At 48.3% G+C, this 529,440-nt stretch overlaps 6 protein-coding genes and 1 pseudogene across 17 annotated transcripts; 3 read left to right on the top strand and 4 right to left on the bottom strand.

The window, feature by feature from the left end:
• Positions 1–60,006: 60,006 nt before the first annotated feature.
• IFT43 (intraflagellar transport 43) lies at positions 60,007–135,153 on the bottom strand. 2 transcript variants are annotated; one of them, XM_045823009.1, is made up of 9 exons: positions 135,088–135,153; positions 131,326–131,415; positions 105,687–105,751; positions 81,110–81,142; positions 80,419–80,465; positions 61,387–61,459; positions 61,044–61,119; positions 60,500–60,562; positions 60,007–60,325 (listed from the first exon to the last, which is right to left on the bottom strand). In XM_045823009.1, the coding sequence occupies exons 1-9, from the start codon at positions 135,139–135,141 to the stop codon at positions 60,206–60,208; spliced, it is 621 nt and encodes a 206-aa protein (XP_045678965.1). In that variant the 5' UTR covers positions 135,142–135,153; the 3' UTR covers positions 60,007–60,205. The 2 variants fall into 2 exon arrangements, with proteins under 2 accessions (XP_045678965.1, XP_045678966.1); XM_045823010.1 differs by lacking the exon at positions 135,088–135,153 and adding an exon at positions 134,663–134,911.
• Positions 115,444–116,237, top strand: LOC123808382 (annotated as a pseudogene).
• A 3,670-nt stretch (positions 135,154–138,823) lies between the features above and the next one.
• Positions 138,824–159,113, top strand: TGFB3 (transforming growth factor beta 3). The gene is made up of 7 exons (XM_045823783.1): positions 138,824–140,709; positions 148,209–148,372; positions 148,636–148,765; positions 153,905–154,012; positions 155,962–156,133; positions 156,708–156,861; positions 157,938–159,113. Exons 1-7 carry the CDS (start codon positions 140,370–140,372, stop codon positions 158,094–158,096), a joined length of 1,227 nt encoding a protein of 408 aa, XP_045679739.1. The 5' UTR covers positions 138,824–140,369; the 3' UTR covers positions 158,097–159,113.
• Positions 159,114–161,859: 2,746 nt separating this feature from the next.
• Positions 161,860–414,042, bottom strand: TTLL5 (tubulin tyrosine ligase like 5). Of its 8 annotated transcripts, none has more exons than XM_045822847.1 (34): positions 413,700–414,042; positions 412,441–412,609; positions 405,991–406,097; positions 395,761–395,843; positions 394,357–394,463; positions 392,302–392,432; positions 388,947–389,029; positions 382,110–382,179; positions 381,343–381,427; positions 370,337–370,438; positions 367,530–367,621; positions 366,687–366,794; positions 355,956–356,037; positions 354,353–354,414; positions 352,917–353,011; positions 342,359–342,472; positions 341,989–342,080; positions 339,685–339,747; positions 333,611–333,649; positions 327,482–327,639; positions 326,244–326,550; positions 321,743–321,863; positions 318,951–319,097; positions 317,750–317,853; positions 314,652–314,779; positions 311,940–312,023; positions 310,969–311,370; positions 309,168–309,352; positions 288,492–288,646; positions 253,357–253,552; positions 228,357–228,574; positions 203,719–203,801; positions 196,765–196,887; positions 161,860–162,504 (listed from the first exon to the last, which is right to left on the bottom strand). In XM_045822847.1, the coding sequence occupies exons 2-33, from the start codon at positions 412,512–412,514 to the stop codon at positions 196,766–196,768; spliced, it is 3,999 nt and encodes a 1,332-aa protein (XP_045678803.1). In that variant the 5' UTR covers positions 412,515–412,609; positions 413,700–414,042; the 3' UTR covers positions 161,860–162,504; position 196,765. The 8 variants fall into 8 exon arrangements, with proteins under 8 accessions (XP_045678803.1, XP_045678800.1, XP_045678801.1 ...); XM_045822844.1 differs by having other exon boundaries at positions 309,168–309,355; positions 413,700–414,041; XM_045822845.1 differs by having other exon boundaries at positions 309,168–309,355; positions 413,889–414,039.
• Positions 414,043–414,351: 309 nt separating this feature from the next.
• ERG28 (ergosterol biosynthesis 28 homolog) lies at positions 414,352–422,245 on the top strand. Of its 2 annotated transcripts, XM_045822857.1 has the most exons (6): positions 414,381–414,491; positions 415,713–415,860; positions 416,506–416,669; positions 418,780–418,870; positions 421,265–421,383; positions 421,502–422,245. In XM_045822857.1, the coding sequence occupies exons 3-6, from the start codon at positions 416,537–416,539 to the stop codon at positions 421,579–421,581; spliced, it is 423 nt and encodes a 140-aa protein (XP_045678813.1). In that variant the 5' UTR covers positions 414,381–414,491; positions 415,713–415,860; positions 416,506–416,536; the 3' UTR covers positions 421,582–422,245. The 2 variants fall into 2 exon arrangements, with proteins under 2 accessions (XP_045678812.1, XP_045678813.1); XM_045822856.1 differs by lacking the exon at positions 415,713–415,860 and having other exon boundaries at positions 414,352–414,491.
• A 441-nt stretch (positions 422,246–422,686) lies between these two features.
• FLVCR2 (FLVCR heme transporter 2) lies at positions 422,687–477,501 on the bottom strand. 3 transcript variants are annotated; one of them, XM_045822854.1, is made up of 11 exons: positions 476,429–477,501; positions 452,283–452,424; positions 449,599–449,739; positions 437,616–437,683; positions 436,105–436,208; positions 433,009–433,119; positions 431,749–431,854; positions 431,496–431,607; positions 430,877–430,932; positions 427,149–427,271; positions 422,687–423,029 (listed from the first exon to the last, which is right to left on the bottom strand). In XM_045822854.1, the coding sequence occupies exons 1-10, from the start codon at positions 477,128–477,130 to the stop codon at positions 427,158–427,160; spliced, it is 1,656 nt and encodes a 551-aa protein (XP_045678810.1). In that variant the 5' UTR covers positions 477,131–477,501; the 3' UTR covers positions 422,687–423,029; positions 427,149–427,157. The 3 variants fall into 3 exon arrangements, with proteins under 3 accessions (XP_045678810.1, XP_045678811.1, XP_045678809.1); XM_045822855.1 differs by lacking the exon at positions 427,149–427,271; XM_045822853.1 differs by lacking the exon at positions 422,687–423,029 and having other exon boundaries at positions 425,565–427,271.
• Positions 477,502–502,082: 24,581 nt separating this feature from the next.
• BATF (basic leucine zipper ATF-like transcription factor) lies at positions 502,083–523,135 on the bottom strand. The gene is made up of 3 exons (XM_045822858.1): positions 522,817–523,135; positions 520,369–520,473; positions 502,083–502,610 (listed from the first exon to the last, which is right to left on the bottom strand). Exons 1-3 carry the CDS (start codon positions 522,877–522,879, stop codon positions 502,401–502,403), a joined length of 378 nt encoding a protein of 125 aa, XP_045678814.1. The 5' UTR covers positions 522,880–523,135; the 3' UTR covers positions 502,083–502,400.
• Between the last annotated feature and the right edge of the window lie 6,305 nt (positions 523,136–529,440).

Here is a 529,440-nt window from a genome sequence, read left to right as displayed (position 1 = left end):
AGAGATCAACTTCCAGCCAAGATGGAGGCACAGGTAGACACACTGTGCCTCCTCGTGCAACCAAAGAAGGACAACAACAATTTAAAAACAAAAAACAACCAGAGCTGACAGAAAATAGAACTGTGTGGAAGTCCAACAACCAAGGAATTAAAGAAGAAACATTCATCCAGACTGGTAGGAGGGGCGGAGACGGGCAGTTGGGTGGAGAGGACTTGCAGCAAAGCGGTGGCTGGTGGAGCGGGCAGTTCCAAATTCACATGCCGATAAACCGGAAGGAACACCTGGGGAGCGAGACAGACCTTGCAACCTGGGGTCCCAGCACGGGGAAATAAAGCCTCAAACCACCAATTGAAAATACCTGTGGGAGTTGAGGTGACAGTGGGAGAAACTCCCAGTCTCACAGGAAAGTTCATTGGAGAGACCCACAGGGTCCTAGAATGTACACAAACCCACCCACCCAGGAATCAACACCAGACAGGCCCACTTTGCTTGTGGGTAGCAGGGGAAGTGACTGAAATCCAGCAGAGAGTGGAGCAAGTGCCATTGTTCCCTCTAGACCCCTCCCCGACATACAGAATCACAGCCCAGCAACAGTGTTGCCCTGCCCTGGTGAATACCTAAGGCTCTGCCCCTCACTACGTAACAGGCATGCTAAGACAAAAAAAAAAATGACCCAAATGAAAAAAAAACAGATCAAAGCTCCAGAAATAATACAACTAAGTGATGAAGAGCTAGCCAACCTATCAGATGCACACTTCAAAACACTGGTAATCAGGATGCTCACAGAATTGGTTGAATTTGTTCACAAATTAGATGAAAAAAATGAAGGCTATGCTAAATGAAATAAAGGAAAATGTACAGGGAACCCATACTAATGGGAAGGAAACTAGGACTAAAATCAATGGTGTGGACCAGAAGGAAGAAAAAAAAACAAATCAAACAGAAAAGAATGAAGAAATAAGAATTTTTAAAAATGAGGAGAGGCTTAGGAACCTCCAGAACATCTTTTAACATTCCAACATCCAAATTATAGGGGTACCAGAAGGAGAAGAGGAAGAGCAACAAGTGGAAAACTTATTTGAACAAATAATGAAGGAGAACTTCCCCAATCTGGCAAAGGAAATAGACTTCCAGGAAGCTCAAAGAGTCCCAAAGAAGTTGGACCCAAGAAGGAACACACCAAGGCACATCATAATTACATTAGCCAAGATTAAAAATAAGGAGAGATTCCTAGAAGCAGCAAGAGAAAACAGTTACCTACAAAGGAGTTCCCATCAGACTGTCAGCTGATTTCTCAAAAGAGACCTTGCAAGCAAGAAGGGACTGGAAAGAAGTATTCCAAGACATGAAAGGCAAGGACCTACATCCAAGATTGCTCTACCCACCAAAGCTTTCATTTAAAATGGAAGGGCAGATAAAGTGCTTCTCGGATAAGGGCAAGTTAAAGGAGTTCATCATCATGAAGCTCTTATTGTATGAAATGTTAAAGGAATTTATCTAAGAAAAAGAAGATAAAAAATACAAACAGTAAAATGACAGCAAACTCAGTTATTAACAACCACACCTAAAACAAAAAACAAAAACAAACTAAGCAAACAACTAGAACAGGAACAGAACCACAGAAATCGAGATCACAGGGAGGGTTATCAACAGGGGAATGGGAGGGTTTAAGAGGGGGAAAAGGTACGGAGAATAACTAGCATAGATGGCATAGATGGTAGAAAATTAGATAGGGGGAGGGTAAGAATAGTATGTGAAATGCAGAAGCCAAAGAACTTATATGTATGACCCATGGACATGAACTAAAGGAGGGGGATGTGGGTGGGAGGGGGTGTGCAGGGTAGAGGCAAATATAGGGGGGAAATGGGACAACTGTAATAGCATAATCAATAAAATATATTTAAAAAAATTTTTTACAACAGATCAACATAGGAGATTGTCATGGGGGTATGGTTTTGGTTATTGCATGTTGGAGCAGAGGTCAGATTAAAGAAATTTGTGGTATTCATAAAAGTTAAAAAAGGCTGCTTAACATGGAGAGGGTGTGGAACTGAAGACTCAATATTTTCATGTTGGAAATTCAATTTTGGTTCCATTGACCCTGTCTGGCACACAGGGCTCTCTGTGGCATTGAGTGTGGTGAAGAAATGAAACTTACCTATGTTTTACATCCTTACAACCTGAAAGTGTGTCCCAAGCACAGGACAGGCCAGCTCCACACTACCACAGAATGGCAGTGGCACTGAATACCTGTTGCGGTAGCCCTGTGGACCTGTGTCCCAGGGTACAGGGTCTTAGGTCCTCAACAGCGAACTTGCAGCAGTGTCCTCCGAGCATCATGGAGCTGGGTCTGGGGAGGCTGTGGCGCCCACTGAGTGTGTAGATCTGGGGGGGTGGGGCAGGCTCCTCTGCACTGAAGCAGGTCAGTGGCTGACTGACTGGAACATAATCTGTGCACTCACAATTGCGGTGCTCTGAGTGAGGGGCACCTATTGCCCAGGCCCACAGATACTGACCTTGTCAGAGAAAAAAGAATTCCTCCTGAACCACATATCCTTTTATGTCTCACAGAGAACTTACTCCATTACAATCTGTGGGTCCCCATACACACAGCCCATGGTTGACTGTGAAACCATTAAGCAGAGCATGACTGTAGCGGTTACCATCCACTGAGCACTCAGTAGATGCCAGGCACTATTCAAAATATTAATGTGGATTAACTCAGTAACCCTCACAGAAATCCTCTGAAGTGAGTACTATTATCTCCAATTTACAGATGAGACCACTAAGGCACAGAGAGGTTAAGTAGCTTGCTCAAGGATACAGGACCGGTAAGCATGTAACCAGGCAGAATGTCTCTAGGAGCCATGCACATCACCACGAAGTTATAATGCATCTGAAATGAATTCAATGTGAGTGCTCACCACATTGAGTGCATACAGCAATGCACACGCACATACATGATATATATTAATCATTAGATGTGTGTGGATTATACAGAGAGATTTGTGCCTCAATTATTTATTGACAAAATCAGTCAGTTCATCCTCAAAATTATCGTTTGATGTAAGTGCTATTGTCCTGACTTATGAGGAAACAGAAGCTCAGGGAAATTCAACAGGGTCCTAGAGCTGGTATGAAATAACTGTGATTAGCACTTGGCCTCTGACTCCAAAGTTTTTACTACACTTATACTCTCCTCTTCCCTTTTGGGATGTATGTAGCAGGTATTACCTGCCACACTGGCATTCATGCATTTAATCAGGATATACTGAGCTGGCCAAAAATTTCATTTGGTTCCTTTTCATAAGATGGCTCTCGTAGTATTTAGTTGTGTTTAACTTCATTCAAAACAATTTTGTTAGATTCTATTGTGACAACTGTCATATCAGTGTGAATTTTTTTATAAACTTATTACAATGGTGAATTTTTGTGCAGTCACTTTAATACTATAGATGGAAGAAAATAGATGACATTTTAGGCATGTTATGCTTTATTATTTCAAGAAAAGTAAAAATGCAACTGAAATGCAAACAAAGAGTTGTGCAGCATATGGAGAAGGTGCTGAGACTCCATGAACAGCATGGACAAAAGCCTCTGCCTTCAGGGTTCTTTCCTTCCAGGGAAGGAAAGGAAACAATTGATGGATCAATATATGAACTGTCAAGTTGGTGGAAATGGTTTGAAGAATAAGGAGAAAAAGGGGAAAGGACATGCTGGGTGGGGGAACTTCCTGCTGCCTGTGATAGGTCTTTTTGATGAGGGCTCATCTGAGCAGATACTCAAAGAAAGGAGGGATGGTGCCATCCAACCACTGTGGGGGAGCTTTGTCCACAGAGCCCCCCAGCCACCAGGAATGAAAGTAAGTCTACCAAGACATGAGCTGCTTGGGGAGGAAAGGTGGCCAGTCTCTCAAAGGAGAAGGACCAAGAGCCTTTTCCTCAATGGGCTTTTGTTAGGTTCATTTTGCACAGGAATACAGGTAAAGCTCATTAACCATTGTTAGGCAGCAAGGATCAAACAATAGATAACATACAAAGAACTCTGAGGGCCTATTCTGAGTCAGAAGCTGTTAGCTAAAGGGCTATAAAACTTTGGGAAACAAACTTATTTCCAGTCAGACCCTTATCATTTAATTGAGAGCATTCCAGCAAAGCAGATTTCACAGGATTTTATGCATTCTTTCTTAGGCCTGATTGCCCTAGGGGACCTGCCCTTTCCAGCACAGGGCAGCACCACCCTCTGGCATTGTTTCAGGCTTAAGTCAGGCAGGGGAAGTAAGGTAGCCAGAGAGTAGGAGACTTCTCAAAGACAGAATGAGGACTCAGGCTATGTCAAAGCTGAGGGGCGAGAGTCCATCACCCCCTTTTGCTATAGCCCCCCAAGTCCTTCCCTGGGGGTTCCCCATGATCATGCCTGTCTTAGATGGTTTCTCCCTTGAGGAATCTTACCTGTCATTGGCTAACCGATCAAGCATTGTGGGCCAGGCAGGGTAAAGAAAAGGAGCAGAAGTGGTGCTCTGGCCAGGGAGATAAGCTTTGTCTCTTTAGTGGCTTCTGGTCCGGAGGTTGCTCACTCAGTTTTAGCCATGGCAGGGTTACAGCTTCTGAAACCAGGCAGGACAGTTCTCAACAAATCAATTCTGGGAAAAACATTCCAGGCAGAACGAACAGTCAGGGCAGGGGCCATGCAGTAGTGGTGTGTTCATTTCCTATGGCTGCTGGAACAAAATACTAAAAATTGGGTGGTTTTAAATAGCAGAAATTGCCCTGACTGGTGTAGCTCAGTGGATTGAGCTCAGGCCTGCAAAACAAAGGGTCACTGGGTTGATTCCCAGTCAGGGTACATGCCTGGATTGCAGGCCAGCTCCCCAGCTGGGGGCACATGAAAGCAACCACACATTGATGTTTCTCTTCCTCTCTTTCTCCTTCCCTTCTCCTTTATCTGAAAATAAATAAATAAAATCTTTAAAAAAAATAAATAGCAGAAATTTATTCTCTCATAGTTCTGGGGGCTAGACATCAAAATCAAAGTGTTAGCAAGGCCTTGCTCCCTCCAAATGCTCTGGGGAAGGATCCCAGCTTCCGGTGGTTCCTGGCACTCCTTGCCTTACAGATGCATTGCTCTGATTTCTGCCTCCATCTCCACACGCTGGTCTTCCCTCAGGCTGTGTCTGTCTCTTTGTCCCTTCTCTTCTTATATGGACACAAGCCATTGGATTGGGGCCCACTCCAATCCAGTAATCTTCATCTTAACATCTGCAAAGACTCTATTTCCAGATAAGTTAACCTTCATAGGTGTTGGAGGTTAGGATCTCAACATATCTTTCTGGAGGACACATTAATGGCATCATCTTACCACCATCCTCCCTCTTGTCACAATGATTCATGTCCCTCCCTCATGCAAAATAGCCATACCCCATCCCAGACACCCACAGGTCTCATTCAACCATGGCATTAGGCTGGGAGTCCAGGATATTTTGATCTACATTAGGACCAAATGTAACTCCTCAAATGTGACTCTTCTTGATTCAGAGATTTATTAATTAAAAGGACAAGTTGACACTGTCCTAGTTGGGTTGGTATGCTGTTGGGAACCTGGGTTGTTTAGAATATTTACATTTAATGTGATTTCTGACATGGTTAGTGTATTAGTTTGGAGGGCTGTCATAGCAGAGTACCACAGACTGGATGGCTTAAACAACAGATTTATTTTCTCACAATTCTCGAGACTTGAAGTCTATGATCAAGTATTGGCAGGTTTGGTTTCTTCTGAGCCCTGTCTCCTTGGCTCGTAGATAGCTATCTTCTCTCTGTCTTCATGTTGTCTTCCGTGTGTGTGTGTGTGTGTGTGTGTGTGTGTGTGTGTGTCCCCCAAATTCCTCTTCTTATAAAGACATCAGTCACATTGGATTAGGGTCCACCTAACAGCCCTATTTTAACTTAATCACCACTTGAAAGATCTTATCACTGAACACAGTCACATTCTGAGGCCCTGGGAGTTAGGACACCAACACATAAACGGCAGGGCGGGGTGCACGGAGGATACAACTCGGCTCATCACAGTCAGGTTTAAATCTACATCATGCTATTCATTTTCTCATTGTCCCATATGGACTTTGTTCCTTTTTTTCCTTTGATTTTGTTTTGTTCCTTCTTTTGGATTAAGTGTTTTTCTTAGTATTATTGTTAGCTTATTAGCTGTACTTCTGTTCTGTATTTCTGGTGGTAGCTTTAGGGTTTATAGCATACATCTTTACTTGCCATAGTCTGCCTCCAGGTACTATCAGAACACCCGACACCTTTCATTTCCTCCTCCCTGCCTTAGTGCTACTGTTGTCCAGCATTTCACTTCTATACAGGGCAGAAATCCTGTTGCACATTACTTGTTTGTCTTAAACAGTCAATTATCACTTTTAAGATAAGATTAAGAGATTGTTTTAAGATAAGAAAAAAATGTTACAGTTTCACAAATGTCATTTTTGGTGCTTTTTGTATAGATCCAGACTTTTATGTGGTATAATTTTCTTCTTCCTGAAGTATTTCCTTTAACATTTATTGTAGTTTCAGTTGGCTGGGAATGATTCCTTAAGGCTCATCTGAAGAAGTCTTTATAATGTCTTCATTTTTGAAAGATATTTGCTGGATATAAAATCCCAGGTTGATGGTGTTTTTCTGTCAGTAAAGATGTTGCTATCTTCTGGTTCACATTATTTCTGAGACAAAGTCTACTGTCATCCTTATCTATTTCTTTTCTACATGTTACATCCTTATACTGTTGCTGCTGTTAAGACTTAATCACTAGTTTTAAATAATTTGATTTTGATGTGTTATTTTCATCATGTTTTTTGCCTTTGGGATTCATTGAGCTTCTTGGGTCTGTGGGTTTATAATTTTCATTGAATTTGGAAATTTTTGTCTATTATTTCTTCAAATATTTTTCTCCCTCCTACTTTCTCTTCACTTCTGGGACTCCAATTATACATATTTTAGGTTGCTTTAAGTTGTTCTTTTGCTCTTTTTTTGTCTTTTTTTTTCTCTGTGTTTTATTTTGGATAGCTCATATTGCTGTGTCTGAAAAGTCATATTTTTTTCTTCTGCAGTGTCTAATCTGCAGTTAATCCTACCCAATATATTTTTATTTGAGATATATTTTTAAATAGATTTTACTGATTATGCTGTTACAGTTGTCCCAATTTTTTTCCCCTTTGCTTCCCTCCACCCAGTGTCCCTCTTCCTTCCATCATCCCCCCGCCTTAGTTCATGTCCATGGGTCATGCGTGTAAGTTCTTTGGTTTTTCCCTTTCCTATTCTATTCTTAACCTCCCCCTGTCTATTTTGTACATACCAATTACGCTTCTTGATTCCTACACCATTTCTTCCTTTCTCTGCCTTCCCCCTCCCAGCTGATAACCCTCCAAATGATCCCCATACCTATGATTCTGTTCCTGTCTCATTGTTTGCTTATTTTTTGTTTTTGTCTTTTTAGATTCAGTTGTTGATAGTTGTGAGTTTATTATCATTTTAATGTTCGTCGTTTTATGAACATAGCCATTGCTATGTACATAATAAGGGTCACCTTTTCTCCAACCTGCTATAGCAGTTTCTCTATCATCTATGCTGTTCTCTCCTTGCTTTCCAATCCCAAAGCCATTGCTATGTACCTTAGGGTTGGGTTTGGTTATGTTCTGTTTTCTTTTTCTTAAATAAGTCCCTGTAACATTTCATATAATAAGGGCTTGGTAGTTATGAATTCCTTTAGCTGTACCTTGTCTGTGAAGCACTTTATCTGCCCTTCCATTCTAAATGATAGTTTTGCTGGATAGAGTAATCTTGGTTGTATGTCCTTGCTTTTCAGAGATGTATTTTTATACAAGTTAGATTTGGATCTCTTAATTATATATAATATATATTTGTATAAAACACATATAATCTATAAATGTATTTATAGATTATATATAATTTATATTTATATATTATATATAATCTTTCATGTCTGTCCTTAATATGTTCATGTTTTTCTCCATCTTATTAAGCACATGAAAAGTTATATAACTAATTAACCAAATAAAAGTTGTTTAATGTCCTAGTCTAATAGTTCTATCATTTGTGTAATTCTGAGTCTGTTTTTATTGATTGATTTTTCTTTATATTATGGTTGTGTTTCCCTACTTCTTTGTGCCTGGTAATTTTTTATTGTTTTCTAAACCTTACTAATTTTACCTTGTTCGACACTGTAAATTTTTGTATTCCACTAGTTATTTAAGGTGGGAAAGTAAATACATTCCCTATTACTCCTTTAATGCCAGAAGCAGAAGTTCCAGACCTTGTGTTACACTGAGAATCCTTAATAAGCTAGGGAGACTGGAGAGGAAGAACAGTCTTATTTACCAATCCAGTGAGTTCTGGGCCCTTAATAGTCCCTCTAAATTCTGTTGACAAATTAGTTGTTTCCCTTTTTTTAGCTCATCTCTTTCTCATAGTACCTTATCATATACAGGTAGTAAAAGCCTTCCAACATCCTACATGGAAATCTCATTACTCAAATTCCTTATTCATTAAGTACTTTTTCTACCTTCCACATTGTCTCAGACCACAGTTTTACTGATTTTTCACCACACATAATGTGGGTTACCTTTTGTCCAACCTGCTATAGCAGTTTCTCTATCATTTATGCTGTTCTCTCCTTGCTTTCCAATCCCAAAGCCATTGCTATGTACCTTAGGGTTGGGTTTGGTTCTGTTCTGTTTTGTTTTTGGCATCATCAAACTTCTAGGTACCAATTTGTATATCGGTTACCTATTTTCAATCATGCTACATAACGAGCCACTCCAACATTTGGTTGCTTAAACCAGCATCCACATATTATTTCTCATAGGTCCATTGGCCAGCTGGCTAGAAAGCCCTGCCCCTCTGGGCTAGGTTTGGCGCATCCTGGCTGGGCTGGCTCATGTACCTGCAGTCAGCACAGGACTGCTCTTCTGGAGATATTTGCCAGGAACAGCTGTCCTCCGTGTGTCTGCCACGTGGTTCCGTCAGGCTGGCACAGTCGATTTCTCATGACCAGAGGCTCGCCCTGGTACTTTCTTGTGACTGCGGTAGCAGTCTGAGAGAGGCACACACAGAGCTGCACATTGCAAGACAGAAACCCACCTCCCTTTTTCATGCCTCTGCTTGAATCAAGCTTGTAACTGACCCAATGGCCCAAGCTAGTGACATGGCCAAGCCCCGTGTCAGGAAAGGCACTGACACAGGGTATAGATACAGGGAGGCATGAAAAATCAGGGACAGCCATGAACTCAGTCTATCCTCTCTATGAAGTAGCTATTAGTATATTATCATTGTCCCCATTTTACAGGTAGGAAACTGAGGTACAGAGAAGTTAAGGAAATTGCCCAAGGTCTCAACTAATGTGCAGTGGACTTTGGGTTTGAACCCAGGTGATTCGGCTGTGGAGTCCCTGTGCACAAACCAGCACTGCCCTCTGGGAATAGGCCCAGGGCATTATTGGAGCGTCTAGCCCATCTGGAAAATGGGTCACCCAGCCTCCTGTTGCGGCCTTCAGGGACCGCCAGCTCATTTCTTCCCAGCTCAGCTCCTGTCTGCAGAGATCATCCAGAAACCACTGACCTCCTAGGTGTAGATCCAGGGGCAGATGGGGGAGGCCCAGCCAGCCCTTATTTCCCGGGCTTCAGTGCCTGTGGCTGCACAGCGAAGCCTTTCAGGGGTTAAAGGCAAGAGAGAGAAAAACAAAAGAAGGAATAAAGTCAAGAAATGTGCCATGAAGCTTCTTGCAGCGCAGAGCAGAGAAAGTCATTTCCAACTTCTTTCATCTCCTAGATGAAGCCACTAAATAAAGGGGCAAAGCGGCGAACACAAGGGCTTTTAATCTGTCTCATCTCCTTCATAATAACTGCAAATTTTCCCTGGGCCCCTGGGAGTGAGCCTCTTCCCTCCGCTCTGCCTTATCTCCCCCTCCACATTTCGCCGGCGCCCCACCGCCCCGCGCGCGCGCTGCCCCGGCCGTCCCGGCGAGGCCTGGGGGAGCCGGCGCTCCCCGCCTCATTGTTGCGGCCGCCCCGGGCTCGGAGGAGGGATGAAGGCCAGTCAAAGGGAAGCGGGCTCGCCGCGGCTTCATTAACGGCGGCCTTTCAGCGACGCGCATATCAGAGCCAGGCCTTTTCACAGGCGCTAATTAGCAATTTGGAACCTTCCCCCCTCTGGAGAGGCGCCTTCAATCTAACAAGTGGGAACAGCGCTGCGCCCCATTTTTCCTTGCACTTAATATTTATTGTTTTCCATTCTCCCTCTCCTTCGCTTCCTCCTCCCTACCGGCTGCTTTGTCCAGCTCATCCACCAGATAAGGCCTATGGGGGAGGGGTGGCATCATTAATCACCCTTAATTCTCTGCTAATGATAACTTCCTCTCGCGCTGAGAGAAGTTAATCTTTCTTAGATGTGGAGAGGAAGAGGAGGGTCGAAAGGAGGTGTGCGTGGGGTGAACACAGACTGGTGGAGACCGAGAAAGGGACTGACTATCCTAATCCCCCTGCTGCGCTCAATCCCCCAACTTTCCCACCTGACCTGTTGGCCTTAGGATGAGACACTCTCTGGCCTCCTCTGCCCAGCAGCAACCTTTCTCAACCTATGGAAATTTAAGTCACTCCTTAGAAGTTCAGCTCAGATGCCACCACCTCTGTGAAGCCAAGCCTGATTGCCCTGCCCTGCCCTGATCTTTCTCTCTCCTCCTTCTGAAATCCCATAGCCCTTCACACACCACTCTCACGGCGAATTCTGCCCGGGTTATGGTTGTTCACAACTCAAGTGTAGAAACCACCACGTCTGTGAAATGTCTGTACCCTCCATAGGACCAGGGTGCAGCAAATGTGGGCGAAGAGATCAACACATTCCCAACCGCCACAGGAGTATAGGCCTTTTTTTCTGTACTTTTTACCAAACATATAAACGGCACTTCCTACCTACCAGGCAGTGTACTAAGTACTTACTAATATTCCCTCACTTTGTCCTCACAGCAGCCCCATGAGGTAGGTGTGATCCCCATGTTACACAGGAGGAAACTAAGGCACGGAGAGGTCCAGGAACTGGCCTGTGATCACAGGACCGAGATCACAGCCACAGAGCTGGCATTTAAACCCAGGCTGTCTGACTCCAGAATCCGCTCTTAAAAGTGTTTTGCTAGGATATGGTCTCGGCTTCCATAAAGGCCCCTGCCTCTCCCCGCCCCAGGTGGAAGAACGGGCTGGCAGGGAAACCCATGCCAGAAGTCCAGGCAGGCACGGAAGGGACGATAAAAGCGGCAAATGAGCCAGGTCCTCACTTGGAGACACCACACAGCCCACACTGGACACCTGGTGTTGGGCGTCTGGCTGCAAAGTGAGCGCTATCCGGAAGTGGCCTGAGCCCTGCCTGGGCCTCTGGGCCATGGCAGTGACACCCTGGTCAACCTGATTTCCCTTCTCACTCCAGGCCCACGCCACTCACGGAGACTACGAACTCTGGGTTCTGCTATACAGCAGTGAGTCCAGTGGAGTGCCTTGGAGAGGGAGGGAGGGCAGGAGAGCCCCTGAAGATCCCCTCCGAATTATAAACATATCCTCTTTAAGTACATTTCTAAGGATAACATTTGTATTACCCTGTCCTGTGCCTGCAGATAGGGCCCCGTGTATCTCCTCCATCTCCCCTCCTTTCTCTCCACTCTGCTGGGAGCGGTCCCTATCTGGAGCCACGGTGGCAATCCGCGTCCCTGCAATTGTTTCGATTGAGGGGAAAAATTAATTTCTGCCTATCGTTAATTGAGAGAATTGTGTGGAGGGCGAGGGAAGGGGAGGGGGGAGAAGAGGAAGGGAGAAGGCGGAGGGGAGCAATCGTGTTATTAACCGTGTCCCTTTCATAAGCAAATATTCTGATTGCCATCAGTGAGATGAGAGGCTCATTAATGCAGGAAGCAGAGAGGTGATTAGAGAACTTTCAAGAGCTATTGAGCTAAGCGGGAGGGAGGGTTGCAGGGACCTGGAGGCTAAGGGAATTTGGGAAGGACTGAGCTAGGGGGAGAGCCACTGGCCTTGTGGATGGGCTTTCCTGCTCTCTGCCTCCCTCAGCCCCTCCTCCAGTACTCACTTTCACACAGTCCCCAAAGCCATCGGCTGGAGGGTGGGAAATACAAAAAAGTGAGTGAAAACTTTGCAAAAGTCCCATCTTCTCTAAAGACACCAGCCACACTGACGCTCAACCGCTCCACCGGTACTGGAGGTCAGGATTCCTAGCCCCAGTTCCGGTTTGTCTCACGGGATGTGCTTTAAAAAATGTCACTGTCTTCACAAGATTGTCTCTACTCTCTGATTCCCAGTCCCCCACCACTTCCTGTTTCTTTCCCCCATCCCGCGCACTTGTTTCTGTCCCCGCCTGACCTGGGACACCGTCTGTGTCTGCAGCCCCTCGTCAGGCTGAGAAGGCTGGAGGCCTGCGGGTCGGGCATTGAGAGGGAGAAGGTGGTGAGAGGAGGTGGGCATGCGGGATGGCGCTGGGAGGAAAGGCTGTTGTTGATGCCACCTCACATCCCCTGGCGCACCTCTGATTTCAGCCAGAGCTGAGCTGGTCAGGTCTGCGTGAACCCAGCCCAACCCAACCCGCCTCCAGAGGAGATTCAGTTTCTCTCCAGTTTTCTGCCCTCGGGACTTTTCCAAGAAGGAGGAGCTCTGCAGTGCCCGTCACCCACACACACACGGTCCACAGAGAAGCACAGGAGAGTGGACGCCCCAGGGGCAGCCCCAGCCAAAGGCAGACGGGAGCCTGCGGACAGCTATCCCAGGCTCTCCAGGAAGAGAATTCCTGAAGAGAGGCGTTCTGTCCCTGCTCAGGGGGCCTGGCGGAGTGCAGCCCCACTACCCTGTCAGGGACAGTCTTTTATTGGCTTTTCCTCCGCATGGGCCTCACTCTCTCCACCCCTCACTCCTGCTTCCTGGGGTCATCTCTCAAACTAACTACCCAAGTCTGCTCAAGCTCTGCTTTCAGGAGAACGCACACTAAGGCAGTGGTCATATGTGTCCCCAACAGGAAAGGTAGGAGATAGTCACCGGGGAGAAGAGGCAAGTGCTGCCTCAGAGAATGGCTCCACGTGGCTCTGGGCAGCAGTGGTGTTAGACACCAGGGCACGTGCCAGGCCAGAAGAGCCAAGACCAGGAGCCAGACAAGACAGAAGCTCTAGGTTGAACTCAGGTGCTGAGACAATGCCATGTAAGAAGCCAGAGCTGAGAGCACCTAGAAGCTGATGCTCAGTCAGCTTCCATCAGGGAGAGCCATCTGCGCATGTGGCCAATCCCTGGACGGGGCTCAGGGTCCTTCAGACACTGCATGGCCATCTCTAGGTGCTTCCAAACCCCTCTCTACCTCCCCTTCCAAAAATGCACTTGATAAAGTCCCTGTGACAAATAGGAACCCTGCCCAGTCCTTCCTCACACCCAGATTCTTTAGCTCCCAGAATGGATCCCAGTGTCTGTTTTTAAAGTAAGACACCCGCAGCCGGAGGCGCAAAGAGAGGCAGAGGTGCCCCTGGAAAAGGAACCTGAGGGAGAGAGAACAGACACAGGGCTGAAGAGACAGGGAGCTCTGCTGCTCTCTCCCCCAAACCCCCCCACCATCCAAGGGCCATCTGGACTCTCCTCCAGGCACCAAATGTTCCCTCCCATCGTGTTCTGACTCTAAAAGTAGGAGGGCCACCAGCAAGAAGACCAAGACCAAAGAGAGGCCAAGGAAAAAGGAAAAGAAGAAAAGGGAGAGAGAGGGGGAAAAAGAGGAAGAGGTACTTGGAGATTTTCAGAACAATCTCCATTCTCTCTGGTGCTTTCTGTTTTAAAAAAAAAATGAAAAAGGAATGATGGAGAAGGGGAGAGAGTCAGACAAGTTTAATGATGTGTGTTCAAAGCTCAGATTGGAAAAATGACAGAGAAAAGCAGCCTGTTTCGGCACTAATAAATTGTTCTCTGCCGTAAGAGGCGCCTGTCGCAGCATTAATACAGGCCCCTAATACACGGGTCAGGGTTAAGTAATTCTCTCCGGCAACTTAAGCGAATAATGAAGCTGGCAGCGGCTGGTGGTGCGCTGGGAGAGATGGTCTATGCCGCCGGCACTTTGTCTTCATTTATTATGCCAGCGGCGGCAGGGACGGGAAGCCTCCGCGGAGGAGATATCGCTTCATTTCGGCAAGGTAATGAAAGCCGGGTTGGGGGGAGGATAAACCAATTTGCCGGCTGACACTGGAAGGAGTGATTTGCGGACTCAAGAAGGAGCGAGGAGGCCCTAGTCACAGGGAGGCACTGGGCTGAACCGAAGTGGGCCCGGGCCCTTCCACTGCACAGAGACCAGGTCGAGGCCCAGAGTGGGGACAAGCGGGCCAACCTGGGGCTGGAGTGGGGGGCAAACAAAGCACGGAAACCACGTGAGTGGACAGATGGGTGGAAGGGCCCACTAGGAGTGAGGGGAAGGAACAGAGAACAGGCCAAGGGAAAGAAAGGTCATGGACAAACTGGGCCGAGGCTCAGGAATGAGGCTGTGGCAGAAGCTGGGTACACATAAAGGTCAAGGCTAGTCCGGCAGAGAAAGTGGGATAGGGACTGCAGGGGGAAAGTATATGTAGGTTGAAAACGATCTAGAAATACCTAGAGCTCACCTGCCTTTGAATGGAGAGCCCGGAGTTGCCCCAGAACACCCTGCAAGTCGGACAGTTCACTTCCTGTGTGGACACTGTGAGCCCGTCTGGCGGCTTCTGCTCCCAGCGGTGCCCTCCAGCAGCGATCTGGACTTGGGGACAGAGGGCCTGAGGTTGTTACCGGGGAAGTAAGTTGGAGGCATGGCCACCAACCTAGAGCATCTCTTCGCTCTGGAGTGGTCCAAATGCTCCACGGCAGGAGCCCCCACCCTCATTCTGCCTTAAAGAGGGGGTGACCTCTCCTGGGTGAGGTGCTCAGGTGAGTCTCCCTCGCAGCTGACTGCCTTCCTACAGCAGCCTAGCCCAATTCCAAGTTGCCGTTATCTGCCTCGTGGGAGGTAGCCAGTCCTCACAGAATGTAGGTCACGGTGTCTGGCATGTGTTTCAAGGTCACATGTGAACCAGGTGGAACATACATCGGAGCGGGCATAACCCCAGGGATCTAGACAGGGTAAGTAACACTGCCCCGTTATTTTCCCAGACACCTACGCCGTTCCTTCTTCCTTTCAGCACCAAGACCTTTGGACAGCTCCAACCAGAGTTCCAGCCAGCCGAAGAGGATTTTCCCCTCGTTATCACAATTTCAAGTTCCCTAAGAACCGTTCCTACCCACTCCCACAAAGACTCAGGTGAGCAGATCTGCAGCTCTGTCCCGACAGAAGAGTCTCAACCTCCCCATCCTCCTCTCGCCAACACGCTCTTCTCTCCCTCTTGCCCTAGACTCAGTCCTCCCCCCCCCCACCGCACGTTCCCAAGTAACGCTGCCACTTTTCTCCCCTGATGTGGGTTAAGGATTTCCAATAAGGACCAAGTATTTGAAGCTTAACACTGCAGTCTCTGGAGGAGCCAGGCCAATTTCACACTAATCTAACCCATGAAGGGAGAGAGCATCGGAAGCAAAAATTACATCAAAGAGAAGTTAATGCCGAGAAGCAGGCGACATAAAAAGGAGCTGCTTTCAGTTTCAAATGACTACACCAATCTGGATTAAGAGATCAGCCTTGCAAGTGCCTGTGTCACCACCATTCCCGTGCCTGCTCACCGGGCTGAATGAAGCCTTGTCCTCAGGGGCCACTCCAGACGGGGGTCAGAGAAGAAAGTACAGCTCCCACCCTCACTCCACATTCGGTGACATGGGACATGCCCTGGACTAATGTCTTTTGAGGGGGAAAAAAGTGAAAGAGATATAAGAAAAAAGACTAGAAGGAAGCATCATATTAAAACGCTAACTTCATCTTTGCGTGATTTTGTTTCCCTCTCTATTACTCTAAGTTTTCTGTAATAGATTTATATTACTTTTGTAGTGATGAAAATAAAATAGAGGTTTAAACAGCAATGGAAACTCTGTTTTTCTCTCCATCTGGAATTTGTATCTCCAGGCATTTTCCTTGGCACGGCACTCCGTAGAGTTATGTTCATACGTGAAAAATCACTTTTATAAATGACGGCGCTAAGGATTACGATGCTAGGTCAGAGACGGAGGCATAGCAGGCTATAGGTTAAGGCACTAATTCTAAGACAGAAACAGCAACCTGAGAAGTTCTAACAGTGTAAGGCCCCCCTTTGTTGCAGATATGGAGGCTCTGCTGAATTCTCAGCCCTTCACAGAGAGCGTATCCAAATACCATTTGTTGAACGAGTAAAGAAATGAATAGAAGGAAAAACAAAGATCTCTTCCATTTCATTCGACCACAGATAGAATTGCTCCAAAGTAGTCAGTCGAGCTGTCCTTCCTTCCCCACGAGGCCCCGCTGCTCCTTCCCAAAGCACTTGACACAGTGCGTCCCGGTCAGGATTCTTTTTGCCCTCACGTGCTCCCAACGTGACAAGGGTTGCTTAGGCCACCAGTACCTCTGGCCCTGAGAGGGCCCCTCCGTCTCGATCACTGCTGGGTTTGTAACCACTCCTTGGGCCTGAAGCTCACAGACCCAGGGGAATGGCCCACAGGATAAAGACGTGGAAGGGGAGCAAGAGCAAGCGGATCCAGCCCTCTGTACCCCCCGGGGAGAGGCCGCCTGTCATCCCGTTTTAAGTGGAGCTGAAGTGAGACCAGCCTCCTGCCCACCCCCAGGCAGCAGCCTGACAAGTGTAAATCCCAGAATGAATGAAGGCGCCAGGCCTCGCGGAGCTGGTGCCTCCGCGCTGATTGACTTGTCTCCTCTGCGAGGCTGACTCTATCAGCTCCTCGGCGCCTCCAATTCCAGGTGTGATTTAGTTTGGAGATGAGAGGTGACAGTTAACATTGGTACTCGTCACTGTAGATCAGACGCAGTCACGCTGTCTTTCCCCTCTCCTCCTCCCCAACCCGCCCCGGCCCTTCTCGGAGAAGAGACGCAGAGCGCGCGCGCACTGGCTTCCGCCGCGCCCACTCACCGCGCGGGCGCGGGTCTGCTGGCCTTTCTTCCTGACTCCTTTCTGCCCGCCTCCACCACCCCTCCCGCGATTCCCGAGGGTCTTCTCTCCTTGCCCAATGCCTTGACGTGACCTTCGAACAGCCGTAGAGCCTTTCTTTTTTCCTGTGAAGACTGAGAGGCTTTTCCTTTCTCCACCTTCTGGTCCTCTCTCTCTCTCCTGGCCAGCCCAACCTCTGGCGCCCTCCGTCCCTGCGGGCCCCCAGCTGGGAATCCCCTGCGGGAGCCGCCGGGACCAGGTGGAGGGTGGGGGTGGAGGAGCCGATACTTATCTAACGCCTTTCTCAACAAGGGGAGGGGTTTGGTTTTATTTACTCTTCCATTGAGCTACAACTCACACAACATGCACAATCCTAAGGGCAGGGTGCGGTTCCTTCTTACATGTAATATAGTACTGCCCCTGTGGCCATCACTCTCTCGAACTGGAGAACATTTCCAGCAACCGAATTGACTCCCTCACGTGTTGCCCCTCTGTCAGTCAAGGTGTTGGGAAAAACCCTCGTTTCTTGTTGAATCGAGCCCTGAATTCGAACTAAGCAAAATCCCTCAGAGTCTAGAGACTGTGGGCAGGGACGGGAGTGTTTCTGCGCTGATACTGGGAAGCCCCGGACCCAGGGCAACAAGCATGGGAGAGTGACTTCTGACCTCCTGCTCCCACTCTCAGCGGTCTCCTCTGCTTTGAGTAGCAGGGTACAGGAGTGGGGAAGATCTCAAAAGGCTGGTTGGTCAGCCCCCACCGCCAAGCCAGGCCACCCCCCAAACCATGCTGGCCTTTCCAGTTTCTGAAGAGTCAGAATGTGTGAGCTGGTTGGCGGGTCAGTTCATTCTTCCTCCAATCCTAGTCTCTCTTTTCTTGAAGACCATTGCATTCATTCACTAGGCCTCTGTAAAAAGCCTGATGGGTTTAAGCCCCACAGTCCTCTCCGTGCAGAGACAAGAAAGATATGGTCCCTCTTAAACAACCTCTAATCTTGCAGGAGAAACAGGAACGACTCCCAATGTCTATTCAGCAGGGCTAAGTGCTCTGTAGAGAGAAAAAGAGCCAGAGGAGAGAAAAAAAAAAACACACAAAAAAACAGTAGTTAATTCTACCTATGGGGGTAGCAGGGGGGCTGAAAAAAGCAAATATGCCAGATATTTCAAACATGGCAGAGTACTGAGGATAGAAAACTATGTCAGCCTTACAGGTATAGCCTGCTTAGGCACCAGTGGTGGGAGCTCCCGGAGGCACCCCAGACCTCGGCAGCATACACGTGAGCAGGGCATAGATAGACACGGCCCTGGGCTGGCCTAAGCTGCATTAGCATCATGGAAATTCTTTTTTTCAGGCAACCACTAATGATTGGGTGGCAAACAGGCAGATGAGGTCCTTGCCCTCACAGAACTTACAGGAAGAAGACCATCAGTGAGATAATTTTAGGTTGCAATTGTGGAACTAGGAGTTTGGAGACATTAGATATTTTCATTGAGGTATAACACACATGTAGTAAAGTATAAAAAGTTTAGAATGGAGCTCAATGAATATTTACGTATGCATACACCAGCAAATGTTTCACTGGCTCTGCAGGGGAAAAAGAGACCTGATCGTAATTTTGCCCATTGCCATGGTGTAAATACTCTCACCATGGTCAATTTCAAGTCACCAACGTGATGTCGCTGAATGCAGAGTTGGGGAGAGACGTCTTCAATCGGCTCTTATGCGCTGGTGTGAGCCAGTGCGAGTGAGATCATGCAGCCCTGTACGTTGCATAATGGACTCAGGTACTCAGACCAAGGTAGGGCGCAGCTCCAGCACCCCAGAAGTGCTTCTCATGCCCCCTCACCATCAAGGGGAGATCTAATTTTTTTTTAATTCATACATTTTAGAATTCAAAATGTATCTGTTTAAGGGGTACAACCTCATGGTTTGGGACACATATGCACAGTGAAATGATTATTACAGGCACGCTGATTCAGATGTCATCTCACACAGTTACCACTTTGTGTATGATGGGCACACCTGAAATCTACCCCCTCAGCGTATTTCCAGTGTCCACACAGTCCCATTAGGTGTGGGGATCACGCCTGCACATTACATCTCCACACTTACTGAGCCTCCGTACGGCCAGCTTCGTGCCTGCTGGCCAACACCTCCCAAGGGACAGTGTTTGAGAGCGATGATCTCATTGAGAAATCTCTGGATGAGGTCTGAGCCAGGTCCCTCCCGGAAGACACGGGAGAATCTAGAAGGCTGGCGAGGGGAAGTTCCCTGGCTGAGTAACCACCCCTTTCTAGGCTCCTCAAAAGTGAAATGTTTGGGAAAAGGAGGGACTTGAATCCTGCAAGCCTCCAAGTGCTAAGCAATCCCGAGATGCTTTAGGGAGCACCAATGAAGGGGCTCCAAGAGGGAGGTGGACAGGCCTCCGGACACCCCACTCTTCTGCTCCAACTTCAGGGGCTCCACTTCAGTCTGTGTTATACTGTACATTGGGCCTCTGGGCGGAATTTCATTGGAAGGAAAAGTTCTGCCACTGAAAATAGTCTGTGCTGCCCCGATTGCTCTGCAGTGCTAACATGTGTGGATTCTCTGACCACTGCCTGTCCCCACAGAACCTTCTTCACTCCCTTCCACCTTCATGGAGCCCTGTGCTGGGCTGGGAATAGGATTCCCACCTTCCCAACAGAGAACGTTCCCTGCCTCCCTGACCCCTGGCACACACTTCCATTCTGACCCCAGGCCTGTCTGCCTTGGCAGCTGCCGAGAAGGCAGATTGCTGAGCGTTGGGAGCCCTATTGCCTTGGGGACTGCTTCAGAGCAGGAGGGAGGCCCTTAGAGTTCCCCTGGGCCAAGGGGGGAAGAACAGGGAAGTGGGGGAAACTAGTCTAATCCTCTTGTCCCAGCCCAAGCCAGAATGATCAAGGACACTGTAAATACTTTGACTGACCTCCAAGTTGTTCACAATTTAAAGAGAAAAGCTGTTTTTGACATCAAAGAGTTGGCCTGGCACTCAAAGGTAGACTGTGGTGCTTTCCTGGTGACTGTAAACAATTTCACAGAACCCAGCATCAGACAAAGCCACTCGATGACCATGATGAAGCAACATGAAAACCAGATCACACCAAGACTATGTCTAAACACAGACAAAACAAGAGTATTATCCAAAGCACAAAATGACCAAGCATCCCCCTATCTGGGCTAACTGGATGACTACTGCTCCTTCACCAATTATAGCTTTAATCTAAATCCATTCTTGTCTTCTTGCAGATAAGGTTCATTAAGACACCCAGCCATATGCCCTGGCTGGTGTGCCTCAGTAGATTGAATGACACCCTGTGAACTGAAGGGCCCCAGGTTCAATTCCCAGTCAGGGCACATGCCTGGGTTGCAAGCCAGGTCCCCAGTAGGGGACACTCAAGAGGCAACCACACACTGATGTTTCTCTTTCTTTCTCCCCCTCTTCCTCTCTCTAAAAATAAAATAAAATCTTTTTTTAAGCTAGCCAGTCATAGAATTATCCCATTTCCCTGAGAGTATCCAACCCAGAGCAAAGCCTTGCTTCCTTGAATCCTCCCTCAAATCTCCTATCATGAGTCCAAATCCTATAATAATTCATTTCTAATACTTTCTTAATGAGACATTCTACAATTCCCTATGGCGTGCTTTTGCCTCATTGCAACAAAACAACAAGCCTAACTTCGTTAAAAGCCAGAAGTGCATTCCCGATGGTTTTGGGTGGAGAACACTGGCGCCCCATTGTAGTTCCCCCATTCATAAACCTTAATGCAGAGGCCTGCAGACAGAGAGCCGTGTGCCCGCGGTAAGGGCAGCCGGCAGGGAGATGAAGGTGGAGGGGCTGTGACAGAGGGCTCGTAGGGAAGCAAGGTTCACATGATCAGTTAATGGGACTCAACATTTGTCGGTCAGGCATTTCTCACAGGGGTCCTTTAAAACACAGCACAGTCCAGTGAAGTGAGGGGTGTGAGCCCCATTTTTATAGCTGAGTAAACAGTTGGAGACAAGAACCATTTGCCAGGGCCACACAGTGCTATGGACTGAATGTTTTTGTCCCCCGCCCCCTCAAATTCATATGCTTAGGCCCTACCCCGCAGTGTGATGGTATCTGGTGGTGGGACTGTCGACAGGCACTTGGGTTTAGATGAGGTCACGAGGCTGTGACCCACCCACGTGGTGTGATCAGTGTCCTTACAAGAAGAGGAGGAAACACTAGGGCTCTCTCCACCCTCCATGTGGGGACATAGCGAGGAGCTGGCTCTCTGCAAGCCCAGAGGAGGGTTTTCACCAGGAACCACATCCATCAGTGCATTGATCTTGGACTTCAGCCTCCAGAACTGTGAGAAATAAAGACAAGTCTGTTGTTGGAGCCAACCAGTCCGTGGTCTTTGTTACGGCAGCCTGAGGAGACTAATACATTAGGTTTGTCCAGTTTCGAGGTCTACACCATAGAAAGCCATACTCCGTGATCAATTTTTCCCATTTTAATATTAAAAAATTTTACAGAAGTAATTTGAAGTATTACTTCTCATTAAAGAAATATTATTCATAGTGTTTGACCAACCTTAAGCCTTGGCCTCTTCTTGAGAGATTTTCTTGGTAATCTTGATTACCCAGAGGGTACCACTGTTAGCTATTTGGAGTATAAACTTTCTGTGCTTTTTTAATGTACTTTACATTCATGTATGTATGTAAAGTACATACATGTACTGAGAAAACACAGGTCGTTGTTCAGTAGTATGATCTTATCTTTCCACAAATGGCTTTCTGTGTGTCGTTCTGTCACTTGCTCTTTCCACTCAGCAGTGACTGGAAGCCCCACAAGGTCTGTCGTGTCCACAGCTGTGTTCCAGGACCTGACAGTGTGTGGCACACAGTAGGTGCTCAGCATGAGTTTATTGGTTGGATGAATGAATGAACAGACACTAAATCTTAGAAACCCTTTTCCGTGAGCACCCACAGAACAACCACATCCTTTTCAGCACCGCATGGTGCTGCAGAGCAGGCGAGCAGGCGGGCTGGGCTCTGCGCTCTGGGCAGCCGTCCCCTCCTGACGGACAGACAGATACGTGGGATGTCCCGGTTTACACTGTTACAGTGCCTCAGTGGGCACGGTGCTGTGCCACCTGGTGCACACGTGCACCTGTTTCTCCAGGATGGACACCGAGATGTGGCATTGCTGGGGCATAAGGAATTCATGGTTTTAATTCCAATGTCCTCTTCCAAACAATCCTTCCAAAGACGATTTGCAGTGAACACTCCCAGCTGTGATTATGAAAGTACCCATTTCCTCACACTCTTGACAATATCTGACAGTGCCACACTTTCTAATTGTCACCTATTTGATGATGGGAAACAGTACCTGCTTTAACTTTTTTTTCTTTTGATGGGTCCCTAGTACAATTTCTGTAGAAGAAAAATGAAGGGAGTTAGAGAATCTCTGGAGTTTATTTGGGGGAGCTGGGTAACATCGTGTAGCTGACCTGTGCTGAGCACGGCCTGACACAGATGCAAAATCCTGTCTGGGAGGCAGACAGTGAGGGTCTGGGCCCCGGCCCTGCCACCTGTCGGCTGCCACCTGTCAGCTGTGCACCCCTGAGCAAGCCACTCGGCCTTTCTGAGTCTGGGTCCCCCATCTACTAAATGAGGATAGTCATCCCCACTTTATAGGTTGTTCGGGAAATTAAACATTAAACGGTTAATATTTGTTGAGTTCTTAAGGTACCTGCCCATAATGCTTCATTAGTGATTGTTAATGAATAATATTATATGCCAGTGTCTGTGTTCTGTGAGTCGTGCATCAGTTTAACTTAAATACATACTATTATTGTCATACTTTACGGAGAAAGAAAGTAGGACAAAGAGGGGTGGTGGAATTTGTCCGAGGCCCAATACCCCTGCACTGTGGGCAGAGCTAGGACTTGGACCCAGAAGCACCCACACTGCTACACCCCTGTGCTGCCGTCACCGTGGGAAGAGACGAAGGGAAGAGCCCGATTTCATTTCTTGGGGTAGCTGTGAAAAGTGGGGAAAACTCTCAGAAGGGCATTTAGAAACTCTCAGAAAAAGCCACCACCACCCCTGTCAGAGAGCACCCCAACCTTGTCCAGGGTGTCCCAGACCTCGGGGCCGGGGCCCACTCTTCCCTCCACCCTCACTGTGCTGCGGCCCCAAGTCTAAGAAGCCTCGTGTCCACGCTGCGGCCCACCAGGCCTTGCTGTGTGGCTCGGGCAAGTCTCTCGCCCCAGGGAGCCTCCTGTCTCCCTCAGTCAGCATGCAGGCAGCTCCCTGCGAGGATTAAAAGCAGCAACACTCGCAAAATCCCTGCACGTAACGGGGGCTCAAGAACACCTTACCGTCCTTTCTCCCTGGGCCTCTGGGCCACTTCCGGATTCCACCTCTTCCCAATGCTCTCTTCTCGAAGCTCACTCACGGCGTGTGACAAAGACCTGGGACCAGAGGTGTTCTGCAGGTGGGGCAGTGGGCACGGTTGGCCTCCACCATGGGCAATGAGGGGTGCTTTGTTTCAAAGAATCATAAGGCAGCAGGAGACTGGATTTCAGTCAGTCTGCTTTTTATTTTACCCCACACAGCAATTGCAAACCATGCCAGCGATGAAATACGCTTCCCTCCAAAAAAATATTGTCGGTCCAAGTTCTAAAGGCCTGCACTCCAGGTGGGCCGTTCCCCCACCGCACCCCTGGTACACCTCTGGGTAAGAATCCTACTTGGTAAGGGTACATCTGTTCCAATTGGGGTCCTTGCTTGGGCCTCAAGAGAGGATCCTAACAGGAAGCAAGGCACGGAGGGAGGGTGGCTCTAGGGACCAGAGCCTAAAGGGTCACCCACCCGCCATGCCAAAGCAACAACCATTTTATGTCTTATGATGCTGAGAGCCTCTAGGTAGAGCTCAGCCAGGTCGGCTCAGCTCTCCTCCACGTGGCTTGTCTGGGCTTGGTCTGCAGCTGGGATTTGGGCTGGAAGGTACCCAACGGCCTCCCCGTCCCACCCAGCCCCTCAGTGGGGATGGGCGACTGGAATGGGGCCCCTCTCCTCCTGGGCTTTCGTCCTCCTGGGCTTTCGTCCTCCAGGGCCTTTGTTGCCACATGCCTTCTCCAACAAGATGACCAGACCGCTTGGTGGCTCAGAACTCCAAGAGAGGAAAAGTGGAAGCCGTGAGGCCTCTTCAGACCTGGGCCGAGAACTTACACACCCTCACTTTTGCCACAAGTCACAGGCCAGTCCAGATTCAGTGTGGGAGGGCCCACACGAGGGCGTGAACGCAGGGAGACGTGGGATTCCACCCAGCACATGCCGTCTGGAAACTGTGGCTCTCCTGCACTTGGGGAGTGGCCCACCCCGGGTAACGTGGCTGGGCAGCCAGGGGTTCTCCCTGATGCCCTCTACTGCCATGCAGACTCTGGGCAAGGCTTGGGCTCCTCAGGGCCCACCTCCAGCACAACCCTTCCTGATTAAACCCACTATCCCTCAGGACAGACTGAGCATGCTGATCCTCGGTAACCTGTCCCTCAGGGCACCAGTAGGCCCCAGCAGTCCCAGGCCAGGCCCCCACCCCCGGGCAGTGGCAGTGGTCACCTAGAGCAGAGACGTCCAGACACTGCAGCACATGGGGGAGGGAGGAGCCCCTGAGCAGGCGAGGACTGGACTCCCCCTGGGCTCCCATATGTCTGGAAGCCCGTGACGACTGGATGCCAGTGGGAAGCGCCAAGCAGTCCAGGAAATGAGCAATTTGGGGGCTTTCTTTTCAGTTGCCCTCTGAGTCTGCTCCATCTGGGCCTTTCTTAACGGTTCCCTACAAATCCAGTAGCGACAGCGACGGCAAACGGGCTTCCTCTGCTCGGAGCGCTTTGCTGCGGGCCTGGGGGCCATCTCACTGCAGCAAGGGTGCCGCTGGCCCAAAGCCAGCGTGCTCCTCTGGCCCTTGGCGCTCTGAGCTCTCTCCTGAGGCCCGTTACACATGGCCCGTCCCCCCGGGTCCTTCCGGCACCTCTTGTCATCACCACCCTCCCCCGCTCTCTGAGCTGTACCCACCCAAGTGTGTATATCTATTAGCAGAAGGGGGAGAACAGCCCAGCAGTATGTCACAGGAGTGATAATTACATCCCAAACTCCCATCATGCCGTCTGCTGCTGACCTCTCACCTTTCCTCTCTTTTAATCACCCCCCGGCATCACTCACTCTGACAGAGCAGCAGCACAGGCCCTGTGACCTGTCAGCCTGAGGACATGACTTATAGGGCCTCGCAGGTGGACAAAGGGAAGGGAGATGGGCCACATAAATCTCCCGAGTGAATCAAAGAGAGTAATGGAGTGCGCTCCCCAGGCCTGCGCTGGCAGATTCCCGCGGTCTTGTTATTTGGCTCAGAGTTACGGTGATGAAGAAGTGGCCCGGGCTGACACGTGGGTCCCAATCAACCTTGCCAAAGCCAGCAGCCTCCGCACAAGTCCCCATGTCATGTCCACCCCCGTGTCCCCAGGGAGGGTGGGACAGGTGAGGGCAGCTGGCTCCTGGGCTGGTTTTTCACACCCCGAGGGGAGGGCAAGAAGGAAGAAAGAAAACCAGCCTTAAGCCGAGCCACTCGTGGCCTGACGCCTCCTTGGATGGGCCTCTCGGGAGCTTCTTGTAGTCAGGGCACCGGACAGGAAGGTCACCGGGCCTGGAGCACTTCTGGTTTCTGCAGAGAGCCCAGAGTGGTGCCTCCTACCTGGGATAGCTCACCTGGGCACGGAGGGCGTGACCTCCTGGGTTGTGTGCAGGACTCACCGGGGCCTTTCCAAGGTTCACTGCTTAGCATCTGTGAAGCAATGGGATCTGATGGCCTGAATCCCTGGCCCGGGCAGGCATGTACCACTTCCACAGTGGACTCTGGAGCCAGGATGTCCATTATCCTGAAATGCACTCATTCATAAGACATCAGCCAGCTTCCAAGTCCTCTTTTACTGACTCATCTAACCGAGGGGCTGCCAACTGGGTCCCATAAGCCAAATATGGCTCCACACATGCCTGTTATTTGGTCTACAATTGTTTTTATCAAGTTGGAATTGGACATCCTGCAGACAGGGCAGGCTCCTCCCGTCCAGGCCTCACGGACACCTGCCGTCCACTTGGTCCCAGTTGTGGTCATGCATATCACCTGCCTCTTCCCACAGGGAGCATGATTCCCACCCCACCCCCCAAGACCCCCTGCAACCCCGGCCTGGCTCCTGGGTGGTCCCACCTAGACCCCGAGTCCTGCCTGTGGCTCCTTCTCCACCTCACCGCTTATTGCCAGCCTCTTCCATCTATCTGGACAGTGAATTAACTTCCTCAAACCTGAGCTTTTACTGCATCTGAGCCTCATAATGACCCCCGAGATGGCGGAGAGCACCGTCCCCCACTGGGCAGAGGGAAAACATGAGTCAGAGAGTTAACTGGCTTGTTTGAAAGCCCTCCACTAGTCCATGAAGGAGAGATGAGAACTCAGAGATTGTGGTTCCAGACGTCCCTTCCCACCGGACCGTAAACCTACTGCATCGTTGCCTCCCCCACACCCAAGTATAAATTTATAGTTGAATCACTGGATCTCAGAGTTCAAGTACTGCTTGGTCCAGTTCTCTACCCTGTGCAAGAACGGCCCCCATGAACCTGTCACAGAGGGCCCCGCAGCCTGCTGGCACCGCACAGGGATGGTTCAGTCCATGCTCGGGCAGCACTGGCCCTCAGAAAAGCTTTTCATTCTTCCTGGAGCCCAAATCCGGTGGGGGGGGGGTCTTCTCACCTACCACTGCTTCTGCTGCTGCTCCGAGGATCCAGGTGGAAAAGTCCCATCCCCCCTAAGAATTTGAAGACCCAGCAGGCCCATTTGCTGCAGCAGTCAGAATCACGGGGACAAAGTCCAGACCACAAGGGCAAGGCATTGGCTTGTGAAAGTGGCAAAACCCGGGGCTATGGGCAGTGGGACCCAAGGGTTCAGGCAATGTTTCCAGCAACCTGTCCCCATTTCCCGGCTCGGCTTCCCTCCGCTTCCAGCCACTTCTCAGGCGGGTGCTCCTGACACGGGAGCCCTCGGAGACCGGCTGAAATCCCACCAGCTTAAGTGCAACAGGAAGAGCTGCATTTCCTCTTCCCCGATAGTTCCAGAAAAGGCCAAGGCTAGGGCTCTCTTTGGCTGGGCTTGGGTCACACACCCGCCCCTGAACCAGTCAGTGGGTCTAGGGAGATGCAAGTCCCCGACCACTACACCTCTGCCCCATGGGTTGGCCCCACCTGCATGACGTGGACAGTGAGGTGGGGTGGGCGCCCAAGGAAAATCGTGGAGATCTTTCCAGAACAAGGGAGAGTGCAGGTCGGGCCAACCACTGCCCACTGCAGTCACCATGGCCCCTCTCTCTGCACTCTCTGGTGTGTTGCTGTTTCTCTGTGGGGTGTAGTTCAGCGAGTGGAACCCAACCGCCTGTTTGTGGTACCAACTGTGGGAAGTGGGTCCCAGGTCCGTCACCCCCTCCTGGACACCCTAGCTCAATTGCACGTGAAGGAGCCGGCTTGCTGGTGTGTGGCCGCCTTGCAGGTCCGGCTCCCTGAGCCAGCCGGCCACGGGCATGCCCAGGACTCCCAGCATGCACACCGCCATGTGGCCACCCATGCCCCGTCTGTGTCAGTACGACACAGTTCTTCTTAAACAAAGGAGCACGGTTCCATATGCAACCCTGTTAAATCTCAGCTTGACAGTCCCAGCCCCATCACTGCCGTCCATGGAAGTCATCTGACATCTCTGGCCACCCCAGACTGTGGACCAAGTAGGTGTCAGGGCCGTTTCTGAAGTGCAAAGCAAGGGGAAAGACCAGCCCCAGGAAATTCTCTTCTCTGATCTTTTCCTACAGGGAAGCAAAATATGTTTTGTACAAATTCCCAGCACATTTCTCCTTTACATATTGGGAGCTGGAAGCAGTTCACATGCTGCACCCAGCTGTGAGCAAAACTAGGACAAGAGGGGCTATGCTGCAGAGCAGGTGGCGGCAAGGAGGGAGTGGCCGGGGCTGGCGGTGAGGTGGCCGGCGAGCACGGACTACCGCAGCCTCCTCCACAAGGTCGTCGGCCTCCCGATCCTCCTTCTCACAGCCCAGATGTTGGCAAAGGGGGTGACCTTGACTTCATCTTGGTCAACCCCTGCACTTGGCTATGATAAAACAGGGATCCAATGAGAGAAAACTTGTCCAAGGCCACACAGCCAGTTAGTAGGCATTAGTAGCTGAGCAATATCTCATAAATGAGAGTAACAGTATGTTTTAATCAGAACTGGGGTTCTCCAGAGAAAAATATACATATAGAAAGAGAGAAGAAGAGATAGTCAGAGAAACTGACTTTGAGGAATTGGCTCAAGTCACTGGGGGACCAGCGAGGCTGAGATCTCTGTAGGGCCAGCCAGCGGTCCGGGAGTTCGGGTGAGAAGGGGATGCTGTAGTCTCAAGTCTCAGTTTTTAGGGACAGGGAGCTGGAAACTGAGGCAGGATTTCTATGTCACAGTCTTGAAAATCTCTTCTTTGGGAAGCCTCCGTCTTAAGGCCTTCAACTGATTGGACGAGGCCCACCCACAATATAGAGGGTAATCTGCTTTCCTTAAAGTCCACAGATTTAAATGTTAATCATATCTTTAAAAAATCCTTTCACAGCAACACCTAGAATGGTGCTTGACCAGACAATTGGGCATGCTAACCGGGCCCAGTGGATGAAGGAAACGAGCCATCACACAATGCAACTGACCTCATACGGTTGTTATGATGATTAAATAATACTTGTAAAGTTCTTAGAGTCAGCGCTATGAAAGTGCTGTTAAATAAACATGCAAACCAGCAAATTAGCACACTGGGACTTGAACCCAGACCATCATGGTCTCCCAACTGTGGCCCGAAGTACCCGGCACTGAAGCGCAAGTGTAGGGTGTTAAAATTTTCCTGGGCAAGCAGTGCTCGACATCTGTCCGACACCACGTGAGCGGCTAGCTTGAGGTAGTTCACAGTTTCAACATCAGATCTCGTTACATCCTTTGCAATGGTGTCATATCCTTAACGTGCGGGGCCCTCGGTGGTCGCTGTGATAAAAAATCAGCGTGGAACCAGAAAGGAGGGTGGCGTGTTCAGCCTGATCCCAGAGTGTGAGAGGAAGTACGGTGTCCCACAGACTCACATGTCCGTTGGTGTGTCATTGGGGCTAACAGTGAAGGGAAATCTTGTAAACTTAAATTTATGTGTATTATTTTTTTCAAATGGCTAATCGTCCATGAAGCTATAAACACTGGAGTTGTTTAGGCCTAACCACTTAATGAAGAAAACTTTCAGGTGTTTCCTTTGACCAAGGGCATCAGGAACAAATTCCCGAGACGCTAACAGCTCCGGGAACCGAGGGAGTCTGAGGACTTCTGCTCTTCCTTCTCCACCCACTTGTCATTGCGCCGTCGCCTGCCCACACCCAAACGCCCTGAAAGGGGACAGGAAGGGTAAGGAGTTCAGCGAGGCTTCCTCCTTCGATGACGAAATACTTATCTGTTGAGTGCAGGCCTGCTGTCCGCACGGGGCACAGAGCAGTGAACCCACTGAAGGGGCCCTTCTCCACAGAGCGTCCCCCAGTGGGGTGGACAGAGCCGAGGGCCGTGTGATACAGCTGCTGACCGGTGAGAGTGACGGGTGGCCGGTGGGCAGTGTGGGTCACCATAGATGGAGCTGAAACTACAGGACCCCAAAGAGCAATCAAGCAAAGCCCTAGGTGGGGCCTTCAGGTGAAATCAGGAGTTGGGCAGGCGGAGCACAGCATCACCTTGCCTAGCTCTAGGGACAAGCCAAAATTCAGGGTCCCTCTTCCTCTCCAGGGCAGCATCTGGACGCTGAGCAGAGTTCCCTCCGTCACCTCTCCACCCTCTCTGGTCCTCACCCCAAGCACGGTCAGCTGCACGAGTCCATTCTTGCTAGGAAAGGGGTTGCCACAGTCCTGGAGCAAGGGGCTGGGGGAGAGGGGAGGGTGGAGAGAGGGAGAGGGAGAGGGAGATGGAGAGCGCCTCCCCACCCAGCCGCACCAGCTGGGCCGGAGCCTCGGAGGAGCTGCAGTGCACAGCCCCTCCCCTCCCCCCATCTGCCGTTTAACCATGATGGAAGCTGCTGTCAGTGCGCGGCGACAGTAATAAACACTCTTCTTAATAACACAGGGTGTACCTCTTATTAAAATGAATGGACTCCCACGGCACAGCCTGGGGCTGCATGGCTGGCAGCCAGCCGGGCCAGCAGCCCTCAGCCGGCGCACTTTATCGCTGTAATTACTGGCAGGACGACACAGTGGGGGCTTCCGGGGCAGGCTGGGAATGGATCCAGGCCCAGGCCAAGCTCAGAGACACATCCACCCAGTCGGAGATGCCGCCACAGGAGATCCCAGGGTCACCCCCCAGGCCTCACACCCAAGAATATACCTTTCTACATCAAAGGGGGGGCCTGTACCCACCGATCTAGGGGACACACACAGAAACGCTGAAGGGGACCCGTGAGTGTCTGATGTGGCAAAAAGCAGAAAAGGAAACCGCCCTGCCCTCAGGGGTGTCCGGGCGCCGTAGGTGCGAGGGAGAAGCAGGGTTATACACAGAAGAAGCAGGGGCAGGGCACAGACCCGGAGCTCAGACAGTGCACACAGAGCTGCCGGAGCGCCAGGGTTTGAGACCAGAGAGATGCATGGCCCTGGGGAGACCTCAGGGCTCGGGGGCATCACAAAGCCATGGCCATCTGCCCTCCCGGCACCATGGCATTTCACAAGTCACACTTCATTGTTTTAAGATGCACTGTTGAGTTTGTTGAAGGAATGCCTGAGTGGATGAGTGAGTGAATTGGTGAGTTAACGAGAAGATTTGCAGGGGATCATGACAGAGTGCGAGGACCTGTCTGAGAGTTCATGCACATGTGCACACATACACACGGGCACACTCACACGCAGACACAGACGCAGGCAGATGGACACGGGCACACACACTCACTCACCCCTCCGCCCCACCCCCTTCCCGGGCTGGCTCGGTCACGGGGCCAGAAACAAGGGCGCTGCCTTCAGCTCACACGTGTGACCCTGAGGCTCGCCATCGAAGACCCTGCTCTTTCAGCGTCCTCTTGGGAAGTGAGGGACGAGTGCTTGTGGGGACCCAAGGGAAGGGGAGACAAAGGGACACTGGGGACCCCGCCACATTTCTTCCCTTTGGTCCCAACAGGGGCTCCCGGCAGCCCTGCCCGCCTGGGACTACACGGAGGCCTCAGCAGGCGGGAGCCCTGCCCTGCCTCCCACAGAGCCCAGCGAGCTGTCCTCGTTGACGGCGCCTGGAGACCCTCAGGGGCTGTCCATGAGGGGGGCTGTCCCACAAGGCATGGTTTCCAGCCCTATCCTGTAAAGCCCAGGGCTTTATAGGACTCAACCCAGCGGAGTAGGTACATGGTATGTTTGTGTGCTGAATGTATGTGTATGTGTGTTGTGTGTCTGTGTACACACGTATGTGTGTGCCTTTGGTGCGGGGAGGGCCGGATTCTCCACCCCCAGTCAGAGCAAGTCTCCTTTTCCATCCCAAGACGGGGGCTTCACCGACGAATTTGCCGCAGGGTTCCGCTGCTCGCAAACGTACAACCACTGGGAGCCACCCGGCCAGCCTGGGAATACCCTGCAGGGGCGCTGTGCTCATCTCGGCCCAGGCCGGGCAGCGTCAGAAGCTGTGGAGACAGGACTTTCAATCCATGAAATGCTGACACAAGCAGTCATTTCCAGGCCCTGCTGAGCACGTCCTCTGGGCCGGCTCTGGCTATACAGTTTAGAGAGGTCACCTCATCCACTCCCTATATTTACCCACTTGTCACCTTCACTTTGTAAAGGAACATGGAGGTAGTAAGTCACAGTACCAGGACTCATACCCAGGCTGCTGACCCCAGAGCCCAAGTTTCCCCTCAGTGTACAACATCGACCTTGGAGGTAGCAAATGCATGAACTTCACCTCATGAGCCTGTGCTGCAGCGAGCTGAGTTCTCCAGCCCGGTGTCCGTGGAAGCTACTCCTTAGTAACCGGGTGCTGAGCGGGAGGGATGCTCTCACCACTGTAGTGTCCTACAGGTGATGCGTGTCTGCAGCAGGGGGGCCGGCCCCTCCCCCAGGCCGTGGGCTGCACTCCTGCTTCTAGCTTTGAATGACTCGCTGGTACCTGGCCAACCAAGCCTCTGAGGACAAGCTAGTAACTAAGCTGGATTTAAAAACAAAAAATTACAGCGTGGACAAACCTTGAGGACACTGTGCTAAGTGAAATAAGCCAGTCACAAAAAAGACAAGTCCTGTATGATTCTTCTCCTGTGAAGTACCTAGAGTATGCAGATTTACAGACTTTCTGTTTGGGGAGATGAAAAGACTTCTGGAGATTAGTTGCCCGACAATGCAAATCTACGTAACATTGCCAAATTGTACACTTAAAAATAGTGAAAATGGTTAAGATGTTGTGTGTGTTTCACCACAAATGCAGATGGAAGGCAGTGTTTGGAATAGTTAGGCCCATAGGAAGTGTCCCCAGAGAGGGTGGGGGGGCGGCGTCTGGGTACCAAGGCCTCCACACACCCCACCCCTCCCAGTTCCCTCCTGAAAGTCGGTCATCAGTTGAGTGCGGCACTGCATCCGCCTCTCCAAAATGAACACCCCCTCCCCTTCTCCCTCCCTCTCCCCTGCCCCTCTGCCCTCCCCACACTGCTCGGAGGCGGCCTGCCCTCTTCACCCGAGCCACAGCTGCAAACAACTGGTCCCCTCCTCTGATTCCTCGGGCTTCGTGTTTCCACGACACTTGGCCTGGCTCCAAACCACAGGACCATCTCCGTCCAAGCAAGAGCGAGGCTGGTTCAAATCCGTGGTCCCCATCACAGCCCAGATGCTTCCAGGGCCAGCTGTGGGGTGGGTGATGAGGAGGCAGGTCCAGAATCATGGAGACGACACTAATGGCTATGAAGTGATGTGCGTTTGGTGTGGACCGTGTGGGAAGCATGCCACATCCACGTTCTCATTTCATGCTCACAACGATGCCGTGATGGCAGGGTCAGCCCCGCTTTACAGATGAGGAAACCGAGGTTCTGACTGATGATACGAGTTGCCCAAGTTCCAAGCTGTTGACTACTGAGCCATGCTGGTCCCACTTGCCCCGGACCCCCAGGGGTCCCACCCATCGGGAAAGAGGACAGAAGTGTCTTCTCTTGAGAGGTGAGACAGGGACAGTAATGATCTCAGCATTCGTTCAGGCAGCTGTGCTAGACTGGGGAAGGGGCTGGGTGACACCCCCCGCTGTCCCAGCTTGCCCAGTCGGAGATCCCAGGGATTGCGCCTGTCAGCCCCTGGGTCCAGAGGGCGTAGCAATGGTTACCTGTAGAAATGGCTCATGCGCAGGTTGGCCACCGGGCACCCGCGGTGGAGCCAGGGCCCGGATAGCCCTGGAGACAAGGCTTGCGATGAACCCCCTTTGGGCCCCTCCAGTATCTGCGTCCAGGTGTCTTCCAAGGAAACCTCGAGCAGAACAGGACGCTGCAAAGGAGGGGAGGGCTGGAGCAGGGAGAGACACAGCCTCCCCCACTCTGCACCGGCAGCGATGACACTGGTCACGGAGGTGCCCTGGTGTCAGCACCCTCCACGAACCCTGCCACACCCCTGCTACTGGAGCTGCGATCCACTGGCCTTGGCTGGAGCTTGCCAGAACTGCGGGCTCTCAGGCCCCTCACCAGACCTGCGGAGTTGGAGTCTGCATCCTAATGAACTCCCCGGGTGAGTCGCAGGGGGGTGTACAGTGTGTATCGTTCAGTCCTTGGTAGACACTCTCAGGAGATGGGGTTTTTTTCTCCTTCAGATTTCACAGGTGAAGACACTGAGGCCCAAAGAGGTGGCCTTGGTTGTCCAAGGTCAGGGGTAGGAAGTGGTAGCCGTGGGACTGGAGCCCAGGGCAGTATGGCTTCAAAGCCAAGAAAGAAGCAGTGGGAGGTTTATGGGCTGAATCTCGAACTCCGAGATTTTTGACCCTTATTTTTCGACCATCCCCTTCCTCTGGCTGCCCAGCAGGACACCTGAAGCTCCCGTGTGGGCAGGAAGTCACTCGGGGGCTGCTCTGGGCCCTCAGCCTCAGGCCAGCCCCACCCAGCCAGGGCCTCCCTGCACCGGGCATGCCGGGAGAGCCTGTGCTGGGCCACCCCCCGGGGAGGCACGAGGCGGGCACTGCTCAAAGCGCCTACCCCTCCCACAGTCACAGGCCACCGAAGGGGCAGCCTGGAGCCTGCCCAGTGAGCCCAGCCCCTGTGGACCAGAGACCTTTCCCACCAGCCCAGGGGCCGGGACAGGGAAGTGTCCCCCGAGCCCTCCTTCAGGGAGCCGTGAGCCAGGCCCCTCTCCGCGAGCAGCATCTCTGCCCCTGGGGCCGCAGCCCATGACGCTTCTCATTCCAAACCCCTCAATCTCTCCTATTAGCTGAGATTGCAGGTTCAGAGCACAAACATTGCCGCCTGTCACTGCCGCCACACATCAGCCATCAGCTGGGAATGGTCTCGTCTCCTTCAATCCATCACACAAGGTTTCTATCGCTCTCACTCGGAGACTACTCTGTGAGCCCTCCCCCCACTCCCCCAGCCCCCCGCCCCCAAGCCTGGCCCAGGGGACCTGCCGCACTGCCAGGTGGGAGAAGAGGGTGGAGCACTAGCACCCCAAGCTGAGGGCAGGGACCAGAACGGAGGCACTGGGCCCAGCAGCACCTGGACAAGCTGGCCTACACCACGGTGCAGGCCTGCTGCAGGTGCAGAGGAAGCTGATGAGAGGACAGAGGCAGCGGGGGCCACCCTCCCCAGCCCTGGGGATCCACCTGCTGCTTCTGAAGAAGCAGTGACTGTGTTAGAATGGCAACCCCAGGGCCTCACCCCTCGGCATCCGGAGCAGTGCATCTGCGGGAGGGGTGGGCGGTCCTTTAACAGGACTGCTCCATGTGACTCTGAAGCGATAGGTCCCTGAACCCCAAAGTTGAGGAACTCTGCTGATGGAGCACTGGATCAAAATAAACAGCCCCCAAACCCTCAGGGTCTTAAAACAATTCCTTGCTTGCTTAGGCTGTGTCTGCCCAAGGCACACTGGCAGGAGGCCCTCTTCACGGAGGTCACTCAGAGCCCCAGGCTGACAGAACCTCACCTCCACCAAGGTTTTGGCCATCACCACACCAGCAGGCAGCGGAGCTGGGGGTCTTACATCAGCAAAGAAATGCTCCAGCCTCAAAGCAACACACAGCACTTCTGCCCGCTGGCCAGAACTAATCATCCGACCCTCCTCACTCCAAGGGGTTTGCAGAAAGGCAATCATCTTACAAGCCAGGAACGAGAGGGGTGGGATATGGGTGATCAGCGGGCTTGTCTGCCAGGAGCACTGAGGCTGAAAGCCCCGCCCCTTGCCCGTGGAAGCTGCCCCACCGGCTGCAGCAGGCCTGGCAGAAGAAGAGGGAAACAGGGAAACACCAGGGGAAGGTCTGGCCCCGCCCTCCACTCCCACCCCCACCGCACTTTCCAACCTTCTAGGCTTATTCATATGCATTGTGGCATTGTTGACTCCTGCTACAGCATAATTACATTATATCGTATCATACACCATATTGTATCATAGGATATGATACTATGTTATATTATTTCATTTAGCATTCGCAGAAGCTGAGCAGCTCAAGGCCACAGTCAGTTCCAGGAAGGGCTGAGTTTAGTGCCCAGGTGTTCGAGCTCCTAGCCCAGGGCCCTTCCCGTCAGGCTCAGGTGCAGGCGGGCCCAGCCGGGTTGGTCCCATGAACTTTGTGCTTCTTGGTTTGGGTTGAGCTCCCCCCGGTGAGCTAGGTCCCTGTGCCCCGTGGAAGGCTCCCATTAGGTCTGCATAGGCCAGACCCCACCCTCCACGCTTGGGATGCTCCTGGCAGCCCCAGAGACAAGCGCGTTTCTTTCCTCTCCCTCCACCTGGAGGGAGACTTCCACTTGCGGTCTCCCCGTCAGCACTTCGGCCCACCTTCCCACGCCAGGCAGACAGAACGTGTGCCAGCATCTCGTTTCAAGGGCAGTGGGGAACGCAGGCGAAGCCCACGAGCAGCGTGTCTGGGACGAAGAGGGCCCCTCTGGGGTGTTAGGGCGGGAGACTGTGAGCCTGGGGCGGGGGGTGGGGGGCGACATGTCTAATCTTCAGGTTGAAAAACGAGTCTAACTTTTACCGTCTGGAGGTGTAACCCAGCTAGGGGGGCAGGTGAAAACAGGACCACTGGTTGCACAGCCCCCGCTCCCCAGGGTTCCTCGGGCCCCAGGACCCTGCGGAGGCCACAGAGCCCGCACTCACGCAGGCACAGGGCGGCACCGCTTTAGGCATGACCTGGGGCGCCCGCTGCAGCCGGTGCAGGGAAGTGGCTGTGAAAACACAAACACTGAAATGCGGTCACCTCTGTACTTTTCCCTGGAAAAGAGGTTTGCACCCCTCACATCCACTTTTAATCTCCCCTTGGAAAAAATGCAACCGGAGGCTCAGGCGTCTCCACATCCACGGGAGAGCGTGTGCCGTCTGCCCCGTAGCCACTCCAGGCCTTCACCCCAAGACCTTGTTGTCCGAGTTCTGTCTTTACTGCGCACCCTGCCCCTGCCCCCGCATACTCACGGGTGGGGGTGGAGGAGATGGGCCTGCGGACCCCCCAGCGGGGTACTCGCAGGCTGGCTGGCCTCAGGTCCTGAGACTGCACAGAGAGGCCAGTGGCGGTGGCCGGGACAGATTTCCAGGGCTAAGGCCGGGGAGGAAGTCTTGGCTTTGATAAATCCTGGTGTCAACTTCCTTGTCTGCAGAACAGAATGGTGAAACAGTGGGCGTTCTGAGACTTTTCGGGGTGCTCCTCCAACAGATATCCAAGCACCTACTAGCGCAAGGCACCATTCCAGGGGCAAGACGGAGTCCCTGTGCTGACAAAGCCCTAGTCCGGGGAGGGTGCAATAACCAAGTGCACCAAGGAGGTCATTCCAGCTGTGGTTTTGCCATGAAGGAGGTCATCAGGATGGGAAGATAAAGGGGAAGCTGGGAGCTGGGAGGCCGCTAATTTAGATGAGACAGTCAAAGAGTATCTCTCGGAGGTGGAATCTGAGCTCAGACTAAAGTGCACGTGAAGTTCTAAGGCAGAGCATTCAGGCTGAGGGATATGCAAAGGCCCTGTGGTGGGAAAGGGCTTGGCAGGGCCTGGGAGGAGCACCCAGCGTGGTTTGGGAAGAGAGGGTGCTGAGTGAGGCACCCTGGGAGGAAAGTGAGCACCAGCACAAGGCTTGGAAACTAGCAGGGGCTTCCTGCCACGCAGTCCCTCCCCCGCACCTGTCCCCTGCTGCAGCCCACTCAGGGGCAGCTGGAAGTGTTAAGCAAAACTGCCCTGGAACCACAAGAGCCTTCCCACCTGCCCCTGGGCGAGAAGAGGCTCTGGGGGTTGGGAGTGGCTCATAGGAGGGAAACCGGTCACCCTGTCTCAGGAAGGGATGGCACTTTCACTGCTGGCAAGGTAGGCCTGAACAAACACTCGGGGGAGTGGACACCTGGGGTGCCTGGTACCCCTTCAGCAGCCTCAGTTCTGCCCTCCAGACTGCACACGCAAAGGAAGAGTGATCTCTAGTGCCAGACGCCCTGCAGGCCCCTGCTTCAGAAACCCAAAGCAGGCCAAGGTGGGGCAAGGCCGCACACACGGGAAACAGGAGCCTCAAGGCGACCTATAGACCCTAACCCGAGCACAGGCCGTTCTCGGAGGTGTGGGGACAGCCTGGCACGCTGGCACAGGTGCTCAGCTGGGGCAGGGGCCCTGCTCAGGGGCCAGGCTCTGCCTCCCACTGACTCAGTGGCCTGGGTGGCTGGAACCCTGCTAGCCTCAGTTTCCCCTTCTAGGTTGTCCAAAATCTCCATGTGTCTCACATAAGACTCTGAGGTAGGTATTGGTGTCTCCATTTTAGAAATAAAGACATGGAGGCACATCCAGGGCTAGAAAGGGCCAGAGCTGAGATTTAAGTCAAGATGGGTCAAATCCAAGTCCACACTTCCTGCTGTGCCCCACACTCCCTCTGCCTGGACCTCGTTATCGGACCAGCACTTCTCAGGAAACCAATGAGCACCCGGGGCATGGCTGGCCTCCGGGGCTCTGTTTAGGCTGCACGGTACAGGAGGCCGGCCCAGCTCAGTACACATGCACAGGAAGCCGGTGTGTCCAGAGACTGTGTGTGCACAGGGTCCATGTGTATGTGCAGGGTCTGCGTGCATGTGTAGAGTCCATGTGTGTGCAGGGTCTGTGTGTACACAGGATCCATGCATGTGCAGGGTCTGTGTACATGTGCAGGGTCTGTGTGTGCAGGGTCTATGTGCACAGGGTCCATGTGTGTGTGCAGGGTCTGTGTGCACAGCGTCCATGCATGTGCAGGAGCCGGCGTGGCCAGCACCAGCAGTGGGCATCCCCAGCCCTACCAGGCCTCCCCCTATTGTTCCTGTGGAGGAGCTTGGACCCCCACCTCGGGATGCGGAGGAGAGACACAGGCAGACTTCGGCTGCACCCCTAGACTTGGGTCTCCTGTTCACTTATATGTCCATCTGCCCAACGGAAGAACTTGACAGCTAGAAAGACCTTCACCAGTCCTGGCACCATCTCCTGATGTTGGAGTCTTCTCGACAACCTCCGGCTTCTGGTGCAACGCCTCGATGGTGGCGACTGGCTGCCTCTGTCAGCACTTCCCACTCCAACCCGGGGCATCCATTCATTCGTCCCTGGCAGCTCCCTCTGCACGAAGCTGTCATCCGCCTCCGATGAACTTTGAACCGTTGACTCCAAATTTCTCCCTAAAGTCACACGAGGTAAATCCACGGACCCCTGTCAGGATACCTCTGAAAACACCCGCTGAAGACTCTTCTGCGGGACAGACAGGCCCGGTGGCTCCGACGGCTCCTCCCAGAGCGCCTCCTCGACATCTTCTCCCGTCCTGACTCCCCCCCACCCCCCGCCCCGTCAACCTGCCCCTCTGATCCAAGTCCCTTGTCAGACACTGGAAAATTGTACGTGAAATGGACTCATTACGATTAAAAAAAAAAACCTTGGAAAAAATCCAAGAACATAACACAACTCTATGCTACACGTTCCTACAAACTAGGAGGAAAGCCTGGAATCACTCAGGAAAAGCCGAAGCAGTATGGTGTCTTACTTCTGTTGACTCAGCGGTCCCAGGCCTTCAACAAGAAGACAGTCGTGAGCACAGACGGTGTGTGGAGTGCCAGGACCGGACAGGTGGCACAGGCTGGCGCACAGAGAGAAGGGAAGGAAGGAGGGCTGAGGGCTACGTCCTGGTACTCGCCTTTCAGGGGAGGAGCCCGGCCTGAAGAAGAGCGGAGGAGGAGCAGCAGAGGTAGGAGGGAAAGCAGAGTCCGTGTTGTCATGGCGACCAAGGGGGCTGTGACTCAGGAAGAAGGGGTAGGTCCATGGACATCTGTGTCAAATGCTATAGAGAGGCCAAGACAGGTGACCACAAAGCAGGGACATGGGATGTGGCAACAAGGCAGTGGAGAGTCTCCGGTGACCTGGAGAAGACCGGTTTCAACGGGGCGCAGGGCTCGGAGACCGCTCCGGGGCGCTGGGAGGAGACCTCGAGATGAGCAGGTGGAGCCGGCAGGTCCCGCGGAACACTTAGACCAGGACCCCAGATCCGCGCCCACGCGCTAGGCCTGTGATCTCCAACGAGGGGGCTAACGTGGCTGAGCCTCAGGTCCCTGGTCTGTGAAATGGGGGCGATGGCAATGCCTACTTTGCGCGACTACAGTGAGGAATCCGATGACACCGAGGAGCACCTGCGGTTCCGGCAAAGCAGGAGAGGACGCTGTGGACGCCACGAAGCCCTGAGGAGAGAGGAGAGGTTTCAGGGCTCTCGAATGGCTCCCTTCATGAGGGAGTCGGGGTTTGCTCTCCTCCCTCCTTTTCTGCCGTAACCATCTGTCCCTTCCATCCGAAATCTGTTCCGCCTGACCTCTGGCTGACCAGAGCCTCCCCTTCCCTCTGCCCCACCACAGCCTCCTCTGCACCATCCTGGCTTGGCTCTGGGGGGGCGCGGATGAATATGCAAATGTCTCCCCAGCCAGCTGGTGTCTGCCTCCCAGAAACACATGTTCCAAAGCCCCTCTGCCTCCCCGGGAACCGGGACACGGGCCTGAGACTTCACTGGCTCCGCCACCCGGACAGGACGCATGGCCGGGCGAGGAATGACACAGCCAGCAGACGGGGAAGGCCCGCCGGGCGCAGGCAGAGCGGGCAGGGGAGGGGGCAGGAGAGGAGCTGCGCATGTGTGTGGGCGCGGGCTCCGGCGGGCGCGGGCTCCGGCGCGTGCGGGCGAGGGCCGCAGAGCGCCGTGCACACCCGCTCACCACGGCGCGCTGTCCGTGGGGATGCCTTCCTCCCGCTCACCCGTCCAGGGGGCTCCTGGGTAAAATCCTATTGGGTTTTGCAAAGTTGGCCTTGCCTGCATTTTATATATAACAGAAAATACTTAAGACCTCAGAAAGGTATGAAAAACAATATAAGGGACTCTTATACCTTCACCATCTGGTTTAACAAATCATACATGTTGTCTTCCAAATCCAAGCGAAGGCCCCCAGGCGCCCCTCTCCTCCGGCACCCCCTCCCCTCAGGGGAGCCACCACCCTGAATTCGGTGTGCCTCATCCCCATACGCTCCCTTAGACTTTTAGCAGATACAAACCCACCCCTAAACAAAACACACTATTGTATTGCATGTTTTAAATTTCTATCTAAATGGCCACCACATCACTTTTCTTTTGCAGCTTGCTTTTTTGGCTCCACATTATAACCATGGGGTTTAAACATGCGGACAGACCACTCACCCTAATGGCCATCTCGCTCCATGTTTCGCTGAACCCTGACCCCTAGACAGCACACAGTCTGTGGCATTGGACCTCTGGGCCCCCCCAGCCCCCTCGCCCAGATAAAGACTCCGGGGGAAATTCAGCGGAAAATCTCTAGCCATGGCCTCAGAGCCAGGGCCTGTTTCTCTTTGCAGCTGACGGTCCTGTGAAGACTGTAGGGGAAAGGCCAGACTCCCGGGCAGGGGAGGCATTCCCATGACACACACCTGACATTCAGACCGTGAGAAGCTTTTCACTCACACCTTCTTTTCTGGTATATACTAGGACTCTGGCTTCTGCAGGGATCAAGAATCCCCTTCGGCCCTGGCTGGTGTGGCTCAGTGGATTGGGCACAGGCTGCGAACCAAGGTATCGCAGGTTCGATTCCCAGTCGGAGCACATGCTTGGGTTGCAGGCCACGACCCCCAGCAACTGCACATTGATGATTCTCTCTCTCTCTCTTTCTCCCTCCCTTCCCTCTCTAGAAATAAATAAATACAATCTTTTAAAAAAGAAAAAAGAAAAGTGTCCCAGGTTCGATTCCCAGCCAGGGTACATTCCTGGGTTGCAGGCCATAACCCCCAGCAACCGCATATTGATGTTTCTCTCTATCTCTCCCTCCTTTCCCTCTCTAAAAATAAATAAATAAAATATTTAAAAAAAAAAAGAAAAAAGGAAAAAAAGGATCCCCTTAGGTCACCAACATGGTGTGCTTCTTCCGACCAATGGCAAAAGGGCAAGAGGCTTGGAGCAGAAGAGAGAGACCGAAGTTGGGCATTGCAGAAGTGTGAGCACCCAGGGCCTGGAGGGGGCGGGCCTGGACCTTGCAGAAAGAACTGTGGGCAGAGGCCAGCATGAGAATTCCCCTCCCTGAGCCTTGTGCCGTCTAGATTCTGGTCCCACTGGGAAAGAAGGCAGCTAGCATTCTGCTCTGGTTCTTTCAAGCACGCCCTATACGTGTCTGGGTACGAGAGGGAAGGGACCCGGGGCAAGGAACATCCCAGGCAAGTGTCCCCTGCACCGCCCCACGGCGGTGGTCTGCTAGGGCCGCCATACCCACATCCTACGCGCTGGTGGCTTACACGGCAGAAAGTTATTTTCTCAACGCTCTGGAGGCTGGGAGTCCAAGATCGTGGGGTTGGCGGGGCTGGTTTCCCCTGAGGCCTCCCTCCCTGGCTTGCGGACGGCTGGCCCCTCCCCGTGTCCCCACATGGGCTCTCCCTTGCGCACGAGCCTCCCTGGGGCCTGTCCCTCTTCTTGTAAGCACACCCATCACACTGGGTTAGGGGCCACCCACACGACCTCATCTCACCTGGATCCCCTCTTTAGATGCCCCATCTCCAAATACAGTCGCATCTGAGGTATTGGGGATTTGGGCTCCGACATGTGAATTTGTGGGGCTAGAGCCCTGTCTCTCCACCTCCAAGAGCCTGAGCGCTTTGCTGCGGCCTGTACCCTATGATGATGTGGGCACGGGGGGAGCCCTTGGGATTGCCAAGTCCACAGGCTCATGCAGCCAGGAAGGGGCAGCTTCACAGGGGCAGGGGGAAGCGATTTTGGAAGTCAGGGGAGTGGTGAGCACGTGTGAGCAGCGTGTGGGGTTGGTGGGAGAGGGGCGGTATTGGTGGAAAGGGGGCACATTCCTGAAGGACCCAAACGTGATTTCCTGTGACTCCAGGGAGCAGCAGGTTGGAGGACTCCCAGAGGACGCCCGTGAAAGCCCACGGGTGGACCCACAGCCCGGAGGCTGCATCTGCCCTCAGTGGGTGGCACCTCCGGTCCCTGTAGCTGGCAGCACTGAGTTAGTGGCAGTGTCGCGGGCTTTGATCCAAAGAGAGTCCAACTGCAGCCTGTTCAAAATCACTGCCTGGGGCTCCTGGGGCTCCTGGGCTCCAGCTACCTCCCTGCAGCCCTTCAGAAAGGGAGAGGCATGGGGGTGAGCGGAGGATGCGCAGAGGACCGGAGGAGAGGGCAGCCGGCACGTCAGCCCGGCCTCCATCTCAGCCACTCAGACCTGTCCCAAGCCGTGCCCTCTCCTCTGCCCCTGCCCCGTGGAGAGAACTTTCTCCACCTTGCGTGCTCCCGATCGGCGCCCTCCCTCCACAGCCCCCTCCCCAGAAGACCCCAGGAGGGAGCTGGCTCGAGAGCCGCCTCTCCCCATGCACACACCTCCTGGTCCTATTATTAAATGCAAGTGACAAAAGAAGCGCCCCAAAGGATCTTTATGTCTCCTTTCAACAAGTGCTGCCTGCAGGGCGCTGATTCCAAATTCCGTTTCAATTATCTGGGCCATTTTAGACACAAAGCAGTGGTGTTTGTCATCGCCAGAGAGGAAGGAGGCAGAGGGGAAGATCCAGGGGCCCAGACGCAGGGTGTCTGCCTCTCTGGTCTGAATTTCCGTCTGTGGCCATCAAAGGCGCTGAGCAGAAGACAGCGCGGATGCACCGCGTCACCGCACTACCGGCTACCGACAGGACAGGGCTCAGGTTCACACGCTCTGTGCTCCACAGTCCCTGAGTGCAAGCCCCAGGGTCTCCCCTGGCAACAGAATGTGCCAGAGAAGCCCCCCTCGCCCTCCCGCCTCCGCTTCTGCATGGTGGGGGCGCCCTCATGGTCCTGGGCTGGTCCAGAGCAGAGGCTGCTGGGAGAAGGAGCCACACTCTGCCCCCGTGTGCACAGTTCCCGCGGCCCAGCAGCAGGAGCCTCATGAAGCAGAGAAGGAAGCTCGTCGTGAACTTGGCTATGATCTTTGTCTAGTCCCCCCGGTCCCCCCAGCAAAACCCGTAGACACGGGAGAATGAAGATTACACCTTGCTTCCCCGTGTGCCCGGCCCGCGGTGAGGAAGAGCCCCGATTTTAGAGGCCACGGTGTCGGCCCTAACCCTGGCTCCCCACTCACTGGCCAGACGGGCCTTGGGTGAGCTGTGTGACCTTGCTAGGCCTCCACCGGGGGTTTCATCTGCAAAACAGGGACAGTCATATAAACTACACCTTGCAGAGTTGTGAGGATTAAAGAAGGTGTAACGTACAACCTTCGAGCGGCGCCCGGTGCACCGCGCATGCGCCGTGAATTCCAGCGCTGGAGTTAGGGCCCAGTACGTTCACAAGTCCGAGCGGCTCTCACCGAAGCCAAGGGTGTACGCATCTCAGTGGTTCCCTCCCCTCCCACGCTGCCACCTCTCCCCTCCCGGACACCAGCAGTCCCCAGGAAGGCCCTGGGGACTGGCCAAATGCTGGCCTGCTGGCCACCCGGTCTCTGCTGAGGGACCGTGGAGACGGGGCCCAGGCCCGGGCCACACTGGACGGCAATTTACAGCTGTGCTTAGCGAGGGCTAGCGAGTCATTTGTCACGCCGGCCCGGGCACCTTGTTCTACCTGTGTTGAGTGTGTTTTATTGGCGTTGAGCTGAGTGAGGCCGGAGCTGAGTTGGGGATAGGAAACCCACTCAAGTGAAAAATGAGGAGAGCCAAATGGGATTGAGCAGAGGGAAGGGGGCGCACCGGCGGGGAGGAGGGTGAGGGGCCGGCTGTAAACCACAAGGCGGATGTGAGCGGCAGTCCTGGGGCGCAGCACCCGAGAGGGGCTCCAGGCTCCCGTGCCTCCCCGCTGTCTCGGGGCCCACGAGGACCCCCGGGGAGCCGGGGAGGCACAGGCGGGGGCAGTGGCAGTGGCAGGTCAAAACCATCAAGAGAGGCTCAGGGGCTGTGGCGTTGCCCAGAGGAGCCGCTGCGCCGAGGCGCCAGAAGAAAAGGGGGTTTGGAAAGGAAAGTGGACCCGTCCCGGGGCCTCGGCCTCCCTCAGCCTCTCCCCACAGCCTGATCGGGAGAAAGGCGGCCGGCACTGATCTGCTTAGAATTTCACAGCCTTCCCTCGGCAAGCCTCAGCACAGAGGTTTCAAGCCTAAAATCATGAAACGAGGCTGTTGGCGAGGCAGAGTCAGAGATCCCCCTGTTAGGGACAAGAAAGGGGGAGACAGAGAGAGAGAGAGGGAGGGAGAGAGAGAGGGAGAGAGAGGGGGTGACAGGGGGAGATGGAGAGAGAGACATTCGGCTTTGTGCCTGCAACAAGCCACTAAAGGTGCATTTTTAATTAAATTTATACAAAATGTGTCAGTTTTATCTCTAGGTTTCAAACCTGACTCTCTTCTATCAAAGAGGAGTATTGATCTCCCCTGCCCCGGAGCTACCCGACTGAATTAAACAGAATAAATAGGGGGAGGAGGACGGAAACAACAGAGAGGCGAACCCTAATGGCTCCACAGCCATTTGCTGCAATTAAAAAACAAAACCATTTAGAGAGCCGGTTAGCACCTTGAAGTCAGAAAACTCCCCCTTCAAAAAGGCTCCAAACAGCTCCCAGGCAAAACATTTTAATTGCTCCGAATCCTTCCATCTCTGGCCGGCACTCGGGTGTCCCAACACCCGGCACGCGTCTGCTCCCGGCGCCCCCACCACGTCAGCCCCCCACACTCATTAGCGCCTCCCCGCCCAGACACGCGCACACCCGGGTCTAATGAGCGGACTCTCCGACTCGCCAGGTGGGTCACCAGTCGCCGTGCCGTTCTCTACCTCAGTTTCCCCGTCTGTAAAAAGGGGGAAACAATACACACTTCATAGGCTTATCACGAGGGTGAAATCAAGTAACATGTTACAGGGCTCTGTGCCACGCCTGGAACAGGGTGACTGCGTGATCAATGGTGACTTAAACGACTCCAGGCCCATCCACGGGACTGTGAGGGTCTCCTGAAGGTTGGGGGCTTTGTGCGAACACTGGACACAAGCCGGTTCCCCCCTGTCTGACCAGCAACCTCCGAGAGGATTTTACCCATCGTGTTTTCCTAGTTGGGGCTCACAAGACTCTGAATTGTGAACCTTGGGCCCCATGACCCGCTTCTGTCTCGTACAGCATCACCAGAGGACATGCCACTCCACCAAGGGACCGCAGAGGGACGGACGGGCCGGCGGTGTGATGGCCCAGCTCTCTCACACGGCTGCCCGGGAGCCCCAGCTTCACGGCATCCGCCCCACGTGTCACACGGAGGCTTGCACTTCGGAGAGACCCCACACGTGCTCTAAGGCTCTGTGCCCCCGTCCTGAAATTCTTAATACTTCTGGAACAGGAGTCCCAGCATTTTCATTTTTCTCGAGGCCCCACCAGCCCTGTGGCTTGTCTCAGCACACCCCGGCCCTCCCCGTGTATGCCCCGTGGACTCAGTTCTGTCCAGCACCTGCGCACGGACAGTCCCTCAAACCGTGCATGTGTCTTCTGTCTTTCACTGCCCAGGAGGCTGGGTGTCGAGTCCATGTCCATCCCTTCCCATTCGGTCCCAGCACCCCTTGGCTCAGTCCCTCAGTCAGTCCCTCGGCCCCCACCTTGGGGGACTGCAGCGACTCCCCCTGCCCCACCGCACACGTCTCTTCCTCCTCCATCCGTTCCCAGCAAGGCACGCTCGGGCCTGGCCAGAGTCCACCACCAAGCCGGGGTTGGCCCGAGAACGCAGGGCCACTCCCAGTGTGGGTCTCAGAACCCGGGAGCTTCTTCAGTACTCAGATTCACGGCCAGCCACGGAGCCAGAACGCCGGGGGGCGGGCCCAGCAATCCGAGATCAGCAGGCCCTTAGGGGACGGAGGCTCACTGAGCTGTGGGAAGCACTGCTTCTCAGTGGGTCCTGGTCGTCAGCCCTCTGGCGTCCCCGGCTCTGCAGGCCCGCCATGGCCCTTCCTGGGACTCAGGCCCCTGCCCTCGGGCCCCTCTGGCCACAGAGCCCATCACTCCTCTGCCTATCAGGAGAACCGATCATTCCCATCTCCTCATGGTCCGTGGGCCGTAGTGGGCTGACCGGCACTGCTTAATTAAATGGGGGAAAGATCGGGTGAATGCCAGATAAGCAGGCAGGATTAAAACAGACAGAAAGAATGGACAAGGGGGAGCTGTCAGCACCCTGGCCTGTCTAGAGTGATTATTAATAATGATAAGCAGCAGGACGGGAATAATAAAGGAATAATGAACTGGTTCTGAAAGTGACAGGAGATGGAAGCCGATAGAGGGTCGACCCAGGTGCCCGCGGCCCTGGGGGCGGGGGGTCGCCGCAGGAGGCTCAGGGCTGGGGAAAGGGCCCTCTTCTCTCAGGGAAGCCAAGACCCAAGAGGCCAATCTGGTCCAGGGCCCAGTTAAACCTACACCCTTTCCTCCAGACGACTGCGGTCTTAACATCCGACAGGGCACCAGACCCACCCGGGGCACCACATTTAAAATGCGAGATCCCACTCTCCTCCTCCCTGGCTGCCGGGGGCGCCATCGTGAGCGGTGCAGTAACCACCTGGCCCAGGAAGTTCACAACCAGCAGACGACTTCCACGGACATGGATGTCCTTCACCGTGGGAAGGCAACAAGAGTACCTAAGACAGAAATTCAGGAAAAACTGGCCAAAATGTGTAAGGCCACACCAGGTGCCCTCCTTGTGTTTGGACAGAGAACCCGCTTTGGTGGGGGCAACTCAGCAGACTGATTGATGAGTCCTTGGGTTACACAAAGAAAAATGAGCCAAACATAAACTTGCAAGACACGGCCTGTGTGAGAAGAAGGAAAACAGCAGAAGGAACGCAAGAGCAGAAAGAAGAGAGTTGGGGGGACTGCCCAGGCCAGTGCTGTGCCGGCAAACAGTGAGCTGGAGATCGGACAACCGAGGGAGGAGAGATTCTTCAGTGACTTCATCTGTGGTGATTGTGTGGATTTTCCATGAGCTGAATAAACTAACAACTTTTATATAAACGAATGAATGAATGAGTGAATGAATGAATGAGTGAATTGCATGTTCCCGGGCCCAGTCTCAGAGATCCGGATCCCCCGGGTCTAGGGTGGAGGCCACAGCTAGGGTGTAAGCCTCCCCAAGAGGACCTGGCGTCCATGAACTCTGCTTTGAGGAGCACTGATCTTATGTCTGGGTTTGGGGGCGGTATTCAGCCTGGAGCAGGGGCCATGTTTCACGTTTGGATCAGTCTAAAAACATATCTGGCAGCAGCTGCCAAAGGAAATGAGTAGAGGGGTGGGGAGCGGTGAACTGACACCTTCCACACCAGCTCTGCACAGCAGGGCAAAGGCAGCCTGCAGACGGGGGTGGGGATTGGGGGGGAGGGTGTGTGCCCCAGCTTGGGCCTTGCTCATCAAGCCCAGGTCAGACAGACACAGCCAGTGGTCACCAACTCAAAATGGCCACAGAAGCCAGAGGGAAGAGGTAGGGACTGGAAGGACCGGGCGGCCCAAGCCCTGTCCCATTCCTCCAGTGCGTGCTTCGAGGGACAGCAGGCCAGATCTTTCCAAAGAAGCGCAGGTCTGTTCGTTCTTCCTGTGGTACTCCTCCAACTTTTAAATTCTGACCATGAATGTGAAAACGTCAAGAAAAGTGTTTTATTGTGAGTGCAGACTTCAGCCTGTGAACCAGCAGTTTGCAAGGTTCTCGAATGGGGTTGGGGATTGGAAAGGTGTTTGTTTACAATGCACCTTCTCAGGTCTTCGCCGCATGGACTCGAACCCAGTGGGGTGGGGTTCGGGAACCTGTATGTTTGATAAGCTCTGCAGATGCTTCTGACTCAGCTGGCCCGTGCCAGGGGGCCACGTCTGACACCCTGCTTACAGGCATTGTCATGTCACTCCTAGACTCGAGGGATACACTCTGAACAGCCCGCTGAAAGGAGGCTGGAGGAAAACCCGATGTCCTGTCTCCGAGGCAGGACCCCCTGTACCCAGGGCTCCCATCCCGCTGAGTCACGGGGCAGAGCTCCAAGGGGCAGAGCCACCAGCACAGCTGTGGTACCTCTGTCATCACTCACTGAGGAGACCCGGGGGGCGGGGGCAGAACCTAGATGTGCCCCCACAGGCGGGAGGAGGAATCAACAGAACACTGATGACACGCAAAACAGGAATGGACATCGCTCCTTCATCTGGTGCCTCGTGAGGGTGAAATGAGCAAGGCCTGGGTTTAAGCCTCAGTTTTTCTGACCTCTGAGATGGGCATGATTGCAGCACCCATGCCTCAGAGCTGAGAAGCTAATGCACAGAAAAGCAGTTCCTACGCTGCCTGACATCTGGTAAGGGCTTCATAAGCATTAGTTATTACTCTTTCCAGAGGCTGAGTAACATGAACAAGGGCACACGGCTAAGAAGGTCACTGCAGGGACTTCGCCCTCAGCCTGAACCGGGGACAAAACTATCTCAGGGAATGCAGCACCGGACACCATGCCTGGCCACAGAGCGCTCACCAGTGCATTGCAAACAAATGACCGAAAGGCCAACCAGGCTTCCAGCTCTGATTTCTCCTGCAAGACCAAGTGCGACCGCCCCGCCCCCACTGTCCCAGACGCAGACCGGCCTAGCTTTTCCAGCCCAGCCTCTGCAGTCCCACTGGGGGCAGCCCACGTCTTCTGTCTGTGGCCTCACGCTCGGGGCCCTCAGCCCCCCATTGCCCTGGACCGGTCATCCCAGAGGACTGATGTTCCCGCCCCTGTCCCTCCCCAGTGGGGGGTCTGGAACGAGCGGAAGAGCCGCCTGTCCTCTCAGGACCTGGATGGAAGTCCGGCAGAAAGAATTCCGAGGGGAGCCAGCGCTGGGGGAGAGCAGGGTCCCTCCAAGGAGCCCCCCGTGGAAGGAAGAGGGCTCAGGCCGAATGGCCGCGGTGCGGGGGGCGGGGCTCCTGAGCGGATGGAACTGAACTGCGGGGTAGGGAATCTACAGAATGAAGTCCGCTGCTGAAAAGAATGAAGAAGAGCAGCACCGCCACATCACAGGCGAAAGGCAGGCCACACTCTCCGAGTGGCCCCAGGCACGGAGTAGAGCCCAGTTCTGGGTCTCTGTGTGTATAAATGCACGGGACATCCGGAAGGACGGCTCGGTCCCTCTGCGGAGGGCTGTGGGACCGGCGGGGGGCGGGGCGCCGTGAGAGCGGTGGTCCCTGTATTTCATTTCAATACACAGTGTCAAATGTAGTGGATATGTTAATCGTATAAGTGAAGATCATAGTTTAAAAACAGGATTTGTAGGCTTTTAAAGAGAGCTTTTTTTTCCTAAAGATCTGCCATCAAAAATTCGTACATCCCTGCTCATCGCCTGCCCCCCCACCCCCGTGCCCTCAGTCAAAAGAATAATTGCCGTGCAGACGAGGGCACCGCCTGCTCCCTCTGGGGTCACGTCTCCTTTAAACGGCCTTGGGTGTGCACGATCCTCTGTGTCCTGCCTCCCTCTGGGCTCCACAGACCTGTGCTTCCATTGCAGTGTCAAAAATGATGCCCAAATGCCTGTGTTCTGCTTCGAATTGGACCATCTGCCATCTTCTAACAGTCACATTGGCTAGATTTTTCTTTCATGGAAAATCACACTGCGGATACAATTGAAAAGCTAGTGCTGAGGTCTGGGCAGCCCCCTGGTGCGGGGCACACGGGCCAGGGTGGGGGGAGGTACCATAGGGTCGCTCTGCCTCCTGACCTCACTCTCAGGGGTGGCCAGGCCGCCCAGCACGTGGCGCAGGGGATGCTGCAGACACGTCAGGGGCCGTGGGACAACCAGAGACTCCCCCGGCTCACGTACCTGAGAGGCTGAGGGATGACAGGGAGAATCTTTGAAAAGTCATGTTCATTGAGGCGCATTTTCATGCAGTAACAATCCCCCTTTTCTAAGTGGCTCCTTTGAGGAACTTTACAAATAGACACAGACACGTGACCCCACCACAATCAGTCTACGCCGTGACATTTATACAGACCCAAAATGCTCCCTCCTTCCCCTTTGCAGTCCGAACCCGCCCCGCTTGTACCACCAGGGTTTGTTTTTGGTTTTCTCTGCTCTCCACTTAACTCAACTTTCCTTTTCCTCTCTGCTTGGTTTTCCCCACTGAGTACTGTCTCCTCCACCTACACCCGGCGAGGCAGCTTTTTTGTTCAGTTTTTGTTTCATTGTCTTTGGTCTCAACACTGCCCGTGCACCTTGCAGGGCAGTGAGCCTCGGGCACAGCAAGCGCTGCCGCTGGGCTTCCCTCAGAGCTGGCCGGCCCGGCACAAAGCCCGCCGCGGCCTGCCCTCCGCCGGCGGGGAGCATGCCACCGCACGCCGCTGGGGTGCAGCTGCCTGAAGACCATCTCTTCCCCACCCTCAGCAGGGACACCTCCAAGTCCTGGTGGGTACAGCCTTGTCTCCTGGCCACCTGGAATGCCAGGATGTCTCTGTCCTTTGGCCATAAATCTGCCAACAGAGGGTCCTCGTGCCCAACAGCAAAAAGCAAAAACAAAGCAACAAAAAAGCCTTCTCCTGCTGAGAGGTCACTGAGTTCTTTTTGCCAGATGCCTGCTTGGGAAAGCTTAGTTCCTCCTCTTCAGACCTCCTCAGCTGGATCAGGTTCCAGGTGGCACTTACCAGGGTGAGAAAGGGCCGTGCCTCTGGCCACTCTCCTCTCCCCTCTCCCCAGGAATCCCACCTCACGGCAAGCCCACACCCAGCCAAGCCCGGGGGGTTCATGGGGCTTTGGAGAAGCCACTGTGCATGCCCCTGACGGGCAGCCCTGCCCAGCAGTCTGCCCACCCGGGCTGGCTGGACTACCCCAGGCCCGCTGTTTGGGACCTCAGGGACGCAGGCCGTAAAAGCTTGTGAGAGATAAAAGGAGAGGAAGCTGGAGTAGCAGGAAAGCCCTCCGACGGCCACGGAGGTCTGACTCGCAGGTCTCAGGCTGCAGCAGCGCAGTCCTGAGGACGTTCTGGCCAGTCCAAGGGGGACCCCCTGCGCTGGTGGGAACGACAAGCCCGCACCACTGCCAGGGGCAGTAACTGGCCAGGCAGGACCAGGGAAGCATGTGGCTTCGGCTGGGATGCTGAGGCAGATGCTGAAGGCACCACGGCTGGGAGCTCTCAGGTAACTGCACTCCCTGCCCAGGACCGTTTCTCTTCCTGAGCCCAGCGTGGAGACCCTGCTGGCCGATGGCTGGGGGACACCCTCCTGCTCCCGACACCTGGAAGCCAGGCATGCTCCCTGCAGCCTCAGCGGCCCCCGTCTTCCCAGCGCCTCGGCTCGGCAGCCTGACTGAGGCACTGGCGGCTGCTGTGGACAGAAGACAAACCCACACCTTTCTATGAAGCTGAGCTGGACCCTCTTCCTGAACAGACGCCGTCAGCTGCAGGGCGGAGTGGGGGCAGGGGGCTAGGCGGTCCTTGGGCCCAGCACCATCCCAGGGCTCTGCTGAGGCTCTTGCCAGATCTGTGCCGGACGCTTCCTTGTCCAGGGAGGAGAACCCCACGGCAGGGAGACCGGATCTTCTTGGGAGCTTACGGGATCTCAGGCTATACATTGCGCAGCGGGGCTTGCTTTCTGACAGAGGACAGTGGCCGACAGCAGCCTGCGAGTAAGCACTGGAGTTCCAGTCTCAGGAACATGGCCTCACGTAAGTGCCCTTGGGAACAGAGGGCTCACTGGCAAAAGGAGGGGGTTGGGCAGCGGTCTCACGTTCGATGCCTGGCCCTGGCTGAGTGGCTCAGTTGGTTGGAATGTGTCCCGTACACAGAAAGGTTGCAGGTTCGGTTCCCAGTGAGGGCACATACCTAGGCTGTGGGTTTGATCCCCCATTGGGGTATGTACGGGAGGCAGCTGATTGATGACTCTCTTTCACACCAATGTTTCTCTGTCTCTCTCTCAAATCAATAAGAACATATCCTTGGGTGAAGATATATATATATATATATATATATAGATAGATAGATATAGATATAGATATAGATATATATAGATATAGATATAGATATATATATAGATATATATATATGTATTTTTTTTTTTTTAATTCAGTGGCTGCAGTGGCCAGGCAGAAGGACCAGGGTGGTGAATGGGGGCGGGGCATGCCAAACTGCCCCTAATAGAAGGAGCTGTTGTTTCTCAGCTCAAGCTAATCACTGCCACAGGGGCTGTAGCCCCTGAGAGTGGAAAGATTCCCAATTTTCTAAGAGAAGCTGGAAACCTGGGTTTATTAGAAAACCCTTCCATTTTCAATGCTGGGAATTAACTGAACAATTCAAAATAGTGTGTTGGCCAAATAATCCTGTGGGTCAAAGCCAGTCTGTGGACCCCCAGCTCGTGGCCTTGTGCTAGATGTCTGTGAGGTCCTGTCAGTGCCTAATGCCGGTGACTGACCGTCAGAGACAACGAGGGGTCCCTGCCTGCCCACTCAGTGTGGTCGGCACTGACCTCGCTGGGTGCTTACCTTGTGTCAGACACTTGACATGGAGTGGGTCGTTTAATCGTCGCAATGGCCTTAAGAGACAGTAATTCCTTTCTACCCCACGCTATAGATCAGAAAATGGAGGCACAAAGAGGCATGGGGACCTGTCCAGGGTGGTGCAGGTACGCGGTGTAAGAGCAGAGACGCAGACCTGGCCTGGTCTGCATTCCTGGCCTCCGTGCCCTCCCGCCTTGCTCCCTCTCTCGGCCAACCCCTGGCTCCCGAGGGACACTCTGCAGCAAGCAGCCCAAACGGCATGCAGGGGAATTCTGGGACTGGTTCTTCGGAGGGCGTCCCAAGATCCCCCTGCACTGTTTCCGTCAGGACTGTAGCTACCCCCGCCCCTCCCAGGTCAGTCCCTTTCATCAAACCTCCGGTCAGTGGGCAGGACGTGCGGCTGGAAGGTTGAAGCTGCTGCAGCCCGAGATCTGGCAAAGACGAGGTTTGCAGGACTCTTTCCCGTCCCCTCCCAGGCCCCGCACAGCCAGGTGTTTTCTTGCAGGGAGCACACGGAGGACCCCCTCCCCCCTCCCCAAGGCACGGCTGTTTGCTGCAGCTGCGGCAGATGTTCCTGGGCCCGCTGGCCAGCATCGTTCTGTGGGAGCCGAGAGCCGCTGCAGCCGGGAATTCTGGGCTAATGCTCAGCCCTGGCACGGTCCCCTCTCTCTCGCCGACCCCTCCGGTCCGGGTCACCACGACAGATGCTGGGAACATATGTCCAGAATTAATTCACTCCGTCACAGCCACAAGAGGGACGGCGCTTCCTCCGTCTGCTCCCGGCTCCCTCGCTTTCTGATTTCAACCTCACCAAAAGAAAAACCCGATTTCCCCTCCCTTGCTCCTAGCCCCCCTCCACTGGGTTTTCTCTTCATTATTCTGAGCCCACTGCCAAAGGTGCTTGACTCCTGGAGACACCCCCGGCCGCATCCCGAATAGAATCAAAGGGCCCAGAGTCCCTCTGCTCGCCTTTTCGTGTGCAGATTTTGTGCCAGCTTTGCTGGAACGGATGACTGTTCTGTTTTCCTTTTCTTAAAGGAAGTTTGTCTCTCTCTTCGAGGAGCCAGAATCGCCCCACCCTCCCATCTTCCCTGACATCCACGCAAACCACTCCTCCTGCAACTGTCTTCTGGAGAGCAAAAGCAGCTGGACTTCAGGGGCTTGCAGCGTGCGGGTGTCGCTATTTCCCATCTGCATCCTCTCCGAGGAGGAGGTGGCAAGCTTTTTCTGTCGAGGACCAGATAGTAAGTGCTTTAGGCTTTGCAGGCCACACAGCCTCCGTCACCACTAAGTTCTGCTCTTGTAAGGCAAAAGCATCCGTACACAGCAGGCGAAAGGACTGGGGCTCGCTCCGGGCAGATTTTCCTAGAACGGGCGATGGCTGGATCCGGCTCAGGGGCTGCAGTTTCCTGCTCCGAGCAAACCAACTCCACCTCTGTGTGTCTCTGTGGACCAACGGAGCTCCCTGTCTCTCTCTCTGTCCCCCACTTTGCCTGCACCTTGCAGGGGGTTGTGTGGGCTCCGCACTCACCTGGAAAGCCTCTCTGGTTTTCCAAACCAGTGCTTTGAAAATGTGGACGAAACTTGTCTGTTTCTTTACCAGACTGCGAGCTCCTTGGGGACAGTGCCATGTCTGATTTGACTTTGAACTCCTAGAATATGCATGGGGCTTGCTAGAAACCCAAACGACACCCCCGTTTTACCCTGAAGAAGCTCACAGGCAAGTGGCGGAAACGGCATGAGCTCTGTGTTCGCAAAACAGAGAGGAGCTCGATGACGGGAGCAAGGGCGGTGGGGGAGGGGGGTGCACAGGGACCGGGAGAATGTGCCTCCTGTAAACTGAACAGCAACCTTGGAAAAACTCACGAAAAGGAGACAAGGAGGTGGGGGGGGGGGAAGGACACAATCCTGTTACCCTAAAACACCGAGAGACAAACAAACAGAGCTGATGCCCTGGAGATGGTCTGGCGGTTTCCCCACGAGTTAAACATAGCCGTGTCACATGACCCAGCAAGTCCACTCTTAGAGCCCTGTCAGCACCTCGGAGAAATTAAAACGTGCATCCACACCGAGACAGGCACGTGAGTGCCCCAGGGGCGCTATTCAGGGCAGCCCCCAGCTGGAGACTCCCTTGTCCCTGAGCTGATGAACAACAGTCAGACAGGATGCGGTGCGGACCCGCACAACGGAAGACTGTCCGGCGATCGGAACGACAAGCTGCTGACGCGAGCTCCAGCATAGAGGGGCCTCGAAAACGCACAGCGTGAACGCAGCCAGACACTCAAGATCACATGTTGTATGAGTCCGTCTGTGTGTGCAAGTGCACAGAGCCAGAACACACATTGGTGGTTGCCGAGGGCTGGGAGTGGGAGGGGAGGAACTGTAAGTGAACCCAGGGGGACGCCAGAGGTCAGGGGTGTCAAACTCATTTTCACCAAGGGCCACATCAACCTCGCGACCGCCTGTAAAGGCGGAATGTAGAGCTCCTTGCCCCTAGTGAAGGGGTAGTTACATGTATGCAATCCTAAAATTACACTCGGCCCTTTGAAGGCAACCTCGAGGCTGATGTGGCCCCCGGTGAAAATGAGTTTGACACCCCTTCTGTAGCTGTTGAAAATGTCCTACTACAGGAACGTGGTAATGGCTGCATAACCCCATCAATTTACTCAAATCACTGAATTGCATACTTTCGGTGAGTGAATTTTAAGGCATGCATATTATACCTCAATAAGGTTGCTATAAAAATAAGACAGAAAAACCCTCGTGCCAAGCCATCCTATACGTGGCTGGCAAACGATGCATGGGGGAAATGAAGGTGGTACCCCACAGCCAAACACAGGTGTTGTTGCAATAAAATAGCCACTGGGACTTACCCTGTGTTCGCTACTTAGCCACCTCCAGTTCTAAACTCTAACAACAGTCCGCTTTCACTGGGCATCACAATGCTAAGGGGAGAGTACGAATATCACCCCCATTTCACAGATGAGGAAACAGAATCCGAAAGAGGAAGCAGCTCATGTAAGGACCCACAGCTACTAAGTGGCAGAGCTGGGACTGGAACCCAGGCCTGCCCGATTCTGGAATCTGTGTCCTCTGCCCCTGCTCCCTGCCTCCTCCCCTTACCCCACCCCCACCGACTCTCTGCCCCTCAGCAGAAATGCGCGGCACTGCTTAGGCAGGCAGAGCTGGGAGGCTACGCTGCCTCATCTTGCTGTAGCAGACGCTACCTTCCATTTAGGTCCCCAGCACCCACTCTCCCTGAAGCCCCCCTAACCACTCATCAGGAAAGGCCTTGGTGTATGGCAGCAGCGTGTTCTGTGAGGGCGCTAGTATCGGCTTCCGTCCGGAGCACGGGGTTCCAAAGGCCTGTCTGCGTGTCCTGGGGTCTAGCACAGATGAGCCAACACTCAGGGGCAGAGATGGCCGCAGGTTCAGCCACAGGCCTGCCCTGCTGAACTACTAGCTCGAGCTTTTCATCGGAGCTGCAGGTGTCCAGGGAGCGTTCCACGCCGGGGCCATACAATGCCGCCCTGTCTTCCCAGCGCACCGGTGCCCCCCGGCCTGGCGGGGAGCTGGCAGCGGCCCCCTCACCTCTGCTCCGTGGCAGACAGAGCTCATTGTTCCCCTCTCTCGGCGCGGCGTTAACCGTTCGCTTCTTTCAAGCCGAGGCATGAAGAGGCCGTGCAGCCGTTTGGGTAGCATTTCCCGAAGGCTGCCCGGCAAGCGCCGGAGGCCCAAGAGCGTGCGTGTCCCCAAAGGGAGTGGACCCCACACGCCCAAGGTCTCTTCTGTGGTCAGCCCAGGCCTTGGGCACAGCAAGACCTAGCACCGCCTCTCCCCTCGGCCCCTCCACCCGACACACTGGCTTCCTGCTGCTCCTCCAACAAGCCAGGCACATGTCCTCCCGCTGGCTTTCTGCAAATGCTGTTCTCACTGCTTGGAGCACTGTTCCCACGTACCTGTCTTGCTCCTTCTTTCACCTTCATCAGCCCTTTGCTCAAATGTCCCCTGTACAGTGAGGCCTCCCCTGACCACCCACGTAAAACTGCAGCCTCGCCCGGCACTCCCTGCCCCGCTCTGCTTTACTTTTCTCGTAGCCTCTAGTCCCATCCGACAGACCGCTTTCCTTGTCTGTCCATCCCCCCCCGCCTCCAGGGGTGAGTGCTGGGAGGGAGGGGAGTTTGCCCGGTCTGGTCCTGTCTCCGCAGCGATGAGAACAGAGCCTGGCACGTACTAGGCACTCAGTGCCTTAGGAAAGACCAACGCAAAGACGCCAAGGGAGATCCTGTCAGAGACCAGCCGGGGCTTCTCGAACCTGCTCAGAGGTGACCCAAGCCCATCTGGGAGAAACGGGTGAGGAACCAGTGACCACGCCACACAGAGACAGCTGTACCGAGACATTCCACGCCTCGCCTCCACGCCTGCACAAAACCACACTGGGGGCACCTGTAGATGTCTGTCCACTCTGCCATGCCCTGTGGGCCATTTTCCTGGGAGGCCCTCTGAAGTTGGTGGGCGATCCCACTGGAGGGAACGTAAGGAAGGCATCTCAGATGTCGAGTAAGAACTGGGTGGATGTGGCTTCTGGAACAACCTGTCATTCTCCGGGAACTCTGAAGAGTGATGCCAAGTGCACTGGCAAGGATGAGGCCCAGACAGGGCGTGGCCTGGGCACAGGCAGGTGAACTGGCCACACATGGCCTGAACCTGGCCCTTGTCCACGCTTAGCTCATGTAACTTAGCAACTGTTCCTCTCCTAGGTCCACTGGCTTCACCTCGCCCACCAAGGCCGGGACTCTTGAGCTCAGCCATGATGAGGGGCTTCGCACCCAAGCCGGACTGAAGCCCTCTGCCCCGAGGTCACTCCAGAGAATGGATGCCTGACCAAGTGTGGACGGGTGGCAAGCAGTTTCTCCCAGCACACTGCTGTGAACTAGATCTCTTTCCCAAGCTGAGGGCAGCCGAGGGGGAACAAAACACAAGTTTTGATAGCACACTCATACCCAGGCTGGTGTGGCTCAGTTGGTTGGAGCGTTGTCGTATAAACCAGAAAGGCACAAGTTTGATTCCCAGTCAGGGCACATACTGGGCTGGGGGTTTGGTTCCCAGCTGGGGCATGTGCAAGAGGCAACCACCCAATGCGTGTCCTCGAGTGAGGATATTAAAAAGTAGATAGATAAAGCACGATAGTGTCAGACAACTTGGTTTTGAATTCCAGCTTTGCCACTAAGTAGATGGATAAATCTTGGTCAATCTCTTTACCTCTCTGAGCCTCAGTTTCCTCATCTATAAAATGGGCTAATGTTACCTGCTTTGCCGGGTAGTTGCAAGGATTAAGCAGATAATTGCTACGTGCAAGCCCAGTGTCTGGCATGTGTTAAATGCTTGGGACATGTCAGATCTTGCTGCTGCTATTGTTATAAAAGGAGGAAGGAAGTCAACCCCAGCCACATGCTCCGGCTGGCTAAGGACCTCCGAGGTCCTCAGAGTCCCAAGGCAGGTGAATTTGTGGGTCATTACAGCACTAGACATACAGCCTTTCTCCTTTGGGTTTCAGAACGATGCAGGCTCAAGAAAAACCAGCCTGGATGGAAACTTCTCAGTGACCACGGGAATTATTCCAAAGAGAGGCTGTTTGGGCTAAAAGTGTGACTCTTTCGGAAGAGGAGGAGCAGAGACCCCAAAGCCACTAAGTCCCAGGGTCTGTAATTAGTAGACAAGCCTTCTCTGTGCCTGCTCTGGGGCCTGCTTGGCTCACCGGGGAAGGGCACGCGCAGTCATGCAAAAATAACCCCCCAGTGGGTTTTTGAAGTGTGGAGCCTCTTTGTTTTTCTGCATTTTAATGAAGGGCTTTGCAGGCAGGAGAGGAGCAGCACTCCGCACTCCTGTGGCCGTGGCTGAGGAGCTGGGCTTAGTTAGCGGCTGCCGCCCGCACAGCCTGATCTGAGTGGCCTCTAGGAGAGGTGGGTGGGGAAACGTCCCTGTCCTCAGATGAGATGTCTTGGAAAAAGAGGGAGAAACACAAACCAGAGGTGTCTCTGTTTAGGAAATGGCTCAGCCCTGCTCCCAATCTCAGGATCTCGGTGTGTTGTAGAAGCCTGTGGGTATGCCGTGCGGGGCAGCCGGGGAGACACACCACTGCCGGTTTAAATCCTCGGGGCTGCCATGCTGGCACATCTCATGGGAGCCAGGAACGGGGGGCTCTGGGAGCCCATGGCCAAAGGGAACATGATGTGGGAGCCCCAGGCACGGGTTGCAGGAAGAGGGTGAGAGGGCAGTGCTGTCAGGGGAGCCGCCAAACCCTGAGGTGAGGATGGGTCACCTTATTGCACCCACTTCTCGCTGTCCTCAGCGAAGCCGCCTAACCACGAAGGAGGCAGTGCAACTTCGCCAATGGAACGGGAAGTCCACGGTAAGAAAGGCGTCCCGCCAGGCCCAGCCCTGGTCCCTGGCGGGCAGCCGCTTGCAACTTCCCGTGTGCCTGCATCCAGGTGCTTACAGGCAGATGCTCTGGGGAACCACTGTGGCCTCCGTGGCCTGAACGGCTTCCAGGAGGAGTGCCAATCCTCCTCCCTGATCTAGCTGTCCCTCACGCTCCTCCTTCTGCGATGGGGAGAGTGCCCATCACATTGTTCAAATCTGCTTCCTTCACTCTTGACACGTCTTTCCAAGAGCACACTGGAAAGAAATGAAGAAACAGTTGCAGAAAAAAAGCAATTTATTTCAACGGAATGATCCAAAATGGTCTCCTGAAAATAAATATTTTTATTACAAAATATTTCATATAAAAATCCTAAGCTGCTTGCAAGCTTCTTTTAGTTTTAGGCTTACAGCCGTTTTAAAAGTCCAAAGCGGAGGTTACTGCGTGCAGCGAGAGTGGTCTGCTGTGCCCCACGGGCTCAGGTGTGTGCGGACTGCCCCACGGGGTCCTCCTTCTCTGTCTGCAGCAGGTCCCACTCGGTGAGGAGCTCCGAGGACACCTCCGTGTAGAGACGGTCCCAGTCCCAGCTGACGTCGTCCTGCCGAGAGAAGTGCTGCTGTGTGAGGCACAGGACGGCGCTTCCCTGCAGTCACAGCCACCGCCCACCCCCCCACACACACCCATCGCCAGGGAGGTGGAGGCCGGCCTGGGGGGCCAGCTGGTTATAGGGACGGCTCAGCTGAGGGAGAGAGAAACTGCCATCACTACGTACTTCCCGAACTTCCTGCTCCGGCGCGAGCACTTTGGTGAGGAGCTTCAGGTCGATCTCTCCATCCTGTGAAAGGGAGAGGAAAAAAAAGGGCTGTGCACACCCCAAGGGGCCTTTGGACAATTATCTCTTGCAAAGTGAGGAGGATCAGGTTGTGGTAGGACTTCCCAAGCCCAGATTTGCAGGAATGTGTTCTTAAAGAGTAAAAATGGGAGTGGACCACATGGCCACTGCGGGAACCCTAGGAGATCCTACAGGCTGGGCATCGCTGGGGGAAGGTCGGCATCGGGAGGGCAGGGCAGGACAGCAGCATACGCCTGGGGCTGGCGGAGCTACCGACCCCAAATGGGGAGCCATGGAAACAGGCGGGAGCCCACACTGGGAAACTCGGGATTATGTTGGGTTCGGAGACGCTGGAATAGCCAAGGACGATGCCTCTGGCAAAGGTCCCATTGCCAGGTGGCCTCAGAGGCCCACGGAGGCGCCGAGACATCCCTAAGGGTGCAGCCTGGAGCCCACCTCTCTACGCAGAGGCCGTTCCACTCACCAGGGTCTGGAAGGCTGCGTACTTCATGAGGTCATTGTCCAGGTCACGGTAGGTCATCACCCGGTTCACCTGGACGCTGCGGGACAGATGGAATGTGAGGAGGAACCACAGGCAGGACCAGTTCCGGGAGTGCTGCTGGGCCACCGTCCCCAGAGCCTCCCAGGCAGCGAGGGAAGGCCCAGAACGGGAAGGAAAGGTCTGAGGAACTGGGCACCCGGGGAGGGAGCCCATCACCGGGAGCATGCAGGTCTGCACCGGGCGCGGCAGCCCTGGGGCCGGCATTGGAGTGCGTGAAGGCACCTGTTCCCTGCCTCCCTGCAGCCTCACACCTAACGTGCCATACCTGGGAGGGGCCGCCACCTGCAGAACAAAGTCTTCTTCCTGTACTTCCTCCAGATCCGGAATCACGAGAATATCTGCAATGAGAGGCGGCGGCAAAACCGTCAGCAGCACGAACAGGGATCTCTCCTGTTGCCTCATTTACTCCTTACCGCCCTCCACACACCAGCCACGGGGCTCTGGGCTGGGGGTACCAGGGACACCCAGACACAGTCCCTGCCCTGCAGGGGCTCTCAGGCGAGGACTGTGGGACTGAACAAGAGCTGTGTGTTAGGGTCAAAGGTAGAACGTCCCCAATTCCTGAATCCCAGGCCATACCCCAGAACCGGCTGGAACGGAACCTCCTGGGTAGGGCTCAGGCGCCTGCATCTTTCCCTAGGATGTCTTTGGCGATCCTGATGCACACTCCAGGGTTGGGGTCACTGGAGTGGGCCTCCCGGGAGCAATGTGAAGAAAGGAGGAGAGAGTCCCAGACAGCAGTGGGGGCAGTGCTCACATTAGAAGACAGGGAAGAGGAGGAATCAGTAAGTGAGCTGCCACGGCCAGGGATGGAGGAACCAGGAGGTGGTGCCAGGAGGTGAATGTCGCTGTGAGCACAGCCCCTCGCGACCGAGGCCCACACGTGCACTCGCTCTTCACGGTCTTTGCAGCCGTCACAGTCTGCGTGCCCCCGAGCCTGCACCTGAAGGCCATCCTTCACCTACGGCACAACCAGGCTCCCTGGCAGTGGGTCGGAGATCAGGGCCTCCCCTGCCAGGTCTAACACAAGAACGGCGCTGATTCCACAGAGGACGCTTCCCGTGCTGTCTCGGAGACTGCCCTCCTCTGAACTCTCCGTGTGAGACAGACATACAGACACAGAAGGAGACCCAAGGCCATTGCTTCCACCCGTGTAACAAAGTCGTGCAAACACAGAGGCAGAGACAGCACTTTGCTTAATTGTGGCAACCAGCTAAAGGTACAGAAATAGCCCGTCTCCTCGTGGGGACAACCTAACACACTTCGCTAGGAGTTCCTTTCCCAAATGAGTCTCGCTGGCTGGCGGGGGGGCTTCTTTGTTTTAACCAGACCGCAGGGAGGGGCAGAGGGAAAGAGATGGGTCGGGAGAAAAGGCCAGGTGGGCTCAGGGAGTCCTAGCCCTCCCCAACCAACTGCAAACATCAAAAGGAGGAGAAATCCCAGGGAGGAGGGAAGAGTGAAAAGATCTTCGTTTTTGCTTCCAACGATTGAATCCTGTTTTACTTTGAAGAGAGATGCAGAATCATTTCAAGAACAGCTGGGAAGACCCTTGCCACTTGCAGGCTATTCTGTGTTTAGACTCTGTGATTGCTCTGGTCAAGCGAAGCCCAGAGTATGTATCAGTTCCAAGTCTAGCATCTGTATTACTGCTCCAGACGGGGGGGTTACAGATGCCGTACCTGGAAAGAGAGAAAGTACGCAAGGGAGAGGCAGGAAACAGGACAGAGAGAGAGACAGGCGGAGAAAGAGAGTGGTTAAAGGGATAAAATGGAAAGAAATGGCTGACGGGAAACAGAGAAGACACACACACCACCCCCAAAACGATGAACCACATGCAGCAAGTGCTCCGTCTAGAAAAAAGCTGTTCAGAGCCTAGAGGGTCTATCCCGCTGAAGATTTAGAGATGAGGTTCTCTAAGATCCTATTCCTCAGGCTAATGGAAATTCGGCTTCCTCGCACACTCTCGCCCTGCAGGATGGACACTGCGTGGCGAGGGCTACGGCTGACTGCTGCCCGCAGCCCCGGGCGAGTGGGGCTCCCAGGCTGGGGCGACCGCAGCACAGGCCGTGCCGCCTGCCGCAGGGCAGGGAGGACGCGGGCGTGCCGTGCGCTCCCAGTGGTGTGACAGTTCTGGAGCGCGCCAGTCAGCTGCTCCTGGCTCTCCTCACATGTGGAGTCCAGCCTGAGATGAATATTCAGAAGTCGCTAAGAAAATGCCCCATGCTGAGCTCAGGGCTCAGGACGGGGTCCTCCCCGAGTCCCCTTCCCTGCACAACGCGAGCATGTGCGTCCTGTCAACGCTGCCCGGCTCCGCCCCGCTCCGAGGAGCCGCACTGCGGCCCGTGTCCACTCTGGCTGCCCCCGGCTCCTCTCGTCCTCCCCGCCCCCTCCTCCGAACGTGCGCAAAGGAGTGTGGGGCTGGCCCATCTGTGACAGATCAGAGGTCAGTCCGGGCCTCGGCCAAGGGGCCTCTCAGAGTGGCACTGGTGGGGCTGGCCACACAGTGGGACTTCTCTCTAATTGGAAGCCTGGTGCCCAGCAGAACCCGGTGAGCCGCCTGCGTGGGACGGAGCCAGCGATGACAGCCAGGCCAAGGCGAGCTGGAGCGTTCCGGCGCAGTGACAGCTTGAGCCGCCGCCGCCGCAGAGCCAGGCCGTCCAACTCCCAGCCCCCAGTGGAACAGGTGGCGGTGGCGCAGGTTCTGGGCAAACTTCAAAGAACTTCACGATGTTACAGCCTCCAAGTGCTAACCACAGACAATTACTTGCTCATGTTTACATAATCCGTTCCTGGGAATTTTTGTTCCCTCTCTCCTTCCCTCCACCCCTCAGCCCACACACACGCCGTGCACAAACCCAGGAAAAGAAAACGAACTTCAGAAATCCACCGCTTCACGAAACTACCCGCAAGAAATGATCTGGCCCCGCCTGCAATCGGCTCGGCTGCCCGCCCTGCGAGTCCGCACCAGTGACCCAGTCTGCTTCGGGTTGTCAAGGTCAACGTTCAAAGGCACACAATTTTAATGCAGACAACAAGAGGAATACAAGAGTCTGCTGTAGTATTGCTGACAAGCTACCACTGTTTTTTAAAAAACTAATAATCATACTAACTTTATTGTCATTTTCTCCTATGCTGCTAAAGAAGGAAGAACTTTAACAGAAACGATGAGTTAGCTAAGTACATGGGCAGGACTCCCCACTGGCTAAGAGCGCAGGCTCGGGAGGCAGGACCGCTGACTTCGAACCTTTCGTGTCCTAGCTGTGTGATGTGATCCTCTAGGCCACAGTTTCTTCATTGTAAAACTGACACAATTATACCGAATGCCCGCTGCATACAGTTGCTGGAAGTATTGAAGGGAATAATTTTCATAAAACACTAAGTGCTGTGCTGTCCTTACCCATTTAACAGATCTAGTATTGAGCATGGAGACAGACGATAGGGCTCTACCTTCCTTTTCTCACTCACTCCTGCCTGTTTCCCAGATGAGAACACTGAGGCTGAGGACCATCATGCAGCTGGCACAAGGGGAAACGATTAATAATGAGCAGAATCCGCTTCCAACGCCAGTCCGACTGCACCCGCAAGCCTGTCCCCACCCGCCCGTGCCTTCCCTGCGAGGGAGAGGTGCCTTCAGAGCTGCCCCCCCTCCACCCTGGCGGAGCGGCGAGGCAGCCGCCTGCAGTTGCGCAGCTTTCACTCTGCCTGAGACTCGGTGTCCTCTGTTCGTGGGTTTTCTCTAGATATCAATAGCCATAAATAAGCCAAGTCTCTCCCCCGTCATATGCCTGACCCGCTACTTTCCTGCAATAAGGCCCAGCGGAGCAGAATAAGAGTGTGCTGATGGCAGAGGGCCCCGGACACTCACTCTCCACCACCCCTGGTAAACCGGCCCCAGGGAGAGGGAGGTGGCTGGGCTCCTGCAGCAACCCCAGGAGAGGGGAGGAGGGCCGGGGGCTGCACCCCCAGTGCATGGGAGCGGGCACCCTCAGCCCTCAGCTCAGCTCTGCCAGCAGGCAGCGCCCCCAACGCAGGCCACCACCCTCACGCAGACCATCCGCCCTCTCCCGGCTCCGACACCTCGGACTGAACAAGCTTCCTTCCTTCAGTCGGTCGGTGTTCCCCGCCTCTCACGTCAGCCTCTGCCCTCACGCACTGTTCAGCCTGCTCACCTGCCCTGCAGGTGACTCGGTTAACCACATGCTGGGGAAACGGCATATGTTCACTCGTTCATTCATTCATTCATTCATTCAAGGAATACTGACTGAGCACCTACTATGCAAAAGGCACCAGGCTAAGTGGTGCCGGTAACACCAGCAAATAAAACAGACGTGGCCCTTGTCTTCGCGGAGCACTGGTGTAGGGGGAGACAGTGAGCAAATAAACTCAAATACGCACCGGCAGGGAGGCTACCTGGATCCTGTGGCTACACACAACAGGGAGACCTAACTGTCTTATTTTTAAAGATAAAGACAATATCACAGGTGGCAATAAGTTTAACTGCTGCAGAAAGGTTCACAATGAAAAACGTCCTTTCCTCATATGAGCCCCAGTTGTCCCCCTAGAGGTGATCATGATCAACAATTTCTGGGATATACTTACTGAAAAGAACTGCCTGCCGCAGCACACACATCCTTTAAAAAAACGTGTGCAAATGGGATCACTTTCCGTACATGCTGGTCTGCAGCTTGCTTTTCTCCTTCCTCATACTAGACTGATACACCTTATTCTTTTTTCCAAAGACTTTATTTACTTACTTATTTATTTTAGAGAGGGGGAGGAAGGGAGGAAGAGAGAAAGAGAGAAACATCCATGTGTGGTTGCCTCCTGTGCCCACCGGGGACCTGGTCCGCAACCCAGGCATGTGCCCCGACTGGGAATCGAACCGGCGACCCTCCAGTTCACAGGTTGGCACTCAACCCACTGAGCCACACCAGCCAGGGCTACATCTTATTCTTTTAAGTGACCACCTAGTATTATTGAATGGATGCTCCATAATGTATTTATTTAATCCAGTCCAGAGAGGATCTAATTCAGAATTTGGGGGGTGGGGAAGGTGAGGGGTTAGGGAGGCTCCCTGAATTGGGACAATGCAGCTGAAAGTGAGAGGACTCAACCAGGCGGGGGGGCATGCGCAATGAGGCGAGCAGTACCATGCACCACAGAAGAAACCGAAGGCCCGTGCAGTTGGCATGGAGGGCCGGGGCAGAGTGGCAGCGGGTGAGGCAGGGGAGCAGGTGCCTGGGGCCGGGCGAGGAAGATCTGCATTAGCCAGCCCAGAAACATGGACCGGGTACCCGTTTATACAAGGCCCCTCTGAGGCACACGGCTGGAAACCAAGATGGACTGAGCATGCCAAAGCTGCAAGGGGGACTATACGTAAGAAAGAATAAATGAGCAGCAGAAGAAAAATGCGCATCCCTTCCTTCGTGAATCATCTCAGCATCCAACAGGCAGAGTTCTGAGCTGGCTACTTTGTCTTTCCCTCATTCCCCATCCGGGGCCCCAGGGCAGACCTCACCACCGTTCGGTGGATAAAGTGAAACTGGCCCCCGGCTGCCCCCTGCGTGGAAAACCAGCTGGGGGCAAGGCCCACACCCTGGTCACTTCTGCATCCCCGAGGACTAAAGAGCAACTGCACAAAACTGGACCCAGAGATGCCCCTCTGGTCTGACAGTCACACACATGGAGGAGCCACGTCGACCTTCTCCCCATCATCCAACCACAGTGTACGCACTACCGGACCCTGGAGCTGCCTGCGCGGGCCCCTTTCACGGGAACAGCCAAGAGCGACCCTCGGCTACTTCCTGGGTTCAACACCACCCTAGCGAACCTTGAACCTCGCTTGGGAGCTGCTCCTGCTGGGAAGGGTCCCTGCGTAAACAAGGGAAAACGGAGGAGCGGGAGGAGGGTGCAGAGGAGGCGGCATTCAAACGTGGTCCGCACAGACTCCCACCCTGAGGCTGGGCCGCACGGCTCTCCGCTGCCCCCTGTTTTTCTTCTTGGATCTCTAGGGTGGCCCACTGTGTAATCTACTCTCCGGGAAGCCCTCCTAAAGGCTTGTGACTGCAGTAAGAGCTTATTTCAAACACAAAGATTATCGCCAAGTGGGAAACTCATGATGATGTCAGAACTCGGGTCTGCCAACAAATCTACCCAACAACCAACTACCAGCTGAAACCACAGAAATAAATGCAGAATGCTTACATAAATAATAGAGATAAATAATGGAAATGTATGGGAATACTGGGAGGATCAATTCCAACTTTCAAAAACGTGCCAAGCAGCCACGGCCCTGGAATGCATTCGTCACACCGCACACTAAGACGCTAACTCCCCCACCAGGTCCCAGCGGGAAGCCGTGCAGCCCCTGCGGCCCGACAGTCGCAGCCTGCCTGCCTGCCTCTGCCTGCGAAGCTGGCCCACTCTCCGCAATGCATTCTGTGACAGCCTGCACTCCAACCCGGCTGTAGTTCGCCAGTTTGGGAATAACTGAACAGCAAGTGGTTTCTCAGACTGGACGCGGTTGGCAATGGGTGCCCCTGAGCGTTACTCAGGCCCGTCACCTGGAGCGTGGAGCCGAGTCCTGCAGGAAGGAGGGGACAAAGAAAGCACCCAGTCTGGCCCGTGAGTCCCACAGGGAGCCCTCCTCTGTGTCCTGTTAGGTTTTTGCTGGCTTTCTTGGTTGGAGCTTTCTGAATGGAATCTCCTGGTCACACGCAGAAGAGTTTCTAGAGAGCTGCATAAAGGCTGTGCTCCACTCCGGCACTTTCTTACCTGACACTCAGTGAATAATTCAAGTGGTTGGCCTGCCCTGTCCGGTTTTTCAGGGTGCTTGCTGACCACGGGTCCCTCTCACTCCAACCACTAACTGAGCTCCCAACTGCCAAGGCCCTGCCTGGTCACGTGCAATCTCCTCCCAGGGCTGCCTTCCCACTCAGTGCCCCGGCCACCACGGCGCAGCCACCGGCCGCTGAGGGCTCACGTCCAACCATCCACGGCCAAGTTCCAGAGCCAGTCCGCAAGGAAGAAATCTGGACGTGCTGCTTAAGGACACCCAAACAACCCCTGATTCTTGTGCCCAAAGTCAGCAGACCTCAGCAGAGCCCATGAGCAACAGGAAACAACGCCCGTGGTTTGGGGGGATGGCAACTTTAAACCAGGGATCATTGTCATTTTTCTCTGCAGCTGCAAAACTTTGTTTTACTGAACGCTGTTACCTCCTGCATCACATATGGGGAATTTTAAACAGGCAAATGGAAGAAAGTCTGATTGAAGATGAAGTTAAGTGAAAGAAATTGGTCTCATTTAGCCCATGACAGGATTCATCTGTGTTCCCAAGTCCACTGAGGTGGCATCATGGACGTTTCATATTCATGAGCTGCGGCGACACTGTGTCCCCTCATTTACAAAGAGCCGTGTTCAGCAAATTCCGTCCCTGTGGACACGCCGTGCATTTCATGGTCTTGTCAGAGAGACATCAAACGCTCCAGTAACCAAATACCAGAAAATGGCTTTAATTAGTGGATCTCAATCGTATAAATAATTTTTTTCTAAAGGAAAAAAAAATGGAGAATTTTTAAAAAGGGAGAAGAAAAGGGGAACGCGGTAGGCAACAGGCTTCAAACACCCGAAGGAACAAGGGAAAGAGACGGTCTCAGAGGCGCTCCTGAGGGAGCCTCGGCCCAGCACGGCTGGCCTCCCGCTCTCCGAGCCAGGGTCCGAGGGGCAGAGGCCCGTCTGCGTCTGTGGGGCCCTGGCAGGCCCGCTTTATGGAGACCTACCCCTCGTGATTGCAGCCGGCTGCAGCCTGCACTCGTTACAGCCAGAGGAGCAGACAGGCGGAGGAGCAGGGCGCCTGGAAGCTGTGAGCTGCCAGAGAGCCAGGCTGCAAGGGCTGAGAAACAGGACTGACCGTGAGCAACACGCACAGCCCAAGACACGGCGGAGTGTCCGCTGGGGAACAGGTCCCTGAGGAAGTGTGCGGCAGGGAGACAGGGAGGAGATGCCCCCTCCGGAGGCGCCATCCTGGGTGTGCTTGGTTTTTCTCGCCAGTGTCCCCGAGGGGGAAATGCCCCCACGCTCCTGCCAAACCCTATCTCCCCTGGCACTGCTGCGGAAAGATCACAGACCTTAGGATCTAAATAGCTCATTGCTCTTCGCAGCCCCGAGCTGCAGGGACTCTCCTGGCTGGCGATGGGTTGGAGGGGAGGCTTGGGACTGATTCCGGTTTCCGAGACAAGCCAGGCCTCAGCACGGTGTGGTGCAGGCTGGTTCACGAGCGGAGCAGGGGTTCTGCGTAAGAGTGGTGACTCGGCCCGTGCGACCTCACGGCGGCGTGTGAGGGGCAGATCTCACGGGCTGCCCACAGAGGGACGGCAGCGCATTTCTGAAGGAGCCATGAATGCAGCTCCCCAGAACGAGGTTTTCCCCATCACCCCAAGTCCATTGAGCACCGTGTAAGAACCTGTATCAGCCATGCAAGGGGCCGTCGACCGGGAGGGAGCCTTTGGAGCAATTCAAAGGCCGTGCTTGTGAGAGGCAAGCACGGCCCAACGAGGGTTCTCTGCAGGGAAAGATCCCACTCAGCCCAGGAGCCGGACACTGAGAGGACCCCAGTGTCGCCCGCCAGGGTGACCTCTTAGGGAACATGGAATCGCTGGTTACGGACAGCTGAAGGAAACAAAGAACAGTGAACGGGAATGCTCTCCGTGGTGCCTCCAGCTTTGTTCTGTTGAGACGTGTTCCGAGAAAGCAGGAGTAAGGGACTCTGCAAGTTTAGAGGAATGCGGTGGCTGGAAGGGGTGGGAACGGAGGGACTCTCCGCTCTCTTCAGTGGGGCCCGAGATGAGTGACATGACATAAACGTGACAGAAAGCAGCTTCTCAGAGCCGCCAGTAGGAGTGTGTCAGAAACCAGGCATATCTGATTCTATTTCATCCTCCTCCTGTTACGCTAAAAAAAAAAAGACAAACTACACCGCTTTTATTCTAAATCCTTGGTTTTGTATTTTCCTTATATATATTTATTAAAAAAATGCTGCTTTGATCGGTGCCACCCGTGACACCACCCCCCAAAACGCTGCTGCGCCGCTCCCCCCCTCCCCCGGCGCGAGGCCACTGCTGGTGACAGCCCGCTGGTTTTGATCACAGCCCTCCCGAGCCGGATTTCATAAGACAGATGAGGAGTCTCGCTGCAGCCGCTCTCGTCAGATGAGAAACGGAGGGGGAGGGGGAACGGGTCCTGAGGGAGCTGTGCGGCCATCGCGGGCTGCGTGGTGCTTTCTCTGTCCCTCCGCCGCCGCAATTTTCAAAGGCGCTTGCCTCGGGCACTTTTAAATGATGGCGTCTCGATTCTGTAATCATCTTTCAAGAACTTTCTCTTCAAGGGTCTTTCAGGTGAACCTAGTCTGTCAGCCACACTTATGGACTCAGGAATCCTCCTCAGTGTGTGTCCCGTGTGCGTGTACACAGACAGGTACACGCGCACACACACACAGAACACCTGTGAATTCTGGGAAAGCCGGCAGAACCTAAAGCCAGATCAAGTTCACCTCTTGCTGGGGTCCAGGGGTCCGCGACACCTCTCCCCGCCGTCTCTGCTCTGCCCAGGGTGGGTCCTTCTTTAGCAGCTGATTTCCACGTGTGACGTGGCAGATGGAGAAGACTGCTCCACCGAGGGCTAAGCGACGTGCCGTGTCCACCCCAGGGTGCGCAGGCACGCCCTTCCCTTCCCGCCTGCCAAGGTGACATCCGGCCAGCGGTCTTCAGACTGGGGGGTGGCCCCCGGCCACCTATTCAGGAGCACACACACAACCACCGGTCGTCCCAGGCCACAGCCTGCTGCCAACTGTGGTTCCAAAGGCTCTTTGGAGCGACTCTACAACTCCATCTTTTCTCATCATAAAGGCCATTACGGCTTTTTCTACAGACTCCCCATTTGAACCGGCACCCTAGGACACCAAGCCTCTGTTTCTTTCTAGTCAAATAAAAGCCTAAGTGCTCCAAGGCCCCCTGGGCAGTGGTCCTCACCTCCACGGGCCCGTCTGCATTTAGGTCTCGCTGCTCCTCTCATTCCCCATCCATCCGGTCCCCGCACAGTGCGGTGGGGACTACGCGTGCCTCTCCCGCAAAGATGCTGCTTGCAGTCACCTCTAGGACAGTCACACGAGTGAGTGGGACTGGTTTAGTCCCATCCTGGTCTGGTCTTCTGCAGCCAACCAGACAGAATCCAAGGAGATACAGAATAAATACCTGACCTCCATATCAACTGCAGGAACAGTCAGCTGCCTTTGACTGTTGTCGGTGCTTAATGCTGACTGATTTATTATTAATCACATTCCTCCAAACAGACCGTGGCACGACAGACTGCTGTCGGAGCTTCCTCTCTCCGAGTTCCTGGAAGGTTAACGCAATCTGCTTTGCTCACGACACACAGGGCACAGCACGGCACCAGGCCTTCGGGGGCCTTCTTCCCATCCCAGCTCTTCAGACGGGGTCAGGCAGGTAGGCCGCTCACATGGACAAAGAAAATGGAACCCCAGAGGTCACTGTCAACCGCGTTTCAGGCAGAGATGTCTGTGGCGGTAAGTTTGAAAAGTCTGATGTGACCTAGAAGTTTCAGTGCACCACTGGGGGCATAGAGCATCTGCCCCAGCTCTGCCACCAAGGCGAGAGGTCTGGACAAGACTCCAGGCTACACTTGCACTAGGGTAAGGTGGGAGACGGCTGAGTGCCCTCTCCAGAGGACCCAGCACAGGCGCCGGAATGCATTATCCGAAAGCAACCTCCGGGGATTTGATAGAAGAGAAAGCATAACAAGAAAGAGAGGAAGAGTCAGACCTAGAGATTCTGCTTCATGTCACGGAACTTGAAAGGCCTGGTCTCTGGCTTTTCTCCCCTCAGCCCGGGCGCTGCCGTAGACCAGACTTCCCAGTGAGAGGCTCGGCCACGCTGAGGACGCGGGCCAGCAGGTGAATCTGGGAATCAGGGAAGGAGAGCAAACAGGCAACAGGTGCTGAAACAATTAGAGGAGACAAACTTCCTCAACACGCAGGGCTGAGGGAAGAACCTGCCATGGGGGTGGGGGGACAGCGAGAGCAGGGTGACCAGCAGTCACAGAGACCGCACCTGACCTCCAGCTCCACCGCTTCCAGGGGCGGTGCACGGGGGGCAGCCGGTTCGTGCTGGCTTACGAGAGCCTAAGGCGAAATCTTCAGGACTTTTGCCCACGGGCTGTTAAACATAAACATTATTGAAGATTAAATTATATATCCTTATAACGAAATAAATTAAAAACAAAGGTAATGCTCAAAACTCACCACTTCCTAAATTTTACTGCACGTAACTCTACGTATGCGCGTGAAATCACTTACACGTACCGTAGCAACAGGGTGAAAATACGACGCAACCCCGTGCACTGCAGCCCACCTCCTCCCAGCACGGCAGGCAGTGAGGGCATGCTGGGAGCTGGGACCCGACCAACCTCAGGGGGGCAGCGGGGGTTGGGGGGAGCAGCAGTGTATCTGCACCACAGAAACCGGCAATCACTACCAATGAGGAATTCCCCCCGCCCCGCTCCGCCTGAGGAGTTGGCTGTGAAACACAGCAGTTCCCCGCACCCCACTCCTGATCTGCAGGGCATACCTTCCGAGGCCCCCAGTGCACGCCTGGAACTGTGGGTACTAGCAAACCCTATACATACTTAGCTTTTCCCTGCACACACACACCTGTGAAGAAGTTTGATCTATGAACTAGGCACAGTAAGAGATGAACAGCTAATAATGAAGCAGAACAGTTATAACAATGTGCTATAATAGAAGCCACGTAAACGTGGTCTCTCTCTGGTAACCGACCCGACAGCAGAGACGGCTACGAAGGGACTAGCGTGGAGCCTGCAGCACAAACACGCTGGGCAAAGGGAGGGGAAGTATCCTAGGAGAGACAGAGCGAGAAGAAGCAAGATGTCGTCACGCCGCTCAGAACAGCGTGCAATTTCAAACACGGTTGTTTAAATTATTTTTCAAGATTTTATTTATTTATTTTTAGAGAGAGGGGAAGGGAAGGAGAGAGGGAGAAGAACACTGATGTACAAGAGCAACATCTCGATCACCTCTCACATGCCCCCAAACAGGGACCTGGCCTGCGACCCAGGCATGTGCCCTGACCGGGAATCGAACTGGCAACCTTTCAGTGCACAGGCCAGCACTCGATGCACTGAGCCACCCCAGCCAGGGCTAAAACATATGAATTTTTTATTTCTGGAAGTTTCCACGGACTAGTGGACCCCTGCTGGCTGTGGGCGACCAAGACCACAGGAAGCAAAAGCACAGATGAGGGGGCCGTCTGTGTTTACCAGCACATCACCGCTTGCTTGCTAGCCATGTGACTTCTGTGAGTTACCCACCCTCGCCAGGCTTCAACGCCTCCTCCTCGGTGAAAGGGTGCTAACCAGCCTCCCCCCACAGAACAGTGAGGATTCACTGGAGTACCGCAGGCAAAGCGGCATAGTGCCTGGCTCTCGGCAAACACTTACATGGGAATGATCAATGGCATTTCTGACGAGACCCACTTCTTCTTCAGATTTCCTACTCAGCATCCCATATGCAGAACAAAGCTCAGCAGAGCACAGAGACGAAAGAGAGCACAGCCCAGCCCTGGCCCGGTGAGCCCCACCCCCACCCCCACCGCACGGCACCGTGGGGGTGTTTGCAGCCCAGGAGCTCCCGTGTGTGCTTGTGTCAGCGAAGGGGAGACAGGCACGGGTTCAGGAAGACCTCAGCACTAGTTCTAGTGACTTGGAATTTAAAGAGACAAATTGATTTTAAAAGAACATTATTTAATTTAAAAAATCAGTGCAGGTTAGAATAGTTTTTAAAAATTAGAGAAGCAAAGGAACCAGGTTTAGGGACCTCTTGAGAAGTCCCATGAGCTGTACTGAGCCTAAGGAAGGAATGCGAACATAATGGAACATTGTTCTCACTCAGCAAGGAGGAAGAATTGAGACATCAGGGTTCCAATTTATCTGTACTTAAACAATCCTTTCCACTTCCCCTTTCTCTGCACTAGAGCTGTTTAGGCTCAGGATGACCGCTCTTTGCAGAAGGGATGAAGGATATGGCAGGCGGATTACGCAAAGAATGAGAAAGAACCCGAAAGAGTCAGAAAGCTCGGAGACGGCGATGAATGGGAAGGGGGGAGAGAGGAGCGGCGGAGCGACAGCCCTCTGCAGATAGCATTTTTCTAATTCCACCGACAGTCTGGCATCTCCCATCTCATCCAGCCTCGCTGCTGGGCTGTGTTCAGCCACTTTTACCTATTTTCCCTGTTGACATGGATAGAAAATTGAGCAATTACCCTTAAACTCGGGGCTCTCAGATCATCCAGATTGCTACACTCGCAGCATTAAGTCCCCGATTGCCCCCGGCTAGAAGTGGCTCAACCCAGCTTGTCCCTTAGGAATTAAACACTTTTTGGTTGGTCATGAGGGTTTATTATTCCTAGTGTTTGAGATGCTCGACTCTGTCAAAACTGGACCTCGGGATGCAGAGAGCACAGCCCCCTCCAGTGGGGACAGGCGTGTCTGAGGCTCTGGGAGCTGCCGGGAGGAGGGAGGGGCAGTTCCACCCACAGTCCGGGCTACACGCAGGTGCGGCAGCCGTGTGCAAGCGAGAGCTAATCCTTCTTTCTCGGCTCCTGTTTGCAGAGACATTCCACTCTCTAAGGCCATATTTTGGGCTCACAAGTTCATTCTTAACTTGTATTTAACTCAGAGATAAACTTTGAAAGTTGAGTCCGTATCTAATTGTGTTTTCAGAGATTGTCTCAGTTTGAATGCTGTTCTTTTTGTTGTTGTTGTTAAATATTTTTCTATTTGTTTTTACAGACAGGGGAAGGGAGAAAGAGAGGAAGAAACATCAATGTGTGGTTGCCTCTCACGTGCCCCATACTGGGGACCTGGCCAGCAACCCAGGCATGGGCCCTGACTGGGAATCGAACCAGGGACCCTTTGGTTCGCAGGCCTGCATTCAATCCACTGAGCCACACCAGCTAGGGCTGAGTGCTGCTCTTTGATAAAAACAAAAAATTGTTCTCCTGTCCTGGCTGGTGTAGCTCAGTGGATTGAGTGCTGGCCTGTGAACCAAAGGGTCGCTGGTTCGATTCCCAGTCAGGGCCCATGCCTGGGTTGCTGGCCAGGTCCCCAGTGGCAGGGGGCAGGGGGGTACACGAGAGGCAACCACACATTGATGTTTCTCTCCCTCTCTTTTCCTCCCTTCCCCTCTGTCTAAAAATAAATAAATAAAACTTAAAAAAAAGAATTGTTCTATTTATGTGCCTCTCAATATTCCCCCTTCAAGTCTCACACCCTATCCAGAGTTTGCATTCTGAGCGCTGGACATTGGAGCTGGAAGAGACCAAACAGGCCTGGAAATGCTTCTGGGATTGGAGAGGTGACCGCACTTTGCACCTGCTGCCTTCTCTACCGGGGTCCCCCCCCCCAACTTCCAGCCCCACTGCTGGCAACTCTATCTTCCTTCAGTTGAAGTTTAAGTCCCTTCTTCAGAGCGGCCTCCCCTCATCACCTGATTCAAATCAGTGGACTCGATTGCAATTTGTCCTTGCTTACTGGTTGTCCGACTACTTGTCTAGTCCCTGCTTCCCAGACTAGGCTGCAAGCTGCAGAAGGACACGGACTGAGAGTGCTGTGCTCGCCATCACAGTGCCAGTGCCCAGCCCTACGCGTCACACACGGTAGGCAGTCAACAAAAGGGGGTTCGATGAATGATTGAATGAATGAATGAAAGAATGAAAGAATGACCCACTCAAAGTCACTTGCAAAGACTGGGTTCGATCCTATTTCAGATCTGATGATTTTTTTTTCTCTAACCACATCCCACCCTCCAGGACAGAAGTCTAAAGGCCTTAGGACAAACCTGTAACTTGATTCCAAGAATACAAATGGGTGATCTTATCTCTAAAGGAAGAGGTCCCCTATACTGCAAACCACCAATCGCCATGACTGTCGGCTGCCCCTGCCACCCTTCATACTGTGGGCTTAGCTACCTGGCTCCTGCAATGCCTTTCACCTTTTAGGTTCTGTCTCCCAGCGAAATGCTGTGCTCCTTCAGGCCAGAGCCCTGTAAGGATTTATGAAGGGTTTGTAAAATCACGCCCCAAAGGCCTAATCCAGTGGGCAGATGCATTTTATGTTTATGAAGTGATTTTTAAAAATTCTTTATCACTTTTTGAAATATGAATTCTAAAACGTTCACGCCACGCCACCTCCCATCTGGGCTCACTACAGGCCCCTCCCTCCGTCAGTGCCACGCACTGTGGCTGCGTCCAGGGCTGCGTGCGCTATACGTCCGCCTGGCCCCGCAGGCACTGGAGCTTGTGGCCTGTCGTGGCCTTGAGGAGGGTGTTTGTGCAGTACACTCTGGCCGGCCGGCAGACCCCAACTGCCCCTAGATATCACTCACTCTCCATTTCCCATCCTATAAACACACCTTACCCTGGAAGTCCTTCCTTCTTGTACCTTTCCGTTCATTTCCCTCGGAAGCCCGTGGCGTCAGTGGGGGGCAAGCAGTGCCTCTCTTCTCGTCTAGGTCCCTCCCCAGGGAGGAGCAACAAGTACCCAGCATGAAGCCAGGGGGGCTGAGTGCTGAGAAACAGATCAGATAGACGCAGCTCCTGAAGGACTCCCATCAGAGACCAGGAGGGAAGGGAGGGTGTGCACCTCCCCAGAGCAGAGCGGGAGCGCAAGGGCTCTCCCTCACCACCTCCGGCATCTGGCGCTGCACTGGCCACAGGGGGTGCCGTGGGAAAGCCTGCCGGCTGCCCCCCTCGGGCTGATGGCGGAAAGAGACCAGCTGTCTGAGGGGAGCCCTGACCTTGTGATCATCATTTTTATTCCCCAAGATGCAGCTCCTCCTTTGAGAGTGCTCGCCAATCATCCGCTCCCACCAAGTACAAGGACAGTAACAGCCCCTTCCCACTGCTGATGTTCCCAGCACTGACAACCTCGAAGGACCCGGGTGAGCTCCCTTACAGGTGCCCAAGGCTCTGCTCCGTGTCACTGCCGAATGGGCATCCAGGGACGACTCAGGGCACCCTCTCACGGGGTGTCCCCACCCACCGGTTACTCTGAGTTCAAGGCAGCAGTCTTCGCTAGTCAACCGAGTAATTCTCTGAGCAAAGATAATTCTAGAAACCAGTTATATGTAACATATGATTCCCAGTGCATAATGGATTCTAAACATTCACAGACAGAGGAATGGGCTAAGTCAAGTGTGAAGTGTAACGTATGAACTGATTTCCCACTGAAGGACTCGGCATAACGGCACGGACAACAGATTTATGCCTGGAAGGGGCATCCCTCTGAGAAGGTAAAATCAGGAAAGGTTTTATGCTTCAAATCTCCAGAGACAAAATAAAGGAAAAATCAGAAATTTCACGTTCTAAGTTTGTGACGGGAAACAATGACTGGAGGTGTTCTCTGAAGACAGGTACCTTCCCTCCTTTCTGAGCAACACTGTGTCCAGCATCCCGCCTGTGGTGCTGGGCACCCCGCAGCACCGCCCTGGGAGCCAGCCTGGCCCCCGGGGAAGGAGACGCCAGCGCGGCCGGGGTGTGCCATCTGCTACGGCCCAAGGGCTAAGGGCGAGGACTCCAGGGTCACGACCTGTGTCCCAGGCTGGGCCGGGCAGCACCGGTGGTGCAGAGGTGAGCACAGCAGCCCACCAGGTCCTGGTGCCGTCGTTTACAAGCTGTGTGACCTTGGGCCAGCCTAAAGCCTGAGCACTTCTTTTGCTTGAATCTGCTCATCTTTAACATGAGGGATAAAGAATAATCAGAATGTCCTTTAACCGGTGAATAGATAACCAAAATGCAGTGCGCCCACACGACTCATTATCCCACACGACTCATCATCACCGACGAAAACAGACCGGCCGACGATACAGGCAACCACCCACACGAGTCTCACGATCGCCACGATGGGTGAGCTAAGCTGCGCACAGCGGTGCACACACGTACGATTTCATTTATATAAAGGTCCAGGAGACACACACCAGCCTCGTCCTGACAAAAGACGGGCCAGCAGTCTGAGGAGGGCAGAGGAAGGAGGGGCCGGGGAGCGGCGCGAAGCCCTGGGGTGACGGGAGGGCTCCGAGCCCGGACCAGGGGCTGGCTCCACGGGGCGCACACGGCGGGCGCCGTGCACACCGTGCCCTTTGGGTGAGGTGCTTCGCTGCGTGTGAATTAGACGTCCGTGAAAGCTGGTTCTCACGGGCATGCCCGCAGGTTTGCGCTGAGAAGCGCACGAGAAAAAGCTGTGAAACGAGGGGCTTCGCGGCGGGTCCCTGCCGGACAGCCAGGCACGCGGCAGAGACGCCAGAGCGCCCCGCTGGTGTGGGCCGACTCCAGGCTTGCGTTAACGAGGCTTAAAAACAATTCTCAAAGTGATCAAGTCGATGGACAGTACACTAACCGCCTCCCAAAACAAACACATCGGGCTTTAAAGAAAGACAGCAGACCCAGACACTCAGCCCGGAGCGTTCACCATGGCCAACACCCAGTCAAAACACTGCTCATCAAGCAGGTGAGTATGACTGGTAACCAAAAGGGAAACTCAGCCAACAGAAATGGATTCAGAAAAGACAGATGATAGAATCAGCAGAAAATGACTTTAAAACAGCTACTTACAAAAGTTACTATTATCAAGGAAAAATAAAACCATGAATAAAATACAGAGATAAATGGAGGATACGTCTGTCTCAACACAGAAGAGTAAGTGGAGCTTCTGGAGCTGAACAGCACAGCACCTGAAACCACCGACCCCTGGGCGGGTGTAACGGCGGATCAGACACTGAAGAGGGAAAACTCAGTGGCACGGCGACAGGAACCACCCAAACGGAAGCAGAGTTCAAAATGGACTAGAACAGAACAGAACAGAGTCTCAGCGATCTGTGTGGCGATTTCAACGGACAGAACCCACACCCCTGTAACTGGGGTCCCAGGAGGGTTTAGAGGAGAGAAAAACAGACTCCAAGACATAATGGCTGAAATTATCTGACTCTGAGGAACACAGTAAATCCACAGACTCGGGACGTTCCGGTAGGATAAACACAGAGTCAGCCACACCCACGCACGTTATAACTGAATTGCTGAAAGTAAATGATTAAAGAAAATAAATCTTAGAAGCAGCCAGAGAAGAGAGACACTGCAGACAGGGGAACCGAGATGAGAATCACCGCCGACTTCCCATTGGAAATGATGCCAGCCGGAAGACAAATAACCACTTACAGCACTACAAGGAAAAGAAAAGACTGTCAGCCTAGAGTTCTTTATCTGGTGAAAAGTAGAGACATTTCCACACAAACAAGGCTGAAAGGGTTTTGCCAGAGGACCTGCTCTACCAAAAGTGTTAAATGAAGTTTTTCAGGCACAAGGAAAATGATGCCAGATGGAAATTGAGCTCTACACGAAGGAACAGAGTGTGGGAATGGTAAATATGTAGGTTTGAAAAACGAGGCTTTGATAATTTAGGTCCCAAATATAATCTCCCCTCTCTAATGGGTTTCTTGTAAAAAGTACACACACAAACTTTCTAGTTTCTCTTGAGTTCTGAGCACAGGCTTCAGCTGCGCCACGGCTGCTGGTCTGTTTGGTGCTGTTCCTCCTCTGGCGGCCACACTGGCCGCTGGCTGACTACTATGTTACGACGCAAAGACAAGTAGGACGTGGTGTCTGCCGCCACCGAGTGCGGAGCCTGCTGGGAAGAAGAATCAAGCCGACGAAGAACTGAAGTGTGATTCACTTAGCTCTGTGACTGTGGGCAGCTCCCTCACCCTCTCTGAACTTCAGTCTCCACAACTCTAATAGTACTATCTCATAGGGTTGTTGTGGAGATAAAAAGCGTTCACATCTATAATCTGGCAGAGCAGGGCCCGATGTGTAATAAGCACCTAGTAAATGTTAGGCATTGTTGCTGCCATTGTTACAGTGCTGCCCGGGAGGCTGTAGGAGCCCAAAGAACATCCACGTCAGGGAGGGATGGGTGGGAAGGGAAGACGCTTCAGGGGCAGCGGTGCTTCGGCTGAGCTTTGAAGGACTAGGAGGGTTAGGGGGCACATCTAGGAGGAGGGGAGGGACTCCGGGCAGAGGCAGCAGCACGCACGAGGCCACCGCCCACGTTCTCAGTGAGGCTGCGGCATCACCGCCTTAGCTGTGGCCCGGGAAATGCCAGGGGGACCCGGGGACATCTCTGGAAGCCCTTCTGTCTTCCTCCCAGAACACCTTACCTCCTCCGTCATCCGATTCATCCAGGCTCTTCTGTTTGAGGCGGTGACTGCCCCCGAAAAAAGAAGGAAAGCAGAACACAAGTTTCAAACACAGAAACGGCCCACATTCCTACTGCATCCATTCTTTCTCCCAGAGGAAAACGCCTCTGAATCCACGCCCCCCCATCAACGTGCTCACACCTAACTGGGCAGCCGGGTCTGCCAGGCATGGCTGCCCCTGCTGCGGACTGGACCATTCCGGGGGGGCAGGGGCATCTCACAGACTGAACTATGAAGGCTGCTCCTGCCTCTGGAGGTGTGAAATTCGATGGCCCTGACCATGCACTCCATCTTTGCCTAGAAAGGTCCTTTCTCTCCTCATTTTTGATACAAGTCTTAGGAGAAGGCTAGGTTTAGAAAGCAGGCACTGCTTCTGTCTGTTCATATCAACAAAGCAGAACCCACGGGTCAGCACTGTGACACCCGGACACGCAGTTCTGGAAGCTATGGGGCAGGACACACGCCATGGCTGTCAAGGCCGGAGCCCAGCCCTTCTGCTGAAGCGGCAGCATTAGTCAGGCCCTCGACTCCGTGAGCGTGATGCCAGCCCCAGCCGCAGCCAGACTCCCACTGGCCGTTTTCCGAATGCTGTCGGACAAAGGCTGCGCTGTTGACCAATCACCCAGGTGCCAGGACAACACTGGAAACGTACTCTTCCACTTCTTCGGAAGCCCTCCTTCCTGACCTGCGAAAAGAAAGAGGAGGCTTGTGAGAGCCCACCCGTCTCTGGGGGGTTGGCGCGGGCGGTCGGACAATGGGTTTCAAAAGTGGGGGCGGGTCAGCCTATGCCGAGTGCTTTACGAGGCTGGTTCCTCCGCACAGGCCAGGCCCATAGTCGGCACGAGATCTGCAGACACTGGAGTCAGGCCTCCTACAACCCCCTTTCCACAAGACTCCACGTCAAATGTCTGCGTGTAAGTGCAGGCCGAGTGAGCTCAAAGCCCAATGAACACAGCTGATGCAGTGAGTGCCCTCCTTTCTCCCAACCATTCGCTGACCAATGTATGGAGCACATCTTTAGGGCTGAGGCCTTGGGCTCCAGCAGGAGCTGCAGTGTGACCCGTGCGCAGCTTCCCACAAGCAAAGGGGGTGGGGCCAGCCACACAGTCCAGGCTGCAGGTTCAGGGCCTGCATTTCCACACTCCCCCCACGAAGGACCAGAAGCCCCTGCAAGGGATGTGGGCAAGTCGTGCCCTTAATATGCTCCACGGGAACCGGAAGCCTGTTTACGCGCAGACACCTGCCTAAGGCACTGGTTCTCAAACTTGCACGTGCCCGAGAGCCATCTGGGAAGCTTAATGGACGGGTGGAGCGCTGGGCCCAGCAGGGAGGTGTCTGCGTCTGCATCAGCTCGGCCGGGGGATGTACAGCCCAGGAATATGCATCTTAAATAAGGTCCCGGTCATCCTGGTCCAAGCAGACGCCACTGACACGCCACCGAACGCCGGTCTCAGGTCTTCCGACTGAGACCGGGAAACACTGACGACTGGTACAGGCGATGGGTACGGGGTGATGACTTTTCTACAGGTCTGAACGTTTGCACGGTAACGGAGTTTTTATTTTTTTATGGCTTCTTTTAAGTTAGAAATCGACAGCCACAATGAGTGGGGGCCAAGGGCGGTGGCAACGTCCTCGCGGCCGGGAGGCAGGGTGCCCTCCACGGTGCTGGCCCACGGAGCCCCACCGCCAGGAGCTACGCTGGAGCCAATGGCAAGTCCTGCAAATTGCAGGTAATCCCCCCAACGCGTGTAAGCATAAATTAAGCCCACGGTTAAACAGACCACTTTCCATGAAATTGAGACCATCTCAACTATACTAGGAGGGAAGGAAGGGAGGGAGGGAGGGAGGGAGGGGATTTTGGCTGAAGTCAGAGGGGGAGAGGAGGATGGGCAGGGCAAGGTGGAAGAACAGGATGCAACAGTTCTGAGCAGACCTCCCAGGCTGCGGTTTGGGGCTCTCAAAGGACCGAGAGACCGAGGAACTAGGGGTCGGAGGGCGAGTGGCACTGGAAGGGCAGTACAGGCCCCGAGGCGACTGCAAAGGGGCGAGCAGGGCAGGGCAGCACCAGCTGACTGAGGCCTCCGGTGCCGTTCTCAGTCACAGGACGCCTAAGGCAGAGCCCAGGCAGCCGCCACTGGGCGGGAGGAGGGAGGGCTCTGCTCGAGACTCACTGCCTCTCACGGTCACGCTGGGGTTGAACTCTGTGACCCACCGTCCCCAGGTGAGTTGCCCACAGTAACTGACAGGTCACCACTGGGAGAAGGGCTCCAACGAAAACCGGGAGGAGAGAACAAGGGGATCGAAGAGGCTGGGGAGCGTGGGCCCGCGCCCTTGTTTGTGCACAGGAGACACAGGCACCTCTGATTGCCCGTGGGAGTTAGGACTGAGCCGGTCCTTCCTACCCAGTGTGCCGCCGCTTCCTAAGTAGTGGTGATTTTGTCTGAAGGAGACAATGACGACAACGCTAACCTTCGGGGGAAGGCTGACTAATTGCCATTTATCCACTCAGCATCCAAAGAGGGGATGGGTTTCACATCTGCCTTAATTGCTGCTGAGCCCACATCCTGCTCTCTCTCACTCTAGGGGGAGCCACGGATCCTCCGGCGTCTCATTTCACCCCACAGGATGGAGCAAGATGCAAACGGGGCCCTCACGGACGGCGCGGGCCTGTCGGGGTGCCCTCAGGTGGCGTTCTCTCTCTCTCTCTCTCTCTCTTTCTCTCTCTCTCCCCGAACCCCCTCTCTCGGCTAGAACTGCTACAGGGGCCTGAGAGCCTTCTGCCCGGCAGCAGAGACAGGAAAATGGCACAGAACACCCAGCACTTGGTGAGGGTGGCCACTTCCGGGCCTCAGCTGGCTCACAGGTGAGCTTGGTCTGGACCACGCTGCTGTTTATTTTGATTCTGTTTTGTTTTAACATGAATTCATTGTCCAAGTTGAGAGATTTTGTACAAAAATCCAAATTTCTAAATTCTTCGAGTACAAAGCCTGGCAGCCCTGGGCTTACATTCCCGCGTGGGAAACTCAGGAAGCCTGGCTGTGGCCGCCCCCCTGGAAGAGCCTGAGCCCCCAGCCCAGCCCTCGCTGACACGGGGTCCGGCACTGGGTCTCCACCATCCAGTCTGCACCGCCGCCGCTCTTCTCGCGGACGTGAAGAGGCGAGTGGAGTGTCTCCTGTGGCTACGCAGCCACCGAGCAGGAGGGAGCGGAAGGCAGACTAGGTGGGGAGCACACGTCAGGGGAATCTGCAGAGTGTGTTTCTTTACAGGGGGAGGGTCATGAACGTAATTTATGCATGCATCTCAGGAATAGAATGTAAGTGCTATTCTGAAATAAATCCACACGTCACAGGTTCACTTTAGCTACCTGGCCCCCAAAAGCACCTGAGGTCACACAGTGACACGGAGCCCAGGGCTAGGACACAGAATCCCGCACAGTGATTGCGAATTACAGGTCACGGCCCACTAGTGACTCACAAAATCAACTTAGTAAATCACCACCAGCCTTTTTTTTTTTTTCAGTTTCACACACACACACACACACACACACACACACACACACACACCCAGTCATGGTGTAGAGTGCATTTTTAAATGGTTGGTGACAGGTTAAAAAAGTGAAATTGCAGTCGGTCTACTGCAGCCCACCAGGGTCGGTAACCGGCGGATCTGGAGCTTAAGTCCCGCCCCCCCACAGGGTGGGGTGGAGCCTGAGCACAGGACTGTGAGTCCTGGGTCATCCCTTCCTTCCAGACATCCCTCCGAGGAAACCGTGTGACCCGGCCCAGCCCCAGGGCAGGTGACACGCCTCCTTCCCCAGAAGCGGCAATGAGAGGGTTCTGGGACATTCTGACAGCACTGTGAGACCATCTGATGCAGAGAGAGCACTTCTCACTACTCCTCCAAGACTTCCAAGGCTACGGACCCTAGCCCGGCTGAGCGCTGGAGGGAAGCAGGTTTTGGCGGCACCATGGGAGACACTGGGCCCCGTGCTGCGTGCTCCATCGGAGTCACACGGGGTCTGTGACGAGGCTGAGTCGAGAACCCCCACACCCGACCTCCACCCTGGATCACAAACACACTGCCCGAGCCTTTTCAAAGGCACAGGGAGCTGATTTTCAGATGCCCTGGGGCACCCACACCGCTGTTTGGGTTCACTGTGCAGCATCTGTTCCTGACCCTTCACACTTGGGAAGGCAAGAGACGGTCCAGACAGTGAACTGAAGGCTGGAGAGAGCCCTTGAGCCCGGGAGTTCTCACCGGCTCACCGGCGGTGCACAGGGGAGTCACACCTGGGAAGCACGGTCAGGGTCCACGTGCCCGGCCTCACCCCAGGCCCCTGGGGGCATACCTTCTAGAGATGGGACCCAGTCGCGTGTATGAGAATCACTGCCCTAATGCTGATTTCAAATGGCAGGCTGCACTCTCCGGTTGCTAAGCAGCAAAATGGAAACCTGCCTGTCCTTCCAAGCTGCCTGCTTCCTCCTAACAAAAGTGTTCCTGAACTCTGACCTCACCTCCGGGCTGAGGGGAGCGAGGACGAGGCTTCACCGGCTGAAGCCCCATCCTGAGTGGTCCTGAGCTGGCTATCCCGAAATTCAGACAAGACTCCACGGTGTTCATAAAAGCTAGGCAGGTGCTCCCCACCCTGGCGGGTCCAGAGCAATTCAGATCTGATTGTTCAATATTCAAAATGTAAAACACAGAGGTTGCTGAACCAGCACTTTGAAAAGTTAATTAAATGCCAGGTTTCTTTTTAAGAGCTACTCCATCACTTGCTGATTGCTTTGGCCATTTTGCAGAATGAAGCTTTCACTCCGGACAATGAGTAAATGCTCTCTCTCACCCCCACCCTGTGGAGGCAGGGGGACAGGAGGAAGGGCACCCCACTTTCCAGCAATGACGTGCCGGGCCTGGTTGGTGACCAGAGCTGTCCTGATGGCCCTTTTCCAACCACGAAAAGCACTCAGCCTCACAGGAAGCCGCTGGTTCTCTAAACATCCTCGCCCGCAACACTTCAAGGTTAAGGGCGTGGTCCCGCCATCTCCACCTTCACCGGAAGCCCAGTCCTTCAGTCCGACATGCATCTAACCCCCCTCTGGTTTTCACCCCACTCCTCCGTGACCCACACGCGGTTTCTCCTCCCTGGCTTCACCAGTCACCCTCGACTCTCGGGGGATGGCCCTTCTCCGGGCCCCGCCCCCACGGGCCTGGCACTGGAAGGCGATGACTGCCGACAGCAGTTAACGTTTGTTGAGCTTCTGGGTGCCAGGCACTGTCCTCGTGTTCTCTCATGTCTATACTACTGCTATGTAGCACATATTACAGGCAGTGTTGCATATTGTTTAACTGTCACGCTATCTTATTTAATTTACTCCACTTTACAGATGCGGAGACTGGGGCTCAGAGAGGCACAGGAGCTGGTGTAAGGCCGCCCAGGGAGAGAGCGGAAGGGTCGGAAGACAAGCTCTGGGCTGTCTGAGACCAGACCACAGGCCAGCTCCTAGCCCTACATGGTACAGGAACACGCAGGCAGTCCCACACCACGGGAATCACTCATTTTACAGACTCTGCTGAGAATCCGATTGGTATTTCCCATGACCAGGACACACTTTCAACTTCCAGTAGTGCTGTAGCTTCATCAGGCTTGACAACTTGGTAATTAATACTGGTGTGATTGTTCCGTATGATCTATTACATATATTTTATTGGCAACATGACAGCTTGTTTCGTGGGGGACAAAAAGGAGATTCCATGAAGCTAAGTCACCTTTCCCTCCACACACTGTCCTTCTCTGAGGTCTTCTGTTCAAATGCAATTCCTTTCTCTTGGCACTGAGAGGCCACACTGGCCTTGCACGGCATGACCCGGTCGGCCGAGGACAAGCTGGATTGCCCCGGCACCTCTGGGACTGTGGCCACACCGGGCCATGGCCAAATCCCGGGTGCTCCGTTTCATGCTGGGGCTCCGGGCAGAGGCACGATGCGCTGCAAGAAACCCCAGCTGCAGAGGCTACCTGTGCCATCCCCCCGGCCCCGAGGAGCGCGGGCCCCCGCGGCTGCTCACACAGGTTACACACTGAAGGGTGAAAGGCAGCCCTAATGTAGACATCATCTCAGTTAAAATGTTTCTCTCGAGTTTAATGGAATACTGCCGAGATCTAAATGGAGATAAAGTACCACGGCTCAGAGAACAGCCAGGATGCTATCTTTATGCAGCATGACAATGTTCGGTGGTTAATTAGACACCGTTAACCTATTTTAGCAGGGGACATAACTGGGATAAATGGGGGGAAGTGTCCTTGAAGTCTCTTAATATCCACATCACATACTGGACCCAGGACTCGCCTCTCTGCTGCCAGACAGGATAGGCTTTACAGAGACCAAAGTGCCCGGCATCTGGAGCCTGGGCTGTCCCCGTGGAAGACCCTCTCCCAGCCAGTCACCCACGGACCTCGGCCTCTGACCCCGGAAGGGCTGCGAAGGGTTCAGACCAGTGGTTACTAGTACAACTTGTTGCCTGTGAGAGAGAACCTACAGCCGCAGTAAGGCACTCCCAGGGCTCCCGAGACAAAGAGAAGAAACTCTGTAGCCAGAGGCCAAATTCTTGGCAAGGGGACGAACAGCTAAATTGGAGCCAATCCCTTACATTTTAAAAATCACCAGTCCTCTAGAAGAAAAGAATTGAAAACGCCATTTTCTTGCAAGGTTTTCTGCCCTCGTGATCTAAAGGCGTCCAGTAAAAACCTCACGAGCGCCCCCAAACCGCACACAGCACGCGGCGCTCGGGAGAGGGGGCAGTCTGTCCCAGACCCGTGACACGTCACTCGCGGGTGCCCACCGGGGCTCTACTCTGCAGACCATGCACCCACAAAGGGACCCCCGCCGTGCAAGCCCGCGTGTGCGCAGAGGAGGGCCTTGCTGTCGTCGCCGGTGGTTTGGCCCACTCCGCGCCAGGCCACAGACGCGCTGACCGCGGTCCTGCTGCTCCGAGATGCCCTCGTGCCCGTGGTGCTGACCAACAGCCAGATCGCTCTCACGACTCGAGTTGTCCGTGGCCAGCAGGTTTCTCCTGGCTGAACTCTCTCCTGAAAGCTGAAGTCCCTTCTCTTCCCCCCTCGGTCCCTGGTTCTTGCCATTCACGTGTTCCGTGTCCGGCAAGCGCTTCACATGTTGTGTTTTCTCCCTTTTAAAGACAAGAATAGTTCCCCAGCACCCGACTTTGGGCCCTCCAGCGTTTTAGGTCACATTTGATCACATTTGGCTACCGCCCGCAAGGTGTCAGTTCAACAAGGTGTTTCGTAGAAAGAGGAAGGCCAAGGCCTGTGTCCTGTCTGCAGACTGCCAGGCCCTATGAAGTTGAAGGGATGGGGAACTACAAGACAATTCCTGGGTGAAGTCCGCCCCCTGCTGGTCAGACTCAAAATAACAGTATTTCTTCTGAACCACCCTCTAAAGGAGTATTTATCAGCAGGCAGAAGAGGTGAAGTCTACAGGAACAATTTCAGTGGCTAAAAAGAGTTATAGGGACATGAAGTGTGTGTGTGTGCACACGCGCACGCCTGCTACCAAGAAACTTAAAAGGTGGAAGAGTTTAGAACTCTAGATCTTAAGTATCTCAAGTGAATATTATTTTATTCAGAAACCTTATCAGGTAACTACCTACTAGGCACGAACGGGAGGTGCTGAGATTTGGCGATCTCTTGCTCAGAGCTTCACAGTCTGGCTGGGGAAAAGGACGTTACAGAAGTAACAGCGATGCCTCCAGGAGACTCACACTGCAGTGCCGGCTTCCCACCACCATCCACCCCACGCCTGTTCTAGACGAGCAAACGGAGACCAGGCGTTGTTCAAGGGAACTAACTAACGCCCCAAGGCGAGCTGGACACAGAGCTGGAACCAGAAACTCAGGTCCATACTTTCTCACCTGCTGCTGGCTCCAGCACGCCCCAGACTTCACAGGACAAGTGAGGCAGATGCAAGCAAAATGTCGTGGGACCAATGGAAAACAAGGAACCAGCCGTGCCAACTGGGGGGGCCTGGGTGGGAGCTTCCTAGAAGATTGCCAAGAGAAGGGCAGGCAGCCTTGCAGCAGGCTGGAGGGCTGCAGGAAGGCTCTGCCAGTGGGAGGAGGCGACCTGAGAAACGCAGGCAGCGTGAAAGGGTCAGGGGGTGTCCGGGAACCCCTGGCGGGGCTGAGATGCCCACATGGCAGTGGCGGAACACGAGAACTGCACCAGAGCTGGCCGGAGAGCAGCCAGACCTGGACAAGACGTCACTCACCACACGCTGGCGTCACCTCTGTGAGCACACACCCTGGTGCTGGCCAGGGATCAGGCAGGATTATGGGGCTAGAAATCAAGTTTCACTGGGTTCCCTTTTTTCCTGTCAAGTTACTTAAGCCCACCATTTAAAGAGAGGTTGCAATGAATGATGCGCAACTCGCCGCACGCCCTGCGGCCTACAAGCAGCACGAAGAGGGTAAGTGTGAGGAGCCCCTCCGCTGCTCCCGCTGGGGCTGGGGGAAGGCTGCTCAGCGGTGAGGGCTGCTCAGGGGCGGCAGGGCGGAAGTTCTGCGGGACAGCGTCCCCCAACGGCTCTCAAACGCCGCCGTCACTAAGTGTGCTGGGGCAGCGTGCTTTGTGTACCTACTTTATATTTTCTTTGATTCCTTAATTTTACTTTAATAAATGTGCCTAAAAGAAAAAAATATCCTCAACAGAAAGCTAGTATCACCAGCCATACCTTCTGGTAATTGTAAAAAACAATGAAGCTTTTACAAAACACAAACTGAATTTTATTAGAGCTAGATATTACTGCTTGCCAAACGTTGGAGCCTGTGGGTTCTTTTTTTGTTAAAAAGGTAGATTAGTGAGGTTAGGAAAAAGCATAAAAGAAATCCTAGCTGCTAATGGAGACTTCCCCACTGATGTGACGAGAGGAACTGGAAACAAAAAGACAACGACCTTGTGACTCAGTGCCAGTCTCTGGGAAGTGCAGCTACGAGGACGAACAGTGAACTGGCTTATCCCAGGTCATTTTAAATTGCTGAGCAGACTAGGTCTCTTACTCCTCCTGCAGAGGAGTTTCTGCCCTGCCGTGGAGACACCTGGGAAATTCCCTTCCAGTCACTCACCCACTGTTTTCTCTGCCCAGCCTTGCCACCCCCAAAAATGATGGTCCCCCCAAAAGGCTGAGACCCAACCAAGTGAGGAAGTGCTCAAAGAGGAGGGGGTGCTTCTGCCGTTAGAGGTGACCCTTGCCCAGATGTCAGTGTGAGAGGCCCCTGGTCCTGGGGGGCCGTGTGCGGCAGCTCCTGGAAGGCTCAGCAGCCACTCCGGCGATTCCTCGGTGTAGAAGGACCAAGGACACCCCGGCACGTCAGCACACGGCCTTTGTACAGTGACCACTGTGGAACCAGGAGAAACCGGCGCAGCCGCCCGGCAGCCAGGTGTGGTGAGGGCAGCGCAGGCCAGAAAGTGGAATCACGGCAGACGCACTAGGGCCGGGAGAAAAACCTGCACTGTGTGCGGGGGCTCGACCTCACGGCACGTTTATGCCCACACTGCCGCGTGGTTCTGTGCTGAAGCTGCTTCCAGGCAGTCCTCAGTAAAGGACTGAACGGAAAAGGGACGGAGGTGGCATGACGTTCACAGATGCATCGTATTTCTGAGAGGCCGACTCCATCAAAGGGAGAACAAGGAGACTGTATCGGGAGAATTCTAACCAATGGCGGGCGTCGCCAGCCATTCCCTCCCGGCTTTCAGCGGCTCGCACAGCAAAGCAGAGAGGCCTCGGCAGGGAGCTGGCTCAGGGGAGGCGACTTTCTTCCTTGAAAGTTTTTTTGTTCAGTAAGATTGCTTCATACGATCAACATCTCATTTCTGCGAGGGTCCCCGAGGACAGCAGTAAAGACAGTTTTATTCTAATAGACTCGCTGCTGCACACATTGTAGAGTCCTCGGCCCTTTCATGAACTTGAGATGCGTGAGTGCAGCTTTCAAGGTGTGAGGATGGGCTTGGCTGCGTGAGAGGCACATCCTGTTACACTAATTAGCTGCCTGACCTTGGGCAGCGGGGCAAGGTGACATTTAAGGCTCTTCTAACTCTCAGAGTCTGCAACGGAATCCCTTAACCCCCACCCCACCCCCAGGCCTCATTTTCCCCATCTCGGAACTAAAGGGGCCACATCCCGTCCCTTCTCAGGTCCTTCCCCAGCTGTGTATGACAGGGACCCTGCCTCTCCAGGTCCTGGCCCCCACCCCCATCTGGTCCTCATAAATGCCACTCTCCACCCTGAACAGCACCCGGCCCCAAGCAACCCCTTCTCCACAACTGGTTTGTCTGGTCCTGATATTCCCATCAGTACATTGTCAGGTGCTGGTTTGGAGAGCCCCAAGTCCAAACGGAGGGGAAACAAACAAGGAAAGAAAGGAAGGAAGAGGAGGGGAGGGGAAGAAGGGAGGCTCTTCCCTTTATTCAGCCATTTTTAGGGACGACAGAGTTCAAACAAGCTCTCTTCCTGCCTAAGAATGTAAGGCGTTGTCCTCCTCGGTCCTCCCTTCTCCGTCCTCCCTGTTGTCAAAACCTGCCACTACTTTCCCAGTCACGTGAAGAAATTCTACCTTCCCCCTGCACTCCTCTCCTGAACAGCTAACCCACTCTTAACATCCACACTTGTGTTCTGCCTGCTACTACGACTCCTTTCCGCATTCTCCTTAAGCCATTGGACAGAGGGTGTCCGTCGGCATGTGCTGAGCCCTCTGACAGGTACCTCGGAATCAGCCGTGTTCTTCAGGTCCGGGAGGACTCAGAGCCCCCGCGCTCCCTCACTCGGGCTCCAACCAGACGGGGCAGGGGTGCTGCGCTCTGATCTGGGGACCCCGCTGGAACAAGGGCTCTGAGCAGGAGCTCTGAAGTCAGAGGGTTCACGTCAGTTTCACTGTTCACCAGCCGTGTGCTCCTGTGAGAGTAACTGAAATTCTGCAAAACTGGTGGTAACACCACGTTGCAGTTCATGGGGATGTTGTAAGAATCAAATAATTAATGCAAAGCAATTAGGAGAGTACCTGGCACACAGGAAGTGCTCAGTAATTAGCTGCTGCTTCTGTTACCATTACCATTATTATTATCACTCCAGTCTCTACTGCCTATGTTGCTAATCCTCGCCTGAGACGCTTTTCCTCCCTCTGCCTGGTCACCGAGCCCCGGCCCGAGATGGGTGCTGGCTGGGTGCACCCAGCCCAGTCACTTCGTGCTTTTTGCTTCAAGACCCATCCGTGGTTCCCTTGCATCACCACATTCCTGCCGCCCCTTGCTGACCGTGCTGGACCCTCAGCTGACACGCCGGGCAGCCCGCCCGGACGGGCCCTCACCATGTGGCCTGCCACCTCCCCACTACACAGCGTGTGCACACGGGAAACGCCCGCCCACTTCGAGAAGCCCCTGCCCCGGCTGGCCGCGCTCTCTGCCACACGCTACGTCGGCCTCTGGGGTCCGCCTCCCGGTTTCCCAGGGAACACCACCCGGTGGTTTCCGTCTCCGGCTTTACTCTTTCTGTCCCGTGGTTCCCTTCCTCCATTTCAACCACTTCTGCTCATGCCTGTCTAAAAGGCGACTTTTCCTGGCTTTTGAATGGACTTCTCACTTCTGGGAAGCTTCTGGAATTAGCGAGAGCGTTCCTATGCTCCTCAGCACTGACTCTCCACACCCCTCGATGGTCTTCGGAGCAGGACGGGCTCACGCGGCAGTTTCCGTGTCTCGGCTCCACGGGGCAGACCACAGAGAGGGAGCAACCTGGCGCCTCCCACCAGTCACCTCCCCTTTGTCTTCATGCAAACCCGAGTTTGTGGGGGTGGCGCTGAGCCCAATGAAGGACACTCAGCCCCCCAGCCTCCTTCACACTGAGGGCCAGGCATGCACCACACCCCTGCCCAGTGGAAATGGGGTGGCATATCCCACTCCACCCCAAAGATCTCCATCTCATTCTCCCTTCTTCCTGTCCGGAAGACAGAGGTGAGGCCTGGAGGTTCAGCAGCCACCATACAACCATGAGGCATGCACTTGATACAAAGACCCCGTGCTAAGGATGGTGGGCAGCAAGATGGAGAAGTCCCACCCTTCCTGTCACCACAGAACTGCCACACCAGCCCTAGACCACGGAACCCTGGACCTGTTTTCTGGGACGAACCTCTTTCTGCTTGAGCCTCTGTCGATGGGGTTCTGTTGCTGGCAGATGAATGCAACCTCAGCTAATACAGCGTATCTCACGGCCAATGGGAAGTCATTCTAGCGGAGAAGGAACGCATATTCTATGAAGAAAGCCACTCTCACACAATCCTAATTCGTCACCCTCCACACACGGTCTCATCGGAGAAAGCAATGTCCTAAAGTGACGCACTTCTCAGGGTACAAGTGAGCGGCGTCACCAAAGTCAGCAGGAAAGAAGGGGTCGAGCTCAGGGGAAAAGACGAGCTGCGCTCTCCACAGCCCTGTGGGGTCTCAGAGAGCACACTCCACTCTGAAGGGTGAAGATGAGACAACCCTTAAAAGGAGGGCATCACGCTCAGAGAAAGGGATGTCTTTTCACATCTGCAAAGACCCAAGGTCACAATTACGGCGCATTAAAGAGGCGTTTAGATGAAATGTGATGATGTGTCCCTGGCACCGTCGGTCAAACACTGGTCAACACTCCGGTGGCTCCCTGTTCCCCAATAAAAAAGTACCCGCCCAGAGTCCAGGGCCCTGCGTGGGGGCCTCTCCTGCCCATCTCCTGCACTTCCCCCGAGGGCGCGGGGCCTCAGGCACCCACCCTGCTCCTCCCAGACACACTGGGCGCCAATGCCTCCAGGTGCTCAGCCCCTGTGCCTGGAGGCCTGTCCCTGCCTCAGCGTGTCAGCTGCGACGTGGCGACGACTGGCTTGCTTCCATCAGCCGTTCACGAAGCTGTTTCAGAAGTTCAGACATACTCCCCGGGTTGCGGGGGCCTTTGAGACCCCTCAGTGTGAATGCCGAACGGGAAGCCCAAGGGCGCAGAGCTGGCGGCACAAGGTCACGCCGGGCCTCTCCTGCTCCCCCTCCCAGCTCGGTGCGCAGCGCAGAGAAACCCTGAATACACCAAGGCCCGCCTACTTGGGGCTTCCCCGAATCCTAACGTCCTAGGGCTGAGAAGGGGACTCTGAGATTACCTAGTCCAAACCCCCCAGGGAGCCTTGCCCAAAAAGCCCACAGGACTTGCCCCAAGATCACATGGCCAGTGAGTGGCAGCAGGGGCCCAGAACACAGGCAGGTGTCCTGACTCCTAACACATGCACGGAAAAAGGGTGGCCCCAAGAAAGGCAGTGACCAGGAGTGAGCTTAGGAGACGACCTCCAAGGCAGACGCCTAACCGTGTTTAACGTGCACCCGGAGCACCTTGCTCCGGGCCGAGGGCCTCCCGCGTGACTCTGCCCTCAGCCCCGCAGAGGCGACCCGGGCCTGGGGCCAGAGGCGGGGCTGCCAGGGCACCTGTGGCCAGAAGCGGCTCCTAGCTGGCTGCCTGGGAATGGATCCAGTTCTTGGAGGGCATCGCAGGGTTAGAAGGAACAATCATTTCCAATGCCTAATTGAACTTAATGACTAGCCTAATTAGGCCTTTCAGTGGCGGCACCAGCGTGGCCTTGGCTGGCGCCCCTAAGTACAGGCTGCCTCCTTTGTACTCACCTTCCTCTCAGGGGCAGGCCGCTGGCTGGGGCAAGGCGCTGCAGACAGGTGGGCCAGCAAAGGTTCAGAAGGGTGCGGGTCCCCCATTCGCTCCCTGTTGTTCTTCCCACAGGCCGAACACGTCGGAGCCATGCCAAGGCAGCCCTTGGGGGACCTGTCGAGGCTCTGCCCAGTGCAGGGGCGCTGGCATAACACCAGCGGTCCAGGGCACAAGAACGGAAGGCAGCAAGGCACGGTGGATAAGAGCATGACCCCGCAGTCCGACTCACTGGGTTCAAATCCCGCTGCCTACTTACCAGCTGTGTGACTCTGAGCAAGTTGTTTTAACTTTTCTGAACGTGCACTTTCTCATGTGTAAGCAGGGATAATAACAGCACCTACACCCCATGGGGATGGCTGAGAATAAAGATAACTGTGCTTAAGCACAGTGCCCAGCCCAAGAGCTTAATAAATGGTGTGTGTGTGTGTGTGCACATGCGTGTACATGCACGTGTGTGTGAGTTCCCATCCATACAAGTGGACCAGGCAAGACATGCAGGCTGTCCATATTCAGGGTCTGCAGCGCGGCCCCAGAAGGCAGAGTACGGATCAGAGGGCAAAGGTGCAATTTCCTAAAGGTGAGTTGTATTTAAGAATTGGGGGTAGGGGGTACATCATGGCATAACAATCAGAAATAACCTAAATGCCCACCGACAGGGGAATAGCACATCCACACCAGGGGATTACTAGGTAGCAGTTAGAAAAATAAGGTAAATCTACCTGTGCTAAAGATCTCCAAGGTGTACTCTTAAACAAAAAATGAAAAAAAATTAACAAAATCTGATCCCATTTATGTAAAAAAATACATGAGAGAGTGTGTGTGTGTGTATGTAAATCTATTGTGTAAAAATATACCTATTGTTGGTAAAAGAAACCAACAAACTATTACCAGTTGTCCCTTCTAAAGAGATGACTAGTCCTCACTGGAGTGGCTCAGTGGAATGAGCACCAGCCTGCGAACCAAAGGGTCACTGGTTCAATTCCCAGTCAGGGCACATGCCTGGGTTGCAGGCCAGGTCCCCAGCAGGGGCGCATGAGAAACAACCACACATTGATGTTTTTCTCCCTCTCTTTCTCCCTCCCTTCCCTTTTCTCTCTCCCTTCCCCTTTCTCTAAATTAAATAATAAAATAAAATTAAAATTAAAATAAGATAAAATAAATAAAATTAAGTAATAAAATAAAATCTTTTTTAAAAGAATTTAAAACATTTAAATTAAATTAAAAAAAATAAAGAGGTGACTATGTCCTGGATGGTGTGGCTCAATGGAGTGAGTGGCATCGGACCAAAGGGTCACCGGTTCAATTCCCAGGCAGGCACATGGCTGGGTTGTGGGGCTAGGTCCTTAGTACAGAGCACATGAGGGGCAACCCACACACTGATGTTTCTCTCCCTCTCTTTCTCCCTCCCTTCCCCTGTCTCTAAAAATAAATAAAATCTTTTTTAAAAAAAGAAATGCCAACATTTAAAAAAGAGAGAGAGATGACTAGGCTTGGAGGAGATGGCAGTTTCAAGCAAAGGTAGCTTTGTGTCTTGTTTGAATTTTTGTATCATTAAAGTGTTCTTGGTTTGCTTGTACAACTAAAACAACTTTATTAAAACAAAATAAGCTTCTACTGAGCCCCCCACAACGGAGGGCTCATGCAGACCCAGACTGGAATCTGGCAGGAGCCTGGATGAAACTGCCGCTCACCCTCTGGTCGCGAGGCCTCTGCACTGAGACGACCCACAGCGACGGGGGGTGTTCCACAGGACGCTGTGCTTTTTGACTGTTGTGATGTAAGGGGCACTTCTACGTGCCTGTCACTTCTTCCCTGACCCTCAGAGACCCCCCTGCCTCTGGCTCCGAGAAGTGGCTGAGTCTAGTCACGGGAGAATCCGCACTCCTGCGAAACCAGACACGGCAGAATGTTGACGGTCAAAGCCTTCACTGGACGGACGGACGCGTGAAGAGCCCACTCCGGAACTGCTGCTGGTTTTCAGTTACAAAGACAAACTTCAAAGGTGAGTTAACGTGCTAAGAAAAGCTGCAGGCCTGGAAGGAAGCTGGGGGCAGGCTCTGAGGGAGGTGGGGACCGGGGCCTGTGCTCTGCCATCTCTGGCAGGCCTCCCGCAGGCAAGTTCGAAGCAGCACTACCGACTTCGGCCCTCAGAAACATAGCCGCTGTGTGCTGTGGGGCCTGAGCTGTCCTTTCCCCGGTGCGCACGAGCAACAAGTTCATCCCAAGGCACCGTGTGGGCTCCGCCCCGCCTCCCTGGAGGGCAGGCACTCACCTCCACTCCGGGAGGGAGCTGGGCAGAGCCAGTGTCAGGGAGACCCTCCCCTGACACTGCTCCCCTGTCCGGGGTGGGACGTGAAGTATCCGACTGCTACTACTCCACCCGGGGCTTACGGGACAGACTGCTATCGCCTTCAGTTGGGAGGCAACTGACAGAATTACAAGATTCCGATTATTTCACACTTAGTCATTTGCATAAGTAAATTGCTTTTGTGACACTAGACAAGCCATCCAGGGCCCTAAACTGCAGTGACTACAACATAGAGCATCTCTGCTTGCTCCGAACAGAAAATCACTATGTCAGACCAAGCAGAAGTGATGAAAATGCTCCCCCAAATCCTCAGTGAGGAAGAGGTGGGCGCGTGCTTCCTATGCGCTCTCTAGCCTGTGGGACCTAGATGCACTGTATCCACAGCCTTCACGACCCTTTCCAAAGGGTCATGTTACGGCAACTGCTGGAACAAACACTGGAAGTCTGCCTTCTCCGCCTGGGCAGATGTCACAACTACTGTCTGCTCAGGGTTACTTTTACTGAGATAGGGACTTCGGAGTACTATGCAGCCCTTAAAAATGAGGCAGCGATGCTCCAGGCTGAAATTCAGAAAGATCACCAAAGAACACTGCTCTATAAGAAAAGAAAAACAGATTCCTATTTGTGTGAGGCAACCCAAGAACACAGTACCTCTGTTTTTGGAAACGCACGGGGTGTCTTTGGAAGGACACATAGAATCTGGGGAACTCCACACAGGGCAAGTGGGTCCCTGGGGGAGAGACTTCCATTTCCTATCCCACCCTTTTTTATCTTTCGAATTCTGTACTACGTACATATCTTACTTTTAAAAGAAGTAAGTAATGAAATCAAAATTCACTAAGAGGTGTAGTATCTCAAAAGGTGGCATGAAGCCCTACAGTGTCGAAGACATCAGAGTGCGTACTGTCTGTGCATCCTCCTCTCTCTCTCACAGTTCTCCTGAGGAAATGACGCGCCCTTCTCAACTTTGCTACACTTGCACTTCAAGGTCAGACAGACCTGCTCCATAAAAAGGCAAAATACTGTCGTCACACCCTGGCTGGCATAGCTCAGTGGATTGAGCTCGGGCTTCGAACCAAAGTGTCGCAGGTTCGATTCCCAGTCAGGGCACATGCCTGGGTTGCAGGCCACGACCCCAGCAACCGCACATTGATGTTTCTCTCTCTCTCTTTCTCCCTCCCGTCCCTCTCTAAAAATAAATAAAATCTTAAAAAAAATACTGTCGTCACAAAAAGGGGTTCACTCTCACAGCTAGACCTGGAAGCAAGTGCCGGCCCAGGGGCAGGGCCCGGACCACGCGGCCACAGAGGGAGCAAATGTGTGTTCCCTTCGCCTCTGCCCACGAAGGGTGACTTCCAGCGAGTGCCTCACGCTGTGCACCATCAGGGCCAAGGGAGAAAGGACAGCTCAGCGAAGTCCCCCCATCGCCCAGCCCTCCTCTTCAGCCCTCCGCCTACCGGCTACCAAACAACACGGTGTCTGGGGACGGGAACGGCACAAGGACAGAATCCCACACTCTCCCTGACTTCAGTGGGGATACGTGTCTCTCACCAGCTATTCCAACGCACACAGTCTAGGTGTTAATTCATTTTCAGATTCTACGGAAGGTATACGGATTTAGAGCAATAATGCAGTTAAAGTCTAATTTTCTTAAAAAACAACAAAACCCACATGAATTCTCTAAGTTCCCTGAAATTAAAAACTCACCTAGATCTCCCTCTACCACCTTTCTGTCCAGGTTCTGAACACGCCTTGAAAGGAAGAAGTTACCTTTGGGGAGTCCACACGACAACAGCACGGGGTACGCGAGAGCGCAGGCGGTTGCCGGGCCAAAGCCAGCGTTCCCGAACTTACCGTGTGCCAGAGCCACGCAGCGGCAGAGCACAAACGTAGACAGGGGGCTGGCAACACAGCTGACACAGGGACCAGGAAGGGAGCTCTGGCGCGCGTCTCCAAAAGCCACAGAAACAGGGACATGGCACCCGAGTCCCGGGCAGAGCTACTGGACACGGCACACAACTGTCCATCTAAGACCTTCCCTTCTCCACCCCCCACAGACAGCCGCCTCGTGTGGTTTCACCCCCATAGGATGCTCGTCTCTGCTGCACGAATGCCGAATGACTGCTCACCCACGGTGCCTGCCTGGTCAAGCCGTAAAATTCTGAGTTCTTTGTACCTGAGGGAAGCATGCGGGAAATCAATTCTCAAAACTTCTAAACAAATTATGCTTACTGATGAAAATCTGAAGTCAAGGATTAAGTTCTCTTACTTTCCTGGAACTCAAGGCTAGCTGGTCAATTTTATTACTGAAGCTCCGGAAGAAATGCCCCACCTCACTCACTAACTGAATGCAGGCTGAGCAACTGCGTGTGCTGGGCACTGTGGACCCAGAAGCAAACAACACAGACAAAAATCTCCAGCAAAGTAACTGGTTTCTGGGTACTAGTGACGCAAACGCGAAAGCAGCTGCAGCTTTCAAACAGTTCAGTAAAAAATAAAAACAAAACACAGAGAATGAGAACAGGGCCACAGGTGGTAAAACATTTACAGTTAGGAGGGTGTTTGTTGTACTATTCTTGCAACTTTTCTACAGATTTGAAACTTTTCAAAATAAGACTGGAGGAGGGAAAAGGCGGGATCACAGGTATAAACTGTATCTCAGGGAGCACCCCGTTGGTGAGAGACAGTGCTCTATACGAGAATGTGTGCTGATCAGGGACAACGAGAAAAACGCCCTCCGACATCCTTCAGTGACGTCATGGCTCTAAGCAAGTCCCCGATGGACACCGTGACCACCATGCGGGGGTGTGGTGGGGAATGTAAAACAAAGGCCACCCTCCAACCCCACTGGTCAGTCCCAGCCTCGCTTAACACGGAACCGCCACCTGGGCCTCCGGATGTGACACGGCAGGGGACCCGCAGCACCGCCTACAAAGCACTCCTGCCCGGCGTGAGCCTGAATCTGGCCCCCAGCTGCCCCAGGTCTAATCTAACTTCCCGCTTCACAAGGAACATGGAGGCCGAAGGAACAGATAAGACGTCGTACCGGAAAGCAATGGGCCAAATCCAGAATGCGGATGCTCTACGGCACAAGGTCCTCAAAGAAAAAAAAAAGATCAATGGCTGGGGGGGAGGGGGAACAGCAGGTGGCGGCAGGCATGCAGTGCTGCCGGCCGAATACGGTGACTAAAGACACCCAGCGACTGGACGACCAGGTGCGGACCTGGACCTGCCCTTTCTGCAGTCCGACGGCAAGAAACATCTCGGAGACCACGGAAGCACCTGCGTATGACCCGGACGTCAGATGGCATTAAGGAGTCATTATTAATGCTGACAGGCACGATAAAGGAATGACGGTTAATAAACAAAAACAGTCCTTATCAGTTAGCAAAAACCAACTCTAGCAGGAAGGGAAGGAGGGATGAGGAATGACATCCTTTATATATTGTCAAGCTCCCCTAACTCATCCTTGGCCTCATAAAAGATAACGTGTTTTTCACACCCACACCCACACCTTCTTAGGCCTAAATGATTACACGCCCTTACAGATATGTAACTCAGAACTTCCCCATCGTTTTCAAGGCCTGGAGGACCTAAAAATAACATTTGAAGGGCAAACCGGGCTGGGCAGATAAGACTGCTGGTGTTTACAGGTGACCAGGCTGGGGCCTTGGCAGGCGTAGGGCTGGCCCAGCAGGTCCAGGGGCAGAGCACCCACACCTTGGCACACCTGCGTACGCACACCAGTGGGGAAGCTCCAGCTAGCTTTGCCTCTGTGTTGAGTGAGTTCCAGCCAGTGTAACACCTTTCAGAGAAACTGACTTCTACGGGGACGGACAGGCTGTAACCGAGCTGGGCTAAGAGGACAAGACACGCATTGGCAACTGTGCTTACAGATCTGGGAGCCCAGCAGCCCTGTGAGCGCCTGCCTTTCACACTATTGTGGCTTAATAAGAATTAACTACTCACTGCTAACAAGAAGGTAAAGAGAGTCTGGTACGGCAATGACACAGTGGGAGAGGACAGAAGCCCTTTAGTATTCTTGGAACATCAAGGCCATTAAAAAAAAAGCAAGAGGGAGAGGAGGAGGAGGAGGGAAGGGGGCAGCCGCAGGCCCAGCACACGGCTGTTCCGCCGCCATCTTGATGCCCTTGACGCGTGCAGGTGGCGCGCGAGTGGCGGGCACCCGGACAGCCCGGGAGAGGGAATGAGCGGCCAATGGAGATTTATGTGAGCGGAGTGAGATGGACAAGGTAAAATTGTCAGGAGGAGTTGTTAGAAAGTAAAATATATTGTGACAATTCCACTCCTGCCGTTCATCAATAAACTGACAGATCATTTAGTGTCAATTAGGAGTGATAGATGGACAAGTCCCCATGATCCCGGGCCAAAATTAATGGCTGGGAGGGAGAGGGTGATTGAAAATGACGGCTGACATTGAGAGCAAAGTCCTGAAAGTCCCTGAGGGACCATTACTTGCCTCATTCCCTTGCAGATCCATGCAGGGACAAACCCCAAAACAGACACTTGGAGACAAAACTTACCCAGACTGCTACCTCTCCTTCCTCTCTCTACCGAGTCTGGCTGCCTCTCCCTTCGCTCCGTTCCCCACGGCCATGCCAGCTCCCCACCTGAGGCAACCTCAGAGCCCAGAGAGCCTGGCTCCCAGACGGACTTGTTGGCACGGCAATGACTTGGGTGCCAGGAGAAGGGACAGGTCGAAGGTGGATGCACGTGAGGAGAGCGAGATGGACGGGGCAGGCCTCGAAGACAGCCCCGGCACCCGACACCTCTAGCCACTGAGGGGGAAGACACAGGCTCTTGGTCTTGGGCAGTGCCGTGCACATGGCATCCCAGAAACTCACCCACCCGCTGGGGCTGTGAGGGCCTCAGTCAGATCTGTCAACGGCCCTTCCGCTTCCTCCTGCTGACGGCACAGGCAGCGTCACTGCCCTCCCACCGCCCTCGCACAAGGACACCTCCCTGGAAGAACGGAGCCCACCCGACGAAGTTCCTGTGATGCGCGCAGAAGGTACAGGTATGAACTGAACGTCCGAGCTCCCCGCAAGTTCCCTTCGGCAGCGTCCTGCTCCTTCGAGCCTGCACTATTTCCTCCGGACTCACTCTCCCCCAGGCATCACACACACGGTTCACCACACACACTTCCCCTTCAGAATGCAGTCTCTTTCCTTTGCTTCTCAGGGCAGTAGCTGGTGTCACTAATCTCATTTCCTCACTGCCCACTTCCCCGTCAGCTCGCAGTAATCTGGCTTCTGCCCCAATGCAAATTACTGTAGCCACTGTCTTCAACGCCCCCAGTCACCTCCAAAGAGCCAAGTCCAAGGCTCTGACCTCGTCTTCTATTTGTGTAGATGACGCAAACTGCACCTCCCTTCTGACCTCTCGTCTGGACTCCCAGACCATGGAAACCATCTGCGAGACCACCAGCCCCCAAATCAGGTCTCTCCTCCGCACTCCCTCTCTGACGGCACCGCCACCTGACCAGCCATCAGAGCGCAGCACCTTGCGGTGACCTTCAACTCCTCGCTCTGTCCTGCATTCAACCAAGGGCACTCCTATTAACTCTACCTCCGAAATGTCTCCAAACCCCTTCTCCTGTCCACACTCACACCACTGCCCTAGTGTAGGCTTTCATCATCCTGCATTAAAAATGCTACCTTCCCAACAGGTCTGCCAGCCTTCCAGAGCTCTACCTCTCTCTGAAAGCAAAGCGATCAGTCCAAAACACTGATCTGGTTGTTCATTTGTTCAACAGTCACTGAGTGCTTACTACGGACGGGCACTGCTGGAAGTTCTGAAGTATGGAAACGAGACTGTGTCGCCGCTCAAGGAGCTCACGTTACAATAGAGAGGAGACAACGTATGCATGTGTCAGACACACACGTACATATGCACATATGTCACATCTGTGAACACATAAAGCAGGAGAACACGGAGCAACGAGGGGTGCCCCTTTACATAAACTGAGGTCAGGCCGAGCCTTCCAAGCCACAGTGAGGACTCTGGGGTTTAACTGGCAGGAAAATGCCAGTGGGGGGTTGGGAGAAGACAGGTCAAATGACCTCACCTATGTTTTAAAAAGGTCGCCTGCTCCGCGGACACAAGGCCGAGGGACACAAGGGTGAAAGGGCGACAGGAGGTTCCCACTCGAGTCAGTGTGAGAAACGGGGGCAGCTGCAGCTGGGCACTGGCCGAGCAGACAGCAGCTGTATTCCGACCGCACACTCAACGTGGTGTGCAGACAGACGGACAGGAGTGAAGACAAACAGAGGGTCCCAGGGTGATCCCCACCCAGGCTCACGGTCCAAGCAACAGGGCAGACGGGCTGCCATTTGCAGAGCTCCAGGGAAGACTCTCCCAGGCACGGGGTGGGGGTAGAGACTATGGGAGGGGTGGAGACTAAGAGGGCCGATTTGGACGTGTTAGGGCTGAGGTGCGTATTCAAGGGGCGACGTCGCGTGGACAGCTGGACGTCCGTGCGCAGGCCTGGGCTGGGAAACGCGTTTCGGAGTCATCAGTATCCGAGTGACAGTTACACTCCCGAGGCTGGGTCGAGATCACGCCGAGAACGACTGCTAGCAGAGGAGAGAGGAAGTTCAAGGACGAGCCCTGGGCACGCCCACATTTTGCGGGGTCAGGACTAGGCCACAGACTGAGGAGCTGAGCCAGTGAGTCCCTCGAAAAATAACACAGGAAACGGAAAAGCATCTCTCTCCAAGAGGAAAGTGATTTCATCTGGAAAAACGTTCAGTATGTTCATCGAGGAATAAATACTTGAGATCCTCTTTAGTTCTCTTAAGAAGCAGATAATGGATTTGTCTCATTTTCACATTTCAAAACAAATTACAGATATCAAAAGCACTAAAATTCTCTAATAACTGAGAAAAACGGAGCTCTTCTTTAAGACTCTCATTAGTAATGTATAAGACCTACATTTCAAAGTCACCTTCTTCCTGGTTACTACTGAGAAGGAGTGCTAGGTTGGCTCATGCCGGGTAGCTCGGCTGGTTAGAGTATCATGCCGATACGCCAAGGTTGCGGGTTCGATCCCTGGTCAGGGCACATGCAAGAGTCAACCAATGAATGCATAAGTAAGTGGAACCACAAATCAATGTTTCACTCTCTGTGTGTGTGTCTCTCTCTACAACCAATATATAAAAATAAGTAAATAAATTTAAAAAGTAGTGTTACGTTGAATGTGGTACCTAATGGGCAGAAAGACGAACGGAGCAGAGCAGCACACGCACAGCAGACTTGGGTGCACAAACAAAAGTAGAATACAGTGAAGGCGGCTTCTGAGTGCCCTGGGAAAGATGGGTTTTTACAATAATAGTGCTGGGACGAAAGCCATTTAGAAAAAGATAAAGCTAGAGCCATACCTCTTACCATACACTGAAATTAATTCCACATGGGTCAGAAATCTAAATTTCAAAAGTCAGATTTAGGGCATGCTTTTATTCCAGTAAAATGATCTAGAAAACCAGGCAGCTGGGCCACAGTTTGTTGAATCTAAATGTATGGAAACAAAGAAGGATAAATTTTTAAATTTATATATGCATGCTTATTTTTTATAAAAAGTAGTAGAGGAAGGAAAAGCCTCCTTTATTATATATAAATTTATATAAGCATGCTTATTTTTTATAAAAAGTAGTAGAGGAAGGAAAAGCCAGACAGGAACCCATGGCGCGGGGGGGCGGGGGGGTGGCGATGAGCTGGCGGGGGTAAGGATGGGAATGAGACATCTCTCAGTGCATCTTTCTACTCAGGGCTGTCCAACCTTTTTGCGCCTCTGGGCCACACTGGAAGAAGAGTTGTCTTGGGCCATACATTAACTATATTGTGACACATAATCACACAAAAAAATCTCATAATGTTTTAAGTACATTTACGATTTTGCGATGGGCCACACTCACAGCCATCCCGAGCCGCATGCAGCCCGTAGGCCGCTGGCTGGACACCCCTGTGACACGTTACCATCTGTTCTTGCCAAAAACCATTAACGTGAATGTAATCATGAGGAATTAACCAGAAAACATGGAGAGTATTAGCTATTCAACAAGAAGACTGGCCGAGATTCTTTAAAAAATGTCAGTGTTCTGGGTGGAGGTGGTAAAGGGTTGGAGTTATTTAAGATCAAGAGACTAGAGACAGAACTACCAAATGCAATGTGTGAAACACTGACCGGGTCCTGAAGCTATGGGAAAACCATTTTGGGACAGTTGGGGAAGTTTAAACTGGTTACTAAGTCATTACGAAGTTTCCAGGATGTGATGGTCACCCGATTATCTGGAGGACGGCCGTCATCTGCGGGGGCACGCCGAAGTCTCCAGAGGCAGAATGTCACAGCCATGGCCACTGCAACTTGTCTTCAAATGACTGGGGTGGGGAGGTGGGGGGGGGGGATGGTGTTCTCAGAGGTGGGGAGAGGAAGGCGGGGGGGGGGAGGGGAAAGAACTGGAAAAAATACTTTTGGTAGTGCTGCTTTGAAGGCAACGGCTGCTGCAGGAGATTTCCTGCCGAAGGAAACTGGGAACGAGAGTCACGTGTATTCCTTGTGAGAAAGAAATTCCCTTCCTGCATGTATCATAAGTTGTCAAACGGGAGAGCTGGCCGGCCCACTGGTGTCGTAAATACTTTTTTGGTTTACTTTTCATCGAAAACTTAGTCCAAGGAATGAAAGGCCAAAATGCCTTGTAATCTAGCAGTTACTGGCAGGCAACTCCATCCGTTTAGAAAGTCACACTAAGAACAACACCATGCTACAACACGGATGAACTTTGATGACATTATGCCAAGTGAGAGGAGCCAGTCACAAAAAGACCACATCACGCGTGAGTCTGTTTCCATGACACGTCCGGAACAGGCATATCGTAAAGACAGAAAGCAGACTGGTGGTTGCCCAGGGCTGGGGAGACTGGGGGGACATGGGAAGTGACTGCTAACAGGTACGGGGTTTCTTGGGGGTAATAAAAATATGGCGATAATAGCACAACTCGGTGACTAGGCTAAGAATGACTGAACTGTATATTTTAAATGGGTGAATCATAAGGCATATGAATATATCTCAGTGAAGCTGTTACAAAAAAACAAAGGAACAACACAGGAGCAAACCACCTGGACCCACCCTGCCCACCCTCCCCTCCCCTGAGATGCTGGTACTCACTTTGAAGCCTTCAAGGAATCATCCGCCCAGCCTCCTTGCCGGCGGGGTGGCTTGGGAGGGGGAGCCTACAAGGAAAAAGAAGCTGAAATAACACAGTCACGAGACATGTGCATTCAAGCAAGCAGTGGCTGAGGTTAAGGTCACCTGCACCAACATTTAACCTATCAAAGCCTTTCAGATAAAAACGCAGTTACCTTTCCATTTACTACAAAAATCTGGCAATGTCTACTGAAAGCCTCAAAAATAAATACTCAGAGTTCTTGAGCCAGTAATTCTAATCCAAGGAATGTATCCCAAGGAAACAATCAGAGAGAAACAGAATGCCATTTCTGAAACAATGGAAACAGACAGCTATAGGAGTTAAGTACATCACAGAATATACATGTGAAAATACTGTGCAATAACGAAAAATTATGTTAAAAAATAATAATATGAGAAGGTTCACTATACATGAACTTTTAAAAACATGTAACACTGTAGGTATATGCTCCTGACTTTGTGAGATTATTAATACCTAATATCTAGTGTTAATTAGCTCTAACTCCACAGGTGAAGAAGGGCACTCCCAATGACAGAATTATAGGAAATTTTTATTTTCCTTCTGTATACCACCAGGCATTTTCCAAATTTCTAAATAATCATTTTGTACTACTTTTATAAAGTAATAAAATAAAGCTATAAGAGAGAAGCTTGCTTAAAAGACATAAACGAAGCTGGTGGGTTAAAAATCTGGTCAGATTATTTGGGCAGGAAGCAGTCACCTACAGTGGATACTCTCAGAAACCCGAGTGCAGGGATTCTCGTCTGGCACATCTCCACTAAAACTCCCTAAGGAGCATCAAGCAATCCATTCAACCATTCAAGGTGGGTAAAACAGCAAAGAACACTTCCTATTTTGAATTACCAGCATTTACCTAGACATTTTTCTATAATACCTCCTTCTCTCCCCCAACAACCTCACCTCATCGCACCTGTTGTTCTCAGTCTCAGGAGACACTCAGGGGAAATGGACTGAAATAGGGGTTGGCAAACTTTTTCCATGAAGGGGCCACACAGTTTCTGCTGCAACTCCTCTATTCTGATACCGCAGGGCGATAAACAGCCGCAGATAGTAAGTAAGCAAACAGGCACAGCTGTGTTCCGGTAGCACTTTACAGAAACCAGCAGCGGGCCAGATCTGGCAACAAGGATGTGGTCACCTGACCCCTGGGCTACACCGTGTCATTGCCACGCCCTTTAAATCTGCTGCTTGCAGCCTAACATAACTGTTTAAGGAAACACTCCCTCAACGTGCCCAAATACCTTCATCCTTCTGATGTGCGGGTTCTGCACCACCCCAGGGCACCCCAGCCTGCCCGGGATGTGCTCCGTAGACGCTGGGCCTTTCTGCAGCGTGAGGTGGAACCTGCTGGAAATGGCTGACTGAGAAGCAGTAGGTCCCGCATCCAACTTAGCTCCTGGGAATGTGAGTAGTCCTTTAGAGAACACAGACTTGACTTCGCTATGCTAGAGGCAGGTAATGGAGCTACCTGGGTGCTCTGTGCATCTCAACTGGGAACGACAAAAATACTGAAGTGGAAAAGAAGCTGTTGCTTGTCTCTCTCAGGGGAGAAATGAATCTTTGGGTGTACCAAGAGATCCCTACCATCGCTTCCCGGGCCACACTCCACACTTGCCATCTCTAGGCTGGAAGGGGAGGCCTTACATGCCACCGCCCTCCTTCCCTAGACACAGCCAACCAAACCAGTGCGGGGGGCGGGCACCAGCCTGACCCAGTGGGAACCAACTGCACTCTCTGTCCCAGGGATCTGGAATCGAAGCTCAGAGGTTAGGCTGTTCAGACGGCACTGAGATGAGAACTAAAAGGACCAGGTGGACTCGGAATAACCAAAACTACCACCAGCCAAAGTTGTGCATGAGCAGAGACCGAAAACCTTTTCTTGCTGAGCTCTCACCATCAGTAAGGCACTGTGTTGGGGAGACTTAAACTGCTAAGGAGAACCGAACTAAACCGCAGCAGGGCCCTCGAGGGTGTCTTTAAACCAACATGACCTTAAACCACCCATGTGCTTTTGAAGATAACATCTGTATTTCTTTACCGAACAATAGAACCATCTTGTGATCCTATGAACACCTAAATCTAAAGGTCTCAAACTTGTAACTGTGTTTTGTTTGGCCACATAGTAGGTTTGTTTGTTTTTATTTTAAAATTTAAGCTACCATTTAAAAGTTGGGGGAGAAAAACATTCTGTTAAGTCTGGCCCCAGGAGGCCATGGCTATTGGGAGGGTAAGTGAAGTCCCCTCCACACAGAGAAAACGTAAAGACACATTTTCTCTCTTATTCTTCCCATTACGAGATGGTGCCAGCTGCTAATTAGGACCACAGCTTCAAATTGCAGATGAAAAGCCCTGACCAGTGTGGTTCAGTGGGCTGGGCATCATCCTGCAAAGTGAGAGGTCATCAGTTTGACACTTGGTCAGGGCACATGCCTGGGTTGCGGGTTCGGTCCCTGGCTGGGGCACGTGCAAGAGGCAACTGATCAATGTTTCTCTCTCACATCGATGTTTCTCTCCCTCTTTTTCCCCCTCCCTTTCCCTCTCTGTAAAAATAAATACAACCTTTAAAAATAACGTGGACCAAAAGGGGGCGCTATAATGAATCCAACAGAAAGTAACCTCACAGAGTGAGCTCATCATACATTCCCACCTGGGCAGGTCATGAAATGCTAGGAGTAATCCTCTTTTCCAGACAATTCAAGGCTAACCACCCTCGAGAGAGCGTATAATCTTCTTAACTGTTTTGTACCTGGTTCTCCAGCCTTCATGTAATCTTCCCTAGGTTCCCTCCTTACTTCTAAATGCATAAAAGAAACTGCAAAGCTGTTCTTCTCTGAACATGAGATCTTGCCTCCAGGCAATTTTTCATCAGTTCGGCTCAAATAAATTCTTCTAAAAATTCTCTACAGGTTTGGACATTCTTGCATGGACAAAAACAAAAAGATCACCACCACATAGAAGTCACTCCTCCAAACCCAACAGAATTGGACAACTAGTTCCAAAAGCAAAGGATTTTATTTTATTTTTTTACAATAAGAACCATGACCAAAGAATCCACAACGTGGCCTGTGTTGTAACACTGCAGGCTACTTTTCACGGCAATCGCCCGGGAGAGGAAGCGCTACCAAGAAATGCCCCGCCCAACGTGGGGCAGGACTACCGCTGTCCCTCTGGCTGCCCGGTGGGCGTCTCGCCGACCTCAGGAGAGAGCGCGGAGGCAGGCGGGAGACCAAAGGGCAGGCAGAACCTAATGCCCACAAGTTAGGCCTTGTGCAACCAGCAGTGGGAAATGTCTCTTTCCTGACCTGGAATCCTTATGTTCATGACTGAGTACTCTGAGTCCAAGGATAGAAATTTCTTTCAGATGAGGCAGACTTAATTAACCACTGTCACCAAGTTATAAAGGCTTTCCCCAGGAGTTCAACTTTCCCGCTTTGTGAGGGGCTGGACACTGTCGTATGTGCACCAGGTGCGTTAGAAAAAGCAGGATTCCGTCCCTGGCCTCAACCGTTGCTGAAGTTCAACGAGGCTGAGGTGAGACAGAACTCAGGGTGCGTCAGCTCTGTCTGAAACCCAGGTGACGGGACACCAGGCTGAATCTGAAACTTCAGAGGCCGCCGTGGAGGCAGGAGGTAGGCATGAGGGATGGAGGTACTGACAGCCCCTCCTCGGAGAGGCTGCTTTCAGGGTCCAAAGGTGAAACTGAGAACTCCCTCGGCCCTGGGGAGGTCCCACTGAATCCTGCGGTTTTCTGGTCACCGCTGGTGGTGTGCACTGGGCCACTTTCTCCCAAGGCATCACTGAAACAGCGCGCCGACAACATGAATGAACTCGTAACACACAACTGAAAGCTGAACAGACTTGTCCCAACGTGGGGAGTGCTGGGATAAGAAAAGGTCAAAGCAGCTCTGCAGGGAAAGTGGGGCTTGCCCTGGATTGGAGAGATAAGCAGAGATAAGAAAGCATTCCCGAAGCAACCAGAGTTGTGAAACAGCCTATAGCAAATGCTGTTCACTGATCATCACAGTGGACAGGTCCCTGGGAAAACCCTTTGCGGGTACCAGGAGCTCCACAGCATCCACCGCTTTACAACACAGGCAGTAAGTGGAAGCCGATGTAACTTGATCATAATGCAGTAGTTTGAAATTAGGTGCAAATGATCTGTTTAAAATGTAAGCGGACGACTGGCTTTTAGCAATATAATGTAAAAGGCCTGGTGGGTTCTTTTGCATGGGCAGTCCAGCCCCTGAACGCGTGGCTGCTTTCCCTCAACGATGAAATCTACTTCCCTAGTTAGCCGAGTTTGCAAAAGCGCCCCCTAGTTCTCTTCCCAGGCTGATCTGAAACACTAGCCACACTCCTAGGCTGAGCTGCTCCTTGAGGGGGAGGAAGTGCTGTGCTTCCCCCTCCCCAAGTGGTAACAGATCAGATGCCGGGGCACTTAGGCGGGGTGGGGGTGGGGGTGGCCTGGACGCCCTCTCCAGGGCAAATGGCACAGCCCCAGTGCCCACACACAGTGGTGAGAAGCTGTAATTAACAGATCCCTCCATCTGGGGCGGGGTTCTCGGTGTTCTGAGTTCTCTGCGTAATGGCTTGGGGATTTCAAGGAAAGGGAATTTACTCTTGGTCATCCTTGAAACAAGAAAATCTTTAGGCAGGCGCTTTCCTCAAGAAGCACACCAAGTTCGGAACCCTCCCTGACTGAGCACTTGGGAAGCCGTCACCAGTCTGTCTGAGTCACGACTTTGCTGCCCTGGGTCGGGGAGGAGGAGAGAAGAGAAAACCTGGGTGCGAGAGAGCAGAGCTCACATGATCTTAAAACCCAGAAGGAGGAGGAGGAGGCCTGCCCCGAGAATTCAAAAACCCCGGTGTGTTCTTTAAACTGCTCTGCTTGTGGAATTCAGACGCGGGATCCCAAGACACCTGCTGGGAAAACAATCTCCAATTTTGGCAGATTTACGGCCAGGTAACGTTACCCAAACTGTTTGTAAAAGAGAGTGAGAGAGAGTCTTAAAGTGTGTGACCCCAGGAGGGACAGAAACAGGCACGGCTATGGCAGCCCTAGGCAGTGCGTCCTGCGAGCTCTCTCCTGGAGGCGGGAGTCACGTCATCCCTGAGTGTGGGAAATGAGCACAGTCTGCTGGGTCTGTGGCCTGACGGACAGAAGGGGGCAGGACCCCGCATAGCTCCTGAAGGGAAGCAAAAATGTGCTCTCTCCAAAAATAAACAGGGGCCGGCATGACTGTGAGTAAAGAGCGGGGAGCACGTGACTGGTGGCTGCGGTCCTGAAATACCAGCTCTCCGCGGAAAGGACCCCGCGACAAGCAGAGAGCGGGAAATTCAGGAAACGGCCTCTTTATATGGTCTCATCCACATGGGCCAGGGTTCAACTAGCTGGAATTACCAAGTCAGAGGGAGCCTTGAGGGCCAGACTTGTTTCTGATCTTTATATGGTTCCCCCAGATTCTTCAGATGCCAAAATAGAAAAGATGCTGCAGTGCCAAAAAAGGAGCCTTTTGAGCTTGGACGCTGCTCACACACTCTCACAAGTCCTAGAGAAACCCCACAGCGCGCATCAGCCCCGAGTCCAAACTGCAACCTGTTTGCAAACACTGGCCCAAACGCGCGTGTCAATGTCCAGCAGAAAAGACACTTGGTTAAGCAGGATCCACTGCAAACTTCACACCTACTGACCTTCCAGCTCCGAGGGGCAAAACAGCTCCCATGTTTGAGCCTTGATTCCTGGCTAAAAACAAACGTCCCTTCGTTTCTCCAGCACCCAGAAAGAAGATGCAAGAAAGCTGTCCTCACATGCTTGATGAGAGAGGAGACTCGTACTTAACACGTGCGCACGCGCAGGGACGGGCTTTACTCCTCACACCTGTCAGCCATGCACAGCTCCCTCTCTGCTGGTCCCTTCTTCCCGTCTCAGCCCCGGGTCTGACAACTACTTCATTACAGACCTGAGCTTCCCCCCATGGATTTAAGATCATGGGAGGTAATGGACCAGCTAAGAGCCCCTGCGCATAAGCATAGCTCTTTCAAGCTGACATGGACGTATCAAAATGAAAGGTCTATTCTAAGTATGAGAAAGAAACCTGATCATCAGTAGATGCTAAAGCCATTAGTAAAAGATTGATTGATGGGGAACTGGACATTCTCACGGTGACAAAAAAAAATCACCCCATATGTTACATGGCAGTTGCACAGGAGAAAACATTCCTCAACAGGGCTCTCTAGCGCTGCCCTAGCTCAGCGATGACACCCAGCAGCGTGGACAGCGGGGCCTGATGCGTGTCCGCCTGCAGCACCCAGCACCGCCCAGGGAACACTCGTGCCACAAACGTTCAACCGGAAATCTAGCCAAGCCTTCCGATCTGAGTTCCGGCTGACCGGAAATCAGGTCAATGAGATGAGGCAGAAACAACCAGACAAATGCAGCATGGGGCAAACGCTGTAAAACAACTGGCCCAAACGCTTCAGAAAATCAATACCATTCCAAAGGTGTGTGGGGTAGGGTAGGGGACTATTCTAAATTAAAAGAGATGAGAGAACTTAAGGAAATAGTTCTTGATTGGATCCTGGTTTGGAAAAAAATAGCTATAAAAGACATTTTGGAAACTGGGGAAAATGAATTACAGATTGGGTAGTAGGTAATATTAAGGAATTGTTAGTATTATTAGGTGAGGAAACATAGATGTCTAGGCAAATGTTCCTATTTGTCAGCCATATACAAGTACGCTGAAGCATTTAAGTGACATGGCATAATGTCTGCTTTGAAGTAATTTGGTAAAAAATTATATACAAAATACAAATGCACATTTTTTATTTTATTAATTATCATTTAAGTATAAATATGGCAAAATGTTGATAGCAAATGTTGATAGCAAGATAAGAGACCAGAAAGTGGCTCAGTCTAATCCTTGTCTCTTTAGCCAGGCAAGCAGAGAGAGGGGTCAAGGGCAAAGTCTGGACTAAAAAGTGATGCTCAAAATGAACTAGAACAGCTCAAGCACTGTGCCAAAATGTCAGGCTGGACGCAGCACATACCTCTGTACCTGGAAAGTAGCTGTGACTTCACTGCGTGCGGTAAGATTCACTCCCAATACCAACAGCACCGTAACTTTAAAGAGTAAGTGAGCAAACTGGGAAGGGAGAGGTGAGTTTGCCAGAAAGAAGTAAAGGGAGAAAGCTCTCCTTTTAAAGAGGGGGGTGGGGGCCGGGGGGGAGAGGTCAGGGTAGGGGAAAGGAGGGACAGTCCTGGGTGAGAACTGCCACTTTCCAGCTGTGCGGCCCTGGGCCACTCACGTCTCCACTGCACCCTCTCTTCCTCCTGGGTGAAATGAGAGTGGTCATGAGTCCCTGACAGGTCTACAGCAAACGCTAGAGACAGCCTCATGCATAGAGCCTGCATGTAATAAATGATGAAAACAGTGGCGTCTACAGTATGCATCAGAAATAAGAATAGTAATAAAATAAAAGCTTTGGAGGAAAAAAGTCTTTAATGTCCAAGGTTGACACAATGGGGAGGTTTTGTTAGGAACACATTGCAGGGCCTTTTATTGGCGACTGCCCTGCACAAGTTTCACTCCAGGGACCCACCTCTCACCTATTCTAGCTCCCCCGCAGAGAAATGCTTCAGAGCAGCCCGAACCAGGGAGAGAAAGCAGCAGTTCTGCTACTCATTTAGAAATCAACATGATGCTCAGAACAATACAGTGTCTGGCGACGACTCTGGTGATGTCACAATCCCCAGATATTCCCACAGACCCTGTAACAAAAACACCCATATCCCATATCTCAGTACACAGTCGTCACACTGCCCACTTCAAATGACTCACGGGCAGGGCTGCCAGCAATCTGTTGAAGAGGCTGTTCCAAAGAGAACAGAATTCTGCCCCAAAAATCATTCTTAAAATTCATCCTGGATTTTCCTCCCTTGGATGGCAACCTCTTCATCTTAATCACACCCTATTGGGTCATCCTAAATCAGCTCTCCCCTCTCCTTGGGTCCATACCTCCCAGACACTTAAAGAAAGGCCCTGTTCCCCCATACGTCCTGCAGTGCAGCCAAAATAAACATTCCTTTCAACTTTCATCATTAATCAAAACCTGTATGTTTTTGTCATTCTCGGAACTCCTTTCAGTTGGTGAAAACCCATCCAGCATGTGTGCAGCCAGAAGTGTGCACAATGCTGAGAGTGTAAATTCCCAGCACTCCAAGGAGCAAGCCCTCCTGGCACCTGTGACTTTGTATAAGCACAGTCTAGACTTGCTACCTCAACCAAATCCAGACTGGAGCAACTCGGAGCAAGGGGAGAGCAGGGGAGCAAGCTGTCGCCTTGATGCTTTAAGAAACCCGATCTCTCACAAGACTCCTTAAGAGCGATGATGGAAAAGGAGTTGCAGGGAGTTCGAAAGCAGTATTAAAGCACGCGCTCGGGGCCCCCATCCGAGGAGACCTAGAGAGGAAGGCCCGGCTCCGTTCACCACTCTGTTCACTGCAGCGAGACCGCAAACACCACAGGGCGCTCACTGCAATCTTTTTTTTTTTTTTAGCCTCACCCGAGGCCATTTTTGTTCACTGCTTTTAGAGAGAGAAGGGAGAGAGAGAAAAAGATATGAGAGAGAAACATCAATTGGTTGCCTTCTTGCACACACCTCGACCAGGAATCCAACCCACAACCTGGGATGTGCCTTGACCCACAACCTTTTGGTGGTGAAATGACACTCCAGCCAACTGAGCCTTACTGGCCACGCTGCAGCCTTCTCTACGCTGCAGCCTTCTCTACGCTGCCTCTGTGGCACAAGCAAGAGGGGACACTCGAAGCACAGAGCAGGATCCTGGCTGGCCAATTAGCACACACTTCGCTCTACCCCACGAATAGTATTTCAAGTGACCCCAGTAAGCCTCAAAATTGTCTTAACTGCTAAAACTGTGCTTTTGCCCTGGCTGGTATGGCTCAGTAGATTGGGCACTGGTCTGCAAACTAAAAAATTGCTGGTTCGATTCCTGGCCAAGGCACATGCCTGGGTTGCAGGCCCAGGTCCCCTGGGGGAGTGAGAGGGGCAACTAATGGGTGAATTTCTTGCACATTGCTGTTTCTCTCCCTCTCTTGCTCCCTTCCTTCCCCTGTCTGTAAAAGTAAATAAACAAAAGTTTAAAAAATGACAACAGCCAACACAACAGCTATCTGATGTGAATTAATAAAAAAATTTTTTTTAATCCTGTGTTTCCCATATTTCTAGATTTCATGAACTGTAAGTATTTCAACAAATTTTGTTTGTGGGGAGTCAGATGTGGTCGGTAGCAAAGTTAACAGTTTTTAATTTTGTTAAGAATGTTTTTTAAAAACCATCATTTCCTCTCATCATCATTTCATTAAAGAAAGGACTTCTTCAGTCCAACCAAATTAGGAAGGACATAAATCAGTGTAAAGAATGACCTTGGATTGAGCGCGGGCTGCGAACCAAAGTGTCGCAGGTTCGATTCCCAGTCAGGCCACATACCTGGGTTGCAGGCCACGGCCCCCAGCAACCACACATTGATGTTTCTCTCTCTCTCTTTCTCCCTCCCTTCCCTCTCTAAAAATAAATAAATAAAATCTTAAAAAAAAAAAAAAGAATGATCCTTTAGGCAGTGCCGGCCCCTCCCCAGGAGACTGTTGCCGCTGGCCAGTCCCCGCCTCCACGGTAACCATGTGTGACCGAAAGGCGGTGATCAAAAATGCCGCTATGCCGGAGGAGATGCAACAGGGCTCCAGTGGTATGTGCTACTCAGACACCGGAGACATGTGATAGAGTGAAGGACGTGGCGGCCCATATTAGGAAGGGGCTGGCGTTGCATGGTGGGAGAAACTTCGGGAGTCAAGTGACCACATACCAAGCACTTCCTCTACTTCCACCTGGTCCAAGTGGCCGTCCTCCTGTTCAAATCTGGTGTAAAGCATGGACAGTGCCACACACCCCATGACCCACCCAAACGCAAGGGCTGCCGCCTGCTTTCCAAAGGCCAGAGACCAAGTCTTCAGCCTACACTGAAGGAACACCTTGATCTTGAACCTTTATTGTGTTGTTTTGTACAGGGCATTCTCTGTTCTCATTTGTGGTGGTTACAAAACAATTAGGAAAAAAAAAGGTCTTTTAAATCCAATACATTTAGTTAATGAAAAACTCACTGCATTGTTCTTAGCTTTTCATTTCGGTAAAAACTTCGTCATAGACCGGTGTTAGAAGACACTATGCTCTCTTTTGCGGTTTACAGTCCAAGCCCAAGGTTGATTTTTCAGACTCTCTCCCCACCCTTTTCCAAACAAGGAAGGCCGAAGGCCACTCTACTGCTCCCAGGTGTCAACAGTCTGGCACGAGAGGCATGCCGTGGGTACGGCCACCTAACCGGTCACCTTCCCCCTCAGTGGAGGCCCTCCAGGGACACTGACTCCCTGCCCTTGCAGAGGACACTGCAGCCTCGCCGACGCCAGAGGCCCTTCTAGGTTGTAAGCGCTCAGCACGGCGCCTCATGGATAAGCACTCAATCCTGTGCCGGCACCCGGGTCTCGGGGCCTCTCACACGCCCACACGTCCCGGCATCACTGCAAGTGCACCGCTGGGGTCGGCACACCTTCTCTCTCGATAGATAATGTACCTGAAGGCCTCTGTCCCTTCTTCCAAGAGAAGATCGGCACGGCCTGTTTCTGCAGTGCCACTTGGGAAAGAAAACCAGTGCGTTCTGAAACGGTCTGAAAGCAGCGGGCAGGTTCTGGATCCAGCAATGGAGGAGCAGTTTGCATTCAACCAGCCTCCCCACAGATAACAATGAGAGACTCCGGACAAAACAGATAAAACAGCTACTTGAAGGTACTGGAGGGCAAACAAAAGCAGGCAGAAACAGGAAGGAATTTGATCCTTGAAAGAAAAGAATTGCACTGAGTAGAAATCCATTTTTAAATGGGTTTTCCTCTTGAGGGCAATCTCCAGTCTAGGCAGCCACTGAGCAGCTAGAACTCAAGCAGAAAGCTGTTCTGTTGGTTTGATGACCAGTTTGGGAGTTGCCAGAGTCCCTAGGAATAGAGAAGGAGCAACCCTAGAAAGGAGAGAACTCCAAATCTGCATTTGAACTCCCCTCAAATCCTTCAGTTAACACCCGAACTGCACACACAGAGGGGACTCCAAGAAACGCAGTGAAAAGCAAACACTGAAGGGCAAAAAAAGACAAAAACAATAAACAGAGATGAGATTTCAGCTGCTGCTCACCGCAAGGGAAACAGTGACTGGGGTTGGAGTTCACCAGGTCAGAGATGCTCGGTGCACACCTGGGTTTTACTGACACCCCAGCAGAGCCACACCTCAGGAGTGAAGGCCGTGCTCTGGGCCCGTGGGATCTGCTCTTGGACTAAGGGCCAACCGAAACAGGCCTGACCTAACAAAAGCTAAACCCAATTGTTCATAAATTCAATGTAATCTACAAATAACTCAACTGAATACCCCCCAAATTAAAAATGCACCTGCCTTTTGACCCAGCAATCCCACTTCTGGGAATATATACAAAGGAACTTAAAATACTAATTAGAAAAAACATAAGTACCTCTTTGCTCATTGCAGCATTATTCACCATCACCAAGATACGGAAGCAGCCCAAGTGTCCATTCAGTAGAGGAGTAGATAAAATGACTATGGGACGTTTACACAATGGAATTCTACTCGGCCGTAAAAAAGAAGAAAATTTTATCCTTTGCAACGGTATAGATGGGCCTGGAGGACATTATGCTAAGTGAAATAAGCCGGTTGGAGAAAGACAAGTACCATATGGTTTCACTCATATGTGGGATCTAATGAGCAAACTGAACTAACAAGGAAAACAGAGACAGACTCACAGATAGAGAACAGATGACAGCTAGTGTGGGTGGGGGAAGATTAGGGGGTAGAGGGATGGAACAAAAAGAAAAAAGAACTCCTGGACAACAGTGTGGTGATTGCTGGGGGGGGGGGGGTAGCATTGGGGGGATATAAGGGGACTAAATGGTAAAGGAAAAAAAATACAATTAAGATTAATTTTTAAAAAAATCAACACTTTTAAAAGGCAGTACTACAACCCAGACTTTATACAATGTATTATCCACAATGTCTTCTATACAAAAAAAAAATTACTAGACCTGTGAAGAAACACGAAAATGTGACCCCTTGTCAAAAGAAAACACACACACAAAAAATAAACTGACCCCAAGATGACCCAGATAGTGGAATTAACAGACAAGTGTTTTAAAGTAACTACTATAAATATATTCAAGAATTCAAAAGAAAATGTGGTCATCATGAATTAAATGGGGCATCTAACAGAAACCAAAGATATGTAAAAGAGAAAAAATGAGATAAAAACAAATGGAAATGTAAAATTTTAAATTCACATTTAAAATTTAAAATCTGAAACAAAAAGTTCAGTTTGAAGACACCAGAAGAAATAATCAGTGAACTTAAAGACAGCTCAAAAGAAAGTATCCAGTTTGAAGAACGAAAAGATACTAGAGGGGAAGAAGTCAACAAGGCTTCAGGGACAAAAACCACAGGACAAGCCAGCGGGACAGTATCAAGCAGGTTAACATATATGCCGTTGGAGTCCCGTGAGCAAGGAGAGGGAGAGGTGAGCAGACAAGACATCTGAAGACACGATGCCTAAAACCTCCCCAAGGTGGTGAGAAATACTGACTTCCGAATCTGCGAACTTCAGCGAACCCCACGCAGAACCAATACGAAGATAATCAGAGGCAGGCATGTCACAGTCAGTTAAAAACTGAAAAAGGTAAAAAGGAAATCTTTAAAGCAGCAAGAGAAAGGAAAAATTTATACCCAGAACAATCACTAAAAACAATAAAGGACAGAGGACAGAGGAAAGACAATTTTGAAAGTGCTGAAATAAAAAAATTCTTAATCCAGAATTCTTTATCAATAGACAACATCCTTCGAAAATGAGGGTGAAGTAAAAAGTTTCGGGTTAAGAAAGAGAGAAGTTTTCCTGGCAAAGCCACATTATGAGGAATGCTGAGAACAGCGACTCAGGCTAAGGAGAAAGGACCCCAGACGGACACCTGGGCCCACAGGACAGAACAAAGAACAACAGAAATGGTGGACATGTGAGCGAATGTAAGAGGCTATCTCTTTTTCCTAATTTCTCTAAATGACAACTGTTTGAAGTGAAATGACAAATGGTATCGTGGGGCTTACAACACATGCAGTTTTAAAGTAGACGACGTCACCGGCACCGAGAATGAGGGGACAAATGGCACTTCCACCGCTGCGAGACCTCACACTTCACGTGAGCTGTTGTGATATTAATGCGATGTAGCCGGTGACAGAAATGCATGTTCCAGTTCCTACAGCGATCACTAAAACTCAGTACCGAAAGCTACACCAAAAAGCCAATGGACGGATTGAAACGGAACATAAGAGCAATTGGCTAAACATGGTGACATAATTCTCTATTACGCTGGGTAAAGGCACATGACCAGAAATGTTTCGGTCTATCACCAATGACACTCAACATTAGTTGGTATTCTTTTCTGTAAAGTATCATTATTAAAAGAATATTTTACTACCATTCTGCTCCTTCTCAGTAATTATCGACATGCTACACAATGAGAAGAAATCGAGCCTAGCTAATTATTTCAGTGAGGCTTTCTGACCACAGTCTCGTGGGTCCCAAGCAGATCGGATGTTCCCTGTTCACAGCGTACTCCTCCTAGCTCCTTCCTCTCCGAAGCCTGGCTTTCCCCCACGAACTTCATTTCTCTTGCAGTTCTCTCGAACGGAGGCTTCGCAGTCTTTGAAATCCCACACACAAGCCAGGGTCCGGGCATAAAGTCCCTGCCTCGCCTTTCGGAGCTCCCCCAGACCATGACTCTTCCAAATTATCTCAGAGCACTTCCTGTGGAGCTCACACCACTCAGCTACCTCACCTCTCTCTCCTCCTTCCTCCCCGCCACTAACAACTGCCTGGGTCCAGTCGGATCAGAAACTGGGGCCTCCCTAGGGCCTCCCTGCCCCACAACTACTCCCGTTGCTCTAAGTCAATGTTCACATGAACAATTCATCTAATGCTTTGCCTCCGAGTTCCTGGACCCTTTAAACGCCAGTGACCCTGCTACTTTGTCAAACTTGTTATAACCCAGAACTGCTCTATTCTCTCAAATGTTTAGTCCCCTCCTCCCCCAAGAACTTCCTTTTCGGTTGCACCTCCCTCCCTATCGACCCAGCTCACTTCCAAGGTCCATCACAGCATGCCTCACCTCCTTGTCATTTTATCACATTTCCCCAAGAGATTTCAAAACTTGGGCCAAGCCAACCACATGCCCCCACTGTGTCAATAACCAGCCTATGGAAGAGTGTTGGAGAAAATGCACAAAAATGCAAGGCTTATTAACAAGCTCGTGTTCTGCCTTCTCTCATCCGGGTCCTCCTGACCTCTCTGCTTCCGGTCTCACCTTCCTCCAACCTGTACTCCACGGTGCAGGGTCCTGGGGAGTTAGAGTTCTGGATAGGGAGGGGAGATTAGGTCTCAATCAGGAGGCATTTCTACACAAGCATTTCTACGCAAGCATGTCTGGTACAGTGCCTAGCACGACCTCCAAAGAAAGGCGCCTGAATATCCAAGACTCTAGTAACTTAGCTGTGATTTCTTTTCTCACTATAAGTATTTACTCCCCTATCTCACTGTATATTCATAAATGTGAATGATTTTTCTTGAAGAAGACCTCGAAGTTATTTAAGTTTCAGGACTCACAGAACCTGCATTCACCCCTGACCAATTACTGCCAAAGTGCTCTCTCTAAAATGCAAATCTGGTATCTCCTCTCTGCTTAAAACCCTCACACATTGGCACCTGAAGATCATCAAGGGTCTGCATGTACCCAAAGGAATCAGTTCTTCCTGTATGTCTTCTTAGAGGCCCCAGAATATACACTGATGACCCCCTGAATCTGCTATCACTAGTTCCCAACTTTCTCTCTCAGGCTCAGATGCTTACTTGACAGACCTCCTTGGAAACGCTAAAGCCAGCTCCGATTCAACGTGCTCGCAACTGGAATAACGATCTCTTCTTGCTCCCCACCTCCTGATTCTTCAGTTCTCAGTCTCAAAATCATTACCTGTCCAGCCTTCTTAGCTGCACACGGGGTCAGCGCCACACTCTCCTTCCCTCTCCCCTCAACGGCCAATCTATTGCCACATCTTGTCCAGCTCCCCTCAGAACGGCTCTGGGCACCGACCTCCCCTCCTTGCCTCCCTGCCAGGCTGAGTTTATTGTTGCCCAAAGGAAGGTCCACGTGCCACTGGTGCAGGCCATGGGACTGGAGGTGGCACACAGATGTGCCTTCTGAACAAACAGCCATGTGTGTATTTTAGTGTGGATTAGGAAAAATACTACTATCACAAATTATACTTTCCTTGATAAAGTGTCTAGTTAAAAATAAGTGTATTTAAGTATAAAATGGGAGTTGATTTACATAAAAATGTTAATAATACTAACGTGAGTGGTACATAAATGCCCGAAACTCTAAAACCGGTCTGGGAAGGCCTGGAGTTCATGACCGCATCACCTCCCAGAAGTTCTGCTCCCAGCGGCCTCCTCCCGGTCTCCCTGACGACACTTGCGCCCACTCTAGCCCGTCTTCCACGGAGCTGCCGGGCTTCCCTTCCTAGGCAACCAAGTCAACAATGCAGCCCCCTGCTTGAAAACCTTTGTGGGTGCTCTACCACATACAAAGTAGCCCCCGAGTCCTCCACTTGGAACACAAGGCCGGTTCCCAGTACACTACATGGTTCACCGTGCCCTAAAAACGCCGGGCCAGGCCCCTGCACAGTGGCATGCCTTGCAGCGCTGTTCCCGCTGATCTTCCAGCTGATCGTCCCGCTCACTAGCAAACTCCTACTCATTCATTTCAACCCACCTCAAGGGTCCCTTCCTTCGGGAAGCTTTCCTTAAGTCCCAGGCAGGGGTAGTTGCTCCTTCTGTGTTCCCACTGATACTACTTATGTATTATAATTTCTTTTGTCTAGAGTTATAGTATTCATTTTTATGTTGGAAAATGTGTGCAGTGGGATCCTGTGGCATGATGGTTACTACGGTGGGCTCTGAATCCAGAAAATGGGTATTAAATTTAGGAATAAATGAGTGAATGAATGAATGGATAAAATTCTATTTATAAATATGTCAACAAAAATATATGTGGGTGGATGGGGGATCGGGTTCTCTGTTATCACTGGTGAAGAGTAAAAACCAGGAAGAGACACAGAAGAAAGAGGAGGGAAGCAAAAGGAAGACACAGAAGAAGGCTCAGTAGCAGAGGAAAGGGCAAAGCGGTATTTGGGAGGGACAGGCCTTTCCCACTCGGTGTGGAGTGCGTACGTGTCACAGTACAGTCAGCGAGTTCCTCCGCACTATTCACCGAGAGCCTGCCGGGTGTGTGGCACTGCACCAGGCACGCAGAGACCCCTCTCTGACTGCCGCCCTGAAAGAACGAGGACCCCCAACTGCTAAACCCTATAGACCCTGCTCCAAGGAAGGCGTCTTGCCATCCCAGACCCTCTCAGCAGCATCAAACACCCCTGACCTCAGGGTCTGTGAAATGCTCTTTCATCTTGGCTCTGGACACCACCGGGGCCTGGCTTTCCCCTCTCCACTCTGGCCACTCCTTCTCAATCCCCTTTTGTGAGCTACGTTTGGCTGTGTGTTCCTTAAACATGGGTGTTTCTCACATTCTGCTAAGGCCTCTTCTCTTCTTACTCTACAAACTCTCCTTAAAGGGTTGGGCTTCCGTTTACCCCTCAGTACCAATGGCTTCCCGATCTCTCTAGCTCCAGCGCAGAGCCCGGTCCGGAGCAGAGTCCCCCACGTCAAAGCCTCCCGGACATCTCCAGCTGGTGGTCTCACGGGTGCCTCAAACTCATCTACCCCTAAATTGGACACATCAGCCGCCGCCCCCCCCTCATTCATTGAATGTGTACTTACTAAGGACCTACAAAGTGCCAGGGGGAAGAGGAGGCACCCCTAGACAGAGATGGACCCAAATAACTGCACAAACATAGTTACAATCTGTGGTTGGGGTGACAGAGAGATTAGAAATAAATTAAAAAGCTACAAGAGAGGATAATAAGGGGAGCTAATTTTTTTATTCAAAGATTGTATTTATTTATTTTTAGAAAGAGGGGAAGGGAGGGAAAAAGAGAGGGAGAGAAAAAGAGAGGGAGGCAACATGTGGTTGCCTCTCACGCTTCCGCTACTGGGGACCTGGCCCACAACCCAGGCATGTGCCCTGACTAGGAGTCAAACTAATGACCTTTCAGTTTGCAGGACGACACCCAAACCAGTGAGCCACACCAGTGAGGGCAAGGGGAGCTAATTTAAATGAGAATATTCTCGCTGGATAGGAGTGATATTCACACTGAGCCCAAAGAAAAAAGCAGGGGTCAGCCCAGCAAAGAGTGGGGGTGACCCTCCTAGGGAACTGTTATTCTCTTCCACGGACAGTATTTTAGGGAACCAGCACAGGTACGGAACGGCGCAGCAAAGCGGAGACTAGACTCCCTGCAACTGCAACCGCCAAAGCAGGTGGGAAATGAGGCTGCAGGTGTAGCAAGGCCTAGACCGCATAGGGTCAACATGAGCGGGTGCACGGGTGGTTCCGTGGTAGAACTCTCGCCGGCCACATAGGGTCAAGGTGAAAATTTGGGGTTTTTTTACCCTAAGGGCCAAGAGCATCCCTTCAAGGGCTTCGAGTGTGAAATGAATGACGCACATTTTTACAAGACCCTTCCAGCGAAACTGCAGGAGGGCGGGCATATGAAAGGAGAGACCAGGTGTGGAGCACCGGTGGCCGTCTGGGTGGGTGAGTGGTGGCTTAAACCATTTATCTAATTTTCAACTTTTTCTCCTAACAGAATGCTATTTACAGCCATCTATAGCTCTGAGAAGTCTTTGCTCTGGGAACTTTGTCTGAATATGTCAATTACAACAGAAGTATCATTACCATGAAAATGTTCACATACCAGAAAATAAGGTTTCTGAACATAAGCTAGGAGTCTACTTACTCCAGGTGGGAGTCAAGCCAAATTCCAGTATTACAACAGAACCTGACCCATTCCATTTCGAATGGGCCCGAAGCAGATAGGACCTGTGGTTGTTAATCACGTGTGTGTTCTTTTCATGCAAATTAAGAATGCCTAGAAATCTGATGGGGGGAGGTTCTCATGTTTCTTAAGGCAATGCAAGAGTAATGAGTCAAGCACTAACTGCTGGCATCACTGATTAGTTTACACACATTTTTATTAAGCATCTAACATTTACTTGTAATCAGTAGAATTTGGGTGACTTAAGTCTCTTACTCTGAGGGATCAAAAGACATTTTCTAAGTCCTATCTCCTAGGGCTTCTATACTTACACACAGATGAGTGAGAGAGAGACTATCCCCAAAGGAAATTAAGAATTTTTAGGACATAAGTTAAGTACGAACTCTGGTCTACTAAGCACCTCTTTATAAAGGATGAGCCGGAAGAACTCCAAGCCTCAGCACTGCTCGTGAGCGCATCTCAAGTGCATTCTTGACCAGCACACACACGCACACACACACACAGAGAAGTGTGACGGGTGCACCGAAGATGCGTCGATGAAAAACAAAGCTAGAAAAATGCTGAAGGTCACAGTCTAACCCTCATAATATTACCAATCATTTCGGTGTCATGTAAGAAACATTGGCCTCATGCAGTTCATTTGTCAACACAGGCAAAGCGGCTGCTCTGTGAGTACTTGAAAGCCATGTCGCCGCTCGCCGAGGTCGCTGAGACTGCTCTTGGCCACCTGTGCGGCCGGCGCTCCACTACAGCTCTGCGTGCCTCGCTCTCTCCCTCACCTCCAGAGCTTGGCACACGCGCGTCCCTCTGCTTGGAACACCCTCCCCCCCTCACCCCTTAGCTGACCTCTACTCATCCTTCCGGTCTCAAATATGACTTCTTTCCAGATGTCCCCAAGAGTAAAAGGGGCTCAACAGAGGCAATCCCATCTCTTTCTGCATTCACCGCTCCCCGCACCGCCCGGAACGCACTCCTCTGCAGCCCCCAGGGTCAAGGTTCTCAGAGGGCAGGGAGCACATCTGGTCTGCCACTGTACTGCCAGCTCCAAGCACAATGCCTGGCACGTGGAAAGCCATCGATCAAGTTTCATAAGTGAATGAGTGAGTGAGTGAATGAATGAATGTTACCTTCTACCCCATGGGTCACAGAGGTCACCAAGGTCACTCCCGTCCTCCTCATTTTCTACCCATGTGCCCACAGGACAGCAAAATGATGTAAATCAACAACTAAGGATCATTCCCTGGGAAGACTGCCAACCTCTAAACAGAGGTTTTAAGAAAACCATGGAATGGCACTGGCAAATAAATAACTGGTCCATGGCCCCAGCAGAGGATTCTCACCAGAAAGACTCCGCAACCAAATGATTCTTTGCCCCAGGACCCGGTTAGTTTCATGAAGTAAGAATATCTCTGGCCCTGGCCTGGTGGCCAGCTGGCTGGAGCATCGGCCCTTGCACGAAGGTGGTGGATCCCATCCCCGGTCAGGGCACACACAGAATCAACCGATGGGTCATAAACAAGTGGAACAACACATTGATGTTTCTGTCTCTCTCTGTATCTCAAATCAATTAAAAAAAAAAGTAAATGTTTTTTTAAAAACGAGTATCTCTGTTATCTTGAACAGAACTGCATTTGACGATAAATTGATAATACTTTCTAATTCTCATGTGACATCAATAATAACAATAGTTAGCATGTGGCAGGCACTGTCCTAACAGCTTTACACATTCTCTCATTTAATCCTCCAGCAACCCTATGAGAGAGCTACAACCACCACCTCTGTCAACAGAAGAGGAAACAGGCTTAGCGTAGTTTAGTAAGTTGCCCAGGGCAAGCACCTGGTGATTGGCAGAGCTGGGGTTCAAGGCAAAATGATCGGCTATTCTCCTTCTCAGGGTGTGTGGATAATAACAATAGCTAACTTAATGGTGCACTGCCCTAAACTCACTGCAGGTATTTCTCATGTAACCCTCCCCACAGGTGAGGGAGAGCGCCCTAAAGCGCTCCTCCAGCACTGCCGTTCACCCTGGGACTCGGAAGAAGCCAGCCAGAGCGAACCTCGACCGCACAGACAGTAAAACGAGGCCTGAGCTGTGGGAAGCAAGTGGTACGGGGCCAATGAAAGAGCCGGAGCCAGTGCTGGGGAAGAACCTTGAGAGGCTATTTCGGACTGCAGGCTCTACCCTGAGATGACATTCCCTCCCACGCAGTGGCGGACCCCAGGGGCGGGTCAGTGATGCACATGTGTCCACCCCAAGGGAGAGTTCAAAACCGAAGCATGCGAAGCATGACATAAATACGAAGTGTGGAAAACACATTCCTCACAAACAGTCCACGCCGAATTCCCTGCATCCCTCTGCAACCACGTTATCAGAGGCATCACTCAATCCAGCCCATTGGAGAGGGCTACGAAAAAGGCTGAAAAATGTGACCAATCAGGAAGGTTATTTTTGTGAGAAAGAAGAAAAATGTCACCAAAAAGGGTCAGCAGATAACCCTATTGAGCTGAAAATAACCGCCCGGCTGGCAGACCAGGCCGGGGACGGGCGGAGGGCGGGAGACGTAACGCCGGGCGCCAAGGGAGCCCCGGCTGAGCAGAGCCGCTGGGGATGAGGAAACTGGCCTAATTTGGGAACATGAGCCCAGCAGCATTTCTGAGATTCCTTCGAGAGAATCTGGCTCACTTTCAGCTCTGAGCCCTTGGAGGAGCCCCGAAGGGATGGGGGGAGACGAGGGGAACAGCTGTGACTCAAACACTGCTCCAGACAAGTGGATGAATAAGGGTGATCAAGGGAGAAGTGACTCCCTCTCCAAAAGGGTTCCGAGAGAGAGAATAACCCCAAATCTGTCCTCTCTCTCTCTCTCCAAAAGCCTTTCTCTATGGGGACGTCAGTGCATCGACCTAGCTGGGAGGCAGGAAAGGTTAGGTGGCGGTTAAGCACCTGGCCAGCGCCGGAGACACTGGAGTCGGAGACACTGGAGTCGGAGACACTGGAGTCGGAGATTAGCTACATGACTCTGGACAAGTCACCCCGCATCTCGGAGTCTCGGTGTCTTTAGCCAAGATCAGATAACAACGGTGCCTACCTCACCAGCTACCACAAAGCCTAGACAGGGTACTGGGGGTAATGAACAGAGAGGCAGCCACTGTTCCAATGTCAGCTAAAATCGTTATTATTATTATTAAAAAAGACAATCTGCAAAAGAAAAGCGAAGTCACGAAGAGGCCTAGACCCAAGGGAGAAATGGCTCGCCCAAAAGAGGCCAGCGCTGGAGAGGATATGCCCAAGATTACTTTTCTCCAACCTCAGTGTATGATAGTATAACTCTGTGGTAGAAATGTCGAGTCTTCTTGAAGGAGTGGTATGGAAGAGCAGCGTCATTTAAACTGATGGGAGGTGTGAGTTCAAGCACAGAAATCCAGTTCAACTCTCAGAGCTGGTTTCCACAGAGAAAGTTATACACTGTAGACAAGGGACACTCATCACAGAACCATCTTCTGGGAAAACTCAATAACTAATGCCAACCCAAAATACTGACTGAAATACATGCCCAGTGACCCAAGCCTGCACTGTGACAAGTGGCCAAAAAAAGCCAAATTCAACATTCACAGACACTCCAGGACACCTGAAAGTCAATCCATCCTAGATGAGCGGGAGTTTGAAACGCAAATGGAAATGGAAGCCCCGCGGACCAAATGTGAGTCAGCCCGACCAGGTGTATCCAAGCAGGCAGTGGTGCACTGGAGCGGGCGGGAGGCACGTACGTGAGCTCTGTTACCAGCTCCAGCCAACGGCCACCATGTGGGAGTGCCGGCCCAGCATTCCCACTGTGCCACAACGTCTGATCTTAAAGAGAAGTCCAAAATCTGGATTTTCACACAAAGTTTCCTAATTTTTAATGATAGCAATCGAGTAAAAGAATAAATAAAATATCCAAATGATCAAATAAGACATCACTGCACGCTAAATTCAGACTGAAGACCACCAGTTTTCGACCTCAGCAGACCGGGTCATGGCAAACTGAAAAAACACACCCGAGCTCTAGAGAGACGATGCGGAGCGGTATACTGTGCATTCGCATGTCAGACTGCGTTAAGGGCTTCACGTCTATTACCTCATCTTTTCTTCCTAGCCACCCTTGTGGAGCATGGAATATTAATATCCCATTTTACCAGTGAGAAAGCTGACACTTAAAGAGGTTAAGTAACAAGCTTGGTCAGCATCACAGAACTAACGTGTGACAGAGCGAGGATTTCGGCCCGGGCCTGTAGGACCCACCAGTGCGACCCCATGACCCCTGCTGCCCACCCAGAAAGCACAGGAACTGCTTTGGACCCCTACTGGTCAGCCGATGGAGAGAGGAGGAGGAGCAGCCCTGAAGAGCCTTCCAAGTCGGCTCCAAAAGAGACCCAGGCTCACACCCTCCTTCTCTGCTGCCCTGTGCTAAGGACAGCAGAGCACTGTGCGACACTCACCTGCCCTCTAGCTGACCGAATGAATGGACGTCTGCACCCGTGCTTTTCAGGTTACTAACGTGCTTTTAAATGCGCATTTCACTTCATCCCCACACAAACCTAACAGGACTGTTACCACCATTTGACAGACAATAAAATGAAGGGCTGGAGAGATGAGTGGACCAGTTCAAGATCCAAGCAATTAATTAACAGTCCCTGGGCTTCTGAGGCCAAGTCCTGCGTTCCATCTGTTCCAGCAGACCACGTCTCTGCTTCCTTCACCAGAGCTTCCAACTCACCACCTCACTCTAAAATAACTGCCTGAGCTAATCCCTACTTAAATCTAAAGTAACTCCACTAAGTCTGACAGCTCCTAGGTACCCTATTTACGTTTTCATGAATAGCTTCATCCTAGAATATAGTCAGCAAGAGAACAAAAATAAATATATCAAGTCATACGCTCGGAATGTAAATGGGCACACACACAAATCTTGGGATCTAATTTTAGAAAGAAACAGCCAAAATGTCCCACACAGCACAGTGAGCATCTGGCCCCGGGGGTGGGGGGGAGCTGCCCGCGCTGCTTTAAACCCCGACTAACCCAGGGAGAGGAGGAACCCTGGAATCCTCACTGGCATTTCACTGTCAGATGAACCAATCAGGTGAAGAAGAGAATGAGTTCATCATGTTCTCCTAGAAAAATGCTGATGCCCAGAGTGAAAAAAAAAAAAAAAAGGAAGCTGTCTCTGAGGAAATAAGGAGGTATCCCAAGGAAGGATGAAACCCTAAAAGGTCCATCAGTCTGTGGCTTTGGAGCTATGCGCTCCCAGGGCTGCCTCCTGCCTGGAAGCCCAGGAAAGCGGGTGGGCGGATGCACGGCGCTCACTCCTCCAGCCGAGGAGCTGATTGGGTGTGAGGGCTGCACAGGGCTCCGAGGCCACCATCAGTCATTCCGGGGCATCCTGGCCCGACACAGGCTCACTGACCCCACCGTACAGGTTACAGCACCCTCCACACGAAGCACACTTGTCATCAGTCTTCCTAACTGCCAACGACAACAAGAATGGAAGTTCCATCGGGACAGGGAATCGTGTCTCTTCCGTTCACGGAGATATGCCAACCCCTAAAATGGCTCCTGCACACAGTAAGCTTCACTAAATATTTGTTGAATAAATAAATGCTCTGGTGCTGGAATGGCTCCTCCTGGAACCACAGTCTCAAGTAGCCAGAGGCCAAGAAGAAATTTCCATGAACCCAGTCACCTGCTTGCCCATTTTCTCTTTAAAGACGTATACTACTGCAGTTCGCGCTGCTTGACATCCAGGGTTGGGGCTGGTACTTCTATCACTCTCTCCCTACGTTACACCACCATCCCATCCCCTGAACTGCGCCTCCGGTGTTGCACTGCGGGCCCACCCTTCACCTAGTGACAGCACCACTCAGCTTCTAAGAGCGCCCATCACACACTATGCACTGCGCCCCTTCATCCTCTGCAGTGCCACGCGTGTCTGTTCTGTGCGTACAATGAATGGTAAGACCCAAGCTCTGCCTTCCAGAAGCTCACGTCTAATGAGGGAGCCAGAGAGATAACCTGTCACAACACAATGTAATAAGCCCTCTAATGGAGGTGCTATGGCCAAAGTCACATACTGACAACCCTCAGTATGTGAGGGCCTAATCTAGGCCATACGTCAATTTAATTCTTGTAATTGCTAACCTCTAAAATGTGTTGCTTTCACATAAAATTTTAGACGGCCAGCATCTCCCGCAGCATCAGAGGAGTTGGCAATACTGGGCCCGTGTTCCCCACAGCACCAGTCAGCTCTGGCTATATGGTGCTTACCCCTCTAGAAGGGACACGGGGCCTCCAGTTCCCGAAATCCCCGCTCGCTCTCTCCCTACTGTCTGCAGGCAACGAGGCCACGGGTCTGCTGCCAGCGTTTCTGCACTGGCGCGGTTGGTATCTTGGACTACAAAAACGATTCTCTCTACCCGCATTGCTACAGTAAGTGAGGAAATGAAAATACATTGGAAGGGCCATGTGGTGCACTTGAAGAAATGAAGAAAAACTTACTTCCTATAAAAATGAAGACTGTTCCTATATACGTGATACATAAGTGAAGTGTGCCTGTGTCTTGTCCCCTGCACGCTGTGCTCACGAGCCTTCCCGGCCCAGAGGCTCGTCAGTGACAGCCCCTCATCTACTCTAAACCTTCTATGGGCCCACAAGCTGGGCAGCTGAGAAGCCACGCCTCCTGCAATCTGAGAACTCACTGTCCAGTGGTGGACGGAGAAAGTGAAAATTAGCAGAGCCTGGGAGATGTTCTAGAATGGGTACTGTGGGAATCGAGAGGACAGAGCCCCACGTCAGCCCGGAGAAGAGCTGACACAGGGGTTAGCCTAAAGCTAACTCTTGAAAAGGGCACAGTTTTTCCAAACGGACAGAGGAGGGTGAAGAAAGGCTCTGACTAAACTGCCGAAAATAGTACCCTGGCATTAAAAGTATTGCTCATTGGGATTACCCACCCTCCTCAAAGAGGCTGGATCAATTCCCATAATTCCAGGCCACTCAGGGGAAAAGTTTCCAGGAAAGTAAGGCCAGTACTGATCCCCTTCCTGCCCGAAAGCTGCAGAAGGCGCAGGTCGGCAGTGAAAGCCAACGTCCAGTTGTGTAACGTAACTTTCTGTCGCCAGCATGCCTCGCTGGCCTTATTCAGCAGAAATAAAAACTTGGATTTCTACTAGCTTTTGAAACTTGCCAGTCTCTTTCTCAGCTAACTTCTGAAAGTTCTTCCCTGAGAATATAGAGCAATGCACAGAAACTACTCTGGCATCAAAGACAAAAACGTTTCTTTTTCATCTCTAGCTAACAGGACAAATGCCAAGGAAGAGAATTCCCAAATCAAGACAGGAGAGCTGACATTCAAGAGAAGAAATACGGAATACCAAGTCTTTGCTCATTAAGGAACCGCTCACTTTTAGCATTTCCTCAGATTTTTTAGCACCCACCTCTCCGGTCAGAGTTGAAGAATTCTTGCCACTTAGGTGATTCTCGGCTTGAGCTGACTCCTGTTGAGCTCGGCGACCCATCTTGGCCCCCTAAAAGGAGAAATGAGGGGCACTGCTGACCCAAACATCTTTGAGCCACTGTGAGGACAACTCTGGGATGGTAGGCAAGAACTGGATTTATGAATACATGGTGGAGGATGGGATTTGAGCAATTTGGATATTCTTAGAAAATGCTCCAAAACCTGAAAGCAACTGAGGTGAGTATTGGGTAGGCCAAAAAGTCCGTTTAGTTTTTTCCATAAAATAAGACACATTTTTCATTTTCACTAATAACTACTGATTTGGATATTTTGAGTATTTCCTGCTTTTGGCTTCTAGTGGGTAGAGGCCAGGGGTGCTGCTAAACATCTTCCAATGCATAAGATGACCGCACAGCAAAGAATTTCGCCCAAAATGTCAACAGTACCAAAAACTTCACAAACCCCCACTTTTGGCATGTTCGAGCAGTCACAGCACCTTCTCCATACCCTGCACAAATTTGTGTTTCAGTTGCATTGTTACCCTTCTTGAAATAATAAAGCATAGTACACTGAAAATGTTGTGTATCTTCTTCCATCTTCAATATTAAAACTGGCTGCACAAAAATTTGCCAATTTTGATACTTTTTTCTCATTGCACACTGATGTGACAGCTAGCATGATACAATGTAACACAATTGTTTCAAATGAAGTTAAAGATAACTAAGAGCTACCAGAGCCATCATACAGAAAAACTAAACTAACTTTTTGGCTAACCCAATATTTGGTAGAAGACTAGGAAATTCATGGGTAAACGACCATAAGGTTTTTGTTTAACTGCCATAGATCATTTCCACCCAAAGCAATGAAGCTAGAAATTGCTCTAGAACAGGGAGTGACCTCATGCCACAGTCAAAGAAGAGTGTGGTAAAGGCTCCCATGTTCCTACGCAAGATTTTAGGAAGACCTAATTTCAAAGCTGCAACTTGACATGGAAAGAGTTCTCAAAAAGGAGTTTTGGGGATGCCCTGGCCAGTGTGGCTCAGTTGGTTGGACTGTTGTACTATAAACCAAAATGTTGCAGGTTCGATTCCCAGTCAAGGCACATACCTAGGTTGTGAGAAGAAACCAATTGATATTCCTCTCTCTCTCTCTCCATCCCTTCTCCTCTCTCTAAAGTCAATAAGCATGTCCTCGGATGAGGATAAAAAATTTTTAAAAAGGAGTTTTGGAAAGAATGCCTAATTTCCATGGTAACTGCCACCAGAGAAATAGATAGCACTTGCTTTAACATGCACACTACTTGGATTTCCATTTATGACAAGAAAAGAAATCTTTTACAAGAATTTTGAGACATTAGCTTTGGAAACCAGAACACTTCAAATGCTTAGTCATCAAACAAGCCATCTGCAGGCTCTATATCTCAAATGCTTCCCAGCACACGAACAAAACTTAGGCAGACAAAGGGGTGTTAAAAATATTTATCTATTCATTTATTAACTTTAAAAAATAAACAGGATACTTTTAGATCTGATTTGATATAGCTTCATTTGATTCTCAGAATAACAGAGACTAGGACATTCATTTTACAAGTGGGGAAATTGAGGGCCAGGAAGGCCAATTAAGTGGCAGACATAAATCTAAGAAGCAAAACCTTCTTGTCTTAAAATCCTGAGTTCTTTCCGCTATCCTATGCTGGGATTTCAGTTTTAAGATGGTCTAAGAACTGACTGCACCCATAAATTGAAAGTGGTTCCATGGGAGCTGCATAAAAACCCTTATGGAGTGTTTTCATTTCAAATTTTAATCAATCACTTAGGTTTCAGGTATGAGGGAAACAATCTCTCTGATAATAAGCAGCTCATTTTTTAAATCGTATTTATTTATTTTAGAGAGGGGAAGGGAGGGAGAAAGATAGGGAGAGAAACATCCATGTATAGCTGCCTCTTCTGTGCCCCCACAGTGGGGAACTGGCCTGGAACCCAGGCATGTGCACTGACTGGGAATCAAACCGGCGACTCTTTGGTTCACAGGCTGGTGCTCAATCTACTGAGCCACATCAGCCAGGGCAGCAGCTCATTTTTTTTCCAAGGCAGACAATTCCACCCCTTCACTTGTAGTTACCCGTTTCCACTGACAACAGCAGGACATCTAAACGTGGCATACCAATGCAGCGGTTGTGCTAAAACAAAAATTCAACGCTCTTGTCTCTAAATTCTATTTATAGAAGGTATCTCTCATAATTAAAGTTTTAAACTTTTTGAAGACCCTGAATAAGTCCACAGGTATGACGGGTAGAAAAACAACTTCACTACCTGATTTGATATATTTTAAATCTATAGTCTATGTATTGTCCATCTTGCTCCACTGGAACATAAGCCCCATGGGATGGGCGGGGGATGGGGGGCTTTGTTTTATTTACTGCTATATTGCCAGCACCTAGGATAATGCCTGATATACAGTAAGGGCTCAATAAATATTTGTTGACAGGATGAATGGAGAATTACATCCATATGCTGAGATGCTAAACAAGTTCATGTATCAGAAGGGCCTGTGACCTAATATTCTCCTTGGTCAGTCAAGCAACCTGCTTCATCCTACAACAATTTGCTCCTGTCCTTCAGATCTCCCGCAGAGAGGTGCCTTCATTCAGTACCTTGGAGGACATCTTTGCTATGGAGCATTTCAAAACAAAAAACAAAAATTTACAAAAACAAAAAAAACAAAACAGAGAGATTCCACAGTGTAAACTAAAGATCTGTCCTGTGTCTCAACCTTTACATGAATGTGATCTTGGCAATTTTAGAGGTAAAAAGCCTTGATGGGGCTGTGATGGAGTCAAAAGAAAACAAAAATCACTGAACTTGAGTCTGGGATCTAGCTTGGTTTATTGCTGACTCCATAACCTTGGGCAAATCACAGCAGCAGAACAGCAGCAGCTAACGTCTTCTAATAACTTAGCGTATGCCAGGCACGGTGTTAATTGCTCTTCCGTGCATTACCCATTTCATCTTCACTGCAACTCCTTAAATTAGGCATCAACATCATCCTGGAGATAAGGAAATCAAGGTTCCCAGAGGTTCACTTTTTTTTTAACCCTCGCAAGGGCTTTATACTACATCTGACCTCTAGCCCCCAGCACTGGGCCACTCCACGTTATAAACCTGAGTCTTCAGGTTCTCGGCCAGAAAAACTGAGCCAAAGCCCTCCTCCCCCTGGCGGTGGCGGGCACACAAGCCCCTCCCACACACACCCCCACCCTGCCCCGGCTGCCTGAATGCTTGCCCTCCAAGCCTAAAACAGTGCGTTATTTACGTGACCTTGCGGCCGGAAAAGTCAGACGGGAAAGCTCTGGAATGGGTGCAGGTGGGACCCGGGCCGAGCCCCTCCAGTCACCCTCAGAATTGCCCTTTCCGGAGGAGTTCGCACTAGGGGCGCCAGAAAGCAATGAAGAGCGGGGTAATTTCCCACTGGTCCCAGAGGCCGGCGGGCGCCGAGGCAGTTTCCCACTTTTTGAAAATTTGAAACGAAGAACACCCCAGAGCTGAGCCCCACGTTGCCCCGGGGGCGGGGCGGATGAAGCCACCGCCTCCTCTCCCGCGGCCCTGCACAGCGACGCGGGCCCGCCCGCTCCGGCCGCTAGGGACAGCCGCACTGAGGCCTCGCGGGGAAGCCTGGGCCGGCGGAGTCGCTCCTCCCCACCCTCCAAATTCCGGCCCCAACCCGGCCCCGCGTCGGTCCTCACGGAGCTGGCCGGGCCACGGCGCCGCTCCTCGCCTAGGTCCAGCAAGTCCTCCATCACCGCGGTCGCCCTACGTCACTTCCTGGAAACCTAGCTGCCCCGTGGCGTCCCTGACGATGGCTCGGCCCTTCCGTCCTAGTATTTAAAGGGTCGCGGAATGATTTCTGAATTCTCTGTCCCACCCTCCAAGTTGAATATTTCGTAGACCTGCCTCACTTGACTTCTGGGAGAAAACTCCAGGCATTACATTTCGCTAAGGCTGCTCCTCTGGGACAGCGAAAAAACATTTATCCTTTTTTAAATGCGTAAGTTATTACATAAATGCAAAGCACCACTACTAATAGTAGTAATTATTCTGATCGCTCCCATTGTATTTGCAATGCACAGAGGACCTTCACCATTATCAGCTCACGTGAAGGGCATAACAGCCTTGTGTGGGAAGCAAGATAAGTTGCATTGTCTCCATTGGACAGATGAGAAAAGAGGCTACAAGGGATCAGGTGTTAATGGTTTATAACGGAAAATACAATGTATATAATCTCTGCCTTCAAGAAATTTACAGAGAGGCTGAACCAACACATCAAATACCTGAGTAGTAATAACTGTCAAAAGTCAAACAATTCCTCCAACAACCCATAAAGTAAGCAGCAGCAACATTCAACCATTCAACACCTGAGGACACAGGAGCAAGTGATGACTTGAGGAAAATCATTAAGCAGCAGGGCCAGGCGCCTTTCTGACACCATATCTTCCTGGAGTATTCTTCTTCAGCACATATTATGGGGTGCCAGCCATTCTCCCCAGGAGAAGGCCAGGAGAGGAAGAGCTCCCCAAATACTCGGTGTGGGGGAGTAAGGAGTTTTCCTCTACCCTTCTAGGTTCCTTCTGCTGGTCTAACAATCAAATTGACATGCGACATTAACAAGAGAAAATAACCAAATTTAATCATATAAGTATGAGAACCCCACATATATGAGAGAGTCAGAGACCCCATACACATGAGAAGTTCAGAGTCAAAAAGGGGAAATAAGGTACATGTGACATTCTGACCTAGGGATGAAGTAAGGCACCTTGGGACTTCAGAGGGGACAAACATCATCTGCAGGAATGGAAGGCAGATGTGGTCATTAGAGGCTTGCCCTACCTTATAGACAGAGATATAGATATAAAAATTATTTCTGGTGATAATTCTTATTATGGGTAAGGCCTCTAAGTTAGATTCTTTAAAGGAGAAATAAAAGTTTATCATGAGCCCTGGCTGGTGTGGCTCAATGGATTAAGTGCCGGCCTGTGAACCAAAGGGTCAGCAGTTCGATTCCCAGTCAGGGCACATGCCTGCATTGCGGGCCGGGTCCCCAGGTCAGGGTGTGCAAAAGGCAACCACACACTGTTATTTCTCTCTCTCTCTCTCCCTCTCTTCCTCCCTCCCTTGCCCCCTGCCTAAAGGGTTCCATTTTCTTTAGCTCAAAATAATTTACATGTCAAAGTGGCACATCTTGGGGAGGCCTCTTCTGAACTCCTATATAAAACCAGCTCAATGGGGCAAGCAAGTTGAGTTTTCATTGGCTCTCCATACAAGATCCCCCAAGTCAACACCACTGGCTCTGTCCTTGGCGCTCTGTCCCTGGTCATCTGGGATGCCCAGATAATGTGCTCATGGCCCTCAAGTGAGCAATGTTTTCAATACCACCCTCGGGGTAAGGCCTAGACGACGGCTGCTTAAATGTGAGGACCTGGAAGTGTGAATAGCAGCCCTAAGACTAGATTGCAAGCATTTCTTAAATGGCCAGTAAATGATTCAGTTTAATCATCCACACGTTTACTGGGAGGCAGCGTGACAGCGACAGCGTTGCGGGCACGCCAGGAGAGTTCAGGTCCCACCCTCGCTCTGCCGATAACCACCTGTGTAGCCAGGCAGAGCCTCTCCGGGACTCGGTTTCCTCCCTTGTACTTGCTCTTCAAGATTAGCCCTAAACTCTTTTACTTACCAGCTCAGATTCTCAATGAGAATACCCTAGTAGATTTTAATCTGAAGAAACATTCATCGCCAAAAATCCAAGACATGAAATACGGGATCCCATGAATCACTTGTTCCTTTCTTCCTTGGCCCAAGAAGAGGAAGAAGGAATTAATCTTTGGATTTTTTTCATTCATTTCTTGTGGAATGAGATTTTTTATTCATAGCCACACCATCACCACCTTATAACCAGTTTCCAAACCTTCACTCCCACTTCCTCCCCAACTTCCTGAAGGCAAAGGTGGATGGCAGCTCACTCCAGGCAGAAAGGAGCCATAGCGTAGTGGTTTCCGAACCTTGCTGGGCCCCTGACTCCCCTGTGAGGTTTGTTTGGAAAACATACAACAGGACCCCGTCCCTAGAGACTGATTTAGTAGAGGTGGGGTCCAGAAGAATACGACTTGAATCATTTTCCTGCCTATTTTGCAAGTGTTTGCTTAAAGGCCTCAGGAAGGCCTTCTCTGATTTAAAGTTGCAGCATCTATTTTGCATTCCAACGTCGCCCCAACGTAGGCACTCTCTGTCCTCCTTCTGTTTTATTTTCTACCTCGGCACTTACCCTTTATCATACTACATGACTTGTATCTATTTAGTTTATTGCCTTCTTTACTCTCCCACCTCCAGCTCCAGAATGTCAGCTCCAGGAGGGCAAGCGTTTTGATAGTTTGTTGTGTCCGCTGCTGTATGCACAGAGCCTAGAACAGTGCCTGGTATGTAGTAAGCATCAAAACATATTTTTTCAAAGGCTGGGTGAATTTCAAAGGCAGTGCGCCACAGTAGTTACAGACTGGCAATAGACTCAGTGCAAATATCAGTGTTGACACATCCTGGCTAAGGGACCCCAGGCAAGCTATTTCTACACCTAGGTTTCCTCATTTGTTATGCAAATGACAATGCCTACCCAAACCAGAAAGCCTGTGTTAAACATCGCCTCTACCCCGTATCAGCAGTGTGGCCTTTTAAAATGCTCCATGCCTCAGTTTCCTCAACTGTAAACCAATCCACCGCTGTCCCCAGGGTCCAGTGAGCATCTCCTTAAATTAGTGGCCTGGGAGCTGGGAGTAGAAGCCAGTCCCGGCTGGATGCGTCCAGGAAGCTGAGGTGAGGCAGGGTGGGGTGCCAGGGAGCAACACTGATTACCAGAAAAGTGGTTCCATGTTACAGAGGCCAGTCCTGTGTGGATCCTCTGCTGGGAAAACACCTAGGAGCTTAGGCTGAGAAGAGGAAGGAACACGGAGAGAAAACTTCCCCTCACCCATCTGGGAAATGGGCGCCTGCCAGCTGCAGACTTCGTGCTCGCTGGCACTGCGCCCCGCGGAACCCCCGGCGGGGCGGGAGGCTGCGAACATCTGGAGGACGTTTCTGCGAGAGCGGCTGCAGAGCAGGGCTCCGGGGAGGGAGAGGTGCACTTGTACGCGCTTGGGGCCGAGAGGGGAGGTATTCCCCGAGGGCCGAGGGCTTGTGTTCCTCTGCCCCTCTCGAAGCTCTTTCTCCCCTGGAGCCCAACCCCAGATCGCAGCCTTCTCGGCTCCGACTCGCTGAGCCTGTGTCACTGGCGGTCTCGCCTCGCCAGAGGGCACCCTCGATCTGCCGGAAAACGCCATTTTCGGCGCCCCTGGAGCATCTCCAAGCTTCAGCAAGCTGCCCGACTCCAAGCTTGTCAATGAAGAATCCGGGCCAGGATGGCCGCGGAGCTGGACCCAGTTACTCCGAGCCCGCTCCAACCCCGAGCGCCACCCTCCAGAGAGGGCTGCACGGCCGCTGCTGCCCAGGCCCCGCGCGCTCCCGACCCTGCCCAGGGCCCGGCCTGGCCCGGGAGGGGGCGGCCAGGGAGGCAGCGCAAGACCGGCCCAGCAGAGGACGGACTGACAGCTGGAGAGGGAGAAGGAGTTGCGGGAGAGGAGGGAGGGGATTCACCGGAGTAACTTTCCAGAAAAACAGTCAACGTGTAGCAGGAGTGACTCCAAGAGAAGAAAAAAAGTTCAGTTACCACGTTGAAAGAGAGGACTCGCAAAGTATTTTTCAAACGGGCTCGGCTTTTCCTACGCCTGGTTAACACATTAAAACCGTGCAGCAAAAGAGGCTGCGTGCGCTGGTCCCTCCCTCCCCCACCCCGGACCAGAGACGTCATCGGAGGGAGGTATAAAATTTCAGCAGAGAGAAATAGAGAAAGCAGTGTGTGTGCATGTGTGTGTGTGAGAGAGAGGGAGAGGGAGAGAGAGAAGCAGGAGGGAGAGAAAGGGAGGGAAGACGAAAGCCAAGTCCGAGGGAATGAGCAAGGGAGGCGAGAGATAGGGGAAGAAGCATGCGAAAGAAGGAAAAACAGCTTTCCGGAGCAGGCGTGCAGTGAGCTGGCTTCTATTTTATTTTTCTTCTCCTTTTTTATTTTTTAAAAGAGAAGCAGGGAACAGAAGCAATGGCCGAGGGAGAAGACAAGCTGAGGTGCTGGTGACCCCGGGCGTCCAAGTGGATTATTGGGGCTGCGCTACAGGGGCCTGTCCTCTCTGCCTTCCAGTCGCACATAACCCCACATCCCAGCCAAGGAAGACGAGAGGCAGCGTGAACAAAGTCATTTAGAAAGGCCCCGAGGAGGTGTAAACCAAAGAGAAAGCATGAATGGTGTGCCTGAGAGACAAGTGTGTCCTCCGCTGCCCTCACCTTTAGCTGGGCCGGCAGCGGCCCGGCCCTGCCTCTCCCCACCTACTCACTGGTGATCTGAATTTTTTTTTTGAACATTTTTTTTCCTTTTCTTTTCCATTCTCTTTTCTTATTCTCCTTCAGGGCGAGGCAAGGATTCTGATTTTGGGACCCAAGCCATGGTCCTCCCGCTCCTTCTTTAAAAAACCCACTTTCTCCCCATCGCCGAGAGGCCTTTGGCAATATCAGATATCTGCTCTATTTATTTTTACCTAAGGAAAAACTCCAGCTCCCTTCTTACTCCCAGCTGCCTTGCCACCCCTCCCAGCCCTCTGCCTGCCCTCCACCTGGCCTGCTGGGAGCCAGAGCCCAGCAGAACCTGCTGAGACACATGGAGAAGAGCCCCAGCGCTGCAAGGCACACAGTCGGCTTCTTCGCGCTCAGGGCTGCCAGCGCTTCCTGGAAGTCCTGAAGCTCTCGCAGTGCAGTGAGTTCATGCACCTTCTTGCCAAGCCTCAGTCTTCGGGATCTAGGGAGGCCGCCTGGTTTTCCTCCCTCCTTCTGCACGTCTGCTGGGGTCTCCCCCTCGCCAGGCCTCACAGCCCCCCTGGCCTCTCCCCCGGGCTCGCCCATGAAGATGCACTTGCAAAGGGCTCTGGCGGTCCTGGCCCTGCTGAACTTTGCCACGGTCAGCGTCTCTCTGTCCACTTGCACCACCTTGGACTTCAGCCACATCAAGAAGAAGAGGGTGGAAGCCATTAGGGGACAGATCTTGAGCAAACTCAGGCTCACTAGTCCCCCTGAGCCTTCGGTGATGACCCATGTCCCCTACCAGATCCTGGCCCTTTACAACAGCACCCGGGAGCTGCTGGAGGAGAGGGAGGACGGCTGCACTCAGGAGAACACCGAGTGGGAGTACTATGCCAAAGAAATCCATAAATTCGACATGATCCAGGGGCTGGCGGAACACAGTAAGTCCAAACTCTCACTGGCGTGTCTGCTCTGGAGGGTCTGACCTGGAGGAGGGAGTTCCACCGAGGGGGGCCTAGCAGTGGCCACCCGGCGGGGCACCCCAGGTTCGCCCACACTGAGGCTCAGGAGGTGCGTTGGGACCGGGCGCGTGGGCGGGGAGGGAGACAGAGCCATGCTGGTCAGACCAGGCCACTTCGGGGCGGCCAAGGAGCCCTGGGCTGAGCGGCTCGCTCAACCCGCATCACATCCTTGACCGATTTTAATTCGGGATTGCGTGTCGTGGTCCCGTTAATATGTGTGCTCGCACGCGCGAGCCGATAGGCGACTGGAGGCATATAGGTGCTGTAAAGGGGCAGGGCGGGCTCTCTCTCACGCCCCGCAGTGTCACGAATCTGGAGACCTCTGTCTCCCCCCTGCTCTCCACAGCTCACGGTGGCCCGTCTCTGGTTCAGCTTTTCCAGTTCTTGGGAAGAAGAGTACCTGCCCCAACTTAATGTGTGTCAAGCTTTTGGATCCCAGGCGAGAGGCATCTCCTTGCCCTCTGGGTCCTTCCCTCTCCGCCACACACGTGACCCACGTGAGCTGTGGGCATGGGGGAGGGGCATGCACCTCTCTTCACGAGTACACGTGCGTTAGGGCGATGTATAGTCTGGATTTGTACAGTAGACAGATTCCTGTTCTCCCAGTGGGTGTCTTCCAGGCCTGTGGGCGCAGGGAAGGCAGGGTCGTGGCTCTCGTCGATGTGCAGTGGTGTGCCGGCGGCCCTTTTGTGTCTGCGTGTCACAGGAAGAGTGGGTGGGAGGTGTGGCTGTGGGTGCAGAGGGGACGTGTGTCTGGGAGGGTGTCCTCCCAGGAGGCTCCGTCTGTGCCGAGGAGCTGGGAGGCTTCTGAGCGAGACGTCTGTGTGTTTGTACACGTGTGGGAGTCATGTGTGTTTACTGAAAAGGGATTTTAAAAACTTCAACATGAGAGAGAGAGATTTGGCAGATGTTGAGAAACTGACAGCCCAGGAAGGAGGAACGTGAGCCAGGGCCTCTGGGCGCAGCTCTGTTTGCTTTTCCTACCAGCAGGTGTCCTCAACAACCCACTCCCTCGGCCAGGCTCACCTGGGAGGGGGGCAGTTCCCGGACTGGGGGCTGGGCGGCGGGGTGGAGCAGGCAGGGTGAGGGTGGTCAGCAGGAGGGAACTGCAGGAGTGGAAGGGAGCCTGGCTAGAGAGAAGGAGCGGGTGGCTGATGGGTGGACCACTCTGGCCGAAGGTGCAAAAGGGCCCGGTGGGGGCTGGCCCAGGCCAGGCCCAGGAGCCTGCGATTCCTGGCGAGGGGTTCCCACTCTCGTGTCCTGTGGTTGCTGGGAACGCCCTGCCTTCGGATGTGGCTACTGTGTGGGGCGAGGCTGGAGGACAAAGCAGAACTGGTGCTCCCTGCCCAGAGCCCTCTAGGGCGGACTGACTCAGGGCCTGCCAGGGGTCCACCGTTCCCAGAAGCACCAGCAGCTGGATGGCTAAGCCTCCAACCCCCTGGGCACCCATGAAGGGAGGAGGTAGAGGACATAGACTCTGAGGAGAGTGGAAAGCTAAGCTAAGGCCAGCAGGAGAGGTCTGAGGAGAGCCTAGGGCAAGAGGGGAAGGACTGGGACCTTAATGATCCAGGTCAGGAGGCGGAGTCCCAGGGAGGAGTGACTGTGAGTCACCAGGGCCCAGCCAGCCTGGAATCCCCAGCTGAGAGCAAATGAGCCAGGGAGCTGCCAGGGCACACAGGTGCCGGTGGACCTCCATCTTGTGCAGACCCGGGGCACAACGGGTGGACACCCTTGGGGAAGCCAGGGCAGAGCTGAGCAGCTCCAGGCTGCAGCTCCAGGACTGTGAAACTAGCAGGCAGTGGGTTGTCCCTGGGGCCAGGGAGCCATGGCCAGGCAGGGAGCTAACCTGCTGAGCACGATGCTGTCCTGGTGAGGGGGCAGGGTCCAGTGGGACACGGGCAATGCCAAGGAGGCTCGCAGGTGCAAACAGGAAGCAGGCCCAGACTCTCTGCAGCTGTTGGAGGTGACACAGAGGCTGAGCAGACATGGCCTGGGCCCGCCCTGCAGCTGGTCAGGTGCTGAGCCAGGCCTGCAGAGGCAGCCGCACAAGGCACGCTACTTATAAAGAAGGCAGTGGGCAGATGGGAACGCCCAACAGATGCCGAGCAGGAGCCGAGAGCCCTCACCAGAGGCTTGGGGCGAGGGAAGCCTGTCCTGAACGCGTGAGGGACGGCAGGGCGCTGGCTCTGGGCTCTGGGCTCTGGGCTCTGGGGTGGGACCCCGACAGGGCCTCAGGGCCAGAGCTTCCGCTGAGAGGGGACGAGATGACATTCCCTCCCACGTGTTGTCACTCTCAACCCCCTCCTGTACCCAGGGAACAGGCACTGGGAGGGCAGTGACAGCGGGAGCTGGGGCAGGTGGCAGGAGTGCCCGGAGAGCAGAGTGCAGGAAGGAATCATTCCCAGGGGCGCCGCACAGAGGCACCAAAGTGGGAGTAGAGAGGGCCGGGCCACCCTCTGGCTCTGCCCTGTCACGCAGGTCCCCCGATTTCCCAGTTTCATGGATGAAGGGACGGACACGCATCAGTTAAGTGATTTGCCCCACAAAAGCAGGGACTCTAACTTAGTCCTCCTGCCTGCGGAGGAGTGACTGCCGGTGCTCACCAGCGCAAGTGTGCAGAATACACATCCCGAGTCCTACCTTTACCCTTTACACTCCGATAGAGTTCTGATCAACAACACGTTGGACCAAGCAGGAGAGGTTAGGAGCTATCCCCTTAGCAACCCCTGGGGGCAGGTTGTAGAGTGCTAACTGGGTGCTTTCTTTCTTCGCTCCGCTTATTTTTGTGGCGGGAGCTTGACACGGCCACAAAACGTTCTCCCACATTCAGCAAAAGGTTGTGTGTGTGTGTGTGTGTGTGTGTGTGTGTGTGTGTTTTGTTTTGTTTTTTTTCCAACAAAGACTCTCAGGCAGACTATGCAAGTACACCACACAAAACTGGGCAGGCCATCTCCCTGAGCCTCAGTTTCCTCATCTGTGAGGTCAGAGATCATCCCTAAAGTCCTTTTGAGCTGAAACAATGTTATGGTTACATCTGGGATGAGTCAACACAGCCTCTTCAGGGGAGCGAAGGCAAGACTGGAATCCCTTTTATGACTCCCCTGGATCTTGCTGTGGGCAGCAGGCCGAGGCGCTCTGCGCCCCACGTGGGAGGGAGGACACGGCTTTGTCAGTTCCTCTGTCATCCTTATTATCAAGATATCACCAGAGTGGTGTCATTTTGTCTTCTGGCTATAATTACCTGTGCTTGGCAGGAGACTGCTGCTTTCATCAGAGGGTGGTGCTAAGACAACTGGCAAACCCAGAGTTCCTGAGAAAACTGGATGTTTCAGCCTTTCTTTTTTTTTCTGGCTGCTACATGTAGATTTTGTTCATTCTGAAAATTAAAACACATATGGAGAGAACTCATTGGTTCTGGAGCCAGTGCCCCCCCCCCACCCCCGCCCCACAGCCAGTGTTTGTCCAAGTGTTCCGGAGGCCAGGGAAATGTGGACACTGGATTCCCGGGCCCCAGCCCGCCCTCGGAATCTCTGGGCATCGAGACCTGGGGAATCTGTCTTTTCAACAAGCTGCCTGTTGCTTTTCAAACCCACTGAAGCTAAAGACTCAGTGAGCTAGGGCCACACCTTTCCTTAGAGGGGCTGCAAATGTGAGTGCCTGCAGAGCCAGGCAGCTAATGCCAATGACCCTGAAGAACAGCCACAGCGCAAGCACCTTGGCAAGCTGCTCAGGACACTTGCCCACACGTCACGGCGAGAGTAGGGCGTGTAGGGAAGGCTGGTGGGGGGACCTGGAGGACACACGCCCCGTTAAAAAGGGGGCACCCGCTCCTGCTGATTTCCGCGGTTAGGACGATGGGTCCCGCGTGACTAGATCGCACCATTTCCCAGAGCAGCAGAAAGTCTGGATCTTTCCGCGAACTTTCCCAACTTTTAACACTAGCGTAAAATATTTATGGTCTTCTAATTCAAAATTTTAAAAAATGATGCCTCGGCCAAGCAACATGTCTAATGCATTTAAAGGTTAATCCATTTAAAGGTTAAACCATTAAAGCTGTGGTTTCTCAAACTCCCAGAACATCTGGAAGCCATGGCACCCTTTACCGAGCTCTATAAACTGTCGTTCTCAACCTTGGCTGCATATTAGAATCATCTGGAAATCTTAAAAAAAAAAAAAAGCAAGCTCTGGATCCACCCACAGGCCAACGCAGTGGGAATCTGCACCGGGGAGCGGGTCCAGGCTGCATCTGTTTGTAACGCTCTCCAGGTGATTATAGGGCACGAGCAGGATGAGGGAGCCCCGCCACCCCGATACCTGCGGTCCCGCCACCGGAACCAGCAGGCGTTTTCCTAGCAGAAACGATGTGTACGAGTGAAGGCGCGTCTGTGAGCCCAGGTGCCTGAAAACATTTGAAATGGCTTGGTCTAAACATGGTCAGCTGTTTCCAGGTTTTTCCATGAATATTCTACATAAATCATTTTTGCTTGTTTTTCTCTCCCTATAGCAGAAAGAAAAAAGAAAGAAAGAGTGAGAGAAAATGGCAGCCATCAATCTATATATGTTGTGTGTAATGGAAAAAGTTGGTCATAATTTAATTTGTAAAGGTCAACCCTCTAGTCCTGCTCTCAATCATACTAGTGTTCTCAGAGGCAGGGCTTGGCCATGAACCTGACTGGGAATGGGCGCTTGTCTGAGGCATAGCTTGGTATTCATGGGTCCCCTCCATGGAATTCTGCCCCATTTCGTTGGTGAAACCGTCCCTCCACTAGATGATCTCTTGGGTCATCTCCAACTCCCAGAGTCTCTGCTTCAATAAAGGACCTCAGAAGACTTGGGTTCAAATCCCACACCTGCCAGCTACTAGCTGAGTGACCTTGTGAAAGTCATTTCCTGACGCTCACTTTGGTCATTTGTAAAATGGTAACTTTTACTTATTCTCATTCTCCTGAAGGATTGTTAGAGGGTCAAGTGAGTTAATAAAAGCTCTTATGAAGTGTAAGGGTGTGTTATTAGATTTTGGTTACTTATTTACCTCTGACTTATTCCACAAATCATTTACAACACCATTATTATTCGGTGCATTTAATTGCCAAGACGATGATCACATTCTCTTTTCTCTCATAGGACATTCTTTTTATATCAGTAACGACTATGCCTGAGCTTTGCATATTAGGGTCAGTTGGTCCCTGGGCGGCCCTGGCCTGGACCCTTCAGGACATCAGTTTCTTCATCTGAAGTGGGCTGCACTAGGTGACCCCTAACATCCCTACTAGCTGTTAGAAAGCTCTAGATCCCAGTGATTAAAAAAAAAAAAGACCCTTCTCACCTCCTTCTTGAAATCTCCTTGAAATTCCCACTCAGATATCTGTTCCCTTGACATTCGGGAACAGATATCTGACTGATGGGCTGAAAGGAACCAAGGAGGGACGGTCACCAGGATGTCTTGAAGACTCTCCTAGCTCACTGCTCCCCCCACCCCCCTCCTGGCTGCCCATGGCCTTGGCCTCCTCCCTGGCATGTGCCCTTTTCTGTGCCCCCTCCCTCTCCGGAACGATGCACACGTTGCACTGATACCCTCCCTCCCTCTTTCAGCAGTTACCGGAGGCCTGTTATCGCTGCAGCCCTGTCGATGACAGCTCCTTCGAGAACCAAGTGTGTCAGTGCTCTCGAGGGTTTTCAGTCCGAGTAGCTCCTCCGTGTCTAGGGGGCTACGAGCCCTCACACTCACAAACCGAATCGCCGTCGTGGTTGCTCTTGGGTTCTGTCTGAAACGGTTCAGGGGCTAGTTGGCAGCCGCCTTTGTTCTTTCGAAGCCAATTATTAATCAGGGCTTCGTTAGCAGGCACTCACGCGTTTGTTTGCCTAACATCTGTTCCATTAACGCTCGAAGAGCCAGCGTCAGGGCCCCCAGATGGCAGTTTCCAGAAACGCGCACTCATCCTTTCCTGAAGATCAGTAGCGCGTTTGCTTGTCTCCGGGCCTCTGATCCTTCCCGCCTCGGCCGTGACTTCCGAAGCCGCCCCTCGGGTGATTATGAGCTCATTCCGGCCCCGGCCATTATGTGTGGAATCTGGGTCTCTGGGCTTGAGTTTCAAGTTCTGTCTATTGTTACCATTTGTGTAGAAAGTTTTCCTCTGGGTGTTAATGCTGCTCAGATCTTGAGGTTGTGGAGGCCACGGGAGAAAAGACAAGATCTTTCCTTCATCTGGCTCTCCGGTAGGAAAGAACTCGTGCTGCCTTCTGTCACACGGACAGGGACGAAGGGGCCAGGGACGAAGGGGCCCGTGACGGAGGCCGGCGTAGCACGTGCTGTGGAGGAGAGAAGCCCTTAGAGAGAAAGGAGCCGTGGTGAGGGGCCAGCTCGGGCTGAAGGGGCATCTAAATGCCTGGGGGTCTGCCAGGCTCGAGATGCAGGCTCTTCGCCAGACCAGTGCAGCCTCGTGAGGACTGTGACATAGTGTGGATGTCACTGAACTGCTCCAACCCTTTCCAGGGCTCCCTACTGTCAAAGGGATAAAACCTGACCCCTCGGTCTGACGTTTCCGCCTCCCTGGGGGTGGCCCCCAATTTACTGTGTTGACCTGATCGCATCTGTTCCAGCCTGGCCGCTTGGGGGCACTCTTACTCACCTTGCGGTTCCTCCCCAGCCTGCCTTTGTTTCCAGCAGTCCTTCCCTGTGCCAATTCTTTCCTCTCCATCTGCGAACCCTTTCCTCCTGCTGGACCCAGCTCAAATACCTCCTCTTCCATGAAGTGCTCTCTGCTTTCTTCCGCATCCAATCTCTTTGCAGCAGCTCCTGCACTTCTTCAAAAGCCCTCCGCACTTTCCCTCTGGTCCTGTTATTTGGGCCCACGTATTAATAACCTCGTCTGTGTGTCCGTCTCCCTGAAGGCAGGGGCCGTGTCTCTTCATTTGCATTTGGCGTTAGCACTGTCCTTGGCACATAGTGTCCGCTCAGCACACGTCCGATGCGTGAATGGCTGCCTGAGTGAGCAATCCTGTGAACGAAGGAACCCACTAGCTGTGAGATGGCTCAATTAACCAGGGGGAACACACTGGGATCTTTCGAGAGTCTGTCTTTTCTAAAAGAGTAGGAGGAGCCGGTCTGGAGAGCCCGTGGGGGCCGGTGAGGAGGCAGTGGGAAGATCACAGCAGATCACGGTCAACGGACCACGGTTGGGTGGCCGGTCTTGCGCCACACCCCGGGGCTGTGAGGTCTCTCCACTCCTCTCTCAGGTCTGTGTGTGATCCCCCGGCCACCGAGGATCTTCTTCCCATCTCCGCTTTTAGGTCTGAGGTGTCAAGCCTCTGGAAAGGTCACAGGTGGGACCCTGGCCCCTCGGCGAGTGTCCGTTGGCCTTGCACTGCTCCCGTGGGCCTCGCTCACGCTGTGCCTTCCCCGCTGCCTTGTTTCCTAGACGAGCTGGCCGTCTGCCCCAAAGGAATCACCTCCAAGGTGTTCCGCTTCAACGTGTCCTCCGTGGAGAAGAATGGCACCAACCTATTCCGAGCAGAATTCCGGGTCTTGCGAGTGCCCAACCCCAGCTCCAAGCGCAACGAGCAGAGGATCGAGCTCTTCCAGGTGAGCCCCTCCCCGAACAGAGACCAGCTGGGAAGTCCACCTCCTTCGCCATATTGGGCCTCTACTCCACACAGAGCTTGGCAGGCCTGGGTGTGAGTCCTGCCTCTCTAGGCTTTGTGTCTGTCTGGCATTAAGAGGATTAAGAGTTAACGAAAGTGCTGGGAGAAGCATTCGGAAGCTCTTGGTTTCCTCTTGCTCCCCTCGCCTGCCCCCCAGCGCTGGGACATAGCTTGGGGGTACTCACTCCTCTCTTTGCCCTATAGATACTCCGGCCAGATGAGCACATTGCCAAGCAACGCTATATTGGTGGCAAGAATCTGCCCACACGGGGCACCGCCGAGTGGCTGTCTTTCGATGTCACTGAAACCGTACGTGAATGGCTCTCAAGAAGAGGTAGGGTGACTCTTAGAATGAGCACTTCGGATGGAACCTGGGGTCCCTTGGTCCTTCATGAAACAGAGGGAAGAAGACAACTAGGGGAGTCCCAGATCTGGGGGTAAGGTCTAGCTTTGCCACTGACTCTCTGGGTGTCCTTCATTCATTCGCTCAACTAGTATTTATTAAATGCTCACTCCAAGCCACATCCTGGATCTAACAGTGAACAAGACAGATATGTTCCCAGATCTTATGGGGCTTTTGTTCTGGTGGGAGAGACACATAATAAATAAACATCCTGATGAATAAGAAGTTCAGAGAGTGGTAAGTCCCAGGAAGAACAGAAAGCAGGCAATGTGACAATGACATTTTATGCTCAGGGAGGGTCTCTATGAAGAGGGAATTTGTGCGCTGAGACCCAAGGGATGACAAGAGGCCAGCCCGCTCAAGTCAGGATGATGGGATGCTGTGGGCAAAGGAAACAGCAAGGCCAGGCCCCAGGTGGGAACTGGCTTGACTTGCTCCAGCAGCCGCAGACAGACTGGTGCGACTGGAGCCCAGGTTGCTGGGGGTCAGAGGGTAGCTGGGGCCACATGATTTTGAGCCTGCCAGGCCACCAACAGGTTTAAGGACTTATTCCAAGTGAGATGAGATGTCCTAGGAGGCTTGTGAGCAGGGCTGGGGCTGGGGCTACAGGGTGAGGCGACTGGTTTTATGCCCCCCGCCCCCAGCCCTCTGGTGGCCACGAGGTCAAGGGAAGAGGCGGGAACACCAGATAGGGCCTCGCAGCAGCCTGGATGAGAGCTCCAGGGGCTTGGGCTGGGGCGGAAGCGGCGGGTTTGGAGGTGATACGAATCTCTTCTGTATTTCGGAGGGAAAGCCAATAGGACAAGTGGATTGTGTGGCAGGTATGAGGACACAAGAGGACTCCAGCTGGCTTCCAAGGCCTGAACACCCAGGTGGCGGCACTCACCGGCACCAGGAAGGCTGGGAGGAGAGTATGTTCGGGGAAGGTTCTGTTTCGGCCGATTAAGCTTGAAAGGCCTGGTAGCCATTTGAGCAGAGCTGGTCGCTAGACGTAGCACATGTAACACGTCCCAAGTACCTCCCCCCCCACCCACTGCTTCCTCCCCTGGGAAGTCAGGTGGAGAATGGTTCCTTCCCTGCTTTCAGCCTGTTCCACGACAGTGAACCTTTATTGGGTCAGATAAGGAAACTGAGGCCCAGAGAAGTTAGGAGATCTGACCAAGGCCCCGCAGCCTGGACGAGAACTGGAGTCTCCTGACCAGCCATCGCGGTGCCTGGGACACTGCGCCCCGCTGTTTCTGTGCCCGGCGGCACTGCCTGGTCCGTGCTCGGTGGGCAGGCGGACCTGTGATGGCCCCACGTGCCCCTGCTCTCCCTCTGTGGAGAGATTCCTGCTGCTGTCAGCTGCCTCGGAGCCACAGTCCGCTCACGGACTGAGCGCTGGGGCCCCTGGGCCAGGGGGGTCCTTTCTTGTCCTCGGTGTTTTAGGAAACTGGGGGTCAAAGCTCCAAGGCAGAGATTGCTAATGGCTTGGCCCACAGATTGCCGTCAGTGTTGTCAGTGAACTGCATCGGGTGACGCTGGTTAACGGGAGCACACGGGTTTCCGGTGCCCGTCCCGTCTCACTGGATCTGTGAATGTCGCACGGTGTGCCCACCGCCTCAAGTCAGACCGTCTTCTGTCACCACATTTTAGGCCCCCTCCCCCTCCCCCCACTGCTTTCAATTTAACTAGTGGTCAACAGTTTTGGGTTTGCTTTTTTAAAATCAGAAGATTTCACATAAAACCTAGACTTCTGGCTTTTCTTGAAAAATTGGAAGATTTCCTGGTAATGATCTGTTGGAGATCAATAGTGGCCGCCTCGTGAGGTGGGGCACACTGTCTTCATGTCACCTGGGCCCCACCGTTCCCCCAGTGACCCCCAAGAGTGAGGCTGGCGGTCCTCACTTAGCATGAGATGCCGGCTTGCTTCGCCCACTCGCAGAACCTGCCGGGCTCCGTAGGCGGCCGAGTTTGCGAGTCCCCATCTAAGGGACATTACCTAATGGCTGAGTTGGCAGCTCGTGGGCCGGAGGTCCTGCCTCAGCCCCAAGGGTACCCGGCAGTTCCATCCTCTCTCCCTTGCCGAACAGGAAGGCGAAAGCCTAGGAGGGCCCGCGTGGATCTGCTGACAGCAGCACTGCTGGGAGTTCTGAGTCAGCCCGCACTCCGCCTGGAGCCCGACGTGGCTGCGGAGAGGAGAGGCCGGGAAATTAATCTCTTCACTTCCCTGTCTGATTCTGATCAGCTCCACCTGGATTTCTTCGCAGCCCTGAGCACTTGAAGGAGTTCCTATTTTCACAGCTGCAGAACTCAATGAGCAGTTTGCATTCAGAATGATTTCCATCCTCTTGGAGACATCAAAAAGATAGTTTCGTAATAAAACCTGCGGGTCCCCCACCCACCTGCCCCACTGCTGCCAGTTCTGAGGTTCGCTCTCTCTCAGCAGACGCTGCCCGTGCCCTGCGCAGGGCGGTCAGACACAGGCCTTTACTTACGCAGAACTCATGGGCCTCTCCAGAGGCTGTGGCCCCAAACAAGGCAGTGAATGTACTCCAAATGGAGTTGGTGATGTGGACCAAAGAGGAAACTGAGTCACACATCTGGTCTGGCATTCATTCGGCAGTCATCTGAGTGCAAAAGCCTATTGCATGCCAGTTCCCAAACTGCCTTCTGGGTCCCGGAGCTGGCTGGAGCCCCCTTCTAGGGCTCAGGTCCAGGGCCCTCTTACCCCTGAGCTATTGCGTCGCCCCATCTGCGTTTCCTCTGTGTGCAGAGCCAGGCCTTCCCTAGAGGGCAGGGCAGGGCAGGGCGGGGAGCACGCCCAGCATGCAGTCTGGCGGGGCACTGGAAAAACAGAACCGTTTTGCAACTCAGTGAGTGTGTGGGCAGCTTCCTTGCTTCCTTGGTGGTCTCAGTTGGCCTCTGTTTTCTGTCTTTGTCTCTGACAATTAGGAGCGAGGCTCTGGCATCGGGCTGCCTGGGTTTGATTCTTGGCACTAACAGTTCCTGGTTGAGTACCTTGGAAAAGCCATTTCATTTCCCTAAGCCTCAGCGTCCCCGGATCTGCGTAATGAGGCACAATAATAGCTCCCACTCTGTAGGGTTATTCTAAAGATTAAGTGAGTTCATGCGGGGAAGTCTCAGAGTGGTGCCTGACGTGCAGTAATGCTCAGCGAAGGTTGGCGAGTCTTGTCGTCGCTCTCTGAGCCCTCTACCTAGACAGAGCCTATTGGCCGAGCCAGGCTGTCATCTCCCACTTAACACCTGTCCCCTAACCCTAACTCCTCCCTACACGTCCGTCTGCACCTTGACCTTCTAACTCACACCACTGTAGGTCTCTCCCGGCTTACCTGCAACCCTCCTGGGTAATGGGAAGAGTACTATGAGTTATATAGCTCATTTCAGTGGCTCCAGCCCCCTTTAGCTTCCTTACACCACATATGCCTCCCTTTTATTCCCTTCTTGTCCTCTGGCGGGGACTCCAGCTCCTTGTTACATGGTCCCTGCGAGCTGACTTTCTGGGACAGAAATCTTCAAGCTCAGCTGGCACCAGCGTATCCCAGAGGCTGTGCTCTGAGTTGATGGAAGGAGGGGTTAAACTGGTTTTACCCAGTAGGACTGGGACTATCCAGGTCTGCCTAACCGTTGCTAGACTCTCTGGGCGGGGGTCATTCTGTCTGTGAGAAGGATGCAGAGCAGGCCTGGACTCTTTGGGGTTTTCCCCGATGACACCCGAGTTCAGTGGGACTCCAGGTGGGGCCCAAGGCTGGAGGTTCTCATAGAATTAGGGTGGCCTCAGAGGATGGGCATCAACCAGCTTCCTGAGACACTGACCCTGAGCCCAGAGGGGTCCTCCCCCGCATGACCTCTCCTGCACCCAACCCCTGCTGCTCCTGGATCGGTCAAGAGTCCCTGATTGTCGAACCCACCAGAACTGACCTGATACCAGGCCCTCTCCGGTTTCCTGCACAAAACGACTGGCTTCAGCTCAAATTTTTCACTTCGTTTTCCCCCTCTTTTTTCTTCCACTTCACTCAGCCCCTTTCACTAATTTCCTTGCTTCCCCAGTCTTGGTTACCCAAACACCGGGTCCCACAGCTAGCAGGAGAAAGGGCCAGGGCCGGCCTCTCGCCTCGGAACGTGAGCCACCAAACCCCGGCACACGGGTCCTCAGGCTCCTTCTCTCCGTGCTGCTGTTGCCTGGACCCTCGGCCACGGGCCTCTGCTGTCTCCTCTGGCCCGAGCTCCGGTGTCACAACTGTCTTCCCAAGCCGCTCGTCTCCCTCAGTGAGCCTGCCACATTCCTGGCATCTCTGTTAAGGTGAACAAGGATTCCCAAAAGAAGAAACCTCCAAGGAACTTTTACCTGCCCGTGTCCTTGTTCCTTAAGGAAAATACAGCCAAGTGTAACTGGTTTTCACTTTGTTCCCTTTGGCATCTACCGTTCTACACCTGCAGCCTCAGCCCTGGCCCAAATGCTGGCCTCCTCCCCTTCGACTGACCGTGCTGCTGGTTCGCAGCTGACCTTGCTCTGACATTGCTCCTGGCTTTTAACCCAGCGGCCCAGATTGGGCCACCTGCCTCCCCACCTTGTGGCCCTCTGAGTTTGGGGCCCTTCGAACCACTGCCTCTCCACCCCAGAGTTCTTCGGTTCTCCCCTTTCCCGGGTCTCTCCCGGCCCCTCGGCCTCTTCCCCTCCTCCGTGGCCTGAACGCCTCCTCTCCCATCAAGCACAGATGGTGTGACTGTTCCTTCCCGCATCCTCGTTCTTTTGCTTCCGGGTAGGGCAGGGGACGATTCTTTGCTAATACCATCCTTTGAAAATGAGCGAGTATTGAAGTTCTCCTCCCGGATCCCCCACCAGTTTACGCCGCCAGGAGTACTTGACGTGTGCCAGTGCGAGTGGGAAGGCACGCGCTCGGCCTCCCTTTCTGGCTCGGCCTCCCTTTCTGTCCGAGGGGCCCCTCGGGACAGGTCCACTCGCTCTGCCTGCCGCCACAGAGGTGCCGGCACTGCCATGCCCGCGGTGGGTGCACATCTCTGTCTCACAAGGACCTTTTCTCAGCAACTCCGTGTCTTATTTTGCAGAGTCCAACTTAGGTCTGGAAATCAGCATTCATTGTCCCTGCCACACCTTTCAGCCCAATGGAGACATCCTGGAAAACATTCACGAGGTGATGGAAATCAAATTCAAAGGTAACAACGTGGATAGAACGGGGGACCCCTACCAGGCCCCAGGGAAAGGAGCCGAGCTCCCTCACAGGGACGGCCAACCGTGCTGCCCTGGCTTGCACGGCCAAGGCCTTGAGGGCATGGAATTGCTCCCGAAGTGAGGAGTGTGGCTTCCAGCTTCTGGGCCTGGAGAGCACGTTGGCACCGGAAGGCAGAGCCGAGTTGGTCAGAGCAGTATGGTCCTGTAGGTGAGCGGTGCCAGCTCTCTGCGCTCACGTCCCGTGAACGAGAGGACCTCTTTCACCCAGTGGTTATGCAGATTAAATGAGATAACAAGCGTCTCACACAGGGCCAGGAATGCTCAGCAAATAGCAGCCATCCTTCCCTTTCCTAAAAGAAGAGAGTGGTGGGTGGACACTAGTCCGAGGGTCCTGACCCCTGGCCAGCCAGCGGTCACAGAGCCCACCTGCTCTGCACCCAGGGGGCGTCAGGGTTGGAATGACTGACTGCTTCAGGGCTCCCGGTGTTTGTGCTGAGTGGGTTAGAAGTTGAGCGTCACTTCTGGTTTTCTGATGTGTTTCTGAGACGCTCGACCTAGACAGTCTGGATTCAAGGAGGTCGTCATTTCCTGTCATGGTCCCGCTTCGGGTAACCGAGGCCCACCTGAGGCCAGGTGGGTCTCAGGGTCACACCCACCAGTCAGAGGAGCCTGAGGTCAGAGGCTGGTCTGGACAAGGGTGCGGCCCTCTCTTGGCTCCCTGCCCCGGGCAGTCCTGTTACCCTGCAGCGGCTCTATTTCAGAGCCTTTAAAAATTTTTTTAGCTTATTTTTTATTTTTGTAAAGATTTGATATATTTTTAGAGAGAGGGTGAGGGAGGGAGCAAGAGAGGGAAGAGAAACATCTATCAGTTGCCTCTCCTGTATGCCCTGACCGGGGTCCGAACCAGCAACCCAGGCATGTGCCCTGACTAGGAAGTGAACCCGTGACCTTTCACTTTGCAGGATGATGCCCAGATGATGCCCAACCAAGTGAGCCACAGGTCAGGGCGAGAGCCTTTTTTTTTTTTTAAAGCCAAGCACTTGACATCCTAATTACAGAATCTCAGAGCTCAGAAGATCTTTGCGATCCTTACCTAGAGGCCAGGTTAGGACAAAATCCTTCCCCTTCAGTTTTGCTCGTAAAGATTTTCAGGAAAAGAAATCGTAAACCAGGCCTTGGTTCATCTCACAGACCAGCGCCCCCAGGTGGGGAGGGCAAGGCCCTCCCCGGACTCCCGCATCAAACCCCCGGGGCCCGGCCCGCGGGGAGGTGGACGCAGCTGGCGGCTGTCCGTCACAAAATAGGTCTCCCCTTAGCTGAGACCCTTGCTAACTCAGTCTTCAGCCCTTTCCTTCCCAGAGGACACAGCGGGTCTTCTTTCCAGAGTTTGTTAGCTAAGCCATTTATCGTACACTTTGTTAGCTCATTTGAGTTTTTATTTTTTTATCTGAGTTTTATAGTGAAAACGTTTTTGAAACTGTTAAGTCCAATGAGAAGGGAATGATGATTCAGTCTCGTTCCTCTGGCTTCCGTTCAGGATGTCTTAGATTGTGACACCTTAAATAATAGCGGGGACTTCCGCGCTGTCTCGGCCAGTTCAGATGAGAAGAGGAAAGGCACACAGGACAAGCTTCCTAAGTTCCAGAATTTAAAACTCAGCAGCCTGAAGGGATGATAGGTGGCTACCCAGTGAGAGAGGCGCTTCGTGAGTCCCTGAAGGCCCCAGGGGACTCTCGGGATGGGCTCGCTGCCCTCTGGAAGATGAATGCATGCAGGGGTCACGAGGGCCCCAACCAGGGGTGCCCTGTGGGTTCTTTTGGTGCCACCCCCTGCCCCCAGTCTTTCCCATCCTTGCAGGCCACACCGTCGCTCCTCCCGGGAGGTGATGGGAAGCGGTGAGAGAGCGGCCTCCACTCTGCCTTCCCTCCTGTAGGTGTGGACAGCGAGGATGATCATGGCCGTGGGGATCTGGGACGCCTCAGGAAGCAGAAGGACCACCACAACCCTCATCTAATCCTCATGATGATCCCCCCACACCGGCTCGACAATGGGGGCCAGGGTGGGCAGAGGAAGAAGCGGGCCCTGGACACCAATTACTGCTTTAGGTGAGCCTGGGCCCACTCAGGATCTGTGAATTCCCAAGACCACCTCAACTGTGTACCTGCCATGGGGCCGGCCCCCGGTCTAAGCCACACCCACCTGAGGGGCCCTGATGCTATTCACAGACATCTCCAGGGAAAGAGATTTCAAACCTCTTACAAATCTCTCTTGCTCTGGGACCCGTGCCCCTCCCCCCCATTTTTCCTCGGCCCTGCTCCTTGAGGCCCTGGAGGAAGTCCATACGCCAGGAGGAGAGAGAGAGAGCTGCTCAGATGGTTCGGATGGCGGGTCTTGGCTGAAGCCTCTGCACAGTCCTCGTGTTCTAAAGTACCGGGCCCCTTTGCCTTTTTTCTCATCCCCATCATCTGTATCTTCCTGTTAAGTCCTTGGGATCATGGTCTTCAACACAGACAATGCTTTTGTAGCCTATACAGTTCAACACACTTGAACCTGGGGTCGCATTGATTAGACCACCCCTTGACGATGACCAGAGTGCAAACACGAGGGCCATTTGTGAAGTCACTTACTGTGGTGGTTTGCTCTGGGGTTGGTTTTCTGTAGACGTGTTTTGTGTTGCAGCAATGTGGAAGAGAACTGCTGTGTGCGCCCTCTCTACATCGACTTCCGCCAGGATCTGGGCTGGAAATGGGTCCACGAACCTAAGGGCTACTACGCCAACTTCTGCTCAGGCCCCTGCCCATACCTCCGCAGTGCAGACACGACCCACAGCAAGGTATGGGGCGGGGCTCAAGCAGCAGGGAGCATGGGGTCGGAGTCGGCCAGGCCACTGGTTTACAATGGTGCCTGCAGGAGTGAATGCTGAACGGTGAACAATGAGCTGGAGTAAAATCCTGCTCATTGGTGAAGGCTCTGATCTTGGCACCCTGGCCCAACTCTACTTGGGCACATTCTACCCTTTATAATTTCTTACATAGTTTCAACCAGACCTTTTTCCATTAAATTTTTTTTTATTTTAGAGAGAGAAAGGGGGGTGGCAAACAGTGTGAGAGAAAGAGAGAAACATTGATTTGTTGTTCCACTTGTTTACGTATCCATTGGTTGATCGTTGTACGTGCCCCGAGGGGGACTGAACCCGCAACCTTGGCGTGTGGGGATGATGCTCTAGCCAACTGAAGTACCCAGCCAGACTCTTTATTTGCTCTAAAGCCTTTGTACCATTCTGAAAATTAGCTATCACTCGCTGCCCCGTGTGTCAGAAATGTGTGCACAGGGCTGGCACGGAATGTTGGGGCGGAATGGCTTCTGCCATCAGTGCAAGAACTGTGGTTGTTCTTGCGTGTAGTGAAGTCACTTTGAAAGAAAATGTGTAGCACGCAGAAGCTAAATGGAACAACTGGAAGAAAAGGGGAGAGAGAGGGAAGCCCATGACTCTGAAACCAGCTTGTCTTCCCCTGGAGGGGGAATCAGAACCAGGGCAGACATTTATGAAGCACATTTTCTTAGAGCTCATTATCACTGCATCTTGCCTGGGGCCCCACACTCTAGGTGATTACCACACGGCAAGGTTTGGTGAGAACGCTTCTCACCAAAGTGACTAGTTAGAGCCAGGAAGAGCGATAGAGCAGTGTTTTCTTAGCACAGACAGAACTCCACTATCAATGTAAAGGCCCTCATTCTCTGGGAACATGCTGAAGCTGTCAAACAAGCATAGATGCGCTGCATCCTCCACTGGGCGAGTGTCTGCCACGTGCTCTGTCTCCGGAGCAGCAGCCCCTGGAGCTTGTGGAGGGCGCCAGGCTGGTGGGGGGCGAGGGGGCTCCCCGACCTCTAACGCTGCCTCCTCCCCAGGTGCTGGGCCTGTACAACACCTTGAACCCCGAAGCGTCTGCCTCCCCGTGCTGCGTGCCCCAGGACTTGGAGCCCTTGACCATCCTGTACTACGTCGGGAGGACCCCCAAGGTGGAACACCTCTCTAACATGGTGGTGAAGTCCTGTAAGTGTAGCTGAGACCCCGCCTGCGACAGAGAGAGAAGGAGCGAGAACTGCGGCTGCCTGGCTGCCTGCTCCTCGGGAGAGCACGGAAGCAACGGACCTCACCCAGAGGCCTGGCGCCCGCGACCCGCAGCAGCAGGCAAAAGGCTAGGTCGGAGGTTCCCTCCTGGAACATTTCTTTCTTGCTGGCTCTGAGAATCACTGTGGTAAGGAAAGTGTGGATTTGGTTAGAGGAAGGCCGGACTCTTCAGAACACACGGATTTTTTCTGTGAGGTGGACAGAGGTGGTGGGGACAGAGGAAGAGGGATGGCAAGTTGACAAGTCGTGCAGCAATGGGACTGGGGACACCTGGGGAGGAGGCAGGGCAGAGAATGGCCGGGAGAGGGCCAGACTGGAAAACACCTCCGACCTGAGGTCGGATTTGCTCGGCGCTGCCCCACATCCGCCCTAGGACATCTGGATCACACTGCGCACGGCACGCATTTCTCTTCAGATAGGTTACCGAGATGTGGTCCCAGTGTCGTATCTCATACCGCCTGGGAGGAAGGACAAATCTGTTGTTTTTGCAAACTGCCCTCTTGACATCAGTCAGCATCAAGGGTCGTTACAGGGAAAAGTGCAGGTAATGCAGTTCCGGGGCGCTTGGCTATGCTGGGCCCTACGGATATGTTGAACTCAGAAGCAGAAGGTGAGAATCAACCCGCTCCTGTCCGCCCTCTGGGTGCCTCCTCTCGCCTTCTTCCTCCATCGTAAATACTTCCCCTTGGACACTTGGCTAGACACCTTCCAGGTCAGGGTACGCATATCTGAATTTGGGGTCTGTGCAGCCTTCGGGGCATTGAGAGCTCCCCCCGCCCCCAGGCCCCTGTGCCCACCTGGTGTTCCTGGAAGCAGGCGCGGCGTGCGGGCGCGCGGGGGAGCTGCATGTGTGCGCTATGCAATGCCTTGGCCCCAGACGCGTAGACTGAGGTATACAGACAAATACAAATATTACTCTCAAAATCTTTGTATAAATAAATATTTTTGGGGAATCTTGGGTCATTTCATCTTTTGGAAAATTGTTTCTAGTAAGAACCTTATTTTCTAAGATGTACCTCTGACTTGATAAACATCCTCACTTACCATTTTAATTCACGTCCATATCTGCTCATCGGAGGTAACTGGACTCTGGGGCAGAGAAGCGCAAAGGTAAACACACCGTTTAGTGTGAAAGCCCTGGCCCACTGTGCCGCCACCTGCCATCGGAGAAGATGGCACTGTCACTTGTGTTCCCTGCTTTCTTCATGGCGTGTTATTCTCAGACACACAGAGGGAGTGGCTCGGATTTGCAGAAGGTGCAATATATGAATTTGACCTCCATTTAACTGTGGGCAGAACCAGCAGGCATGAACCTTTGCATGTGGAAACGTGTTGGTTTGCACACTCACTATAAACAACTGACACCATCATTCCGACAGTCTCATCTCACCCTCCAAGTCGGAGAACTAGGGAGACTGGGCAGATGGCCGACGAGTAAGAGGCCTAGTCTGCTGTCAGGTTCAGCCTGGAAACAGCTCACCAGCAACCACTTTCAGGCATCGGGCCTCTTGCCAGGCAGGTGGGAACGGGAGCCGGCAGGGGAAGCAGGACCCCAGAGCGGTGCTGGAGTCTACCCTGGTGTCAGTGCCCCTGAAGCAGCCATCTGCAACGAGTGAAGAGCCACCGGCAGCTCCTGAAAAGCATGTTCCTCTGTGGAAGTCACTGTGCTATTGTTTTTTTTTCTTTATAAAGGTCTATTTGGAGCGAAAATCTGCAGGTCAAAGGATGGGTACAAAACATGTTGGGGTGTGCGTAGCTTGCTCCTTCTGGAGTTCTCCCGAGTTGTGCTCCCGAGTTTGGTCCCCAGGACGTTTTTCCTGTGCTGTCCATGCCCCGCCCGTTGTGAGGGTGCCTCTCTTAGCCTTCACCGCATGTGGCATCCGTTTACTCCCGCTGTACTTGAGAGGCACCTGCCCCTGCCCTCCAGCCACGGCAGGGAGTGTCCTGTCCCATCTGGCCCAAGGCTGGTGGACCCAGACAGGGGGTGCAGCGTGCCCAGCTTGCTGGGCACAGGCCGTTGCTCTCCCAGCTTCCAGAGTCTAATCCACTGTGGCTGTCATTCTCAAATTGCAATGGACATGAGAATCACCCAAGTGTTTATTAAAAATGTACAATTTCAGGCTGTAGCTCGAGATGTCTTAGGCCTGGGGCAGGATCCAAGCTGCTGGAAACTACCTTTTGAGAAGCAGCAGCGTATGGGACCAGACACTGTGGGCCCTTCCTTGAGGCTTAAATACGAGGGAAATCACTCTGTGGTCCTACAGTAAACTCTCCTTCTTACCCAACCTCACAGCACACGATGAAAACACTGCCTGTGCTTCATCCTAATGACCCAAGGCAACAAGAAGGGTTCCAGTAGTATTCCAAAGAAGAGGAAACACTGCAACTTCAAACGCTCTCATGTCAGAGCTACGCTCTATCCCGACCCACAGCGCAAACACGGGCCGGGTGGGGGGGCCTGACGCCCAGCGCCCCGTTGCCCGTCGCTGCAGGCACTGTGGAACTTCGACACCTGCCCGTCCCTCTGCAAACACACTCGCTTGCTTTCGGGGAGGGTGAGGAGGGATGATGAAAACGCCACTGCCGTTGGAGGGGGATCACGTGACCTGCCTGATGCATTACCGGGAGAAGTCTTGACCCCCTAACGATGACTTGAACGTGCTTGCGTGCGTGGAGGGAGGGATGCGGAGCCTCCTCTCACACCCGACCAACACGACCAACACGTGGTGAGAGCAGGGAGCCCAGTCCCAGGCTTCCGTTCTGACGACGAGCCTGGGCCCATTCCGAGCGCTCTAGCTGGTCTACACGTTCTTACTGGCTCACACCCTCTTACCCTTTCTCCCTAGGTCTGCACGGGGCGTCTCCCCAGACACCTCATTTCCCCATTCTGAACAGCAGCAGGGGACTCTGGAGGAAGTCTCATTGGTCTCCTAACCAATTCACAACCAGGACCGCAAACAGTGAAGGCGGCCCTCAAACTACCAACCAGAAGTCCCGGCAACATCTGGAAAACATCCTCTCCTTTCTCTTGCCACTGCTAGACCTCATCCTTTACAAGCGAACAAAACGCTGCGAGGGGCTCGAACCTTCATTCTCCTTCGCTGCAAAGGCAGCAGAGTCCCTTCGCTCTCTGCTTCTTGGGGTGTCACTTTTCTTTTAGGGTTTCGATGCCGAGTCTCCAGCACATTGCTGGAGACACCCCAGATGGGACTCGCACCCAGCGCTCCCCTCGGGCAGCTAAGTCCGCCCTCTGGCGGACTCCGCTGCCCGCCTTGTAACCTTTTCTGCGGCAGAAGCCAGACGGGAGGCCTGGGGGAGGGGAGGAAGCGCGGGAGCGGAGGCCGGGCGGCAGGAAGCAGTGGGGGCATCGCTGCAACACCACCGAGGGTTGTTCAAGCCAACAATCTGCACGGGGACACAGGCTCACGCGCCACGGGAGGGCCCGCAGGCTGCGGCCGAGAATGGGACGTCTGCACGGACCAGCCTTCCAGGCGCAGGAGCCGCCCTCGGGGAGCATCCCGAACCTGCCACCGGCTGAAATGAGGTCCAGGAACAAAACGCCTCCGTACAGCTCACACTTCTAAAACGAAGCCTAAAAAATTGCCCAGCAATGAAATAAAATGAGAAGTTGCTCCCATTTTAGTTTCGTTGGTGAACACTGATTCGTGGGAAATTAGTAAATGGAAAAAAAAAAGAAAATAAAAATAGAATTACTTTATTAATTTTAGAAATCAGTAATTCCAAAGGGTGCCTTTACCGTGGCTCGTGTGGTCAGCAACACACCTACTAGTCTCCACCCTCAGGGAGACGTGTGATGGGAGCTTCCCTCTTCTCCCCAAACCCTCGGAGAAGGGAAGAACAGCTTTGGTAGATAATGCCGGTGGGATTTTAGGCTTGTAGGAAGTAAAGCTTAATACTGCAACCTGGAAAAGAAGAGGAAGCAAAATGCAAATAGCCAAAGAGCCTCTTTTATATCATCTCTGTGTGGTAGCAGGAGAGGGGCTGAGAAGACCTAAGCAGGCTGGGGAGGGGGAGGGGTAAAAGATACATCTGCTCTGCCGGGGTAGGTAACGCGTCCGCTGAACGTCCCCACTGCCAAGTTCCATCAGGATCCAGCTGATGTGTTTTCCTGTCCTCTCAGTGCAAGTCTGGACTGGCTCATTGGCAACAACCTACTGCCACTTCCGCTCCAAAGCTCTGGGGACCAAGGCAGCAAAAAAAATACGAAGGGCCGCGGGCGGCGCTGGTGGATGCTCCGCCCCCCGCCACACGCCTGGGAGTAGAGGATTAGTTGCTGGGTCTTCCTCCGCGTGCTTGTGGTTCATCTCTTAGCGGGAGCAGGATCTAAAGAGAGAAAAGCAACCGCTGAGCGACCGAAATGAGAGCCGTGTCTGGTTCAGCTAACATCACCGAAGAATAAAGACGCTGTGGCCCACACAAATGAATTTGGCCTTAAAGTAGAAAACTTTTCATCTTAGCTTTGACTGGAAACCTTTCTAGGACACTCCTGTTCCGCTGCCGCTGTTTTGTGTAGTTCCTTTAGTTTCTTCCTTTTCTATTTTTTCTGGATTTTATCCCTTCTGCTTCTTAAGTAGAAGATGCTAAATGGGTTAACCTTTTCTAGAAACTCAGGGTTAGCATCATCAGCATTCAATAATGAGGTGCAAGGAACAACAGCTTTGAGTCTGTCTAAATCTCCCTTCAATGTCACGCGGTAACATCTCCCTGGCAAGCCCCGCCCCTCCCTGCCCCGCCCTGCCCCCCGACAGACGCTGCACCGCCCCATCCAGTTTAAGGGAAGAAACCCCATCACCCGGTATCCCTTGTGAGGCTCCCCAGTTCCCTTCCATCCCACTCTCCTGAATTTTGTTTTTTTTTCCCCCTGTTTGCTTTTTTAAAAACAGGTAATATATACAGTAGAAATACTTATAGTAAATATTCTATTACTTCATGTCATTTTGAATTTCATATCGCTGCTGTGACTCTTCTTACCTGTGATCTCAGCACACAACTGGGAGAATTTAGGTGGGTATTCGGTTGGCCAAAAAGTTCATTTAGTTTTTTCCGTAAAAGATGCATTTTTCATGTGTACCAATAAGTTTACTGATTTGAATATTTTGAGTATCTTGGCTACCTCCCACATGGTATAATGTTGATTGTTCTCAATTGATGTCTTGATTTGATCGCTATCAACTTCAGCTGGTCTATCCGACCTTGGAGCATCGTCCAGTGAGAAATCTCCGGCACGAAACTTCGCAAATCACTTTTGACACGTTGGATCAGTCACAGCGCCTTCCCCACACACTCACTGCACAAATCCTTTTACATTTCAGTTGCATTTTTAACTTTCTTGAAATAATAAAAGCATATGGATGAAAAAGTTCCTTATTTTCTTCCACCTTCAATATTAAAATGGCTACACCAGAATTCACCAGCTGATCTGACAGCCATCACAACACAGTGTAACAAAACTGTGTCTGGCTTCCTTCATGCACTGTGCCGTCTTTAAGGGCCATCCATGCTGGAGCGTGCACCAGCTCTCCGTCCTTTTCGTGGCTGGATAAGATGGCACTGCATGTGTAAACTATCGGGTGATGGGCATTTGGGTTGCTTCCACCCCTTGGCTATTATTCATAATGCTGGTATTCATGCACAAGGTTTTGTTCAGACGTGTTTTCATTTTTGCTGGGTAGACAGAAGAGTGGAACAGCGGGGTCACATGGCAACTGTGTGTTTCACGGCTTGAGAGACTGCCACACCGTCTTCCAAAGCCACTGAGCCATTTTGCAGCCCCATCAGCAATGCGTGGAAGTTCCCATTCCTCCACATCCTCACCAACACTCATGAGAGTCTTTCTGTCACAGTCATGTTGGTGGGTGTACGTGGTATTCTGCTGTGGTTTTGATTTGCATTTCCCCAGTGACTAATGATGTTCAGAATCTTTTCCCGTGCTTTGTATATCTTTGTGCTTTTCCTGGGCATTGTGTATCTTCTTTGCAAAAATGTCTGTTCAGATCCTTTGCCCATTTAAACAACTGAGTTCTTTTTTATTGACTTTTAAGACTGCCTTATATACTCTCAATACAAGTCCTTTACTGTATACATCAGGGGTGTCAAACTCATTTTCACTGGGGGCCACATCAGCTTCGTGATTGCCTTCAAAGGGCCAAATGTAAGTTCAGCTCCTTAACAGTTAAGGAGTAGTTACATGTATACAGCCCTAAAATTATTTCAGTCCTTTGAAGGCAACCATGAGGCTGATGTGGCCCCCGGTGAAAATGAGTTTGACACCTCTGATATAAATGATTTCCAAATATTTTCTCCCATTCTGTGGGTTAGTATTTTACTTTCTTGACAGTGTTCTTTGAAGTACAAAATTTAAAAATTTTGATGGGGTCCACTTTGTCTACTTTTTTCTTTTGTCGCTTATCCTTTTGATGCCATATGTGAGAAACTGCTTATTGATTTTTAAAGTTCTTTGCCTAATATCTTAGGCATAATTTCTTGCTTCTATGTGTTACAAACACCTTCAGCTAATTTGTGACTTGTCTTTCTATTCTATGGTATTTTTTAAAAGGCTGCTTCATGATTTATTAATTTAAAAGTCCGACTCAGAGATGAAAATTAGATTGCATTTAGATACACACTTAACAAGTGACCTTTTCAAAGATGGTTTTTAAAAAAGTGTTAAGACTTCCAGAAAATCCAGGACAGTCACCACAGAAATGGAGAGTTTCTTTAAAAACAAACAAACAAAAAACATCTTTTTCAAGTAAACTTCAAGTATACACAGAACCCAGGAGAGGAAGAGACGCCGCCCCTGGGGCCCCACCCTCTGCTGCGTTTGCTCCCTCTCACCAGGCCGCCAACTGGCGCTTCCAAGCACCGCAAGGCAGCGCATCACTGCACCTGCACACGCTCCAGAACGCATCTCTCTCTAGTGGACAAGGACTTAAGGAGAAAAAGGAAAACAAAAGACCCCCCCCCCCCACATCTTTATGGCATCTTAGAACTAGTCTAAGTTTGTAATCCGACCAACGCCGAGTCTATCGGTTTTCACCTGCACAAGTCTAAACTGTGGGGCTAACGTCAGAAACCCCCACTCACATCGACCCGCAGCGGCACTCCCCACAACATCTCAGAAAAGTGGGCGCGTTCGCCTTTCCTACTCAAGTCTTCAGTCCAGCCTAAGCTCGGGGACAGTGGGAGGCCAACAGTAACCCGTGTACCATTCATTGGGAGGCTTTGAAAGCATTCCCTTGAAGATGAGGAGCAGGGCAAGGGGGACCATCACTTTCACGTCAGTAAGGTGAACAGGGAAATGACAGGAATCAGAAAGGAAGAAGCAAGCCTGTCAGTACTCTCAGGTAATACAGTGTATTTGATTGGAAACCCAAAAAGAACGTTCAAATAACTTAGCAGCTTCAGAAGAGAGTTTCCAAAATCAATTACATTCCTATACTGTAAGGATAAATTTTCCTTTAATATTGCTTTAGCTATATTCCTCAGGTTTTTGATAAATAGTATTTTCTAATTATATTATGATTTTTAAAAAAAGATTTTATTTATTTATTTTTAGAGAGGGGAAGGGAGGGAGAAAGAAAGGGACAGAAACCTCAGTGTGTGGTTGCCTCTTGCATGCTCCCTACTGGGGACCTGCCTTGCACCCTAGGCACGTGCCCTGACTGGAAATCAAACCAGCGACCCTTTGGTTTACAGGTCAGTGCTCAATCCACTGAGCCACACCAGCCAGTGCTACATTTTTTCTTGACGCATTAACTCTTCAATTTTTAAACACATGAGAATTTTCCAGTTCTCTTTTTGTTATTGCATGGTGATCTGGGAATACAGTCTTTGCAATGTGATTTAAGTCCTAGCATTCTTTATAGATTAGTCCACCTTTTCTCCCCTGACCGAAATGCCGGTGTCATACGCCGTTTCCACACAGGAGACCAGTCTTCCGGCTCCCTGCTCTGTACCAACGCCACACTCCCTCAACTACATTTGCTGACTGAGTCCTGCAGTGTTAACACACAGAACACATGAGTATCAAGACAGGCTTATCCCAGAGAGTCAAGGCCCGGTTAACATTTAAAAATGGACTAATACAGTTCACTGCAAACACGCCATGGATGTTTGCAGAGAATCTCCGTCATGCATTTATTCAGTGTGATGCTCTACACACGTCTATTAGATCTGCTAACTGTATGACTCAAGTTTCCTAGAACACAACCGGTGTCAGGCTGCTTGACCTACCAATTACTGACTTCCAGTAGAACATTCCAGTATGAAGGTGAATCTGTCTACTTCTCTTTCTGGTGGTTAGTTTTTTGCATATTTTTCATAAATATGCATGTCAGTTAATTTTTAAAATCAGCAGACATACCATTTAAAATAAGTCAACAAGAAAAAGTCACCTCCTTTCCTGGTGAGTCTCTAGGACTTTCAGTCGGGACATAGTGACTCTCTGTACTTCTCTGCCCTCCAATCTACTTTGTCCGATGAACACAGCAGCATCTCCCCGTCTCCCTGGCACGTCCTTCCCAACCTTTTTCTTCTATCCCTTTTATACCCGTATGTCTTCGTTATCTCATTTAAAGGGCCTAAAAAAGGATTTTTAAAAATCACGGTTGACAATATACCCATTTCTCAGACCATCCCTGGCTACCTTCACTGCCCCCGCCTCACCCCGCGTGCCGGAGCAGCCGCAGAGACCCCGTTAAATCCACAATCAGCCCGCTCGCACCCGCTCAGAGCCACCGAGGGCTCCCACCGCACACAGAGGGGCAGTGCAAGTGCTGCCCCTGGTCCGCCCAGATCCGGCCCCTCCCACCTCACAGTTCTCATCTTTGGCCGGCTCCTCCTCCTCCCTGCACCACAGCACCCCCCCCCCCCCGCCCCCCGCCCGGCCTGCGTACGTTTCCCAAACACAGCAGCCACGGTCCCCCTTCCAGGCATGTGCTCCTCGCTCGCCATTCCCGCTGCCCGGAATTCCCTGCCCTGGCCCTCCGCTGGCTCACTCCCTCCCCGCCGGTAGGTCTTCACCGAAACACCCCTCTTCCCCACTACTCCTGTTTCTGGTGCGGACCCTCCCCACCTCCAGCCTTTTGTGCTGGCTTTACTCTTTCTTCCCCAGGACACTTACTTCTGTCTAATGAACTGTCTGTGCTACCTATTTGGTTTGTTACCTGTCTCTCCTACTAGGGACTTCGGGCTGTTTTGTCCACTGATTAGTACTTAGAGTAGTGTCTAGCACTTACTAGATACTCAGTAAATATTTGTTCAATAATTCAGTCATTGACTTCATTGAAACATTTAGTCCACTCACATATTTGTAATTATTAATATTTTTATTTATTTCTACTGTCTTAAGTTGTGCTATTCCACCTTTTCTGTTTTCCTATTTATGGGTTTATTTTTTCCCTCATTCTCTTTCCCTCTACTACTTTGGAAGTTTAATATTTCTATTCTTTTAGTAGCTATTCTATTCATTTTTGCATCTGTATAGAATAACTATACAAAGCTGAAAGTAATCCATGTCTTTAACCTCCTCACTACTTGAATAAAATCAAGTTAGACTGCTTTAAAAGTGAGACTGCTTTAACTGATCATACCCTACCCCTCGAGTCACATGATATTGGTGTTGAATATTTGCATTCCCTCCCTCTCCCCCTTTTCTAACCTCCTAAAAACCTTATCATCAATTAATTGGCTATTTTTACATTTGCCCATATTTTTACACATTCTGTGCTCATAATTCCTCTTTGCGTCTCAGACCTTTTTCTGGTATCACCTTCCTGTGTTGGAAACACGTTCTCTAGAATCTTTCCATTTGCGACGGTTTACTAGTGACCAATTATTTGGGGGTTTTATGTCTTGGAAAATGTCTTTAGTTCATCCTCATCCTTGAAAGATACTTTTGCTTAAAATGCACTTCCGGTTTGGTGGTTGCTTTCTTTCACTGAGGCAACGTTGCGCTGCACTGTGGTCTCCCCTGTTGCCGTCGGGGAGCGTGTGGGCGCAGACCTGGTGATCCTTGGGGGGGCCTCCTGTTGTGCCAGCCGCTTCCACAGCCCTCGCCGTCCGTGTTGTGGGTGTCAGTGTGGCGTATCTAGGTGCGGATTTCTTCTGATTCACTGCGACTTGTGTAGATTTCATTAGTTTTGAAAATGTTTTTTAGCCACTATCTCTCAATTATTGTCCCTGTCCTGTTTGTTTATTTAATTATTCTTTTAATTTCCAGAACTCTAGATATCTATTAGGCCTTCTCACTTGTGTCCTTCCCACCCCTTTTCTTTCTGTGCCACATTCCAGATGAACTCTTCAAACATGTCTTTGAGCTTATTAAATCTCTCTCCAGCTGGGTCTAATCGACAGTTAAGCTCACCCATCAATTTTTAAACTGTAATCACTATGATTTTTTTCCATTCTAAAAATGCTATTTGGTTCTTTTTCAGATGTGCTTGGTCATAATTTTACTCTCTTGGTTTTACTCATATTTTTCCTCCCTCCTTTAATTTCTCTATGTAAGAACACTCACTTTTTACTGTATATCTGCTAACTTCAGTATCTTAGTTTCTGCAGGTCTGACACTGTCCTCTGTTGGTTGGGCTGGCTTTTGTTTGCGGTGTCAAGCTTCCTTATTGGTTCGGACTGTAAACTGTGACCTCGCAGGTCTCAGAACTGTGCCTCTGGGGATTATTGGAGATCTGAGTCAAAGCGGGGTTCCCCCAGGAAAAACTAAGCCTTTGGTTCTATGAGGTACCCGGAGCCACGGCTAGTTCAGGACCGCCTTACACTAAATTCTCAGCCTGAAGTTTTTCAGAGCACCCAGGGAATGTGCCTTCACGCCCAAGCTCCCACGGGGCCTCTCACAGTCACAAGTGACCAGGACCGAGTCCCTGACACCACCTCGCTCAGCGCCGAGGTTCAAGACAGGTCCTTTCTGTCAGGGCTTGAGCTGGGAGGGGAGGGGTTACTTCTGGGTGACCTCCCACATGGACAGTGCAGACCATTTATACATGCAGGGTCTCCCGCTACCTGTGGCCCCTTCCATGCTGCCGTAATTCTGGTCCAGAGCGGCTTCAGTCCCACCCTGCCCGAGGACTCCCTGCTGGGATCGCAAGGGCTGGAAACCCACACGGGACAGTAATGTGGCTGCACTCCACGCCTCCACCGCTTCAGTGGCCATAATCGCAGCCTGGCCTTTTTCTGTTCGTTTGGTGTTTTTGTAGGACTTTGGAAAACCAGTCACTGAACTTAACCCACCATCTTCTTGTTTGCTTTGATGTCCTGGCCTGGAAGTTTTTTCTTTTTGTTTGGTCACATGTCTGTGGGTCATACTCTATTTATACACTACTTGCTGTTTATCAAATAAATGAATTATGTCATATGAGATTAGTTCTAAAGTCACTGAGCAACACACACATAAAATATCACGATAATTACTCTGAAAGCACCTGTGAAATACATTATACAAGCTTGGCAACTATCAGAGGGTCCAACACACTCAATTTTCCTCCAGCCTGCTGTTCTTCCATTAGCACCAGGTTAAAGTAACTGGCTTGTGTTACTTTAATGCAGCGAATAAAAATATTTTTAAACACCGTGTTTGACATTCGCCAAGGTGAAGTACAGTACGAGAGGCACCCAGGAGTGGAGAACCGAGAGGCCAGCAGGCTCCCGTTCTGGGCTCCCTCTGAGGCTTAAGCCCCCGAGGCGACTGGTGGACAGACTTCCCTACGCTGTTGGACACTTGCCGCTTCTTTCACTTTCGGGGGTGGGGATGGGGACGCCCCGTCTTCCACGAATCTCTCGTTTCCCCTAGCACACTCTTTTAGGTGAGGAGACCACATCTTACAAATCTTCACATGACCTGAGCTCCCAGCATTCTGCCAGGTAAATATTTACACGGGAGCTGCTGGGTAAACATTCGATGGACTGATGTGGAAAGTGATCATTAGCAGGGTTCCCTATGGAAGCAAGGACTTCCAGCTAACACACAAACTGTGCATCTGCAGGCGGCGGAAGGCCTGCTGTGACAAGCGGCAATCCGCACTGCAGACCAGGGCTCCCATCAGCTCTCTGAAGGAAACGGACGCGGAATGTCAATGACGTCGTCTGAATCATGGCTTTTCCAGTTGAGAAAAGACAGAATTCATCACGACATCCAGGCCAGTAAAGGAGGTCTGGACCTCAAACAATATGTACTTATAAATGGAGTAGTTTTTTTCTCCTTCCAAGGTCTGAGGTGGATAAGAAAAATAAAATAAAAATCTTAATTTAAAAATTACCTAAGTGCAAAGACTTTTTATATATTGTCCCTGAGGTCTTTCCAGCTGATCAGAGTGGCCCTGGCAGCACCTCCTGGCAGCATCTTGGTTTGGTAAAGAGACTGAATGAATGTATTTATATCCCGAGTGACACTAGGAGAAGGGGACAGCTGGGGAGTGAGGGCCAACCTGCCGGCCCCTCACCTTCCCGGGCACCGCTCCAGGAGGGAGGAATGCACGACACGGGCACAAGAGCATCAGATCCATTTCATGAAACCCTGCCTGGCTGACACAAAGGCGCCGGGCACAGCTGCAAGGGGCGTGCTCAGGGCCGAGGCAGGGCAGGCCGATCTGAAGCCCAGCCTCGGGGAAGGGAGCTGGCGACTGCAGCAGCCGGAGCACCCGCCCCTCCCAGAAACGTTGCCTCCTCCTTTCTAGCGCACAGCAGAGGCACCGGCTCCCCGCTCCACACGCACATGGGCTCAAGTGTCCATCTGTGGGGAGATTTACTTCTTACTTGCAAAAATGAGTGTTGAATAGTTTCAATAAAACACTATTTTAAGGAATTCTACTGTAAGGAACTAAAATCTTATATACAATACGCCTAATTCTTCTAAGAAAAATGTACACAACTCACTTCTGAAAGTATTTTTAACTCTTATAAACCTGTAAAAACCATTTCCTGTTACTCTGGTTCCTTTCTTATTACAACAACCCAGTAAGACCGGCTGATCAAATTCCATCATGGAATAAAAAGATACAAATCTATATGAAGGACTTTCAAGTGTGGCTCAGTGAAAGTGTTTCTTTTTGTAACTACATGTATATAATTAGTATAAATTGTTTTTTTTTCTTTTTCATAAGGATACCTAATAACTTCCAGTTTATGAAAATTTTAAAATTGCAATGTTGATCTAAATTAAAGTTCTTGGCCTCTAACTCTAAGATCTAGCTATGTTTATCTAGCAGCACAATCCACTTATGCATACATATGTATACATCTTTATATACAAAATGCTTATACATAACATGTATTGTAGGAAATACAGATTTATAATCCCTAAATCATTAAAAAGGTGATTTATTTCTAAAAAGCTTCTTTACCTCCTGAAGGGGATTTAAATTCTTTACAGAGAGTTCCAGTAAGGCAGAGCGGCAGAGAAACCCAAGGGTGTGGGGCTTCGACCCCGTCTCTGCCCTTTCTGGGCCTCCTGAGCTCTGGGGTGTCATGACGATGACTGTCCTCTGACTGTAGGACAAATACTCACTCACTGAAGGAAAGTCTTTGGTGGGGTTCAAGAATAGATTTTTATTTAGCTTTGAGTTTAAAAGAACTGATATATAAAGACTTCGTCTGTTCTAGAAAAATAATCTCCAACCTAATGAAAACTCAGACCCACTCCTCCTGGAGTGGATGCAAGAGTAATCCAAAGGGGTGCTGGGCAGCCGCGCTCCTTGCCTGGAGATCAGGAGGACGGCAGAACTCCAATTACTTGAAGAAGGCAAATGAAGCCTAGACCAGTATTTTCAAAAAATTTTTTTTACTGGAACATACAGTAAAAAAAAATACATCTTCTATGAACACGTACATAAATATCTTTATGACTTCAAGTCTCACAAAAAAAATCCTGACTTTTACTGAAGATGGACTCTGGTATTTTCTATTTCGCTCTGTTCCACGGCGGGGGTGGGGGTGGGCGGCGGGGGCAGGGGACAGCAGCGATGCTTACGACCAGCGTGCCAGCAAATGTGTGACAACTGGTCTCCGCGGTAAGACAGACAAACAAGAGCCCGACTCTGCTGCTGGCTGATTTCCACCACAGCAGAGTTCATATAAACAACGTGAAGTTACTGAGGTCAGTCCGAGTTGGCAAGACACCCGCACCAGCGGCCCTCAGGGGCCTGGTTGTGACCCACTAACTGAGCTGATGACCCAGTGTTAGGTCACGACTCCCGTTTAAAAATCACTGCTGTGGAGTCTAGACAACCGGCTCCTCAGCAGTCCACGGGAAGGGAGCGCGGCCAGTAGATGCCGTCCCGGGAGGCACTGAGCGAGGGCTGGTGTGCCGGGGTGCCAAGCGCTGCCTGGGCCCCAGGGTGTGGCACTTGACGCTGACTCGAACGTGGGCCCAGGCCCTGAACTGCCACTCTGCCTTCAGCTCCCCCTAAACGGATCATCTGGGGAAAGTGAGAGGTCCCCAGCAGTAACCTCAGGAAAATCACAACCTCTCTGAGCTCTGGTTTCTTTCGCGTGACATGGGAATAGCAGCAGGTGTGCTTCACGGGGTCGTTGTGAGAGCCAGCTACGATGATCCACACGAAGGCATTCTGCAAATCCTAACGGACTTTGCAGGGAGCACTAATTCATGAGAAAATGATTCAATCTAACTCAACCGCACTCACAAGCAATTAAAAAATACCCTTTGTCGTAGCATCTGCGTTCATCCGTCACCCTTGCCCTTTTGATCCCTCCTCTGCGGGTCTCTGGGACCTGGCTGTGCGGGTGGCCCCCTGGACCGCTGCACTGTCTCCCTTCTCTCCCGTGCAGGCTGCTGCTCTTCCTCACGTTCTCTCCCCCAGAGGCTTTCCCCACTCATGGCTTTAGCAGGCAGCTCTGCAAGGATGGCTGCTGAGCTCTGCACAGCTGGCGCTAACTTCTCCCTGGCTTTTGAGAAGGCTTTTCTGAGTTTAATGTTCAGCCATCATGTCAAACTTGACTTTTAAAATACTAACAGTGGCATCCGTCCCACTTATCCCCAATGCTCTAATTCCGTCGATGGCACTTGTATTATCTCAGTCCCCAAGGTTTAATCTAAGAGACTTATAACTACCTCACATATTAGGGTGGCTACTATCAAAGATTTTTTGAAAGAAAGAAAGAAAGAAAGAAAGAGAGAAAGAGAGAAAGAGAAGAGAAGAGAAGAGAAGAGAAGAGAAGAGAAAGAAAAGAACAAGTACTCTTGAGGACGGAGACCTGGAATCTTCTGCATTGCTGGGAAAATGTGAAGTGGTACAGCCACTATGGACAACAGTATGGCGGTTCTTCAAAATGTTAAACCCAAAATTACTGCCCAGGTCAGCAGTTCTACTTCTTGGTATACACCCGAAGGAACCGAACGCAGACCTCATTAGGTATCTGCACACCCATGTTCACAGCAGCATGATTGGCAACAGTCAGAGGGTGGAAGCGACTCACGTGTCCACCGACAGGCAACTGAAGAACAAAGTGCGGTCTGTAGGCACAAAGGGGCACTACTCCGCCCGCAGGCAGGAAATCCTGACTCCTGGGTGAACCCTGGAGACCCGAGGTGAAAGAAGCCAGCCACCGAGAGACAGATGCTGTGTGGCTCCGCCTGCACACAGCATCTGGAGCCGTCAGCTTCGCAGAGACGCAACGGGAAATGTGGCTGCCAGGATGTGGAGGAGCGAGAATGGAGAGTCAGGATTAAACAAGTTCTAGCGTTGGATGGTGGCAATGGCTGCAAAATAATGTGAATGTCCTTAATCCACTGACCTGTACACTTAAAAATTGTTGAAACAGTAAATCTGCTATGTGTATTTTGCCATGCTTCAAAAAAGATACTCAACACTAGTAGATCCTGATCTACCACTACTCTGCTCCAGGCGCTCTGTGAAGCGTCTGCCACGTGCATTGTCTTGTCTAATCCTGCATTTGCACAGAGGCTAAGACGCTGAGGGTGGGAAGGAGGGGGGGTCTGGTGCGTTTGCCTGCCTATGCATCCCTTCCCATCTGTGCTTTCGGCTCCTTTTACGTCCTTTGGGAGGCTGCTCCCACCTGCTTTATTCCAACCCGGTGATTGCGGCCAGACTACCAATGTCAGTCCCGTCCCCTCCTGATCACCAAAGTTGGCAGGTGATCCAGGCCTGGCCCCAGCCCCCATCCCCTCGGTCATAGCAATTGCCTTAAGAGGTGGTCGTGCCACCCAAGCCAAGCCAATCACAGCCCTTCCCTGGGATCTGTACATACTGATGTAGGAGGGGAAATGCGCTCTTTGCTCTGTGGCCGTCAAACGGGAAGACAAGGCTGGGGCTGCTCACACGGCACCGCTCTATGTGACCGTGCTACCGAGAAGGAAGAGGGCGGTTAAGGAAGCTGAGAAGAGAAATGAAAAGAAAGGTGGAGATGAAGAACACGCAGCAGAGAGGGTGGAGGGAAAGCAAGATCTGACCAGACTGAGTCCATCTCCTTCCTGTTCTCTCTCGTCCTGGGAGCCGACACAGGCACCTTTTTCTCAGATGCCTGAGTCGGGACTTTGACTAAAACCAGATGGATTCTGGATGCCACCAACAGGCCCTGAAACGTCAGCTGTTAGAATGAAGGTGACAGCTGAAGTTCCGAAAATGAATAGAACAGTAAGGCCGCAGAAAGAAAACAGAGGAGAAAAACCCAGGGCAGAACCGACCCTGCACCCTCCGAAGAAAGGCCTCCTGGGTCTTCGCTGAAGTTCAGTGCCAGTCAGGCACGCCTTAGATAATTCATCTTGGAACTTTGACCCCCGTTTTCTAGAAGCACCACAGGAAGGAATGTACAAGTCTCAGCTAAGAAGTGAGGCAGTGAGAAACATCCCTCGTGTGATCATTATGATGCGTAAGTGAAAAAAAGGCCTTCGGGGACACAGCCGGGGTTCGACGGCAAGCCGCCGTTACCGGCATGATCTCAAACCGCAGCGTCGACAGAAGGAGGAGAGGCAGAAACTCAAGTCCCGTGTGGGGAGAAGAGAGCATGAGTTTAAAGGCTTCATACAGTAACTTCAAATGTACTTTCTTCAAGTCTTTTTCTTTAAAAACTGTTTCTATTTCTATTTTTAAAAAGTAATCCATGCACAAATTAAAAAACAATCAAACAATACCAAAGTGTGTGGAGTCAAAAGCATGTTTTCTCTCCCAGACTCATGACGGGGCTGCGTGTGTGTGTCCTTCTCAGGGGAGTGAGTCTCTGCACCGACAAGCATGTTCCTTCTCCCCTGTTTGTACAAACAGGAACAGAAGCTACTGTGGGGTTTTTAAAGGGGGGGTATCTTTCATTTAACGATATATCTCAGAAATTTTTCCAAATCAACATAAATATCTACACATCAGGAGAATTCTTCAGGTAACTGATAGACATTTTTTTTTTAACAGAGAGTGAGAGGGGAAGGAAGAAAGAAAGAGAGGGTGAGAGACATCGATGTGAGAGAGAAACGTCGATTAGTTGCCTCTCATATGCACCTGCTGGGGACCAAATGCATAAGCCAGGCCTGTGCTCTGACCAGGAATCGAACTGGCCACCTTTTGCTTTGCAGGATGACGCCCAACCAACTGAGCCACACTGGTCACGGTCCACAACACCTTTTCGGTGTGGGTCATCTTGTGAGATCCTCCCACCATCGCACTCTCTGGTTCCACAGCTTTTTGTAAAGAAAATGGAAATGGACCCAGAACCAGTTTTCGTCTCATTTTCGTGCAACCGGAGTAACAGGAAACAGCTCCTTCCTCCCTCACAGCAAAGGGCCACCCGGCAGGGAGGTCCAGTGAAGCAGGAGCCAAACTGCGGAGGGCAGTATTTGGAGATACGACTACAAGGGGTAGCTCTCCGAGTGCGCTGGAGGGCCAGGGAAGAGCTTCCCTTCCTCTCAGCACCGTTCAGGAGACCAGACCAGAAAGAAGGCTGCTGGGGAAAAGAAGCTGGACCTTGGTTGGGAGTAATGACAGCTTTGCCACAGGGGCTCTGCAAGTTAGACGTGAGACAATCAAGTTGACAATGTTACTAATTTTAGAGGCTAAAGCCACTGGAAACTCAGTGTACTCACTGAGGGATCAGATGTCAGCTTGCTATCATCACAAAGCAGATGTCCGTTGGGTCCTTTGAACCAGACCTTGGGTTCAACCACGGCCCATCCTTCTCTCGTAGAGTTCTCGCTGTTAGGTCTCGAAAGGCTCCTGACTGTGTCTGTTACTTTCGACTCGTCTTCCCAACTAACCCACACAGCCCACTAACAGCTTCCGTTACTCTTCACAGCCTTTTCTGAAGGGCACCGCCGCTCTGGGCACCACGCTTACGGCACGCCCGTCTCTAAGCCACGGCCCTGTGTCCCTCCTCCTGTCTGTTTACGATGAACAACAACTGGAGCAGTTTCTCAACCTCTTACGGCCCATGCTCCGTCAGCTTTTACTTCCCATAGCTTATTTCTATGAAAGCTGAGAGTTTCTTCTCACTCTCCAAACATAAAATTACATTACAGTTTCACTATGCTTTTCTCTTTTTTTTTTTATTCCCCTCCTCTTTCTCACCCCTCCCCTCACAGTGCACATGCTCGGCTGAGAATCACTATATTAGACATGGATGGTCAGGAGTCACTGTACTGTTTCTCCAGCCCATAAAATGCTCTTTTTCACACCCAGAAAACCCTGTCCTAAATGTCAAAATTTTATATCTGCCAGATCATAACAATCTCAGCTTCACAGAATGGCACTAAGGCCTTAAATTATATTGGTCAGAGTGCCTGTGTATTTATTTGATGAGGTGGAATCTACTTTATTACGTCAAAACTGCCAATGTGTATACCACTTAACTTTTTATTTTTACTTTATGAAAAACAAAACTAAACTAGTGTGGAAGGCAGCCTTCAGGATGGCCTCTGGTGATTCCTGCCTCCTGATGTCCACGCCCTCATGTAGTTTCCTCCTTTCGAGCATGGACTGAACGCAGCAGAAGTTATGGGGTGTCACTTTCAAGATCAAGTCATAAAAAGACTGCGGCTCCGGCCTCAGCGTTCTCTCACTGCCCCCTGGACTGCTTGCCCAGGGAGGCAGCCGCCCGGCTGGGAGGCAGCCGCGGTAGTGTGCCAGGGCCGTCATGACGAAGGGCCTTGGGCTGGGTGGCTTAAAGCGGACATGTATCTTCTCACAGTTCAAGAGACTAGATGCACAAGATGAAGGTGTTAGCAGGCTGGGTTCCTTCTGAGGTGTCTCTCCTTGGCTTGCAGTGGCCATCTCCTCCTTGTGTGCTCACAGGGTCTTCCCTCTGTGTAAGCCCCCTTGGTGTTGCTTCGTGTGTCCAAGTTTCCTCTTCCCATAAGAACATATTAAAGAGGGCCCATCCTAACAGCTTCCTTTTGACCAAATCACTTCTTTAAAGGCCCTATCTCCAAATGTAGTCATATTCCGAGGTTAAGACTTCAACAAATACCTGGGGAGGGGGGCACATGTCAGTCCACACAGCAGCCCTTTGGAGGGGCCCAAACGGAACGAGGCTGGTCAGCATCACCTGAGTGAGCCTGGAGGCAGGTCCTCCAGCTGTGCCTTCACATGAGATCACGCCCTCAGCTGGCAGCCCGACTACAGCCTCACGGGAGACCTTGAGCCAGCTGAGCGCGAACACCTCCCCCACGGAGGCTGCGATAATAAATGTTTGTTGTTTTCAGTCACTGTGGCTATTTGAACTTCGTTAATTGGGGTTAAGGTCAAATTTTTCTTTGTTCCAAACCTTACTGCAAATGAATCAGTGTACTTTTCTGCCAAAAAGAAAAAAAAGAGGAGGTCTTTGATGACTGATGATTAAGCGGGTTCAGGGAGTCACCTGATGATAAAAGACCATCGACAACATTTCCAGTTGCAACATCCCAAGTGGATTTCACAGCAACCACATGAAGAGGACGTAGCCACTCTTCTGATTCGGTGCCAAGCCGAGCGCCTGACACACAGCAGGCGTTCAGAAAAATGTCTGAATGAATGTGTTTCCATTTCATAGATGACAAAACTGAGCCTAGAGAAGCTAATAAACCTGCTCAAGATCACAGAGCAGCTAGGTGGTAGGTATGACACAGAGACTCCAATTCCAGGATTTTTTTCTACTGTACTATATTATCTTATATATTTGCTATTTGCATTTTTTTCCTTAAAGTTATGAATAATAATATGCTTAAATAACAATGAGGTTTTCAGTTAACCGACACTATTTTGCGTTTCCCCTGCATGGAGGCTGTGTTGGGATGAATGGAAAATAGAGATAAGCGAACAACTACATTCTGAAAACAGTCAATGAAGTGTGAGCACATACACCCTTGTTTGCTACTGAGTTTCATATAGGAGATTCGTACTTAAATCTTGCCTTCCTAACAGCCAGCGAGCAGTGGCTTTACACCTTTAGCTTACGAAAGGTGTGCACTGTGTGGCTTGCTTGTCCCCCCCGCCCCCATGGAGGCTTCTGGGTGAAGGAAGACCGAAGGCCCCTGAACACTAGGAAAAGTTGGCTGCAAAAACGGCGTGGATCTTCTGTGTGCTCTAGAAGTCTGAGGCATGGAAAGTACAGAAATAGTTAAGAAAATGCCCATAATTTATAGGGCACCAACACTACACAGCTGATTCTAACACTATCTAGAGACTTGCTTGGTTTATGTTGTCTTATGAAAACAGCAATACGTACTCATCGTTCATCTCACATTCACCTGCTCAACACCTACTCCATGCCCAGAGCTGTGAAAAGCACTGGTGATACAGAGGTGAATGTCATAATTCCTAATCCCTCTGGGAGTTCACAATCTATAAACCAACAAGTAAAATAAAATAATATATTTTAGCAAATAATATACTTAGGCAATTTTAGCCAAATGATATATTTAGCGAGGAGGAAGGCGAAGGGCCATGGAGGGGACGGCAGGAGACGGAAGTGGAGGCGATGACCAGATCCAGGGCGGAAGCAGCCAGGGCAGGAGCTGGCCGAGGGGAGATGGGGGAGTCCCACAGAGAGGAAGGGGAAACATCCGTGCAACAGCGCAGAACTTTGAGATGGTGTGGCACGTGGTTCAGAAGGACTGGGATTTAAAGGGATGTGTCGGGGGAGTGAGTGGTGGGAAGCACGGGGAGGGAAGAAAGCAGACCACGAAGGGTTCTGGCTACCCAGTTCAGGAGTCTGCACCTTTAAAGGGAGCTTCCGACAACTTTCAAGTGGGGAAGTGCCATAATTATAACTGTTTTTCCAAGATCACTTTAAGATCAGTGTGGAGGAAAAAAGCTGTTAAAACTGAGGGCAAAGAGATCATGTGGAAGACACTATAATAACTCAAACAACAAGTGATATGTGTCTGAACTAAGACAGTGAAAATGGATGAGTTTGGACATGAGATCTGAGAGGTATTTAGAGGGAAAAACCAACTGGGTATGTGGGGCGAGGGGACCAGCTGGAATGATTCTGAGGTTTCTGGCTTCCCCTCAGGTGAAGGTGAACAGGGACGGACCCCACGAGGACTGTGTCCCAGAGGACGAGCTAAGCGCTGGACGTGTGGGTTTGAGAGGGCCATGGGACGGTCAGGGGGGAGGGCTGGGGCAGCTGGGACACACAGCTCCAGGGAGGTCTCGGTTGGAGACGGGCTGCCGCATCCACCTGTCACCTGGCACATGGCAGCCCCAGAATTGCACAGTGCACAGCCAGTCTGTGGAGCCGTCTGCGACAGCCCTGACCACAGGCACAGGTCTGGAACTGTCAAATGCGGAGGGCAGCCAGGGAAGGTGGCCAAAGACCAGATTCTAGAGAATGAAAATTCACAAGGAAGCGAAGGAAAGCAGAGCGTCATAAGAGAGACTGGGAAGGATCCACCAGAGAGGGGAGGAGGGGGAAGCCAACACTGCCCCAAATATTAAAGACCGACACTTTATGAGGCTGACATTTCTCTAAACTGGGTGATTGATTAAACCAGCCTTATTTATTCCTTACAAGACTGATTATTAGCCATAGTTTTTCAGATGTTAGGATTGTCTGTCCAAGGTCACCTCAGAACTTAATTTTGTCTTCGATATTTATGCCAGGTGAGTCACTACTTTCTCCAGTACTGGAAGTGCCACCTTTGCCCGACCCTATTTTCACATTTCCACCTCACGCATCTCCTCTTCCACCCCGACCCAGTTTCACGTTTTATCTACAGCACGGCCTTGCACTCCTTGCCCTCTGCATCTTCTCAGGAGATGGGTGATTAGTGGTACACACTAACATTCCTCAAAGTATGAATCTGTAATCTTCTCACTCTGAAATCTGAACTTCTTCCTCGTATGCATGTTTATTCTGAGTTAAGGTTAGGGATCTTGTGATTTACTTGGTTTAGTCCTTGCGTGCACCTGACGGCGTGCTGGGCCTAGTGATCCATTCACAGGAGGTTCCTGCCACGCACCCGAGGCCCCGTGAGAATACGGAGCAGATCTGAAAGGTGGAAGCAGAGAACAGAAGTTCCAGCACACTTTCCTGGCTGGCGTAGCTCAGTGGATTGAGCATGGGCTGTGAACCAAAGTGTTGCAGGTTCGATTCCCAGTCAGGGCACATGCTTGGGTTGTAGGCCACGGCCCCCAGCAACCGCACATTGATGTTTCTCTCTCTCTCTCTTTCTCCCTCCCTTCCCTCTCTAAAGAAATAAATAAAATCTTAAAAAAAAAAAGTTCCGGCACACTTTTTTCACAACTCTCATTACAAGCCTGCGTTGGTCTGAAAAATTGCTCTGGCTCTTTCTTACATTTGGTTTTCACAACTAGATGTCACCTTGCCACATATAAAATTCTTTCTTTTTCCCCCGTGAATGTGTCACTGTACACTGAAGTTGGTGAACTCAGCATGGGACAGGATGCAGGTTTGTGGCGTTTGGGAGCTGAGCTTCATGCCTCACAGGGTAAAGGTATCAATCAGCATTGCCGAAAAAACAGTGCCAGGTTGTTACAGGGTGCAGCCAAGAGGGGGGACCCCAAATGGGCATTTGAAATGGGGTCCAGAACTCAAGGTGTCCAGGAGGGTTTAGGATGTTCTCCCCCCGCCCCCAGGTGTGGGTTGGGGGAAGGGACAAATGGAGCAGGGCCATTGAGAGCTGTTTTGCATAGCAACAGCCTTGCAGCTACCCTCTGGTGTGGTCATTTAACATATCTAGAACCTTTGACTGGTTACATTGATAGGTTAATTAGCTGTGGCCATGCTCTGAGCCAGGGGAATGGAAGTAACTTCCCCACCAAGATGTAACTGGGGGGGCAGGTTCCCCGAGTTACAGTGCCTGCGTGGGAACTTGGAAATGATTGGCTCCATGACATGGGGCCACACCTGTCCAGACTCATGATGGCAGCCCAGTAAAGCTGGAAGGATATGAGTTCTGGCATGTGAGGCTGAGTGTGGGAGGAGTCGGAAATGGGGCTGCAGAGGAAGACTGGCCCGGGATTTAAACCAAGACACGGCAGCCACTGAGGGAGACCTACGCGGCTTTGGCAGAGTGGAGACTCCTGCAGCCCTGTGAGAGAGAACCATGCGGATTTAGCAGAGAACCGCCACTCAGCTTTGGCAGAGTGGCAACCCCCCCGCCCCTTGCAGCCATTGAGGGAAGCACACGGTTTTGGCTGAGTGGGGACTCCCGTGGCCCTGGGAGAGAGGACCACGTGCCTTTGCCAGAGTGGGGACCCCCGCAGCTTTAGAAGGGGGAACCACCACCCGGCTTTAGCAGAGATCCCAATGACACAGCTGAGGGTGCCGGGAACCGAGGGAGGCCTACCAGCCGAGACGGATTACTGGGAAGAAATCAGGGGGCTGCCTGAGCCACGGACTTCTATTTCCTTTCCTGAGATACAATAACCCAGACTGGGCAAAGGGGGAAGGAAGGACTGTGTATGTTTGTAGGTGTTTTAAGGGACTTTGGGATTTTGATGAAGACATTAGGTCACTATGTTAAGTTTGTATAGCATCAAATAAACATTTCCTTTCCTTTTCACGAATCTCTGGCATTGAGAGACGTCTTTGCTAGGGCGGCAGACATAACGGACCTGGGGGTTTCTTTCAGTAATAGTACATCGTCCCAGGCCCCCCTTGTTGTTCTGTAACAAGGTCAGATAAATCTGAGAGACGCTGAGTCAAAACAAGTTTCTCTGCTGAAAGACTCCTCAGAGCCTTCACTATACTAATACACGACTCTGGGAAATAGCACAGAGTAAACAGCACTTCTCAAAGTTATCTGACTGCGACAACCGGCATCCTACAGAACACGCTATGGGAAGCACTACCCTAATTTCACAGGTGGGGGCCCTGAGCCCACAGAGATCTGGTGAGTTGCCCACAATCGTACAGACATCAACGAAGCCGAGATGTGAGCCCATCCCCGAGGCTTTCAAACTGGGCCCTCTTTTCATCACGCCGCTCTGTGGGTGCGCTGCCGACTGTTCATCTAAACCTTTCAAGAAGGGCAGCGCACGAACGCGACACTGCTGACCCAGAGATTCTGACTTCCAAGACTCAGAGATTCTCTTCTTCTGCGGCAATGACAAGATGATCTCTCTGGGAGCCTGTCAGCTGCTCAGTAGCCATGAAAGCCGTGGTGGGGATTGGGGGGGGGGGGCCCGGAGGAGGAGCTCCCTGGGATGCCTTAGGATGCTTAAAAGGAAAATGGATTTGTGCCGAGGATCATTCCTGGAACAAATGTGAAACCAAATACTTGGTATCACAATCCGGCCCCCACCCTTTCTGAAAGGGAAATGAAATAGCAGGATTAACCTGCTCTTGGTCAGGTCAGGCTTTGTTTCTTTCCAAAATCCCATGACCGGGGCAGACTCCATTTCCTGCCACTCCCCTTCCTGCGGCCTGGAGGGGAGAGCCCCGGAGGGGAGGGGCGGGGCGGGCGAAGAGGCTTTCCTGAGGCTCTGGGAGCACGGGGAGCTGGGAGTGCCCGCCCAGCCTGCAGGACAGGGAGGCCCCTCCAGGCCTAAACCGCGCTTTCACCTCCAGTACCCAGCGGGATTTCTCCCTCCACCGGCCAGTTCTTTTGTAAATGTAATGAACGTCTGAGGACGCTGACAAACGCATCCATCTGGGGAGAGGGAGAAATTAGACTTAGTTTAATTCTAAGCCCTCTGGAAAAGAGTACTTAAAAGATTTGAAGTGCCTCACTTTTTTGGGGGGGGGCATAAAATCCCGGATTTGTGAAAGAGATGGATGAATGTTTAAGTAAACTGTAGCATCTTGACCAGGTAATGACAGAGCAAAGCAGAAACAGTGTATAATCTATATAATCATCACAAAGTCAGCTGTTCCGTGCCTTAAAGGGATTTAATAACTCAAGTGTCGGCGCATGAACTCTTTCGTGAGAGCCAAGAAGGACCAGAGGTTTCTCACTGTCTGCACTCAGCAATGAGATGCTGCTCTCCTTCAGGACCGGGCGGCTAGGCCGGGGTCTGGAGCCGGAGGGCGGGGGGGGCGGGGGGGGCGGGGGGCGCGGGGCGGGGGGGGCACAGCCAGCAGCAGTTACAGTGCCTTCTTTGAAGGCCAGGCTCCACAGGAAAGTGTAATTAGCCAAAAGCAGATCTCTGCTGCTCCCGGTAATGAATAAGAGCATCCTGGCAGGCCACGGACTGGGTCACTCGAGGTGTCTCTAAGAGTCACCTTTCAAAGTCCAAACCACTTGTTGAATCGTATCAGGAGCGGGCAGCAGGACAGTGCAAGGGGCGGGGAGCCTGCAGGGGCACAAGGGCAGGGATTAACGGTGGGAGAGGAGCAATCCGCGGCACAGGCAGCCCCACTCGCAGCTGCTCGGTCCTGGATTTGGAGCCCGAGGTGAGGCTTAAGGCTCTGAAACTATAGTCGGGGTCCTCCTTGCTCTGTGCTGACTGAAGCAACTGAAATACCCTGGAGCCTGACACCTTCAGGGACCAACGGGGAGAAAAACAAGCGAAGCCAGGCCTGGGGACAGCTGCTTCCCCCAGGCACACCGCCTTACTTGGAAGTGTCAAAACTAGAGGCAAAGTTGGGCCCCCCGCAACTCTCCGCCTGGGCCCTTGCAGCCCACCCAGCACAAAGGAGGCAGTCAGATATTGGCTGAATTAATGTACAGGAGGCACTAAATAAGTATTCATTAAAGAATTTGGCTCTCTAAGAAGTAAATATAATTTGACTGCTTAACACTGAGGCTTTTTATTTTTTACTTTTTTAAGATACCAACTAATGACTTCTCTGAGGTTTGAGACGTATATCACATACTAATATAGTTCACCTATGCTACGTGGCTGGCTCAGCGGTGTGTTCAGAGTTGTGTTACCATCCCCACAATCTAGTCCTAGAACATCCTCATTACCCCAGCCCCCCAAAACCCCTACACCTATTAGCAGTCACTCCCCATTACCCCTCCTCCTGGGCTGGTGCCAGCCAAGACTGACCTGTTTTTGCACGTGGGGACTGCCCATTCCAGACATTCGCATAAGTAGGGCCATATGACGTGTGGTCTCCTGTGACCAGCTTCAGTCACATCACATTTTCAAGCTTCGTCCGTACTGTAGCAGGCATCGATACTTCATTATTTTTTATGGCTGAATAATATTCCATTGTATGGATACATCGTATTTTGTTTATCTATTCATTATCTATCATAGGTATTTAGGTTATTTTCACAGTTTGGCTACTGAGTAATGCTGCTATAAACATTCAGGTACAGCTTTTACATAAACATGTTCTGATTTTTCCTGAATGTATATACATTTAGGAGTACAATTGCTGGGTCGTGTGGTAACTCCATGTTTAACTGTTTAAAAACCGCTGAATCTTTTTCCAAATCGGTTGCACCATCTTACAGTCCTGCCAGCCAGGCACTGGAGTTCCAATTTCTCCATACCCTCACCGACACTTGTTACTACTTGTCTTTCGATCACAGCCACTTCGTGGGCGTTCCGTGGCATCTCGCCGTGCTTCTGCATTTCCCTAATGCCCACTGATACATTTTCCAGGTGCTCATTGGCCATTTGTATATCTTCTTTGGAGAAATAGGTATTCAAACTCTTTGCTCATTTTAAAATTGAGGTTTCTGTCTTATATTGTTTTCCTTTTCATAAACTTTTCTCTTTACCATTGAGCTTTAAGAGATCTGTGTAAATTCTGGGTATACGTGCCTTGCCAGATATTTTTATGTTTTGTAAATATTTTCTTCCATTCCATTGCCTTTTCACTTTCTTGATGGTCCCTTTGGAGCACATAATTTTTAAATTTTAATGAAGTCCACCCTATTTAACTTCTGTTGTTGCTTGTGCATTTTGGTGTCATGTCCAACACATAAAGATTCACTCCTATGTTTTGCTTTAGGAATTTTATAGTGTAGGCCCTACGTTTAGATATTTTGTCAACTTTAGGTCTATTTTTGTGTGCAGCGTGAGGCAGGGGTGTCTAACTTCATTCTTTTGCATATGGGTAACCGATTGTTCCTGCACTACCAGTCCCTTCAACCACGAGTTGAAAAGACTATTCTTTCCTCATGAGTAGTCTTGGCATCTTCGCTGAACAGCAATTGGCCACACATGTATGGATTTATTTCTGGACTCTCAATTTGATACATTGTTAGTTTCAAATGCTGTTTAAAATTCTCGGACTCACTACTACCAGGCTCCAGTTTTATTCTTTTTGGAGAATCTCAGCAAAGACCTGAGTACAAGGGAGCTTTTCTTTAAATGAAACAGGGGTCACTAATAGCCTCTCTCATTTTTTAAAGCAGCTGTACTGTGAGCAAAGTCTTAGCAAGACACATATGTAGACAGAATTGGTATTGTAATGAAATTAAACTTACAGCAAAGTGCATCTGGATAATTTGAATATACACAATCATACTGCTACAGGATAATGAAGAACAAACAGTAATAACTCATGTAAATGAATGTGGTACATCACATATTTATATTAGAGCAAATTTATCATTTTAACTATTAAACACATTTAGAGGTTCTTTTTTTCTGTGGCTCATTTTTCCTATCTTCCTCACTGGTAAGGAAGGACCTCTCTTCCTGGAAAATGGGGACTCTCATATTTCTGAAACCTCCGTCCGGCAGGTTACCCACCCCTACGTGGTAAGTGCCAGGTCTGGCAAACGAGGGGCAAGCACTTCCATCGGCAGCAGTCAAGAAGCCGGCAGAGAGGGGCTGCAGAAAGGTGATGGACCCTATCCAACAGAGGGGGGATTCTGGAAAGAAAACATGTCGTAACAGAAACCGATAGATGCTTCTCAACACTCATTTCCCCCTTCCTGCCGGAGTCGCACGGAGGGGCAGTGTGCCCAGCCAAAGGACCGCCTCTCCAGACTCGCTCGTTGCTAGGGAGAAGCAGGCCCGGGAGCCGGGGGAGGTCAGTAATGAATTAGTTGGAACTGCCAGGCTTCCAAAAAAGCTTTTCGCAAAAGCGGACAGATTTAGCAGGCATCTGTCTCTGCCCTTCCTCCCCAACCCCCTTCTTGCCTGGAACAAGGACACGATGGCAGTAGGAGCTGGAGCCACCTTATGACCGAGAAGTTGAAAGCCAGTGCCTTAGGGTTAGCAGAGCAGAAGAGAGGAGCCTGGCTCCTCAGTTATATCCCTGAAGAGCTGCCCTATCCCTGGACTTCCTGCCTCCAAACTTCTTGATGTATAAGAAAAATAAATCCTTTACTCACGTAAGCCACTGATCTTTTGAGTTTCTGTTACCTGCAGAAAACGTTCTCCTAACCAATGCAGGGGTGATTCCCAAGCCCTCCTACCTCCCACCTTCAGCTCCACCCTCCATGGCAGAGGCTCCGCCCCCACCTAAGTCCCCACCTAAGTTCCCGCTGCGGTTCCGGTTCCGAGGTGCGGGACAGATGATCACTGCCCACCCCCACCCTCCCTCCATGGGAACGGAGGCAACAGGCCGACCTTGATCTCGATCCTCCCCCTTGTCGGGTCTGACTCCATCCGAAAGAGGGCAAGTTAAATGGCTGGATTAAAGGCAAACCAGCCTCCCCTGCCCGTGTCCCCACACCTTCAGGAAACCCCTGAGAGTGATCAGAGACAATCGCCAGACACTTCCGGGCCGGGGGGCGTCCAGTCAGGAGAGCCTGGTCACCAGCCACTTGGCTCCATTAAGAAAGATTGCAGGGAAACACAATCACCTTGAGTGGACAGGGGTTTTGATATGACACAGACCAGTGGGTTCCAGAATAAAGCCGCCTGGACTTGAACTTCAGCTCCACTACTGCTGTGTGGCTTGGACAAATTACTTAACTTCTCTCAGCCTTAGTTCCCTCACATGCTAAACAGAGACAACAGAGCTGCTTACTTTTGCAGGGTTCAAGAAGATAAAATGTGACAAAAATACAACGCTTAGCACAGTGCCTGGTATACAGCAAGTGCTCCATGAAATGATGACTACTGTTATTCCACAGTGGCTCAGAGCAACGGCTTTGAAGTCAAATCTGGGTTCGCACCTGCCTTCACCACCTGTCAGTTATGTGACCTCCGGCTGCTTCCTAGACTCTGCACCTTCACTTCTCTTCCCTAAATGAGGGAGATAACTCACTCAATCACAAATTCCTATGGCAGGCCTGCTCCACACCAGGTTTTATGCTCAACCCTGGGCATATGCAGGTGAATAACACAGACACAGTCTCTGTCTCCGTCTTGTGAGGGAGACAGACACCAATGCACAATCACAAGGAACCGCAACAACTGCCACAGAGGACAGGGGTACAGGTGTCGGTGCAAGGCGAACAAACCCTAATCAGAGAAGCCAGAGCAAGGACATGCACTGGAGGGCAGGCAGGGGAAGAGCATTCCAGAGGGAACGGAGTCTGCAAAGGCTCTGGGGATGGACGGACTGTGGGGAGTTCAGAGAAGGCCAGACTGGTTAGTGTGGAGACAGCATGGGGGGACGGTGGTGGGAGGGTAAGAATGTAGGGTGCACAGGCGACATAAGACCTTTTGTCTCGTTTTACCTCCATCTTAAGAACAATGGTAAGCTTTTATGAAGGGCTTTAAGTGGTATGTGTATGTGCATGTCAGATAGAGTCAGCCTGCATTTTGAAAAGCTCACTCCGCAATCATGTAGAGAATGGAAAGAAGGAAGACCAGAGGTGGTAAGGGCGGATGCTTTAAGAAGCTAGTATAGCCTTGGCTGGTGCGGCTCAGTGATTGGGTGCCAGCCTTCGAACCAAAGGGTCGCTGGTTTGATTCCCAGTCACGGCACATGCCTGGATTTTGGGCCAGGTCCCCAGTGGGGGGCACATGAGAGGCAACCACACATTGATGTTTCTCTTTCTCTCTGTCTCCTTCCCTTCCCCTCTGTCTATAAATAAATAAATAAATAAATAAATAAATAAATAAATAAAATCTTAAAAAAAAAAAAGGAAGCTAGTATAGCAGGTCCAAGTGAGACTATTCGGTGACTTGAGCTTGTTGGAAAATATAACCTAGGGGTCAAACTACAGAGTTAAATCAATAATTATGAACTTTGGGGTGAAGCTGAGGATCTTTCCCAAAAAGGTACCAACGCAGCACACCTGATGCTCTGTGCAATTTCAGGGGACTCACAGAACAGCTAAAGCTGCCACCAAGGGCCCCAGCCCCACCAAGGTGGAGCCCCCTGAACCGGGGAAGAAGGCTTGATGAACACCGGATGTGCCGGGAGCCCTCTGTGCGCCCAGCGCCGCTCTTCCGAAGGCTGTACCCCGCTCCTCAGAACCCTGGTCCCTGCCCTCGCATCTCCCTGTGCCCACACCGAGTGTCCTGAGCCTGAGCGGGCGATGACAAGAGATGAGTCAGATTTCCTAGTCCCAGGAGCAGGAGCTGCCTGATGACCAACAAAACAAGGAAATGGTCTTTGTCCCTTTCATCCGGGAGATTTTTATTAAAACTCCATCTCTTTTCTTTCTTTTCTTAAAAAATGATTTTATTTATTTATTTTTAGAGAAAAAAGGAGGGGGGAGAAAGCAAGAAAAACACCAATCAGTTGCCTCTGGCATGCCCCCTACTGGGGACCTGGCCTGCCACCCGGTCATGTGCTCTGACCCGGAATTGAACTGGTGACCTTTCGGCTTGCAGGCCAGCCCTCAGTCCACTGAACCACACCAGCCGGGGCTCCATGTCTTCTCTTATTCAAATGACTAATCGGTTCAAGAAGGAAGTAGATGAAAACAGTGAGTTATGCTCTTTTCATCCTATCTTCTAGAATTCTTATAAACTGTTAGGTATTTAATAGTGGGTGTTGCTATATGGCACTGAATTTGAAATGAGTAAGTAGGGAAGATACGAGGTAAGGTTGAAAGAATTTCAGTTTTGTTTCTGAGAACACTAGGTTAAGCATTTTATGTAAAGCCAGGATAAAAGAAGAAACAGACTATAATCCACAAAAATTTTGTGTGTTATGTCTTCTTTTCTTTAGGGCTGATAGTAGAAAGTAATGATGCATGCTGGGTGTTGTCAGGGATTTGAGAAACACACAGAATGCAATCCTGCCTTCAAGGAGGAGTGTATGGTCTTGTTGGAGAGACAGTTCCTCCAAGAAGTAAGGAGTGGGAAAACATGGTGAAATACAACACTGTGATAACCTTTGAGGTAGACATTGTAATGTTCTAGGGATTGAAAAAGTGGCAAGATAAATGTAATTATAAAAATAAGGATAACTGCAGGAGACAAAACTTAGACAATATGAAGGATTTGCATATGTGGATAGGTGTTGGCAAGAGAATATAATTTACCATTCGTCTGTTCCATCAGAACTTTTCTTTTTTCTTTTTTTATGACTTTTCTTTTCATCATTGTTCAAGTACAGTTTTCTGCCTTTTACTCCCATTCCAGCCCACCCACCCGTCCCTCCCCACCTCCCTCCCATTACACCCCCCCTAGTTTTTGTCCATGTGTCCTTTATATTTCTTAAGTCCCTGCTATGCTGGGCACTGTGCTGGGCCCAGGGGTTTCAGAGGCACATGAGTCTTCCAGGGAACTACAGCCCAGTGAGGGCACAGCCAGGTACTCTCTAGAGCAGGGGTGTCAAACTCATTTTCACTGGGGCCACATCAGCCTCTAGGTTGCCTTCAAAGGGCCGAATACAATTTCAGGACTGTATACATGTAACTACTCCTTCACAGTTAAGCGAGAGCTCCGAGAGCTCTGAGAGCTCTGCACTGCCGCAGGGTAGAAACAAGGTGCCGGAGGGATAAAACAAGGTGGAGGGCGGGATTCAGCCCGAGGGCCTTGTGTTTGCCACCTGTGTTCTAAAGGTACTACAGGGTCATAAATGCCAGAGTAGATGAGTCAATCACCTGTTCCAATCAGAGGTGGAACTCAATCAGAGTTCCACCTGAGCAGAGTCAGAAGCATCTAAATTGGCCTGGGGGTGGGAATGCAGCTAGGCTGGAAGGAGAAAAGGAGGACAAATGGCATTAGCAGTTTGGGGAAGGAAGGGAGCAAGAGGAGGCAGCTGGTGCCTGGGCAGAGAAAATGGTATGTAAGTAAAGGAACAGAGGACAAACGTGCCATCTGATGGGGCGGGAGCAGGGCTTGGCTTCCAGTTTTCACAAGCCTGCTTTCCAAAGTGTATAGATGCACCTTCAACCAGTAACATAAAGGACTAAGCATCTGGGTCCTCACCTAGGGCCACAACTAGTTCTGGTCAAGCAGTCAACTGGCAGAAGTTATATTTAAGGTTGTCTAAGACACGTGTAATTCATCCACTCCTCTAACAGGGGTGTCTAACTCGTGGCCCACAGGCTGCACACGGCCCAGGGTGGCTAAGAATGCAGCCCAACACAAAATCGTAAATTCACTTAAAACCTTTTTTGTGCTCATCAGTTTTGTTAATGTTTGTGTATTTAAGGTGTGGCGCAAGACAGCTCTTCTTCCAGTGTGGCCCAGAGACACCAAAAGGTCGGACACGCCTGCAGTCTTGCCCTCAGGTTACACGGGCCCCTAAGACTCAGACTCCGTGTGTCCTGTCCCTCACGGAACCGCCCTCGCTGACTTGCACGGAAATGCTGTTCTGCCTTTGCATGGGTTGTGCCGAGAAGCGGCCCTGTGAAACCAACCCACCGCTGTGTTAGCTTGTGGGCACTATTACCTCATTCAGTGTCCTCCATATAAAGCATGTAAAATACTTCTTACAGAGGAAGAGCTGGGAAAAAACTTAATTTTCTTCCAGATTATTTCTTTTGAAAATAACAACTATATACTTTGATTTATCATGCTTTCCTTTTGTCCTGCCTATTAGGAGACTTACAACCAAATTTAAACTCAATTATAGTAATTTTACTTGGCCTATTTGAAAAATTTGAAATATCTTGGTTTTGGCCTTGATTTTCTCTTTATATTTTATTATTTTATTGAGCGTGGCTTTATAGTGTAAGATTTATGTGAGCTACAATCCCACCTGGAGAAAACTGCCAGAAATGCATGAGTTGGCAGTCTGGAACCACATAACCAAGCCACACTAGCAGCAGCCTGGCACGTCCAGAAGAAAGGAGCCTTCCTTTAGCTTTGCACACCAGGGGCACCTCATTAGATGGATGACTGCGAAGTATTCTGATTCTGTCTTTTCAAAGCTGAATGCAAGCAGCGGAAGACAGAAACAGTCCCACAGAGAGGGGCTGAGTTGTGTGTACGCAGAGCTGTTAACACGGAGAAGGGTGGAAGCTCAGGAGCCCGTCCGGCCGTGGGCAGGGGCTAACAGACCTGCTGATCAGCCCCCGGCGCTGCCAGTGATCCCAGGCAAGGCGGTGGGTTTTCCTGAGGTCTGGTTCTTGAGGCCGTTCCTCCCCGAGTTCACGTAAGATGACTTTGTTAAACCGAGCTAACACTCGGGCATCTCTCCTGATAACAAAAGCTATTTGGGGCAACTCAAATTCTCTACATAAAAAGAGGAGGGTAAGTATATGTAACACATGCATAATAGTGATTTATATTTGAGAATACTGGAAGGATGAATAAATATAAAATAGAAGGCCTGAGAGGAGTCATATTTCTAAAATAGAGTTGCGGTTTAAAAAATTTCATGTTCCCGTATCTGGTTAAAAACTATGAACAGTTCATTACCTAATAAATTTTACAGCTCGGCCATAAGAAGGTGAAAAGCTTTTGTTAAATTCCAAAATATCTTCACCTGGGCTTGTCACATGTCTTCACTTCTGCAGGGAGCACATTAGAAGTGAAAGGAAGGGCGGGGGGAACCCCTCCAAGTCACCTTTCGGTCCAACGGGTCCAAAAGCGAGCGCTTCCTCCTAACAACAGACCAACAAGCATCACCAGCACAGCAACTTCTAACCAGCTCTTTTTCTTCACCTCATCGTCTTACAACCAGGTTGGCTCTCCGAATCCGATCTCCGTTTTGTCCTGGGGGTGCCTGCTACGTGTTATTGATGCAGCCAAAGGGACACCCCACACAGCCAAGCTGTTCCTCTCCGATGTCAGAGAGCTGGTTAGCCGGGATTTAGGTTTCAAGGGAAGAGGGCTCCCTGATGCCTGTGGCAGGCCCTGAATGGAGATACGTGTGTGTCTGAAAGACGAGGTCAACAAAGTGTAACAGGCTGCTGTTTTTTTTGTTTGTTTGTTTTTTTAAGATTTTATTTATTTATTTTAGAGAGGGAAGGGAGGGAGATAGAGAGAGAGAGAGAGAGAGAGAAACATCAATGTGCGGTTGCTGGGGGTTATGGCCTGCAACCCAGGAATGTACCCTGGCTGGGAATCGAACCTGGGACACTTTGGTTCCCAGCCCGCGCTCAATCCACTGAGCTACGCCAGCCAGGGCTAGGCTGCTGTTTTATGTTGACCAGTGATGCTCTTCACTCTGGCAACTTAAGAGAACCTGAGCCTTTTTTCCTGTCTGATCATAATTAGAAAGAATGAAGGGTGAATATCAAAGCCAATCGTGTCAACAGGGCAACACACGCAAAGCCACTTCTCTCCATGCCCTGCAGTTCCACGCCCACGCTCTTTGGGTCCCGGTTCAAATTCCACAGACCAGGCAAGTGGAGATGTAAATATTTCCATGTGCAACACTTGCTTTTTCCAAAGACAGGCATGGCTTAGCCTGTCGCTTTCTTTCTTCAGAACTTTCAGGAGCAATTATGGCCTGAGGATGGAAGGACGGCAAAGCGAAGTTTGTGCCCGTAACAAGCACCTCGCTGAAATGTTAGCAGCAACATGGGATGGAGAGCCACAGAGGACAGAGGGTAACTTGCAGTGATAAGACTCACAGCGCAAGGCAACGCTCTGCTGGTTACTTGCCCAGTTCAGGACTACAAGAGAACACAGGATCTTTCCCACCCAAAGCAAATGGAAATGACACAGGACAGGACACATCTGATACAAGAAGCAGTGGTAGGTACAACTCTGACAACCTAGGCAGCCAGGAATCTCGTCCAGGAGGTGTGTAAGCTTCTGTAACAGAGAGGTAATCTGAGACCAGGGCACGGCACTTCCCTGCCTCTATAACAAAGCCGTAATTGTTAACAATGGAAGAACCACCACTCCTCTCTTGGGACTTTGCCAGCTCAGCAAGAGACAACCTCAATTTTCAGATGTTATCTTTCTCAGTAGTCCATTTCAGAAACAGAGTTCCCTGGTTTTCTTTAAGGCAAATGAACCCCCTTTGGGTGGGTTCTTAGAAGTACCCCCCAAACCCTCCTAAGCTGAAAGCCCGTTGTTTCCTCGCCCACTCCCAACCAGGTTGTTCAGCTGTGCCAGTGTTGTTTCTGAAGGCAGGAATGGTTACTAAATGAAGGAGCCCTCAGGACAGGAAAGCATGAAATTTCAATGGCTGGCGGCCAGGCGGCTCTGCCATGCAGAGAGATCCACAGCCTCCTTGTGTGGCTGCAGCCAGGTCGAGGCTGGCAACACACATGCCGGTAAAATGTCACCGGTGTGACACAGCCCACGGTGAAGGAAGCACCGCGCGGTTGCGGAGAACTAGGTGATGCAGGCCCAACTGACTCAGATTTCTTCCTGGGTCCTTAGGCTGCAAGTTAAAGCCATTCTTCCCATGGATGTCTGTTCTAAGAACTTACATGCTGGGTGCAGTATGGTGAAGTCGGTGTGGCCGCAGGAGAGGAGAACGAGACTGGGCAGGGAGAATGGCTTCCAGTGTGGTCCAGGCCAGGGCCTCATTTGGGGTTTCCTTGGGAGGAGCGAGGCAGGAGAGGGTACACAGCCCGGGACTGGCTGGTGTGATGAACTCTGGTGGGCTCTGGGCTACAGGCCTCTGGGTGCCTGGTAGCTGGCCCTGGAGGGATTTAGGGCCAGGGAAGTTTTGGCTTACCTTGTGAGAGTTCTTAAGGAGGTGTTTGGGGATATAAAGTTGGGAATTAGGTGGCTTGCATATGAAAGGCATGCTCCTGGGCAAGCTGTTATTGTCTCTAGAAACTGGCTAGCTAGCCCTGGGTGGGGCAGGCTCCCTGGGCCTGTAAGCCCACCCCCTGCCCCCACCCCACAAATGCCAAAGCATCAAAAATATAGACAGTAGAACTGGCTCTGTGATGCACAGATGCCAAACAGACAATACAGAATCTAAGAAGAAAAAGAACAGTGCATGTATTGAAACAACACTGGCCAGGGGCAGCTCACGAGGGGTCTGAGATAGGCTGTGTTCCCAGCGTCCTTCAGTGCAGCTCCCTCTGTTCTCTGGTAAGGACACCTGATGTGTTCTCGGCCTTACTCAACAAGCTGCGGACACACTTGGAATCTTCTACTCTAACTGGACTGCCTCCCTAAACCCACACATAAGGAGCTTTAGGGCTCGGTATAGCTGTTCATTTCTAACTGTGAAGGAAGGGGCCTCTGCAGTGGTGCCTTCTGCAATGTGGTTCCGCCTACAGTGCTCTCACACGCACTCAGGGGATGGGCCGTGGACTCCGGGGTTCTGCCTCCTCACTTTGCAAACCACCTCACTGCCCTGCTCAAGGACAGGCAGCCCACTGCCGCTGCCATCTGCCAGGCTGGTGGGTTTTACCGCTGGCACCTCCTGGCACTTTGCTATGCCATGGGAGGCTGGACTTCTGAGGCCCTCGGACCCACGCTGTCCTTTCAGTCCATACACAGCCGGCATGTGGGCTCTCCCCTTCGGCTAATTTCAAAGTGCAGCATCACCCACCCCCAGCGTACACACACAGCTCAGGCTCAGCGGGGCTGTGCTTGCAACAGAGATTTAAGTGTTGAAGGGTAGGCTCCTTCCCGAGGCTTCTCTGCTGACGACCTGTTTGGCCGTGTAAGGTTCTGAGCAGACTGTAAGGGATACTAATGAAACAGGTTCAAGGAAAGTGATATCACAACTCTGGCAGGCCCAAGGCCCACAGTCCTGGGAATGGATGGACATTAGTTCTTCTTGGCAGGCCACTGGTTTGGTTTGGAGCTGGATGTCATATTCATTCTTCTGGCTGCCAGTCTCCTGAAGGAAATACGGACCTTCTCATTTCAGTTTTTCTGTATTTTATTAATTTTATCATTATTGAATAGGCTGCTTACTATCAGAATTAGAGCACCATTAGCTAAGTATTACCAACAGAATTCTGGTTGTTTTCAGTTTCTCTGGTACACTTTGGTAGATGATCAGGCCGTGGACTTGGTGCTCCTTCCCTTCCCTTCCCTCCTCTCGTTCCTTCTTGGAAAGAGTTTAGACGGGCCAGGAAAAGATATTTGAAGCTTTCTGATCCAATGTAAATGAATCCTGTGGTGGGTAAATAATCTCCCTCCCTCTTTTGCTCTCTGGGGGTATTTTGATGAATAATGCTTCTCAAATAAGTTTATAAATATTCCCCTAGAGGTAAGAAGAGTATTAAGCTCATAGCAGGTGTGCCATTAATGCCGTGGGGTGTAGGGTAGAGCAAAGAGGAAAGGAACCATCAGAACCTTGCGGTGTCACAGAATTTTCGGGACAAGTCTGAAGGCCACCGCCGGGAACAGCACACCGAGGGCAGTGCCGGCGAAGCGCGGCACAGCCTCACGGGCTCACGGCAGGCCAACCCTTCGTGCAGAAGCTCTTCCCTGGGCGGGTGGGACAGTAGGGTTGAGAGTTCGTTCTGTGGCCAGTGATGGCATATGTTTATCGTAAATAACTTAGAAAAAACATAATTTATTAATTGACTTCATCAAAAACTGAAAATTTAACTGTTAAAAAAGTTGTTTCTTTTTGCCTCCCTTTATCTGAAAGGCCAATTCCCAACGCCCAACTCCACTTTGAAAGCTTTCACTCATAAACAATCATGGAATTGAACCTTGACCTTTAAATGTTACGCTTTTCAGTTTCTTCTGTTACATTTTACCTGTAACTCAATGATGGCTTCAGTGTCTTTCTTTAATTGGCACTGATGTCCCCATATTTTTAAACAAAAAGCCCCAGTAACAGCAAGGAACTTTATCACTGCCACAGCACCACCTACTGGCACGCCACTACAGAAGCAAGACAGTTACAGCTTAACTTTGACCCACAGTTTTGGAGAGTCCTTCTGAGCTTTGGTTTTTATAAAATCCCAATTTCCTTGTCATTTTGAGAAACTATTGCTTCTCTTGAGAGCTACTGAGTCTCTTGCTGTAGCATGAAGTCAGCAAGTTAGAATAACAAATAGGCTCTTATTGTTACCTTAAAGTGGCCCTGACTTCACGGACTTTGATTTTCTCTGTCCTATAACTGTAGCAAGGGCTCCAGATTGTGTGGGCAAGGGTTTGGATCTGGCGAAAATAACTTGGGGAGTTTCCAAAGATCCTGAAAAACGTAAAAAACATCCCAACTTAACACTTGACTAAAAGGACTAGGCGTCAAAATTAAAGCTAGGTTTTAGGGCATCAACGTTCTCCCAGAAGCTGCCACCCCACTTCCTACCGAACACCAAATCCGTGCTCTCTCCTTCGCTTTCAGACATTGGAAGAGTGGGTAACCAACCCCAGTTCCTACCCCTCGGGCCCTGGGAAGAGGAGAACTTTTGGGGAGCAGTAACGGTTGCTAAACACTAGGGAGAACATCTCGAGGGCTTTACTTATTTTTATTTTTAGTCTACTCCAGAGGTCCACTCAGGATCTCCAACAACTGTAGGATGCATGGTGAAAAAAATAAGCACCTGATAGTGAAAATGGCTCATTCCACCGACAGCTGCCAAGCAAATAGTTTCACTTGGAAATTAAAGTGACTTCTCGATCCTTAGGGTTTAAGCTCCACTGGGTTTACTTATATTAAAATCAGTCCCTTCCTCGTGCTGTGTCACTCAGAGACAATGACGTGGGCAGGCAGACTCCCACTGACGTGCCGAGAGCACAGAGCCACAGTGCATTTTACCAGGGCCCGAAATATACATTTAACAGGGGCACTTGGCTCCTCCCTTTTTTTAAATGGAACCCATTGCGGGTTTTCAAAAAGTAGTACGGTTTCTTCCACCAACCACAGACCACTAAGAGCTTAAAACAAAAAGAAAGGGGGTGGGGCAGGTAGAGGCAGACACCAGGACAGGAGAGGCCCAGGCCGAACCCAAGGGGCAGCGGTGCAACAGCTGGTGCGGCTGCAGACCCCGACAATAATGGTGGTTGACACTACCGAATCAGCACGAGAGAAATGCCAGTCACCTAATCTCTCTCTCTGCTATTTTAGTTCCCCGTCACCACTTCAGAGCTCAAGAAGCGCACCGTGGTTACAAAGGAGGAAGGCCGATGGCTTTGGCTTTGAGCCAAAGGCCTTCACTCCAGCTTCCTTCTCAGATTTCCAGACTCCATGCCTTCCCTTCCATAGCCTGCATGTATAGAATTTACAGCTTGAGGTAAGGAAGTCAAGGAAAAAACCCATTCATGGAGCATTCCAGGCACTCTGCTAGGAGTTTTCCCACTCACTACCGCAGTTAATGTTCACCGTAAAAATGTCACCGCGCCACCACCAGTGCAAAAGACAGAGTTTTTCCGGCAGCGCACTGAGATGAGCTACTGTGTCTGTCACTCAGGCTGCCTGAGGACAAAGTCACTCAGCGTTATGGCCCAGCTGGCCAGACATGGGAAAGGGTCAAGGGACCAGGAAACAGACTTCTGCCATATCCATGGGCTCATTAATAACCATGTTTAACCACTGAGTTACAGTAAGTAGACCAGGCAGGGGTAAATACCTTTCAAAGTCAGCTTAGAGATTCCTGTATAGGCACAGGCTTCCCAGCTCTGAGAGAGATGCATCAACTTTATGACTTATTATGGAGTTGTTCTCCCTTTTTGTGGGTTTAAAAAAATGCTTCTTAGAAACAACCTAATCTCCTTTAATAGGACACCCTTCTGAACCCCTTTTAAGTCTATGCATGACATAGAAAAACATACGATTTGATGTTGAAACGATGAAGTGCCAAGTAGTTATTTACTAGCTGTATAAATAAGTCCAACAGGGTTTGTTACTATTATCACACTGCCGAGGTAAAATGTTTGTTGGGAAGTATGGAAAATGCCTGCACCTAGTGTACCACAGATGCGTCAGTGGTTAACGATCAGGAACATCACAAAAGTTGTAGACCAGAAACAAATTCAATGGACTGTAGAGGCCAAGAGCCACAAATAGCAGGCTACCTAAACAAGGTGAGAGGAATAAAGTGCTTATCTGAAGTAGAAGAGGGGGACAGGTACATATTAGAATCCAGGGAAAGGACTTCCGGTCAAGATGGTGGCATAGGCGGACACAGCTCGCCTCCTCACAAAACCACATCAAAATTGCAACTAAATTATAGAACAACCATCACTCAGAACCAGCAGAAACTGAGTTGAATGGAAGTCTGATAACTACAGAATTAAAGAACCACATCCATCCAGACTGGTAGGAGGAGTGGAGATGTGGAATGGGCTGGTCACACATACACGTGTGGTGGGTAAAAACTCGGGAGGGTTATCTCGGGAGCAGGGCATTCCAGCCCCACACCAGGCCCCTCGGCCCTGGGTTCCAGTGCCTGGAAGATAAGTCCCCACAACTTCTGGTCACAAAAACCAGTGGGGATTGAGTCGGTGGAAGAAACTGCTACAGTCCCAAGCAATGGCTCTCCAAGAACCCACACATGAACTTAATCACGCACTCCCTCTGAGCTCCAGCACTGTGGTAGCAGCCTGAAAGGCACCAGTGGAATTCGGGGAGGAACTGAAGTGTCTGGCATCAAGGCGAGAGCTGGGGGACAGCTTTCTCCCAGACAGAAAGGTGGACAGAGCCACAAAGCCAGCACATGGATGCCATATCTGAGACTCCCTCAACCTGGCTAACACCATTTGTCCCTCCCTGGAGAATCCCTGAGGCTCCATCCTGCCCGGCTTAGAGCTGTTAACAGTAGCTTTTCCATATGAATGGCTGGTCTTGGTTCATGCTTCAGGACTTCTGAAATCCTTTCAAATAAGCAACAGCTGGCCTCAGTGAGTCCCAGGCACGGCACTAGCAGCAGCCTGTCTAGATTCACAGCTTGGTTCTGCCTGGGAATCTCTAAGCCCATCACAAGTAGCAGCCTTCTCAGACTGCTCATCATCTCAGGCAGGGTGACCCTGAGCAAAACACAGGAGGGGCCTGGCCTTGGCCTGCACCACCACCCTGCCCCTGCACAGCTGATCCTCCACAGAGGGCAGAGGTTGGTGGTAAGTGGTCACAGCCAATCTTTACAACTCACTGGCTTGGGTAAATCCCTTCCATTAACCTGCCAACAGCAACCAAGGCTCAACTACAAGAGGGTGTACTCAGCATACTTGAAGGACACACCTTGAGTACCCAGCTTAGGTGATAGGGGAGGCTGTGCTGCTGGATCCTACAAGATACTTACTACATTAGGTCATGATGCCAAGACAGGGAGTCATAGTAGCTCTACCTAATACATAGAAACAAACACAAGGAGACTGTCAAAATGAAGAGACAAAGAAACATGGCCCAAATGAAAGAACAGATCAGAGTACCAGAAAAAACTAAACAAAATAGAGACAAGCAATCTATCAGATGCAGAATTCAAAACATTGGTTATTAGGAAGCTCAAGGAATTTAGTGAGGACCTCAACAGCATAAAAAAGATCCAGTCAGAATTGAAGGATACACTAGTTAAAGAACAATTTACAGGGAAACAACAGTAGAGTGAATGAAGCCAAGATTCAGACCAATGATTTGGAACACAAGGAAGCAAAAAGCAACCAATCAGAACAACAAGAAGAAAGAAGAATCCAAAAAACCCAGATAGTATAAGTAGCCTCTGGGACAACTTCAAGAGGTCCAACATTCACATCATAGGGGTGCAAGGTGGAGAGAAAGAGCAAGAAATGGGAAACCTGTATGAAAAAACAATGAAAGAAAACTTCCCTAATTTGGTGAAGGAAATAGACATGCAAGTCCAGGAGGGACAGAGTCCCAAACTAATTGGATGCAAAGAGACCCACTCTAAGACATATCATAATTAAAATGCCAAAGGTTAAAGATAAAGTGAGAATCTTAAAAGCAGCAGGAGAATAGCAGTTAGTTACTTACAGGGGAGTTCCCATAAGACTGTCAACTGATTTCTCAAAAGAAACTCTGCAGGATAGCAGGGACTGGTAAGAAGTATTCAGTCATGAAAAGGAGGGACCTACAGCCAAGACTGCTCTACCCAGCAAAGCTACCATTTAGAATGGAAGGGCACATAAAGAGCTCCCCAGACATGAAAAAACTGAAAAAGTTCATCATCACCAAACCATTATTATATAAAATGTTAAAGGGACTAATTTAAGAAAAAAAAAAAACTATGAACAATACAATGGCAATAAATACGTATCTGTCAACAATTAAATCTAAAAAACAAACTAAACAAACAAGAAGAGAGACAGAATCATGGATATAGAGTTTTGATGGTTGCCAGATGGGAGGGGGACGTGGAGGAATGGGTGAGGAGGTGAGGGGATTAAGAAGTACAAACAGGTAGTTACAGAATAGCCACGGGGATGTAAAGAACAGGAAATGGAGTAGCCAAAGAACTTATATGCTCACAACCCATGGACATGAACAATGGTGTAGGGATTGCCTGAGGGAATGGGAGAGGGGGGCAAAGGGGGAAAAATTGGGACAACTATAATAGTATAATCAATAAAATACAGCCCTGGCTGGCATAGGTCAGTGGATTGAGTATGGGCCTGTAAACCAAAGCGTCACCGGTTCTATTCCCAGTCAGGGCACATGCCTGGGTTGTGGGCCAGGTCCCCAGTAGGGGGCACATGAGAGGCAACCACACATTGATGTTTCTCTCCCTCTCTCCTTCCCTTCCCCTCTCTCTAAAAATAAATAAATAAAATCTTTTTAAAAATAATAAAATATAATAAAAAATAAAATGTAAAAAAAATCCTATTACAAATTAAAAAAAAAAGAATCCAGGGAGAAGTATAACTTCTCTTTACCTTGTGGTTTTATGCTAATACCAAATTCAATATTAACACTACAAAATCTTCTAAGTAACTTCAACAGTCAGGAAGTATCAATTCATGATCAAGATGCTGAAAGTCTGACCCACCTGGGCCCTCAGGCTCCTAACTTCCTCAGCCAGAGTGCATGCAAGAGTTCAGTTCAGTGTTTATCCATTAGACACGCAAACGGGAGAGGCCAGGTTCCTGGGCCTCCTACTGCCCGTGGGCGTCACACGGCCCAGGGTGATTATGAATATGGCCCAACACAAAATCGTAAATTTACTTAAAACATAATGACATTTTCTTGTGATTATGTGTTACAATGTATTTAATGTGTGGCCCAAGACAACTCCTCTTCTTCCAGGGTGGCCCAGAGACTCCAAAAGGTTGGACACCCCTGTCTAGGCTGTAAACTCCGCCCGCTTCAGCGAATTCGCGGTGCTGAAGGGGCTCTCACGGCCTCATCGGATGGGTGTCCTCCCAACCAGGTCATCGTTCTCTCATCCACCCACTTCTCAGTCCCTAACAGTTCCAGGCAGAAATGCTATTTCTTTAAAAGTAATGATCATGTTCTGGTAATTTTTTTTTTGAGGCGTGGGGGATGGGGGAAGAAATACTTGAATACTCATCAAATATTTCTTGAATTCACATTCTAAGATTTGAAGTGCAGAATAAAATCTTTATAGTTTTATATTATTACCTTATCTGGGTATAGTTATAGAACCTTTCTCTATATATTGCTTCACTTAATCCTCATAGTAAGCCTATGAGATACATGTAATTGTCCCCATGACACAGTCAAAGAAACCAGGCTTCTTGGAGGTCTTATCATCATTTTAAGGTGTACTAAGTCAACCTGCTGACCTGCCTCCCCTTGCACACACTCCTTGATGGCGCCCTACTGCTCTGAGAAGCCAGCTCCTCACACAGCTCATAAACTGGCCCTGCTACCTGCCTTTTCTCTTGCCACTCCCTGCTCGTGCCCTAGTCCCCTGCCGCACTGACACACGAGGGCTTCCAGAACACAGCCTTTGCACATGTCATCCCCTCTTCCTAGACCTCCTTCCACTCCAGGCCACCCCCTCCTTCTTGGCTGACTTGTCCAGATTCTAACCTCAGCTTTAGATGCTTCCTCCTCTAACAAGACCTCCATATCCCTAAAGAGCCTGGACCAGCTGCTTGGGTTCAAATACATCCCCACTACTTGCTAGCTGTGAAATTTTAGACATGTTTCATAATCTGTCTGTGCCTTTATTTCTTCTGCTGTAAAATGCAGAATATAGTTCCTGTATTATATGCCTGCCTTGCGAACAAATGAGTTATTACATGCAAGGCAGTCACAACCGTGCCCGACACCCAGCGAGCGCTCAGCCAGCACGGTCCGCCGTGATTCCGCTCGTCTCCAGTGCCTGCTGCTCCCCTCGGACCCCTCCCTCCGCCCCAAGCCTGGAAGGTCCCCGACAGCAGTGGCTATCTTGTTCACCATGTATGCGTTCCTGTGCCAGAATGTTACTTTTTCCATAGCAGGTGATCAGTGATAAATATCTGAATTGATTTCAAGTGATTTCCTTTCAATTTTCTGGTTACATATTAGTGTATTTTTAAGAATTAGTACTGTCTGTGGACCAGTGCCGCCTGACTTTACGTAGGTTCTACACGGACAGGCTCCGGGCCCTCAGAGCCTGCCTGGCGAGAGACTGTGCTGCTAGCGTGACGGGGCTGAGGTCAGAGAACGGAGCTCCAGCTCCGCATCCGGGTGTGACCTCTCCAGGCCCCTCGCCTGCCTAAGCCTCAGTTTCCTCATCTGGGCTGGGGGGACAAGAAGATCCAACCTACAGGGCTGTTGTGAAGACCAGGGAGAAATACTGCAGGTGGAAATACTATAAAAACAGTGCAACACCAGTCCGGTGCAGGCATTTTTTTTACTAAATGCTGCAAATCTGATAGGGTCCTACCAGACTGGAAAATCCCATCTACCCCAAATTATCCAGAAACCCATTCAATCCTAAATTGTCAATGTCATTTTAAAGAAGAATGTAACAAAAATGCCAATTTTTGCTACAATGCAGCAAAAGCCTGAAAGCCCGGATGCCTCGGGGTTTGAACTGGGGCCCTCTCCGGAAGCAGGAGAGAGAACGTGCTAAGCCCAGCACCCTCCCTCGCAGGCGGGACGGCTGCTGTGCCCACTCACCTGAGGAGTTGGCGACGGGCACAAACGCTGCAGAGTTAAGGATGCTCTGGAGTCCGTTCGGCTGCCCTTCCGTGGTTGACCCTCTGAAACACAAGCAGCTTGGTTAGACATGTACATGGAAAGGCAAGGTCAAGTACAGGCCCTCCAATGGCTTTGCTTCTTGCTCTTGGTGTTCCCTCTCATGTGGCTCATTCTCTTGCTTCTTTCAAGACTTTGATGAAATGTCATCTTATCAGAGAGGCCTTTCATGACCAACCTGTCCCCTTCCTCTGAAATAATGCACAGTTTAAAGTGCATTGTCCATCTCTCCCCCTGGAATGCAACTTCAGGGAAAGTACAGGCTTTGATCGCTGCTATGTCTGTAGTACCTAGAACAGTGCCTGGCACCTAACAAGCATGCAATAAACACTTATTGAATGGATAAAGTTACCAGTATTGACTTGGATAAACTGTAAGTAAACAAAGACATTCAAAAAAAGCCAAGTTGCATGGAGAGCTCTGGTTCTCAAGGACGGATTTTGCTGCCTCCTCCCACCCCTGTGTAAGGGACACCTGGCGACACTGGGACATCTGTGGCTGTCACAACTGTGTGGTCTCCTGGCATCTAATGGGGAGAGGCCAGGAACAGCCCTAAACATCTCCTCCAGGGCACTGGAAAGTGCCCTCAGACAAAGAATTGTCTAGCCCAAGATGTCAACGGTGCCGAGGCCCAGGAACCATTACACAGGGGCACCTCCCCTCACGCCAGCTTTGCCAAGAGACAGGACAGAGTGTGTGGATTCCCCAGCCACGTCCGCGCAATTCTATGACCAGCTCAATGCCCTACAGATCATGTCAGGTCTCCCTGTGGTTCTTTCATGGCATTACCACAATTACAGCTGTGGAACTGTGGAACTGGCTGCATTACCTCTGTTACCCTGGCTGGAACGTAAGCTCCATAAAAACGGAGACTGTATCAGTCTTACACACAGTTGTAGCCATATTACATTCTGCACACATCTGGTATTTAATAATTATTATTTGAAATAATCTGACCCCATCTCCCCCATACCACTGGTTGGGTTCATCTACCTTGATTTTAGCTGATGTGTCAGAAGTTTACATGGGAGGGTGAAGTTTTTATACGCTCAGTTCTTTATTTGCTCAGCAGCATCCAATCCAACCCTCTGTCCCCCTCTCTTCCGCAACACTCTTCCATTTGTGCATTCACACACATACTATTTATTAAGCACTCCCTGTGCTCGGCGCTAGTGAGGAGGCAGACATTAAGCAAATATATACGATACAAACTGTGTGATACATGTTAAGGAAACAAAGTACAAGGAGCTATGAGAATGAAACAGGGGGGCCAGATTTAGACAGTGAGGAGAGTGGTCAAGGATGGTCTTTCCGAGGAAACCCTATTTCAGCAGTCACGGAGTTGTGAAAGGCAGGCATCAGCCAAGAGGAGAGCTTTTCCCAGAGAGGTCTCATAGATAACGGCCCTTAGGCAGACAGGGGCTCAGAACATGTCATGACCTTTACAGACCAGAGAGGTAAAGGCGTAGGTACACGAGCAGTGTTTGACAAACTTGTTCATCATACAGCTTCCAGGCCCTTTGCTCAGAGCTTCCAATCAGCGAGTCTGGGACAGAGCCTGGGAACGTGGGCTTTCTACAGCCCCCAGGGAAGTCAGGGAAACACTGGCTGGTGGGCAAAGAAGAAGGTGGCATGGGTGCCACCTGGAGAGTCTGGAGGAGGCTCAGGTGCCCAGGTGGTCCCCACATCACTGAGGGAGACATGCGCCTTGAGAGCAGACCGCAGCAGCGATGCAGGGATCACATGTCTTACATTCCACCCCTGCCCGGCCCCACACCACCAAGCTGTGGTTTGGTCCCTACCTACCGTCTCCTTTCCACTTTCATTTTCAGGACGTCCCAGAGGCAAAGAAGAGAGAAAAGAGCACAGGCTTTCTCCCTTTTCCCACAAGCTTCACCCTTGGTTACCTGTATCTGGAATGCTTATGCATTTTATCTCGGCTCCTTATGGATTGCCCCCACCCCAAAGAAACACCCGGAGTACCCATAGGCTGATGTTTGTTCTTCCAGGTCCAAGTGAAAAAGGAAGAGTTCTGGAGGGTCTAGGATGAGATCTTTCTTTTATAGAAGTTAAAAGCCCTTGGGTCTATTTGCCTGTGTTAGGAGAAACTGGGAAAAAAAAAAAAAAAAAAAAGGCGACAGGGATGGGAGTGGGGGATGGGGTCAGTCTCAGTTTCACAGGGAAACCCTGACTGTCTGCAGTAAAAATGGAAGCAGGAGGTGAAATTTTGGGGTCAGGAGAAGAAGCAAAAGCCACACCCCAGAAGATCCAGAGGAGGTTAGACCTCGTGAGTTCTGGGTGCCCGAACTCTCCGACCTCCTCCCTCCCCTCCCTGCCCTCCCTCCATGGAACTGCCTCCCTGTGCTCACCCTCATTTTCTCCTGTTTTCTCGGGGGAAACCTCCTGGCCCTCTGTCCCCTCTGTGCCCAGTTCCTCTCGCTCCTCCATCAGCGCTCATCACGGGCCTTGGGAGCCACGCCTGCCTCATCTGAACAACATTTCTAACGACTCCACTGTTCTAGCACAGGGTCCCCTTTCCAGAGCCTTCCAAGAGGAAATGCTGAGTGAATTTTTCCGTGACAACACTGGCACACAAAATAGTGTGGGTCTGTGTTATTACTGTCCCATGCACATTATGGGTAAATATGCTTTTGTTGTGATAACACTGTTTCCTCAGTAAAATACATTCCAATTTCTGCAGTGAGAACTTTTGCAATCCAGGCTGTCCAGAGCCTGTGTGCTAACTTGCACTCGCTGACCTGCTCCTGCAGGGTTCTTTGCTGCCTTCCCAGGAGCACCTGCGTTACGGGCAGACACACACGTGTTTCCTCGGTTGTCTCTAAGTCAGGCACTATGTCTTAACATCAGGATAAAAGGGCCCAAGTCAGGGCTGTTGAGGATTAAATGAGATGGTGGATGAAAAGCACACCTTAGCACAGTGTCTGATATTATATTAAGTTAAATTATATTAAGTTATATTAAGTTAGGGCATATTAATTGCTAAATAAACAATTATTGGTATTGTTATCTTTACTTAGGAATACTGACAACCTTTGTATTCACTGTAAGTGTAGCACACACAGAAACACTAAATTGGATGACACATGGGCTCTAACTCAGTGTGGACCATCAGTGCTAAACTGTAGAAGAATGAGCACAAGACATTCAGAAACTGAATGTTAATGGCAATTTGCTATTAAGGTCAAAAGGTAATTGACTGGCAATCTAAGAGACAAAAATCGCAGAGTCAAAACGATTCTTAAAATTCCCTAAGAAGAAAGGTCTCATTTGAGATGGACAATCTCTTAATAAATGCAACACACACACACTTTTTTCCTGCCAGCATCAGAATGAGTCACTGTTGCTTCAATTGTGCCCCAGATGAGGTGGCTGGCGTCCAGCAAGAGGCCATGCTGTGAAACGCATCTCTGAGCGGGAGAGTAACGCAGAGCGCAGTGGGCGGCTCTTCCTGTGAGACAGGCTCACGGGAGAGGAGACTGATGGAGGGGCGGCGCATCTCCTGTCTTATCCCGAGTGCAATACCAAATGGAATCAGCCACTTTATTGAAATTGTACTTTCTCTTTTTTCTGAACAGCTGAATGTGCGAAGTTAAATGTGTGTCTGATGTGGTTCCATGACCTGCTGTTTTCTGATCACAGTGCATATGGAATATGAGGAGGTGGCTAACGAACTTGGAAAAACTGCAGGTATGAAAATATTTGGAGTCTTACAGTGAGAAATACTGAAAAGGTGGGACGAGAAAGGTGCCATTGCCCAGGACGGGGAGCTTAGTTAGAGCACCATCCCGACCAGTGCACATATAGAATCAGTCAGTGACTTCCGGCCAAGGTGGAGGCATAGGTAGATGTGCTTTGCTTCCTCGCACAACTGAAAAAAGGACAACGACAGATTTAAAAACAAAAAACAACCAGAACTGACACAAAATCGAACTGTATGGAAGTCCAACCACCAAGGAGTTAAAGAGGAAACATTCGTCCAGACTGGTGGGAGGGGTGGAGAAGGCAGCTGGGGCCGAGAGGATACAAGCAGCAAGGAAGACTGGGTGGGCAAGGCGGCGGCTGGCAGACCAGGTGGTCCCACATTTGCATGTGGACAAACCAGGAGGAACAACTGGGGAGCTAGACAGACTGAACAACCCAGGATTCCAGTGCAGGGAAAATAAAGCCTTAAAGCCTCTGACTATAAAAACCTGGGGGGCTTTGGCAGTAGGAGGAACTCCCAGCCTCACAAGAGAGTCTGCTGGAGAGACCCACAAGGTCCTAGAACGCACACAAAACCACGCACCTGGGAATCAGTACCAGAAAGCACCAATTTGCTTGTGGGTAGAAGAGGAAGTGACTGAAAACCAGCACAGAGCTGAGCAAGTAACAGTGTTCCCTCTCGGACCCCTCCACCACATACCAAGGAGCAAAGCAGTGTCGTGAGTTGCCCTGCCCTGATGAATACGTAAGGCTCTGCCACTTACTATGTAACAGGTGCACTAAGACAAAGAAATATGGCCCAAATGAAAGAACAGATAAAAACTCCAGAAAAAGAACTAAGTGACAAGGAGATAACCAACCTATGAGATGCAGAGTTCAAAATACTGGTAATCAGGATGCTCACAGAAGTGGTTGAGAATGGTCACAAAATGGAGGAAAAAGTAAAGGCTATGCAAAGTGAAATACAGAAAAATATACAGGGAACCAACAGTGAAGGAAACTGGGACTCAAATCAATCATTTGGAACAGAAGAAAGAAATAAACATTCAACTGGAAAAGAATGAAGAAACAAGAATTCAAAAAAAAAAAAATGAGCAGAGGCTTAGGAACCTCTGGGACAACTTTAAATGTTCCAATATCTGAATCATAGGGGTGCCAGAAGGAGAAGAGGAAGAGCAAGAAATTGGAAACGTATCTGAACAAATAATGAAGGAAAACATTCCCAACCTGGCAAAGGAAATAAGACTTCCAAGAAATCCAGGAAGCTCAGAGTCCCAAAGAAATTGGACCCAAGGAGGAACACACCAAGATATATCATAATTAAATTACCCAGCATTAAAGATAAGGAGAGAATCTTAAAAGCAGCAAGAGAAAAGGAGACAGTTACCTACAAAGGAGTTCCCATCAGACTGTCAAGCTGATTTCTTAAAAGAAACCTTGTAGGCAAAAAGGGGCTGGAAAGAAGTATTTGAAGTCATGAAAGGCAAGGACCTACTACTCTATCCAGCAAAGCTATCACTTAGAATGGAAGGGCAGATAAAGTGTTTCCCAGATAAGGTCAAGCTGAAGGAGTTCATCATCACCAAGCGCTTATTATATGAAATGTGAAAGGGACTTATCTAAGAAAAAGAAGATCAAAACTATGAACAGTAAAATGACAACAACTATCAACAACTGAGCCTAAAAACAAAAACAAACTAAGCAAACAACTAGAACAGGAACAGAATTACAGAAATGGAGATCACATGGAGGGTTATCAGTGGGTAGGGGGAGGGGGCTTAATGGGGGAAAAGGTACAGGGAATAAAAAGCATAAATGGTAGGTACAAAATAGGCAGGGGGAGGTTAAGAATAGTATAACAAATGGAGAAGCCAAAAAACTTGTATGTACAACCCATGGACATGAACTTGGGGAGGGAATGTTGGTGGGGCAGGGGGTGCAGGATAGAGGGGGGATAAAGGGGAGGAAGAAATTGGGACAACTGTAATAACATAATAAAATATACTTTAAAAAGACTCAATCATTGATTCCCTCAGTGGAACAACAAACTCATGTTTCTCTCCCTAAAATCAATAAATTAAAAAAAAAGTGCCATTAACTTTGTATCATATGAACCCTATCTGTGAGCACTAGATGTGACTATCTGGTCCTGTAAGTGGTCCTTAGCTGCTCTTCATGGAAATGGTACACATTCTAGGAGATGGGAAAGTGTTAGATGTAGCCAAAGGTTGCAAGTTAGAGGCTCAGTGCAGTCTCAGCTGTGGTAATGGGCTTAGTTCACCTACAGAGAAGAGTCTGATTTTTCTGTCTACAATTGTCAAAAGCTGCTGAAGGGCAGGCTTCGTCATTAATGGAACCACTTAAAAACTGAGATAAGAAATGTAGCCACGCATAGTGGCAACAAAGAATTAGAATTCCATTCATTAATAGTGACACGCTCTTTTCAATTAGGCAGTCTCTTTTTCTCGGGGTATGTTCATAGCTAGTCCCTGAAGGCTTTCCTTAAATATTAAATGAACACACCCTAGCCCACATTCAATTCACTTGCTCCATTCCTGTCCATCTACTTCTCTTGCCCTCCCATTTTTCTGAGCTCCAAGGAAGAGCTGGACACGGGCACTATTCCTACTCTGAGTAAGGGGCAACAGCTCTTTCAGGCCTTTCAAAGAAACTGTTCAAAAATGCATCACAAACAAATAATCTCTATAAGCTGAAATGTTGCCTGCATTTACCATTTTGAAAGATTTCTTTCAGGGCAAGTCTCAAAACAGGGAACACAAACCGATTAAATGGCTGGCTCGGAATCCCACTGGCACCGGGACCAGACCCCACCGTGGGGCCGGCCTGCACGACACGCCGTCCATGCCCATCTAGGAGGGTTCACGTGAGCAAGATCCCCATTATCCATTTGCTGGAAAGGCTTCTTTCTGACATGCATCTTCCATGAACCTTTAGTTCCTTTATTTGTGGTTTCCCCTGTTCTCCCCCACCCCCCAACTATTTCAATCAGTGGAAACTTTTCTGAAAATGATATCCTTTCTTTAAGATCTGTTTTGTTCATTACTTCACAAGGCTGACTGTGGTTTGGTGCTACATTGTTTCTCTTCGGGTTCTTTTCAAGGCTTCCCACATCTCTAACACAGGGGTACTGAGTTTTCTATTTCAATGGTTTCGTAAAAGTTGATCTTGGATTCATGCCACCACATCAGGGATGACCTTTCTGTAGGAGGAAGGACCCACAGAAGGAAAATACTCAAGGTTTCACAGGGAGAGTGGGGCTGGAAATGCTGACCTCGTCAGGGCTGTGGCAGAGACATGGTGGCACCTGTGAGGGTCCTGAAAAGAATCACCCCCAAACTACATCATTTTTATAAAATACCAGTACAACCAGCCTCCTTCAACTTCCAAAGGAGAGAAGAGATCCCAAGACACAAGTTAGGTTAAGGAATTGAATTCCAAGAAGAGAACACGGACTTTCCCTGGTAAACATCTGCCCAGATTAAGGATGTTACAACTTTCCTTACAACCTACAGACGGGCACACAGGTGTACGGGTATGTGCGCCCCCTCCCCATCTACCAGTCCAGGGGTTAGACACACGTTCCAGCAACAGAGCCCAATACGCTGACCCTCAGCAAATAACAATGAGAACATTATTAATTTGGGTCTGCTTCCAGACTCAGCTCAAGAAACATTTAGCGAAGCCAACTTCTATGGAGTAGTGGTGCGTGGGGTTCCATTTCATAAATGCACTGCACGTCGTCTAGCCCACTCTATGTCATATTCCTTTTTATTCCTCAAGTTATTTATGTGGGCCTCATCTCTTTTTTATCACGGCTTCCGGACGTGATCCCCTCTACCGTGGCATCAGCTGCACGCGCTCCTTCGCTGGGGTTGGGCGAGCACCACGCGCCAGACACCGTGCGAGGCACGGCTCTCCCACGTTCTCCCACGTGCTGGTCTGTGGTTTTGTTTTACTTCCATCCACGTACTGTTGTCCCTTTGGTTTAGCTTTTCAAATTAAATGATTCACTCGCTTCTTTTCAATCCTTCTTGTCTCTTTAATAAGCACATTGAAGGTTGCCTTTGCGTGCAGTTTTGGCTCTCCCACAGATTCATGCGGCACTTCCGCAGCCATGCAGTTCTCAGTGTTTTACTGTGGTTACCTCTACCACACAGGTGTGTACATTCTGTATTTCTTAAATTTCCAAACAGCCTTTAGAAAACACCTTTGTATTATTTCCAATGTCAGTGTACTTATTGTAGTTAAAAAGTGTGAACTATTGAATACTGGTTTTTTGAAGTGTGTGGAGCCTTCACATGTGACATACAGTGTGTGCTGAGTGTTTGTAAATGTTCCACATACACTTGAAGAGGACGTCTCTTCTCCCTTTTGGATGCAGGGAAGCGTGCATAGCTTTGAACGTTTTTCAGGCTGTGACCTGTGACTCATAAGGGCACTGTAAAATTCAGAGGACAATCAGCATTTTAAAAAGAACATGGAATAGTATTTTGCAAACCTTCTGTTTCATACACATATAGATATTTCACTGGGTTGCATATAACATGTATTTTTAAAATTATAAGCGGTGGTCAAATAAGACTAAAAGTCACTTATTAAGGGAAATTGTTAATTCTGCATTTCAAATATTCAAAGTCCTCAGAAATTTTTGACTTACACTAATAGAAGTATATTTAAATAAATCATCCACTATAATGATAATTTGCCAATTTTCCTTATAATTTTGTCATCTTTTGACTTATACATTTTAAGCTGATAATGGTAAGTGCATATTAGTGATTTTCCTTATTTCTGCTAATGCTTTTTGCTTGATTCTATTTCATCTATTGCTCTAATTTTCTTTCTAATTAGTATTACATGATTTGTCTTTTTCCGATTCTTTTGTCATTCTGAGATTCTACTTTAGATGTTTCTTTACAGTAGCCTGTAACTGAACATTTAAACAAACGCAATTTGATAATCTTTTAATAGAAGAGTATGACCTGTTAAAATTTATAAGTTTTACTCATATAGTTGGAATTATTTTTATTCTCTTAGTTTTTGTTTTCCATTTACCGTCCTTTTCCTTTGCTTACCTCCACCCCGGTCTTTCCTGCCTTCCACTGGATTCATCAAGTTTCTGCATTCCCTTTCCTCCATTCTGTTGGTTCGAACGCTACAGACTGTATATCGATCATTTAGCTCCTGTTTTCCTAGGAAAGTGTGAAGCCATTTGGTATTTCTGTCTTGCCCTTAAACTTGACAGAGACCAGTAATACCTTCACTGTCCACTGACTATTCTTGTCCCTGAACTTTGGTGGTGTTGTCTTAAATGTGTTCTGTCTTTTTAAAGCAGACCAACAATTATTTTCATAGTCAATAGTACTCATTGACACTTTATAAAACTTCTGCACTTCACTGTTTCACGTTATCTGAGACTTCTGGGTTCACCTTCACCCTCTGGTCTTTGCTAGTTCTTTCACTGAAGGCCATGGGTTGCATATTCTTAGACTTATTTCGAATTATTTTTATTTTGCCTTCTCTCCTGAATAGTCATTGTATAAACATTTATACATGTTTAGCTATGTATAAAATTCTAGACTGAAAGGTACTTAACACTTTGAAGCTATCGCTCTTGTCTTCTGCCCCTATCACTGCTGGGGAGAGTGCTGGTATTCTGTGTCCCTGGGTAGTTCAAGTGCATTTTCTCTCAGGTGTACGTGAAGTTTCCCTTTATGCTCAACGTTCTGCGGTTTCACTATGACATGTCTAGAGGTGCATTTATTTTGGTACCTGGAATGGAATTTTTAGTTGAGGACCCACGTTTTTGATTCTAGAAAATTCTCAGTGAATACTTTCTGAAGTATGGCTTGTTCACCTGTCCCTCTTGTCTCGCTACTGATCTTCCTATCAGCCACATGTCGTGTCCCACAGACACGCCTATCTGGCACAGAACCCAACATGTCTGACCACTTAGAAATATTAATTTCATCTGTAAGGAATTCACGTTCTAGTTGTTGGTTTTGTTGGCAACCTTCCTTAGTATGACATTTAGCCCAGGGTTTTGGAATTTTGGTTTGCAGGCTCATTTTGAATAGGAAGCATTTCCTCCTTGTCTCTCTGCTTGCTTGCCCCTCCCTATCTGAAGATTTTGTAGTCGCCCCCACCCAGGCCCTTGAACCCTGGTCTGGACCAGACTATACAGTGGTTACTTTGGTGGCCTTGCCTCAGTGGTATCTGGGGGTCCAGATGAGCTCTGAGACATGAACAGCTGCAAAAACATGTGGTTACTGCCTGGCTCTGTGGGCGCACAGTCTCCTGTGAGGAGGTCCATGCCAGCTTTCTCAGCTTCCCATGAGCAGAACCCACTGCGCTCTTTTTAGCTCAGGGTTTTTTGGCCTTGGCACTGTTGACATTTTATACTGGATAATTCTCTGTTGAGGGGACCTGTGCTGTGCTCTACAGGTTGTTTAGTATTATCTCCAGAATCTGCTCATTAGATGCCAACAGCAACCCACCCCCCCTCAGCTGCCCTGTTATGAAAACCAAAAATGACTCTGGACATCGTCAACGTCATCTGTTAAAAAATCTCTTTTTAACTTTCAATTAAGGAGCCTCGTTTTAGTCTCTCCTCGTGGGTAGGGCTCTCTCAGGCCCCTGTACTCGAGACCGGGGCTGACGCTGCCCGCTTCCAAAGCAGGGTTCAGAGAGCTCCAGCCTCCGTCGCTGCAGCCTCTTCTGCTCATTCTCACTTATTTCTGCACATTTTGAGGCCAGAGGAGATGTTTCCCTTGTTTTGAAGCTCAGCTATGTCCTTTCGGTCTTCCTCTTTAAGCTTTTTATCTCTCACTGCTGCGTGTTTGAAGCCAAGGGAGAATATTAAGTGTGAACTTATGGAGCCAGCTTGACTGGAAGTCAGTAGGTCCACATCTAATCTTTTGTTTTGTTTGAAACTAAGCCTTTGCCTTCAATAGTCATCAGAGTTATTAGTGTTCAGGAAATCAGAATGTGTTTGAATTTCCATAGCCTTGCTAGCTAGAGCCAAGTCACACTTATGAGTATCATCTTACTAACAACAAAAACGTGATTTCTTTTAATAGGAAACAACAGCAGCAGCAGCAATTACAACGGCACCAACCAGTGTGCATGGGCACTTAACTTATGCCAGGGAAATGCGTGATCTCATTTAATCCTAAGAACAACCCCAAGGTGTAGGTTATCTTTTACAGACAGTGGAACAGAAGCTTAGAGGTATCCCTAAATGACAGTCCATTAAGTAAAGGAACCAGGATCCAAATCTGGTTGGAAATCTTGGGCTGTTAGCGATTGTTTTCTACTGCCTCTCACAACACTCTACCTAGGATCAATGGTCAAGGATAATTGTTATTTAGTGATCCTTGATGCAAGAAACTATGTCACTACCACCAGCACCATTTCCTGAGAACCCATCATGCATATAAGCTGTATCATGAGCTGGGGCCTGAACTTATCTGCTTTCTCAAAACCAAACTTTGTAAAAACAGGGCTCAAGTATGTTTTGTCCACTGGTGTCATCACCAACACCCAGAGCACTGCATAGCACAGTGGGCGTTGCAAATGCAATAAAATGGTGACGACAAGGTGTATGTCCCTAAGAAATTTATGGGAAGCAGGACACATACAAAGACAAAATAAGACAAGGAGGTAGATGGTAGAGTCAGCTGAAAAACTAAGGGTGGGGCAGTTAAAGCTGCATCAAGGTGATAAATTAAAACCTGACCTTGAATAAAGGGCAGGACTAAGACTCCAGAGGCTCTGAGCACTGCATACAGAGCGGATGACGGGAGCGTGAGGGAACAACAGAGGGGGAGGCTGTGCGAGGGGCAGTCTAGCATAGGGAAGGCCGGAGACAGGAATAGAGGACGAGCTGTGGAAGGCTCTGACGTCCGAGTATGGACCCAACTTGGTCTTGCAGGCACTCGAAAGTCTCCACATATTTCAGAAGAAAGGTTCAAAAAACTCTTGGAGAGACAATATTTTAAAATTGCTTCCTAGGCTTACCCATTTACCCTGCTTCTTTGAGAACCAATTTGGATAGTTTAAAATTTTTTGCCTTGTTCTACTTGGTTTTCTTGTTATTCAAGAACCAATTTTGATAGCTTTTCCTCCCAAAATTCAGTAGCATACAATTGTGCAAAATATTCTCATGAGTTTTCAATCTCCTCTATGTCTGCTTTTAAAACCTTCTTCTTATATTTTCTTTTATTTTTCTGGCAAAGTTATGTTTATTTTCTTCATTCCTGGCCGCCCCACGCTAAATCGTGTTTTGAACTTAACTAATTTTCTTGCTTGCTTTTCACTTTCTATTACTTTTCTCCTTGATTTCATTAGATCTGTTTTTCTTATTTTTTTTTTTAATTGACCCTTTTTTACTTCGAGAGATGAAAGCTTAGGTCAGGTATGACAAACAGATCACGTGCATGTTCACCGGGTCCAGCACCTTCCCTGTCCGTGGTGGACGTCACTAATCCACCAAAGTACTCTTTCTTGCAGAGCTCAGAGAAGTCCCCCTAGTTCTTTTCAGCACGGTGCTCTGGGAAATCGGCAGGAGTCGTAAGTCAGCTGAAGCCAGCCTGCCTTGTGTGTCTTGGTTAATTTCTTCTCAGTATTTCTATATTATGAGTTTTCCTCTTAGTACATCTTGAACTACATTTCAAATATACGTTTTGATGTGTACAATTCTTTTCATTTTAAGAAATGTTTGAGCTTTACTGAGGGAAAATTGATGAGTGAAATTGTAAGATATATAAAGTGTATGTCATAGTGACTTGATAAACATATGCATTGTGAAGGGATTCCTCTATCTAGTTATTTAACTCATCCATCACCTCACATTTTATTTATTTTAATGAGAACAGTCACACCTACTTTCCACATATTTCTATAATACAACACATATTTTACATTCGATCCTCCAACCTTACTCATCTTATCGCTGAAAGTTTGGACCCTTGTACCAAACTCTCCCTCTTTTCCCCACCTCCCTGCCCCTGGCAACCACGTTTTTACTGGTTTGACATTTTTTTTTTTTCAATTCCACAGATAAGTAAGATCATGCAGTATTTGTCCTTCTCTGCCTGGCTGATTTTACTTAATGCCCTCAAGGTCCATCCATGTTGTTGCAAATGGCAGGATTTCCTTCTTTCTCATGGTTTAACAGTATTCTCGTGTGTGTATGTATCGCATCATCTTTATCCATTCATCCATTGATGGACACGTAAGTTTTTCCCGTCTTGGCTACTGTGAGTAATGCTGTAATGAACACGGGAGTGCAGATATCTCTTCAATCTCCTGTTTTAATTTCCTTTGGATATATATGCCCAGAAGTGAAATTGCTGGATCATATTTAATTTCCTGAGGAACCTCCATACTATTTTCCATAGTAGCTGTACCAATTTACATTCGTATCAACATTGCAAAAGTGTTCCCTTTCTCCACATCCCGGTCAACACTTAACTTTTATTTATTTTTTATTTTCCTGTTTTTCTTTTTATTTTTTTAACCTCTCTTTTAAAACAGACACTCCAACAGGTGTGATGTGATATCTCATTATGCTTTTGATTCTACAACAATTAGTGGTATTAAACACCTTGCTATGCATTTGTTGGCCATTTTTATATCTTTTTTGCAAAAATGTCTGTTTAGTTCTTTTGTCCATTTTAAAACAGATTGTTGTTATTTCTTTGCTACTGAGCTGTATGAGTTCTTTATATATTTTGGATATTAAACCCCTTACCAGATAGATGACTTGCAAATGTTTTCTCCCATTCAGAAGGCTGCCTTTTCATTATGTTGATGGTTTCTTTCCTATGAAGAAGCTTTTAAGTTTGATGTAGTCCCACTTATTTAATTTTGCTTTTTGCTGCCTCTTTCCTTTTGGTATCAAATCAAAAAATTCATCACTAAGACCAATGTCAAGCAGTTTATCCCCTATGTTTCTTCTAAGAGTTTTATGGTAACAGGTTGTATGTTCAAGCTTTCAATCAATTTTGAGTTGATTTTTCTGTATGGTATACAAATTTACATTTGTATCCCCAACACCATTTATTGAAAAGGTTGTCCTTTTTCCAAGACTAGTCTTAGCTTCTTCGTCACAAATTGACCATATATGTGTGGGTATATTTCAGGGCTCTCTGTTTTGTTCTATAGATCTATTTGTATGTTTTTATGTCAATACCTTACTATTTTGATTACTATAGCTTTGTAATCTAGTTTGAAATCAGGCAGTATGATGCCTCCAGCTTTGTTATTCTTCCTCAAAATTGCTTTGGCTATTTGAGGTCCTTTGTGCTTCCATACAAATTTTACCTTTAAAAAAATTTTTATGTGAAAAATGCCAATGAAATTTTCAGAGGGATTGCACTGAATCTGTCGATTGCTTTGGATAGTATGGATATTTTAACAATATTAATTCTTACAATCCATGAGTGTGGAATATCTTTCCATTCACTTGTGCATTCTTCAATTTCTTTCATCAATATTTTATTGTTTTCAGATCCTAGGAGGATCTTTCACCTCCTAGGTTAACTTTATTCTAAGGTATTTTATTCTTTTTTGATGCAATTATTTATGGACTGTTTTCTTAATTTATCTTTCTGATAATTCATTGTTAGTGTATAGAAATGTAACTGATTCTTTGTATACTGGGTTTGTATCATGATACTTTACTAAATTTGTTTATTAGTTCTAACAGTTTTTGTTTTGTTGGAGTCTTTAGGTTTTTCTATAATAGTATCATGTCATCTGTAAATAGAGACAGTTTTACTACTTCCTTTCTAATTTGTGTGTCTTTCATTTCTTTTTCTTGCCTAACTGCTCTGGCTAGGACTTCCAGTACTATGTTGAACAAAAAGTGGTGAGAATAGGCATCCTTGTCTTGTTTTTATATGTACAATTGTTATTTTTTATATAGTATGTAATATAATTTTGATCCAAGTTACTTTGTTTCTTTTTATTGTAAATCAGAGAATGAGGACTGTATAATTTTTACTTTTTGAGTACTTAATTGAAATGTTCTAGCTTTGAAAAATATTCCAAGGGAGTTCTGCAGGGTACCAAGTTGCATATCTCTTAATTTAATTTTATTAATTATACTGTTCAAAACTTTTTATGTTTTTATGTTTTGGCCTATTTTGCCAATAATAATGACTATTGTATTCTCTTCTTGGAATTCATTATTTTAAAGCTGACTATCTTTTCTCTCGTTATTTTTATCTTTGTATAATTTTCCCTCAAAATTTTGGCAGAATGTTTAAAATGTGTCCTTTATTTCACTAATTTAATGCTCCATAGTGCCCAGTCTCTGTTCACTGTGCTTAACCCAATTAGCTGTCCACGTAGGTATTTCTAATTTCCATGCAACCCTCCCTGACCTCAGACTGCTCGCTCTCTCTATATGACAGCTTTTTCTAGCTCTACATACTGATGCACTCATTCTCAAATTTTGTTAAGTATATTACTAATTTTTTAAAGCTTTCACATTATTTTTTTATTATTGTTTATTCTATTACAGTAGTCCCAATTTTCCCCTCGTTGCCCTCCTCCGCTCAGCCCACCCCACCCTGTTCCCACAGTCAATCCCAACATTGTGGTCTGTGTCCATGGGTCATTCATACATGTTCTTTGACTAATCCCTTCCCCTTCTTCCCACCACTACCTCCCTCCACCCTCCCCTCTGGCCGCTGTCAGTCTGTTCCATGTTTCCATGCCTCTGGTTCTCTTTTGCTCATTAGTTGGTCTTGTTCATTCCATTCTTTGTATAAGTGAAATCATACAGTGTTTGTTTCTCATGGACTGGCTTATTTCACTTAGCATAATAGTCTCCAGTACCAACCACACTGTTGCAAAAGGTAGGGATTCTTTTTTTCTTTCTGCTGCATAGTATTTCATTGTGGAAACGTACCACGGTTTGATCCACTCATTTACAGATGGGCACTTAGGTTGTTTCTAGCACTTGCCTTTTAAATAGAGCTGCTATGAACATAGGAGTGCATAAGTCCTTTTGAATTTGTGTTTTGGGATCCTTACGTGTTTTGGTTGCTGGGTCAAAAGGCAGTTCCATTTTTAGTTTTTTTGAGGAAATTCCATACTGTTTTTCCACAGTGGCTACACCAGTCTGCATTCCCACCAACAGTGCACCAGGGCTTCCTTTTCTCCATATCCTCACCATTACTTGTTTGTTGATTTTTTAATGATAGCCATTCTGACAGGTGTGGGGTGATATCTCATTGTGGTTTTAGTATGTATCTCTCTGATGGCTAGTGATGTTGAGCATTTTTTCACATGTCTATGGGCCATCTGTATATCCTCCTTGGTGAAGTGTCTATTCAGGTCTTTTGGTCACTTTTTAATTGGATTGTTTATCTTACTGTTATTGAGTCATATAAGTTCTTTATCTATTTTGGAGATTAAACCTTTGTCTGATATATCATTGGCAAATATGTTCTCCCATACGGTTGGTTTCCTCTTCATTTAGATGATGGTTTCTTTAGTCGTACAGAAGCTTTTTAATTTGATGTAGTGCCATTTGTTTTTTCCTTTACTTCTCTGGCCCTGGGAGATGTGTTAGCAAAGATATTGCTACATAGGATATCTGAAAATTTACTGCCTGTTTTCTGCTAGGATTTTTATGGTATCACGATTTATATTTAAGTCTTTCATCCATTCTGAGTTCATTTTCATGTATGGTAGAAGTTGGTGGTCTAGTTTCATTTTTTTGCATGTACCAGTCCAGTTCTCCCAACACCATTTATTGAAGAGGCTGTTTTTACTTCATTGTATGCTTGTGCCCCCTTTGTCAAATAAACCCATAGAGACATGGGTTTATTTCTGGGCTCTTTATTCTGTTCTTTTGATCTACATGTTGGTTCTTATGCCAGCACCAGACTGTTTTGATATAGTGGCCTTGTACTATAGTATCTGATATAAATCAGATATTGTGATCCCTCCAACTTTGTTCTTTCTCAAGATTGCTGAGCCTATTCGAGGTCTTTTTTGGTTCCATATAAAGTTCTAAAATATTTGTTCCAGATCTGTGAAATATGCCATTGGTATTTTAATGGGAATTGAATCTACAGATTGCTTTGGATAGTATGGACATTTTAATGATGTTAATTCTTCCAATCCATGAACATGGTATATGCTTCCACTTATTTGTGTCTTCCTCAATTTCTTTCTTCAGTGTTCTATGGTTTTCCAAGTACAGGTCTTTTACCTTGTTGGTTAAAGTTATTCCTTTTATTTTCTGTGTTGCTAAAGTAAATGGGATTTTTTTCTTAGTTTCCCTTTCTGATTGGTCATTGTTGATATACAAAAATGTCATGGATTTCTGAATATTGACTTTGTATCCTTCTATTCTGCCAAATTCACTTATAAGGGCGAGTAGTTTTTGTGGAAACTACAGGGTTTTCTATGCCACAGTGATGAGACAAGAAAAAGAAATAAAAGGCATCCAAATTGGAAAGGAGGAAGTAAAACTGTCATTATTTCCAGATGACATGATAGTGTACATTAGTAATTGCTAAAATTTTTCTTTTTTGCTTAAACTTATTTCAGAGGTTAGCAGCTTCTCTGAATCTTCTCCACATGGCTTTCCTTTAAGCTATATCATCTATTCCAAGGACCCAAGATTTTTAAAATATTTGCTTACTTTCAGAAAAAGATAGTCTGAATTTGCCATTAAGGGTTATGATCATGGGGGAACTGATACAGATTCTGTCAAAGATTAGTACAGGTTTCTGTCTCTTTTAACAAGGGATTTTCATAATCAGATAAGAAGGGATGTGACAGACAGGAAATGCCTGACAGTTATATTTCCATTTTAACAACTGTTTAAACATGTGGTGGGCAGAAGTGAAAAGTAGGATTTTAATTTAAATTACACATTAAGAACCACCAAACAAAGACCCTTTTAATTCTTTGACTCTCATGTTCTTCTTCTCCCCACTGCGCCACACACACCCCAGTGTAACTTTTGATTGAGTGTGATTACAGTATCCACTTTTCTGAATGATGTCATTGTCCATGCCCAAAAAAAGCCTTAGGATCTCCTAACGCACCCACTGACTGAGGTCCAGATGCAGATGGCTGGTAGAGGAAAGCGAGTCTGAGTGGCAGACTCCTTGCCTGGCCCTCACCTCTTGCTACTTCCAGACCCCAACCCTTAGAGTAAGAGAGTATTTATCTGGTGTATTCCAGGCCCCCCACTGATTTCCTAGACTGCAATCTCATAGAAAGGCAGTATATAAAAGCCCTCAATGTCATTCTTTAATCTAATCCTTCTGCATCTAACAGATATTTCCCCAACAGTTCAGCATTAACAGTGACACCAATTGTTTCTACTGTTGAGTATTTTATTGGCCATTTAAGTGGGAAAACTGGTGAGGGAGGGGGGGAGTCAGTTCCTAACTGCTTACATTGCACTTTCTCAAAGGCAGTATTTTATTTTTTTAATGCTAAGTAATAGTTTTGTTTTATACTTTAATTTGGTTCAATTTCCTACTCGTTTTATATCATGTTGATTACACTTAATATTTTTTCTCAACTGTTCAATGAACTTTTTTTCTTTTCCCCTCCATCCCTTCCTCCCTCTTTTAAAAATTTATTATTTAAAAAAAATTTTACTGTATTGAAGAAAATTTTACCCTTTGAGACATCATGGATAGACCTGGAGAACATTATGCTAAGTGAAATAAGCCAGTCAGAGAAAGACAAATACCATATGATTTCACTCATATGTGAAATCTAATGAACAAACTGAACTAATAAGCAAAACAGAGACAGACTCATAGAAAGAGAGCAGGGTGACAGCTAAGAAGGGGGGAGGTTAGGGGGTGGAGGGATGGAGCAAAAAAGGGATTGCGGGGGGTATAAGAGGAGTGTAAGAGGACTAAATGGTAGTGGAAAGGCAGTATTTTAGGATGACTTTGCTGACACTTGCCGTATAGAATGACTGAATAGATTGGTGGGGCCTTTGAAATCAGTGGTCTACTGGAAAGAGTCTGGGGTTAATGCAGTGACATGGATTCCAGTTCTAGCTCTGCCACAGCCCACCTGTGCGCCCTGCTACACGCACAGCCCCACACTGCGCCTCTATTCTTTTATATTCTAGCACTAAAAGTCTATCATTATTGTGACTGTGTGATTTATAATGAGAAATGTACATTTGGTCTTCCTCCTGTTTCTGGCTCATAGCTCCCCAAACCCTTGGAACTTCCTCAGTGTTGAAGAGTGAGAGGGGTGTCTCGCTCTGTTAATGAGGTGGTTTTTAGAAACACCTGAAAATGGGGGCTGGTTGCCAGGAGAACCATGTGATTAGAGGGTTGGAACTTTCAGGAGAATCAATCACCAACTGGCCAATGATTAATCAATCATGCTTACGTAACTAAAGCCTCCACAAAAACCCAAGGGGATGAGGCTCAGAGTGCCTTGGGTGGAAGAGGATGTTACGGTGTGGGGAGAGCGGTGCAGCATGGCAGCTCTGCACCCCTCGCCCTGTGCATGTCTCCCACGCTCTTTCCAAGTTACATCCTTTTATGATAGTCATCTAGTAAGTAACATGTTTCTCTGAGTTCTGTGAGCTATTCTAGCAAATTAATTGGACCCAAGGAACGGGTTCGGGGAACCTTTGGTAGGCAGCCAGTAGATCAGAATCACAGGTAGCAACCTGGACGTGCACTGGCATTCTGCGTTGTAGGAGTCACTGGAACGTCCAATCCACAGCTTCTAATCTATAGCCAGTTGGTCAGAAACACAGGTTAGAAGTCTGGGTTTGTGGCTGGCATCTGAAGTTCCGTGAGTGCGTGTTCACGTACGTGCGTGCGTGCATGCATGCATGCATGCAGCCACATATGCACACACATGCAGAGATTAATAGGACTGACTTTAACCTGTGGAATCTGATGTTATCTCTGTGTAGACAGAGTTAGCACTGAGTTGTATTTGGGGGCTCCCTGCTGGTATCTGAGAATTGCTTGTTGATGTGAAGGGAAACCCTCCCCCTTCCTCTGCTCATGTTGGAATTGGGTCTAGGAACCCTTAAAATTTTATTTTTCAGAAATGCATAATTTAGGGAATCCTGTATTTAAGGATGGAAATGCCATAGATTTGATTATACTTCTTGAAACTCCAAGTAATAAGGGGCTGAAAGGCTGACGGAAGATGGTTAACCCACAGTATAGTATCTTCTACGCCCACATCAAGATCCTATGCCGGGTGATTTTAAGTCCCGATCAGTTTGCCCCATTTTAATGAATCATATATTAAAAAGGTATTACTTTTTCTTTTCTTAACTCCCCTTTTTTTGTATTTTTCTGACATTTGTGTCTGAGCATCTTTCATATTTCTGACATCGCCAAATGTTCAGGTTAGATTAATTGGTATTTGGTTTTACCCCTGCTGAGCTCCCGACAGCGTTCCTCCCGCCTGATCCCTAGCAGCTTTCAACGAACACCACTGTCCTGGGTGCTGACACAGAGCGGCAGCTACCTCCAATTTCCACCACGGCCACCCCGAGGGAGAATATCCTAAAACCTGGGTGAGGAAAGTTAATCCCAGCTGTTTAAAGAAAAGCACTTTTGTTAAGTCTGGTGTATCTGACACAGTTTTCTTTCTTCAGAGGGGTCCCAAGGTGCACCAGTTCTGATCCTGCCCTTCCAAATTCTTCTCTAGTCTATGAGTTTTGACCAGGTCCTTGGCAAACTTTAACCTCCTCAGGTTTCTTTCGCCACGTTTCCTGGAGAGTGTAACTCTGGCTCTGAAAAGAAGGTCATTTGCAAGGAAGAGACAGTTCGAGTGCGTGCAGTAGCGGTTCACAGGCTGTCGCTGTTCTCAGTTCAGCTGACTGCCTGAAAGAAACACCATGAATAGTTCGGAGAGGAGGATCTGAAGTGGGCACTAAGTCATGAAATGTGGTGAACATCAGAGAGGAAAATCAAGAAGGGCTGCTGCCACTACAGAAAAGGTTAAAAAAATCACAATCATTCTCTTACAGAATTGACAAATGAGACTTAGCTAGAGTAACTATAAGTAGTGGATTTGAGAACTTGAACAAAGAACTGTTGGGCCAGAAAGAGATGATGAAAATGGCTGTAAAACATCAGGACTAAAAAACAAATGTGCTCATAAAAAAAAAAAGCTTTCGACGGAATAGACAGAAAACAAGCTATTTTGGGTAATTATTCAGCGGGGACAGTGGTTTTGTTTTACAGATGGGAAACTGAAACCTTTAGAGGGAAAGTGACCTGAATATTATCATAAAGAAACAGGACTCCACTGTTCTGATTCTCAACTCCCTTTGCACCAGAATCCAAACGACATTCCATCTTTTATGTTCCATTGTTCTCTAAAATCAGCCCTCTAGGATGTGGAAACTTTGATGCTCTTGGAAATTGCTTCTCTATTTGTCTAATGCCAACTTCTGTGCTAGGAGAATTTTGAAGTTCAACGCCGAAATACAGGGCTGGGCATGGTCACAAGCTCATTACAACTGCTCATTAGTTGTGTCTCTTGGGGCCACTATGGCATTCCTGAGTGTGACTCAGCATCACCAGTCACAACCGAGGGTTCCCGATTAATCTGCACTGAGCCAGAGTAAAGGCTGCAATAACACAAGCAAATCAAGTAACACAGCCTACATGAAGAAGGTAAAAAAATTATAGGAAATTGCCTGAAATGCCACCTTAGTATTAACCATAATACCTAACACTTATTTTACCTGCGTTATGTACCAGGCGCTATATTTGTGCTTGGAATTAATTAATTAATTTATTTCTCTCAATAACACTATGAGGCAGGTACTATTATTATCCCTATTTTAAAATAGGAAATTGAGCCACACAGATGTTAAGTAACTTGCTATGCTGGCCGGAAACATGATTTACTTTAGAGTAATAAGAATATATCAACTGATACTGAGATCTGGACTGCACAAGCCTTGAACGGATTCTCTAGATTAAAAATAACTTCACCCATCCAAATCAAGTACGGAGTTCCGTCCACAGTAACGCCACACCAATGACAGCTTCTTAGTGTGCTACGTTCTCCACGTGTCACCATGGCAATATCAGGTGTTAATGATGGCGGACACTTGGGTGTACTAATCTTTACATGTACTATCTGTACAACTTTTCTGTAAAGCTAAAACCATTCCAAAATGAAAGTTTATTTAAAAAATGTATGTGGGTACTTCACAGAGAGAGCTTTTCATAGACTCGGTACAGATAGAAACAATGCTTTTCTGTTTGCTAAAAGTCGGAAGAACACGGAGGGCGGTGGGGCCCTCACAACACCGTGCATTTCACGTTGGAGAGAATGTTAAGGTCTCCATTAGTGCTAACTTATTTAGCTTCAGAGACTTGTGCTCAAGTTTTAAAGGCAAATTGGAAACTATTTCCTGGAACAACGCCTCACAGCATGCCTTTTGATTCTTGGATTATATTTCTTAAATTCTGAAGCAATCTGCTTTTTCCCCCCTTCTGTGCATTTTTGGTGCTGAGCTGTTTCCGGTTTTCCCACACTCCTGCCTGTCAGAGGGAAGAAACCACAAAAATGCAGCAAAGCAAAGTTTGTCCACAGAGCTGCAACTCCACCTCAGCAGGCCGAGGCGTCCTCCTGCCAGCAGCAGGCAGTTCGGGACAGTGAGCGGCACCTCCAGCGTGCAGCCCCGCTGCCTGCTGACCCAGCCCGCCTCTCCCCCCGAGGACCGGCCAGCCACACAGGCCATCGTGGGCCGCCTCAGGATGCGGGGCCATAATCAGAGCGCCCACGACCGGGAAGCACACCGACAACCTCCACATTTGAGGCCGACTCCCTGGTCCTCCTACCTAACTGTGGGCTTCTTCCGCACGTGAGGGAGACTGGTTTGGCATTCCTGTGCCAGCTCTCGTCGCACTGCTTCACATGTGTTAACCTGGCTAGTATTTGCCAACCGTCCTGTGAAGATGAGATTCTTCCTATCCCCCCTTCACGCACAGAAAAACTGAGGCCCAGAGGTTAAGTAACTTGTAACTTGCGGAAGGTCTCAAAGTCAGTTAAGTGTGGCGTGGGGATGTGAGTGCAGGCAGGCTGGCTCCGGAGGCTGCACCCTTAAGGACTGGACTCCACTCCCTCTAAGGTAAGGGGCCGCGTAGCTTCCTTCCTGCTGTGCTGCTGGCTTTCCACCGCAAACTGCCTCCTTCCTACTGCCCACTCCTACTGCCCACCCCTACTGCCCCAGAGAGCTCTGTGAAGTCATCACAATGCCAATTATTCCCAGAACAGTGCTTGGCACTTAGTAGGCACTGAATAAATACTTGTTGGATAAATGAATAATGGCAAAGGCATAATTAAAACAGCCACAGGGGATTGCTTTCGATCCAAATTCAAAATTTGATTCACTGTGTGAGGAGGGAAAAACAGTAACTGTTTCTACACTATCCTAGGATTCCTTTTTACAACTGAACTTGGTGTTGTAAAGGACAGATGAATGAGGAGCTGTAATGAGCACAAGAGACACACACAAATCTCCTCTGGGCGTTTGTCCATCAGGAAGCGCCCGCCTCCCCCAGGCATCTTCACGTTCAATGGAGAAGGGCTGTTAGATCCAACGCCCTCTGCCGGTCCAGTCCTGGCTCACTAGCTAAAAAATGGCAGGGGGTAGAGCGAAGAAAATGACCTACAAAAATTAGATTCAGGAGTGGAATTTGTCTTTTGTGTTCAGTCTTTGAGGTAAAAGAGGTAAACTGCAAAGGAATTGAAGGGTGCCAACATTTTGCCACCATGAAGCTGGGTTTTTGGGTTATTGATTTGGAGTTGTTAATTAAGAAACAAGACTCAAAGGAAGCCTTTGACCCCTTCCCCCTTCCTGTCCAAGAGATTCAGGCACAAAAACCTGCTTGGGGATGGGAGCCTTGGCTTAATCACCTTAAGAACCTTCACCTTAGCAGGAAGACTCTGAGCCTGTTAGCTGGATAACTCCCCTCCTCGCACGGCCCACCGTTTCTGAGGCAGGAACTTTCTGCCATGCCTGTTCTCCTCAACCATCTGTAAACCAATCACCTATTCTTGCTTCTGAAATTGAAGTCGCCGCCCACTCCTCCTTTGTTCCTTGCTGTCTTTGGAATTCTCCACGAGCACGTACTAAAACTTCAGTTTTCTCCTGTTAATCTGTACTATGTTGATTCGATTAGCCCAGCCAGAAGAACTGAGAGTAGGGCAAAAAGTGCCACTATTTTTAAGTACTACTTTTTTTTTAAGACCCCACAGTATTAAAAACATCGCCGCACAGCTTCTGCTCACTAAGGCCAATGAAGTTAATCTTCCCGATGATATCCCACTCCTGGGTCATCCTATTCAAGTGCCTAAAAGCGAACAAGGGAAGAGAGCAGGGCATTGAAATTTATATGAAATTCTGTAGATCTGACTCTGTACAGTGAGGAAGAGGAGAATACCTCCAGGAGGAATTTTTCATTCCCTTTCTCCAAGCCCACAGTTCAGCACTGTTACCTGGTGCATTGTCTGACTGTAGCTCCTGCCAGAGGCTGGAAGAGTTGGTTAGCAACGGCCCTGAACTCCACTTATGACGGCAGCTCTCATCACAATCCCCAGGAACCTTTAAGAGCAGTGCCTGCCCCTCCCACAGGGTAAGCAAGAGCCCAGGCGATTCTAATTTGCAGCCAGCGCTGAGAACCAGAGTTAGCCTTTATTACCCACCAGGTGCTCTTGTTTTCAACAATTCAGTACCAAGTGTCTTGAAAATTCCATAAGTAAAGAGCACTATTAGCACAGAATTGATATAACTCAGGAGATGATTGAAAACTTACTTGGAAGCCCTCTGGGATGTTGCCTTTCTTAGGACTTGTTTGTGATTGGATGGGGGTTTGGGGACCAGGGAGGAGGAAGAACTTGGAGGTGGCACCACTTTTTGTAGCAGAGTGGTTGGCTTCTGGCCACCAACTGTGGCACTTGAAATTCTGCAAGCTGCACCATTATTCATTGTCCATAAATTGGAGTTAGGTAGTGTCTGGCTGCCAAAGATTGCCTTGAAGAAAAAGAACAGAAAAAAAGATCAGCGGTGATGGCCTTGACAATCCATTTGCTATACACGAACGACTGGTTTGTAATTCTTCAGTGGGACAAAAGGAAAAGGAAAACTGTTAAAGTAATTTTTTAGGAAAAAACCAAAAGCCTTTCTAATTATGCCAGTGCAGGTCTAGACCCAGAGAAGGGAAATCTGAAGCACAGTTGGGATGGTCTTGTTGAACGAACTCTTGGCAAGGCATCAGGGCATCTGGGTGCTGTGTGTCGGTCCGTAAGTGTAAATCAGAAAAGCACTCGGGCTCTGCGACTTACTTTCCCCTTCATTGTTAAATTCAACAAATATTTAACGAATGCCTCCCACCGGGCGGGTGTGACATTTGAGCCCACCGACAGAACCCTGTGCTCCCCCCCAGGAGGTCCACATTCTGAGGACGGGGAAGAAGTCAGTCTGGCTGAGGCACGGCCCCGAGAGTGGAGAGAGGAGGCGGAACAGAAACCAGGAGCCAGGCCTCACAAGGCCTTGAGGGCTATTTGTAGAATTCTGGCACAGTAACGCCTTGTTGACCTCACCATGATCACAAGATGGACCTCTGAAAACACATTCAAAGCAAAATCGCTACATGATGGATACAAGGGCAACACAAGGGTCTTTTTAGCTCGGATGGTAAGCCCGCAAATGAACAGAAACCTAAAAATCACTGTCTAAACACTACGAACACCAACATATATGTGTAGTTAGAATGTAAATGTACACTTCCTCAAGTGGATCTTTTAAAAATTCTTAAAACTTATTTATCTCATTAGAAATACATTTCTTTGTTTTGTTTTTGTTTTGTATCACAAATTTTGCTGCTGGCCCTTCAATACTATTAATACCACTTTCTTTTATTTAAAATACATTTTATTGATTATGCTATTACAGTTGTCCCAGTTTCCCCCCCTTTGTCCTCATCCACCCAGTACAACCCACTCCCTCCGGCAATCTCCCACCTTAGTTCATATCCATGGGTGATGCGTGTAAGTTCTTTGGCCAGCCCATTTCCTACACTGTTCTGAACATCCCCGTCTATTCTGATCCTACCAATCTGTACTTCTCAATCCCTGCACTTTTCCCCCCATTCTCCCCATTCCCCCTACTGATAACCCTCCAAATGATCTCCATATCTATGATTCTGTTTCTGTTGTAGTTGTTTGCTTAGTTTATTTTTTTAGATTCAATGGTTGATTGTTGTGAATTTATTGCCATTTTAATGTTCATCATTTAATGGTTTGGTGATGATGAACTCCTTTAGCTCTACCTTATCTGGGAAGCACTTTACCTGCCCTTCCATTCTGAATGATAGCTTTGCTGGTAGAGTGATCTTGGCTGTAGGTCCCTGCTTTTCATGACTTTTAATATTTCTTGCCAATCCCTTCTAGCCTACAGTTTCTTTTGAGAAATCAGCTGATAGTCTTATGGGGACTCCCTGTAGGTAACTCTTCTTTTCTCTTGCTGCTTTTAAAATTCTTTTTATCTTTAACTTTTGCCATTTTTAAAAAAGATTATATTCATTTATTTTTAGAGGGGGGGAAGGGAGGGAGAAAGAGAGGGAGAGAAACATCAGTGTGTGGTTGCTTCTTATGTGCCCTCCCACCCCACTGGGGACCTGGCCTGCAACCCAGGCATGTGCCCTGACTGGGAATCAAACCAGCAACCCTTTGGTTCACAGGCCAGCACTCAATCCACTGAGCCACACCAGCCAGGGCAACCTTTGGCATTTTAATTATGATGTGCCTTGGTGTGGTCCTCTCTGGGTCCATCTTGTTTGGGATTCTCTTTGCTTCCTGGACTTGTATGTTTATTTCCTTCACTAAATTAGGAAACTTTCTTTCATTATTTTTTCAATTAAGTTTTCAATTTCTTGCTCTTCCTCTTCTACTTTTGGCACCCCTATGATTCAAATGTTGGCATGTCTGAAGTTGTCCCAGAGGCTCCTTACTCCATCCTTTTTCTTTTTAACTCTTTTTCTTCTTAATGTTCTGATTGCATATTTTTTCTTCCTTATGTTCCAAATCATTGATTTGATTCTAAGCTTCATCCACTCCACTGTTGATTCCCTGTAAATTTTTCTTCATTTCACTTAGTATAACCTTCATTTCTGCCTGGGTCTATTTTATGCAGTTGAAATACCCAATGAGTATCCTAACAACCTGTGTTTTGAACTCTGCATCTGATAGATGCCTATCTCCATTTTGTTTCTGGAGTTTTGTTATATCTTTCAATTGGTCCATATTTCTTTGTTTATTCATTTTGGCAGCCTCCATGTATTTGTTTCTATGTATTAGGTAGAGCTGCTTTGACTCCATCTTAGTAGTGTGGCCTATTGTAGAAAAGCGCATCCATAAGTTGGATGGGATAGAGCCTTAGATAACCACCAGGGCAGGGTAACCTGTATGAACCAGGTTGATGGAGTCTCTGATATGGTGTTGTCGCTCTGTGGCTCTGTGTGGGGGACAGTGCCTGAAACACATCTACGCCATGAAAGGGACAGTGCTGCTGCCTGCCGTCGCCCGCCACTCGCCCCGATGCCAGACACTTCAGTTTCTCCCCGTATGCCACCGGTGCCCTTCCAGCTGCTGCTCTGTTGATGAAGCCCAGAGGCAGTCAGCGTTAAGTCCTAAGCCTGTTGCAGACCCTTTAAGAGGAGACTCCTGAGAATCCCACAGTTTCTTCCGCCGCTCCAACCCACACTGGGTTTTACGGCCAGACATTATGGGGACTTATCTTCCTGATACTGGAACCCCGAGCTGAATGGTCCGTTGTGAGGTGGTAATCCCTCGCCCCCAAGGTCTCCCTCCCGATTTTTATCCACCACACATGGGTGTGTGACCACCCCTTCCTTCTGTGTCTCCATGCCTCCGCACCCTCTGTATCTCCACCCCCCTCCCACCATCTGGATGAATGTGACTGCTTTACTTCCTTGGTTGTTCTATACAGTTCGATTTTCTGACGAATCTGGGTAATATTTGTTTTTTAGTCCAGTTGTAGTTTTTGCTGTGGTTGTGCGAGGAGGTGAGCCATGTTTTTATCTACACCTCCATCTTGACTGGAAGTCTCAACACTGCTTTCAATATGCATGCATTATAAAAGCTTTAAATGCGAAATAATATTGAGAATAATACAATGGGAAAAATACACAGGACATTTTATTAAAGGATTTCAGGTAACTGATTCTATCTATAGATATTTACATAAGAAAAATTCATTTTCTGCCCTGGCTGGTGTGGCTCAGTGGATTGAGTGCCAGCCTGCAAACCAAAGGGTCACAGGTTTGGTTCCCGGTCAGGGCACATGCCTGGGCTGCGGGTAATGTCCTCTGCGGGGGGCGCACAATAGGCAACCACACAGTGATGTTTCTGTCCATCTCTTCCTCCCTCCCTTCCCCTCTGTCTAAAAATAAATAAAAAATCTTAATCTTCAAAAAAAAAAAAAGAAAAATGTCATTTTCTCATGTCAAGGCCAAAAGGAATAAGATGTTCTTAGGAAACATTTGCCTTCTAGATAGTCTTCACTAGTATTATTTTTGTCTCGTATGAATTTTACTTTTTAAGATAAAAAAGATGAACTGAGTAGCTTTAGTACAATGTTAACCAACCCTTCCACACTCACGCCTGGGGATGTCCTTTATCCCAGGGTCCAGGGCTAGGCGGGTAAGAGGCGGATAACGGCGCCTTGCATGCACACGTGTGTTTTGGAGGCCTGACAAAGAACAAAGGGTTTCAGAGGGAGAACCGCAGAATTTCCTAGAGAACCAATCTGAGAAGTCGCATTGTCTCTGTGAACCACCCAAGGGGAACTGAAGCGCCGTGCACTCACCCGCACCGCTGACCCACAGCAGGGACACCTGCAGCAAGCCCTCTGAGGACCTCAGTGGCCAGAGGGCGCAACGACCGACCAGGCGTGCGGTGCTGGCTCTAAAACAAACCCATTCCTTCCCCTTGACTCCTGTTTCCGTGTCTGAGCGCCTGGAAGTCGGAGGGAGCGACTCCACGGAAGGGGAGGAAGGGGGCCGGCATGGGCCACCCGAGGCTTCTACTTTCACCCCTACACCCCAATAATGGAGCTCGGATGTGAAGAGTGCTTGAGAGACGCCCCACTTGGGATGGGGAAGAGACCAGAGACCAGGACGAGGCTGGGAGAGTTCTGCTTTGGCCACTCATAACCAATGTCACTGGGTGAGCAGCAGGGGAGGAAAAATCATGGTTAGTAGAGAGCTCTTAGAAATAAAAATATCCTTTACTGAGTTAGAGTTTTCACGTTGTGAGGGAAATGTCATCAGTGATAACATCTACTCAATACACGTTGTTGTAGAGACAACCATATTTTCAAATTCATTGAGTTTTCCTCTTTTCTAAAGTCTTGCTGGGACATCTGAACACAAAGACTAAATGAGAAGAACAAGATGAGAGCAACGAGTATAGTAAACTTCGTGTGAAAAAAGGAATAAACACAAATGTACATATATAACACCGTGCACACAAACACACGATGTTAATGTCTGCACAGAACGATTCTGAAAGATACAAAAACCTGGGAACTTCCATGGAGAAGAACTGGGTAGCTAGTGGTCAGTGTGGGAGGAAAACAGATTTTTTACTATATATAATTCATACCTTTTAGAATTTTGTCCCATCTATATGTAATTTAAAAAAAAACAAAATTATAAAAGAGTCAAGAGTAAGTCAAGTTTTAATAATATTTGAGCATGTAACAAATTAACTCTGAGCACGAGTCAAAGTATCCAAATAAAGCCCCAAGTTCCAGCCAGCTGGGGAGAGGACCGGCCATTGCACAGGGTTGAAGAAAGAATCGACTGTTCAGCATTTTCGGCTACGAGACCAGATTAGGTCATCTGTGAAAGGCAGAGCATCCGGCGAGGGGAAGAGGGCATGGCTTTGCAGGCAAATGATGCCCAGGTTCAAATGGAGGCTCTGTCCCTTATAAATGGGGTGACCTTTTCAAGTTCCTTAACCTCCTCTCTGAGCTTCACCTTCCTCATACGCAATCATAATTACTTTGCTGGACTGTTGGGGATTAAGTGAAAATCACATAAGCAAAATCTAGCACAGGCATCCAATAGATTTCTTGAAATAAAGTACCAGGTACGGACAGCAGACGCTCAACAAATGTTCTGTTCCTTGTCAAACCTCTCCCTCAGTTTACTGACGGACCGAGGACAGCATGACATGCGAGTCTGCCTCTGTCTGCAGTGATCTGTGAATGGTAGTTGGTTGTGTCTTTTTCAACATATTTGTCTCGTCTTACGATGATGCTCACTAGCTGTGAAAGCAAACTCTGAAAATGGAAACATATGTTTAGGATCCCGAGATCATATTTGATCAATTCTCTCTCACATAAATAATCTTTTCCTCTTCTGAATGCTTATAAAAATTGATTGGTATGTGTCTTACCACATTTAGCACACTCTACCTGGTATTACAGCCATTGATGTATGTGTTTTTTTCTCCTTCTGGACACTGTACACATTGGAAAAGGCTGGATTTATATCTGGTTCATTTTTGTTTCATCAACAGTGCCCAGAATGACTCGTGCATAGAAGGTGCTTAAGAAACATTTAGTCCATTAAAAAAAAACCTCACATTATAACAACTATTCATTTTTTTTTTTCACAACAATAAATTCCTATGCAGGAGGACAGGCAAGTCTGTATTTACACAGAAATGTAATCTTGTAACAGACTATTCTTTGGACTTCAAATAGCACCGAGTGTGTTACTTGTATTTCAGTTGCACTCAGCCACAAAATGTAAGCAAGCCCTCTTGCAGATCCCAAACAAAAATAAATTCACCTTCCTAGATACACACTGTGGCAGGAACGTAGACACTGATGTCCTAGCACCCAGGTGGCAAACACAAGGCCCAAGGGCTGAATCCAACCCTCCACCTTATTTCTACCCGGCCACAGCACTGAGCTCTCGCTTAACTGTTAAGGAGTAGTTACATTTATACACTCCTAAAATTACATTTGGCCCTTTGAAGGCAACCATGAACGAGGCTGATGTGGCCCCCAGTGAAAATGAGTTTGACACCCCGTCCTATAGTAGTAAGATCAGTCTTTATCTCAAACAACAACATACAATAAGTTAGGTGAACTTACTGCTTAGGAGACTACCTCTTGCCTGGGTATCATTTCCCTCTTTCTTTTTAATAGGACTACCCTGATTTTGTCTGGGTAATGTGTGTTCAGCTAAAAAATTCTATTTCCTTGGGAATAGCAGTTCTGAAATATAAACACAGTTTCCAGGCACAGTGTTGGGGAAAGCTCTTCAAGGCAGGTAGACTGGGTCAGCTCATAAAATTTGCCCTTTACTACTGTTCTTCTTCTTACCCAAAATATGACACCCAGCCAGAGACAGACAGGCGTCAGGGGAAAGTTATTTGCTAAGGACTGCAAAGGATAAAGACGGAAGGAACATGCATTCCTGATAGCACCTGGGATTTGGGGGAGCCTATTGCTAGATTTCTGATTATATGGGGAAAAAAATACATCTCTAACTTGTTCGGACCACTGGGGTGGGATGGGGGAGAGGGTTCTATTACATAGCAGCCGAGTAAAATCCTAAGGAGCTGAGAAATAATATCAATCTACTAGAGCAGGGGTGTCAAACTCATTTTCACCGGGGGCCACATTGGCCTTGTGGTTGCCTTCAAAGGGCAGAATATAACTTTAGGACTGTATAAATGTAACTACCCCTTAAGTAGGGGCAAAGAGCTAGGTGCTGCCGTGGGGCAGAAACAAGGTGCCAGGCTGGATAAAACAAGGTGGAGGGCCGGATTCGGCCCGCAGGCCTTGTGTTTGCCACCTGTGTACTACAGAGTCAAGCTTACTTAATTCAGCCTCAGTACAGCATAAATGTACTGCTCCTCAAATAAGCAGACACTCTTTCTAAATAAAAAGCCTCTAGGTTCTCACCAAAAGCATTTGGTGAGCATGCTTTAATACACTGAATGAATAATTAAATGACTACAACTCTATATCAGACCACATTCTAAACTGTCAGTAATGCAGACAAGCCCCCAGGTGTTTTACCAAAGCCAAGGTTAAGTGGGATGAGATTAAATCAATCAAGAATCTAATAAGTTAAAGCTGATAAGAAACCCAGAAAAATACTCAGGCAACCATTAAAAGTAGACACATAGCCCTGACTGGTGTGGCTCAGTGGACTGTCAGCCTGGGAACCAAAGGGTTGCCAGTTCGATTCCCAGTCAGGGCACATGCCTGGGTTGCAGGCCAGGTCCCCAGTTGGGGGTGTGTGAAAAGCAACCACAGATTGATGTTTCTCTCCCTCCCTTCCCCTTTGGAAAATTTTTTTTAAAAAGAGAGAATATAATTAATTAAAAAAAAAAAGCAAACATAAATGGATGCATTTACACTAGTGGCAGAAATCAGAACCCCGGGCCCCCATAGCCTGTATTAGCCCAAATCCTAAAGCTGTACCAGCAAATAGAACATGTGAACTGTTTTGCCTTGATAGTCACTCATACAGGGACAGAACAATTACATGAAGCTCTCTCTGTATAGTCTCTAAGAGATGTGAGGTTTGGATATACGGCATCAGCGCTGTGCACTTGTGACTTCACAAGCCGGAGATGGGGGCGCGCTGCCACCAGTGTCCTGGGGATGCGAGAGCTGTATGATCACTGGCCTCGACTCAAGACCTGGGCAACGTATACAGGACTTGTGCTTCTTTATTGGGTGTGGGAAACGGCCATGCTTCAGCAAGGAGACTCAGAGAAAACCACAGTTTGAGGGCTGGCTTGGCCCCAGGCAAAAGACTGGAAAGGCCCTCCCTGTCCCACAACAGAAGGGTCCTCGTGGGTGGGAAGCAGGAACTTCTGATAGACAGAACGCAGACTGCGCCTTGGAAGGCTACAGGGAAGCAAGATCTGGGCTCTCGCACTCGAAAGATAATACTGTTGAGAGATTAAATTCTGGGAGGTTTGCTTTTTTCTTCTTTTTTAAAATTCCTTCCAAAAAAACACTCCTTTTAGTCTTTACTTAGGCTTCTTGGTGAAGGAACAGAGCTGGGTGGTTCTTTGTAGTAAAACAGCTCTCTACATTCCCTTTTTGAAAACTGAGGGGGATAAGATAGGCAAATGTTGATCTCTACTTGAATGGGTTAATTTCTCTTTGTGCCCCCCTTTTAGTTTTTACTCTGAGTTCAGAAGAGCAAACATTTCTAGGCATTATTCTCCCCACGTGAGATTTTATCTGACTTGCATTAAGTTCCCATTACACAGAATACCAAGCCGCTTCTAGCATGTTTCTCTCTGGCAGCTCAAGTCCTGGGACGGTGTAGCCTCCTGAGCACGTAAGACGCGAATCGCTCACCTCACTAAAACCAGGCCCAGAGCTGTTCAAAGAGCGCATTATGTCTTCTGTGCAGCCACATGATACTGTTAAAGGCTCAGGGTTGAGGTCAGGGTGAGGGTAGCTGTTTCTGTTTTGGCAAAAGCAAGCTTCCAGAAGGCCTCTCTCTCACATTGTGCGGAGTTCTTGGCCGTCTTCCACATACAATGCTTACCTGCCGGGACAAGACTGGAGGCTAAGCGAGAGGAACAGAGTGCAGCCTCTGGTACTGCGACCAGGCACTGGGCTGTGCCACATCCCTGACAGGGATGGGGCAGAACCCTGGAGATGCTACTGCTCCTACAGAGAAGGAACGATGACACAGACACTGGAGACAGGGCTTTGAGTTGCCAAAGACACTGGAAGTCCTCTGGCATACCACTCCATTTTTAAAATCAATTAAGAAACTCCTTCTCTTTTAGCAACTAGGAAAGAAGGCTCTATATTAGTTCAAATGGTCTACTGTACAGGATGTGAATACAGGTACTCATCTGGATAGAACAATTTAAGAGAAACTATAATTAACCAGTAAAAGAAACCACTGTGCTTCAGACTGTCCCTCAATCAACTGTAATTGCTAATATTTGAGCAGCAATGTAGATAATGAAAAACAGATATTTAAATACACTCATGGACTTCCGGTCAAGATGGCAGTATAGGCAGACACGGCTCACCTCTTTGCACAACCACATCAAAATTACAACTACAATATGGAACAACATCACTCAGAACCAGCAGAAATTGAGTTCAATGGAAATCTGACAACTACAGAATTAAAGAAACCATACCCACCCAGACTGACAGGAGGGGTGCATATGTGGAATGCAATGGTCCCTCACCCACCTGTGGTGGATAAAAATTCAGGAGGGATATCTTGGGAGTGAGGGGCCCCAGCTCCACACCAGGCTGCCTAGCCCAGGGTTCCAGTGCCAGGAACGTAAGAACCCAAAACTTCTGGCTGCAAAACCCAGCAGGAATTGAGTCGATGGAAGAAACTGCTACAGTCCCAGGCAGTTCCTCTTAAAAGAACCCACACACAGATGCACACCCTCTGAGCTCCAGAACCGGGGCAGCAGCTTACAGGCACCAGTGGTACACAGGGAGAAACCAAAGTCTCTGGCATCAAGGCGAGCAGAGGCCATTGACCTTTTTCTAAACCCTCCCTCCACAGAGCCATCACGCTGGTGCCATATCTTCTGAGACTCCATCAGCCTGGCTAACACTGTTTGACCTATCTTGGCGATCTGCAGAGACTCTGCCCCACCGAATTTACAGGTCCACCCAAGCTGCTTTTCCATATGAATGGCTGGTCTTGGCTCAAGCTCCACTACTTCTTAAATCCTCTCAAACAAGCAAAACTGGCCTCAGTGAGCCCCAGGCCCTGCACTAGCAGCAGCCAGCCTAGATTCACAGTTTGGCTTCTCCTGGATATCCCCAAGCCTGGCACAAGTAGCAGCCTTCTCAAATTGCTTTATAGCTCAGACAGGGTGGCCCCAGGCAGAACACAGGTAGGACCTGCACCACCCAGGAAAACCCAGGACCAGCGCATCTAGTGGAGAGCTACAGACCATGTTAGAGCGCTACCACCCTTCCCCTGCACACCTGATCACGGGGGGCAGAGGCTGGTGGTAAGTGGTCACAGCCAATACTTGCAGCTGACTGGCCTGGGTAAATCCCTCCCATTGACCTGCCAACAGCAACCAAGGCTCAAGTACAAGAGGAGGGTATATACTCAGCCCACACAAAGGGCACACCTTGAGGACCCCGCTTGGGTGATGGGGGGCGGCTGTGCCACTGGACCCTACAGGACACCTACTACATTATGCTACACTACCAAGATACAGAGTCAAAGCAGCTCTACCTAATACATAGAAACAAACACAGGGAGGCTGCCAAAATGAGGAGCCAAAAAAAAAAAAAAAACCAAAACCAAAACAAAACAAACAAACAAACAAAAAAAAACACAGCCCAAATGAAAGAACAGATCAAGGCTCCAGAAAAAAAAAAAAACTAAATAAAATAGAAATAAGTGGTCTATCAGATGCAGAGTTCAAAACACTGGCTATAAGGATGCTCAAAAAACTTAATGAGGACCTCAGAAGCATAAAAAGATCTAATCAGAAGTGAAGGATAAACTAATTAAAGAACAATTTATAGGAAACAACAGTAGAATGGATGAAGCCAAGAATCAAATCAATAATTTGGAACATAAGGAAGCAAAAAACAACCAATCAGAACAAGAAAAAAAAAAGAATAAAAAAAAGAAAACAAGGATAGTATAAGCAGCCTCTAGGACAACTTTAAGAGGTCCAACACTCGCATCATAGGGGTGTAAGAAGGAGAAGAGAAAGAGCAAGAATTTAGGAGGGATATCTTGGGAGTGAGGAGCCCCAGCCCCACACAATTCAAATAGATTACATTGGTAATCTATTTGAAAACAATAATGAAAGAAAACTTCCCTAATTTGGTGAAAGAAATAGACAAAGAAGTTCCAGGAAGCACAGACAGTCCCAAACAAGATGGACTCAAAGAGGACCACTTCAAGATACATTATAATTAAAATGCCAGAGGTTAAACATAAAGAGAAAATCTTAAAAGCAGCAAGAGAAAAGAAATTCATTACCTACAGGGAGTCCCCATAAGACTATCAGCAGATTTCTCAAAACTTTGTAGACTAGAAGGGACTGGCAGGAAATATTCAAAGTCATGAAAAGCAGGGACCTACAGCCAAGATTACTCTACCCAGCAAAGCTATCATTTAGAATGGAAGGGCAGGTAAAGAGTCCCCCAGTCAAGAAAAAAGTAATAGAGTCCATCACCACCAAACCATTATCATTTGGAACATTAAAGGGACTTATTTAACAAAAGGAAGATCAAAACTATGAACAATAAAGTGGCAAAGAATACAAATCTATCAACAACTGAATCTAAAAAACAAACTAAGCAAACAAGAACAACAGAGACAGAATCATGGATACAGAGAGCATTTTGATGGGTGCCAGATGGGAGGGGCATGTGGAGGAATGGGTAAGAGGTGAGAGGATTAAGATGTACAAATAGGTAGTTACAGAATAGCCATTGGGATGTGAAGTACAGCACAGGAAGTGGAGTAGCCAAAGAACTTATACACATGACCCATGGATCTGAACAATGGTGTGGGGATTGCCTGAGGGAGTGGGGGCTGCTGGGTGGAGGGGGGGAGCAAAGGGGAAAAATCAGGTCAACTGTAATAGCATAATCAATAAAATATAATTAAATATATATATACACTCATGAGCCTCAGACTTGTTCATGTAATGCAACCAAAGAACCAACAGTAGTCTCTGAGTTTTATCAATAGTGCTGAGACACTTCCACTGAGTATATGTCAAATCCGTCAATTTTTTTCCTTCATGCTATGTGAGTTTATTATTAAGCTCAGAAAGGCCTTTTGAAATGCAAATAAAAATGCGATGTAATTTTTTAACCTATTGGGTTCACTCATTCATTTCCTCAACAAACATTTGTCAAGTGTCCGTTATGTGGCAGCACTGCACCAAGAGCTGGGCATCTGAGAACAAAGAAATGGAAACAAAGTTCTACCCTTATAGCATTTACATTCAACTGGGCCCAGGTAAGCTATAGACAAGATGAAGTAAGTAAGAACAGTAAACTACATAATACTAGAGCAGCGATTTTTGATTGGTGTGCAAGTGGCAGGCACACTGGTGTGCTGCAAGAAATTTTTTTTTTCATCCTCACTCAAGGACATGCTTATGGATTTTAGAGAGAGGGGAAAGGAAGAGGAGAAAGAGAAGGAGAGAAACATCGATGTGAGAAAGAAATATTGACTGGCCACCTCTTGTGCACATCCTGACCCAAACCCAAAACTCAGGCATTTGCCCATGACCTTTCTGGTTATAGGACAATGCTCCAACCAACTGAGCCACCTCAGCCAGGGCTATAGGAGTTTTTAAAATGGGCAGTACCTGATGATTTAGTCAGGGGCACTGACCTCTTTTCCCTTAGACTGCCCAATAAAAAAATGACAACAGCCACCACCACCACAGCTGTCCAGTGTGAATGAATCAAGATTACACCTATTTTTTGTCAGATCAGCAAAAAGATAAAAGTAATATATTTTTTGGTGTGCACAGAATTGTACGGACTAGTTTACATGTGCCATGAGATGAAAACGGTTGAGAATCACCGCACTAGAAAAGGGCTGTGAAGGCACATGAAGCTGGAACAGGGACAGGGGAAGCGGGAGGGTGCGATGGGGGGCGTTTCCAACAGTGTCTTCAGGGAAGGTCCCCCTCGTGAGTCCTGCTTGTCACTTAAGAACAGTGTTGTGACAAAAACCATGTATCTCTATCTTTTCACATATGCTGGATCAGAATAGCTAGGTCAGAAGGCAGAGGCTGCCTCTGTTTTAAGTCCTTTTCTGTATCTGTTCTCAAATGTCCTCCTGTGAAGGCTGAACAGGTCACACTTCTATCGGTATGTCTGAGAGGATACTTTCCTCATCCTTCCCTGGTTATTGTGAGGAAATAACATGTGGCCCATGAAAGGGTGGTTCATAATGTGATGCTGATGCTGGCTTTTTAAAATGTTTTTAAGACATATATGCCTTTGGACAAACATGCTAACAATCAACACATATTCTTTTAATCATTTCATCATACTGTTTATTCTTTCTACTCTTCTCACACCTCTCTCTAGAAATGGTGAACAAATTAAATTGTACATATTTTTTGATTGTCTACATAAGTAAATAGTACTAAAAAGGTAGCTAATACTTTATGAGCCTTTAACTTCTCATAAAACACCTTCTTTACTATATTTTAAGTAACTTTCACTTCTGGCACAGGGCAGTAGTTAACTAAAACTCCCAAGTTAAATTATAATGCCATGTATATTTACATTACAAGTAATACAAATAGAAGAGATATTTGCACACATGTTTACTGAAGTTTGTTCACAATAGCTAAGATGTAGAAGCAATCCAAATGTCCACAGACAGATGAATTGATAAAGAAAATATATGTACCTACAATAACAGACTATTATTCAGCCTTAGAAAAAATACTGTCATATGCAACAAAATGGATGAAACTTCAGGACATTATGCTAAATAAAATAAGCCAATCACAAAAAGACATATATTGCATGATTCTATTTATATGGGCGGACCCAAAAATAAACCCAGAATTTATTTATAAAAAATTGTCTATTTATTCTGACATGTGTAAACTTCAGTCACCTTCAAAGTACTCTCCATTTGATGCAGTATGCCTATCAAGACATCTTTTCCACTGCTCAAAACAGTTTTGAACTCATCAATTTGGATGCCTTATGTTTCACCTCTTCCACATTGGCAAAACATTCCCTTTTGAGGACTTTTGTTTTTAAACTGGGGAAACAAAAAAAATGTCACTCATTGTGAGACTTGGTGAATAGAGAGGATGGGGCATGGGGGTCATGATGTTTTTGGTCAAAAATAGTAAAAAAATGCTAAACACTCAGTGTGGTGTGGGCAGGTGCGCTCGTAAATCCCCCATCATGAAATGGGCAAATGTGTTGAAAGAGTCTTCAAAAAAGTTCACTGAAGCCCAGCGCAGCCTCTCACAACACCACCAGCTGGTGCTGATGCAGATGGGTTCCCAGAACACTCACCTAATGGGGAATCCCTGTACCACACGGGGCCTGCCCTCCAGAACGTAATTCCATTTTTGTTTTTGGTCCCTCCTCGTACAAGGTATCTAAAGTAGTCAAACTAGAAACACCAAGTGGAACGGTGGTTGTCAGAGGTTGAGGGAGTGGGCTGTGGGAAGCTGTTCAATGAGCAGTTTCAGTCATACAAGATGAGTAAGTTACACTGATCTGGTGTACAACAATGTGCATGGAGTCAACGACACTGTGCTGTACACTTAATAATTAAGAGGGTGAGCTTATGCTATGTGTTTTTATCATAATGAAACAAAAAGTAATACGTAACAGTAAGACCAATGGACTTCCGTTGAGTTTTTGCCGTAGCAAGCTGGGATCCGCACCCACGGAGGAGTCTGACCTCAGAAACCCGCTGCGCTGCCCTGCCTTCCTGACTCGTGCCATGCCGGCTCCCTCTACTCCCTCTACACCAAATCCGTTGAAATCAAGTCCTCCTTCCAAAGCAAACCTCCGGCAGACCCAGCACTGTGTCCGGTTTTCATCAGATGCATTTAGAAGACAGAGATTTCACTTCCTTTACTCCAGGAAGAAAAGGCTGACAAATTTGTAAGCAAATCATTATCACTTATTTTAAAGGTTAAAGAAAGTAAGTATTATGTATGTATTATGTATATAAAAGTAACCTCAAAGATCAGCAATGACCCCGGGTTGAGAGTTCAATTAGTAAAAAGATAATTTATAGCCTCATTTTCAATTTTCTGTTCAGGTAAACCGTTTATCTAACAGCAGTTTTAGGGAGTTACTCATACATCAGGGTCCTCGTTCGCCTGAAACACGTCTGTATCTGCATCTCCTGATCAGTAAAACGGAATGGACGAGGCGGTCCCTCAGTCCCCGCACGACTTTAAATTCAGAGTTTATACATATTTAATTTGCCTCTGTCTTCAAGTGTATACTTTGGGTGTTTTGCCCTAGAATCTCTCGTGGCTGACCTACTGTGCACCTTGCACAGACCTTGCTGTCATGTGTCCATTCCGCGTTTTCCTGTGGCTGCACCTGTCTCGGATGGGCTTCTCCATGTTTAGAGATGACGTCTTTCCTCCTCTCACAAAGCTACTGCGGTTGAGTCCCTCATATGCCCCCAGACAAACAGAAACAAACCACAGGTCACAGGGTGAGAGAGGAAACAAAACTTGACATCAGGCAGCTGTAGCAAAACCACCCTTTAAGAATATCCAACAAATGAACAAGATTGGTCCCAAGTAGATGATAGGTGAACGTCTGCCTTTTAATATCCCCAGAAGCGGGACAGTTCTGAATTTTGGTTCATTATGCCGAGCCGTTCTTTTGTATTTGCGTATAGAGTGTATAGCAGCAGAAGCAGCAGCAGCAGCAGCGGCGGCGGCAGCAATAACATTGGAATGCCTTATGTGCTGGGTGATAAATTTGTAAAACAACAAGAAGCACATGAAGAGCCACTTCTACCAGGGGGAGGGTAGTAGGGTGAAAAGGAGCTTTGGAAGCCCTCTGACCTGGTCTGAAAAGTATCCCTGCAATTAGCTAGCTCTGCAACTTTGCATAGGTTACTTCCACTGTGACCATCAGTTTCCTCATCACTGGAATGAAGACAATACAGCAGCTAGCACCCTATACACCCATTTCCCTGCCCTCGCCTTCCTCCCTCTCCTATTCCAGAGGGACCCTACTCTAGCAGCAGCTCAGAAAACAAGCTGGTAGAAACCAGGGGACTTCTATTACTATCAGTAATGAATCAGCATAATGAACTGATGTCTGTGTTGTAATAATGCATTAAGAATTAGATTTATAAGGTACCAAAAAAGCAAGCATAATATTAATCACGCAAAGGTGTCAGCTGTGGTATTCACATTCGTAGACACCTGCCATAATTTCTAGTAGTCTTCTCAAAAACACCTATCATAGAAATGAAATTAAAATAGTACGAACAGTGAAAATAACAGGGTTGAAAGGCCAAACAGTGTAATACACACATGATGTATTATAGATTGTACACTTGAAACCCATGTAAATTTATTAAGCAATGTCTCCCCAATAAATTTAATAGAATTTTTAAAAAGGCCAAAGTGATCATTGAAGATATAATTCCTGTTTTTAATAACAACCCACATAAGTGCTCTGAATCCCCAAACTTGTGGAATGTATTTCCAGGATATTACTGAGTAACAGTAGCACAAGGGAGAGTAAAGTATAGACATTCCTGAGTTTTAAGGCCAGGAACACCTTCTTAAGACCTTTCTTTAAGGATCTGTGGTAACTGGGATAATGCCTAGACCTGAGTTTACAGCTATTGAAGTAAATCTCTTCTTTTGTGACAGTACCTATATATAGTAGCAGACTAGTTAAGGTACGTGGGAAAAACTTTTCAAATGCAGTTTTGTAGGTGTCAGTAAGGACTTGTTGAGTGTACTTATTGTGTAATGATACATATAGCTATTTACTGAGTGCTTTAATACACTATCAGGGAGGTAGCACGTAGCATACAGCCACCAGCTTGGATGCTGGGCTGACACACCTGGGTTCAAATCCCATCTCTTCTGTTCACTACTTCTGTGACTCTGATACAGCTACATAAATGATGCACTGTTTTTTCATCTATAAAAAGGGCTAATAAGAGAGCAGTTGTGAGGATTCCATATGATAATACAAATAAAACTCTAGTTCAGCACTTCGCATGTAGTAACATCCTGAGGATTATAACCCTCCCGATAACCCACAGGCATACACTATCATCTTCATGTCCCAGAGGAGCACACTGAAGTTCGAAGAAGTCTGAATAACCTGTCCCAGGTCACGGAACGGACAGGGCTAAGATTCAAAGTAAGGATTACCTGACTCCAAAGCTTGCCCAGCATGACTATTTCAACAACTGAATGAACAATAGTGTTACATGTGAAATAGTATTATTTCACATATTTTCCATGTGTTTGAATGAGGTAAGAAAAAAAAGTTTGATTTGGCAAAATCTACTAAATCAAATGGTTTTAGGAAAATTAATCATCATTAATTCTAGGAGTGTCATCATCATTATCACTGTCATCATCATGATTTAGAAACAAAGCGTTGTGTGAGTTCCAGATAAAGGTCAGAAGGAAAAACAGAACAAAAACCCAAACCAAACCAAACCAAACCGAAAAAACAAAGCAGCAGCAGGTTACGACACTCAGGTCAACCTGCCCCGGGACCTCAAGCCACCGGCCCAAGTTCTTCCCCTTGCACGCCCGGGTCCGACCTTCTTCTCCGTACTCCATTAGAAGAACACAGAAAGGCTCCCCGGCTCCCCCCCTCCCCTGCACAGCCAGCCTGTTCGCTTGCTCTCTCTGTGCCATGCCGAGGAGCCTGCTGCATGTCATTGCTGCCCGCCTGGAAAAGCCGGGTGCCTGCTGAATTTCTCCTTCTTCCCCCTCCCCCACAAAGCAAACACACAGTGGCTGAAGGCTTAGAGAAAGAGTATTCATTCCACCAGGGGGGCAGAATTTTTCTAGACACATGCAATGAACTTTTAGGAGCAGAATAACAAGACTTGGCTGGGCTTATATGGGAATCCTTTCCACACCTGTGAGGTGGCGCATGTGCATGCCTATATAGACCATTAGCAAAAGCTCATTACGTGGGGCACTCAAGATGTTACTAGCATGATGAAAGACCCCTGGATGTGCACACGGAGCTGCCCCGCACCGCGCTCCCCTGCTTGTCGTAGGAACACTAGTCTCTGCGGGCCCTCAGTGAGTCTGGGTCAGTCTGGTGGAACTGGGCCTGGCGTGGAGAGGGAAGGTAAAGAACAGGTGGAGCGGAAGGATGAGAAGAACTGAGGATGCACATTTTTCTCCTGCCTTGAGTTCCCTTACTAGGTTGAAGGTAAGTCTACTAAACACTGAAGGGCTTTGGGAACCACTGAAAAATTAAAATCCCCCTTTCCACCTTGCTTGTTCAAGTTCAGCAGTTCTGCCTTGGCCCTCAAAATGTCCTTAATTTTTCTGCTTTTTTGACTTTTTTTTTTTTCCAGTCTGGATGAGGCAGAGAAGAGAGTGGGAGGGAGGGAGCCGGGGGGGGGGGGGCTGGGAGCAGAGGTTTAACAAAGGATCACTTTAACAGAAACTACTGAGTAATCGCTCTGTCCTGGGCCAAGAATAACATCAGCTCAATGTCGGCAATTAGAATCAGGTCTGGGGGGGGCCCAGAGCCAGTGAAGCCCTCCTCACAGACCCCCAGTATGGAGGGCCACTCATGCTGATGTCACCAGCAATCACTGGTGCCCAAGAAAGGCCCGCGACTCAGCTCAAAGAAAACTTTCTAACCTTCTTCAGGAGCGGGAAGCCAGCGTGAGAAAGAAGTGGGAAGCAATGAGGGAAACCAGCCCGGAGACACAGAGACGGACATAGCCACCATCCCTAGACTATCGAGATCCTGCAATTTCCCCAACCACCCCAAACCCAGTCTAAATGAATTCATATTTATAAAGCACCTGGAAGAGTGCTTGGACCACAGAAAGTGCTTATTAAGTGTTGGCTGCTATTTTTAAAACAAAGAGGGAGGAATCTGTCCTGTGACTTATCTCTTGTCCACTATGAAACTGAACCCTGGGAGCAGTGGTTGCTGAGCACAATGTACCCTGATAAAAAGAATGAGCAAGGAGATTTTCAAGTTTGGAAAACTTATTTATAAGGGACTATAGTAGACGGAGTGAGAAAGATGGAAACAAAGTTCCTATAAAAAATGATTGCCAAAATTTTATAAGGGCAACGTTAAGTTTTACCATATCCCGTCTCCCTTCCAAAGGACAAGAACAAATAACAAAGGAGACATTTCTCATCTCTTTTCCTTCTAGTTCAATGGTTCTCAAAGTGTGAGGCCCAGAAGAGCAGCCTTAATATTACCCAGAAACTTGGACACTGAAATAAGTGAGCCCCATCCCAAATACTGAATCACCAATGGGGTCAAGGAAGAGAGTGATGTTTTAACAGGCCCCCCACGGGGTTCTGTTGCTCAGAACCAGGGGTCTACAAATCGGGGCTTGAAGGCCACTGCAGCCCCCAGCCGGTCTCTGCAGAGAAAGTTTTACTGGAACACAGCCGCACTCGTTTACTCGCGTATTTCCCACGGCTGTTGCGCTCTCCCACGGCGGAGGTGTGCGCTCGCCACAGAGGCTGCGTCCGTGGCTGCAAAGTCTGCAGTGCCCCCCACATGGCCATTTACAGAGTTAGGTGTGCCCACCTCTGCTCTCACTTAGAACAATGTCTTTTTGTAAAATAGAATCTTTATTGTATATATTTTTTCTATTACCATTTAGTCCTCTTATACCCTCCTCCCCACGGCAATCACACCGCACTGTTGTCCTAACCTACCCACCCCCATTAGCTGTCATCTGCTCCCCATCTATGAGTCTGTGTCTGTTTTGCATGTTAGTTCAGTTTAGAACAATGTCTTAAAAACAAAACAAAACGGCTAGTTTGACCCATCAGCGTGCAAAAGCGCATAGTTTCAATTTTGTCTTTTGTTTATCAGGCTCTCTATCAAATGGACTGGATCACACCTATTTCTTTGCACCTCTGTCCTGGGAAACTTTGCCAGTGGCTCTGGGTGACTCTCCTCTCCCATGCCCATGTTAAAGGGCCAGCTTCAAGTAGGGGTTGATTCAGTGCATGACAATTTTCTAGATTTATGAGTGAAATGCTATACTGAGATGAAGACGAAAGCTTACCCCTCATGAACGGTTAGAGATGCCCATTTCCAAATTCATGTCCTTAATCAGAGTGTGCCTCCTTGAAATTAACACCGTCAAAAAGCTGGCTAGCTGTGTGCAAAAAGGAAGGAGAACTTCCCCTGCAAATCATGCAAGAAAGGCTGCAAGACAGTTCCCAGAACATTTTTTAGGAGATCACTATGAAAGGCACCATCCACATACATAATTAATATGCAGTAACTATAATATAATTACTATACTATACTATACTACAATATAATAAATATAAAGTCCTCCTTAATGTCCTACTCCGTAAACAGTTCTCTCTTGTAGAAGAATGCTAGATAAATTGGATTTCAACTCTATCCACTGCTCTTAAACAAGCAATTGACCAAATTGTTAGCTATATCAACGGCTACCTACACTTAAGTAAAATGAATCCAAAGCATAAGAAGTTCATCGGAAAAACAATCTCTTCTAAAAGTCAACCCAAGAACAGAAGTACAGGACATACTGAGGATGCAAACCACATTTCAATCAACAATTCCGTTGTAATTACAGCCTCCAGGTCTAGCACGGTCACAAGGTAAGCTAAAAACAGAGGCTTAAAACTCAGTAGGGCTTTGTTCCTTTTGTGAAGTGATTCTTGTCCCCTGAAATAAAGTGCCCTAAGTTACTAAATTTTCCTAATGTTAGAACACTTAGTATCAATTAGACTTCAGCCAAGATGGAGGCATAAGTAGATACACTTTGCCTCCTTGTACAACCAAAAGGACAACAGCAAATTTAAAAACAAAAAATAACCAGAACTACCCGAATATTGAACGGTATGGAGGTCTGACAACCAAGAAGAAACTGTTAAAGAAGAAACATTCGTCCAGACCAATAAGAGGGGCAGAGAGGGGCAACTAGGGCAGAGAGGACTCTCGACAAGGCAGCAGCTGTCAGAATGAGCATTCCCACATTTGCTTGTGGACAAACCAGGAGAAACAATGGGGAACAAGACAGACTGAACAACCCAGGGTTCTAGCCCAGGGAAATAAAGCCTCAAAACCTCTGACTGTAAAACCTGTGGGGACTGTGGCAGCACGAGAAACTCCCAGTCTCACTATAGAGTTCATTGGAGACACTCACGGGGTCCTAGAACGTATACAAACCCACCCGGGAATCAGCACCAGAAGGGCCCAGTTTGCTTGTGGATAGTGGGGTAGTGACTGCAAGCCCTCAAGAGCTGAGCAAGTGGCACTGTTTCCTCTCTGACCCCTCCTCCCTGCTCTGCTGCTGACATTCAGCAGAACAACACAGTGTCATGAGTTGCCCCGCCCTGGCGAATATCTAAGGCTCTGCCCCTTACAACACAGCTGTGTGGAAACAAAGAAATATGGCCCAAATGAAAGAACAGATCAAAGATCCAAAAATAGAACTAAGTGATGAAGAAATAGCCAACCTATCAGATTGCAGAGTTCAAAACACTGGTAATCAGGATGCTCACAGAAGTGGCTGAGTACAGTGGCAAAATAGAGGAAAAGTGAAGGCTATGCAAAGTAAAATAAAGGAAAATGTATAGGAACCAAGAGAAAGGGAAGGAAACTGGGACTCAAATCAATGATTTGGACTTGAAGGAAGAAATAAACATTCAACTGAAAAAGAATGAAGAAACAAGAATTCAAAAAAACGAGGAGAGGCTTAGGAACCTCTGGGACAACTTTAAATGTTCTAACATCTGAATTTTAGGGGTACCAGAAGGAGAAAAGGAAGAGCAAGAAATTGGAAACTTATTTGAAAAAATAATGAAGGAGAACTTCCCCAATCTGGCAAAGGACATAGACTTCCAGGAAGTCCAGTAAGCTCAGAGTCCAAAAGAGGTTGGACCCAAGGAAGTACATACCAAGGCACACCATAATTACATTACTCAAGATTTAAGATGAGGAGAGAATCTTAAAAGCAGCAAGAGAAAAGGAGACAGTTACCTGAAAAGGAGTTCCCATCAGACTGTCAGCTGATTTCTCAAAAGAAACCCTGTAGGCAAGAAGGGGCTGGAAAGAAGTATTCAAAATCATGAAAGTCAAGGACCTACATCTAAGATTACTCTATCCAGGAAAGCTATCATTTAGAATGGAAGGACAAATAAAGTGCTTCCCAGACAAGGTCAAGCTAAAGGAGTTCATCATCACCAAGCCCTTCTTATATGAAATATAAAGAGACTCACCTAAGAAAAAGAAAACTATAAAAAAATATGAACAGTAAAATGACAACAAACTCAGAACTAACAACTGAACCTAAAACAAAAACAAACAAACAAACAAAAAAACAAACTAAGCAAACAACTAGAACAGGAACAGAATCACAGAAATGGAGATCACACAGAGGGTTACCAGTGGGGAGAGGGAGAGGGGAGAATGGGGGAAAAGGTACAGGGAATAAGAAGCATAATCGGTAGTACAAAATAGACAGGGGGAGGTTAAAAATAGTATGGGAAATGGAGAAGCCAAAGAACTTATATGTACGACCCATGGACATGATCTAAGTGGGGGGAATGCTGGTGGGAGGGTGTGCGGGCAGAGGGGAATAAAGGGGAGAAAAAATGGGACAACTGCAATAGCATAATCGATAAAATATATTAAAAATAAAGATAAAACAACAACAAAAAAAGGACACTTAATACCTTTATTCTTTTTTATTGAATTTGTTGGGGTGGCATTGGCTAATATAATGATATGGGTTTTGGGGTGCAATTCTATAGTTATACCATGTGTATGTTGTATGGTGTGTTCCCCACCTGGAGTCCAGTCTCCTTCCATCGCCAGTTACCCCCCATACCCTTTACTATCTCCTCCCACCCCCTTTGCCCTGGGAATCACCACACCGCTGTCTGTGTCTAGGAGGGTTTTCCCCTTAATCCCTTCACCTTTTCACTCAAGAACATTTAATATCTTATTTTCTATTTTATTAGTTACAAACTCTTTAAGCTAACAGAATTTAGTTTCTTTAGCTCTCTCCCACAGTCCCAGAACTTCACCCTTCCTCATTCTTACCTAAATAAAACTGTGGATTAGCAAAACAGGGGGAAGAAATAAAATGATGCATAAACATACATAAAATTGTGATGAATGATTTTCTGTTCCCTCTCCAGGAGACATGAGACAACTCCCTTCTTGGGAGTTCTGACTCCTCCCCAAGACAGATATTCTGACAGATTCTAAAAAACATATTTTCCATATACTTCATAGTTCAGTGAAGCTAAACCAGTATAATCCTCAGTGGGAAAAAAATCCACACAAGAAGAGTAGTCCTCCAAATTTTCAAAGGAATGTGAGTTGCCGAAAGCTCATCAAAAGGCTGAGGAGGACTTAAAAATAAGCAGTTTCTAAAAGTGAAATGAACATCGGCAAAACTGTGTTCCCTTCTTCAAAACTTCAATGCCCTATAAACACCTCCTTTAAAAAAAAATCACCCACCATTCTCAAGGTATGGAAGCATTAAAAATGATAAAGAACCAACTGTCTAGATATGTTAGGCCCTAGATTATACTCCCATATTAGAAATAAGGCTACATATGATACCTCTACAATCTAGCACCTGATTTAGTTGGCATTCTCAAGTATTCTGAATGATGTCGGAGTTTAGAAATTTAAAGAGTTTTTAAAAATTCACAAGATTAAAAAAACTATCAAAGATGCACAATTATATCTACAATTGCAAAAATGTAAACCGGCTTCAATGCCTCTACTACCCATGAGGCTTTCTAAAGAAGAACATTTCTACCTGACAAAAGGCAGTGTGGCAATCAAAACGAGATGCTACATTCCGTATTTTCCAGATGAGAAGTCTGGATATTTCTCCAGTAAAAACGACCTAACAAACTACTTCACAAACGCCTGCATTTAGAACTTCTCAATTGCAAGGAATTAATATAATATACAGAGTACTCTGTCACAGATACAGATGACCAAGTGCTGAGTCGTACTGAAACAACAAATACGTCTGAACCTGGACAGCAGTTGAAAAGATAAGTAGGGAGCATAGTAGTAATTAGTTTATTCCAAAGAAAAAACTTTGGTAAATGCTGCCTTAGCCCTAGAATGAATATTAATTTTGCACAAACCAATGCACACTACATTTTTATAAGAAAAGAACAAATGACAGGAGACTAAGCTGACAGAAGACATTTCTTTACATAACTGAAAGTCAGAGAAGCTCACAGAATTGATACTGATTCTGCCCAGTAGAACATGGCAGAAGAGGGTAAGGGATTGTTGTGATAATCCTGACTCATAAAAAAAACTCACTCTTTATGGCCTGACTGTTTTGTGATGCCATCCTTTCTCTGTCACTGGGGCCACGCTGATATGCAGGTGCAATAAACTGAGGTCGGTCCCTCGCACACAGTCAGAGGAGCGCCTGTCCTTTCGTAGACTGTGAGTAGAGAATCAACCTTTCACCAGAGCATGAGCTCCGTGATAGCAAGGGTTTTGAGTCCGTCGTTATATTTTGGTATGCATTGTTTGGAGTACAAAGTATCAAACCATAAGACAACTTAACTTGCGACCATTTCTTATAAGAACGTGAAAGTGATTTATTCCTTGAAAATCTTGGTGGATCATGCGCTTCTGAAAACCAAGTCAATGAAGGCAAGGGGCATACATTTAGAAAGAATTTTCTTTTAATGCTAGCTTTTAGGTATCTGAGAGCTAGACCCTCTGGGAAGTCACTGACTAAGATCACACAACAGAAAGGGTAAATACTACAGCAGAGACGTTTGTGGAGAAACACTCACATGGAAGAATGGCAGAACTGCTTCAGCACCACTCCACAGTAAAGCCAATGTCACGGCTTCAGAACATTTCTTCCCCGAGAGCAGACTCCCCAAGAACCATCCAAGCCATGGTGGTGTTGGCCAACTTTGGTAAACTGTGTTCCTACTATTTCCCATCGACCTTACTATTGCCATTATTACTGAGAGAAGGAAGATGCCAGTACTTGGGAAAGTCCCATCTTGAATTACCTGGTGCCGGGCTCGACTCTGGTCCAGAAGTTGCCGGGACTGAAGTTTCTGTTGCTCGAGCTGCTGCAGAGCGAAGTGGAGCTGGTAGCTGCCTGCGGTGGGGTGGTACTTGTGCTGGGGGGCCACGCCGGTGGCCCTGCTGTACGCATTGTTCTCCACCTCTCCCTCCCAGGCAAAGCCCCCGATCTGGAGGCTCCTAGAGGGAGAAGAAAGCAGATTTCTTAGAGTGGTTCTGTGAACGAATTAAAAAATATAGAAGTATTTCAGGTATTTTTCCTTTATAGAACTAAACACAGTTTGAATTACAAACCTATTTGTGTGCTAAATCATCTGACTCGCCCACTAAACTGTGCGCACAAAGACAGGGTCTGCTCTGCTCTCCATTCTGTCTGTAGCTCTCACAGGCCTGGCGCGTGGCCAGCGCTCAATAAATGTCTGCTGAATGTTAAATAATTAAAATCGCAATTTCACTTTCCTCAACAAAATATTAACCAACCTGATTCAACAATACCTTAAAAAGATAATACACTATGATTAAGTGGGATTTATTCCAGGGATGCAAGGCTGGCACAATATCTGCCAATCAATAAACATGATTCACCACATAAACAAAGTGAGGAATAAAAACCACAAGAGCATATCAGATGATGCAGAAAAAGCATTAGATAAAATCCAGAACTCATTTATGATAAAAAACCTCTCCACAAAGTGGGACTAGAGATAACACACCTCAGTGTAATGAAGACCATGTATGGCAAACCCACAGCCAACACCACACCCAATGGGCAAAAACTATAAGCACTTCCCTTAAGACTGGGAATAAGACAGGGGTGTCTGCTTTCACCATTCTTATTCAACATGGTACTGGAAGTCCTAGTCACAGCTATCAGACAGGAAGAAATAAAAGGCATCCAAATTGGAAAGGAAAAAGTAAAACTGTCATTATTTGCAGATGACATGATACTGTATTATAAAGAGCTCTAAAGATTCCACCAAAAAACTACTGGGACTGATAAGTGAATAGACTAACAGGATGCAAAGTAAATATCCAGAAAGCAGTTGCATTATTTACACCAATAATGAACTATCACAAATGGAAACTAAGAAAACAATCCCATTTACGACTGTATCAAAAATAAATTTAACCAAGGGAGTAAAAGACCTGTACTTGGAAAGTTTTAAGATACTGAAGAAAGAAATTGAAGAAGATACAAATAAGTGGAAATATATATGGTGTTTATGGATAGGATGAATGAGCATGTTAAAATGTCCATACTACCCACATCAATCTATAGATTCATTGCAATTCCTACCAAGATGCCAACAGTGTATTTCACAGAACTAGAATACTCCAAAATTTCATATGGAACCACAAAAGACCCTGAATAGGAATCATGCTACCTGACACCAAAATATACAACAAGGCCATAGTAATCAAAACAGCGTGGCAGTGGGATAAAAACAGACACAGATTAATGGAACAGAAGAGAGAGCCCAGAAACATGCCCACACTTCTATGGTCAATTAAATATTTGACAAAGGGGAGAAGAATATACAATGGGACAAAGATAATCTATTCGATAAACAGTGATAGGAAAACTGGACAGACTTGCAAAAATATGAAACTAGATCTCCTTCTTACACTATACACAAGGATGAATTCAAAATGGATTAAAGACTTAAATGTTAGACTCAAAACTGTAAAAATCCTAGGTGAAAACACAGGCAGGAAAATCTTGGACATTGCTTAGAGCAATGTTTTTCTTTCTGATATATTGCCTTGGGCAAGGGAAACAAAAGAAAAAATAAACAAATGGGTCTGTCAAACTAAAAGGAAACCATCGACCCACCGAACAGGGGAACATGTTCCCAATGATACATCTGGTAAGGATATTTGGGTATTGAAGCTAATATCCAAAATTTATAAAGAGCTTACAAAACTCAACACCAAAAAATCCCCTAAACAATCCAATTAAAAAATGGGTAAAGGACCCAGATAGATGCTTCTCAAAAGGGACATACAGCTGGCCAACAGACATATGAAAAAATGCTCAACATTATTAATTATCAGAAAAATGCAAATTAAAACAACAATGAGACATCACCTCACACCTGTCAGAATGGCCATCATCAATAAATCAACAAATAAATGTTGGTTAGAATGTGAAATGCTGGCGGGAATGCAGACTGGTACAGCTGTGCTGGAAAGCAGTATGGGGTTACCTCAAAAAATTAAAAATAAAAATAGAACTGGTCTTAGAACCCAGAGATTCCACTTCTGGGAATATATCCGGAAAAGACCCAAAACCCTAATTCGCAAGAATATATGCATTCCTATGTTCACTGCAGCATGATTTACAATAGCCAAATTGTGGAAGCATTCTAAGTGCCCATCAGTGATGAGTGGATAAAAAAACCTATGGAACATTTACACAGTGGAAAACTACTCATCTGTAAAAAAAGAAAGATATTTCACCCTTTGTGACAGCATGGACCTGGAGAATATTATGTTAAGTGAAGTAAGCCAGTCAGACAAAGATAAATACCATGTGATTTCCCTTATATGTGGAATCTAATGAACAAAATAAACTAACAAAATAGAAACAGACTCACAGACACAGAGAACAGACAGACTGACAGCTGTCAGAGAGGAAGGAGCTGGAGGGCTGGGTGAAAAGGTGAAGAGGTTAAGCAAAGAAATGAAAACACCAGAGACGACAGTACGGTGGTCACTGGAGGGAAAGGGGGTGGGGGAGGCAGGCGAGGGTAAGCGGGGGTGAGTGGTCATGAAAGGAGGCTTGACTGGGGGGTGAACACACAGTACAAAATACACATGATGTAATATAGAATGTACACCTGGAACCTGTATAATTTTATTAACCAGTGCCACCCCAATAAATTCAATTAAAAATTTTTAAAAGAATAGTAAATTTTATGTCATGTATATTTTACCACAGATTTTTTAAAAAGGTCCCGATATATTTTAGAACAGTCTCATTTGACAGTTCTTCCATTTCCTTAACACTGTTATTCTCTGAACCTTCTTTAGCTTTCCTGTATGTTTTTTTCCTTTTCAAGGTACAGGTATCAGAAAACTGCTCACAGAAGAAACATTAAAATCTCACAGTGAACAACCTTACCCCAAACCCTGGTTAACAGAGCTTACAAAAATGAAAACAGTGCCCAATTTAACAGATGAATACTGATTTAAATCATTGCTCTTCTTTCCTCGGTAAACATCCTTTGGTGGTAGTGTCACTTCAACGGCAGAGATACGGCCATGCAGGGTGAGGTCAGGCAGACTTTCCTGGGTCCTAACGCGCAGCCTGCCTGCCTACTTGGAGCCCGGGTCCCAGTGGCCCCGACAGAGATGGTGGGAAGGCGCACAGCGGGGTGTCTGCTGCGTCCAGGAGCCCAGGCTCCCTTCTTGACCTCCCTCACATCCTGGTCAGTTCAGGTCTCTGCTTTGGTCTTCCTGCCTCTCCAAGAGATTTCCAAATATGCAGCAGTTAAGAGAAAGTCTGTGCAATGTATTGTGAAATTCGTGGACAAAGGGCTCTGTACTCACATAATCTCACTGCTTATGTGCCACACCCTTTGGCCAGCTCCTCCCACAGTGTGGTTCTCGCAGTTCAGTCACATGATCCCACTCTTTCAGCTAATCCTGGAGAACAGCACCCAAAAACCTCGGAGCTTATTTAATAATTTTCTTGAGTATGGCATTTGGTCTTCAGTGATCCCTCTTGAAATGCTTTAATATGCAAACTGTTACACAGTTAAAAAAAATATGATCTTTCCCAAGGTCCTCTGGAGGTATGAAGAACTGTGGCCACCAGTGACTGAATACAAGTATGTTGTGAAATCCACGGATAAAATGCCGACCTTACTCAACAAAGCAAAGCACTCGGCGAGAGTCACACAGGGGTTACAGGGTTAGGAAAAGAGGGGCCAGGGGAGCCTGGTGACTCCTCCATCAGTGGGGGAAGAGATGAGCGGACTGAAGGGTAACTCGCAAGAAGTGCCTGAATGGCTGGGGAGACACCGAGGAGAAGGAGGGGCGAAGGAGAAAGGAATCAGGTACCAACGAAGGGAAGGTTCAAAGCAGAGTGGGCTGACCAGATGAACAAATGAACACAAGGAAAGAGGCAGATGAAACCACAGGAACTGCGAATAACCTTGAGGTTTCCATACCAACGAGGGCAGGAATTTGAATCTAGAGTAAAACTATTATTTATGGCAATGCACCAAAGGTCAGAAAATCCATCGACTGTTCCTCTGCGTCCACTCCTGGCTTGTGAGTTTTTGGCCACGGGGAGCCATAGAGACTCAGGGATTAGATATTAAAGGGATTATGTAACCATGTAGCTTCTATCAGAATTCATCTCGCTGGCTAGCTAGATTGGTTTTATTTCCACAAACCGCTTTAATAACAAATAACCTTAAGACACATTTACTTTAATGTCTTCTCACCATATATTGGATATGAGAGTCGATAACTAGGCCTCCTTATTTGGAGATGAACAGGGACGGATTCTCAGGTGTGTGTATGCAAAGCAGACGCTGGTGGAAGCAAGGGGTAGGCCAGTCAGCGAGAGAAGATCCAATAAGGGACTTTGGATGTGAGGAGGTTTACCCATCCAACTGTACACATATTGAACAGACTGCGACATCATAAACTTCTACAGTGAAAGCTGTTTTTAATCTCATCGGTAACATAAACCCAGCCTCCAAATCACAAGAGGAAGTCCCTCAAGCGAGTTGAAGCGTTCAGCAAAGAGGCAGGAACTTTCACAGCACAACACCGGGTGGGGGCCAGGCCGCTGAGCTGGGTCAGGCCGTGGGGTACGTGCCACAAGTCACTTGCTCGCTCTGAATTACAGCGGGTGTCGCCCGACCGTGGGGTCTCACAATGAAAGTGCAAGCCTTTGGGCTGCACAGTGTGCGAGTGTGTGAGTGACCGGCACAGAGGGGCTGGTGCACTCTCACTGGGGGTTGGCCTGAGGTTCTGTATCTACACACTCCTCTTGAGCATCTAACAGGGTCCTTTGCCACCCAAAAGTCCACCCTGCTTTCTGGAACCTCAGTCCTAAAATTCCATCCCACCCTCTTCAACCTTAATGCATTCTATTTTACTACTCATCCATTTCTACCCCCCACTGAAATGTTAAGATTCATTCAGTCATTCTTCTAAAATTGGGGTTGTAGTCAATTATCCTCTTGGCATTTACTCTTTCCACAATACTAAAATATATTACTGTACATATTCCCTGTATATAACTTCTAATAGCTTTACATTATTTCTAGAATGCAGTACACAGGGCCAAGTAAGTTAGCTACGGCAGTGTTTAACATTTGATTCAAAATCAGAGATTCGAAGTGAACCAGGCTGTACTTCGCCTTGACCACACACGAAGCCAACAGGCAACACCATGGTAAGTGTTTCTGACTACCACGTTCTCATTAGCATATTCATCCAGCATGTCCTCTTACTTTCTGTGTTACACTATTTCTCGCCATTACTGCCTTTCTGGAGGACAACCCCAGCTTCTGGCCAATGCACAGTACTACAGAGCTACGCTTCTCCCTTTGCCTTAATACCGGTCCAGCCCATGGACTTGGTTCTAAGGAACTTGGAGGCAATGTGTAAAATGCACTGGTCTTTAGCAAAGCAAAATTTGCCCAGCAGGCTGTTGCACTCAATGTAAAGAAATGCTTTCAGGGTCAAGATTTCCTGGGGGTGATGTGATGTTACAAGAATGCAGGGTAGGGATGAGGCAGAGGAATGTGACAGTTGTACAAAGGATGATTCTGCGGTCTAGCCTCCTCCACCCAATCCCAGCAAAACTGGAGCTACCATGTGCAGGGACCCCCACATGCACAGGGTGTTGGGGAGTGCGTGGGTATGCTTTCAGTTGTCTTACTAATGGCTTTGGGGGGGTGCGGTTTACTGACATTTAATAGGTGGAGGTCAAGGATACTACATGTCTAGAAATGCAAGGACGATCCCCATACTAGGAAAAATGTGTGCTGCTCAAAATGCCAATGGTGCTAGCCCTGGCCGGGTAGCTCAGTTAGAGTGATTGTATTGGTGTCCCAGTACACAAAGGGTGCAGGTTCGAACCTCAGTCAGGGCACATACAAGAATCAACCAATGAATGGAACAACAAAGTGTTATTTCTCTCTCTTTCACTCTTCTTAAGATCAATAAATTTTTAAAAAGAAAGTGTCTTGGCTGTTGTGGCTCAGTGGATTGAGTACCAGCCTGCAAACCAAGAGGTTGCTGGTTCGATTCCCAGTCAGGGAACATGCCTGCACTGCAGGCCAGGTCCCCAGCTAAGGGAGGCAACCAGTGGATGTTTCCCTCACGCATGGATGTTTCTCTCCCTCTCCTTCTCTCTGCCTCCCCCTTTCCAAAAATAAATACATAAAGCTTTTAAAAAATGCCAATGGTGCTTCTAATGAAAAACACCGTAAGAACATGAAGGAAGTGCCTTCTTCTGAAGGGAATCTTACTATTTCTTCACAACAAAGAATAGACACCCATTTCCAAGGCACTTTATAGACTGTGTAGCTGTTTAAGGACAGCAGAGGCTACACTGTATTCATCTGTATTCTCAACCTTAAAGAAAGCAGTCACAACACACAGTGAGTGCTGCAAAGGCACTAGGCATGCTGAGAGCCCTAGACGACAGAGGGTTCCCACGAGCAGCACAGGGCAGCGCTGGCCGGAATAAGAAAGCTACACGATCAGAGAGGCACTGCATAATGCGGTGGGGATATCCCTTGGCTTTGTGGGTATTTCCTTGGCTTTGGGGGTATTAACAGATAATACGGAAACCCACTACTAACAAGTCTTAAGACTTGCTGTTGGTAACTGGCGACTGGGAACAGGGGTAGCCAGCCAAACAAAACCTGCACCCGAAATGACTGAGGTGGAATGAGTTAGATGGACCTGCCAAGAGACTTTAGGCTCATGGTGAGAATTTTGGTGCTGGAATGTGATTTTAAAATGATCTCTGAAAATGCTGGTGCCAAAGACTAAAATTTATTTTTTACCATACTTCAATTTGCTAGTTGAGATAAGATTATATACTTCTACCTTTTCTGTTTTGAAGCTATGGAGTTATATTGAGATGGTTCTTTTGCAGGAAGAGCTGAAGTACAATAGAGGCAGTGTTAAAGATACAGAAAAGCTCAGAAATTATCTGGAAAAACTATGTGAACTTTTGATGACCTATATGCTAGGTCAAAAACACAGAACTATATGGAATTATAAATTGAAGCTGATCTTTCTACTTGCAAACAGGGCAAAAAGGGCTTAAAAACCTTTAAAAATTTTGTTTATTTGAGAGGCTGAAAGGCTCTTGGGAAAGGATTAAAGAAATAATCCAAGAGAGAAAGCAAAAAGAAATAAAAGGTTTTGGATGCTGGAAAGAAATCAAAACCAACGCAAAAGCTGGGTTAGTGACAGAATTCTGGAAGAAGAGCGGAGGCCCAGGCCCCTGGGCCTGGACTACGGGTTCTGAACTGATGACCCTCGGAACAAGAAGCAGCTCAACTCAGTGACCAGGAGCTGGGCTCTAGAACAAGACTGCTAGGTTCAAATCCTGGCTCTGCAACTTAGGGCAACATGACCTCTCCGTGCCTTGGTTTCCTCAGCTCTGAAATGGGAATAAAAATCAATCCCGCCTCTCACAGGGCAGGTCCAGGAATTAAATGTGATGACCCATGTAAAGTAATTGGCACAATGTCTGGCGCACACAATAAATGCTCAATAAATGTGAGCTGCCATTAAAGTTCTTCCAATGGAAAGTGAATCCACACCTTGGGGAAAATGAACAATAAGGACACTAAGGCACAGGTGTGAGCAAATCTGTTACTACTCAAGCCGGAGAATGCCCTGAGCACAGGCAGGGAGCTGGCCCCGGGGGTGGGGAGTGAGGATTTGTTAATAATGCTGATTACCAGGGAGGGTCAGGCAGAGGATAGGAGCTAAGCACTGATGAATGAGGGAGAGTAATCACACCCCTCCTCATGTCCAGTTCTGTTATCAGGAGTGGCTACATCCCCTTTCACCTTTTCAGAATGAAACAAAACAGAAGTAATTTTTTTTAAGAAGCAAAAACAATATATCCTCAATACTGTAATCTGAGAAACACAAAGTGATAGGAAGGCAAAAACCAGAAGTCACCTCGGTCGCCCAACAGCCAAAGCCGGCTCTACACACGCTGCCGACATGTGCACCCCCTCTGCGTGTGCTTCCCTCACACGGGGGCGGGGGGGGGGCAGGGGCGGCGGGGGCGTGCTGCGCTCCCGCCTCTGCAGTCTACTCTTCCTCACCTGACACGTCACGAAAAACTTCTTCCCAAGAGCTAGTAGTGGTTCTTGGTGGTTCGGACTCTGTTGCTGCCTTCTCTTACACTTAAAGCCGACCTAAACCCTTAAGCCTTCGCATGTGAATTTCGGAAATCGAGTGAAGGGCTTTATGTTTTTCCTCACTAAAATCCATGAATTAGACTGTTTAAATCATTACAAATCCTGAGTGTTATCCAAGGTATTCAGTATTCCACCCTGCTCCCTGTCATCTGAAAATAGGATTAGTATGTCTTCTAGAGATATATATATATATAAGCCACTTAGATAAGTATGAATGGATAAATGAATTTTACTGATAAAAATGGTGACCTAGTGAGCCCATGGCAGAGCCCCAGAGATTTAATTTTCAAACGTACACTGATTCATTGTTTGGATTCAGTTGCCTACCCTACTCACCAAATATTTCTAATGATAGTATTATCTTCCTTTTTAGTCCCCTGATCTCCTTTTCACTAAAGGAATCCTGACACAAACAGCAGGACAGTGTTACTGGAGGGAAAGGGAGGTGGGGCGGATGTATGGTGGTGGAAGGAGACTTGACTTGGGGTGGTGAACACAATACAATACACAGATGATGTATTATAAAGCTGTACACCTGAAATCTATATAACTTTATTAAGCAATGTCACCTCAATACATTCAGTAAAAACTTCTTATAAAATAGGTTAGAATAAAATGAGCGCTCAATAAAAATAAATAAATAAATAAATAAAGTGGTTCTACCATGAAGGGAAATGAGGGCTGGTCTAGCATGACTTAATTTTCTCGTGAATCAGCGCTAGGCTTGTATGATTCCTCTTCCCTTCTCTCTGGGCTGCCAAATCATCGCTTCGCTAATCTGTTAGAGTTTGGCCTGAAACTGACATCTCAATTACCAGTTTGTACATTCAGCATCTAATTTATTTCTGTCTCTTCCCTTCCTCTCCCACTGTATAAGCATCCTCACTGCACATTAAATCACACACTGAATCACAATCACAAAGACTAGAACCATAAATCACAAAGTAGTAATCATAAGAACTGCTCCTCTTTGGATATAGTGATTCAATTATTAACTAGAGAAAATAAGACTGATTCAATAGCTTGGCTCTTGCGAGTTTCATTTTCCTTGAGGGATAATGGGCTCAGATAGGACGAAGATCTGCCCTAAACTAAGAACCTAAATAAGGATGAGACTGTTTCTCAGTGTGCCCCTGAAAAAGGGCACCTGTCACCAACTGTTTATACACATCTTTACAGAAGAGCAGAAAGTGGAAGTGGGACAACAAATTACAATCAACAGAAGCCCCCGCCATCAAAAAAGGATGCGAGAATCAAGAGACTAAGAACATGAGTAGAATCCAAATAAGATATATAATTTGAAATATAAAATCACAAGCAATTGAGAGGGGAGCTTTTTGATTATGCAGTTGGTAAGTGGAGATACAGGAAGGAAAAGAAGCAGTAGTGATCACTAGAAAAAGTCTATGGGGAATATTTTGGCTAACTACTTTGATTTTATTCAATATTGTGTGACAATAACGTAAATTTGGGAAGAACACCCTGAGCTATCAGGTCAAAAAGCCAAGATCTGATACACCTGTCCTTCAAAAGTACCGTGAGATCCCAGTCAGCTGGACATGACAATGGACAAAGAATGTGAACCAGACTTCTGCTGTCTCCAAACTTGTACCACTCCATGACTGATGGAGAAAACAAAGACAAAGTAGGATTTCTCAGTACATCTGGCAAAAACCCCAGGGGCAAGCTTTATGGAACACAAAGCTAGACGTAAAACCAAACCTTCCCAAAGGTGAAGTTCAGAGCACTGTTCTGGAAGGCAACTTAGGATTCTGGGAGCCAGCCAATTATGTAGATGGAGACTCCTCAGTCCTTCACCTATTAGCAATCTGGGTCTGAAAAGACAGAGTGCTCCTCAGCCCATTAACAAAAAATGTCTTTGATCTAGCTCTTTACTTTGGCATAACCAGCATACCACATGAAGCCTCAAAATATGAACTAAAAAAGGAGTGAGCAAAGAGTGACCTTTAAGAAAGCCAAGAGAGAACTCCCTGACACCAGTTCATTCAACAGGGAAGACAGAGTCCAGCCAGGCAGGATTTTTACCCGAGGCTGCCCGATGCCCTCGGGACAACACTGCAGGTACACACGAGCACAGCTGGCCCTTGTAAAACGGCCCGCAGCACCTGGCGCCCTCAGCCCGCAGAGACAAGCTAAGAAAAGCTCTGAAAGTGAAAGTTAATGCGCAGATTGTTTAGGGCGGCTGACAGGCCGGTTTCCAACTACTTTTACATGGAATGAAGCTGGGTTCAAACCTCGTGCACACACACAGCTTGTGAGTATCACAAACTTAGAATTCCTGCCTCATCGCATCGGTTAGGCCCCTCTTTCCCCAGGAAGCCGAACTGCAGGCACCCTGGAGCAGCCGGTCTGCAGCTTGTGTGGCTGCAGGGACCCGTCTCTGCCCGCTGTCTTTCACTGGCCCAGGGAGCCGGGAGACAACTCCAAAAATACCACCTTTCTTTCTTTCTCTCTCTCTTTGTTTTTGTAACAACCTTCTCCACTTGTCATTTTTCTTTTCTTTATAAAGACTTTTCTTAATATAAAATAGGAAAATTACAAGAAAAAATATTTTTAAAAAAGCCATTGGATCCAAGGAGGGGACACACAGTGCGCACTGGCGGTCAAGCCTTTTTCCTACTGCTGGGTGTGTGTTACGTTCAATGTAGACCCTCTGGAACAAACTTTCACTGTACCAGGAACTGGCCTCTCCACCCCCACGTCCACAGCACGGCTACAAAGGCACACGCTTCTGTTATATCAAGACAAGGCTACTCAAGTTTGCTGTCCTCAAGATTTACTAGAGGGGCTTAGTTCAAAGTCACAGCTGTCGTGAAACACAGGCACCTGCCTCTGTCGGATACAGTCCGACTGTTCTCCTAGTCCTCGGCTGTCTGCACTGAGTCATCAGCCCCAGGAGAGGACAGTCATTTTCAAAGTGCAGTCCCTGGGCCAACAGCATAGCATCACCTGGGTAGTTGTTAAAAATAAAAATAATTGAGCCTCACCCCAGACCTACTGGAACCAGAAACTCTGGGCTTGGGCCCAGCGATCATGTTTTAACAAGCCCGTCAGGTGCTTCGGACACACACCACCGAGAATCACCGCCGAGCGGTTAAGAGCATGGGCCCCGTGACCACACGTTTGGGTTGGAATCCTGACTGCCACCCATTCACCAGCGTGTCATCCTGGGCAAGCCAGTTCATTTCTCTGTGCGTAGCTCCCTCATCTGTAAAATGAGGATGACAACTGCACTCGCCTCACTGATTAGCTGTGAGCATTAAGTCAGCTAACGCACGTAAAGCTTGGGGAACGGCTGCTGGCGCATGGTAAACGCCAGCTACTAAATGGGACGAAGCACAAGAAGCATTTAGGGCCTGGTATGCTGTAAGCACCACGGGCTTCTCTTAGCCACTGTCATTTCCTATCTGTGATCTTATTTTTGAGGTTCAATGGGACATAACTTGCATTTCTCACGGATCAGCAGGCAATCCATTTTCTTATATGGCCAGTCCTGTCCAGTTGGTATAGAGAAGCTAATTGGCTTTGTATGAATGCGATAAGAGTAGAAATATACCATTTGTGTTTTAGGAACTGAATCAACAAAAATCCTTTACCTCTCAGAGCTCTAAATACAGACACTGCAGTTGCCGATGAAGAGATGTATGATTCATCTCTGAATCTGGCTATGACCCGACTCCCCAGGCTCGGAGCCCGCAAATGGCCAGGAGACTAAAAGGGACATCTTTCATCATCTCTCCTTTACATCCCTTCCATGAATCACGGCTCTCTTCTACTCCTAATCTTAGCCAGAAGACTGAGGAGGGACGGCTCCCTTCTAAACTACCGGAGCTGTGGAATGGTGTGTTTGTTAGATCATAGCTCAAACCAGAGGTCACGTTTACAGGACACACTGACAAGCAGCTGTGTGACCAGGACATTGTGAGAAACCCAAGAGGACCAACACTCCACAGTCTCTATCCCCTAGAGTGACGAGGGTTCCCTGTATGGAATTACCCACCATGTAAATCTGTCCGACCTGCTGGGTCAAATCTGTGAAAGTAAGTTATAGCCAGAAGAGTCAGCACACAAAGCAAGCAGAAATTTAACCCAAGTTGTAAACACAAGCCATATACTCATAGTTAGCTTCTTCAGCCTCTTGATGTGCTCTGCCCACACACGAAGCATGGTATTGACGTCTGGTGAAAGTGAAAAACTGTCAGATTCATAAACTACAGCAGAGATATTTGGAATGCTGAACTACATATTGCCCCAGCTACTCAATTTTTCCTCACTTTTGTTCACAGATTGTTTCTTTTATTCCATCGATGAGTTCATTTTCAGAAATATTCCTGCCTTCCCTTTGCACACCATCATCATTGATAAACAGGTCTAGACCAGCCTGAGGTGCCACTGTGAAGAGACTGGTACTGACTTTCCTCTCCCTATAAGAAGAGAAGTTAAACTAACGAACAGAGCACGAGCTTCCCCATCAGAAAGAGCTGGACCCAAATGGTAACGTATCTAAGGCTATTTCATCATCTGCACTCGAGGGTGACCAAGACCTACATTACAGCCCTGTTTTAGGAAATAAACAGGGTCAGTCATACAAAGCACAGGATCTGGCACGAACTAGAGACACAATAAATGTTATTCCCTCACCATTCCTTGCCTTTCTCTCTTTAACAAATAGCAAAATAGAACCTTATCACGTCAACATGAGGGAGAGATACTTCCAAATTAATAACAAATTGGAAGACATATTAAGAAAATGTGTTGGTAGTAAAGAAGAAAAAGTCACCCATAGTCCCATTCTGCAACCAAAGTAGTTGGTATGTTTCATCCTGGTCTTATTCTAGTACATTGTGATTATGTTATCCAGCATTTAATACAGCCACAATATATGGGTATATTTCATTTATGTATTTGAAAATATGTATATCTTTTAAAGAAAAAACTCCTGCTACTCCCCAAACTCTGTGTGTCTCTGTACTGAGAAGAGGACACTGGCTTTTGAGAACAAGAGGGAGGGCGTAGCGTTCTGTCGGAGAAATCCAAGGAGTCTTCAAAGTGGAGGCAGCCTCAGGAGAGGTCCCCCATTTGGCAGCTGGAAAGGATCCTCCAGGTAGAAAGACGAGCATATAAAAGAGCACGCAACGAATCCAGTGTGGCCAAATGGTGGGGGTGGTGGAGGATGGAGAGATGCCGGTAGCTGGCAGTACATGGATCTCTCATATTTGCTGAAATAAACATTTTACTGCTCAAAACTGCCATCTAAGCAAAGCACAGCACAGCAGCTATAATGGGAATTAGTAATGTGCTCATAATGAAGCTATTCATACAATAAAAAAGCCAAAAAGACCTAAGGTCTGGGGAAAGCAGAGGGCATGAGTGAGTGTGGCTTAGGAGAGCCACGCACAGAGAAACCAACTGCCATTAGCGTGAAGGCTTTCTGAATGCCTGCTCACGTTACACTGCCTTACCATGGTTAGCCTTCACAGCCACGCCGCAAGGCAGATACTACCACTGTTCTACTGTGCAGATGAGGGAACCGAGGCTTAGGTTAAATAACGTAGGTCTAGTTCTACACACAGAGTAAGTGAAAGAGCTGCTTCAGAACCGAAGTCTGCACAATTCCAAAGTTACAAGGAAGAACAGAAGATCAGAAACTAAAATAGTCCTCACTAAAGATTTTCTAACAAACTATTATTGCTAGATGCCTTTGTTTTGGGAATACTAAAATCTCCCGAGACCCACATGACTATGGTCAAGTGAGTTTTGACGAAGCTGGAAACAGCAACACAGCGGAGAGACGGCCCCGTTTAAGCCATTTGCTTGTCGACAAATGGGGCTGCGATCACTGTACCATGTCCATGGCCAAAAAGAAATTAACTTCAACCTAACCTCATGCTTCTTCTCTTTAAAGATTTTTTAAAGATTTATTTATTTATCCTTAGAGAGAGGGGAAGGGAGAAAGACAGGGAGAGAAACACGGATGTGAGAGAGAAGCTTGGATTGGTTGCCCCCAACTAGGGACCTGGCCCGCCGTCTAGGCCCGTGCCCTGACTGGGAATTGAACTGGCGACCTTCGGTTTGTGGGACAATGCCCAACCCACTGAGCCATACCAGGCTTGGCGAACCCTATACTTCTTACAAAAATTAATTCAACATGGACCATGGACTTAAACATAAAACATAAAACATAAAACTACAAAATCATCCCAAAGGTGACTTTTAAAATCATCTGAAACAAAAGAGATGTTTCGGTTTTCACTGTAGGCACTGAGAGGGCAATGATGAAGACAGAGACAAGGGGGTGCCAGGCGGTGTGCTAAACGTTTTCCAGGCTTTAGCCACCTAAACCTGGACCGGTCTGAGAAGGCAGAGCCTGACGTCACAGAGGAGACCGCCGAGGTGAAGTGTGGCCAGGCTAGCGGCAGGGTCTGAGCGCTGGTCCACTCTGCAGTGCCGCCTGCCCCGTCGCTGCCACCGCTCCACCCTGCGGGCTGCGCCTCTGAGATGATATTTCACACACAAAAGTAAGATCCTTCTTTCTAATGCATGAGAGACGTTTAAAGGTGCCTGAACGAAGTTCGAATCTAGATGGAAGTGAAGAGCCAGCTGAACCAGGAACTTAATTCATTCCTTCACCCCTTTTCATTCTCTCTCCGTAGATAAATGGCTAGACCAAGAGGCAAGTGCCTGTCCTTGACCACCTGGAAGCCCTAAGCTCCGCCCACAGTGGCAGGTGTGGGCTTGCCAGAGACACCAAGGTCGGAGCGTCCAGAGGAGAACACGTACTCCCACCTGAGAGGACTTCAGACCCCACCGAGGGCTTTCATCTAGTGGGGCAGTGCTGGTGGAGAGGGACTGTCACATGGGGGCTCTCGTCTCCTTTTAAGTTTCCCTTTAGACAGTGAGGGGAGAACGTAACATCACTCCAACCTGGTAAGCTATCGGTCAAGCAGGCTGCTCACTGTGCAGTATGAAGGCCTAACACAGAAAGGGAAATTTAGGCACACTGTGAGGTGTTTTAGCAGTTGTTCCCTTTTGTTCTAGTACTTGTGTCCACCTCACTTCTTTTTGTGCTGACGGCAGGGGGACACAGAAATTTTCTGTGCACCAAGACCTCCTCAAAGCTGACTGGAAGGAACTGTCCAGGTACGGAAGGGTTAAGGCGTGGCCTGGGCTGTTGGCTCTCCACTCCTATCACTTTGAAAAGCCGCTGGGTTTACAGGAAGAGTGTGAGAATGTTGCAGCTTTCCCAGCCAACATTTGGTTCCCATTACCGTGAATAATCTCTCCCCTCCCTCCTGCCCCCAGCTCCCACCCTTTTTCTACTTTTTCCACATTTTATATTAAAAGTACATCAAACACTTTTCTTCCTTTTTAATATTTTCCTTAAGCTTCCTTCACTCTATCTGCTGGGCTCTGTGACTTTTCTGGTTATTCATTACTTAGGGAGGAGAAGGGTCAGACTCCTTGGATAAAATCAGTCAAAAACAGAACCGAGAGAGAGCAGCACCTCAGCCGTGTGGGGGAAGCAGCTGACTCACAGGGATTCTTTCTAGGCTTCATGGCTATTGAGAACCCTTTACCTTCCTGCTCCTTGGCCCCATCTCAGCTGTAGTCCTGCCCTGACACAAAGCATCCCTAAATGTATCTGAAGACAGGGTCTATTCCTAATTTCATCAGCAGCCCACACAGAAGCGAGTGTGTAAGAAAGGGTAAGTGATACTCCAGAGGCGCAGAGAGAATGATCAATGGTATGCAACATGGGCAAGGGTGTGGGGAGAAGGGCGCCCTCCAGTTGAAGGGTATGCTGGGATAGCCTTTTTTTAGAGGCTTGTTTGACAGTCTCTATAAAAATTCAAGGTGTACATATCATTTGATACAAAAATTCCACTTCCTGGACTATATCCTGTAGAGATACTTGCACATGTGCACGGAGATTATGTGTACGAGGTATTCACTACAGATGCCTAAATTAGACACAACTCAGTGCTCATTAATAGAATGATAAAAAATAAATGATTATGTGCATTCATACTTGGGAAAACTACACACTGGCTAAAAATATTTAAGTGTACATGAACAAACAAAAAAAAACCATGGAGATATTAGGAAGACAAAAATCACAGAAAAATACATGGCAAAATATACAAATCAACCTTTTTACTGTGCCTGCCTCTGAGGAGGGGACTTTATCTCCTCGTGAACTATATACATGTATTTTTTTACTTCTGTTAATTAGTTTGATGTGGCTTTATGTGTGCATTACTTGTTTATAAAGTATAAACATAAATATTTTAGTCTATAGAAAATGGGAATATATAAAATATATAACTATATATGTATTATTACAATATATTAGTTATTATAATTGCATATTCTTTGTTTTGATTCAGCCCCGTATAAACTGTCTTCACTGGAAGAAGTTTGAGACTCAGAACACTTCTTAACTTTACAATACATACCAAGTCAGAATTAAGAACGCAGCGAGTATAGAGAATTACTACGGGAATCAATCCCCCAGACTCAGACAGAACAACAAAGATGTGCACAACGAGGAGAGAGGAAATGCTGTGCCTAAGAGGCCCCAAAGCTGCCACGGGCACAGTTGTGATAATGAACACAGTGAGCACTGACCAACTAGCAGTCACACTGTGTGAGTACTATCAACTAGCAGTCACAGTGTGTGAGCACTGACCAACTAGCAGTCACACTGTGTGAGCACTATCAACTAGCAGTCACACTGCGTGTCCGCTGCTAGGATAGAAGGGAGGGAAGTGGGCACACGCGTGTGTGTGTGTGTGTGTGTGTGTGCGCGCATGCGGGTGGGGGGGATGTTGGAGTGGTGGCAGAAGGAGGGAGGCAGTCCCAGAATGCTGAACTTCGATCATCTGATAGGAAGTTAATCAATAGTATACAATATGAAAAGCCCCCAAATGGCAGAATAAACATATGATTTTAAAAGGTGAAGGTAAATAACAGAAAAAAAAACAGCTTTAAAAAAAATGTTGAAAGCAGTCATTTCTGGGATATGGAAATTAAAGTTGGGTAGCAGTGAGAAGAGAAAAGGCAATGGATTCCCACTTTCAATATAAACCTTAGAATTACTTAACTTTTAAATCTTCGTAACTGAATTACTGTGGGAGCCAACCATCGATGTGGCCCCCGAAGATGCCCCCCTCTCGGTGTCCACATCCTGCGCGGTCCCCTCCCAAACTGAATGGAGCTGGCATGTTGTAGAAATGACAGTATGTGTGTTTGAAAGACCCAAATGTAAGGGCTAAAACTAGAAGACTCTTAGAAGAAAACATAGGGAAAAGCTTCACAACATTGAATTTGGCAATGATTTCTTGGCTATGACACCAAAGGCACAAGCAGCAAAAGAAAAAGAGAAAAACTGTACTTCATCAAAATTAAAAACTTTTCATGGAGGGTTATCAGTGGGGAGGAAGGAGAATGGGGGAAAAGGTACAGGGAATAAGAAGCATAAATGGTAGGTACAAAATAGACAGGGGGAGGGTAAAAAGAGTACAGGAAATGGAGAAGCCAAAGAACTTACATGTGCGACCCATGGACATGAACTAAGCGGCAGGGCCAGGGGCAGGGGGGATGCTGGAGGGAGGGGCATGCAGGGCGGAGGGGGCTGAAGGGGAGGAAAAAATGGGACAACTGTACCAGCATAATCAATAAAATATACTTAAAAAACTTTTATTCATCAAAGGACACTATCAACAGAGTAAAAAATCAGCCTCCAGAATGGGAGAAAATATTTGCAAATCAAGTATGTGATGAGGGACAAACATTGAAGACCAACAGGCACCTCCCCCGACCTCAGGGCAGAGAGCGTGCTCGCCCAGCCTTCCTAACAGGAGCCCACCGACCACCGAGCGCGCACCGGCACCAGGGTTTCTGTGTGGAGGCTGGTCGGTGGGCTCCTGTTAGGGAGGAGCACCGGCCCAGGCCCCAGCTGCAGCCACCACGCAGCGTATTTACACAGGAAGAATAAAGTGAATTAAGTAAGTTTAAGAAAAAAAGAATGTTCATATGATCCAGCAATTCCACCTTGGGAATAGAACCGGAAAACTGAAAGCAGGAACACGAATAACGACTCATACGCCCATGTCAACAGCACGTTACCGACAAGAGCCCAGAGGGAGGAGCAGCCCCAGTGCCCGTGGACGGATGCCTGGGTGAGAATGCCGTGGCGTGCACACAGTGGGGTCTTACTCAGCCTTAAAAGGGAAGGAAATTCTGACACAGTTACAACATGGATGAGCCCTGAAGATAGGCTAACTAAAACACACCCGCCACAAAAGGACAGCTACCGTACGGTTCCGCTTACGTGAGGCACTTAGAGGAGGCAGATTCCAAGAGAGAAAGTAGACAAGTGGCCGCCGGGGGCTGGGGGACAGGACGTGGAGAGTTCTTTGTGAATGGACACAGACTTCCAGTTTTGCAGGATGGAAAGAGCTCTGGAAGGGGATGGTGGTGATGGTTGTGCAACATGTGATATACTTACTTAACTGTAGACTTTAACATGATTAAAATGGCAAATTTTGTTATGTGTATTTCACCACAATTAAAACTTTTTAAAAAATTTAATGATGGTGTGTAACTTCCGAGGCTGGGTCATAAAAGGCATTGTGGCTCCTGCCCTTCTCCTGAGTCACTCACTCTGGGGAGCGCCAGCTGCCACGGCGGGAGGACACACGGGCAGGCCTGCGGAGGAGCCTGCGTGGTGGGGGCCGGAGGCCTCCTGCCAACGGTCAGCATGAACTCATCCTCCACGTGAGAGTGAGCCGTCGTGGAAGCGGATCTTCCCACCCCAGATACGCCTGCAAGTGACTGCAGCCTCTTGGCTGACATCTTGACTGCGGCCTCAGGAAGGAGCCTGAGGCAGAACCCAGCCAAGCTGCTCCTCGATTCTGACCCACAGAAACCGAGATAATGCTTATTGTTTAAGCTGCTAAGTTTTGAGATACTTTCTTATGCAGCAACAGATTAACTCACACAATTACTCAGATAACAAATTGTAAAGGGAAAAGAAATATTAGCTGTCCAGCAATGTCACCTCAGAGTGGCCTGCCAGCCTCCCACGGCACACAGCAGGGCACGTCCTCACGGTCTGCTGCTGGTTGGCGCAGCCCTTCACTGAAGCCTGGGGACACCTCACAAGTGCGCAAGGTTTGATCGGTCTGCAAAATGCATTTACATATTTTAACACAGAGTTACAGCCACGTCTGTCCATGGGACGGATGCTGAGCTGGCTGGGTCTTGCAGCTTGGTGTTGAGCAGGGTGTACCTGCAATATGCAGGATCACACTGGCGCCAAATACAGCGTGCATCAGAATACAGAGAAACCTCTCTTCATGCATACAGTAGAGTCAGGGCGGTAAATAGATAACCACTCAAACCGTCGGGGGGTCCTGAAGGATGGCCCAGTGAGTATAAATGCAGCAATGTAATGGACACTGTGAGATACTGCTCTACTTCAGTAATTTTCCACCAGTGTGCCACAAGAACTTTTAAAACTATTTAATCAGAGGCACTGATCACTTTTCATTAGACTGTCGGATAAAAACATGACCATAGCCGCCACCACAACAGCCATTCAGTGTGGATGCCCTGTCTTGAACCATACATCTATAGGTCATACAACAGAGCTGCATCTTCTTGGTCCTATCACATAATAAGGTTGCTTCTGATTGGTTAATTCTTGGCACCAAACACGCTTATATATAAGTATAGGTATCCAACTTTTTAAAAAGTCACTTTGGAGCAATAAGGGTAGGTAATTACTATTGTTATTATTTTTTGTAAATCAATAAAAATTAAACCTAATTTATTTATTTATCTATCTATTTTTTGATGTGCCACAGAATTTTAGTACTTAGTTTATGTGTGCCATAAGATGAAAAAGGTTGAAACTCGCTGCTCTGCTTTGCCACTGACCCCACCAGGTCCCCCGGGGGATGCAGTGGGTTGGTATTGAGTCTTTTAACTCCTTCGAGGGTGCCGAGCAACAGGCAAGTACATGGAATTGTGTTACAGATACAAACAGGGTGATGAGCGGCTGCCATAGAGGGTATCTGACCCTCCGTGTTACGGTTCCTTTCTAGGGGAAGCCAAAGCTCACACCCTGAAGATGGCAAGCACGTTGAGTTGCAGCTCTTGACCAGCTTCATTTAAATTTTTGTGGTACCAAAGACAGGCATGAGTAAAAGAGCTGCCCAGGAGAAAGTCAGGTCAGTGATTATGAACCTAGGCATTTAAATTCATTCAGCATACATTAAATTAGTGGGTATTATGTGTCAGAAACTTCATGAAGGGGCAAGAGTATAAAGATGTGTAAGTCTTGACTTCAAAGGAGATGGTAGCAGAAAGACATGGAAATCTAATCACAACAAAGTAAATGCTCTAGCTACAGACCAGTGGGCCGCCTCTGGGTGGGATGCAGTGAAAGGCACAGGATGCAAGGGATGGAGCTGGGCTGCAGCCAGAATGACAAGAGGGCTGTGCCAGATATGAATGGGGAAGGGAAACGCAGTGGAAACATTAGGCATCTCAAAGACCCAGAAATGTTCAAAGCAAACACAAAAAACTTTCCTGACTTCTTCAGTTAACATTAACTGTATGGGCAGATAATGGGATAAGACTCCCTTAGCGTGGCCTACCAGGCACTATAACTTTCCCGTCTCACCCTCACTGCCCCTACTTGACACCACGCTCCCTCAACACTGCCCTTCAGGCGTGTCCTCCAGGCCTCCCGGGCTCCACATGAGTCGCTGCCATTTGCACCGAGTCAAGTAACAACCCATGCTCTGCAAAGTCTGTTCTGGTTTTCCTCCGAGAGCTTTTTCCTAGAGGCTCCAAGCTGCCTTTTATTGGCTTGTTTTCTGTACAGTCACTGGCCTCCCCAGTGACTGTTCTTTTACCCACTGGACCAACCACTAAGGCAGCGAGTTCACTGCTCTGGTCTCTGTCCACCCAGAACCTGGCACCACCACAGCCATGCAGCATTTGCTGGAAGAATCGATGTGAGAATCATGGGCACTCCCCTGGTCTATGTTCCACCCGAAGAGGGGAAACCAGAACAGGCACACCTGAGGAATCAAATGAAAAACTCACTGGGCAGAGAATCAGAAGCCCTGGGTTCCAGCCTTTCCTTTATTGCCAGGTAGGCACGAGAATTTGCACAACACACCCGACTTCTCCAGATCTCGATTTTCAACGCCAGTAAAACAGGGTATGGATAAGGTGACGTGGGCATCTTCACAGTAGTTCCCATTTACTGAGCACTTACTCTGTGGCAGGCACTGTACAAAAGTGCTTTTCTTATGTCATTTCATTTTCAGCTGCTCCTTGGAATATCCCTAAGAAGCAGGCACTTTATCTTCACTTAGAGATAAGAATAACAGGTTCAAAGAACTTACCCTAGGCGACAAAACAAGTAAGCGGTTAAAAAAAAGAGGGGGTCCAAATCGGTCTGCTCCTGAAACACACACTCTCAACCACTAGATCATTTACATGTTGAGATCTTGGATGTTTTTAAAGAGTTGGGACCATCTCAGGCCACACGACAGCTTGGAAAATGGCAGCGCCCGTCCACCTGTGCTCCTCTGAGAGGAGGGTGCCCAACGGTGACGAACAGGGCCTGAGTGACAGGGGTGTGCAGACGCCCCACACTCCGTCTGGAAAGGGGGAGCAGCCTCACTGACGGAAGCTCTGAGCTCAGAGAAAGAAAAGGCAGGGTGAGATGCCATGGAAGGAGGAGACCAAAGGGACGGCCTGGGAGAAGAGTGAGGGGAGGGAGAGGGGGAGGAGGACAGGGTGGGACCCCGAGCCGTGCTGCTGCTGAGGGGCCCGGGCTGTGGGTGGGCAGTGCTGCAGGAGGCAGGTGGCCACGCTGAGAGAAGGGTCCCCCAGGAGAGCAATTCCAGCCTAAGCTGGGAAATGAGCTACAACTACTTCGCTTCTCTAAGAACTGAGGGGGTTAAAAGAGAGAGCTCGGCCTGGGGCTGAGGGGAGAGGAAGGGGGAGACTAGTAAGAGAAAGAACGACCCCACAACTCTGAAAGGAAGAACCTGTAGGCTGTAAGAGGTGATGACAGAGGGTGCCTGGAACGGACCATTTAGTGCTTTCAACCCGTGCCAAGCTGAGTAATGTGGGGCTGCACTTGTGATTTACCTCAGCTCTGGGAGAGATCAGCCTGTGCATCACCATCAGCATAAACAAACATCACTGTTTTAGAATGGTAAGTGCTATTCATACTGGAGAGACCTCACTGCGCCTAGCACTGCACAGCTTACAAAAGCAGGTTTACTCGGATGACCTCACTGCACCCCCACGGCAGTCCGGGCACCGTCATGTTCCACATGGCAAAATTGGGCTGAAGCTTCGTCCAGTGATCTGCCCCATGCCGGGAAGCGCCAGGAGGCCCTGGGACTGGCACCTAGGTCTTCTGTTCCTGGTCCAGGGTTCTTTGTGTGGGAATGAAGTACAGCCTTTCATAGACTCACATCTCGGGAGAGGCAGAACAAAGACATAAACGCTAATTACATAAGGGGGCACACACTGTCCTCCCGAAGAGGAGAGTTCAGAGAAGGCAGATCCGGGAGCAGCCGGGAAAGGGCTGAGGTGACTGTGGCCTGGACGGGAGGGAGAGATGACTGAGGGAGGAAGCAGGGGAAGCTCCGCGTGGGGGCTGTAGGGGGTCCCCTACCTACCCAGGTACCCTGCCCCCCACAGCAGAGCGCTTGCGAGGGTAATCATTTAACAAACACTTATCAGTTGACATTGTGCTAAATGCTGAGGACACAGTAGTGAACAAGACCTACATCCAAGAAATGTACTCCAAACCAAATGTGTTAGGGTTGCATGTTGAGGGGTGGGGGGGTCATCTGTTCTTTTGAAAGAGAGAGATGGTCTACTCTCCAAGTGATGCCCCAACCCATCAGAAAGATGTTAAGAGCTCCAGTGTTTCAAAACTTACTACTACTTTCCCAAAATAGAAGTGGACTCCGTTTGCCTCTCCTTCCGCAGCCGATCAGAAAGGGTCAGAGCTGCAAAGGGAACCGGGGGCCTTAAAGTGGCTATTTCGTGCCAGGCTCATAGTAAAAAGAAAACGAGGGCGTGTTTAGCAACTCACTCCCTAACATTATATTTTCCCTTCCAAACTCCAAGCTCCGTTGTGTACAGTATGCACATATAAGTGAAGAAAAAATGTGATACGGGAACACAGCGAGAGAGTCTGCGGAGTGCTGAAACAGCATACCTGGCAGCTGCTAAAACAAAACTTCAAAGATCTGGCTTCTTTGAAAAGCCATCAGGCAGGGACCCACCCACTCCCCCTGCTAGCCACAGCTTCCCTGGGAGCTCGTACACGTAACCACTTGTAACCACTTCCGCGTGTTTGGCTCCGTTCCCCAGGGCTATAGCGGCTCCGTGTGCCAAGTCAGAACTGCCAGCCAAGCAGGTGGGGGGGCCGGGGGCTGGGTGGGTGGAGGGAAGCAAGACCTCTACCCAATATCTAGCCATGGGCGTATCTCAGAAAATAAAATAAGGCTGGGATCTGCACACAAAGCCCCTTCCTTTCCGTCAGCCCAGCTCTGATTGGTTAGACACTAGTAATACAGAAGCCCTGGGCTTTTGAGATTCCCAAGGCATTAGAATATGCCCCTCCCAGCACCACAAATTAGTTCAAGAACAGCATCTGTGGTAAATCTCTAGCTCCAAACAAAAGAGGCTTGACATCTACAGAAGAGCCTGAGAGGATAATCAAGATTACGCCTTTCTTAGAAACTCGTTTCTTTGTATTTTCTTAATCCACTGACCAAGTTTGGGTCTTTATCCCATCTTCTGGGTCAACCATCTAGTTCTGAGCTGCCCAATATGGTAGGCATGAGCCACATGTGGCTTCTGAGCATCTGAAGTGTGGCTAGCATGACTGCAGTGGAATTTTTCCTTTTATTTAATTTAAATATCCACATGTGGATTGTGGTTACCATATACTGGACAGAGGTGAACTAGTGACTTATTCACCAAAATTGCTTAAGCACTTTGTACAGGCAACTGTAAGGCTCTAAAGATGTGTAAGACTCAGGGTTTGCCCTCAAAAAGCTTACAATCTAATATAGGAGGTAAGACAAATACACAAACAACCATAATATTGGGTTGGCCAAAAAGTTTGTTTGTTTTTTTTTTCTCTAAGATGGCTCTGGTAGTGCTTAGCTGTCTTTAACTTCATTCGAAACAATTTTGTTAAGACTGAATTGTGACAGCTGTCATATCAGTGTGCATATTTTTTAAAAAGGCCCCTCTTCCCCTCCCTCCGTCCCTCCCTCTTTCTCTCTCTTTCTTTCTTTACTTCCAGAGAGAGGGGAAGGGAGGGAGAAAGAGGGGGAGAAATATCAATGTACAGGAGAAACATCAGTTGGTTGCCTTTCGCAAACCCCTAAGGGGACCTGGCCCGCAACCCAGGCATGTGCAAGGAATCGAACTGGTCACCTTTCGGTTGGCAGGCCAGCGCTCAACCCACCGCACCGCACCAGCCAGAGCTCAGCATGCATTTTTTAAAAAACTTATCAAAGTTGGTGAGTTTTTGCATAGCTATTTTAATAACAGAGATGGAAGAAAATACGTAACGTGTTCAACATATCATGCCTTATTATTTCAAGAAAGGTAAAACCGCATCTGAAATGCAAAAACAACTTGTGCAGTGAGTGTGTGGAGACGGCGCTGTGACAGACTGAAGGGGTCAAGAGTGGTTTGCCATGTTTCGTGCTGGAGTTTCTGGCTGGACAATGCTCTCCGTGGTCGCACAGACCAGCTGAAGTTGAGAGCGATCAAATTGAGACGTTAATTGAGAACAATCTGTTATACCATGCAGGAGATGGCCGGCGTACTCAGAATATCCAAACCAGTGAAGTTATGGGTGAACATGAAAATACAGAACAGCAGGAGAAGTGCTGAGAGCCGCAGCAGCGGCAGACAGGCACCATTAGAACCTGGTGTAGGGAGACGTGACTAGACATCACACATGCCCCACACGGACCACTGAGGCAGGGGACGCCAGTCCATCTATCAGATGAAGGATACTGGGGAGGGAGGAACCACTATCGAGAACACCAAGACGCTGAAACATCACAGAAACACACTCAACCAACACGACTTACTAGTCAACCTGGGTGAAAAGGCTGAAGCAACAAGGTCACAGTGACCTTACACTGGACTGTCAGGGATGATGGGTGCCCTTTCACTCAGAAGCCCCTTCTAGGGGTGGCTCCGAAGACTCCCGTTTAGGTGGGGTGGGGAGATGATGGTCACAGGAAGATTCTATGCCCTGTCCGCCCTTCCCACACCCTGCCTCTACATCTCCTCCCATTTCCCAAATTGTGGAGGGCTCCTTGCTTGTAGCACACTTTTGATTTTGGGTAGCTAGAAAAAAACTGAATAAGGTGGAAAAGAGAATCAGTAAGGACCTGGTTGGTGACTCGGGAAGCTAGTATGTGAGCTCTAAACTCAATGGAGAAGAAATCTGGCTTTCCCCCGGCTTTCAGTTTACTAGGACAGGAAGAACCAAAAAGACCCATTCTCCAGGAATTCAAATCGTGCACTTAGCCAGAGCTTCCTGTGAATTGTGTCTTTCTGGAACACAAGTCTAGTGGGTGAGAAGTAAAAGAAAAATCCTGCTGGATTTGCTTGGGAGACCAGGGAAGGTGGCAGGAAGGCTGAGTTGAGCTGAGCCTTGTAGGAAAGGGGTTTGGACATGCAGAGATGCAGTGAGTAGCAGGGTGCCCATTCATTTATTCTTTTATTTAATATTTGTTCTTTATTTTGAAGTGCCTGTTTATGAAGACACTAGACCTTTTAGTTAATGTGAACTAAGAAATCTCCCTCACAGAGCCATCTTGGTAATCAGTTGTTACCACCTGCAACTCAAAGTGTTTTGACTGGTAACATTACTTCTAATAGAAACCTCTGCTCCAGCCAGGCCGATTCCCACTCACTGTCCCCTGGAAATGCCTTCAACACCTTGTATATTACCTTCCTGTTCCCTCATCTCCTTTCCTCCACCTGTCTGTAGCCTGTACAGAATCTAGGCCTGAATAAACTCTCTCTTAAACCCCCCCTCTGAAGCACTCATTCTAAACCCACCCATTTTTAGCACTCATTCTAAACTGTGAACTCCTCTGAATCCATATGTCCCTTTTTAATAACTTGCTTTGTATATCACATGCAAAAAATAAGTCCACAGCACAGGGCAGCATTCTCTAGACCACCCTGCTGAACATCAACTCTGAGCGGCAGGGTGGATCTCATTCCTTTGACCCTCTCAGAGATGCTTGCACAATGTCAAGCACAGAGGAAATGTGCAAATACCTCTTGGTTGGTTAATATTAGGCTCTTTGCCTGTCCAGGTCCCATCCATCCTTCCAGGTTCAGCTCACAGCCCTTTCTTTTCTGTGAGGTGTTTGCCACCTTCTCCTTTCAGAGAGATCAGTTTCTCCTCTGAACTTGTGCCACTTACAGTATAATCCTCTTATTCAACAATTACGAAGATACTGTTTCACAACACGTCATGCATTAGTAAGTTCAATGACTATTAACTTTCCTCCTTGAGGACAGAGACCTTGTCCACCACCTCCTTCGGCGCTTGGCCCTGTGCCCTGCATTTACGGGACAGTCAGTAGATACACGTTAGCTTTTTGGTGACAACATCGTTCTAGCAACCACCAGATGAAGCCCGTTCCCAGCTGGAACATTACTTATTACCAGTCTCAAATTTACTCTTATTCAAATATTTCAATATACTAAATATTTGGGAGGAAAGTTTACAAAACTCTTTTTCTGGGCTTTTGTTTCAAATATCAGGGTTGGGTTCAAGCAGCTGGCAGGATATTTGAAAGCACAAATAACACAGGCAGATTCTTGCATTTACTCAGCTTTCCTTGGTGCACCCCAGTTGCAGGAGAACAACATAATTTGATTTCCTCTAGCCTTTAAGTATATCCCCTTTACTAGCCCCTTTATGGTTTCCTTACCTGCTGGGCCCGAAAACCTACTTTTCTCATCTAAATCCTTCTAGATTATAATCACATTATTGAGATGCACCCACATTTCATTTTCATCACAGAAAGAGAGTAAAACTTATTTCTAAGAACAAGGCCAAATGTGGTACTGATTATTGGCTTTGAAGCCAAATTAACACAAGTGTTAGCCTGATAATTCATGAAAGCCCAACCATCTCTTTACTGCCTCAGAAGCATAAAAATGGTCCAATTAGGACAAGAGCGCTACTCTCACTTATTACGAACACCTGGGCCTGCCGACCCACTGACGCAACGTTCCGAATCTCTGAGCTCTCACACACCGCCCCCTCCCACAGCCAGCTGTACTGCACCTCCCGAGGAACGCCTGGCTCCATGCTTAAGTGGCCTTTTAAGTTCAGCTTCTCTTAGTCATCTTTGGGAGCATTTTAATGGTTTGTAATAAAAATTTTAACCAAGGGACATGTCACAATAATAACAACCTCAACCTCAGCACTGTGATTAGGTACATACAACCGCTTTCCCTACTGTGACACTGTATGCCACTGCATGCAAGTGGTGGCCAGTTGCACCTAAACGAGGTACTACTGAACTAAGAGATGTAGCAATACTGCAGCCCTACCAAGTTTAATGTTATGTTTCTCTCTTTTCTGGGAAGAAAACCAAGCATGATCAAGAAACTACAGCAAAAAGAAAAGAAAGAAAGAGAAGAAAAAAGAAAAGAAAAAAAAAGAAAAGAAAGAAACTACACCATATCCAGATATTTATTCTTTTCCAGATGCTACAGGGCTACTGTTTTTGTTTTAACACAGACACTTAAAGTTCTTTTCCTTTCAGCCTTTTAAATCTTGGGACTTTTTTTTTAAGCATTGATTCCTTACTTGCACTTGGTCAGTAATATGCTAAGAGTCTTTTAGCAGAAAGATGGGCAGAAGGGTAGAATGGGATCTTTTACCAGAGGTTCAGGGAAGCCGCTGGTCTTCCTTCTAAATTTGTTGAGTCAACATTAAGTAAGCTTTAAAAATGAATCATCAATGTTTCTCTAAAGGAGTCAGAAAGAAAGATACAGTGTTTCTTCACCACTGATTCTTTCCAAACTCTTTCAAGGCTGGTAAAGAGAGTTAACTTGGAAATACAGAGGACAGAAAAACCATGTGAGAATTAAACTGAATTATGAATTAACTCTGATATAATTGCCTAATTCTAGAAAAGGAATCTCATTCAGCTTAGTACACAGATTTTTGTCATTCAGGCCTCTTAAAACCAAAATAATCATCAACTGTAGATACATATAAAATTACAAAGTGAACAGTTAAATAAGATAGGGTCTTGCCTCTAACAATAACTCTAAAGCAAGAGTGTCCAACTCATTCTCACCTGCGGCCACATCAGCCTCAAGGTCACATTCAAAGGGCCGAATGTAATTTTAGGACTGTATAAATGTAACTACTCTTTAACGAGAGGCAAGGAGCTTGGCGCTGCCATGGGTTGGTAACAAGGTGCCAGGCCGGATAAAAAAAGGTTCCTTGCGTTTGCTACCTGTGCTCTAACGTGTGTACATGTGTACGTGTGTGTGTGTTAATCCTATGGAAACATAAGGTGGTTTACCTTTAATACTTTAGGGAGCAGGGAGGAGGCAAACTGAAATGGGAAATGCTACACTGGCACGCCACAAAGCAAGCTGCATTTTATTCTGGCTTGCAAACAAGAAAAGATCCATCCACTTCCTTACTCCTGATCCTAGGCCCACACACTCCCAAACTTACTTTGCCTAGGCCCTGGTACGATGCCCAGCCAGCTATCTCCAACACATTTCCTACGTTTACCCACATTCCTTCAACAGGCAGAAGCCCAGTAACTCTGGCCTTGGCACAGCACCATGGCAGCCAGCTCTCTCGGGGAGCGAGGAACTGCAGAATCTGTCACAGAGCTTGAACTGGTACAGAGCACAAGCCCTGAGGGTCTGTGTGTCTGGCTGAGTGGGCAGAGAAGCAGAGAAAGTTCAGGTGTAAGGACAGGCCTTTATCACTCACGTGCCAGAGGAACTTTTTACTCAAGGGGAAGGACTAGGACTTAGGAGGAGAAGGTTAGGGAAGCTTTATCTTATGGGGAAAAAAGAAAGAATAATGAGTGAAATATTACTTCTACAGAACTCTGAACATGAGTTTTCTTTCTTTTTTTTAAAATCCGCCCCCCTCAAAAGTGGTTTCTTTTGTGATTGTGCTCTTTGGCTAGGGAAAGTTGTTTATGTAACAGGATAAAGTACAAAAGTGTAAGCTCCAAACTCCTCCAGAGAAAAGCTCTCCCAAAGCTCGACCCCCAGGATAGATGGAAAATATGAGTGTTTACTGGCTGGAACATCAAGCTTCGATGGAAATTTCAACATTCAGAAGAAGATAGCAGAGAGAAAGGGCCTGTCGGGCAGAAAGAAGTCACCCTTCAACCAAGGGGTCGGAGGAGAAGGAAGGGTCTCCCGTCGGCCCACCCGCCCGCTCGGATGCCTTCCCCTCCATGGCTGCAAAGGCCAGGTCTCTGCAACCCAGCTCCGGGAGTGCCCTGACCAGGAGCAACCGCCGGCTTCCTCTGAACTAGAACACTAACATGGGGTAGCCATGCCACATCCCAGGCAAGTCCAATTTCAAGAGGGTTTTTTTGTTTGTTTTCTGGAAAGAAAACTATTACCAGGAACCTATACCAAAACCAGGCACTATACTGGCTATTTTCGCATACACAACTCAATTAAATCTTAGAACTACTTAATGAGGTGGGTACTATTAACTGCGTTTTAAGCAGATGGGGAAATTATGGCTCAGAGAAGCTAAATAACTTGCCCAAGGTCACATACGCAGTAAGGCAAACTCAGAGCGGTCTGACCCTGAAGTCCCTGTTCTTCTCACCACACCATGCCATCTTCCTAAAAAAGGGCTGATGGCCCCCTTTCCTACAAAGTGAATGAACTTTTAAGTAAATAGAAGCATTTGAAGGACTAGGTTCTAAATAATTCGCTTAAACAGGGGCAGAGGATGGCAAAAAAAAAAATCTTACCATTTTGGTCACTGAGTAAGTTTTGCTGAACTCTGGGGTTCTCTTAAAAGCTTACATACTCCTCCCTCCTCTTCTTTTTATTGTGGTAAAAAAAAAAAGCCATTTTATTCTTATTATTCTTATCCAACTGTCCATTTTTTAGGTACAGTTGAGTGGTGTTAAGTATATTCACACTGATGTGCAGCAGAGTTCTACAACTTTTTTATGGTGCGAAACTCAAACTCTGTAGCCGCTAAACACTAACTCCTCCTGCGCCCTTCCCCACGCCCTCGGCAGCCCCTTCTGCTCTCTGTTGCTATGACTTGGAGCACTCAGACACTTCACGTGAGGAATCACACGGTAGTTGTCCTTTGCTGCTGGCTTATCTCACTTCACACGAGGTCCATCGTGTTGTGGCACATGAGGGGAGTAAGTCCTTGCATCCTCTCTGTGACGCTCTTTGCGAGGCTCTTCCTTCCCACTGTCTGCACCAGACACGTTGACTCTCTAATGCAAGGCTCCCAGCACTGCTAACCGCCCCACGTGTGTGTGGCCCCTCCTCCCCGCCGGCGATCAAAGACCATGACTGTCTTTTGGACCTGCCCAGCACCCAGCACCCTGAGGCAAAATGGAAGGTACATCCCGGACAGTGACCTGTGAGAGCAGGAACTCCTGTGCTTCATTTCCTACTGCTTCCCAGGGTCTAACGCCTGACCCACAGACAATGACGAGAACATATTTTTTAAAGAAAATAAACTCAGTATTTCTGAGGACTGACTGAGAATGAAAAGACAGGAAGTCAGAGATGTGAATCTCCAGGAGCATTTGTAAGAAAGCATCTAAAGGAAGGCAGACAAGAACTAGTTAAAAACTAGACTCAGAATCTCTGAAAAACTTCTTCCTAAAAATTATGTGAAGAAGGGTACCAAACTCTGTACTATCACTGAGGAGCTAGAGGGCAGCTGCGGTGCTTCACTGGGCTCCCTGCCCCCACACAGAACTTCAAGTTCAGAGGTGCAGCCGTCCTCTAGAGCTGGGCCAGCCAGGCCGAGCAGCCCGTGCCTGTGACGCCCTGCCCTGTCACAACAAACTCATGGATGTCCCTTCAACCTCCCCCACCTTTCATATCGAGGAACAGACAAATCCTCAGGTTGCGTGTGCAAAAAAGCCAGAGATGGATAAAAATAATTCAATGACAAATGCTGGAAAAACATACAAAGGGGCAGAAGCCAGACATTAGTGGGATTCCCTGACAGCCCGATCTACAAGGGCTGGACTGGAAAAAAACAGGACCTCAGGTTCCTGCCAAGCCGTCTGAGGCCCTGTCCTTCCCAAATCATTCCAAGCAGCAGCCAAGACTTTACAGTAACCCTCTAGGTCTCACAAGGAAAGATGTGCCGTGAACCCATGGAGGGCTCCTCCCCTAGAAAGTGCTCCTCCCTGACGTGGGTCAGCTCCGCATGAGGCTGGCAGTGATGAGAAGATGCTACTGCAATCAGTTCTCCGCTCCTAACCACCCTCCATGTGCCCAGAAGACAGATCAGTAAAAGGTAGCTTGAAAAAATCCTACCCCATCTCATTGGCTAAATAAAATCTTGTTAAATATCCAGGTGTCAGCATGTGGAAACCAACCAAATATGATCCCTTTAAGAAAAAAAGAGGCCATGCGCACTCGTACCTGCATCCGGGAGGCCCTATTGTATAATGTGGAGCTGGCCTCACACGGAGGCACACCTCAGGCTCCTAAACATGTGACTGCATTGGCCCTGACTACCCCGTCTCTTCTGGAGAATGGCCTGCAATTAATCTCGCTTATTACCTCTGAAAAGTAACAACAGAGGAATGGCTGGCCAAGTCCAACTCCAGAGCGTCTAGGGAACTGCAAGCTACAGGGCCAGGCCTCAGACTGTCTGGGCAAGGCGTGGGCTCTTTGCCTTCCTCTCCCACAACAAAGCTCGAACAGGGACTCCAGACAGACCGAAGGAACCGAGGGATTTGAGGAGCTGGGCTGAGCTCACACCGACCCAATGGGAGACGACAGCCCTGAGGCTACATTTGGGATGGTTTCAGAGAGCGGGGGAAGAACAAGGTTGTCTGGTGAAAACTTGTGTGATCCATAAAATTGAGAACAATAGCAACACCACGGGGAAATGAAAAATAACACTATTTGCAGAGTCCTCGTGAGTCACCAGTTTTCATTCCTGTGGCTACCAAGTCGCTGAATCCTAATGAAAAGTACGGCCAGCAATGGATTCTCTTTACATCTCGTTACTGTTTGCAGGACAGCCCCATCGAGTGAATAATCAGAGCTGATCTGCCCTGGAATCCACTGTTGCTGCTGCAGCAGAACGAGTAAGAGTACCTCTTATCTTCTCAGCACCCACTTCTAGGGAGATCAAAGTGCTTTAAGAGCAATCTGAAAGCTCTCAGAACAGGCCAGTTTATACGTGAGTATGCTTACCTAATAAAAACATTCAATGAATAGTCTGGGGTCACTGAGTGTCAAAACCAGTAACAGAATTCACATCTCGAAGCTACTAATCCCACATTCACTAAACGCAGTCACTTAAGAGTGACTACACTTACTGCTGAGGGAGGCACAACATGAGACTAAGTAAATACCCTCAGAACAGCGACTTACCAGGTAAAAGCAGAAACTGGGCACGGCATGGAGTACAATGGCCGCTGTGGCCCACACCAGAGCCCCATCTGGAAGGATCTCTGAGGGTGCTCTTAGGGCTGCTTCAGGGCGGGTGCCTCTGGGCACTCCACCCTGCACTAGAACTTCCAAAAGGGGCCTCCAGGCTGTCCTGGCAACCAGGGCTTCCCTGGGAGCAGAGGAAGATTCCCCAGGGCTACTTGCACTGGAATGGGGGCTAAAGATGGGCCCGTACACTCGAGGAACAGGTGAGGAGAGGACTACTGTAGGTGCAGCTGACCCCAGACGGAAGAGACCAGGGGACTCTGCAGGGGCTGCTTTCTGGTGCCGGTGGCTCAGAGCTTGGTCGCCCTGCGTGTCATTCCCCCACAGCGCACGGGCACAGGCTGGCTGGGAGAAGGCCCCTCCCAGTGCGGGCCTCTGACTCTTGGCTCTGACCCTGACCCTGACAGGTCCCTTCATCTTTATGTGTCTCGGCGCTACAGGTGCTACACCAAGAGCAGGCCATTTTACAAAACTCCCTCATTCCATCTCTGACAGATGCTGAAACTCTACCCTAAAATGTGTAGCTCAACATTTTGTTTAAAGTACAGAAAATGGCTGTAGCCTTGTCACACCGATAATATATCTGACATTGCAGGGAGAAAGTTTTCCATAGAAACAAGTCTCTGAATGTACAAAGGAAATGGAATATTTGGACATATCTTACATGGAAAATAAAGCTCCATGGCATAAACAGAATTTCTTCTTTATGACTTAGGTTTTAGGAATGTGTTTACTATAGGCTGTAAATCACCAGATGACAGACTTCTCTTGCGAAGAGAATTGTGTGGAAGGATGTCCTGTTTTGAAAAGACCTGCCTCTTAGGCTTCGACTCTTTGGCATTTTCAACCCGAGATGATTCTTCTCACTCTTGACCACAGTGGTCACCGGTGTGAAATACATGGCACCAGGGCATGACGTAGCGAGTTTATGTTTGTGTTGTTTCCTGGGCAGAGCCTTTGTTTCCCAAACTAGTTCCTTAGGAAATACTCCACCGCCGACATATTTTAATGACAGTTAGGTATTTCCTCCTTGCCCAAGTCTGTGGTCACCTTCTCGGGGTGGGGCAGCACTCAAGGGAAGGCCAGCTGGCAGAGGCTGCAGGTGCTGGCGAGGAGGTGGAGACTCAGGGGACACCTGTAGTTGCGCTTCTTCATCTGGAGAAACGACATCTCAGCTAATCAGAACACTTCGATGTATGAGTCACATTCCTCCCCAGCTCCTCTGATTCGTGGACAGATGTAATCAGCCCATATGAATAGCCACTGAGGCAAGATATACTGGGAATCCATTTCTTACATTTTTTTAGACAGGGAGACTTCAAATGTGGACTGAGACTAGAATTTAATAGAGTGGTTTCTTTCTTAACTAAGAAGTTGCTTTATGGCCGGAATCAATCTGGATTTTATCCTCTGCCACTTCTCTCAACAACATAAAAGAAACTTCCTTCCCATTTCCCAAATGAGCATTGTCTAGGGAGGCTGTTTAAGTACATAACCTGGATGAAAACGTGAGGAAAGTATGTTCTTCAAAAGAAGAGTTCAAAGTTGCTGAAACACAACGCAGTGCTCAGTGTAAACGAGAATACGAAGACGGAGATGTGGGTGTGGAGAGAACGGCAAGTGGAGAGGCATGCACGTGGGCGGGGACTGAAGGCAGGGGTCAGACACACTCACAGCTTGGATCCTCACTCTCACTCGGAAGCAAATTTACTGAATGGCATCAGCTACTTCCTTTTCATCTGATCTGCCTAAGTGAGGCCCATTCACGTGCCACAGGACTGTGACAGGTGGGCAAATGCACCCGTCTCGCCAGGGTCTGTGCAGGGAGCTCCAGGTGAAAATGGCTTGCTCGGGCCCCCAGCCCCCGCTGTGTTACCCTAACGTTACTAGCTCCGTGGCCCTTCACGTACCTGCTTCCAGGAGGAGTGGAGTGGCTCTCAGGGGCTTGGGGATCTGCCGGCACTGACCACACCGGGCCACCAGGACTGAGGACAGGCCGCAGGGTCGGGGGAGTTGAAGAGCTGCTTCTGTTTATGATGCCACTTGCCAAATTCAGGTTCGCTACCTAGGAGTGAAGTGAGGGAAGTAACCCGGTTACACAGAGTATTAGAAAAGTGCCATCAGAAACACATGGGGAAAATCAAGTGGAGTCCAGGAGAAGCTGACTCATCGAGGCTGAGGCTGAGTTGTGACGAAGGCTCCCGTTCCAGGAGCAGAAGTCAGGGTGGCTCCTGTCAGTGTAACAAGTATTTATTTTGCTCCCATTATGTGCAAAGCACGATGCTGTCCCTGGTGCTGTGAAACACAAAGGTGAGTAACAGACACAGCCAGCACTCACTGAGTATTCACTCTGTGGCAGGCAGGGTTCTAGGAACCTGGGCAAACTACTCAGCCTTTCTGGCCCTCGTTTCCTCATTTGAAAATTCTAAATGCTCAGTAAGTTTTGGTCATAAATAATAATAACCATTATAATATACAAAGAACTTGTCAATTTAGAAAAAAGGATGCACAGTCACTAGAAAAATGGGCACTGACTTCAATAAACAATTTATGAAGGACTATTATTAGCCAATTAAATATTTAAAACTAGTCATTTCCCTTGGCAATCAAAAAGTGCAAATTATAACATATACCATATGTTATAATATACCATAATCAAAAACACAGTAATAATGGCAAGGGGTGATATTAGATAGGTATTTATACCATTTATGTGACTATAAATTGGTAGAATCTTTCTAAAACGCATAAGGCAATATATATATATTTTTTAAGATTTTATTTATTTTTAATTTTTAGAGAGGGAAGGGAGGGAGAAAGAGAGAGAGAAACATCAATGTGTGGTTGCTGGGGACCGTGGCCTGCAACCCAGGCATGTGCCCTGACTGGGAATCGAACCTGCAATGCTTTGGTTCACAGCCTGAGCTCAATTCACTGAGCTACACCAGCCAGGGCATAAGGCAATATATTATTAAAAGTATTATTGAAACATTTGTGTACTTTGCTGCTACAATCTAACTTCTAGGAACTATGCTAAAACACAAATGCATATGATCAATGCCAGTGACTAGCACAACTGCCGCTGCCATTTAATAAAATTCACAGTGCTTGAGCCCTGTGTGAGTGAGCACCTTCCATGCGAGTCATCTCAGTGGCCATAATTCTGTTGACGAGTACTATTGTAATCTCCATCTTACAAGGAGGGAAACTGAGGCCTAGAAAAATGGCAGGCCTGGGATCTGAACCACGGTCTTTGGGACTCCCTCCAAGGCCCATGCTCTTACACATTGCACTATACTGAGGGCAGGCTTTGAAAACAAGCATTGATTTTAGTATTAAAAAAGGAGAAGATCTAAACAGCTAACAGTATTGTTAAATAAATTTTGCCCTATCCGTGTCAGGAAATACTCTGTGCCTATTCGAATTTTTTGAAAAACAATAATATAGGCATATGTTGATTTTTTTTAAGTCATGATATGAAACTGTAGAAGGAGCAGACCCAAATTTCCTACACACACACACACACACACACGCACACACACACACTCCTAAACAACCAGGCAAGCAAGTCCAAGTGCAAGTGGCATCCATTTCTACACGGTGACTTATTTTCTTCCTTACACCACCTATATTTTCCAAGTCTCCTAAACTGGGCATGTATTTTCTTTTACAGCCCAAAGAAAACTTTAAGTCATCATGAGAAATACCGACGTGAGGTGACAAGCGGGAAACCTGGGTGGTCAGAGCAAAAGCAGAAAAGCAAGGCCAGTTTAAGAAGCATTTCAAGGAAGGGGCACCGGCGACGCTGAGGCAGGGACAGGGAGATGCACGCAGGGATTTCAGCTGGCGCGTGAGAAGAGTGACGTAAGACGTCAGTGCCAGAACACGTGTTCTTCCAGATGTCGTCCTCGGAACCTAGAAACCTGAACATTCTGAGCGAAAAAGTCACTTTTAGCAACAGCATAGTGCTTAATTCCCAGTTACAGAATCCATTAAACAAAACTATCCTGGCACTCTGTCTTCACACCAAAGGACCCAAATGTTTTTATTGGGGAAAAAGCCCTTCTCCGTAGGTCAGGAGTGATTTCTGGTGTCTGCAGAGGCCGAGGCACAGGACGCTCGGGCTGTACCCTCCACTGTGGCCTCACCTTCAAAAGAAGCCTCAGGAGTCAACGTTGGCTTATCAATGGGACCCCCTTCTGCTGCTACGGGGGTTGTGAAGAAAGACACACACCAACTGAAGGACAGGGAGGACACGGTGGCAGGTCATGGCAGTATGCAGTGGCCTCTGGTGCCTTTGCAGAGCCTTGCCTTCCTCCCGAACCCCACAGACAACATGGGGCGGGTTCTCAGGCCATCAAACAGACTCCCTATGGGCCTGAACTCCTGACCTGCACTGAGCCCTCCTCCTTCCGGCCCTGATCCCTGGCCCCAAACACCGGCCTGTCAAGTCAGACATGAGCTTGCAGCTTGTGAAAGTCCTACCAAGTGAGAAAGGTCTTTATGATAACCAACAGCTTCTCCAACTACTACCTCAGTCAGTTGTGTCAAAAACCTAATAAAAGAGGCTTAATCATTTATAGTGAAATAGCAATAAAGTAAACAAAAGGTACACACTTTACCATGTTTAGTAAGAACTGTATAGTTTGGAGACTAGCGAATTCGAAGGAGATTTCAGATTTGGTAAACCTCCTCCCTTTGGCTCGGCTGCCCCTAATTTAATCATCGTCATTCCACCCGAACAGCTGGCAGTCACTGAAGGCTCACGGCGTGCCCTGCACGAGATGTCCCTGCATTATCTCGACCTGCATTATCCCAGTCAACCCTGAGCAAGCCCTCTGAAGCAGGTTCTGCTGTTATCCCACTTTACAAAAGAGGAAACTGAAACTGAGAGGGTAAACAATTAGATAAGGTCACACACCTGCTAAGATTAGCAGAGCAGGTCTCTTGTGAGGCTGTGTAGTATATGCCAAGTAATACGGTTTGATGTTCGAGTTCTTACAGCAGCAGTGTCGGCACTCCTCAGTTAAGTGAGGTTTTTATCTCACCCCATACCCACTACCTAAGGAAGCGGACACCATCCCACTCCCTTTCAAAGATGGAGAAACTATGGCTGAGAGAGGTTACATAAGTCATCTGCCCAAGGTCACCTAGGGGTTACAGAACTGGTACAACCCACTTTCTAGTTCATACCTAGTTACCTTAATTATCATAGATTTTTGAAAATATCAGATACAGACCTCCAATTCTGAAAACAGTGGTAATACAGGGATCGATTATACCAAACTATACCAGCTTTTCTTCTTCCCCCTGTAAATTTTATTTTCCCCTTGTTACCCTTCACTAGAGGCTATTAAAGAAGTAAAGCAAAGACAAAACCATTATCAGTCTTGTTTCTTGGCAGGTACAGTCAATGTGACATGAACGCAAAACTAGTTTTAGACTCTCGGTGGGTTTTCCCATGTAACATCCATTCCTGACTCCATGGATAAATCAAGAAGTGGAAGCCACTGTGACTGCCTTCTCCATAAAAGCAAAGCACCGTTGTTAATTTGAGAAATAGCAAACGTGACCACTACTTAAAGGAGAGTATATAAGGAATAAGAAAACTTTCAAAGCTTCTCCTCTTTCTTTCCAAAGCATCCCTGCCAACAAAAACAACCTGTCTGTGAAGTAATGACCACCTGCCCCTCTAAATATTCCTTCTCCACTGGTTTTGTCCAGGGGACATTCAGCACCTGTGTCGTGACCACCCCGACCCTACCCAGCTCTGTCTTCCTGGGACACGCATTGCTACTAAGTAATCAGATAACTGGGGCTCACTGAGATATGGCCTCAGAATCTCCTCTACACAGTCCTGCAGACAAGCCTCCACCAATCCACCTGAAGTGACAAGGGAGACAGAAACCTGTCTTCAGTCCCTGCTCTAGAACAGTGTGCTGTGCACCAGAATGTACCGTGATGATGGAGATGTTCTATCGCCTGCACTGTCCGACGCAGCAGCCACTAGCCACGTGTGGCTAGAATGTATTTGAAATGTGACTGGTGTGACTGGAGAACTGGATTTTAAGCTTTATGTAACTTAAATTTTAAAAGCCACGTGCAACTAGTGGCTATCTTAAGAGACAACACAGCTCTGGATCTGGCTGAGTCTTATGTGTACAGATTTATGTCCTGCTGGAGTCTGGTCCAAACAAGTGACCTCGAGACTGAATGAGTTAAGAGAGCCTTTGGGCCTTCCTTTCCGCTTCCCCGGATGGGCAGAACGGGTCGCTGAACTGAAATGGACCCGAGCACCCATTTTGGCCCTAGAAGCACCTTACCCTGACTTGGGAAGACGGAAGGGCAGGGCAAATCCCCCGCACTGACCAGACCTTAAAGGTATAAGCCAACTAGGGTTCACAGCTGGAGGGCTCCTCCCCAACAAGACAGAGGGATGGTGAACACGCTGTCACTAGTTGGCACCTGCTTCTCTGCCCATCTGTTTTCTTGAGGTAACACAGGAAACTATCTTTGATCAGATGAAGGGAAAGTGAAAAATAGCACTCATATATATTAGACCTGACTTGCAAGGACGTTTAATATTTCACTACGAAAGACTATTAAACAAAATCAGGCTTATAGCACATAAAGACATGGCACCAGTCACAAAACAGGTGGCTCGTTTTTGTCAGGAGTGTTGCTCTATTAAGGTGGAGGCTGTAGGCGCCGGGCCAGCCGGCTCCTCTAGGCTAATAACCAGTCTATGCCGCTAAATCTCGGCTGGCCAACTCGTGGATTCATGCCTTTGGTCACAAAGGGGTCTGGAAAACAGGTGAGGAAGTTTAACTAAAACCCATTTTAATTACTGAAACTATGACTCAAAAAACATGCCTTACTGATAATGGACAACAACATCTTTCTGTGCAAAAGGAGGACACGCCTATGAGAACATTAAAGTCTGTGGTTGGGTCTCTAAAATGCCCTATCATAATTAATACATAAATATGAAACCATTCGGTTTCACTGCAATAACAGTAATAATAATAACCAAGCCACATTAACACTAATGATGGCTAAATTTGATGAACACTTTGTTTTTGCCAGGCATTATTCTAAGCTGTACAAGGCCTTTCCTGAAAAAGTCCAACCACTGTTAATATAACGAACATGGATGTAATCTGGCAGCCAAGGAGAGTGGGCTGGAATGCACATGTGTGAACAATGACAACTTCACTGTACTAGTCAGTGGGGGTGGTAGACGCCACTGAGTGAGCATGTGTACTGTGTGGCCGTCACATTCAAAATGACTGAGAGGGCAGAGCAACGAATCTGCATCAAATTTTGCATTAAACTTGAGAATTCCTCCACAAAAACTATTCAAATGATTCAAAAAGTCACAACTATGGGCAACTGGTGATTGACAGCTTCATCAGAACAACAACCCGCTCATGCATCACGTCTCATGCAGAGTTTTTTGGGAAACATCAAATCACCCAGGTGACTCAGCCCCTCTCCAGTCCAGAATTAGTGCCCTGTGACTTCTGGCTTTTCCCAAAACTAAAATCACCTTTGAAAGGAAAGAGATTTCAGACTGTTGAGATTCAGAAAAATATGAGGGGGCAGCTGATGGAGACTGGGAGAACTGTGTGAGGTCCCAAGGTGCCTATTTTGAAGGGGACTGAGGCATCATTGTCCCATGTACAGTGTTTCTTGTATCTTGTATCTTCAATAAATGTCTCTATTTTTCATATTACATGGCTGGATACCTTCTGGACAGATCTCACATATGCTCATTCTATCTTCAGGACAACTCTGTTAGACAGGTATCATTATTTCCCTCATGTAAGGATGGGGAAATGGAGGTTAAGAAGTAAAATAACTTGTTCAGGACAAAAAATTATTACACGTCAACCTCTAATTTCAATTCCTGGTCAGCCTGATGCAAAATCTCCCAAATTCTGTAGTTTTAGCCACTGTGTTACTCCCACTGCCTGAAACCGTTGAGCCCAGAACCCACAGTTCCATCTGTGGCCCAGCAGCATCTGAGCTAGCTGCGAGCTTGCTAAAAACGCAGACCCTCCGCCCAGCCTTCGTCCCATTAAACCAAAACTGCACTCAACAAGGTCCACAGGAAATTCACTTGCATCTTAACCTTTGAGAAACATTTGTTCACAGGACAGTAGAAAAGAAAGGAGGAAACAGGAGAAAGGGACCACTCAAAGATTCTCCTTCATGGAGCTCAGGGGATCTTCCAAAAACCGACCGAAATGTCCTCGTGGGGCGAGGGGCAAGGTATAAAACAATCAAGAGGAGGGAACAATGCTATGAGGAGCTTTAAGGTTTTACTATTTCTCAACGTTGTTTGTATGCTCACACATTAATATGAGTTATTGTTTAATATGCCAAAGATGCAAAAGTAGATAAAACAGTTTAGAACAAACTTCAAAACATTCCAAGTCTACTTGCTAGGCTGACATGAGAAACAGTGGTCATTAAAAAGAAACCAAAACATTTAAGCCTAAAAACAGTCGGCTTGTTAAACATTCTTCCACCCCTACCCTTCTCTGGCTGGTTAGCTCAGTGGACCGCTGCCTGTGCGGAAATCCAGTCAGGGGGTCCCACCACGGACTAGAGCTTAGGAGGAAGTTTCACCCCTTGCTGTCCTCCTGCTCCTCTTCTTCCTCTGCTCCCACTCTGCTGGAGCAGCTTACCCAGAGGTTCCACTCCTGCTCCTTTCTTCACGTCCATTTCCACCGTGACCTCAGTGCATTTTTTTCTTTCAATACCAAAACACTGTTTATTTTAGAGCCAGCCTTCCGAATAAGGCAGGTGAGCAAATATCTGAGTGTGTGGGGTAGGGACACATTGCACGCATTCCACCTAGACAGGTGTTTAAATTACAGCGGGAATAAATACAGGTGATGGATTGAAAAGAGGGTAGGAGAAACAGAGAGGGAGCCAATTTCCGGCGGCAGGCCCGCCCAAGTGTTATTGCTTGTTACTGCTGTTTGCTAAAAGTAGTGCTGCTGTCAGGGCTGTAATTAAAATATGATGGTACTGCCCTGATGGCTTCCCAGAACATTCCCGCCACCCACCCAGATGCACAACCTGTCGGTATCCGAAGAGGACCTGGGGCCAGGTCTAAACCAGACCGCTGCTGCTCTAGCTGGCATGCTCTAGAAAGGCTGTTGTCGTGAATGCTCGAAAGAAGTCCAAATCTCAGACAATCCAACAAATGTTGACTGTGCCGCACAGGCAGGGCCTTGGGTAGAGTCCTAAGGGTATATACAGATTAAATGTGGCCCCCACCTTCAAGCCACGAAGGAATTTGTGTTCCAGTGAGACAAGGCACCTAGACAAACAGTAATGGATGAGGCCTCCAGAATGCAAATGCCATAATAAAAGTGTAAAGGAAGTTCAAAGAAGGCCCCTGGGCTTGGCCTTAAAGGACAGCTAGGCGGTGTGGGGGTGGAGCGGGGAGGAGGTGGTAGTGCCCAGCTGGAAAGAAAAAGCAAAAGTAATTCAAAGGCAGGTAAGCAGGGAGAATGTCTGAGAAAGAGAGAGCAGTCTAACTTGGCTAAAGCCTAGAGCAACAGAAGAGAGGAGAGACAGACGAACAGCTGGGAGGGCTTTGCATACCACACTACAGATTCTGTTCTTGATCTGAGGCAACAGTAAGCTTGCTCAGGGTTCTGACACACCCGTGCTGTGTCAGCACTGTAGGGCAGGCAGGCAAATCTAGGGCTGTTTTTGTGGGGCGGGTTGAAAGGGATTAATCAGGAAAGTTCAGATCAGTTCGGAATTGCAACAGTCTGGCGAGAGGCAGCAGGGCCGAGATGCAGGTGCACCACTGCTGCCTCCCCTCAGGTCCCTCCGCGGCTAAGGAAGAGCGCTGGGCCTTGCAGCCGGAGAGATGCATTTGTAATATGATGAAGTCACTTGAGTTCATGTGTTCACTGTTCGTGTTCTCTTTTTGGATCAGCCCTCTTTAGGGTTACATTTCCCAGGCATCGGGCACAGAGAGATGGTGTGGCCTGCCACTTAGGAAGGGAAGGTCAAAGACTGGGAATCTGAGGCCAGCTTTGTTTTACGGCACTACAAGAAAATGGCCCTTCCTTAGGTGTTTCCTTCCAGACTTCTCAACAGTAAATGGACTGGGGGTTAAGATTGGGGGGTGGGGTCTCAGGGGAAGGAGGGTAGCTAGATGGCTTCAGTCTAGGCCTTAGGCCTGGTGGGCAAAAGGAGACGGTAGGTCACACGCTGTCTGTCCAGCTCAAGTGACCAAAGCTCGGGATTCCACTTAGGAGTTTATGGCCAAAAATCCTATCATGATCAGAAGGGGGCTTCCACTTCAAGGATCCCCTCCGGGCACCTTCTCCTCAACCTCAAGCTAGTGACAGTGGACCCGGATCCCAGCCACAGGTCTCTCTGAGTCAGTGTTTAACGACCACGTGTGTGTCACTTCCAGCCCCACCACGGAACACCAACAGCAAACACACGGACACTTAAAGATGGTGAAGTTTTGTAGATATTTGAAGAAACAACACAGGTTAATGGAAAAAGGGCGATACTGGAATCCAGTGTGAGCCCTCGAGCCCCCCACCAGCTCCGTCGTCAGCCGGCACCTGCCTCTGTGTGCCCGAGCGTTGTTAGTCCCGTACGGACAAACCCTCCACTCAAAGCAGATCACAGAATTCAACATTTCCATAAACATGGTTTGTTTCTACATAGAGTGATAAAAACTCTTCTAACTGGGGCTTGTGGATTTTACCTTCCCTGACACGGAGCCAAGGTTTATCATTGTTACTTGGGAAAAATACAACCAGCAACTATATTGACGGTGATGCCAGGAAAGGTAGGAAATGCGCTCATCCTGGAAATTGAAGAATCAGACGCTTATTTGTTTTTTTAATCATTGGCTACAGGGAAGTCCTTCCAACTACTGCAGCACAGCAGGATCCTGAAATCTTGTTGCTACCACCTTGCCCTTCACTTCACAATGTCTAATTTATTTTTCACAAAAGATCTCCCTTGGCTATAAAGGACCCTTGCCATTCAACTGCTTCAAGGGCACGGTGGTAGGGTTGAAAGAGCTTCATGCCCTATTTGCAGGCTCCCTTGTCTATCTGACCCCACAAATCACATGCTCTTTAGGACAGGGACTGCAGCTTACTCACCACTGCATGCCCAGAGCTTAGCCCAGTCCGTAGGGACAACAGCTTTTACGTAATACGAGAAGTGGGTCTCATCTACTCCAGAGCGCACACACACTCACCCTGTCTCCAGCCAGCAACTGGTTTCACCAGAGAGTAGAACAGTGATTATTGTCACTAGTGGGCTAGCCAGGAAATGAAAGGCTCCAAATTACCTCTTTTTGCACAGACCACAGGAAGGATGGCTTTGGAATTAGGGGAAATAAAATAACCAGTGACTTGGAGTGAGAGATAAGTGTTGCTCTTGCTACTAACTACCCTGCATAATTTTAGAGATGATTTCTGCCTGGTTTGAAGCCTTGAGAAGGTCCTCAAGCGGGGAAATAATAGCCCTGGCACACAGGTTTTGTCCCCCGTCTCCGGCACACAGGTTTTGTCCCCCATCTCTAGCACACAGGTTCTGTTCCCCGTCTCCGGCACACAGGTTCTGTCCCCCGTCTCCGGCACACAGGTTTTGTCCTGTCTCTACACGATGTATATACTGTATTTGTTTCTTCTAGGACTTCAAAGGACTAACACTCTATTACAGATTCACTTTGTGAACCTCAGGTTCACTAGAGCTGTTTGGCAAATCTCATGTGTTTCATTTATCAAATGGAGGTAGAAATTCAACATTAAAGATTTAATAAATAATAGCTTTATTAATCATAGCCGAACACGCGAGCACACTGGCGGCACAGCACTCTCAGTGCACCTTGCAGCGCTGGCCAAGCTCGACTTCCTCATTCCAGCGTGCTCAATAAAAGTCTCAGGGAATTCTTGTCCGATGAGGTCCAGAGATGGGGTTTCAAAAGATTATTTCACTAATTCAACAAATATTTATCAGATACTTATTTTGTGCTTGGCATTCCTTTGAGCACTAAGGAAAGAACAAAAAAAAAAAACCTTTGCCCTCACAGAGATTGCAACCTCGTGAGAAATACATCACTACATACATCTGATGTGTGAATCAAGGATGACCACAAATTTGGAGCAATTATCTTTGGCCAAATTGCTGATAGTAATGGCCGCATGCGACCCAGAAGTCCTTCGCTGGGAGACCATGGGCATCAACGGGGAGCCTAGTCGGGGGAGTCTCTGTAAACCACTTGAAGTTAATACAGATTTCTAAGTTTGAGTGCACACCTTTTTTTGTTTTTCAGGAGAAAAAAATATAGCTTTCCTTCAATTCTCAAAGCGATCTCTGACTCCAGAAGGTTAAGAATCATTTGGACCTACATTCAAGGGACACAGCCAGCCCCTTTTGCAATTGTGGCACCGTCTGCCTAGCAGGCCTGTGACCTTGTTAAACATGGCTGCCTTTTACTTTTCTGAGCCTTTTTTTTTTTAAGATTTTATTTATTTATTTATTTATCTATCTATCTATCTATCTATTTATTTATTTAGAGAGGGAAGGAAGGGAGATAGAGAGAGAGAGAAACATCCATGTGCGGTTGCTGGGGGGCATGGCCTGCAACTCAGGCATGTACCCTGACTGGGAATCGAACCTGCGACACTTTGGTTCGCAGCCCGTGCTCAATCCACTGAGCTACGCCAGCCAGGGTAACTTTTCTGAGCTTTTGTCCCCAGGACTGGAAATTACTGGAAGCAAGAACAGAACTAACTGCTCCCTGCTCCCTGAAGACACAGGCAAAAGGTAGTAACACTGGAGCAAACTGTAGCCTCGGTGTTACAGCACCCCAACAGCCCAGGGGCCAAATGTCAGCACTCCCTCACCCTTTTTTAATCCAATTATAATCCACTGAAAGTGCAAAACCCAGCATCCCTCCAGGCTGGTGCATCTCTCCACACCATGCCCCTCTCCTTTCTTGGAGAATGAATACAAACTTCATTCTCTGCACTTTCTTCTCTTTGCGAATTCTTTCGCAGCCCATGTCACCAACCACCCTAATGGTGATGAAGATGCATTTGTCTAAATCTGCATTCATCTGTCCCCAGAACTGCGTCTATAGTTGGTGAACACACACTGCAATGTAAAGATGATATATTAATAGATTTGTACACCTAAAATCTACATAATATTATTAACCAATGTCACCCCCAATACATTCAATAAAATACATTTAAAAATTGTTTTAAAAGAACTACATCGGTATCATCCTGAGAATAATGTTTTCTGTGCCATTCATATACAAACGCTCATCAGAATATGGCTGGATCAATAGATCATGCCACAGAAGTTGTCCTTCTCCCCTGACCATGAGGCTCTGGATGGTTTCAGATGGGAAGTGCTGTGGCTAGTTCCTCCTGACTTGTTTAGTACACACGACTTGGTAGGGTATGTGACTTGTTTAGTGTATGTGACTTATTTAGTATATGTTGCTAGAAGAAAAATTATCCTTGAACAGGAAACACCAGCAGACCAAGATCTGTTTCACTCAGGATAAAAGAAAATGAAAATCCAAAGTGTCAGATCTGCACTTACTACATGACTTTCACCACTAGAGAAATATTAGAGGATATATTCATTCAAGAATATGAAAAGAATCATCTTTAAACAGCTATATTTTAAATACTCCCCCAAGGGCACTTCATGAGCATTTATTAAATCATCAGCTACAACAACCACTGGTTTAAATCTCAATAGGCAACATGTTCTAAAGCAGCTCCAACTCCTGTATCAATTCCTGAATGCTAGTAAAAAACTCCTTAAGAAACTGATACTCCAATTACCAGGAGGTAAGGGTTATAATGGTAATCAAATTTTTGAAAACAGTTGGGAAAAGCAGGGAATCTCTGCAATTCCTGTTACAGTTACACTAAATTCTCCTATCACACCTTCTGTCTGCTGAACTCTTGTCATATACATAATATACATATAAATATCAACATTTAGTGCCCCAAAATCCGGAAAGAGTTCCAGATCAAGATTTGCCAGAGACATTCCTGGGAAACCTTACAAAATGGTCAACCCCCTTTGTTGTGTTTCCAAGCTGGACGTTCAGTTTTTGTGAGTGGATGGGGCTGCCACTCCATAATAAATAGAGCTGTTCTTTTTGCATGTCTGGGGATTACCAAGGCTGAACTTTGCCTGCTCAAAGGATCAACCGACTTCGCATACAGTGATCTGATAAGGCGTCCCCTCCACAGACAACTGATAATCTGGACAGAGCCCATGTTTCTCAACTTGCTCCAGGGAGCAGAGCAGCATTTGCCATCATGAAAACACAGAAGGCGGTCAGCTGCTCCTCTCTCTCTGCAGGCTGAAGCACTGGCTTGCCTGCAGCTCTGTGCAACATCACAGAAGCACAGGCTCGCAGTGTTAAGCTCAGTCATTGCAGTTTGATGAGAAGTTAGAGTCCTGATTCAAGCAGGAAGAGGCAGAAAAGCAAAAAGGGAAAGAGCGTGGAGTCAGACATTTGAGCCTGGATATGAGTCTGGTTCAGTCACTTTCTGTTTGTGTGATCTTAGCCATTGCTTACCCTCTAAGCTCTATTTTCTGCATCTGTAAAAAAGTACCTAGCCCCAGCTGGTGCGGCTCAGTGGACTGAGCGACAGCCTGCGAACCAAAAGGTCACATTCAGTTCCTGATCAGGGCACCTGCCTGGGTTGTGGCCCGGTCCCCAGCTGGGGGTGTACAAGAGGCAACCAATCGATGTTTCTCTTGCATACTATGTTTCTCTCCCTCTCCTTCTCCCTCCTTTCTCCCTCTCTAAAAAGAAATAAATAAAAACCTTTAAAACAATAAGTATCTACCTCATAGGGTTAAAGAAATAATGCATATAAAGTGCTTAGCACGGTGCCCAGAACAAAAGGAGACATTCAATTAATTGGCAGCTGCTTTTTATGAAAGGCAGGTATTTTTAAATTTTATCAATTTAAAAAACGGGGAGCAATAGCTTTAAAAAATACTATAACAAAACTCGACAAAACGCAGAATGATTATTTTCAGTTTAGCAAGCAGGTGCCGTGGTAGGCGAGGGTCAGAAAGACTGACATCACAGAGTCTGTAACTCAACAGGAAAGAAGACAGGCAAAATGACTATGACAGATCAGTTACGGAGAGCAGCTAATGAAGAGCTGAAGGAGCGCAGAGCATGGACAGGTGGCTTCTAGCTGGGGCGGCAGGGACTTCTTCAAGATTCATTCCGTGATTTATGAAATATGTATGGAGTACTTCTCCATCAGGCTGGAAAAAGTTGGTGAAAAATGGACATGGCCTCCCCGCTCAGTCAAATACCCTACAATCCGGCAAAATTAATGCATTTGTTGCATTAGTTTTGAGTCGGGTTTTGAAGCCACAAAGGATACTGCCCTCGAAGGGCTCGCTGACTGCTAAGGGAGACAGCGATCTGGACAAACAGTGTGGTGGGCGAAGTGGCATCTGTTGAGCTTGAGAGGATATATAAGGTTAGACGTGGAGTCTGGGGAAGACTCCCCCTGAGAGGATAGCACACAGTGAGGCAGGGGACTGACAGAAATTCTGGCTGAACTTCACAAACGCAAGTGTGATGGGAGGGAGACAGGCTAGAGGAGTAGCCTGGAGCCAGAGTCTAAATTAAGGCTTTGACTAACATTTAATAGCTTGGGCTTCACATCACAGATAACAGGAAGCCCCCCTGGACATTCTTGGGCAGAGGAGTGCTATTATCAGACTTGTGATTTAGAAAGATTCCTCTGGGGCAAAGACTGGGGTGACTAAGAGGAGACTGGCTGGGCGACCACTTAGGAGGTAATTGCAGCTGCCCAGCAGAGAGAGAATTATGGCCTTCAGCAGGACGGTAGACAGGAACATGGAACCGAGAAGATACAGATCAGAGACGTTACAGAGTCAGAACCAACAAGACACGGCAACTTGCCTGAAGTAGAGAGAATAAGGAAGTGAAGAGGGACAAAGATAAACCGAAGGCTCCTTACCTAAATTCCTAGGAGGCCTGCTGAGTCAACTCACAGAGAAAGGAAAAAAGGGATGAAAGCAAATGGGTTTTAGATACGTCAAATTTTTTTTAGTATTTTTAAAATATGTTTAAAATATGTTGAGTGTTTTAGATGCTGGTAATACACTTAGGCAGAAAAGTCTAGCAGGCAGTTGAAAATTGTGACCTGGCACTCGGAAAAGAGGTCCAAGTGCCCGTCAGTAGATGGGCGGATAAAAAACGCTGTGTGTGATACATTCACACAATGGAATACTATTCATCCGCCAAAAAGAAGGGAAACTTACCCTCTGTGACAGCATGGGTGGATCTGAAGAGCACTACGCTATGTGAAATAAGCCAGTCAGAGAAATACAAGTACCGCGTGATTTCACTCATATGTGGAATCTAATGAACAAAATGACCTAACAGGCAAAACAGAGAAAGACCCATAGATAGAAAGCAGGCTGACAGTTGTTTAGGGTGGGGGAGGCTGTGGCGCAGGGTGGGGAAGTGGAGGGACAGAGCAAAAAAGAAAAAAAAGAAAAAAACTCATGGATGTGGACAACAGCGTGGTGACTGGGGGGTTGGGGAGGGTGGGAGGAGGTGGAGGAGGGTACGGGGGGACAAATGGTGACGGAGGGAGACTTGACTTGGGGTGAACACACAATACAGTGTACAGATGATGTGTTGTGGAACCGTGCGCCCGAAACCTTTCTAATTTTGTTCATCAGTGCCAACCCAATAAATTTCATGAAAAGGAAAGAAAAGATACCTATCTGGGAGAAACCCACAGAACAGCACCTGACGAAGCTACGAGAAGAGAGCCTGCAGAGAGAGGGAAAAGTTCTGCTGTGTCCTGGAATTAGGAGATGCGTGGAGGGCGCTGGCGAAGAGCAGGGAGGGGCAGATGCTCAGGCTTCCCCCCAGCTCTTCATCCAGAGAGACTGCTGTGGACACCGAGACTCCCCAGTGCCAGCGTTTGTGTCGGAGGTCTGTAGACCAGCGGCTTAAAAAATGTTGAACACGGACTCTAGTCTTCAGGAAGGAGAGGAGGGAGAAAGGAGCTCTCGGGGGTTATTGAAGAGTTCAAGAAGCCAAGGGAAGTTTTCAGGTGGGAAGTGGTCAAGCACAGTGCCATGTGCTGAAGCAGAACGGGGATTAAAAACAGGTGACCGAAGCTGGCAATTTCAAGGTCATCGGTGACCTTTGAAAGAAAGTTGGATAAAATGGGAAGGCATGAAGTTAAAAGGCAAGAGTAAGGGGTGGGGCAGGACTGAGGGCAGCAAGGGTGTGTTACTTTGAAGGGAATTTGGCAGCATGGGACGACAACGGCTTGTGGGGGTGGCCCAGCAAAGAAAGGTTGTTTTAGAACAAAAAGACCACGCAGCAGGCCAAGGAACTAAGGAAACTTGGGGGCCCAGAGCCTCAAGAGACGAGGAAGATTTGGATAAGACCAGCGGGGACTAGGTCCGAGAGCAGAGAGACACAGGGATCCAGGAGGACGGTAGTCTTGACACTGAAATTATTCCATCCTACCAATAAGGAAATCAAGGCGCAATGTTGAGTAACCCGTCCAAGGTCTCGCTGACTCAAGAACTTGGGCTTTTCCCACTTACCCTTTCTGTTTCTAGGAATGAAGAACAGTGTATACAATACAAAGAAGTACCCAGAAAGTGTACAGAATCAAAGGAGTTAGACTTAGAAAACCACCACAAAGTCAGAGCGCAAGGCACAGGAGTTCAAACGTGTGCCGATCTGCTCAGGAGGCAGGAAGGAAGTCTCCAGGGCCGAGAGCCCGCACTCGCAATGCAAGCTGAGTGCCGTCTGCCTCAGCCCTAAAGAACATGTGAGGCCAGGTCAAAAATCAAGCTCCCTCCCTGCCAACTTCACTTTCAAACTGGAGTCTTTGACACTGAGACTCACTCAAGGTCCACTGTGGACCATGAAGAAATCCGGAAGACTACAATGGTGGCTGCTACAGCAGAAGAAACGAAAAAGAATTCCTTTGTGAATTCTCTGAATTCATATGAATGAGTGAGAGTGAATGAGTAACTGGTGTGAACCAAACATTCTACACCTAAGCATATAATCGTTCTCTAGGACTAGGCAGCAGAGCATCAGGGTAGGGAGCAAAAAATGAAAGAAATTAAATGGTTTTCTTTTCGACTCTCCATCTAAATGAAAAATGTGAGAAGCAAAGCATCTCCTCCCTCCTAAGTGTCTGTCAGCACATTTGCAGGAGGCCTGGCCACGTCCCGGGCACTGGCTGGCTGGGGAGCAGAGACTGACGGAGCACATTCACTGGCGCTGCAGCCCTCGCCTGGGTGGTCCGTGTTATCCCTTTGATTAAACTCCCAGGCTGGAGGAGCTGGAGCTGCTCCTAATGATAGCTGGGTCCTGAAATCTCACTTCCCTGCACAGAGAGGACCACTGCTCCCCTCTGAGTCCCTGCCTCCCACTCCTCACCACAGAGCTGGACGAACTCGCCACATTCTTGTGTTCCCTCGCGGCAACGACCACAGAGGGCTACGTCTGTGCAGAGCGCTGCGCTGGTAAAGAAGCCCTCCCAGCGCGGGGCGAGGCGGAGACAGACCTCACGCTTTATGAAGCTCTGCTCCAGCACCCTGTCGGCTACGACAGCGCTGCCCCCACCACACGCCACAGATGCTAGTGGAAACCCTGCTTTCCAGGATGTACACACCGGTGTCCAGGGGAGCCCATCACCCAAAATAACCAGCCTCACGCATGACAAGGGGAAGACCACAATGCGGCCTGCCCTCTGTTCAGATCTGTAAGGTATTTGTTGAAGAGTGGAACGTTAAGAACATGCAGCCCTTCTTATTTCAAGCCTACTTGTGCTGGCCACTGTGGCTGGGAAAGTGTGACATTCTTATGCGTTCTAGGCTATAAACCAAGTCCAGTCGTAGCAGCGGTAGTCAAAGTAATGATGAGGTACACGAGGTTGCTTTTAGCCATACAAATTCATAAGATTTGAGTCTCTAATGTAAATTCTGGATAACTCCAAGTTTTATTACTAAATGTTTGTGTTGCCAGGGCACTGTGCTTCCTTACTTTTGGCCAGTTCACTGTCCCTCTGCATCGTCACCAGGGAGCAGAGGGAAAAAGGGGTGACACTGCCTCATCCTCCAGCCTACCCTCCTCCCAGCTACCCCCGTCGCCTGGAGGCCCCCACCACCTCTGAGATGAGGAGTGGGCTCCGGCACGGGGCGTGCAGAGCGCTCCGTGAACCAGCCCTCGTCTTCCTGTCCGGCTTCCACCCTGGCTGCTCCCTGCCAACTCCCTACCCTCCCACACCGCCAGCGAGACCCTGAGTGATTCATGCTGAGGACTCTGTCTTCTATCATCCCCACAGCTCAGTACTCAAGCCTAGAGCACTCAAGAGCTTCATAAAATTTTTTGAATGAATACATTTAAAACACACACATCTGAATAAAAAGTTTTCATGAAGAACGCCACTAAAAGCTTTAATGGGCTAAGCAGTTGAAACTGTGGACAAAATGATTTTCCAAAAAATACTATTTCTATTTTTAATACTTATCTTCCAAAATAGCAGAATTTAAAATCTGCTTTACTTATTTAGTAGACGGTCTTTTAGCAGTTGCTCAAGAAAGCAATGTGAAGATATACCAGTTTGTGTGACTGAATTAAAGCAGTGTTCAGAGGAACGTTCATAGCATTAAATATAATAAAAAACAAGGATAAATAAGAATAAATAAGTATCCAACTCAAGAAAAGGTGAAGAAATAATAAAATAAAGCTAAGAAAAGCAGAAGAAAGAAAGATAAAACAAGAAAAAACAACAACTAGAAAACAATAAACCAATAGAATGACTACATAGATCCAAAACCATCTTATCAAAGAAAGGGAGGGGGAAAGAAAATACTCATTAAGATGATCGGATGTATGGGGAGGAGGAGGAAAAAATTATAAACACAAACTAGGAATTGAAAATAGGAAAATAATCTGAGATAAGGGGAAACCACAGCATCTAAAGTGACTGCCTGACACACAGTGGTTTCTGATGAGGCTGAGTTGGAGCTTCCGTGCCCCCAGCGCAGAGAGAAAAGCAGAGCTCCCGCGTGTTCTGTCTACACGCCCACCCCTCGCCAGAAAGCCACGGACACTGTATCACTTGCCTCCATGAGCAAGAAACTTTCATCCAAAATACAGCTAGGAAAAGAAGGAAACAGCTAGTAAACAAATGTGCCAAAGCCTATTTAAGCCACATAACATGCCATTAATTATCAGAAAATAAGCAATAAAAGGCCAAATTTTCCAAATTCCAAATTAGAGAATTACTTGCTCTGAGAAGGGACCTAACAACGTATAATTGAGCTTTTCAATAAGCGAGTTCATTTTGGTAACATTAAATTTTATGCCCAAACATACTTTTTCAAATTCAATTAGAAATCATTTATTGTTGAAAGTCCTCTGAAGGCCAAAATAACAGTATTTCCGAGGACAGTCACACCTCGGCACTCAGCGGCTTCAGGACCCGCCAAGCCCCGCACTCACAGCAGTTCGAAGAGACAGGCTGTTTCGGCACTCGGCGCTCGCTCGGGGCTAGTGGCATTCGCTGGAGCTGGCGTGAGTCACGACACCACCACCACCCCCCCACCACCCCCAGAGAAAAAGCTTCACCGTTCGGTACTCGTCGTAAGTTCCAGAACAAATTAACAATGAGTACCAAGTTCCCACTGCAGACGGCACTTAGGCTTTATGAAGAGTTTTTACGTACTATCGTCACGATGCTGCTTTAGTTGTCCTCCGAGGACACGTCAAGACCCTGAGGCTGAGACGAGCTGAATGAGTGTCCCAATGACACAGCTGGTCAGTGGCAGGAGGCAGGTCTCCAGGTGGCTAACTCCACTCTGCTCCCACCACCCCACCCGGCTCGTTAAACACCACTGCGCCTTCCTCGGCATCGCCGAGCCACCCCACCGCCAAGCCTCTGGGAGTTAAGCCTGACATCTGACGGCAAGCTCAGATCCCCACAAAGAAGAGTCTGATGGACTTTTACCTCGCTGGCACTGCAGTCCTTCTTAGGCGAGACCGAAGGACTGGTGAGGGATGACCCTGCAGTTAGACTACGACCACCTTAGATTCCCACAGGATCAGGATCCTGTCATTCTGCAAGGTTTGCAATCCACCAAATGACAGAAGTTGAAAATATGTAAATACCAATATTAGCCATGTATTTTACCACAGTTGCAAAGAAAAAAATTTTAATGTCTCGGTGCTTCTGGCTGCTCATTTATAAACTGGATCCATACTCTAGTCACTTACCCAGTGAAAAAAGTGTAGCAGATCACTGGCCCTCTCCCTTCCTCACAGCCACGTGACACTTCAAAATTCCTTGCCATTCCATTATAGTCATGATATTCTATTCCCTCTTCCCACCAGCCCATCACTCAAGTCTAACTATCCAACTCCCTTCAGTTCTCAACACTGCCCTTAAGGACTCTCTGCTTCCTGTTTCACATTAGGCCTCCTCACCTACTCCCTTCAAACTACTTGGGATTTGAAAAAGAAAATCACATTCTCCCCCACGAGGGTGAGAAAGCTAAGGCTCACCTTTACTTCCGGTCCTCAATTTCATACGGAGAAGAAGGGCACCACCAGGGAGCAGTGTGTTGCCTGCACTGAATACGTGCTTAAAATAATTTTCACCTTTACTTTTTTCTATACTTAATATCATTACAGAGTTGTCACAATGTAAGGAATTTGACACAAGAGATACAACAAAACATAACCATGGGGTTAAGTTATAATCACTTCTTTGGAAGACTTCGATGCCATTTTGCTTTAAGGAAAAGGAGAAGATACAGCTTCTATTTCCAGTTAAATACCATGGGGATCATCAGCGAGAAGGGCAAGAAGAACCCCAAAGTTCTTGAAAGTTTCATCCACCTCATTGTGTTGTAAGCTTGTTACCATCTATCTAACTTAAAGCTAAAATCCAGCTTGCTGGATGACCTTACTACGTCATTTCTTTCAGCATCAGTTTTCCCCATCTGTAAAAGGGGAGAATGACACATGCTGGATAGGGTTGTACCACAATGCTTCATCCAAACAACATCCTGAGATCATGAGACAAAAGATGGTACAGCAAAAAAGAAAAGAGAAAGAAAGGAAAGTAAAAGGTAATACTATGGCATTCTGGTTAGAATTTTATAAGATTAGAATTCACTCGAAAATTTTACCAGGAAAAGAAGTTATTTTTAAAGATCCTTTAAAAGTTCCTTTACAGCTGGTCACTCAAGGTGGTTTATCCACGAACTGAGTACATCAGAGTCAACGGCAGACTTAACTTTGTAACACCTGTAACAGAAACTCCTCTTCTCTCGAGCTGTAGAGGAGCACTTTCATTCTTTGGCTCCAAACCAGCTACCATACTCATTCAACAGGCACCAGTATATGGAAACTGGCAAAGATAGGGAAGAAAGGATGGAGCCCCCTGTCGTTCGCCTTGTCTCGGGCCCACAGGGCCCGCCGGCACCCGAGCCGCCCGTACCTGCTGGGTGAGGAGACTGATGTGAGTGGAGGGCGAGTACTGCCTCGCTGCCTGCTTCTCGGCCAGCCGCTGGAGCTCGGCTGTCACCATGCTCTGGTTGTACCGTCTGCTGTACGAAGAAACATCTTCTCCTTCCTTCTGCATTTTGGCTACTCCTGCATGCTGCTTGTTTGGATGGCCTGAACCTGCTAAAAAAAAAAGAGAGAGAAAAGTTTTTTCTCACATTAAAAAAAAAAAAGAAAAAAGTCCGGAAAAACTTAGCACGATGACAGAGAAATCTCAGCCAGATTGCTTTACTGAATCCTAAGGATCTCTGATAACATTAAGAACAACAAACTATCTTCCAATGCTAACAAAAATAAAAAGACATTCTTACTATACCCTAAAAACTTTTCCTACTGCCAAATTGTTACATGCATTTATTAACGTGTTTTTCTCACCACGAGAGCTTCACACACACACACAAAAATGTCATCCTGTGTAGTGGAAAATAACCAACCCTAGAATCTACTAAATGAACAATAACATAGCCTTGAAACTCATCAAAATTCCTGTTTTTCTTTGTCGTGACTGTACTTCTCAGCAGCCCAAGGCATCCACTGTCAAACCATCCACAACCCTTCTACCAAAGCTCTGATATCAGAGTTCCATGATTTTTGAGCACTGAAATTCTAGGAAAAAAGAAATTGTCTGACATAAAATCACGGCTCATACTTTTTCCGTGCTAAAAGTCACACATCTTATTGAAAAAACTAAAAATCCAAGAAAGAGGAAACTCTATAGTGTGTTTCCTCCCTGTCTTATTAATGCTGCTATAATTGTGACCGTTCTGTGTGTACAACTTGGTGACACTAAACCAATCTATACTTTTTCATGTTTATTATGTGATACAAAATAGTATTTATAACAGATGAATAAGTTCTAAAGCATATTAAAATGAACACCTGTGAACTTATTTCCCAACTCAAGAGCCGCATTACCAAATAACACGCATGAGACAATGTAAAGACAACCAAAAGAATGGGAGAAAATCCTTCTAAAATATGTAACTGACAAGGGACTTGTATCTAGAATATATACAAAGAACACTTACAACTCAGCAACAAAAAGACAAATATTCCAATTTAAAAATGGGCAAAGGATCTGAATAAACATTTATCCTAAGAAGATATGCAGACAACCAATAAGCACATGCAAAGGTGCCCAACATCGTTAGTTAGTCGCTAGGGAAATGCAAATGATAACCACAAAAACGAGACACTACTTCACATCCACCGGGATGGGTAACATGAAAAATATAGACCATAATAAGTGTTGGCAACGATGTAGAGAAATTGGAACCTTCACATACTGCTGGTGGTAAAATAGTATAATCTCTTTGGAAAACAGTTTGGAAGTTCCTCAAAAAGAGGAACTATAAATTAACCATATTACCCCTTCTCTAAAAAGAAATAAAATCTAAAAAAAAAAAAAGACACTGGCTGGCGTAGCTCAGTGGATTGAGCGCAGGCTGCGAACCAAAGTGTCGCAGGTTCGATTCCCAGTCAGGGTACATGCCTGGGTTGCAGGCCATGCCCCCCAGCAACCGCACATGGATGTTTCTCTCTCTCTCTCTTTCTCCCTCCCTTCCCTCTCTAGAAATAAATAAATAAAATCTTTAAAAATTAAAAAAAAAAAAAAGAACAATGCCATGTGTCCCTTTACCTTTCAAAAGAAAAGGCAAAGGGAAAAGATGTCATTCTTTTCGCACTGGGGCTGGGAGGAGCCCACGCCGCAGACTGCCTTTCCCTTGCGCACTCACCTGCCTTCGCTGAAGAGGGCCGAGCCAGTTTCTGGCTATAGATGTGCGCGGCACTTTGGAACGAGGAAAAGGGGCCAATGGTGTAACTGCCTGACCGACAACGTGGCAGGCCAGCGGGGCTGGGTGCGTTCTGCGTCCCAGGGTGTATGGAGGGCGCAGTACTGTCAGGGACTCTGTTCAGTAAAATCGTTGGCTGGTGAGGCATGCTGGGGATGGCAGGAGGAATCTGAGATAAGGAAGAATGGTGGCCAGGCCCTGGGGAGAGGTCAGGGGTTGTAATAACAGATGACAAATGGGTGTTGGGAATCTTCTGTGGAAGAGTAGCAGCAGGACCAGAAAGAGGAGCAGAGGGAGAATTGGCATAGACTAATTTAGCCTCTTTTTCTGCTGAAGTGGTAAATCCTATTAAAAAAACAAAGCAAAACAACAAAAAAAACACATCATTTTAAGAAAAACTGACATGTAATCACAATAAAGCATGAAGTAAACATGTTTAAACATCAAAATAATCTTAAGAAACAAATCATGAAAATTACAGACTTTAAATGAGTATTCATTACGAATTTAATGAATTTTGCCTACGGAGACAATCTGGCAGCAGAAATAGTTTATTTTTAGTCCTTTCTCAAAGCTGGAGCTGGGGCTAAGCCCATTAACCAGAGCGGGAGTTTCCCAAATGTGAGGACATAGGACAAAGTTTCTGGCAGGGACAGCAAACACCCTTCCCTCTGCTCCTCGCCCTTCTAGAAAAGTGCTCAGAATATGTAAGCATTAAAGTGAGAAACTCCTTGGAAGGAAAACAGGTTATCAATAGGTAAGGAGAAATTCTCAAGGAAAAGGAAGAACAAAGAAAAGGAACTTCTTAGAGTAACGTCTCCTGCTCTAGAACCATTTAGTATCTGAGGACATTTTCTTTTTCTCTTAAGGATTTATCAGTGAGCAGCAAGACTACGCAGTTCGAAGTCACTCACGAGATAATTTATCAGAGTGAATTTCTGGTGCCTGCTGCAGTTTGGGCTGCTTTATTTTCACTTCCTCCATCGTCTCAGGGTGATCTGAAAGAGAAGGTAGAGACTGCTCTTATGCTCTCCCACTAATCAACTGCTAGGGCACCACCTCACATCATTTTGTTTCCAAAATATAACACAACTAGTAATCAACCCCAGGAACCACTGCTGATCTCGGCACACCTTCTAAGGATGGCCAGACCCGCTGCCCTGTTGAGTGGGCAACCACCCACATGATTCCCAACTATCCCCAACCCCAGCTCCTGCTAACTGAACCAGGGAAAGACATTTAAACCCAGGGCAGCCATCCATGGGCTGCCAACAAGCTAGGACATGCCTAGAAAAGAAGTAAGGGCAGTCTGACCCCTCTGCCAAGAATTCAGACTACGGGAATAAGAGACCAAGCTGGTTGGCGATACCCACTGGAGCCAAGAAGTCGTAATATGTATGGAGCAGAGCAACTATCAAGAGGTAGAAAGAACAACTCCAATATTTGCTGGCATGACACTTAGAGATTACAACTCAATAGCTCTGTATCTTCAAGGAAACTCCTCGGTTTTACTTCAGTAAGCTGAGTGCATTTACCGAGATAGTTTGATTAGTATATTCAACAACAGAATCACTCTAATAAAATAAAAAAAAACAAATTAGTTTTTTTTTTCTACCACAGAATTCTGAAAAAAGGACAGCCAGAACTAATCATAGACTTAGGGAAATATTCCATAATCTTTCTCAAGGGTGAGGCTCACAGAGAAACTTAAAGGCCATTTCACAGACAACCTTTCGGAATGAAAGAATGAGGACACAGGAATTCTCTCTGTCACTGTCAGCCCTGGGCACAGTGTCACACATTCGTGTGCTCGTGTATGAAATGAGTCTGGGTACTATCAAATGTCATAATGCTGTTTCCTCGGGTGAGGCCTTCCTTTTGCCCCTCCAGTTATCCTTGCGAGGTATAGACAGGTACCAATCTCAACACATGAACCCCGAAATTTCCAAGGACCCATTTATACAAATAGGAGCTGCCAGTTCATTCTGCTGGGGCTTCCGCATTCCTGCCAGGGAAGAAGGTATAAGTTGAATTCCAACCGAGGCCTCGTCTACCTGGGTTAACACACTGTCCTCTCCCCCAACCTCATTACAAGAACTCCTCAACGTCCCTTCCCTAGGACTCCCCAACCCTCTTCCTGTAGTCACCGGACTTCACCTGCGAGGCAATAAGCGTTACAAAGGCAAGGACTGCGACAGCCCTGGTTACTGCATACCTCCTCCTATCACAGTGTCTGACACACAACACCTCCACCTATCACAGTGTCTGACACACAACGCCTCCTCCTATCACAGTGTCTGACACACAACGCCTCCTCCTATCACAGTGTCTGACACACAACGCCTCCTCCTATCACAGTGTCTGACACACAACGCCTCCTCCTATCACAGTGTCTGACACACACCGCCTCCTCCTGTCACAGGGTCTGACACACAGCAAGTGCTCAGTAGAAATGTTTAGGAGCGAACGAATAGATGAATGAACCAGCTTCAAGATGCAGATCAGTTACAAAAGCTCAAGGAGGTGACTGAACTCAGAAGGACTTCTAGTAATGGAGTAAGTCAATTACACAGTGAGCTAAACATGCATTTGTGGAGTAGCCTCTGAACCTAAACAGTCTTTTAAAAACCTTAACACCATTTTGGGGGGAAACAAACTCCCATTTTAAAAGGCCAATTATCCCACCCACTTCCATATTAGACCATGATGGCCTTAGGAGAAGGAAAAAAGTCTTCATCTTTGAATATGTTGTTTAGTTTCTTAACAAAATTAGGTTATTGATTACCCATGTCTTTTACGTCCGTCTAGATTTTAAATGAATCTCACATAGAAAACACAGAGCTGTGTTTATAACACAATATCACTGCTGTTTTTTGATCACATGACCTGACAGATACTTTGGTCTACATCAATTCCAAAATCCCTCATCACGGTGTCCCCCAGCCCTGAGAACTTTTAGAAACATGTGGAAACAGTCTGGGTTTTCACAAGGACTGAAGAAAGCTAACAGAATTTAGGGAGCGGGACTAAGGATATTCAACAGCCCACCAGGTATGGAACAGTCCTGCACAACAAAGACTGTCCTGCCCCCAACGCCACTGCTGAGGAGCTAGAGGAAGCAAAAAACTTAACGGAAGTGAGATCTCATTAGGAGAAGCAGAAGGACGGAGTAAGAGCACAAGACGTGATTCAGGCAGGCGAAGGCTCAGACTCCTGTCCCACAGCCCGGTGAAGGGCGCCCCTAAGCAGTTGAGTCCCATTCAGCTTCTGTTTTCTCATCTGTAAAGAATTTTACAACAGCGCCTATACCACATGATTTTTGGAGGTAAAAGAAATAAGGTCATGTCCAACAGATAGTAATGAGTGTTCACTAAATGTTGGCTATTCATGTCTTGAAAAGCTCTCTATTAATTATCACTAAAAAAAATCAGATCCTGTCCCTCTTCTGCCTTTAGTACAAAGACGTAAAGCCTCCTTATCCCCCCTCCCCCCCCCGCCTGACATGGTTAAGATTCCGCCACCTCAGAGGCTACTAGGGCTCGGCCAGCACATTATTTACTTGGCTGTTGTGTGCATCTCATTTTTTCACTCGTTCTTATTTTTCATTAATTAACCAACATACTTACCACCCTTTGCCCCGCTATCAGAACAACTGTTGCTGTTTTTAGCAGTTTTTGAGTGAGTCCCCAGGAAGACACTTGCAGACTTGTTTTTTTGGGTATAAAAAGTCAACACTTCCTCCAGCTCAGCCTCACTGAAATGAGGAGAGAAAGCATGGTCAGAACAGAAAGCTGTTCTGGAAAATCTATCTACCAGATTTTATTACGGAAATGGAATAAGCTGGAGAATGGGAAAATGAAAAGCACAAGCTGAAACCCCCTATTAGTAGACAGCTAAATACAATAGAAGTAAAGCCATCTAAACATTTGAAGTATAAGGCTTGATTCATTCCATAGTGAATTTTCTAGATCTGCACTGTCTAATATGGTGGCCACTAGTTATACATGACTATTAAAAATTTAAAGGAATTACAATTAAATAAATTTAAAGACCCTTTTCCTCACTTACACGAGCCACATTCCAAGTAATCAGTAGCTATAACACAGAAAGTTCCATTGTCAGCCATGTTCTAGATCAGGGTCAACAAACTGCAGACTGCGGGCCAAACCTGGCCAGCAGCCTGGTTTTATATGGCTCCCAGTTAAGAACAGCTTTTGTATTTTTAAAGAATATGCTATAAAGCCCTGGCTGCTGTGGCTCAGTGGATTGAGCACTGGCCTGTAAACCAAAGGGTCATGGGTTCAATTCCCAGTCAGGGCACATGCCTGGGTTGCGTGGGGGGTACGTGAGAGGCAACCACACACGGATGTTTCTCTCCCTCTCTTTCCCTCTCTCTAAAAATATATAAATAAAATCTTATAAAGAAGGAACATGCTATAAAGATTACATGCAGCCTACAGTCTGAGTATTTCTCACACGGCCCTTTATAGTCTGCCTACCTCACTTCCAGGTAACTGAAGTACAGTCACTGGCGGAGCCACTTGCCACTTGGTGCATGTCAGCGAACAGGAGACCCACCAGCGCAAGCACGGAAGAGCTCCCTGACCATCTGTACCATAAAGCAGGATGAACTACATGGTTTCTCGGTCGCTTCAAGTATTGAAATTACATGCACTCATGAGTATCCACAAAATGGAAAGTATAAGGAATAGATGAAGGCCCATAAGATTCTCCTAGTGCACATACTACGCATGGATTTTGTAACATCTAGAGCAGCCTCTCAGTGGCTTTTTGCATTTCTTCCCCTGGAGCCTGGCTATGTTCCAGATAAGTAGCCTTCAAATAAGCACAATATTCCTGCATTGTTACAAAGAAGCTATATCCCATCTTCAGCACATGCTGTAATGATAACCTAGGAAACAGCATCTGTGAGTTTCAGGGCCAACCCCAAGGCCTCCAAAGTAGCAAAGTGCCACAAGATATGGACCTCAAGTGACTACCGAAGGCCTGAAGCTGAGGCTGCGAACGGGCCACTGCCTCTGCCTGTCAGTGTTTTACTTGGCCCTTCACACTACAGGGGAAGGCTGAGCTTGGTCAAAATACAAGCTGCTGTGTGCCCCGTCTTACCCTCCTGATTTATGTTTCCCCGCCTGACTCCTGCAGGGCCTCAAACTCCCCGGCCCTGACAAAGGCATCCGTGTGCCCTCAAACGCAGTAAAAGAACAGATGCTACCACTCTTCCCAACAATCAACATTTAACCTACAACCCGTAGTAAATATACTTTATCTTCAAATCTGTGTCCAAGTTGATAGTATATATAATTCATTTTTAGTCCCGTGTTAGGCCTGGAAGGGGAATGCACATCACATTTTCAAAAGTTGCTTTTTCTTTTTTAAAAAATATTTTAGGGATTTTTAAGATCCCTAAAAAGAACTAGAAGCTAGTCTTTTTACTTTAAAAGAACCAGTTTCTGAATATAATTTATTTTTCCTATTCTATATTTCTATAATGTTGATGTGAGAAACTCTTTCTTGCTTTGTTTCTATACCTGCTTTATCAATCATATTACTCAAGACCCAAGAATGTCAACAAAATGACTACATGACTGTGAACTCCTAAAAAATGGCGTGCTGTCCGCTGTGTGTTTAAGCACATGATACTGAGGCTCGCTGGGTCTACGCAAGGCACTGAACACAGATCATCCTGTGCTGGTGACTGGTGAACCACCGTCTGATTCAACTTCACAAATCAACTGGGAGTTGATTTTTCTTTCCTTCTTTAAATGTTTTAATTATTTATTTTTAGAGAGAAGGGAAGAGGGCGGGGGATAAAGGGAGAGAAACATGGACGTGCGAGGAAAATGTCAAAACCACCTCTCCCACACCCACAGCTGGGGACCTGGCCTTTGACCCAGGCATGTGCCCTAGATTGGGAGTTGAACCGGCGACCCTTTGGTTTACAGGTCAGCACCCACTCCACTGAGCCACACCAGCACGGCAGAAGTTGAGTTTTCTACTGCTTTTCTCCTTCACTGTGAGTTTGATGGTTGCAAACGAATGAATGGGTTATCCTTTACTTTTGTGGTTTTTATAAGTCTGTTTTACACAAAGGCTTTTAAGTACAAATCATACCCAATTTAAAATCAAATAACCTTTGCTACCTCCTCCTTTGGAAACATACTGTAAATGGACAAAATGGCCTGCTGATTTATGTCAAGGTAGAGAGCCAAATGCTGAAATTTTCAATCCCAAAAGGCTAACCCTAAGTATGAAGGATTTGTTCTATTTTATATAAATTAGGCGTAACCCTCACAGTGCTGAGAAGTGGCCAATTCCTCAACCCACTTAACATAGGCAAAATTTGGTCATCCCTCTGCTCCAGTAGGCCAGGGACAAGTTCAGGTCCAGTCAACACTAGGAGGCTCTAACTTCAACTTTCCAAAGGGCTCTCTCGGCACTTTGAGTGATGTGTACTTTGAAGCCTGTCTAGAAACAGAGCCCAGATGCCCAGCAGCCGTGTTTTGATAACTGAAACCATGACAACAGCAACATAACTGGCCGAGGCATGAAGAGGCCAAGCCTAAGAGACTCTTTTTTTTTTTCCCCCTCCTTAGAGTGATTTTACTCACACCCACATGTTAGAAACAAGAGGATGCTGGGAATTCAATGGGACAGTGTGGAAGATGGAAAAAGATAGTTTTTGTTCTTCAAAAATGTCTTCTACCTTGCTTGTCTGATGAACTTCTGAAAATTTTCCACGTTCACCCCATCTTCCTCTTCTTCCTCAAGTTTCTTCTTCGATTTCTTTTCAGCCATTTGTTCCGTTTCCTACCCAGGCCCCAACCCCCACAGAAAAACAAGATAAAACTGACTCCTGATAAATGCATACTTCATCATCTGGTTTCACAGCCTTAGGTTAACTATGTTCGGAGTAAAGAGATCTAATTCTTCCCTGTACTTCTGCCACCTATAAATTTGATATATTGCTTCTGCCATTATTTCATGAAACCCTGTGAATTTTCCAAATAAAAGTTTCAGAATTGTTATCACATTTTTGCTTTGTACCCACATTGCCCACTGAGAAAAGGGCTTCTTACAGTACTTTAGTAATGTCTATGGTCACACTCGCAGCTTTAACAATATGACAACAGACTGTATTTTGCTACAATTAGGGAGAAGACATGTCTTCAAAGATCTTCTATACCAGCACCCAAAGTGAATAAATTCATCACTGATACAAGACACACCAAAATTTTCGACAGATCTGGAATAAATCGTGGTTATGGATTTGGTTGTGCTAATATTCTACTAACCATTTCATGCATCTTTTAAAAAGTCATTTAAATTTCCAGGCCTCGGCTTTCTCTTCTGCAAAATGATCATACATTTTATGAGCAAAAAAAAAAAAAGATATTTCTAAAGCATTCTGAGACCCTTGGATAAAAGATGCTTTGCAAAATACTTGAACCAAATAGTATATTTCCTGGGCTTCATTGCAAAATGATGTCACTGATTAAAATGTTCTAAGAACAAAGCATTGTTCTCTCTCAGGAAAGAAGGTTGCCATTATCTTAAATCTACAGTTCAAATTAGCTCTCCAGTAATCAATTCACCACTGTCTCCAGGCACAACGAGGGCAGTGCGAAATCACACAGCCCAGGGGTCACGTCAGGCGCCACGGGGCTGGAAAGGAACATGCCTTTTGATAAGAGTTAACTACAGCCACTGGGGCTTTCAGAAGTAACAACTTAGTTGAGTTTTAGCCCAGCTGGGTCCAGTTCCCTGTGACAGTCACGTACAGGGAATGATGATGTTAGGGAAGAGAAGTTAGATGAGGGCCTCTCCACCCAGGGGGACAGAGGTGCTAGCCTGTTTCTGACCACGTGTGACAGTCTGAAGCAAAGACTAACAGAGGGACCACCGACCTTGTTGTACACAATGATAAAGTCACCTAGTTGGTGGGCCAGGATTCTTCTGCGTTCCAGAAGTGCCAGCTGTCGACTGGGCAGCACCATCCTCAGGGAGTTCTGGAGGTTGCTTGATGCTCGCTTGAGGAAACGAACCACTAGCTCCTACAGATTAAAAGTCATAGGGGAAAAAAGCAGGGATGGTGCTGAGCAACAGGAGACAAGCTATTGAGAAATTATACAACAGAGATGTGAGAAGATGCAAACTATGCGTTTCAACAAATAAGACTCAGAACAAATAGGTGAGGGGTAAGAAGGATACAGGAAGACATAAAACAGAAGAAATGCATTCTCTTCCCTCATAAGCTGGCACTCAGAAAGTCAGAATCAGTAACTATGCAACAAAGTAACAACTGTAAAACTGTTATCATTCCTATGCAAATAGTATTACAATAACTCGAGTGCAGATTTCACTTCCAACAGGGTGATCAGAGAAAGCTATTCAGGGAAGCAGCACTCAAAGATAAGAAGTGGAAACAAAAACCACCGGAGCAGACGGAATACCGAAGGTAAGAGAGTAGAGGAAGAATACAGAAATAGTCGTGGTTATTGATAAGAGGAGGAAAAATCAGAAAAATGAAACAAAACCCATAAACAACACCCCCCCCCCCACACACACACACTCCCATGGCAGAAACATCAGAAATGCAGAAAGAACTCCAAGAGAAAATAGTGTCACAGAAGTTGAGGGAGGAAAGGGTCCCATGTCCAAAGCTTCCAAGACGCTGGAGCTGAAAAGGACCGTTACCAAGATAAGGCCCTGGGTCCGGCCAGTAGGAGATAATTTCAATAGAATACTTTTAGTAGAGAGAGAGGAAAAAAAATAGAAGCAGTCAAGAGTTGTGTGGATAGTGAAGAGCACAGGCCAAGAGTAGAAACTACTGACTTAAAGAGTGTGCTGACAAAGGGAAAGGAAGTACTGCTGCTGTGCTTGAAGGGTGGTATTTTTTTCTTCCCCAAGGGTAAGGGAGCCTTTGGAATTAAGGATTGGCAAACAGGGCACAGTGGGAGGTTGCGGTGGAGAAGAGTGGATGAATCCCCCTTGAGATAGGACAAAGAATTTTGAAATTTGAATACACACCAATCAGGTCATTCATAACATCACAAACTCTTCAAAGGAAGCTTTTGCAAAGCCACAGGCCTTAAATACAGTTGTTCCCTCCCTCCTCTGTCGAACACAATAAACTTGGCTTGAGATGACAGATGTTGGGACCCTATATGGATGTGCTTTCTGTGGGTTATGTGATAAAGAATCTCTAACCCTAACTGGGACCCGAGAAGCAATTCTACACCTGCCTTCCGCATAAACAAGACCACTGCCACAATCCTCAGGGAATGGGGTAGGGGTTGCTCTCCAGATATATTTTCAAAATGAATGCACAGAACTGCTATTAAGTTTTGCAGGGATGATCCTAAATATTCTCGTAAAAGGCTCCACAGAAATCCTGTGTGGATTCCAAGCCAACAGTTGAGTGGTTATTCTCTTCTGAGCTATTTTTTTTCTTCTTGAATTTGATGTTGGTTCATTGTCTTTTGGTGCCAATTTACTCCAGTATAAGGAAATAGCCTCATAACTAGAGGGTTGGATTTCATAGTTCTACTCTGCTCTCTTTACTATAGGGTGGTTTAAGCTATTATATTAAAACATTATTTTTTCACAGTGGAGCAGACAAACTGACTCTCAGAAAGGCAGTTTCAATTTTCCACTTGGAAAGAGCAGAGCCACGTTTCCCACTGACGGCTGAAGGGTTATTCACAACACACGAGGGTTTATCTCTGGGCTGCGCTGGCTCCTTTAAATCCCCGAGTTGTTTTCTGGGAGAGCCATCATGTTTTTATTACAAGCCTGGCACACTGTATGCCCCGTGCATGTGGAGGACTGGAAACAACAGGAGGGACACCGCTTACTTGGACAAAGGATGCAGCTTTCTCAGACCTAAAGGTCCCTCTCTTGTTGGTGGCAGACCCCTGTGGTCAGAAACGCTGGGGAAGGGCGATGGCTCCCCCCCCAAGCACTGGCCTTACCAAAGAAACTGAAGTTCCTGTCGTTCTGATCCAGAAGGAAAAGCCCTGCTAGAATATTAAATTCTAGCCATGTCCAAAGGACTGATACACAGTAAAAATTATTACACAAGTCTGTTTCCAGTAATCTAAGAATTTTATAAAGTTACAACTAGTAAAGAAAAAATGTTAAAATGGAGAACGTTATGCTCTCAGAGGTCCTGTGATAAAGTGTTGACTTTCACAGAGCTAACGCCACACTTCAGGACAGAAAAATAAATGTCTTATGACTCATGGAAACAACACAAGAGCATATAATGGACAATTAGAACATCTGAGTTCAAGTCCTAGTCTCACCACTCACAAGCTGCGGGACAGCGGGCGCCTTACTTCCCCTTCCTGGGTCTTTGTTTCCTCACCTGTGAAATGGGGATGGTAGTGCCTCCTTCGCAGAGTTAATGAACCCTAAGTTTGCTTGAGAAAGGATTCTGTTATTCTTTTCCAGGGCTTTCCTGCCATCTAATGAGCAATCAACTGACATTTTTGGAATAAAATGCACTGATGCCCTCAATGCACAGGACGATGAACATGGCTCCGGAACAAAGGCTCACTATGAGTTACAGTGAGACAAACCTGTGGACTAGACTGTGAAATCATTTCTCTACCCGAAGACTGTATTGTTCTTTACTCTCGTGGAAAAAGGGAAAGGAACAGGGAAAGGAAAAAGATCCCAACAAGAAGAGCCTCACCATCTGTTCATCTTCTTTGGCAGCCCAACTGGCACTGAACGTCTGACCTCCATTGTCTTTCATCAGGCGAGTCTGGACGTGCTGGAGATAGGCAGAGAACGCTATTCGGGCCTGCACTTTGCTATGGAAATCCAAAACAACGCACAGTTAGGACACCGGACGGCAAGCCTACGGCATGTGTGCTTACCTCTCTGAAAGTGGCCTCTGAGGACACTTCTATTAGGATGGCTAAGAAAAAGAAAGCCCCTCAATGACACAGTTACTGAGTAAAGAAAGGTTCCTTTTCGACAGTACATGAGATTTTGTTTTCTATTGAGGGAACCAGAAATGGAGAATCCTATTCATTTTCCATGGGAGGAAATCAAACAAGAACAGAAAAATTAGGTTTCCTACCCTTATATAGCTCTTTGAACTTTTTAAAAAACTTTCTTGGGGGAATGAGCAGGAAAAGTATTGAACCTTCGCAAGAGCCTCTGTAATAACGTAGAAAAGTCCTTCTGCCTTGGAGGCCCTTAAGAACATACTTATCAGTTAGTGCAAAAGTACGGCTTTTGCTATGGCAACTAATATTTCTGGTGTGCAAAAGCCTCCAAAGCAGGAAATAGATAAATCCTACAAAGGAACTTTTGAGACCAAGTTTTAAGGTCATGCTTTTCTCAACTAGAAGACAGGAATGGCTGCAGCCCAGAACAAATGAGCGAGGTCCAGCAGAGTTTGGCATAGGCAGGCCAGGACGAGCCCAGATGTTCACTGGGAAAAAGAAACCCTCACATGTACTAAAAGGCACCTCGGTGACCCCAGCGGAGAGCCCACCTGACTCCTGATTGGCGGTCTGAGCAGGAAACAAGGGAACATGATGCGCCAGAGTGTGGAGGACGGGAGTGCCGGAGACACTGAGGGTCTGAACTTCAGCTGCTAATTGTAGCAGCTCTGTTTTCTTTCAGGAGAGGTTCTGGTTACTTCAGCTGATCGGCCTTCTGACACTCTCGCCAGAATTACATCAGCGAAGATCGGGGCCCAACACAAACTTTGTTTACAACCCTCACACATGCAATCGCTGAATGCTCTCTGCTCGCTGACCCTGCAAGGTTAGGATGAAGGGCCCGTCCAGAGCAAGCTGGAAATCCCAAGAGGGTCTGGGTCTAGCTCCTCTGTGTGTGTTGGAGGGACTGCAGCAGAGGGGAGTCAGGTTGGGGAGGAGATCTGCTTCTGGGAGTTTAATACCTAAGATCTGCAGAGCATGAAATATAAGTAAGGCTACACCTTTGTTATTAATAGGGATAGCCTCTGGGAGGACAATGCCATGTTGGAAAAATCAATTCGCATTTCCAAATGTTTCTCAACAAGGACAACAATTATATTCTCGTTCACCTGGGGGCCATATGCCACTTTCCCTTCCACCATTCCCATAAGCTCCGCCTCCACAACACATTCCTTTCAAGTCAAAATAAACGAAAAAGATTCTCAATTTTGGTCAAGGAATTCACCCGCAGTATAATGAGCTAGCAATGGCACGTGTCAGACACCTCCAAATGCAGCGGAATGAATGCCCAGGTCCACTGACTAGCCCTTTAATACTAACACACGAAGGTCTCTGGACATGGGAATTATTGCGTGGAAGTTAAGATTTCAATCATTATTTTGCTGCAAATCGCTGTCGATAACCAAATGAACAAGTACTGAGTTTTCGGCCCTTGTTAAAGAGATCCCTGGGGCGTTGATCCTGAGTTTGTCCCTTAGGATTAGAAGGTATTAGAGACATTGGTCAGCTAGTCATCTGAAACAAACGCCCCCTACCCCCCAAAAGGAGAGAATGAAAACCACAATGATTTATACCAAAAAAAAAAATCTCCCCTATTTTTTAAAGAATAGAAGCCTATGTGGGTCCTCAGTACACAAAATACACGACAAAAGGCCTGGGGCCTGGAGTCTTGAGTCCCTGCCATGGGCCTTCTCCAGAATCCCAGTAGCCACTGAGATGCCCCACGGAATGATGGGCAACTCCAAGGAATAGTCTGAAAACCACTAATTCATATTAACACACCCTGCAATTACAACAGTTTACTCATAGAAAGTGAGATCCATAAGATTTATGAAGAAATATTTTATATCCATGACAGCTAAGCAGAATGTTATTTCTGGAAGGGGCCTCAGAATATAGTCCAGTGGTTTTTGAAACGTTCTATTTCAATTCCGTGGAGTCTTTTTTTCCCCTCCAGAAAGTACCACTTTGAAAAACACTGGTCTGATCCCACTCTTTGGCCTCACAGAAACGGAAACTGAGGCGCAGAGAAGCTCCCTGAGTGGTCCACAGTCACGGCCAGCTGCTCGGCACTAAAAAGCCAGGGCCCAGGTCTCCTGACCGAGTTCAGTGTGCTCTTTACTAAGGAAACCCTTCTCATGCTCCGCCGCAGCACTGCTCCAAACCGTAACTGCTCCCCACTCCCCAAACCCTTGCTTTCTGACTTACAGAAAGAGATGACCCTCCACTAGCCTCTTTCCACCTGCCTTTAGGACCCCTCTCTATCGATACAGCCATTTCTGCAGCTCTAACCCTCTTCCCATCAAATCCTTCCCCTAGTCTATAAATAAGCTCCAGAATCCCTACCTGTTAAAAAAATTTTTAAAAAAGTCTTTCTCTTGGCTTGCTCTGTCCTATGTATTCTCACCTTCCTTTTGCTGCCAAGTCTTCTGAAAAAGTTAGTTCGCCCTTGCTTTCTTATTTCCGCAACTCACAACTTCTCTTCTAACCACTATGCCCACCCCTCGTCATAAAAGCAGGCATCTCTTTCCACCGTGCACCCTAGTGTGGGCTGAGGCACTCTGGAGCTGCGACTCCTGTGGCTGTCACTGCACTACGCCTTCCCAGTTCGATGCCCACGTCTGTGCCACATCCTGTCTCTTCACCCTGTTCAACACTGGTGTTCCCTGGGAATCAACTCTCCTCCTTCCTTCCTTGACAATGCGCACTGAACTAGAGCGAAGTGGACGAGCACACCCACTCTGAAGCTGTTTTCAACTATCGACTACTCAATCCTGCTCCACTCTGACCTTCGAAGCTCTGTTTTCACCCGTCCGCTACGTATCTTCATCCCAGAGCACTTTCACCTCGCTGTGTCCCGCAGGAGACAGCATCTCCATCGTCAAGCTAACTAACTCTTACGCTCCTTACACTGAGTGAAGTTGCCAAATTTGGAAGTCTCTCTGGAGGTCTCACACCTGCAGAGACCAAGCCCTGACTATTTTTACTTGCAAATTTCATTACGTCCACCCCATTCTCCCCATTCCTACAGCCACAACTCCGGTCAAAGACCTCATCTTCATGGCTCTGGACCACGGCAGCAGCCCCTGAGCTTCCCGCTCCGCCTTCAGCTGTCCTCTCCCCAGTCACCACCCCACAGTGCAATCAATTCACTTTCCAAATCAAGATCTGACCACATCATTCGTCTGATTAAAAGTTACCCATCTAGAAAATAAAAGTCCAGGCTCCTCCTGGAGCCCTTTATTAGCACATGACACCCAAGTTTTAGTCTCATTTCTTACCGTGCCCTTCCCTCCACATCGCTCCACTGCCCTAACCTAGTTCTCAGACCCGTCAGGCTCGTTCCAGTTTCAGGGCTCGGACATTTGCTGCTCTGTCTGGGATATTCTGCCCCCTGATAATCACATGACTTACCTTCTTCTCCTCATTCAGGGCCCACCCTGAAGGTTACCTCTTCATGTCCCAACACCAATCTAAAGAAACCATCTGCCCAGTATTACATTCTAACACCGTTTTACTGTCTTCATAGCACTTGTTACTGCCTGAAATCGCTTTGCTTCTTTCTTCACTGACAGTCTGCCCTCCCAGAGGAAGCTCCACGAGCCCATCTCGGTCTCCACTGTGGTACTGTACAGCCCGGCACAGCTCCTGGCACAGAGCGGCTGCTCAGTAAGTGCCCGAAGAGGGACTGGATGGACGGCCGTGCTGTCACACCCCCGTGTCTTCGTTTCCTCCGCGGGCGCTCCCACACTGAGCTGGTACCTCCCGAACCTCCTGAAATCCCACTCACCATGCAAAGCCTGGTTCAAATACTGCTTCCTCCCTGATGTCTCTCTAGCCTTCCCAAGCAAGACCAATCAGCCCTCCTTCTGTGTCCTAAGAGGACTTTGTCCACACTGGGGTCATAGCCGCCGTTCCTGAAGTGTCCCCATACTAAACCACAAGCTGCTTGAGCTCCTTGTCTCAGGCCCCCTGTGTTCTTGGTGACAGACTCCAAACCCCAACAGGTACTCCTCCAGCCAGTGAGGCCTGGGTTTGCATCACAGCTCTATACCTGGGACAAGTCAACTCTCCAAGACTCGGCTTCCTTAATAAAAATATAAAATCGCAGGCATCCCTTCCCAGGACTGCTGTGAGTGAGAAATGGAAAGTGGCTGTACAGCCACCAGCACAGTGGATGGTACACAGTACAAGGTAGCAGTTACCAATGTTACTATTATAATTGCAAAAGGTACATACCTAAGATTGCCATTATCTTGCAGAATCTGTATCAGGTTAAATTTTGGTTCTGGCTCCTGAGGCTCAATCTTGCAGCACTGTTCACCTTTATTAGTCCATTCAGGAACTTTCACGGCTTTTTTTTTGGGTGAATTTTCTACCATAATGGTCAATGAGGATGTGTATTTGGCTTGATTTTCTCCAAGGGACCCTGCAAACTCCTCCTGGGAAGCTTCCTGTTCTTCATCTTCATTGTCCAGTGCGACTTCTTCCTCCTCTTCACTGTCTGTCTCAGTTTTTACATTCATTTCAGCTGGTTGGGTAATCACTAAATGCGAAGAATCACTAATGTTGCTGAAAAAAGGATTAAATTTTCCTCTCTCCCAATACCTTCCTTTTATCTTTTTAATAAAAACCCACACCTAAATCAGACCACACATAACACACAGAAATAAGGGCATACACATGTCACTCTCCAATCTTAGGTATTCTAAAGACCTAGTGACCATCTTCATCACAGCTGATGTTTCTCATCATCATACCAACAGCTCTCTCACACCTTAAGGCAAAAAAAATCTCAGTATCCTCTAGAATGTGTCAGAGATTTTTAGAAGGGCACTTTTCATGAATGTACAAAGAGCAAGGGAGTGTCCTTCTCTACTGTGTTTATTCATCATCCTTCTCCTTCTCTGCCTTGGAAGGTCTGTGAGAACAAGGGCCAAATACTTATTGACCAGCGACACCCCAGTGACCAGTGTGACTGACAGAGGTGCTCAGCGAATGAAGGACGGAGGACAAGAAAGTCAGCCAGGTAGTCCGTGGCAAGCATATAGGGGGGAGTTTGGAGAAACAATAAATTTGCCTTCATCTGTTTGTGTTTAAAATATTTACAACACTTACCGATGTCAAAGGATAAACTGGACTTAATATCTAATCATGAAAAATCCGAACAATAATGCTCAGGATTCGATTAAACTTCAGCCAATGCTATTTCTAAAGCATCAGGTATTATATGATGCTGAAATACAAGCAAAAGCCACAATGTGTGTGCTTTGGATATTCAATACAAATATTATAGAGTGGAAGGTTTAAGACTTATAATCCTTTTGATTTTCAGTTTCAGAGATGAAGGAATATACAAAAAATCAAGGGCATGTGGTCAGGGAGGTTCTGGTTCATCGAGTGTTAAGAAGATGATTAAATCAGATGGCAGGGCCCAGGTCCGGGACTCCGGGGACAGCCCCCCACCCCGCACGTACCTGGGTACTTTGGCCTCGTGGCCCTTGGCTTCCCATTCCGTCGCCTACGCTTCCGCACCTCCAAAGACAAGAGCTTCCTCTCATAGAGAGCAGCGTGCAACTTGGCTTTTGAGTTCATACTCTCTACCTTCAGTTCCGGCGCTCCATCTGTAGTTGTTCTATGGGAAAAAAAAAAAAAACTCAGAAAGTCCTCCCCTATATTCCAAGACTAAGCTTGACAGACATCTGTGATAACGACAGACTGGGAATGCACGCTAGGTAATCTAGCGAATTCTAAAAGGTTTGACGGATGAATCGAAATACTGGAATCTACATTAAAACTTCACTAATGGCCTGTCTGAATGTGTTAAATGTTCTGAACCAAAATATAGCCGAAGACAACGTTTAAGTATTAAGAATTCGGTAATTCCAACTATTTATTGCAGAGATCACAAAGTGCTATCCAATACCTTATACTTTAAAAATGACTGAGTGATACTGGTAACATTTTAATTCTCAGGCTAGGTTGTGGCTAGAGGTATTATTTTATTGCTATTCATTATACCTTAGAATTATACAAATATTATTTTGAAGGTACAACATTTAGTGAACACAGCAGAGGTGGCGACCAGGGGAGGAGGGGCCGATCACCTGTGAACATGCTAGCACGGGGCTGACTGAGACTCACAGGGCAAGTGTCTTAGTAAAACATCACCAGGACCTTGGGACGCACCAAGTCTCAACCATTCCACCATGAGGAACTCCTCCCTCAGAAGCTACTTGGTCACAGGAATAGATGGGGAAAAGCGGCAGGGACCCTTCAGGTGTTGAGTGCAGGTCAGGAGTCAGTCGGAGACACAGGGAAGGGCAGGCGGCAGGTGCAGGACAAGGCCACGTTCAATCACCACATGAATGGGAAGTGGGACGGGGAGAGGGGTGGCAGCAGCTACGTCAGGCATTCAAGTAAACCATGAATTACTGGAGTGACAGGCATCGAGTCCAATCCACACAAGGACCGGATGAGTACGAGGCAGCAGAGGTAACTGGGTAACCAGAGAGATTGAGGGTGTTCGGTCGTTGGGCCAGAAAAGCAGCTAGTGTCTGAAAATACTAGCTTTGAACGCTCCCTCCCGAACTTTCTAGAAATCAAAGTATATTCCCTTTGAGGTCCAACAATCGTCCTCATTTCTCTGGAAGTTTTCAGTCTCTGAGTTCAATGAAAAGGTTGTCTCTTTTGGTCTATTTAGGACTTTTAGGGATTTCTGGGTGGGCGAACAGAATATTATGTAAATCTTTTGGAGGCCTTCTCGCCAGGGCAGGAAATTGGGTCCAGAACAGGGAAGATCCTGACATCAGGGCCAGAAACGGGAAGCAAATTAATGAACTTCAGAAATATTTCAAAATCAGCTTATGACACTCCCCATAACTGAACTCTGCCCTACCTTCTCTCACATACACATACAGAGTTGTGACAATACATCTTTTAGTCAATTAAGTAACAAGGAAAATGAAACAAATCTGATATTTTAAAGTAATAACCATAAGCTTCTAAGAAACCCTGAAGAGACACATAAACCCTAACTAGCACAAGGGAAGAAGGCAGGAAATGCCGAGGAAAATGTGAATCTGATCAACAGAAGGGCCTGTCTTGTTGATCACGGGGTACTAATATTTTCAAATTAATAAACAGCTGAATTCCCTGCAAATAAGTTGTAATACCTTGTAGCTACATCCACCTCATTTTATTTTGTCAACTATCATAAAAATATTTAAATGAACAGAAAAGTGTAAAAATCATATAGTGAATACCCATTTTTACCCACTGCCTAATTCCCACGATGAATATTTTACTGCATTTGTTTCATCAAATGTATATACAATCTCCCATTCTTCTATCCACCCACCAATCCATCTAATTTTTAAAGCATTTCAAAGTTGGACATAGACATCAGTGCATTTCACTCCGAGGCACTTCAACATGCCTATCATCACGCAGAGTTCAATGTTTGTTTTGAGTTTGGGGGCATTTGTGGTGACCTAGAAACTATACACAGTGAAATACCCAAATATTAAATTTCCAGCTGCTGAGTGATGACAGATGCCATTACCGTCCCCTCAGAGTGTCTCGTGGCCCTTCCCAGCCTATCCCGGTCACACTCCCAAAGAAACCCACTGTTTGAAAGGTCTCTGCCACCTACTTAGGTGGTGTGCCTGCTCTAGAACTTCATGACAGTGAAATCGTACAGTAGGAACTCTGGTGTGTAAGCTTCCTTTCATACAGCACGGTTTTGAGATTCATCCATGTTGTAGGCATCACTGTTGGTTGGTCCCTTTTGATTCCTGAGGATTAGTCTGTTGCATGAGTAATTCACAGTTCTCCCACTCTCCCGTTGCTAGACATTAGGTTGTTTCCAGTTTTGGAATATTACGAATGAAGTGGCTGTAAACATTTCTGTGCAGTTATTTTGTGGTTACATTTTTCACTTCTCCTGGGTCAAGATCTCCAAGTGAAATTTTCCAGGCTTTCTAACACACAGCCAGACTCTTTCTACAGTGCTCGTTCCAGTTTATATCGCCAATGACAGTCCATGAGAGTCCCACTAGCCCCATATCCTCACCATTTAATGTTGTCAGTCATTCCTCCACCACCACATTTACTGAAGTATAATTCACAAATAAAATTGTAAGACAGTTAAAATGTACAACGATGATTTGATACAATTCTACCCATTCTACTGGGTGTTCAGTGATACCTCAGGACTTAATCTGCAATTCTCTGATAACGAATGAGGTACTAAGCACACTGTCGCGGGCACAGGGCTAGTCACAGGTCTTCCTTTCGATGGCCGGCCTGGGCATTTTCTTACCAGTATCTTATGATAAACAAAAGTTTTTAATTTTGAGAAAATTGAGCTTATCATTTTTTTCCTTATTTTGTTTATTGCTTTCTGTGTCATGTCTAAAAACTTCTGCCAAACCCAAAGTCACAGGTATTTTCCTTAAGAAGTTTTAGAGTAAAAGCTTTTGTGTTTCTGTCTGAATCATCTCTAATTTTTGAGAGGCAGGGGCTGAATCTCATGTTTAAAACTATCGGCCCCGTTTGTTCAAGTTTCCTTTCCCCACTGGTTTGCTTGTTCAAGTTTCCTTTCCCCACTGGTTTGCTTTAAGCCTTTGGTTTAAAAGTTAAATAACCATATAGATATTAGCCTATTAATGAGTTCTTTATTCTGTTCCAATGATCAATGTGCCACAGTTCTGATCACTACTGCATTACAGAATTTCTGTAAGTCAGATACTTCGAGTCTTTTCCAAGATTACCTTGGAGATTCTAAGTTCTTTCATTTCCAGGTAAATAGAAAAAAAAGGTCAGTCAATTTCTACCAAAAAAAATCCACTAAACTAATAATTGGGACTGCACTGGGTCTTTAGACTAATTTGGAAAGAATGGATATTCTCCAATATTCTTAATATTTACAATATTAAGTCTCTTCACTTATTTAGATCTTTTTAAATCTTTTTCAATATATTTAGTAGCTTTTACTGGATAAATATATGTTGTAAATTTATCCCTAAGAATTTTGTATTTTAAAATGTTATTATACATAGAATTTTAAATTTCACTTTTCAATTATTTATTGCTAGTATATCAAATTTTTTTTAGTACACGGACCTTGTATCCCAAGACCTTGCTGAGCGTAGCTGTGTGTTCTGATATTCTGTGGATACCTCGGGATTTCTACTGACCTGATCATGTCACCCAAGGACACAGACACTTAACTTCCTCTTTTCCCATGTACAAGCCTTTTATTTCTTTTTCTGCTTTATTATACTGCTTAGGACCTCTAATACCAAAGAAGTATGTGTGGTGAGAGTGGACATCTTACTACTATTCAGAGGGGGAGAGTCTTCAATATTTCACCATTCAGTAATGTTAGAAATAGTTTTTTCATAGAAAGCCTTTGTCAGATTAAAAAAGTCCCCCTCTGATTTGCTAAGAGTTTTTCTCAGAAATGCATTAGATTTCATCAGATGCTTCTCTCTCCCTCCCTCTGTCTTTCCTTCTGCAGCTAATAAAGTGATCATCTGGGTTTTTTCCTTTATTTAATATGATACATGATATTGACTAATCAAATGTCAAACTAACCTTGTATTGCTCAAAAAAACTCACTTTAGTCAAATGTATTATTATTTTTTATATACTAATATTGCTAATATTCTTTTAAGAGATTCTGTGTCTATATTCATGAAGACATTAGCCTGTGACTTTTTTAAATGTCTGTCACATTTGGATGTCACAGATATGCTGGCATCATAAAACCAACTGGGAGGTGTCCCTTCGCAGACTTTTGAAAGAGTTTGTGTGAGACCAGTATTCTTCCTCCAATAGTTTTGAGAGGTTACCAGTGAAACTACTGGGCCTGGAGTTTTCTGTGTAGGAAGGAAACTTTTGATTACAAAGTCAATATTCCGAATATATATAAGGTTATTCAAAATTTTTATTTTGGCTTACAGCAGTGTTCCCTCCCCACAAGGAATTCAGACATTTCATTTAAGTTGTCAAAGCAGTGGAACGAGGTCGTTAATAATATTCCCTTTTCTGTACGTCTGTAGGATCTACACTGATATCCCTCCTCCCTATCCCGTACTGGTGATCAGTGTTCTCTGTTTCTTTCCTAGATCAGTCTGCATACGAGTCGATCAATTCTGCTACCATACCAATAAAAATTATTTTATTTTATTTTTTATTTATTGTTTGGTGTTTAAAAAAAAATTTATTTGATATCTGCCCTTTATTGTTTCCTTTTTCCTACTTACTTTGGGTAACTCTTCTTTTCCCAGTTTCATAAAAGGGACATTAGATCAGTGATTTAGGCCTCTGTTTTCTAATATGAGCTCTTGAAGATGTAAATTTCCCTTAAAACACTCCCTTAGCTGCATCCCCCACATTTTAATTTTATATTTTATTATCATTCAGTTCAAAATTTTTCTAATTTCCTTCATGGTTTCTTCCTTCACCCATGGATTATTCAGAAATGTGTTGTTCAATTACTAAATATTCAGAGATTTTCTACTGCTGCTGATTTCTAATTCTACTGTGGTCAAGGAGAATTCTATTGTGGTCTACTGTGGTCACTTTCATCCTTTTCCATGTCCTGAGACTTGTTCCGTGCCCCGGCACACGGCCTGTCACACCACCTCCGTGTGCTCGCACCTGTGCACCACCCAGACAGCCCTGCTGGGGGCCGTGTACCATGAGTGGCAGACAGTGAACAAAAGATAGAACTCATTGATCTTTAAATATTCTTATTGTTTAATATTTTATCTTTCTTCTTGTTTTGTTTTTTTTTAGTTTCCAAATTAATAGCAAATGCTCTAGAAAGCACATTCCTTGACTAAAAACTGGAGGAAACTTACAAACTAAGTGTGACTTTCATCTAGGAAACAAGCTCGATTTTTCTCAGTTTTTCTTTAGCGGCAATCCCTAGTTTTCGTTTTTTAAAGGAAACACAGATTTATGCTTCAGCAGATCTGGATGAGACACAAAGTTTTCAAATGTAGAACAAAAAGCTAGATGTTCTCATTCTGCTTTTTGAAGAGACACAGAATGAAGGGACGGATGCAGCGTCTCCGATCAGAGGGTGCTAAGGGTTAGGAGTTTTTGCTGTGGTTGGAGTCTTCAGGGGCGTAAGGCCACCCTAGTCCTCCTCCTGAGACCTTTCTCTGCTCTGCCAAACATGAACAGCCACAGCTACTCTGCATACTTTTAGTTCCGTGGCAAAGTGGAAACGGTTGTATTCAATCCCGTAAGGCGCAGAGACCAAGGTATGTCAAAGCCAAAACATAACCTCTTATTTGAATCTAACGTGAGTATACTTGAACTTTCATTAATACTCTGGTCTCTCTCATTGCCAAATATATGAATACTATTATTATCAGTTGAAATGATATACCCGTAGTTATAAGTACATAAATCTCAAACTTCGTTTGTAAAAAGTAGCCACAGAATAGCGTTTCAATAGAAAATATTTTTATGTTACAACTCAGGCTGAGCCAAACTGAAAACAGTTATATGAAGTATCATGCTCAGTCTGTGCATAGTCACATATTATGCTCATGTAAGAAATTGCTCAACTTTTAAAAGTCAGTTACCGTGTTCTTCCTGCCAATAAGCTTCTTCTTGGGTTTCCCCTACAGGAGCAGAAAGGACAAGTGGGTTAGAGCGCACATATTCTTTCCTGAGTTCACACACGCATGCACACACACACACCTGCAATATGCACTGCAGAGATTCAGTGTGGAATTATGCCACGGAGGGCAGCCTGGGGGAGAAGCAGAGAGATGAATCGAGAGCATGCTGAGAAAACAGATAGAGTACCCTGAGCTTGAGGGAGGATCAGTAAAGCGTAAAAGGGATAGAATCAATGAATTCTAGAGAAAAATCCTAACAATCACTTGCTTGTATACATCTAATCACAAATTAAGTCACATTATTCTTCATAACAGTCGTGTGAAGGAGGTTATTATTAGCCCCATTTATAAAGAGACATTTTGTGACAAGCCCAAGGTTGGAGCTTAATAGGTTTAAATTTGAACCCGGGGCTTAGGTCTCCCAGTCCAGTTCTTACATACTTTCAATGAACTGTGTGGGGAGAAGAAACCAATCGCAGTTCTCATAAGTTCAAAAAGCTGCTCACGAGAAGCAGATTTCCCACAAGTGATGCTCTCCATCGCTCTAACCACAGGAAGTGAATGCCATTCATGTTTAAATTGGCTTCTGTTTTTCTTTAAAAATATTTTCTCCTCATTCAATTTCCTTTCACCTAACACTCTTTTCAAAGTTTCCCCAGTGTTACTTGTACTCATTTGTAAATGTGCTCATTTAGTCCAGCACAATTTTACCTGGGTGCAAGCTGATGTATCCCACACCACGGACAAGATGACCGACAGTTCCATCACCATAAGGATCCCCCGTGTTACCCTTTTATGACACACACCTCTCACCTGGCCCCGCCCCCCCACTCCCTGTAATCTGCTCTCCACTCTAAAGGTGTACCATTTCAGTATGTTACATTAATGAAACCGCACAACAGGTAGCCTTTGGTATTGGGTGTTTTTTTTTTTAAAGACATAGATACAATCAATACCAAGATTTAGTATCTATAGAAAAATCAAGTGAAAGTTAGTCTTCACCAAAATGTTTTGTCTTTCCCTTCTCTCGTCTTCTATTCAGGCTAATGTCCTGGTATTGCCACACTGTCATCAGAGAGTCTTAAGATGCTTTAAACTTTCATCAGATAATGGTTTTCTCCACTAATTTGCAATCATGGCTTCACATTAGTGTCTCCTAGGCAGCTTTTTAGTAAGCACTAATACTTCAGTCCGGGGGTAGGGCCAGGAGAGAAATATGGTTTGCAAGACCCCCAGGCATTACTACGTGACAGGGTTAGAAGCACAGCCATCCTGTAATAAAGTATAGGAAACACTGTTGCCAGGGCAGGGCAGGGCAGGTAGGTGAAGGAGGAGTGAGGGAGAGCAGGAAAGGCAGACAAAATTAACTTAAAGAAATGATTAAAGAATTAGTTTGAAAGAAGTTCTGACAATAATACAATGGAGTCTGCAGGAGAGAAAACATCAATCCAGACTGAAGAGAACAGACTTACTGGAAGACGCCAGGGCTTGCAATAAGCAATTTCAATGTTTCCATTTTTCCGATGCCTGTTTTTGTGTGTGTGCCTACCATGTGGTAGATTCCTGATACTGACAAAAATAAACATACCAAAATATTCACTCTTATAAGTCAACCTGTGAAGCAGACTGCCCAGTAAACAGGCAATTATTATCGAACATGGGAATCTAAATCAGACTGAGGGATAAAAAGGGCTAGGAGAACTTCCTCCTAGTCTGGGTAAGAGGATGCAGGACACATCTAGAAAAAAAGTTCAGAGATGAGTGTATCGGCAGTAGCAGCACCGGCTGTGCCAGTCCCCACGATTAGTGGGAAGAAGTGGGGAGCAGCTAGGGCTTGGCCCAGTGCACCTCACTCGGTGCCACTTGTGAGCGGCTCCTTTGAAGGAAAGCTAACATTTTACCCAGGAAGTCAGGGAGTGAGACTTCCTTCTATCAGCTTCATAAAAGCACGTGGCACTTCCTCTCTGAACGCCTGCGCAGACTCTCCAATCTGTTGCCCATCACGCGCAGCAACATGGAGTGGCCTCTTCACTCACTTAGACAGAATGTTGGAATAACTTGAAGGCCGTAACTCTAAATTATACCACATGAAAGGTTATCACGGAGAAGCGCAGCTACTGAACACAAAAATTTGGAAAACCAGACGATATTTCAGGGCATCATTCCATTAGGTTACTTCACAGGTGCTTGCCTAACCCACAACTTATAAAAACAAGCTCCTCAGAAATGCCCAAGACTGCTTCCTGAACAATTATGCCAACTAGAGACACACATGGACTGAGAAAAAGTAGTCATAAGTACTGCTACTTAACTTACCAGGTAGTTAGATAAAATAGATCAAAGATTCAGAAAAACTGAATTGACTGAATCACTTACCTTTTAAATAAGCTAATAAAAATACACCTAGTTTATAATGGATAAGAAATTTGTATCACTATTACCTTAGCTTATCAGAGGTGTCAAACTCATTTTCACCAGGGGCCACATCAGCCTCACGGTTGCCTTCAAAGGGCTGAAATAAGTTTAGAACTGTATAAATATAACAACTCTTTAACTGTTAAGGAGTTGAATTTACACTCTCAACCCTTTGAAGGCAACCGTGAGGCTGATGTGGCCTCCAGTGAAAATGCGTTGGACACCCCTGGCTTAGATCATAAAATTGTTGTTAATGATGAGAAAGATATAGATAGCAATGTGAAACTTCAAAAACATAAGGTACACGTGGGAGGTAGAATTTTAAAAATATAAACATTTAGTGAGCCCTGGCAGGTGTGGCTCAGCGGATTGAGTGCCAGCCTATGAACCAGAGGGCCGCCAGTTCGATTCCCAGCCCGGACACATGCCTGGGCTGCAGGACAGGTCCCCAGTAGGAGGCACATGAGAGGCAACCACACACTGATGTTTCTCTCCCTCTCTTTCTCCCTTCCCCTCTCTCTGAAAATAAATAAATAAAATCTAAAAAATGTAAAAAAAAAAGATTTAGTGACAAGAGAAATACTCTCTTCTTCTAACAGAAAAAAAAGGACAAAATGCTAGAAAATTCAGAAGTAGTAGGAATCCAAAACATCTTTAATTTTACTAAATATCTTGCTATAAGAAAAAGTAACCCTTCTAATCTTAGTTTTAAAGAACACATAAATGATTATTCTCGTTATTTTTTCCTGGTTTTTGAATTTGCAATGCTAATTTGCAGAGCTCGATTGACTTTCCTAATGAGATCTAATTCTATTAGTATGAACAGTTACATGACTGAGTCTAAAACTTGTGTTCCGTACCCAATCTCAGAGAAAAGTTTTCAGCAAATATCAAGTGTCACTCTTGCTCTAAGCTTTTTGCAGATATTTTTTTCTGGTTAACAAAGATTTCTTTTACTTTGCAATAGTTTTCCCATGAATGGGTATTGTATCTCTTTTATTTTGTTAATATGGTGAAATATGTTGATTCAATTTCAAATGTTAAACCAAATTTTCCTTTCTAGAAGAAACCCCTTGTCAAGCTAAAAAAAATCATTTTGCATTAAAAAAAAAAAAGGATGGAAGGGTGGACTGAAGGTCATTCTAAGGGACGGGAGTGTGCAAGGCAAAGAGGCACTAAAGGGCAAGCAGCTGGTCTGGCTGGCCCTGGGCTGTGTGGGGAAATGGAGATCATGAGGGCTTTCTTTGCTAAACAGGGAAATTCAGTGTTTGGTTTTGTTTTATTTTTTATTCCAAGTCTTCAGAATACAGAAGTGTTAAGTACAGCCTGAAGAAAGAATTCGGGGAGTGGATAGAGAAAAACAGTAATCTTCTTAACTGAAATTTGGCATTTCCTTTACATACATGTAGGAAACCATCCTCTGTAGTATTAGTGTGATGTCATTAGCAATAGAATTAACATTTTTTCATATTACTTTAGAGTTGCTAGCAGGTATCTCAAAATATTGCCAACACTTATGCTTTTGAAATTATGATGGTTATTAGACCCACTGCTAGGTCTTGTTATTAAATGTGTTAATAAAAAAAGCACACACATTATTATATCTCAAGTTTTTTTACTGTATGATACCCCTAGGAGAATGCTTCCTGTTTTTGGCTACTGTGGTGCTCCGGCTTCCTTCTCCCTGGAGGGAAGGCCTGGCCTGGAGCACAGAGTCCAGGGCAGCGCAGAGACAGACCCCAGCGGCCTGGGAGGAAGCCCCGGCACCCTGCCCACCCCAAGCAGCCCGTCCATCACTCATAACCATGACTGGACACCAAAGACCACCAAATACTGGAGGACTTATAACATATAAACTACAAAGAAGGGCATGAACAATCAGTACTAATCCGGAAGAATTAAATACAATGCAAAAAAAGAAAAAAGAAAAACCAGAAAAAAAACATAAAACAAACTAATCAAGACAGTCAAAGAGATGTGAAAAGATACTACATCCGTAAACTATGAGGACTAGTCAGAAAGCAAAAACGAATCTTTGAGATTAAAATCATACTTGCCTAAATAAATTGAACAACCCTCTTCTTTGCTAGTCTTAAATAACAAAATGGATAAGGCTGAAGGTTTTCAGAGTTCAGATTTATTGGAGGTTTTTTAAAAAATATTTTATTTATTTATTTTTAGAGGGGGATGGGAAGGAGAAAGAGAGAGAAACATCAATGTGCGGTTGCTGGGGGTTATAGCCTGCAACCCAGGCATGTACCCTGACTGGGAATTGAACCTGCGACACTTTGGTTCGCAGCCCGTGCTCAATCCACTGAGCTACACCAGCCAGGGCTGATTTATTGGAGTTTTAAGAGGCAAAGCTCAAAGAGTCTGTCAGCATTTAAAGCTAAGAGACGATGACAAAAGTATGAGAAACAGAGAAGAACTACGGAGGACACTGCATAAGACCCAATCTAACAGAAGTTCCACAAGGACAGGAAAGACTGTGTATTTCCTACAGTTCAAAGACTTAAATCTTCCAGCTGAAAGGACTCATGCACTACAAAACCAAAATGGTGCAAAGTAACACACCAAAACACATCTTCGTAAAATATATGAACTCTAAAGATAGAAGAGCCTCATAAAAAACAGAGCTCCTATGTTTTCTAAGTAAATCTGAAGATTTCATTAGAAGCTGCACAGTATAATTAATCAATGGTAATAACTACAAATTTACAGAGAGAAATTGCAAATCCCGTACATTTCCTGATAACAGATCATGAAATTGCAAGAAATGGCTGAAATCTGGGTTCTATTTTAAGAATCCTGCAAAAAGGGACATGTACCCTACATCTAATATAGGTTCCCTAAATGACAAAGGCACCGTATTTTGGGAGTCAGTCACCGAGCGGCACTGTGCTGCAGCTATGTCTCGGGGGCAGCAAAAGCATGTGGGACCAAGCCGTCTTGTGATTGCCGTGCTGCTTGAATTCCAATGTCTGTTTTCCATCATCTCCCCCTATTTCCCCTTGTATTGAGGTTATCAGTTGTCATTTCTTACAATTCTCAGTGTATTTATTTTGTGAATTACCTCCCCTCCACCTTTTCTAATCTGATCACGCTAATCTCTTTAGTCTGGGAAAACAGACGATCATGTCTGCTACATGCTGTCTAAAGTAAAAAAGCACCAAATAAGGGCCTTCCTTTAAAGAGGATAAAGTTTAGAGTGCCCATTAAGATTATTTAAAGATCTTAATGGTTTAACTTTTAAAATTCATACATCGTTATGCTTTAATCCCATCTAATATTTGCTTTATATTCCAAAGCACCAAGCAATATGCTACATACTTGGTTCACTCCCAATAAATATATTAATAAAAAGGCATATTTGTCAGTAGATAAACACTCTACGTAAAAGCAGCTCAATTAGTTTAACATTCTCAGCTTCTAGAAACATTACAAAATGCTGGGAGTGAAGGAATTCTGGAAAAATGAGTTATGTCATATTTTCTTCAAGGCCTTTTCTATCAAAGATTTTACACAAAGACTTTTGTAAAGCTTCCTCCTTCATTTGCATGTACTATTTCCCAATTTTATGATCTAGTCCTACCAAATTTGTAAGAATAGCAAATCCCTACCTGTCCTGGAAGAGACGTGTTGCCAGCATATAGTTCATGGAGGTCTTGTGTTCAAGGTAGGACCTGAAAGACAAAGAAAGAAACCGGTTATTTCTGAAGCTTGTGGAAGACAGAAAATGCAGAAATAAAACCACAGGTTTCTAATGCACTGTTTCTAAAGTGGCAAAGAGGAGGCATTGCTCCAGTTAAAATGATAAAATACTATAGTAGCAAATATAATAAAATGAATAGAGGACTTAATTTAGAAAATAAGGCAGAATTTCCTGGATTACTAAAAGGTGACATACTGCATTCAGAAAATAAAACTGAAAAGTAAAAAAGAAAACAGCCACCAAAAAAATCACATAGCTGGGGAAAAAAGTCAGATGAAGCAGGGAATGGGGGTGTAAGAACGTGAAAATGTAGACAGAAGATTGTTCCATCAAGGTACTCCTCAAAAAGATTTCAATGGCTCCCTGATGCCTCTTGCTGGAGGCATGCGCTTTCTCCTCCAAGCTTTCCAAAGGTGAATGACCTACACCACCAGTTCACTCACACTTTGTCCCCAGAGTTCCGCGGAACGGACCCTGCAGCGTGACCTGACAAGTCTCCTTACACCCTCTCACACCACACCTCCCACTGGTCCTTTTGCTTCCATCTGGACATCACTCAACATCTATTCCTCCAGAAGCAACTCAAGGCCACCCTGCTGCATGAAGCCCTCCCAACAGGACCGTTCCAAGCCCACAGGGGTGCCCATGTCTGAACCTTGCTGGCCTTTACTGCGCGTCTGAAGGGCCAGCCGCACACTGTCTCACGGAGTAAAATGTTTCTTCTCGGACAACAGCATGATGAAGCAGGAGAAAGGCAGGATCTAGAGTCAAAATCTTTGACTCAAGCCCCATTGTGACATCACAAACAAGTCACATCACTGTACTGACCCTTACTTCCCTCACTGTTAAAATGAGAATAACAACAGCACGTACAAAGTACATTATAACTACATGGATCTACAGAAACCTGAGCTATTTTTACTTTATGTAGAAATAACTTCTCCATAATCATACTGTTAACTCTCAGAGATCCCATGTAATATTTGTTTTATACTCCAAGGCACCAAGCAAAGTGATAGACCCTTGGCTAACACTCAATAAATATACATTAATAAAAACGTAGACAACTACACTTCACTGGAATTTTAAACTTCTGTTCTTTAGAAGCCACTGTTACAAAAGTGAAAAATCTGGCCACAGGCTTGAAGAAAATATTCACAATATAAATATCTGAGAAAGGACTTGAATCAAAAGTACCTTATAACAAAATAATGAAAAGATTAAACAATACTAAATTTAAAATGGAAAAAAAGACACACAAATAGCCAATAGTACATGAATGCTCAATATCATTATCCAGAGAAAAGTGAGTTGAAACCATAGAGATATGCTACCACTAAAATGCCTAAAATTGAAAGCCTGACAATAACAAGTGTTGGCAAGGATGGGGAGCAACTGGAATACTGATAAAATGTAAAATGGTACTACGTACTATCCTTTATTCCTTATCATGTGACCCACCTTTTCTATTCCTAGGTATTTATCCAAGAGAAATAAAATCATATATCCATACAGAGGCTTGTACATGTATGTTCATAGCAGCTTGCTCCATAATAGCCCCAAACTAGACACAACCCAATGATCCACAACAGTTGAATGAATCAACAAATTGTGGTATACTCATCTACTGAAACAGTACATAATGAAAATAAGGAATGAACTATTACTTTAAACAGCATGAATAAATCTCAAAAACACTGCACCAAACAAAAAACTCCAGATGCCAAAGACTATATATTGTATGATTCCATTTACATGAAATCCTAGCAAAACTAGAGTACCATAAAGCAGATCAGTATATGTCTCGTACTTGAGGAAATGAGGGGGACTGACTGACTTTAAAGGGGCTTGAGGGGCTTCTGGAGGTGATGGACACGTTCTGTATCTTGACTGTGGAGATAGCTAGCAATGGTTAAGTTAGTGTTCACATATTTGTTAAAACTCATCATCAAACCGTACACTTAAAATGGGTGCATTTTATTGCATGTACAGCAGATCTCAATGACTAAAAACAAACAACATATTGTCTAGGCACACATATAGAAGATAAAACAATATTTTTTCAAAACAAGGTGTTGGTAACACAAAATTTATAAACAAAATGAGAAAGGCATCACGTGGGAAGCAATGATGGCATATGTCACACTTTCTCCAACTGTGTGGACCTGAGGTACAGATTTAAGTAAAAAAAAAAAAAAGGTAGTCACCTCACCCATATATTTCCCATGTCTCTGATGTGGGGAATATGCGAATAAATCCACCTCTCCGATCATTCTCTTCCTTCACCCTCCGCAAAACTCTGATCTACGTGGAGAAAGAGAAAACAAGATGAGCACCTATTCTGAAGACTGGAATCCACGTGGTCATCGGACAGGAGGGAGCTATGACCCAAGAATATGGAAAAGCACGAGGAAGAACTAATTACATTTAAGATGCTGTTTCCTGAGAAGAGGTTCCCCTCATGTTGAGTCTTTCTCTTTTCAGTATAACACAGGAGTTGGTCATGAATATTATTAGTAACTTGCTAATTCCCACTAAGCCCCGTGTTAACCCACGAAAGCATGAAATGGAGTTATCTTTACCTCCTCCATGGAAAGACCAAGCACAGAACCACCTAACTTTCCCGGCATCTTCTCCCGGGCGGAGCCCACAAGGTTCTTCATCTCCGCATCGCTGGCAGAGTGCGGACGGGAACGCTACAAAGAAGGAGAAACAAAAACAAAAACACAAAAAACCTCTTCATTATCTTTCTTCATTTCCTTGTATTCAGTGCCCCAATATCATTATCTTTCCAAATATGCGTAAGCTCAAGTCCAAAGCCCATTTTCTGTAATTAGTCCCTTAACTCGAAACCCTAGGAAACAGATGGAAGCCCGTAAACTCAAAGGCAAGGAGAAGACAGAAGAGCAGGAAGCTACCACGGGCTGAGAGAAATGAGCAGGAAGAAAAGAAAAGATGCCCACACGTCTTTCGAAGCTAGTACTACTAAACTCGGTTTAGAATACATGGAATATTTTCAGGAAGGTGGGAAAAAACCCTCGGTGTAAAACTGTGTTTATTTCAGTACTATATTCTTTTCAGCACCAGAGAAGGAAGAACAGAAGTGAGACGTAAGACGGAAAACAATGAGAAATCTGTACTGGCCCAGGTGAAGAAGTCGGGCTACGAGGTGTTTTAGAACTTGAGGGAGAAGACAGTGAGACGAGGGCCATCGGTGACACATAAAAGAGCTGTGACCACAAGGCTACAACCTGAGGAACACATAGGCTGCTGGACTTTCAGAAACTGGGATCAAGGATGACAGCCCTGGGAACCCCACAAAGATAAAAACAATGTGCTGTGTACGTCATGGATCCCCCAAATAATCTACGCTATTTCCCTTTCTGAACGGTGATCGGGAACGTCACCTAAGAACAAGACATCTGACTTGGAGGTTACAGAAACAGAAAAATATAAAGGTAACATGGGAGGTCAGAGAGTGTAAAACATGAGAATAGACTATTCTTTAAACAGATGAAGTGACTGATGCAATAAGACAAATCTGCCAAGTAGGAAAAATATGAAGTAATTCAAGAAATGTAAGTATAAATTCCTACCAGTAACTTTGACCAGAGAGAAGCAGTACCATTTTCAGAAGCTATTACTGCATTTATTTTTCTCTTTGTATAGACCTATGTAAAGGTATTTTGGTAACTAATGTTACCAAATACTCACTGTTATGGGCTGGATGCTTGTGTCCCCTCGATTTCACATGCTGAAGCTCTAACCCCCAGTGTGATAGTGTTTAGAGGTGGGGCTTTTGGGAGGTGGTCAGGGTTACTGAGGTCAGGAGGATGGTGAGGTCCTGGTTTGATGGAATTAGTGCCCTTAAAACAAGAGACACTACAGAGCTTGTGTTTTCTACCTCTCTGTTTATTTCCATCTAAACTATTAAAAAGGCTGAGAGAAAGAGAGATGTGAAAAGTTGTAGCTACTCAAGTGCATTATGCTAAGTGAACTAAGCCAGGTGGTGAAAGACAAATACCATATGATCTTGCCTATAAGTGGAACCTAATCAATAAAACAAACAAGAGAGCAAAACAGAACCAGAGACACGGGAATAAAGAACAAACTGACAGTGACCACAGGGGAGGGGAGGCGGATAATGGGGGGAAAGGGGAAGGGTTACCAAGGAACACGTATAAAGGACACATGGACAAAGCCAAAGCGGGTAGGATGGAGGGTGGGAGGTGGAAATGGGTAGGGAGGGGGGGAGTGGTGGGCAGAAAATGGAGATAACTGTACTTGAACAACAATAGAAATATATAAATAAATAAATAAAGTCTAGGAATCTCAAATGCCACTCTAAAAATCTACCCAGATTTCCAGTGTCCTTGCAGAAGCTACTAGAAAATACCAGGCTAGAAAGTCTAAAGCATTTTGCCAATCTCAGCTTTCCAATAATTTGAGATGAGAGAATTTTTTTTAAATCGACACAGTATCTGCTAAACTGGTGTATAGAGAAATGTATTATACATAGGCAACAACACATTACAAACCTAGACCACTGGCTGAATCCTACCTATATTTGTTAAAGAAATGAACTATTATGGAATGTAATCTAAATTACAGACACAGGTGACAGGGAAGGCAGTGAGGGAATTCCGGGCAAGATGGAGGAGTAGGTAGACGTGCTTTGCCTCTTCACATGACCACAGAGAGAATTACAACTATTTCTCAAAGCAAATACCAACCAGAACCATCAGAAAACTGAGCTGTATGGCAGTCCGACAACCAAGGATTTAAAGAAGTTACATTCATCCAGACGGGTAGGAGGGGGTGGAGTCGCAGAGACAGCAGAGAGGTGCAGAGATTCAATGTGGCGTGGAGAGGCGGTGGCAGTGGAATGGGCAGTCCCACATTCACAAGTCGTGGACAAAAATCAGGAGGGCTACCTTGGGAGTGAGCAGTTCCAGCCCCAGGCCAGACTACACGTCCCAGGGTTCCAGCACCAGGAAGATAATTCCCCATAACTTCTGGCTGGAAAAACCAGTGGGGGTTGGAAACTGCCAGATTTTCAGAAGAGTTTGTTTAAAGGGCCTGCAAAGACTTAGGACATACATAAATCCACCCTCTCTGGAATTCACCGCCAGGGCAACAGCTGGAAGGGCGCCAGTCACATACGGGAAGTGGGTGAAGTGCCTGGAAGTGGGGTGCTGGGCAAACCTCCAGAAGCCAGGCAGCAGCACTGTCCCCTCTCTGAGCCCCTCCCCCACATAAAGCCACAAAGTGGTGAAGTGGGTTTCCCCACCCTGGTGATTCCCTAAGGCTCCGCCCCACACAAGTTATAGGTGCCTTTTACAGCAGCTCTACCTAACACAGAGAAACAAATAGAGGGAGGCTGCTGAATTAAGGAGACTAAGAAATATGGCCCAAATGAAAGAACAGAACAAAACCCCAGAAGAAGAACTAAATAAAAGAGAGATAACCAACCTATCAGATGCAGAGTTCAAAACACTGGTGTGGTGATCAGGATGCTCAAAGAACTCACTGAGTACAGCAAAAACATAAGGAAAGAAATGAAGGTTACACTAAGTGAAATAAAGAAATATCTATAGGGAACCAGCAATGGAGAGGATGCAGCCAGGAATCAAATCAATGATTTGGAACACAAGGAAGGAAAAAGCATTCAATCAGAACAACAGGGGAAAAAAAGAATTAAAAAAAAATGAGGACAGGCTTAGGGACCTCTGGAACAAATTTAAAAGTACCAACATCCGAATCATAAGGGTGCCAGAAGGAGAAAAGGAAAAGCAAGAAATTTAAAACTTAATTTAAAAAATAATGAAAGAAAACTTCTCTAATTTGGTGAAGGAAATAGACACAAGTTCAGGAAGCACAGAGAGTCCCAAACAAGTTGGACCCAAAAGGACCACACCAAGACCCATCATAATTAAAAAGCCAAAGGTTAAAGATGAAGAGAGAATTTTAAAAGCAGCAAGTAGAGAAAAGCAAAGAGTTACCTACAAAGGAGTTCCCATAAGACTGTCAGCTGATTTCTCCAAAGAAACTTTACAGCCCAGGACAGGCAAGAAACACAAAGTGATGAAAAGCAAGGACCTGCAACCAAATCACTCTATCCAGCAAGGCTATGATTCAGAACGGAAGGGCAGATGAAGTGCTTCCCAGACAAGGTAAAGCTAAAGGAGTTCACCATCACCAAGCCATTATTACATGAAATGTTAAAAGGACTTATTTAAAAAAAAGAAAAAGATCAAATCTATGAACACTAAAAGGAAAACAAATCCACAACTATCAACAACTGAATCTAAAACAACAAACTAAGCAAACAACCAGAACAGGAACAGATCCATGGATATGCAGATCACTTGGAGGGTTAAATGGAATCAGCAGGGAGGGGGAGAGGGGAGAATGGGGGAAAAGGTGCAGGGATTAAGAAGCATAATTGGTAGATACAAAATAGACAGGGGGATGTCAAGAACAGTACAGGAAATGGAGAAGCCAAAGTCCTTATATTCATGACCCATGGACATGAACTAAGGAGGGCAGGAACACTGGAGGGAAAGGAACGCTGGAGGGATACTGGACAGAGGGGGGCAAAGGGGGAAAACTGGGACAACTGTACTAGCATAATCAGTAAAATATATTTTTTAAAAAAGAAAAGGCAGTGAGAAAGAAGGAGCTGTAGGCGGAGCGAGTAGAAGAGGGGGTGGCAGAGGAGGTCAGGGAAGAGGAGGCAGGGATGCCAAGGAGACACACCTGGAGATTAAAAGTAAAAGAAGAAAGGAGACAACCAATTAGAAAAGCCACCAGGAACTGTCAAAAATGAGCAAAACAGTCTAAATGCAAGCCTTTCTGTAGTTTTGACTTTGAGTGGTAGACAGAATACATTTGCATATTCCACTGGGTTGAATGAATGCACTAAGGAAATAAAGCACCTTGGAACTTAAAGGGAACCATTGCCTCTGGCTAGATGACACATGATTTAAATTACGGGGTGCTCGGATAGCCTTAAAACTGCCAAATACTGGCCAGGTGAAAAATCTTCCATGCAACATGCATCAAAGATGTTAAATTACTATCATTACAACTTATGACTCAGAAATATACCCAGAGAAGAGACCCTTACACATCTAACCTTTACTGCTAGGGAAGAAACGACTGAGAACATAAACTTATTAAGACAAAGAACCATCTGTCCCCACTGAAAAGCAGTAAGAAATAGATACTGAATCAGAAAAATTATTCTCAGCCTAAGAAAGCTGGCAAGTACCACCAACGAAAAGAACTGGACAAAACATAGGATGTGAAAAAAGGTGAGGTATTTTGAAAGATATCACAATTGAAGGACAAAAAGAAAACCTGAGAGAGAACACATGCAGAGAATAAAAATATCCCAGTGCTGTTTTACAAAGTTCAGACTTCTGTTAAAAACAAATGACCTAGAAATAGCTTGATTTACTTGTGATAATAAAAGATAAAATCAAGTTTAAAAAACAAAATGAATTAATTCTATCAAATTACAGAAAATGAACAAAAGGGACCAAATATGAATAAATCTGGGGGGAATAGGCAAAAAAACCACAAGACTAATCAAGAAGGTTTAAATGTAATGATAATAAGTAGATTTTGAAATTATAAAGAAAAAAAGTAACTAAGTAAGTAGGCTTGTGTTACTATAAAAAAAGAGGTATGTAACATCTGAAAATTCGGGATAAATGTACATCAGCAGGTCCAAGAGACATGCATCTTCTTATTAAGGGAATTGGCTTTTAAAATAAATAAGCTAACAAAAAAACTTACCCAAACCATTTACATGGTTTGAAAAGCCATGAAGAACTAAGGAGGTACCAGAGAATTAGAAAAAAAACAGTGAGGTATCAATCTTCAAAAATGTATTAAGTATGTATTAAGTAATCCTGTTGATTACTGCCTGATAAGTCTAACTTGAATCCCAAGTAAAACAGTATAAATATTAACAGAAAAAAATCCATAAACATTGAGTTTAATGGGCTCATCAAGTATTATATAGCATGGACACTGCTCTACATTAAAACATATTTTAAAACTTTGGTTTCGGACAAAACGACGAAAAAGGAAATAAAGTAAATAGATGTAATGGCTTTGCCTCAGTAAACTCATTCACACAATAGATGTAATGGCTTTGGATTTCACAGAGGCATCTGTAAAAATTTCATGCAATTTTTGTTCAAAATTATGTTGCCAATCAAGGCTTAAATGTCATGATATAATAAATGAAATACACCAACACCAACTGAAAACATTTAAAAGACGTAACTGTAGGGTAAGATAAATAGCAGTGAATCAAGTTAGGAAGTGATTTCCAAAATGGGTCTTAGGTATTATTTGGAATCTTCATGACTGCCTGGGAGGATGGGTAAACAATTCAATAATAAAGAAATTTATCTGCATTTGTGGATGACACAGCAAATGTGAAAACCAGGACTGCAGAGAAATGAATGTCACAAACACCGGATACTGGCTACGGAATGGGTAAAAGAAACATCAACAGGACTGAAAAGCGTGGAGGGGACCAAACCTTCGGACAGTAAACCACATGTCCAGAGCTATCCTAGATATTTCACCTGCAGTTTATCGTTTCTTCCTCACCATAACTCCGTGTGTATATTATCAGTCTCATCTGACAGAGGTGGAAAGTGAGCCTCAGAGACTTAGGGAACTGGCCCAAGGTCAGTCACTGACAGAGCAAATCTGAACCCAGGTCTCTGTGATTCAAAAGTCCATGTTCCCTCCACAAAACCATGCCGCCTGCCTTGGGACACTGAAAAGTAACTTATGGGGAGCGGGAAATGTGAACCACAGAACTCAAGGGAAAGAAGAAATGTAGAAAGAGATAATGGACTAAAAAGGAAGAGTCAGACGAACAGCAGGCAAGGAGTTGTGACTTCACAAACTGGCAGCAGCAGAAAGAGAAAACTTGACAGAGCTGGAACGGCTGGCGAAGAGAGTTCTTCTTTCCTTTTCTTTCTCCAGAGTTCCTACTAAACTACCGCAGAGCTGAGAGCGCCTCACTAACAGAAAGACAGGGACAAGGTAGAACACTGCAAAGAACAGTAAGAGTCAAAGGATTCCGTATGTATGAAGTTGGCTGAGCAAAGCCAGAAAGGCTTGGGTCGTGTTAGCAGGGTTCAGAGACGCCCCTACTGGGGCGAGGCCTTGCTCATGCACAAGCTATGCAACCTGTGTCCTTTCCAGCAAGGGAGCACTGTGCTGGGGCTGAAATGGGTAAAGGGACATGAAGACTGGATCACTCTCAGAGACACTTCCCTGGAGGGAGAGTCAGAAGGTTATGAAACAGTACTTCTAATGTTCTCCTTAAGTAGATTAGTCTAAGAGACATTTAGAATGTAAGCTCTTTGAAGTCAACAGCCTTGGATTTGAAACGGGGGTGGGTGTTGTTTGTTTGCTGAGGAGAGCAGCTAGCAAACTGAGGCACCTGCTAAGTGAAGAACACTAAATATTATAGAGTTTTGAATTCTACCAACTAAACATTCAAATTCACGTTACAGAAGCACATTAACCAGTTACTAAATACTAGACAACCATACTCTGGTTTCTCTTCAGATGGTATAAATCTTTCACCTTTTACTAAATACTAAACAACCAGTAAATTTTGTTGTGTTTTTTTTTAATTTCTTGGATTCACATAAGCCATGTTAAATCACTTTATCAAAAATAATAGCTAAGGGAGTTACAATCCAAGCTTCTGAGCTTATCAGAAACTGCATTAGAGAGGATTAGTGTCAAAATAAACACACTGCTGAAGAGGTGCAAGTGACACACTTATGTACGAAACACCTGTGCTCCTCGGATCAGAGCGCCAACCAGCAGGAGCAGCACCCCCACTGCCACCCTATCACTTCGAAGAGATGCTTAAAAACAAATCTCCATGGAAGAAAGTGATAGTTATTCTCAAATACTGCTAACAAGAACAGTAAGAGGGCAAAAGCGGATCATTAACAGATGGAGGTGAAATAGTGTCTTTATTTTAAAGACAAGATCTAAGACATTAATTAAGACAGAGTTGCAACGAGTCACAAAACTGCAGATCACTACATATAACAGACGTCATCTGCAGAGAAACCCCAAGACGGCCCTACCTGAAGTGACAGCATTTCCCATATTAACCTACTGACAACAGTATGTTTCCCAGGGTATCTGGACAACAGAAAGGTTATTTGTGAACTACGGTATTTCCTTTCCCGAACACTTTGGTGAAAGCACTGGACACGCCCCTCAATGCCCTCCGTCAGTGAAATCTGACCGCCTCCGTCCCAGTGCACTCACTCTCAGGACAAGAGGGTTCACAGAACCTGCAACCTCTGCGCCTAGACCCCACACCCAGGAAGACCTGTGTGCATTCACTCTCACCTATTCTATAGTCACATATTCTGCATCTCACCTACTCTATAGTCACATATTCTGCATCTCACCTACTCTATAGTCATATACTCTGCATTTCACGTATTTACGTTATTAAACTGCTCAGCAAGCAGGTGCATGAAATATGCAGTGTGAAAGAGTAAAGCTAAAAGGCTTTCCATTTAGGGAATGGAAATAAAAATTTGAATGAAGTCTCCAAATGATGCAGAACTTACTTTAGTGTTTGATGACTGAACCTGTGCAGATACTGGATGCTATAAAAGACAGAAAATGGAATAAAGCCTTCTCTCCTAACATGCGAATATTTTCCAAATCCTGCTCTATGATATGAACAAGAAGAAGATGATGCCCATGCAAAAACCAATAGCAAGAGAACTACACTGAGTCCTTAGAAAAGGAGAGCGCTTACTATTTTCCTCGCGGCTTTCTCCTACAGCCTATCCACCCCAGTTTCCTCTTCTCCCTGCAGAGGGTGCTACCCCTCAGTCACTCACTGGAGACCCTGAAGTTAACCATTCCTCCCCATCGATCTGTTTCACACAGTGTGAAAAAAAAAAACAAACAAACCTGGTCCATACTTCCTTTAGCCTCTAATAAATGTCCTATAGGTCACTTATGGAAGAGGTCATGCCATTACCTACCAGACAGCAAAACAAATGGTGATAAATTCTCTACGATTTGCAAAGCATCACCATAGAAGCTGACAGACAAGCTAAGAAAAGGGATCAATTCATCCAAGATTGACACAGAGCTACCCAAAAAGTGAAATTTAGCAGCTTCAAACTCCGTTAAAGCTGTGCCAAACCATTCAGTCCTTTACATACAATCCAGTGGCTCTGGCCACAAGTACTGCAGAAAACAACTTGCAAAAGGACGTGACTGCCTAATTTCAGTTTTCCTGGTATACCTCGGTTAATCCTCTACTTTTTCTTATTAAAAATTAAAGAAAACCCTTTGACCTGTGATGATGTGCTGAATAAGTACAACCCTGTTATCTCGTTTTACTTCCAATCCAAGATAATGCCCCTTCAAATACAGCGCGCCCTGTTCTGCAACACAGCACTGTCCACGGCAGGAGGACACAGGCGGCAGCCCACATACCGAATCCATTGCAGAGACAGGTTCTGTTTGTCTGCAAAGTAACTTTTTAATCAAACTAGTTGCCAATATTTTAAAATACAATTTCTGATTCCTCCTGACAGTAGGAAAATATGACAACACACGGCCCATACTCACAGACAGTGACAGTCAGCCACAGCGTGTTAGTAAAACAGCTGCCCCTTTTTAGAACAGGCGGGCCCTGTCCAGCTTCCTGCGGTCCCTCGCTCTCAGCTGTATTATACCTGGCCCTATTTCCTCATTTCCACTGTCCACCTATTGCCCCTATAGGCATTTCAGTCTGCAAACCCCGTTCCAATGAAAAGTTATCTGAATAAACAGCATTATATGAGCATGGTAAACAGACACAGCATTACTCTAAATAAGACCAGCAGGCAAAAGGAGGAGGAAGAAAAGGAGTGGGGGGCCCTGGCTAGTGTGCATCAGGGGGCTGAGTGCCGGCCTGTACACCGAAGGGTTGCCGGCGGTCTGGCACATGCCTGGGTGGAGGGCCAGGCCCCTAGCTGGGGGTGTTCGAGAGGCAACTGATTAATGTTTTCTTTGTATATAGAAGTTTCTCTCCCTTTCTCCCTCCTTTCCCAAGGAAGGAAAGAAGGAAGGAAGGGAGGAAGGAGTGGGAGGAGAAGGGAGGAGAAAAGGGATTAAGGGAAGGCTAAAGTGGAAGTGGGGGAAAAGAAAAGGGAAAGGAGAGGGGGAAGAAGAAGAAGGTGTTTCTGCCTTCAGAGAGCTTACAATCTAGCAAAGGAGGGCAAAGGAGTACTAGACAATTTAAAAGCAACAAATCAATGAATGCAAAACAATGTAACAGACAATAAGTAAATAATACTGAAATGAAAAGTAAAGGTAATGACAGAGTGGATGGATTTCATAAGAAATAATCTCCAAACTTCTGAGCAGATGAGGTAGTCTGCTCAGAAGGAAGAGAGGAAAACACAGGCCTTTTTAGATAAGAAGACAAAGGAACAAGTGGAAACTAGCCAGGTCTAGACAGGCAGGGACTGATTAGAGGATGGAATGAGAAGACAGAGTGATTAGCTGATTGGTTCAACTGGAACAAAATCATAAAGACTGGAGCAACGCTTGATCAAATGATGTTTCAGACACGTACAGGTTTCCACTGGCATTTTGTCTCATTTAACCTCAATCAACACCTCTTCACCGTTGAGGATGCTTTTGAAGAGAACCACTTGTGGAGATATTATTTCAGTTGAGTATCTCTGAAGATCAAAAAAAAAATGTGACACAGTAAAGACTAGAAATCTGTAGGCTCCCTCTCTGTGCCTAATTTATGAGCATGTCAATTTGATTTAAAAAAAAAAAAGAGGGCAATTGTTAAAAAAGGAGAAAAAAAATTAAAAAGGAAGGACAATAGAAAAAGAAGCCAAAAGAAAAGAAAAAAGGAAAAGCAGACAGAAAGTCTGTTTGAAAGCACAAGCTTGTAGCCACAGATGAATATAACTGCCTCCTATCTGGAGTGACCCCCAAATTCTCCTGCTCTGAGTAACCTCATACAGAGCTTCGGCTCATTCATTTACATTAGACGCCACTTTCCAGTGTGCCGCCTCCTTGGGGCTCCCTGATGCTGGATTTGCTCACCTGAGGTTTCTGAAAAGGGTTTCGCCTGGAAGACTCAAAGGTGGGGTAAATTGGCCGGTTGGATGCCCTCTGGGCAGGATCTTGGCACACAAATCCTGAATGGAGAATGGGAAACATTAAAGCCTGCCGTTTTCTAAGAAACCAGCAGGTTTAGCTGCACCTCTTCTTTAGATGTACTAACTCAGTTTCAACATCATAAATATTACAGCGATCCATCCTCAAGAGGGTTGGTTAGATTAGATGTGACTCTCCCATACACACGCTCTGCTGGGTCTCTGAACCACCATAACTGGGGAGCACAAGAAAGGAAAACAGAGCTAAATCAACCTTCCTTGTTGGGGAGCTGGAATGTGGCTCTGATGGAAAAGAGAGATGCACAGTTTTGATGAACTTCAGTGCAAAGGTGCAAACCACCATTTAAAAACACACAGTTGTTAACACAAACAAATCATTTTAAAGTGGCTTCCTGGGCGGTGTCTGGAAAATAATGTTGCTTTTACCGGGAGAATCCAGAAGCAAGTGAGAAGTCTCGTCCTGTTGCAGGATCCACCTCTGGAACTGCTGAAGGTGCGCTACTGGCAACTTTCAGAATGAGCTTTGCAGGGGGATAAATGGTGATGGAAGGAGACTGGACTTGGGGCGGTGAACACACAATACTATATACAGATGACGGGTTATAGAATTGCACGCCTGAAACCTGTATAATTTTCTTAACCAGTGTTGCCCAATACATTCAATTTTAAAAAGTCAACAACAACAACAAAATGAGTTTTTGTGGCCTTTCTGGGGCTTCAGAGATGAAGCTTGGGCTAATTTCCCTTTCACCCTAAAAGGAAGCAGATTCCCGCCCAAGGGGAATAGAGTACCTCAGTTTTACAGCTGGGACACCAAGTACTAGTTCACTCCAAATATATTTTATTATGACTTTTTAGAGCACTTAGAAAAACAACAACAAACCCTCCACATACCTACCTGACTGCCCATCTCCATTTCAGAGTTTTGGCTTATCTACTCAAAAGGGTTTTCTTCCCTGAACTGCTTCAGTTATAACTTCTACAGAAGATCATGTTGACACCAGCAGAGACTGTCTAGCAGAAATACAGCCAGTCTCCTTTGTAACAAAGCTTCTTCAGTGGGCCTCACTGTCCCAGCTCAGAGAAAAATATACTTTCTCCGGATTTTTGCTTAATTCTCTTCCTCAGCTCATAATTCCTGTGCCCAGGAATTAAGTCTCAGCCCTAGTTGTGGTTCAACCTCAGGACAGGATGGAGCCAGGGGCAGCAGAAACACATAAACACTTCCCTGAAAATATAATTTTTTAGTACAAAACATCCAGCGTGGCTCAGGAACTGCCAGTTGGCAACACCTATGGAGCCTGACAACATGGACGCTCTGGGTGCCTTCCATGCGTGCTCTCAGACACCACCACTACTCACCGACAACCGTGAACATGTCTGAGATCATACTGGCTTTAATCTTTAGGTCCAGAGGCGCATCACTAACGGAACAGAGAGAGAAAAGAGCAGTCGATAACTGAGTAAACACAGCAGCTGCCCCTAACGGGCCCCCACTTAGCAAAAACTGCAAATGTCAGCAAGGGGCGACACATAACGCACGTGGAACCCGTGGAAAAAGACAAAGAAACCTCGCAAGAATACTAGAAATAAAAGCTCGGTGTTAAGCTCATCCTCTGTAAGGCAGGCCCCGCACCAAGGTGCCGATTCCCTGACATGCAATCTTTTTATTCCGGAAGGTCTTATGCAATTCAAATTCTGCACCAGTCAAGAATCCTGCTTCACGATCGCTGTGGCTTTTAGAAGGTCAGACTTTTAATATGCTCTTTTATAAGTGTGTCCATCATTCCAATCATTATTTACTGATGCAACAGTCAAATCGTTTGTGCATGCAAAAGAAGAAATTTTGGCTATCTTCACACTTATTTTTAAGGCTTCATTTTCTGTTCTAAATCAATCTTCTTCAGCTTACTGGCTTGCAAATGAGGGCAAAAAAAATACAAGTTGTACCAAAACATATCACCAGATGATGCGGCAGGAATCCACACGGAAACAGAAACAACACAGACCGCAGGCTGGAGGCCTCGCGGCAGTGACCGCCACGCTGGCGGCGGGGCAGCAGTGCGCGTCCACGAGCCAGCGCACCCCGGCTGCGGGGCCCGCACTCCGCTCCGGGGCTCCGGCCCTGTGTGATGTGCCTGGCGGGGTGAGCGCTGAACACTGGCTGAACGAGAGTGCAGCGCAACACCTGAAGGATCCAGCTCCCCACTTTACGATTGGGATTAAGCCAAACTCCTGCCTCACAAAGTGGTCAGCCTGTTTGATTACTTGGCATTTTGCCAGCAGTGTTCATCCTTAAAAATGCAGCACCTGGGTGGTCTCCGGAATAAATCTCCAGGTCTCTCTAGCTATTTCGAAAAGCATACAGCTAATAGAAACTCTGGATGTCACCAAAGGTGTAAGCAAGATCTTCTCTGGTATTGAAAAATACTCTTATTTCCTTCTTCTGAATAACAAATAGGTTAAAGTTCGTTTTTGGTTGTGTGAAGTTTTTAGACTTTAATCTTGGGTAGGTATCAGGGTATGAACAGGGTAAAAGGACCAGCTGTTATCTACACTGCCCTAGGGCCGTCTCTGTATCTTTATGGTATGTGTGGATTTGAGTCCGTGTAAACCTTTCATAATAAAGGACGTGCAATACCACATATATTTCTTTAGCCTTAACAGAACACCTACAAAGTTAAGAGAGAGAGAGTGAGAGAACTGGGAATAAAAACTAATGCAAGAAGCATCCCTTAAAAGTCAAGAGCACAGTAAACAGCACAAACGGACCAGTACGATCGGGATCCACAGGTGCCATATGGACTTTGACAACTTACCATGACTCTCCCAGTTTTAGCGATTCTACACACCTCTACACAGTGGCCGGGGGAGGAAATCTCCCGGAGAAATGATCGGGGAAAGGGTGTTTAAGTGCTTCCACTGGAGAGTTCTCCTTCTCCAGGAGATGGAAGAGACTACTTACCAAGCCAAAGAAGGGGAGAGATTCACTTCCAACAACCATGGCTTCAGTGTAGAATCTATGAGCACGTCAAAGCCATAGAGTTCTAGAAATACAATATAACACATTACACAAGATCATTTTCCATGTCACAACCAAGCAAAGATCTACAAGATTCACTCCAGCTCCCATCAGAGGCCTAGAAACTTGCTGAGTGCGAGGAGTAAGTGGAAGGAGAACCAGAGAATCTTTCAAGTTCAAGAGAAATTAATCAAGTTCTAGAGATAAGAAAACAATGCTATACAATTTCACTGTTTTTATCATCTTACTCTACTGACATTCCTGAGTTCTACACAGAAAGTAGCCTGACTTTAAAGGGCAATAAGTATGATTCTGCTGTGCTATGGGCGGGAGGGGGGGGAAGCACTGAGAAAAGGAATGCGGCAGGTGCATCCAAATCAATGTTGTTTGGGGCTTGGTGTGGACTGTCCCCCACCACTTGCCCACCACACTCTGAAAACTGAAAATCTACTGACGGCATCCCATCCCATTTTCTTAAACCAAGATCTTGCTTTTTGCAACCTAGTCAAGAAGGCATCTAAGCATAAAATATATTTATTCTCTCCCCTCCCCTGTAGTTTCCATTTCCCTTTGAAGATAAAAAATAAAACACGCTGGCCCAACACGGAAAGACAGGGCAGAAAGGAGAAGGCCAGGGTGGCAGAGCAGGGCTGGGGGAGCCATCTCGCCCCACCTCTGGGAGAGAGCCGGAGACCAGGCCTCCTCAGCTTCCAGAGGCGTTCCTAGCGCTCTTACCCTGACCCCCAGCTGCTGCAGAGGCAAAGCCAGAGCTGTGAGCAGACCCCTCTCCCAGAATGCAGGGGCGCAAGGCTACCTTTGGAACCTCGGCTGGCCTGTCACTTGATTACTATTACTGTTAATGGGGCCCTCTCCACAGTCCTCCTCGGTCCGCACGCACAGAACATACCAGACTTTCAGAAGCTCCACTGGTTCCCCAGCACCCCCCTCTGTTCCTCGCATACACTGTTCGCACCTTCTTTCCAGGAGAAAACACCAGCGTCCTTACCGTCAGACCATAGGTCAGAGCCCACAGCTCTCACCCACAGACCACCACCGGCTATTTCCCAGAAGTTCATTGGGAAACAAATTTCTTTACTACAAGAAGGATTTTCCCATTTCTCAACCCTCTCAAAAACACAGAGAAATAAACACAGGCTTCTGAAAAGATGGCGCCACTGATTCTCCTCAGAACATGGGGAGTCCGACGCAGCGCCAAGGTTCCCAGAACGGGGATCCGGACACCCGGGTCCCCCTCCGGACTCTACCGCCGGTCCACTGTGGACAGGAAGCCACTTCTCCCTCTGCCATTTATCATCTTCTGCTTCCCCTCTGCTCTCTGCTGATCACCACCTGCCAGTGCCTGTATGCTCAGCACACCTGCGCCCAGAGCGCCTGCTCACGCAGTGTGGGCTCAGGCAGACGTTCACATCAGACTTTCTCTCGGGCGGGGCTTCCACGAGTGAGCTGGTTCCCAAAGTACTGATCTGGGGTTCCACTTAATGTGCAAAAATAATCACCAACTATAAGAGAGTCTGAGTTGGGATTCCCTTTCATGTTAAGAACACAAAAATCAGATATTATCTATACAATAAAATGTAAAGAAAGTTCCTTCACCTAATTTCTTTTGTTAGCAAATTATAGCTTTGATGGCCAGTACATTCTTCTGAATATTTTACCTACCCTTCATTCATCCACAGAATATTCCCCTTTTAATATGAGAAAAATCTTTTGTGATCTGGCACTAAATAAAAAGGCATTTAAAAGGAAAACCCTAACTGTGAAATCTACAAGTCTGTGTTAATATCACACAAGCAAGAGAAAATAGAATATGAGTCTGATACAAGAAAACAACATTCTCTTCAGTTTTTAAAAGCAGAAGCACAGGACTCAATGGTTTCATAAAGTGGTAATATTTATACTAATAGTATAAGGAGCAGGGTGAGAATTAAGATTGATCCATATATTGATCAGATTTGCAGAATCAGCCACAAATGAAGACAAACTGAAATCAGAATAACACCAATCACACCAACTATTTCAACACCTCGCTTTCAGCAGCCAACAAATTTACTTAAGTATTTCCCAAATAAGAGGCAAATTCCAAGAATCTCGGCTGAAAGGCTGAGAACCAATATTCTGGGAAGAAAAAAAATGACCCAAGGAGAGAAAACACACTTTACAGTGACAACTTAATTTTTATGTAGGTGAGTAAAACCCATTAGTTCTAAACAACGCCATAACCAACTTTGAATCAAACTACGTGTGCACATGAACCAGGCTTGGGCCCACTGTGATTTAAGAGCGAGATAAGCATGGGACAGCATTACATCGCAGTGCAGAGCCCAGCTCACCTAAACTGCTGGAATTGGGGGAAAAGAAATGGAGTGAAAAGACAGCATTTGTATCAAGTTTACCTCTTAACATAATCAGCTTGGCTTAAGAAATGTAATTTGGGTCCTTGGCAGGCTACTGGAGCCCTGATAACCCTTTTAACTTACAACTGGTCTTTTCCGTGGACATTGAAGGTTGTAAAAGGTAAGCGGTAGTTTGTAACAAGAATATCAAACTTCCTCACCTTTTAACGCTGTCTGTGTCAGCAGCAGTGCCTAGAATTTTAGATACTCGCGCCCAGGAGGACACCCACCAGTGTTCCTGTCACTAAGGCTGCGGGCGAGCGAGGCCTTCCACCTCTGGGCTACTTTCTCTGTTCCTCCGTGTTGTCTTCATCACAACAGGAGAGCAAGGGTTTTCGAAGGGCAGTTGCTACCACCTTAATCAACGTTTCCTCAGGAAATTTTTCCACGATGAGAAATATTTCCCTCAGCCTCCCAGCCAAAACAAAACAAGCTTGGAAGTTACGCTAGTGATCGGCTCCACTTCCTCCTTTACATTAGCACCGCATCTCCCTGTGTCTTCAAGCAGCTTCCGGAAAAAGCCGTCTCCTCGTAGCTGTCTTAACTTTCTTAGTGCCTACTCACTCCCCTGCCATAAGAAATTCCTTCGGCTCCCTGCCTCTACTAATTGGCGGTTCTCACCACGATCAACCAAAGACCACCGTACTGCTAAGCCCAAGCATCTGAAACTGCCGACCACCCCTCACTTATTGAAGCTTTCTTCTCCCTTGGAGCCAGGGCACTGCACTCCAAGGGTCCTCCTCCTCCATCCTCTCCTTCTCTCATCCCTTCTCTTCCGCCCAGCTACTCTCATGGTTCGCTCAGGGTGGCTTCCTCGGGTCTCTTTCCTTCCCAATTCTTCTCTTCTTGGGCGATCACATATGTTCTCACAGCTGCAATTAACGTTTGGTGATGATGTTCAGACCTACATCTTTAGTGGAGTGTCTCCTGGACACCAAATCTGTAATTCCAACTGCCCTGTAGATGACTTCCCTAGGATGTCCCACAGGTCTCAACACTCAACAAAACAGGACTTGTTTTCTTTCCCCCAAACCTGAGTGGCTCCCCATTATTCTTCATCTCGGAAAATGGAAACCCCATCCATCAGTCTCCGGGGCTGGAAACGCCCTCCTCACCACTCCCCAAATCCGACACATCGCCAGATCTTGTCTCTCTTTATTGCTCTTTAATCCAGCCTTCTATCTTTTCTTTTAAGGTATAGTTTACATAAAATATAAAGGACAGACCTTAAGTGTACAATTTGATGAGTCCTGGTAACTAACTGGACACACCCATGACCCGCACTTATGTCAATCACACAGAAACGACCAGCACGCCAGAAAGGTCCCTCCTGTCCCTGCCTTGTCAACTCCCTCCGTCCCGTCACATCCCCAACCACTGTGCTTGTTTCTTCCACCACGGGTTAGTTTTGCCTATTCTGAGATTGCATGTAAATGGAAGCACGCAGTATATACCCTTCCGAGTGTGGCCTCTTTCATTTAGCATGTTTGTGAAGTTCATCCATCTATCACTGTTTCTGGTTTATCACAGGTTTATTGAGACATATGTACACACAATAAAAGTCACACTTCAGAATTGTACAGTGTGATGAGTTCTGCCAAACATACACAGTTGTTTAGCCGCCACCACAATCAAGACATAAAACAACTCTGTCACAAATGTTTCCTCGTGCCCATTTGTAATCGATCCTCACTCCCTACCCACCAGCACCCACTGATCAGATTTCTGCCTTTTTCCAAAAAGTCAGATAAATGGAATCATACAGGACTAGCCTTTTGAGAGTGGCTTCTTTCATTTCACATTTTGCTTTTGAGAGTTATCTGTGTTACTGTATGTGTCAGTCATACGGTTCATTCCTTTTATTACTGAGTAGTATTCCACTTTAGGAACATACCACCATTCACTCACCCATTCAACAGCTGATGGACATTTGTGTTGCTTTCAATCTTTGGCAATTATGAATAAAGCCATCATAAACACTGACGTACAGGTATTTGTGTGAACATACGGTTTCGTTTTTCTTGGGTAAATACCCAGGAGAGGGATCCCTGGCTCACATAGAAAGCATGTGCTATCTATCACTGCATTCCTCTTGCCTACGAAATGCTACCTCGCACTAGTCTGTCCCCACTGCAGTCCATTCTCTGCACGGCCACCAGAAGTACCTCTCCAAGACACATCTAATGGATGAAGACAGGCAGCTACTGTCAGCAATCAATACCGATGCCAGGTTGGTTCCTGGAGGATTTTACTGGTCACTTCTGATAAGGCCGAACAGTTTCCCTCTGTTGTAATTCCATCACACTGAGCTTTGAGTCAAACCACGATACGAGTTCAAGGAAGTAATAGCAATCCTGTTGCTCCCCCCGCTCAAAAACTCCAGAGGCTGGCTGCTGTCCACCAGGTGGGTTTATGCATGTGAGGCCTTCCCAACGGGGCCCAAATCTACCTCCCTAACCCTGCCACCCCATCACAGGCAGGCTGCGTCTGCTCACAATGAGCCAACCACTTCAAAAAGCGCCCCATCCAGTCACAACACCGAGTTTCACGTGTCACAATCCCTCTGCGAGGAAGGACTCTGCCCGGCTCCCCTAGGCACGGCCGGTAACTCGTGCGTGCTCTAAGGGCGCGTGCCACTCTACTGCCTGTGCTGTCGAGTCTCTCCTCCCCACGCACAAGCGCGGGGCCGTCTCCCTCATTGCTCCGTACCAAACTGCCTGCCCCAGAAGAAGCACATAAGGAGCAATCAAGAAATACTGGGGGGAAAAGAAGGAGAAAAAGAAAGAAAACTTTAAGTGAAAAACACTGTACAATTTTTAAAAAGATTTTATTTTATTTATTTTTAGAGAGAGGAGAAGGGAGGAAAGAGGGAGAGATACACCAATGTGTGGTTGCTTCTCACATGCCCTCCACTGGAGACCTGGCCTGCAACCCAAGCATGTGCCCTGGTTGGGAATCAAACTGGCGAACTGTTGGTTTGCAGGTTGGTGCTCAATCCACTGAGCCACACCAGCCAGGGCAGTTTTGAGAAAGACAAAACAATCTGCAGATACTCCCCCCAAATAACCTGAATCTCAAGACTTGAAATATTCATAATAAAGCCACCAGACATAAAGAAAATAAGAGAAATTCTTATTAAAATTTTGACATATTAAGGAAAAACTTGATAAAAGATGGTCTAGGAGGGGAGAGGGAAAAAGATTTGACACAGAAAATAATAATGCATCCAAGGCCTAGGAGATCACCAAGCATGCCACACCACTAATTTTGGAATCCATCCAACACCCCTCCCAGAAACAAAGTCCCAGCTGAAGCTGCAATCCCTGAGGCAGTGGAAAGTGCTGACATTAGCCGGCACCCACTGTCAGTCAAATGCTAGTCTATAAAGGAAATTCTTTTCACCTGGGCTTTGGATTTGAGTTGAAAACCTGAGGAGGAAGTCTTTATCTGGGGTCCAGAAGGAGAATTTGGGAAAAAGCAGATCAAGGTGCCACAGGAAAAGGAACTAAATAAAAGAAAGAGCCCAGACCAATTTGTTAACTAGTCCAATAAATCAATATGGTATCTGGCTACCATATGTAAAGGTAGATTTGAGGGAGCGGCTAGGACTCATAGTGTTGATTAGAGCAAACAGAACGCCCTTTCTCAGTCCTGATAACCCAGAAAGGATGGCCCTGTTTTTCCCGAGATTCGGGTACAGGAGCGCGGGAGGAGAATCCAGGATACAAGGTGTGCATTCAGTGGCCGGACACACAAGAACTTGTCTTTATGTGGCGGGCGAAGAGCTAGAGAGACCTGCCTCTCCAATTTGGCTTTGCCATTTACTAACTGCAAGACCAAGGACAAATTACTTAACTTCTCTGAATCTTTTTTCCTTGTCTACTAACATGAGTTAATAAATACAAACTGCTAAGGGAACTAAAGGAAAAAACCAATGGAGTGACTGACACAGAGTAGGTACTTTCTACTTAGTCCCTTCTACAGTAAACTTCCCTTCCCATCCAAATAGGAGCATGGGATGAACCAGAAAAGAAGGCTATCTGAAAAAGTGAACTCTTTGGTGACTTTTTTTTTACATTGTTTACATTTTGTTTACACTTCATTCCTTTAACAAAGTGGGCAATATACAAGCAGTTTACATCTTTGGAGGATGTATATTGCCCACTTTCATCCCTCTGACAAAGACTTATGGACAGTCTTCCTTTAAGAATGTCCGCTTACTCTGTGACGTGGTCCAGAACGGCAGCAATGAAAGGCCAAACCAGCATTCGTTCAGCAGAGAGAGGTACACGGAGCACGGTGTGTCCAGAGCAAAGAGGTCACTGGGTCTGACCCGAACAAAGCTGGTCTCATCAGTTTTGCAGGTGGCACAGCAGCTGGTTCCCATGCTCCCAGGCTGGAGAGGCCACAGCCTGTCACCCCAGCCATCTTCACACACACACACACGAACCCACTGTCAGCAGCAGCATCTTTAAAAAACAGCTAACATCCTGTTGGTTCGGCTGTTTTTCTCCAGCTGGTCACAAAGCCTGGTCTCGTGGCCAGTGATCTCACAGTGCCAATTTCCTAAGCATATTTCAAGGGCTGCTGTTTAAGCATGTATTTCACATGGTGCCACATTCTCACAATCTCTTTTCTTAAAGATTTTATTTATTTTATTTTTAGAGAGAGGGGAAGGGAGGGAGAAAGAGAGGGAGAGAAACAGTGATCGGTTACCTCTTGCAAGTGCCCCAACTGGGGGGACTGAACCCTCAACCCAGGCACGTGCCTTGACCAGGAATCTAACCGGTAACCCTTTGCTCTGCGGGACGGTGCCCAACCAACTGAGCCACACTGGTCAGAGTGGTTGTCACGATCTTGAAGGCAGGAAAAATTACATTGTCAAAAACTTGCCTTACTGGGAGAGGCATCAAAGGTTCTAGAAGTCAAGAGTCCTGGGATCAAGATGACTGAATTGCCAAAACCCCTCTCTTCTGACCCCTCTTCTCCAAGCCGAGTCTCTCTCATCTGAGCCCTCTCACTCACTAGCTCTAGAACCCGGAGAGTCTCAGCTTCTCAGGACCTCGAGTTCTTTGTACAGACTAATTATTCTGAGTCCTTTCCAGATGCACAAATCTATGAACAAAACACATTAAATGGCTAAGTTTTGGGTAGTCTGTGATGGTCCCTAAGTCTACATTTAAATGCTAATAATACAATGCAGGTATATGCATATGTTACCCAGTGTAAAATTTGGTTTGAGAAGAACACACTCTTATAATCTATGCCTTGCATACAGCAGAAACTGAAACGGAAAAAAAGCTCGATGCACAGATAAACAAATGAACGGGAAGACTGAAGGTACCTGGAGACACTGCTGGACACCAGAGAGGGTGGGGTGAGGGAGAAGTGACAGGACGGAAGCACCGACACAGCAGCGGAATGCTCCCGGCAAGGACCCGCACTGTGGAAGGGCAGAAACCGCCACCACAAGGACAGTGCGACCCCCGTCACCGGACTACTGGCTTCCCCTAAAAGCACCAATGCTGTGTTCAAGCCAAATTCTTCTGGGAAGCTCTCAATTCCTGTTTACTCTAAAACAAGTGAAAAAGAAAAGAAAAGAAAACCCCAGCTTATTCCTTGTAACTTAACCCCCTGGGAAGGTTATGAATCAGTGGGAGGCCACGAGATTCACACAAATATACACACGTTTACAAAATCCTATCTGGTGGGGGGAGGCTGATGAGCACATGAAATCCCAGGGCTGACAGGAAGTGGAATTAGAACCACAAAAGCCAAGAAGACAGTCAACAACTTAAAAATCTCCAGATGCACTCGGTTTATTAAAGCGGAACACGAGCAAGGGTGGGGGGAAGGAGTCCCACGGCCGATGACAGGGACCCAGGGGGCACGTCACTGAAGCAGAGAAAGTCACTGCTCACTTCACATCAGAACTGCGACTGCTGTCAGGTTTAAGAAATTCCTCAGCTTTCAAAAGGCAATCAAGCAGTAACACAAAATAGAAAAGGGCACATCCAGAAAAGCTTGTGATGATTTCTAGAAAAAGATTTTTACACCAAGAAACTTATCCTCACGTGAGAGCCAAGTAGATGTGGAAAGAAACTTTTATTTACTTCTTTAATCTAGTGAGGTTTTTGCAGCTGGAGTTCTACTCCCCGCACCCTCTCCTCAGTTTACCGTGATTCCAAGAGCTCCAGGTCCCTACCAAGTCGGGTTTTTCGTGAAGCCCACTGCCAGGCCACCGAAAAGCAATTAAAACAAGTATCAATCGGCCACGCAACAAATATTCCTCAAACATCCTCTAAGGACCCAAAATGCTGCTGTGTTCTGGGAGAGGCAGGACCAAGGAGCTCCCAGTCCACTGGGGGAACAGACGCACAGACGGGTACCGGACACCACGCAGGGACCACTGCAGACTGTGACCAGCGTGCTGGACGGGGAGAGGCTCGCTCCGATTGGAGGACTCAGGCAAAACTTCCCCAGAGAAGTGATACTTGACGTCCTCTTGAGAGATGTCATACTCTGCTAGACAAACTAACGTGGTACAAGTATTTCAGACACAGGATAAAGCAGGTGCACAGGCAAAGGGTCAGGAAAGGACCTGGAGGTCCAGGGAGATGGTGACAGGTTTGGTTTGGCAGAAGCAGAGCGAGAGGGGCGGGGGAGACCGTGAGTGCTAAGAATTCACAAAGCTAAGCTCAGAGACTACCCGGGAGGTACAAGTGTGAACAAAACGCCGCACCACGGTAGGAAAGGAATGTAACGGAGCGAGTACAGAACAGTGCGGGAGAGGAGACGCAGCAGGGCACTTTGTGACACGAGGGTTCCTGGGAGAGGCAGTGTCAAGCTGAGTCTTAGAGTCCGCAAGGCAGGCAGGAGGAGAATCTCCCAGCGGAGAGCAGAACTCCGCAAACAGGCGCAAAGGCACGGAGGCTCCGTGGTGTAGTGGGTTATAAGGTTATCAATTCTAGAAAAGTCAGCTAGGGTCAGATGCCTGCAGTTGTATCAAGCTTCTGCTATGACTGAAGCTAAGGACCCCTTTAAGGGTTTTAGAAGACATGAACGTATCTGCATTTTAAAAAGGTATCACAACCTCTTCTTTCTCTATGTAACTTTAGATCCTGGTTCAGTCTCAACACTGCCCTTTGTTCGGTGCCCCTAAGTACACACTGTTATGATAACCCATTAAAGAGACCAAGAATTATAATGTCTAATTACAAAAATAACCCCCCCCCCCCAAAATTTACTGACTACAAACTATGGACCAGACATGTGCAAGGTGCTGTGCATATGTCATCTCGCTTGACCTTCCTGGTGCTCTTAGGACGCAGGTGCCACCGTTACTGCCATCTTATAGTTGAGGAAACAGAACAGAGCAATGTGCTGAAAGCCAGAACCCTTGTGAGGGGTGCAAACGGGTCTCAGACTCAGTCTGGCAGGCTCTAAACCCCACGTCCTTTGCTTTTCTGTTACCCTGCCTCCTAGGCAAGCCAGACAGCCTGAAAGACAGCCTGGCTTACTACAGTGTTACTCTGTTATCCCCCCATCAATGACCCTAGTGTGTGTTTCACCAGCAAAGCCTACCCTCTGCCGAAAGCCTACGTGACTTTGCTGGCAATCGCCACCAAGTTCACATCCACACAGACAGCAAGTGCTACAGTCACAGCTAGTGGGCAGCAGGCAACAGGCTTCCCGATCCCGTCATTGTGGACTGTCTTACTCCTTCTCTGTGTGTACGATCAGCGAGGTAGGGGTCGCAGAGAAGGGGAAACGGGGGGGGAGAGAAAGAGAGTAGAGAAGGAAAGGAGAGGGGAGAGGGGGGAACCCACCCGAGAGAAGACCAGAACAAAAAGGAGGAGTCATCGGAAAATGGAAGAAAGCACATACTGGTACCAGCCAGAGCTTCTTGGACCAGTTCCCAGTCTGGCTGCCAAAGAGCTCTGGAATATATTTGTTGGAGCTGGATTCCTGCACAGTCCGTGGCAGACTTTTTCTGATTGCATTCTGACAAAGAGACCCACGCTTTATTCCAATCCCTGCTTCCCACACAGAGAGCTGGTTCGTTCTCAGGGGACCTCCAGCTAAGCTCACCGCTGGCTTCTCCGTAGAACTGTCACGTGAGCTTAGAAAGAAATAAAAACCCACCACATACCTTACTCCTGTATTCTGCAGAATCACTAAACCTCTCTACCCCAAGATTCCACCCCAACTTCCCAAGCCCCTTCTCACAAAACACTTAACGCTCCTAGAGTCTCCTTACCAAAACAACTGCTGCGATGAGGAACAAAAGTTTTACAGGCTGTGGCGATAGCTAGTTCGGCAGAGATTACAGTCTTAATGATCAGGTCCTCGACACTGGCCATCAGCGCTACAAAGGAAGAAGAAGAAACACTACAATGCGTGGATTAGAAAGACTGGATTCCAACACCATCCACTGCCAAAGCAGGCGTGCGCCTTCAAACAGTCTCTGCACGGCCGTCTTGTCAACGGTGCCGCAGAGGGCACATCTGTGAAGAGGGCAACACGGTCAGAAGCAGGCCTCCCACGACAGAAGACAGAGAACGGAGAGGGAACCTTGCCCCCTCCCCGCTCTCCTGTCCAGCTTCCCCCAGGGATGGAGGCGGGCCTCGGGCCACAGGTGCTGTTCCCACCGCCCCCCCACCACCACCCACAGCTCCGCGGTGGTGTACGTTTGGATCGCAAGCCCTGCACTCACACTCGACACTGTCCGCCGTCCAGTTTAGCAACGTGAATGAGAGAGATTAACTTAGACAAATTTGAACTCAGGGCCAATATGGAGGGAAGTTATTTAAAAAGCTGACAGTATTTTAGTTACACTTCAACATTCACAAAGAATAAATTCACTGAAGATTGAAGGGCAAACTTAGACCTTTCCAACTAGAAACAAGAAAGAGGGCTTGGGGGAACATGGAAAAGCCTTCTCTCCGTCTCGTAAACAGCAGGACATTTTGCACCCAAAATGGTGACCCCATGAGATGTCTAGGCAGCAGTGCTAGAACCAGCGAGAGTGAGTGCTGGGGAGAGACAACGGTAAAGTCACAAAAAGCAGGGAAGTCAACAAGAAAAGAGGCCTGGTGCTCACCAGTTGTGTCTCTGCCTTCTTGCTTCAGGTACCTCAGCATGGCGCTCATGCTCCACTTGTTCCCATAATCCTCCACTTCTGGATCATCACAACTGAAACAAATGAATGGGTCAAGGTCACATACACAACTAGGCCTGGCTGTAGGAACTAATTTTTTTTTTTTACTAAAAGCTTTCTCGTCCTTTTAAATCTTTAGAAAAACATTCCTTTTGCTGACTCGCACCTCACTCACTATTTCTTAATCCTTTTTGTTATACAAAGCCTGTCCATAAAATATCCAGCCATGCAAGTGCGAAAAAGAGACATTTACTGAAGAAGATACAAGTAACATTGTACGAAGGACAATGATGCCTCAGTGCCCCTCAAAGTAGGCACCTTGGGACCTCACACAGTTCTCCCAATCACCATCAGCTGCCCCACTATATTTTCCTGAATCTCACTGATGGACTGAAATCTCTTCCCTTTCAAAGGTAATTTTAGTTTTGGGAAGAGCCAGAAGTCACAAGGTGACAAATCTGGGCCACAGTGGGACTGAGTCACCTGGGTGATTCGATTTTTCACCAAGAAACTGCAGGAGACGTGATGCATGAGCAGGCGCATTGTCGTGATGAAGCTGCCCATCATCAGTTGCCCATAGCTGTGGCCTTCTGAAGCATATGAATAGTTTCCACAGAGGGATGTTCAACCTGAATGCAAACTTTGATGCAAATTCATTGCTCTACTTGTTCTGTCATTTTGAATGTAGCAGCCACACAGTACATGTGCTCACACACCGGCATCTACCGCCCCCACTGACTAGTACAGTGAGGTCCTCATTGTTCACGCATATGCATTCCAGCCCACTCTCCTTGGCTGCCGGGTTATATCTATGTCGCTCAAACCATTCTCATTATATTAATAATGGCTGGGCTTTTTCCAGACAGACCTCATGTATCCCTGTATACCAGTTTCCTCCACTGAAATGAAAATGCATACAGCTTGCCTTGTTGAGGTGTACAGAGGAGCAGAAGGCCAATTCTTCCTTAACCAAGCAACTATGCATCATGGAAGAGTGGAAGAAATGTGTGAAAGAATGTAAACAAGTTTAAGAACAGTTACAATACATTAACAGATTGAAATATTTGAAGTGAAAACATAGCTTTTGAGGTAAATGTCACATAATCCCACAAAACATGCTATTTTTGGACCAAAGCTGAGTCTGGATGGGTCAGTGAGATAACACAGTGTAGCATTTTAATGAGCTAACTGAGTGCAGAGCTACTATAGCACATAAAGCAAACTCCCTCCTCTCTGGTGACAGACATGTCTTTCTAAAAACACCTCTGACCTATCACTGAAGGGAGAATGCACCAGAGCGACAATAAATGTGATGCGGGACACCACCACTATGGCAGCGAGGTGGCAAACCAGGTAGACTTCCATGACTGTTGGGTCTTGCAGTCTTGAACTTGTGTTTTGCAGCTGCCCTCTCTCTCCCTACCAGCACCCCACCACCCACCTGTTGCCTCTTTGCTCATCTTCCAAAGCGAAGGACACACCTTCAAGCAATTTCTACTACTGGTCACGGGCCAGTGAAAGCTGTACAGCTTCAGCAACCATGCCATCACTCCCAGATCCCTTTTTTCCTTCCTTTCTTTCTTTCCTTGGACTTTCTAGGCACTTATTTTTAGTTTGAGTAGAACATAACTGGTTGAGTTTCTTTCTTATTTTCTCACTTTCTGGCAAAATGATCAGAATGAAAGAAAACAGAGCAGAAAGAATGTTTCCACACAGCTGGGCTGGTATTCCCTTCCACCGAATCCTTTTCGGAGATGGCCTCATTTCTCTCTTTATTTAATTTATTCCTACGTTTTCCCCCTCCTGATCATACAAATATTTACTTTAGAAAAATTTAGGAAATACATAAAAGTTCCAAGAAGAAAATAGAAATCACCCATTCATAATCCCATGGACTACAGTTAACTGTTAACATTTTAGTATACATCTTTTCTCGTCTTCTTCCCACTCCCTTCAGCAAAAATAAACAACTCTAGTTATTGTATATGCTCAGAAAGAAAATAATTGCATGTAGTGTGCAGGAACCTGCTGGCTGCACTGAACAATACACAGTCATGGCCATTCTGGTCTCTTGGGTGCACATCCTTTGCCGCCTCTTAAGGTTAAGTTCCTAGAAATGGAATTGCTGGGTCAAAGGGTACAAATATTTTTAAAGCCTTTGATACATTTTGCCAAGTGCTGAAATGACTTCATGTCTTGATTTCTAAAAAGTTTCATATGAGTATTAAATTCCCATCCCTAGCCCTGGCAGGATGCCTCAGTTGGTTGAAGCGTCGCCCTCTACACCAAAAGGTTGTGGGTTCTATTGCCAGTCAGGGCACAACATACCTAGGTTGCGAGTTCAATCCCCAGTTGGGGCACATACAAGAGGCAACCAACTGATGTTTCTCTTTCACATCAATGTTTCTTTCTCTCTCTCCTTCCCCTTCTTCTCTAAAATCAGTAACTATATCCTCGGGTGAAGATTAAAAAAAAAATTCCTACCCCTACATTAAGTGAGGAAAAACAATGAGGAAAATGAAAACTTGGGAAGGCACATTTTGGCAGAGAAGGGTGGCACTGTAACTGGGTAAGCAACAGAGTAACAGCAGCAGATCTGCGTCAGAACCGTGTTCAATGACCGGCAGCTTTTCGTAAGCTCAGGGATATGACTACAGAGTTTGCCTCCAGGGCCACGTGCTGAACTTTCACTTCTACAACACCCGCCTCTGGGACGGACGCCCCCGGCCCGGCTCGGGCACAGCCGGTACCTGACGTAGTCCCCGCTTTTCTTGTTCACGCTGTAGTTCGTCAGGTGCATGAACTGGTTCCGGATGTTCTTGGCTCCTTGGTCATACCGCACAGTCGCAAACCTGAGGGAAAGGACGCGGGTTAAATGCCAGGAACGGAGTTTCGAGGAAATAAAGTCCGCAGTTCAGGATCAAGAAGATTTTAATAAAAGGAAGGTGGTGACGTCATCTATAAATGCTGAGCACCAACTCCTATGCCAAGCGTTTCCCATATAACATCACATTTAATTCAACCCTTAAACCCATTCTCTGAAGTAGGTAACATTATATCTAATTTTTTAAAATAGGTATCAAAACTAACATATGATCTAGAAAGATGAAGTAACTTGCCCAAAATCACACTGACTTCCAAAACCCATGTTCTTAACCACGAGATGCTGCTTCTCTTCCACAGAACCTTAGACCAACAGGAAGGATGAAAGTGAAAATGAGTCATCCACAGCCTGGGAAACTGTGTGTAGGGAGCTGTGGGTGATGAGGAGGCATTAGCTGGCCGGGAAACACCTAGTGAGCGCCTACACGGTGCCTGGTACTAAAGCATTCTGTGGGAAATATTAAGCAAAGAGGACAAAAAGGACAGCTTACCAATATATAGACTTAGCACTTGTATCCAAGGAAACAACAGAACTGATTCTTATAAAGTTCACTTCAAGAAAACAACAACGTCAACATCAGCAGACAAACCCTAAGTCTGCAGAACAGCATAAGTATGAGCGCAGTGCGGGAGGCTAACTCCTGAATTTGGAACGGAGGCAGAAGACAGAGAGATTAAACGTGGAGCCCACTGACAATGGGGCAGCAACTCGATATCCTGGACTACGGTCAAAAGAAGACCAAGATAGAAAACGTGCACGCCGCCTCTGCAGGAAGGCGAGCAGGGAAAGGGAGAGCTCCCCAGCGATGCTCAGCGCCCACAAAGCACACTGGGGCCACAGGGTCACGGTCAATGCCACCCCTGTTCACACACCGCTGGGGCCAGATCGCCCTTCCCTTAAGTGGCTTTCCCCAGAGGCACATCCAAGCGTGTGAAAAAGAATCCTAGAAGTCCACAAGTTTATTTTCATACGATTTACAAATTATTTACATATGCTCACTCAGACGATGAAGTCAACATACATTTTCACCACACTAAAGGGCAGCATTTAAAAATTTTCCTTGTCTATTTCTTCTCACCCACCCCAGGACATCCACTCCCTAACTCCCTGTACTAGAAACATAGAAAAAGGAAGAAAAACACAGAAAACTAGAACAAACCAGCATGAGGCCAGGAAGAGGGATGTGGACGAAGAGGAAAGGATGACCAGGCATGAGTGGCTAAGGCGTGAGAGTCTGATGAGCACTGAGTCTATGTAAAGAGGAACCTCAAATTCCCAGAAACTTCCGGTCGTCGTCCCCTAACTTCTAGCCATGTCACTGCACAGTGAGTGCGCCTTGCCTGTGTCTGTCTGTCTTCTCCTGCAGGCCTTCCCCATGCGAGTGGGAGACAGTCCTTCTCTGGATTCTCGTAAATGGCAAAGGGGGCCCCGGCCGACCCCACGGAGGCTGCCTGCCTCGCCCAGACATTACCTCACAGTGACATGCCTCCTGCCATTCTCCCCCCAGAAGAATGGTTTCGAGGGAGGGGAAAGGTTATGCTTCAGAGAAAGAGGTTTTCATCTCCGCTGAGTATGAGCACTGATCTAATTCCGTCGACAACATGAAAAGATTGGCAAAAGCCTGATGGTTCGCTGCAACCCAGCACATCTGTCATCCCTACACCCTTTTCTTTTTTTTCCAGTAGGACTGCATCTCTCAAAAATGAGGTTTTTTTCTTCCTAATCTTCCTTTTTGCTAGGGAATTTACATTCTGAACCCCAGCAAGAACAAGATTATGAGCATCAGAGTGGTCTTTTATGGAGTGTAAGAAGTGGTAAGAAGTAAAATTTAGAGGGGGAAAAAACATGTGAATTCTATGGAACAGTTCCCCAAAAGGACCAAAGTGCTACGCTCCTCCCCTCGCCTCGCCCGATGGGACGTGGAGAAGACTGCGCAGAAGGAAGGCAAGTGTACCAGTGCATCTTTCCTTCCGACCAGGAGGGTCTTAGGGTTCTCACTAAGCCCCGCATTGCGAACCATCCCATCTCTGATCACCAACTGCAACATTTCCTTCTCATGACCTAGACCAGCGGTTCCATGAGTCCCGGATCTGGCCCAGGAATCAAGTTCTGACTCACCTGCGGAGGTTTTCTCCCCCTTCAATTTGGATTACTTGGCCAACTTTTAAAAATCAGACTTTCCTCCCCGCAGCCTAGTGGCGCCAGGGCTCAGGTGAGGAAGACGGTGGACAGGGCGGGAAGGCAGCCCGGGGCCAGCACGAGGGGGCTACCCGCGCAGAGTAAGCCGGGTGGCCCCACAGGAGGCCAAGTCCACACCAGGAGGGCGACTGAGTGCGGCAGTAACCAGGGAGGTCAGGAGACCGGCTACACACAGGAGGATTGAGTAAATAAATAAATTTGTTGAAGGTAACGAGAGTCAGATTTCTCGTTGTTGGAGAGGTGGGTTTTTTTTTTAAGAAAGGGATAAAGCTAGAATAAACCTTGTAGTTCTGAACTAGAAGCGGAGGTATGAGTATGAACTCCTGTTTTTCAACACACGGTGGGGCAAAAGTAGGTTTATAATTGTTTCTGTGGAAAATAACACGAGAATAAACTGTTTTGTGTAGTCGCAACTGTAAACCTACCTTTGCCCCACCCCGTCTGTAGGTATACAGGTGTGGCAATAAATACAGAGTAAGTGTGCCTGCGTGCACGTGGACGCAGGCACACACCCACGGTTCCCGGGTCTGTCCGTTGTGAGGGCCTGAGAGCAGAGATGCCCCAGGAGAAGGGCAAGTCTAGCGCCCAGACCCTGACCCTACACACTGTTCGTCAGGGCAGCTGGTGCTCCTTAGAGAGGACGGCTGATTCCACGGCTGATTCCACGCCCGAGACAGGAAAGGGTGGGAGGGGCCTGAAACGTCTTGTGCTCAAGGGTAAAGGAACGGGTCAGAAGGACACGAAAGCCAGATTAAAGGAGCAAATCAGGGACAATCTGAGCATCGAAATAAATCATGACAGTAAAGATTTATAACTCACTAAATAAAATAGGAATCCTTGAGTCCATGTCGATCCACAAATGGGAAGGAGAAAAAGCTCTTCTTGGAGTAAAATACCAAATGATAAAAGTAAAAAACAAATGATGGGACTTCTAGAGTGTCATCACCTGGCCTCCATCATAGTAATAATTCATTCAGGCAAGAAGAGCAATGGATTGTTAAAATTATTAAGTGAAAACGAGATGAGGGACCAAACTTTGCATGGTCTCAAAGTATCTCCTCAGAAGACACTAAGTACAGAGGGGAAACACAGTGGACAGCGCAGAAATCTGGCAGACACCACCTTAATTGGGTGGTCAAACACCACTGGTGATCTCGTGGCACCAGGTGTAACACGATGAGAACACAGCATCGCTTCTGCGGCATTACGGCCCAGAACACACAACCTGAGTCGAATCATAAGAAAATACCAGACAGACCCAAACTGAGGGACTTTCTACAAAATGACTGGCCTGTAATCTTCAAAATTACTATGGGTCGTGAAAATCCAGGAAAGACTGAGGAACTGTTCCGGTCCGAAGGCAACTAGGAGATGTGACAACTAAATTTAACATCTGACCCTGGATTGGGTCCTTTCGTTAAAAAGAGTATTATCAGGACCATTGGCAAAATCTGAACGTGGGAAAAGGTAATTCTTCATATTACTTTCACAGTTTTTTTATAGGTCTGAAACAATTTCCAAATTAAAAGCCTACAATCAAAGGTAAGTTTCTCTATAAAAATCTAGATGTTTCAGCCTCCCTTAAAAAAACACACACACAAAAGATCTGGCAATATCATCTATCTTAGTCCACTCAGGCTGCTACAGCAAAACACCACAAACCGTGTGGCTCTGAAACGAGAGAAAGCTGCTTCTCCCAGTGCTGGATGCTGGAAACCTGAGGCCAAGATGCAGGCAGACAGCACTTTCCTGCCGTGTGCTTACAGGGCGGAAGGTGTGTGCAATCGCCCTGGAGTCCCTTTTACAGAAAAGCACTAATTGCATCCAGGAGGGCTCCACCCTCATGATGTAATCACCTTCCAAAGACCCCACCCCCTGATTCCATCATCTTTCGAGGTAGGATTTCAACATAAGAATCTGGGGGCTGGGGTGCACAAACTTTCAGAGGAATTCAAGAATCAAGAGAAAGCTGAGACTTGGAAGGGTAGCAATGGAAGAATTAGGAATTATGAGCGAAGATGTGTCATCAGACACCAAGGCTAGGATCAACCACAGCCTCGTATTCCCAATTACTATGCACGAATGCAAAAGCTGGACAGTGAAAAAGGCTGATGGGGAAAAAAACTGATTCGTTTGAAATATGGAGAGCTCTATGGGTACCCTGGGCCGCCAGGAAGACAAACAAGGGGGCCCTAGAGCAAATTAAGCCTGAAACTTTGCAGGAGGCGAAAGTGGCGGCCCTGCAGCTGCCCTACTTCGGGCACATCATGAGAAGGCAGGGTCTTTGGGGAAAACAGTAATGCTCAGGGGAAACGGGAGGCAGCAGGAAAAGAGCAAACGTGAGCTGGAGTGACTCCATGGAGAAGCCACGGGCAGGAGACCACAGGAGCGGACGGAGCTGGGCTGGTGAGGACAGGACGCTGTGGCCCCTACTTGCTCCCGGGGCCGCCAGGACTCGTCAGAGCTGACTCAAAGGCGGCTGCAACACAAACATTCAGACTACGGCACCACCGCATACCCATGAGCTGCTGGCACTGAATAATAAATGTCCCTCAGGTGGGACAAGTGATCTCCAGCTCTGCCTTCTCCACCTGGCCAATTTCTCCAGTGAATGTCCTTGTGGGCACTTAGATTTGTGCCTCGTGATTGAGACCTTCATGTAACAAATTTCACCCTACTCAGGTCTACAGCTTCAACACAATTTCTTTATTAGAAACAACCAAAAAAGGGTAATTCTCTACCAGGCACCCCAGGACCCAGTTTGCAAATACTTATCCTAGCACATACTGAAATTTACATGATGAACTGAGTCTCCAACCTCCCTCTTCCTGAAATCAAAATGTAGGGAAAGCTGTCAGGACAGAATTGTATAGCCTCGACCTTTAAGCAAAAAAGGGAAGGAGGGGCTCTACTTTCTTTGCCAAATCTGAAACTGGGTACTATTTTTTATCACACTGAAACATAAGAATTACCTTTATTCTGACAACATCTTAATTCTGACAGTAAGTTCTTAAATCAAAAATCTTTTTAAGATTAAATCTTTTTTGCTTTCCAATGTTACTCGGAGAGAATCATGACAGCGGTGACAGTCTGTCCAGAACTCCTGAGTTTCCGTGTGAAGGAAGGGTTTCAGTGCGAGGCACGTGGTAGGTACCTGACAGGCAGCCCCTGAAACGGCACCTGAGCAGCTCGTTCCAGGAGCTTGACTGGTACAGACCCGACACAGGGAGGAAAGCGCAGAGAGGGAGGTCTTTTCGATTCTCCCCCATTTGAAAACCAGGTTGTTCCTCTGAGAGTACGAGACCGCAGTCCGTCACAGTCTAGATGTGGGAGAGTGGGCCACCCCCTCCCTGGCAGTTACCTATTCTAACAAATACTCACTACAAATGGACAAAGAAGGGGGGAGGCCAGACCCCAGCCCATGAGTTATCTTCCAGCAGGTGCAGCCGTTCAGGGCCAAAAGGCCAGAAGGCCTGGGGGCGAAGGGAGAGGAGAGCACCCCGGGCAGCCCTGCGGGAGCCACGGGGTTCCATCCTCGCCTGACCCAGAAAAGTCTCGTGGAGGGGAACGAGAGGCCCACGGGCTCTCTGATCTGCTGTCAACCAGCTGCAGCCCGGAGACTGCCAAGCACTGCAGTGACTCGGCAGCGCCCTGTGGAGCCGTCTGGGAGGGGATTACCAGCCTGATCCCCTGTCTTCAGAGCCAGGAATGACTCAAGCTTCACAAACAGCAAGGGCTTGCCAGAGAGGGTGACAATGAGCGCTGGAGAGGGTTTCTCCCCCTCGCTGGTGTCTCTTCCCCCTTCTTGCTGCTGTGGCAGATTCTGGACAGTGTACAGCCTGTGAGGTAATATGAATTCCTTGGCAACCAGCAAGTACCTGAATTCTTTCAAAACCACAGGAATCCAGCAGAGAAAAGGTAAATATCCCTGCGGAGCCAGTGTTAATTAGCAAGGAAGGCTACTGAAGAAGGGGTGGGGGGAGGGAAAGGCATTACCAACGCTTTGGGGTCTTTTCTGAATTCCCACTGAACAGCATGGCTGTGGCAGAAAAAACGGCAGTCCCCGCGGGGCTCCTCAGGGCCCTCGCCTCCCACGCCCGAGCGAGCGGGTCTCTCCCGGTCCCCAGGGGGGCACCTTCACGGCACCCAGTTGCTAGTGCTCCCTATCTTGGGGAGTCTGACAACACATTTGGTTTTCAGCTCCATTTTGTTTAAATTTTTTAAACTTTTTATTTTTCCTATTTCAGTGAAAATTTGGCTATTAGCGCCATCACAAAAAAAAAAAGGCCCCATCAAATCATTTAGACCACATACTGGATCCACCTAAAACTGTAAAATCCAGGACGAAGTCTTTTTGGACTCCGCCTCTGACAGGAAAGAGAATCGACACCGTTTTGGTAGAGAACGAACGCCGCCCTCCCTGGAAAGTGAGCGCCCCCTGCCGGCGTGAAGCAGCAGTGCGCACGTCCAGGTCCAGAGCAGCGTGGGCCTCCGGGGCGAGGTGCTGGGCCCCAAACGTTGCAAGATGAACTTTTTAAATGCCTCGACATTTTGCCCACGTACAAGAAAATAATGACAGTTTTCCTGCTTCCTACGTTAATAAAATAAAAACCACTGAAATGATTAATATAGAAACAAACTATTTAGGAACTTTTCTTCAGTAAATTTAAGAAGGTAAAAAATTTATGCAAAATACCCATTTCATAAGCTGTCTTAAGAAATGAACTTAATCTTTCTGACACCTAAGCTTTCATTTGAGGCCCAACACAGGAAGAAGTGATACGGGATAAGGCCATTCTTTTCCCAAGAAGGAAACCAACTCTCTTTGCTGCCCATTTTGTCTATTTAGGAAAGATTACGGGTTTCCTGCTGAGCCTCGAAGTAAAAGGGCTTAGTGATCTCATTCCAACTGGCTATCCTCAGCAGCGTCCACATGAAGCACACGTGACCCGAGACTGCCAGAGGCTACATACAGGTCCTGAGATGCTGCAGACTACCGGTGGACGTGCTGACACGGCTGAGCAGGTCCCGAGGGTTACAGAGAAGCCCAGAACGCAGAGACACACAGTGAGCTGAGACGCGGGAACAGAGAGAGGCACGTGGAAGTCACTGTGCACGGATGGCAACGGGCCCCCACGGGCACAGCGCACCGCCTGTCATCGGGGGCTGCCCGTGTGTCAAGCTTTTACACTCGTCTATACTTTCACATAAACTGAGACAAAGCCCCGAAAATTCGTATTTCTTGGTTCAGCCTGGCTGAGTTTGTAGAAAAGCTATTCTCCAAATTATTCTGAGAAAAAGCATGCATTTAAAACATACAAGGGTGGGCAAAAGTAGGTTTACAGTTGTAATATAAATAAACAATACAAGAATACACTGTTTCACGGACCCAGAACTGTAAACCCACTTTTGCCCGCCCTTGTATACATACGCACTTTCCACTGGAGGCAAGAGAAGTTATTCAATTCAGTGGATTCTGACTTCTGACATACACTGAGTAGCCAAAGCACATGCCTATCTGTAGTATATTCTTTTTTCTTTTAAGATTTTATTGTATTTAGAGAGAGGGAAGGAAGGGAAAAAGAGAGAGACAGAAACATCAGTGTGTGGTTGCCTCTCGAGTGGACCGCCCCCCATAGGGGACCCAGTCCACAACCCAGGGATGTGCCCTGACCAGGAATTGAACTGCCGACCCTTTGGTTCTCAGGCTGGCATTCAATCCACTGAGCCACACCAGCTAGAGGCCATAATATATTCCATAACAAATATTGGTATTGCTCTCAATTTGTGTCTGAACCATTGAGGTCTTAAAACGATGCCACATTTTACCAACGGAGAGGGCTATTAATATTGTGGGCAAATGTCTTTGAAATAACATACAAAACACGTTGGCACGATGCCCTTGCAACCTCGGGGTCTTTGCCGTGTTCAAGAAGCCCAGCTGCAGCAGGACATCGCCACTCCTGTGAAGGGAACTGAGACGAGCTGTGAGGAGGAGGAGGGGAGGGAGGGGGAGGAGGATAAAAGCTCCAGACATACAAGAGAGAAGGCTCTGATAGCTCAAGTCACAAGGCTGAAAACCCTCAGCACCTTATACACCTGAGTAGACATAAGGATCTACTTCTTTTTACCTTCTTTTCGTTTTGGATAGCATGGGGACTTAACTTCTAAATCTATACTTCAAAGTCTAAGAGCACACGCATCTACAGATATCACAGAAAAGAAGAAAAGAAGAAAATTTCCTTCCTATGGGTCTGCTCAGAGCGGGCAGCCAGAGTGTAATAAAGGGCCTGCCTGGTTCAGCCCTTTACCTGAAAACTGAGAAACGTTTTAGTGTTCCCTCCTCAATTTTAAAGAAAGAGTAAAGACAAAGAATATATAAAATGAAGTCACTTTAACCAAGCTGCAAAAAATTATTAACATTATGAAAGTTGAGGTGTGAGGAAAGACTCTATCCTTGTTCTCACTAGCCTGGGAAATTAAACTTTTTGAACTTTCCAGTCCTGCATCGATGCCGTCATACACATCTGGACATACCCCAGACCTCCAGATAACCTGATTACCCCCGAGTGACTCAGGTGTCCAGGCCACCTGACAGCCACCACCCGGAACACTGCATGTGACCAGACCTCCTGCCTTCCATCTCCTACACTGGCTGGCATCCATCATCCAGGCCACCTGACATCTGATAGATAACTATCCTGGGCCAATTCTAAGGCAAAAAATGCAGAATTGGTGATTCTCAAGAGCGTACTTTTCACTCTAAGAACTTTTAACTTTCTTCTTTGGAATATTTCTAAGTTTTTGCCTAGCTGTGTTTCTGGTTTGCAAACTCTAAGACCCTTGAAAAAAATCTTTATAATTTATTTCTAGCCACAGCTTCCAGACTTTTTTAGTCCAATGGACAATCTTCAAGGAAGAGGAGGCCAGAACTAGGGAGGTTCAGTAGCCTCCAATGTTCCTAGGGCTCAAACTCACAGAACTTAGTGAAGAATATGACAGGGCTTATAAATGGTGTCACTGCCACCTAGAGGTGAAGTGCAGAAACAGCTCAACCAGGGAGAGTGAGGTCAGCCTGCTCTCACCCTCAGATTGTAGTCAAAAGATGCATCAAAAAATTTAAGAATGTGAAATAATTAAAACGCCATTCTAAAATAACAGTTGTCAGAGTACAAGAAAATGTGTCAAAGCACCTATACATAAATAGGTAGGCTTCTTTTAACTATTCTATTTCCCATTTTTGAAGTGCATTTTAAAAAATAACACATACAGCTCGTTCTGACTGCTCACAGACTGCAGACTACCTTCCAAACTGCTGTTTCAAAAAGCCACTATGCATAGAGGGAACCCCAGGGAAGGCTAGCTGGTACACACACACACACACACACACACACACACACACACACACGGTAGGGTAGAAGTAGGTACACAAAACAGCTTGTTGTGTCATTATTTATTAATTATTGTATTATTTTCTATAAAAGCAACTGTAAACCTAGTGTATTCTTTTGAGTTAATAGAGGCACTGCATGCCTGCATGTCCTCTTCCCTGTGAACAACTGCAAACCTACCGCTGCCCACCCCGTGCAGATAGATACACAGGTAGGTAGGTAGGTAGGTAGGTAGGTAGACAGATACACAGATAAGTTTTATGATTTAGTTTTATGGGAGGAAGAACATAAGCAAAGTTATATATTTATTTTTTAAAGTATTTATTGATTGATTTTAGAGCAAGAGGGAGGGAGGGAAAGAGAGGGAAACATCAATTTATTTGTTGTTCCACTCATTTAGGCATTCACTGGTTGATTCTTGTATGTGCCCTAACCGGGGATCGAACCTGCAAGCTTGTTGCATCAGGAGGCCACTCTAACTAACAGAGCTACCCGGCCATGGCCGTGTACTTTATTTTAAACATATTAAAGGGTCTATGAAAACCCTGCTACCTCTAAAATTATCTAGTTATAGGAAACAAAACTTCAAATTATTATAACCTAAACTTAATTTTATAAGTAACATTACCATAAAACCTAAAAAAGACTTAAAGAAAACAGAATAACATAACCAGGTAAAGTTTATTACTTACAGGTGAAAAAAAAAAGCAGCTAATGCCACCTATGTATAAGAGGGCATGAAACAGCTCAGGCCTTCAGCTCTGCAGTGGGTCCATGAATTCAAACTCCTGCTCCACTACCAACCCGCTGGGACAACTCAGGAAAGTGTCTTTGAGTTCCCTTCCTCAGCTTCCTAACCCTCAGGGTTAGAAGGTCTCTAACCCTCAGCTTCCTCAACTGCAAAAACACAGCAACCATGAGGTTATTGTGAGCATGAAAATAAATGGCTGGTATATAACAGATAAACATGGGATTTTTTTAGTCTTCCTAGATCAATCCTGAAGAACAATGACAAATCATTTTAATACCTTACAGTCTTCACAACTGCCATTTCCTGAAAACGCAATGTGGGCCTGGATTGCTGCTGGGGAAGGTGTGTGTTTACATGCACGTGCTTGCACACAGGTGTGTATGTACATGCAAACAGGACTGCAAAGTAACCTGAAGGCCATCGGGGCACGCTCTGTTTTCCTGCACTGACTCAACAGAAAGTAAAGGCCTGACGGTTACACCCTTCAATGGGACTCCGACAAACCTCGCCCCCGCCCCCCACGTCTCTCACCGGGCCAGTCCTTCTTCATAGAGATAGATGACGAGAGGGTCGTAGGAGGTCACGAGCACGTACAGGCGCACGTCAAACTTGAAATCTAGAAAAAAAATTTAATTCACAGGAAAAACTAAGTTCCTCTGTTTTTTGTTGCAGGATGAACAGGACAATGTAACAAAGAACATGAGAGAAAGAAGAGCACTCCCCCTCCCCCCACAAAATACACACTGCCCATACGCCTTGCTTTCAGAGGATATTAGACATTTCATATATATATATAAAATGAGAGTAAATTTATATATACGTATTGTACAGTTTTCATATATATTTGTTATTATGTAACCCATGAAGCACTTTTGAAAAATTATCTGCTTTCATCTTCAAAATAATCCCATGAGGCAGGTAAGAAACCAGTCTCATCTCTAAAGTCACAGTTGCCAAGAATTCCACACTAGCTTAATAAAGACTGACTAGTGAAGACTATGAGAATGTTAAAAAGTTGAGCAAGACCATCATACGATGACTACCAGAGGGAAAGGGGGGCGGGGGAGGTAGGAGGGGGTACGGGGGGTAAACGGTGATGAAAGGAGACTTGGCTGGGGGTGGTGAGCACACAACACAGTACAGGGGTGAGGTGTTGTGGAACTGTGCACCTCAACCCTGTGTCATTTTACTAACCCACGTCACCCCAATGAATCCATTAAGCAAACAAACAAACAAACAAACAGAAAGCACTCGGCGAGCTCCAACCCAGGCCGGCCAAGGGGCCGAGCGCGACTCACCGTCTATGAGCAGGGGGTTGTTAATGTAACGGGAGACCAGGATGTTCTCTTCCAGGGATATCTGGTTTGGCTGTTAAGCAAAGAAAAAGAATGAAAAGATGGAAATGCAAAGGGACCCCAGCTTACAATATGAGAACAAAGTTCCTAGTTTTTTGGAAATGATAATGTGGAAAACTAAAACTCTAAGTTCTCCTCCAAGCTACCCATATGTTCAATTGGCCACATAACACACCCCTTCCATAAACACCGAAGGTGTCCAGTTACAACAGGGGGAAAAATCAATTGCACAGCATGTGTCACATAATAAATAAAGCCTAAACAGCTTTAGAGACTTATATACATGATATTAAGTAGTTACATGCCAAGAAAATATAAGCTACTTAATAAAAGATTGCTTTCTCCCAAAGGTAAAGACGATGCAAATTTTAAAATACTACCATTACTCTTAAATGAAGGCTTTCATCACGTTGCTTAGAGAATTTACAGATCTTTCCCCTGTGAAACGGGATGGATGTTTCATTGATTCGCTTACGGGTGCTTGCTATGCCACTGTATATAAAGATATTTTTATATACAGATATTTTACAGAACTAGATACACAGAACTAGATATTTTAAATTGTTCCTGATGAGAAAAGAGTTGTTTTTAGAATAAATAATTATGAGCACTGCTGGATACCGTATCAGGCACTGCGGAATACACTGAACAGATATCATCCCCACCCCCAGAGCCCGATCCCCACTCCCGAAGAGTGTAATACTGAGGTGGAAGGACAGACGGCAAAACACATAACTCAGAGGAACACAAAGCCGCGTATCGGCAAGTGGAAGATGTGAGGATGCGGGGTGGCGCGGGGACCAGCCCAGTGGGACCAGTCGGGGAGGGCTTGTCCCGGAGGCGCAGGTGCGAAGGTGCGCACTGAGAGCTGTCGAGCACGTGGTGGAGAGGAAAGGGGGTCGCCGTGGGAAGACAGCGTGCACAGAGCCCAGCAGAGTGGACACTGGGCAGATCCACTGACCTGGGGCTGAAGGACTGAACTGAGAAACAATGAAAGATATGGTCAGACAATTAGGAGGGAGGGGCCCCACTGGCAAAGGGATCTGAGCTCCTGACAAGGGGCGTTTAGGATGAACACGGTGGGAAGCAAGAAACTATTGTGGAGTCTTAAGTAAACAGTGAGATTAAAACACCTGAAAGAGAGCAACTCTGTGTGAGATTAGGCTAAGACGGAAGTCAGCTGGAAGTCACCACAATCCGTGGAGGATAAAGAACTCCAAAAGGGCAGTGGCTATCATCTGCAGCAAAACATAAAATGTAATAAACGTACCGAACAGTTGCTACGCGTTGTTCTAATTCTTAGCAAGCATCGTTGCATCTAAGCCTCCGCTGACGCCACGAGGTGGCTGTACCACCGCCCGAACGTGGGAGCTGAGGAGAGGGAGGGAGGGCTGGGCCTGCTCGAAGCCACACAGCTACTCAGTGACAGGCGGCGGCGGCTGAGCCCAGGTGGTCTGCCGCCGAGGCTTCCCTCTCAAGCACCACGCACACCTTCCTCCACAGCTCAGAACTAAAAATAATTGTCCCCCAAATTCAAAAGTCCTTCTTTATAATCATGCACTTTCTACCCTAAACACTGCACTGATCATAAAATGGGGATGATTCTGTGACACACCACACGTCTACAACCACGATGAGCAACTCCAGAGTCAGGATAACGAATTCCCCCCTCACTTCCCACGCTTGCTATCTCCAACGCAGCACACAGCTGTCCCAACCTGTGCATCCCAGGGACACCGCGACGTCAGTCAGCACTGATTCATGCTCCTGCACCCAGTCACCCACACGGCTTCCTGACTCCCTCACACGTCTTGATCAGTTTCTCACAAGCAGCACTATCTCCATTCTGAGTAAGCTTACCAAGAATTGATACAATCACACAGTTCAAAGCAGCCAACTGCAGGCTGCGTTCCAAAACTAAAACAATTGTAGCTCTCTTCCACGTGAGTAACACCTATGGGCTTCCAGAGATGTATGGCTACTCGACTCCCCTCTGAACCAGAGAATACACTGATAATGTTCTTCACTCCATGACACATCTAATGTCCATGGCCGTTTCCTCTTCTTTCCTCCTTCCCCACACATATTTGTCCTCTGAGTCATGCATAACATAATCTCTTGCATTATTTGTTCCATTGTCTGTACTTCTCATTTTTATCTGCATTAGGAATTAAATCGTAGGCTCAGAAGAGAAAAGAATGGTTTGTGTAGAGTTTCTTTGTATACGGCTCTATACTGACAAGCAACTAACAAGGACTTTTTCCTATCTTCGAGCCTGTTTCCTTTTCATCAATCCCCAGTTAACTCATTTTAAATGATTTCAATTCCAAGTTCAAATTCCCCTCCAAAGTATGCAAATCTGAGCTGTTGGCAAAGTTGGAAACATCCATTTTTCTAACTGGACTTTAAGATCAGAGCTCATGGTACCTGTCAGATCACTGTAGGGCAGAACGGTGCATAGTTAGGAGTGTATGCTCTGGAATCAGCTAGACCTGAGTTACAATCTTGACTCTGCCACTTACTAAGGAAATAACAGTAACCACTTCACAGGGTTCTTATAAAAACTAAATGAGATAATATTTGGAAGGCACAGTTGTAGGCACATAGTAAAAGAAATCTGGTTGCTATTGTTACTGCAAACTCAACAGCATGCATATGGTTCTATTTATTAATTCCCATAACTCACAGCATCCATACAGCACACCGCATGCCATTCCACTCAGAGCACACACTGAGTTATGTATAACGCAGATCCATAGGAATTAGGAGATAGTCCCCCTTCCTCAAAACGTTTTAAGCAGTGACAGCACCTAGCACACAGCGGGCGCTCCCTAAATACTTGCTGAACAACAAGAAGAAATGGAGAGCACGTAAGATAACAACATAGAAACAAACAAACAGGAGAGCTACCGAGTTATTATATTCGCAAGTGTAAGAGCAAACAGAGTGACTTCACTACACTTCTGATACTTCAAGATCTCGGGGAAATATTAATATTGCGTTTACTATGGACAATGTGGGAGAGGAGAAACGACTGAACCCGACTTCTCTAGTCCAATTCATGCCCCAATCAGAAAGCACCAGGTCTTTCCCCTCCTCAGTGTGAATGCACTAGACTGGGAGAATATGGCATTTAGTCGTGGTTACTGAAGGAGCTGGCTCGAACACCACTCTGCTCCTTTATGAGGTATTTCTAGAGTTAAAGAGCCCATTATTAAAGGCATGTCAGCCAATCGGCCGAGAAGCTTCCATCTGTAGGGGCTCACACTTCTCTCTCCAGTATTACATAAAAGTAATGTTTTTTCTACCCTTTATCCTGTTCTCGTAATGGTAAAAGTTGCTATTTGCAGATATTTTCCAAAAGGTTATGACTATTATTGGGCATGTTCAATAAGAGGCCCTCTCACTGCAGCAGGAAGACAGGGTGTGATGTTTTCCTTTGGCCCCCACACCTGACTCCACCCCCCGCAACATCCCTCACCCACTCACATCGGTTCTGCTCGCAGACCCTCCGCCGGAGCACCCCCTCCCTACCCCCTAAAACCCAAAAGGAAAGCAGGCAGCAGCCTCGGAAAGAGTTACTTCATCCAGCTGGCTAACAGGCCACATATTCCACGGGACGGGATCCAGGTGTGGAAAAGAGGAGATGGTCAGGCCTTGTGCATAAGGACAGAGAAAAAGAGTACTAACTACACGGTCCTTAGGTCTGGGTAAAAGGTGATAAAATTCCAGCTTTGGAATGAAATGGGAACATCTCCCCATCGTGTCCACAGGTTGCCAGCTCCCCTAGTGCCTGCTGGCATCGCCCCAGGCTTCTGTCTGGCACCTCCACCAAATACCTCAAAGAATCAGACTCATTCCAAAGGAGGGCCAAGGGGTCCAGCCAAGGACTTTGATCTACGCAGGGGGTCTCCAGGGATTCAGCCCAGGGAGAGGTGGGAGGGAGGACAGCCTGCCAGACGCATTCTCTAAAGACTTGTCACCCCCTTTATGAGGCTCAGTGTCCAGGGAAGAGTCAGGGCACGGGGTTCTCAGCCCCACCAAGGAAAGTTTAACTCTTCTCTCCTTTATGATGCTGGTTTTAAAGTAACAAATCACTAGGGCAAAAGAGCATTCCAAAAGAAAAAAGCCCCGGATGAGCCGGGAATAGATCCTATTCATCTTGACTCATGTCTAAGAAAGTAAAATGCAAGCTCGTACCACCAATGACTCTCAACAGCAATTCCATTTGGCGGCTGAAACCCAAGTGCAAGCTAGTGCCGCCTCCGAGATTCAAACAACCTGGAGGGAGCTCCTGGCGAGGAGCTGAAGGAAACGCTGTTGGAAGGAGCCTTCACACCAAGATCAGAACAGAGACAAGAGATGCGACCGGGGCCTTCTGTCACAAGAGACCCAGGGTCCAGGGCTTCCCAGGTGCCTCGGGGCTTGCAGCCGGGGCCGGGACTCTAACACTTGCCGTTTCGGAACCAGATCCCATGTATCTTCAGCACAAAAGGCCTGGCCATCAGTGTTTATGACACAGCTTTTAGTCCAGACCGAATTGAAGGACTTTTTACCGTGAAAGACCTGTAGGCGGGTGAGCCTCTGCATGGAGAGGAAGCAGCTCAGACCCTACGGAAAGAGACTAGGGAATGGAAAATGGAGTGCTGGCCGCACTCACAACACACTCACCTCCCCCTCCTCCCTTCCCCAGTCCCACGGGAAGGGCAGGGAAGATGCTCCCGAAAAAACTGAAATGATGACAAGGTTAGAAGCTGTCAAAGGAGCCCACGCCAGACAAAGGTGCGAGGAGATCCCGTCAGACAGAAAGCAGGTAGGGTTGGGCTGAGAGAAGGGAGCAGAGGCAGCCCCCGCCCGGCATGTCAGCGGTGAGCGCAGTCTCCCCACGGAGGCCTCCGAGGAGCCCCCAGCTGGTGGGGAACAAAGGGGGGCAGGGTGGGTCAGGGGATGACAGTTGCGTAAGTAACTGACACACAGCACGGGGAAGGTGGCGCAAGGCCAGCAGCCTGCTCCCACACCCAGAGCCCAGCGCTCAGGGAGGCACATAACGGTGACGCTGGGGAGGACGTCCTGAATGAGTGCCTGCGGGGACCCGAGAGGGTGGGCGTGAGGCCAACTAGCCCCCGAGACAGGCTGAGGGCGAGAGAGGGGAAAGGCAGCCCTGGTCCAGGGGAATCTCCAAATCTCCCTGTCTTCGAGGTCAGGCCTGCCGTGCTGTGGCAAGGGGGCGGGGGGAGGCAGGCTCCTGCCCACTCACGCCTGCCTCAGGTCAGCCTGGCGGGCAGCACGCTGCAGCCGGGTGCAGAACTCAGACAGCCCGCCGTCCAGGGAGACACTCCCAGGGGACCCGTCAAGCCCGCAGTCCCTCCCCAGCGGTCCATCCCCACCAGCCCCTCCCCAGCGGTCCATCCCCACCAGCCCCTCCCCAGCGGTCCATCCCCACCAGTCCAGTCTTTTGTGCGTAAACGTGACTCAACACACCTGCGGTCACTGAAGTTGAGAAAACCCAAAAGAAAGGAAAGGCGAGCGCCAAGAAAATTCACAAAACAGAGAACTTTCATAAACTATCAGCTGGTATCTTCAGCAAGTCCAACAGGCAAACTGCATCCACTGAGCGACAAGGGGCTGATCACAAGAAAGCACGTCAGAGAGTCAGAGTTCCTGCAGACAACGACAGGGCACCAGGGCACGCGAGCGGGCGGAGCGCGAGCAGGAGGCCCAGAGGACAAAGACAGGCAGCAGAGAGACAGGGGATTTAAAGTGAGGGGAACGCCACCACGAAGACCCACACTGCCTCACAGAGGGGTTCTAGAAGCAGAAACGGAGACAGAAAAAGGATAATTCTCCCCGAACTAAGGAATAATATTAGTTTCTACCTGGAAATGGCTGATCAAAGAAAGAAGAATTTTTTTAAAAGACCCAAACTGAAATGGTTAAATTCCAGAATTCCATGCAGTAAAGTTTCTATTAAGTTTTTTACTCAACTTATACATAAAGCAGAGAAACTGAACTGTAGTTATTAAAAAAACGTAAATGTTTAAAAATCTTTAAAATATAAAAACAATAAAAAGTAATCCAACCTAGAGGTACCAGGTGGAAGGGAGTGGAGGCTGTGATATCAGGACAATAAACATCAAACTGGGAATTAACAACTACAACGCGGAGTTGCGAAGAAAAGAAACATAATTCAATTATATTAGGTTACAACTACTATTCTAAGTCTAGGGAGTGAGACTGCAGTTAGGATTTTTTATTTATTCCATGTATGTTTTTGACTTAAAAACAACTTTTAACGAGGATTTTGCAAAGAATTGAGATACTGATGACTTCTGAAAGAAAACAGGAGGAGGAGGTTAGGAGGGAGGAAGGGAGGAAAGTGTACCAAGGCCGGGGAGAAACTGGGTCACTTTCCTTGACGGCCTTCAAGGCAGGACCCCACGGTTCTGCTCACAATGAAAACTAAATGTCTGTGCTATTAACGAATGCTTACGCTGAGGACTTAACATGACCTTGTGCTGAAAGCGGAAAAGAGACCTCTGTTCTGCTGACACCAAAGGCTGCCCTCCCCCCAAAACTGGGTCAAGTCACTTTTCAGCCAGAGTAACTGTTATGGAAGGAAGCTACAGCCAACAGACAATCCAGACCTACCCTCAGCTCACACTTCTGAATGCAGATTTCAGAAGGGAACACCTGGTCCTAATGAGAAGGAACCACACTCGTAGCTGGAACTAAGGGTGAAAGGGAAGAACAGAGAGAAGAGAGGCTGTGCTGGATACTTACATTGTTGATCAGGTAGACACCCCGCCCCCTAGAGGAGGCCACTGGTTTTACTATCCAAGGTCCCCGATCCTTTGAATATGAATCTGCGCAAAATATTGGGAGGTAGAAAGTGGGAGAGAGACACAAAGAGAAAGAAAGGGACATGAGTTTATCAACTTAAATTTCAACACTCGTTTATCTACTCAGGTACCCAAAGAATTTTCCAGGTTTCTAAGTGGTGGGCAGCAGCTAAAATAACCTATATTTTTGGACTAGTCTTAAAAATTAAACAAGAATAGATACAGAGACCAAAAGAGAGAGGGAGGAAGGGTGGGAGGGAGGAGGAAGGAAAGAAAAAAAAAAAGAGGCAGGAGGAGAAAGAGAGAAGGAGCAGACGACAAAATTATAGCAAATACTACATAATATATTTTTTCACCATTTCCCCTCTTGAATAAGAGCATGAAACAAAATAAAAATTTCACGATTGCCTGCCGAACATCAGGACACGGATGTCCGTAGGCACCTCAAATCTGAAGTTCAACAATGTCCCCCTTTAGCATTCCCTGTGTTCCTGGTTACACTCTCTGGACAGCGGCTGGACCTTCCTGGCTTCTCAGACTCACGCGCCTCTGGAGGTCTCTTGGACCCCTGCTCCACCGCTCGCAGACAGCTGGTAATCCTTATTCACTCCATCCTTCTTTCCACGCTGGCTACCTAGTTCAATCCACCCTCACCTCTCGTCTGGACCACTCAATAGCCTTCAGAGGGACCACTCTGTGTCTGGTCCCTGCTCCCTCCAGTCATTTCGTGCAGCTGTTTCCGTAAAGGCCGCCTGTTCCCCTCCTTCACCTCCTCAGAAACCCCCTCTAGCGCACACTGGAGTCAGCACTGGAGGGTCAGACACACAGGAGTCATGGAGAAAACAAAGCCGCAAGTTACAATATGCGAGGTGGACACAACAGGGAAAGGCGAGAACGTGAAACAGACCCCCCAAAGAAGGGGAATGTGGTAGGAACAGATGGGTTTCTCCCTAACACACATCAATGTAACAACACAACGAAGCTAGCGATGCCGGGCTTCTCCCCAGTGGCCACACTCTCTGGACGACTGGCAAAGAGGGACCGGGATTCCGGCGACTCTGGAACCAAGGAGACACTCTGACTCACACACCTTCCCTGTCCTCCCTCTCCCACAAACTCGGTCAGTCCCCGCTGGGACCTTTGGGTGGCGCTGGCAACCAGGGATTTGTTTTGGGGACTGAGGAACACCCTTTGCCTGTAAGAACTGCCCCGGGGCGGCTTTGGGCTGCAGCTGAGTTAATTCTGTGTGTACTTCTTTTGACCTTTGGAATTCACTTTGGTTAAAAAGCAGAACACACAGAAGTGTGAATAATTGCTGAAGAAGCAATTCTACCGAAAGACAGGTTAGGCGCGGACGGACGGGGACCCCTCACTCTATCCGATCAGATCGTAGGCACGAGCTTCCCCAGCCCCCAGCCCTCCGCCTGCCTGCCAAGGCTGGGGAATTCCGAACAGCAGAACCGGCAGCAGCAAAGCGGGGAAAGGGGATTTTCAACTTAGATCCCTTTCGTCTTTCCCCGGGGATTATTCTGGACTTTCGTTTCTCATCGGGAATCCAACAGCAGGAGGAGTTTCTATGGGGCACCCTTTCGCAACGCCGCCATGTTGGCTAAAGCATTTTTATGCTATCGTGCTGGTTTATGACGTAATGTTTAACTTTTATTATGCAGCGCTATAGTGCAACATAACTTGAAGTAGGAAATGATACTGAACACTTATTAAGCACCTACAAAGCACCGTCCCACGTGCCTTCCATGCACTAACCTGCTTACACTTCCCAACAACACTGTACGAACGGTCAGTATAGGTAACAGCCTCTTTTTACAGAGGAGAAAGCTGAAGTACAGACAGTTATTACGCTGGCTAAAGTCACACAACAAAAATTCTTAACTAAAAATTTTCAACGTCGAGTGCGCTGTAGCTTTGAGGTGAACTTAATTCATCTAATTTGACACTCCATTCTGACCCACTTCAGAGTCCTCTGTGGGCAAACACCGAACCGTCAGCCTGTGCTCCCGGGGGCGGCGCAGCATGGGCCAGAGTGAGACGCCCTCACCGGGGCAGACCCTGACGACCAGAGTCCAGAAGACAAACACTCCCAGGGTGACCGGACCCGATTCTTAAATCCAACTGGTGAAAAGGATCAGAAGTGAGGAAGTCTAAAGGGGGCTTTCTCCTCCTCTCTCCACGTTCCTCTACCCTCAGATGGGAACAGTCCCTCTCTCAGAAAACTCTGCCTGCCCGTCCTCTCTGTGTTGTCCCTGACTCCCGCAGACATGACTTCTCTCCACGGTGATACTGGGGAGCGGTCACTAGGAAGCACGGCCTGGCACGCTCAGCCAGAAAGTACAGCCGCCCCGAGCACGGCCTCTGATGCCAAGTGGCCCGGCTGAACCCTGACCCTGCCGTCTGCGGGCTGCCCCACTTACAGAAAGTTCCTTCGCCTCCCTGCGCCTGAAGTCTCTTGACCTGTAAAAGTGGGGATGATAACAGCACCTACCTCGGAGTGGCGGCACCACTCAGAAGAGGGCCTCAGAGAAAGGAAATGCTCAGTAAGTGTTAGCTGTTAGTGTTATCGCTATTTAAACTCTCACGGAAGCCCTGCCTCACGCCTCATCTGCACACGGAGCCTGCTGAGTTGGGCTCTGCCCCACGAAGGAAAGCCTGAAATAGCCCATCTCCTCTGCTCAGACCTGCAGGGGTCAGTTCACTTCAAGGCAAATGAAATAAGAAGTCCACCAACACCTGGACGCAGGCCACGTGTCCCTAGCTAGCTCTACCAGCAATACAGCTGACATTTGGATCCCTATTTGGCTCCCCGGAATATTTTCTCCATTAGTCTGAACTCCAAGGAAAATCAGCGAGACTAAATGATACCTCCAAACACCGAAAGAGCCATGATCCTTTACTCCCCAAAATATGTCACGCAAGTCTGGAAATCAAGGTGACGGGAGAGGCACCGAAAAAGGGTGCCCAGGTGGTTTATATGCAGAAATACACACGTCCTAACATGCGCACTAACTCCTGTCAGCAAAGAAGTCTGTTGTGCAAGACAAGAGCACATTTATGACACCAACGTGTCCTTACATAAATGATACTAAGATACTTAGAATAAACATCCAGGTAGGCGGTCGGAATAAAAACAGCTTTGAAGTTATCTCTGCCGCTGTTTCACTAATGACACACAATTTTTTTAAGGATTTGAGAAACCGGATTGGTTACCGACGTGCAGCAGCCCTTGAGGCGAGTCGCCCCGAGTGCAGTGGCTGGGGATGGACACGAGGAGCCGAACTTACTGCAGAAGTCCGCGTACTCGGCTGGCAGCAGGAAGGTCTGAGGGAGAATGTGGAAGGTCTTGAACCCATGCGTGTGCTGCATTCGAACGATGTTTTTGTACAGCCGGTCCTTCCGGGTTAGTTCATATGACCTTAAAATCGTAACAGCATTTCCACCTCAGTAAAGTCTGACTCCAAGGTTTTCCAGGGCTACCACATTCTAAAGCGTTCACAGTTCGCAGTTCTGGAGCCTTTACTGAGGACGGGAGCAGATCCCCCATCTATCCCTTGGTCAACCCCAAAGGTTCATCAATCCTTCTCAGGAAATGGATTTCTCTGGTCAGATTTACTCATTAAGGTATAATATCTGTCTAGTTCTATGGGTCTGAATAAACACGTACAGTCATGCGGCCACCGCCACAATCAGGAGACAGAACGGTCCCGACATCCCACAAAGCTGCCTCGAGCCCCTTGCGGTCCGCCCTTCCCGTCGCCGCCAGGCCCTGGCAAACATCCTCCTCTTTCCTGTCCCTGTAATTCTGCCTTTTCCAGAAAGTCAAATACAGGGAATTGTATGGTATGTGTCCTTCTGGAACTGGCATCTTCCACTGAACCTAACACACAACTGAAACTTTTGCTTGTGGTTGTAAGTATCGGCACTTCCGTCTTTATCAGGGCTCAGCAGTAATCCCCCGTTCGGGGGTACCGCAGCCTGTGCATCCGTTCGCCCGCTGAAGGACATGTGAGCTGTTTCCAGTGTTCAAAGATTATGAATAAAGTCACTATAAGCATCTGTGTACAGGTTTTTATGAACTTAAGTTTTTGTGTGAACATACATTTTCATGTCTCTAGAAGTGGGATTGCTGGGTTTACTAAGACTGTTTAGCAAAAAGTATTATCTATTGCTGCCTAATAAATTACCCCCAAACACAGCAGCTAAAAAAAATAAACATCTTCTGTCTCATGCATTTTCTGTGGGTCAGAAACTCGGGAGTGGCAGAGCGAGGTTGTTCTGTCTTGGGGGTCCCTCGTGAGGTCACAGGCAAGATGCTGGCCAGGCCTGCAGCCGTCAGGCCTGCCTGGGGCCGGAGAACCGACTCTCCAGATGGCTCACTCGTCGGGGGCCGGCTGGGGGCAGGAAGCTCCAGTTCTCGCCACCTGAATCTCTCCATGCAGCTCACTGAATGCCTTCTTGACATGACAACTGATTTTGTCCAGATCAAGCGATCCAAGAAACAGCAAAAAAGAAGCTACCACGTCTCTTATGATCTGGTCTCAGAAGGGACACAGTGTCACTTTGGCCACATCCTATTCCTTAGAAGACAGTCACTAAGTCTAGCCCACATTCAAAAACAGAGAAATTAAGCTCAGTCTTCTGAAGGCAATGTCAAGGAATTTATGGACGCATTTTAGAACCACCACGTAAGTATATGTTTAATTTTACAAGAAAGTGCCAAATTGTTACGCGAAGCGGCTGCACCATGTTGCATTTCCCACCAGCACAACTCAGTGTTGCAGTTGCACTGCAGCCTGAACAGCACTTGGCACTTTTCTGTCCAGTCTTTCTGTCTGTCTGTAGCCGTCCCAGTGCTCTAGCGCATGGCAGAACCTCATGTGGTTTTAATCTGCATTCCACTAACGGCTGCTGACACTGAGCATATTTTCATGTGCACCTTCTCACACCAGTGTATCTTCTGTGGTGAAGTATCTGTCCAAATATTCCGCCCATTGTGAAAAAGAGGGTGGTTCATTATTGAGTTCTGACAGTTTATTATCTGTTCTAGATATAAAGTCTTTATTTATCAGATACATGTTTTACAGGTATTTTCTCCCAGTCTCTGGCTAGTCTTTTCAAAGAAGAGACATTTTAAATTTTGATGAAGTTCAATGTATTGTTTTTTTCTCGTATGGATTACACTCATATTGTTATATCGAAGAAATCTTTACCTAATCCAAGGTCATAAAGATTTTCTCCCATGTTTTTCTTCTAGAAGTTGTGTGATTTTAGGTTTCACATTTAAATCTGTGACAATGTCAGGTACCTTAAACGGAGCGAAGAAGCTACAAGAGCATTACCTGGGAAAGTGATTAACCTTTTGCACTTCAGAGAGGGTGCGAAGTAAGAAGGGCTTCAGGTGGGATCCTGTCCACATGAGGTTATAGTCAGTGCTGCTTGGGTGAACCTGGGGGCACATACACAGACGAGATAAGAACCATCAGAGCTAACCCCTCTGCAGGAAGAACCCTGGACGGACAGTCTCTCTGACCCGTCCACAAGGCACTCACAGGAGTGGCCCAGTCAGTACGGGAGCCCAGCACAACAGAAGTGGAGCACGCCCAACACAGGGATAATCAAGGTTAAGGAATGGAAGAGGTGGGTAAGTCTCAGACACAATACTAGAACAAACTAATCCTTCTAAGGAAGTCCACAGTGCCTCTTACTGTTCTTGCCTATCAGTGCGTGAGAAGAGGGCCCAATCCCAGGACTCCCTTCTCAGAGGCTTACAGGTGCTGGGAATACACTACAGATCAGAAGTAAAAACTTACAGCAGCAAACCAACTTAGAATTCATTCATGAATTCATTTGTCCATTCTTTCAATAATTATATATTCTTTGCCTATGATGTGATGGGTGCCCCATTAAACCCTGAAGGTAAAACAGCAACAAGACAAGATACAAACTGGTATTCAGAACTTCAAGGCTGTCTGCTTCTGACGTAAACCCGGGATAAGGAGCCAGCAACCAGACCTCTAGCAGCTGTCTCAAAATACCTGCAGTGGAGTCTGTTCAGCATTGTTACTATCTCTTTTGATGTCAACATCCAAATTTTCCCAATTTTCTTTGGAAAGAACATACTCTGGTTTCGAAGGACCTGCCAATCACTGGTCCCTCTCTTCCCCAGTGGAGTGACTCCATGACCCAAGCTGGACCAGTCATTCTACCTCCCACTACCTCCAGAGTGTGCTTCTTGAAGGAAGAAAGACACAGGACCATGAATGGAGCAGGGTCACTTCCAGGGGCTGCCCACAGGAGACGGTCCTGCGGAGTCTGATCCCAGACCCCTGGAGCTGTCTTGTCTCTCTCCTTCTAAGGGCCTGCCTTTTCCGTTTTTCGTCTGATTCTGCTGGCCGTCCGGTGTATACTTCTCCTACAAACCCCTTTTGGTTCAAGTTAGAGCCTGGTCCTGTTGCTCGCAATCAAAGAAATTTAATTCGGTAACAAACAATTCTTTATAGACAACTCTGCCTCCAGCCTAAGTAAGCCTAAAAGCATAGCAGGAAATTTTTTTTTTAATTGTGGAAATGTTTTCCATGTATTGCAAGGAGAAAGTGGGAAATCCACTCAGAAACTCCATGCAAATTCTACATCACCACTGAGCACTGGTCCCATGTGCTTTCTGGAGCTGGCGGTGGCAGAGTCAGGTAGCTAGGATTTTCAGCTTTTGGACAGATCAGGGAAAGCAGTCAAAATGAGCTTACTTCATGAAATCCATGGGCTGTCAGGATGCTGCGTACCAGGCGACTGTCTGTTCGCACAATCTTGTAGGACAAATGGTAACGTTCTGGAGAGAAACAGAAGCAAGTTCAGTAACCGGAGGGTCAACTGTAGAGACAGAAATAAACTGTAAGATGGTGGCTTGCTTAAGTGTACTGAATAACTACATGGCTGTCCTTACGCTACTAAAAGTAAAGGGCACAGACTATTTTGGACCAAGGGTTCTTAACCCGCAGTTTGTTGGGGTTACTAAACATGTATGGGAGGAGGGCAACGACATCTCCGTTTTCACTTGTTTCTGATTGACACTTAACATTACCGTCAATTAGGGGTGGAGGCAACAAATCAGAGTACTATTAGCAGCACCTGTGACCCTGCTGCCAGTAGAAGTCATGTATTTTAATATTATTTTACAATTGCTACGGTTATCTCAAAATATCTCTTATCCTCGCAGTATTTCAAAATTATGGAAGTGAACAGACCTACCATTAGAACATTATTTAATGCACAAATAAAAAGGCATTTATATCACAATTGGGGTTTTTAAAAATATTTTGATATGTTGACACAATGGATTTTCTTTGTAGTCATATGTAAATTTTTTATACACTTAGAGACCATTCTGAGCCCTGGCTGGCATGGCTGTGTTGGTTGAATGTTGTCCCATAAAGCGAAAGGTCACTGGTTCACTTCCCGGTCGGAGCACAGGCTTGGGTTGCGGGGCTGGTCCCCGGCTGGGGCACGTGCGAGAGGCAACTGATTGACGTTTCTCTCAGACATCAACGTTCCTCTCCGTCTCTTTCTCCCTACCTTCCCCTCTCTCTAAAATAAATAAATAAAATCTTAAAAAAAAAACAACACAACATTCTAGAAAGAGACTCATTAGGACACACTGCACCAAAAAGGTCAGAACCCCGCTCCAGCCAGTGCTCCGTGTGCGGTAACTCTGGTGACCCGTGTATCTCAGGCCAGAAGTCACAAACTGGTGACCTGAGGGCCCAAACCTCCCTGCAGACATGGTTTGCTCCTTCTGCATTGTGTTTTAAAAATAAAACTGAATTAATTGCTGCCCTTTTGAAACCGGCGGAATCCATATAAAAAAGTCTAGATTTCTGGGCTTCTCTTGAAAACCCTGGGATCGTGCTCACTCGCTCACTCTCTCTCTCCGGCACGGCAAGAGTCAACTGAAGAAGTGCAAGTACTTCCACAGCAGAGTCCCCACCAGCCCACCTCACTGATCCCTGCTCCCTGCCTGGCACCTGCCAGCATTCTGTGCTTGTGACCCCTGTCTAGGAGGACAGTCTGGAACCATGTGAGACTTCTACATATCCCCGAGGACTAACACTCTGGCCCATTAAATTCAATCTCTTTCTATGCATTGCTGCAGATAGTTTTAAAACATTAGCTAAGAATTCTACAGAACAATTTTTTAAAAGGACTACATGTTGCCCTTGTTCTTAGGAGATATGAAACATTTGAACTAATTCTCAAATGTGGGGAAGGGGGAGAGAGAGAAGCAAATATGACAAAGCGTTAATAATCAGTGAAACTATAGAACGAGTATACATGTGTCCATCGTATTATTCTTAAAACTTAGACAAATGAAAGAATATTAGGGCCTTTTCAGGCCTTTTCATTATGATAACTGTGATCACAACATCGCCATTTTCATTCTTGCGAAAAGCCAAAACATCAACCACCAGAGGCCAGGACTGGGCCTGCCCTGCAGAGCTTGCCTCGCAGAACCAGGCCACAGGGAAGGCAATCAGTAACGTGTGTGGAAAAATATGGAATGGTTACATGAGGCCTGGGAGAGGTGGGGGGTAGTAAGAGAAAGAGTATGTCTCTGGAACCCAACTGCCAGGGTTAAAGTCCTGGCCCTCCTACCTCCTGGCTGTCATCTTGAACAAGTTCCTTCATTTTTCTATGCTCAATTTCCTCACCTTTAAAATGGAGTTGACAGCGAAGATACTTACCTCATAGAGTAAGTATTTTCATATGAATTTACTGAACCAGTTAATACCTGAAGAGCTTTTAAAATAGTTGATACATAATAAAATGTTTATATAATAAAAGATACATAGTAAAATAGCTATTAGTACATAGTATCGTACATAGTAAATTATACATTTTATATAGCAAATAAAAAATAAAAATGCTATTAATATTCCTTGTCCTACTTCTCCTAATATAGAAGAAAAATGTAATTATCGCTGCACTCAGTGGCAGACCTGATTCTCATGGTATGTAAGTAGTTAGTAAGCAGTGACCAATCCTTTTAGTCCATACCTACTAACTGCAACCCAGCTCGGATGCACTGAACATGTTTCAAAAGGGGAGCGCAAGAAAGGCAGGGGGATGATACAGAGCAACCCGACTGCCGGTGACTGTCACTCAGATTCATGCCCTGTGTCCGAGTCCTGCGACCAGTGATGCCAACGACCGGTATGTGTGTGACCGGATGCTATAAACCGGTGACCCACAGGCCACATCCAGCCTAAGGACATGGTTTGTTCATTGCTTGTGGTGTTTTAAATGTAAAATCAGATTAGTTTCCAACCTTCTAAAATTGGAACAATATAACCATCTAGATTTCTGGGCTTCTCTTGAAGAACCTGGCAACTCTAGGCTCTCTCTTCCCTGGCAAGTCAAACTCGCAGGTGTAAACTGAACCTGCCCAACCGCCTAGGAAAGAGCCACTTTGCCCATGTCTTCTTCAATATAAAAGCAAGACGCAGGGCATGGTCCTCCTTGGCTACTAGCACACTCCAAACATACTGGAGCCTCTGAATGCACGTTGCATCAATTCCACCGTGAGCCTGTACAAGTTCCCTCTTCTCCAACCACTTACGTGTATCTCAGGAGACAACGCGAAGTGCTAGGAACCCTGGCAAGTTCCAGGACTGACTGGGGCAGAGCAAATAAAAACAAGGAACCCATCATCTGTCGGCACAGAAGGGAATGGTGAAGTACTCAGGGAATGGTGAAGTGCCCTAAAGGAGTTGGTCAAAACTAGCAAGGGAAACTAGAATGAAGGTAAAACTGAAGTGTTTTTGCCCTGACTGGCGTGGTTCAGTACGTCAGGCATCATCCTGCAAAGTGGAAGGTCACTGGTTTGATTCCTGGTCAGGGCACATGCGTGGGTTGCGGGTTCAGGGAGCACCTCTGAGAGGAAGCCAATCGACGTTTCTCTCGCACATGGAGGACAACCTGACGTTTTCAACTTTCAGAATACAAGAACCACCCCGGCAAGGGCAACACAGCGCAGCTCACCCTGCTGTCGGAAAAGCACAACTGCCCTGGTAACTGCTGAGCACCTGACCAGTATGAGGGAGTAACTGACTTTTCGATTTTATTTAGCTTTAATTAATTTAATTTTAAATACTGATACTCAATTCAGTCATTGGAAAACTTGTTTGGAGTAACCTGAGCACATAAAATTATTTTTTAACTAAAATGTTTATGGAACCTAAACACAGATCAAGTCCAGTCTCCCAAGGAAAATTCTATACCATCCTGAGATGTGCTGTAAGTGTAAAGTACACACTGCATATAACATCTCGATGATGTTCTTATATTGAGTAAAGGTGGAAATGATATGTTAGATTAAGTAAAATATATTATTAAAATAAACTATTTGTTTACTTTTTTAAATAAAACCACTGGAAAATTTACATATGTAGCTTACAATATATTTCTATTGGGTGCTAGTCTATACAAATGCAAACCAATGAAACTGACACATTCAAAAGCAAATTATAAAATGATAATTCATTCTAAAAAAAGTTACTTTAGCTCTGGCTGGTGTGGCTCAGTGGATTGAGTGCTGGCCTGAGAACCAAAGGGTCACTGGTTCGATTCCCCGTCAGGGCACATGGCTGGGTTGCAGGCCAGGTCCCCGGTGGAGGGGCACGTGAGAGGCAACCACACACCGATGTTTCTCTCCCTCTCTTTCTCCCTCCTTTCCCTCTAAAAAATAAGTAAATGAAATCTTTAAAAAACAAGTTACTTTAAACTGAAAATATCTGTTGCCTCTGAAGTGAAATCCCATTATCATGTTCAAAATATATACAATTTTGAAAAAAAATGTATACAGGTAGGAAAAAACATATATTCTTATAACATTTAACAGAGCACGTTAAATCACACTGTACCAAAAACATTAACAGTGAACGCAATGAAGCATGAAGCAGGGAACAGAAAAACAAGGCCGGCATCTAACAGAAGATAACTGATGCCCCAGTTACACTTCTCAAGAGGATTTAACCTCGGGATTATGATCTCAGATCTGTGTCAGCTATTTAAGAGAGCAAAAAGAAAAAAAAAAAACACCAAGAGTGTTTAACAATTCAGAAATCCAAGGCAGCAGCTAGCAAAAGTCGTTTAAATTGTTCTTTACATATGAAAGATGAAAGATATTATTCAACCTCAAGGAACTGCAAAGATACAGAAAATTCAAAAACAGAGTTTGAAAAAAAAGTTTAATGGTTTTTTCTTTAATCACAGGAATGTGTAAAAAAAAAAAAGCTTACAGGTTCTAGAAAACAGTGATCGCTTGAATAAGCGGGAGGCTTACATTGATGGGTGCTAATTTCCGAAAATGTTAGGTATTCTAAAAAGGAAAGGTCTGCCTATTGCCATGAAACACGCGGATTAATGCACGTGCAAGCACGCCAGAAGAAATACATCTTGGGGGAATTATTTACCTCTGTTGTCTTCAAATCCACACTTGATGTTTTGATTCAAGTCATATTTTGAGGGAGTTTCTCAGCAAATATTAGCAAATCTTTAGTTGCTCAGGATTCAGAGAATGCAAATGAACCATGTTCCTTTAAGTGGTAACCTAGCAACTTGCTGATGGGATTAGAACACTGGGACCCCTAAGGAGAGAGGAAGATTGAAATCCCAGAAGCAGGTGCTCACCATCTTCTAAACCCCTGGCTCATTGCAGAGCAAGGACAGACCTTAAAGTAAGTTCAAAGTACAGCAGATCCTAATTTTACTAGCAATAAAGTGAGTTAAGACGGCTTCATAGGCCTGACTGGCATGGCTTAGTTGGTTAGAGCATCTCTCGGTAAACCAAAAGGTCTCGAGTTCATTTCCTGGTTGGAGCACATACCTAGACTGCAGGTTCCATAACGATCAATGTTTCTCTCCATCTCTCTCTCCCTCCCTTTCCCTCTCTCTAAAATCAATAATCACGTCCTTGGGCAAGGATTTAAAAAAAAAAAAGATGGCTGCGTGGGTGAATTTTATCAAACATTTAAAGAATTAACACCACTCCTTCTTAAACTCTTCCAAAGAGGAAGCTAGAACTCATTCTATGAGGCCAGCATTACCCTGCTACCAAAGCCACATAAGGCATCACAAGAAAACTACAGACCAATATCCCTTATAAATACAGATGTAAAAACTTTCAACAAAATACTAGCAAACCAAAGCCAGCAGCACACTAAAAGGATTATGCACGACAACCAAGTGGGGTTCATCTCAGGAATGCAAGGGCGGCTCAACAAACAAAAGTCGATCAAACATCACATTACAACTAAACCACAGAACCATCTTTCAGAACTGCCAGAAATTGAGCTGAATAAAAGTCTTACGCCTACAGAATTCAAGAAGAAACCACACTGAAACTCATAGGAGGAGCAGAGATGTGGAACAGGCTGTTTCATACCCACACGTGGTGGTTAAAAACCCCAAGGGATATCTCAGGAGCAAGTGGTCCCAGCCCCAAACCAGGCCACCCAGCCCAGGATTCCAGTGCCAGGAAGATAAGTCTCCATAACTTCTGGCTATAAAAACCAGCAGGAACTGAGGCTGTAGAAAACAAAAACTTCTGGGGTCCCAGGCAGTTCCTCTTAAACGGCCCACACACGGACTCACTTGAACTCACTCCCTCTGAGCTCCAGAGCAGGGGAAGCAGATTGAAAGGCACCAGAGGCATATAAGGAGGAGCTGAATTGGTTGGCATCAGGGAGAGAGCTGGGTGGCAGCTTTCTCCCGATAGAAGTGCTTACAGCGGCCCTTGTTACTCTGCTGAGCCCTCCCCCAACAGAGCCAGCAGGCTGGCGCCATATCTGAGTCTCCATCAACCTGGCTCACACTCTTTACCCCACTCTGGTGAGTCCCTGAAGCCCTATACACCTACAGCCAACTGATTTTCAACTTCCGGGCCCACCCAAGCAGTTTCCAGTGGCTTTTCCATACAAATGGTTTGGCTCATGCTTCAGATTTTCCTAAATTCTATCAAACAAGCAGCATCAGGCCTGAGTGAGACCTGTACTTCTTGCTAAAAGCCCCAGGTCTGGGACTAGCAACAGCCAGCCTTGGTTCACAGCTTGGCCTCACCTGGGCACCTCCAAGCCCAGCACAAGTAGTAATCATCTACAGATCACTTTGTAGCTTATGTCAGGTGCCCCCAGTCAGAACACAGGTGGTGGTTGACCTTGGATGTACCAACAGCAATCTGATCAAGCAATCAATGATCAACTACAAGAGGAGGGTATACACAGCCCACACCATGGTCGTACCTCAAGTACCCAGGTTGGGTGACAGGGAAGGCTGTACCATTGTACCCTACAGGTGACACCTACTGCATTAGGTCACACTACCAAGCCCTGGAAATGTAGCAGCTCTAGCTAATACATAGAAACAAACACAGGGAGGCTGCCAAAATGAGACAAAGAAACATGGCCCAAATGAAAAAAACAACAAAACTCCAGACAAAGAACTAAACAAAATGGAGGTAAGCAATCTATCAAATGCAGAGTTCAAAACACTGGTTATAAGGATGCTCAAGGAACTTAGTGAGGACCTCAGCAGCATAAAAAAGATCCAGTAAGAAATGAAGGAGACACTAATTGAAATAAAGAACAATTTACAGGGAATCAACAATAGAGTGGATGAAGCCAAGAATCAAATCAGTGATTTAAAATATAAGGAAACAAAAACAACCAATCAGGACAGCAAGAAGAAAAAAGAATCCAAAAAAATGAGGATAGTATATGCAGCCTCTGTGACAACTTCAAACATTCCAACATTCACATAATAGGTGTACCAGGAGGAGAAGAAAGAGAACAAAAATTGTAAACCTATTTGAAAAAATGACAGCAAACTTTCTTAACTTGGTGAAGGAAATAGACATACAAGTCCAGGAAGCACAGAGCATCCTAAAAAAGATGAACCTGAAGAGGCTCAAGACACATCACAATTAAAATGTCAAAAGTTAAATACAAAGAGAGAATCTTCAAAGCAGCAAGAGAAAAGCAGCTGGTTACCTACAAGGGAGCTCCCATAAGACTGTCAGCTGGTTTCTCAAAATAAACTTTATAGGTTAGAAGGGATTAGCAAGAAATATTGAAAGTGATAAAAAGCGGGGACCTACAACCAAAATTGTTCTACCCAGAAAAGCCATCATTTGGAACCAAAGGACAGATAAAGAGCTTCTCAGACAAGAAAAAGCTAATGGAGTTCATCACCACCAAACCAGTATGATATGAAACGTTAAAGGGTTTTCTTTAAGAAGAAGATCAAAATTATGAACAATAAAATGGCAATAAATACATACCTATCATTAATTGAATCTAAATAAACAAAATAAACAATCAGAACAGAAACAGACTCATCGATACAGAGAACATTTGGATGGTAGCCAGATGGGAGAAGGGTCGGGGGGTGAGTGAGAAAGGTGAAGGAATTAAGAAGCACAAATTGGTAATTACAGAATAGTCATAGGGATGTAGAGTACAGCATAGGGAACATAGTGACCAAAGAACATATATGCAGGACCCATGCACAACGGTGTGGGGATTGTCTCAGGGGGTTGTCAATGGAGGGGGACTGGGTGAAGGGGGGCAAGGGGGACAAAACTGGGACAACTGTTAATAGCATAAACAAAATACAACTTTTTAAAAAGTTAATCAGTGTAATACACCACATTCACAAGAGAATGAAGAAACAAAAATGAATCATCTTAAATGATGTAGAAAAAGTATTTTACAAAACCCAACACCCTTGCATAACAAAAAACACGTAACAAAGGACTAGAGAGGGACTTCCTCAACACAATACAGGGCACAGCTTTGAAAACGCACAGCTAACATCGTGCTCAACAGTGAAAGGCTGTCAAGCTTTCCCGGGGAGATCAGGAACGAGACAAAGGTGCCCACCTTTCACCTCTTCTGCTCAACTCTGTACTGAAAGTTCAAGTCAGAGCAATCAGGCAAGGAAAAGAAGCAAAAGGCATTCAGGTTATAAAGAAAGAAGTAAAATTATCTCTATTTGCAGGTGATATGATCTGGTATATAGACAATCCAAAAGAACCCTCCCCCCACCCACACAAAAACTATTAGAGCTAATAAATGAGGTCAGCAAGGTTTCAGGATGTAAGATCAATATACAAAAATCAGTAGAATATTAAGAGTCCATAAATAGCTCTGGTTGGTGTGACTCAGTGGATTGAGTACCGGCCCATGAACCAAAGGGTGGCTGGTTCGATTCCCAGTCTAGGGCACATGCCTGAGTTGTGGGCCAGGTCCCCAGTTGGGGGTGAATGAGAGGCAACCATTCATTGATGTTTCTTTCCCTCTCTTTCTCCCTCCCTTACCCTCTCTCTAAAAATATACAACTAAAATCTTTTTTTTAAAAAGAGTCCATAAATAAACACATATATCTACAGCCAAGTGATTTTAACGGTGCCCCGAGTATCTGATAAAGAAATAATAGTCTCTTCAACTAATTATGCTGAAAGAACTACATATACATATTCAAACCAATGAAGATAGACCCTTATCACACACTACGTAAAAAAATTTACTCAAAATGGATCAAAAGCCATTTAGCTCTAAATATAAGAGCTTAAACTATAAAACTCATAGAAGAAAGCATAAAGATCATGACCTTGGGTTAGGCAATGATTTCTTAAATATGACAGCAAAAGCATAAGCAAAAATAGAAAAAATAGATAAGTTAGATATCAACAAAATGAAAACCACTGGCTCATGAGAAAACACCATCAAGAGAGTGAAAATACAAACCACAGAACAGGGAAGAATATTTGTAAATCATATGTTTAATAAGGGTCTAATATCCAAAAGTTATAAAGAATTCTTATAACTCAACAGCAAAAAGACAAGCAACCCAATTAAAACATACAAAAAGACCTTGACTATACATTTCTCCAAGGATGATATGCAAATGACCAACAAGAACATGAAAAGATATTCAATGTCATAAGTCATTAGGGAAATGCAAATCAAAACCACAAACCACAATAAGATACTACCTCACACTCAGTCATATAGCTATAATCTAAAAAACAGAAAATAAACATTAGTGAGAATGTGGAGAAATTAGAACTGTCGTATATTGTTGACAGAAATGTAGAACGGTACTGTGGAAAACACTCTGGCAGTTCCTTAATAAGTTAAACAGAGAATTACCACACAATCTAACAATTCCATTCCTAAGCATATACACAAAAGAATTGAAAACTGATGTCTAAACAAAAACTTGTACGTGAAGGTCCACAGAAACAGTATTTACAATACAGCAGCCCGGAAGCAGGAACAAGCTTCCATGAGCGGACAAAAGGATGCACAGATGCAGCATGCACCACCTGGGACATCACCCAACCACTAAAAGGAGGAGAGTCCGGATACACGCTGCGACGTGGATGAACCTTCAAAACGCTGTGCTAAGCGAAAGAAGCCAGGCACAAAAAGCCGCATATCGTCTACGTCCATTTCTATAAAATGTCCAGAACAGGCAAATCCATAGAGACAGAAAGTAGACTGGGGTTGCCAGGAGCTGGGTTGGGACTACTTAATGGGTGCAGAGCTTACCTTTGGGACGACAAAAATGTTCTGGAACTGACAGTGGTGACGGTTGCACAGCCCCATGAATGTACTAGATGCCAATGGACTGTACATTCTAAAGTGGTTACAATGGTAAATTTTGTTCTGTATATTCTACCACAATAAAGTAACAAGTACATGTATACATAATTCTGAAAAAATTCAAAAAGGAAAAAAACTTTAATATGCAGAAAACAATTCAAGAAACCATAAATAAGCCTTTCAAGTATAACAAACCAGTCGAGCCTTCTCATGGCCACGGCCATTTCCCTACCCATGGGTGTTAACAATTGCTGCGGGACAAGGTGGCCAGGGCCATGCCCCAGCCCTGCCTTCTGTGAGGGAAGTCATACTCACCTCCAATGACTCGAATGTTGCTGTCCTTTGTCAGAATCGCCTCGGCATGGAATACCAAAACGGGGATTCTCCTGCAGCCTCCGGTCCACATGATACATGGATGATCCCTACAACCGTGACGAAAGGCTTTATTAATTCACAACTCCAAGTCTGATCTGCTGAAGCAGACCACTCAGTTGGCTGCTTACAAACTCCTTCGGAAACAAGAACCCTAAATGTCCCATGGGAATCCACCCATCTTCCATTTTTAGCCATGTGGTTTGTTTAAGATTAATTCCATCCCTGATCCAGGGACAAGCCTTGACTGTTTCAGTCGATCGGGGCATCTGTGCCCCAAGGACAGGGGCTGCTTCAGGGGTGAGCACAGCCGCCAGCAGGAGCCAGTGAGCACCAGGTGACATGCCGTGAGGCCTCTGAGAAAGCAAGGCTTTCTTTCTCTTCTCGAGCAGCTACAGAAGAAATGGCCTCTCCTCCCTTGGATGGTGTTTAAGAGGCTGAGAGGGCTACAAGTGCTACCGTCCTTCTGGGACCCTGCCGGACAGTCTGGAGATGCTGGGGAGGAGGACGTCGGGAAGGGGTGGGGGGAGCCCGCAGGCACGAAGGAGAGAAACGAGACCCCGAGCGCTGCACTCAGAGCTGGAGGGGGAGCCAGTCCTTCCTAAGTAACAGTTCATGGAGTCTGTTTGTTTTTAGGACGATTGTGGTTTACTTCCCAGCACACATAAAGAATCCTAACACACAGATTCACAATAATTTATGTACCCCCTACACCCTGCAGTCCTTTTTTAAGCCAATTCGAGGACCCAGCCTAAGATTCTGCACTAGGAACCCCAAATTAATGCCAGTACCCCAATTAAAACCACATATTTTAAGTGAAGCCTTACTAAATGGAACAATTGATATTTTCCTCCAGAGAAGGACCTCTGACTTTATTCTCTTTCCCTGGCCTCAGGAAATCGCAGTTCAATAGATCTTAAATGTATATTTACCCACAGAAGAGGAAACTTCAACCTCCCTAGCGCAGGGAAGTAGAAAGGGAAAGAAATGACCTGAGCACCTCCTGGGTGCCAGGAATTAAACTAAGAGCTTTCATGCTACCTCACTTAATCCTCTTGCCCCCACAAGAGCTGAGCGGAAGAAAAGGTGCTCAGAGAGGCTAAGTGATTTGCCAAGGTCACACAACTGGCCGGACACAGGAAAGGTACACGAACCCAAACGTCTGTGTGCTTTCCACCTTTCCACCACCCTAATCGCAGTTCACGATATTCTGTATGGAGAACACCTTGAACCCAACTCTTTGGGAGCTTAAATGAATCAATTTCTTAAATGGAGTAAGATCCATTGAGCCAAGATTCAGTCTGCGGTCAAAAACTCACATGACCACACCCTTAACGAAGGCCATAGCACAAATCTCAAGGCCAAGTCAGGCCCTCCCAATCCAGGTTTTCAAAGATCCACATTTTGAAGGAGCAGGCTGCCAGACTACCAATTTAGAAGGACGGCAGCCTCTCCACTTAGGGTGAGCCGCCAAAAGCCTGAGAGGAAAGCAAAGAACGCCAAACCTAGTTCTTTCCCTGTTTTCTAGAAATGGAATGTGGAGGTTTATTGTTCTTGCTCCTCAACCTGGGAGATAGAGCCCACTTGTGGGAAACAGTGTTTAAAGGGTGCATTTCTTAGCAAAAAGAATTTTTTTGCTTGCTTTTTAATTTTAAACACCTGTAAAGTGAGGGCATGGGGCCAGATTATTCCTGATCTCTTCCAAGTTTAATGTTTCCACCATATTTCCAAGTCAGAGGATAGAGGAAAAATAGGCGGCCTAAACGACAAAGTCTTGGACAGGAACTCTGGAGACTATCCAAAGCTCCTTGTCAGTCCGGCACTGCCTGCAAACGGGCACAGCCGTGCCTTATCACTTACAACCACGGGTCACGGCGATAAGACCGGGGAGAGTCAGAGCACAAACGAGAGGTGCACAGCTGAGCAGAGGCAAGGCCCTGACTACACTCGCGGTGGAAAACCAGGTCCCTGACAGAGAAATCTTTCCACCTAAAACGCAGAAAAAGATAAGACGGTAGTAGGCAAGTTATTAATTCAGTAAGTCCAACTAAAACCTACTTAAGGCAGATGCTGAATCACCATTAAAATCATGCTCCCACCACGTGGTACTAAAGAGAAAAGATTCAAAATGACTAGGACGGGACCTTAAATTTCTTTTCGTACCAGAAACAGGTATAGGTTAAGAAAATGTGCTTGCAGGGGTGTCCAAGCAGTGGCCAACAGGCCATATGTGGCTCAGGATGGCTATGAATGCAGCCCAACACAAAATTATAAATTTGCTTAAAGCATTATGAGACTTTTTTTGGTTATTACATGTCACAATGTATTTAATGTGTGGCCCGAGATAACCCTTCTTCTTCAAGGATGGCCCAGAGATGCCAAAAGGTTGGACACACCTGCTTTACAGGCAGGAAAGAGCATAGCATTTGAATGATTAAATACCAAAGCAGACCAGTTTGATAATTCAGTTTATTGAAAGCCTAAGAACATTCTGATTTTTAAGAAGCAATTTCGTGAGGAATATATTATTATTCACTCCTGGGATGCAGCCTACATAACTCAAAGCTTCCATGCCTTATTAGCACCGAGCCCATGCTGGAAACGCCCTCCCCAGCCTCTCCGCCCGTTCAGTCCCACCCTCCAAGGCCCGGCTCCCTGGGGCCTGGCCCAGCTCCTCCATCCTAAGTGATGCCTCATCTCTGAACTCCTGTAGCACTCACTGTACAATCATTCATGCATGGTCTTTTATTTTTTCCACGTAAATGTTGATGATCTTTTCAACTGACATAAAGCCAGCTTTAAAAAAGAAAAAAAAAGATTTTACTTATTTTTAGAGAGAGGGGAAGAAAGGGAGAATGAACCAGGGAACCTGCGCACAACCAAAGCATGTGCCTCAACCAGGAATTGAACCAGCAATCTTCCACCTTGCGGGAAGACGCCCAGCCAGCCAGGCCACACTGGTCAGGGCCAAGCCAGCTTTTATGATAGAGGTTCAAGTTAAACTGTTTTGACAGTGACAACACAAATGTCAAATCCTTTTATGAAAGTTTCCACATCTATATATTAAGTCTGTATTCAGGATCCCCAAGCCAAATATAAGAAAAGAGTCCCCTTTACGTTGACTATTGGAGGCCATGCCATGCAAAACGAGGACTGCGTGGCCAGTTTTCATCGTTTCTGGTCCTGAAGTCTGGGATTCCAAGGCATTCACACGTTAACACAGCCGTGGAATCTAAGCAGACCTGACAGACGTCCATTGCCATGCACCCCCGGATCAAATCAACATCCTCAGACGATTTAAGGCCTTTCAATGTCCAAACACTCTTAAACGTGAGCCTACTGCTCTATGCGTGAACAAGACTGACCCGAGACTGCTGATGGATGAAACAAGTGTCTGACGGACAAGACGTGAGCAGGCGGACCAGGAGTAGCAGTCGAAAACCAACAGTGAGAGTTTGGAAGGAAGGGAGCAAAAGGCCCCTGAATTTGGACTGGGGGCAGGGGAAGTGGCGAGGGGCATGCGACACCTTTATTTTCACTAATTTCTACTAGGAATTTAGTATTTCTCAATTATGAATATAGGCAGCAAAGGGCATCATTATTAGATTTGTATAGCATTTTACAGTTGATACCAGTATATTAAAACATCATTTACATTTATCACTACTTCTAAGTCATGTTGTAAAACTTGCCACTAGATCAACTGTGATCCCAGTCTTCCTCTCCCGGTGCGGTGAGGCTAGACAACGATTGGGCATCTCTCCCCCAAGCAAGTATTCAACTACCAAACAGGGACGTCTCACACTGGAAGTCCAGCATCTGCGATCTTTCCCAGTATCCCCACTTCTTCTAAGTACTAATCTACCCCACAAGGTAATCATCTCATACAAACTAAGTACAAAGTCTTCATGCTGTTGTCTTTAGAAAATAAAACTTAACTTCCCTATGTTTTAATGAATGATCTTGTAATTTAACGTACAAGAAAGCACAAATGACTGTATCACAAGTAACTTTTTAAAAAAATTTCATAAATGCATTTCAATGTAATTGGCATCTTTTGAATGATCTGTATTATATTTTATGCACTTAAAAGCATTATTCTGATAAGGAATCCACAGCATTAAGAAGGTTAAGAACACACCTGATCTAACGTGAACTAAATCACATGCTTACTCGTTCACTCAGTACTTAGGAAGTACCGACTACAACACTAGGTTGAGCCACCTGAAACTGTCAGTATTTGACTGTTTGTGACCTACCAAAATGGCAATTTCATACAGTTCAACCTAATACTTGTCAAGCTCAACCTCTGACCCCACTAACCAGACAGATATTCATGGAGTAAAAGAAACTGAAAGACTGATGCTTGGAGAAGTTAAAATTTTGTGAAATGGGTAAGAAGCTGCGCACAGAAAGCAAGAAGTCATAAGGAAGCAAAGTAACCTCAGGGAATTATCCACTTAATTATCCTGAATGAGAGTGACCCAAATATAATGTCCAATCTCTATTATTTTCTACCACCCAATAGTGATGAGATGCCTTTCCCCAAAGCTTTATTAAGGCTTCAATAATGTTTTCAAGTTATAATATTAAATAATAAAATGTCCATTTTATAATAAGTCCACATTAGCCCTGGCCAGGTAGCTCAGTTGGTTAGAGCATCACCCCAATATGCCAAGGTTGCAGGTTCGAGCCCCAGTAGGGGCAGGTACAGGAATCAACCAATGATGCATAAATAAGTGGAACAACAAACTGATGTTTATCTCTCTCTCTCCCCCTTCCCTTATCTCTCTCTAAAGTCAAATAAAATTTTTTTAAAAACCCTCATTTCCCTTAAAAAAAGAAATCTACTTTAAGATCAGTATTAAAGTAAGAATAATGCCTTATATATGTACAGCACTCTATAATTTACAAAGTTATTTCATATACATTGTTCTATTTGATCCTAACCATATTCCTACAAAATAGCCTGAAGAGATACTATCCCCATTTTTTCCAGTTATACAGCAAACACATATCCATGGGAACTTGCAGGAAATTATTAAAAACTAATTTTAACTATAAGCCAGTTTTTTCTCTTTGTTCTCTGTGTCAAGTAATAAGGTTAAAGGAGGTAAAATAGCAAAGTGCTTCAAAATTCAGTAAAACTAGGTCTGAATCTCAATCCATCACTTACTTTCTACCATCCCTAAGGAAGTACTTTGATATTGGTGAGGATGAGTTTAATAGAGTGGGAATTGTAACATCTTCAGATTAAATGAGATGCAGTAGTTAAAGCCCTCATCACTATCTATAGCCTCTGACTTACCACTAGCATTTATATTCTTATTACTATGAGAATCCAGCAATCAAGAACTCTGACTCTTACCCAGAAGAACTCGGGAAAGCAATGTGGTTCAGCAGACGCAGTACAGGCTGTAGCTCTCTAATGTCCGGCCCCAGGGTGACTCTGGTAAACTACCTGACCTCTCTATTTTGTCATCATTCTATCACTGCCAAGCAAGGGTGTCCCACCCGCAGCCCACGAGTCACATGTAGCCCAGGATGGCTATAATGTGACAAAATCATAAATGTACTTAAAATATGATGAGATTTTTTTTTTTTGCTTTTGTTAATGTTTGCGTATTTAATGTGTGATTCAAGACAACTCTTCTTCCAGTGTGGCCCAGAGATGCCAAAAGGTTGGACACCCCTGCAAAGGTTTTTGAGAAAGTAACATAATCAATGTCACCGTGCTTGGAGACGTACTTTTCCTTAATATCTTAACATTTTAAAATCTCCTATGTTCAGGGCTCTGATCAGGAGTTTCCTAAGAGCTACTACCTGGAACATCTAGAGCCAATGTTCACATGAGTCCAGAGCCTCATCTCCTTTCAGACAAGGACCGAACAATTAAGATCTTTCTTTAATCAGATCATGGATAGAAGCTAAGGCCAGCATCAGACAATACCAAAAGAAGGATACTGGATAAAAAAAATATGTGACCGGTGCACTCCCCCTCCCAGGAGCACGCCGGCACCTTTCCCTTCCCCTTTTTTTCCCCACAGGTGTGCATCTCTTAAACTCGAAGGGATGCCAAGAGACCTGCAACCAGGGCGCAGCAGCAACTCCCCTAGGCTAATCCATGAACTGTCTCCAAAGCCCCCTTTTCTCTGACTTCCCAGTGAGCCCAAGCAGCTCCACCTCTGCCCTCACTTCCCTCTAACATTTCTAGAGAGCCAAAGCAGCCCCACCTACACTCTCTCCTGTTGCTTCTTCTATCCTAAGCTCTTTGTTTCACTGTCCCCAGCAATAAAATAATAATAATAATAATAATATATTTTAAAAAGAATGTATCAGTAAAAGAGAATTATTTTCCATCCTACAAAGGTTCACCAGCAGGCTGTCACTTACTCTTGGTTTACCACCTCCTCATCCTCTGAGGATGATGCTGTTTCCTCCAGGTCCCGGGCCATCACGATTGGCATTTCCTTTAGGGTTTGTCATGCAGTCAGCAGACAGGGGCCTCAGAGACCTTTCCTTGCAGATTCACAGGATCAAACAACTTGGGTGGCACAGATACCTATGGGAGAACCAAATGATATAAAATATCATGCAATGTCTATTTGCTGATACTGCTGATGATCTTCCAAGGATATTTACCTAAATGGTGCCCAACCTCTAGAAGCTTACCATCTATCACAGTTCCTCACATATGCCCCCCAAATCAAGGTTTTTCCCCCCAAATATACTGTGTGTCCTCTATGTATTTGAAGAACTGTTATTAAGTTCAAGTTTCTCATTTTCCTTTTATATATAGTGTCTAACATGCACCAAAAAGACAGACTTATTTAACTCTTGGGAAAAGTCTGAGGTAGGAGAATGATTGCCTAAAACAGATTTTTTGCTAGAAAAACCTGACCTGGGTTAAAAGTAAAAATTCAAGATTTAAGATCCTTGCAAATATGTCTTTAGCCTCTATGACAAACACACAGATAAAATACCTTCATGTTTCCAATAACATTCAACTACTGAACCAAAAGATGAATACATTCTCCTGAATCAAAATAATAAAGAGCCAAAAAAAAGTCCTTCCAAACACTGTCAAAAATTACTCTCCCTTGTTAAAAATCACAATCTATGACCTGAACTTCAAATAAACATTAAAATTAAGATATTCCCAATTTCTAATCTAAAAAATTTCCATAGGGTAGAAGTATATGTTCACTGTGCTTGAGAAAGAATAGAACTCAAAGACCATGGAAATCTTTAAATGACCATAATCCCATAATCCAGAGATAACTACTTGAGGTGAATCTTTCCAAACCTCACTTTGCTATGCATTCATATATACAATCAAATTATCAACTGAACCCAAGATGCCGATCCCGATAACGATCGCTACAGATCTGCAGCGGAATGGGCAGTATCTAACAACCTCCAAAAACGTTCTTCTGAGGGTTCCCAATAGGATTTCTTGATTTTTCACAAAAGTTGGTATGTCCTTTCAATTAAAAGAAATTCTCCAATCAGGAAGGGATGCCAACCTGTCCTACACTGCCTGCGGAGCGGGAACAGACAGGGCAGGGCGTTCGGAAGAAGATTAAGGACACTAGCCCAAGAAGCGTCCTTTCTCTAAAGAGATCAGCCCCTCAGCCCCACGCCTCGCTCACCCCAATCCCGGGTAGGTCTGCAGATGCTCTCCGCGGGGAGGACGCAGGCTACTCCTCTGAAGCAATCACGTCCAGAGCTCCCGGAAGCCTACAGCTGCTCCCGGACTCTAATAGGGAAGTGCAGCGGACCCCACCCGCCCGGACGCGGGAGCGCACTTTACTCGGGTCGGGGAGCGCGCAGGCGTTCACCTGCCTCATCTTCCCATTGCTCGGGGCGGGCAGGCCGGGATCGCGCTCTGCGACAACTTCTCTCTTCCTTCCCCAGCCGGGCTCACCGCTGCAGCGGACGGCTGCTTCCCCCGTTACTACAACAACCAACAAGCAACCGCCCGCTCGGAGCCACTGCGCAGGCGCCCGCCACCTGGCGCTGACAACGCTCGGCTTCGGGCGCGGAAGAATGTCGTCACCACCGCGCGGCGCGGGCTCAGAGCCTGCTAGCCGCAGAAGAATCTTGACTTCTTTTCTGATGACTTTTCCTCCGCCCATAAAGGGTTGAATCCGAGCCCGGAGTTCTTCCGCCACGCTCAACAGGCGGGTTTACGGTGTGAGCGGCGTACCCTGGGTGAGATTTGAACAGCGGCAACCGCTGATTGGCAGTAAGGGTTCACGCCCCATCTCCTGCCAGAGCAGAACCGGAACAGCCAATAAGAGCGAAGACTAACAGAAACGGCCCAATCCTGTAGCCTGGTGAAGGTGGGGCGGGGACGAATGGCTCAGGTGGCCCGGAGCTGTCTTGGGGTAGCATCTTTGCTGCTGCTGCTGCTGCTGCTGGGCTGGGGGTCCGGTCTCCAGGTAAGGAGAATATTCCTGGATATATTAATTCTTTTACCTCCAATTTGCAGGTGCGGAAACCTAGGCCGTAAAGTGTAAATGATTTGCCCAGGGTCACACATCTACTAAATGGTGGCCAGCATAGGAACGCCTCTCTCCTGACTCAAGTTTTAACACCCCACCTTTGCTGGGCTGGGCCAGGGCAAAATCTGAGAATAGATGTCGAGTAATCCAGGAGGCCCTCAAGCTTTAGGGAAGTGGGGTGGAGGGACTGGTGGAGCAGTTCAGAAGAATGCTCAGGCTCTGCCCTTATCAGCTATCTGCTGGGATTTCTAAGAGCTTCTGTGAAATGAAAGGTGTAAGTTCTGTCAAAAACAGGGGGCCATCCATGCACCTTTTCTGACGCCTGGAAGCGTGACCCTGAGTCTCCTACTGAGGAAGGGTAAGAAAATAAGAATTGTGGAGGCAGGGGTGGGATATTGGCATGGGCTGTAACTGCTTGTGACGTTCGGTAAAGCCCTATTATTTATTCTCTCCGGAGTTGGACAAATTCCGCCCTGTGACCCACCTTTCCCCAAGGGATTTATTTATTCACCCTTCCTCCTCTCTTGTTCTTGTTTGTTTTTTTTGGTGCCTCGCACTATCTTAAGCTACGGCTGACTTTAATATGGATCTGTTTCAGCTAGGCAGTGTAGGGCCATACTGAAACTTTTCCTGCCAGAGTGTCCAAGGAAGCCTGATAGTTGCTCACCACTTCAAGCCCAAGAAGTTAACCCCACAGCAGAAACCGTGGGCCAAAAAACATAAGGAAGATGAAAACTGATACCATTTTTAGATGTGCACAACCTAATAGTATTTTCTATACAACTTGAAGACGAAAGAGGATATAGTATGCTTGTCTTCCTCAAAAATGGAGACTTCATCAAAATATTCTCAGTGGGGCAGCATTGCAATGTAGGGTCCAACAGACCGTGCTTCATGTCTCAGCTCAGCCATATATTAGCTGTTTAGCTTCAAGCAAATCACTTAGCCTCTCTGTGCCAACCCTCATTATAAAATGGGAATGCTATTAGGCCTACAGTATATGTTAGATGCTTGTCACAGTTCATGGCACATACCAGCGCCCAGTAACTGTTAACTGTTATAATTTCTTCTGCAACGCAGTGCCATCATTGTTGTTTCCTTCTCCACAGAATTTCCTTACTAGTGCTCAAGTCACAGCAATTTATTTAACTCTTACAGTGTTCTTCTTGGGTTATGGAGCATGGTACACCTGACAGCAGATTAGAGAAAACCTGAGGATGTAAATATTGCCCTCCCACCATTGGTTCCGCTGAAATGTGTAAGGCTTCTATGCACTTGGAAGGACCTGTCATCAGTAGCCAGACAGGTATTTGTTAGTAGACTTGTTGATACAATTACCTTTCAGCCACTTGCATTACCAAGGAATGACCTGAAAAACCAGTCTAGAAGTAGAGATATAAGAGGACTGATTCAGCCAAGAAAAAAGAATCCTGATGTAGGGTAACATTTTGGAGAAATTGCTCAAGACAAAGATAAGTATTGTGCCATTTATTGTAAAGTGTGCTGTTGATTCAACACTGTTAGTATGACTAAATATTAAGACCAATTTCTGTAAGCCTTACACATAAATCCACTTTATTACTTTGTAGTAATATTTGTACCCCTCCTCTTCTACTGCTCTCTTTTTTGTCTCCAGCTTTCCCACTGGGTTTGTCAAGTCTACCCATTGCATTACTTAGCCTTTTTCACTCAGGGCAAAGGTGAACACACTTTGGTTCAGGGCAAACATGCAAAGGCAGTGTGCTAATTCTGTGAAGGTCAAAGTAGTGTGTTAAGGTAAGTGGGGGTGGATGAGCCCAGGGGACTTGCAGAGGAATTCATGAAGTGGTGGACAAAATAAGCTTAGTATAGCCCTCCCAAGTGGGACACAGGTTAACTACAGGGCGAGAGAGCTTATGGCTATAGAAGATTAATCATCTGTTGTCTCACATTCTCTGCCTTTGTTTCCAAGGCAAGAAGCCCTCTCAGATTTCCGGGGAGTCATGAGCCGTTTTCTGAATGTATTACGAAGCTGGCTGGTTATGGTGTCCATCATAGCCATGGGGAACACACTACAGAGCTTCCGAGACCACACCTTTCTCTATGAAAAGCTCTACACCGGCAAGCCAGACCTGGGTAAGAAGTCAAAGAACTACATCTTCTGCGGGAGTGACCAAGCTTGTGGTCTGTACAGGAGAATAACTCAGTAGGAGACATAAACAAAGTGCAGGTGCCCAATCTGCTGTCAGCCACTAAAGTAATAAACTTCATGGATAGCCCTTGGGCCATTTTTCCCTCCAAAGCTTCTCTGAATACCTCTTCATTCATTTTACACTACCTTGGGCAGTCTATTAAAAAGCATTACAAGGGCAAAGGAGGAAATAGAGTTACTTGGTGACTCTGTGAAGCCACACCAGAAAGCCATAAAGAAGCTTTTCATGGTATCGCAACCATCTTCGGAAATCACGTCACGGCACACACATAGTTACATTCCACGTTGCAGATGGAGAGTTACTAATCCAAGGTCTCCCCAAACCAGAACATATTCCCTGAGAAGACGGCCCAAATCCCTCCAAGTTTGTCTCCCAAAATGAAACTTCGGAAGGTCACGGTGACCTTTCCCGGTTTCCTGAGCCTCCATGCTGACAGCGTTTTCACGTTGCAGCTCGCACTTCCTCGCGCTGCTGCGTGGGGTGGTTTGAGCTGCAGCACGGTTTCGCGGCAGCTGACAATTCTGTGTCACATTTATAGCTAACCCAGATTCAGGCTCTGACCTAGCTCATTTTTCTGCAGCATCTAGGTACAGAATGAAATTAAGTAGGCTCAGGCTCATTTTGAACAGCGCTCAGATACAGTAGGAGTAGAGGGACCTGGAAAGGGGGCCACGACAGTTTAACTTGTTCACCCTCACACGCTGCCCTCGGATGGTCCAGGAGTCCCGTACAGATTCACAGCATTTTAGAGGTTATCTGGCCTAGCCCTTTGAGTTTAAATTGAGACAGGGGTCATGTGACTTGCTGAAGGGCATAGAGCTGAGCAAAAGAAGTATGTGCATGCGTGCATGTGTGCATGCGTCTATTTCCAGCCCAGAAGTAGAGAGTGCCTCCTCCTCCTCGTGATCTGGGTGCTGTCATGGTTCTCTGCTGATCATATCAGTACTGCAGTAGAATTTTACCTGATGCCTCATCTAGTTAGGGTTGGTGAAGTATTTCACTTTCGTATCTCACCAACTACAGAAATTTCCTCAGTCTTTTCATCAGAAAAGCTATCAAGTTGGTTTCTAAAGAATGTAGCCCACTGGAGCTAACCACTAGATATTTGGTTGGCATATAGAGAATTTTTTTTCGCCTGACTACTATCCAGAGGTTTTCCGCTGAATGTCTTAGGTCAATGGCTGTACGTTACCATCACCAAGGGAGGGGGTTTTGAGAAAATACGTATGCCTAGGGGCCCACCTCCAGAGAGTAGGATTTAATTGGTCTGGTACCCAGGTCTTGGTAATTTTATAAAACTTTTTCACTTCATTCTAATAAATGCCCAGGGTCCAGAACACTGCTGCGGGGGAATATCATCCATACTTTCAGGAGAAAACGTTTAATAGAGCAGTGTCAGAACACAGAGAGCAAGAACAGGGTGGCCTTGGCAAATACTACAGAAACAGTGCTTTGTTCCACGACCATGTGCATGGGAAACCCGCCTGGCCTGGGCTCTGTCCAATAATATGGATGTGGATTCAGAGAAGACCCAGGCACTTGGGTCTCTGAAAGACCAGATGTGGCCATCATAAAAGGTTCCTTTATTTCTGAGTTCTCTCCTACACCAGCCTTGAAAGTCTGCTGACCTCCCAGGCATCTTGTATTGCCAGACCACTCTCTGCAACATTCCCCCAAACCTGTCCTGACCCAGGCTCGCTGGGCTTCCCCAGCACCAGAGTGGCGTCCAGGGCGGAGGTAGAAACCACTGCATCCAGCAGTTATTTGGTCAAGCGGGCTCTCTGTTGGATTTCCACTCCGGGAGCTCCCCTGCCCAGATGCAGTATTTGAAGAGGAGCCGAGCAGTTCTTATTCTGGAATTCCTTCCACTCCTTCTCGTTCCCATGTGCAGCTCCAGAGCCCCCACTGTGCCCAGCCAAAGGAAGTTCAGGCCCAACTCCCTGCCTCCCCTGAACCACCAGTGAAGTAGGAAGAGTTTGGAAGGGACCCTAACCTTCTCCTTCTCAAAACTCTTGCTTTTTTCTGCTACACAGTGAATGGCCTCCAAGCTCGGACCTTTGGAATCTGGACACTGCTCTCATCAGTGATTCGCTGCCTCTGTGCCATTGACATCCACAACAAGACGTATGTAAGGGAAGGAAGAGTTTAGCATCCTTTTGTTGTAACTCAGGTGCTATGTATACCCACTGTGGTCCTCCCCTTGGAGACCCGTTCATTTTGATACATCAGCCTACAGTGTGGATCATAAAAGGTTGGTAGGGTCCATCCTTTCCAGGCCTAAAGAACATAGTACGCCTAGCAGGTCTTTAAGGTTTGAAAATTCTTTTGAACTGACTTAGCAAGTTGGCAGTGCTGATCCAGGGGCCTGCATCCAACCCCCTACTTCTTTACGGAGGAATCATCCTCTCTTCTACTAAAGAAGTACAGTAGTGTGCTCTTTTTAGAGCAACCACCCACGCATACCTTATTCTCACATGCCCCCTGAAGCAGGAATGAAAAGAATCACAGTCCATGAGAGAAGGAACCTGCAAGTAAACTGTTGTGTGCTTACGCAGAGGAGGGTGAAAGAGGACCCAGGCTCCACTGTGTTCTGCTTCTGGAGGGTCCTCAGATGAGTGTGGAGTAAGCACATAGCCACAGCCTTGTCTAGAGAGTGCTGTAACCAGTGCTGGCCACTGGAGGGGGCTCGAGCCTTGTTCCCAGCAACAGCCGTCACCATGTCAAGGTGGAAAAGTTTGCTCAGGTCAGTGGGTGAGGCCACCAAAATACCAACTTCACATAAAATATTTTTCTGTCTGATCCAGACCCTCAGCACCTATGGAGGAGAGGAGGTAATGATATTTATTGAGTCCTTGTTATTTTGCCAGGAGCTTTCATCTGTGTGACCTTGATTATGTCTCCCAGTGGCCCGGGGAGGCAGTGATTTTCATTCCTGACTTTGCAGGTCTGCATATTAGAGGTGCAGTTAATTTAATCTGAGGAAGACTGACTCAAGTGGGATTTGAAGCAGGACTATTAGCCCTGCAGTCTCTCCAACTTTAATTTTTGTAGAACTTGAAACTGGTTTATTTGTTCTGGGTTCACACAGACCTCGGAAATGTTGGTTTAGTGTAAACAGCCCGGGGCTGAGAATGAAAACAAGACAGTGTGCGCTGGTCTCCGTTCTATTAGTGAAGAGCTTCGCAGCAGCAAGTGCACTGTATGCCTTCTCTGCATTTCGGTCTCCTCGTGTGTCAGATGATACTAGTATTTGTGTTCTGCCTCTCAGGGTCACTGGGAGGGAGTGAGCATTCAATAATCAGTCTAAAGGCCTTTGCCATGGTGAGGAATTGCTGATAGATAGAAGGGGTATTATCTTTTGTTTGCTGTGCTTTTTGGAATGTGCAAAAACAACTCAGACTTGTCTTCACCTCTGTTACCCGTTCATTCCCCCCATCCCCGTACACAACCACTGCAAATGCAGACCCGTGTTTCCAGCCATGTTTGAGCCTGGGACTAGCCTTTTGTCTCTTTGTGCTTCTGATGTGCCCTCCGGTTCCGTTCCCTCCCTAACTGGAAACTCGAAGGCAACTCCCATATTCACCAAATATAGAAAGACTTGCACAGGAAGCATAAGAATCAAATTTAAGACACTGTTTCCTTCTGGGGAGAAGGGAGGCAGGAGAGTGGGATCAGGTGGGATAAGGATCACAGGATGCTTTAACTGATAACTAATACTTTATTTCTTAGGAAAAAAAGTATGCGAAGCAAAAATGTCAAAATGTCCAGATTTGATGGAGGAAGGTATTGGTTGCATAGGGGTTAATTATAGTGTCCTATTATCTATAATTTTTTGTATGTTTGGAGATTTCATAATTTTAAAAAATTTCATGGTTTAAAAAAAAGATATCAGCAACCCAGGCGGTCGAGCATTCTGTAACCTGCCTCTTCCCCACCTTTTTGTCAAAGCTGAGGAACAAGTCCTCTTCCCACGAGGTTGTCACCACGTCCTCCATCTGACCGTTCTCCCAGGCTAAGCCCAAACAGCCCACATTGCAGGAGCATCTGAAAGTGCCTGAGGGGTCCTTGTTACTCACTTCCCATTCAGGCCCTTCGTTCTGTGGCATCCGTCACATGAGCACTGAGCAGCCCCCGGCCAAACACCTGCCAGGAGGGTGCAGATTACCCAGTCCAGCCAGTCTGAGTAAGTGGAATACATGAGCATGGTTGATCCAAAAGTGTCTGCACTGCCTGGAATTGCCAGAATCCAGACCCTGCTTTGCTGTAGCTAAGACCTGGAGATCCACTCCGGATGCCTGGACCATTCTCCTCTCAGTGCACAGTGGAAACCTCCAGGTTTGCCCCAGCAGAGAGTGGATGTGACCAAGTAGGCAGGTCTTCCCTAGGACCGAGTCTCCTTTGCCTGTAGCCATAGCCACTTCCTGGGTTGTCACTTGTGTGCTTCAGGCCTGACCACCCCTTTTGCTCTGCACAGAGTAAGCAGGACTTTAGTTCCTCCTTCTGTCTGCTCCATTGCAGGCTCTACCACATCACACTCTGGACCTTCCTCCTCGCTCTGGGGCACTTCCTTTCTGAGTTGTTTGTATACGGGACCGCGGCTCCCACAATTGGCGTCCTGGCACCCCTGATGGTGGCAAGTAAGCATGCAACCGCCCTAGCCCTCCCACGGGAACTGTCCCAGCTCCAGCAGGCATACCAGGGGTGCAGGAGAGCACCATGCTTACACCAGCCACTAACCTTCTCTCTGTGTTTAAGGTTTCTCGATCCTCGGTATGCTTGTTGGGCTGCGGTACCTAGAAGTAGAACCAGTGTCCAGACAGAAGAAGAGAAACTGAGGCCAATATCACCTCCTCCGAGACCTCATCTTCCTTTTTGTCTGTCTTCTTCCCCCATCCTCTCCGAGCTTTAATTTTTTTCTTTTCTGCTCGATCATCAGCCCCCTTCTCTGCCTCCAGCCTTTTACATTGTTTTGTTTTGTTTTTATTACATTTAAAGATATAACGTGTACAGAAATTATATTAATACTTAATGAACAACTTTCAAGAATTACTTTAAAGTGATGCTTCTGTAAATCCATCCAAATCAAGAAACTGCCAGCACCCCAGAAGCCCTCTGTGTGCCCTTCCCCCACCGTGACCTCTTTGAGGATCTCTTTTGAGCTTCCTGCCTTTTTCCTCTTATTTCCATCCCTTGATCTGCTTTGTGTGGGGAACATGCAGACTGTGAAACTCAAAGCTGCTGCCTCACCCAGAGCAGCTGCCACCAAGGGCTGTTTCGAGGGGCTGTCCCCGCACGCCGGGCTCCTCTCTGCCACTGGACCCGGGACTCCGAACCGCCCGAGGGGCAGGCAGGTCTTCTAAGAGGGGCTCCCCTGTGAGTGCGCGTGGCTGACATCCCTGCATCTCAGACGGATTGTGGCTGGAAGAGTCTGGGCTGTTTTTAGACCTTCTGGTCAGCTGTATTTGTGTAACGAGTTTTGTAATAAACTGAAAAACTCTCTGTTCTGATCGGTCCTTGTACTTTGACCGCCCTTACGCCATGAGCACGCCCGCCCCCCTCTGAGCCCTAGCGTAGGGGAGTCGCAACTCTCTGCCGCTCAGACACACCGAGCCGAGTGGGGCAGCGCAGCAGCCGGGCAGAGCCGGCTGCCTGCAGCCTGTCACACGTTCATTTCTCTTGGAGTCAAATCTTCCTCCTCTCCTCCCCCACCTTCAGGATTCTGAGGTCACAACCGAACAGTCAGGACCCTTTCTTATTTTCTTCCTATGGAAGAAACAGATTCTTGAGAAAGCAGAGGCAGAACACAGAACCAGGCAGCATGGAAGAAACAGCTGCGTGGCGACGGAGAGGGGAACACGAAACCCCGAGGAGAGCGCACCGGAGCGGACGGCCGTCCCCCAGAAGCAGCGCCCGCAGCGTGCAGACTCACGGGCCCGTTCGTGATCTCAGCAAGTATTTATTGAACACGTACCCCACGCCAGACACTTGGGAAGCAGAAATGACCCACCCAGGCAGTGACCCTGCCCCCGAGGTCCATCCTTTGTAGCCGAGGAAATGGACGATTTGCTACTGGCTGTCCATGTGCTTCAAACATGGTTTGGGTATGTTCTGTAGAGGCTTTGACAATGAAAATCTGTTTTTCTCTGTTCAACATTTGACAATGAACTAGAAGCAATATCTCTGTAGGTACAGGTCTCTCTGCCCACAGGCTGGGGTGTTTTTCTTCAGTTCACAGATTGACACTGGGGTCTGGTGCTGGGAGGCTCTCGACTGTTAACCATTTCTAGGTGAAAGCAGAAAAGTCTGCGTTACTCAACATTCTCCGGGCAGTTCAGCTGAGGCAACAAAACATTTGGAATGCGCCCACCCACCGAAGTGAATGGTCGGTATTTGAATTGAGCAGGTGGAGTCTTAAAGGGAAAACACCCCTTGACTCGGCTTCAGGTCCATCCCCATCTGGTCAGGCCAGAACGTAAGTAATATGTATCGCTTGGTTCCCAATCCAGTAGAGCAGGTGCGGTTCCATTCCTTTTCCCACTGGTCTCCCAGCCTGCTCTGGGGTTACACGAGAACCTGTGGGCCGAATGGCCCATGTGGCCTCACATGGTTCCCACATGCACTACTTAACAAGGCTGTCATATAGCTGCAGGCTCCATTGGCCACTAAAGACTGGAACATACACGGGCCCTAAAGGAAGGAAAATTCTGGAATGTTGCTTCTCAGGGGGTGCCCTCTCTGCTGGATGCTTCCCACTTTGGGACAGTGTTTCCGGCCCGGCAGAAAGGGCAAGCCTGCAGCTTCTCGCAACCTGAGCCCTTGCTGCTGCCCATTTGGCGGTGAGGTGCCTGCAGGGTTGTCCCGGCCCATAAGCCACTCAGGTGCTAGGAGCAGTCACCACTGGGATAGCCCAGGCCACCCCAGTGCTCCTCCAGCACTGGGGCCACCCTTCTGCTTCCTCCCAGACGGGCACGTAGAGCAGGGAGTGCCAGTCGTACGGGCATCCTTGCGCTGTCCTTGAGATTAATTTGGCAGCAGCGGGAAGCACACTGTGCAGCCAGCTGTAAGGATTCGTTCTGATACTGAGGGAAAAGTGAAGACAGACAAAGAAAAAAGGCATCGTATAAAGATTTTTCAAAAGAAGTAACTGGCTTTGCTTGAAACTGGCTTCCGTGGGGCTTCGGTTCTCACGCGGCACTTGGCCCCCACTGGGCGGCAGGACGGGCCCCGGGTACTAGTGTTCTGTGATCGTGGGATCTTTCGTTGCTCTAAGTGGAATTTAAAATAGTAGGGAAAAAAGCCAACAAGTGAAAGAATAACTGCAGGCAGCAGTAAGAATTCTAGAAAATAGCTATTGTCATCAAGAAGGGGAGGGAAGCACCTAACTTACATCACCAGGAGGTAGGTACGATTTCAATTGAGATTCCAGTGCCCGGGTAGCATGTGTCTGAAGATTTGTGGCAGATACTGAGGGCAGAGGGAGCAGCATCTGGGAGGCAGGAACAGGCTTGTTCAAGCAGTGAGATCAGTGTAACTACAATGGCAAAGTTAGGAGGTGGAAAGCAACAGATCGGAAAGGGAGGCAAGAGGCTCCTAAGGGCACGACGGGTAGCTTGAAGTTGACACTTAAATGCTTTGGAAATTCTCTGTCAGCTAAGGCTCTTTGGATGAAAGGAAGAAAATCTACCTTAAACTAGTTTAAACAACAAAGACAGCATTGGCTCACAAAACTGTAAAGTTAAGGGATAATAGGCTTCAGGAACAGTTTGATCAGGACGCAGCTCCATTTCTCTGTGATTCTGTGATTCATTTGGCTCTGCCCACCCATGCTGGCTTCATCCTCAGCCTGGCTTTTTTTATGGTGCCAAAAAATTGTTGCAGCCATTTTGCTCACATCCCCACAGTACCCTGTCTAGAAAAATAGCTCAGTGCTAAGAACTATCTTTCCCTTACCAACTATTGTAAGGAGGCATGAAGAAAAGCAACGATCTTACAGAGAGTTAACATTTGGGTGGAGATCCACGTAGAACCCACCTAAGAAAGGAGTGAATGAAATCATGATTTGGATCCTCTAGGCATGCATCACAGAAGCACACTTCCAAATAAAGGTCCCAGAGGATCTAAAGAGATGATGTGGACTGTAGAGTGTTTAGCAGACACTATGACTATTAGATTTCTTCAACAACCCAGACTTGGATCCCTTCCCAAATGATCTAAAGCAGAATTGCTAGCAGACAGGGTGCCAGAATGCCACTGGCACAGGTGCAACTCTCTGGAGAAGACGTGTACGAAAACTGGTGGCAGTTTATCCAAGTAGCAGCCATAAGGCGGGCACAACTGGGAAGGGGAGGCAGCAGTAAGGTCAGAGGAAACGGCGTTCCACAGAACTGCAGACACCGAGACGGTGGGCTCTGGCCAGCGCAGGCTGGTGCGTGGCTGCGGTGATGATAAACACTTCGGCCGCCCTTTGAGGCAGAGCTTAAACCAACAGTGTGGGCTGTCTCATCAGCCCTCACGCTCAGTGAGCCGTCACATGTCCACAGCACAGACAGCGGTTAGGGTCAGGTGCTGGAATATGGCATGGCTGTCTCCCACACAGGCCGACAGTGACCTTTACAGCCTCGTCTTTGAAAAAAGACCCACTGGGATGGTGACACCTATGTAAACGGAGGGCCACTTCTACAGAAGGCCACAGGAGCTGCCCCTCCTGCCCCAATCCTCTCCCCACCCCTGGACCACACCCCTCCAGGCCTCAGAAAGGTGCCATAATCCCACAGGGATTACCCAAAAGCCATCTCTGCCCCATCAAATGACAAGGCAGACCACTTGGACAATCTTTTATTGCTTTCGAGCATCTGGTTTACAAATAGAAAATAGATTATTTTTTAGAAGAAAGCAATGGATTTCACAAACACTTGGTGAATATATTTGAAGGGACTGAAGGCTGCACACACCTTTCTCCTTCTCAAAAAGTGAGGCCTACTTTTTCTCCACCTCTCCTCAACCCTTAACTCACTCCCCCACTGAAGTGTGCACTTCTCTGATTACATAGGGTGTCTGTGCACACACATGCACGCACACTGCCGACTCCCCGGCAGGGGCCCAAGCCCCCCAGCCCTTGCTAGCACAGGCTGCTCCGATGTGCTGAGTCCCGGGCAGTAGCCCAGGCAAAACAGCACAGTGGTCATGAGTGAGCTGTTCAGTGTACGGGAAAAGGACCAAAACATCTTCTTCTCAGGAGATGCTGCCCAAGCCTATGAGTAGAGCCAGACAGCAGGTTCAGCGGGAGAGGCGGTCAGCTTGGGTTGGCTTACAGGGAATGAATCCCTTTACATTTACAACATCTGATACACGGTCATTGCCAGAAGGGGCCGGGTGTGCAAACACCGTCCCCACCAGAGGCGGGAGACACTCACTTTGAGCAGACTCCTTCCCAGTCCAAGGCCACCTTTCCTTCCGCCCCTCTCATCTCAGAGGCAGCTTTGGATTTCTCAGGGGGGAACGAATCAAGGTTCGTTTCCAGTAACCGTTGCAGGAAGTTGGCTGGTGTCCCCTCCCTCCAGAGAAAACGAGCACCCAGTTTCTCAAGGCGGTGTCCCGACCGAGGCACCAGAGGTGACCGGGACACACAGAACCTCTGCAGAAAAGGACCCCCCACCCCAAGTCAAGCTGCCTGGGTTCCCCAACACGGGCCTCACGGGCACACCCAGAAGGTAGCCCCAGCTCCCTCACACACCTGGGCGGGTGCCTCTCCCAAGTCAGTTGCTCCTCCATGGCCACAGCACAGTCTTTCTCAAGTTTATTGACATTTGGTTTGATCAGCTGTTAGGACAGAGGGTTTGGAGACAGACCCCAACATTAGGCCAGGAGAGCCTAGGCCTGGAGCGCCCCTGGGTTTGTTCGATGGTGCTTTCTTCCCCACAGGAAGTCAGCAGTTAGTCTGACGACCCAAAAATGACTCTCTTCCAGAACAGCTACTGCTCCTTAGAGTTGGGCTTCTAAGGGTCTTGAGACACCAGAAAAAGTTAATATCCTGAATAAGCTTTCTTTCTGTGATAATTTGGCAGGCTTTCTCCATGAGGAATGGAGGTGAGGGGGGAGGCAAGGCACAAAGCCAGGACTGACCCCACCACTCGCCAGCCTCTCCCGACACCAGCTCCCAGAGCCTAGAGGGGGGGGCAGCGGGGATCGAATCTGCACTGGGTGAAAGGTGCGGTTTTCCCCAGCTAGACCACGCGAGCTCTTGAGCGGGTTCCAGAAGCATGGGCACCGCCATCCAAGCCACAAATGTTCCAGCCAGTTCCCTCCAGAATCTGCTGGTGGAGACCTTTCTGCTGGCAGAGAGAACCGTGCTGGCTGAAGGGGGGTCTGGGGGCATGTTCTGTGTTCCCTGAGTCGCAAGCACCTTTTTCTCTCAGAGGTGCTCCTCAGATGTAGTGGTGGGTACTTTGCTGGTATTGTTCTCCTCCTTTTCCTCTTTTTCCTCTTTTTCCTCCTTTTCCTCCTTTTCCTCCTCCTCCTGGAGTTTCTACAAGGCAAAACAAGCAGGCAGCCCCTTGGGTGAAGACGCATGGGACTCCACCCAGGCTGGAGTGACTCCCTATCAGTGACTGTGTAATCAGCAAGAAAAACAAAAGCCAGAGGCCATCCCAGCATCTTCGAGAGTGAGCAAAGGGAACAAGAAAAGAAGTGCCAGCCCCCTGACACAAGTGTGCCCCCTAAACACAAACTCACACACATGCACACAGCTATGCACCCCCCCATCACAATGTCATCAAAGGAAAAGCCAACAAGTCCAGCTTTCTGAGATGCCACAGTCACTACAAACCATCACACTCCGAGTGCCGCTGCTCTCCGCTCACGGTCCTTCCCCAATCTGACAGCCTACAGGTATTCTGCACTGACCATCAAGTAGCTGTCCCAAGTGCCATGTCTGCAGCTCCCTCTGAATTCCCGAGTACCCCCATTTGGAGGCAGCCCCCAGGATGAGGAATAGTATTATGATGTGCATGGAATGGATGCAACAAAAAGCAGGATCCATAATTGCATATATAAACTCAGTGACTAAAAATATGTATATATACTGAATGCACAGAAAAAGAGACTTGGGGACAGTTTGGCCTGGGCTTTCTCAGGCAGAGATGGCACAGGATTAGACGAGTCTTCTGGGTCACACTTGTTAGGGGGGGGTTGGAATTAAACATGGCCTGGAAGATATCGTGTGAGGACACCAGGTGCACACAGCCACCTTGGGCATTCACTTTTTTAAGGAGCACTCTACTTCTTAGCTCAAGGGCTCCTATAGTTAGGGAGGAGGCCTTGGGCGCCACACAGCCCTGCGCAGCCAGCACCCCTTGGCTGGAGGAGTGTGTGCGGGGCCGAGCTAGACCCTGTGTCAGCGGTGCTTCCCCAGAGAGTGTCTCAGGGCCAGTCCAGGGCAATGACAACTGTGGAAATCCAGCCTTCCCATTCTCAGCCTGGCTAACTCTTTGGCCCCAGGTCAGCCTCGGTCATGGGAAGCCTTCGTTCAGGCAACGCAAGTCAATCAGGCAGTCTCTCTCTCTGGCACACGTACGCACGTGTACACACCCATGCATGTGCACACCTGCACACACCATGTGCACACACTTGCCTCCTTCAGAGCCAATGCCCTGAAATCAGCCAGAAACACAGATTAGTGGGGATGGAAGCATAACCACCCTTCCAACTGGAAAACCCTGGAAACCCAAACCAAGACTTTCATAGTCAAGGTTGGTCATTACCCCAGCCCATAGATTCTGTATCTTTTTTACTGAAACCATACTCCTCCCTTAATAGAAAGAGCAGTGCTGGCCAGATCTGCTGTGTGCCTGGCTTTACCTGGCTCTGACAGTGACCCTAATGTGCAGGGCTCACACACACCGACTGCCAAGGCAGGCTCCAGAGAAGGGAAGCTCTGAGATAGCCCCAGCTGCCTGGAGCGGGGGCAAGCCAAGCCTGACTCTGACCTGCCCATAATAGCAAGCTGCCCCAGACGCACGTGAGGCCAGAGATGCACAGCAACACATCCAGGGACACGGACAGTGGAGAACCACCCCAGGACTTGCCTCCTATTCCTAGTCAGTGCCATTCCCAGTGCTCCAAAAAGAAGGCGGCTGAGCTGACAACCCCAGGCTTGTGTAACCAACCTGGCCTGCGTGCACAAGGACCTGGTTGCAACAACAAAATCCTGGAACCACCTAAACATTCAACCAGAGGAAAGAGAGGTATGCAGATACGAGGTTATAGAAGGTAACGGTGCAGAAAACAGTCAAGCTGTATTAAGTAGACAAGCAAAGCGGGGAACCAAACGTACACGAGCATTCCCGCTGGAAACAACACTGAAAAGTGGGCCAGAATGTCACTAGGTTATCTCTGGGCGCTAGGACTGCCGGCAGCCTTCGCGATCTCCTCGTGGGCGTTATAAAGTAAACATGGCTAGATTTCACATCGATTGACTCAATAGGTCACATCCCACACTGAAACCTCTGCAGGAGAAATCTGTCCTGTTGTAGTCCAGGCCCCTTCCCAGGCTCGTTCTACGTCCACCGAACTGTTCCAAATCACAGTTTCCCAAGCGCGGCGCTGGCGGGAGCCCACCCGCACAGCGGCAATGCCGGGTCCTCAGCCCGTCTGGGTAACGGCATGCCTGCCCCAAGGCTTCCCTGTCTCCCCGGTGAATTTTCCAGCCGAGCTCCCCCCTCCACACGCCACGGCCAACTCCAGTGAGATATCAGAGGACACACAGAAAAGTACTAACGATTTTCATCTGTCTGCCAACACGCATCTGTAACACACCAAATACGACTCTTTCGGACACTACTTTTGCCTTAGAAAACTGGCAGTTCTCGAGCGGGCAAACAGTGCCGGCTCTCACACACGGACTGCTCTTGCACTGTTAAGTCCGTAGCATGGACAGTACCTTGCCGGAGGACGGTTTAGCAGCACATATCAAGGTCTTAAAAGGACGCATGACCACTGACCCATTGCTCAAGGCAATACTGTGCTTCAGCGCAGGCGCAAACTTTCCGCTTCCCGGAGGTTAACCACAGTGCGATTTAAAACAACAACTGGAAACAATCTTAATGTCCATGGGCAGGAAAACTGTTAAATAAATCATGGCCCACCCACAGAACAGAACACTGTGCCGTCATTAAAATATGTTGTTTAAAAACGAAAGTATGTTGTAAAGGGCTAAGGAGCTGGTAAGTGTTCACAACACAGATAAAAACAAGATTCCATGTTTGTTTAAAAACAATTTATATGTGTGTATATATAACATATGGACACACACACACATACACATTATACGGGGATATGGACACGTACAAGTCAATGCAAAAAAACAGCATCTCACTTCTGGATGATGGCATTACAGGGCAATGTTTACATTTTGTACACTTTCCTGTATTTTAAATTTTGTACACTTTTCTGTACTTTTAAATTATTCTATAAAGAATATGTATTACCTCTGTAATAAGTTTTAGAGGGGTTTTTTTGTTTACAAATAGCCCACTTTCACTCCTCCTCAGATTTAATGGTTCCCAGCCGATCAGAACAGAAGGGAAACGCTTTTCTGTTGCAGGTTATACTCCTGGTTCTCTCCCCTCCCACCACCATCGGCTCCTGCCTCCTGGCTTACCCTTTCAGGGCCCTAATGGCCATCTATTGGGTCCAGTCCTCCTATGGCCATAGCACTGCCTAAGGGACTGTCACAAGCCAGCAGAGCCACTGCCTTGGGGCCACCACGGCCAGGACAGAAGGACAGCCAGGCTCCTACCTTTCCTGTCCAGCACTGACCCCAGGCTGAGAGCAGCGGAGCCAGGGCCCCAGAACTGGGCTCAGGAGCCGGGGAATAGGTGGGCACTGCTCAGTAGTCTGTGACCACAGTGACACGCCCTGAGGACCAGAGCAGGGAGGCCAGGAGAAGAGAAGGCAGCTGGAGAGGAGCCCGGGAAGGAGCGGCAGGAAGGCAGTGCTGCAACAGCCGCGGAGGAGATGCTGGTGTCCTGTCTGTGAGCGTGGCTACTCTGGGAGCTCCCCCACCCCCGCCCATGTTGCCCCATCCTCAGCCAGGGACCCATAGTTCTGCCCAGCAAGCTCCCACATACATACATTCTCAGGAGTTTCTTTGTTTGCTTTTTGCCTCCGGAGATCGGCCTTGATGAATGCTGAGGTCAAGGGGTCGAGAAGGGAGAGCATCAGAGACACTGAGTTATCAAGCAGACCAGTGCTCAAGTTCATCCATGAGAGGGAGCCCCGACTTTCCTAAGGGTCGCAGGTATCCCAGACCTGTTTTGGATATTTCAGGAAGCTGGGGGCACACTGTCACCTAACCTGATAAAGCCTAGAGACCACTGCTGCCCCTGATAGGCAGAAGCCAATGACAGTGGCTCTATACATCCCTTACATTTAGCCAGAGTGCTGGCATACATTAATCCTCACAATAGCCCCCATTTTGTAGATTAGGAAACTGAGGCTCCCAGAGGTTGGCTCACTTGTCCAAGGTCAAACAGCTCACACCCTGGGATTCCAATGAGGGTCTTCTATCTCCAAAGCCCAGGGTCATTCTACCAAAATATGGTACTGCCTCCCACGCAGATTTCCCGACAGGCCCTCCCCTCCATCCTGCGTGTGTCCCCTTGATCTGTACAATCAATCAGGACACCGGGTCCCAAACTGCCTAAGCCCATAAGCAGCCTGAGCCTCATCTTGTCCTAAGGCCCCAACTCACCAGTGAGGGCTGCTCCAAGGGTGAGGAACACACACAGAAAGATGTTCCCGGGCATGGTTCCGTAGTTGTCGATAATCTGGCCCTGGGAGATGGTGAAGATGATCCCAAATACCTGGGAAGGAACACAGAAGACTGGAAACAAGCACCCGCAGTACGTCAACTAGCCCACAGGAGAACTGAGCTGCCACAATGCAATGCCTAAACCAGGCAGGACAAGAGACAAAGAGCCACTGTACCACCAGAGAAGACCTACCTGGGCAGACATGTTGAGGAGGCCAGATGATATGCCTTCTGATTCTGGATAGGTCAGCTCCACGGCAAACTCAAATCCCAGTGGCAGGTAGCCAGTCATAAAGAACCTGAAGGCCAGACCACAGAAACAAAGTGATGGATGGCTTCCAGAACAAGAAGGACGGAGAGCCCACCTCGTCCCTTAGAACTCCTCTTCCTGCTTCGTTGCTCCCCACACAGACATGCCAGGCCCTGAATGATCGGGCCACTCCCTGGGAGGGCACACCAAGGAAAGAGACCCCTGCAGGCTGGGAAGAGGTTCATACATAGGCTTTGTACTTGGGAGGCCTCTGTACTGAAAAGCCCTGCTTCTTCTGCATCCAGCCATCGGCTGCAGGCAGGGTCAGCATTTACATCAGGGTGGGGACATCTGGAGTGTTCGGCCCTCGGCTGAGAGACTGTGTCATGGGTCAGGGCCCTGAGCTGGGAGCAGGAAGTCCCTGGATGTCGAACAGCATCCCCAAGACTGTGGGACCTGGAGGAGTTCAAGGCCATCCTTATTTTCCCCCAGTGAGTCACCAGCTGAGAAGGACCGAGGCTTGCATGTTCGCTCTCTCCCCCGCATCCCCTCTATCCCATGCATGCATGCACGCACACACTCATGTGCTGCCCACAGTGAATAATTAGGACTCGAAGCTGAGCAGAAACCACCATGGCAGGGGTACCCTTTCCTATGCTTTCTCAGACAACAGGTCTAGGAAATTTCAATTCCAGTTTCTTACACCTGCACCACACTTCTTGCTGCTTTCACATCTGTTGTCTCTCTCAATCCTTCCAACAGCTCTACAAGGCAGGCCACCTGTCTTCCCTTACACATGAGGAGACAGAGGCTCAGAGCAGTTAAGTGACATGCCTGTGGCCTAACAGACAGTCAGCAGCAGAACTGAGGCCAGGACCCAGACTTTCCACGCCCCTGTGATGTCCCAGGCAGAGCTAAAAAAGACTCGGTGAAGGACACACTCCATCCCAACAGCATAGATGGGCCTGGAAGCTGCAGGTGGTCTTTTGAAGTGCCACATGTAAACAAGACCTCTGATAAAAATAAAATGTATTTTCATATGCTCCTCAAAGAAAAAAAAAAACCTCTGGCCACCAATTGCACATCTCCACAGAGATCAGTGAGAAGCCAGCAAAGGGATCAAGATCACATCCTAGGCGGCCAGCAGCTCTAGGAGCCATGGGATGGTGCTTCCCAGTTAAACCTGTCAGAGGTCAAACTTACCCCAGTGTGCCAGCGGTGATGAACACTACCCACAGGTGCCCCAGGCTCAAGGTCATTGTGTACACCACCATGCCCACCAGAGTCATGACATAGACCGCCAGCGTTGTCTCCCTACAAGCAGAAACAAAAAGTTGACTCATGCACTTCTGACTTTAACAGGAGCATTTGCTCATTCATTCATTCATTCATTCTACAAGTATCTATCATGCACCTGCTGTGTGTCATGCCCTCTGCTGTGCACTGGGACATCTGCTCTCATAGAACGTTCTGCCCATGGGGTTGATGGACAATGAACCAGTGATCACACAGATACTTACTCAATTACATGCAGTCATCGCTGCAAAGGGTACGACCGGGGGAATACGAAGCCATCCCGCTGCACGTGCTTTCTCCTGCAGAACTCTCTCAACAGTATCGAGCTGCACTTCGCTGTGTCCCTTCCCACCCATAGCTAGAAGGGCACGGCCCTTTCCTGTCCTCATCCCCCACAAGAAAAACAATCAGGACAAACATCCGTGTGCAGGACTGCCCCGGAAGCCACCCAGTTCTGCACGTCTGCTTTGCCCAAGGTCCCATGACTGATCCCAACGCCGAGAAGTGACCCGACTTTTAGATTCTCCCTGTCATCGCTAACGTTCTTCCTGTTGCCACCTGCACAAATGCGGCACAGTTTTCCCCGCTGAATCCGAGTGACTCCAGACACAGGAACGAAGAGAGAACACTCTCCAGCCCTCAGCTGCGTGTCTGACACCAGTGAGACAGCTCCGCTTACTCCCTGTCACATTTCCCTCTGCCAGTCCCCACCGAAGGACCATGAGCAACGAGCTGGCTTGTTGCAGGCTCACCCTGCTGGTGCCCCTCCCCCCACTGCTCCCACAGGGCCCACTCTGGACTCCGCTGGGCCCTGACTGCTGTGTGGCCCTGCACTCCTCTCCCAGCTCTGTACGTGCCTCTGCCCTCCTGCCGCCACGTCAGGTCTCAGACAATGAAAGTTTCAAGCCTTCACACAACTCGCCTAAAGCCGGAAACGTGGTGGGGGCATCAGCAAATGCGTGCTATAGTTACGTCAAACTAATACCCGGATCTACTGGGTGCTAGGAATTCTCTTAAGCATTTTACATTCATTCATTATTTTACTCAACAATTACAAAAGCCCCAAAAGAGAGATATGACTATCCCTACTTTTACAACTGAGGAAACTGAGGCTCAGACTAGTTAGAACTAGTCCCAAGTCACCCATTGAGTAAATGCAGAGCTAGGATTTGAACCTAGAGCCAGGATGGGAACTCTGTACTCCTTCTACTATTGCAAGGAGGATATTAATACTCTGTGTGGTTGCTGCTTTGGAAAAACTCAAGGCCACAGCCTCTGAAGGATGCCCCTCCCACCCGGTGCTTCAAAGCAGCTGCCAATAGAGGAGATTTGTCCCTCCTCCTGCTCCCTGCATCTAGTCCGACTGCCCCCCACTGCAGAAAGCGACTTCGTGAGCACCATTCTGTCTCACTGACCCCACCAGCTCCTCTGTCACCAGGTCTGCTCAATCACAGCTTCACCTTAACCACTGACCCATCTAGAAAAACTCTGCAGTTCCAGCCTGTGACAAACGGGCCTGACCACCCGATTCCAGCCTCCAAACCAGGAAGGACAAATCCGGGAGCCTCAGGGAGAAAAGGTCCCTGGGGACTGGCACCCCGAAGACCAGACGACAGTTTTCACTCATCATCTCTCTGCCTGGGCAGCAGTGCAGGGATTGCCTCCTGCCGACCATGGGATCTAGGCATCGAGTGACGCAGACAAACTGGTGATGTCTGGGTCCCGAAGTGTCCTCCCCAGGCCTTTTGCTGCATTGTCATCTGCATCATCGGCAGCCCACGTTCCAGCCTAGTGACATTCCAGTGCCTCCTTCTCCTGCCACAGAGCGAGCCCCCCAGACAGAGACAGTGCTGTTCACTGGTTTGGGAGAGGCCAGTCCCCACTGCTCTCGCATGTGGCTGAAGCAAGTAATTGACAGATGACAGAGACGAGATGGCAGCCAAGCTCCAGCAGCCATTCATTAAGCCAAGCCAGGTCCTTCGTCATGTTCCGAGAGGCAGCCACATCCCCGGGGATGGCCCCAATTGGCCTTTGACGAGGGCGGACACAGTGAGACCTGGTCTGACCAGAGCCTCACAGAAGTGGGTCTGTGTGGCAGAGAACAGGTCTGCCACTGTCTGTCGCCTCCAGACACTGGGAACTTCGGAGGCGCTGACAAAGCAGCCCAGAATAGTGCCCCGCCCCAGGGAACAACAACCCTGGCAGCTGCCCCACTGGCCAGCATTAATGGAGCACCCAATGCATACAGAGCACTAAAAAGATGCAGTAAGAAGAGAAGGATACTGGGCCTCTGTTTTTTCCAGAGCCTTTTCTCTGAGCCTGGCTCCTGAACTGAGGCAAACTGAGACAAATGCGGATTAAGGCGAGTGCCCCTCTGGAACTGGCATCCACGACGGCAGAGCCCAGGAGTCTGAACTTTTAACAAGCATTCTGGATTAGTCTGGCATGTGAATGCACCAAAGTCTCAGAGAGACCACTCTAGGCTCTCAGAAATGCACTGAGCATTCAGACCCAAAGTACATCGCACTATTCACCAAGAAGGTACAAGCAATTACAAGATAATACACTGCGAACCAGAGTAAGCACAGAGCACCACGGTGAGGCCCATGTGGTCTGAGAGGGCCATGGGAATGGGCCAGTGAAATCACCCCTCCTTCCATTGTCTGGGGTTTCCCCAAACATTCCATCTGCTGGCAGTTTTTCTACATTTGCTTTCACTTCTCCTCCATTGACCCCTTCCATGTCTTTGGGGAGCAGGGGTAGGGGACAGGTACTGCATTAGGTCTCATGTCCTTTTTCTCTAATCTCCCAAAGATCCCCCACAGGGTGGGTGTTGTTCCCCTCATTTTATAAATGTGGAAACTGAGGCCCCAAGAAGATAAATCTGAACTGCCCACTTGAGCACTCAGCTGCTGCGCCCACACCTTTGGAGCCATATTACTAGTGAATATGTCATTTCAAACCGAGTCCCCGATTCTCAGTCCAAGAGGAAGGGTCACTTACTTGTAGGTTTTGGACCTATCCAGCCAGATGCCTGAGATCATAGCCCCGAGCATTCCTGCAATGACAATGGTCAGGCCTATTCTTCCGGCGTTCACCTCTTCCCCCTAGGAAAGAAAACCACAGCCCCCAGAGATCAGCCAGCAGCAGGACATGGACAGGACAGAGCACAGTCACCACGCAGTGAAGGGGGGAAGGCAAGGAACCCTGGCTCCATCAGAGCCAGTCCTCTGCATGTATCGGGGCAAGACAGTCTGTGAGAAGCTGCCAATGGGGAGAAAGTCGTAGAATAGATGCTCCTCCCAACACATTCTCAGGACCCCGGAGGTGTGTGTATGATACTGGATGCCGGGGTGAACCGAACTCCATCCTTAGAACCACTTTCGGGTAGAGTTTTTTAAAACACGTAATCCTTAGAACAACTCTTTTATCTTATTTATCATTACTCTCACTTCCCAGAAGGGGAAACACATGCATGTCCAGATACCCCGTACATCGGTTTCTGGAGCTGTCAGTGCCAAAAGAAATAGGAAAATAACAGATATATATATATATATATTTTTTTTTTTGAGCCCTTGTTATTGAGCCAGGCACCATGCTGAGGGTTTAACATCATTATCTCATTTAATTCTCATAATTCCCCATTTTTCACATGAAGAAACCGAGGCACAGTGAGATAAACCTATTAGTATTGCAGGTTCGATTCCCAGTCAGGGCACATGCCTGGGTTGCAGGCCACGGCCCCCAGCAACCACACACTGATGTTTCTCTCTCTCTCTCTTTTTCCCTCCCTTCCCTCTCTAAAAAAAATAAATAAAATCTTTTTAAAAAGTCTTTTAAAAAAACCTATTAGTCCAAGGTCATGAGGCATTTTTAAGTGCAGAACTAGGACCTGAACTCAGACCTGCCACACTCCAAAACTGGAGCACTTAGCCACGGTGGCTGCCTCTGCGGTCATGAGACCCTGTCCTTCCACAAGGAGGCTGGACTAGGAATTCCTGAATCCAAGACACTCAGTGTCCCATTCCCAGCATCCAACCCTCAGTGGTTCTGGAAACATTTACAAAATACTTTCAGTTGAGTAACTAAGAGTCCAATCAAAATCAGACATGGCCCATATTTTACAAATTAAATATTTCAGATGCAACTCTCCATGTATGTTTACCTACTGTGTTGCTAAGCACCATGCTATACAATTTATGAGTATGTAATATATATGAATATATAGAAATACAATACTATTTACTTTCTAATCCTAAAAATAACCTTTCAATAAGTAATTATGCTTCTTTTGCAGAAAATAGAATGAGAGCTCAGAGACGATAACTAGCTTGTCACACAGTTTAATGCCACCAGAACTAGGGTTGAGACCCTCCAAGTCCCATAAGCATGCCACCACACCACGCTGCCTAGAAGTGGGGGAACCAAGAGTTAACTGCTACCCCAGCTCCTGCTGAGACAGACCCAGAAACCTCAGCCCCTCCGGGCCCAGCACACTTCCGGGACCCCCTTACCGGATAGTGTAAGATCACCATGCGGTTCAGCAGAGTGGACAAGGCATAAAAAGCCCCGGTATTCAGACCTACAGAGGGAGGGAGAAACACACAGCATTAGGGTCGGCCTTCTGCTGGGGGCACTGCTCACTTCTCCCAGACGTTTGCGGGGTCAGAAATCCCTATCATCACTGCCACTGTTAGTGGTGTCCTCAGAGAAGAAAAACCCAGGCAGTGTGACACTACTGTGCAGTTTTTCTCCAAGAAATACTCCAAAACAACCAAAAGTAGCCATTTCAACTTGCTCTCAGCTGAACTCCACTGCCCTCTGCTCCTTCTAACCCTGCCCTGGGAACACAGGGAAGTGTTGCTCAAAGGTCAGAATCATCAACATTCCTCTCTTAAGCCTTGGTCAGACCCAAGTGGTAAGTAGAATTACTGGACACCTTCCACCTCCTCCTAATGAACCAGCCCCCTGCAGACTGCTCCAGACCTTTGACCCCTGACACCGCTCCCTCTGTGGGTGGTTTCTCACCTCTGCCCCCATCCCTCCTTCAGCTTTCTTCTCAGAGTCAATGTCACATAAAATCTTACATTTGAAACCTGAAAGGACCCTAAGGAACACTTTGTTGCCTCTCCTAATTCACCGATTCATTCAACAAATAAATGGAAAACCTAGAATATACTGTAAGAATCTGTGATTATAGAGGATGAGATCATTTGTCCAAAGCCACAGAGTTAGTAACTAAGATGAGACTGGAACTGACCCAAAGGAGAAAGGGCCTCCTGCCCCTTCTTCCTAATAACGATGATGATGATGATGATGACGACGACGACAATGATGATGATGACAGCAATCCATACTTATGTAGTAGACCCTGTTCTAAGCATCTTACAATCATCCCAACAACACTAGAAGGCAGGTAGTGTTAACCATCCCTAGTTTACTGATGAGAAAATGGCACACGGAGTTTAAAAACAAATACACCAGGAGACTTGTTAGTTTTGACTAAACGTTGAGGCTCACCAGACTACCAACTGGCACCCTTGACATTAGATCCACTTAGAAGGGACACAGCTCTCAGACAGGGCAGCTTTAGGAGTTCCTCTTCAGCAGGACCAGTCCACAGGACCCCAGTCCACTGAGCTATCAAAAGCTATTCTCTTTGGTCCCCAAGGTGATGGCTCAGGTGCAGGGATAAGTGGCCATGGCAACCACCCTGGTTTAACACCTGGCAGGAGCCACTATTGCTTGTCACAACTCCACAAGCATAGCTTCCAGGGTCCCCACAAAGGACCGGACAGCGAAAGAGTCACCATACTTCACAAAACACAAAGAATGGCTTCTTACCAGTTGTGAAAAGGTCTCCCAATCCAGTTGTAGTCATTTTTAATCACAAGAAGTCGTTTTTATCATAAGCAATGTTGCGTAGTGCAGCTGACTTACTCCCTTCATCAGGCTCCCAGAGGAAGGAGATACAAAGTTAAGTGAAGGTCAAGTTCTCATGCAAAATGAGAAGGAAAGTTTTGTTTACCATTCCCACAATCACACAGGTAGTAAGTGGCAGAGCTGGACTTGAACCCAGATGATACGGCTCTAGAGTCCTTGCTCTTAATCACTCTGTTTTAGACCCTAAACAAAAAAATGGTTCTCGTGCATTTCCCCAGCTCAGATTACTGAAAATTTCCTGGAAGCCCTGCCTCTCCCAGCAGGTCATGTCAGGGATTCAACAAAGCTGGGTTCAAGCCCTGGCTGGCGTAGCTCAGTGGATTGAGCTCGGGAGGGGAACCAAAGTGTCCCAGGTTCGATTCCCAGCCAGGGTACATGCCTGGGTTGCAGGCCATGCCCCCCCAGCAACCGCACATTGATGTTTCTCTCTCTCTCTCTCTCTCTCTCTCTCTCTCTATCTATCTATCTATCTATCTATCTCCCTTCCTTCCCTCTCTAGAGATGGATAAATAAAATCTTAAAAAAAAACACACAAAAAAACAAAGCTGGGTTCAGTGCCACCTCCTGAGGGGCACAGGGCCACAGGGAGTCAGCAAACCAAGGAGTGCCAGTGAACACCACTATGGCTGCACACAAGGCCACAAGGACTTTGTCAACATGAGAATGTCCAAACCTGCCGAGAAGACTTATAAAAGTTACAGGAGGCAGAGAATATGCCTGGAAACAAGAGTTCAACAGACTGGGGGAAATGCACCAGGAAATCACAGTTTACAGTTTCTTTCACTCATCTGAGGTTAGGAGAGAACATAAAGAAGAACACGCGAAGGTGGAGGGAAGCAAGTCAGTGACTGGATTCCACGCAGGGGTGTCCGACACATGCAGTTCAGGATGGCTATGAGTGTGACCCAACACAAAATCGTAAATTTACTTAAAACATTATGAGATTTTTCTGTGACTACATGTTGCAAGGTATTTAATGTGTGGCCCAACACAACTCTACTCCTTCCAGTGTGGCGCAGAGACGCCAGTATTTTGGACGCCCTTGGAACAGGATAGTTAAGGTTATGTGCTCTCTTGAGGGCAGTAGCACTATGGGGGCGGGGTCTGAAAAGGTGGTCAGGTATGAGAAGGAGTCATCTGAAAGGGGGCATTTCAAAGGTGTGCTAACTTAGAGGCACAGAAACATAGACAGGGCTTGCTTAAGGCAAAGACAAGCCTTTCACTAAAGAAATTATATGCCTGGGTGTGACCACCCATCATGACCTACCCAGTTAGGGCTTTATGATCAGATCATTCTGTGAGATTACTTTCCATAGAGCTCCTTTTTTTTTTTTTTGTCCACAACTTTGAGACTTTCAGCAACTTCTTACACAACGAGCACAGCCAACTAACCTTTACACCATATACCCAGCCACTCGGAAATTCCATTCCCGAGTCAAGAAGGCCCATAAAGAGACACATTCCTAAAAAGGGTGTTGACCCATTCCTAAAAAGGGTGTTGGGGTGGAATGTAGGCGGGTGAAGAATGAAAGCAATCCCTAGTCCTGCTCCTCACACCTCTCTCAGCCCCTCTCGACCTCTGGTCCGAGCCTCACACTGTAAGGGGCAAGGAAACGCTCCAAGTCATGCTCAGCTTCAGGTGCAACTGCTACTCTCAGCTTGGGCCCAACAGGAATGAAGAAGGAGGGCCAAGTCCACAGAAAGCACAGGGAGATAGATTATCCTGGAGCGAGTCAGGATAGAAAGAAGTTAGGGAAAGCTCCTGACAAGTGAAATGAGAAAGTAGGAGCAGACACCTCAGGCCAATAAGCCTCTAGGTCCTCTCATTAGAGCCGCCACCTCCATACATGATCAAAGGGAAACAGTGTATGGCAGGGAACTCCTATAGTGGTCACAGAATTCAACAACAAGGACTGGCTAAAACCAGATCAATCTAAGATGGAGGGAAAAAATGACGAGAGAACAACCCCAAAGCTCATCATTATAATGAAAGCTGACACCACAAGTAGAAGGGGGGCCAAAGGGGATAGCATCATGATACCTCTGGAACAGACCATATTAGGAACAAGACCCCCTCCTGACCAGAAGGTGAAGACAGAATTTGGCACCATGAACACCATGACATTTCAGAATGGACCATATTAGGGAAAAGGACACCCTCACAACCTAAATGCAGAGTCGGCATTTGGCACCACAAAGTTCAGAGTCGATCCACTCTTGGAAACATACAAGGGCTGTCGGGAAAAAGTCCAACCACTGTTAATATAATGAGAACAGTTTGTGCAATATTGATGTAACCTGGCAACCAAGAAGAGTGGACTGGAATGCATATGCATGAACAATGATGACTTCACTGTACTAAGGCAGTGGGGGCGGTAGACACCTCTGAGTGAATTGTGTACTGTGTGACCATCACATTCAAAATGACTGAGTGAGTAGAGCAACAAATCTGCATCAAATTTTGCATTAAATTTCTCTGTGGAAACTATTTGAATAATTCAGAAGGTGGGAGCTATAAGCAACTGGTGATTGGCAGCTGCATCATGAAAACGCACCCACCCATGCATCACATCTTGTGCAGAGTTTTCTGGCAAAACTTCTAGTCACCCAAGTGAATCAGCCCCCCTACAGCCCAGATTTGACACCATGTGACTTTTGGCTTTCCCCAAAACTAAAATCACCTTTGAAGGGGAAGAGATTTCAGACTGTCAATGAGATTCAGGAAAATACAATAGGACAGCTGATGGCAATTGGGAGAACTGTGTGAGGTCCTAAGGTGCCTACTTTGAAGGGGACTCAGGCATCATTGTCCTATGTACAATGTTTCTTGTACCTTCTACCTTCTTCAATAAATGTCTCTTTTTTCATATTGCATGGCTGGATACCTTCTGGACAAACCTCGTATAAAATCACAAGAACTGACTGACCCAGTGAGCAACTCACGTGTGAGTTCTACTGTGTCCACTCAGACATGTACTTCTCTTCCACAGCAACTAGGTGCACAGCAGCTCATCCTGGACTCACCCCCTGACCCTTTCTCCAGAAACCCACATCCTTGCCTCTTTCTCTACCTAAATAACATCCGCTTTCACTCTCACTCAGACTTGTTCTTGAATTCTTTCCTGCGTGAGTCAAGAGCCTGGAGGTCCCGGAATGTGCTGGGACAAAGCAGCTCTGGCTTGGAGCTCACGACTGGTCCAGAGACAGGATGACTGGGACCAAAAAAAAAAACCCCACCTCAAACACCAGCGCTTCCATGACCCTGAGAAAGGCAGAGGGAAGCAGAGTTCTAAGCTGGTTAACCTGCACTGCTGAAGCTGAGCACTTACGTGGGGACTCAGTGGTTTAGGGAAATTGGTTCCAGATCAGCAACAACCTCAGAGCTTGTAAGAAATGCAGATTCCTAACCCTGGCTGGCATAGCTCAGTGGATTGAGCACAGGCTGCGAACCAAAGGGTCGCCTGTTTGATTCCCAGTCACGGTACATGCCTGGGTTGCAGGCGAGGTCCCCAGTGGGGGCCACGTGAAAGGCAACCACACATTGGTATTTCTCTCTCTCTTTCTCCCTCCCTTCCCCTCTCTAAAAATAAAAATAAATAAAAATCTAAAAAAAAAGTCAACACTGCATGCTATTTCTGCTTTAAAAAAAAAGAAATACAGATTCCTGACACCTCCCTACACCTACTGCAACAGAAACTCTGGGAGTTTCATAATCTGTGTGTGAACAAGCCCTCCAAGTACTTCTGAGAGTACTCAAGTTTGAGACCCACTGGCTCAGCTAGACTGGTCTGGTTTATCAACCCCCAACCCAGGCAGCCTGGAGACTGAATCAGGGCTAAGGAAGAGATGGAGGGCAGGGGTACAGAGGGGGACAGGGGCTCACCCTGGAAGGCTGCTATTCTTTCCATATGTTTCTACAGGAATTAGGAATTAGGAGCTTATGTATGATTCCTGAATTACTATTTAGTGTGGCTGTCCCTCCCCATATTGTTGAAGGTGACCAGACAAAGTTAAATAGCACAAGTCAACTCCACCACCCACACCAAGGAGCTCACCATCCCACAAGAAGGGCAGGAATAAAACACATGCTCTGCCCTGTGCGTGAGTTCCTCTTTGCAGGAATACAGGTTCCTGTGCTATACTCGGGTGCGACTAGCCCCAGCAGGTGGAGCCTGCTGGGTGAGGGCCTATTCCTATAAGAAAATGTGAACTCCCCTGAAAGGCCTTGTCATTCCTGGTATCAGTCACCAAAGTGCCAGTCACTGAGGAAGTGGGCTTTAGGAAGGCAGAAAGGACTCATCATCACTCTGAGTCTCTCCTCTGTCAAGAGCAGTTTTTTCAAACTGTGGTTCAGAGACCACTGGCATTAGAACTTCTTAGAGGTCAAAAACACAGATTCATGGACTCTGCCCTGGGCCTACTCTATCTGAATCTCCTGGAGTGGGGCTAGGAATCTGCCTTTTAACCAAAAACAAACAACAAAAAATGCTGAACATTTCTTAAACTCTCTGGAGTTTGGAAAAAAATGACCTTGGGAATACCAAAGATCAATGGCCAGGCTCCAGGTGGTGGGGCTAACATGGAGGTAGCTGGGGTGGGAAGGGGCTTCAAGACCATGAGAATGACCCACTGCACACCTACTTTAGAGGTCCTCAAACCAGAATTGCCTAGAATGCTTGTGAAAAGCAGATTTCCAGGGGCAGACCCAGCCTTTCTGAATTTGAAATTCCAGAAGAGAGGCATGGAAATCTATGTTCACATTCAAACTGGGCACCATCATCAGGCAAGCCTGGGAAACATGGACCCCTGATCCTATTTCTATGTTCTGGTCACTCTGTGCTTATCTTCCTTTTGTCCTTCTGAACTTGTAGTAAACCCTGTTTTAAGGGGCCAGCATGACCTCAGCAAAGCTCCAAGGAATCACAAGGATTTTATACCCACTCTTTTTCCTTCTCTTTTAAAAGATCCATAGCTCTTTTAAATTATATTTTATTGTTCATGCTATTACAGTCATCCCAATTTTCTCCCTTTCCCCCTCTCCACCCATCCTCTCCACTCCCTCAAGCAATCCTCACACCATCTGTCCATGTCCATGGGTCCTGCATATATGTTCTTTGGCTGCTCTATTCTCGATGCTGTACTTTACATCCCCATGACTATTCCGTGACTACCTATCTGTACTTCTTAATCCCTTCACCTTTTTTACCCATCCCCATGACCCCACTCCCATCTGGCTACCATCAAAACATTCTCTGTATCTATGATTCTGTTTCTGTTCTAATTGTTTATTTTGTTTTTTAGATTCAACCGTTGATATGCAATTATTGCCACTTTCTTGTTCATAATTTTGATCTTCTTCTTAAAGAAGACCCTTTAACATTTCACATCATATGATTTGGTGGTGATGAACTCTGTTAGCTTTTTCTTGTCTGGGAAGCTCTTTATCTGTCCTTTGGTTCCAAATGATAGCTTTTTTGGGTAAAGCAATCTTGGTTGTAGGTCCCTGCTTTTTATCACTTTGAATATTTCTTGCTAATCCCTTCTAACTTGAAAAGTTTATTTTGAAGGAAAGTGGGGTGGCTGCAGTGTGCTGGAGGATCCAACTATTTTAGAACATGCTCAAGAGGGAAATGAAAATGTTTAAAAAAAGAAGAATTAAATGCATTAAGAAGTTTTTGGGGGTAAACAGCCCATAGTGGATTTTGCCCCAGAAAGGTGAAAGAACAAGCAGGAAGACATTTCTGTTTGGACAGAAGCTAGAAGACAGAAAACCTGTACAATGTCACCATGAGCACCTCCAGCTGTATTAGTACCACTGGAATAATAAATTTGATTATGGTGGAAAATAGAAACACTGGAATGCCAGTCCTCACCAGTCAGATTGGTAATATTAAAAAAATGTGAAAATTGGGAAATCTGAATAAGAAAAAAAAAAGAAAGAAGAGAAAAGTTTATTTTGAGAAACAAGCTGATAGTCTTATGGGAGCTCCCTTGTAGGTAACTAACTGCTTTTCTCTTTCTGCTTTTAAGGTTCTTTGTATTTAACCTTTGACATTTTAATTATGATGTGTCTTAGTGTGGGCCTCTTTGGGTTCATCTTGTTGGGGCCTCTCTGCACTTCCTGGACTTCTGTGTCTATTTCCTTCACCAAGTTAAGAAATTTGCTGTCATTTTTAAAAACAGGTTTCCAATTTCTTGTTCTTTCTCTTCTCCTTTAAGCACCCCCATGATGCAAATGTTGGTACACTTGAAGTTGCCCCAGAGGCTCCTCATACCCACTCTGAAGCTAGGATTTTAAGGGAGCACAAAGCACCCTCCCTAAGCCCATGTAAGTGGGTCAATGGTGAAGCCCTTGAGAGCCCCAAGGGAGGTATCCTTGGGACTCATATTGAAGCTCTGAATTCTGATGCTCAGCACTAGAAGAGTATTCAGAAGCAAAGTAGGCACCCTAACTGATGTGGCTCAGTTGGCTGGGTATCATCCTGCAAGTTGAGGGGTGGCTGGTTCAATCCCTAGTCAAGGCGTGTATAGGAGGTGGCTAATTAATGATTCTCTCCCCCTCTTTCTCCCTCCCTTCCCTCCTCTAAAAACAATTAAATAGCCTCGGCTGGTGTGGCTCAGTGGACTGAGTGCTGGCCTGCAAACAAAGGGTCTCTGGTTCAATTCCCAGTCAGGGCACATTCCTGGGTTGCAGGCCGGGTCCCAGTATGGGCCACATGAAGAGGCAACCACACATTGGTGTTTCTCTCCCTCTCTTTCTCCCTCCCTTGACTTCTCTCAAACAATAAATAAATAAAATGTTAAAAAAAAATAAAATCTTTCTTAAAAAAGAAGCAATGGAGGCAAGGCTGGGGATAACAGGGGAAAGTATCCCCTAAGGACACTTTAGAGGAGGAGAATTTTCAACAATTCTTTTTAACATGGCAATCATTACGCCATCACCACTGATGAAGAGAGAATAGAGGAGGACGTGTGAAAGCAAGACCTAGAGACACAAAAAGAAGGTGGCCGAAGAGGGTTATTTTCTTCACCCCACCCCCACTGTTGATACACATCACAAGACCTGCCCTATCCCCAAAGCCTGTTGGACCCTCTGAGGGTCTGGTTTCAGCCTGTATCTTCCTGCATTGTCCAACTTGGAGGAGGGAGATCTTTAACCAGAGAAGCAGGCAGTTTCTTCTTCTTGTGATGGTCTGGCAACATCAAGCATAAACCCACTTCTACAAGTCCTCCCCTCTAAGTGGGCTCCCAGATTTAAGGAAAAAAAAACGGTTTCCTTAAACAAATAGCATACCTGGTTAAATTTTAATTTCAGAAAAATGAGTAATTTTTTAACATAAACATACCCCAAATATCACATGGGATATGTTTATACTAAAAAGAATTCATGACCTATCTGAAATTCAAATGTAACTTGATGGTGCTTATTTTATCTCACAAGCCTACCTCTAAGGGTTGGTGGCCAGAGCCTCTAGGGAAATTCCTCCAAAACCTTCAGTGTATCATTACACCCCAGCTCAAGGTAACTGTCTCAGCAGCTGCACGAGAGCACTGGAAAACCACTACAGATACAACACTAGGCATCCCACCGGCTGCACAAGAGCCACTTACTATTTGGGGAAATCTATTTCAGACCAAAGAAAGAATATAGGAATCAGCACATTAATCAATGCAACAGCAATGTGGATGCATGCAGTGTCTTTATTTGCAATTCATTGTAAACCTTTCATTTCCATTCAGAGAACGTCAACGGGAAGCAAATGTTTTTACTATTTTCTGAGGGGCAATGGGGGTTAGAAGGACAAAAAATGGGTGAAGGTGGTACACTCAGGAACTGACAGAGTAGACACCCACACTCAGGCCTCCCGTTCCTTATGTACAGGTCTGAACTCATGGGTCCAGCATTCAAGGTTATTACTCCTAGGCATGTCCACCCATGTCCTGCAAGTGCATTCATGCCATTCTCTTATCTGCTAGAATGCTTGCCATTTGTTGAATTTATTGAAGGTTTTGTTGCTGTTGTTTTAAATTTGAAGCAAAGATGGTGGGAGAAGAAAACAGAGACTCTCAGGTGGACTGCCTTGATATAACCTGTACACCTTAAAGAGACACACTAAAGCTGATGCCCCACCATCCCCAAATCCCAAAGATGGCTGGCCAGTATGTTGGTCCTGCTTCCAAAACTCTAGATCCACACTCTAGAAGAAAGCAACCCCCAAGTAACTTGTCTGAGAATGATGTCTGAGGAAGGCAGACTCAAAGACCACTTGGGCACATGGGCTAAGAAAAGAGCCCTAGCTTGGCCTCCAAGAGGCTGTGTTCTGCATGGGGAGGCAAAAAGGCACAATGGGTAGAAAAATAGGCTTTGGCATCAGACGGACAAGAGTGTATGTGTCAGCTCTATTGCTTGCTAGCTGTCCAACTGTGGGCAAGGAACCAAAACCAGAGTCTCCGTTTCCTCGGGTATGAAATGGAATAGAGTTAAGGACCTCTGTCACAGATGTGTTTTGAAAATTAGAAGAGATAATGCAGATAAAGCCTTAACATGGTGCCTGACACACAGTAATGGCTCAATAAAATTTTTTTTCAAATCTGTAAATAGGCCTAAGAATCATTTCCTTGTTGGCAAACAGCCTTGTCTCCAAGTCCAATTCTCTACCATGGAAATTAGGCTTGTGGTTCTCTGAAATGAGCACAAACATCGAGATTAGTTTAATTCCCTCTCACTGAGATAATCCGAGACCTTTGAGGAAAATGTTAAGAAACTCCATCTACAGACAACAGAGTTGAATGCTTCCAGAGACTCAGAAGTGAACTGCTTTGCCCATCGACCCATGTGAGCCAGCTTAGCACGGTGGATGAATGCAGAAATATCCTAAGAACTGAAAAGCTGGGGAGAATGAAAATACAGACCTGAGACCTTGGAGACTAATCTAGTTATCTAGGGCAGCGATTTTCAACTTGTGTGCTGCAACAATAATGTGCCATACCTGACTATTTTGTCAGGGGCACTGACCCCTTTCTCCCCGAGGTTGTCAAATTTAAAAAGTGACAACAGCCAGCACAACAATAGCCACCTGATGTGAATGAATCAAAATTATACCTATTTTTGTCACACTGGAAAAATATTTTTTGGTGTGCCACAGAATTTTAGTAATTAGTTTATGCGTGCCGTGAGATGAAGGCTGAAAATCGATGACCTAGAGCTATTCCAGATAAGAGGGCATCTACCTATTGTATATGCCCAAATCACTTAGGCGTGCCTCCCCACCCATGGGCGATACCATCTCTTATCAATGCCTTGGCAGATAAACAGTTCGAGATGCAGGGCATTGATAAGCCTGAAATGAAACTGTGGCACAGTTCCAGGAAAAAAACTACGGGCAATTGTGTACCAGGCATCAAGAGCACAGGTGTTGGAGTCAGACAAACCTGTACCTGAATCCTGGAAAAGCTGCGTGATCTTGGGCTAGTGACCTAATCTCTCTGAGCTTCAGTTTCCACATCTGTGGAATGGGGATAGCTAGAGTACCCACCTAACACGGCTGTGGTGGAAGTTAAATACAAGCATATGTGAAAAGTCTTGGCACACAGCAAAGGCTGTTGTTATAAAACACACGATTTGTGAACCTACGGAGAGCATAAGGTTATAGTCCACTGTGGTTTTCCCGAGTGTAAGCCGTGTTAAACCAATCTCATTTTTTTTATATAGTTACTGAGCATGTTACACACTGGCTGACCCTTGGTTTTAAACTAGCTGGTGGATTAAATGTTCTAATGTAGGATGGACAGCAGTACAGTTGGGTGGATCTCTTTCCTGGAATGCCATGAGGTTCTGTCCTCACCCTTCTTGTCTGGTCTAACATTCTTATTAAAAGTTGGGAAGAAGAGGTGGAAACACCATGCTGGAGAGGCAAGCCAATACACCAGCATAAAGATAAACATTTATCTTACCAAAGCCAACAAAATGAAACAAAACAGGGATATTGTCTTGCAGATAAAAAAATATATAGGAGTCAATGTTATAAGATGAAGGAAGATTGGTTGAGGAGTGGTTAGTATGGCAAGACGCACTTGTGCATGCACGCACTCATTTATTGACTCGGTCAGTCATTCATTCACTCAGTAACCACAGGAGCAGCCACTCCAGGCCAGCCACTGCTGATGAAGAAAAGACATAACTGTAAAGAAGAAAAGGCGCAAATCCTTGCACTCAGGGAGGTCACAATCTAGTGAGAAGACAAACTTGGAAATGGAACGGCACATAAGAGAGGAAAGATCACCTAACACCGCTGTCCAGCAGCGATGCTGGGATGAGACTCGGAGGATCGGCAGGCATTTGCCAGATAACCTGGTAGGGCAAGGAGTGGTTTCCTAGGCGGACTTTACAGAACGTGCGAAGGCCCTGAGACAGAGCTGACTGTTCTGGTTGACTCTGCACAATTAGTTTACATGCGCATCTGATATTTGGGAGAAGTAAGACGCACAGACACATCAGGCCTCTGGTCTCCCGCTCCCAGTTGGAGTGCCCTCCAGGACACAGCTGCACCTTACCATAGGTGATGATAAGCAGCACGAAGTTGAGGTTTTTGAAGAGCCGGATGATGGAACTTAAGTACGAAGCATCGGTGGTTGCCAAGGAATAGCTCAGGGATTGGGCCCTGCTGGGGGGATGTTTAGGCTTCTCCTTGAATACTGAAAGGACAGAAACAGAGAGATCACTGAACATCGCTGTGGTGACCCCCCGCAAAGTGACACGTAGACGAGGGCCAGCTCCATCACCCAAGAAGGAGCTAAGACTCAAAGGGAAATATCAATTCTTCAAGTAAATCCTTTACAGCTGCCTTTCTTGAATGCATCAAAATGATACCCATTTTCTTCATGGTCCATGGCTGAGTGAGTGGTCTGTCGATTACTTTTTCTTAATGCCCTCTGGACAGCTGCAACCCCTGGGGCCTCCCAGGCAGTGCTCACGGATCAGGGAGTCCCATCATAACCAGCAAATAACGCATCACAGAGCACTGAGAAAAAGAGTAATACCCAGAGAGAGAGAGAGAGGAGCTGCAGCTCTGGGAGTAGTGAGCCCAGCTAGTGACTTAGCACCACAGCGCCTCCTGCAGGGGAGGGAACTGTGCTGCCCGTGCCTCCTAGCTCAGAGCCTGGCGCAGAGCAGTTGCTGAACACCCTGAGTGAGTGAAAGGATCTTCAGCCAGGAACAGCTCCAGAGTCCGTTCTGAGCTTCTCAAAGTCTAAATCAGATATCTGCCTCCAAGGAACCAGAGGACGAGCCTGCTCCTGTGGGAGAGGCTACTCTGACAGGAAGGACTGGGGTGGGAACAAGGGGGGAAACCATTAATTTTATCTTCTATTTTCGGTACAACTATTATCTTCTATTTTCAGTGCAATCAATTTGCACTGCATTGATTGCTATTCAGTTCTCTGGAGGCGTATCAGTTTAACCAGTGTTTTAGCTAAATATTTCCCCCAACCAGGTCTAAGCAAGCCCCACGCGGCCTCCCCCTCACCCCAGGAGAACTCCTCCAGTTAAAGGAAACTCTGGAAATGCAGTTTCACATCTTAGAAGAAGATCAAAGCCTCCCCCTCCCCGCCACCCAGCCCCCTGGCTGCAGAGCCAGGCTACTTTCTTCTTGGAAGTGGTCCAGGCGAATTTCCTCCAGGATAACTTCCTGCTGTTGGGAAGCGCTCATCCATTGTCCGTTCACCTTCCCTTCCAGGAGGGGAAAGAGAGCAAGGCAGGGGCTTACTGACCTCAGCAACAGCAGCTGCTTGCTCAAGGCCTTGGCAACCACAAACCAGGATTCAGGTGAGATCTTTCAGTTCTTTATTCAATGAGCTACTGTCTGTGCTTTTGATCACAAAGTGCCAAAATGTACAGATGTCCTACCTCCAGGATTCCAGGCCCCCATCTGCCACCAACACAGGAATTTAGAGCTGGGCACATTACAGTTTGAAACTGTAGGTCTGGCCCAGTCCCTCCCTGGCTGGATGGCTCTTGTCTGCTCTTACCCACAGTTCTGCAGCTTCTCACGAACTCTGAGTCCTGTCCACCGTCTAAGACATCCTGCCAGCTCCGGGAAGCCAGCAGGCAGCTCTTCCTCAACTTGGCCCCAGGGGAGGAAATTGTCATGGTGGGAACAATTGAATGAGGTGAATGATTATAAAACTGTTTGACTCTGGAGGTGAGGCCAGAAGGAAGGAGTGAAACCTTTAACACGGCAAGCGAAACTTTCAGGTATTAGGGAAAAAACTGGTTAACCTTTAGACAGGTGAATAACCGACAGTGAAAGCCTCCACTCTGCTGTTTCTGAATTTATCACCACCCATGTAATATCACTCAGATTATAAAAGAGGATATAAAGTTATATTATCCATCAATCGTATGGTGATCGGTATCTAGACTTGTGGTAGTGGTCACTTTAAAGTGTATACAGATGTTGAATTAGAATACTGTATACCTGAATCTTACATAATAAAGGAATTTTTTAAAAATTATATTAACCAAATATCTCAGTGATTAAATACATAAATGCATATAAAATTAATAGTAGTTATCTGAGGTCACAATGAACTTGTACGAGGCTAAATTAATAGTCATTCTTTTCCTTGTATTTTTTATATTTTCTAGATTGTTCCATAATGTGCACATATTATTTTTATGTATTTTTAAAAAGCATTAAAAATGTGGTACCCAGGTATTCTCAGGTGAATCTATGAGATTATTAGTGTTTGTGGGTTCCTTCTGTTTTGTTCCAGAAATTTAGAGTGTGGCATTAGACATGTTTAGGCTAAAATCCACCATCGAACCCTTAATGATTTATTTAACTCCCCCAAGTCTTCCTCTCTGTGCCATGGGATCCATGATGGCACCTTCACTCACAGGGTCGCTGAGGGTTCCGTGAGGTCAGGCATGAAGAGCACATGCCTGTAATAAATGCTCATGGGGTTTCACCGGGGGTCAGCAGCCTGGCCATTCATTCCGGTGAGGTCATATTGGGGAACTGTTCGATCACAACTAAACCTTTACAGAGCCACTGACAACACGCACACCCAAGACCAGCGGGCACTGTATTAGGGGCATTGAAAACCAGCAGAGGCCTGGCCTCCGGTTGCTGTGAGCGTCCACCACATGCTACAGCCCTGTTCACAAGGCCCCATCGAAGCCAGCAGCACGTACGTCCCTGCCTCCTCTCCCCCCAGCAGCCTACTAATGAACTTACCAATAATGACAAGGATGAAAAGCAGAGTGGCGACACCTGCTATTATGTAGAACATGATGCTGATGTGGTAGGCAAGCTTGTCCTGGTCTTTGATGTTGGGTACCAAAACAGGAGGGACCAAGAACCCAGTCGCGATTCCGAGCTATAGAAGGCAGAGACAGTCAATTACAGTCACCAATGGCCAAGAGGTAATGGCACAAACTTAAAGAGACTTCCTAATAAGAAACACAATCCCAGTCTTTCTTAAAACCTAGACAGGGACTGTTTCCTCCTCAAGACACCAGAGAGAGCTTTCTTTCGATTGACAACTCAATTCACACACACCCCTGACCACCCTCACCATCAATACGTACTAGAAAAAATTATAGTCGGGGCTCTCAGTGCAGGCTGGCTCTTCTCTAGCTGCATGATGAACAGTGATTCCTATACTCCAGTTTCTATGGTACAGTAAAGCAGTATTGACTTTTTCTTGTGTCACTTAAATTCTTGATTTCACTGAATCTGTTAACCAGGAGTTCAGAGACAAGCTGGGAAAAAGTTGAAGACTTCTACACCCCGTAACCCCAAAACTTGCTTTCAGTGAGACTTGGAAGTCTAAAGTTATTACCGCATTTACAAACATGAAAGCTTAAGTTCACTGTGCACATAACCTAGCAGTTGACAAGGCATCTGTGATACAAAGTTATACACAGCTGCACACATTTGTACACACAGGACAGGGGCACATGCAAACTGGCTGTGGACACGCACACACGCCAACAACTTAAAACATCTCATACCACATTTCACATCTGCCTTGGAATTCCAAGCCTAGTAACCTGATACAGTGTGACACGGGTGTTGCCAAGGTCAGAAATGCCTGCATTCGGGAGTGACTAGCTGTGACACAACTCCCAAAGCCCTTTGCCACATGAAATACCAAAATGGAAGTTGAAAAACAGCCCAAGCCCTCAAACAAGCTTCAAATTCCAAGGGTGAAGGAAGATAAGTCCGTCCCCTGCCTTAAGGTCCCACTTTTCCTTTACCGTACTTGAAAGGAACTGTAGGTAGAAATGCAATTTGCTTTCACTCCACACTACGATACCGATCAGCAGCAGCTGGTCTGTGGATCATCCTGACTGCTTTTCCAGCCTGTCAATCACAGCCACTCAGAATGGTCACTAGTGGCTCCCAGCTCTGAAATATTCACAAAAGTCATCATCTATAGACCTAGTGTGGGGTTCTTCCAATGTATGCCAATCTACAATCAATAAATCAAGCAGATCTTTAAAGTATCTACTATATGAAAAGCATTCTGCTAGATATTTTGGGAGGTACCAAGATGTATATAGCAGAGGTCCTGAATTATAAAGGAGCCTTATAATCTAGTGGGGCAGGGGTCTTTGAAATAAAGATTAAAAGATAACACATATGGTAACACTTGTGTGTGGAAATTATAGAATGTTATAGTTTGTCATCCTCTATTAGAGCATTTTTCAACTGGGTGCTATGAGATTTTTAAAAATATGCAATACCTGACTATTTAGTCAGGGCACTGACCTCTTTTCCTTTAAATTGTCAAATTGAAAAATGACAACAGCCAACACGACAATAACTGTCCAGTGTGAATGCCCTGTCTTGAACTATAAATACATAGGTCATACAACAGAGTTGCATTTTGTCAGTCATGCTGCATAATAAGGTTGCATCTGATTGGTTAATTCTTGGTACCAAAAATCCTTATATTCAAGAATATTTATATATATTAAAAAGTCAGTCTGGAGCAAAAAGAGTAGATAATTACTATTATTATATTTTTGTAAGTCAATAGAAATTATGCCTATTTTTTGGTCACATCAGCAAAAAATATATTTTCTGGTGTGCCGCAGAATTTTAGTAACTAGTGTATGTGTGCCACCACATGAAGAAGGTTGAAAATTGCTGCTCTATTACAACCTAATTATCAGAGGGCCAAATGGAGGCTACGTGGGGTTGGGCCCGAGAGGCGACACGACTTGTACAGCTTTCGCAGAGTTCTAGCAGAGGGGACATGGGAAAACAGCTCTCTCAGCTTCTCGGGCTGGCACCGCCTCCACTGGGCCTGGCAGTGCCCTCTGGGCTGGGAGCCTTGAGAGAGGCCCAAGGGGTAGGCTTCCCCAGGAAAAAAAATATTTCACGTCCTTGGAGTCTTATCTAATCTTTGGTCACACCAATGTGTCAGAGTCCAGGCTATCTTCTTAAATTCTTAAACTGCTGATCTGGGAGACTTTGAGAATAAAAACCAGCCTAAACAGAGGGGCAAATGCAACCTTCCCAGTTTGGACCCTGGGCCAGCAGCAGGTCCTATCTGGCCTCTTAGAGGCTTTGGAGGTGGAGATCTGGAGGTTAGAATCCCGCAGGGTCCCTTCTGCGAGAATGAGGGGAGTCATGGGACGTCACCCGGGGTTCGGCTTCTTTCATTTCCAAAAGGACCCTGATATAGGATAACCTAATCCCCGGTAATCTTCTGCCCCAAGAAATAATTTTTAAAGTTTATTGAATTAATCTGGATGATACTGGTTAATAAAATTATATGGGTTTCAGGTATACAATTCTATGATACATCATCTGTGTATTGTCTCCTTCCATCACCATTTGTCTCCCCTCCCCCCACTCTTTTCTCCCTCTGGGAATTACCATTCTTTTGTTTGTGCCTATTTGTTGTTGTTGTTGTTGTTGTTGTTGTTGTTGTTGTTGTTGTTTGCTTAATCCCTTCACCTTTTTCACCTAGCCCCCAAGTCCCCTTCCCCTCTGACAGCGGTCAGTCTGTTCTCTGGATCTATGAGTCTGTTTCCATTTTGTTTGTTTATTTTGTCATAAGATTCCACCTATGAGTGAAATCATGTGGTATTTGTCTTTCTCTGGCTGGCTTATTTCACTTATCATAATGCTCTCCAGGTCCATCCATGCTGTCACAAATGGTAAGATTTCCTCCTTTTTATGGCTGAGTCGTATTCCACTGTGTACATGTGCCACAGCTTTTTTACATATTCATCTACTGATGGACACAGGCTGCTTCCAGATCTTGGCTATTATCAATAATGCTGCAATGAACATAGGGGTACATATATTCTTTTAAATCAGTGTTTTGGATTTCTTTGGATATATTCCCAGAAGCAGAATCTTTGGGTCATAAGGCAGCTCCATTTTGAATTTTTTGAGGAAACGCCATACTGCTGTCCACGGTGGCTGCACCGACTGCATTCCCACCAACAGTGCACAAGGGTTGCCTTGTCTCCTCTTCCTCCCAACTCTTGTTTGCTGATTTATTGATGATAGCCATTCCGGCAGGAGTGAGGTGATATCTCTCATACAACTCAACAATAACAGAAAACCAAACAATCCAATTAAAAATTGGGCAAAGGACCTGAAGGAACATTTCTCTAAAGAGGACATACAGACAGCCAGGAGACAGACATATGAAAACACGTTCAATGTCACTAGTCATCAGAAATGCGAATTTAAAAACCACAATGGGAGACTCAGTTTTCATTTTCTATTTTACTTTTCCCTGTTCTGCAAACTCGAGGGTGGTAACCGAACACTGTTACAACATCCCTGGTCACAAGCACTTCCAGAGCAAATGTCACAATTAAAAACAGGTCTGTGCAGCCCGAGGGCTTTGGGAAACAGGAAGAAGCCACACTTTGTGTAATGGATCATTTGTCTTTCTGGTTCATGCATTTGACAGAGCAAAGATAAACCCAAAAAACCACTGGGCTGCATCTGGAATAAGAGTCCCACAACTAACCCGCATGCGCTTGAGCCACGCTAAGAGCCCAAGAACCACTTTCTGCATCACCACCCACACTGGGGCACTCCACAAGGCCCTGAGTCACAAATGAATCAGAACCCTGGCACAAAGCTGCCCTTCCAAGTGCTGCCTGGTCATGGATATTCCCAGACCATCCAGGGAGGACCCTGGAACTCCCACAAAAGGCAGGAGTTCTCCGTCCACACCACAGTGAGGGCTTCAGTCCTAACAGAATGGGGGACAGAAACCCTGGTCCAGGTCTGAGCCCTTTGCTAGGATCCCAGGCACCTCATCCCTCCTGACTCAGGCCATCTTGCCGAAGACACTGCTCTTCTTGGTAGGAGGCAGCCACCTCAGCAAACAGGTTCTCAACCACCCAACCTCATTCCTCCTCTGCCTATCACCCCCAACCTGCTATTCGGGGCAATGGGAGCCCATCCTCCGCCTCAGGGTCGGGTCCTATTGCCTCACTCCTTTCCCTAGGCATAGTCACCAGGTCAGAGCTGGCATGTTCTCTCCGATTTCTGGGCTCCTAGGAAATGCCGCCCTGTCACTGAAGGTCACAGATGTCCTCTCATTGGGTCAGCAGCTCTCCCTGCAGCAGAGACCTCCAGCTCGAAGGCAGACTTCAAACTTGGTCGCCCTAGTACTTACTGTGGGGCTCACGCCCATGCCCTTCATTTTATTTTATTTTTAAAGATTTTATTTATTTATTTTTAGAGAGAGGGGAAGGGAGGGAGAGAAACACTCGTATGTGAGAGAAACAGTGATCAGTTGCTTCTTTCACGCCCCCAACCAGGGACCTGGCCCACAACCCAGGCACGTGCCCCAACCGGGAATCAAACCAGCGACCTTTAGGTTCACGGGACGATGCCCAACCCCCTGAACCACACCAGTCAGGGCCCATGTCATTCACTTTAAAAGAATCCCTCATCTTTGCTCCTTTCCACCTCAACATTCCCCGGAGACATCACCACTCTAACGCAGTGGTGAAGGGCTCACTCGGGCTTTGGCGTCAGAATGCTCTCAGTTCAAACCTCAGCTCAACCAGCTACTAGATGTCTGATCTTGGCACAGTTCATTCACCTCTTTGGGCCTGTCTCCTAATCTACAAAAGGAAGATAATACTATCTAGTTACACTATCTAGTTTATTGGGTCCTCCTGAAGACTAAATGGGCTCATTTGAATGGACTATTCAGCAGAATGCTTTACTCTGGACGAGGTACTCACTCATTCCCCATCTGCAAGCCTGGCTCTTCCACCCTGCACACTCACGGGCTCTTACACCCTGCATACTCGCTAGCTCTTCCACCCTGCACACTCATGGGCTCTTCCACCCTGCACACTCGCTGGCTCTTCCACCCTGCACACTCATGGGCTCTTCCACCCTGCACACTCGCTAGCTCTTCCACCCTGCACACTCATGGGCTCTTCCACCCTGCACACTCACTGGCCCTTCCACCCTGCACACTCACTAGCCCTTCCACCCTGCACACTCACTGGCCCTTCCATCCTGCACACTCACTGGCTCTTCTACCTGCACACTCACTCAGACATGGGGTCAGGCAGGAGAGGAGGGCCCACCAGGGCCCTCAGAAGATGTGCTTGGTTTCCTCACTGGTTTACTTATGGCAGACCCACAAACCACCCTCCCTTGGTTCTCTTTTCTTCCTTCCCTGGCTCCTTCTCTCTGCTCTTTCTCAGCTCCCTTAGTCACCCTTGACTCTGCTGTTTCTCATTCCCTCGGTCCCAGACCCCCCCAAGCCTTCCCTGGAAGCCATGTTGAATCCGACCCCTCCCCCTCAGGCAACGCCTTGCACAATGTAACCAGGTGCACAGTCCTCAGCACTTCACGGCGAAGTCCCTGCTCAAGGACCTTCAAGGAGCTTGCACACCGAAGTCCAAACCCCTCGGCCTGTGGTTCTTGCCTTTCTTCGCCTAGTTTCAAGATGTCTTTCCAGCCCCATGTCCACCCACCCCCTCTTTGGCCCTGGTACTTGAGCCAGACGGGATGATTCACAGTTCCAACCTTTTCTAGTCTCTGCCTTTATCTAAGCAGTGTCCTTGCTGGGAAAGGTCTCCGTCTTTTCATCTCTCAGAGACCACCTCGAGGTCAGTTTTCTTTGATCATCCTAGTGAGGCATCATCTCCTAGTCAAATCTACTCTGATCCTTTGGTTTTCAGCCATTTTCCTGACATAATCTGGTGCCTGGTGACCAGGGGCTACCTCTATACATGGCTGTTGAATGAATGCGCTGGAATTAACTGGCGTGTCAGAAAAACATCGCTTCCCTTCAAATAAGCAGTGAGCTCAGACCCAGGGAAAGAAATTTAAATCTAGACAAGACTCTCAGAGAAAGTTTGCTATTTAAAAAAATGGTTGGGGGCCCTTTTAAAATCAGAGCCTCATGGAAGATAAATTGGGGTACCATACAGATTTCCACACACATAAAGCCCACCAACTTACATGAGCCAGTACAGCATGATGCCACGCCCCCGAGGTTATATTTATACAATGAGAGACCTCTTTCATATAAAACACATGGATACCTGCGTGTATCCATGCATCTCTAGGACACTGGCAATGGTCTTACAGAAGACCCGTCTGACACTAAGGTTCACAGAGGAAAACTGGAGCCACACAGACAAATGTAGGAAAATGCTACCATCTAAAGGCTCATGTATGCAGAAATCCATGCAGAATATATGGGCACTAATATGTGTTTAAAATGTAGTACACCTAATTTCCACTGCATTAAAAGAATGCCCACCTACTCCTGGGGCTGTGTGGTGTGACAGCGGTGTGCACAGCACAGCCACCAGCAGCAGGGAGGCCGCGGAGGCTGCATCACCCGGGGCCACATCTCTGTGGGGCACGACGAGCGACACTGGGAAGTGACGTCAACACTCATCGCCCCAAGTGTGGGCACTAAACCCCCCAAAGATGGGGCCACGGAGGCGCGCGCACGTCATGCTCATGCTATAAACACCACCACCGCCCTCCACCCGGTGTCACTCAGACCTTTGCTCACACCTCCGATTGAGGCGAGGTAGTGAGAAGTCAGAAAACTCCTTGGCAAGTGGAATGAGGAAACAGCCACACAAACTGGCCACAAAATTTACAGCCAGACACAGAAGGTCACCAGAGCAGAAAGCCCCAGGTGCCTAGCCCTGGGTGCCTAGCAACGAGCAAAAGTGGTACTGGACCTAGCCCCCAGAGAGGCCTTTCCTCTCCTGGCATGTCCTGCTCATGGCGGTTTAGGCCGCCTGACCTTTCCTCCCTGGAGGTGACATCTAGGCTTCAGTTGTATTTCAGCTCCAGGCCCAGAAAAGCAGCAAAACCAGGCGGGTGACCTCCAGGACCAGCTGCAATGACTAATGACCACCCCTCCTCATGCCACCAATCAGTGGAGACAATGACCCAGAAAGGTCACACCTGGAAAAAGCTGACAAACATTCTACTGAGACCTCCCCTAAGCCCACCCTACACGCCCAGCCTTTAAAGCCAGCAAAACAAGGGACCCAGCACAGGGTCCAGTGCTCCCTCCCCTCCCAGAAGTACACCCTCACCTTTCCCTTCCTCCTCTGCTTCCCCCACAGGTGTGCATCTCCTAAACGCTAAGGGACGCCAGGAGACTTGCAACCAGGGGAGCAATGGGAGGCGGCAGCAGCTCCCCCAGGTTAGGCCCCCTGAGCCGCTTTTCTGTGACGCTCCAGTGAGCTGACAGCAGCTCCCCCCCTTGGCTCACTTCTCTCCTGCAACTTTTCTAGGGAGCCAAGGCCACTCCACCTCCACTCTCCTGTTCTTCTACCCTAGGCCCTTTTTTTGTTTCACTGCCCCCAGCGTTAATAAACGTTCCCTCCAAATCACCTGGACTCGTGGTATGAAACCTTTTCTGCACGAAGTCAAGAACCCACGCGCTGCAGGCCGGCCCGAGACAGACCCGCTCCAGGCCTGGCTCCTGTCCGGTAACACAGTAATTAATCCGGGCAACAAGATGCATAAGCAGGGGCCCCAGGGCCCCACGTGTATGGGGCGAGGTTGGAGTGAAGGCGCTCCACAGGAAAGCCACCTTTGGGCCTGTGGAGGAGGCTCAGGGGCCATCCTGGGGCTGAGTCTGCGGGCACTCCTGGAAGAAGCAAGGAGAGTGAGGTGGCTGCTTGGCCACTTAAACGCTTCCGTGCAGCAACAGTTTAATCTTGGAAAACAAGACCCCAGCCACCTAGGCATGCCAGGCAGCACCTAGACAAATGCCACGTTAAGCAACAATAAGCATGCAAATCTGCTCAGATGGTGGTATTTTTGAAATCCCCAAATCCAAGCCCTTGGCTTCTTTAAAAGGCCAGCTCAGGAGTGAGGAGGTGGCAGACCTTCAGAAACAAAAACAGTCCCATTGATTTGGGGGGAAATCACTCATGAAAGAGATTTATGGATCTCAAAGGCTAAGCTTTGGTCTCTAAGAACTTCGGGAGCAGGGTGAGAGCTGGTCAACCCTGAAGTTCCTTGGAGCTCCCTCCCCAGTCACAGGGTTTGTCCTCAAAGCTGTGGCTGCGCTGGTGGCTTCCACGACCCTGGCGCTCCGGGATTTCCGCAGTCCTGGGGGTTAAGGAAACGCAGGAAGCAGCAGCTACTGAAATAAGGATAGCCTGCTGCAGCGATGGGTTCCTAGGAAAGGTACATGACAGCCGATACATTACGGTCACAGGCACCTCGTGGCGACATCTGCCAAGGGTAAGTTTAGGTCTACATGAGGGCACATGCGACGCCTCCTCAGGCTACCCTTTCACCAAGAGCCTGGGTCACCGCCAGCTTCACCACACAGAGGTCCCTCTGATGACAGGGCTGGGGGCCAATGACCACAGGCACGCAGAACTTCCCCCGTGACTCAGCTGGGAAAGAGCGAAAATGAAGGCACGTCTTTCCAACGACCCGGCCAGCAGAGTGGCAGAGGGCAGCGTGTCATCCTCTCTAAGTTTTTCATATTCGAAGGCGGCAGCATCTGAAGCCCTACGCCAGTGCTTTGACATGCCAACCCTGGGTCACAGCGAGTGAAAGACGGCCCCTGTGGTCCTGCGTGCTGCTGCCCTGCTCGACCGGACCACGCCCTGCCCTTTGACAGACGCGGGGAAACAGCCCAAAGCAGAAGCAGCAGCGCCGTATGCTGTCACTCATGAGACAATACAAGTTTCTAGTCCTCCCAAGTTTTTTCCTAAGTCTGATTGGACTTTCTCAGTGACAGCCCGCCCCTTCTGATGTTCAGAGGTGAAAGTCAGACTCGGAGGGTTACTCTCGAGCAGGCGCTGGAAGAGCCGTCGCTCTGTGGGCCACCGTGAGCCAGGGCCGGTGCCTCCCACTTCAGGGCGTGCCTCCAGAGACAGGCCGGGTGGGCCCCACAGAGCTTTCTCTTCAGGAGCCAGCTTCATCAGTTCACTGACCCTGCCTCAAGATCCCAGAGGGAAATGCGGAAAGGAAACGAAATCTAAACCTTGCACCAGGAAAACTATTATTCATCCATATCTCTTAACACCACCCCAACAAAGCAGCACTATCAGATCTGGCCCTGCAACTTAGGGAGTTACTCAGGGACCTACTTACACAAAGACATCTCCCAATGCCCTGACTCCCAGTGAAGTCACCCCCCCACCCCCCCACCTCCTTGTCTTGACATTTTCACCTGTTGTCGCTCCATAAGTGACTTGCTTTATAGCCTGGTCTCTTCCCTTACATGTGAACTCAGGGACCTTTCCTTCCCTATTTGCTTTGCATCCTCAGAGCTTAGAATGATGCTTGACAACAGAGTAGATGCTCAATAAACATTTGTTTAATAAACAAAAATCTTACATGGTCTCCACCCCCTCCCCCACCCATAGTTCTCAAGAACTGACTGTAAAGGTAAGAGCACTATGCTCTGTAAGTGGAGACTGTGTTTACTGATCCAAGGTTGCCCTTCCCGAGAAACACAGGCCAAAGGGATGGCAGCCTTTATTCAGACTCTCAGCAGCTATGTTACCGCTGTCACCCACGGAGACCCAGGGCAGCTGGCTGGAGGGGATATAACCCGGGCCGGGCAGTTCAGAGACAAAGACTGGATGGCAAACCATGCAGACACTTCATTTTCTTTCATCTGCTCTTTAGTTAATTTTTTTTACTCAAACTGGCCTCACCCCACACCCTAACACCCTAACTCACCCACCTCCTTCTCTCTTGCTTTATCATTAAGCCCTCAGGACAACGAGGTTCTGGTCAGGGTCCAGTGGTCTTAGAAACAAGGTCCTCGGTCTATTGACTTTAGAGACAGAGTTTTCAGTCAAACTAAAGACAATATTCTGGCCTTGGTTGTGTTTTAGGTCCGGACCCAGGAAAGGAGAGCAATCCCACAAAATGAATCCTTGCGATGTTGGACAGAACAACTCCATGGCTGACATCAGGACCAGATGCACTGAGCAACTACCCGCCCCCCCTCCCCAGCGCCCTGCACACCGGGCGCCAACCAGTCAGCAGAGACCACGCCCCTCACTTCTTCAGGCACCATGATTAATGATTATTTTCCTGCATAATCTACCTCCCGGAAGCCATCGCGGAGCCAGGTCTTTGAGCGTTAGCTACCTGTCTCCAGACATGGCGCCATCCCCTTAATAAACCTTTGCTCTCTTGTCCGCAAACTCCTGTTTGGGTCTAACTGGGCTTTGATGTGTGACGGCAAACAGACCCTTTCAGTCCAGGAACAATGGCCAGGGGCCCGTGTGGGCTATGTGCCACGGACAAGTACCTGGGCCAGGGTAAGGGCACCCTCATGAAGTTCACGGATTTCTGCGCAAGAGCGTGAGAATTCAGGGCTAGCCATTCTGGGAGAGCGGGTAATATGGCACCTACTCTCCTCCCTAAGGAGCGACAGAGGAACTCTGGGGAGTTCCCAGAGTTCCTCGGATCGTCTGAGCCCGGCCTGTCTCCACCTGTCACCATGGATGACCGTCACTTGTGCAGGAAGGCTGGGGCCACCACCAGGTCCACAGGAGAACAGCTCTCATTCCCGCGCCCTGTCTCCTGATGGCGGGGACAAGATCAGTTCCATGCTGCACCACCACGTCCACGCTCCTCCGTGAGGGGAGGAGACGTCCTGGGCACGCGTTGACTGAAGTGCTGCTCTGTGCCACGCCTTGGGAAAAGGCTTTCCTTGGAATCAGAAGGGATCAGAATGCCCTGCGGGACTCCCGGAGCCACCGCAAGACTCAGCTCGTAGGGCCCCAATCAGCAGGGATGATGTGGGACCCAGAAGCTCTGGGAGAGGCTCCACAGCCAGAATGACCAGAGCTGGTTTTGAAACAAAGCGCTGACTGTAAGGGCAAGTGTGCTGAGCCCCATAAACAGAGGGTGTGGCCCCTCATCCAAGGTTGCACTTAACGCGACAGATAGGACATGATTTGTGTATAGGGAAGTCTTGTCATTCTCTGAGGATCATGGGGCAAGTCCAGAGTCTTCTTTTTTTTTTTTTTAAGGGCACTTAAAAGCCTGCATTTACACAGTATTTCAGTTTGCAAGGCACATCCAGCACATAATTGGAGCCTCAAAACCACCCAGCGTGCTAACAGCAGGGTGGAACAGAGAGGCAGCAGAGCCCTCCCAGGGCATGCTGGTTTCTCCGTTTCATAACTGAGTTCAAACAGCTTGCTGAAATCACAGAGTTCATCTGTGGTGACGTGAACTTTGGAATTTCTGTGTTTCCATTCCTAGCCCTACTCTTCCCACAGAACCTGGCCGAGCCACGAGGCACTGAGCAGATACCTGCCCCAGGAAGACGGGGCCTGAGGCTGAGGAATGAGCCGGGGTCCGCGGGGACTGTGGACAGAGAAGGGGCTCTGTGATAAATCTGACCAAAAGTGACCTCCCCGGAGCGACATGATCATACATCCTACCTGCGCGGGTCACGGTAGGTAGTTACACCCAGACCTGCAAAAGGTGTATCTTTGCCTTAAGCAAGCCCTGTCCAGCTCTTACCAAGGCTCTATCTGAACAGCGAGTCAGAGACAGTCTGAAGAGAAGACAGAATGTCAGTGTTTCTGTAACTTCCTCAGCAAACCTCCAGCCAGTGATCTGGCCCTGGGAACACAACTTCTCCCCCGGCCCCACAACACACACACACACACACACACACACACACACACCAGCCTTTAGAGAACAAAATGTTAGTGAGGAGGACTGTCCACAGACAAAGAAGGGGTTGCCGAAATGCCTGCCCCTAAGGCAAACAGCAGGCCAGATGCTGAGACTGGCTCTCTGTGCCCTGACCAGGACAGTTACACTCCGGGTGCAGGAGGCTGGTGAGGGGTGGGGAGGTGGGGGTTGAGGGAAGAATTAGCTCCAGAGAACCAGGGAGCCCAGATCTCCCCAGGCCCCGCCCCAAAGAGGGACGGGCTCTACCACCCGCTGCTCTTCCTAAAACAGACTTCAAAGGCTTTGGGAAGTGAAGAGGTAGAGGTGGGGGGAGGGATTTTCTCAGGTCAACCGGAGATGCATACAAGGTGAGAAAGATTAGTAAAAGGGCTGGATCAAGCTGCATTCTTTCCACTACCCTCATCCTCAGCCCCCTCAGGTCATGGCAATCACAGAAAATGCTCCGGAATCTTCCTTCAGCGAAGAGAAGATAATGCACCAAAAATAAAGTGTAAAATCCGAACGCCAGTCATCCATCTTTCGGTCAAAATGTTCTCAGTCCCCACTGTGTGCCAGGAACGGCCACTTCTAGCGTGGGTCCTAGGGCCGACCTCTGTCTCCAAGGGTGGTGACCTGCCCTCAACCTCACTCACCAGCACAGAGTGGGCAGGTGGGTCTGCTTAAGCTCCCAATGTATAACATGACACGGAGGAGAAGAGTCAGTCCGAAAAGGAAGTCTAGGGGTTGCAGCAAAATTAGGGGAAGTGGCTGGGTTCTGGAGACCGAAAGCACGCTTCAGGGCCTGCATGGAGCAGGGAGGCGAACAGAGATGCAGATTCAGTAAACGTGCAGGGCTTTTACTTAGAGACCTCCTCATTTAACTTTGGTGCACCCTGTGAGGCTGTTGCTCCATTTACTTGTGTATTCAGCTGTTGACTCCTGTCTGTACCCTGACCGGGGAGGGACACTGCAACGCGGGTGTATCGAGACGACACTGTAATCAATTGACCTACCTGGCCAGGGCCAGGCTTTCTTGTGACTGTAAGCTGAGGTCCAAAGGGGCAGGTGTCCTGCTGGAGGCCCAAACACAGCTGCCAGCAGAGCCAGACCCAGACCCAGGCTGCCCCGCGTCCACACTGGCATCCCCCAACTGCGGTGAACATCAGAACCCCCAGGTGGAGAACCAAAACCACAGGCTCCTGAGCCCCACTCCAGGGGGGCTAATTCCCTGGGTCTGCCCTGGTGCCCAGGAACCTGCCTTTTTCACAAACACTGGGAGGTTCTGGTGCTGGAGGTTCCTGGGCCTCACTTAAAAAGCAATGACTCCCCCAAGGAGAGCAACCAAGAGACACTTCTCAGCTGCTGGTCTCCAGAGGGTCCCAGTGTCCTAGGTACGGAAGGCATGAGAGGTGCACACTCCTGCCTGGATCCTCCATAGAGAAGAAAAGGTCCCTTCAGCGAAATCACAGGGTCCACAGTCTGCAGAGTGGCTCCACAGTCTGCGGACTGGCTCCACAGAGGGCCCCGGCACCAAACAGGAAGCCCAGGACAAAGGTCTCAGGAGGCCCAGGTTGCTCGCAAGGGCCACCATCCAAACAAACAGCCCGTTGGAATGGACCCTGCTTTGAGGTGATGACTCACGGCTGTCACTTTGTAGTTCTCAGAGCCACTGGGCAGCACAGTGGCCTTGGGCACAGAGACAGCTGCTCGGAGAGCCTGAAGGACTCCCAGCCATGTTAGGATTGCAATTTGGGGGAATTGGGAATTCTAGGGGAGAGCAGAAGGGGGGAAAAAGGAGAAAAACGAACCCCCGATCTTGCTCCAACCTCTGTGCCCCGCCCTTCTGGAGCGGGCAGGGTCATCCGTGGACAGTGGTCCCTGGGACTGCTGAAAGGGGCTCGTGTTTACCTTCTCTCTAGAGAAGGAATCAGATGGGATGGGAGCCAAAGCAAACACTGCTCCACGGGGAGGTCCTGAGACACGCTGTCTAACTCCAAGAAGCTAGGAAGCAAGGGAAACCCAGCCCTGCTTCCCATCTCCCCCTCTCGCCAACGGAGGTGGTGCCGCGGCGGTGTGCCCTCAGGGTGGGGCGAGGCCCTGTCTTGAATCCTGTGGGAGGGAAGGGGCCGAGCTAGCATTTTGCACAGTGTGGAAAAGGAAAGATGCCTGGAATGAGGGCAGAGAGCAGAAGAGTCCAGGTGAGGCGTCAGAACCTGCAGGATGCCCTTCCTCCTCTGAATGACTCAGCCAAGACAGAGAAAGGTCCTTAGTCCTGCCCTGGCCACGTTGCTTAGTTGGTTGGAACATCATCCCGTGCACCAAACGGTTGTGGGTTCAATCCCCAGTCGGGCGTGTAGGAGAGGCAGCCAATTGATATTTCTCTCTATCATTGTTTCTCTCTTTCTCCCTTCCTCTCTCTAAAAATCAATAAAATAACATATCCTCGGGTGAAGATTAAAAAAAAAAGGCAAGGTCCCTAGTCCTGCAGAATCAAGGGAAGGGAGATGCTCTGTTAGGTTAAATTTGGGAATGGTGCTGGAAAGAAGTCAGGAGACAGAGAATGAAAAACGAAGAAACGCCCCTTTCACCTTAACACTATTGTCTTCATCATCCCTGAGGGGGCTTCCACCCTCACCATCCTGCAGTCCCAGGGGCTGTTTGATGTTGGCAGCCAGGGAGCTGGAGTTCGGAAAGGACATCCTGTTAACAGCGTTGCTGGACAGAGATCAGGAACTGGGCGGGGAAGCACCGCTGCGTCCACCCGATAAGCTGCTTACCCCGCTTCCTTCAGCACAGTCTCAGGTGTGCGAGGCTGCGGTCTGATGTGTGGGCCTGGGGTCGGCCCAGTGTCCATGTCACCCCAGAGACCCCGAGGTCCTTGCCACAGACGACAGGTCTCCTCACTCACACACTTGGAAACGAACACCGTCTCCCAGCACCCGCACAGCTTCTGGCCGAGTAGCTCTCGAAAGGGACGGGTCCCCATAGGGATACTGCCTGGAGGCTTGCTGGGATGGCCCGCCCTCCCCTGATCACCCGACGCCTGGTCACTTCACTCATTGAGAACGAGCTATCACCATCACCTCCTCAGGGGAGCTGTCCTGCTGCGCTGACCCCGGGGCACGCCCTCCCACAGGCTGTGACCCCTTAAAGCCCAGTGCACATGTGTCCCTGAGCCTGCTGCGTGGTGACATTACGAGCAGGTAAATGTTGGCCTCTCCCAAATCAAGAGCCCCTGCGGACGGGAGCCAACTGCCCGCCCGCCTCTACTGGTGGTAGTGCCAGCAGCACCTGTCCTCGATTTACCGGCTCTGAGCTGATAACCCTAACCCCTGACCCTACCCCTCCACCTACTGGCCCATTTAACCCTCCCCTCTACCTTGTGCAGCAGGGAATATTTTCCCCACCCTACAAAAGGAGTCAATACGCAGAAGTGAAGGGACTTGTCCGAGAGCAGACAGCAGAGCTAAAGATGGCGTTCTCAGCCACCCTGGGTCTGACACACAGTCATGGCTTCGTAGCTCTTCCCATTGAAAGAATAAGACTGAGTCATAACCCGTTCCTTTAGGCACCAGAGCACTCAGTTACCGTATTTTTCCGTGTACAATGTGCGCTTTTTGCCCAAATTTTTTAGGGAAAAATAAGGGTGCACATTTATACCTGCGCATAATGATTCCAGGCCATGGGTACAATACACCCCCTGGTATAACGCGCACAAAAACGCGGGTGCGCATTTTACACGGCAACATCCAGGTAACTGAATGTCACCTTGATTCCTTCCAGGAAACGGAACCATGTTTAATAATTAGTCCGTCCACTTGCAGGACCTGTTGTGCCCTGCGCCCTGAGATGCAGGAGAGATGTGTTGCAGTTCCCACCCCCTGCGAGTCCCCCGTTCAGTCAGAAGAGGGGGCGGTGGAGGAGGGGGATGGAAGGGGGGACGAGGGGGAAAAACAAACCACCAGGAAACAAAGGCCAGCACCCAGGAACTCAGCAAGTGCGGAGACCAAGGAGATGGTGGCAGGAGGTGAGCAGCGCCCAGACAGAAGAAAACACCGTACAAGTAGTGGGGGTTGGGGTTTTTTGAGGGGATGGTAGTGGTGTTAAAATAGTCTAAAATTTGCCATTTGAACCATTCTTCACTGTACAGTGCAGTGGTATTAAGTACAGTCACATTCTCGCACCACCATCCCCTCCGTCCATCTCCAGAGCGTTTTTCATCTTCCTAAACCGACGGGGAACCCCTTAAATAATACCTCCCCATTCTTCCCTCCCCCAGTCCCCCGGTGACCATTCTAGTTTGCGTCTCTATGAATTTTGGCCACGCTTCGTACCTGTGGTATAATCAAAATACATTTGGTCTTTGTCCCAGTTCCTGGCCCAGAGCTCTAAACACGTTTGGAATTTCCTGAGTGATAGCAGTGTCTTTTGTTATTCATAAGGAGTCCCTCTCCAGCACACCTGAGTTTAAGTCAATGAGGTGGGGCTCCGGAGGAATCTGACACCAAAAGACCCAGTGATTAGAGTTTGGGAACTTCCAACCCCACCCTTCCCCCACCTCTGAGGAGAAGAGGGCTGCTGGAAAGTAAGCTCTAGAAAGACTCCTGAACAAGGAAATTCAGTAAGCTCTCAGGTAGGTGAACACACCACATCCGACTGCGCCCAGAGAGCATATGGAAGCTTGTGCTTCTCCCCATACCTCACCCTGCATCTGCTCCATTTGGCTGCTCCTGAGTTGCACCCTTTAAAACAAACCAGTCAATGGAAGTGAAGTGTTTACCTGAGTTCTGTGAGCCATTTGCTCAAGTTATAAAGCCTGAGTAGGGGTTGTGGGAGCCCCCAGATTATAGTTTGTCAGAAGTACAGGTAGTCCCCAGCATTTGCAAATGGTGTCTGATGGAGAGGTTGTCTTGTGGAACAGGGCCCCTCCCTGGTGGGACCGCGCTAACTCCGAGCAGAGCAGTCGTGTTAACACTGAACTGCACTGCAGGACGCCCAGCGGGTGGCACAGAATTTGGAGAACTGGTTGGTGTCAGGGAAGAAGACGTCTCAATACCTCCTCCAAGTGCATTTGAACAGCACTTGTCCTTTTGAGACCAGCTTCTTTCACTTCATAGAACGTCTTGAAAATCCTCCCATGTGGAGCACGTGTCAGAATTTCCTTTCTCTTTCAGGCTCCACAGCGTGCCACGGTGCATGCAGACCACACAGTGTTCATCCATCCCCGCCGATGGGCAGTGGGCCGCTTCCACCCGCGGCCGTCCTGATGATGCCGCCGGGAACCTGGCTGTGTGAGCATCTGTGCAAGTTCCTGCTCTCCATTCTCCTGGGTGTGCCTTCCGTACCTCCTGCTTAAGTTCGCTGTAAACCTCAAACTGCGCTAAAAAATAAAGTCTATTAAAAATTTTAAAAGCCTGTCCTTTCTCTGTTGAATGGTTTCGGCACCTTAGCTGAACATCATTTGCTTATATACGTGAGGGTTTATTCGTGGACTCGATTCCATTGGTCTACATGTTTGTCTTCAGGCCAATACCATACCATCAGCATGACTGTAGCTTTGTTATTATTTTTGAAATCAAGAAGCGTGCGACCTCCAACTCTGGTTCTTTTCCAAGACTGTCTTGGTTTTAGTGTCCCGGAAACTTCCACATGACTTTTAGGATGCATTTTTCTATTTCTGCGAAAAACGCGGTGGGAACTTTGACAGGGATTCCATTGAATCCGTGGGCTGCCTCGGTAGTGTTGACACCTCGACACTATTAAGTCTTCCGACCTGCGAACCCAGGACGTCTTTCCATTTATCTAGGTCCTTCATTTCTCTCAGCAGCATTTTACAGTCTTCGGTGTGCAAGTCTTTCACCTCCTTGGTTAAATATTCCCAAGTATTTGTTGATGCTGTTATCAATGGAATTGTTTTCTTAATTTCCTTTTGGGGTTGTTCACTGTTAGTGTATAGAAAGATCACTGGGTTAAAACACTGCAGTTTGCAGGAGGGAACTGGCGACTGGGCGGTGGGGGAGGGAGCGGAGGGCAAGGGTGAGTAGAAAGGCTATGAAATTTCCTATCATTTGATTGTGGTGTTTTCTTGGTTGGGCAATTGCTTGGTGGCTGCAGATCTTTGACCGGTTTCCAGAGCTCCTGTAAAGAGTTATTGCAGCCACTTTCTAGTCTAGTTCATGTTTCCGTGGGGAGTGAGGGTCTGGAGTGCCCCGGCCCGCTGTCTCGTTGGAGGTACTCTCCACAGCACGGGGCTCCGTCCCAGGGCATCTTCCCGAAGGCAGTCAGGGAACCAGACTGACAGGCGCTGAGAGCCAGGGCTCAGCAGAAACCCAGACAGACCGCACAGGAGTGGGGAGGGCCAGCGCAGGGGTCCCAGAATGCTGTGCTGAAACTCAGGCTTGATTCAGTGCCTGGCAGAGACACAGAGTGAAGGCAGGTGGGCCAGGCAGCTCCACCCCCTCGGTGGAGAGTCGAAATTCACAGAAAGGAAAGGATTCGAGAGTACCTGCAGTGGCTCCCCCTCCCTTCCATTAGGGATTTCCCCAACCCCTCTAAAACCCAGGGTTTTGAGTACCTTTTCAGAACCTTAAGTGAATCAGAATGATGACCCCCATCCCCAACCCAGCCCCTCCCTGAGGCAGGACAGTTAGATGCTAGGAAAATTCCTTGGCATGTGGAATGGGGAAACTGAGATCGATAGCTCAACAAGTGGCTGAGCAATTTACAACCAGCTCTAGAAGGTCACCAGGCAGAGAGCCCCAGGTGCCTAGCAAAGGGCACAGCTGACGCCAGACCTGGCCCCCAGGGTGGCCTTTCCTTCCCTGGCATGTCCTGGTTGTGGTGGTTTACACCCTGTGACCTTTCCTCCCTGGAGATAACATCTGGAGATAACTCAGTGGTATTTCAGCTCCAGGCCCAGAAAAGCAGAAAAACCAGGCCAGCAACCACCAGGACCAGTGGAGACGACTGAGGATCCCACATTCCGGGCCGATCAATCAGCAGAGACCACGACCCTGAAAGGTCACACCTGGAAAAGCTGATAAACAGTCTATTGAGATCCTCCCCCTAAGACCACCCTAAACTCCCAGCCTTTAAAAACCAGCCATTGAAAGACTGGGGAAGGGATAGGTCAAATAACATAGAGGCCCCCGGACGTGGACAACGGTGTGGGGACCGACCGTGGGAGTGGGAGGCGGGCTGGGGGGAGGAGGCACAAAGGGGGAAAACTGGGACAACTGTAATAGCATAAACAATACAATATTTAAAAGGAAAATATGAAAGTCGCACATTAAGCTTTAAAAAATTAAAACCCTTCAAGACAAAGCACCCAGCAGCACTTGCACGCTGGTACCCTTCCCTTCCCGCTCTCCTTCCCCCACCGGTGTGCACCTCCCAAACTAAGGGACCCCATGAGACTTGCAGCCAGGGCAGCCGTGGGCAGCAGCAGCTCCCCCGGGCTAACCCCCCTAACCTGTCCCCAAGGCCCCCTTTCCCCTGACTTCCCAGTGAGCCCAAGCAGCCCCACCTAGACTCTCTCCTGTTGCTTCTTCTAGCCTAAGCTCTTCCTTGTTCCAACGGCCCCAGCTTTAGTAAGTGTACTCTCAAAATCACCTAGACACGTGGTGTGAAATCTTTCCTGCACGAAGCCAAGAACCCACACACAACAGGCCGGCCCGAAGCAGACCCGCTCAGGGCCAGGTCCCTGCCCAGTAACATCCCCTCGGTCTGAAGGGTGAGTGGCTGAGCTCCCAGCTGCTGTGACGTGGACGCAGGACCCAGCACACGGCAAACAACACATCATCTTATCAGTCAGCCCTGACAAGAACATGGCTCGGAGTAGGAGGCCGTCTTTCCGTGGTGTGCTGGTCCTCAGTCCCGGTGATTTCAAAAAGTCTGATCGCTAGCTCACCTGGGAGGCCAGACAAGAATACAGGGGTCTGGGCCCTGCCCCTAGAGAGTCTGATTCAGGAAGTCCCCTTGGGGGCCCAGGCATCTGCATTCTTACTCAGGTTCACGTGTGAGGCAGAACCATCACCTTCGTCGGGAAGCCTGGGTCTGGTCCCCTCCCCAGGTCGCCAGCCTCTGAGCTCATTTCCTCCTGCCTGCACTCGGGTGGTAGATTTTCCAGGAAGGAAAAAGGAGAACTGAAATTCAGTTCCACGTTACCCTGCCCCGGGAGTCTCAAACGGGGTAGTTTTATCTGACCCAGTTCCGAAACATAGAATTTTTTTCAAAAGTTTGAAATTAGTTATCAGCATTTAAAAACAGGTTTCGTAAGCCAGACACAGAAAGCCAAATAGTATATGAATCCCAGAAGAGGATTCTATGAGGCACCTCAAACAGGCAAATTCATAGAGACAGAAAGTGGAGAGAGGTATCTAGGGTCCGGAGGCGGGGCCGGGAGGGGTTACTGTTTCCTGGGTACAGAGTCGAAGGGATGATGGAAACGTCCGGGGTGTAAAGGGTGGTGAACGCTCACACACCCTGTGAATGTGTTTGAGGCCATTGAGTTGTACGCTTAGGAATGGCTAAAATGATCAATATCATGCTTCGTATATTTTACCACAATTAAAAAACAGACTTCACATAAAAATCTGGATTTCTGGTTTCTCTTTAAAGGACAAAAAGAGAGAAGATCTGACGAGGCTGGGTCATGCTTTGTATGTCAGAGGTGGGTGGGAGCTGCAGCAGCTGCTGTCTTCAGATGGGACATGTGTTCTCACGTTTGCTGGGACCTCACCACACTCCAGTGTCACTGCTACTGTGTCACGTTTAAAGGACCGGGCTCCCATGAGCATCTGAGGGTCCCACCCATTCTCCTCTTCGTCACCACGAGCCTAGTTCTGCTCTCCCAGTCCCTGCCTGGTTTCTCCCTTCTGGTGCACAGGGGGAGGCCAGCAGGTGGTCAGCCACGTGGGTTGGGCCCTGGAGGTGGAATTGGATCCAAATCTCCCTTGTGCCACGCAGTCGCTGTGGGGCCCCGAATAAGGCTGCTCCATTCACCTGCCTCAGTTTCTTCCCCGTAACAACGGGGACAGTTCCGCCTGCCTCACAGCGCTGCAAAATTAGATAATGGATGAAAACGCACCTTGCACAGAATAGCTGTTTGATAGATATTTAGCTCCTTTCCCCTTTAATTTTCCCATGGCAATTAGGGAAAGAAGATACTAAACACTTTGTGGATAACTGAAAATAAATCCTCTATATTCTAATAAGTTTTGCTTTTCTAAAAAATCTGAATCTCGGTGCCTGGTACAATTTAAATACCTGGTGTGAGAACTCTGCAAAGGCAGGGGTTAGCTTTGCAGCCCTAGCGCAGCACCTGGGGGAAAAGGTAGGAGCTAGGTCAAGGGGTTCAGAATAGGCCTCCCCAAGATGCGCTCCTTTGGCGTATGGATTATTTCAAGCTGAAGGCCATTGAGACCCTGCCGAATCAGGAGGACCTTCTGTCCCCCCCTTAACTACCTAGGAGGATTTAAATTGGGGGCCGTGTCCATAACAAGAGCTATTACCAGAAACAGCCTTGATGACCAATCTACAGGGCGGAACAAACTTCTAACTACTGAGTACGCCTCTTACTGTCCAGTGAAAGCCCCTCCTTCCCCAAGGCATCTTACCTTAGTCCTAAGGATGTCATATAAGCCTCATTCCACCTGACTCGGAAACGCTCACGTGTGTGGGGTCTCTGACTCTTTGATGTATGTGGTTTCCCACCTGTACACATGTGACTAAATTTGGTTATTTTCTCTTGTTAATCCGCCTCATGTTGATTGCATTATTAGACCAGCTGAAAGAGCCTGGAAGGGCAGAAGGCATTTTCTTCCTCCTCCACGCAAGTGAGAGTTTGTTGAAGGAATAAATGAATGCTGGCTTGAGTGCGAGGAGGGTCTGGGGCGGGGTGTGGAGGGTGTGAGAAGCACTAGAAGAGAGAGGTCAAAACTATCAGGGGGTTTGCTGACCAGTGTGAAGGTTGCAGCCCGTGAAGAATTGTTCAGCAGAATGACATTTAAAATCTGTTTAACGGCTTTGTGGAGCCTTCTTTCTAAGAAGCGAAGCTCAAGGTGCTTTGTTAACATGTAATTCTCCTCCAACTCAGTCATGCATTACTCACAACGAAAGGTGAAAACACACTCAGAGGCCCTGGCCAGGTCCCCACACACCCAGATTGCAGGTTCGATCCCCAGTCAGGGCACATGCAAGAATCGACCAATGAATGTACAAACAAGTGGAGCAAAAAACTGATGCTTCCCTTTCTCTCTCTTTCTCTCTTTTTTCCTCTCTCTCTAAAAATCAATAAACACAATTTTTAAAAAATATGCTGAAAACCAAATATTTATCTCTACGTCAGGAAGCATAAACAATTCGGGTTTTTCCATGTTTTTTTTTTTTTAACCCAGCCTGGTGGGTTGAGCCCAAAAGATGGAACTAAATAGGTGGCTCTGTGCTACAAAGATTTGCTGTCAGAGTGTTTTTAAGTGTGCAGTTCTTAGCAGGTCCTGGCCTTGGTGGGGTTAGGGGTGATGAATGAGTAACTAGTCTCACTAAATGTCAAGATACAGCTGGCGTCACGTTCCCTCACGGGTGTGTGAGGAAGGATAAGGAAACCTAGTAGTTCACCCTGAATGGTTAACAAAACAAGGGTTGGGTTCTCTGATCTCACCAGGCCACCTGAGGGCTGCTCCCGTTCCTCCTGCCCTCCCCAAACTGGGGCCTTGTCTGTATCCTGTTCTACTGCAAACAGGGAGATCTACCTCTCCGGGAGTTTGAAAGGTCCTCCCCTTCACCCCCCACCCCCACCCCAGGCTTTACCCTCCTATAAAGCAAACACCCAGTGAAGTCAAGCCCACCAGCAGGGCTGCAGTGGGGGGTGTTAAAACTCCCCGTCACATCACCTTAGACTCTCAGGCTTTTAGAGGACGGGGTACATGCCACCCTCAACACCTGTTTTTCAGTTGCCCTGAACAAGAACCATCTTGTTTCACCCCTAGACTCCAGACCAATTCCATCTTCAGGACATTAAAACCCACAGGTGAAAGAAAAAAAAAAGACTGGGTAAAGGATTTTTTGTTGCCGGCGTGTGTGTGCTAAAGAAGGCCTCTCTGCATGTTTTCACTGGCTGCTCACACTGCTACCCAGGGGGCAGGACTGAGTGGTTTGGGCAAATTTAGCCCAAGTCCACTTCCTGGTGGTGAGGACGAACAGAATGAAAGTGAGCCTTCAGAGAAGCGTTGGAAATTTCTGACCCAAATAAGAAGTTTCTAAATGAAAGGTTAAATTTTCTAAATGCGATGAACAGGTTAAGGGAAAACGGGCCTGTATGAACTAAGGGTTACTAGTCACCTTTAAACACAGAGCCACAGGTGCGTGTGCCTTGGGAGGCGGTGAGTGCCGGAGACAAGGGTCCAGGTGAAGAAGAGCCCCGTACATAACTCGCTTCAAATATTTGGAGAACGCAATCACATTCATAACACACCCGAGTTTCTGGGTCTTGACCACACTGAGATGCAAGGAATTGGAGATGCTCCTTCCGAAAAGAAGGGATTAAGAGATAAGCTTCCCAGGGCTTTCCAAGTTTCCTAGCCTTTGGAAATTCAGAGTGAGATTTCTTCTCTATGCTGCTGAGCTTGGCTGTAAACCAGAGGGAAGGAGTTTGGCAGAAAGCATTGTTCCTACTGTCCTGACTCTAGCTGCACATGAAAGAAGGTAAGAACAGTGCCAAGTGTGACCAGGGCACCACTCTGCAATTCCCCGTGGTCCAGGAGATGCTGCATTCTAGGAAAGCTGTTGGTCAGGCTGAAAGCGCCTGCTAAATTCTGACGGGACCAGAGTAGTCTGGCGTCCTGGAGGTGCTCCCAGAGAAAGGATAGCTTTCCTGAAGTCCAAGGTCTAAGCTGATGGACTGACAGGTTCATGAATAAAATCATCAAAGCCATCATATGTTTCTAAAGCATGCTTTCTGCGAAGGGGAGGAGAAATTGTGACGGGGGTGCAAAATCCCCTCCTTTTGTTTCCCCCAGCCCTTCTCTTACACAGCCACTCAGTCATAATCACTCACCCACACCATCAGTCACACCCAGCCACAAAGCCCCTCAGAGTCACAAACACAGCTGAAGTCAGAAAATTGGCCTCCCACACAGTGAAGCTGCAGTTAGGGAAAACTGAGCAGTCCCACAATGACACGATGCCCATTCCCCTGAACGCCCACGAGCACTGCTACCCACCTGATTGCCAAAGACAGCTATGGAGCAGGCCGTGGAGACTTCATTCGCCCCGAACCAGACCGAAGCGATGCGGGACGGCATGCCCAGGATGAAGACCTGGGCCACGGAGCAGATGACCTGGCCCAGCACCGTGACGGGGAAGAGATGCGGCTTCAGGCTCCCTAACTTCACCCAGGCCCCCAGGCAGTTGAGAGCGGAGCCGGTCAGGGCGATGGTGCGCAGGCCGAATTTTTCCAGCAGCCAGGCCACCGGCAGTAGTAAAGGGATGTAGGTCAGCATGTAGCACATGGACAGCCAGTCGATGGCAAAGGCACTGACGTCGTAAAAGTTCATGAAGATGTTATTGATGGAGCCATACTGGATCCACTGGAAGGCGTTGCACATGGAGTAACAGCTGAACACCAGCACCACCACCCAGCGGCGCTTGCTCACCTTAATCATGCTGAGTTCCTCGGGACCCGAGCTACTGGGTTGGGCCAGGACACCGGGAGCCAAGGTACCGGGCAAGGCTGAACTGCTGGGATTCGCAGAGAAGCTGGGGTGGAAGGAGACGCTGGGATGGGCTGAGACGCTGGGCTCGGTGGAGACGCTGGGGTGGGCTGAGACGCTGGGGTGGGCAGAAATGCTGGGGTCCGCCCGGAACGCTGCCTCCTGCCCGGGGGTGCCATCCCGCTCCTCCAGGTTGGGACCTTCATTCACCATGGCCACGGCCTCGCCTGGAGTGCTGGACAGGTGCTGAGAACTCCGGCAGTCTTGAGGCACAGAAGCCTCGCCCGGTCCCGTAAAGCTGATGGGGCAGTTGCTCCGCTCTCAGAAGAAATGGAGATCCAATCCTGCGTGTAAGCCACGAGTGAACCTCCCAACTTTCACCTCCCAACTTCTACCCCCACTTTTCCGTGGGGCCCGCTCTTCCCCAGGCCGGCCGCAGACGCCTCAGCCGGGTCCTGGCCGCCGGCGCCTTGATTCTGACTGAAGCTTTCTCGCCACGTTCAGCGCTTCGGTCCGGGAAAAGACTTAGCTCCTAGCGCAGCCACTTCGCCGGACTCCGTTTGCTCCCGGGCCGGCTAGGGGCCTCGCCCCTAGGGCGCACGTGACCGCCCCGCCCCCGTCCCGCCTGGCTTCCCTCCCCCCCCCCCCCACCTCCTCCGGCCGGGCGGGCCTGACAGCCCAGTTGTTTCGCCACAGTTTGAGGGGTGCATTCCTCCTCCACGCCCCAGGCGCCATGGAAACCGCCCGGTTAACCTCCCACCCCCTGAACTGCCCCTCAAATTCATTTGCCCCCCTCCTAAAGGACCACGCCAGAAAATCCTGTCCTCCTTTCCGAGGTAACCCTCCAAATAGTTTCTTCGCACCGGTCCACATTTTCCACGCGCGTGCACCGAGGCCCTGCGCCTCCACAATGGTCTGGGGAACCCAAGAGGAACTCCCAACTTTTTCCCACTTGGCTGAGCTCCAAACCCTTCCTGAACTACGGTATAGAGATTTGTAGTTTTCACGGCCTGGTTGCGCTCCTGGAGTCAAGGGGAATTGCAGAAAACTCACTTTGTCGATTGCTTTCGGTGCGCACGTCGCCTTACCGCGGGGGAACTCATGTTGGAGCCTGTTCGATAGGGCTATTCCGTCTTCACGGATCCCCGGGGCCGCCTCCTAAGCGAGGACCTGAGGGTGGAGGGAAGAGGGCAGTAAGAGATGCTTGGGAGCTCTCGGCGGTTGCGTGGTGAAGGGCAGGGCACCTAAGTAGCCCTGGGCTGCCACCTGCTGGGCCAGCCATTCCAGAGAGTAAATCCTAAACTCAGGACCTCCAGAAAGTCAGCCCTTTAGGGCAGGAATGCCTTTGTCCACTGATCCATTTCAGCTCTCGGGAGGGCTGGACTTTCTCCCTGGGTTCACACACCAGCTTAACTACTCCGAGGTACGTAATGTAAATTAAGGTAGTCCATCCTGGTCTCGATTTATCTGTAAAGTCGGAATGATGAAATAATAGTGCCCACCTTGGCGCAGTGATGTTTTGGGGCTTGCTTGACTTAAGACACAAAAGCACTTTGAAAATGCCCACAGATACTAAGCATTTCATGAGAGTTGACTATCCTAACAATTAAAAGGCTAACATTTGTTGTATTGTGCTAAATGTATTTACTGCATTGTCTTATTTAACCATCACAAGAATTCTGTAAAGTGGTTACTATAGCTTGCCTGCATTTCATACTGATCAGGAAACTGGGGCTCCTGGAAGTGAAGGAACTCCTTCCTTCAGGGCCTGGCTGGTCTGAAGAGCATTACTTCTCCTGCAAGTCTGCATTCAAGCTACAGCCTGGCGACTCAAGTGCAGCCTGGGACCTGAGACAGCAGTGTAGGCAACCCCTGGGAGCCTCTTACAAGGGCAGAAACCCAGATCCACCCCTGACCTCCTGAACTGAAGTCTGCATTTTATCATATCTCCAGGTGATGCGTTTATCTGCACATTCAAGTTCGAGAGCCATGGGGTGCCACTGCATTTTGTTTATTTTCTTTTTTAATCGTTAGACCAAAAATGAAGAATTTAAAGCTCTGTAATCCAATGTGCAACCCAAGTTGGAACAGTGGTTGAGAACCCAAGTTGAGAACTTGGGTTGCACATTAAAATCACATTGGGGGCCCTGGCCACGTAGCTCAGTTGGTTAGAGTGTCATCCCAATACACCAAGGTTGTGGGTTCAATCCCTGGTCAGGGCACATTTAAAAAGCAACCAATTAATGGGTAAACAAGGGGACCAACAAATCAATGTCTCTCTCTCTCTCTCTCTCTCTCTCTCTCTCTCTCTCTTTCTCTCTCCCCAAGATCAATAATAAATAAATAAAACTTTATTTTAAAAAAATAAAATAGAGTCACATGGGGGGAACTCTTAACATTCTCAATGCCTCAGCCACAGCCCACATCCGGGTCTCTGGGTGTGGAGCCTGGCATCTACATGTGGAAAACTCCCCAGGTGATCTCAACATGTACCCGAGTTAGGCACCTCTAGTGGGGTCGGAACCCTTGGCTGCAAAACCAGGCGTCAGACTGGTGGAGTCAGACTGAACCTTGGTTCAGCAACCTTGGTACTTGAATTCTAGCTAAGAAAGAATTCAGAGCAATGACTCAACCTGTAACAGAAAGTTTATTTAGAAAGTCACTGAGGCCAAAGTGAGATATAGGAGAAATGAGCTCAGAAAACAAATTACAGAGGCAAAAGGAGGGTCCTTGGAGCTCAGGAGAGAGAGAGAGAAGAAAACTGTGCCTGGGGGAAGGGGGTGGGGAGTACTCCAGAGAGAGCCAAGCTGGGCCCTCCATTCTAAGGGCTTCCAGGGACCAGGATTTGGGGGGCAGTCCCAGGGGGGGATCTCAACAGAATATTCATCAGCTTTCCAGGTGTGTCCTTTCACGGTCAGGGTCTCCATTGATTGGCTGGCACCAGGGCAGGGGGTCATCAGTCAGTGCAGCTGATCCTCACATCAGCCATGGCATCGATTGTCTGATTTTGCTGCTTTTCTGCGCCTGGAGCCGAAACACAACTGAAGCCCAGATGTTACCCCTGGGGGTTAATGCTTAAGGGAGTGGTCGTGGAGGGGCCCACAAGAGAGTCTCATGAGGCCACTCTGCAGCACCTTGGTCCTCCACAGGGTGTCTACTGAGTGACATGTGAAGGGAGGAAAGGTCAGGAGAGAGTCTGAACTGCATGACCAGCATTATGAAAGGTCAGGGGGTCTAAACTGCAAGACCGGCGATCTGCTAGGGGAGGAAAGGTTACCCTGGGGGCGAGGTCCTTGTTTTCCTAGGTTTGCCTGTTGCTAGGCACCTAGGGCTTTCTACCCTTTGACCTCCTGTACCCAGCCCATCGTCCTTGCCCCACTCATACCTGTCTAACTGCCTACTACAGAACCACCAGTTCACAGGAGGGGGAACACTGCTCGGAGGCACCACTTTTTGGTAGAAATTATGGATTATAACGGAATGTTTGCAAAGGAAACATACGCAACTGAGAATTTCTACACTAACTTAACATTCCCTTTTCTCAAAGTTCCAACAGTGTTTCCCATCATTCTTTTTTTTAATTAAATTTCTCATTTCTTTTTTTAAAATTTTATTTATTTATTTTTTAGAGAGGGAAGGAAGGGAGAAAGAAAAAGAGACACACACATCAATGTGCAGTTGCTGGGGCCATGGCCTGCAACCCAGGCATGTGCCCTGACTGGGAATCGAACCTGTGGTTCTTTGGTTCACAGCCCGCACTCAATCCACTGAGCTACGCCAGCCAGGGCTCCCATCATTCTTTATGGGAATATAGGGAGCACTGACACTCCACTCTCTTGGAATGACCTCTCACTGCTTCTTTTCTCTAGGTCATTGTGGTCCTCTCCCCAAACTGTTCAGAATATATTCTTAATTTCATTGTACAGATATGGAAACTGAGGCCCGGAGAGTCAGAGTGTTTTATCCAAGCCCCACAGCTAGCTAGCATAAGAACAAGCAACAATAAGACAGATTTCCTGTATTCCGTTCCACGAAGCCCCTCCTGCGTGCCTTCCTGGGGCAGTGCTTCAGTGTGATGACTGATTCCAAAGGGCCTCCCGTGGGATCTGAGTGATGTTTGGGGCGGGCTTTTCGGGTGGAGTGAACGGGCTCTGCGGTGAGCTCTGGATTCAGCCTGCTCAAGACCTGAAGTCCCTTCTGCCAATGTTAGCTTTGGGATCTTGGGCACTCAACCTCCCTGTCCTTCAGTTTCTGAATCTGTGAAATGAGGATTTGAAATACCTGCCTCACAGGGTGGCTGTGAGAATGAAACCAGATAATGTGTGTTTATTCCTTCAAGAATATTCTGAGAGCCACCAGGGTGGTGCTGTCTCTTGGCTGATTCCCACCAGGGATACAGCAGCTATATAAATGTTGGGTGGATATTACATAGAATGAAATATTAAGTATTCACCCATTGAAAAAACACTTATTGGGTAGCTTACTGTAGGGAACCCCTTCACATGGCGTGGAATAATAGCTCAGCATCCATGTGGAAAAGCAATTGGGGGAGGGAGTGGCACGCAGGACCGTGCCCATGGAGTTTTCTTGTGGGGAATCAGGCTTGCATTGTACCTAGACTGCTAGGAAACTTGTTTTTGCTAAAACTCCCTCACCTGAATTGAGGCAGCAAGGGCTTACTGTAACTTCCTGAAATCTGAGCCAAACCTCCCAAGTATGGACTGTTTCCAGTTCAACCACTTTGCCCTTGGTCTGCAACATCCTTCCCTTTAAAGTAATTAGCAACATTCTTTCCTTTGTTATTTGTAAAAGGTAATCCCCTGCAGTGAACCTATGCATAGGACTACCCTCCCTGTAATGTACCCAGAGAAGGAATAAAAGCCTGTCCAGGCAAGGACCAAGCCCTCTCGCCCTCTCGCCCTCTCTCTCTCTCTCTCAGACAGTGGCCATGCCATCCCTTTTTCTCCACAGGAGTTCTGTTGTCCATGTGTATTTTTTCATGAGCAGCCACAACATACACAGATCCTGCTGGCCAGGATCCGCTGCAGCTTACTGTGTGTTACATTTATTTATCGATGTGTGCTATCTCTAGGTATCCATAGGTACACCTTGAAGGGGAAGGAGAAATACATTTTGGGGGTTGCTTCCTGAAAAGGGACCCTGGTTCCTGTTTTTCTCCCAACTGGCTCCCCAAGGAGTTTGAGGGAACCTCTGGCACTGAACTCAGCTTTTGTGACTTTCTGCAGGATGGTGGCAAAGTCTGCCCCTAGAGGCTGAAAACAGTTCCTGGCAGTGAGAGCAGAACTTGGCGGTCAAAATAAGAACCTTATCGGAAGCTCACCGCCACCTGAACAAGGGGCTGTAGATGTGGAAGGCACGGCGTTTGTCGAGTGCATGGGAAAGCTGAGTTGCTAATGAATGAATCAGGCTGAGACCCTGGAGTATTCCCCTTAAAAATACTGACACTTGGCATTTGCAAAAATGTTGTCCGTACAGATCTTATATGTGTAATACTTCACACGTACAAAATCCTGTTTGCCTTATCTCCCATACTTCCCATGTATTTCCAGCTCCTAAGGACTTGGGGACCTCTCTGTGGACTCTGGATACTCTGCAGCATGTACTGACATAAGCTAACAGGCACATGCTCTCAGTCCCTGCTGGCAGAATTGAGCTACACCTCACCATGAAACTTCAGATAACCTGGACAAAGAGGAGACCCAACAGGTTTTCCAAGATGAAAGGTGTCATAAAATGCACCCCGCCCCCGCCAAAAAAAAAAACAAAAACAGTTGCAGAATGTCATCTGAGTTATCATCAAGCCTGGACATTGGAAGTCAGGGGAATGATGCTTTCTGAGGGAAACTCATCTTCTGCATGGAATTGTATGCCCAAATTACCAAAAGAAAGAAGTACGAAAAGAGAATCACATATTTTCAAACCTGACACGCCAGGTTTCAGACAAAGGCACTGCCTCGTGCTCTCAGGAAGCTGCTAAGGGGTGTGCGCCACCAAAACAAGGGAGGAAACCTGGAGTGCAAGATGCAAGATGGAGAAAACAGGGACGCCAACCCAAGAGGCAATTGATGGGAATCACAAAGATCACGACAGAGGAAAAATCCAGGTAGACAGCTATGTGCCAGGGCAGAAAGCAGCCTGCTCAGACTGAAGCTGGTCAAAAGACTCCAGAAAAGATTTGTTCAAGGAGATGACATTGATAGAATTTGAGAGGGGTTTTATACAATTGCAGAAGAATTAGAGGTTGGACCAGTAATAATAAGTACAATACAGCTAACTAAATAAATGGAGGGGCCAGTTATTAACTCCAAGCTGCAGAGGAAAGGAGGAAGCTCACGGTTACCTTAAATGACTCAGTTGTGAATGGCATTTCCACTGTCTTAATAACATGAAGACTGAAAATCGATCTTGTTGCCAGTGGAAATGGGGTCCCTTCACGGGGTTCTGAGAAAGCATTTTCAGGGGCCTACACATGGGAGGATGAGGTTTAGGGGTGAGATTTATTGGGGTGGGTGGAAATAGAAGACTGCCCCTAGGTTCCCAGTGCCTCATCTTCGTCTGTCCGACTGCGAAAAAAATTCCAACCTTGTCTTCAACAAGCCCAGAAGAAAGGCCAGTGCCCATAAATTCTGTGCCATTTATTTAGTCCGTATCAAAGCTTAGTCCAGTTCAGCCTTTGTCTCCAACCAGCAAGCTCAGCTTCTGTTCGCAGCTGCGCCTCAGGCGGTACTGTGCTGCTAGACCCAAGCTGGCCCTTGGAGCCCACACCCGGGGGGGCTGCTGGGCCCACATGGCTGCTATGGGGAGAGATGCACAAGTGAAAGGGTCAAGGGCGTGTTAACGAGGGAGAGAGAGTGCTTTGTTGGCTTGGATTATTGCAGGCTTGGGAAGGACCAGGCACCCTGTCACCCTTTCAAACTAACCAATCAATTTCCCGATCTTTCACAGGCTTCTGTTGGTTTCACCCCCCCCCCCCCCAGCCAATCCACTTCCTAGATCTTCTGTGTCTCTTATCCAATCCAATCTTTTCCCCAGGTTAGATGGACAGGCATTATGGTCACCATCTTGGCTCCTACTGGGCATGCCTCATAGTAGAAGTACCTCTTCCTATACCATCTTGGCTTCTGCTGGGCACATGCCCAGCAGAGGAATTTCCCTTTTATTGTTAATTCCTTCCCTGGTAATGATAAGTAATGACAGTTAATGACCGGCAATGACAGGCAACCATCCTCTAGCTTTCTTCCTGCTTCTGGGGTTAGGTTCCAATGCAGCGGTCCCCTGGGGAGTCTATGAATGCTGCAACTTCCTAGAGAAACGAGCTCAGCATCTGATTCAGCTCCCCAGTTTATTATGCTTGATCCTGTTTGATTCCCTTCCCTCCATTCTTTACAATATTTAGTTATCTACCCTAACAGTATAGCCAAATACAACATAATTATATGGAGAGGATGGGGGGATGGGAAGTGGGCACATGTGTGTGGCAGAAATGAGGGTAGAGTAAACATAACTAAATCTTTGTCTGCCATACTGGAAAGTCAATAGGTATTGCCTAATAGGGACAAAATCAGGAAGTATCAATATACTCATGTTATTTAGAGCCATGGAAGTAAATATAAAAAGACTCATCTAATAAATGTTGAAAGTAATTGTCTCAAGGGAGCAGGAAAAGGGGTAAGCAACTGACATTTTTGGTACATGACTATTTGATTCTTTAGCTAGGTATAACTTTGGTTTTATTTAAAGCCCTAAAATTTAAAAATGGAATCCAGCTTCCTTTGCTGGTTTTCTCCTGTATTCCTCCAAAGTGCCTAGTAACTGGAATGTGTGTTTTCTCTGTCTCTTCCCCCAACCCCACTGAAATGTATCAAACTGTTTACAAAACCAATTAAATACAAATTATCCAAATTGAAAAGAAAAAAGTGAACTCAAACCTAGCGGAGATTGAGCTGCTTCACTGAGGCCCGTAGGTGATGTCTAGGGTTATGGTCAGTTTCACCCTAGTTTTCATGCGGGTGCTAAAACGGACACCCAAGGCTCCCGCCCTGGAGCCACAAGGGTGTCTCTCCATTTAAGCTGTGTCCTCCAAAGTTGTGCCAGGATGTCACTCAGAAAACTAGGTGCATGCTCAGAGTCCCTGTAATCCACACCCTAATCTTGCTTGACCCTTCTATGCCCTTCTTTCTGCTTCTAGTGACTTTCATGCTTGCAGATTCTGTGGGGGTCTTATCCCTTCTACTTTCAACTTCGGTTCCATCACCTGAAGGCCCTGCCAAGGTCTCCTTATTCTCTGGAATTTGTTCTGTCAGTGAATGGCACTGCCAACTCCCAGTCAGCCAAATGCAAATCTTGAGAATTCTCCAGAACCCTCCCTGCCCTCACTCTCCGTGTCTCCTGGATGCTTAACTCCTTACTTTCTTCCTTCCTCTCCTTTCCCGTTGACACCAACTGAGTTCAGACTCTACCACTCCTCCCCTTAATCCTGTGACCCCCTCCTCATTGGTCTTACTTCTCTACTTCCCCACCACGCCACTTCACGGGGCTTTCCATTTCTCTTCAGGACTCTCCCCTGCCTTGAACCATCCAGTGGTCACCCCCAGTTTGTAGAAGGTTCACATTCCTCAGCTGAGCACATAGACCTTGGTGGGGTAGCTCTGGCCACATGTCCCACTGCCGCCCATGCCCACCTTTCACTCCAGGAAGGTGGAACCACCTGCAGCTCCCCACTGGCACTCTGGACACATCATGCCTAGCACATGCCATCTTTCACAATGCAGGACAACCATCACCTCCTCCAGGAAGCCTTCCCCTGTGCTCTAAGTATGTTGACTCAGAAGTGTCCTTCACACCCTGCATGCACATCTTTATGGTAGCTGTTATCACACTATAGCATAAATGTTTCTTTTCCTCTTTAAGTTTCTCGAGGTTATGAATCATATCCTATTCATACTCAAACCCCAACCTCTAGCTCCATGTCTAGCTTACCGATAAGAAGTGAAAGAATGATTAAATGGATTGCCAGGGTGCATTCCCAAATGAATCCCGCCTCCAGAACACTTCACCATGAATGAAAACATGTTCCTCTTGCTCTGAATGCTCACGGTCTCCTTTGTTTTCCTTTTTCCCTTCTGAGGCCTTCCCCCGGGGGTTTGGAGTTCACCCCAGCGTCTCACAGAGCCCCCAAAGTGGAACGATCAGGAAGGCAATGCTGTGAGGGCTGGGGTTCTGGACTCCTTCCCCTCTGGGGCTCAGAGAGTCTCCAGGTCTGTCCTTGAGAGGAATGTGGTCAAGGCCTGCTGGGGCCCGAGGGAGGAGGGAGACCCATTTCTCTTAGAAGAGAGCACAGGATGAAAGCCTCCTGCCTGGACAAAGAGGCGCCAGGCTCTGTCCTGGATGCAAATCAACTTTCCAGTTCCAGGGGAATGCGTGAGTGCATCGAGGGAGGGCTCGGATGGCGTTAGTCCTTCTTTAAAGGAAAGGCTTATGTACCTGGGCCACATTTTATTTCCTCCACTGAACCTACTTTGGTGGTGAGTGCATCGAGGGAGGGCTCGGATGGCGTTAGTCCTTCTTTAAAGGAAAGGCTTATGTACCTGGGCCACATTTTATTTCCTCCGCTGCACCTACTTTGGTGCATTTATGGGTCTCCACTGGGTTATTCTTCATAACTTTTTAACTACTGGAAGCACTTCTTAATAATTAGAAAATGAAAAATTGCTTTATAAACAGGAGAAAGGCCTACCTAAAAAAACGAGTCAAAGAGGAAGGAGATATTAAAATGCATTTTTTTTTGCATAATCTATAGAAAGCCCCGAGATATGAGTCTTTCTTTGCATAATGAAATAGAGGAAGTGTGGTAGCCATGAGTTTGCTAATTACCAGGGCAACGGTTAAAGGCAAAGGGGGACAACGCCGAGGGGTGCTGACAGGCAGGCAGGTGTATGTGATGTTGAAGCCACAGTGTTAGAAAAAAGACAGAATCGTCTGTTTCAGCCGCTTGGTTTACTGGGGACAGCACCTGGCGTCAGGGAGCTGTCTCCACAGACTCATTCATTTCTTCACACAGTCATTTCCTGCGGGCCGAGCACGGCGCAGGGTGTCAGAGAAACCAGCACAGCAAAGCCAGTGGTCCTCACCCTGTGGGGCTCCACAGACAAGGAGCGAGACAGACCTGTGAGCAAATGATCAAAGGGCAGCCCAGTAACTGCATGGTGGCAGTCCCCGCTGATTCATGTGGTGGCGAGGCAGGGAGCCAGCGAAAGCTCTAGAGAGCTGTTCAAGCAGGAGCTTCAGGGGTAGGTAAGGCTCAGCCCGGTCCTGTGGCTGGTGTTGGAGACGCAGGGTGAGCAGAACAGACGTGGCTCCTCCCTGTCCTCAGAGAGCTTGCCATTTGCTTGGGAAGACAACCATTAATCAAATGCTCACATGCTGTAAATAACATTGTGGTCATGGGGGTTGTCTGTGAGAATCTGTAAAAGGACAGATGGGCTGGAGCAGGGATTTTCAACCGGTGTGCTGCAAGAATTTTCAAACCAGGCAATACCTGACTGGTTAGTCAGAGACACTGACCTCTCTTCGCTTAGATTGTCAATTTAAAAAATGACAACAGCCAACACAACAACAGCTGTTTGGTGTGAATTTCCTGTCTTGTACCATAAATATATAGGTCACATAATAGAGTTGCATCTTATTGATCATGTTCCATAATAAGGTTGCATCTGATCAGTTAATTCTTGGTACCAGATTTCCTTATCTACAAGTACAGGCACCTGATTTTTTAAAAGATTTTATTTATTTATTTTAGAGAGAGGGGCCCTCGCTGGTGTGACTCAGTGGACTGAGTGCCGACCTGTGAACCAAAGGGTATCTGGTTCAATTCCTGGTCAGGGCACATGTCCCGTTGCAGGCCAGGTCCCCAGTTGGGGGCGTGTGAGAGGCCACCACACACTGATGTTTCTCTCTCTCTTATTCTTCCTTTCTCCTCTCTCTAAAAAACAAATTCCCAGGCATCTGCCCTGACTGGGAACCAGCCAGCAACCTTTTGTTTAGTGGGATAATGCCCGACCAACTGAGCCACACTGTTCAGGGTGGAACCTGATGGTTTAAAAATTCATTTTGGAGCATAAAAGATAGGTCGTAACTATAACTTCTGGGATAAATCAGTCAAAATTACACCTGTATTTCCATCAGGCCTGCAAAAACATATTTGTTGGTGTGCCACAGGATTTTAGTAATTAGTTCATGTGTGCCACAAGAAGAGAGAGGCTGAAAACCGCTGAGCTGGATCATAAACCAGATCTTGAGAGAGAGTGGGAAGGGCGTTCTAAGGCAGAGGGAACAGTAAGTGCAAAGGCCCTGCGCTGGGAGGGAGCACAGCCCTTTGAGGATGTGAGGAAAGCCAGGGCGGCTGGAGCAGAGTGAGGGAGAGGGCGAGGCCGGAGAGAGAGGCCACAGCTGGATGAGGCGGGCGTAATTAGGGATCTTTTTTACTTTTTCCTAAGAGCAAAGGGGGAGCCACGGAGAGACTGTAAGCAGATTTGTCGCTTAGAGAGGTTACACTGGCTGCTTTGTGGGAAGCCCAGTTGGGGTGCAGAGCGAGCGTGGGAACAGAGCCTTCTTAGAAGGCTGCTGTGGTCAGCCAGGTGACCACAGAACGAAATTTTGAAGTGAGCGCAGGCGGTGGCAGCAGCATGGGAAGGAGTGGGCAGGTGAGAGGGAGGCCGTAGGCTGGGCTGGGTGGGGGAGGGGAGAGGCCGGGGCTGAGTCAGGATCGCGTCCTCCGAGGGCAGAGCAACGGCTTTAGGCTGCGAGTCTCGCAGGGAGAGCAGCGAAGCTGTCAAGGAGAAGCGCCCGGTACTCTCACCCCCGCCTCCTGCCCCCCCCCTTCCGGCACCCCACCCCCTGCCCCTTCCGACAGCTACCTCAGCCACTGCAACCTGCTTTACATTCAGTGTGAATTGCCATGAAAACCAATAGGAAAGTAACAAGTCCGAATGCGTCCTCCAGTCTTTCACTCGCTGACATCACGCCCTCTCAGGGTGGGCAGGGGCCCTGGGCCCAGGCTCACTTTTATTCTGGGAATACATAGAATGAGTGGAAAGAAACCAACAAGCCTGAAATGAAACCCAGGGATTTATGGATCCCCCTTGAGAGTGCCCAAGTCCATAGCTGCGGGGTCCCTGCCGTTGATGGCCCCAGCGGCCCGGAGCTCCGAGTGGCCTGGGAAGGGCTCCCTGGGAAGGGCTCCCTGGGAAGGGCTCCCAGTGTCTCAAATGGGGAAACCAAGAGTGCTGGCCGCACCCGCAATCTGTCAGCATTTCCTTTTCACTTTGAATCGATTGCCAATGACAGATGCCCAACTCAAACCAGCTTAAGCTCAAGCCCTCAGTGCCTTCCTCGAACATTGTCATAAGCACTGAGAATCATGTGCCTTTAGAGAGGAGGTACCTAGCTCCCTGCCCTCCTTGTACTTGGAAGCGCCCCCATTTCCTCAGTAAGAAACATCCCATTTGCCAGAGTAGTGGCCAGGAGCACCTGCAAGAGGCAAGGCTGCCTGTGCACATTTAATTTCTTGTGCATATCATTTGTGTGTTTCTGCAGGTGGCTCTACAATCTAAATGCAGCTTCGTGCCTTTGCAGTTGGTATTTCTAGCTGTGACAGATCTCTGTGTGACAGCTCGCCTTTCTGGTCTCCTCTGCCTCAGTTCTCATTCCTTAACATGCTTCTTAGTTCCCAGTGCCTCCAGGGACTCTTCTGTCTGCCCAGAGGAAGAGCCCAACTCTGACCCACAAAGTCCCCACTGAGACGCCTTGTTTTGGAGCTGGGTACATGTCCCAGTGCCTCATGAGATGACTTCAGGTGCTACTCTGCAAGCAACACAAGGGTCACTGCCCAGTCCCGGGAGAACAGCCCGTCTGGGGAGGGGAGAGGGGGACACACCCCAACGCTGCCCTTTCTTCCAAGTCCCTTTCTGGGCCACTCCACTGTGATCCCTTCCAAATCCCAGCGTTCTCCTCTGCATCCCCAGGCTTCCTCCCCTTCACTTTTTAGGCACCCCCTTTTGTGCTCAACTCCTCAGCACCTGTTCCCTAAACCACAGCCTGCTTTTGTCTTAACTCTTGCCTGCCTCAGGTGTCCTTTTCTACACACCTACCTCAGGCTCTGCCCCTAGCCTCAGCCCTGTGTCCCCATCCATCCCTCCCCACACACCTACAGCACCGCCCACAGTCCCACCACACTTTCCCTTCTCCGACCTCCCTCCCTCCCAGGGCCAGCTCTCCATCCCGGGCTGCAGCTCCCGCCCATGCGACTCCCAGGGTCCTGTAGCCTCTCTCCTTCCCTCTGCTCAGCGCCTGTGGACTCAGCTCCCACTTCCCGGCCTGCTCCCTGCCTTCCCCGCCATTGCCGCCTCCGCCTGCAGCTCTTCCTCTGGGGCAGGGTTCATCTTGCTTGTCACACTTTTCTTTTCGGTCTCCCTTATCTGTTTCCTTTTAAAATACATGTGTCCACGTAATAAGAGCGAGTTGATTTAAAAACTGAAGCCTGCACGTAGTCCAGGGAGGCAGCAGAAGTGGTGGTAGTGGTACGCAAGTGACGAAATTTGGGAAACACTGAGCCGGAGGAGCGAGCACAGACTCACATGGGAAACGGCCGCTGGACTCGCACAGCAGCAGCGGTCAGCTGGGTGCCAGGGAGTCTCATCTGCTGGTGGGGCCCCACGTCGTCCGCGGATCAGGTCCTCGCAATGCCAAGCTACCACACAGCCTGTCTCCATCTCCCTCGGCCCTGTGACCATGGGCCAGGATGCCGCCTCCCCTCTGTGCTGGCCCGAGTACCGCCCAGGAGCCTTTTCCCTCTTTACCCCAGACACTCACTCACTTGGAAGCTCATCTACCCCGCGATCTCCACGGCTGCCGAAAGCCTGCTCCTGGCTCGCAGGTTGGGAAAGGGTGGGCCGCCAGAAGGAACCTCTGGGGTCTGACACTGAGCACTCCCTCCCTCCCCTTCCCTGGAGTCACTGGGAAGTGGTGAGGAGGCAGGGGCGGAGGGTGGTGCCGGGGTGGTGATGCCCGTTCATTCATTTATTCATCCGTTCGTTCGTTCGTTCGTTCGTTCGTTCAACAAATGTCGTGGAGCCCTGACTGTGCATCCAGCACCGCCCTAAGCACAGGAGACACAGCAGCGAACACTGACGAGGGCCTGAACCCCGTGAAGGTCACAGTGCCGTGGAGAAGATAGTCAGCAAACAAACACGGAACGCAGTATCACATAAGACAACAAGACTGAGAGTGGGGGCTGGTTGGGGAAGGCCTCTCTGAGGGCGTCTGAGTGGAAGTGAGGAGACAGCCCCGTGGATATCAGGAACGAAAGTGCCCTCGCACTGGGAATGGCAAGTGCAAAGGTCCTGCGGTGGGAACGTGGTTGGTTTGTTCGAGGCTCAGCAGGGAGGTTGGTGTGGACAGAGGAGAGAGATTGAGAGGGTCAGTGGGGGGGGCCAGCAGGTCAGACAGGAAGGCGGGGGGGGCGGGTGCCAGATGGCCTGGGGTCTCTGGGCTCTGGTCTGGTCGGCCAGCACTGTAAAAGGATCGCTCCGGCTTCCCGTGGAGAGCGGACAGGAGAGCAGCTGGGAGACGCTGGAGAAGGAGGAGGGGCGAAGGAAGGGGGCAGGAGTGCCCACCTTGGGTGAGGGGCATGGGTGACAGCTGGGCAGGTCGGGTCGTGCCACCAACCGTAAAAGATCGGGGTGAGTCCCTCCGTGGAAATGTAACTCGGCAGTGCTTTCCGAGGCGGGAAAGTGAGGAAGAGGTGGAGCCATCTCTCCAGTTACTCGGGCACCCCAAGCCACGAGCTGGTGCCTTCCTGTCATTTCGGGCCACGCTAGCTGCCTGCCATTCTCTTCGCCGATACTGGGCCTCTCTTCCTTCAACTGCTTGCATTCCTCCCCCTTCTGCCCTCCACTGAGTTGTCACTCCCGCAGACAAACCACCGGAGCCCACTCCGCCTCCCCACAACAGCTCTGGCCCCGCTGCCCTCTCCAGAGTGGGTCAGGGCGTGTGTCCCTCTGGTTCTCAGTGCTTCTCTCCTGTGGTACTTTTCACAGCTGTCGTCCATCAGTTACAGTTCAGTCGCTCTTTGATGTCTGCCCCCCTCCAGACGGTAGGCTCCATGAGGGCAGGGGTGAGTCTGCTTCGTCCATCCCCCCACCCCGTATCCTCAGCAGTGCGCCTAACACAGGTGGGTGCTCACAGCAGTTTTGCTGAATGAACGAATTCATAAGCAAATGGAAGAGCAGATGCCAGAGATGCAGCAGGGAAAAGGAACTGCTTCTTCAAGAAGAGACACCGACAGGAATAGGGCTGAGTCAGCTGAGAAACCAAAGGACTCACAAGCGCCCAGTGTGGAAAGCACTGGGGCTTTATCTGGCATTTGCAGGCAGACCCAGCCTGGCAGACATGCCCACACGTGTGCAAACACATGTATGTGGTGGTACCAATAGTACCTCCCAATAGGAAGCATGAAGATAGGTTGATAACAGAAAATCTCTACTCAGGACACTTACTGAAGTTGGAGCAGGAACAGGGATTCCTAGTCGACGGCCAGACTTTGTTCTTGAGGACAACGATCCAGTCAGCTCAACCCTTTGAGCCTCAGTGGAAACCAGAATCGACTGGAATGGAAATCCTGACACACTCAATTCGTGTTCAACGCCTCGAGCTCCCATCCTCCGAGTTCTCTCCTGTATCTTCCCCTCCCATTTCTAGCATGCTTATGCCCTCTCTACCCTCCTGTGAATCAAAAGACCGTCAGAGAAGGAGCAGGCAAAAATTCTGTCTACAGTGTAAATGGTTGATAAGACAAAGTACTATCGAAGCTCCTGGTATTACTCTTACTAGGAGCGTTTGCCCTTTGGTCATAATGAACACCTTAAGCCACAGGAACAAAGCCTGGGGTTCTTATGCCCTTGTGATTGTGTTCCACAGATGACCCCCCGCCTCACAAAGGTTGTCCTCATCTCCCGTTCACTGCACTGGGGCGGCACTTGACATGGCTAATTTTAGCTCAAGAGCACTTCGTCAAAGGGACATTAGGGCATATTATTTTAAAGAACCATTAAGCTTCCAACCATTAAAAAGCAATCAAGTCCTGTACTTAACCTCCAGTCTTCGTTCTGTCCCTGAACCTCATCCCATCCACCTCTCCAGCCTTCCCTCTCCCCGCCGTCGACACACTGTGTCAGTTGCCAGATCAAAGGGGCCGCTGAGTCAAACATTCTGCGTCACAGCAAGCAGGTTTACTTCTTGCAAGCATGAGGATCTCCTGGTCTGCTGAACCGTGACAAACGATGACAGCTTCGGACTCCCAGGTCTGAGCTGCACGCCTGGGCTACGCACTCCACCAGCAGCTGTGTTTCCAGAGTCGTGAGTGCTGACTGCTGACGGATGGGAGATTTTTATCTCGGGGATCTACAAATGGGTGTCATGAAAGTCTATGAGCCCCTAAAATCATATAATCCAGAACTGACAAATATCTATATATTTTCTAAGGGGAAGGAGGGGCCCATCATTTTCACCAGATCTTCGAAGCAGTCTGATGATCACCAAATGTAAGAAACCACTGGTTTAGATGGGTCATCCAGATATTTCAGGTGAAAATTTCATGCTCCTTCAGAGCATGCCGCCTAGTATCTGCCCTCACTATACATATATGGTGTTACGGACAGATGGGTAACTAGTTTATGCAGCGAGTAATCTAAAGTAGATTTCTTGATACAGACGATGTACCTTGGAGGCAGCATCTGAGGACTAAACAGAAAAGCTGTTGGACCAGTTTCGGGCAGAGTGATACATGTGTTTGGTGAGACCATCCTGCCTTCTAGAAGCTGATCTCTGTTTTCTCCCCATTTGCAATGAAGTTGCAAGAACTGGATCTAAGAGCAACATCTGGGCAGTAGGGCAGGTACCGAGGACGCAGTGGGGGAGGGGCGATGGCTCTTCATAGAAGAGATGCCCGTAGGAGCAGGGACTCCCCAGCACCCAGTGTGGAGAGCACTGGGACTGTGTCTCGGACTTGCCCACAGACGCAGCCTGGGAGACAGGCCCACAGAAGTGCAGACTGCCTCTCGTAAGTCACAAGGTCTCGGAGGTGACCTTGGGTTTGGGAGAAGACCCAGAGTGAGCTGTGGGAAGTACAGGGAGTGGGGTTTGCTTCTGCTGCTCTGCCCAGCTATGGTGCCCTGTTGGGGTTGAAATTGAAATCACTCGGCAGCCACACGTTTCAGATTGAAGTAGCTCCTTGCCGCCTTAAAGGTCAGGAAAGCCACTGTGCTGACACAGGCCCATCTTCCCCTGGCAGCCTGCCCCGCACGGGCTCCTGAGTCATCGCATCTGGATGACTAGGCCAACGAAAACAAGGTTTCATGGGGCGCGTTGAGCAGGGCGGGGCGGGGCGGGGGGGGGGGGGGAGTTGGGTGGTAGGGCAGAGTGGTGGACCAAGAAGAACACGGCACTTGGGGCCTGAGGATCTGGGTTCAAGTCCTTGCTTTGTGACCTTGGGCATGCCGAGTTGATCTATATGGGTCTCGGGCGAAATTATAGAATGCAAGACAAGCTGCTTAACATGGCACCAGGGGCATACCAGGTGCCCGATGAGAGTGACTGCAGGACCCACACTGAGAGAGAAGTCTCTCTCTCTCTTGTTTTGCTTTATTTTATTCTATTGCCGTTCTATTATAGTTGTCCCGATTTTCCCCCGTTGCTCTCCCTTGCCCCACCCGCTCCACTCCCAGTCAGTCCCCACCCTGTTGTCCATCTCCGTGGGTCCTTTATACATGTTCCTTGACTAGACCCTCCCCTCCTTTCCCCCTTATGAAGCAGAAGTCTCGACCCCAGACTGGGATGCAGTCAACTCTGGCCTTCACAGTAAAGTGGCTTCAGAGGTGGGCTATGGAGACCAAGCTGGCCCCTGGACCTGTGGAGATGGGCGTCCCTGGTCATCCATTCATTCAACGAGTGTTTCTTCAGAGCTGTGCTCTGGGGTGCAGTGAGGAAACCCAATGAGGTGCCGGCTTACAGCTAAGGGTCAGTTCTCTGCAGCCAAGCTTCTGCCAAAACATGTAACGATTGGCGGTCACAGGCAGAACTCAGAACTGTCTTGGTGTCTCAGAAACTGGGAAGTGGGGTGGAGCCTGGAGGAGGCAGAAGAAAGAGAAAGACCCATCTCCACCGCGGATCTCTGCCGTTCTCTTCCGCGTCACTAGGTGGCAGCACCAACTCAGGGCTGCTGTTCCCACCCTCCTGGTAGCCAGGCACTCAAGCTGTGGAGGCAGGCAGCAAACACAAATTTGAGTCCCTGGTCTGAGGTGTGACCTTGCGCAAACCACTCAACCTCTTTCGAGTCTGCTTCTTTATATTTAAAAGGGAGATAACAATAGACCTGAAATAGCGGAGTGAGCAGACAATCAGGCAAATGTTAGGTTGGCGGCAGCCGCTGGCATCCCTGCCACCAGCAAGAGGACTAACCAGCAGACCCCCCGACTCTTTCAGACCTCACCCTTGCTTCGTGCTTCTTCCCCCCTTTTTCAAGGGTGCCCCTAGTGAGCACTCTTCGAGTGAGCCCTGGATAAAATTCCAGGGGTGGGGGAGTGGAAGGCAGAAGGCAGCTCCAAAGTGTGAGTTTTCCAGAACAGACCCACTTTCCCCCTTTCTCCCTTCCTTCTACCTCCCCCTACCTCTGCGTTTCCTTTCTTCCACACTCTGGGGCCGCCACGTTCATTCACAAAGGCTTGTCAGCCACCTGCACTGCGGGAAGCCCTTGGCTAGGCAGGGAGAGATAGGGGAACACAGGGAGAGAAGAGCAAAGAGGCACCCCAGAGGAAGTCCCTCCCTCAGAGGGGCTCACAGTCCCCTCCACACTGAGCTGATCCCAGGTGTGGTGCACCCAGTGCAACTGAACCGGCTGTCAGAAAATAAAAGTATTTACATTCTGCCTGGTCGCTAGCCGCCTCCCTAGGGCCCCTCCATGCCTCAGCGCAGGGCATGCCTTGAGCCCGCTACAGCTTCAATGCTTATTCTGATGGGCCAGTGCCCCCCCCCCCCCCGCACTCCAGCAGGCTGGCTGGACCCCACACTGAATGAACAAAAGGAGGGGATGGAGGCTGCGAACTCCCAGTGATGGCTATCCAATCCGAAGGAGCCTGGGGTGTTTGCTGGAAGCAGCGGTGGGTCTTCTCCAGGTCAGGCACCCCCGAGGCCGCTGCAGTGCTGGCTGGATGCCCAGTTTCCCATGGGGCACGGGGCAGCCCAGGACCCTCTCAGAGAGCAGTCTACTCCCACCGGCCCCTGAGAATCAGGATCCAGTAGGCACCCCCGACCTCTCTTCCTGGGAAACCTAAGTGTGATTCATCATTCCAGAGTTTTAGGTTTCCACCAGAAGCTCACTCTGACTGATGGAAGGAGGAAGTGCATTTGTTGGAAGGATACTGCGTGGCTCAGAGAATCTGAAGGAAGCCTGGAGAAAGGCTCAGGATGAGGCAGGAAGAACCAGGGCAGGCCTCTACCACAGGGGCTCCCTGCTCAGGGCTCCCCAGGTGGAGTGGAGCTCCCACGATCTTTTGGAAAACAGGTAGAATCTCAAAAAACAACTGTAGCACAATAAAAGTCATGCATCTCCTGCCACACAGATCAGAGTCACCTCGTGTGCTGCTTATGTCAGAATCACCAGGGAATCTCATTAAAAATGCAGATGCCTGCCCCCCCCAAAACAGAAGCACTGGAAAGATAATGGGGGAGGGGGGTTCCCGGCAGAGGAAACAGCACACCAGCAAGGGCTTCGCGGAAGGAAAGCACAAAGTACAGTCAAGGACACAAACTCTCCCGCCCGGCCAGCACACAGAGCTGTTTCCAAGAGCAGGGGATGGAGGAGGGGGCCGGGTAGGCGAGTGGGTTCAGGTCTGCGGCTCGGGAAGGACCAGGGCCAGCTGGAGGCTCTCTCCTCATCCGCACAGCTGGTGCTCGGGGCTGGAGAACCCCCGCTCATGGAGGCTGTGCTCTGCGCTCTAGGATGCTTAGCAGCATTGCTTGTCCCCATCCACTAAATGCCAGGGGCACCTGTCTCCCAAGCTGTAACAACCAAGCATGTCTCCCAACATTGCCAAATGTCGCTTGAGGGACAAAACCACTCCCAGGTTGAGAACCACTGAGTTCGGGGGACTAGTTGGAATTCCCTATTCAGTCGTCTGTTCTCTTGGCTTCAGCCTTCAGCAGAGTTAGGTAAGCGGTACTCAGTAGCGTGGCACATAGTAGCTTAACCAATCAGCTCTTTGCCACTGTCACTTAACGGTGGCCCAGAGGCAGCTTGTAGCAGCACAGTTCTGCAGCATTACGAGGGACACAGAATCTCTTTCCCTCCTTTGTACGTCTGGTTGTCTTACGTTCCGAGGATGGTTGTCCCACCTCCGACATCATACCTACTTTCCAGACAGAAAGGAGAAAGGCATGCGCCAGATGAGGTGGCCCCACCTCCAGAAGAACTTTCCCATAAGCCCTACCCAGCAATTTTTGCTTCCGTCTCACTGGCCTGGGTCACATGGCCATTCCTAGCTGCAAAGGAGTCTGAGAAATGTAATCTGTTGAGCCGGGCACATTGTCACCCTGGACCAAGTGAGGATCCCGGAGTAAGAACAAAAGAGAAGGGTGGCTTTGAGAGGTCTATTGTCAGGGTCTGCCACCACTCTTAACTTAGATTTCTGGGTACAGTGACAAGCTCAGCAGTCTCTCGCCAGGAATCCACCAGAAGAAGCCAGATAAACCTCCCAGGCAGCAATGAAATTCATCTGTGCAAATTTCCCTAGTGAATTCCCCTAAGAGGAGGCTCTTTATTTCTGTCTGCTGGTAGATTCTTTAAACCAGGATGAAGTAGATAAATGCAAATCACATAGCAAGCAGTTGAAAAACAAGATTTCTAGCAGGGATGTGTCACTTATTCCCTTCCTGCCCCTGTCTCATTCCCCCGGCACTCACACTGAGCCAGTGCAGTGCAGTGGCCAGGCATCCACATCACAAGAATCCCATTAAGTATCTTCTCTACACATTGTTGCAAAGCCTAAACCCACGCCTTAATTCCTCTGGGTCAGGCGTTACTTTCCCCAGGTGCCTTTGAAAATGCCAGTTCTCACCCTGACCAGTGTGGCTCAGTTGGTTGAGCATCGTCCCACAAGGTGAAAGGTCACCCATGCAATTCCTGGTCAGGGCACATAGCTGGGTTACAGGTCCAGTCCCAGGTCCAGGTGCACACGAGAGGCAACCAATAGATGTTTCTCTGTTACCTTGATGTTTCTTTCCCACTTTCTCTCTCCCTTCCCCTCTCTCTAAAAACAAGTAAATAAAATCTTAAAATGTAAGTTCCCACGGAGATAAGAGATGATTACCTCTTTACCACCTTGGTGTTGGTCTTAGCTCATTAGCCCTCTGCACCCCGCCCTGCCCCCCCCCCCCCGGCATTCCTGAGCAGCATTAGGGCACGGAAACACACGAGGTCTCGAGAGGGAGGCCGGCGCAGCAGAGGGAGGCAGCCTGTCTGTCCTGGAAAGAAGTAGGGCACCCAGCCGGCTCACCTCCTCCGCCGTAAAGCCACAGTGACAACTGGGACATTGGTCGGAGTTATTAATAAACACTGCTGGTAAGTTTGGGTCCAGTAGATGACAACCCTGTGACCTTTGTGTTGACTTCGCCTCCCTCCCTCTCTCTCCCCACCCACACTTCTCAACCTGAAGACGCAACATCTGGCTTTCCTGTAATGTGCTTTGACATTAACTCAGGGAATAACACTGCTGGTAAGAGACAAACACCAGAGACAGAAAGTGGGGAAACGGACGTCTCCAGGAGCCCTCACATCAAAGCGACCAGTGACAATGATGCCGTCGTACACCAATGCTTGCCACACACCAATGCTTGCCGCACGGAGCCTGGGCTTTCCGGGGAGACGGTGCTGGCCTGGGTCCGGGTTCCAGACGGGCAGACCTCTACAGTGCCTCCCTCGGACATGGCACACGAGGTCCCTGCTCTGGACCCTCCACATTACAGGGGCTGGCTCTGGCCCTCCTCCTGCTGTAGCCTTTCCACGGGGCAGAGTCCATAGGACCAAGGGTTCGCGCCCACCCAAAGCCCTCTCTCTCCTGTTAGACCACTGCCTCACATACCCAGGACACTGGCACCCCCTGCCTGGGTGGCCCTGAGCTGGCTTCCAGGAACCCTCTTTCTCCTTCTCTGGGGTAGACCAGACCACTGGCGTGTGCACCCTGGGACCCAAGGGTGGCTCAGGGATGGCTGTCTGTGTGGGAGGGGTGTGCAGGGGACCCCGTCTTGCAGGCTGGTGCATTTGCCAACGTGAACACGAGGAGGAGGCAGGGGGGAGGGACGAGAAGAGGACGGGCTGCAGTTTGGGGGCTGTTTCTCCCTGTGCTGCTAACACAAAGCTCTGAGGCGTCTAAATATTCTAAACTCAAACCTTACCTTCCAGGTTGGTATAAAGATATATTTGTCAAGGTAGTCAACAAGAATGTATTTTGTTTAACATATTTAATCTATTTTATAAGCTTGATTTATAATGTGTGAATATTTAGGCATATGGTTTGTGGCCTCTGCTTATACTCTAGCCCTGGGCCCTGCAAATTTTAGAGGTAAACCTGCTCTACAAACATATTTTGTTTGGTCTGCAGAGTGTTTTAGACATTGGAAGATTTCACGTAGAAATTCTAACTTGGGCTTTTCTTGACAAACTGAAAGATATGATAACATTGGGTCTGAATTCCCGCATGGCAGCATGGGATAGAACCAAGGGGTAGCTGCCTACTGTAGGGGTAGCTCACTCCTCAGTTTGCCACACTCCCCACCACTCCCAGTTGCCCTATGACCAGTGAGTTTCACGTATTTACAGTGTCTGCCTGGGCCCTGGCGGCATCTGAGTGCGGGTCAGTGGCACACCAGCCTGAAGGAGCTATCCCTGTCATGGGTCGGAGGCTGGGTCAGAACCTGGTTGGTGGGACGTTCATGGTCAAAACTCTGAAAGTTGAAATCTAGTCACAACTGTCTCTCCAGTTTCCCTGGGTGGAGGTGAAATTGGCACTGGCACTCATGCCGGGCTCAGCCTTCTGCCGCCTCTGCCAGGCAATCAGAAAGGAGAAGTGAAACTGCCCGGGGTCACTAGAAAGTAGAGAAAGAAAGGGGAAGAGGGGTCCTTGCTGAGAGATGGGAACTGTGCACGTGAGCCCCGCATTTCCAGTTTGGCCCCTGCATGTCATTCAGAAGGTGCTCGGCCCAGGTCATGTGTCTTCTGTGGGAGTTTCTGGGGGGAAATCACAACGCTAGAGCAGGGGAGGGGAGAAAAATCTCTGATTGGAAGGAAGCCTGCCCGGACTTTCATGAGAAGCCAGGGCCTGGCAGAGCTGGCTCTAGAGAAAGCAGGGTGTGAAGTTCTGCTTCTTAAGACTGAAAGAAAAACCGATTCCTTTTGATGTGTGCAACATCTGAGGTGACCACTGGCTTCTTCGCTCTGCGTAAAGGGCAAGAGCTACCTAGAGCATTAGCCACCCGAAATCAGGCCCTGGAGGAAATTGATGGGAGAGATCCCGCTTGCCACCGCCCCTCATCACACACCCCAGCCTACACTGAGTCCGTGAACTGGGAGAAGAGCACCGTTTCCATGTCTTATTGGGAGATCAAAGGTTCAAATGCCAGATGCCGTGTTGGAAGCAGTGCTGACCTTGGGGGCGGGCCTTCTGGGCTGCCTCCAGCAGGCTCTGAGCCCAGTTCCCCCACACTGGGCATCCACAGGCATCAGCTTCAAGGATGACGGGCCCAACGGTGGCAATGCGCCTCCAGAGGTCCTCGAGCTGGACTCCTCCCACAGACGGGCCACTGGAGGTCAGGTGAGGACGCAGCTCTTCCAGGCCTCAGCAGAGTTCAGTGGTCACCCTAGCCCAACACTGGCCCGACACTGGCATCATTCCAGCGGGGGAGGGGAGACTTGCGTAGGAGAGGTCAAATTCAGACCTTGCCTTGACCACCCAGAACTGCTGGCCCACAGTTGAGGAGGTCCTGACACCAGGGAACAGGCCTGCTGCCCTCTCTTCCCGTGGTCACCACGTCCCCAGATGGCTGCCAGCAGGAAGGCAGTGGGCAGTGGCAGTCCCTTGGAGGGACCAAGGGATGAGGCTGAGAGTAACTGCGGAAGGGTATCCCACGCAATGCCCATCAGTTTGTCCCAGCTGGCTCCGCAGGGGCCATGTGTGGGGGGCCCTGCCATGGCTCTTGGGCAGTGGTGTGGTAAGACCAGAGCACGCAGGCCAGTGCGCACTCAGCCTGGGGATCTCTGAGGACTGGTGTAGGGATTGGCCAAAACCGTGAGTCTGAAGCTCTGAAGACGAGCTGGTGTTGCCTAAGCCACTGCCGCTCTCAAACTGAGCTCCAAGCGGCAGCCTGTGGGGCCTCGCGGAGACAGGCAAAGCTGTGTGTGCTGTATCAAGCTCCCCAAGGGAGGTGGCGTCTTCAGCAGGACATGCAGACCCACTGGCAGGACCGTGCCTGTGTCCCTCAGCCACGTGCTGCCCCACGAGAGCGTGAGGAAAGTGCTGTCTTGCATGTGAGGGGTGGCCCTTGTGTTACTAGAATTCCTGGCACGGGGCGGCAGGCTGCAACATCCAGGCCGGTTGTCTAGACGGAGCAGAGTGAGTGTAGTCCTGTGTGTGTGTGGGCGGGGCGGGGCGGAGTGGGGGTGGGGGTGGGCCGCGGGCGGAGCATCAGTCTGAAGGACCGTTTGCCAAAGGGCATCTTGCACTGGTCCTTCTCCCGGTCTAGAGAACGACCTGCTGACGGTCTGGGAAGAGTGAGGCCACGAGGGATGGGAGGTGGAAGGTCATGGTGAGGTGATTTGGGAAGAAGAATCAAGAAGGTGCCTAGCGGGAGAATTGAAGATTCTTCAAAAACCCCAGCTTCCCAAGGAGGTTAATAAACCATGGAAAGTAAGCGATATTAGCAGAGTCCCAGAGCTTTAAGGGCTCTTAAGTCCAAAAACCAAAACCAAAAACAAAAAAGGTCCCAGCCCCACAGAGTTTAAGTTTTCAAGGGAAACTGCTTTACCAAACTGGTTTCTTTTAAGACATTTATTTAGAAAAATAACCCTCCCCAGCCCTCCCCACCCTGTGTTGTAGGCCTTTGGCGCTATGGCTGACACAACTCTGGGCTGGGCCTCCGTCCGCGTGGGGTCCAGCCGGGGCAGATGGGCTGCCGCCCTGCTGGGAGGCCTGGCCCACTTCCAGCTGCTCCAGTGCTGTGCGCAGTCTTTGTCCAGGCCTCTGTCTTGGCGTCTCCAGGCAGAGAGAGGGCTCTGAGGGGCGAGGGCCACCTGGCCACAGTCTGTGTGCCCCTCCGGAGGCCTGCTGGAGCAGCTGGGGGAGAGCTTTGGCACCTCTGTTCAGGGCTGAAAGCGCGGGGAGCTGACGTGAGGCTGGTGGAAGGCGTGGGCACTGTACACCACCTCGGGCGGCGAGGGCGCGCTGGTGGCCAGCACGGAGCACAGGGGCTCGTGGCTGCTGAGCACCGACGTGAAATACTTCATCTCCTCCGTGAGCTGCTTGATCTCCTTGCGCAGAGCCGCGTTCTGTTTCTCCAGGTCTTCACTCTCCTGTGAGGGGGAGGATCGGCATTAATGTCAGGCAGGCCCCAGGGTCTGAGAGGTGCGGAGGCAGCAGGAGGAGCCCAGATTGGACTTACAGGCACATCCATGGGGCAGGGCATCGGAGTCTGTCTGCACATGTGAGTGTGTGCACATGCTCACACAGGTATTGGCAGTGCTGTGTGTGTGGTGCATCTGTGTAAGCACGTGTGTATACGTGATGCGTGTGCATAGATGTTAAGTTGGACCATATGCAGTTGTTGGTGTGTGTTTGTCTGACCCATAAAGAGGGCAGTGTCTTACGGTCCCCACTCATAAGAGATGTACATGTGATGTGAATGCACATGTGAACTCACATGGGAGTGGGTTCCTTTGTACCTGCGTGTACATGGGTCTCTGTGTGCATGTGGGCTGAGAGTGGCAGGTACGTGTCAGAGGAAACCGGCTGGCGGGCAGTGCCCGAACAGATGGAAGAGCGTACGAGAACATGTCAGCTCCGATTTCACTCTTTTCCGCTCTGGGCCGTTCCACGTGCGGCCCGAGTGGCCCCAGCGCTGGGAGCTAGTCCCCCGAAAGGAGTCCGCGGTGAGCTGCCTGTGCCCCCCGGGCTCTGGGACACTCAGGGTCCCATGAGTACTAAAGGGTCAGTGTCCACCACACAGAGTGGGCCTGGCCCACTCTGTCCCGCACGCACAAGGGCCTGGCAGATGGCATTCTGGGTGTGTCCCAAGCCCGCGTGGTTCCTCTTTTCCAGAAACACCTCTCCCCTGTTGCTTAGGAGAGCCATCAGATACGTGCTGGTGAAGAAAGCTCACATAAAGAGTGCTGACTACTGATCACATCGTTAATTAATCAACAATGACACTGGAATTAGCGTTTACTGGAAAACAATCCGCCTTCAGAAGACCCAGGGGAAGTGCTTTTCCAATGGGCCTTTCAAGGTTCACAGGCTTTGACTCAGTGAAACTGACCTTTTCCACTAACCATTGGTGCCCACGGAGGAAGGGAAATGGTGCTGGAGATGCAAATAAATCACATTTCAGATCAAAAAGCAACCTAATATTCGAAGTCCGGGTGTTATTGTGCTAGTTCTGTTAAATTTAGGTCAGCATTTCCCCAACTTGCCATATCATTACAATTTAATGTGAGGGCTTGTTAAAAATACAGTTTCAGGTGCGTCCTGAAATCTAGAGATTTAAACTCCTTGGGTTTGGAATTTGAGGTGAATTTTGAAATTTTAATTTTTAACAAGTGCTCTAGGTCATTCTAATGATCAGACAAGTTTGAAAACACTAGTTAAATGTGATATTAAATTTGTTTCAATGATTCAAGCAGTCATTAAGCACTTGTATCTAGTACATATGAAATCAGATGTTTGTTGATTGACTGGTTGATGATTTCACCTGCTGGACTAGAAGATGACTCAAAATTATGATGGGCAGTGAGCAGCTGTAAGATAACTTGACATCGAAAGTTTGCCTTAAATAACCCACCAGGAGCATGAGCCTCATGCAGGCTAATGAGCGAGTTAGTTACATTGCCAGTCGCCCTAACCCTGCATCTGGGAAGGTGGTCGAGGAGCGTAGGTCCGTGGCGTTACCCATCAAGCCAGCTTCCAACCGTTTATAAAGGACAGATGTGATCATGCACAGCCTCAGCCTGGCATTTCCTGTATGTGGCCCTGCGCTAGAAATGTGCCCAGATAAGTACAAAGGAAACCCCCATCTCTAAAATGGGGTGGGTGGTGGGCGGGACACTGGCTGCTGCTTCTGCAAGGTGTGGCTAGCTTACCATTTGGTTGTTTCTGGGCACATCCCGGAGAAAGGGCATCCCCTCTTTACCGAAAGGTAAGAAAACAACACTTAGCCTGGGAGGGGTAGGGGGTGTTGGTAAGACGGGAACTGGGTGCCTGGAGTGCTGGTCCCTTCCTCTAGCCCTTTTCCTCGCCCCCTCTTAGAGTTTCCACTGGTGATAACACTTACTGTAAATTCTGTGCTCTGAAGAACCTGGGCAAACCCCGAGGCAGAAGGGAGGGACGGGGTAGGCGGGTGCACAGGGACCAATGCCTTGGCTCTGACCTTCTCCCCGCCTAGAGGCAGGCCCAGCTTTCGGGAAGTAACTGCAGGTCCTTCCGAGCTCTGGCAGCTAAGCAAGCTCCGCTGAGCTCTCTCTAGCTTTCTCATCTCCCCATCCCTGCCTCACCAGCTTGCAGTCCCCAGAGCTCTAGAAGTGGGCTCATAACCACTGCCGCCTCTAACCAGAAAACCACCACCTAAGACAACAAACTTGTCTTTACCTTGAGGAGCAAGACTGCTTCCTGCTCGGGCCCCAGAGAAGCCAGCGCTGCCAGTCTAGGGGCCATGCAGCGAGCCACTTAACAAGAGAAGCAGCTTGACTTCCCTTGTGGGAGGAAGCAGCTGATGAGGGGCCTCCTTCCTCCACATCCCCACCTGCCGTTGCTCGGTCGGTCTACTCCGACCCTCCCTGGGCCAGTCGGGGCCTGGAAGGGGCTCACCCCGGAGCATCCGGCAAAGATGCTCGTGGGAGCAGCTGTTGACACAGAGGTAAAACGATCACTTCCCCTGACTTCTCGGTGGGGACCGGGAACCTAGGACTCAGCTAGGGAGAAGAGCAAAGAAGCATTGGGACGTCAAATCTGGCTTCTGATATGCCTGTCTTCTGCCACAGAGGTGGGCCTGCATTTGTCCTTCCGAGTAACCGGCTTTCTTCTCCGAGGGACTCACGTGGGCCCTTCAGGCTCCACACAGTGGCCCTCTGAGGTGGCTATGCACGGCCAGCTGCCTTCATCATCCCCCCTTCACAGAAGAGGTCAGCGGAGACCCTGGACAAACCTACTGTGCCTACCCACCCAAACGACAACAGGCTGGTGGCAGCAGCTGCTGAGAAAAGGGCTGTAGGATTGACCCCGAGACACCTAATTTCTAAGAGGTCCAGCAACTTTGAAGAGCGACTGACCCGAAGCCCCAGAACCACATAGGGGCAGAGCAGGGCAGGGCTCGGCTCAGGCCTCCCCAGCTCAGCCCTGAACTCTTTAGCACACCCAACTGATTCCCCTGAGACACTGGCCACTCAGGTGGGATTACTAAATCCTGGGCTATTGTACAGTCTCCGAAGAGAAAACTGTCCTGGTTTGTGTGATTCTTAAGTACAGCACAGTACAAGATTCCTGAGTCGGTTGCATTCCTCCACCCACAGAGCTGGGAACCTGCCTCCTGCCCTGAGTTGAGAAGGGACCTCCTGTCCAGCTGTTTTGCTGGCCGGCCATCCCCAGGCTCACTCTTCCTCCAGATGCAGAGTGAGGTCCGCAATACACGGCCACGGCGGGCTCCATCAGCGGTCACTGGGGTCAGGGCTCCTGGGTCCTGATCCTGGTTGGGTGACTCTTTCTGAGCCCGTTGCCTCCCTTTGAAACCGGAAGACTGGACCAAAACAATGAGTCTCAGCCTTGGCCACGTGCTGGGATCAGTGGGGTCCCCTGGGGAGCTTTACCAATACTGACGCACACTTGTGATTTAACCAGCCTGGGGTGCAGCCTGGGCACTGGCTTGTTAAAGGCTCCCCGGGGGATTCTAATGTGCACTGAATGTTGAAAACCACAGGATTAGAACATCTCCAAACCCTCTTCAACTCTTGAATATTTCGGATTCCAAACTGACTACCTGAGCATATCTGCAAACCAGAGCATCTGTTGGGAAGGTGCTTGTGTGTGTGTGTGTGTGTGTGTGTGTGTGTGTGTGTGTTTGTGTGTTGGGACAAAGGAATGCAGACTCAAGTAATATGAGAAAAACAAGTAGAAACCAAATATTTAAAAAGAATAGTGCAGTTTGACTGAATAGCTAATATGGATTGAATACTGCTGTTTTAAGTACCTCAGGGTTATCATTATATTTAATCTCTGCCAATCCAATATGGTAAACAGTATTATAACGCACATTTTGCAGAAGAGGAAACTTAAGGTACAGAGAAGTTAAGTGAGTTGTTCAAGGTCACACAGCTTGTAAGTTGCAGCACTGGGGCTTGAACTGAGGCAGTCTGGCTTCAGAGGTTGCCCACCATCCTGTCTGCCTTTGAAGTCTGTTTAAATCTTTTGATATTTGATCATTATCTCCTGTGAGGCGTCAGCCCTGTTAGCTTTCTAATTTCACCCTCCCTCTTCTTCCACCTCATGCAAATCCAGATGCAAACATTCACAGTTCACCCTCACCTGCGGGGTTACCTGGTGCCGGCCCTATCATGAACCACAGCCTGGGGGTGGCTACAGAGCAGTCTTCCTGGTGGCGTGGGAACATTCTGGGAAATTCCCTACTGGAGGGGCCAAGGAGGGGGTCACTCTGTGAGCTCTTAAATGATGGGGAATCCCCAGGCTGGTCCCTTACCCACAGGGAAGCCAACTGGGACCAAGGCCAAGGCCAGGCTCTCACCCAAAGCAGGGACTCTCCAGCCATTCTGAGCAGGGCTTGCTCCTCCTTCCTGCCAGCTCTGGATTAGCGCCTTGACCTTCTCTTTGAATCTTCTGATCACAGTTTCCAGAAAGGTGAAAATAGTCCCTGTGTGCTTCTTCATCAACAGAACCTGCAGTCACTTACTGGTCGGGTGACATTTTAGTTCTTACCCACACTTAAATACGAGAATAGCATGTGAAGCTGATACCCCTCCCACCCAGTCGTATGTTCAGTCTCCAGCATTACCAGCCCCCATGCACCAAAAGACACACACAGGGCAGAGCCCACCATTCCTGGAGAAGTCTGCACACGGAGAGACAGGACATTGCCCAGGCCACAGTGGCATCTCCGCCTGTGTCTCCCACTAGTCCTGCGGAAAGGGGCCCCGCCTCCGGTCCCTCACCCGACGAGGAGAGGAGAGTCACGAAACCACAGGTCTGTGCACCGCATAATGTCTATGTCTGATTCTGGAGAAATCTTCACTTTCCTGCCTTAAAGCTGAAGATCTAGGATCATCAGCGCCCTCATCACCAACTGACACCTAGCCACACCAGCCACACCCTCAGGACCCTGCCTGGAGTCCAGCCACCTATTCCTTGGCTCTCAGGACTATGAGCTCATTGGCCTCACAGGTGAGAAACACTCTAGGTTGGCCCACTTCACATTTATCCCAAACTCCTTCCCCTTACTTTCCTCTGGAAAAGCTGGGGGGGAAATACCCCAAATACCCAGCTGTTCTAAAATTCGTGTGACGAATTCCGACCACTGAGATATATGCAGGAGTACCTGGGTATGGAACATCCCTCCCCGACTAAAAAGTCAAAGCCTCTCCAGGACCCTCCCTCGGCACAGAGCGATGCCTGGAGCTCCAGCAGCCATCTTGCACCCTCGAGGAGGAACGTCACATACTGAAGACAACTGTGCAGCTAGAGAAAAGGAGCTTGGTCCTCTGGAGAAACCCTTGCACCAGCCCTAGTCTGTCCACTTCTGAATTCCTTACGAGAAAAACAAAGCATGACTTACCAATGACCCTGTTTGATAGTTTTTCTATTATTTTAACTGAATGCAATCCTGACTGATACGTCCAATGAGCAAGGTTGTTACTAGCAAGCCCAGTTCTGAAAAACAGACAGCTCATAATTGCCATCCACACAAAAAATTGAAGTGTGTGTGTGTGTGTGTGTGTGTGTGTGTGTGTGTTTTAAGCTGCCAGGCCGCTGGGACCCAGTGCTGGGTGCAGAACCGTACACAACCATAGAACTGTCCCCCACTCGCTCCCCGCATTCCACCACATCCTCCTGGCAGGCTGCAAGCGTCCCTGCTCCCCAGTTCTCAACCCCGGCTGCGCCCTGCCCTTGCCCAGAGAGCTTTGCAAAACCTTCGTCCATGAACTTCACTCCCGAAAAGTTTCAGTTTCATTATTCTGGACTGGGTCTCGGGCATCAAGATTTAAAAAAATACTTCCTAGATGAGTTAATTGAGCAGCTTGTTGGAGAATCACATCCATGGCTGATTGTCTTAAAAACAATGTAAGAATACAGATAATGCAATATATACAAGGTGTGATTTTGTTACATTTGTTTTATTATACATGCATATACTTAATACCTTTGTTTTGTTAAGTGTATTTTATTTTATATTGTGTAGTATAAATATAATATAAACTTTTAAAAAGTAGAAGAACATTTCTAATAAAAAATTCGATAAGTTAATGCCTGTTTAAAGCAAAGTGCTTTATTATTGCTATTACGTTATATTTGGTGAACACTATTTCAAACAGCCCAGGACATTTCCTTTTGAGGATGGAGGGACAAGAAGGGGGGGCACCTATCAGAATCTCGTTAATTATAACACTAGCACACTAGTTCTGAGTGACTGGACTCGGGAGGGCAGGGACTATCCATGTGTTTGCTGCCTTGTCCCCAGAGACGAGGACAGTGCCTGGAAACTCAGAATCTGTCATCATTTCCCAAGATCTGAGACCTGCACAGGAAGAGCCCACTAAGTAAATTCAGGGTGCCTGTGAAATGTGCCGGGAGAGTTTAACCTACTATTCGAGTACTTTAAGAGCTTCTGCTGTTTTGACTCCAGGATAGCTACAAATGAATGTAAGAAATTTGTTTTTCACAAATGTCTAGGTCAAACCCCTTCTTAGCAACACTTTGTTTTCAAAACTGAAGCTGTGGGGTGGAAGTGGTGAATGACGCCACGTTATGGACTGCATGCGATGGCCCCAACTTGCACTTGACTTTCCCCGTCCAGACCGAGTGGAGGAGACTTAACCAGCCACAGTGAAAAACCAAACCAAACAGTGTTCGTGGAGCTTTATGAACAATTGGAAGGAAGGCCGTATGTTTTTATATGTGAAGAGATAGCTGATGTCTTCATCTGATTGATTTATAGGAAAATGCCAGGCTCTCTGCACTAAACAAATGAATAAATACAACTGTTTCCCATACGTGCAAGACAAACAAAAAGACAACAATGTTACCTTATTTTTGTGTCTGCTCTTTCATTTAACTCTTAAACAACCCACTGAGGTGCCACTGCGTCCCATTTTATAGATGAGAATTTAGGCTCCAGTATCTCCCCCAGCCAGAATTTTAGGTTCACACATCTCCGCCAGCCAGGATTGGAACAAGTTTTGTTGACAACCACCCCGGACCTCCCCAAATCTGTTTCCTGCTTCCTACAGCCCAGCTGCCTTTCCTCCTGAGCTCCTGCCCACTCCCTCGCTGTCCCCAGCCCCACGAAGCACCTTGCTGACCCCAACCGGCTGTGCCCAGTGCGGCCTCAAGGCTCTGCTGAGAGCCCCGCCTCCCAGGTCTGCTCGGTCTCTTCCTCTTTGACTCGTATTTGGTCTCCCACGGCAGGGCCTCTGGAGGGCCTTCCCTGGTCACTGTCCCCAGCCCCATTCTCCGGTCACTTCCACCGCTGCGCTCTTTGATTTTCTTCGACACGCTCTTCACTTTGTGTGATCAGCATGCTCATTCATTTGTCTGTTTCCCAGTCTGACTGCCAGCAGAACATGGGGTCCGTAAACTCAGGGATTGGTCCGTCCGTCTTGTCCCTGCTCCATTCTCAGTGCCTGGAACGACCCGCGCCCGGCTCATAGGAGGCTGTCACACGCATATCCTTGTGCAGCAGAATGCATCGTTTCTGCTGGCGTGAGTGCTAGTGCTGGGAATACGGCCTTTGCTTTTATAATTTTCTGGACCACCCCACCCCCTTAGCAATAAGGCTTACTCTTGTGCCAGATGAGTACCAAGAAAATACTCTAGTCACAGGGTCCTCAGGTTCGGGAAATTCCGTTTTAGCAGCAGGACTCCAGTCCCCTCTGCTTGGCCTTGACGTTTGTCACCAACCTCGAATGTTCCTGAGAGCGCCAGGTCACCCCTCCCGGATCCTCTAAATCTAGGGTGAGCAGGTGTTTACCGGGACAGTCCCAGTTCATACTTAAGGTCCTGGCATAATTTTTACTAGAGCCCCTTTCCACTTTCAAAACCATTTCCACCCTGGTCAGGTAGGGTTAGAGCATCATCCTGATACGCCAAGGTTGGGTTCAGTCCCCACTCAGGACACTTACAAGAACCAGCCAATGAATGCATCAGTAAGTGAAAGAGCAAATCTCTCTCTCTCTCTCTCTCTCTCCACACACACCCTTCCTCTCTCTCTCTCTCTGAAAAATCAATAAATTTTTTAAAAAGTCATTCCATTTGGAGGACAAATTATAAGATCCCCTCTCAAAACCTGACCCCCAAATTCTAGGTCAAGAACATTTTCTCTGTTCTTATCCTTTATGTCCTCCAGAATTCACTCAGCTCTCTGTTTGACCATTTTCTTATGATTTTAAATAAGAGCATGTGGCATAAGTATATTAAAGATGTTTTTAAAAAATCATGCATGACCACGATCCTAGTCCCTTTAACACAACCGTCTCCATTCGTGTATGTAGCCATCTTATCCTTTCTAACAAACATAAAAGACCTATTTTTATAAAATCTCAATCAGTAGATATACAATTTGTATTTTCCTTTCTGCCATAATTTGGTCATAATCACCATAATCAATATTTTTAATGGCTATATCATTAAATAGATGATTCACAATTTACTTAAGACAGTTTTCTAATGTTAGACATTTTGGCGGCTACCAACATATTCCTATTATGAATCGTGCCACAGCGAACACCTCGCTCCCCCTCCGTTTGTCTGTCCAGTCGTTCCCCTGGATGACCCCCAGCAGAGAGGTGACAGGCCGAGGGCACAGCCAGGCCCCCGGGTCGGCACTTCCTAGAAAGGGTTGTGTCAGGTGCTCGACAGCAGCCGCAGCAGCGGGGAACGCGTGTGTCGTTTTCACTGCGACCTCATTGGCATTTAGGTGCTATCATTTCAAATGATTTATTTTGCCAATTAGCTTATTGAAAGTTTCTTAATTTCATCTTAATGTAACAAGTGATCGATGACTAAGGAGGAAGAACGTTCTGTGGGTCTGCTCCCTAGTGCAGCATTCTCAGCCAGGGGCGAGTTTGCCCCTCAGGGACCTTTGGCAGGGTTTGGAGATAAGTTTGATGGTCACAGCTGGGGCTGGGGGGAGAGGGGCGGGGAGGATCCTAGGATGTAATGGGCAGATTCAACATTGTACAATGCACAGGACCCAGCCCTCCCCGCCCCACACAACAGAAAATTATCTGACTCAAAAGGTCAACAGTGCCAAGGTTGAGAAACACTTCATAAGTATCGTTTTCACAATCAGAATAGAAAGTGGGATTATTTTCATTTTGGTAGGAAAAATGTTACATAAGCTTTATAGTCATAGCCTCTACCACTAATACACTGGAGTCTTGATGTTTTTCTGAAAAAGGATGTTCTTCCTACAGCATAAACATTAAATTTGCATTTATTTAATTTGCTGCAAATGTTTTCCCCAATGTGTCATTGTCCTTTTAATGTTGGATTACAACTTTAAGAGCTTTTAAAATAAAGGAACATTGACACTTCAGCCCCTCTCAGCCCTGGACTCTCTCCCTTTCTGGCCTCTGTTGCAGAAGAGTCTCCATCCAGCTCTTCAGACATTCTAGTTAACTGCCTGCTTCTTGGCTTAGTCTTTGCAAGAGGACAGTGAGAGTGACGCCACCCGCATAGCAGAGTCCTGGTTAGCAAGGTAGCAAAAAACGAAAGCTAGTGGGGGGAAGGAAAGAAACTTGGGTTCTTGGTTGTCTTTGAAAAAGACCTCAGCATCCTCACTGGTAACACAGCAGGTTGACTAAAGCACCTCTGAATTTCGGCAGCCCAGGGGGTATGGTCATCATTATTGTTAATCCCTCCACAAGCTACCATGCGGACTCATGACAGGTCGCCCCACAGATGGCCCACAGTCTGAAGGGGTCTCTGTCCTGGGGAGCCCATCTGTGCCTCCTGGGAAGCAGGGGGCCAACGGAGTCCTACAGGGAAGACCGAGAGAACCCCCAGGCCGCGTGGGCATGAGCTCTTCAGCCAGACCCCCCCCCCCCCCCGTCCATTCTTTTCTAGAGGAGGGAGCCTGGCTGCTGCTGAGGATGGCCTCTCAAAGACGTCTGCAGAGGGGGCAGCCCTCGCCCTGTGACCGGGGACCCATCATCCCATCTGGACAGAAGTTCTTTACCATGTTAAGCCTGGTGTGGAGTTGGCATCCTTTCAAATGGGCCTCCCAAGCATAAGCACACTGGCCATCGTCATCGGCGGGACAAGAAGTCAGGGCTGGTGGGTTGCCTTGACACTTTTTCCTTCTGAAGTGAAAATGGTCTAACTTTTTATTCTGATTAAAAACTACACACATTCATCATACTGAACAAAATTACAGGAAAACACTAGGAGTAAAAGTAAGTGACTCAGAACTCCACCACTCGGAAATGACCGCAGCTGCATTTTGCAGAAGGTCCTTCCAGACGTCTCACTGAGCGTACACACACGGCCCAGACCCACAGATTTTACATTAAAGGACGACGCTCTGCATGCTCTCCGTAACTCACTTTTTCACTCAGTCTATGCCATTGGCATCTCTCTGTGTCCATAAATACAGTCTGCGCAGTCATTTGTAGCGCCAGAACAAATGATAGTGTCTGAATGCACTCACAGTAATACGCTTAATCCCCTATTGTTGGGCTTCTGTCCAGTTTTATGGCATCGGTAAAGTGTTTACTGTTCACAAATAATGACGAATTGAGCATCTTTGTGCAACATTTTTTCTTTAAACCCTTGTAAGTGATATTGCTGCTCCAGAGGGTATTCCCACATAGGATGTTAATGTTTCTTGCTACACAGCTTTCTTTGAAAATTGCTTCAATGGAAATACTGATATATTGCATGGAGAATCTTCACTTTCTTGACCAGGCTTAATGATGGCGAAGGGAAATGTAAATTTTGGAGGAATTTGCTTAAAGAATGAAAAATAAATTCAGGAAGAGACCGAAGGAGGGTGCAGACTGTGGAAGATGAATGACTACATCCTCACGAGAATCTGCAGAAGGAGGCCGCATGCATCGTGGTCAGGAGGATGCGTTCTGAAGTCAGGCAGACCGGTCACAAGCTCTGTGGGCTTGGACAAGTCACATAACCTAATCTAGGGCTTAAAAAGTGAGGGTTTTGTGCGGATTAAATCAGGTACAGCAGGTAGTGCATGTAACACACAGTGCCTGGTACACAGTCTTGTGCTCAATTAATGTCTTTGTAATAAAAAGTTCATGGCAATAGAAGCCAAGAGAAATGTCTCTTTTCCACAGACGATGCACTGATTTTACAAAGCATTGCTTCTGTGTGGCTTCTGTTATTGTTGTTTTGTTTTTCCTGTGACTTTGCTATGCCAAAACCCCTTATGGAATGGTTTCCAAGAGAGAGAAAGAGCAACATGAGTGGAAAAGGACTCTACACAGAGCTTGTCTCTCAGGCCTCCCCAGAAGACCGAGAACAACTGTGTCTTTCCAGGGAGGCCCGGGAAGTTCATGCCTTTGCTGAGCTTCTTTTCTTCCATTATTCAAACACCTTATTTCTCACAGCATCAGCATAAAGCTTGATTTCATGCATAATTCACACTTGTGGTGTTCGCTATATATGGCATTGAAGACACGCCCTGGAACTGTGAACCTTTCTCGTTCCTTCAAGTGGTGCAAGACTCCTTCAGGAGCCAGCACCAGGCAAGCATCTGTCCCTCCCTTCTCTGAGGGGGCACCTAAAGTTCCAGCTGTCAAACTTGACCGTCACTCTTTCTTGCTTCCAATTGCATCCCCAAGGCCAGGTCCGACTTGCCAACAGCATAGCTCTGAGCTCTCATTACTGCCTGCCCACCATCTCCTCTACTTTCAGCCTTTTCCAGAGAAAAGCTTCTCAGTTGATCTCAACTCCCTCTCCCACTGACCTGGGACCCTGGCTCAGAAGCCTTCCCACCACGAGGCACCAGAGAGCCACCACAGTTAACCAGGACGGCCACACAGATGAGACTGATTTCCCTCCCCTTGGGTGCCTTGCCTAGAGCTGTGGACCTCAGGATTCCTCGCTATAAATCCCAACTGACAGTCGGCTCTCCCAAAGGACTGAGACATTTATGTAGGATGTTCGAGGGATAAAATGTCACAGTGGAAGATTATTCCATGTTTGAAATCAAAATTCAAAAAGAAATCATCCTAATGTGCATGTTGTAGTGACTGACATTGCAGATGTAGATATCTATATTATATAAATGAACAGGTGATTTAAAAAATCCAAACTATATAAAAAAGGTAAAATAAATGGAAAGTACTTCTCTCCTGCTTTAGACTTTTCATTCTACTTTTCAGAAATAAATGCCATTAACAGTGTTTTGGGAAACCTACTTGAAAGATGGTAAGTTTACCCATCTATGCACAAATACATTTTTGTTTTTATTAGAAACACACATGGAAGCAACCATATAGCAAACTCATACATTCTTCACGTGAGAGTATAGAAGTTTGATAGTCTTTTCAGACATGCACATTCCGCTGTGACCCATTATTTTAACAACTCCATGGTATTCCACTGGATGAGGAAACTATAGTTTAATTAGTGCCTTGCTGGTGGACATTTAGCTTGTTTCATGCCTTTCCTATGACCAAAATGCAGCAATGATTAGCATTACACATACATAATTATGGATTAATTATAATTATGTAATCTGTGGGTATGTTGGCAAATAGGCTCCTAGGTGTAAAATTGCCCCGTTACAGGGCACATGCACTTATAAACTGGATGGACACACTCAGATGCTCTCTGTCGCAGTTGTACCAGCTGATACCGCTGCTGGTCCTGGGTGCTGGTGCCTGCTTCCCCTCTGCCTTGGCGACACCGGGTATCAGCAGCATTTTCGTGTTTGCCGATCTGGCAGGAGATCTTTGCGTTGCTTTCCTTGTCATTTCACTAACTGTTACAGAAAGGAGCATCTTTTTCATATTTATCTGCCATTTACTTCACTCTGTAAAATGCCTACTCATAATCATCCCTCATTTTTCTTTGGATTGTTCATCATTTTCTCATTCATAAGGGCTCTCATGTATTAAGTGAATACTATGCCCTTTTTTGGTCATAATTCTGGCAGATGTTTTTCCCAGTCTGCCATTCGCCTTTGATCTTACATATAGCACTTTAAGCTGTATAGAAATGTTCACTTTTTAGTGAAATAAAGGTAGTGTGTAGCAATCTTTCCCTTTACAGTGTCAAGGCGTTGTTTTTTATGTGGAAAAGACTCCAGTCCAAGATAAAATTTTTAATGCTTCCTTTTCCCAAATTCCTTTAGTTTCTCTCTCTCTTTTTCTTTTTATATTTAAATCTGGGCATGTGTGCGTTGTCTGAGAAATAAAGCAGTTGGCCTCCCCCCATCCTCCAATGACTAGCCAGTTTGAAATGCCGTCCTGCTCATTGTGCACTTGAACTTGTGTCTTGGGGATTGACATATGTACTTGAGTCTTCCATTTGCGTTTGTTTGGAGCCTAGTTCTGTATTCTAGTCTACCCAATATTCTGTCTTTTTCATTTCTATATTTGTCATTCCCTTTAATATCTTATTTAGGGAATTTTTTCTAGTTGCCCTCCCTTTTTAGATTTGTTTCTGGAAATTCTCACATGCTTATTTTTCACTGGGAACTCAGAATAGCTAATCTAGTTCTCCAAATTCCAGAAAATCCTATTGGGATTTTATTGGGATCACATTAAATTAAGTGAAATTTTAGATTGACTTAACAAAATCATTATCATTATATAAGGTATATCTATTTATCAGAGTGTATTTTAAGTCACTTACAATAATTTTAAAAGTTTAAAAAATTAAGCCCTGTGTATTTTTTGTTAAATTTATTCCTTCCTTCCACTTGCTGTTGCTGGTGTTATAGATGGAATCTTGTCTCCCAATACATTTTATAATTAGTTATGGTTTGCATCTAGGAAAGTTGTTACTTTTTTGTGTCAACTTTAAAAGCTGACTGGATTCCCTTCTTATTTTTAATAGTTTTTTAGCTGATTATCTTGGACCCACGTATTGGCTACTGACATCTTTTGTAAATGAACTGGTCAGGATAGGCCTTTGCCCCTGTGACTCAGTGCCGTTCCTGGGCCTGACGAACCCTGCAGCTGTCTGCGGGAGAAGAGAAACTAAGTGCGAGGGCCGCTGAGTGAGACACCCAATCAAGAGAGAATTAAAACAAAACGTGGACTGTTTGTCAATATTATGAGAAGAAGCCCTTGATCCCGCTTCTGTGAGGGGCCGTCAGTGCCGGGATGTCGTAACACCTGCGTGAGACTAAACACAGTCCTTGAAAGAGGATCTTGCCCTACTCTGTCATTTCAAAAGCAATTCAGGTAGAGTGTCTGGGTGTAGACCACTTGCAGAACAGGTATGGAAAATGCTGAACAGTGCCTCAACTTCACTGGGGAAACCAGGTAATTCCTGTTTAGGATGGATAATACTGATGAAGTCGAGATCGAGGCCGTGGGTGTGACCCAGCCCACGAATGAATACAAGCGTGGTCCCTCTGTGACACCGCGCTCTCAGTAGCTTCTGAGCTCTGGTCTTTAAAGTGCGGGTGGACGAGCCCTGTGACTCTGCCAGAGGGCCAGAGAAGGTTCCAGAACCGCAGCACGGCGGAGCCAAGCATGAAAAGGAGCCAAGGGCAAACCAAGCCCTCGATCCTAAGAACGTCGGCGATAAACCAGCAGATTTTTCTACCCAGATCACAAACGTCATTAAGAGGCTAATGGATGGAGAAGATGGGTGATTACCATCTGAGAGGAAATAAACATTTAGACCACAGGCAAATCCTCCATTTGATGGTGGCAGATTTATACGTTGCAGCCCAAACCTTCTACCCAAAGTCAAAAAACATCCGTTGCATGGGCTGCGATCCCCGGGCTCTCTGCGTAAGGTCTGACGTGACCTGAGGAGTGGGGAGGGGTCTGTGCCTAGCTGGGGGGCAGGTGGGAATGTTCCAGAGGCGGGGGCTGGGGTGTGGGCATTAACATGCACGTGACTGGGGGCTCCGTGGACCCAAGCCCCAGAGGTTATCCCAATCTGGCCATGACGAGTGCAGTCACAGGGTTCTAACTCTTGTCTTACAGAGTGAGACAGCGGAGCCAGAGTGGAAAACCTGGGCGCAGCCAACAGACATACACACCGCCCTCCCTGACGTGTCCCCCAGGGGTTGGAGGAAGACCAGTGGGATGGATGCACGGGGAGACAGAGGGGCAGCTCAGGGGAGGGAAGCCCCTTTGTTCATGTTAGGAGGGAGGACGCTCTCTGTCACTAGAAGTGACCAGGCAGGATTTGGGGACCATTTCCAGAGTGGGGGTGTGTCGTAGAGGAGTCTGAAGCATGAAAAGTTTGTCTGAACATTCCAGCCTTTAAGAAATCTTTCAGCCTTGTGATATATATGTAACTATAAGAAGCAAAATAGTCATACCTAAATATATAGACATATATTAATATGTATATGTGTACATTTTTTTATTTTGCTTCTTATAATAACTACTATTAAGAGTCCTCTCACTTACTTAAATTGTTTGAACACTTGTGATGCACCAGCCACTGTGCTGAACTCCTAGATGCACTATCTCTCTCAGGTCGTGACTGTCATTTCCTATTTTACAGACACGGAAGCCGAATCTGAGGGAGGTGAGGAATATCTCTAGAGTCGGCCATGCAGATCGCAAGCAGCAGAGCTGGGGTTCAAACCCTGCCCTTTTGACTGTGGAGCTGCTGAGCTGCACTTAGTTTCCACATTTTAAAAAATCACAAGCACAAAGTTTATAGCAGTTTTCCAGTCTCAGGACATTATCTACTTGCACAGAAAAGAAGGGTTGTTTTTGTTTTTTTAAAGATTTTATTTATTTTATTTTATTTTTTTAGAGAGGGGGAAGGGAGGGAGAAAAACACCAATGTGTGGTTGCCTCTCACATGGCCCCCACTGCAGACATGGCCCACAACCCAGGCAGGTGCCCTGATTGGGAATCGAACCAGTGACCCTTTGGTTTGCAGCTCATGCTGAATCCACTGAGCCACACCAGCCAGGGCAGAAAGGAAGGTTTTATCCTTTCTAATTTCCATTACTTTGTTCATTGGTTGCTCTAAAGAACACCGGAATTAGAATCAGACTCTGGTAGACACAAAGTGAGTGGTCGTAGGTGTTCAAGCTTCAGATGGAAAACGGGGGTGTGGGGAGCCCCCGAGCCACAGTGAAACCATGGAGAACCCATAAGCAGCAGGACCACCGCCAATTTAACATTTAGGCTTCTTATCACAGTTATCAAAGAGGAGAACAGACTTGCTGTTCACTCATCTTTTTGTTGTTGTTCAACCCAACCAGTATTTACGAACTTAAAACTATGTGATCATGCCATGGAAGCTATGCTGAACACATTTCAAAGAGAACACAAGCATCCAATCAGAGGCATTGCAGCAGCCTGCTCTCTGCTTCCTTGCAAAGCTTAACAAGTCACCTTTTTCTCTAAAACTGCATCTTGCTTTTATAAATTTACTTTTCAATTGCAGTCGGCAAACAATATCATATTCACTTCACGTGCGCAGCATAGCGACCAGACACTGATATGCCTCACAAACTGGTCACCCCAATAAAGTCTGGTACCCACCTGACACCACACACAGACACCTGACTCTTCCTTGACAAGACAGAAACTACTATTCTCACTCGCTGATTTCCATGCAGATCTTTCAAATAAACACAAGCATATTCGTTTTGGGTACCAATTGCCCTCCTTACCATTGAAATGAATTACTGGGGTGCTGGAGGTTTGGGGATGCTCGGGAGGAAGGACAGAAAGGCAGAGTGGCCAGAGAAGGGATGAGAGGATGGAGAGGAAGGGGCCAGTGGAGCAAGAGTCAGCTGAACCAAGTTACCAAGAACCAAGAACCAAGTTAAGAGGCAGAGGAAAGAGAGATCGGTTGATAAGGTGTGGGGGACAAGGATGGAACACCACTGAGGAAGCACAGCCAGGATTTAGAAACATCAGCCGGGGCCTTGGGCTGCCGGTGGAACCGCAGGTCAGCACTGACCAGGGCCCCCGCCCAAGCCAGGGGTCAGAGCCTTCTCTAGAATGTTTGAGACCACAGAGGCCACTCAGCCAGGATAGTGACCCTTCCGGGTGAGTGCACTTGAAACTACATCTTCCACAGACCCCCCTGGGACATCATTAAAGAGAGGAAGGCCAGTGGGATGGATGCACGGCGAGACAGAGGTGCAGCCTCAGAGTCAAACCTTAATGACATTCAGAAAAGAGGAGTAAGGGGCAGCACCCTGAGAATCTCCTTGCCCCAAATGCAGGGCCCGGGGTGGCTGCCCAACTGGCCTCCCAGGGGATGGGACTATGTGGGACCCTAGCACAGACAGATACTGGGCTCCCCCAAAGCTATTCACAACTTCTAATTCCTCCCAGAGACAGTCCTGCCTCCGCTCTCTGGGCTCCTGAGGGATGGCGTTTTCTCTGGCCACCCCATCCCCCGCCCGAGCAGGTGATTCTGCCTTCAGTTCAGCCTCTGAGCTGCCTGTGCTCCACCCACTTACTCCCCACCCCCCTCAGGGGCCAGAAAGAAGGGCTCCTTTCTCTTTCAGGATTCTGGCTCATTCCCCGCCAGAATCTTCCCATTACTCTCAAAGGAGAGCCTCCTCTCCCACCTCACCCCACCCCTTCAGCGCGTTCCCCTGCATCCCCATCTCCACGCAGGCAAACTCAAAGCTGCGGGCCAAGCGTCCACGGGGGGCAGGGAGCAAAGCCTACGGCTCAAGAGGATGAAAAAGGTCTGAACACTCACCAAGTGCAGGGTGTCAGCCTTCTGCGTCTGCCTCTGGCGGCTCTTCTGGGCAGCAATGCGGTTTTTCTCCCTCCTCTGAACTTTTCTCACGTCGTCAGATGAGTCCTGGGAAGCAGAGAGGATGACAGTTGGGCACATCTGTCCCTCTCTTCTGAGCTAAAGCAGGTTCTCGTGCCGCTGCGTGTCCCTCCATCCATCCTTCGGCTTCTTCATCTTTTCATTTGCCCACCCACCCGCTATTTACCAACGGGCTGACCCCGAAGGGGAACCCTTCCCCACACTCTGTTACGCCCCCTAGGTCTCTGCGCCGCCTTCGGCCAGCAGTTACAGGAAGAGGGCGAAGGCCCTGAGGCTTCGCTAGAGCTACACTTCGAAAAGAAATGGTTGAGGCGATGAAGTGTGTTTTATCACCTCTCCTCCTCCTCGGGGCTGCTCCACCCTTATTCTCTCACTTTTGGGCCTAGAACTTGCCTGTTCTTTTTTTTTTTTTTTTTTCAAAACTTTTTTGAGCTCCTACTAGGTGCCAGCTTCTGAACAAGTGTTTTTTTTCAGAGGTGACTCTTGTTTATCGCCCCAATTCTGTGAAGCTGGTATTGTCATTTCCACCTTATACGTGAGGAAACTGAGGCTCCAAGAGCTTGCCCAAGAGCTCACAGTAATCCGGGAGTCACATCTGCCGAGGTGAAGCCTGATGCCTTTCGGAGCCCCGCCCCCAGCCTCACTGGCGTGTACCCGCTGTGTCTTCTGCTGCATCCCTGGGCTGAGGTCCCCATCCCAGATCTGTCCCTTCTTTCCCTTGCATTCCCTTCATTGTGCTCAGTGACCTTGACATTCCCCATGACCCTGAGTGCAATGCCTACGACAAACTAGAGGCCAAGAATGGCTTTAATGGTGAAGATTACCTGGCCGGGACAGGTAGTGCATGGGTACTTGGGAGGACAAGGGGACCTTGGGTGTTCTCTGAGTCCATCCCCCAGATGGACAGGTCCTCTCCTCGGGCAGAGAGGCTAGGTCCAGCTTTCCCCCAGATGCTGCAGGATAAATGCAGGGGCCTGAGTGAAACCTGTCTGCAAGTCCTGGCCGGTCTCACGACCCCAGTCCAGAGGCGCACAGTTCCCAGGGTAAGACTCTGTGCTCACCAAGCATGCGTCTCACGAATTTGCCCAGCAGTTCCAGCGATTGCAGCAGGAGGGCATTGGGTTAGATAGGAAGGAAGTTCTCTTCCTCTAAGGGGGATGGGGACCAGGTTGCCATGGAAGCCATGAGTAATTTCCTTCCGAAGAAGAGCACAGACTTCCAGGCAATCCGAGCTGCCCTGATACCATTTTGAACAGAGGACCCAGTTGTTTGCCCTCTAGAGGTCTCCACTAGGACTGCTCCCAACCTGTCCCTTCTGTTAGGTAATTTATGACCCGATGCCATTGCATATTATATGTCCATACACTTTTTTTTTTTTGGCAGCAGCAGCATTTTGAAAGCTCCCTTGGATATCTGTGCTAAGGCATGCATAGAAGAAATTTTAATCCACTGATGTGTTGAAAGAGAAGGAAGCCTTCCTATAGAGAGGGACGTCAAGAAATGTGGTCAAGAGAACACCTGCGAAACTGGGAGGCAGGCAGGGTACCCCATGTTTCTGACAACCCCCAAGCTGAAAACTTTTGACTTGGAAGTCACAGTCTAGACTCCAAACAGTCCCAGAATCTCTACCTCAATCTCCCTGGTTTCCCCAGAGCTGAGCTGAGCTGAGCTGAGCTGAGCTACTAGGAAACATCTGTAAGTCTCCAAAGTCGCCTCCTGATTTCTTTCCTTCCTCCTGTCGAGAAGCGACAGGGGAAAAAGGTGCAGGTCACAGCCCGAGCAGCCCTTTCCGGGGGCTGCGCTAGTGACAGGGACAGTGCCCCAGGAGGTAAGATAGCGTCTTCTGTGCTGCCCGGGTTCCTCCTCCTTCTAACTTGCTTTTTTTCTTGACTTTCCCTGACCCCTCTCTCGCTCGCCCCGATGGCTGTCTCCTGGGACAATACATCTCTAGCCTTTGGGTCATGGATGCCAGCAGCCCCCTCTAAGTCTCCTCCTCTTGGTTTTCTACTGCCTTAGAGACACACGGAGCCTTTCCCCTGAGAGACTGCAGTTCTTTGATGTTTGTTCTCCTCTTGGCTTCCTAGAAAGCTCCCTGGGGCGGGAATGCAGTGAGGCAGAGGCGATGGGCACCGTCGGAGAACAAGGAGGAAAGGGGGCTGTGGCAGAATGGGCAGGAGGATGAGGGTGTCTGCCAATATGCGCAGCTGGATTGCAAATACCACGTCCTAAGTCTAACAGGCTGCTAGCGCCACCAGCCACTCCCTCGCTGCTCAGCTCCCTGGGCAAGATGGGGGAAGCCTGCCCCTCTTCTCATCCTCTCCTACCCCCGAGAGAACCAGAGGGGAGAAGGGAGGGAGAGGAAGACTCTACCTGCTTGCCTGGAGGGGGAGAGCGGCTGAAGCTGGAGTCGCTGCTGTCGGAGCTATGAGGCATGGCTGCAGTCTTCCGGGCTCTCCACACAGCCCCAGGCGCCTCTGGGCTCTCTTGTCACCAGCTGGCCTCCTTTCCTGACGCTTCCCAGGCTGGCAGCCCCACAGCCCAGCTCCTCGAGAGGTGCCTCCTCTGCCTGCTCTGCAGCCACCTCTGACCCTTGTGTCCTCCACACTCTGGGGTACAGAGGCACTGCTCCCCGCAGGGACATGTCGTTTTGCTTTGGGGCACTCACGGCTCTCTTGTGGTTTCTGGTAACTCACGCTGAAGTCACATGGGCGGAAACTTGAGCTAGAAGTTAATTAAAGTAAAATACATATTGGGAAAAAGACCCACAGAATTATGTGAAAGAAAGAAAAAAAATACACAAAACCCCAAATACCTTCCGACAGTTTGAAAAGGCAGAACAGCTCTCTTCAATTGATGAAGATAAAAGAGAAAAACAGCCCGGGAGGGAAAAACCCCAGCCAGAATTAGCAAGTCTGTCTGTCAACACGGGCAGAAAGGAGAGTGAGCAAGGAAGGAGTTTCCATTGTCACCCGACTTGATTTTTAAGCCAAAATAAAACAACAAGACCGGGATTTCTTTCTGGTTTTTGCCTGAAAGCAGCTGCCCACCCTTCCTCACCGACCTTGCAGCCCAGCCAGCCCCGGGGTGGGCTGGGGATGACCAGACCCCAGGCACGGTCTTTCCTAACCATCAAACAGAGGGGGCTGTGGTCCATCTGAAGCCATTGGGGGGGGACGGGGGGGCTCTGGAACTGACGCTCTAACAGTGTGTTCACCGCCCATGCCCCTTGGCGGGGTGTTGTCTAGTGGGGGTGTCCAACCCGAAGCCCGGGGGCCACATGCGGCCCACATGGCTGTGAACGCGGCCCAACGCAAAACTGTAAATGTACTTCAAACCTTTTTTTAGCTCATCAGTTTCATTAGTGTTTGCGGACTGAATGTGTGGTCCAAGACAACTCTTCTTCCAGTGTGGCCCAGAGGGGCCAACAGGTTGGACACCTCTGCGAAAGAGAAGGCGCCTCTCGGGTTGAGGTTCTGTCGAGAACTCAAGATTGGCTCTGAAACTTAATGACTCAAGAAAGTCACCAGGTCAGAGTCCAGAATGGAGGAACAGAAAGAAACAAAAAATGACGTGAACACTGTGCTTGGAGTCAGACCAACCATGGTTTGACATCCGGCTTGCCCACTCCATCCATCTGTGGCCTTGGGCAGCCCACTCAAGCTCTGTGGCCCCCACTAGCTCCATCTATGAATGGAGGTTAATAGAACCTGCCCCACCCACCCCTCAGAGCTGTCGGAGAAGCAAATAATAGCATGGATTAGAATGCCCCTAGCATTCCACGGTGGTAAAAGGTGTTCCACGTGGCTGTTCCTTGTAGTATCGGTAGCTTTGTAATGTTACTAGCCTTGCCATGAGCCTGTCTGTAGAGCTCTCAGCAAGCACTCCAACACTCACCTGGGCATCTGGCTTTTTAAAAAGGACTTGCCTTATTTCCAGGAAGGCTCAAATCCAAATGCTTGCCTCGCTTACTTTTTGGATTGACAGGTATTATGGCCCCTAAAGGATTTTGTATCCATGGGCCGAATTTCTGCGTAAGACAATTCTACCCTGTCTAAGGGTAAATTGAGCAAAACAAAGTTTCTTCCTTCATGGACGTTATATTCGAGTCAGGGAGGCAGGCAGTAAACAAAGGAGTCCGTCTGTGACGCATCAGAGGGTGACAATTGCTGTGGAGAGACGTAAAGCAGGCAGGGGTTAGGGCAGGCTGGGGGCAGCGGGTTGCTGTCTCTATAGGGCGGTCGTGATGGGGCCGTGTGAGCACAGACCCAAGAAAGAAAGGGGGCAAACGGTGTGGGTGTCTAAGGGGAGAACACCCCGTCAAGAACCCGACATGGGAGTGTGTGTGGTATGCTGGAAGGCAGCAGGGAGGCCACACGAGGTGGAGCGCAGAGGCAGCAAATGGCAGGAGAAGTCAACATGGCTTCATGTAGGGCTTTGGGGGCCGCTAGAAAGACTTTGGCTTTTGTTCTGAGAGAAATGGGGACCCCTGGAGGGTCCACCCTTCCACTTCCACCCTTCCACTCTGTGATGCTCTACCGTAGCCACGTTTGACTTTCTTCATAGTACCCATTGGATTTTATAATTATTTTACTAGTTTATTTACTTTGTGGCTTTTTTGTTTGTTTCCTCCATTAGAATGTTAACTCCACTTACAAGTTTCATTCAGCAAGTGTTTACGGAGCACTTACCGCGTATCAGGCAATGTTCTCAATGCTGGGAATGCAGTTCGTACTGACTCACTCTCAGAATGAGAGAGTCAGCATGTGCTGCCTAACACCCCACAGCAAACATCAGTGGCTCCAAACAACAACCAGTTATTTAGCTCATGAGTCTGCCAGTGACCCGGTTGGGCGAGGCTGACCTTGGCTGGACTCCTTCACGTGTCCCCAGACAGAGAAGGTGGACCGATAGTTGGCTCATCTGGAATGGCCCTGTCTGGGAGGCGCTGCTCTACGAGGTGTCTCGTCCCCCAACAGCTCCGCCTGGGCTCGTTCCGTGGCAGCTGCAAGGATTCCAAGAGTAAGAGCAGGAGCATTCAAAGCTTCCCAAGGCCCAGTCTCAGACTTTGCACGATGTTCCTTCCGCCACATTCTATCGGACAAAGACAACAGCAAGGCCAGCCCAGACTCTGTGGAGTGAGGACTGGGCTTCACTCTTGATAGGAGGAGTTTAAAGAATTGTGGCCATTCCTGCAATCTCCCACCAATGAGAAGCCGTTGGAGGTTTTAGAGCAGAGGAGTGATGAGCTGTAACTTGGGTTTTAATAGGGTCTCTCTGGATGCGGTTGAGATTTTCCTGGAGAATCGCAGAGTGGAAGCAGGGAGGTCAGTTAGGATTACAGAACTGAATTACTGCAATAATCCCAGTTGGAGATGTTGGTGGCATAGACCAGTGAGGTGGTGATGAAGGCGCCACCTTCAAGTAAGGTGGTAAGAAGCAGCCACATTGAAACCAAAGACTGTGTCTCTCTTGTTTACAAATACATGTCCAGTGCCTAGTTAATGCCTAATAAATAGCTGTCAAGTGAATAAATATATGAATAACTAAATGAATTCCCATGGAACTTTGCTCATAACTTATGGTACTTATCATGACCTATATTGTTCTGTATCTTTTCTCACCGTAGTATATTGAAAACTGTGTAAGGTTAAAACTGACATATTTATGTTTTATTAAGTTCAATGTAACATTTATTAATACCTATTAAGTAACAGAAATCATAGTGATGAATAAGACAGAAATCCTGCCCTCATAGAAAGAAGGGGAAGTAGTCAAATAACCAGGCAGGTTATTGTAAGTGTTATAATGTTCACACGAAATTCTTTATCTCTGAACAACCTCCCATTTAACAGGAAATACTTGATGAATGAATAATTGCTTGATGCTGTGGTCTCACATCAATGTCCTTATTTAGTATTTAACAGAGACTAACTAATAACGAGAGAAACAACAAATTAGCTGACATAGAAAGATGGTCTCTTTCAATGGTATCATTGAAATTATCTTTAAATATTCCAGATTAAGGAATAATAAGTGGTGGAATAACATCCACCATTAAGCTTACTGAATAAATGATGGATAGAGCTGAAGGCCCCTGTGTATCCTTTCCCGATCCCATTCCCCGCCCCCACCCCAGCCCCCAGGTAACTCTTTTCCGGGACATGGTCCTTATTGTCCTGTTCGTTTCCCTGTGCTCCAAGATGTGTGCCCACACAATACACAGTGCTATACGCAATGTTACCGTGCATGATTTAAACGTTTTACGTTGTCAATATTTTTACATTAAAAATTGTTTTATTTTATTATTTTTAGATATAGGGAGGAAGAGGGTAAGGACGGAGGGAGGGGGAGAGAGAAAGAGAGAAACATCTATTTGTTGTCACTCTTATTTATGCATTCATTGGTTGCTTCTTATGTGTGCCCTGACTGGAGAGCAAACCTGCAACCTTGGCATATGGGGACGATGCTCTAACCAACTGATCTATCCAGTCAGAGCCAGTATCTTTACATTTAACTTCTATTATTATTTTATAGTATTTGAACAGTCACACAAAGCTTGGGATACCCTGAGGCATCACACTGAGGTTGTTATTCTGGAGGACTCCGTGAAGCCACCAAGTACAGTCATAATAGAGCCAGCATCCAGTCAGCTAACCTCGGCCCCATACCTGCAAAGAATGCTAAGGGTGCCTTTGTGGAACACTTCACTTCCTTATCCTGACAACGAACACTTCTAATGTGTGCCAGAGTCACGTACAAGTCATTGACTCATACATGGCCCTGGAACAAATTAGAAAACAGTGCCATCTCTTGGCTGGCAATGCCAGGCCAAAGGGCAAGGACTGGTGAACACCTGTGAGACTGCTAGGGTGGGGGCTCTTCATCAGGGGGCAGTGTGCACAGCTGCTCCCGGCACCCTCGGTGTGCATCACTTACTGTGTGCCAAGGACATGAATTAGCCCACTCGATTCTCCCAACAGTCGTAGGAGGTGAGTACCAGTCCATCCTCCCACCCAACTTTTTAGATGTGGAATACTGAGGTGCAGAGAGGTGAAGTAACTTTTTTCAGGGTCACACATGGCAGTTGCCTTTCCCTACGTGGTGGGGAGAGAGGCAGGGAGAGGGCTTCACAGTGCCTTCTATGACTTAGTCTCTCATCACTTCTGCTTCATTTTTAGCATCAGAAATGAGGCTCCAAGTCCAGCCCATATTCAAGGGGAGGCAAATAAGGCTCTACCTCTTCTAGCGAGAAATCTGAAACAATCTGTGGACATTTCTTCAAACGAGCACACTTCTCAGACTGATTCCTGAGGGAACACAGGGCAGTGCGAGGTGTGGCTGAGACCAGGAGGGAATCACGGAGCGGCATTCTGCTCCTCGCTCTGCCTCCCACCACCTCCGTGACCTTGGGAAGGTGCCTCCTCCTCTCTGTGCCTCAGTTCCCTCAGGTGTGAACTTGATGGGAGGGAATGGTAGAGAGGAGTGCTCAGAGTCTACGTTGGGAATCTAAGTTTAGCAAAACAAAAACAAACAAAAGCCCCACCTATGGTTCACGGTTATATATTCCACGGCTGAGGGCACCACTCTGCAGCCAGGCTGGCCGGGAAGCTCCACTCCTCACTAGCTGGGGGGCCTCCAGGCTAAACCACTTGACACCTCTGGGCCGCCATTTCTGCAACTGTAAAATGAGAGAACATAATATCACTAATCTTTAGGGTTGTTATAAGGATGAAAAGAGTTGAAGTTCGTAAAGTTCTTAGGTCAGTGGCACAATAAGAGTTTTTGTTAAAGTAAAGCAACCCTTCTACTGTTCTGACTGAATATGACAAGCAGAGTGCCTCAGGGAAAGCTGCTTCCATGGGTAGATTTTTTAAAAAATATTTTATTTACTTATTTTTAGAGAAGGGGTAGGAAGGAGAAAGAGAGGGAGAGAAATATTAATATGCAGTTGCCTCTCAAGCGCCCCCTACTGGGGACCTGGCCCACAACCCAGGCATGTGCCCTGACTAGGGATCAAACCAGGGACCATTTGGTTTACAGGCCAGTGCTCAATCCACTGAGCCACACCAGAGTAGATTTAAGTGATTGATAATCAACAGTGACATCCTTGACAGCCTGTATAGATTGGGCACCCACCAGTCAGAGCAGACCCAGGCCCCTGCTGGATGGTGGGAGATGGGAGATGAGGTGGCCTTGAGGGAGGCGAAGGGAGGTCTCAGGGGAACCCCAAGAATTTAGGGTAGCCACTGTTTGCCAACCCTTATTTCAGTGTTTTAATAACTGGTATAACAGTGGTGCCTACAGAATCAGCATTGTTTAAAATTAGCAGGATCCGTTGTAGGTAAATGGGCTTCATAAGGTAATTGAAAATAGAAGGTGTTTTTAGAGTGCCAAAACCCTGCTGTATTCATACTTACTCAGTTTCAGTTCTCCTATTGGTTTGCTGTTCCAAGTACCAGGACAGTATGCACTTCAGCCCAATGCCTGCTGACTCGGCTCATTTCCAAGACTTCGTGTTTTACAAGAGCAGGAGTGCTCTGACCAAGTCATTCAGGAAATAGGCTGAAATAGGAGAAATCTGAGCGTCCGTGGTGTGTCCTCCAGGGGTGGGGGTGGGGCGCGGGCTACAGAACTAGGTGCTTTTCCTTCAGGAGAGTCATTTCAGAAGTCAGCCTTCTGTCCCTGGAAGGAGGTGCAAAATCTCCCAAGGCCACCCAGAAGAAAGGAAATGAGCAGATATTTTTACTTAATTGGTTTGAGCAGGGGTATTTTTCAAAAGCTCCCCACGCAGGGATGTAGGGGCCATCATCCAGCCCGCTTCGCTAGGAAGGGACAGTGTGTGGCCTCAGTGTCAAGATCACCGCTGGCCCCGCAGAAATAGACCCCACCCGGCTGTTTCACCTCTCTCACCTTCCTGGGAACACAAAGGCACCGACCGGTCCCAGCGCCCTGGGTTTAACTGGCTCCAAATCTATTCTCATCACCTGCTTGGAG

Source organism: Phyllostomus hastatus, unplaced genomic scaffold (genome assembly GCF_019186645.2).
Source record: "Phyllostomus hastatus isolate PE091 unplaced genomic scaffold, TTU_PhHast_1.1 phas_scaffold_501, whole genome shotgun sequence".
Taxonomy (NCBI): Eukaryota; Metazoa; Chordata; class Mammalia; order Chiroptera; family Phyllostomidae; genus Phyllostomus; species Phyllostomus hastatus.
This window is presented reverse-complemented; position numbering and strand designations above follow the sequence as displayed.

Bases quoted from the DNA above. Each gene is read 5' to 3' on its own strand.
- IFT43 (XM_045823009.1), bottom strand. From the start codon at position 135,141: ATGGAGGACTTGCTGGACCTAGGCGAGGAGCGGCGCCGTGGCCCGGCC. The intron at 131,416-135,087 runs GTGAGGACCGAC...TTCTCCTTTTAG, and splicing joins GCCGTGGCCCGGCCAGCTCC to GGGGCCAAGATGGGTCGCCG. The intron at 105,752-131,325 runs GTGGGTGCTAAA...TTTTCCTTGTAG, and splicing joins CTTCAACTCTGACCGGAGAG to GCTCCCCCTCCCAAGCCACC.
- TGFB3 (XM_045823783.1), top strand. From the start codon at position 140,370: ATGAAGATGCACTTGCAAAGGGCTCTGGCGGTCCTGGCCCTGCTGAAC. The intron at 148,766-153,904 runs GTAGGGTGACTC...CTTATTTTGCAG, and splicing joins TGAATGGCTCTCAAGAAGAG to AGTCCAACTTAGGTCTGGAA. The intron at 154,013-155,961 runs GTAACAACGTGG...TCCCTCCTGTAG, and splicing joins GATGGAAATCAAATTCAAAG to GTGTGGACAGCGAGGATGAT.
- TTLL5 (XM_045822844.1), bottom strand. From the start codon at position 412,514: ATGCCAATCGTGATGGCCCGGGACCTGGAGGAAACAGCATCATCCTCA. The intron at 395,844-405,990 runs GTGAGTATGACT...GTTTCTCTCCAG, and splicing joins CAACATTCGAGTCATTGGAG to AACGTTACCATTTGTCCTAC. The intron at 366,795-367,529 runs GTGAGCACCAGG...CTTCCTTTGTAG, and splicing joins AGAAGGCAGAGACACAACTG to CGCTGATGGCCAGTGTCGAG.
- ERG28 (XM_045822856.1), top strand. From the start codon at position 416,537: ATGAGCCGTTTTCTGAATGTATTACGAAGCTGGCTGGTTATGGTGTCC. The intron at 418,871-421,264 runs GTATGTAAGGGA...GCTCCATTGCAG, and splicing joins ATTGACATCCACAACAAGAC to GCTCTACCACATCACACTCT. The intron at 421,384-421,501 runs GTAAGCATGCAA...TCTGTGTTTAAG, and splicing joins GGCACCCCTGATGGTGGCAA to GTTTCTCGATCCTCGGTATG.
- FLVCR2 (XM_045822854.1), bottom strand. From the start codon at position 477,130: ATGGTGAATGAAGGTCCCAACCTGGAGGAGCGGGATGGCACCCCCGGG. The intron at 433,120-436,104 runs GTAAGTGACCCT...TTCTGCTTGTAG, and splicing joins GATAGGTCCAAAACCTACAA to GGAGACAACGCTGGCGGTCT. The intron at 430,933-431,495 runs GTGAGTTGGGGC...CCTTGACCTCAG, and splicing joins CCTTGGAGCAGCCCTCACTG to CATTCATCAAGGCCGATCTC.
- BATF (XM_045822858.1), bottom strand. From the start codon at position 522,879: ATGCCTCATAGCTCCGACAGCAGCGACTCCAGCTTCAGCCGCTCTCCC. The intron at 520,474-522,816 runs GTAGAGTCTTCC...TCTGCTTCCCAG, and splicing joins CTCCCCCTCCAGGCAAGCAG to GACTCATCTGACGACGTGAG. The intron at 502,611-520,368 runs GTGAGTGTTCAG...TCCCCCTCACAG, and splicing joins AGGCTGACACCCTGCACTTG to GAGAGTGAAGACCTGGAGAA.